This window comes from Dendrobates tinctorius, unplaced genomic scaffold (assembly GCF_039654945.1).
Source record: "Dendrobates tinctorius isolate UK_male_01 unplaced genomic scaffold, ASM3965494v1 ptg000029l, whole genome shotgun sequence".
Lineage (NCBI taxonomy): Eukaryota > Metazoa > Chordata > Amphibia > Anura > Dendrobatidae > Dendrobates > Dendrobates tinctorius.
In genome coordinates, this window is record NW_027361697.1 from 20,755,132 (window position 1) to 21,331,847 (window position 576,716).

The following is a 576,716-nucleotide window of genomic DNA, read 5'->3' on the forward strand; positions in this document are numbered from 1 at the left end:
TATTTTTGATAAAATTAACCTACCTTTAAAATTATTGACTGTTCATGTCTTTGTCAGTGGGCAAACTTACAAAATCAGCAAGGGATCAAATACTTATTTCCCCACTGTACTTTTAAATGTCGGCTATGAAATGAGTGACTAGGAAGACTAGTCACAAGGGTATGTCCCTACCGACTTTCTCCCTGACCTGCTCCTCTTGACTGACTGGTCTTTCCCTGTACACATGTGTAGAGAGATATGTGACAATCTAGGGAAGTATGGTGGGGAGAAGTTGTTTGGGATACACCTCTGTCACTAGTCATCCTACTCACATTGTCCCCGAATGATATTTTGAAATACTTTTTCTGTTTTTCACGTAGAAGTTTTATCCTTGTTATAGTCTATGGGGCTGTTCACATGTCCATGTTTTTTTGCGGACCAAGTTGTCCACGAACCCTATTACTAGTTACTCACTTACGTACTACATGGTAAATGTTTATTTTGTTTTATCATTGGGTTTTGTCTGTGAAATGGCCGCAGTGTGAACATGCTCCTACACATTGTACATATACCAACCTATGTTATGGCTCTTATTTTTTGTTTTGAGCCCTAAAACCTATACGGCTGTGTATGTTTTATAGAAGTGGTCTCTGATTCATTCTGCCTTTTTGTTCCAGCGGTGTGAATGAGCTGACTGGTTACCCTTTTAAAATACAAAAATTAGTTGATATATAGGCGATATAGCTGGAGCAGGAAGTCCTATAGTATAAAATAGCCATCTACATCTTGTAATAAAAAACAAACAAAAAACAATTACCGTAAATGTTGCAAAAATTTCACAGTTCATACGGCAAGAAAATATTTACATTACGAAACAAAAAAAAAATAAAATGCTAAATGGTAAAGAATGGAGAGGAATGAAAACTAGTTAGAAAACCCTAATGCTATATGCACAACAGGAATCCTCATGCAAAAGCACCCCAAAAAAGAAACATAGCGCACGGCAATGTCAAAACAACCATATTGTGCACATGTTCGGTCTTACGCCTCTTTTTAACCGGTTTGGAAAGCCTGAAGTGGTTAAAAGTAGTAACATTTTCATCCTTCGGGTGGCAGTATGGAATCCCGCCACGCTCCATACTGAGAGTGTAGAGCGAAAGCTGGCGGTAGCTGACCAGTCGCAAGAACAATGGCAAAGCGGCTTGGCCTGCGAAAACTCGGCGGCTGCACTGGAGTCTAAATGGCGCCATTCCCTAACCCTTCAACTATAAAACGATTATATGGGGTAAATTGTCATTCCCAGGAACAGATATCCAATGACCAGTCCCACATCTTGATATGATGATCAGCATTAGATGTGATGCTGCTATTTGGGCTGTGCCAAGAACACTAAAAGCCAAAAGGGAAATAGTGAAATTTTCACTTGCAAGAATATCTCCCACCTCCATTCCCCATCATATCCTATACAAAGTGCCTGCTCAGTGGTCATAACCTGATTCTACTACTATAGACCTTGTGACATGACGACAGGAATAATAATGGGAAATCTTGTGCAGTTCCCTATGACCATTCACAGCTGCACAGGTTAAACTTAATTTAAAAAAAAAATGCATAGAAAGTGATCAAGATATGTTGTTTAAATGCAAATATTGGCGCCTAGAACTAATTACGATTGTGGTTTCCCCAGTTCAAAGCTCTTTTTACTTCTCCATCTCAGCAGCTTGATGAAATTGAGGCTGGCATTGAAGATTTTGTCGTGCTGAAAGACCATTTTGTAGAAGGTATCAATGGGTAGGTCACCGTTCGGATCGGCATATTTTAGAGTGGTCATCGGGGTGTAGAGATTGTTTGTCTGGTGTCGGAATGGCGGGTTCTCTGACAAAACTATCTTCATTGTATGCTGAGGATAAAAGAAAATATGCCATGTTATATTATTGTTATACAGCCTTAGGAAATGTATAAGGTAACAATTGCGCCAAGGCATCTGTAATTATGCATTTAAAGGGAACCCGACACAACCTTTTATATAAACTTTCTTAAAAAGGCACAAAGGTACAAAAACAATATATAATGTTGCGTGAGCAATATTCAAACTACACATGACTAGGCATCTGGGTGGGACAGTTTTTGAATAGTCACACTGCCAAAGCAATGATCACGTCCACTGAAGTATGACAGATAAGCCAAAGACGGACCAATATCATTAAAACAGCAGCAAATTCCTCTTCCTGGTCATGTATGGCAAAGACAGCTATAATTGCCTTGGCTTCATTTGTGTACTGCGCATGCGCTAGAATACAAATGTCTAGTATGCAGATGAATTGTGTACTCGCTTGTATAGCACCATCATATTCCTTGGCGCTTCACAGACATATTCATCATTGTCCCCACTGGGGATCACAATCTATTTTTCCGATCGGTATGTCTTCGGAGTGTGGGAGCAAACCGGAGTATCCGGAGAAAACCCATGCAAACAAGGGAAGAAGAAGGAGCTGATGATAGACCCAGGGAGGGTGAGCATCTACGGAGTTTATTTAAGATATTTTGCACAGTTTGGGGCCCTTTATCTTGAAAGTGGACAACCCCTTTAAGCTGGTCAAACCCTGTAATCAGGGCTGTGGAGTCGGTAAGCCAAACCTGCGACTCCGACTCCTCAATTTCCCTTCCACCGACTCCGACATATATTGCTTATATTTAAGTGAAAAAATTATTGTAGTACAATGTGAATATCAGACATTTCATCATTTTTATGATACAATAATCAAGATATTTAGATAGAACATAATATAAATTTATTGGAATACAACTTTAGAACACAAAAAACTGTAATAAATTGTAAATATGTAATACACTATGTAATATCGATTACATATATATATATCACTATGTAATAAACTATAAACTATGTAAGTGGCAAAAAACAGTTTTCAACAAAAACATACTAATGATGAACGGTTGAAACTTTCTTTTTCTTGGAGAGCAAGTGAAACATTTTGCTGAAATATGGTCAATCTGCTTGCTACAGGAGACTGAGTGAAATCTTTTTCCTTGCAGCAACGCTTTGCCTTCTCCATATCATCCAAATACTTGGCAAAGTCAAACTCCTCATCCGATGAGGATGAAGATATGGCAGCAGTAGCACTGTCAGGACCCAAGTCCTCTTGCACCTGGCAGTCCTCCTGTAGGCCACTCATCCTAACTGCTACCTCAGTCAGAGCTTCTTTTCATTTAGTAAGCTGTTGATCATCAAGCAATAGACGATGACTTGGGTCCACATAAACAGCTGCCAGAAAAATTTTATTTTCCAATAGCTGTGTCTCTCTCCATTTCATTGAAGCAGAAATGCCATCTGCGATTAAATCTCCTCTTTGGGCCAGGCAAAAAAGCAAGTTCTTCCACTCCCTTATGAAAATGCCAGGAGTTAAATCCTCAGCTTGTAATTTTTTAGTCACGGTAAATAAGTGATTAAGCAATTCCTTCAATTCAGCCACCTGTGTCCATTGACCTTCATTTAGGGTTACCTGAGGGTTCGCCATATCTATAAGAAATGGTTTTAGCCAGGATCAAAACTAGGGGGGGGGCAGAACCTCATACTGTTCCGCAGAATCTCATACTGCACACCTCAGCTGCTGCAGAACCTTATACTGCACACCCCTACACTTGAAAATAAAGCCTGCACCTTAAGCTGTGGTGAATGCAGTCTATTTATTCCAACTATCAATTGATGTTGATGTGTTACTGAAGACGAGCAATGCCTGTCCTGGGCGTCCTTTTGGGCAGCTATCAGGTGTACCTGACTGGTGCTAAAAAAAAAAAAAAGGAGTGTTAGTCTGTGTGCTACCTGGCTTTCATTCTTTTTGGTACAGATAAGATATGGATAGACAGATATGGATAAATGGATAGATAGAGCAGATTTCTAATCTGCTTTTGCTATTGAAAACATTATCTATGAGCTCAAAAACCTTTCAGGTGATGCGGTTTTTTAAAAACCTGATCTGCTTTTGCAGCTGAAAAATGTATCCTCAAAAAACGCAGCAAAAACGTTGTGTGTGAATGTAGCCTTAGATCAGGAATAGAACAGCCATTTATAGGACATTTCATAACTTTCCCAAATTCCTATGAAAAAATATTCAGCACATTCTGCATTGAACTACTGTACCCAATTTATTATATATTTTAGGAGTCGGACCATTTTATACCGACTCCACCAAAATGAGCTCCGACTCCACGACTCCACAGCCCTGCCTGTAATTGGACCATGTAAAGTCAGCCATTAAGCTAATCCACTTACAAAAAGTCCAAGCACATTCATGTTGTATGAACTAGGACATATATCATTACAACATGTGAGCAATTTTTAGGAGACCGGCGTTAATCGATTCACAGGACCTGGTCCTACAGCCATTTTAGTGACCTGTGGCCACCGAAAGGTAGACTTGTGGATTGCCTCCTATCTGAAAATGTCTGACGTTCTTCTTACCGCAACGTCATCATTGTGGCATAACGCACATGTGATGTTGCATCAGGTTGGGTCAAAAGAGGATGCTAGTAGGTATGAGGTTTTCCTCACGGCTTCAATCCACAACCACAGATTATGGACGTGACTGCAAATAGATTCACAAAATATCTAATCTACACCATTATCATAGGGGTACACATCTCACCTCTGCCACATCCTCAGCTGTCTGTCCCAAGCTTTGGAAGATTGATTTGTAGTTTTTAAGATAGACATTGGTAAACATGTCAGCCGTCTCCTTGTCTGCTGCAGAAAGGTCCATCTTCATTCCATCTTCAAATACTTTCCTTTCAAACTCTGTGATCACTGGACCGGGCTCAATTAGGCTCAGCCTGTAACATAGTACAAGATTGATTGTTATTTAGACCACAATTTTCACATATATGATCTTCTGAAGAATATTGTATAGGTTCTTAAATGTGAAAAGTCATCATGTTGTCTGCACCAGATGGAGAGGAAAAGAAAGAGAACAACTAAAATCAGTGAAGCAATCACCTGCACGGTAAGGCCGGTTTCACATTTGCGTTTAAGGCCGCAGCGTCGCTCTGCGCACGGCCGTCGTTAAGCCCCGCCCCTGCTGTGCCTCCTCCGGTAGCTCCGCCTCCAGGCGCATGACGCTGCATGCGTCATGCGTCTCCTATCTTTATCACTGAGGACGCAGGCCGTGCGCAGTATGCGTTTTGGCGGCGCCTGCGTCCTTTTGACGGTGCGCCGACCAGCGCCAAACGCAACTTGTTGCTGAAGGTGATTCTAGTAAAATATTACTGTATTGGTGTTGGTTCTGTTTTTGAATTTCTGTACTGATTGTTTTGGTGCTGTATTCATGAACAGGTGGTGGTTCTGATCCTGTATTCATATACTAATGATAGTTCAATTACACATATATTAATTATAAATCATATACTGATATTGTTTTTTTTATGCTGTAGAGATGGAAAAATGTTTAACTTGCCAGATGACACATTCCAAAGACATAATGATATGGAATTTAGATTGGGAGCCCCAATGGGGACAGTGATGATGATGTCTGCTGAGCAGTGTGGAAATTAATGGTGCTATGTAAGTGAGTAGTAATGAATAATTATAATTATTATTGACGTGCTGCTTTACTACATTAACCCTTTAAGGACCAGAATTTTTTTTTTTTTTTTCATTTTTGCGCTTTTATTTTTTCCTTGCCTCTTTTCAACTTTTTTATTTTTCCTGTTGACATAGAAGCATGAAATCTTGTTTTTTTTTATGGGACAAGTTGTGAGGTTTGAATGGCACCATTCATTTTACCATCTAATGTTCTGAAACATGAGAAACTCCAAGTGTAATGAAATGGTGAAAAGATGCAATTCAGCCATTGTTTTTTTGGGTTTTGTTTTTACATCATTCATTATGTGGTAAAAAAAAAAAAAAAGATCTGAAAACATGATTTCTCATGTCAGTCCACATACGGTGATTTTTTTGATAGTCAAGTGCTGAAAAAAAAAAATCAGAATATTGTAAAAAATGTTTTTGCTTTATGTCAACATTTTCCAACACCCGCAACAATTTTATTTTTCTGTTTATGGGGCTGAGTGAAAGTTTAGTTTTAGTGTGGTGAGCTGACATTTTAATTGCTACCAATTTTCTATAAATACAATATGCCATGATTGCATTTTAAATTTTTTTAAGGATGTAACAAAAAAACAACAACACACAATTCTGATGTTATTTCCTTATTGGCGTTTACCAGTCGGGTTAAATAATTCCCAATAGTAATAGATTGGACTTTTATGAATGCGGCATTACCAAATAGGTTTATTTATTTATTCATTTGTTTAACTAAAAGGAGTGATTTGAACTTTTTATATACGGTATTGAAAAAAAAAAAAAAAGACAAAACCTTTTTTCATTATTTTTAGTCTCCTTCGGGGTTTTGTTTGATTGCTTATACTATAATTAATGAAAATCCCGGTCACCTATGGCTGATCTTTACAGCAGGATCGAGATGCCAGCAACCGGGGTCTTCAGCAGACCCCCGGATGTTATAGTACCCCATCGGTCCCCAAGATTGCATCCTGTGGGGCGATGGGAGCCGATGCCTGTGGGTATCAGCGCGCATTCCATTTAAATGCCACTGTCAGAGATTGAAATAAAACAAAACAAAACACAGAAAATGCTTAAATTTTGCGTAGTGCAAATTCTGCGGAAACATTACAATAGAAGGAGACCAGAGAAATCACTTACTGGAGCTTGAACTTCAGTGCCTGTATTGCTAGACTTTCACAGAACCCTTCAACAGCAAATTTCGAGGCAGCGTACACGTCATTAAATAAAATACCTGCAAGAAAATGAACGAATGGTCAAAAATAGAGAAGACAGAAACAAGTCAGATGCCGTAGTTTGTTATATCATGATGTAGAGGGAATCAAAATCATCCATTTATGACATTTTTACATAAAACAAAACCCTTAAAATCGTTCTGATCCTTATCCTATTCCCGATGTCAGGTGCCAATATATGCAGCGGGCTCATGAACTGAGCCTGCACCGTATCCTGTAGATGCTATCTATGGATGCCATTTACCTGTAACAGCAGCGGACAGAGCTAGCTCATATTGATGCTGTGTAACCATTTCAATGACGCTGTCAGTCACAAACAGTGGCATTTAAATGGCACGACTGCCAGTGTTTGTGTTGCAGCTGCTGTCATGGACTCCCTGTGTGCGATTGCTAGGTTCTGATGAGCTTCATAGGGAACGTCATTTTGGTTGTATAGTTTAGTACAATAGTATTACATTATTCGATGAGCAAATAATGGCAGATTCGACACAGCCATATTTAAAAATTATAAATTGTTCCTTTTACCTTTTTATATTGCAATACAAAGATTTACACTGCACCTAGCAGTCCTGTAGAGAGCGCTGTCCTTTTAGGCTCCTCTACATAGGAGCAGTCCGCGCTCCCATCACCATAAAGCCCTGCTACATGTAAAGGTGCCAAACGAACCAGGACCCCTGGAGCCGCTCACCCAAACCCAACCTAACCAAAACACCAACCACAGCAGCCTGACAAAAGCCAAAATCAGGAAGATGGTAGATGAGGGCCGAGAGAGATACATCAGTAACTGAAGGAACAATATCAGCATCTCACAGAATCTGACCGTGTACAGGAGTCTACAGAGGAGTTACAGACTGGCCCCATATCTAGAGAATCTCCCGGACCCCAGAGACCACCAGATCCTAAGCTGGACAGACTGTTCCCATACTGCAACCTGGAGCACGAGACCAACTTCCTGCTACACTGCACCAAATACTCAGTAGCGGGACACTCACTTCAGGAGACTCTGCTCTCTTCTCGGATTTCAGCTCTATGAAGGAGGAAGAGAAAATCTATAAACTGCTGGTGGAAGAGAGCACGGTGTAGATAGCAGTGCAATATGGGAGGGCATGCCATAGACTGCAAGAAACAACTATGATACGCCATGGACTTCCATAGCCCCATTTTGTATGTGCCACATCTATCGTTCCTACAGTCCCTACCCACCGTCCCAATCCGTATTCCCTACTGTGCATGTGCTTAGCAAAACTAATGTTTATTTGGTCCTGCGAATAAAGCTTCTTTGAATTATATAAATATTACATACATATACACACATGCACGTGGAGGCCACACACACTACTGAGCATCATTTCCTTGTCTTGAGGCATGTCCACTGAAGTTGGTTCAGCCTGTAATTTTACTTTCCACTTTGATATTGAGAATGATTCCATATCCAGACCTCCATGGGATATTAATTTTGATTTTCATTGTTCGTTTTTATGTTTTATTGTTCTTAACGCATTCCACTATGTAATTAATAAAAATTTGCAACTGGATTTATTTTATTCAGTGATATCTAGGATGTGGTACTTTAGTGTTCGCTTAATTTTTTGGCGATATATACACTGTATATGTATATTAACACCTGCATAATATTTTCTTCATTTATTTTTAAAAACTTCAGAATGTTTTCCATTAATTAAAAAAAAAAAATCTGTAGAAGTTTGGTATCGCTTTATTCGTACGGACCAGCATGTGCGACCCCTCTGTTCACTGTCTATGGTACAGCGTTTCTTAGTGCGTAAGAAAAGTGCACGTGGGTCAAAGACATTATATTTGCAATAATGCAAAATTTTCCAAATAGATAACCATTGATTTGATAAGAAATCAGAATACCACTTGCAAAAAAGATGGGATTGTGAACCTTTTGACCTTGCTATTATTTTGCGGAATTAACCCAATAAAGTCCACTAATGCTACAATGGCACTTCCTTAACAATATACACAAACCAAGAAGGCAGTGTTTGGACTGACTCCTAATGAAGAGAACCATGAATTGATAACAAATAAATTTATTTAGCCTATTAAAATACATAAAATGCTACCTGTATTCAATACAAACAAACATACCCCAGGGGAACAGCACAGTTCAGGAACACAAAAAACCTCAAAAGATGCTCGTAAAATTCCCTTAAGCACACCATATATAAAGTAGAGTAATGAACAGGTCAATTTACATATGGAGAGAGGATCCAAAAAATCTTATTAATACTCAGCCAAAGGCATTAAATTACTAAGGTACCCTCTTTCCTTATATTGACCACTTATAATATAGCTATACCACAATTATATATATTGCAAATCCCATAAGTGCCAATAGTCTAAAAAGGGTGTACTTACTAAAGGAAAAAGAGGTGATTGCAGCCCGTGGTGCGGTCCCCGCGCCCCAACGCGCGTTTCGCCCGCTTGCTTCTTCCGGGGGCCTCCGGAAGAAGCAAGCGGGCGAAACGCGCGTTGGGGCGCGGGGACCGCACCACGGGCTGCAATCACCTCTTTTTCCTTTAGTAAGTACACCCTTTTTAGACTATTGGCACTTATGGGATTTGCAATATATATAATTGTGGTATAGCTATATTATAAGTGGTCAATATAAGGAAAGAGGGTACCTTAGTAATTTAATGCCTTTGGCTGAGTATTAATAAGATTTTTTGGATCCTCTCTCCATATGTAAATTGACCTGTTCATTACTCTACTTTATATATGGTGTGCTTAAGGGAATTTTACGAACATCTTTTGAGGTTTTTTGTGTTCCTGAACTGTGCTGTTCCCCTGGGGTATGTTTGTTTGTATTGAATACAGGTAGCATTTTATGTATTTTAATAGGCTAAATAAATTTATTTGTTATCAATTCATGGTTCTATTATTTTGCGGACTATGGTCTGATCCCGTATTCAGGCTTTTATCGAAGACATTTTGCATCTCTCCTGATACATACAATAACAGAGAAGCAGCGGTCACTGTACCTTGGATTCCCATGACACTGCTAATAATGACTATATGACCGTTCTTCCGCTTTTTCATATCTGGTAGGATTTCCTTTAGTAATCTGACCAGCCCAAAGAAATTTGTATCCATCACAGTCTTCATTTCTTCAACGCTTTGACACTCAATAGGTCCAATGAGCCCAACTCCTGCATTGCTGACTGTGGATTAAGAAAGATGTCACATATAAAGCCTTATTGTAAAAACGCCCAAAATTTTAAGTACTGATAATCTCTATTCTAATACAGAACATACAGTTACATAAACAGTGAGTTACACAAGACATGCCCGTAATATTCAACCTTATATACTTACAAACTTCAGTTTATTAAGAAAAAGGCCAAAAGACATCCTTAAAGGGTCATGGATAAGGGTCAGATAGTGCTTGTAAAACCAATTAATTTTGCAATATACTGCTTATGGAAATTGCCAGCAGTTCTTGAGATATTAAAGGGAATCTGTCACCCCTTTTTTTGAGATATCATATAATGATATCATTCAATAGTGTGTCACATAAGGATTCTCTTAGTACTTTTGCTTCCCCCTGACCCCGCACCTTTCATGCATAAATACCTTTTTTATATCGGTTCAGATGTATGTAAACTGCCGCTGTCTGGTCCAATGGGCGGGGCTTATTCAACTGCTCCCCCCTCTCTGTCTTGCTCTACGCATTTCTTCTTGCACCGTCATCCGTCAGTGCTCAACTAGAAAAAAAGCTTAATCGATCCACCTCTAAGCAATCTACAGATAACTTTTTTTAAAATATGTTTTGCTATCCCCCCCCCCCCCCCCCCAACCAAAAAATAATCCCTCCAAAGTGCTGGTCAGTAGGTGTCTCCCATCTGTGTAGCTTGCTCTTTCACTCCTGTTTGTCATGTATATCAGACACACAGAGGTAGACAGGCAGAAAATGAATGATGATCTGTGTCTCTGCTTCTGCTCTCCTGTCTGTCAAATTACATATAAGAAGCCCCCCGAGGAAGCGGCACATTCAGCCGCGAAATGTGCGTTGGGTCCCAGGCCAACACTTATTTTATACCGTGCCATGATGGGTATGTCATTTTTTGATCATCTGATCCGCTTCTCGTTTATCATTTAGTACAAACCACTATGTATCTTTCAGGCACTGTTATCGCTTTAGTGTTAACATGCATATTGCTCTTCAATTGATTGTTACACACATTGACCCTAGTGGTTGCCATTTTTTTTGTGTGGCTCTTTCTACCATGATGGGGCCCACATAGGTCATCAGATATGTGTACATTATTTGAGAGTTATTAGTGCAGTTACAGGTTACACTTATTTATTTTCTTTCTCTCATATAATGAGAGAGCTCCATTTAGGTAACACTTAATAAAGTCTACTACTAGACGATTAACTCTGCCCTCTTTTTGGTACATGAGAAGCCTCAGTGTATAATATATATATATATATATATATATATATATATATATATATATATATTCATGCCCTCATCTATACAATTGTGACTTGGCTATCCCTGTAGACATTTAGATTCGATCATATTCTTCTGCTGCTGTTCTAATACTATGAAATTTACCTTCAACTGCTGCAGCATGATAGTTATAATATTTGGGCTATGTGCAATAATTGATATATTGCTCGTTAATTCAATTTATTATCTATACATGCACAATCTGCTCGCACTAATAAGATAGTGTTTGACCTACTTGTACCATAGTAGGATTGTCTACTCGGTTATCTTCTTGACTATCAATAGTGCTGACCTGTTTTTCTATTGGTTCTGGGTTACCTATTTACCATATGCCTCACTTTATCATATTTTAAAATTGTCTTGTTCTCTTTATGTGCCTTCTTTTTGATACAAATAAAAAATTGATTCTATTTAAATAGCTTTGGACTCCATTGTTTCTCCTGTTTTTCATCAAATTACATATAAGCATAACAGAGGTAAGCTATCAGTTGACGGCAAAAAAGTAATTTTGTATTGGCAAGAGCATGCTGGGAAGTCAGGATAAGAAAGCTCCAGCTTATATAGTGCTGGCAGAATGCTGATGGAGAGGAAGTGCCTATTCCACTTTTCAGAGCATGACAATGGGGATTGTTTCTGGACAGTTTTATTAAAAAAAATAAAAGGAGAAAAACAGATTATTTTTTTTCCATCCCTGCATCACCTACCTCACTGTCTATTACACTCGGCACTTCTTTTATACATGATGTTTTTACTTCCATGTAGTTCAGCTTCCAATTTGATTCTTTTCAGACTCCATCTTGATTCCTAGATTTCAACCCTGCATTTTATTCCTGCATGATGCATCTGCACAGCAACACTTGGACAGCTAAAGCCAGTGCCATCTTTCCCTATACATTCTTCTATATACGTTAACCGGTTATAAGAATACAATCAAGAGGCTTCTGTGATGTCCTAGTCCTACATTATTAACTGCGTGACAGGAGCTGTCTAGTTATCATCAGCAATTGTGATAGGAGTTTCGGTGAATCAGTCCACACCCACTTCCTGTGGATAACATCTGTGGTACAATCCATGCAACACCGTTTGGTGACACCCTCTTCAAAGAATATAAAGCCACGTAATTCCCAGAAAGTCATCATCAAGAGAGGGCAATGGGAATCCTTTAAATTTCAGATAGAACAACTAAATACTAATAATACCAGCTGAATTATGTATATTAAAGGACTAGTAACAGACTGAATAATAATAATAATAATAATAATAATATAAATTTAAAAAAATTACTAGAGTGCTACTTTAATTTATTGGGGGATGAGGGTGGTAAGTCCATGCATTTCTACAGGTTTGTGTGAAAGTACAGGTATATGTTTCATGTTATGTTTCTGATGGAGGAGGTATATGTAAAGCATGTTAATTTTGACATTTATCTCTTTCTTAAAGGGGTTAGATGCACTTAAAATGAAGAAAAAAAATAGAAGCATACTCGCGTACCAGCACTGCCATGGATCCAGAGTAGATCACTGTGCAAGTCTGTACCTACTCCATAAAGAAAACCTCTACTCAAAAGTGACAGCTCTGCTGAAGTCTGGGATTGGCTGCAGAAGTCATGTGACCAGTAGGGCATGTAATCAGATAAACCTCCGATAGTGTGCTTTTAGTCACCTGATTATTGCAGCCAATCACATGCTTCAATGGTCCTGTGACTTTTAAACAGAGCAGCCATAGACCTCTGGAGAGGCCAGTACTGGATCCATTGGGCTGCTGGTAGGTGATTATACCTCTGTTTTTTAATTTCAAGAGCATCAACAAAAATAGTAAAAAATTTTTGGTTGGTACAATCCCTTTAAGCCTTGAAAAGTGATCACTAGAAAAATACATTTTAGGCCTTTAACCATTTACATAATATTTGAATTCTATTATTTAACCCTCAGCCTTCTCTTCTCCATTTAGTTCTTGCAGCTTTTCCTCATTCCCGAGATCTTCCTCAGCTCCTGTTAGGCCATGTTCACATAGATCATTCTTGTCATGTTTTTATGTTTTTGTATTTTGAGTGCATTTTTGTATGTTCGCTCGCTGATCTGACTTTAATGACCGTGGATTTTATCATTTCTAAGCCATGACATTTTTTTTTTTTTATTTCACACCATTGCTCTTTGGACACAGCCTGAAATAAATAACCGTGCTGGTTGCAATTTGTTGCTGATGTGTCGCCTTTAAAATAAAAGTCATTTCAGGGAACAAATATATTTGATGGGCGTCACTGTATTTACCTTAGGACCAGATAATTACAGTGTAAACCTGAAGCAGCAGATGCTAACTGTGCAGCATATATTAGTATAGGTACTGTCACACTTAGCGATGTACCAGCGATCCCGACCAGCGATATGACGCGGTCAGGATCGCTGGTACATCGCTAAGAGGTCGCTAGTGAGCTGCCACACAGGCAGATCTCACTAGCGACATCGCTGGGGACGGGGGTCGTTACTTACCTGTCACACTAGGCGATCCTGCGTCCTCCCGCCCGGCTCCACGCGTCGCTCGTCCTCACAGCAGGAAGCGCCACAGGAAGCAGACGACGAGAAACAGTCCTGAGCATTCTCGCGCGATCAGTGATAAGCAGCGGGGGAGCGGGTCGGAGGTAAGTATCAGACACAGAGATATCGCTAGCAATATCGCTATAACATCACTAGTTATAGCGATATTGCTAGCGATATCTCTTAGTGTGACATGCCCTTTAGTGTGTACGCTGTCACAATGGAAATACAATATCACCTCGCACTTCTGAATCTGTCACCAGATGATTTGCTACCCCATGTAAGAGCAGCAAAATTTTGGGGCAGAAAACCTGATTCCCAAGTTGTGTCACTTACTGGGCTATTTGCTGTAGTTTTGATTAAAAACTATTTCATATGCTGCAGATCTAGCAGTTCTCTGAATGCTGCACTCTGAATAACCCCGCCCACACCTCTGATTGGCAGCCTTCTGCCTAGACACAATGTACATAGAAAGCTGCCAATCAGTGGGGGGCAGGGCTGGACTAATTGGCATCAGGCCAAGTAGTCCTCTAATGATAATCTCCTGCTGATAAAACAAATATCTCCTAAAAAGTGATGCAAGCAGCCTAGTAAGTGACACATCTCTGGGATCAGTATCTCTTGTCTCTACATTATTCTGCTCTCAAATTAGGTAACAAAAACCTGATAACCGATGCCCTTTAATATCCATTATTTGAAATGCTCATTGGTATCACAGTATTAACCCCCCCCATGTGTTATCCACCTGAGAATAGCCACCTGAGCCAAAACACATAGTCGCAGGGCATAACAGGCATGTAGTTAGTAACTACCCGTCGGTAACTTCTTAGGCCTTTAGTGAAAAAAACACCTTAAAGTCCCAGATAACCCCTTTACATAATTGTGACCAGGATGTGGCAATAGAGCAATATACAGTCATTTCCAAGCAAGTAAAGGACAAGTGCAGACACATAGATGATAAATAAAGTAATTTATACCCACAAAACTGGGACATATACAACACAATAGCTGTACAAGCTCTCCAACTCTCACGTGGGTTTCGCCAGCAGCTTTATCAAAGGGCACCTACCTAAAATGTCCACTCTACGATCTGGTAGGCTGTTGACGCAATCTTTGATGGACTCTTCACTGCACACATCCAGCTGCTTGATCTCCAGTGTTTTCCCTACACATTCTTCTGCAGCCTTTACCAAGTCATCCTGCTTTGACAAGTTTCTCATTGTTGCATATACTGCATAAAAAAAAGATAAATTTTAAAATTATTGGACAATCTTGATTATTTTATACAACATAACAAAAGGTTTGAGCCTTGCATAAAAAAATACATAAAATGTTAGACTGTGCATTTTAACGGAAAAACACTTATTTTACACAGTTTCATCCGCAGTTGAAAACCACATTGCAACATCAGGACTATTTATGGGGATACTCCGCAGGGTTTGGAAATGGAACGTGATTTGTTTTTCTCTTGCAAATGTATTAGTTGTAATGGGTGGAGTGAGAGGATGGCCTTGGAGGGGAATTATCCTACTTGTGTTTATTTGATCAGTGAGGATCACAAGCAGCAGTTAACGCAATGCTGGGTCGCTTGGGAACTATGAGCTGCAAGTGTAGGTTTGCTGCAAATCTGATGAAATCAGATGAAATCAGACTTTAACCAATTTTATCCCAAAGGAATGCTGGAAACAAGCTATGGCAGATAATCAAAGATAGAAAAGAATCCCAAGAGTTTAAGCAACTGACTAGATAACCAACCACATCACAAGTCTGCCTGAATAAGAAAGCAATATGCCCATATCAACCAGGGAGCTCTAGAAGGAAGATTGGAATCTTGCGTGTGTTGCTTCCATTAGGGCTCATTCAGACAAGTGTATTTTCCATCTGTGTTCCAAATCGGACCACACATGGACAGTACCGGTCAATGTAAATGAATGGGGTCATTCAGGCAAACGTTTCCAAGTTGCCCGATTGTGTGTGTGTGTGTGTGTGTGTGTGTGTGGAAACATTGCAGCATGCACTATTGTGATCCATTTTTTACTCTCATGCCATGCTTGCACCATTTATATGGCTTGCATTTTTAACTGATCCATTGTGATTATTAACATAGGAAACTGTATATGGCTTTGTGTCATTTTTAAAATTGTTGATGTATAAAAATAGAGGTCATACGAGCATCAAAAACATATGCACTTGTGACATAAGCAAGGCATAAACCAATGGACATACAAAAGCGGTCGTTTGAAATCAGCTTCCCCTGAAGAAGCTGACTCGAAACGCGCGTTGGGGTACTTGGTAATGTTGTCGTCTGATTGATAATGGCACATGGTTGATATGAAGAATTATCTATACATTCACTTCATCTGCAGGCACCAATATAGGGGGGTTATCTCCCATTGCTTTTAACATCATATACTTATAATATGATTGTTTTTTGAGTTGGTGCTATATTTCTCCAGGGACAATCTTCACTGGTATTGTAATAGCTGTAATATACTTTTAGCTCCTGGTGGTCTTGTTTGACATAGATTTTCATACCCATGCCTACTTAATAATAACCCCTTCATTGTTGTGTAATAATAATAAAAATGTTATTTCTCTGACCCCACTGCCCATTTATATTTTAATTTGATTTTTTTAAGGGTAACAGTTTTGTTGTTTCTTGTAGTTGTGATCATCTCATACACACGTGGTCAAAATTGTTGGTGCCTTTCGTTTAATGACAGAAAAACCCACAGTGGTGACAGAAATAACTTGAATCTGACAAAAGTAATAATAAATCAAAAATCTATGAAAATGAACAAATAAAAGTCAGACATTGCTTTTCAACCAGGTTTCCACAGAATGTTTTAAAAACAAAGCTCATGAAATAGGCCTGGACAGCAATGATGGCTCCCCTGAAATAATGTGACAAAAGGGACATGTTAAATCACGGTGTGTTCACTAATTAGCATCACAGGTGTCTACAATCTTGGAATCAGTGAGAGGGCCTGTATAGTGGGCTACAGATACTCACTGTGGTGTTTGGTGACATGGGGTGTATCACACTCAACATGGACCAGAGGGAGCGAAGGAAAGAGTTGTCTCAGGAGATTAGAAAAAAATTACAGACAAACATGTTAAAGGTAAAAGTTATAAGACCATCTCCAAGCAGCTTGATGTTCCTGTGACTACAGTTGCACATATTATTCAGAAATTTAAGATCCATGGGACAGTAGCCAACCTCCCTGGACATGGCCGCAGGAGGAAAATTGATGACAAATCAAAGAGACGGATAACATGAATGGTAACAAAAGAGCCCAGAAAAACTTCTAAACATATTAAAGGTGAACTTCAAGCTCAAGGAACATCGGTGTCAAATCACACCATCCTTTGCTGTATGAGCCAAAGTGGACTTCATGGGAGACGACCAAGAAGGACAACTTTGTTGAAAAAAATCATAAAAAGCCAGACTGGAATTTGCCAAACTACATGTCGACAAGCCACAAAGCTTCTGGCAGAATGTCCTATGGACAGATGAGACAAAAATGTAACTTTTTGGCAAGGCACATCAGCTCTATGTTTACAGATGGAAAAATGAAGCATATCAAGAAAAGAACACTGTCCCTACTGTGAAACATGGAGGAGGCTCTGTTTTGTTCTGGGGCTGCTTTGCTGCATCTGGCACAGGGTGTCTAGAATCTGTGCAGGGTACAATGAAATCACAAGACTCTCAAGGGATTCTAGAAAGAAATATGCTGTCCAGTGTCAGAAAGCTTGGTCTCAGTTGCAGGTTATGGGTCTTCCAACAGGATAATGACTCAAAACACACAGCTAAAAACACCTAAAAATGGCTAAGAGGAAAACATTGGACTATTCTGAAGTGGCCTTCTATGAGCCCTGACCTAAATCCTATTGAACATCTTTGGAAAGAGCTGAAAGATGCCGTCTGGAAAAGGCAACCTTCAAACCTGAGACAACTGGAGCAGTTTGTTCTTGAGGAGTGGGCCAAAATACCTGTCGAGAGGTGCAGAAGTCTCATTGACAGATACAGGAATCATTTGATTGCAGTGATTGCCTCAAAAGGTTGTGCAGCAAAATATTAGGTTAAGTGTACCATCATTTCTGTCCAGACCTATTTCATGAGTTTTCATGAGGGGTACCAACAATTTTGACCACGTGTGTATAAACAAGATTTTGATATTTCATAAAATAATTTGTTTTTACTTGTCTTGGTGGTAAATATAGGATTATGTACAATTTATTTGTACCTCCAATAGTATATTGGATTTTAGTTAATTAAATATGGGTTCAAATATCCAATTTTGTCTAATATCTATTCTGTACATCTGTATGGTGATGGTCGATTTTGTTGCTTTCTATATTTCATAACCATAAAAATACTTTTTAAATGCCTCTTGCAGTCACGGATTCCACGACAATAGCAGTAAGTTCATGCACCCTAAACTAGTGAGTTATGGCTCCTGTCTCAGTGATTACATTTTTTTTTAAGCTTAAGGCTGGATTTAAATATTTGCAAATTGAGGACGTGACTAGCTCCATGTGCACCTCCTTGCACCCGCCAGCGCAGCGGGCAGGTACATGAGCTGCCGGCTATTTGCATGCACTCGTCTGGTCCTACAACATTGACTACGATTGGTCCATATATGGTCCTCTGGGGGCATAGGGGCTGAAAACAGTTGAACAAGCTCTTAGTGTTACACTATTAGGCACCACTAATAACAGGAAGTTCCTGTATAAGTCCTTCAGAATTCTAACATTTGCTCGGCAGCACATGAACCAATACTTATTTTGCATAATTGTTAACTCCATGCTCTGGTGGAGACGATCTTCTTCTTGCACTACAGTATAGGATATCTCACCAGCACTTCCGCAAGATTATGACAAATCCATAGATTAATCATAATGGACCCTGTAAAGGTAAGATGTTCACAGCTACGCTAGGCATTCCATGTTCCTGTTCTTTTTTCAGAAGAGAAAAACTGAATTCTTGCAAGGAATAAATACTTCACTTGATGGACACCAAGAAGGCCCAAACAAACCCTACTGGAACAGACCTGCATCACATGACGTAACGCGCGCAGAGGCCGACTATGGCCCCTGACCTCTCTCATACCTGCCGGCCATTCAAACTATATTTTCTCTGAAACAAGAAAAATATAAGGTACCTGGCTACAGTTGTGCCACCAGGCTGATACGTGTTGCTCATGGTTTGGGCAGGATGAGTTTTAATGACCATTCCCCCTTTAATATTATTTTTCTTAGCCGATTACAATTAGGAGTCTTCTTAGTTCCTAATAATAATGTTTCTTGAACGCTGGGACTTTGCTCAATTGTTAAAAATGCCTGAAGGCGCTTAACTAAATTATTGCAAAATATGCAATGGAAGCCAAAGCAAATATTAATTTTCAATCTTCTTTCCAGGATGTAATTTCTGTAGTAGAGCAGAAAGCATCTGACAATCTGCTTCTTTGCATAAATAGTATACAGAGGAAAATCAATATACACCTGGAGGTACAACCTCAATAATGATTATGTATTCACCAAGGAAAATAATCAGCAATTTTACAGATCTCTGGATAAAGGTGGAAGCCAAATAGCACGGCCATGGGGCAGACATCTCATGGTCGAAGAGAGCAGCGGTCACTAGTTACCGCAGTGGGGTGTAACAAAAAATAGGTTAACAGTCACTATATTTGGGGTGTGAAACGGCTGTTCCATGGTGTCACGGGGCAGTTGGGGGAAAACAGGAGACATGGAACCTGGGCCCCTGAACTGCCCATCAGGCTAAAGGGGATGCCCTGACTCTCCTTAACTTGGGAGTACACTTAATGGTAGTAAGGCCCAAGTCCCCGACCTGTCCCTATCTTCTGTTTAGCCCTGAGCTAAACCCAAATCCCGTTCACAGGAGGTGAGACAGGGAATAAAGTAAACTACACCAATACCAAAGGAAAAGGTAATACAGACACCTCGGGGTTAAATACACTAAAAGAAAAGACTTAGCTTGCTCTGCTGCAATGCTCCAGGACAGCAGAGTTAGCCACTTGAAAACAGCATACAACAGAAGAATCAAAGAACTCTGTCAGCTCCTGCACTCCAGCTTGGTTGGTCTCCAAAGAGGAACAATATCACCAACAGTGAGTGCAGCACCGGATGACCCTTTATAGGAAGGAGGGAGTGGTCACACCTGCTGACTGATTAAACATGTAGTAACACCAGCGGCCACCGGGGGGGGACCCAGCAGCAGACTCACTAAACTTGTAGTAACACCAGCGGCCACCGGGGGGCAAAAACCCATATTAACCCCCGAGGGACAGAAAGGAAAAAGGTTTATATAAGAGAGTCCAGACTCTGACACAGATCCAAAAATGGATCGTGACACATGGAAACACAAGTGATTTTTCAACAAACTAAGTAAAAACCACGGCGACCATTGACATATATTGGAGATTGTTCACATGAGCATGTATTCAGGCCGTGTCTGCAATATGCTGCACATGGGCCAAATGTAGTCAATGTGCTACTGCAAGAAAATCGCAGTATTTTCGAGATTGGTCCCACTTACGTAACAGAATAGAATATGCTATAGGAGGCAGTGCCTGCACCAGTCCACAATTTGGACAAGCACACAAGTCAATCCCGTTTGCTTTGTGCAGCTGTAACTGGACCTTTGTTTTGTCTGTTTTTTTTCCCCCATACAACAGACTGAAACTGGCTCTACAGGTAAAATTGTTGAAACCTAAGGTCACCAATGACCTCTTAACTGCCAAGAGCAAGCGACACTACTCTGTCCTCCTCCTCCTGGACCTGTCGGCTGCCTTTGACACAGTGGACCATTCCCTATTATTACAGACCCTCTCATCCCTCGGCATCACAGACTTGGCCCTCTCCTGGATCTCATCATACCTAACAGACCGGACATTCAGCGTCTCCCACTCACACACCACCTCCTCACCTCGCCCCCTATCTGTCGGAGTCCCACAAGGTTCAGTCCTAGGGCCCCTGCTGTTCTCTATTTACACCTTTGGCCTGGGACAGCTCATAGAATCTCATGGCTTTCAGTATCATCTTTATGCTGATGACACACAGATCTACATCTCTGGACCAGATATCACCTCCCTACTAACCAGAATCCCTCAATGTCTGTCCACTATTTCATCCTTCTTCTCCAATAGATATCTGAAACTCAACATGGACAAAACAGAATTCATCATCTTTCCCCCATCTCACGTGACCCCCCCTATGAACCTATCAATTACAGTAAATGACTGCCCACTCTCCCCAGTCCCACAAGCTCGCTGCCTCGGAGTAATCCTTGATGCTGATCTCTCCTTCAAACCACATATCCAAACCCTTTCCACTTCCTGCCGACTTCAACTCAAAAATATTTCACGCATCCGTTCATTCCTCACCCAAGAATCTGCAAAAACCCTAGTCCATGCCCTCATCATCTCTCGCCTTGACTACTGCAACCTCATGCTCTGCGGCCTCCCCTCAAACACTCTCGCACCCCTCCAATCTATTCTAAACTCTGCTGCCCGACTAATCCACCTGTCCCCCCGCTATTCCCCAGCTTCTCCCCTCTGTCAATCCCTTCACTGGCTCCCAATTGCCCAGAGACTCCATTACAAAACCCTAACCATGACATACAAAGCCATCCACAACTTGTCTCCTCCATACATCTGTGACCTCGTCTCCCGGTACTTTCCTGCACGCAACCTCCGATCCTCACAAGATCTCCTTCTCTACTCCCCTCTTATCTCCTCTTCCCACAATCGCATACAAGATTTCTCTCGCGCATCACCCCTACTCTGGAACTCTCTACCACAACATATCAGACTCTCACCTACCATCGAAACCTTCAAAAAGAGCCTGAAGACCCACCTCTTCCGACAAGCCTATAACCTGCAGTAACCACCGATCGACCAAACCGCTGCACGACCAGCTCTACCCTCGCCTACTGTATTATCACCCATCCCTTGAAGATTGTGAGCCCTCGCGGGCAGGGTCCTCTCTCCTCCTGTACCAGTTATGACTTGTATTGTTTAAGATTATTGTACTTGTTTTTATGTATACCCCCCTCACATGTAAAGCGCCATGGAATAAATGGCGCTATAACAATAAATAAATAATAATAATAATAATAAACCTGTTTCACCTGTAAAAATCCACATTGCAAAACTGTAAATTATTTTTTTCTCCATAAATTAACATTTAATCTGTGAGAAAGTGCCATTCCAAGGTGTCACAAAGATGCAAGGTTTCTATGGGAGGTTTCCAATGGCTCTGTAATAGTGTTTGTAAAGTGCTGTGGACTACGATGGCGCCGACCTGGCCCTGTGTGCCACTGCACCGGCTCCACATGCATTAAGCCAAGCATTCTTCCAAGTATATATGAGTGCACATGCTATGGGGAGAATTTATTAATAGGTTTGCACCTTTCCTTTTGCCTCTTTTGGAAGGTAACGGGAAAAATGGGAGCAGTTAATTGGAGGAACAAGATCTGCATGTTCCTTAGCCATTCAAGGCAGAAAATGGTGAAATGCAAATTAATGCTCATAGGATGAATAGACTTAATTTTCTGTCTTTAGAACAGTCCAAAAAAAATCACTCCTAATGGCTTCTTAAATAACTTGGATTATAGCGCTTTGATAAGATTTGCCTGGACATATAACACCACTAGAAATCCGCGAGTTCAGAGCTATTCTTCTTTATGACTATTGGGGCTACTACCAAAACATACACAACACAAACCAGAGGAGCGTGCCGGCTGAATACTTTACATATATACGTTACTTATTCAATGAGATGTTTATAGTGATGACACATTATACAGTATATTTGGGCAGTAACCGAATATTTGTGATTTCAGCTCTGCAGGACACTATTTTGGATTTACAATGAAACAACTCGGATAAAACTAAAGTGCAGACTTTCAGATTTAAAAAGGGGTTGAACAAAAATATCCTGTGAAGTCATTTTTCTAGAAAGTTCTCAGGATATCAGGAGCGCAAAACCAATTGGACAGATTAAGTTAATTCTAAATAAAATGTTAATTTGTTATACTTTGAAGAGAATCCTTTGCAGGCAACAAGTGTCTGAAGCCTGGAAGAAATGGACAACACAAACACTGGGTTTCCTCCTTTGTGATGCCTTGCCAGGCCTTTATTGCAGCTCTGACTTCAGTTGTTGCTTTAAGCTTTGACTTATCATGTGAAATGCTGCTCGATGGGGTTGAGATTTGGTGACTGACTCGGCCATTGCAGAATATTCCACTTCTCACCTTAAAAAAAAAATCCTTGGTTGCTTTTGCAGTATGTTTTGGGTCATTGTCCATCTGTACTGTGAAGCGTCGTCCAATCAACCTTGCTGCATTTGGTTGAATGTGAGCAGAAAGTATCTCACCGTACACTTCAGAAATCATCCAGCTGCTTCTGTTTTCAGTCACATCATCAATAAACACTAGTGACCCAGTGCCATTGGAAGCCATGCATGCCCAAGCCATCACACTGCCTCCACCATATTTTACAGAGTGTGTGCTGTGCTTTGGATCATGAACCGTTCCAAGCCTTCTCCATATTTTCTTCTCCCCATCATTCTAGTACAGGTTGATCTCAGTATCATCTGCCCAAAGAATGTTTTTCCAGAACTGGGCTGGCTTCTTTAGATTTTTTTTGGCAAAGTCTCATCTAACATTTCTACTCTTAAGGCTGGTCAATGGTTTGCACCTTGTGGTGAACCCTCTGTATCTGCTCTCATGAAGTCTTCTCTTTATGGTAGACTTAAGATGCTGAAATGCTTCATTTCTGTAGTGTTCTTCCTTTAGGTGGATGTTGTGAAGGGGTTTTTCTTCACCTTGGAAAGTGTTTGGCAATCATCCACCACTCTTGTCTTCCATGTTCAGACCATTTTTAGTTCCCAAGCTCACTAATGCGCTGTTTTTGGCAGAATGTACTAAACTGTTGACTTGGCCATTACTAACATTTCTGCTATCTCTCTGGTGGATTTATTCAGCTTAATAATGGTCTGTGTTTCTCTTCCATTGAGAGCTCCTTTGACCGCATGTTGTGGTGTCACAGCAACAGGTTACAAATTCAAATGCCACACTTGGAATCAACTCCAGACCTATTACCTGCTTAACTGATGAACAATTAACAAGGGGATAGCCTACTGAGCCTATTAAAAAGCTTTTGAGATAATTGCCAAATTACCATTGGTCCCTTGAAAAAGAGGCAGCTACATATCACTGAGCTGTAATTCCTAAACCCTTACTACAATTAGGATGTGAATAAACTTAAAGCTGATCTGTATAATGTGATATCACTGTAATCGTATATGTATACACACACACAAATATTTTTCTTGCTAAGAGAATTAAATTGTCAGATACCCATCACAATTCTCTTCTCACTAATTGAATACAAGACCTGGAAATCCATTTTTGCACACATGAGTAAGTTGATATTTCAGATGGTGGAAACGATTTGCTATAAAGGCATTTATTATAGTTTGTGGAATTGGTTACAGCGTAATCATTTGTCCATCTTATCTCCAGCCTAGCATAAACAGTGGAAATTTGCTCCTTAAAACCACTAATCCATCTTGATAGATGCAGCTCTAAACTGAAGCAGACCATCTGTAAACTATGCAAACGTTACCTCTATACAGCATATTTAGTTCTATTCTAGCCACTAAAGCCCCAATGAATACAGCACCTTACCTTTGAATCTCTTCTGTTCATCCTTAGCCAGCTTGGTTGCAATAGCAAGACCGATTCCTGATGAGCATCCTGTAACAAGGACGTTCTTCAAAGCCATTTCTGTATCTTAGTCCGTTTCGTATACAACAATTAACAACAAGAATGAGCGGGAGGCAAGAGAATGATTACTTCTGGGCATAAGTCCTCTCTTCTTACCGCTTTATCTGGACCCAGGTTGCGTCAGCACGGCTAAAATGCAAACTTGCACATTTAGCGGCTAAAGCTGGATAATCTCTACTCTGACATTAATGTGGGTGAACAGCATAACGACATAATCTGGATAGACAGTGCTCGGGAAGGCAGAAGGAGTAGAGTGGAGGTCATATTAGGCCACGGTCTTCCATTTTCCTGGATGGTCTAGATTCATTATGAATTATTATTAGTGTATCTGTAATGCTTTGTAGCAATTACAAGCTATAAATGTGACATTTACAAGCTTTCACAGATAGCTCCCAAGTCACAGCATCATTAGAAGGACATAGATCTGGGGATTTACTCTGATGGAATATAGGCTGAGCTGGATGGACAAAAGTCTTTTTTTCGGCCTTGCTACGGTTACTATGATTTGTCCATGGGCTGAGTCTAGGTATTGCAGCTCGGTCCTATTCCCCTGCAATACCTGTTTCGGGGTTAAAATAGGGGATTTTTTTTCATACAAGATAAAGATTGCAAGGAAAATGTACAGCACTAGAGAGTCAGCTTTCTTTCTGAAGGAGAGCCAATGTGCATATCTTTTTTTTCTGAAAGAGCATTGACTGGCCTATTGGTCTCCTTATAAATCATGCTGGGAGTATACCGATGCTCTTGGAAGAAGCAGTTTCTACCTCGACATGCCCCCAGTGCACTCAGTCTAATTTGCATATGACATATGCTAGATGTCCCTTGACTGGCACATCTTATCTCTTTCGCTAAAAAAAAAAAAAAAAAGCTTTTTTTTTGTAATGCCAAAGGTATACCACTACATCAATATGTCATAATGTGCTCACAGGTTCCCTTTAAAGATCACTGGTCATCAAATATGAAATCCTTAAAGAGGTTGTCCACTACTTTATCAGATGAATCAAGAGGAGGCCACTATCAGAAGACAGAGCAGCTCTGCAATTGGTCCACTTCCGGCCAGAGGTCGCCAACACCAAAACAGCTGATCGTCGGAGGGATGTCGGACCCCGACCAGACATTGATGATCTATCCTAAGGATAGGTCATAAATGATAAAGTCATGGACAATCTCTAAGCCACCGCCATAAGGGTATAGAATATTGTAGTTGGTTAGCAAATATAACACGCTTTTTGATTTTTTTTCCACATAGGTAGTACACAATACTTTAACTTTTGAGCAAAAGGGTGGGAGAATGCAAAGGAAAGAACCACCCCCACCAGCAATTTTACCTTGGTAAGCTATCCAGATCCTTTAAAGTGCAAAGAGAGTAAATCATAGGGATTTCTGTGTACTCACCGTAAAATCCTTTTCTCTGAGCCAATCATTGGGGGACACAGAGACAGTGGGTGTTATGCTGCTGCCACTAGGAGAACACCAAGTACACCAGAAAAAAAAGTTAGCTCCTCCCCTGCATGTATACACCCTCTCGCTGGCTGGGAATTCCCCAGTTCGGTGAAAAAGCAGTAGGAGCATTAAATGAATGACAATAATCATAACTCTGTCAAAACCTAATAATGCTACAGTGAGCCAATAGGCCAAACAGGGTGGGTGCTGTGTCCCCCAATGATTGGCTCGGAGAAAAGGATTTTATGGCGAGTACACAAAACTCCCTATTTCTCCTACGCCTCATTGGGGGACACAGACAGTGGGACGTCCTAAAGCAGTCCCTGGGTGGGGAACATATAATTGCCAATACCCCATGTACCACTGACTCAACACTGTGGTACTGCCGATTGCAGGATGCGTCTGCCAACAGCTGCATCCGCAGAGGCCTGAGAATGAAATTAGGCAATGTTTGTAAAGGTATGCAGGCTGGACCAAGTCGCAGCCTTGCGGACAGGCCTGAGAATGAATTTGGTAATGTTTTGTAAAGGTATGTAGGCTGGACTAAGTTGCAGTGTTGAAGACCTGTTCTGCCGACGCCTGGAGCCGAATCGCCCAAGAGGCGGCCACTGAGCGGATAGAATGCGCCTTAATCCTTGCTGGGACAGGTGTGTCCCAGACATGGTAGGATTCCGGGATAGCCAAGCAAATCCACCTGGCTAGCGTGGTTTTTGAAGCGGCTAGCCCTTCCTATGCCCCTCTGGAAGTATGAGCAGGGCATCTGACTTGCGGAAGGGAGCCGTCCGCGAGATGTACCGTCTCAGAGCCCTAACCACATCCAGGGAGTGGAGGGCCCTCTCAATACGATGGACCGGTGCCGGACAAAAGGAGGGCAAAACAATTTCCTCATAGAGATGGAAATAGGATACGACTTTGGGCAGGAAGGAGAACTGCCTTGTGCTGATGAACATTCAGGAACTGATGAGGTCAGGACAGGGCCGCCAATTCCGAAACTCATCTGATTGACGTACTTGCCACTAGAAAGACCACTGAGGTCCAGTATGGACCGCATGTTCCTTCCTTCTTTGGAACCACAAAGAAAGGTTTGAATAAAAACCGCTGAACCATTTTGAATGACAGCAGACGGCCACCTATTTTGCCGGTGTCGGCCGGATACCACAACAAGTCATTGAGTAGAGAATCTATGGGATCTGCTTCCTTAGATCCAGAAGCTGTCGGCCTAGGTTTCCAAGAGCGGTTAAGTCTGTGAGAGACCTGAGAACCTCTGTCTCCACGCGGGGACCGACCTGATCCAGAAGAAAAGGTTGTGGAGGACCAGCTGTAGCTATTGCGAAAAAAGGTCGAAAAACTAGTCGGCTGATTCTGAAAATGGCCGGGCAGCCCCTTGTTGGGGAAGAAACCTACTTTTACCCCCCGGAAGTGTCAGAAATGAGCTGGTCAAGTTTCTTGTCCAAACAGGCGACCAGTTTGATACGGCAGAGAAGTCTTTAATCTCTTGGAGGTGGAATCTGCCCGCCAGTCGCGTAGCCATAGGGCTCTACTGATGGAGACTGCATTAGCGGTTGCCTTAGCAGCGCAATTAGCGGCATCTAAAGAGGCATCTACTGCAAAATCCCCTGCGTGAATTATCTACTTGGAAGGCAGTAATTAAGACTTCTGCCCAAGTGGCCATAGCTTAGCCACTCAAGTCGCCACGAAAGATGGGAAAAATGCCGCTCCTGAAGCTCCAAAAACTGAACTGGTGAGGTAGCCAATTTGACGATCGGAGGGGTTTCTGACTGAAGAGCCCTCAGAAACAGATCGAAACGTTTTAGGTGCAAGGCACAATACAGGAGAATCCACCGAGGGGGACTGTAACCAATTCTTCAGTAGAAATGGAGTAAAGGGGTATTCAGCCTCGATAAGCGGTTCACAGGCCAAAAGCCTATGTGGTTGGTTCCTACGTTTCTATACAATGTCCTTCAACTCCGGATGGCTGGCAAATACCCTGCATTCACGTTTAGTCCTCTTAAAGGAGATAACCTGTTCCGGAGTAGGAATATTCTCCTCGTCCAACGTCAGAAACTTGTTGACTGACTCTGTCAGAGAATCAAGGGATTCATGGACATTTGGGGAATTCTGAGGGACTGACGTGTCAGACTCGAATTCAGAGACATGTTCTCTGCGAACATTAGGAGAGGGAGAGCGAGAGACAAACTCGCGGTAGGCGGGGTGGCGCTATTAAAATTGCGGCCTAGCAGGCCGGAAAGCCGGGGACTAATTTTTTTGGGCTGCCCACGGTAGCGCCGAGGGGGGGGCGATGCACCGCCACTACGTCAGCGCTTCTGCCGGGGGCCAGGACCCGACCCCATACCTCAACTCCAGTGCTCAGCGCTGTCCGGCCATCCATGCAGGCTCTCATCCTCCTGGGCTGATGTAGCAGAGGTGGAGTTCTTAAAGGGGCCATGATCAATCGATCCTCCCTATGATAGGGGGATGGAGAGCTATGGGGCTGATTCAGGGCCTACGTAAGCGCTGTCCAGTCTTCTCCATTGCGCCTGCCCTCATATCCGTAAGCGCTGTCCATGGAATACCGAACTCCGGTCGTAAGGATCATCGCCAAAATTGCTAGAGGAATCAGCCCCAAACGTCGCAGGAAAGTGTACGGGGAGGTATACTCCGCGTGCTTGCCCGTTGTTGGTTCAGGGGAGAGCGGGCCATAGAAAGGAACCGTCGCCCCCTTCACTCCGTTAATTAAAAAATAAAAATTTACAGAAAATTAAAAAATAAAATAAAAACGGTGGGGTCTGAAGCCAGACCCAAGTGCCTCCTACAGACACTAAGCAAGAACTGGGGAATTCCCAGCTAGCGAGAGGGTGTATACTGCAGGGGAGAAGTTAACTTTTTTCTGTGTTTACTTAGTGTCCACCTAGTGGCAAGCAGCATAACACCCACGGTCTCTGTGTCCCCCAATGAGGCGTAGTAGAAAATAAATGTTATAAGTAACTTTTTTTTTAGTAGAGATCTATGAAGACCTTTTTGAGGAATAAGTTGTTTTTATTTGTGCAGTTTGGAGATAAATTTGAATCTTTGATAAATTTTCTTTATTTTTGGGGGGGGAGAGGAGAGTAACAAAAATTCTGAATTTTTTTTTTACACCCCATTATAAATGATGTGTTAATTTTATAGCATGGGATTTTACTGATGTAGTGATAAAAAGTAATAGAATATTTGAACAATTTAGAGGCATAACACAGGACCCCGTGTAAAGTAGCTGATGCCAAGATTGTTATTAAGTTTCTTTATATGGCACCATCGTATACTGAATATTGTCATCACTGTCCCCCATTGGGGCTAACAATCTAAATCAGTATGTCTTTGGAGTGTGGAAGCAAATTGGAGAACCCGGAGTTTTATCTCCAACTAAAAAGATGTAGTCCTTGGTAGGACTCAAACCCAGGACCTAAACGGTGCAAAATAACAGTGCTAACCACTGAGCCACCATACAGTGCTAACCACTGAGCCACCATGCTGTCCGTTATTGTTGAATGTGTAGTTGAAGTTTCAACGGCCTTTATCAGAATTGATCTCTAACCCTGTCAGGTAGCTGTATAATACAGCCAGCACCCATCCTGCAAGTGAAAGGACAGACGCAGCTCCTGCGGCTACAAGATCAGTGCAACTTTTCACTATGCTGGTTCACGCCACATTGTTGCGGAGATGTAATAGCGGGTCACTGGGCAGGACGTGTGTAACTTGGCACTATATTTCCTCCCAAAAGCATTTCCTCTAACAACAACATTCTTAAGGGGGTTTTACACTAAGCGATATCGCTAGCAATATCGCTAAAACGTCACTGGTTTTGTGACATTATAGCGATATTGCTAGCGATATCGCTATGTGTGATACTTACCAGCGACCGGCTCCCCCGCTGCTCATCGCTGATCGCGCGAGAATGTCCGGCTCCATTTCTCGTCGGGCGCTTCCTGCTGAGACTTCCTGCTGTGACGACGAGCGACGCGTGGAGGCGGGCGGGAGGACGCAGGATCGCGGTGTGTGAATGGTAAGTACCGTGCGCTGCGTCGCTGCTGCATCGCTGTGAGATCTTTCTGTATGAAAGCTCACTAGCGATCATTTAGCGATGCACCAGCGATCCTGACCGGGTCGGATCGCTGGTTGGATCGCTGGTGCATCGCTAAATGTAAAAGGGCCTTTATTTCACATTCCCATAGACTTATAACCCGTGACCATAAACCACACTGCTCAGTAGGATGGAATTATGCAAAGAATGGGACTCGGGACTCAATTACTGAGGCTGCATGACGTGCAAGTGGATTAGAAGGAGCTTTTAAGTTTATATAGATTTCCAAGCTACTCCCAAGTGTGAACCCCGAGATAAAAAAAAACCCAAAAACTATGGACAAAAAGACAATGATAATACTTTATTTCATTTGAGAACTTGATTCTTACCAAGAAAATATTTCATCATTTGATACACAAACGGTATAAAAAAAAAAAAAGCAAATACAAAACAAAAATAAAAAAACCATAGAAATATTTATGTGTCTGGAAAACATTGATACAAATAAATATCAGTATGTACAACATATACAAGTATAATAAAAGATAGACATTCCAGCATGGCTCATATTAGTGCAAGCAGCAAGATGTCCTGTGGATGAAAAAAAAAAAAATAGTCAAGGAATTAAAATATGTATATTAATATCTATATTCTTTTATAAAAAAAATAAAAAAAGCAGGCGGCATTCAAAAAATGGGAAACTATCAAAAGTAAAAGTCCAGTGAAGCTTTTAATAAGTCATATGTGTAACAGGCAACATTTCAGCTTCACAGAGCCTCTCTCAAGCTGGAGAAAGGCTCTGTGGAGCTGAAACATTGCCTGTTGCACATATGGCTCATTAAAAGTTTCACTGGACATTTCATAGTTTCCCCATTTTTGAGTGCCACCTGCTTTTTTTTTTCTATATGTATTATCTGGTTTTTGGACTACAACCAGTGGACTGGCACCTATCCTTTATTCTGAAGCTGGTTCTGTGTCAATAAATCAAAACTAAAGATGTCTATAAATTAGGTAATGTGTAATAATGGGTAATGACACAGGGAAAGAGAAGTGAAAAAAACTTGAAGAATCGTGACACCAGCTGAAATCTATCAGTAATTAGAAAGCAATTCTGTCACTTAGTGAAAATTAATAACAGCTGGTTCAATTCATGGCCTCTCTCATTACCAAGATGCCACAAAAAACACATCTTATGCTTCGTAAAACCAGTGAGCTGTCTCAACACCTTTGCAACCTTATTATTGCAAAACATGCTGATGGCATTGGTTACAAAGAATTAGTAAACTAGTGATAGTTCCAGTGAGCATTGTTAGGGCAATAATCCATAAGTGGGAAAAACATCACTTCATTACAAACTGGCCACGACCAGGTGCTTCCCGCAAGATTTCAGACAGAGAAGTAAAAAATTATCTGAAGAGTTGTCTAAGAGCGAAGAGTATTGCACGCAACCTCCATGGCCTATATGCACTCTTACCACGCTAGACTCCATTGCTGAACAAAAAAGCATGTTCAAGGGCGTTTAAAGTTTGCTCAATAACATTTGGACCAGCCTTTGAAATAACGGGAGAATATAGTCTGGCCAGATGAGAGCAAAACTGAACACTTTGGATGCCATAATACACACCATATTTGGGGGCCAAAAGGCACTGCATATCACCCCAAAAGCAGCATAACAGTGAAGTTTGAAAGTGGGAACATCATGGCTGTTTTTCAGCATATGGCACTGGCAAACTTCATGTGATTGAAGGAAGGGTGGACGAATGGAAAAATATATCGAGACATTCTTGAGAAAAATCTGCCATCTACCAGGATGTGGGTGAACATTTCAGCAAGACAATGATCCAAAAAACACAGCTGAGGAAATTCTCAATTGGCTACGTGGTTACGGAGAAAGAAGATAAAGCTGCTAGAATGGCCCAGCCAATCACCAGATCAGAATCCAACAGAAAATTTATGGAAGGAACTAAAGCTCAGAGTTCATAGAAGGAATCGACAGGGCCTTCAGGATTTGAAGAGTGTTTGTGTGGATGAATAGGCCAAAATCACACCAGAGCAATGTCTGTGACTAGTTTCTCCATACAGAAGGTGTCTTGAAGATGTCATCACCAACAAAGGCTTTTGTACAAAGTATTAGTTAAATCTCAGTAAGCGTGTTCAATACTCTTTCCCTGTGTCATTTCTCATAATTACACATAATTTATGGATATCTATAGTTTGATTTCTTTGCATGTGTGGATTGTAATGGCCAAGATCGGAAATAACTCCAATCTCCACTGTTTAACCTTCAATGTCTGCATGACTGAAACCTTCAATGGATGCGGTTGGACCTCGAGAAAATGGCCGCCGGAGGCGGCGCATGAGCAGGTTCAGATCTTGGGAGCCGAGATATCAATCAGAGTATGTGCTGCCTCTGGCGACCATTTTCCCAAAGTCCACTGCAGTGAAAACAATGGGAAGTGCGGGGACTTTGCCAATATTTTGTGAAAGCCCAGGGCCTGCAGCAGCCTCACAACACAAAACGCCCCCTGCTCCTAGCCCAGAGCTGAAGCCAGCTTCCTGTGACCCCCCCACCACTGCTCCCCTGTAATCTCCTGTGACATCCCCCCCAGTAATCTACATTCGAATTAAAAGACGCACACTCATTTTCCTCCCAAATTTGGGGGAGAAAAAGTGGGTCTTATAATCCGTAAAATATGTATATATCTATTTTATTTATATATGAAGACAAGCAAAAGAAGGAACCCATTTTAATACTTAAAATTTGCAAATTTACACTAAAATTAAACTGGTTAAAAAAAACAACCCTGTAAATAAACATATAGCTGTTTGTACACTTTACCACTAATAAAACTAAAGCAAAAAAAAAAAATAAAAAAAAAATAAAAAAAAACACAAAAAAAAAAAACAAAACAAAACAGCGCCCCTTCATTGGTATCACAAAAATAAAAAAAAATACAACCACATTGGTAGCCAACAAATGCTAAAGTTAGGACTCTGTTAAACCATCGGCAAAATGGAAAAAAAAAAAAAAAAGTCTGGTCATTTAGTAGCCAAACACTTCAGTTGTTAAGTGGCTAAATACTCTGAGCCAATAAAACAAGATAAAGATGATTTCAAGCAAAGTGAACTGAGCAATTCCATGCAATTAAAGGGAATCTGTCTGCCAGATTTCACGCCCCCTCACTATATATATGCCCATGGAGCTTTCAGAGAAATACCTTCCCATGTCCATTCTCCGTTAATGAGAAATCAGTTTGGGTGGATATGCAGATTACATTAAAAAACTATTTGTAGATCTAAAGCCTCTGTCACTCCAGCTCTATTCCCCGCCCAGTGCTGCCTCCTCCCAAAGTCACCAGTGTGAATGGAGCATAGATAGCATATGTCACCACTGTTTACTACAGCTTCAATCATACAGGGGACTTTGGGCACCACATTTTTCAGGACCGGTGGTGACCCAGCATCCAATCCCTCAACAATCACTAATCATCTGAGTGAGCTGGGAATATGTGATAAATCCTTGATATGGGACAGCCCCTTTAATACGATTTAAAGGTTTACACTATAACATGGTCAATATTTTTAATAGCACAAACCTGTTTTCCTTTCCACATATTCCTTCACTCAATTTGGGTCACGGGACTGCAGTTAATTTCATCTCTTCTTTAATGTATTTAAGCATACCACTGAGAGTGCCCAAATCTGGAGGGTCGGACGTTGTATCACAGTGATCGGTGGTGTATTCTAAAGGGTTAAATGAGGTTTCACTGAAGTTGCCCGACGGTCCACGTACATCCCTGTCACCGGTAATCCTGGATAGTGGAATATTGGGCAGGATCAAGTTCTTCCCGGCTTCCATCTTATTCTTAATATCTATTGAACTGTCATCTGAAAGGCTGAGATCACTCAGAGAACGATGCAAGTTCCAGTTCAAATCAGAGGATCCTGGAAGATTGCACGATTCCAGTGTCCGGCAGTCACCAAATAGATCAGCAGAAAGAGGGGAAGGGTTTGGCATAAGTTTTAAGGCATGTGATCTTTCATACCCTGAAATACGAGCTTTTAACCTGGTCAACTCAGATTCCTGTAAAAAAAAAAAAAAAAGAAAAATCTTAAAAACTAATAGCAATGCCCTTAAAGTAACCCTGAAAGCTCATCGTCCGGGCAGCTTTATCGTTTCGCCCAGGTATATTTTACTCTGAAGTGATGCAGCGTTTAAAATACAAAACACATTTAAAATCCGTCCTGAGTCTTCTTCCCTGACTGCTCCCTTTGAGTGACAGGTCTCACCTATACACAAACCCCTGTAGTGAAAGACCGGTCATTCAAGGAGAGGAGGCTAGAAAGAAGCTGCTTGGGACAGACTTTTGAACTAGTCACCAAAGTGCCATGGTCCCTGGCTGGCTTTTGAATGCATGTTTTTTTTCTGAAATGCTGCAGCGCTTCAGAGTAAAACATATCTACACAAGAAGATGGAGCTGGAAAGCTATTCATGCTGCCCGTAGTTAGAGCAGCGTAAATCTGATGTTAGGTTCCATCTAAGGAGACCTTACATGGTAAATAGCTGTCAGAGAAATCACCGTTCTACGGACAACCAACTATTACTTCCAATGGCCTTCCACTCTTTCTCTACATACTCTGCATGGCCAAATGCAAATGCCTTTCCAATAGGGAGAGTGGAGTAGGCTGCTGCCAGACATCGCTCTGTGTGAGTGGCTTATCCCTGGTGATGGCAGATGTTGGGGGAGAGTCAGGGGACCCGGATATAGACTAGATGGTTGGTCAGACCTAGTGATGAGTGAGTATACTCATTGCTCGGGTGGTCTCCGAGTATTTTGGCGTGCTCAGATTGTTTTTGTTGTCTCAGCTGCATGATTTGCGACTGCTAGACATCTTGAATACATGTGTGGAATGCCTGTTTGTTAGGGAATTCCCACATGTATTCAGCCTGTCTACAAGTTGCAAGTCGTGCAGCTGAGATGAGGAAAACTAAATCTCCGAGCACGCCAAAATACTCGAAGGACATCCAAGCATGCTCGGGAAAACCTGAGCAACGAGTATACTCGCTCATCACTAGTGAGACCCAATGAAATGGTGGAATAGCTGACATCTACACATACATACATCATGTATCAGAAATACTGCGATTAATGAATATTTGAATTCCACCTGGTGAAAAGAAGACAGAATTGTGTCCCAGTGACTGTAATTCACCTTCAGGATCAACACTTCGTTAGTTGCTTTGATCACTTCATTTCTGGCTTCAAGTTCAGTTTTTAATTGACCGATTGTATGTTGAGCATCATCCAGGTCGTGTTTGCAACACTGCAGCTGGAGGGAAAATAAAATCAGTCGGTATGAAACGTTCTGCACAAGAAAAGAAGCAAATCTCTACAACTATCAGAAAGCCTAGATTAGATAGACGACCATACACATGAAAAAAGGAGATTTTTGTGTACTCACCGTAAAATCTCTTTCTCTTAGCCTTTAATTGGGGGACACAGAACCGTGGGTGTTATGCTGCTGTCCACTAGGAGGCGACACTATGCATAATCTGAAAAAGATTAACTTTGGCTCCTCCTCTGCAGTATACACCCCTGGACGGCGTCAGCCTTCTCCAGTTTTGTACAAAAGCATTAGGAGGAATATACCAGAAACATAACCATGCCTGTAAGAAGGCTACTATAAACGAGCTCAAACAATATGAGAACCCAGCTCAAACAATATGAGAACCCAAACATAACAACGGCCCGCAAGGGCAACAGGGTGGGAGCTGTGTCCCCCAATTAAAGGCTAAGAGAAAGAGATTTTACGGTGAGTACACAAAAATCTCCTTTACTCTGTCGCCTTATTGGGGGACACAGAACCGTGGGACGTCCCAAAGCAGTCCCTGGGTGGGAAGCAGTGGACGAATATTGTACTGACAGTTCCCTAAATTTGGGGTACTGCCGCCTGCAGGACCCATCTACCCAGGCTCGCATACGCTGAGGACTGGGTATGCACTCTGTAGTGTTTTGTAAATGTGTGCAGGCTAGTCCAAGTGGCGGCCTTACACACTTGATGTGCCGAGGCTTGATGCTGAATGGCCCAAGAGGCCCCTACCGCCCGCGTAGAGTGAGCCGTGATACCGGCCGGAAGAGCAGAATTGTTAAGGCGGTAAGCTTCTTGAATGGTGGACTTGATCCACCTAGCAAGGGTGGCGTTGAAAGCCGGTAGGCCCTTGCGAACGCCTTCTGGAAGAAGGAAAAGTGAATTAGACTTCCGGAAGGGAGCAGTCCTAGACACGTAAATACGCAATGCCCTGACAAAGTCTAGCGTACGCAGAGCCTTCTCCACTCTATGAACGGGAACCGGGCAAAGAGATGGTAATGAGATTTTCTCATTGAGGTGGAAGGTGGACACAACCTTCGGAAGGAAGGATGGCACTGTACGGAGAACCACCTTGTCCTCATGAAAAACCAGGAAGGGTTGTCTGCAGGAAAGGGCTGAAAGTTCGGACACCCTGCATAGCGAGGTGATTGCCACCAGGAAAAACCACTTCCTGTGATAGAAAGCGGAGTGAGACCTCCTTTAGGGGTTCAAACGGAGGTGTCTGTAGTGCTGTCAAGACCAGGTTGAGGTCCCACGTCTCCGACGGATGTTTGTGGGGGGGAACCAATCGAGAAACCCCTTGGAGAAAAGTCTTCACTTGCGGCTTGTTAGCAAAATGCCTCTGAAAGAGCACTGAAAGCTCTGACACCTGGCTCTTAAGCGATGGTACGATAGTAAATTTTGGCTGAAGTTGGCTTTCGAGCCCTGATCATGGTTTTAACAACGTCCGATGAAAAACCTGCTTGGGTCAAAAACCAGGTCTCAATGGCCACGCCGTCAGATTGAGAGCCCCTGATTTCTGGTGGAAGAACAGGCCTTGTGACAGAAGTTCGGGACGTGTGGGGAGACGCCTGGGAGCGTCTGCTGTGAGTTGCACTACGTCGGCGTACCATGTACGCCTGGGCCAGTCTGGAGCGAATAGGATGGTGGGGAACACCCTCTTGTTTGATCTTCCTCAGGACTCTGGAAATCAGGGGAAGGGGTGGAAAAATGTACAGAAGCTGGAACTGGGTCCAGTCCTGAACCAGGGCATCTGCTCCGAGCGACTGCGGATCGCGCGTCCTGGCCATGAAATTGGGAGCTTTGGCATTGAGATGGGATGCCATCAGAACCACGTCCGGGGTCCCCCAACGATGGCAGATCTGATGGAAAACTTCGGGATGGAGAGACCACTCCCCCGAGTCCATTCCTTGACGGCTGAGATAGTCAGCTTCCCAGTTGTCCACACCCGGAATGTGGACCGCAGAGAGTACCGACCTCGCATCCTCCGCCCAGTGTAGGATACGTGTTACTTCGGTCATCGCCTGGATGCTGCGGGTGCTGCCTTGATGGTTCACGTATGCCACCGCCGTGGCATTGTCCGACTGCACTCTGATATGAGATTCTGCTAGCAAGTGATGGAAGGCTTTCAATGCCAGGAAGATGGCCCAAATTTCCAGGATGTTGATGGGCATGGTCACTTCCATTGGTGACCACTTGCCTTGCGCTCTGTGATGTAGGTGTACCGCGCTCCAACCCGTAAGGCTTGCGCCGGTGGTCAAAACCTTTCAGTGACCGGAGAGAAAAGGATTTTCCCATTGCAAGCGAGGTTGGCTGGAGCCACCAGTGCAGGGACCTCCTGGTTTTCGCTGATAACCGGAACTCTCTCTTGAGGGAGAACAGATTCCTGTCCCAGGACTTGAGGATGGGGTCTGAGGTGAATCTGGGCAAATGGTACCGCCTCCATTGCCGCTGCCATCCTGCCCAGTCCGCTCATGGCATACCGGAGAAATCGGGGGAAACCGCGGAGGAGAGTGTGAACTCCCAAACGGAGGGCCAGTGCCTTGTCCCTGGGGAGGATCACCAGACCCCTGGAGGTGTCAAATAGCATCCCCAGGAAGGTCAGAGACTGACTTGGGGTAGTCGAGGACTTCTGTAAATTGACTAACCATCCCAGTGTCGATCGTGATTGAGACTTTGACCTCGCAGTCCTTGAAGGTGGGGGCCTTGATGAGGAGGTCGTCCAGGTATGGAACGACTACTATGCCTCTTTAGTGCAGAACGTCCATGGTAGCTGCCATAAAAATATGGGAAGCAAGGTGTGCCACAGTCCACGCTGCTGAGTCCACAAAATCACCAAATGGAAGGAATAAAGAAGTACTTTGTTACAACATCTTGCATCCCAGGTGATTTTGTGGACTCAGCAGCGCGGACTGTGGCACACCTTGCTTCCCATATTTTCTGGCAGTTTTTCCACGTTGGAGTGGTCGGTGGAAGTCCTGCAGCAGCTGATACTGTGTTATGTCTTCAAGCCAGTTGTGGGTCACACAACTGGAATAGGTGAGTGGAACTGCATTACACCACTCACATTGTAGTGTCACTAGTGATAGGGCACTATTGCGCCTCTTCTTCCCCCACCCTTTTTGTATTGATGGTAGCTGCCATGTCCTTTGTAAATGTTCTGGGAGCCGTGGCGAGACCAAACGGGAGGGCCACAAACTGGTAATGGTCTTGGTTGATTGCGAGTTTGAGAAATCTCTGATGGGCGAAGCAATCGGTATATGCAGGTATGCGTCCTGTATGTCTATGGAGGCGAGATATTCTCCTTCCTCCATGGACACAACGATTGACTGGAGGGATTCCATGCGAAGGTGACGAACTCGAACATACTTATTCAGTTGCTTGAGGTCTAGTATGGGTCGGACGCTGCCTCCCTTTTTGGGCACCACAAACAGGTTGGAGTAGAACCCTCGTAAGCGCTCGTCTGCTGGAACCGGTATTATGACTCCTGCTTGCAGGAGGGATGAAACCGCTTGATGGAAGGCTCGAGCTTTGAGTGGAGGTTTTGGAGGGACAGAGAGAAAAAAACCTGTGCGGTGGGCTGGTAGTAAACTCGATTTTGTATCCTGAAGACACTATTTCCTTGACCCACCTGTCTTCTGTAATAGGCAGCCAGACCTGCTGAAAGAGTAGCAGTTGTCCGCCTACAAGTGGGGTGTTTTCCGGAGGGGATGAGTAATGATGAATGAAGAGTCTGAGCTTTCCCTCCCTTGGATTTTGCCTGGCTTTCCTTTGACTGCCAGTTTCTGTCCGGCCTCTGTGCCGCCCGTGTGTTGTCCCTGAGAGGGGAACTGTTATGACTAGCCTGAAGAATTCCGAAAGGATCGGAAACGAGATTGATTACGTCTTTTAAATGTGCGTTTTGGTTTCAGCTGAGGGAGGGAAGTACTTTTACCCCCGGTAGCATTGGATATCATTGTATCCAGCTTTTCACCGAAAGGACGGCCCCTGAAGTACGGGAGATTTGTTAGGGACTTTTTTAAGGCCGCATCCGCCTTCCATTGTCTTAGCCAGAGAATATGCCGGATTGTGATGGCATTTGATGCTATTTCCGCTACCCCTCTTGCAGAATCCAACGCTGCATGGACCATGTAATCTGTCACTACTGCAATTTGCACCGCCTGGTCCGCCAGCTGAGGATTTGAAGCTTGGAGGCCCTGTTGTAATAGATCAGCCCAGGCCATAATGGCCTTGTCTGCCCAAACTGAAGCAAATGCAGGAGCTAAAGAGGCACCTGCCGCCTCGAAGATTGAACGAGCCATGCGTTCTACCTGTCTGTCTGCTGCGTCCTTGAGGGTTGAGCTGTCAGGCAGCGAGAGAAGCGTTTGTGCTGTCAGCCTAGAGACTGGAGGACCCACTTTAGGCGGATCTGTCCAATCCTTAGTGTCCTTCTGTGGGAAGGGGTACTTTGCTTTCAAGTATTTGCGATTGGCTGCGAAAAATGCTTAGAAAGTATTTTTTTTTTTTTTTTTAAATTCCGGGTGATCAAGAAAGACCTCAGATGGTTTCTGAACACTTTCAAAGGAAATCTTGTGTTCTGGTACTTCAGGGGTTGGATCAGAAAAGTCTAGCACCCGAAGGATGGAAGAGATTATATCCTCAACTAGCGCAGCATTGCTAGGGGGACAAGGGAGCAGAGCGTTCCTTGTTTCATTATCTGAGTTGGAGTCACATATGCCCTCTGAGTCTTGTGTGGTCTGGGATCGTTGTGGAGATCCACATTGTCTTTCTCTATCAGGGGACGGTCTCAGTGACCTGTAGCCACTGTCTCTCCCTGGAGGGGGACGACCTAGTGCTATGTGAGGACGCAGATGAACGCGACCTGTGGGTCCGCTTACGTCTCGAAATGTCGTAAGCGGCCTGTTCCTGATACCGGACGTCCCTTTGCTGGGTAACGTTCATAGTCGAGACATGACCCTGCAGAGCCTGCAGTAGTGAGGAGGTCAGGTTATCTATAGACTTTGTTATAGACTGCGACATCTGAGTCGCCCATTCTGGCGCAGTAGCGGCCGCAGAAGCGTTGCTGTTCTTTGGGTACAGTCCCAGCAGTGCGGGTACGTGCTGCCGCTGGGGAGAGTGGCCTTGCAGGCTGTGCCGACTGCGTAAAAGCAGTCTTGCCTGGTCCTTTTTTGAGCCCGACATAGTAACTATTCGCAGAGGCCCTACAGGGGTATCTACGCAGAGGAAAGAAGGAGTAGGGGAGCGTTATAGGTTACAGGAACTCACAGCTGAGTACAAAGAACCCAGCTGTGATCTTACCCCACCGGTGCTCCCCCTAGGTCCAGCGCTGATAAATCCTCTTGTGCCCCCCAGAGACTGCTGTGCTGCCTTCAGTTTCTTCAGGTGCAGCAAGATGGCCACCGGATTCTGAGGTGGAGGGGGAAGGGGGCAGAGAGCTGAAAAGGGCGCGCGGAGCTATGTAAAAGCGTGCCCTTCCTGTCTCGATCCGCCCCTTCTATGACACTGTAGTGTCATTTTTCGTCATCTGGGGGAGGGCCGGGGGCGGGAATAAGGCTAGGCCGAAGCCGCGGCCTAAATTTGATAGCTCATGCCCAGAAGGGCTCCAGGACAGCGCGGTTGTCCGGGGGAAGGTTGGATTCCAACCAGACCCCCCCGGATTGAACGGTAGGCTAGCGGTGGGGACATGAGCGCCACCTGGGCCCTGTGGGGGGTCCCTTTGAGGCGCTATGCAGCTGGTGCTGCCGCAGAGACAGGGGTGCCAGGAACACTGTCTCTGACAAGTGCCATGCCTGCCTGCACCTCCCCCGGTCCAAACAGGAGCCCGCAGCTGGGCTGGGGTCCCTGGACATGTAAGTGGCCGAATGGTGCCTGGTACAGGCCCTACCTGCGGTGTCTCGACCTAATGCCCCCAGAGGGGGATTAGGGAGGGTGCTGCTGTCACCGTCAGGGGGCTTCGTCCTAGCCTCGACCTCAACCCAGAGCCCAAGGAACTGGGGAAGGAGGGGGGAGGGCCTCAACTTCGAACCAGTACCCGAGGGACTGGGGAAGGAGCGACATGGGGAAGAGCCATCTCGACCTCAACCGGGTACCCCTTAACCTGGCTGGTCACTGCTTGCGTTGAGAAACATGTGATGGTGTCTCCGCGGCTTCTGTTTTGCATGTTTTACATATTTCCCATAAGGGATGGGGGCAGTGCTCTAGAATCACTGCGTTGAGAAACACGTGATGGTGTCTCCGCAGTGTCGGATGTTGATCTCCATGAGTTCATTCATCCTCCTTTTCATAGTCTTTTTACTAGGCATTGCTCCTACCAGCCAGTTTCCTACTCCACACTGATGAGGGGCAATACCCCGAAACAGCTGTATGTGGATGGATACCATGTTTTGGCATAGGTGGTTTCCTTCATTGGAGACTGCCCTTCCCGTGGTTGTTCCTTCCCGGGCAAAGACCTGGCTGGTCACTGCTTGCGTTGAGAAACATGTGATGGTGTCTCCGCGGCTTCTGTTTTGCATCGACCTCAACCCAGAGCCCAAGGAACTGGGGAAGGAGGGGGGAGGGCCTCAACTTCGAACCAGTACCCGAGGGACTGGGGAAGGAGCGACATGGGGAAGAGCCATCTCGACCTCAACCGGGTACCCCTTAATAGGGGACTGAGGAGGGAGCCATGCCGGGGGTCTCACTGGAGACCCGCTTTTCTTCATCTGTAATCCGTTGAAAAAAAAAAAAAAAAAGGAAAAAAACGGAAGAGAGAAAAAAATCTTAGGTGTGCCTCCTTGCGACACTAAGCAAAAACTGGAGAAGGCTGACGCCGTCCAGGGGTGTATACTGCAGAGGAGGAGCCAAAGTTAATCTTTTTCAGATTATGCATAGTGTCGCCTCCTAGTGGACAGCAGCATAACACCCACGGTTCTGTGTCCCCCAATAAGGCGACAGAGTAAACAGTAACTTTAGCCAAACCTGACACTTTGGTTGGAGCTAAATGTGTGTGACCTTACTTACCTTACACCCATACAGAGCAGGCGTCAGGGAAATAAAAGGGTCCGATATGCCTAATACTTTGCGCTCAATAAAAGGTGTCTGGTCACAACTTAAGCCCCTCTCCCCAATAAAAACACATGCATGATCAACCAAATGAGGAGTGCATGTATGGAGACTGGTAAGAATAGATGTGGGCTGTGAGCCATTTGAGGTGTATAGACAACTTAAGGCTGAATGAGCAAAGTGTCTGAGACCTCCGTAGGGCATATATGCTCATGAGGCGTCTCCCCCGACAGTGGCCACTTTCTAGATCAGGGGTGTACAGCCTTTTTTTTGGTCTAAGGGCCACATTGTCATACTGAACCAATCCAGTTTCCACACTAAAAATTAAAGGGGTATTATCATCTGTGATATATCAAAAGTATATACCATAAATGTTTGATAGAGACAGATTCTACTTCCAGAACTCTTACCTCCAAAAATCAGCAATCTAATGGTATGTTCACACTGAGCATTTTTAAGAAGATTTAGAAATCGATTCCACCACTAAAATCCACATAAAAAAACAAGTTAAATACTCCAACTTATTTTAATGGGAAGCGCTCCTGTAGTGCACACAGTGCTGTTTTTCACGTTGTTTTAAACATTTTTCAGCAAAACTAATAGGGAGCTTATTCAGAGAGTATGTGAAGCATTTTTGTATGTAGATTTGCAGTAAAATCCTCATAAAACCTGTGTGAATAGGTCCTAAAGAGGAAGACGTCCTGTATACACGTGGCTCTCTACAATAGTACATCGTTTTTTTTTTTTGCTTCCGGCCTAATGTTCCAGAACTTAAAGAAAAATTCGGCACTCAGGGGTTCAACAGCGGAAATATTCCCAGGAGGTGTAGTGCAGTGGAACAGCGACAATAGTCACATGTGCAGTGGATAGCTCCATTTTTGCGATTCCACTGTGCAACACCTACTGGAAATTACCTGTCTATGGCAATCCATTGGTCTCTGAAGGTCTGGAATCAAGGACCAAAACGTCAAATAAATTGTGCAATTGGACAGACTTAATAAAATATTTTCACTGTTTCTACTGCTCAACCCTTGAGTGCAGAGTTTTTCTCTATTTAATTTACGGACTGGATCCCTACTAAGGCACCGCAATTCTCACAAAGTGACGTATAACTATTCAATGTGGAGGAAACCACAGACACGGAAGGCCTACTGTCTAAATAAACATACTACTTTGTGGAGTACCAAATGGATGAAGAGACCCCATTCTTCTGATATAGGAGGGATTCAGAGATGTCCACACAGGGCACCATTAGAACACGCCAGTCTCTGCTCCTGAGCTGCTGCCACTACTCTGCAGTTTAGGAGTTCCCCCTTGCAGGACAGGTCTTTTACCTCTTCTCTGGACCGAAGATCCTTTTCCTCCAGCTTTCGGGTAAGCCTGTCTGATTCTTTCTGAGCTTCAGTCAGCTGCTGTCGGGTTTCTATGAGCTCGGAGTGACTTAATTGCATGCGTTCCTGTGCCAACATCACTTGTTGGCTGATATTTTTGACCTCTTGCTGCTGTTCAGAGATGCATTTCTGCTGTTCCCTCAAGGACTAAAATAGAAAAAAAAATTGTAATCCAATAATAATTAAAAAATAGCAAAATAAAAAAAGTTAAAGGGGGTTAATCAGGACGTTGATGTTAATAACCCATCATTAGAATAGATCACCAATATTAGTTTGGCAGGGGTCTGACACCTGACGCCCTCTCAATCCGCTGTTAACAGGTCCCACACCTGCTGGAAATACAGTGCACAGAGCCAGAACATCACAGCGCCTGTGCCTGTATAGTGGCCATTCTCAGGTACTGCAATACCAGAGAACGGTCGCTACACACTATATTGAGGAAGACCAGAAAACAAATCCTAATACTGCAGGTATCACAAAACAGACAGATGGCATCTAGTGAGACAGATTATACATTTTGTAAATTGTATAATTAACTATAAGAGTATCCTCTTAAAGGGATTGTCCAGGATTATGAAATTGATGACCTTTCCATGGGAAAGGTTATCCATATCAGGTCGGGGAGGGTCTGACACACAGCACCTTAAGTTATTAACTCTTTTCGGTTCTGTTGGCAGCCAGATCAGCACGACACCTGTACACTGCTGCAGTTCATTATTAGTGATGACGAGTGAACGTGCTGGGATAAGGTGTTATCTGAGCATGCTCGAGTGCTAAGAGTGTCTTTGGTGTGCACGAGTATATTTTGTTCGAGTCTCCGCAGCCGTGACATTCTCTTAAATGTAATCATCTCAGATCATATGTAAGCGAGGTGAATTGTCATCAGATATCACATTCATTTCAGCTGAAAATCTATTATGATTATACTATTGCAGCTTGCTTCACAACTGTGCTAGATATTCATACAAAATAGATTTAAAGGGATTTTCCACTACTAGGACAACCCCTTCTCATACTCTTCGCTTGGTCCCCTATAAAATAAAAAAAGCTTATACAACCCTCCCATGTGGAGGGCGTGTGCCAACACCGCTGGAACGGGGGGGAGAGTATGAGATTTTTTTATTTAATCGGGATCAAGTGTGTGCGATGAGAAATAGTGGCCCAACTAGTGGACAACTTCTTTAACAAAATAACTGAACTTCCAAATTATCGACCTTTAGCCTTGCGGGGTGTTCCAACTTACCTGCTCCATCTCAGTCATCGCTCGCTGTTTTTTCTCATTCTCCTTTTGTAGTTGTGTTATGTGCTGGTATTTCTGCAGCAACTCAAAATCTTTATCACGCAGCTGATCCCGAGCATCTTGCAGCTTTTCATCAAGAGCTGAAATCTGTCACAAATTGAAGAAACTGGGGGTTATATGGCCCTAGCCACAGATGTGGTGTGAATTATTTTTTTTTATTTCCTCCAAAAAAGTGCCAAGTGGAGCATGTCACTTTCCTACTGATAATAATACAATTTGAAACAATATTAAGAAGCTATTTAAAAGGAGTTGTCCAAGTTAGTCCCAAAATTCTGCAGTCACTCTATGTGATTGAAGAGTAGTGAATGATCACATCACACACAGTGCACACTGTGAGGATTGTCCAGTGCTGGCAGCCAGAGTGAGCGGTCATGTGACCACAAGTATGCGATATCCACACTCCCGGCCACATTCCGACTAGACATGCATGGTTTCGCTCAATACAGAGAGACAGCAGACTTCTGTGATATACCTGGGCCACCCCTTTAAGTTTAGTCTTTACAAAAACTTGTGACAGGTTCCCTTTAAAAATAGCGCTCGCCCACCTGTTTAATATGGTCTTGTGTTTCCAATTCCGATTTCTTCAAGGAACTCTCAAGCTGAGAAATTTTCTGTTGCAGCTCTACTTTGTGCTCCCGAATACTCATGTCTAGCTGAGTGAGCTGAAAAAAACAAAGAAACGCTCTATAATATATTACACCTGTAGAACACTGATTTTTAGCCTTTTAAATGGGTTATCCTGTTCTTTAAATGGTTGGCCTAGCTAAGAATAGGCCAATGACATTATTTTGGTGCAGGTTCAACTCTCAACACTCCTGTCAATCAGGTATTTTAGGGTGTTTAAAGTGAAGCGCATCCACTTTCAAATACATGGTGTTATATAGTATGAACCAAGGTAAATATGAAGGAGACATCGCATTGCAGGAGTACTTGTTACGAGTGTCACATCCCGATGAGACCCCTGGGGGATCTGGGATCAGAAAGTCATAAGTTGTTATCCGAGCATGCTCATGTGCCATCCGAGTGTCTGCAGCGTGCTCGGAAAAGATGGTTTTTTGGTTCTTACCGTAAAATCTCTTTCTTGGAGCCTTCATTGGGGGACACAGAATACCATGGGTGTATGCTGCTGCTGCTAGGAGGCTGACACTATGCAAAAACAAGAAAATTAGCTCCTCCCCGGCAGTATACACCCACCGACAGGCACCAAGCACCTCAGTTGGTGAAAAAGCAGTAGGAGAAGCAACGAGAAAAACTCGAACAATATGTACCAACCCAACAAGGGACTCTAAGACCCAACACGGTACAACTTAAACAGGGAGGGTGCTGTGTCCCCCAATGAAGGCTCCAAGAAAGAGATTTTACGGTAAGAACCAAAAATCCATCTTTCTTTATCGCCTTATTGGAGGACACAGAATACCATGGGACGTCCCAAAGTAGTACCAAGGGTGGGAACAGCAATAAGGAACGAAGGTAACCGAAAGGCTTAGGTCGGCTGGTGAGCCACCGCCACCTGCAGAACCTTCCTACCAACCACAGCATCAGACGAGGCCTGGGTATGAACCCTGTAGAACCTCGTGAAGGTGTGCAAAGATGACCAGGTTGCGGCCTTGCAAATTTGCATGGCCGAGGCCTGGTGACGAGCAGCCCACGAAGCCGCCAGAGCCCGGGTGGAATGAGCTCTTACTCCCGGAGGGGGCCGCTTTTCCTGAAGACGATATGCTTCCAGAATGGTAGAACGAATCCAGCGAGCGATCGTGGATTTGGAAGCCGGAAGGCCCTTCTGGCGACCTTCAGAGATGATCAGCAAGGAATCGGACAGACGAAAGGAAGAAGTCCTGGCGAGATAGACACGCAGGGCTCTAACTACATCCAGTTTGTGGAGAGACTTCTCAAGAGGATGAGATGGAGCCGGACAAAAAGAAGGAAGGACGATATCCTCATTGATATGGAAAGCGGAAACCACCTTTGGAAGAAAAGAAGGAACAGGCCTGAGGACGGCTTTGTCCTGATGGAGAATGAGGTAAGGGGAACGACATGACAAGGCCGCCAATTCAGAAACTCTTCTGATGGATGAAATGGCGATCAAAAAGGTGACCTTCCAAGAGAGAAGGGACAAAGGAATGTCCTGGAGAGGCTCGAACGGCGCCTTCTGGAGAGCGCTAAGGACGAGGTTGAGATCCCACGGGTCTATTGGCGAATGATGAGGAGGAGCCACGTGGGAAACCCCTTGTAGAAAGGTCTTGACCTGTGGTAGAGAAGCTAGCTCTCTTTGGAAGAGGATAGAGAGAGCGGAAACCTGGCCCTTGAGCGTACTGAGGGACAGACCCGCGTCTAGCCCAGCCTGAAGAAACCCCAGGATAGACGGAATAGAAAAAGACATTGGGAAGACTCTTATCATCGCACCAATGGAAAAAAGCTTTCCAGTACCTATAGTAAATGCGGGAAGAGGCTGGTTTCCTGGCTCTGATCATAGTTTGAATAACCTGACTGGACAGACCTGATTCCTTCAGAATTGCGGTCTCAACGGCCATGCCGTCAAACTCAGAGACTGAGAATTCTCGTGGTAAAGGGGGCCATGCGAGAGAAGATCTGGACGGTCCGGAAGCCTCCAGGGAACGTCCGCGAGCATGTTGACCAGTTCCGCATACCAAGGCCGTCTCGGCCAATCTGGAGCGACTAGAATCACTGGTACGCCTTCCGATTTTATCTTTTTGACCACCCGAGGGATCAATGCCAGAGGCGGGAACAGATACGGAAGTAGAAACTGGGACCACGGAGTCACCAGTGCGTCGCATGCGACGGCTAGAGGGTCCCTGGACCTGGCTACGAACTGCGGCACCTTGTGGTTCATCCGAGATGCCATGAGATCGACATCCAGGGTGCCCCAACGGTCGCATATCTGAGAGAAAACCGCGGGGTGCAGGGACCATTCGCCGGACGCTAGGCCCTGGCGACTTAGAAAGTCGGCTGCCCAATTTTCCACCCCTGGAATATGGACGGCGGAGATTGTCGGAACGTAACGTTCTGCCCAGCGTAATATCTTGGCCACTTCTGATATTACTTGTTTGCTGCGCGTGCCCCCCTGATTGTTGATGTACGCCACGGCCGTGGCGTTGTCCGACTGAATACGGACCGGCTTGCCGGAGAGGAGGGGCTGCCAATGAAGAAGGGCCAGGAAAATAGCCCTGATCTCCAAAAGATTGATTGGGAGGAGAGACTCCTGTGGCTTCCAGCGGCCTTGGGCCGCTTTCTGATGGAACACAGCTCCCCATCCTAGAAGGCTCGCATCTGTGATGATGATTTGCCACTGAGGCGGAAGGAAGGACCTCCCTTGGAGAACTGACGCTGGCCGTAGCCACAAAGTGAGAGACTGCCTCACTCTGAGAGGAAGCCGAATAGGACGGTCCAAGGACATCGTGGTCTTGTCCCAGGCTGAAAGCAGAGACAGCTGGAGGGGGCGAAGATGAAACTGCGCAAAAGGCACCGCTTCCATGGCGGCCACCATCTTCCCCAGGACCTTCATGCAGAACCGAATGGGAATGGGAGCAGGCCTCTTGAGAGTTCTGATGCCTTTGGACAGAGTTGTAAATTTCTCCTTTGGAAGAAAAACACGGGCTAGCTCCGTGTCGAATTCCATACCCAGAAAGGTCAGACGCTGGGTGGGGATCAGAATGGACTTCTCCTTGTTGACCAGCCAACCTAGGCGGCTGAGAGTGTCCAGGGTTATCTGAAGGCTCCGGAGACAGTCCTGGCGAGACGAACCCTTGATCAAAAGATCGTCCAGATAAGGGATGATGAGGATCCCTCTGGAGCGAAGGATGGCCATGACGGTCGCCATCACCTTCGTGAAAACCCGGGGCGCTGAAGCCAGGCCGAAAGGAAGAGCTGTGAACTGAAAGTGGTCTCCCTGAAACGCAAATCGAAGATACTTCTGATGTTGCACACAGATTGGAATGTGCAGATAGGCATCCCGAATGTCCACCGAGCAGAGGAATTCCCCGGGCTCCATGGAAGCAATCACCGACCGAAGAGACTCCATCCTGAAATGAAGAATCTTCACGTGGCGATTGAGCAATTTGAGGTCCAGAATAGGACGAAGAGAGCCGTCTTTCTTCGGGACCACAAAGAGATTGGAGTAGAACCCGGAAAACCGTTCGTCTGAGGGAACGGGAACAATGACTCCGGCGGAAAGAAGGGAGGAAATGGCCTGCAGAAAAAACGGAATCTGGGCCCGCTGTCGCGGAGGACGAGACCGGAAAAACCGTCTGTTCGGGAGTGAAGCAAATTCGATTTTGTAACCGGATGCGACAAGTTCTCTGACCCAAGCATCGTCGACAACGGACAGCCAAGCATCCGCGAAAAAGGAAAGTCTGCCTCCCACCCTGGAAGAAATTCCAGGTGGGGGTGACCAGTCACTTAGACGAAAATCTGCCGGAACTGGCTCCTGCAGATCTGGAATATTGACCTCTAGATCTCCAGCGAGAAGCGGGTTTGTAGGAAGGTTTCCTCTGATCCCGCTCCCTGGAGGCAGGCGGCCGATCCTGTTGAGTGGCTCTCTCCGTGGCAGAGAAGGGACGAAAGGGCCTGAACGGTCGAAACCCCCTTCTGTTGAAAGGACGTTTTGGTCGAGACTGGGGAAGCGAAGTACTTTTCCCTCCAGTGGCATCGGAAATTATCTGATCCAGCTTTGCTCCAAAGAGCCTAGAGCCATGGAATGGCAGATTGGTAAGCGACTTTTTTGAAGTAGTGTCCGCATTCCATGACTTTAGCCAAAGGACTCGGCGTACAGCTACTATGTTGCTGTTAGCCCTTGCTACGCAGCCGGCCGCGTCCAAGGAGGCGGCCAAAAGGTATTTTCCCGCCTGGTTAATCTGATCTGCAAGATCTGCCAACTCATCTTGAGGAGCTGACGCTAAGATGCCTCTGCGAAGAATTTTTGCCCAAGCGGAAATGACCTTCGCCACCCAGGCGGATGCGAAAATAGGGCAGAGAGAGGCGCCAGATGCCTCAAAGATAGACTTAGCCAGAGATTCAATCTGCCTGTCAGTAGGATCTTTGAGCGATGCCCCGTCTGGCAGAGAGAGCACCGTTTTTGAGGCTATCTGGGAAACTGGAGGATCTACCTCGGGAGCCTTGGACCACTTTGAGAGCAGTTCTGCGTCAAAGGGGTACAGAACGTCCAAGTACTTGCGGCCTGAGAAACGTTGCTCAGGGCGCTCCCAGTGTTTGGATAAGGTAGTGTCGAAATCGTTGTGATTTGGAAAGGTTCGAGACAGAGGTCTGGCTCGTCTAAGGAGAACAGAGCTTCTTTTTACAGCGCGCACAGGCGTAATAGGTAGCGGTGGGCCTGAAGCAGAGATCCCCTGAAGGGTTGGGCATAAGTAAACTGCACTGATTGGCTGCAGATATTAGGGAATAACTGCCGAGGAGAGCTAATCCTTGCCTCAGAGCCGAGCCTACCGAGATTCTGTGCGAGCAGCAGAAGAAACGCCGAAGTGTCCCCCAAACCGCGCAGGAAGGAGTGATTCAGGCATCAGGAAACGCTGTGCTGGGAGATGGGCGGAGCTTAGCGGCCGCGCCGTGATTGGTTAATAGCGACTGGGGAGGGCATGGCAGAAGAGGGGGCTGGCATCCAAAAGAGAAAGAAGCCCTGTGATGGGCTAGAAAAGGCGCGCTGAAAAGAGCGCGCTCAGGAAGGGAGGAGGGAGAGCAGAGGAATTCCCCGCGCTGAGGGGAAAGTGAAAGTGAAAGTGCCTCCCACCCTGACGGCGCCGCAGCCCCATGCCCGACATACCGCGCTAAGGATGACCAGGTCCTGACGCTGCGGTGAGTGAGGGGATCCCCGTAGACTCCCTGGCTAGAGCAGGGAAAGTGAAGGAAGGCAAGCGGCTGAGCGCGTGACAGGCAGAAAAAGGGCGGGAGATTCAAACTTGTGGAACTGCAAAACCAGGTCCCTTCTTCTCCCATGTCACTGGAGCTTATGCGGGGCCGGAGGGAACGTACAGGCACTTAACTGACGTCCCAGAAGAGGATGACCACAGGGGCCCACGGGGAAACGGCAGGCCGCTGGGAGGGGAAGGAGTCCTCTGTACCCGCATCCTGCAGAAGACGGCTTGAAACACCTGCGATCGCCGTCTTCCTCTCAGCCCTGTCCCGAGAAAGGGGTGAGGAGGGGGATTCGGCAAGGACCAGCCACCTGTCCGTAACCCTTGTCACCAGACGGTGATAGGGAAAAGTCCTGCCTGCGGTACTGAGAGTTGCGATGTGGGTGACACCACACTGCTCGCTCAGCCGCATGATATGGGAAATCAGAGTAACGACTATACCCTGTTTCCCGATGGAAAAGAACCTAAAAGAGAAAAGAGGGAAAAATTAAAAAGTTCAAACTAAACCTGAAAGGAAAATTGGATTAAAACTGCGGATCTGGGGAGATCCCGGTCCGCCTCCTAAGACACTAAGCACAAACTGAGGTGCTTGGTGCCTGTCGGTGGGTGCATACTGCCGGGGAGGAGCTAATTTTCTTGTTTTTGCATAGTGTCAGCCTCCTAGCAGCAGCAGCATACACCCATGGTATTCTGTGTCCCCCAATAAGGCGATAAAGAAATATATTTGGGTCCCTGCGGCTGCATGGCTCGCTGCTGTTTGACAGCCACGACACATGCATGGATTGCCTAACGAACAAGACATGTAGCTGTGGGGACTCAAACATATTTTTCGAGCACGCCAAAGACACTTTGTTAGCACACAAGCATGCTTTGTTAACACCTAATCCGAGCAAGTTCGCTCATCATTATTAAGGTACCTTTCCCTTCTGGCTGTTAACTTGTAGCTTGAGTACTCAGCTGCAGCACCTTGAGACCACGCCCTTCCACTATATAAATCCACTCCTAGCTTCATTCCTTGCCGGTCATAGATCTTCTATACTGACCTCTTTGACGGAGCCTGTCTCTGGATAAGCTGAGGTGTTAGTTTCTGTTGCAGCAACAAAGTTTCCTTTTGGAGAAGCTGAGGAGTGCCATTTGTTGTGTCTATTGCCACCTGTTTGTCTTACCTTCTTCGTGTTGTCTTATGGTAGTAGTGGGACTGGTGTTTTGATGGTCTATGCACCAGACAGGGCAAGTTCAGGGTCAACGAGGGCTTAAGCTCGTGATCGCACATTTGAGGGGAAGAACGTGTGTAGGGATGATAGAGGGAGCAGGGATCTGACTCAGGTTTATGTTAGGAGGTGACACCTCTTCCCTCTCCCATCGCCTGAGCCTTCCTTGTACAATCTTCCCTGGTGTTTCCCTCTTGTTTGCACCGCACACGGGGAGTCCACTCCTCACCAGCGTGACACTACTGTGGTGCTCCAATGGTCTAATATTCACAGTGTATCCTAAAGACCTCCATACACAGACTAAAGTGTTACGAGCCCACAGAAATTGGGTTACTGCCTAATATGTATTGCGGCCTCCTCATTCATGATGTTAAGAGATGAGAAGGATTCGGCCTGTTAAATTTTCCCAAGATATGCTGCCATCACTGGAGCCTGCCATCGGCTCTCTCCGAAAACTCAGCAGAACTTGGCTGAGCTGAGAGAAAGTGAGAGAGAGAGAAAAAAAAAGATAGAGAGCAAGGAGAGAAAAAGAGAGAGAAATAAAATGAAAAGGATAGAGAGTGATAGAGAGAAAGAAAGGGAGAGAGACAGTAAAAAGGAAAAAAGAGAGAATGATAGAGAAAGAGACAGAAAGAATGAGAATGATAGTGAGAAAAGTAAATAGAAAAAGAGATCTGATCTGTAATGGCCCAGAGACTGACCACCACTGTACAATTCATGATAATCCGCTAGATGTCATAGCTGCCGGGAATTATGGAGAAGCCCTCACGGGAATACAAAATGACGTTTGCCTGCTCTCCGATACCGGAAATAGAATCTCAACTATTAAGTCAAACCGTGAATTTCAGGACATTAGACTGGAACTCGATACACAGAAAATTGATCTGCTCATCTTTAATCACAATGGTAGTTTCATATATACGTTTATAGGGGGAGGATGATGACACATGTGAAATTATTTTCTAATACTAACTTGTGCTGCTCTTTGTTTTAGCTCCCAGTTCCGGTCTTTCAGGGCCTGGTCCATGTCAAGCAGCTCATGGTCTCTTTCTTCCATCCCTGATTTGCATGTTCTGTAATTTACAATAACACACAGGAAAAAAAAAAAGGGCACTTAGCCATTGCCAATGTGCATACCGTAACACATAAAAAACCTGTCAGCAAGATTGTCAAATTGAAAAAAAAAATGTCCGGAATGCCTTAGAAAAATGAAGTGGCGATACAGAATATATCAGGCAGATTTAGGATGAAAAGCTGAACACTGCAATTTACTAGGTAAATCACTAAAGTTAAAAATGATCTATAAAATTATCACAACATTTTTGAATATGGTTATGAGAAACTACATAAAAACTGCTGGATGAGCATGACCATTAAAGTAATACAAGAAACAGTGTGCCGTTATCTCACTTTCCTGTATTACTGAAGGCAGGACGGCAAGTAACTAGCTCTGATGGATCATGGTTATAGATTTATATTTTAGGTCTTTGAAGAGGAGCTGTGGATTCCGGCTGACAGCCACGGAAAACGAACATGGCCGCTGGACCAGGCGCCTGCAAATTCATTTCTAATACAAGTATAGATAATGTATAATAATAATAATACATAAATTTAGTATAAGCAGTTAGAGAGGTTCACACACTCACCTTAATTCTTCTCTAAGTGCCTGTATGATCAGGTCTTTCTCCTCCACCGATAGGTGAGTCTTTGTGAGTGTCTCTTGTAGCTCCTCCACATGTTTTATGTTGTTCTTCCATTCCAGTTCTAGTTCTCCTTTTCTGATTAGCTCACTCTCAGCGATGGTTACTCTTTCTTGTAGCAAAGCCACTGAAAGAAAATATTATATTGACACAGATTGCAAAAAACAAAAATCAGGATGTTTAGGAGGGTAGAACCATTCGGAGAAGTGTCATTTTGCCGTGGCTGATGGGGAACACATGAATTGGCCAATTTATGCGCTAAGAACCTTCATTTTTTTGTAAGTACATTTTATTCAGCGACAATGTAGTTTAGGTCTCATGTTAGCATATATCTTGGTCCTTACAAAGTGCTGCCGTGTCCCTTTTTTATATATTGACCCAGATGTCAAGTGAACGCTAGTCACATAGTCCTCTACGCTGAAAATAATTATAAACAAAAAAATATTTTTAGGGTCTGTAACGTGTACCCTACTGTATGATCTGGAGCAGTTTCAGAATGCACTTGTAGGGCTGCAGCATTAAAAGGGGTTTTCTCATGAACAAAGAACATTTTAATCAATAGATCTTGGAATAAAAATAAGTTACACAATTGAATGTGTAAACATTTTTTTTTCCTGTGCTGAGATAATCTTATAAATGTGCCCCAGCTTTGTGCTGTGTAATGGTCTTGTCCGACCATGTAGGAAGACAGTAGGCATATACCACATCTAATTTGTAGGGAAGGGCGCAAAAGACAGAGTACAGACAGAACAGCATGGGATCACAGCTGCTGCTTTCTGTGAGATAAAACACTTCACGTCCTGTTCAAAAACATTTTTTGCCTCACAGAAAGCAGCAGCTGTGATTTCATGTTGTCCTGTCTGTATCGTCTTCCTTCCTCCCCTGCCCAGGAGCTGTGGTATGATCAGAGCATGTTCTTGTACGGTCAGACACGGCCATTACACAGTACACAGCAGGGGCACATTTATAAGATTATCTCAGCACAGGAACATTTTTTTTTTTTTTTTAACACATCCAATTGTGGAAATTATTTTTATTCCAAGATCTATTAATTAAAAATGTTCTTTGTTTGCAGGAAAACCCTTTTAAAGTTTCTTTAGTAAAGCTCAGCCATATGCAGAATGCCTCCCCAAAGGCATTTTTTGATGGGACAAACTAACATGTAAGAGGTGCATAGAGAATGTCAGGAAAGAAAAGGATCAGACATGTTCAATTTCAAGGACTGATCCTTTGTTCTCCCTGGAGATAAAAGGAGATTATTGTGTACTCACCGTAAAATCTCTTTCTCTTAGCCTTTATTTGGGGGACACAGAACCGTGGGTGTTATGCTGCTGTCCACTAGGAGGCGACACTATGCATAATCTGAAAAAGATTAACTTTGGCTCCTCCTCTGCAGTATACACCCCTGGACGGCGTCAGCCTTCTCCAGTTTTGTGCAAAAGCATTAGGAGGAATATACCAGAAACATAACCATGCCTGTAAGAAGGCTACCATAAATGAGCTCAAACAATATGAGAACCCAGCTCAAACAATATGAGAACCCAAACGTAACAACGGCCCGCAAGGGCAACAGGGTGGGAGCTGTGTCCCCCAATTAAAGGCTAAGAGAAAGAGATTTTACGGTGAGTACACAAAAATCTCCTTTACTCTGTCGCCTTATTGGGGGACACAGAACCGTGGGACGTCCCAAAGCAGTCCCTGGGTGGGAAGCAGTGGACGAATATTGTACTGACAGTTCCCTAAATTTGGGGTACTGCCGCCTGCAGGACCCGTCTACCCAGGCTCGCATACACTGAGGACTGGGTATGCACTCTGTAGTGTTTTGTAAATGTGTGCAGGCTAGTCCAAGTGGCTGTCTTACACACTTGATGTGCCGAGGCTTGATGCTGAATGGCCCAAGAGGCCCCTACCGCCCGCGTAGAGTGAGCCGTGATACCGGCCGGAAGAGCAGAATTGTTAAGGCGGTAAGCTTCTTGAATGGTGGACTTGATCCACCTAGCAAGGGTGGCGTTGAAAGCCGGTAGGCCCTTGCGAACGCCTTCTGGAAGAAGGAAAAGTGAATTAGACTTCCGGAAGGGAGCAGTCCTAGACACGTAAATACGCAATGCCCTGACAAAGTCTAGCGTACGCAGAGCCTTCTCCACTCTATGAACGGGAACCGGGCAAAGAGATGGTAATGAGATTTTCTCATTGAGGTGGAAGGTGGACACAACCTTTGGAAGGAAGGTTGGCACTGTACGGAGAACCACCTTGTCCTGATGAAAAACCAGGAAGGGTTGTCTGCAGGAAAGAGCTGAAAGTTCGGACACCCTGCGTAGCGAGGTGATTGCCACCAGGAAAAACCACTTCCTGTGATAGAAAGCGGAGTGAGACCTCCTTTAGGGGTTCAAGAGGAGGTGACTGTAGTGCTGTCAAGACCAGGTTGAGGTCCCACGTCTCCGACGGATGTTTGTAGGGGGGAACCAATCGAGAAACCCCTTGGAGAAAAGTCTTCACTTGCGGATTGTTAGCAAAATGCCTCTGAAAGAGCACTGAAAGCGCTGACACCTGGCTCTTAAGCGAGCCCAGGGATAGCCCGGCGTCCAGGCCTGACTGAAGGAAACCGAGGACCTTTGGAAGAGAATAGGGGAGTGGGATGTGCCCACGAAATTCGCACCATGTGAAGAAAGCCTTCCAGGTACGATAGTAAGTTTTGGCTGAAGTTGGCTTTCGAGCCCTGATCATGGTTTTAACAACGTCCGATGAAAAAACCTGCTTGGTTCAAAAACCAGGTCTCAATGGCCACGCCGTCAGATTGAGAGCCCCTGATTTCTGGTGGAAGAACAGGCCTTGTGACAGAAGTTCGGGACGTGTGGGGAGACGCCAGGGAGCGTCTGCTGTGAGTTGCACTACGTCGGGGTACCATGTACGCCTGGGCCAGTCTGGAGCGAATAGGATGGTGGGGAACACCCTCTTGTTTGATCTTCCTCAGGACTCTGGAAATCAGGGGAAGGGGTGGAAAAATGTACAGAAGCTGGAACTGGGTCCAGTCCTGAACCAGGGCATCTGCTCCGAGCGACTGCGGATCGCGCGTCCTGGCCATGAAATTGGGAACTTTGGCATTGAGATGGGATGCCATCAGAACCACGTCCGGGGTCCCCCAACGATGGCAGATCTGATGGAAAACTTCGGGATGGAGAGACCACTCCCCCGAGTCCATTCCTTGACGGCTGAGATAGTCGGCTTCCTAGTTGTCCACACCCAGAATGTGGACCGCAGAGAGTACCGACCTCGCATCCTCCGCCCAGTGTAGGATACGTGTTACTTCGTTCATCGCCTGGATGCTGCGGGTGCCGCCTTGATGGTTCACGTATGCCACCGCCGTGGCATTGTCCGACTGCACTCTGATATGAGAGTCTGCTAGCAAGTGATGGAAGGCTTTCAATGCCAGGAAGATGGCCCGAATTTCCAAGATGTTGATGGGCATGGTCACTTCCATTGGTGACCACTTGCCTTGCGCTCTGTGATGTAGGTGTACCGCGCTCCAACCTGAAAGGCTTGCGCCGGTGGTCAAAACCTTTCAGTGACCGGAGAGAAAAGGATTTTCCCATTGCAAGCGAGGTTGGCTGGAGCCACCAGTGCAGGAACCTCCTGGTTTTCGCTGATAACCGGAACTCTCTCTTGAGGGAGAACAGATTCCTGTCCCAGGACTTGAGGATGGGGTCTGAGGTGAATCTGGGCAAATGGTACCGCCTCCATTGCCGCTGCCATCCTGCCCAGTCCGCTCATGGCATACCGGAGAGATCGGGGGAAACCGCGGAGGAGAGTGTGAAGTCCCAAACTGAGGGCCAGTGCCTTGTCCCTGGGGAGGATCACCAGACCCCTGGAGATGTCAAATAGCATCCCCAGGAAGGTCAGAGACTGACTTGGGGTAGTCGAGGACTTCTGTAAATTGACTAACCATCCCAGTGTCGATCGTGATTGAGACTTTGACCTCGCAGTCCTTGAAGGTGGGGGCCTTGATGAGGAGGTCGTCCAGGTATGGAACGACTACTATGCCTCTGGAGTGCAGAACGTCCATGGTAGCTGCCATGTCCTTTGTAAATGTTCTGGGAGCCGTGGCGAGACCAAACGGGAGGGCCACAAACTGGTAATGGTCTTGGTTGATTGCGAGTTTGAGAAATCTCTGATGGGCGAAGCAATCGGTATATGCAGGTATGCGTCCTGTATGTCTATGGAGGCGAGATATTCTCCTTCCTCCATGGACGCAACGATTGACCGGAGGGATTCCATGCGAAGGTGACGAACTCGAACATACTTATTCAGTTGCTTGAGGTCTAGTATGGGTCGGACGCTGCCTCCCTTTTTGGGCACCACAAACAGGTTGGAGTAGAACCCTCGTAAGCGCTCGTCTGCTGGAACCGGTATTATGACTCCTGCTTGCAGGAGGGATGAAACCGCTTGATGGAAGGCTCGAGCTTTGAGTGGAGGTTTTGGAGGAACAGAGAAAAAACCTGTGTGGTGGGCTGGTAGTAAACTCGATTTTGTATCCTGAAGACACTATTTCCTTGACCCACCTGTCTACTGTAATAGGCAGCCAGACCTGCTGAAAGAGTAGCAGTCGTCCGCCGACAAGTGGGGTGTTTTCCGGAGGGGATGAGTAATGATGAATGAAAAGTCTGAGCTTTCCCTCCCTTGGATTTTGCCTGGCTTTCCTTTGACTGCCAGTTTCTGTCCGGCCTCTGTGCCGCCTGTGTGTTGTCCCTGAGAGGGGAACTGTTATGACTAGCCTGAAGAATTCCGAAAGGAACGGAAACGAGATTGATTACGTCTTTTAAACGTGCGTTTTGGTTTCAGCTGAGGGAGGGAAGTACTTTTACCCCCGGTAGCATTGGATATCATTGTATCCAGCTTTCCACCGAAAGGACGGCCCCTGAAGTACGGGAGATTTGTTAGGGACTTTTTTAAGGCCGCATCCGCCTTCCATTGTCTTAGCCAGAGAATATGCCGGATTGTGATGGCATTTGATGCTATTTCCGCTACCCCTCTTGCAGAATCCAACGCTGCATGGACCATGTAATCTGTCACTACTGCAATTTGCACCGCCTGGTCCGCCAGCTGAGGATTTGAAGCTTGGAGGCCCTGTTGTAATAGATCAGCCCAGGCCATAATGGCCTTGTCTGCCCAAACTGAAGCAAATGCAGGAGCTAAAGAGGCACCTGCCGCCTCGAAGATTGAACGAGCCATGCGTTCTACCTGTCTGTCTGCTGCGTCCTTGAGGGTTGAGCTGTCAGGCAGCGAGAGAAGCGTTTGTGCTGTCAGCCTAGAGACTGGAGGATCCACTTTAGGCGGATCTGTCCAATCCTTAGTGTCCTTCTGTGGGAAGGGGTACTTTGCTTTCAAGTATTTGCGATTGGCGTTTTCTCAGGCTGCGAAAAATGCTTAGAAAGTTTTTTTTTTTTTTTTTTTGAAATTCCGGGTGATCAAGAAAGACCTCAGATGGTTTCTGAACACTTTCAAAGGAAATCTTGTGTTCTGGTACTTCAGGGGTTGGATCAGAAAAGTCTAGCACCCGAAGGATGGAAGAGATTATATCCTCAACCTGCGCAGCATTGTTAGGGGGACAAGGGAGCAGAGCGTTCCTTGTTTCGTTATCTGAGTTGGAGTCACATATGCCCTCTGAGTCTTGTGTGGTCTGGGATCGTTGTGGAGATCCACATTGTCTCTCTGTATCAGGGGACGGTCTCGGTGACCTGTAGCCACTGTCTCTCCCTGGAGGGGGACGACCTAGTGCTATGTGAGGACGCAGATGAACGCGACCTGTGGGTCCGCTTACGTCTCGAACTGTCGTAAGCGGCCTGTTCCTGATACCGGACGTCCCTTTGCTGGGTAACGTTCATAGTCGAGACATGACCCTGCAGAGCCTGCAGTAGTGAGGAGGTCAGGTTATCTATAGACTTTGTTATAGACTGCGACATCTGAGTCGCCCATTCTGGCGCAGTAGCGGCCGCAGAAGCGTTGCTGTTCTTTGGGTACAGTCCCAGCAGTGCGGGTACGTGCTGCCGCTGGGGAGAGTGGCCTTGCAGGCTGTGCAGACTGCGCAAAAGCAGTCTTGCCTGGTCCTTTTTTGAGCCCGACATAGTAACTATTCGCAGAGGCCCTACAGGGGTATCTACGCAGAGGAAAGGAGGGGTAGGGGAGCGTTATAGGTTACAGGAACTCACAGCTGAGTACAAAGGACCCAGCTGTGATCTTACCCCATCGGTGCTCCCCCTAGGTCCAGCGCTGGTAAATCCTCTTGTGCCCCCCAGAGACTGCTGTGCTGCCTTCAGTTTCTTCAGGTGCAGCAAGATGGCCACCGGATTCTGAGGTGGAGGGGGAAGGGGGCGGAGAGCTGAAAAGGGGGCGCGGAGCTATGTAAAAGCGCACCCTTCCTGTCTCGATCCGCCCCTTCTATGACACTGTAGTGTCATTTTTCGTCATCGGGGGGAGGGCCGGGGGGCGGGAATAAGGCGGCGACTTCGGTTAGGCCGAAGCCGCGGCCTAAATTTGATAGCTCATGCCCACAAGGGCTCCAGGACGGCGCGGTTGTCCGGGGGAGGGTCGGATTCCAACCAGACCCCCCTGGATTGAACGGTAGGCTAGCGGTGGGGACATGAGCGCCACCTGGGCCCTGTGGGGGGTCCCTTTGAGGCGCTATGCAGCTGGTGCTGCCGCAGAGACAGGGGTGCCGGGAGCCCTGTCTCTGACAAGTGCCATGCCTGCCTGCACCTCCCCCGGTCCAAACAGGAGCCCGCAGCTGGGCTGGGGTCCGGAAAAAAACGGAAGAGAGAAAAAAATCTTAGGTGTGCCTCCTTGCGACACTAAGCAAAAACTGGAGAAGGCTGAAGCCGACCAGGGGTGTATACTGCAGAGGAGGAGCCAAAGTTAATCTTTTTCAGATTATGCATAGTGTCGCCTACTAGTGGACAGCAGCATAACACCCACGGTTCTGTGTCCCCCAATAAGGCGACAGAGTAACAGCTGTCATAAATGTTTTGCAGGGGTTTACTTTCTTCTCCCTGCTGAAAACACATGCACTCTTGGACGAGCCGAGTTTAGGAGAATAAGGGAATATTGGTCTGCTTTTAAAGAAGAAGCATTGTTCTTACATTCATAAAAAAAAAAAAAAAAAAAAAAAGATTCCAAATAGTTTATGTTACTAGGGGATGTACAGCTACTTCTAGCCATGCATACATAGTACATGCATAGTAGTATGCCAATACTTTACAATCTTTCTGGTAATATCCAAGGAAATTCACGTCTTACCAAGTTGGGTTTTATCACTCAGATCAATTTCTATTCTCTGGAACATCAACTCCAATTGACTCAATTTGTCGCTCTTCGATGCCACATCAGTAGTAGCTGTCACCAGCTGTCTCTCTGCTTGGCTCAGCTTTTCTTTGCAAAGGTCCAATTCATTTGACACCTGACTAGAATCAAATTGCCGGGTCATTTTCACTGGACATTGAACAGGTCCCCCCCCAAAAAAAAATAAATAAATAAATAAAATAAAACACACACAATGTTGGAATTGCTTTTTTGTTTTTCAACATTTCACCCAACTTGGAATTTTATCCCGATTTTCAGTAAATAATAATAATTATTATTTTATTTCTATAGCGCCAACATATTCCGCAGCACTTTACATTATAGAACATTCAGTACATTATATGTTCAAGTGATAAATGTCATTCAAAACTACAACTCGTCCAACAAAAAACAAGACCGACAAATAAAAAAGTTTTGCATCAAGGAAGAAAGAGGGAAAACTGAAAGCAGAAAAACGAAAAGGAGATTTTTGTGTACTCACCGTAAAATCTCCTTCTCTTAGCCTTTAATTGGGGGACACAGAACCGTGGGTGTTATGCTGCTGTCCACTAGGAGGCGACACTATGCATAATCTGAAAAAGATTAACTTTGGCTCCTCCTCTGCAGTATACACCCCTGGACGGCGTCAGCATTCTCCAGTTTTGTGCAAAAGCATTAGGAGGAATATACCAGAAACATAACCATGCCTGTAAAAAAAGGCTACTATAAACAGGCTCAAACAACAATATGAGAACCCAACCGTAACAACGGCCCGCAAGGGCTACAGGGTGGGAGCTGTGTCCCCAATTAAAGGCTAAGAGAAAGAGATTTTACGGTGAGTACACAAAAATCTCCTTTACTCTGTCGCCTTATTGGGGGACACAGAACCGTGGGACGTCCTAAAGCAGTCCCTGGGTGGGAAGCAGTGGACGAATATTGTGCTGACAGTCCCCTAAACTTGGGGTACTGCTGCCTGCAGGACCCGTCTACCCAGGCTCGCATCCGCTGAGGACTGGGTATGCACTCTGTAGTGTTTTGTAAATGTGTGCAGGCTAGTCCAAGTGGCTGCCTTACACACTTGATGTGCTGAGGCTTGATGCCGAATGGCCCAAGAGGCCCCTACCGCCCGCGTAGAGTGTGCCGTGATACCGGCCGGAAGGGGAGAATTGTTGAGGCGGTAAACCTCTTGAATGGTGGACTTGATCCACCTAGCAAGGGTGGCCTTGGAAGCCGGTAGGCCCTTGCGAACGCCTTCTGGAAGAAGGAAAAGTGAATCAGACTTCCAGAAGGGAGCAGTCCTAGACACGTAAATACGCAATGCCCTGACAAGGTCAAGCGTATGCAGAGCCTTCTCTACCCTATGAACGGGAGCCGGGCAAAGAGACGGTAGTGATATTTCCTCATTGAGGTGGAAGCTGGACACGACCTTCGGAAGGAAGGATGGTACTGTACGGAGAACCACCTTGTCCTGATGAAAAACCAGGAAGGGTTGTCTGCAGGAAAGAGCTGAAAGTTCAGACACCCTGCGTAGCAAGGTGATTGCCACCAGGAAAACCACTTTCTGTGATAGAAAGCGGAGTGAGACCACCCTAAGGGGTTCACAAGGAGGCGACTATAGTGCTGTCAAGACCAGGTTGAGGTCCCACGTCTCCAACGGACGTTTGTAGGGGGGAACCAATCGGGAAACCCCTTGGAGAAAAGTCTTCACTTGCAGCTTGTTAGCAATACGCCTCTGAAAGAGCACTGAAAGCGCTGACACCTGGCTCTTCAGCGAGCCCAGGGATAGCCCGGCGTCCAGGCCTGACTGAAGGAACCCGAGGACCTTTGGAAGAGAATAGGGAAGAGGAATCTGCCCACGAGAGTCGCAACATGTGAAGAAAACCTTCCAGGTACGATAGTAAATCCTGGCTGAAGTTGGCTTTCGAGCCCTGATCATGGTTTTAACGACGTCCGGTGAAAAACCTGCTTGGGTCAAAACCCAGGTCTCAATGGCCACGCCGTCAAATTGAGAGCCCCTGAGTTCTGGTGGAAGAACTGGCCTTGTGACAGGAGGTCGGGACGTGTGGGGAGACGCCAGGGAGCGTCTGCTGTGAGTTGCACGACGTCGGCGTACCATGTACGCCTGGGCCAGTCTGGAGCGATCAGAATGGTGGGAACACCCTCTTGTTTGATCTTCCTCAGGACTCTGGAGATCAGGGGGAGGGGTGGAAAAATGTACAGAAGCTGGAACTGGGTCCAGTCCTGAACCAGGGCATCTGCTCCGAGCGATCGCGAATCGCGCGTCCCGGCCATGAAATTGGGAACCTTGGCATTGAGATGGGATGCCATCAGATCCACGTCCGGGGTCCCCCAACGATGACAGATCTGACCGAAGACTTCGGGATGGAGAGACCATTCCCCCGAGGCCATTCCTTGTCAGCTGAGATAGTCGGCTTCCCAGTTGTCCACACCCGGAATGTGGACTGCGGAGAGTACCGACCTTGCATCCTCCGCCCATTGTAGGATACGCGTTACTTCGGTCATCGCGTGGATGCTGCGGGTGCCGCCTTGATGGTTCACGTATGCCACTGCCGTGGCATTGTCCGACTGTACTCTGATATGAGTCTGCCAGCAAGTGATGGAAGGCTTGCAACGCCAGGAAGATGGCCCGAATTTCCAGGATGTTGATGGGCATGGTCGATTCCCTTGGTGACCACCTGCCTTGCGCTCTGTGATGTAGGTGCACCGCGCCCCAACCCATAAGGCTTGCGTCGGTGGTCAAAACCTTCCCTTGACCGGAGAGAAAGGATTTTCCCCTTGCAAGCGAGGTTGGCTTGAGCCACCAGTGCAGGGACCTCCTGGTGTTTGCTGATAACCGGAACTCCCTGTCGAGGGAGAACGGATTCCTGTCCCAGGACTTGAGGATGGCCAGTTGAAGGGGTCTGAGGTGAAACTGGGCAAATGGTACCGCCTCCATTGCTGCTGCCATCCTGCCAAGTACTCTCATGGCATACCGGAGAGATCTGGGGGACTTGCGGAGGAGTGTGTGAACTCCCAGACGGAGAGCCAGTGCCTTGTCCCTGGGGAGGATCACCAGACCCTTGGAGGTGTCGAATAGCATCCCCAGGAAGGTCAGAGACTGACTCGGGGTAGTCGAGGACTTCCGTAAATTGACTAACCATCCCAGGCGCTTCAGAGTGTCGATCGTGATCGAGACGTTGACCTCGCAGTCCTTGAGGGTGGGGGCCTTGATGAGAAGGTCGTCCAGGTATGGAACGACTACTATGCCTCTGGAGTGCAGAACATCCATGGTAGCTGCCATGACCTTTGTAAATGTTCTGGGGGCCGTGGCCAGACCGAACGGGAGGGCCACAAACTGGTAATGGTCTTGGTTGATTGCGAATCTGAGAAACCTCTGATGGGCGGGAGCAATCGGTATATGCAGGTATGCGTCCTGTATGTCTATGGAGGCAAGATATTCTCCTTTTTCCATAGACGCAACGATTGACCGGAGGGATTCCATGCGGAAGTGACGAACTCGAACGTACTTGTTGAGTTGCTTGAGGTCTAGTATGGGTCGGACGCTGCCTCCCTTCTTGGGCACCACGAACAGGTTGGAGTAGAACCCTCGGAAGCGCTCTTCTGCTGGGACTGGCACTATGACTCCTGCTCGCAGGAGGGAAGAAACCGCTTGACGGAAGACCTGAGCTTTGAGCGGGGATTTTGGAGGGACAGAGGGAAAAAACCTGTGCGGTGGGCTGGTAGTAAACTCGATTTTGTATCCTGAAGACACTATTTCCTTGACCCACTTGTCTTCTGTAATAGGCAGCCAGACCTGCTGAAAGAGTAGCAGTCGTCCGCCTACAAGTGGGGTGTCTTCCAGAGGGCATGAGTCAGGACGAGGGAAAAGTCTGAGGTTTTCCTCCTTTAGGTTTTGCCTGGCTTGCCTTTGATTGCCAGTTCCTGTCCCGCCTCTGTGCTGCACGTGTGTTGTCCCTGCGGGGGGAACGATTACGGTTTTGTGCTGGGTGTGAGACGGACCAGCCCGAAGAATTCCTAAAGGATCGGAAACGAGATTGATTACGCCTTTTAAACGTGCGTTTTGGTCTTAGTTGAGGGAGGGAAGTACTTTTGCCCCCGGTAGCATTGGATATCATTGTATCCAGCTTTTCACCGAAAAGACGGCCACTGAAGTACGGGAGATTTGTTAGGGACTTTTTTGAGGCCGCATCCGCTTTCCATTCTCTTAGCCAGAGAATACGCCGGATTGCAATGGCGTTTGATGCTATTCCCACTATTCCTCTTGCAGAGTCCAACGCTGCAAGGACCATGTAATCTGCCACCACTGCAATTTGCACCGCCTGGTCCGCCAGCTGAGGATTTGAAGCTTGAAGGCCCTTTTGCAATAGAGCAGCCCAAGCCATGATGGCCTTGGCTGCCCAAACTGAAGCAAATGCGGGAGCCAAAGAGGCACCTGCCTCTTCAAAGATTGAACGAGCCATGCGTTCGACTGGTCTGTCTGCCGTGTCCTTGAGGGTTGAACTGTCCGGCAGCGAGAGAAGCGTTTGTGCTGCCAGCCTAGAGACTGGAGGGTCCACTTCAGGCGGATCTGTCCAATCCTTGGTGTCTTTCTGTGGAAAGGGGTATTTTGCTTCCAAATACTTGCGATTGGCGAATTTTTTCTCAGGCTGCGAAAAATGCTTAGAAAGGATTTTTTGAAATTCCGGGTGTTTCTGAACACTTTCAAAGGAAATCTTGTGTTCTGGTGCTTCCGGGGTTGGATCTGAAATGTCCAGCACCCGAAGGATGGAAGAGACGATATCCTCAACTATCACGGTATTGCTAGGGGGACAAGGGAGCAAAGCGTTCTCTGTTTCGTTATCTGAATTGGAGTCACATATGCCCTCTGAGTCCTGCGCATCGCTTAGGAGCTCCCTAGCGGGCGAACTAGAGCGGAGGTTTCCCGTGGTCTGGGATCGTTGTGGAGATCCGCATTGTCCTTCTCTATCAGGGGACGGCCTCGGTGACCTGAGGCCACTGTGTCTTTCCCTGGAGGGGGAAGACCTATTGCTATGTGAGGACGCAGCTGAACGCAACCTGTGGATCTGCTTACGCCTCGAACTGTCGGAAGCATCCTGATCATGAGACCGGACGTCCCTTTGCTGGGTAACGTTCATAGCCGAGACATGACCCTGCAGAGCCTGCAGTAATGTGGAGGTCAGGTTATCTATAGACTGTGTCATAGACTGCGACATCGGAGTTGCCCATTCCGGCGCAGTAGCGGTCGCAGAAGCGTTGGTAGGGACTTCTTGGGGTTCTGCTCCGGTTTTTTGGGTACAGTCCCGGCAGTGAGGATACGTGCTGCCGCTGGGGAGAGTGACCTTGCAGGCTGCGCAGACTGCATAAAAGCAGTCTTGCCTGGTTCTTTTCTTTGAGCCCGACATAGTACCTAGGCTGATTAATAGAGGCCCTACAGGGGTATCTACGCAGAGGAAAAAGGAGTAGGAGAGCGCTATAGGTTATAGGAATTCACAGCCGAGTACAAAGAACCCAGCTGTGATCTTACCCCACCGGTGCTCCCCTTAGGTCCAGCGCTGATAAGCCCCACGTCCTGTGCCCCCCGGAGACTCTGTGCTGCCTTCCTCCAGGTGCAGCAAGATGGCCACCGGATTCTGAGGTGGAGAGGGAAGGGGGCGGAGAGCTGGAAAAGGGCGCGCTGGGCCATGTAAAAGCGCGCCCTTCCTGCCTCGATCCGCCCCTTCTATGACACCGCAGTGTCATTTTCGTCATCCGAGGGGGCGGGCCGGGGAAAAGGCGGCGGCTTCGGCTAGGCCGAAGTCGCGGTCTAAATTAGAGGCCTGATGCCCAGGAGGGCTCCAGAGCGGCGCGGTAGTCCGGGAGGGGGTCGGATTTGCACCGGACCCCCCCGGAATGGGCGACTGGCTAGCGGTGGGGGCAGCAGGGCTAGCGGTTCCTGTGTGGGGGGTCCCTGGAGCGCCATGGAGCCACTGCTGCTGCAGAGGCAGGGGCGCAGAAAGCCCTGTCTCTGCTGTGCCACGTCTGCCTGCACCCTCCCCCGGCCCCAGCAGGATCCCACAGCTGGTCTGGGGTCCCTGGTGCAGAATGCTGTCTGTACTCCGACCCTACCTGCGGCGTCTCAGCCTAATGCCCCCTGCGGGGGATTAGGGAGGGTGCGTCTGTCACCGTCAGGGGGTCTTCATCCTTGCCTCAACCCAGACCCTGAAGGGGGTTGGGGAAGGAGGGGGGGTCTCAACTCCGGACCAGTACCCGAGGGACTGGGGAAGGAACGACATGGGGAACCGCCATCTCCACTTCAACTGGGCACCCCTAAAAAGGGGGCCAAGGAAGGAGCCATGCCGGGAGTCTCGCTGGAGACCCACTTTTCTTCATCTGTTCCGACGAAAGGAAAAAAAGAAAAAAGGTGTGCCTCCTTGCGACACTAAGCAAAAACTGGAGAAGGCTGACGCCGCCCAGGGGTGTATACTGCAGAGGAGGAGCCAAAGTTAATCTTTTTCAGATTATGCATAGTGTCGCCTCCTAGTGGACAGCAGCATAACACCCACGGTTCTGTGTCCCCCAATAAGGCGACAGAGTAAAATCGGCAAGTCTTGAAAAACCTAAATGCTTTAATAAAAAAAAAAAAATATTGCGATTCTATCACCATTGTTTGCAGTTTTACTAAGTGGGGACCATAAAGAAAAATACTTTGGACTGATTAACCCTAATGTTTGCTCCTTTCTATTGCATGGTTCGCTACACTGCACACAATTTATATTCATGTGTTCACTGTATAGTTACAGCATCTGTTGTAACTTTCTGCACCTACGGAGGTAATAGTGCATGTACTTTGTACTTACCTAACCGTCTCACTGAACTCATGCACTTGATGAGTTTTGCGAGACAACTCCTTATTAGCAACCTGAAGCTTCTCCTCTGCGGCTTTCAGATCTACTAGGGAAGATGATCTTTGTTTCTCAAGTTCAAATTCTAATTTAGAGACCTACGGTAAAAGTGTAAGCTTTAATGAGGACACTATACTAGATTTATTCTGCTATATTACATACATATATTGTCAGAATAATGTTACTAGGTTAAGCACTAATTTTACCTTAAAGAAACTATGAAAAAAATATTACAGGAGTTATTGGTTAGCAGTTCATGAAGTTCATTTGGTGCAAGTATATCCAAAACACACACTGGTATTGCAGATAAATTATGAGATGCAATATTTCGGGGATTCAATCAAATCAGTGCTAGTCTGTACAAAAAAGAGTTGGGGTACTAATAAAAAGTTCCACTGCTTCAGTTATATAGAGGCCGATATGCAGTATACAGCAGCGGCCACTAAATACAAGGTTTACATACGACCGCTGCCAGAGGTGATAACAGCTGATCGGGGGGCATGCCTGGAAAGATATGCGTCACAGCAACATATGCTGTATTGTCTGTTGGCATTGCACTTTCTACTTGTTACGCACAACTGGGGCAGCTGCAATTATTGTATATGGTATACGTGGTTTTTTGACCAAGGTAAGGATGTATAATTTTGACTACTAGATGTGTTATACACTTAGATTTATTTTCAGGGTCACTTTCTCCTTTTTTCTTGTTGCACTATGCATAATCTCTTCCCGTTTTATTACGCTGATACCAATTCCCACTTTACTCTTACATGTAAAAGGGTTCTCCACTTTCAAAGATTATTGGTCTTAAAGCTTAAGGAGGGAAAAAAAACCCAAACAAAAACAAATTGAGCTTTTACTCAGCCTCCTTGGGTCCGACGCTGTCTCCCGCTACTGCTACAGACATTGGATACAGGCTGCAGCAGTAAAAACAGCGCTGCAGCCAATCAATGAGCTTACTAACTTGACAATGTAGATGGCAATAGCCACTGAGCTAAATGATTCACTGTAGCACTGCAGACAAGACATCAGGGCTGCAGCCTGTACACAATCATGGGAGCAGCGGTGAGAGGCACTGCTGTAACCTGGGAGGATGAGCAAAAGCTCAGTTTGGCATTTTCTTTTTTGCCTCCCTTTAGGGTATGTGCATACGTTGCGGATTCGTCTGCAGAATCCGCAGGTCAAAATGCCTACGTTTTACCTGCGGATTTAGCCTGCGTTTTTACACCTGCGAATTCCTAGAATAGAATAGGTGTAAAAATGCTGCGGAATCCGCACAGAGAATTGACATGCTGCGGAAAATAAACTGCTGCGTTTCCGCGCGTTTTTTTCAGCAGCATGTGCACAGCTGTATTTGTTTTCCATAGGATAACATGGTACTGTACATCCCTTGGAAAACGGCAGCGGATCTGTAGGGCCGATCTGCAGGGCCAAATCCGCAACGTGTGCACATACCCTAAGGGTGACAATACTTAAAATGGGGCCAACCCTTAAGTGCATGTGTATTAGTGTGCAGTACCTTTAACTATAAAACTGACTATTGGTGACAATTTAGTATTGCTGGAGGAGTTAAACAATAAAACTTAACACATCAATATAAAAATAACTTATTTTATTCAATTCTATGAAAGCAGATGGTGCATGAAAAATAAGTTAGACAAAAAGTTAAAGTTCAAACATATCTAGCACCTGTTTCTCCAGCTCTGCCTGCACGTCTTCCAGATCCCCAATCCGAGTAGTTGCCTGCTGTAACATATGCTGCTGCTGTTGCAGGGTTTGCTGTAGACGCACATTCTCGTCGGTGGTGTCATGAAGGCTTTGGCTTCTTAATTTAATTTCTTTTTGTAAGCACTGAACCTTTATAGACAAAGTGAATGTACAATGATTAACTGTGAAAATGCCACACTGTTCATCTTAGACAAGCCTGAAGTACTCAAATATACAGAGATCAGTACAGCACGGATCAAGCTCTCTTTAAGAAGATAGTACAGTAATTGGCGGAGAAAGCACTGGGTTGTAAGCCATCACTGAGCCTCACAATAGACTGGCACTTCCTCTCACTATTACAATGACTGACCTGATACTGATGGCCTAGTACTGGGATAAGCCATCAATATCGGATTGGTGCGATGTACAACTCTTGACACGCCTGCCGATCAGCTGTTGTAAGAAAAAACCCATATTTGTGCAAGCACTGAAGACCCTTTCTATTTACCTGGCAATAGGATTCTTCATGTCCGTTGTTTTTTTTTTTTTTTTAACCATTTTAGTAGTTGTAAAAAAATTATTCAGAATTAACTTAAAACAATTTTTTTTGTCCCCATTTTCTGAGACTCGGAACATTTATAATTTTTCTGTAGATGGATTTTTGTGCACTAAAATGAATTTTTTTTTTATAGATATCATTTTTGGATACATGTCAAATCGAACATGAAAAGGAAGTCAGATCAGCTGCAGCCTGGACTTCCTCTTCATGTTCGAATTGTCTGAAGGCAGAGACAGTGACGCCAGCGCTGATTGAGCGCCAGGGTAACATGGCACAACAACAGCGCGGGAGCCCCAGGAGAGCGAGTGCCGACACCGCGGGAATAGCGATGGCACAGGAGGCGAGTAGAAGCTTTATTATTTTATGGGGGCCAAACATTTGGATCAAGAAGGGGTTGTCTAAGTGGACAACCCCTTTTAAACTCTTATTGAGAGTATAGTTAAAGGGAACATGTCACCTGATTCACACTGCCCAAACTGTCGGCAGCATATATCAGAACCTGACTGCACGATTCCAAGTACACACTGGAGTGTTTCAGAGGAAAAATACTATAAAGAGCTTATCCCAAAAAGCTGCTAGTCATGATTGCAACCCAGTCATGGCAGCGATTGTAGATCTCCAAGCTGTCAATCATTTCATGATACTCACCTCTTCTGACCTTTTCTTTGTCTGATTTTCAAAACTTTCTCTGTTATCTTCCAGCTTCTGTAAATATATTCCCAGTTCTTCCTTACAAACTGCTAAAGCGGATTCCAGCTGTTTAACCTGGAAATTAAAATAAAAAAAGACAAAATATAACATGGAATAAGCTTGCTGGAACGTTAGTGTTGCCACAAGGAGCAGCAAGTCACACAGCGCACATGTATAGTGTAAACTACGTTCTATGGTTCACTTGTAGCTCACCTTCAGAGCTTCAATCTCTAAATGGTTCTCAAGTACTTTCATTCTGTCAGCTGCACCTGTTCTGTGACGTTCAAAATCCTATGCATAAAACATGATTAAAACAAAAAACAGAAAAGACAAAAGAGCAAATGAAAATACTTTAAACTGATCCGATGCCGTGAACGGTTACTGCCACAAGCATCAGAACTGGATCTATTCAATATACACTAAAATTCCTTTAATTCAGCATTATTAGAAATAATGTAAATGGGACATTTCCTGGATTATCAGCACGTGAAGGAAGAGTAAATAAAACATAACCAAGAAGGTCAAAAGAACCGTTCTTCAGACCAGGAACCTCAAACTGGGGTCACACTGTTAGGCCGGGATCACACATGCGAGAAACACGGCGAGTCTCGCATGTTAATACCCGGCACTCGGGAGCGGATGTGTGGCTCCATGTATTGCTATGCGGTCACACGCTCCGATCTGAGGGCCGGCGGCAGTGCCGGGTATTAACATGCGAGACTCGGCCTTGTTTCTCGCATGTGTGATCCCGGCCTTAAACTGAATAGGGACTATACCTTCTTTGCTTCCATCAGCTTGTTATCCAGAGACTCCAGCTGCTGTTGCTTTGATGCTGCGTCTTCTTGGAGTGAATGGATAGTAAATTCTTGTTCAGTCACTTCCAAGTTCTTCATCTCCAGCTGACATTTGAGCTTTAGGGGGTGAAATAGGAAATCACTGAAGATTAGACTGAATTACCCATGGTACATAGTTATTGGTTTACTGTAAAGTCTAGCGCACACACGAAATCTGCAATAATTAGCAGAAGACCTGCTGAGGAGGAGCCAACTTTTCTTCTTAGCGGCAGAAGCGTACACCCATAGTCTCCTGTGTCCCCATCCCAATGAAGCCACTGAGAAACATAACACACCGGAAGCCTCTGCAGAAGCAAGGCTGGGCAGAAACTTATACCGTGCTATGTACTATATTCATCTATCATGCAATACCATCACAGGGAGGTGTCTGACTCCAAATTTATTATGCAGCAGGATTACGACCATAAGCACACCGCCTATGTCATTAAAGAGGTTGGCCACCACTTTTCAGTTGATGACAATCAACATGTCATCGGTGGGGGATGCGGCAACTGGTACCCCTGACGATCAGCTGTTCCTGGCGGTGGCCAGAAGTTATTGAATAATGCCAAAACTCAGCAGCTCCATCAAAATGATAGTGGTCGCGGCTGGGTACTGCAGATCCACCTTTTATTCACTTGAATTTGCATCATAAAGAACAGGGTCTCATTGGGTGTTACTGGGAATTGATGGCTCTTTCTTTTGTATGGAAGCTGATAGGATAAGTGCTTTATTTGATAGTGGCAGGCAATTTTTAGCCTTCTAATTTCTTAAAGTGTTTACCCCTAACTTTGACAATACATTATAATTTATCTTACATGTTCCATCTGTTTCAGGAGTTCATTTTGCTGATCAAGATGCATATTTTTTGATTTTTCAAATGCCAAGAGCACTTCTTGGTGTTCTTTAGTAATATTTTCCTCCATATGACATATCCGAGCTTTGAAATCCTGGAAAAGGTAACAAATACATTACACGATCTAACAATGGCGCTATCCACACACAAGGGCTAGTATTGATTGGGCTAATTATGGGGTGAAAAGAGACAACCTCTAAGCACCATATATATTATTTTATATCAGCATATTTGGAGCTTCTAGTTCTCAAAAGGGTTCCCAATTTGCCCAATGAACAAAATGTATCACCTACCCACAATAGGACTGGTGATAAATGTATGACTGTGGAGGATTCAACTACTCGGGACCACAAAGAGGTCCCCTGTTCCCTGATATGAGCAGCGTTCACACATGTACACTACCACTCTACTCAAAGTCTATGAAACTGCCAAATGAGCTGTACTTCTGTACTTGGCCATCTTTTTAATTTGGAGAGGTAGTGTGCATGTGTGACCACCATTTCATTAAAATCAGGGACATGGGCCCCCATTACTGTAAATGGTGGTGTACAAGTAGTGTGAATCCTACTCTGTGTTAGGGTGCAGTCAGACGGCCATATAATACGGATGATGATTGCATCGCAATGCTCGGAGTGGCCGGCGGCTCTCCTGACCCGAGTGTGACAGCTCCCATAGAAATGCATGCTGTCACACTTGGAGCCGCCGGCCAGTCCGAGCACTGCGATTCGATCATTGTCAGTGTTATACGGCCGTCTGACTGCACCCTAAGAGTGATAAATACTGTGAGCAACTCAACCCCTGTTATTAGAAGACTAGATTATGGCCCGATGCTATCGTATTGGGAGGATGCGATAGCATCACACCTCTTGCCATCTTAACCCTCAACACACACTCCTCTCACCTTTCACCATCTCCACTCACTCTTTCACTCCACATACGACCCCTTCTCTCACTCCGTCTCTCATACTCACGCCGTCATCGCCGCTGCTCCACGATCCCCGACATCTTCTTCCGCCGGCACCATCCTGGATCCAGACGTTGTCCACGCCGGCGACATGTTCTTGCGGCGTCGCCATCTTGAGTATCGTGAAATCCCGCGATAGTCAAGATGGCGTCGCCGGAAGAACATGTCGCCGGCGTGGACGACGTCGGGATCCAAAATGGCGTCGACGAAATCCCGCAAGTTTTCGCCGACGCCATTTTGGATCCCGACGTCGTCCTCGCCGGCGACATGTTCTTGCGGCGACGACATCTTGACTATCGCGGGATTTCGCCGATCCAAAATGGCGTCGCCGCAAGAACATGTCGCCGGCGTGGACAACGTCGGGATCCAAAATGGCGTCGGCGAAATCTCGCGAGTTTTCGCCGACGCCATTTTGGATCCCGACGTCGTCCTCGCCGGCGACATGTTCTTGTGGCGACGCCATCTTGACTATCGCCGATCCAAAATGGCGTCGCCGCAAGAACATGTCGCCGGCGTGGAGGACGTCTGGATCCAGGATGGCGCCGGCGGAAGATGATGTCGGGGATCGTGGATCAGCGGCGATGACGGCGTGAGTATGAGAGACGGAGTGAGAGAAAGGGTCGTATGTGGAGTGAAAGAGTGAGTGGACGTGAGTGGAGATGGTGAAAGGTGAGTGGAGTGTGTGTGTTGAGGGTTGACATGGAAAGAGGTGTGCGGTGACGTCACCGGTTACAACTGGACGGAAGTTGTTACAACCGGAAGTTGCTTAGGGCACTTATTATTATAGATTAAGTTATGCTCCGTGTCAAATTACCAGCAGTTAGAGCTCCTGAAGGCACAAAATTAGGAATTTTTTGTTTACATTCCCGATTTCCTCTACAATTTTACAAGACTAAATTTACATAAATGATTACCATTAGTTCCTCTTCCAGCCTGGCGTTCCTAGCTGCTGCACACGAGTAAGCCTCGGTCTTCTCGTCTAATAATTTCTGGAGAGAGCCAATCTTCAAAGATTTCTTTGTCATCTGTTAATAAAATTGGTATAAAGCAGGGGTGGGGAATTTTTTTTCTGCCAAGAGCCATTTGGATATTTATACCATCCTTCGGGGGCCGTACAAACTATGCCCACAAAGTACATCCAGACTGTGGCACTTGTGTTAGGATGTAATCTTTCATTGCATGCCCTTCAGTGTTCATTAGTGAACACTGCGTGTGTGTGCTAACAGAGCAAGAAGAAATTAATGAGTTTGTGGCAATCAAAATACGGCTACCTGCCAAAGCACTGCGGTCCCTGAGAATCTGCCCGAAGGCCTGATAAAAGGTCGTCGAGGGCCGGAAATGGCCCTGGGGCCTGAGGTTCCCCATCCCTGGTATAAAGAATCGCTCTATTTCTGGATAGAATCTTAAACTTTACATCCTATATGTAAAAGGTGATATGAATGTACTATAACGGGGCATACACTAGGTAGACACAAGTACTGGTACACCCATATATTAGTCCTACAGGAGCTTTTCGGGCCTCCCATTCTAAATCTATAGACATTAACATGGAGTTGGTCCATTTGAAGCAATAACAGCTCCTGCTCTTCTGGGAAGGATTTTATACAATATTTTGGAGGTGCCTGTGGGAATTTCTGCCCATTTATCCTGAAGACCATTTGTCAGGATAAAAGGGGTTTTCTCATCGTCTATCTTCAGAAGCCCAGTACTTCTTAGCTGGTTGGGGGGCTATGCGCTCATGAAGATTGACAGCTCAATCCGACCAGCTTCAGAATAGCACTTACAAACGCGCACCCGTAGCCTAGGAAAGTGGCCACTTCTCAGACTGCAGCAGTAGCCGGTAACCAGGAAATGAGCAGTAAACTATAGAATCCATAGCACCTCCATTCTTAAGAACGGTGAGGTTTTCTAAGAAACAGTAGATCATTAAATTGAGTTTACAATCAAGATGTAATAACGAGATGAGACAATCCCTTTAACAGATGTTCATGCATTACACTTTGGATATGTCATAAATGTCACTGATGATAAAAGGTTTAGGATTTTTGTTCACACTCGTGTCAAGCCCTATAATGATATCGCAAACTGACAGGTACGATGGGTAAAGTTTTTTTGGACTAATAGAAGGGATACAGTGGCTTGCAAAAGCATTCACCCCCTTGACTTTTTACCTATTTTGTTACATTACAACCTGTGTTTAAATATTTTTGCAATCTCATTTGTGTGATGCATCAGAAATAAATAGTCAAAGTTGGTGAAGTGAGAAAAATATAGGGATAAATTAAATTTATGGAATCAAATAAGTTAAAATTGGCATGTGCATATGTATTCACCCCTTTTGCGATGAAGTCCCTAAAAATGTCTTGTGCAAGCAACTACCTTCATAAGTCACATGGTTAGTGAAATGAAGTCCACCTATGTGCAATCTAAGGCTATGTGCACACGCTGCGGATTCACCAGCAGATTTTTCCGTGCGGATCCGCAGGTAAAGTGACCTGCGGTTTTCCTGCAGATTGGCCAGCGGTTTTCCCCTGCGGTTTGACACCTGGACAATGGAATAGGTGTCAAACCACAGCGGAATCCGCAGAAAGAATTGACATGTCAATTCTTTCTGCGAATTTAAAACCGTAGCTTTTCCGCAGTGAAAAAACCTCAGCATGTGCACAGCAGAATGTAAGTCACATAGACTTACATGGTACTGGACACTGTCTGCGGAAGTGCTGCGGATCCGCAGGGCCAAATCCGCTGCGGATCCGCAGCAGAATCCGCAGCGTGTGCACATACCCTAAGTGTCACATGTCTGTCAGTATAGGCACGTTACCTTTACTGAAAGACCACAGAGGCTGCAACACGAAGAAAGAGGCACCACTAACCACACAACACCAAGAAAACCAAGAAGATCTCCAAACAAGTCAAGGACAACATTGTTGAGAAGTACAAGTCAGTGTTGGGTTTTACAAAACAATATCCCAATCTCTGATGACCCTGCGGAGAACCATCAAAACCACTGTCATCAAATGGGAAAAACATGGTACCACAACAAACCTGCCAAGAGAGGGCCGCCCACCAAAACTCTCAGCCCAGGCAAGGAGGGCATTAATCAGAGAGGCAGCACAAGAGCCAAAGTAACCCTGAAGGAACTGCAGAGTTCCCAAACAGAGACTGGAGTATCTGCCATTCAACCGCAATAATCCACACACTCCATAGAGGTGGCCTTTATGGAAGAGTGAGCAGAAGAAAAGCCTTTACTTACTCACATTGTAAGGCTCATTTTGAGCAAGACTGTGGAGTTGGTAAGCCAAACCTCCGACTTCTCAATTTCCTTGACTCCCGACTCCAAACTCAAAGCCCTGTCTCACTACTAAAAGCCGATATCCTGAGATCAGGAACAGAACAGACATTGATAGGACATTTAATAACTTTTCCAAAATTATTATGAACAAATTTCCAGCACATCCTGCATTTTACTACTGTACCCAATTTATTATATATTTTAGGTATTTTTATACCGACTCACTCCAACAAAGTGGCCACTGACTCCTTCTCCACAACTCCGACTCCACAGCCCTGGTTTTGCAATTTTCCCAAAGGACATGTGGGAGACTCCCCAAAAGTATGGAGGAACGTGCTGTGATGAGATGAGACCAAAATTGAATTTTATGGACACCAAGGTAAATGCTTTGTCTGGTGCCAAACCAACACAGCTCATCGCCCCAAGAACACCATCACCACAGTGAAACATGGTGGTGGTAGCATCATGCTCTGGTGATGTTTTTCGGCAGCAGTGACAGGGAAAATGGTCCGAGTTTAGGGAAGAAGGATGGTGCAAAATACAGGAATATTCTAGAACAAAACCTGTTTCAGTCTGCCAGTGATTTGAGAGTGGGATGCAGGTTCACCCTCCAACAAGACAATGACCCAAACCATACTGCTAAAGCAACACTAGAGTGGTTTAATGGGAAATCTGTAAATGGAAACAGTAGAAATAGGGAAACACACTGGCACTCCTGAAAATCGGGTAGCTTGAAGCTGCTGGCATCAGAGTAGGATCCGTGCAAATTCCTGTATTGATTGTATATATGCTGGATTATATAAGTACTAAAAGTACTGTAGTGCTGCGCTACAAGCATACACCAGGTGGCAAGCCGATAGTAAATAGAAAATATAAAGGTGATTGAACTTACTCTTGGTCGGTGAACAAAGTAGCTGCCCCGAGGGTTCGGTGCTGAGCAACCTCCTTGCGAAGAGCCCTGGGAGCATCCCCCCTTGTGCATGTGGAGATGCAGGTGGTAAGTTCCGGCTGGAAGCGCCGCCAAAGCAATAGCCGGAACTTACTGCCTGCATCTCCACATGCACGAGGGGGGCCCTAGCAAATGGGGGACGCTCCCAGGGCTCTCCGCAAGGAGGTTGCTCAGCACCGAACCCTCGGGGCAGCTACTTTGTTCAACGAACACTAGTAAGTTCAATCACCTATATACTCTCCATTTACTATGGGCTTGCCACCTGGTGTATGCTGATAGTGCGGCACTACAGTACTTTTAGTACTTATATAATCCAGCATATAGGAAATCTGTAAATGTTTTGGAGTGGTTTTCCACTATAATGACACGGATGACAACTTCAATATCAGATCAATGCAATTCTGCAGTTCATGGGACCAGCTACTGAACCGGGAACAGAGCTTATCAACAGTACCTGGGAGCGGCTACTAAACAGTGTACGGAGCTGATCAACAGTACTCAGGAGCAACTACTAAAAATTGCACAGAGCTCATCTGCAGTACATGACAGCGGCTATAAAATAGTTTCCGCAACTGAGGTGGACAGTTTTTATTGGACAGCTGTTGGAGCTACTAACAGCTGATCACAATGGGGGGCCAGGTGCTAGATCCCCAGAGATCTGATATCATCAATATAGTAGTCAAAAACCCTTTTAATAATTTATCAGAAAAGGTTGACAATCTAAAATGCAATGGCAAGGAAGATGCAAGCAATCTTATGTCCTACTAATGGTTACACAAGCACCCAGACGTGGCAGACTGCAGAGTATAACGCGACAACACACATTTTCCACATCTGCACTCACTTCTTGTTCAAGCTTGGTTGTTTTTGAAGCTTTCTCCAATAACTCGTCCTGGATGAGCTGGAATTGGCGGGTTCTCTGAGCCATGGAGAGCTTGGCGTTTGCCGTGTCAGCTTGAGCTTTACTGAGTTTTCGCTTCAGTTCCTTCACTGTGTCATTCAGCCTTTCATTCTCTTCTTGTAACTGTTTGCTCACCGTCTCCAGATGCCGGCATTTTTCTGCTTCTGTAATGTAAATTGAATATTAATACACTGCCATGGAAGTTATCAAAATCAAAATTACACTCACTACCGAATATTGGCAAATGAGAAAAATAAAAGGATTATGATGGGATTAACTGAAACAGGAAAGGGCATTTTGTTTTTTCCCCCCCACAATGTTATTGCAATTAAAAATTCAGACATAAGAGACTATATATATTACAAAAAAGCCAAACCTTTCTCCCAAAGTATCATAAAAACACACATATATATATATATATATATATATATATATATATATATATATATATATATATATATATATATTTATTTTTTTGTCAGGGCTGCATCGTAGTTGAACTGATGGGAGATGGTGCACCAGTGCATAAGCAATCATGCCATTTAAATGCCGCAGTCAGTGACTGTCAACTAAATGGTTAACAGCAGCGATTGGAGCGTGCTCAGTCACTGTAGTTACAAGCAGCTGTCGGCTGTGTAACTGAGGCATCTACCTGGCATGAAACAGGCTCAACTTCTGATCCTGCGCCATACACACCGCTGCGACCAGTGATGAAAATGTAAGCCTCGGGTGGTTAAGGCGTTGAAGCCAATTCTTATGATATGAAATACCAGACATTGCCAAAGGACAAGAATGGCACTGATAATGTAAAAAAAATACATATTTTTTGTTCAAATCCCGCACTGACCTGACTGTTGTAACGTTAATTTTACTGGTTCGGTGTCCAGTGTGTGACTATTTATTGCACTAAGAAATTTAGCGCTAAGTTCTTGATTTTCAGCTTCTTTCTTGGATAATTCCGCCCTAGAAAGATAGATAAATATCTGAATAATTGAACCACAGTAAGCTCCATAAACGTACACATCCATATGTACAGACCTCAGTTCTGTGATGAGCAATTTGAAGTCATCAGGATCTACATTTTTTAGGTTTTCTGAAGTTGGATTTCTTAGATGTTCAATATCTAAAAATCCGTCCTGTAACATAAAATGTATTTTTAGAGTGTAACGGTGTGTTCAAGTAACTTTTCAGAATAAGCTGTCCTGTGTGTGTACATGAGGAAAGAGGATTGCTCTCTGTGGGAAAAGCAAAAGGATAACCTTGTAGTTCTGACAACTTTTAATGGCTAATAAACTAATAAAAATAAAATAAATGTTGTTACAAAGAAAGCTTTCAAGAATTCTTAGGTCTCTACATCAGCCATGGTATAAGAAAGTATCTGATGAAGCACAAATATATATATTTAAAAAAAACAGCAGAGACATGACAAAGTAAATATACATTTAAATAAACAAACTGCGCTTAGAGAGTAAATCCTAAATTAGATTAAGTTTAGTGGTGTGAAAGTTTTAGGCTGAGTTCACACGAAGCGTTTTTTTTCGCATTGGTTTTAAACACGCGATTTTGCCGCGAAAAATAAGCATCCCATGCATTCCTATGGGATTCCGCAATGCTGTGCTAATGCTGCGTTTTTCTCCGCGGCATAATCGCTTCGCGGTAAAAAACGCAGCATGCTCATTAATTTAGCGGAATCTCGGCGATCCTGCACCCATATGAATGCAATGTTCTGCTTACTTTCTGCATGTGGCTGTGCACACCATGCGAAAAGTAAGCAGAACATTTGCGGATGGTACCCACGGTCCGGAGGAGAGGAGACTGTCCTCTGGGCACCATATCCCTGTAAAAAATAGAATTTAAAATAAAAAATATTGTTATTCTTACCTTCCGACGTCCCGCGCAGCCTTCCCGCCTCTCTCCACGCTCCCGGTCCCAGTAATCCTTTGCGAGAATGACTGCGATGGCGTCCGTTCTCGTGGGATCGCGGTCATTCTCGCAAAGGATTACAGGGACCGGGAGCGTGGAGAGAGGCGGGAAGGCTGCGCGGGACGTCGGAAGGTAAGAATAACAATATTTTTTACATCCTATCTTTTACTACTGAGGCTGTATAGGCAAAAGCTAAACACCCAGAGAAAAGGTGAATCTGCTGTAGCTCGGCAGACAGAGAAGTCAACCACAAAGCATAGGCTCAAGGGTTCAGATGCATGACAACCCCTTTAAGAAACAAGTGATAACAGCATTGCATAGCAATGCCCCTAAATTATGCTGCTCTCCGATGGGGTAGGAAAAACCTGATGACATATTCCATTTGAGAATTCATATTATAGATACAGATGGCTCAGATTTACTAATAAGACTCACCTTTAAGAGTGACACGGGCTCGATGTCCACTGGCTTTGAAGCACATTGATTCTTTACCATTTTCGTAAGCTGTTCTTTTAACTCTTTGTTTTCCTGCAGCAGAGTTCTGTTGTCCTTCAGCACATTCTCTTTATTTTCCAGATCACTCTCAAGCTTAAGGACCCGCTGATTAGATTGCGTCAGGAGAGAAATTAGCTCTAGATTTCTCATTTCAACACTTTTCTCCTTCTCTTTTTCAGCCATTTTTTCAGACGTTAAGTTTCTAAAGCGGAAAAAGCAAATTCACAATGAAGTGAAAGCATCTACAATCTTCAAACATCGTTCTTCTAATGTTATTCCTGATGACGGCTAAAGCCGATTGGTAGACAGTAGGATTATCAGTGCACGAGGTGGCAGGCAGAGCAGAGTTCATACAGAGATCCAAGGGAGAGGGAGCCATGCCAAGAGAGGCTAGTGAGGCAGACACCAAAAGGAGCTTCTGCAGAACAGACTGGTGACACACTAGTGGACACCCGCTTCCCCATATAAAGGCCCTTGAGGCAACAATAAGTGTAATTACAGTTGTGTGAGAAAATCTAGAGCACACGGACTATATATGCATAGGCTGTTCAAAAGGCACAGTGAGATATTTCTCAGCAGCCGCCTCACATTACACTGACAGGGGCTCCATCTACCATTACCCTTATTAACTCTTTTTCCTTTTTTGTGCCACAATATCTTCTGCTGGCTTGATATGCTGGGCCTCCCACCCCCTCACTCCTAAAATTTTAAAGGGGTACAAAGTTCATGGAGTCTGCAACAGAGCCACAATAGCGACACATTGTGTCTTACAAGATCTACCCCATATCCTGCTAAAATCCAACACGGATGGACTGGCAATATCTTCTGTCGCTTTGATTTTCTGGCTCGCCCGTCCCCACATTTCTGAAATATTAAAGGGGGATTACTACAGAGCTGCATTAGAGACATACTATGTCCTATGAAGTTTACCCCATATCTTACTAAAATCCAACTCGGAGGGCATGGACTTTCCTGGTGGACTATGATAATGAAACACTAGGTCTGTCGCCATGGGCACAAATATGCGCTCTCTCCTATAAGTAATTGTCATGTGCTGACTTTCAGAACGCAGGAGGTCTCTGAGAAATGTGCCCCCAAAAATCTACTTCTTCAGAGATCAATACTCGATCAATCACACAACTATTGTCTCAACGTACAAAACCAACAAGTCACACTATGTCGGCGTCAAAATCAGCTTCACTGGGCTCCAAGGGCTCCCCTCAAAGATCACGACAACCTGATCTGGCCACCTCAACAAACATGATCCCAATGACAATGGAGGATCTCCTGGCCACCATGCAGAAAACGTTCAGAGCCGAGTTATCATCTGCTGTGGATAATTTCACGCAACAAATTCAAGACATTGCCCGAAGGACCAATGATTTGGAGAAAAGAATGGATGATGCTGCTGATGCCACTGAACATAATAGTGAACAACTACAAGAACAAGATGCTAGACTCGAGTTTCTGGAGCTCAAGTGTGAAGACTTGGAGAACCGCTTGCGCCGAGGTAACATCAGAATTAAAGGACTTTCGGAAAGTAATTCCAACCTAATGGAAGTTACCTCGAACCTCTTCCACACCCTTTTACCTCAGGCAGACCCTAATTCTTTAAAAATAACCAGAATCCACAGGGCCCTGGGAGGTCCCAAACCTGACGCCTCTCCAAGAGATGTTGTCCTCAAAATGCATCATTAAGAATCCAGAGACCTGATATTAACCGCTGCTTGCAGACTGACCAAATTACCAGGCGTTCCGGACGCGGTTTCCTTGTTCCCGGACATCTGCGCGGCGACTCTAATGAGGAGAAAGGCCATGAAAGATGTAACAATGGCCTTAATTAAAGCAAATATCAAATACAGGTGGGGATTCCCACATGCTCTAATCTTCTCACATAATAATTCCACCTACTCTCCAAGAAATTGTGAAGAGGGTAGAAAAACACTGGAAAAAGCTGGCATCCCGATCCCAGACTTGGGGGTCTTACCGCAAAGACAGAAGCCTCGCAGAGAATGGATAGAAGTTCACCGTACCAGACCTAATAAACCGCAGCACAACAAACAGTCTATCTCTTAAGACCGCTACCGGCGAATATGCTGGAACAGTTTCATTGAACATTCAAAATGCTGAGACATTGTTCTGATAAGTATTACTATTTGATGTGATTTTTGACAATTTACACTTAATATTGTTTTCTCTTTTCCGGTTATCGAGCGCTGTGCCCTTGGAGTAAATATGCCACTCCATTTTGGACTGCTGCTGCTTCTGGCCCTATTAATAATGGGCCGGCACACTTTAGCCCGCATACTGGTCATTGGTTGTGACCATTTCTCTTGTTGTTATACTTTTTGTTCCCTCCCCTCCACTAAAAGAGTGCTGATGTGTTATAAGCATGCTCCTGGATGGATAATGGACGTGAAACTATCCATCTCTGATGTTATTTTCATTAGAGACTTAATTAGAATCTATAAATTCAAGCCAAATGTTTAGGACACTTTCACACAATGTTAGGGGGTTCAATTCTCTGATAAAAAGAAAACGCGCCTTTATTGACTACCTGAAACATTCCCCTGATGTGTTATTTCTACAGGAAACTCATTTTTCCAATAATCGTCCCCCAAATTTTTTCATAAGCTCTACTCTAGATTTTACCTTGCCTCTCATGATAAAAAAAACGAGAGGAGTCGCCATCTTCCTCCATAATTCTTTCCCATTTTTGCAGGAGGGTGCGACTGTGGACACAGAGGGTAGATACATAATACTTTGGGGTACGGTACAGGAGAAGCGACTCTGCCTTGTTAAATTGTTATGCACCTCCGACATTACAAATGAAAACGATTAAATCTATTGCAAAGTCTCTAAGGTCCGTCCCCTATGATACTATCATATGGGGGGGGGGCGATTTCAACTTGATTTTAAACCCAACCCTTGATAGCTCTAATGATAGGAGGCCTGATATGTCAAGGAAGGATAAAATTTCACTTGAAAATATCCTCCAAGCCCATCAGTTGGTTGATACGTGGAGAGAATCCCACGGACAGTCTAGAGGTTACACTTATTTTTCTAGGGTTTATCATCCATACTCCAGGATAGACTGGATTCTCACTAACTCGGAGAATATACCATCGCTAATGTATTCCAGACATGTCCCGTCTTCATGGTCTGACCATGATAGTGTACTCTCTGTATTTCAACTGGACATAGCGAATACGTGTCTGTACACACGGAGATTGAATGAATCCTTACTGTCCGATCCTTAGACTCGACTATTGGTCGAAAACAGGAGCTCAATGCCTTTTTCCTCTCTAATATCACTCCTGACACTTCTATGGGTAATGTGTGGATGGCTCATAAAAAATACATCACTGGTGTGTTAATTAGGACAGCATCCCAAAAAAAGAGAGATCGTCTCCAGGAGCAATTGACTCTCGAGAACAAACTCTATAAATTAGAAACCGCCAACCAGTTGCATCCCTCACTATACTTAACTAAGCAAATTTATGATCTAAAACTAAACACTTTGCTAACGACCTGCACAGAAAGAGCAATTAGGTGGACGCAAGCGACATTTTATCGGTTCTCTAATAAAATGGATCGAATGCTTGCTCGAAAATTAAAACAGAAAGAACGATTAAACTCCATCTTTTCAATAAAAGACGAACAGTTCCAAACTACTTTTAATCCTAATAAAATCTATAAAACGTTTCAAAATTACTACCAAAAATTATACACTGATAGTGCAAACTTCTCATTGCCCAAGCTGGAGGACTTTTTAACTAATGTACCGCTACCTTCCCTGATCCCGACTTACGTGGCCACATTACACTCTTCTATCTCCGAAGAGGAAATCACATCCACAATAAGCCATCTAAAAGTTGGGAAGGCTCCGGGGCCTGATGGCTTGACCGCACTATACTATAAAAAAAATTCTCAAACATCCTGCTTCACCCCCAAGGGTGGTTTGCACGTTCATGACTGGGCCAATTTTTACAATTCTGACCACTGTCCCTTTATGAGGTAATAACTCTGGAACGCTTCCATGGATCCCGGTGATTCTGACATTGTTTTCTCGTGACATATTGTACTTCATGTTAGTGGTGAAATTTCATTCAAATAACTTGCGTTTATTTGTGAAAAAAAACGGAAATTTGTCGAAATTTTTGAAAACTTCGCAATTTTCCAACTTTGAATTTTTATGCCCTTAAATCACAGAGATATGGCACACAAAAAAACTAAAAAGTAACATTTCACATATATTTACTTTACGTCAGCACAATTTTGGAACCAACATTTTTTTCTTAGGAAGTTATAAGGGTTAAAAGTTGACCAGCGATTTCTCATTTTTGCAACACCATTTTATTTTTACGGAGCACATCACATTTGAAGTCAGTTTGAGGGGTCTATATGATAGAAAATACCCAATAGTGACACCATACTAAAAACTGCACCCCTCAAGGTGCGCAAAACCACATTCAAGTTTATTAACCCTTCAGGTGCTTCACAGGAATTTTTTGAATATTTAAAAAAAAAAAAAAATGAACATTTAACTTTTTTTCACAAAAAAATACTTCAGGTTCAATTTTTTTTATTTTACCAAGGGTAACAGGAGAAATTGGACTGCAAAAGTTATTGTGCAATTTGTCCTGAGTACGCTGATACCTGGTATGTGGGGGGAACCATTGTTTCGGCGCATGGCAGAGCTCAGAAGGAAAGGAGCGCCATTTGACTTTTTCAATGCAAAATTGGCTGGAATTCAGATCGGACGCCATGTCACGTTTGGAGAGCCCCTGATGTACCTAAACAGTGGAAACCCCCCACAAGTGACCCCATTTTGGAAACTAGACCCCCCAAGGAACTTATCTAGATATGTGGTGATAACTTTGAACCCACAAGGGCTTCACAGAAGTTTATAACGTACAGCGGTACAATTAAAAAATCATATTTTTTCCACAAAAATGATCTTTTCACCCCCAATTTTAATTTTCCAAAGGGTAAAAGGACGCTAAAAGTTATTGTGCAATTTGTCCTGAGTACGCTGATACCTGGTATGTTGGGGGAACCATTGTTTCGGCGCATGGCAGAGCTCAGAAGGAAAGGAGCGCCATTTGACTTTTTCAATGCAAAATTGGCTGGAATTCAGATTGGACACCATGTCACGTTTGGAGAGCCCCTGATGTACCTAAACAGTGGAAACCCCCCACAAGTGACCCCATTTTGGAAACTAGACCCCCCAAGGAACTTATCTAGATATGTGGTGATAACTTTGAACCCACAAGGGCTTCACAGAAGTTTATAACGTACAGCGGTACAATTAAAAAATCATATTTTTTCCACAAAAATGATCTTTTCACCCCAATTTTAATTTTCCAAAGGGTAAAAGGACGCTAAAAGTTATTGTGCAATTTGTCCTGAGTACGCTGATACCCCATATGTGGGTGTAAACGACTATTTGGGCGCATGGCAGAGCTCGGAAGGGAAGCAGCGCCATTTGACTTTTTTGGCTGGAATTGAGATCGGACACCATGTCGCGTTTGGAAAACCCCTGATGTACCAAACCAGTGGAAACCCCCCACAAATGACACCATTTTGGAAACAAGACTCCCCAAGGAACTTATATAGATGTGTGGTGAGCACTTTGAACCCCCAAGGGCTTCACAGAAGTTTATAACGCCCGGGCGTGAAAATAAAAAAATCGTATTTTTTCCACAAACATGATCTTTTAGTCACCAATTTTTTTTTATTTTCCCAAGGGTAACAGGAGAAATTGGACCCCAAAAGTTGTTGTCCAATTTGTCCTGAGTGCGCTGATACCACATATGTGGGAGAAAACTACTGTATGGGCACACGTCAGGGCTCGGAAGGGAAGTAGTGACGTTTTGGAATGCAGACTTTGATGGAATGGTCTGCGGGTGTCATGTGCGTTTGGAGAGCCTCTGATGTGCCTAAACTATTGAAACTCCCCACAAGTGACCCCATTTTGGAAACTAGACCCCCCACGGAACTTATCTAGATGTGTGGTGAGCACTTTGAACCCCCAAGTGCTTCACAGAAGTTTATAACGCCCGGGCGTGAAAATAAAAAAAATCATATTTTTTTCCCACAAAAATGATATTTTTGCCCCCAATTTTTTACTTTCCTAAGGGTAACAGGAGAAATTGGACCCCAAAAGTTGTTTTGCAATTTGTCCTGAGCAGGCTGATACCCTATATGTGGGGGTAAAACATTGTTTGGGCGCATGGCAGAGTTTGGAAGGAGCACCATTTGACTTTTTCAACGCAGAATCGGCTAGAATTGTGATCATTCGCCATGTTGCATTTGGAGAGCACCTGATGTGCCCAAACAGTGGAAACCCCCCAATTCTAACTCCAACTCTAACCCCAACACAACCCTAACCCTAATCTCAGCTCTAACTCTAGCCCTAACCCTAACGGGAAAATGGAAATAAATAATTTTGTTTAATTTTATTATTTTTCCCTAACTAAGGGGGTGATAACAGGGGGTTTGATTTACTATTTATGGCGGTTTTTATGTTTGGCAGCTGTCGCACGCTAAAAGACGCTTTTTATTGTAAAAATAGTTTTTGCGTCACCACATATTGAGAGCTATAATTTTTCCATATTTTGACCCACCGAGTCATGTGAGGTCTTATTTTTTGCGGGACGAGTTGACGTTTTTATTGGTATCATTTTCGGGCACGTGACATCTTTTGATCGCTTTTTATTCCGATTTTTGGGACGCAGAATGAACAAAAACCAGCGCTTCATGAATTTCTTTTGGGGGTGCGTTTACACCGTTCCACATGCAATAAAATTGATAAGTCGGTTTTATTCTTTGGGTCAGTACGGTTACAGCGATACCTCATTTATGTCTTTTTTTATGTTTTAGCGCTTTTATGCAATGGAAACAATTTTATATAAAAAAATTATTTTTGCATCGCTTTATTCTGCAAGCTATAACTTTTTTATTTTTTCACTGATGCTGCTACAGTATATGGCGGCTCGTTTTTTTGGGGACAAGATGACGTTTTCAACGGTACCATAGATATTTATATGCGTCTTTTTGATCGCGCGTTATTGCACTTTTTGTTCGGCGATACGATAATAAATCATTTTTTGCTTCGTTTTTTACGGGGTTCGCTAAAGGGGTTAACTAATGGGACAGTTTTATAGGGCGGGTCGTTACGGACGCGGCGATACCAAATGTGTACTTTTATTGTTTGATTGTTTTTTTTATTTCCAAGAAATTAATTTATTGGGGAATATTTATTTTTTTTTTTTTAATTTATTTAGCGATTTTTTTAAAATTATTTTTACACTTTTTTTTTTACTTTATTACATTGTCCCGGGGGGAAATCACTTTCCTGTGACAGATCGCTGATCTGACACATCACAGATTGCTGTGACAGATCAGCAATCTGTCACAGGCATTGAAGCAGACTTCCTCTTGCCTGCGCTTTGCAGACTCTGAGGAAGCCAGCTCCCTGCAGGCCCCCCGAAGATCCCCGTCGCCATCATGGATCCGGGGACCTGCAGGGAAGGAGCCCCCCGCAGCAGCGCTGCACATTGCGCTGCAGTGGGAGGCTCAGGGAAGCACGGAGGGAGCCCCCTCCCTGCCGATGCTTCCCTTTAACCCCCGGTACACCGCGATCATGTTTGATCGCGGTGTGCAAGGGGTTAACGTGTCGGGGGTGGTCCATGACTGCCCCTGACACATAGCTGACACCCGGACGCGATCAGCGACGCTTACTCTGTGAGCGCCGCTGATCGCTGTGACGTACTATCCCGTCCCTGGGAATTAAGTCCCAGGGCACATGGACGGGATAGTACGTCACATGGCAGAAAGGGGTTAAACATATTCAAATATATTGCAATAACATGCTCACAGGCCAATCAATGCCGCCGGAATTTTACACAGCACACATCACTGTTATCCCAAAACAAGGAAGAGACCCGTTACTCACAAAAAATTACAGGCCAATATCCCTATTGAACGTGGATCTCAAGCTCTTTTCCTCCATAATAGCCAACAGGATTAATAAATGCTTGCCTAGCCTCATTCATAAAGATCAGGTTGGATTCATCCCATCAAGGCAGGCCCCAGATAATATCCGCAAAAACCTAAACCTTATTCATAACCCCAACAAACGTAAAACCCCTTAGCTATACTTTCTTTAGATATAGAAAAAGCTTTTGATACCGTCACATGGTCATATATGTTTAATATAATGCACAAATTGGGGATATTACAGCAATTAATCAGCTCACTCAAGCTCCTCTACAATAACCCGGTAGCATATTTAAAATTACCCTCGACTTCTCCGGAACCAATAATTATTAATAGGGGAACTAGGCAGGGTTGCCCCTTGTCTGCAGCTCTATTCGCTATGGTAATGGAGCCATTGGCGCAAAAGATTCACCTACACCCTGATATCACAGGCCAAACTATAGGTAAACATGAATACAAGGTCAGTCTGTTTTCCGACGACCTTCTTTTGACTCTGACGAACCCCCGTGTGTCCCTGCCTAACCTTATAAATACACTTAAACACTTTGAGGAAGTTTCTGGTTTGAAGGTCAACGTTGATAAATCAGAAGTCATGTTCCTTAATACTTCTCCTACTGAACAAGCCTCATTATTAGAAAACTTCCATTTCCGCCATGCGAGACACTATATTACCTACCTAGGAATCAACCTTACACTATCCAAATCCACGTTATTTAAGCATAACTATGCCCCTCTTCTCCAAAAACTAACGCAATCTTTATCAAAGTGGTCCTCCCCATCTCTCTCCTTTTTGGGAAGAGTCCATTCGATTAAAATGGTCACCTTGCCTCAATTCTTATCTTTGTTTCGATCTCTGCCCATTCCAGTGCCTCTGCTGACCTTCAAAGTGATAAACTCGCACATAACACGTTTTATCTGGAATAATAAAAAGCCCCATATCTCCCAGCAAATTTTGTTCAGACACAAAAGACAGGGAGGAGTCTCTCTGCCAAACTTTTCTCTATTACAGGGAGGCCCAGATTGCCCAGCTGGCAGGGGTCAACGCAGAACAACATGCCCCCATCTGGCCACAAATAGAAAACTCACAGATAGTACCTTATTCCTTGGAGAGCCTAATCTGGGCCACAGGACCTTTACCGAAGGATCTAGCCTTTCATTGGCTGTATACTTCTCACTCCCTGCGTCTCTGGAGGGCAAACAGATTCCAATTCGCACTACAATCTCACCCCTCCCCACTCTTAAATCTGTTTAATAACCCCATGTTTCCGCCAGGAATTACGTTTCGGAACCACTCGTGGTGGCAGCAGAATAAATTAACTAGGCTGCAAAATTTATCGACTCACTTTAAACTAATGTCAAAACAAAATACCAAGTCCCGAGGTCTGAGGCTTTCAGACTGGAACAAATTTTCCACTTTCTGCAAAACCTAGCAGTAGGCTCACCAAACATAAAACCTACAACGTACGAGTTAAAATGTTTATATTTATATGACCCCCCTGGGTAATGGCCTTATATCCCAACTCTATTCTACATTTAATCAACCTAGAGACGGCTCTAAACTGAAATCTATGGAGCAATGGGAAGCAGACCTACAAATCTCCCTCACACCTCAAAGGTGGTACAGGTGTTACGAGAATAAAAAGAGGGGCAGCAATCAAGTTTCACTCACCGAAACATCTCTTAAACTGTTCCATAGGATTCACTACGTACCTAGCCTCCTGCACAATATCTATCCCTCAGTCCCTGGTAATTGTTTTAGAGGGTGTACGGATAGTGGGGATACCCTCCACATATGGTGGACATGCCCGATAGTAAAGTCTCTCTGGAAAGATGTGGTAAAACTAAGTGACAATTTACTGAGTAAGAAATTGCCTCTGTCGGCGTCAGTACTACTGCTGGGAGACAGACCAATCAATGCTAATAACGGGACTTGCCGTCTTATTGACTTTATTGCAATGGCAACGAGAAACCACATAGCTAGCAGATGGAAGACTAGTACGCTATCAATAACGCAGGTGAAGAGAAGGGATAATTTGATAATGTTATACGAGAAAATAGAAGCCATCAGATCTGATTCTCTCGACATTTTTTGAAATATCTGGGACCAATGGATTCAGGCTCATGGGGGTGACGACCTCTCCAGGATGATATCCTTATCCACTTAGCGTGCTGACATGGTAATTGACTCTTACAGTTATGGTCTCTAAAGCACACTCTCTAGTACCTCACGTCTATTCATCTTTATTATCGACACTCATCATACACCCCCCTCTTTCCCTCCCCATTCTGTTAAGACTAGATTAGTCATGTTATATTTGTTTTTCTACAAATATTTAAAAATTAAGATAACGAAGTCAAGGATACCGTATGCCATATTATGTCTTTTCCTATGTACTTCCCCCTGCGAGGGGATCCTTGTACTCTAATGTGAAGGTATTTCATGTTTAATGATGTTTCCTTTTCAATAAAACAGTTGAAACTAAAGTCGATTGGTAGGTAGCATGCTGCACCTTAAATGCTCCCTGAGGTTTTCAAGTTCATTCTCCTGATTTTTACACTTCTCCAGCAATTTATCTCGTTCTCTTTCACATTCCTGAAGGTTTAGATTAATCTGAGATCCTTCTCTCTTAACCTAAAAAGAGATAAGGCAATGATCTTTTAATAGGAAGAATGAAGCAACGTCAAAAAACACTTCTTATTGAGTATGAACAATACCGGAAAAAGACTCTGAACTCCAAGATAAAATGTCAGTAATGTTATAAAGGAGTAGGGAATCAATTCCAAACACAGCAGCATATGGATTAGTGATGTACGAGCGACATATACCAGTAAGGTTAAAGGGTCATTACCATTTTCTAAGATGGGTAAATTTGCAAATTATTTGTGAAGACAAGCAATTTTGCAAAATTACTTATTATTAAACTTTGGCTTTTTTTCCCCAAATTGTATTATTTCTTTATAGCTTACATCCCATTGCCACGCGAAGCATGTGCAGCGCTTACAAGCTATTATCTATTGAGCTTGTAAGCACTAAACGGAGACTGGCCAGGATCATTGGACAGTGTGAATAGCGCCTGAAACTGGCCAGCTTCAGTCCCATTGTGCTTCTGATGCAGGACGGGCAGAGCTGCCTCGTGGCGACAATGCTTCTGGTCTCAACTGTCGATCAAACAAGAGTACCTGCTCCTCAACAATCAGGAGCCAAGAAGCTGGGGAGAGGTGCACTCTTGAAGGGAAAAAAAAGGAGATTTTTGTGTACTCACCGTAAAATCTCTTTCTCTTAGCCTCTAATTGGGGGACACAGAACCATGGGTGTTATGCTGCTGTCCACTAGGAGGCGACACTATGCATAATCTGAAAAAGATTAACTATGGCTCCTCCTCTGCAGTATACACCCCTGGACGGCGTCAGCCTTCTCCAGTTTTGTGCCAAAGCATTAGGAGGAACGTAACCAAATAACATAACCATGCCTGTAAGAAGGCTACTATGTACGAGCTCAAAGAACAATATGAGAACTCAACCGTAAAACAACGGCCCATAAGGGCAACAGGGTGGGAGCTGTGTCCCCCAATTAGAGGCTAAGAGAAAGAGATTTTACGGTGAGTACACAAAAATCTCCTTTACTCTGTCGCCTCATTGGGGGACAAAGAACCATGGGACGTCCCAAAGCAGTCCCTGGGTGGGAAGCAATGGACGAATATTGTGCTAGCAGATCCCTAAATTTGGGGCACTGCCGCCTGCAGAACCAGTCTACCCAGGCTCGCATCCGCTGAGGACTGGGTATGAACACTGTAGTGTTTCGTAAACGTGTGTAGGCTGGTCCAAGTGGCCGCCTTACACACTTGTTGTGCCGAAGCCTGATGCCGAATGGCCCAGGAGGCCCCTACTGCCCTTGTAGAGTGTGCCGTGATACCGGCCGGAAGAGGGGAACTGTTAAGTCGGTAGGCCTCATGTATGGTGGACTTGATCCACCTGGCAAGGGTAGCCTTGGAAGCCGGCAGCCCCTTGCGTCTACCTTCCGGAAGAATGAAGAGGGAATCAGACTTCCGGAAAGGTGCAGTCCTGGACACGTAAATCCGCAATGCTCTGACGAGGTCAAGCGTATGCAGAGCCTTCTCCACTCTATGAACCGGAACCGGGCAAAGGGATGGCAGTGAAATCACCTCATTGAGGTGAAAGTTGGACACAACCTTCGGAAGGAAGGATGGCACGGTGCGGAGAACCACCTTGTCCTGGTGAAAAGCTAGGAAAGGCCGTCTGCAGGAAAGTGCTGACAATTCCGACACTCTGCGTAACGAGGTGATCGCCACTAGAAAAACCACTTTCTGAGACAGAATGGAAAGTGGAACTCCTCTAAGAGGTTCGAAGGGTGGAGCTTGCAATGCTGTCAGGACCAGATTGAGGTCCCACGTATCCAGCGGACGTTTGTAGGGAGGAACCAATCGGGAAACTCCCTGGATGAAAGTCCTGACTTGCGGTTTAATAGCAATGCGCTTTTGAAAAAGGACTGAAAGCGCCGACACCTGACTCTTAAGCGAGCTTAAGGATAGCTTGGCGTCTAGGCCCGATTGAAGAAAAACCTAGTACCTTCGGGAGGGAATAAGGGAGTGGGACTTGTCCATGAGATTCGCACCAAGAAAAGAAAGCTCTCCAGGTACGATAATAGAGCTTGGCGGAGGCAGGCTTCCTTGCCCTGATCATAGTTGCAATGACTGCCGGTGAAAAACCTGCCTGGGTTAGAATCCAGGTTTCAAGGGCCATGCCGTCAAATTGAGAGCCCCTGAATTCTGGTGGAAGAACGGACCTTGGGACAGAAGGTCGTGACGGTCGGGTAGACGCCAGGGGACGTCTGCAGTAAGTTGAACGATGTCGGCGTACCATGTACGTCTGGGCCAGTCTGGCGCGATGAGGATGGTTGGAACTCCCTCTTGCTTGATCTTCCTCACGACCCTGGAGATTAGGGGGAGGGGTGGAAAAATGTACAGGAGTCGGAACTGGGACCAGTCCTGGACCAGGGCATCCGCTCCGAGTGACCGTGGGTCGTGTGTCCTGGCCATGAAATTGGGGACCTAGGTATTGAGATGGGATGCCATTAGGTCCACCTCCGGGGTTCCCCAACGTTGACAGATCTGGTAAAAAATCTCGGGATGGAGAGACCACTCCCCCGAGTCCATTCCTTGCCTGCTGAGGAAGTCGGCTTCCCAGTTTCCTACACCCGGAATGTGGACCGCAGAAAGTACCGACCTCGTGTCTTCTGCCCAGTGGAGGATATGCGCCACTTCTCTCATCGCCTGGACGCTGCGGGTCCCGCCATGGTGGTTCACGTATTCCACAGCCGTGGCATTGTCCAAATGTATCCGTATGTGCGAGGCTGCAAGCAAGTGATGAAAGGCTCTCAGTGCCAAGAGGATGGCCCTGATTTCCAGAATATTGATGGGCAATGTCACTTCCCTCGGTGACCACTTGCCTTGTGCCCTGTGATGTAGGTGCACCGCCCCCCAGCCTGTCAGGCTTGCATCGGTAGTCAGGATCTTCCATTGTCCTGAGAGAAAGGGCTTCCCTCGTGAAAGCGAGGTTGGTTTGAGCCACCAATGCAGGGACCTCCTGGTTGACGACGTCAACCTGAACTCCCTGTCGAGGGAGAAGGGATTCCTGTCCCAAGATCTGAGTATGGCTAGTTGAAGGACCCTGAGGTGAAACTGGGCAAATGGCACTGCCTCTATTGCTGCTGCCATCCGGCCGAGGACTCTCATCGCAAACCGGAAAGTGAAAGTGGGAGACTTGATGAGGAGGTCGTCCAGGTACGGGATGACTAGAATGCCTCTTGAGTGCAGAGCATCCATGGTGGCCGCCATGACTTTGGTGAACGTTCTTGGAGCCGTGGCGAGTCCGAACGGAAGGGCGACAAACTGGTAGTGGTTTTGGTTGATCGCGAACCTGAGAAACCATTGGTGGGCGGGGGCAATTGGTATGTGCAGATACGCATCCTGTATGTCTATGGAGGCAATGTATTCTCCCTGCTCCATGGATGCAATGATGGACCGGAGGGACTCCATGCGGAAATGACGGACCCATACGTAATTGTTGAGCTGTTTTAGGTCCAGTATGGGTCGGACGCTGCCTCCTTTCTTGGGGACTACGAACAGGTTTGAGTAGAACTCTCGGAATCTCTCGTTCGCGGGAACCGGCACCACAACTCCTGCTTGAGGGAGAGAGGAGACCGCTTGGTGGAAAGCACGAGCCTTGTCTGGTAGTGTTGGAGGAATAGAGAGGAAGAACCGGTTCGGTGGAGCGGAAGTGAACTCTATCTTGTATCCGGAAGACACTATTTCCCTGACCCACTTGTCTTCTGTAATAGGCAGCCAGACTTGCTGAAAGAGTAAAAGTCGGCCGCCTACTGGTGGGGTGTCTTCCGGAGTTCGTGAGTCATGATGAAGCGAAGTTCTGAGGTTTTCCTCCCTTGGGTTTCGCTTGGCCTGCTTTCGACTGCCAAGACCTGCCCGGTCGCTGCTGCGTCCGTGGGTTGTCCCTGCATGGAGAGCGGTTACGGTTTTGCGCTGGGCACGAAACGGACCAGCCCGAGGAATTCCGAAAGGATCGGAATCGTGTCTGGTTTCTTCGTTTAAACGTGCGTTTCGGTTTTAGTTGAGGGAGAGAGGTACTCTTACCCCCAGTGGCATTGGCTATCATTGTGTCCAACTTTTCGCCGAAAAGTCTTCCAGTAAGATACGGAAGTCGCGTGAGGGACTTCTTTGAGGCCGCATCCGCTTTCCATTCTCGCAGCCAGAGGATGCGTCGGATCGTGATGGCGTTTGATGCTATTCCCGCTACACCTCTTGCGGAATCCAGGGCTGCATGAATCATGTAGTCTGCTACCACTGCTATCTGGACCGCTTGGTCCGAGAGCTCAGGATTTGAAGCTTGAAGACCCTCCTGTAGTTTTTTGGCCCAAGCCAGGATGGCCTTGGCTGCCCACACTGAAGCAAACGCAGGGCCCAGAGAGGCGCCTGCCGCTTCGAAAATAGAACGAGCAATGCGTTCTACTTGCCGGTCTGCTGCGTCCCTGAGAGTTGAGCTATCTGGTAGAGAGAGTAAGGTCTGCGCTGCTAGCCTCGAAACCGGGGGGTCCACTTCAGGTGGATCTGTCCATTGTTTGGTGTCTGTCTGTGGGATGGGGTACTTCGCTTCCAAATATTTGCGATTAGCAAATTTTTTCTCAGGCTGCGCAAACTGTTTGGTAAGTATTTTCTCAAACTCATGGTGATTAGGGAAGACCTTAGGTGGTTTCTGAACACTTTCGAAGCAAATCCTATGTTCCGGGACTTCCGGGGCCGACTCTGGAATTTTTAGCACCTGATGGATGGCAGAGATTATGTCCTCAACTAGCGCTGTATTGCTAGGGGGAGAAGGTACCACGGACCTCTCCGTCTCGTTATCTGAGTCAGAGTCACAGATGCCCTCCGAATCCTGTGCCTCGCTAAGGTGATCCCTGGAGGGCGACCTGGGGTGGGGGTCTTCTGTGATGGGGGATCTCTGTGGTAAATTGCACTGTCTGTCTGTGACAGGAGACTGCCTAGGAGACCTGGAATGACGCTGTCTCTCCCTGGAGGGGGACGACCTTGTGCTATAGGATGACTCAGGTGATCGAGACCTGTGGGTCCGCTTACGTCTGTGAGAGTCGGAAGCAGCATGTTCCGGAGACAAGCTGTCTGTTTGCTGTGTAACGTCCATAGCCGGAGCCCGACTCTGCAGAGCTTGCAGCAATGTGGCAGTTAGGTTGTCTATGGACTGTGTCATAGACTGTGACATCTGAGTTGCCCATTCCGGCGTGGCCTGTGACACTGAAGCGTCAGTAGGGACTCCCTGGGGTTCTGACCCAGAGTTCTGGATGCAGTCCCGGCAGTGCGGATACGTGCTGCCACTAGGGAGCGTGGCTTTGCAGGCTGTGCAGAATGCATAGAAACATTCCTGCCTGGTTCTCTTCCTTGAGCCCGGCATAGTGCACAGAGGCTGGCTATAAGGGATCGTACAGGGGTGGCTACGCAGAGGGAACCCACAGATAGCCTTATAGGAAGTATAGATTCACAGCTGAGTAATGAGAACCCAGCTGTGAGCTTACCCCACCGGTGTGCCCCTAGGTCCAGCGCCGACAGATCCCAGTTCTGTGCCTTCGGAGACTGCTGTGATGCTCCTCTCCTGGATCTCATCCAAAAAAAATGGCCACCGGGACTCTGAGGAGAGGGAGGAGGGGGCGGAGAGCTGAAAAGGGCGCGCTGGGCTGTGTAAAAACGCGCCCTTTCTGCCTCAATCCGCCCCTTCTATGACACTCCAGTGTGTCATTTTAGTCATCCGGGGGGCGGGTGGGGGGGCGGGGAAAAGGCGGCAGCTTCGGCTAGGCCGAAGCCGCGGTCTAAATTAGAGGCCTGATGCCCAGGAGGGCTCCAGAGCGGCGCGGTAGTCCGGGGGGGGAGCGGATTTGTACCAAACCCCCCCAGAATGGTCGACTGGATAGCGGTGGGGGTAGCAGGGGTAGCGGTTCCTGTATGGGGGGCCCCCGGAGCGCTATGAAGCCGCTGCTGCTGCAGAGACAGGGACGCAGAAAAGCCCTGTCTCTGCTGTGCCATCCAGTCCGCACCCTCCTCCGGCCCCAACAGGATCCCTCAGCTGGTCTGGGGTCCCTGGAAGCTGCGGAATGCTGCCTGTACTCCGACCCTACCTGAGGCGTCTCAACCTAATGCCCCCTGCGGGGGATTAGGGAGGGTGCGTCTGTCACCGTCAGGGGGTCTTCATCCTCTCCTCAACCTCAACCCAGACCCCAAAGGGGTTGGGGAAGGAGGGGGGTCTCGACCTCGAACCAGGACCCGAGGGACTGGGGAGGGAGCGACATGGGGAATAGCCACCTCGACCTCAACCGGGTACCCCTAATGGGGGACCGAGGAGGGAGCCATGCCGGGAGTCTCGCTGGAGACCCGCTTTTCTTCATCTGTAGTCCTTTGGAAAAAAATCCAGGAAAAAGACGGAGTAAAAAAAAATTCTTAGGTGTGCCTCCTGCGACACTAAGCAAAAACTGGAGAAGGCTGACGCCGTCCAGGGGTGTATACTGCAGAGGAGGAGCCAAAGTTAATCTTTTTCAGATTATGCATAGTGTCGCCTCTTAGTGGACAGCAGCATAACACCCATGGTTCTGTGTCCCCCAATGAGGCGACAGAGTAAAAGGGATTAAACTATTAATGAAATAAATAATAATAATAATAATAATAATAATAAATAATCTTTATTTTTGGATAGATTAATAATATTAGAATAATATGAAATATTACATTACATAATCTCTCTTTGTTTCAATGTGCACAATCATTTTTTACCTTTAATTCACATCCTGTAGAAACTATTTTGAGAACTGCACAATTCTCACACTGTATACTAGCTTCAACAGCTTAGCAATTGCTCAATGTTTAACGGTGGGTAGCGCAGATGGTGAACCAGTGTCGGACCAAGAGCCCACCAGTAACCAACTCCAGAGCCCCAATTTTCAGCTACATGCAAATGTGACATTATCCTCAATCACACATTTCTATAGAACTGATTTGGGTGGATTGGGAAATGAATAAGATGCTGCCTTTGTCTGTACATAGTGATTCAAGTATATAGTGGTAAGTACTGCTCATATAAGATGGTGGTGGCCCACCGGAGGAAACTCCTGTTCTCCTGTTGGCCAGTCCAAGCCTGCACTGAATCTACAGTGACACTTTTCAATGTTGTTGTAGGAGCATATCAAGTGCCCTCTGTCAGAGACAGAATGGAAGACAGAAGTGGTTTGTAACTGCTTCTGTCTGTTTACTTTCCAGCGTACATAGTGCTCAATGAGAGGGAGCATTGACAACACTGCTGCCTCTGTTATATAGCAGAGCAAGATCAGCTGTAATTTAAAAGAAGGCCTGTTTTCCCCTGTAAATGAAAAATAAAAATATGAAATTAAAAAGTGCAATATACCCCAAATAAAAGAGGGTCTTATACTGCAACATCAGTATTAAAAAAAAAAAAGCCATGGCTGCCAAATTGAAGAAAAGAATTAAAAAAAAAAAAAAAACACTTGGTGGGCTTCAACCTACTAGTCACGCAAGCTCAACAAAGACAGGCAGCAGGCTTGCCCAAAATGCGATACTCCCAAAGACGGGCATGTTTCATGGGCTTTGGGAGTGTGACCACATATACGATCACTCGGAGGAGATAAAGAACTGGGCAAATGGCCTGATGAACACTCATTTGCCACTGGACAAAATGCTATGGATTTTCCATAAGATGACTGATCTAGGATTGACTAAAGGGGGTTTTACACATAGCGATAACGCTAGCAATATCGCTAAAACGTCACTGATTTTGTGACGTTATAGCGATATCGATATCGCTATGTGTGATACTTACGTCCGACCGGCTCCCCCGCTGTCCATCGCTGATCGCGCGGCTCCATTTCTCGTCGTCCGCTTCCTGCTGTGTGAGACGAGCGACGCTGGACGCGGGCAGGATGCCAGGATCGCTGTGCGTGAAAGGCGAGTATCGTCCGCTGCGTCGCTGTGAGATCTTTCTGTATGAAAGCTCACTAGCGATCATTAAGCGATGCACCAGCGATCCTAACCGGGTCGGATCGCTGGTGCATTGCTAAATGTAAAAGGGCCTTAAGTCTAAAGGTACTGTCACACTTAGTGATGCACCAGCGATCCCGACCAGCGATATGACGCGGTCAGAATCGCTGGTGCATCGCTAAGTGGTCGCTAGTGAGCTGCCACACAGGCAGATCTCACTAGCGACATCGCAGGGGACGGGGGTCGCTACTTACCTGTCACACCAGGCGATCCTGACATCCTCCCGCCCGGCTCCACGCGTCGCTCGTCGTCACAGCAGGAAGCGCCGCAGGAAGCTGACGACGAGAAACGGTCCTGGACGTTCTTGCGCGATCAGCGATAACCAGCGGGGGAGCGGGTTGTAGGTAAGTATCAGACACAGCAATATCGCTATAACGTCACAAGTTATAGCGATATTGCTAGCGATATCTCTTAGTGTAACATGCCCTTAACACTCAACTATTACACACAGTTGCAATCTTATACAAACGACTCATTTTAAGAGAGTGGTTAGATAGGGGAGCCCCTTGTCTCTGACAGTTGTTCACAGAATTGAAGAGGGTAATGATATTAGAGAAAACAGAAGCAGAGAGTGACAAAGACAATAGGACGACGACATTCTTCACAAAGTGGAAAGACTTTATTATACAACAGTTCTCTAGAGATGACATTTATAGGCTGTTTTCACCTTTCCGCGATACAACCTGGTATAATCTAGAAGACCTCCAAGGCACGCTGGGAGGCTTGAGGGATGAACCACACTAATGAGATGGTAGATGGGGAAGTGGATGGAGAGCAACATTGCGATATATACTGATTATTATCGATTTGAAAAGCATCATTTGATTGAATTAGAGGGAAGGGCGGAAAGGGGAGGGAGTTATGTTATTCTGGTCTATGACCAAAGTTACACGTGGTACCGTCATTTGTATGCCAAGTTGGCATGTGAGGACCTATTTTGAGATGTACCACTACTGTTTGATTTATGTGTTTCCTGTATGTTTGCGAAAAGGAGATTTTTGTGTACTCACTGTAAAATCTCTCTCTCTTAGCCTTTAATTGGGGGACACAGAACCATGGGTGTTATGCTGCTGTCCACTAGGATGCGACACTATGCATAATCTGAAAAAGATTAACTTTGGCTCCTCCTCTGCAGTATACACCCCTGGATGGCGTCAGCCTTCTCCAGTTTTGTGCAAAAGCATTAGGAGGAACATAACAGAAACAACATAACCATGCCTGTAAGAAGGCCACTATGTACGAGCTCAAAGAACAATATGAGAACTCAACCATAACAACGGCCCGCAAGGGCAACAGGGTGGGAGCTGTGTCCCCCAATTAAAGGCTGAGAGAAAGAGATTTTACGGTGAGTACACAAAAATCTCCTTTACTCTGTCGCCTTCTTGGGGGACACAGAACCGTGGGACGTCCCAAAGCAGTCCCTGGGTGGGAAGCAGTGGACGAATCTTGTGCTGACACAGTCCCCTAGACTTAGGGTACTGCCGCCTGCAGGACCCGTCTACCCAGGCTCACATCCGCTGAGGACTGGGTATGTACTCTGTAGTGTTTTGTAAATGTGTGCAGGCTAGTCCAAGTGGCTGCCTTACACACTTGATGTGCCGAGGATTGATGCCGAATGGCCCAAGAGGCCCCTACCGCCCGCGTAGAGTGTTCCGTGATACCGGCCGGAAGGGGAGAATTGTTGAGGCGGTAAGCCTCTTGAATGGTGGACTTGATCCACCTAGCAAGGGTGGCTTTGGAAGCAGGTAGGCCCTTGCGAACGCCTTCTGGAAGAAGGAAAAGTGAATCAGACTTCCGGAAGGGAGCAGTCCTAGACACGTAAATACGCAATGCCCTGACAAGGTCAAGAGTATGCAGAGCCTTCTCTACCCTATGAACGGGAGCCGGGCAAAGAGACGGTAGTGATATTTCTTCATTGAGGTGGAAGCTGGACACGACCTTCGGAAGGAAGGATGGTACTGTACGGAGAACCACCTTGTCCTGATGAAAAATCAGGAAGGGTTGTCTGCAGGAAAGAGCTGAAAGTTCAGACACCCTGCGTAGCGAGGTGATTGCCACCAGGAAAACCACTTTCTGTGAAAGAAAGCGGAGTGAGACCACCCTAAGGGGTTCAAAAGGAGGTGACTGTAGTGCTGTCAAGACCAGGTTGAGGTCCCACGTCTCCAACGGACGTTTGTAGGGGGGAACCAATCGGGAAACCCCTTGGAGAAAAGTCTTCACTTGCGGCTTGTTAGCAATACGCCTCTGAAAGAGCACTGAAAGCGCTGACACCTGGCTCTTCAGCGAGCCCAGGGATAGCCCGGCGTCCAGGCCTGACTGAAGGAAACCGAGGACCTTTGGAAGAGAATAGGGAAGTGGGATCTGCCCACGAGATTCGCACCATGTGAAGAAAACCTTCCAGGTACGATAGTAAATCCTGGCTGAAGTTGGATTTCAAGCCCTGATCATGGTTTTAACGACGTCCGGTCAAAAACCTGCTTGGGTCAAAACCCAGGTCTCAATGGCCACGCCGTCAAATTGAGAGCCCCTGAGTTCTGGTGGAAGAACGGGCCTTGTGACAGGAGGTCAAGACGTGTAGGGAGACGCCAGGGAGCGTCTGCTGTGAGTTGCACGACGTCGGCGTAGCATGTACGCCTGGGCCCGTCTGGAGCGATCAGAATGGTGGGAACACCCTCTTGTTTGATCTTCCTCAGGACTCTGGAGATCAGGGGGAGGGGTGGAAAAATGTACAGAAGCTGGAACTGGGTCCAGTCCTGAACCAGGGCATCTGCTCCGAGCGACCGCGGATCGCGCGTCCTGGCCATGAAATTGGGAACCTTGGCATTGAGATGGGATGCCATCAGATCCACGTCCGGGGTCCCCGAACGATGACAGATCTGACAGAAGACTTCGGGATGGAGAGACCACTCCCCCGAGTCCATTCCTTGTCGGCTGAGATAGTCGGCTTCCCAGTTGTCCACACTCGGAATGTGGACTGCGGAGAGTACCGACCTTGCAGCCTCCGCCCATTGTAGGATACGTGTTACTTCGGTCATCGCCTGGATGCTGCGGGTGCCGCCTTGATGGTTCACGTATGCCACTGCCGTGGCATTGTCCGACTGTACTCTGATATGAGAGTCTGCTAGCAAGTGATGGAAGGTTTTCAACGCCAGGAAGATGGCCCGAATTTCCAGGATGTTGATGGGCATGGTCGATTCCCTTGGTGACCACCTGCCTTGCGCTCTGTGATGTAGGTGCACCGCGCCCCAACCCATAAGGCTTGCGTCGGTGGTCAAAACCTTCCATTGACCGGAGAGAAAGGATTTTCCCCTTGCAAGCGAGGTTGGCTCGAGCCACCAGTGCAGGGACCTCCTGGTGTTTGCTGATAACCGGAACTCCCTGTCGAGGGAGAACGGATTCCTGTCCCAGGACTTGAGGATGGCCAGTTGAAGGGGTCTGAGGTGAAACTGGGCAAATGGTACCACCTCCATTGCTGCTGCCATCCTGCCAAGTACTCTCATGGCATACCGGAGAGATCTGGGGGACTTGCGGAGGAGTGTGTGAACTCCCAGATGGAGAGCCAGTGCCTTGTCCCTGGAGAGAATCACCAGACCCTTGGGGATGCTATTCGACACCTCCAGGAAGGTCAGAGACTGACTCGGGGTAGTCGAGGACTTCTGTAAATTGACTAACCATCCCAGGCGCCTCAGAGTGTCGATCGTGATCGAGACGTTGACCTCGCAGTCCTTGAGGGTGGGGCCTTGATGAGAAGGTCGTCCAGGTATGGAACGACTACTATGCCTCTGGAGTGCAGAACGTCCATGGTAGCTGCCATGACCTTTGTAAATGTTCTGGGAGCCGTGGCGAGACCGAACGGGAGGGCCACAAACTGGTAATGGTCTTGGTTGATTGCGAATCCGAGAAACCTCTGATGGGCGGGAGCAATCGGTATATGCAGGTATGCGTCCTGTATGTCTATGGAGGCGAGATATTCTCCTTTTTCCATGGACGCAACGATTGACCGGAGGGATTCCATGCGGAAGTGACGAACTCGAACATACTTGTTGAGTTGCTTGAGGTCTAGTATGGGTCGGACGCTGCCTCCCTTCTTGGGCACCACGACCAGGTTGGAGTAGAACCCTCGGAAGCGCTCTTCTGCTGGGACTGGCACTATGACTCCTGCTTGCAGGAGGGAAGAAACCGCTTGACGGAAGGCCTGAGCTTTGAGCGGGGATTTTGGAGGGACAGAGGGAAAAAACCTGTGCGGTGGGCTGGTAGTAAACTCGATTTTGTATCCTGAAGACACTATTTCCTTGACCCACTTGTCTTCTGTAATAGGCAGCCAGACCTGCTGAAAGAGTAGCAGTCGTCCGACTACAAGTGGGGTGTCTTCCAGAGGGCATGAGTCAAGATGAGGGAAAAGTCTGGGGTTTTCCTCCTTTAGGATTTTGCCTGGCTTGCCTTTGACTGCCAGTTCCTGTCCGGCCTCTGTGCCGCATGCGTGTTGTCCCTGCGGGGGGAACGATTACGGTTTTGTGCTGGGCGTGAGACGGACCAGCCTGAAGAATTCCGAAAGGATCGGAAACGAGATTGATTACGTTTTTTAAACGTGCGTTTTGGTCTTAGTTGAGGGAGGGAAGTACTTTTGCCCCCGGTAGCATTGGATATCATTGTATCGAGCTTTTCACCGAAAAGACGGCCACTGAAGTACGGGAGATTTGTTAGGGACTTTTTTGAGGCCGCATCCGCTTTCCATTCTCTTAGCCAGAGAATACGCCGGATTGTGATGGCGTTTGATGCTATTCCCGCTATCCCTCTTGCAGAGTCCAACGCTGCATGGACCATGTAATCTGCCACTACTGCAATTTGCACCGCCTGGTCCGCCAGCTGAGGATTTGAAGCTTGAAGGCCCTTTTGCAATAGATCAGCCCAGGCCATGATGGCCTTGGCTGCCCAAACTGAAGCAAATGCGGGAGCCAGAGAGGCACCAGCCGCTTCAAAGATTGAACGAGCCATGCGTTCTACTTGTCTGTCTGCTGTGTCCTTGAGGGTTGAACTGTCCGGCAGCGAGAGAAGCGTTTGTGCTGCTAGTCTAGAGACTGGAGGGTCCACTTCAGGCGAATCTGTCCAATCCTTGGTGTCTTTCTGTGGGAAGGGGTACTTTGCTTCCAAATACTTGCGATTGGCGAATTTTTTCTCAGGCTGCGAAAAATGTTTAGAAAGGATTTTTTGAAATTCCGGGTGATTAGGGAAGACCTTCGATGGTTTCTGAACACTTTCAAAGGAAATCTTGTGTTCTGGTGCTTCCGGGGTTGGATCTGAAATGTCCAGCACCCCAAGGATGGAAGAGATGATATCCTCAACTATCGCAGTATTGCTAGGGGGACAAGGGAGCAAAACGTTCTCTGTTTCGTTATCTAAATTGGAGTCACATATGCCCTCTGAGTCTTGCGCATCGCTAAGGAGCTCCCTAGCGGGCGAACTAGAGCGGAGATTTCCCGTGGTCTGGGATCGTTGTGGAGATCCGCATTGTCTTTCTCTATCAGGGGACGGCCTCGGTGACCTGAGGCCACTGTGTCTTTCCCTGGAGGGGGAAGACCTATTGCTATGTGAGGATGCAGATGAACGCGACCTGTGGGTCCGCTTACGCCTCGAACTGTCGGAAGCGCCCTGTTCATGAGACCGGATGTCCCTTTGCTGGGTAACGTTCATAGCCGAGACATGACCCTGCAGAGCCTGCAGTAATGTGGAGGTCAGGTTATCTATAGACTGTGTCATAGACTGCGACATCTGAGTCGCCCATTCCGCCGCAGTAGCGTTGGTAGGGACTTCTTGGGGTTCTGATCCTGTTTTTTGGGTACAATCCCGGCAGTGCGGGTATGTGCTGCCGCTGGGGAGAGTGGCCTTGCAGGCTGTGCAGACTGCATAAAAGCAGTCTTGCCTGGTTCTTTTCCTTGAGCCCGACATAGTACCTAGGCTGATTAGTGGAGGCCCTACAGGGGTATCTACGCAGAGGAAAGGAGTAGGAGAGCGCTATAGGTTATAGGAATTCACAGCTGAGTACAAAGAACCCAGCTGTGATCTTACCCCACCGGTGCTCCCCCTTAGGTCCAGCGCTGATAAGTCCCACGTCCTGTGCCCCCCAGAGACTGCTGTGCTGCCTTCAGTTTCTTCAGGTGCAGCAAGATGGCCACCGGATTCTGAGGTGGAGAGGGAAGGGGGCGGAGAGCTGGAAAAGGGCGCACTGAGCTATGTAAAAGTGCACCCATCCTGCCTCGATCCGCCCCTTCTATGACACTGCAGTGTCAATTTCGTCATCCGGGGGGCGGGAATGGGGCGGCGACTTCGGCTAGGCCGAAGCCGCGGCCTAAATTTGAGGTCTCCTGCCCAGCAGGGCTCCAGGACGGCGCGGTCGTCGGGGGGGGGGGGGGGTCGGATTTAAACCAGACCCCCCCCAGAATGAAAGGAAGGCTGGCGGTGGGGCCATGCGCGTGACTGGGGCCCTGTGGAGGGTCCCTTTGGGGCGCTATATAGCTACTGCTGCCACAGAGACCGGGGCGCAGGGAGCCTGGTCTCTGATAAGTGCCGTGCCTTTCTGCACCTCCCCCGGTCCCAAAAGGAGCCCACAGGTGAACTGGGGTCCCTGGTGCCTGGTACAGGCCCTACCTGCGGTGTCTCAACCTAATACCCCCAGAGGGGGAATAGGGAGGGTGCTGCTGTCACCGTCAGGGGGCTTCATCGTTGCCTCGACCTCGACCCAGAGCCGAACGGAACTGAGAAAGGAGGGGGGGTCTCGACCTCGAACCAGTACCCGAGGGACTGGGGAGGGAGCGACATGGGGAATAGCCACCTCGACCTCAACCGGGTACCCCTAATGGGGGACCGAGGAGGGAGCCATGCCGGGAGTCTCGCTGGAGAACCGCTTTTCTTCATCTGTAGTCCTTTGGAAAAAAATCCAGGAAAAAGACGGAGTAAAAAAAAAAAAATTCTTAGGTGTGCCTCCTGCGACACTAAGCAAAAACTGGAGAAGGCTGATGCCGTCCAGGGGTGTATTCTGCAGAGGAGGAGCCAAAGTTAATCTTTTTCAGATTTTGCATAGTGTCGCCTCCTAGTGGACAGCAGCATAACACCCACGGTTCTGTGTCCCCCAATAAGGTGACAGAGTAAACCCAATTAAAATTATTTCTAAAAAAAAAAAAAAAAAAAAAAAAAAAAAAAATGGCTGGTTATTTCTTCCCTTTCAGAACTAGTCATTAAGGAGTTATTGTAATACTAATATCAAGTGACCCTAGTTGTCTCAAAAGAGACGTTTATGACATATCCATTATCTATGCTATAAATGTCTAGTAGATGCAGGTTATTATTATTATAGCGCCATTTATATTCCAAACATCTCCGGAATCCCCCAATCTAGAGATCAATTTAGGTCCCTGAGGTAGAATCTATATCCATCACACAACTATCCCACATATGTCCCAAAAATATCTTTAATGAGACACCCCCATAATGTATAAGCACCAATGTTTTTTTTTTTACCTTTTCCAACTTCTCAGTAACATTCTTCTTATATTGTTGGAAAGCTCGAGTCAGCTCTTCAGCATTCAGTAACGCTTCATTTCTTTGTTTCTCAGTCCTAAAATGAGATATGGGTGGCAGCTATTGAATGTAAAGTATAAAAAAAAAAATCCTGAATACAATTTTAGCTCAGTTTTGACACAAGTCATTATTCCACCTGCACCTTTTTACCTGCTTTTTATTTGCACCTACCGTAATTCTTCCTTTAATTTGCACCTGTTAAAAATCTATTCTCATAGGTCTTCACTTGTAAATGATGACTCGGGGCTTTCGTGACTGTTCACAATTTGCTGACACTACACAATACGTAACAATTCAGAGCATTAAGAAAATAACCTTGGATAAAACATTAGAAAGTCTCATCTGATTTTTGGAGACTTTTCATTATAGTCTCCCAAGTAGCAGATCTTCTTTAGGGTGGCTTACGTGTTGGGTAACAGGATCACCATTGTGTGTGGCTCCATACGTGTTAATCCCCTTAGGTGCATTAGCCTGCACAGCGAATTTACAGGATGCATGTGCCACCTTTTATGGGAATTATGTATGGACTAGAGGGCATTAAATAACTCCAGCAATAGAGGTTTAGAGTTCATCAATTGTATACAAGCGGCTTTTTCCACCTGACCTTCTGAACTCCTAGATCTGATGAGAAGCAGGTTCGTGTCCTGACCATGTGAAGGTCGGGAGCCATTACGCAATGAGGCCTTTTACAGAGATAGTGATAAGGAAATCGCTGCAACGTCAAGATTATTGAATCCGTAAAATTTATTGGAACTAATTTGATATATGATCCCCTTCACCTCCCTCTCACCACCACAGGAGGGCTTGTTTTGTTGAATAAATTGTTTTCGTTGGTATAATTTCTGAGTTCCTAGGATTTTTTAATACTTTTCATTTTATTTTTTATAACTGCACATATCATATATATATCCCGATAGTGCATTTGATCGGAGTCCTGGGCAGGTAAGCACTGCTGTCCCTTTTCTGCAGTACTAATCCTATGAAGAACAGCCACAGACTGGTATTTACAGGAGCACAATCATGTCCGGCACATGGGCCTTCAGCTGCAACGGCAACCCATCAGCACCATGCGATCTCAATATGACAGTGTGATTAGCACGTGGAGTGGCGCCCCCCTCAGACCATGCGCTTTAAATGCAGCTGAAAGAGCTTGTGTGACACAGATGGATTCTGCCATGTATAACGCAGGCTCGGCTCCTGAGCCTGCATAATAAACAGAGACCCAATATTGGGGGTATTAGCAAGTTCGAGGTTTGGAGAGGTAGCGGAGGTAAAGGCCAGAATAGCTTCCTATGGTGACACAACCATTACGGCGGACTGTCTGCTGTACAACATAAAAAATAAAGGAGCAGCAACAGCACCATCACTGCAGAGTGAACTATCAGATTATAGGTCTGAAAAATAAGGAGTTACATACAGCAAGAGCCATGTTTCTGGACAGCAGTCTAAGTGATTTATGTTATGCTATCAAATCATATCAGTTTTAGCAATTATCCTCACCTTTTACATAATTTACTAGATTCATAGAGCTCAATTTTCATTTGTTTCAGATCCTCTCTGAACTTTTGTAAATCTTCCTCTTTTTCTGCCATTTTATGGTAGCTTTCAACTATTTTATCTTCGGCAATCCTAGGAAAGAAAGTGACAAGGTGTTATGTATGCAGCACACAGGGAGTATAAAGAAACATTTTAGGTTTACAAGGATCGAGGCCAATGCACAGTACAACTTATTAATGTCCGATCGGTAAGATTCCGATCCCTGTGACCTCCGCTGCAGTCCCTACAATATGTCTACAGAAATAGCAGCTTGTTCTTATGTGCTGCGGTGCCTGAGTTCAACTCAAGTGAACAGTACCGAGATCGGGGTGATCAACAATGACATTTTTTCAATCTGACAATCCACAGGAATACCAGTGTTCCAAGCCTTAGAATATATGTGCACACATTGGTTTTTGACACAGAAAAAAAAAATCTGCTGCAAATGCTCGGAGTGTTGACAGTTAAAAGACTGCATTTGTGATGTATTTTAGGTGCATTTTTTATACTTAGTTCCCCCCCATTCATTTAGATGTGTGAAAAATGCTGTAAAAGCACTGTAAGGATTGGCATGCTGCAGATTTAAAAAAAACAAAAAAAAAAACACTTTGATGGTTCAAATCTACAAAAACAAAAAAGCAACCTGTGCAAGAGATATTAGAACTCTCATTCAGCTTGCTGATACTGTAAAGCGCAGAGCAAAAAACAAAATGCAGCAAAAAATGCAGAGTGTGAACAAGTTTTTGAGGATCATCTTTAGCTGTCAGGTGCCCACGCACCTCAGATAGCTGTCAGATTAGTTACCGTATTTCTTCTGACTCGCACATACACACACAAGCCTTAGGTTTGGTGGGACAAGTGGGGGAATATATTTTTATCATGCTGCACCACAAACGCACACGTCCACGAGGACCAGATAAGCTGCAGATTCAGGGCAGCAGCAAAATCTGCACCAAAACCGTAACCCCTAACGCTGGTAACGTAAGAGTAGATTTTCTCAACAGAAAATACGACAACTATCTGACTTATGTGAATGGACCGCAGAATAACCGGAGTAGTATAATTTCAGAACTCACAATGAATAAAAAAGTGATGAATTACCCAAATGGGCAAATATGCTTCTTTATGTAATCAACAAGGCAAACAAGGGTTAATCTTGTACAAATGAGCAGTCCCCAGAAACATCACCTCAGCGCTTTCTCTTGTGCTTCGGACTCCGCTTCCAAGCTCGCAACCTGTTCTTCAAGCTTCGGGATTCTGGATGCACGAGATCCAAAAGCCGATTCATAAAAACGGACCTTAAAAATATTAACATTCATGTAAAAAGACAAAGATTAGCAATTTGTAATAGGCAAATGGATTACTTAAACTTTTCCAGAATATTTCCTCTCTTCACCCTCGAAACTCATTATCTGTACAACCAGTCAACTACATATCACCTCAACTGGATGCCAATTAAGAAAGAGGGGAAAATGTACGAATAGGTTTCAGAAAGTTTTTCTCTGGAAAAAGTTGCAAATCAATGGGAAACAAAATTTTGGTGATTCCACCCCCCCCCAACATTTTCTATTGCTCATCGTAACATTTTGAAAAGTGAATACAGGAGTAGCAAGAAAGGGAACGGCCTCCATCAACTGGGCAGGTCTGCAGTATTTAACGCCAAGAACTGGAGCAAATCGTGATATAAATCAGGCTGGCGATCATTTAACTTTTTGGTGCACGGATGGAGAGAAACCTCCCCGCATTTTGCGCCAGTTAGCCTAATATTAAACGAGTTTTCCAGTTTTGTGGTGAAAGTCTGCAGTTACTCTATGTGACTGCAAACTTTCGAATCTTTGTATTGCGCACAACGCACGCTGTCAGGATTTCCGGTGTTGCTGCTGAGAGCAGGCGGTTATGTTACCAGAGTTATGTGATTTGCATACACGGGGTCACTTGTCAGCTAGGCGTGCTTACCCTTGCGTAATATGAGTGAACTGAGCGAGGCCGCACATGCCTACTTGGAATGCAACCAGAATTATGCAAGTCGCATACTTGAAGTTACACTACAGCCCGCTCTCTGCAGCAACACTGGAAATCCTGACAGCATGCAGTGTGCGCACTGTAAGGATTCAGAAGTCTGCAGGCTTTCACCACCAGACCAAATGATTTAAGATTAAAAAAAAAAAACAAAACAGATGAAAAAAAAAAAAATCCCCTTCAGTACATGGTGGTTATATATTCTAAACCTGAAGCTACAGATATTTCCACTAATTGACCCTGCAACAAGAGCAACTAGGGGCTGAAACATCTATATGACTGAGTATTGCATTACCACATTGCATCACCTATGATGGATCAAATGATGTGTGCAACACAGTAAAATCCCATTGGTTGCCTCCTACAACTACTACAGGAGTTGAGAAGCTCAGGCCCTCGATGACCTTTTATCTGGTCCCTGGGCAGATTCCTGGGGATCGCAGCTGAATTTTGAAAGTCGCCGTTCCATTAATTTCTTCTTGCTCTATGAGAACACACATTCAGTGCTCACTACTGCGTGCAATGAAGATTATGTCCTGACACCAGTGCGTGCGTCAGGACGTATTTTATGGCCGGTGTTGGTGCGCAATTTGTATAGCCCCCGAAAGATGGTATAAATATCCAAATGGCCCTTGGCAGAAAAAAAAAAAATAGGGATTTTGTGTACTCACCGTAAAATCCTTTTCTCCAAGCCAATCATTGGGGGACACAGAGAAATTGGGTGTTATGCTGCTGGCCACTAGGAGGACACTAAGTAAACCAGAAAAAAAGTAAGCTCCTCCCCTGCAGTATACACCCTATCGCTGGCTGGGATTTTTCCAGTTTGGTAAAAAAAGCAGTAGGAGCATAAACAGTCAATAATAACCATAACTAAGTCACAGCCTAAGAATGCTACAGTGAGCTAAACAGGCTAAACAGGGTGGGTGCTGTCTCCCCCAATGATTGGCTTGGAGAAAAGGATTTTACGGTGAGTACACAAAAATCCCTATTTCTCCTACACCTCATTGGGGGACACAGAGACAGTGGGACGTCCTAAAGCAGTCCCTTGGGTTGGGAACATACATCTGCTTATGTCAACAGTGAGGTACTGCCGATTGCAGGCTGCATCCGCAGAGGCCTGAGAATGAATTAGGCAATGTTTGTTAAGGTATGCAGGCTGGATCAAGTCGCAGCCTTGTGGACAGGCCTGAAAATGAAATTGGTAATATTTTGTAAAAAGTATGCAGACTGGACAAAGTCGCAGCCTTGCAGGCCTCTTCTGTCGAGGCCTGGTGCCGAATGGCCGAAGAGGCACCCACTGACCAGGTAGAGTGCGCCTTAATCCCCAGAGGGACCGGCACGTTCCTGATACAGTAGAACTACTGAATCGCCAGGGGAATCCACCTGACTAGCATTGCTTTGACACGGCTAGACCCTTCCTATGCCCCTCTGGAAGCATGAACAGGGCATCTGACTTGTGGAAGGGAGCCGACCGCAAGATGTACCGTCTCAGCACCCTAACCACATCCAGGGAGTTGAGAGCCTTCTCAATGCGATGGACTGGCGCCGGACAACAGGAAAGGCAAAACAATTTCCTTGTTGAGATGGAAAGAGGAGACGTCCTGAGAACTACCTTTTCCTGATGAAAAATTCAGGAATAGAGAACGACAGGACCGAGCTGCCAATTCCAAAACTCGTCTGATTGACGTAATTGCCACTAGAAAAACCACCTTCCAAGAGAGGACGGACAGTGACACATCCTGCGGCGGTTCGAAAAGGAGCCTCCTGTAAGGCCCCGAGAACCAGGTTAAGGTCCCAAGATTCCAATGGCCTTCTATAAGGAGGTGCCACATGTAAAACTCTCTGAATGAACGTCTTGACCTGAAGTTTGGTGGCAATTTACGTTGGAAAAGCACTGACAAGGGCGAAATTTGGCCCTTGAGCGAGCTAAGCACGAGGTCTGATTTTAAACCAGATTAAAGGAATTCCAATATAGCCGGAATGGAAAAAACACCAGAGGTGATTGACCATGATCCTTGCACCACAAATAGAAGGTTGTCCAGGTGCGGTGATAGATGCACATGGACACAGGCTTCCTAGCACTAATCATGGTGAAAATCACGTCGTGACAGAACCCAGCCTGTGCTAAAATCCATGATTCAACTGCCACACCGTCAAAGATAGGGCCCCGGAGTTCTGGTGTTAAATTGGGCCCTGCGAGTGTAGATCCATGCAATCTGGAAGTTGCCAGGGGACGTCGGCAACTAGTTGTATTAGTTCTGCATACCATGCTCGGCGTGGCCAATCTGGCGCGACAAGGATCACTGGTACTCCCTCTGCTCTGATCTTCTTAATGACCCTCGTAAGCAAGGGAAGAGGGAAGATGTAAGGGAGCCGGAACCGGTGCCATGGCAGAACTAGGGTGTCCACTCCGATGGTGCATGGATAACGCGATCGGGAAACGAACCGAGGAACCGTGTTGTTTAGTCTTGAGGCCATGAGATCCACCTCCGGAGTGCCCCAACGATGACAAATCTGTTGAAAGACTTCTGGACGAAGAAACCACTTCCCAGAGGCAATGCCTTGACGACTGAGAAAATCTGCCAGCCAATTTTCTACGCTCGGCCCAATGGAGGATGTGACTCGCTTTGTGCACGGCCATTCTGCTTCGGGTACCTCCCTGGTGGTTGATATACGCTACAGCCGTGGCGTTATCGGATTGGAACTTGATGAGACCTGCGAGAAGGTGGAAACTCCGTAGAGCTAATCTGATCGCTTGCATCTCCAAAATGTTGATGGGGAAGCTGACTCTCGGGTTGACCACTGACCATGTTCCGTGTGGCGACGAAAGACGGCTCCCCAGCCGAGGAGATTTGCGTTGGTGATTACTACCAACCATCTTACTGGGAGAAAAGACCTCCCTTGATTCAGGGAGGACCTCAGTGTCCACCAACTGAGGGATTGACTGACCCGCAGGGACAAAGGGATCCAACGGTCCAGGGAGAACGGGTACTTGTCCTAAGTTAACAGCAACGCGTGTTGTAAGGGACAGAGGTAGAACTGTGCAAATGGAACTGCTTCCATCGCTGACACCAACTTTCCTAGAACTCTCATGCCGAAACGAATAGAGTGAGAAAACAGTCGCGCTGCCTGTTGTAAGGCTTGGGTCTCTCCTGGAGGGAGAATGACCAACCCACGGAAAGTGTCCAAAATCTTCTAAAGGGAAATCTGTTGAGCTGGTTTTGGGAAAGACTTTTCAAAGGCTATCTTCCACCCCAGGCGAGAAAGTGTATGTACTGTTATCCATGGATTCCTCGCAGGCTGGAAGGGATGGACCCTTGATGAACAGGTCGTCCGGATAACGTAACACCACCACTCCCCGAGAGTGGAGAATGGCAATGACAGCTGCCATGACCTTGGTAAAGACCCTGGGGGCAGTGGCGAGTTCAAAGAGCAAGACAAAGAACTGGCAGTGTTCCTTGTGAATTGCAAAACGCAGAAACTGCTGGAGTGACGGGCAGATCGGAATGTGAAGGTAAGTGTCCTTGATGTCGATGGATGCTAGGAACTTTCCTTTTTCCATGGAAGCGACAACTGATCAGAGAAATTCCATTCGGAATCGCCGTACCCTGACAAACTGATTTAACAGTTTGAGATTCAGAATGGGTGACATCGTCCCGTCCTTTTTTGGAAACACAAAAAGGGTTGAATATAATCCTCTGAACCTTTCGTGATGAGGGACCGAAATGATGACTCCGAGCCTTAACAGAGCCTGAACAGCCCGAAGGAAGGCTCTTGTCTTTTTCTTGGGGGGAGAGGAAAGGGAAAAAAAAAACGAGTTGGAGGGGGGGAGAGAGAAGAAAATTCTATCTTGTATCCGGAGGACACCAGCTCCCTGACCCACTTGTCATTGGGTAGCTCTACGAGATCTGGCTCGCCTAGATCCAGAAGCCCTAGGCCAGGGTTTCCAAGAACGGTTAGGTCTGTATGAGATCTGGGAGCCTCTGTCTCCGTGCAGAGACCGACCTGATCCAAAAGAGAAGGTAGAGGAGGACCAACCGGAATTGTTGCGAGAAGACCGAAAATGCGTCGGCTGTTGGTTGCGAAACGACCGAACAGCCCTTTGTTGAGGAAGGAATTTACTTTTTCCCCTCCGGTAGTATCAGAAATGACCTGGTCCAGTCTCTCTCCAAAAAGATAACCCACTTAAAAAGAACGGGGGGGGGAGTCAACAATCTTTTAGATGTGGCATGCGCCCACCAGCCGCAGAGCCCTGGGGCTCTTCTAATGGAGATCGCATGAGCGGCAACTTGAGCCGCGCAATTGGCGGCATCAAAAGAAGCGTCTACTACAAAGTCCGCTGCGTGAAGCATCTGGCGGGTGACAGTGGTCGTCTCCGGAGGAAGATTGGTGCCCAGGAAGGAGGTAATCAAGTCCAAGCGGCCATGCCTTAGTGACCTAAACTGCTGCGAAGGATGGAAAACAAACACCACTCCTGAAGCCAAAACGCGGTACAGGAGGGTCCACCGAAGGGACCTGTAATCGACCGTTCATTAGGTCTGGATCGAAAGGGTATTTAGCCAGAGTAAACTTTTGCCCAGTGAACCACTTATGTGGCCGATTCCTATCTTACTGGATGGCTGGTAAATAACCAGCGCACACGCTTGTTCCTTAAATGAGATAGGGAGTGCTGGAGCAGGAATATTTTCCTCATCTAACTTCAGAATCCTGTTGACTGATTCTATAAGAGAATCAAGCAACACTTGATGAGATGGGGGATTCTGAGGGGCTGACGCGACAGATACGAATTCAGAGTCATGCTTGCTGTGAACCTCAGGAGAGGGCGATCGAAAGACAGGAGTCGCTGATGCTGAGGTGCGAACGCGACTGGGAGACGTGCCATGGGTCCGCTTTTCCAGAGACAGTCCTCCCAGAGGGAGAATATAGCCTGGGTCAGAGACTCCACCGACCGTGACAGAGGCGCAGCCCACTCAGGGGTACCAGACGCAGGAGACCCGTCAGCAGCGGCTGCGAGGGGCGTTGGAGCCCAGGTCGGGGCGCAGTTCGGGCACAGGCCGGGTCGTGGTCTGTGCATAATGGATTCGTTTGTGCACTGGGTAAGGCCAACTTGCAAGTGGTACACACGGTAGAAAGAAAAAGGCAGTGTGCTTCTTAGCAGCCCGTTTAGCCTCCTTAGAGTGAGGCATAGCGCTCCAGAAAGGGTTAACGGCAGAATCTGACTGCAGCTGCAGGGAATGTACCGGGAAGAGGTTAAGCTTTAATCTGAGGGCAGATGCAGCTTACCCACGATCCTGTGTTATGTCCTCGGGAGGAAAAAACGGTGGCCCTGTGGCATCACCTGGTATTCGGCTGCTCCTGAAAGGTTAAACTGCAGCAGAAGTAACAGACATGGCTCCCAAGATTAGAATTGCGCGTCTCGTTGAGTATGAGAGGCGCCGAGAGGAGGGGGCGGTGACGCTAGTGCGGGCGGCGCTATTCAAATTGCGGCCTAGCAGGCCGGAGACTAAATTTTTGGCCTACACGCGGTAGGTGCCGGGGGCGGGGAGAGGGCGGCGCTATTTAAATTGCGGCCTAGCAGTCCGAAAAAGCCGGGGGCTAAATTTCTGGCCTCCCCGCGGTAAGCGCCGGGCGGGGGGGGTCGCGACCGGGCGCCAGTGTACCGCCGCTGACGCTAAGTCAGCGCTTCTCCCGGGAACAAGGACTCAACCCCATACCTCCACTCCTGTGCTCAGTCAGGTCGTCGCTGTCCAGGGTCTTTCTCATCCTCCAGGCGATGTAGCAGAGCTGGAGGAGGTTTTACAGGGGGGTATTACTCAATTGATCCTCCCTCTGGGCAGGGGGACGGAGAGCTCTGGGGTTGATTCAGGGCATCCGAAAAAGCGCTGTTCAGGTCTTTCTCCATGCACTCCTGTTGCGCTTGCCCTCGTTTCCGTGGAACCATCGTCAGAGGAATACAGCCCCATTCGTCGCAGGAAAGTGTACGCGAAGGGTTACTCCACGTGCTTGCCTGTTGTTGGTTCGGGGGAGAGCGGGCCGTAGAAAGGAACCGTCGCCCCCTTCACTCCGTTAATCGAAAAAAAAAAAAAAATTACAGAAAATTCAAAAATAAAATAAAAACGGTGGGGTCTGAAACCAGACCCAAGTGCCTCCTATAGACACTAAGTAAGAACTGGAGAAATCTCAGCCAGCGAGAGGGTGTATACTGCAGGGGAGGAGCTAACTTTTTTTCTGGTTTACTTCGTGTCCTCCTAGTGGCAAGCAGCATAACACCCACGATCTCTGTGTCCCCCAATGAGGTGTAGGAGAAAGAAGATTCCCCACCCCTGTACTACTACTCGGAAGTGCCATGGATTCTTCCTAAAAACACATCCATGGATTTGGATAGCCTTTGAATGAGCATTTACTGCTAGTGATGAGCGAGTGTGCTTGGATAGTGTGTTATCCGAGCATCGTGGGGGATCGAGTGATATGTTCGAGTCCCCGCGGTAGCATGATTCATGGCTGTTAGACATAAGCGGGGATTGCCTAATAAGCAAGAAATCTTGGCATCTAACAGATGCGAATCATACAGCCACAGACGCTTGAATATATTACCCGAGCCCCCACGATGCTCACACAACACCCGAGCATGCTTGGATAACTCTATAGCTGAACACGCTCGCTCATCGCTCTGCCCTGCTGATCTTACATACCCAATCTACAATTGTTCATTACCGGTATGCTCAACACAACAGATGGAGTTTCACATTCCGATAATCAGCAGTGATTTGGCACTTTTTTAATTACGATTATTAAAGGAGTGACCCAGGGGGTCTCACTTCTGTACTGGGATGTGCTACTTATGTAGCACCCAATGGGCACTTGGGAGGTATGCATGTGGCTTACATATGCCATGTCAGCAGCACCTTTACTTTTTGATGAAGAGGAAAGAGACACCAAGTAACCCCTTTAAGACATTGCAAAAAAAAAAAAAAAAGTTGGACTCCCTCATTCACCAGGTAAATGTAATTGTGTAATAAAGATCAACAATTACATCATGACTCGGCTTTGACGACGGCTTGGATTTGCACTTGGTAAGCACCAGCTGCACAGACTCCATTCTGTTCCTAAGCGAGTGGTTTTGTGATGTCAGTGCAGCATTTTGCTCCTGAAGAGTAACCAGTTGATCTCTCAGCTTCTTATTCTCTTGTTCCATGCTCCTCATTGATCCAGTCTGCATAAAGAAAAAAAAAAAATTATTATCTATGAAAAAAAAGCAAAAAAAAACACGCTGTGATATATAAGAAGCTTTACATCACTAATACTCTGATACTCGTAGCAGAAGAGTCCGAAAACTCATTCCGTAATACAACCACCTTATACAATACCTTGGGTTCTCCGAACTGGCACATGACATAAAACAAAGAATTAGCAGTAGGAGAATTGGCTCCTCTATAGTGACAGTGCGCTCAGTTACATAATATCTAAATCTTCCTTGTGACAGCTGTCTCTTAAGTTAGGAAGTACGCACCTTTTCACGGGCTGTCCTAAGGGAATCAGCCCCACTCGGGAGCATGGTGTTCCTTTGTTTGGGGGCACTCTCCCTGGAAGCACAGAAACTTGGCCGCTCGAGATCTTCCAGTGTCAGACCCAAGGGGGCTCTGCTCAGGGAATGCAGCAACAAAACATACAGTCACATAATGAGCAAAGTGTATAACACCAGCACTTGTGCAGCGAAAAACCATTAACAAGGGATCAAGCAGAGTAAACTGTAAAGAAGTGTCCACTACCTGTAAAAAGACAACATTTCTTTTTATTAAATAGACTCCATTGTAAAAAATAAAATGAGAGCGCACCATATACTCATCTCCCGAACCAGCGATGTCAGCATCGGGTCTCCTGAGGATCGCGTGACATGGTTATATCCCAGGGACCCTCCAGCTACTCCAACACGAAACAACCACTAACAGCTAACTGTCACTATATCAGTGGTTGTAACCATGGATACCTAAGCTTCTGCAATGCCCTGCACATGGAGTAAGAGACATAGCTAAACAGAAGAACTATACTATGATTCTAATTGGAGATGACAATACTTTGCTAAGGAGAAATTGGTTTGAAGGGTTTCCCACTACTCAGACAACCCCTTCTCAATCCCTAATGTTTCCTCCTAGTAAAACAACAACACTTATACTCACCTCTGGCTCCGGTGTGGGCCCTGGCTCTCCAGGGGCTCGAGTGACATTTTTATGCACTGGCTTCACTCTCCCATTCATGTAATTGACATGAGAAGGGAGCAGCCGCAGCTCTCACTTCCTCTGGATGTCCGATTTGTCAGAATGAGGGGACAGTGAATCCAGTATTGACTGGCTGCAGGTATTTCATACCAGCTACGGGAGTGCCGCTGGAATGGTGCATTGTGTACAAACCCCTTTAAGTAATTCCTTTGTGGAATGGGAATAGAAGAGATTGGACAGGGACAGACTGTGTATGGCCATATCCCCCGGTGGGAACACCCAGTTATCAATGTCTGTGTTCCCCTTTAAGGCTGTATACATACCTGGACACATGTCCTCTGTCATGCGATGTCCCCTCTGTTTGCATTAATTGTCTGCTTGCTGCATTGAGGCTTTTCCCAAGTAATTGTTTCTTTGTGTATCTAGATGCATGTGATTCCATTTCATTACAATGCTCTCTATAGAAGACAGAAACACTTCTATTAGTATCACATCCGTCCACACTACGTGACTAGGTACTGGACCATCAGAGACGTCACTGAAACACCACAGACAGCACAGCCCAATCCTCGGTACTTACTGACACTGGGTACAACATGCTCAATCTGCTCTAAGTGGTGGCCCCATTCAAAGCTTTACTATGGGCTGCACAGTACCAGTAAGCTGCAGTACAGCACTAAGCTCTGCAGCACAGTACCAGTAAGCTGCAGTACAGCACTGAGCTCGGCAGCACAGTACCAGTAAGCTGCAGTACAGCACTAAGCTCTGCAGCACAGTACCAGTAAGCTGCAGTACAGCACTGAGCTCGGCAGCACAGTACCAGTAAGCTGCAGTACAGCACTGAGCTCGGCAGCACAGTACCAGTAAGCTGCAGAACAGCACTAAGCTCTGCAGCACAGTACCAGTAAGCTGCAGTACAGCACTAAGCTCGGCAGCACAGTACCAGTAAGCTGCAGTACAGCACTAAGCTCAGCAGCACAGTACCAGTAAGCTGCAGTACAGCACTAAGCTCTGCAGCACAGTACCAGTAAGCTGCAGTACAGCACTAAGCTCAGCAGCACAGTACCAGTAAGCTGCAGAACAGCACTGAGCTCTGCAGCACAGTACCAGTAAGCTGCAGTACAGCACTAAGCTCGGCAGCACAGTACCAGTAAGCTGCAGTACAGCACTAAGCTCGGCAGCACAGTACCAGTAAGCTGCAGTACAGCACTAAGCTCGGCAGCACAGTACCAGTAAGCTGCAGTACAGCACTAAGCTCGGCAGCACAGTACCAGTAAGCTGCAGTACAGCACTAAGCTCGGCAGCACAGTACCAGTAAGCTGCAGTACAGCACTAAGCTCGGCAGCACAGTACCAGTAAGCTGCAGTACAGCACTAAGCTCGGCAGCACAGTACCAGTAAGCTGCAGTACAGCACTAAGCTCGGCAGCGCAGTACCAGTAAGCTGCAGAACAACACTGAGCTCGGCAGCACAGTACCAGTAATCTGCAGAACAGCACTGAGCTCGGCAGCGCAGTACCAGTAAGCTGCAGAACAGCACTGAGCTCGGCAGCGCAGTACCAGTAAGCTGCAGAACAGCACTGAGCTCGGCAGCGCAGTACCAGTAAGCTGCAGAACAGCACTGAGCTCGGCAGCACAGTACCAGTAAGCTGCAGAACAGCACTGAGCTCGGCAGCACAGTACCAGTAAGCTGCAGAACAGCACTGAGCTCGGCAGCACAGTACCAGTAAGCTGCACTGATCTCGGCAGAATAGCTAGAAGATGTGCTGCAGAACAAGCAGGAGCTCTAAGCCTCGGGTCTGGAGCCATTTATCATAATACAATGGTTTTTTCCCAGGAATCCTCTGACACCTGGATAACTACAACTCCCAGCAGTCTCTCCGGTCACAGGCACCGCAGTCAGCAGCACACAGGTTGCGCTCACCACAGGCGGCCGCCCTCCTCCATCCCCCTGCGCTCCGCACCATGTTCCCGGGCCGGTTCCCACGACACTCTCGCTTTCCTCCCTAACGCACGACTGACATGCTGCACACTGATTGGGTAGAACCGCCAGAGTCACGTTCCCGCCTTTCGTGGAGCAACCAATAGCGACTCTGACCGTTGAAAAGGAAGGCGGGGTGACGCCGTAAGATCTCCGTGGAGACGATTCAATAATTCATAACTTTATTCAGTGCAACGGCAGTAACTGGATGACGTCACAATCTGGTGCATCATGGGAGTTGTAGTTCTGCTGTTACTCAAACTTATCGGGATTTCACTTACGGAGAGCTGTGGCTTCCGGTAAAGATGCTGTTAGACGGCAGCGTAGAACTGGCAACGCCTATGCAGCCGGAGAGCCCCTCATTGCTTATACGAAATGTAGTAAAACCGGTATTATGTGCCCCCTAGAGAACTGCATTACCCATAATACCACATTCCCTTTAAACCCTGATTGCTGCTATAGCCCTTGCGGCCGGTAGGAGGAGAGAGAACATGGACTGGTGGGACCGCCCAGACCGTACAGCTGGGAGTGCAGACGGTACTGTCCCGGGGGCTGATTGGCTCTTCCGGGCACGGCCCACACTGGGGTGAGGAGGAGCCGCGCGTGCCCCGCGCCCTCCATGTAGCGCCGGTAGCGGGCACCGCGGCCATGGGGAGGGCAGCGCTGATCGCTCTGCTGCTGGCCGCACTGTGCTGTGTGCCGCGCTCCGGGGGCTTCTCCCAGGCTGTGGACAATGACTTCACCTTCACCGTCCCGGCCGGCCGCAGGGAGTGCTTCTACCAGACCATGAAGAAGGACGCCACCCTGGAGATCGAGTACCAGGTAGACGGCGCCGCGGTATAGCGAGGGCTGCACGGCTTGTCTCCGGAGAGTGTCACCTGACCTCTCTATAAATGGCTGACCCCACTATTCCTTACAGACTCTGGGCGATGAGTCTGCGGCCACTGATCGGCCAATATTGCTGCACGTTCAGGGAAATCGCACCGACTTTCTCCGGGTAGTGACAGCCCTGGTTAGATCTCATCCATAAGGCTGCGTTCACACAGTGAGATTTTGGTGTTGCAGATTTTCTGCATTTAATATGGAAAATAAGTCACTTGCGGTCTTCCATCGTGTTTTTTTTTTTTTTTTACATGGTTTTGTTTCTTTGTTCTTGCCTCGGCATGTTGTTTTTGATGCTTCCCGCTGTTTGGCTCTGACATGCTTCACTGCGGATTACAGGCAGTTTTCTTTTTCCACATCTCATGCAAAGTCTACGGGAAAATTCTGCACAGAAAACTCTCTGCACCGCGAGGGAAATTGCCGGGTTAGGGCCTCGACGCGCGCCGCAGCTCTAATTGCAGACTGTAAATGGAATGCAGCGTAAACAAAGCGGCGTGGTGTGCACACGGCCTTAGACCACGATTCATGGAAAAAGTTATTGATTTCATTTTGATGACAGATAATTTGACGCATTAATGAACCGTGCAATGTGTCAGTGACGATTCTGAGGAGCCTGGATGATTTCTTACCCGATCTGCTCAGCTTTCCTTGGTTTTAGATCATTTTGTCACTATGCTGAAAAGTGTAATAAATCCGATCCGGCGTTGGTCTTCCTGCGGTTGGTAGAAGCCGGGCTCCTGGGGATGAATCTACAGCAGCTCTCCTTTACATGTAGCACAATGGATGGCTATCCCTCCCTATAACACTGCACGATTCTTTCAAGCTTCATGGACACAAACAGCAAAATGAAACCAGACTGTCACTTTTCTGCCCGACCAATGAGAAGCTGCAACATCAGGATTCTTGTATCCGGCTCTGCTCGTTGCTGCAGGTTTCCTCTCCTGCTCTGCGTTGCACCGCCATCCTCGGGGCAGACTGACGTTTACATTGATTTACATTGATTTTCTCAGTAGTATCCAGGGCCATGATGGCACAGATAGTTGAAGGGGAAACGGTTACGTTTTTGACTATTAATGTGTGGGAATCCCAGACGTGAGACCCAAACAGTCCTTCAACTGAAAAGTTAGAGGGGGGGGGGGGGGTTAGATCATCATTTAGCACGAGCAAAGTGAACGATGAAGGACCGGTCTGGGTTCCGAGCATTTAGAAATGTTTGACTACCCCTGTAACACCTAGAATGCAATGGCCAAGGTTCTGGTGTTCCATTCCCAACCGTTTGTAAGTTCTCTGCTCGATGTCGGTGAAGGAGAATAATCTCTACATCCAGATTTTCAGCCCAGAACAAATCTGTTTCTCCAGGGTAATAACTCCAATAGTATCCCGTCTAAGGCTGCGATCACACCACATTTTATGCTGTTTTTAAGTAGCATCTTTCCTTTATATCCACCCCTTGCTTTGGAGCTCAAAAATGTATTAAAAAGCTGCATTGGCCGGCAACTTGTGACAGCGTCCTCGTAGGGTACGTGCACGCGATCCGGAATTGCTGCAGTTTTGACGCTCTGTATTCACGCAGCGTCCAGCCGTTAGAGCATAGTAGATGAGACTTCTAGATATCCTGTGCCCACTAAGCGTGTATGGCCACTCATGGAAACTGACATGTGGAGCGTCTTTCAAGGCCGCATCACGTCAATGTCTCTTGTGGAGACGTCGGTCTCCAACAGAAATGTAATCAATTGAAAGCGGTAAATCCGCACGATTCAGTGAACACAGGAGGAGTTACCTGCGTTCAGTAAAGTGCAGGAAATATCTGCGACGTCTGGATCCTGAGAACGTAGCCTTGGGCATCATCCATGACATTACTCGGTGTAAGCCGAAACCGGGAGAGGCACCTACAGAGAGACTGTGTCATTGATACAGTAGCTCCTCACCAACCTCCTGTGTATGCGCACACAACGTCTTTTTCCAGGGAGGCGAACGCACCAAGTTTTCACGCAAAAGCCGGTACTCTAGCAAGCGCTCCATATATACAAATCCTTATACTTCGCTAATCCAGACTCCTCATCTTCCCCATCCTCTCTGTTATCTTCTATCCGGTTTCCCAGTGCATCCAGTGTCTGGCTGGCCACAGACTGAAGCTTGCATGAGTAAGTGACAGAGACGATGGCTCTGTGCTCCGTCACAACTGTTAGTAGTATCAGTGTCCTGAGGACGCCATTGCTGTTAACAGCTTACCAAACAATGAGGCCCACAGCTAGACCAGCCCATCTGGCATTTGCCAGATTTTCCAGATGGCCAGTCCAGCCCTACATGGATGTGCAGAGTATCCAACCTGTGTACATGTACCCTTACTAACTGCATACAAAATATATATTTCTCCACTTCAGAAAATCCACAGCATGACTGACCGATGTGGACAGTCCCCTAAACTCACACGTAACTGCCTTTTTTGGGAGGGACATAAGGAACTTTTGCTCCAAACTTGTTCCATAACCAATCTGCACCTTGTGAACCTGCCCTTGTGGTTCTTGCACTGAAAACATTGAATTCTTTAGTATATGATGACCGCTGTGTCTGATGGAGGGAGCCCAGAATGGGTTGATGGCAGAGGCCTGCTGGCAGATGAGTACCGTATATTCTGCAAAGATGGATGGATGTGGGAGCAAAGTTCTCCAACAGCGAAGGGCGGAAGCGTCACTGGCTGATCACTCCACTCTTATCACATGGTACTCCCCAATATTCCGTATCTGTTGGAATTTTCAGTGCCAGCTGCCATGCCGTTTTTCCTTTTTGAGCCATACTGCCTAAAATGTTAATAAAGAACTTACTGATAATAAGTAATAGAACAAGAAGTCAGGTCAAGTTGTGACAGATGCCTTCAAAATCTCATAGGAAGTCTTCTCAGAAGAGTGGCAGCCGTTCTAGCTGCCCGGCGGGGAGCAATGCCATATTCATGTCTATGGATTGTTATAATGTGTCCGTGTCCCAGTACTTGTATTTATGCAGTGTAGATAAAATGTGTCCATGGTCTTACTGCATCTTATATGTTCTTTACGTAAAGGTCCTAGACGGGGCAAGTTTAGACATTGATTTCTATCTCTACTCTCCAAGCGGAGTCCAAATCCTATCTGAGGAGCGACAGTCGGATGGCGTCCACACGTAAGTTGCGTAAGACAAGAATAAAAATGTTTTTTTGTTATTTATCTTTAGTGTACAAATTGAAATTTTTTTTTCCCTCTTTACCCACAGGTTGGAGACTATAGATGGAGATTACCAGTTCTGCTTTGACAACACCTTCAGCCGCATGTCAGAAAAAGTGATCTTCTTTGAGCTCATATTGGATCATATGGGCGAAGACGGCGAAGAGCAGGAAGACTGGAAGAGTTATGTCATTGGCACAGATCTCTTGGATATGAAGCTGGAGGATATACTGGTTGGTGCCATTTGCCTTATTGTGTTCAAAGCTGTTTCTTATTCCAGTTATTGTGGTGGTTGGTCTATCAAGCAGACTGATCACACAGATGTAGCAAAGCTTAACATGACAAACATGGACCCTCTTGATAACTTGTCTGAGAAGGTTCTGACTCAAGAGGATTAAGATATCTTCCCAGTACTGTGGCAAACATGACATCATCTGTTTGTAGTGGCGTAACTAGAGTCCGATGCGCGCCCCACCTCATGTATGGGTCCTTGTGGTGTTCTGCATTCTATAAGGACATGAGTTACCCCTTCCCCATTATGTAGTAATGTCCTCCATCTTGGGCCCCATTCTGCCGCTGACTATAATGCATAGGAAAACCCGGATTCTACTCGCCTCCCATCCGCTCCCCCACAGCGCGGCGGCCTCTTCTGAAGCCAGCAAGTGGCTGGTATTTTTGAAAAAATGCAGTTAACCTATTTTATTGGGTGCAGAAAAACTACCCAAAAGCTCATTGTGGGAACGTAGACATAGGTGGACGGAGTCCAGAACGGCACGCTCCGGTGCACACGAGCAAGCGGGACATGTCTGTACATATTTGCCATCTGTAATGTTCCTAATCACTAATTACCTTCACTGCTGCTACATCCTGGACTGATGTCATGTTTAGTTTTTTGATAATTGGAGCTGCTATTTAAACGTAGAAGGCAAATACAACTGGGCGTCACCGCTGACATGAAGAATTACAGACCGGCCATTGTTGTAGAAGTTACACGTAAGAAAAGGGAACCAGTTATCTGCTGCGACCTTTGCATTGCTGGATATTGTGCAAGTGTTTTAGGCTTCAAATCTAATTTTTTTTTTAATTTGCTTTATCCAAATATCTGTAAACTTCTGAGTACAGTTTGCTTTAGTTTAATTCATTGACGTGATGGTGATGTTCACCTTTTGTCACATTACCATAGCAGACACATACTGCTCCCCCTAAAAAAAGAAAAAAAAGCGATACACCTTTGTGAGTGGTCAGTGCAGTAGTAGTGACTCCCCCCAAAAATGCATCGGTGGTAAGAAAATGTATGAACCTGTAGCTTCATGCAGCTGAGTAACATTGTGTCGCCCTTCTGTCCCTAAAGCAAAAATGAAATTAAATTATTTTTCAACGAGGGTAATACTCCAAAGGCAAACTGATAGGGACAGTGATGTCTGTACAATGCCGCAGATTATGATGGTGCTATTCCAGTATAATAACGAGCAGTACTTTGGAAGAGCATTTGTTGATGTAATGGGGAAAAAAATACATGAAACCATCATGGGACAAAGCAGAGGGTAGAATGCAATGAAATAGATGGCCCTTCCTGAGTGTTTTTGTCTTTTAACCAGCATTCTCTGTAATAAAACACAACTGATACATTTGAAAAGGGAAAGATACCTAAGAAGAATGATCTGTATGTAAACCAGTTTGTCCTAAGGCGGATCAGTCCTGTCTGTGCAGCTAAGTGGTGCCATCATGATGCAGTTGACAGTGTGCAGTTTTTGCAAAAACAAGCCCTCATGCAGTTATACTCAAAAGTTTACATACCCCGGCAGAATTTTTGCTTTCTTGGCCTTTTTTCCGAGAATATGAATGATAACACCAAAACTTTTTCTCCACTCATGGTTGAGTGAAGCCATTTATTGTCAAACTACTGTGTTTTCGCCTTTTAAATCATAATGACAACCGAAAACATCCAAATGCCACCAAGTATCTCACCTACAATACGCAAAACATCACCGACAAGCCTCAAAACTTCTGGAACAAGGTAATTTGAAGTGATGAGACCAAAATTGAACTTATTCCCCACAACCATAAAAGTTACATTTGGAGAGAGGTCAACAAGGCCTATGATGAAAGAAACACCATTCCTACTATAAAGCACGGAGGTGGATCGCTGAAGTTTTGGGAATGTATGACCTACAAAGGCACAGAAAACTTGGTCAGAGTTGAAGGAAAGATGAATGCAGCATGTTATCAGCAAATACTGGAGGAAAATTTGCAATCATCAGCACAGAAGCTGCGCATGGGACGTTCCAACGTGACAACGATCAAAAACACAAGACGAAGTCGACCTGTCATTGTTCTTCTGTAGCCAAAGTGAAGGTTCTGGAATGGCCATCTCAGTCTCCTGACCTCAATATCATTGAGCCACTCTGGTGAGATCTCAAGCGCGCAGTACATGCTAGACAGCCCAGGAACTGGAGGCTTTTTGCCAAGAAGAGTGGGCAGCTTTACTGTTATGATGAGTCACCGAGGAGGAAAAAAACAAAATACCAGCTAAGTCCAGAAAAACCAGAGAGGTAGGCAGCTATCGGATTGCAGACCCCTGAACCTATCCACAACAACTAGCAGTAGCCGTGGGGGGTTCCTACGGTGCCCTAGACCCCTCGATCACAGCCGGAGAACTAAATAGCCTAAAGACAGAAAGGGGAAAAACTAAACTGCCCCAGAGCAGACCCCAAAGCAATAGGCAGCCCCCAACATATGACAGTGAAGCAAGATGAAAACACTAACACAGATAGAAAGATAGGTTGAGCAAATGATGGGGCCCAAGCTAACTACATAGGACAGGATAGGAAAGCTGCTGTCTGCCATCCGCAAAACCCCTATCAAAATGAGCCAACCGACTGATAGGAAAAACAGGCCCTGGAGACGCTAGGCTTCAAAAGACTATATCAGTACTCAGGTATATTCTGAAGACAGAGCAAAAGATCAACAGATCAGAGACAAAAATGGAATTCAGCTCACCCCCGGCCGGGGATGGCAGAACTCCAAAAAAACAAGGCAAAACAAAAACAAAACTGAAGTGTACAAAGCAGAGCAGAAAAACTTAGCTTTGAGATGCAGGAATCAGACTGGTCTCCAAGAATCCAGCAGGAAAATCACCAGCCAGGAAGAAGGGCGTCGGCAGCCTTATATCCAGTCCTCAATCCAGCCACCCAGTCATCATCTAGCTGCCCATGTGTTTGGTAATCAGCCTCACTACCTTCCTTCACCAGAGGAGGGAGTTCATCAGACCTCAATGGTGAAGGGAAAAATGAACTCACAACACTTTACCATATGAAAAAATTAAGAACATAATGCACAAGCTGTCATTGATGTTAGACGGGGCAATACACTGTATTAAGAAATGGGGTATGTAAACTTTTGATCAGGGTCATTTGGATGTTTTGGGTTGTCATTATGATTTAAAAAGAGAAAACACAGTAGTTTGACAATAAATGGCTTCACCCAACCACTAACCATGAGTGGAGAAAAAGTTTTGGTGTTATCATTCATATTCTTTGAAAAAAGGCCAAGAAAGCAAAAATTCTGATGGGGTATGTAAACCTTTGAGCACAACTGTCTGTGAATTGGCCCTAATATTGAGTCTAGTCATCTAGTGAGACATTTTCTTTTATTCTTTCCAGGAAACTATCAACAGCGTCAAAGCCAGATTAGGCAAAAGCCTCCAGATCCAGACTCTGCTGAAAGCCTTTGAAGCCAGAGATCGTAATATCCAGGAGAGCAACTACGACAGAGTGAACTTCTGGTCCATGGTGAACTTAGTAGTGATGGTTGTGGTTTGCGTGACTCAAGTATATATGTTGAGGAGTCTTTTTGAGGACAAGCGGAAAAGCAGACCCTAACTACATTACCAACGGAGAGGAACTGAGCCAAGATCACAGGGAAAATAAACTTGATTAAATGGAGACTTTATAATGGAGTTTGTATTTGAGCTAAACTTTGATTGTAGATTTGTAACATGCTTAGTTTAAAATATGGTCCCGGCACATAATTCCTTTTTTTTTTTTTTTTTGTTATTGCCTTAACCTTACATCTGTTTGCATATAGGGAGAGAGTAGGTATAATGGGACTGGACCTATAAATCAGAAAGTGTTGGAGAAAATACTATTAGTCTATGTTCACACTTGGCTTTTTTTTCTGCAACCAAAACCTGATCTCTTGGCAGTAAAGTGTTAGGTTTTGCTGTGTTTTTCATGAACAATACAAGGTGTTAGACCACCAATACAAGATGTATGTGAAACATTTTTGGACAGAAAAGGGCAATTTGATAAAGAAACCTTTTTCCACTAAACTTTGTCTGAAAAAATAGTATCTATTCTGAACACAAAAAAATTCATGAAAAAATACACAATTACAAATGTAAACCAATGGGGGATGGGAATTGGTCAGGCATAGTTTACCTAAGACATTGGCAGAGCATTTAGTTGGTAGGGCATGGTTTACCTCCACACATCACTAATTTAATTTAACTGTACTAATACTGCCATTCTCAGGTCAGGATGTAAAGATATTTGAGTTTAAGCTTTAGAAAAATCTCACAGATTCGCTGGAGTAAAGATCCATCACTGCTCTAAGTTGGCAGAGATCGGTGCTAGGCAGGGCAGTCACATAGATAACTACCTGCATGTAAGTTCTTAAGCACATAAAGAAATTAAATGCTTCAGGATAATCCCTTAAAAAGCACGTGGTTGAATTTGGCACACATTGCAAAATGTGCTTTATTTTCATTGCCCAGTTTGTGCAACCTTTTTATGCTCTAAAAGTTGCAAATTTGCAAACATTTCTCAAATTAATAGCTTTTCCACAAACCTTCAAGTGGGGGCGGGGACTGGAGTGAGATGCACCAAAACAATGCGATATTTCTGACAAGCTGCATTTCATGATTTGAGCTAATATATTTAGTTATTATGTAAAGTTGTCAAGGAAGAATAGAGGAAAATAAAACATAAACAACTTATAGTGGTGCAAAACATTGAGAAAAGAGTAAATCGCGAATTCCAAAGCCACAAAAAAAAAAAAAAAAAAACACCCGAGAGCGATGAAACCACAATGATAAATTGGGACATTGTTTATGGTCACTTTCACCTTGAAGTAATGCTAAGTTTGCTTGGCAGGTTGCTCATTCTTTGAAGTCAGAAAATGCCACCCATAAGTTGAAAACATGTCCAGCTCTCAACTGTGCCTTCGAAACAAGACGAGTAATATCAGGCAAACCATTGTTCTGTAGATGGCTTCTCCAGGAATCCTGCCCGTCGGCACACGGTCATATGTAAGACATTACACGTACAGCTTTCCCATGCGGTAGCATTCTCTGCAACAACTGGCCAATGGCCTTGTCTGACGGAGCTTGGTGCAAGGATCAAATGGGAGCAGGAATTTTTACCATGTTCTAGACAATGCATATTGAGTGAAAAAGCGCCTTTGTGGAATTATGGGCAGTTAGTGACTGCTAATATTTGTATTTCAGGGTATTCATGGACTTAGTATCTCACTTTAACAAAATTATTCCGGGAGAAGTAATCAAATAGTGAACATATATTTCCCTTAAAAACAATTTTAATTCCTTATTATAGTAAAAAAAAACACCTATCCCAGTGTGTAGGGTAAAAAAAAGCCCTTCTATAACCCACAATATTGACACACAAAATTGCCTGCAATATGCCTCACTGACTCCTTCCTTGCCGTGGAGGTTGGCACCCTAAGAGACGATTTTTTGGCGCCCCACTCACCGTGGACTGTCCCTCTCTCCCCTAATATCACCCTATCAATATAGGGGGGGGAAACAATATAGCAAAAGAAATGAAAGGAATAGATCCTTACACAATATATAACATTTCATTTAGTAGGTTCAAACCCAGAATTAGCAGGCAACAAAAAAGGCCAAACAACATTAAGGCCCATAATTGCCACAATGATCCAAATCCAGAAAAAATATTAAACACACAGCGGCATATTCACATCCCAGGAGCAACAATTTTCCCCCCATAAATAAAGGACTTATTCATATATGATAATACCAATGTAATGCAGATAATTGGAGCTTAGCGTATGTTCAGGCCACCAAAACGCGTTTGCACGGTTCATCAGGAGGAATGCATATCGATGCCGGATGCCATGATGATGTAAGGCATAACCGGCGCTCTTAGACGGGATTTAAATAACCCCCGTTCAAACAATCCCATTATCAGGCTCCGCCTACCTTTCGGCGGAAAAAATAGAAATATATATGTATTATGATTATCCAATTTCTCATATTGACCATGGTGAGATTGGATATTAACCCTTTGAAGGGGATGTTCACCTAAATATGGGTAACATCCTGGGGTTATCATCATCCTTTGTTCATATGTATGTATCAGACATCGCTTATTTTGTATTGTTTAACTCTGAGCTATATCCATGAGCCTAGATGGATGAGAGGCTCTGAGATATACGATCGCTATTTTTATGATGTAAATTATGAATGTTAAAAATAATGATGGTCATATGACCGGAGTGCAGGATCCCCGAGACCGGAAGTGACGGTCACGTGATCGGAGCCTGTCCCGTGACTTGATAGTGGCTGAGGGGTGGAATGCACGCCAGCGTGGATCGCAGATGGAGGGGAAGTGGAGCATGTAATAACAGCGCGACCCGAGTGTGTTACCGCCGATTATAGGTAGGCGAAGCCTGATAATGGGATTGATTGAACGGGGGGTTATTTAACCCCTTCACCCCCAAGGGTGGTTTGCACGTTCATGACCGGGCCAATTTTTACAATTCTGACCACTGTACCTTTATGAGGTCATAACTCTGGAACGCTTCTCTCGTGACATATTGTACTTCATGTTAGTGGTAAAATTTCATTCAAATAACTTGTTTATTTGTTAAAAAAACGGAAATTTGGCAGCAATTTTCCAACTTTGAATTTTTATGCCCTTAAATCACAGAGATACGGCACACAAAAAACTTGATAACTAACATTTCCCACATGTTTACTTTACATCAGCACAATTTTGGAACCAAAATTTTTTTTTGTTAGGAAGTTATAAGGGTTAAAAGTTGACCAGCGATTTCTCATTTTTACAACACCATTTTATTTTTAGGACCACATCACATTTGAAGCCACTTTGAGGGGTCTATATGATAGAAAATACCCAAAAGTGACACCATTCTAAAAACTGCACCCCTTAAGGTGCTTAAAACCACATTCAAGAAGTTTATTAACCCTTTAGGTGCGTCACAGGAATTTTTTGAATATTAAAAAAAAAAATGAACATTTAACTTTTTTTCACAAAAAAAATACTTCAGGTTCAATTTTTTTTATTTTACCAAGGGTAACAGGAGAAATTGGACAGCAAAAGTTATTGTGCAATTTGTCCTGAGTACGCTGATACCTGATTTGTGGGGGGGAACGACTGTTTTGGCGCATGGCAGAGCTCAGAATGGAAGGAGCGCCGTTTGACTTTTTCAATGCAAAATTGGCTGGAATTCAGATCGGACGCCATGTCACGTTTGGAGAGTCCCTGATGTACCTAAACAGTGGAAACCCCCTACAAGTGACCCCATTTTGGAAACTAGACCCCCCAAGGAACTTATCTAGATATGTGGTGAGAACTTTGAACCCACAAGGGCTTTACAGAAGTTTATAACGTACAGCAGTACAATTAAAAAATCATTTTTTCCACAAAAATGATCTTTTCACCCCAATTTTTATTTTCCCAAGGGTAACAGGACCCTAAAAGTTATTGTGCAATTTGTCCTGAGTACGCTGATACCCCACATGTGGGGGTAAACCACTATTTGGGCGCATGGCAGAGCTCGGAAGGGAAGCAGCGCCATTTGACGTTTTTGGCTGGAATTGAGATCGGACACCATGTCGCGATTGGAAAACCCCTGATGTACCTAAACAGTGGAAACCCCCCACAAATGACACCATTTTGTAAACTAGACCCCCCAAGGAACTTATCTAGATGTGTGGTGAGCACTTTGAACCCCCCCCCCCCAGTGCTTCACAGAAGTTTATAACGCCTGGGCGTGAAAATAAAAAATTTGTATTTTTTCCACAAACATGATCTTTTAGTCACCATTTATTTTTATTTTCCCAAGGGTAACAGGAGAAATTGGACCCCAAAAGTTGTTGTCCAATTTGTCCTGAGCATGCTGATACCCCATATGTGGGAGAAAACTACTGTATGGGCACACGTCGGGGCTCGGAAGGGAAGTAGTGACGTTTTGGAATGCAGACTTTGATGGAATGGTCTGCGGGTGTCATGTTGCCTTTGGAGAGCCCCTAATGTACCTAAACAGTGGAAACCCCCCACAAATGACCCCATTTTGAAAACTAGACCCCCTAAGGAACTTATCTAGATGTGAGGTGAGCACTTTGAACCCCCAAGGGCTTCACAGAAGTTTATAATGCCAGGGCATGAAAATAAAAAAATCGTATTTTTTCCACAAACATGATCAATTAGTCCCCAATTTTTTATTTTCCCAAGGGTAACAGGAGAAATTGAACCCCAAAAGTTGTTGTCCAATTTGTCCTGAGTACGCTGACACCCCATATGTGGGAGAAAACTACTGTATGGACACACGTCAGGGCTCGGAAGGGAAGTAGTGACGTTTTGGAATGCAGACTTTGATGGAATGGTCTGCGGATGTCATGTGCGTTTGGAGAGCCCCTGATGTACCTAAACTATTGAAACTCCCCACAAGTGACCCCATTTTGGACACTAGACCCCCCCACGGAACTTATCTAGATGTGTGGTGAGCACTTTGAACCCCCAAGTGCTTCACAGAAGTTTATAACGCTCGGACGTGAAAATAAAAAATCATTTTTTTCCACAAAAATGATATTTTTGCCCCCAATTTTTTATTTTCCTAAGGGTAACAGGAGAAATTGGACCCCAAAAATTGTTTTGCAATTTGTCCTCAGTAGGCTGATACCCTACATGTGGGGGTAAAACACTGTTTGGGCGCATGGCAGAGCTTGGAAGGGAAGGAGCACCATTTGACTTTTTCAACGCAGAATTGGCTGGAATTGAGATCAGACGCAATGTTGCATTCGGAGAGCCCCTGATGTGCCCAAGCAGTGGAAACCCCCAATTCTAACTCCAACCCAAACCCCAACACATGCTGTCGCATGCTAAAAGACGCTTTTTATTGTAAAAATAGTTTTTGCATCACCACATATTGAGAGCTATAATTTTTCCGTATTTTGACCCACCGAGTCATGTGAGGTCTTATTTTTTGCGGGACGAGTTGACGTTTTTATTGGTACCATGTTCGGGCACGTGACATTTTTTGATCGCTTTTTATTCCGATTTTTGGGACGCAGAATGAACAAAAACCAGCGTTTCATGAATTTCTTTTGGGGGAGTGCGTTTACACCGTTCCGCGTGCGGTAAAATTGATAAAGCGGTTTTATTCTTCGGGTCAGTACGGTTACAGCGATACCTCATTTAGGTCTTTTTTTATGTTTTGTCGGTTTTATGCAATGAAAACTATTTTATATAAAAAATAATTATTTTTGCATCGCTTTATTCTGCGAGCTATAACTTTTTCATTTTTTCGCTGATGATGCTGTGTGGCGGCTCGTTTTTTTGCGGGACAAGATGACGTTTTCAGCGGTACCATGGATATTTATATGCGTCTTTTTGATCGCGCGTTATTACACTTTTTGTTTGGCGGTATGATAATAAATCATTATTTTTTGCTTCGTTTTTTATTTTTATTTTTTAAGGGGTTCACTAAAGGGGTTAACTAATGGGACAGTTTTATAGGGCGGGTCGTTACGGACGCGGCGATACCTAATATGTGTACTTTTATTGTTTTGGTTTTTTATTTTCAAAAAATGAATTTATTGGGGAATTTTTTTTTTTTTTTACTAATTTATTTGGCGATTTTTTTTTAAATTATTTTAACACTTTTTTTTTTTATTTTTGTTTTTTTACTTTATTACATAGTCCCAGGTGGGACATCACTGTCCTGTGACAGATCGCTGATCTGTCACATCACAGATCACTGTGACAGATCAGCAATCTGTCACAGGCAGTGCCGAAGGCTTCCTCATGCCTGCGCTTTGCAGGCACTGAGGAAGCCAGCTTCCTGCAGGCCCCCGAAGGCTCCCGTCGCCATTTTGGATTCGGGGGCCTGTAGGGAAAGAGCCCCCCGCAGCAGCGCTGCACATTGCGCTGCCGTGGGGGGCTCAGGGAAGCACGGAGGGAGCCCCCTCTCTGTCGATGCTTCCCTTTAACTCCCGGTACACCGCAATCATGTTTGATCGCGGTGTGCAAGGGGTTAACGTGTTGGGGGGCGGTCCGTGACCGCCCCTGACACATTGTACCGGGTGTCAGCTGTGATAATCAGCTGACACCCGGCCGCGATCAGCGGCGCTCACCACGTGGGCGCCGCTGATCGCTGAGACGTACTATCCTGTCCATGGGCATAGGGGCCCAGGTCCCATGGACGGGATAGTACGTCGGATGGCAGGAAGGGGTTAAATCCCCTGTCTTAGAGCACCGGTTATGCCTTACATCATCATGGCATCTGGCATCGATATGCATTCCTCCTGATGAACCGGGGAAACGCGTCGGGGTGGCCTGAACATACGCTAAGTTCCAATTATCTGCATTATTGTACATTGCTCTATTTTTTAAGGCCTTATGTCCCTACAATTGAGGGGCTACCTATTGGTATTACCATATGTGAATAAGTCTTTTATCAATGGGGGGAGATCATTGCTCCTAGGTTAATGAATATGCCGCTATGTGTGTAACATTTTTTGAGGTGGCCTAAATATATGCTAAAATTCAATCATTTGCATTATTGTATATGGCTCTATTTCAAAGGCCTTATATCCCTATGATTGAGGGGCTGTTACATTGATATTATCATATATGAATAAGTCCTTTATTTATGGGGGGAAAATTGTTGCTCCTGGGATGTGAATATGCTGCTGTGTGTTTAATATTTTTTCTGGATTTGGATCATTGTGGCAATTATGGGCCTTAATGTTTGGCCTTTTTATGTTGCCTGCTAATTCTGGGTTTGAACCTACTAAATGAAATGTTATATATTGTGTAAGGATCTATTCCTTTCATTTCTTTTCTTTGCTATATTGTTGCCCCCCTATATTGATAGGGTGATATTAGGGGAGAGAGGGACAGTCCACATTGAGTGGGGCGCCAAAAAATCGTCTCTTAGGGTGCCAACCTCCACGGCAAGGAAGGAGTCAGTGAGGCATATTGCAGGGTTATTGCAGGCAATTTTGTGTGTCAATATTGTGGGTTATAGAAGGGCTTTTTTTACCCTACACACTGGGATAGGCGTTTTTTACTATAATAAGGAATTAAAATTGTTTTTAAGGGAAATATATGTTCACTATTCATGGACTTAGGGGGCACAAAAGTAGGACCACCTTCCTTCTAGTGAAGAAATATTTTCCTTTTTTTTTTTTTTTTTTCATTGAGCATTGCTTCCATACTCAGTCAACTACATCTACTCCATGGAAGTCCATATTCTCTTGCTAGAGCTAAAAGGGTTATTCTTGCTATACTTCTGTATTGGGAAGTGAGCAGGGGCAGTGATCTCAAGTGAAACATGCTAGATGCATGAACAATTGGCAGGTATTGAGCAATCATACTATGCATTGGGACAGAAGCATAATGCCTACTGGCAGGCATCAGTAAGTCACCAGCCCCACTTACCTCCAGCTACTGAGGTGAGTAGAATAAGCAGTAAAAAAAAAAAAAAAAAAGAACTTGAATGGGTGTAAGTTAGAAAGATTTCTACTTTCAACCAGAAACTTTTTGGTTATTGTCTTAGCTATATATCTGTACAGATCTAAAATATAAGAGTAACTATGGTGGGGCCTACATGAAAAATGCTTAAACCCAGCATTAGTGAATATTTTCACTTATTTTTCTTCCACTCATGCCCAAAAAACCTATGACTACATTTTAATATTTGTGCTGCTTTTGCAACTTGTTACTTGTAAAAAGGAGGTGACGTAGGACTAAGCATATGACCATTTTGTAGCAGTATAGCCAAACTTTCAGTTAGCAGGATATTACTGTATTTAAACACTGTTTAATTTACCATACAAGTAAATTTTAAAGACTCTAAGGTTTTGGTATTTCACTTTTGTTCTCTTCTGCATGGGTTTGTTTGTTTTTTTGTATCTTAAGGAAAACAATACAATTTAATCGATGCCAAAAATACAATGAAGTAATTCTAAAAGCTGCTTCAGTTTTAAAAATACCAACTATAGTATCCTCAGAGTTGATCTACCTACATTATATGTAGCGCCAGTCCTTCTATAAGATGTCCTGAAGATATACTTATGCGCCATGCCTGGAAGATACTGCCTTTATATTGTATACATATTTGGACAGGACTGGCCTGTGAAGTCACTACAGAGGTCTTCAGTTAGAGCTCACGAATATACACTTAGATTTTATGCTTTGGCAGGAAGAGGTTTCCAATAATTATAGATGCTTGTAGGAATTTACATGCAATTAGTTCTTACAAAATGCCAGGTAAGTTGAAGAAAAAGTCAAATTACTTTTGGTTTCTGACACTTTTTGCCATGGATTTTTAGCCAATTTCCACAAAGAACATTTTATGCACATGGCATTCGTAGAAAACTAGGGCTCCATTTATACACCTTTGCTACAATTGCAGGGAAAAAAAAAAACATCTGATCAGGCCAGATTTTATGTTCACTACTTGTAAATTCTTTCTCAAAGGGGAAATACTAGGAATTTGAGTAATGTTGCACATCACTGATATATGGGTGTGCCCTCCTCCGCCTTTACTCCAAATCCTCAGGCTATCCCCGAAATCGAAGACAAGTTTTTACTACTGCTTTGAACAGCCTTCATGGGTGTGTATGTGACAAGCCAACAAGATCAAATCTTACTTTCTTACTTTAAACCAAAAGCCTTCTTGGCAAGTCTGTTCAAAAATGGTCTACCCCTTCAGCTCTACAATGACCACTCAAGCTGTCCTCTCGGGTGTGTTGTGGGTATGAATTTTCTATTTCAGAGAGATTTAACCTATGGCTGACACCAGGGCCAAGGAGGTAATATTGGTGGGTTGAGTTTTTCTCCTTGATATTAAGCAACTTCTTCCTTGTGACTCTGAGATTAGTCATACCCATCCTGGATTTAGAGGCTTGTGCAGGGCCAAAGATTTTTGCATAGAATTAACGGCTGCGTCTTTGGAGCAAGGAGAGTTTTCCTTTGTTGTGAATATCTTGAGAGCATATCTTCACACCCTCATTGCCGGGTTACGCTAGCAATTCCCTCCCTATAGGTTGTTTTCATTTCCAGCATATCCCCCTCCTCCCATTGGATTTGCACTAAATTGTGCCACCGGCTTGGTGATCATCCCCAATCTAGATAATCTGTTGGTGAAGGGATGACAGTCTTTTTCCACCCCCTCCTTTTAGCCATTATATCTTTATAGAACAAGTTAGTGGATTCCTTAAAGTCTTTTTTCTGTACCTGTGCAAGACCACAGATTCCACTTTTCCATCCATTAGAAAGTGGTGACAACCTATGGCAGCCCTGGCTAAGCAGCAGTAGGCTCCCAACACTTGGAACAGAGACTGCAGGAAGCCGATCTCACTATCCTGGAACTGAGAAACACTGTTACAGCTCTTTCCCACTGGTCCCCTTCCTTCAGGTCCAGACAGATGGCAATTGTCACTTGAACCACTGGAGGGTATGTCATCAGGAGCTCTCCTGACATGAAGGGTATGGTATCAGGGGCTCCCCTGACATGAAGGGAGCTGCTGAACTTTACTAAGCAGAGCTTCATGTTCCGGCTCTCCATGCAGTCCACATTCTGGTTTGAAGCCACTGATTTTTCTCAGTTAAGATGCAGAAAAGTGGTTTATTCTTAGAGATTTTGCACCAGCTCTTTCATTGTTTTGGGTAGCCCTGGCCTGGACCTTTTTGTGTGCCATCTCAAACAGAATGTGAAAGCCACCTGTTGGGAAGCACTTTTTCTTCTGTTCTCCTGCTTGTGTTTCAAGCTTGTTAAAAAGGAAAGCATCCCAGCAACTCAAAGAGCTCCCGACAGGCGCCTGTAATGCTGAACAGATTCATCCAGTTGCAGACTTTACATGACTCACCCTTCATCCCTACCTCCTTTACTCAGGTCTGCTATTCCACCATAATTTACCTCAACTGCATTTAAAGTCATGACTGTATTAGGCGACGTGCACACACTGAGCATTCAGTGTTTTACCTCCGTATATGTAAGCCAAAACCAAGACTGGAACAATCAGAGAAGTAGATTAGAAACATGTCACCACTTCTGGTTTTGGCTTACAAATAAGGAGGTAACATACTTACCAAATACTCAACGTGTGAACGTGGCCTTAAGGCTGAAATTATGAAGTTCAAGGGTTATTCTGACTCCATTATGCAAACGATGTTCAAAACTAGCAAAATTCAATCTGCTCGGGTATACCACCAATGCGTGGGGTTTTACTTTGTATTGCTGTACTCAACTATTTTTCTCCAGTAAAGTTTGGATTTAGGCCTCACCTCTGCCTCCCTTAGAAGGTCATATTTGTGCCTTTCGATGCACTTATGATCAGGTTAAAACCTGCCTTCATGGAGAGGTCTACTGTGCCTCTACTTATAAGCAATCTATAGAACCTTTTGATCTACTCTCCAGTATTCCCCTTGAGTCTTTGTGGTATTTCTCCCAACTCTTTTACTGGAAGGAGCTAGCTACACTCTTCTGCAAATCCCCTTTCCCAATCAGAATAGGCAGCCTTGCGTTCTATGCCTTCCTTTCTCCTGACGTTTCTGCCTTTCATATCAATTGGGATATCATCCTTCTCATCCACAAGTATCATATGCATAATTTAGACTTTTCTATGGCAATTAGTGTACTCAACTGTCATGGAAATCTTCAGAATCCTCTTTTTTTATTTTTTTGCAACTCCTGATGATTTTGGCACACATCTGCCAGCCTACAACACAACTATTTCCAAGTGGGTTAGGTCTGTGCTTGTAGAAGCCTACAGATCGACGGGGGCAGTCAATTACCACCCATTCCACAAAGACAAGCAGACATAAAGCTTTCATTCTGCAGGTATCTAAGGCTGCATCTGGGGTCTCTTCACATCTCCAAATTTTACAAGATTTACAATATGGACTCTGCTGAAACCACCTTAGGTAATAAATGTCATGATCCATGCTGGATCAGGACTGATAAAAAGCACAGGTAACTAACCTTTTTTTTTTCTTAAGCTGTGCTTAAGTTTGGTTTTTTGCCCCCGGTGGCCATTAGGATTTTCTCTCTCACCCATGACGGCACCACGGAGAGAGGGGATCCGCCCTTCAGGGACAGGAACCTACAGATAAAAAGGGCGGTACCTCTCCGCCTTCAGTTGGGTTCCTGTCCCTGACGGGGGGACCCACAGTACGGCGTACCTGTGTCAAAAGAGTCCGGATCCGGGGCCGGCCTGTCCAGTATTCGGCAGTGGTGAGGCCCCTGTCGCGGCAGGAACGGTGCCCGAAGCTGGGGCCAATGCGGGCTGCCGGGTGAGCGGGGGGAGACGCTGGAGTCGCCGCTCCGGAAAGGAGACTGGCTCGCGGGGACCCGGTGGAGTGCGGGCAGTGCCATGGTACTGAGAGTACCAAGATGGCCGCGGCCCCGAAAGTAGAAGAGCGGCTTCCGGGTCCCTGAAACAGGCGCATGCGCAGGAGCGCGCTCCCCGTCCAGCGCGATGCAGGATGGGAGCGGTGACGATACGGGGCGGCAAATTTAAAAATGGTGAATATAGAAACTCCTGGCTGGAAGCGATCCTAATAATGGAGGATAGTGACCAGCAACAGGAGCAGCATGCCAGGCAGCAGCTTAAGCAGCAGCAGCAACACCACCACCACCGACAAAAGGAACGAAACAGAGGGGGCCGTTCCAGCAGCCAATCCACGCGGCGTAGTATGTCAGCGGCAAGGAGCAAATCGCCACCAGGAGATCAGCCTATACAGGACCTGACTCCATCTCCCGAATCGGTACCTGCAGCCGCGCACCTTTGGGGGTAAGTGATCTTCGTGAATGTTCACCCTTGTAATACAATTCCTCTCCCTTATTAAGGAAAGAAGAAGGGAAAAAAGAAGAACAGGGAATGCCCCACTTGCGCTAGAGCCCTACCTATATCATGGGAGAAAAAACTATGTGAGTCTTGCACAAAGGAAATTCTTTGTCAGGAGACTCCGGATTTCGCATCCGACCTAAGTGCCGCAATTAAATCAGAGGTTCAGAGTGCCCTCGTATCCCTTAAGCATAGGGATAAAACGGGGAAGAAAGACACGATAGAAACCTCCCAGTCAGAAACTAACGTCTAAAACCTCGGAATCCGGCTCCTCATCCTCAGACGAGGAAACAGGAGGGCGTCACTGTTTTCCCCTAGAAGAGGTAGACAGACTTGTAAAAGCTGTAACGTCTACCATGGGGGTATTGGACCCTAGGCCGGATAAAACAGTCCAGGACATAATGTTCGGGGGACTAGGCCAGAAAAAACGGAGAGTATTTTCGCTTAACGAAATTGTCAAGGGCCTAGTCAAAAAAGAATGGGACAAGCCAGACAGGAAAAATACTACAGTCCCTTCCCTTAAAAGAAAATACCCCTTCGAGGAGGAGGCATCTACGTCTTGGGATAAAGCCCCGAAACTCGATGTAGCAGTCGCTAAGGCCTCAAAGAAATTCGCCCTTCCCTTTGAGGACATGGGCACCCTCAGGAACCCCCTAGATAAAAAGTTGGATACCTTTCTAAAGGGGGCATGGGAGTCAGCAGGCGGTAACCTCAGGCCAGCAATAGCGGCGACATGTACCTCAAGAGCCCTAATGGTATGGGTGGACCAACTTGAGAAACAGCTGTGGGAAGGGACACCAAGAGATAAGATCTTAGATTCTATCCCAGTAATAAGGGGAGCGGCTGCATTCCTAGCGGACTCATCGGCCGATTCAGTCAGGCTATCGTCCAAAACAGCAGCACTTTCAAACGCGGCCCGAAGGACACTATGGCTTAAAAGTTGGCCAGGGGACCTACAGACCAAAATGAAATTATGTTCAATCCCCTGTGAAGGGAAATTCCTTTTTGGGGAGACGTTAGATGACATCCTCCAGAAAGCGGGGGACAAGAAGAAAGGATTCCCAAATTTGGGACCAGCAGCATTTAAAAGGCCCTTTCGAAATAGGAGGATTTTTCAGAGGAGATCACCGAGGGAACAAAAGTGGGATGATAAAAGAAGAGATAGAGGGTTCTTCTTTAATAACTCTCCCCGAGACAAAAAGCCCTCCAAGTGACAGTACGCCCAGGGTGGGGGGAAGGTTAACCCTTTTTCTTCCAGCATGGAGAATTTCAAACAACCCATGGATAGTAAACCTAATCCAGGAGGGCCTAAGAATAGACTTTCTCTCCCTTCCACCTCAAAAGTATGTAATAACGCCGCTGAGATCCAGTACGCGGGAACAAGAAGCGCTAGAAAGCGAGGTCCTAGGCCTAGTAAAAAAAGGAGTCCTCCAGGAGGTTCCCCTGCAGGATATGGGCAGAGGGTTCTACTCCCCTTTTTTTCTAGTAACCAAACCGGACGGCACCTTTCGAACGATTATAAATCTGAAAAAGCTAAACGAATACGTCAGGAATCAGAGTTTCAAAATGGAGTCGATCAGGTCCACCACCAAAGTCCTGTTACCAAACAGTTACATGACGGTGTTAGATCTCAGCGACGCCTATTATCACGTCCCTATCCACAAAGACTCCAGAAAATATCTCAGGTTAGCCGTCTCAATAAAGGGCAAGGTGAAAGAATTCCAGTACAGAGCCCTGCCGTTCGGAATATCGATAGCCCCGCGGGTATTCACCAAAATAATAGCAGAGATGATGGCTCACATAAGGGAACAAGACATAATAATAATCCCGTATCTAGACGATTTCCTAATAGCAGGCAGCTCGGCTCAAAAATGCAGAGAACAGAGGGACAGGGTGATGGACACTCTACAAGGCCTAGCCTGGCTCCTAAATCTAAAAAAAAAATCAAGATTGGAGCCCAGCAGGGAACAAGAATTCTTGGGCCTAACACTAGACTCAAACATTCAGGAGTGTCGCCTCCCAGACCACAAAAAGGAGAAAATCGCTCAAATTACAGCGAGAGCAATCCAAAATACCTCTATGACACTAAGGAAGGCTATGTCACTGCTGGGTTCCCTATCCGCCTGCCTGCTAGCAGTTCAATGGGCTCAGTTACACTAGAGAGATCTCCAGTGGGACGTATTAGCCAACTAGGCAGCAATAGGGGGACACCTAGAGGGTCGTATTACCCTAAATTCAAGAACTATTCATTCCCTAGCTTGGTGGGGAAACCAGGAAAATCTGTCCAAAGGGATCCTCTGGGTAACAAAGAAAACACACATAGTGACAACGGATGCCAGTCCCACGGGATGGGGAGCACACATGAACAACGAGGTGACTCAGGACGTATGGGGAGATCAAGAACTAAAAGCCTCCTCAAATCAAAAAGAGCTTCTAGCAGTAGGCTATGCACTGACACACTTCCTACCCCTGCTCCAGAATCACCATGTCCGCATTCTTTTGGACAATCGAGACACATCCGCCAGAATCCTCAAACTAGCGGAGGCAAACCTGCTATCTCTGACAGCCCTACACATCCGGGGTACAGAGAATCAAAGGGCAGACTTTGAGCCGCACCCAAATTACAACAGGGGGAATGGGTACTAAAATGGTCCATTTTTCGGCAGATTGTAAAAATGTGGGGGACCCAAGACATAGATCTGTTTGCCGATTTAAAAAAAAAAAAAAAAGAAGGAGATTTTTGTGTACTCACCGTAAAATCTCTCTCTTAGCCTCTAATTGGGGGGACACAGAACCATGGGTGTTATGCTGCTGTCCACTAGGAGGCGACACTATGCATAATCTGAAAAAGATTAACTATGGCTCCTCCTCTGCAGTATACACCCCTGGACGGCGTCAGCCTTCTCCAGTTTTGTGCAAAAGCATTAGGAGGAACGGAACAATAACAACATAACCATGCCTGTAAGAGGGCTACTAAGTACGAGCTCAAAGAACAATATGAGAACTTAACCGTAACAACGGCCCGTAAGGGCAACAGGGTGGGAGCTGTGTCCCCCAATTAGAGGCTAAGAGAAAGAGATTTTACGGTGAGTACACAAAAATCTCCTTTACTCTGTCGCCTCATTGGGGGACACAGAACCATGGGACGTCCCAAAGCAGTCCCTGGGTGGGAAGCAATGGACAAATATTGTGCTAGCAGGTCCCTAAACTTGGGGCACTGCCGCCTGCAAAACCCGTCTACCCAGGCTCGCATTCGCTGAGGACTGGGTATGAACACTGTAGTGTTTCGTAAAACGTGTGCAGACTAGTCCAAGTGGCCGTCTTACACACTTGCTGTGCCGAAGCCTGGTGCCGAATGGCCCAGGAGGCCCCTACTGCCCGTGTAGAGTGTGCTGTGATACCGGCCGGAAAAGGGGAACTGTTAAGTCGGTAGGCCTCATGTATGGACTTGATCCACCTGGCAAGGGTAGCCTTGGAAGCCGGCAGTCCCTTGCGACCGCCTTCCGGAAGAATGAAGAGGGAATCAGACTTCCGGAAGGGAGCAGTCCTGGACACGTAAATCCGCAATGCTCTGACGAGGTCAAGCGTATGCAGAGCCTTCTCCACTCTATGAACCGGAACCGAGCAAAGGGATGGAAGAATGTCTCAAGTGGGGTACCACAGGGCTCTGTCCTGGGCCCTGTATTGTTCAACATCTTTATCAACGATTTAGATGAAGGAATTGAGGGTAAACTGATTAAATTTGCTGATGACACAAAGCTAGGAGGGATAGCTAATACTAGAGAAGAGAGAGAGAGGATTCAAAAAGATTTAAATAAACTGGAGAAGTGGGCAGCAACTAACAGAATGGTTTTTAACAGGGAGAAATGCAAAGTACTACATCTGGGCAATAAAAATGAAAAAAGCATATATAGAATGGGAGGAATAGGGCTAAGTGACAGCACATGTGAAAAAGACTTGGGTATACTAATAGATCACAGACTGAATATGAGTCAACAGTGTGATGCAGCAGCAAAAAAGGCAAATGCAATTCTAGGATGTATTAACAGAAGCATACAGTCTAGATCACGTGAAGTAATTATTTCCCTCTACTCCTCTTTGGTCAGACCTCATCTGGAATATTGTGTCCAATTTTGGGCACCACATTTTAAAAAAGACATCAACAAACTGGAGCAAGTTCAGAAAAGAGCGACCAGAATGGTGACCGGTCTGCAAACCCTGTCTTATGAGGAAAGGTTGCAGGATTTGGGAATGTTTAGTTTGCAAAAGAGAAGACTGAGAGGAGACTTAATAGCTGTCTACAAATATCTAAAGGGCTGTCACATTGTAGAAGGATCAACTTTATTCTCATTTGCACAAGGAAAGAGTAGAAGCAATGGGATGAAGCTGAATGGGAGGAGACACAGATTAGATATTAGAAAAAACTTTTTGACAGTTAGAGTGATCAATGAGTGGAACAGGCTGCCACGAGAAGTGGTGAGTTCTCCTTCAATGGAAGTCTTCAAACAGAGGCTGGACAGACATCTAACTGGGATGATTTAGCGAATCCTGCTTTGAGGAGGGGGTTGGACCAGATGGACCAGGAGGTCCCTTCCAACTCTACGATTCTATGATTCTATGATGGCAGTGAAATTTCCTCATTGAGGTGGAAGTTGGACACAACCTTCGGAAGGAAGGATGGTACTGTATGGAGAACCACCTTGTCCTGGTGAAAGGCTAGGAAAGGCCGTCTGCAGGAAAGTGCTAACAATTCAGACACTCTGCGTAACGAGGTGATTGCCACTAGAAAAACCACTTTCTGTGACAGAATGCAGAGTGGAACTTCTTTAAGGGGTTCGAAGGGTGGTGCCTGCAATGCTGTCAGGACTAGATTGAGGTCCCACGTGTCCAGCGGACGTTTGTAGGGAGGAACCAATCAGGAAACTCCCTGGAGGAAAGTCCTTACTTGCGGTTTGGTAGCAATGCGCCTTTGAAAAAGGACTGAAAGCGCTGACACCTGACTCTTAAGCGAGCCTAGGGATAGCTTGGCATCTAGGCCCAATTGAAGAAAACCTAGGACCTACGGGAGAGAATAAGAGATTGGGACTTGTCCATGAGATTCGCACCAGGAAAAGAAAGCTCTCCAGGTACGATAATAAATCTTGGCGCTTGGCGGAGGCTGGCTTCCTTGCCCTGATCATGGTCGCAATGACTTCCGGTGAAAACCCTGCGTGGGTTAGAATCCAGGTTTCAAGGGCCATGCCGTCAAACTGAGAGCCCCTGAATTCTGATGGTAGAACGGACCTTGAGACAGAAGGTCGTGACGGTCGGGTAGACGCCAGGGGGCGTCTGCTGTAATTTGAACGATGTCGGCGTACCATGTACGTCGGGGCCAATCTGGCGCAATGAGGATGGTTGGAACTACCTCTTGTTTGATCTTCCTCACGACCCTGGGGATCAGGGGGAGGGGTTTAAAAACGTACAGGAGTTGGAACTGGGACCAGTCCTGGACCAGGGCATCCGCTCCGAGCGACCGCGGGTCGTGTGTCCTGGCCATGAAATTGGAGACCTTGATATTGAGATGGGATGCCATTAGGTCCACATCCGGGGCTCCCCAGCGTTGACAGATCTGGTAAAAAATTTCGGGATGGAGAGACCACTCCCCCGAGTCCATTCCTTGCCTGCTGAGGAAGTCGGCTTCCCAGTTTTCTACACCCGGAATGTGGACCGCAGAGAGTACCGACCTCGTGTCTTCCGCCCAGTGGAGGATATGTGCCACTTCTCTCATCGCCTGGGCGCTGCGGGTCCCGCCTTGGTGATTCACATATGCCACAGCCGTGGCATTGTCCAACTGTATCCGTATGTGTGAGGCTGCAAGCAGGTGATGAAAGGCTCTCAGTGCCAGGAAGATAGCCTGGATTTCCAGGACATTGATGGGCAAGGTCGCTTCCCTTGGTGACCACTTACCTTGTGCCCTGTGATGTAGGTGCACCACCCCCCAGCCTGTCAGGCTTGCATCTGTAGTCAGGATCTTCCATTGACCTGAGAGAAAGAGTTTTCCCCATGCAAGCGAGGTTGGCTTGAGCCACCAATGCAGGGACCTCCTGGTTGACGACGTCAACCGGAAGACCCTGTCGAGGGAGAAGGGATTCCTGTCCCAAGATCTGAGTATGGCTAGTTGAAGAGGCCTGAGGTGAAACTGGGCAAATGGCACTGCCTCTATTGCTGCTGCCATCCTGCCGAGGACTCTCATGGCAAACCGGAGAGATCGGGGAGGACTGCGGAGGAGTGTACGAACTCCCAGACGGATGGCCAGTGTCTTGTCCTTGGTAAGGAGCACCAGGCCCCTGGAAGTGTTGAATAGCATTCCCAGGAGGGTTAGAGTCTGACTCGGGGTAGTCGACGATTTTTGTAGGTTGACTAACCATCCCAGACGACTCAGTGTGTCTATTGTGATTGAGACACTGACCTCGCAGTCCTTGAAGGTTGAAGACTTGATGAGGAGGTCATCCAGGTATGGGACGACTAGAATGCCTCTTGAGTGCAGAACGTCCATGGTGGCTGCCATGACTTTGGTAAACGTTCTTGGAGCCGTGGCGAGTCCGAACGGAAGGGCGACAAACTGGTAGTGGTTTTGGTTTACCGTGAACCTGAGAAACCTTTGATGGGCGGGAGCAATTGGTATGTGCAGATATGCATCTTGTATGTCTATGGAAGCAAGGTATTCTCCCTGCTCCATGGATGCAATGATGGACCGGAGGGACTCCATGCGGAAATGACGGACCCGTACATATTTGTTGAGCTGTTTTAGGTCTAGTATGGGCCGAACGCTGCCTCTTGGGAACTACGAACAGATTGGAGTAGAACCCTCGGAATCTTTCGTTCGCGGGAACCGGTACCACGACTCCTGCTTGAAGGAGAGAGGAGACCGCTTGGTGGAAGGCACGAGCCTTGTCTGATGGTGTTGGAGGGATAGAGAGGAAGAACCTATTTGGTGGAGTGGAAGTGAACTCTATCTTGTATCCGGAAGACACTATTTCCCTGACCCACCTGTCTTCTGTAATAGGCAGCCAGACTTTCTGAAAGAGCAAAAGTCGCCCGCCTACTGGTGGGGTGTCTTCCGGAGTTCGTGAGTCATGATGAAGCGAAGTTCTGAGGTTTTCCTCCCTTGGGTTTCGCTTGGCCTGCTTTTGACTGCCAAGTCCTGTCCGGTCTCTGCGCCGTCCGTGGGTTGTCCCTGTGTCGAGAGCGGTTACGGTTTTGCGCTGGGCGCGAGACAGACCAGCCCGAAGAATTCCGAAAGGATCGGAATCGTGTCTGGTTTCTTCGTTTAAACGTGCGCTTCAGTTTTAGTTGAGGGAGAGAGGTACTCTTACCCCCAGTGGCATTGGCTATCATTGTGTCCAACTTTTCGCCGAAAAGCCTTCCAGTAAGGTATGGAAGATGCGTGAGGGACTTCTTTGAGGCCGCATCCGCTTTCCATTCTCGTAGCCAAAGGATACGCCGAATCGTAATGGCATTTGCCGCTATCCCCGCTAGACCTCTTGCTGAGTCTAGGGCTGCGTGAAGCATGTAGTCTGCTACCACTGCTATCTGGACCGCTTGGTCCGAGAGCCCGGCATTTGGAACTTGAAGACCCTCCTGTAGTTTGTTGGCCCAAGCCAGGATGGCCTTGGCCGCCCAAACTGAAGCAAACGCAGGGGCCAGGGAGGCCCCTGCTGCTATGAAAATGGAATGAGCCATGCGTTCTACTTGCCGGTCTGCTGCGTCCCTGAAGGTTGAGCTGTCTGGCAGAGAGAGTAAGGTCTGCGCTGCTAGTCTAGATACCGGGGGGTCCACTTCGGGTGTATCTGTCCACTGTTTGGTGTCTTTCTGTGAGAAGGGGTACTTCGCTTCCAAATATTTGCGATTGGCAAATTTTTTCTCAGGTTGCGAAAACTGTTTAGTAAGTATCTTCTGAAACTCATGGTGATTAAGGAAGACCTTAGGTGGTTTCTGAACACTTTCGAAACAAATCTTATGTTCTGGGGCTTCCGGGACTGGCTCTGAAATTTCCAGCACCCGATGAATGGCAGAGACTATGTCCTCAACTAGCGCTGGATTGCTAGGGGGGGGAAGGTACCACGGACCTCTCCGTTTCGTTGTCTGAGTCGGAGTCACAGATGCCTTCTGAATCCTATGTATTGCTAAGGTGATCCCTGGTGGGCGACCTGGGGCGGGGGTCTTCTGTGGTGGGGGATCTCTGTGGTGAACTGCATTGTCTGTCTCTGACAGGGGACTGCCTAGGAGACCTGGAATGACGGTGTCTCTCCCTGGGGGGGGATGACCTTGTGCTATAGGACGACTCAGGTGATCGTGACCCGTGGGTCCGCTTACGTCTGTGAGAGTCGGAAGCAGCATGTTCCTGAGACAAGCTGTCCGTTTGCTGGGTAACGTTCACAGCCGGGACCCGACCCTGCAGAGCTTGCAGCAATGTGGCGGTTAAGTTATCTATGGACTGTGTCATAGACTGTGACATCTGAGTAGCCCATTCCGGCGTGGTATGTGACACTGGAGCGTTGGTAGGGACTCCCTGGGGTTCTGACCCAGAGTTCTGGATGCAATCCCGGCAGTGCGGATACGTGCTGCCACTGGGGAGCGTGGCTTTGCAGGCTGTGCAGAATGCATAGAAACATTCCTGCCTGGTTCTCTTTCTTGAGCCCAGCATAGTGCACAGAGACTGGCTATCAGGGATCCTACAGGGGTGGTTACGCAGAGGGAACCCACAAAGAGACTTATAGAAAGTATGGATTCACAGCTGAGTAAAGAGAACCCAGCTGTGAGCTTACCCCACCAGTGTGCCCCTAGATCCAGCGCCGACAGATCCCAGTTCTGTGCCCCCCCGGAGACTGCTGTGGTTCTCCTCTGCTGGAGGCGTCCGTTATCAGGATGTCTGCATCCAAAAAAATGGCCACCGGGACGCTGAGGAGAGGAAGGAGGGGGCGGAGAGCTGAAAAGGGCACGCTGGGCTATGTAGAAATGCGCCCTTTCTGCCTCGATCCGCCCCTTATATGACACTCTAGAGTGTCATTTTAGTCATCCGGGGGGCGGGCGGGGAAAAGGCGGCGGCAGCTTCAGCTAGGCCGAAGCCGCGGTCTCAAGTAGAGGCCTGATGCCCAGGAGGGCTCCAGAGCGGCGCGGTAGTCCGGGAGGGGGTCGGATTTGTACCAGACCCCCCCGAAATGGGCGACTGGCTAGCGGTGGGGGCAGCAGGGGTAGCAGTTCCTGTGTGGGGGGTCCATGGAGCGCCACGGGGCCACTGCTGCTGCAGACGGGTGCAGAAAGCCCTGTCTCTGCTGTGCCATGTCTGCCTGCACCCTCCCCTGGCCTCCACAGGATCCCACAGTTGGTCAGGGGTCCCTGGATGCTGCAGAGTTCTGCCTATTCTCCGACCCTACCTGAGGCGTCTCCACCTAATGCCCCCAGCGGGGGATTAGGGAGGATGCGTCTGTCACCGTCAGGGGGTCTTTGTCCTCGCCTCAACCCAGACCCCAAAGGGGTTGGGGAAGGAGGGGGGTCTCAACTTCGGACCAGTACCCGAGGGACTGGGAAAGGAGCGACATGGGGAATAGCCGTCTCCACTTCAACTGGGCACCCCTAAAAAGGGGGCCAAGGAAGGAGCCATGCCGGGAGTCTCGCTGGACACTCTCTTCTTCTGTATTTCCGGATGAAAAAAGGAAAAAAACGGAAGAAAAAGGTGTGCCTCCTTGCGACACTAAACAAAAACTGGAGAAGGCGGACGCCGTCCAGGGGTGTATACTGCAGAGGAGGAGCCATAGTTTATCTTTTTCAGATTATGCACAGTGTCGCCTCCTAGTGGACATCAGCATAACATCCATGGTTCTGTGTCCCCCAATGAGGCGACAGAGTAAGTAGACACCTTCTGCTCCCTAGATCCCAGGGGGAATCCTCTAACTCTGGACGCATTTATGCTCCCATGGACACAGAGTCTAACATATGCCTTTCCCCCAATCACGCTCATTCCAGCGGTCCTAAGGAAAGTCAGGGAGGACGGGGCAAGAATGATACTGATAGCCCCTTTCTGGCCCCAAAGAATCTGGTTTTCCTGGCTAAGAATGCTCTCAGTAACCGAGCCATGGATCCTACCGGATCTCCCTGACCTGCTATCGCAGGGCCCAGTGTTACATCCTCAGGCACCAAACCTCCATTTAACAGCATGGAATTTGAGAGGGCACTGATGAGGGACAGGGGATTCTCAGAGAACCTGATCACTACACTACAAAAAAAAGTAGGAAACCGGTTACGATGAGAGCTTACGGTAGGACATGGAAAAAATTCCTATCCACTTCTAGAGCAAATGTTCAGGACGGGGTTCAGATTGATAAGATACTAGAATTTCTACAAAAGGGCCTAGAACAGGGTCTGGCGGTTAACACATTAAAAGTACAAATAGCTGCGTTAGGCGCCCTCTATAACCATGATGTGGCAGGTGACCCCTGGGTAGCACGATTTATTAAGGCCGCAACCAGATCTTGGCCAATAGCTAGTCAAAAGTTACCATCATGGGACCTGAATCTTGTACTTTCAACACTGACAGGCCCTCCGTTCGAACCAATTCACTCGGCACCCCTAAAAATCCTATCACTTAAATCGGTGCTTCTGGTGGCACTAACATCAGCCCGAAGAGTGAGCGATATCCAAGCCTTAACAGCAAGGCCTCCTTTTACAAAAATTCTAGAGGATAGGGTCATCCTAAAACCTGACCCGGCCTATCTACCTAAAGTATCATCACACTTCCACAGGTCCCAAGAGATAGTCCTTCCTTCCTTCTGCCCAAATCCAAAAAATAAGGGGGAAGAAAAATTCCACACTTTAGATGTTAAAAGGTGCCTACTACAGTACTTAGAGGCCACCAAAAAGTGTAGGAGGGAAGGCTCTCTCTTTGTATGTTTCCAGGGTCCTCGGAAGGGGCTCAAGGCATCCAAGAGTACCCCGGCAAGGTGGATAAGGGACGCGATTGCCCTGGCATACTCATCCAGTGGAAATACCATCCCGGAGGGGCTGAGAGCTCATTCCACAAGGGCAATGGCAACCTCATGGGCTGAAAGATCCGAGGTATCAGTAGAACAAATCTGTAAGGCGGCCACCTAGTCATCACCTTCGACCTTTTTTTAGGCACTATAGATTAGATCTAGCCTCTACGTCTGACCTGACCTTCGGGAGAAGGGTCCTTCAGGCGGTGGTCCATCCCTAAGCTACCAATCTCTGTAATTCTCTCCGTGGTGCTGTCATGGGTGAGAGAGAATAGCTTACTCACCGATAACGGTGTTTCTCGGAACCCATGACAGCACCCGCTTATTCCCCTCCCCTTCACTAGTATGGTGAGCACGTTTTTTTCTGTGAGTAGAGTGTTTCCGTTTAGGCACGGTGCTTTTGATAAATAAGCAGTATTATAATATTGTGTATATATTTCTGTTGTCTAACTAACCTGGAGACCCTCTGATGCTCTGTAACCAACTGAAGGCGGAGAAGAGGTACCGCCTTTTTATCTGTAGGTTCCTGTCCCTGAAGGGCAGATCCCCTCTCTCCGTGGTGCTGTCATGGATTCCGAGAAACACTGTTATCGGTGAGTAACTAAGCTAATTGCACTGTGGTGTCGTTTGTTCTAAGTATGCCCACGGTGGTGGTGAGCGTCATTGCACTCTAGTTTCTTTAGTTAAGTGCACATGATTATTATGCAGGTGTGATTGCTGGCTCTGCTATAAGAGTCACAGGTGTTGCAATCAGTGTTGGTGATAGTGTTCATTTCAACCATCCTTGGTGGAGGAAGGAGCTGGAGAGCGTCCCTTGCAGCACTGTCTTAGCCCTGGTGTGGAAGGAGTCATAGGGGATTTCCTTGTAGCTGTTAAATATTAATAATCCGTTAATTTCTTATAAGACTCAGTTCTGTACATTGCTTTAGCTTACACGACATAGGCTATTTTTAAGCTTGGCTCATGGTACAGGACAACTCCATATCGACCAGGATCACGTGCTTCAAGAGACGTATATAATTCATGGCTAACTGTAGAGGTCGCTGGATCCTTCCCTCACTATCATGAGACACAGACGCAAGATGCCATCTCTGCACGGACATAGCTGAACAGCTGGTATGTTACTTTACTACAAAGAAGCCTAAGAGAGACAGAGGCCATTTGCCATGTGGATCTCAGAGAAAGAAGGTGACAAGCTTTTGCAATGAACTAATGGACAATCTCTCTTTCACCTATTTTTATGTTTTTCTGTAATAATCTTTTCTTTGATGGAAGAATCCAAATAAACCACTATATTTTTATCTGGTAACTAGTCCTAAGTATTTTACAAGGATAAGCATCATTTTACATTGGAGAGCCAGCCAGATCTGAATTTTTGTACTTTTTTTGCGGATTTCCCCCAAAAGGGGGATTGAACTTTGCTAACATCAGTCATATGTGCAAGTTATCAGGAACTCCACTATTCACAAGAATCAGACAGAATCTAGAAGTGAGGACTAAGAATTGCCAGATGGATTGAGAAGTACTACAAGTGCCAAAGTGCCAGACGTGCTGAAGCCAGACGTGTGAAGACCGGAGCCCAGCGTTGTCCATCAAAGGAACAAGCTGAGACATTTCAAGGTAAGAGAAATGGATGTCATTAAGTCTCTTGCTAAGCAGAGTAAATTGAAATTTAAGTCTGTAGACAAGTCTAATCCAGAAGTATTATGGCTTAGCTTATATGCAGAGTGCAAAATGGCGAATCAGAAGTATAATTCTAAGTTTTTCAACAGAGAAAGAGATAAATTAAAAAATATTCTACAGATGGTAGATATATTTCATAGATCTGTGTCAGAGAAATCCAAAAATGATTGTTGTGATGTTGTCGAGATTGGCTTTAAAGTTAGGGAGATTGACTGTAATCAAGTGTCTGTAGCAGCCATTGAAGGTGACCTTGCAGACGTGGAACAAGATGGAGAAGTAGGAGGAGACTTCAGAACTGACGTAGAGGACGTACAAGGGAAAGACGTACCACTAAAAATAGACGACTCACAGGCCCAAATCCGAAGGAAAGTAAGAAAAACTTTGCTAAAAATATGCAAAATCATTCCTGCATATGATAACAAAATCCATGTTTGTAGAAACTCTGAGGTTTTTGAAAGTTGTGTTGATAAATTTGATTTATCTAACGAGGAGAAGAATCAGTTGTTCAAAATGTGGATCCCTGTAAACTTTGCTAGGAGATTGACTTTAAAGATATCTGGTGAAACACATGAGAATTTAACTGATAAGGACAGATTACAAATTCTCATTTTTTGTTCATCAAATGAAAATCATCCAGATATTGATATTCTTAAAAAATTAAGGATTGGTCGGACGGAATGTACTTTCACGTTTATGTCCATATATGAACGTCTGTACAAAATGCTGAGTGAGAATGTCAAAACACCGTCCCTCATAAGGAGTTTTGTAAGCAAATTTTGTTTTTTAAATCCTGCATCTCGTGTTATTGTGTCACAAAAAAAATTCTTTATTTGAATGTGCGCAATCTCTTGATTTTGCAAGAAAACACGAGAATCGTGAAAGGAAAGTAAATTGTGCTAATTTTGTGAAGACAGGCAGAGTAAAATCTTATCAGAAGCCTGTATTAGCAAAGCCTTCTAAAATGAGTTTTCCCCAAAATCAAATCTATGAAGAACGAAGAAAATTACATGTTTGTTATAAGCCTTATGGAATGATGCAAAGGATCACCGAAAAGACACAGATTGAATTAAGGAAAATGATGAGTTTTGATCTTCTTTCTGTAACAAAGATGGCCGAATGTGACAGACAGAAGCAGGTGGTGAGTGACATCATGGCCTGTAAACTGAATACTCTGCTCCAAGAATCTATCAGCTTCAAAATGGCACGAACCTTTCAGGATATTTTTTGCAGAGAAATAAGTATGGGTTTAGGAATTGGCTAGGAAAAAAGTAATTATATATATTGTGTAAAAGTGTTATACAATTAGTTATATGTAATTATTTTATAGAGTATAATCCTGTAGTTCTATGGTTTGTGGGTATATACATATTCATACAGTATATATAGAGTGTTTGGAGAAGTAGAAATAGTAGAACTGTATTTTTTAATGAAAATTTAAATCTACATCAGTAATAATATGTAGAATTATGAATATGATATTAACCTTATCTTTTATTTTTCCTTAGAATTTTTATTTCAAAGCAGGACTTAATCGGGAAATATTCTCTTACAAGGATTTATGCCTTTATTTACACAGGAAGTTGCAATAATTGCATGATTTTATATTTAACACTTAAAAGGAAATAACTAACTGCATTTTAAAAGTGTTCTGTGTGAGTGCCTTTACTGCATGGCCTGAATGACAACCACAGCATATGAAATTTGAACCTTGTTCTAATAATAAGTATACCAGTATACTACGTCCCTGTTCTTTAGGAAAATAATTTTTAAGGGGGTCTCAACTTTTGCAAAGCAATGGAATTTTTTTTCAGGCCTAAACGTCAAGTATAGCTATACAACATATATTTATGTCATGTGTATTTGGGGAATATTCAAAGAAATATTAAGACTAAATTTAAATAGTTTACAATGCATTGATAATTATGATAATTTGGGTTAAAATACGTGTATTCATCACACCTCTGTATGAGGGATAATATGTGACAGTCTGAGTGACAGTGACTGAGTGTATGAGCAGCTGCTGAGCGAGTAATGTGATACGTTTGATGTATGAAGCCTCAGGATTCTGAATGCAAGAGAAAGAAAAAAAAAAACCAAAATCTTAATCTTTAGGAGAAATATGCAGATCAGCTAAATTATTAGAATATTAAGATATAATAATATTATCTACACAACATATATTTCTATAGTAATTATTATTTCTTGATTTAGTTAATTGTGGATAAGTGCAATCGCACATCAAAATGGTTTATGAAGGAAATCTACATTTAAATTAATTTTTCCAAAGGATAATTTTATGATATTCAAATTAATTTTAATGGTCACACATCTTCAGACAAATAATGGTATAAGCAAGTATAATATTTACACAATTTATAAATTATTTTTAATTTTGGTTTTGATAAATGAATTATTTCATAAAACTATTTTTTGGTATTAAGGGGGAAAATATGTTTTTGATCCTGACTACATCACATTTGATTAGTACCTCTTCTTCACACATTTTAATAGAAAAGAAATATTAATAAGGTACAATGGTATAAGTATTGGGTATAATAATAAGTATTATAAAGAGTCAGTTCTTTACACTAAGAGGAATATTATATGCAAAGTTGCATAATTTGAATATTTTGGTAACACAAGTTTGACAATTATGAAATAATCCAAATCATGGAAATATTAAGGGTATATGTTACGGAAGACATAACTACTCTGCATCAACATAAAGGCCTTATTCTTATTTTTATTTTTATTCTTCTTATTTTTAATCTTTTATTCTATTTTTATTCTTAAATTTTATTTTTTCTTTCATCATGATATGGTTCTATTACAAAGGAAAATGTTTCACTTCTGAGTTATATGCAACAATTCTTTTATTCATTCATTCGCTCACTCATATATTCTTATTTTGGTTCATGGCTATACATTCCTACATATTATTAGTATAATAAATATATTCCTTATTAATAAAGATGAAAACACTGGTTACATAAAACACAGTGACACCTATGGGTTGAAAAAGGTAATTACACCTATGACATAAAAAAATGTTCTATCACATGAAAAAAATATGGATAATAATGTATTATCACTTATTATTAGTTTATTATTTAAATCATTGAAATCTATATACGGTACAAATTCTGATAATGATTATATGGATATTACTGATTGCTATGGTACGCTGTGATATTGTAGGATAGGAAAACTACCAGATTTGGTATAGACTAGGGAATGAAGACTTCAAGCAAGATATTGAAATTAAGTTAATAAAGACTTTTCATATTTCTAAACTTTATTGAATTCTTACCAGTTGCAAGAAGAAGAATGCCGCTATCCAGAAGTCCCAGAAGGTAACAAAGCTATGATTACTGAGTAATAGACTGAGTAAAATCACAAGTGCAGTATCCACCACTGACAGCCACAAGTGCAGTATCCACCACTGACAGCCACAAGTGCAGTATCCACCACTGGCAGTCACAATTAAAGTGTCTAACCTGACAACCAGAGGACGATGATCCTATGATGCTGATGTGAACTGTGTTATCACGTTCTTATCAAGTTCCAGAGGTTTCCAATCACCTGTAAAGCTTTGATGAATGCTGGTGAACAATAAGGTAATTGTCAGGAAGCTACAACCCTGACATATGTCCTGTGCATTAGGACGAAGGACTGGTTATGGTGTTATGTTTAGCAAGGAAGAGTCATTTTAACCCTTGCTTTGCTGACCAAAGACGTCACACCTGTTCAAAGACCAGTACCGAAGAAGGATTCCAGAATATCCAAGGCGAGCCAATGTAAGCCCAGGTTTTTAAAGGTGACACTGCACAGATATTAAAGCTGCATTTCATCTATAGACTTTGTTTTTGTATCAACATTTAAATTTAGGGACTTTGATTTTATACACAACACGATTTCTACAACATCAATATGCTAGAGAAAAACTGTATTTTTAAAAGAACCAAGAAGAAGACAGAAGACATCAAAATGAAGACCAGATGACATCAGATGATGATGACTGGACCTGAGATGCTTCAATTTAGACTTAGGGAAGTATAATTATACATATTCTATATGAATATTGTTCACGGCTTACCATAATATGAATTCACATCAATTATGTCATTGAGTACGTATAACAGTAATCTGATATTATTATTATTGATATTAAATTATTTTGTCAAAGAAGAAGAAAAGAAGAAAAAAAGATCTCATATTTTGAGGGTTCCAATTAATGTCTGTCTCCCTCAAAAGGGGGAATTGTTAAATATTAATAATCCGTTAATTTCTTATAAGACTCAGTTCTGTACATTGCTTTAGCTTACACGACATAGGCTATTTTTAAGCTTGGCTCATGGTACAGGACAACTCCATATATACCAGGATCACGTGCTTCAATAGACGTATATAATTCATGGCTAACTGTAGAGGTCGCTGGATCCTTCCCTCACCATCATGAGACACAGACGCAAGATGCCATCTCTGCACAGACATAGCTGAACAGCTGGTATGTTACTTTACTACAAAGAAGCCTAAGAGAGACAGAGGCCATTTGCCATGTGGATCTCAGAGAAAGAAGGTGACAAGCTTTTGCAATGAACTAATGGACAATCTCTCTTTCACCTATTTTTATGTTTTTCTGTAATAATCTTTTCTTTGATGGAAGAATCCAAATAAACCACTATATTTTTATCTGGTAACTAGTCCTAAGTATTTTACAAGGATAAGCATTATTTTACAGTAGCTCTGACAGAGCTTGGTGGCAGTGATTCAGGAGGAGAGCTGCATTCTGGTGGTGGACTCTGTTGCCAGGAGCAAGTGCAACAGAGTAAAGCTAAGTGGTATTTCCCCGTTTGTGCTTTTCCTTAGTGTATTAGTACAGCGGTGGGGCCAGTGCCTGCGCCACCCAGCTCCCTAGCAAGGGATAGGTGTAGGGTGCGCTAGGGCAACAGATTCCTGATCGGCGCCCGATGCGGAACCGGCATAGGGAACGTTAGGGGCACTGACTCAGGGGAGTGCAGGATGTCTCCACGTCCCCTTTCCCTATCGCAGGGCCCACCGTTGTAACTGTTGTTCCCTTGTCTTGTTTTAGTTACCAGCCTGCGAGCCGTGTCACACAGGACAGTATCACATGCCGTGTCTTGTTGTTTTATTTACCGGCCTGCTGGTCGCGTCACAGGACGGGTCCACGTGACAATAAGACACTGCAAACTGAATAGATATGGTCCAAATGATCACCTGTTGTATCTCCCACTCTGTATGATGCTCTAAGATGTCCCTCAGGGTCGTTTCACACTTATAAAATGTACTTCTCACTTTAGAACTTGGCAAGGAAATACAAACTGAATGTCTAGTGCCACAAAAAAAAAAAAAGAACTATTGCACCTACCTTCGACTGTACCTTCATAGTGCACAGGACAGAGGATTTATTGTTGAATCTATTTTTATTGAAAAACAAGTAGACAAAAGAATAACAAACAAGGCAGCATACAATATACACCCAATTGTACAAGATCGCAGTGTAAACAGTTTTGTATACAGTCAACATATCTTCTGTAACAAGAACTCGTAACTTCTCAGTAGGGTGAATGTTGGTTTCATACTCATATACACTACTATTTACAAGAATCAGGCCAAATAACTGGCATTATAGGTTGATCAACTCATCTTATATAAACCATCATTGCATATTTCTCATTTGTAAGCAATAGAACAAACTGGAGAGTTCTCTTTCCTCCCCCAATGTCTTCTGGTTCGTTAGTAGTGTAAATGGACATATGTAATAAACAATAACTGCAAACATCCACAGCGCCTTCTTTACATGTATCAGCAAAGGTACATTTCAGAAAAGAAGAGGGAAGAAGACAAGAAAAGGAAAAAACAGAGGAAATCATCAAGGGACACTTAAGGGTAATGATACTAAAAAAAAAAAAAAAAAAAAAAAAAAGGGGAGGGAAAGCGGACACCAGACCCCAGAGCCAGCCTCTAAGAAGTCTCCTCGACCAGTTGAGATAGTCCGAAAGTTTCCTTGAACAGGATCCAAGGCTGCCATACCCGAATCAGGCGGTTGTTGTCTCCTTCCATTTCAGCCATCAGTTCCTCCATACGAAAGATGTCTGCGAGTTCCGACACCCATTCCGCCATAGTTGGCGGTGTTGCTGTGCGCCAGTGGTGTGGAATTACCATGCGTGCCGCAGTGATACAAAACAGGAAAAGGCTCCGTTTCGGAGTGGATATGGGACCCGGAAGGATCGAGAGAATGGCAATTTGCGGGGAGGGAGGAATACAGTCTCCAGAAATTCTATGATACGCCAAAAACACCCTCTTCCAGAAGGGTTGTATAGCGGTGCACTGCCACCATACATGGAATAGTGGGCCTCTCTCAGTTCCACACCGCCAACAGGTGTCGTCTACTGACTGAAAAAGATTTTAGTCTAACGGGGGACAGATACCATCTGGTCAGTATCTTAAAAATTTTTTCTCTTGTGCGCCCCAAGCTGGGGACATTTTGTGTGTAAAAAGGTAAGCTTTGTCAAGGTCCTCAGCAGAGAATTTATATCCCATCTCCTCTTCCCACGCCCGGATGTAACTCGGGGACGCCGCCGAGTCCCCATTGTGGAATTCTTTATATAAAAGAGAAATCAGATGAGAGGGAGGGTCTTGCTGCTGTAAAAAATTTTCCAGTCGTGTCATGGGGGAACGAGAAGTACGATCAACTATGTGTCTCCGGATAAACGACCTCAGCTAATTGTATTCCATCCAGGATAGCTCCCCAGTGGGAGACTGTTCCCGTAGGGTTTCCAAAGATGGAATATCCCCTCCCTCCCAGACGTAAGTCAGTACTAATATGCCAACCCAAAAATTGGTCTCTGAAACGACCAGGAGGAAAATCCGGGTTACCAAAAATTGGTGTCAAAGGATTCAAGGCGCTAATCAATGTCTTTTTAATTTTTATACGATTTCAGAGTCGCAAAGTCTCCCTCACCAGAAAGCCCGCGGATCCCTCAGAGTCATTTGCAACAGTCAAAGCATCAAATCCATGGGAGGTGTCGCAGTGGGATGTTAAAGGAAGTCTGTTCCAGCTGAACCCATTGTTTAGAACGATGGGCAAATTGCCGGTCGAATAGACGGGCAAGTATGGAGGCCCTATGGTAGGGTTCCAAATCAGGGAGGCCCGCCCCCCCTCTAGACTTCGGGGCAATCAGGATAGTATACTTTAAACGGGGCTTAGTAGAAGTCCGCCAAATAAAACGAGTCAGTGCAGATCTAATGGTTTGGAAGAACGCCTTCGGTGGCACAATCGGTACCGCTTGAAACAGATATAAAAACCTGGGGAGAACATCCATCTTAAAGGAGTTCATCCTACCAAACCACGAGATGTTCTTTCGTCCGTACTCTCTCAAATGTTTCAGGGTCGACTCTAGAAGGGGCAAGTAATTGAGTTTGTAAAGGTCAGTCATGTCAGTGGGAATTTGAACTCCTAGATATTGGATAGCTCCGGATTTCCAACGAAAGGGAAAATTCCCCATTGTTCTCACTAATTCTGCCTGCTCCAGGGATATATTAAGGGCTTAGGTTTTCTGAAAATTAATATTAAAATTACTGACTGCACCGTATTTTTGAAACTCCACCATTAACGATGGGAGGGTAATGTGTGGCTGAGCTACGTACAGCAGGTCATCTGCGTAAAGACCTTATAGTGAACGCGGTCTACCCACAGGCCGTGTACACTGGGATTCCCCCTAATTGCTACCAAGTGTTCCATAACTACCGTGTATAGTAGGGGCGACAGAGGGCATCCCTGTCACGTGCTGTTCCCTATAGCTATAGAGTCTGACAATGCACCGTTGACCCTAACCCTCGCCGAAGGACCAGAATTTAGAGCCGCAATTCTGTGTAGGAAACGGCTCCCCAGGCCTGTCTGTTGCAAGGCCGATAACATGAAGCCCCAGTGCACACGGTCAAAGGCCTTTTTTCTCGTCAATCGACAGCAAAGCCATCGGTTTGTGTTTTGATTTAGCATGTGCAGTCAAAAAGTGTTTTACCTATCCTGTCTCTCGCCTCTCTCCCTCGTACAAACCCCACTTGGTCCGAATGCACAACTAAAGGTAGAAGGGGAGCCAATCGGTTAGCTAAAATTTTTGCGTAAAGTTTTACATCAACATTAATGAGAGATATTGGGCGATAATTAGTCACTACAATGGGGTCCTTCCCTGGTTTCGGTATTACTGTAATAAAAGCCTCTAAGGATTGTGGAACAAACGGGGAGTCGCCCGTGATGGAGTTAAATACCTGTGTCATAATAGGATTAAGTTGCTCTCGAAACATCTTGTAAAAATAAGGGGAGAAGCTGTCCGGTCCCGGGCTTTTACCAGCCGGAGTGTCCCGAATGACTTTGTCAATCTCTTCGGTTGTAAAATCAGTTTCCAATGGTGTCGTTAAGTCTGTAGTCAATGTCGGGAGGGCAGTATCATGTATATAAGATTCTATTTGTGGTTGGGTGTCCAGGGGCGATTGAGGGGGGCCATCTCCGTTAATATTGTACAATGTATGATAATAACGTCACATTATGTTGAGGACTTCGGTGGGATTCGATGTCGTCTGACCACGGTGTTTCTGGAGGGATGGTATGTATGTGGTCTGACAGCGTGGGTGCAGAAATCTGGCTAGCATGCGTCCACATTTATTAGCTTGGCCGTATAATAAACTTTTAAAGCGATTTCTATGATGACGGGACTTCTCGTTCAACAGGGACTTCAAATCGTCTCTACATTTGATCAGGTCAGCCTGTGTCCCTGCCCCCAAACCCTTCTTGTTTCGTCTCCAGGGTTAGTATTTTTTCCGTGAGGTCAATAATTTCCCGATTTTTCATGTTTCAGACGGGAGTCATGTTTAATAAGTACCCCTCTAAGGACACATTTAAGGGTTTCCCATTTGATAGGTATAGCAATGTCGTCATGTGCGTGATCTTGTAAAAATGCCGCTATGGTAGTTTTAATGTCAGCTATGCATGTAGGGTCTTTTAGAAGATTATCGTTCAGTCTCCACATCCACTGGCGCGTTCCTGAGTCAGGAGGACTGATGTCCAAAAAGACTGGAGCATGATCCGACCATAGAAAACTTCCAATGGACGGTTTCGGGTCCCAAGCCAATGCGCAGTGACTAAGGAGAAAGAAATCTATTCTACCATATGAGTTATGTGGCGCGGAGAAGAACATATCCTTCATGTTGGGGTTAAGCCTCCAAACATCAGTGAGACGTAGGTCGTGAAGATTTCTTTTCAAAGAGGACAACTGACAAAGAGAGACGTAAGACTTTGCCGCCGTGGAGTCCATCGTTGGGGGGGGGGGGGAATTTTATCTTGACTCTTAACCCAAGTATGACAACCCCTTCATCGTAATCAGCTACCGTCTTCATTCAAGAAAGACCTAACAGCTTGAATTTGGTCCCGGCTGGGGGTGTACCATCCCGCTATAGTATATGTTGTTGAAAAAAATCTGGATTTTCAGGATCACGTACCTGCCCTCAGTGTCAATCAGCGTGTCCAGTATGGTGTTTTGGAGGGATTTATGGAGTGATATAGACACACCTCGGGATCGTGAGTCCGGGTTGGCGCTATGGAACCAGGTCGAGTAGTAGCGATCAGTTATATTAGGGACATGTCCAGTTTTAAAATGAGTCTCCTGTAGTATCAATACATTTACTCTTTTTGTGCATACCATATAGGATATGTGACGGCTTCTGCGGTATGTTAAAGCCCCTAACATTTAAGGAGCCCAATGTAATCTTTTGTGTGGTAATCCTACCAGGCATTGTATTTGTAGTCCGGAGTTGGGAAAGTCAGGCCTCGTTCAAAAGGGTAGATCTGCCCCAGAGTCCAGTGCCCACTGTGGATAGGGGAGAAAAAAACTAGTAGGGTGGGGGTAGAATAAACACAAAGAATATACAAAGTAATAGAGAAAAAGCGAGAAGTTAAAGTAAATCAACAATGCAAGTGTGAATAGGCACACACCCACAGGCAACGTGGAACCAAGTGGAGTTGCTGTGCGCCTCAATGGCAAAACAGCACCTCCGGGGGGGGGGGGGGGAGTGTACGACAAGAAGGGAGATGGAGTCACAGTCTCCTCCGGTCTCCAACCTCGTAATGATATAACATTCGCATACCCCTAAATCAGGGAATCCAACATATAAAGATCATATATAACCTTATCTAATAAACTCATGTGCTGTTAACAGATCACATATCGTATATAACTTCAGTACCATCAAGACTGACATTGTTAAAGATATCACAACCTTTAACTCCGAAGCAATATAATTTTTCAGGAATCATATCTTCCTTCAAAATAGAGCACAACAGGATGGTGAGCTATCGAGGCTCCTGAAAGTGACTAGTATGGAAACACAATTATCCAAGAGTATATGGGAGGGGGGGCAAGGGGAGGGAGGGGAGGAGGGAAAAGGAAAGAAGAGAAAAGGAGATCGAATGATAGTAAATACTTATATGAACCTCAGTTCTGCCATGCTAGTATAAGTGATCCCCAATCCCCGTCCCCCCCCCACCCAGACGAGAACCCACCCCAAATCAAAAAACTGATCGATCACTCATTCTCTCCTTCTCCTGGATGTACATGCCCATGTCCATTGAGCTGTCTTCCGGGGCAACGCTGCCGTTGAGGAGCCTGTCCCCTGCGAGGGTCGTCCATTCTGTAAAAGGATGGTAAGGATGGCTGGTCAGGAATGTCCACCTCCGATATATCCAAGGCGGCCGAAAAAGCCGGGATTCCACTAGGATGGCTCAAGCGATGTACTCTGCCTCTCTTCTGAACCCGGAGACAAAACGGAAACCCCCAGGTATAGAGAAGGTCGTGCTGCCGCAATTCATCCTAGAGGGGACGAAGAGCTCTGCGCCTCTGCAAAGTCCATATGGACAGATCTGGTAGAAGCTGTATGCGGGTGTCCAAGTCTTTAATGTGTCCTGCTCTCCTGGCTGCCCCCATGACCGCATCTTTAAGTTGGTATTTATGGACCCGGCGTATCACATCTCTCGGTGGGTCCTGTTCACTTGGATGCGGGCCCAGAGTCCTATGGGCACGATCTAGTTCCAGTGGAGTATCTTGGGGCCTGTCTAATACAGAGTTGAAGATGCCTCTCAAAGCAGTATTTAACTCCAGGGGAGGTATGGATTCGGGCAATCCCCGTATCCTTATATTATTCCTGCGTCCCCTGCTTTCAGAATCATCTAGGATCTCTGCTAGGGTCTGTAACTGTCTGGCCTGAACGGTCACGACGGCCTCTACTCTTTCGTTCAGGGAAGCCAGAAGCTGATTATGAGATTCAACTTTCTCTCCGCATTGTTGGATGTCATCCTTAAGTATGGAAAACTCAGCTTTATAGGAAGATTCCAGGCGAACAATGTATTGTTCAATGTCGTTTCATCGGGATGTCTTATTTTGTTATATAGTAAAGTGAAGTCGGCTCCCAGGGGTGCTGCAGATTGTCCCGCACTGAGAGGGTCGAAGGTCCGCACTGTGATGTTAGGGACGTGACTAAGTGATGGGTAGGTGGAGGAGATATAACAGACGGCAGGCCAGCCTGATGGGTAGGTATCGTGGTATGATTTAACCGCCCCCTTATTGTGGGGTCTGCTTCCTCCTGTATTGTACCGCCACCGGTGGTGATATTGCCGTCAGGGGGGTACCGATACCTCCCTGGGAACATGGCATGGAGAGCTTCAGGGGAGCCTCCCCTAGGCCCACATGATCCACATCAGCGCGAGGCTGTACTGGCCTGTCTGCAGGGTCTCCTTGTGAGGAGCGGGCCTCCAGGGGCTCAGTGGTTTTGTTATGCGGAGTGTCCCGTTATCTGTGGAGCCTCTGAGGTCGTCCCGTTAGATCTCGGAGGGGTCCCTCCGCCGTCCTCCCTCCTCTCAGGCTGCTCCCCCACCTCCTGTACCTTGCGCCCCGCTGACGGCAGAGCCGACTGTCCCTTACGCGCCGCATCCATCATGGCGCCTGCGGCCTTCTTCCCCGCTCCCGTGAAATAGCGGGAGATGTTATGGGGAACCTTTTCGGGTGCCGCGGGGCCGGTGGACGCACTCCCTCTGCTTCTTCTGGTGGACATCGGGGTATATGACATCTGGGTAGGTCACTGAGCAGGTCGGTTACTGGTGCAGGAGCTCTCCAGAACACGTCCTCACTCCTCGCCGGCCATGCCACGCCCCCCAGGACAGAGGATTTATTTGCCTTAGGAAAAGGGGAAAAAAAAAACGCATGTCGAAAGCCTGCATACTTAGGTTTACATATGTAATTGTAGGGCCTCTTGCAGGATGTGCATATCGGCTATTGCTGGAAATGAATACACAAACCTAAAAAAGCACCAAGAACAATGAGCAGGAAACATGACCATCATTTTCTACAGTAATGCACTTTAATGATGGGGCTGTAATGAGAAACAAGGATACAGCTGTATTACTGAAAGTAGCATTTTCCTTCAGAAGATAAATAAGATGATGTTGTCATGTAATCAGTGGCATTTGTAATTCTAAAAACAAAAGAAACCATATTCTATGAAAAAAAGTGACATTTCAGGATATTATGTACAAAAATTTTACAAATATACCTTGAACATTTTTTTCTTTTACATGATGAAAAGGATTTTAGCTGGCTGAAAAATATACATTTTTCTGTGTTAGTTCAAACGAGGATAATAAGGGAATAAATACCAATTATCAGGCATGGTTTGTCAATGTTTTACAAGAAATTGAGCAGAAAAACATTTATTTTAAAAGGAAGGTCTAGAACGCAGGCACAGTACACTGCTGGCCAAAATCAGCAGTCAAAATTCATTTACAGTGAAGATTTAGCAATTTTTTTCTGCCATTAATATAAAATTCTTCCAATACATAAAAGCCAGCAAAATATTTTACAAAACGTCTGTACTTCTGGCTATTAGCAGGACTGTGTGACAATACTGCAAATGCTCTCAAAACGTACAAAAATTTAATTTTTTTTACCTGTCCTGCTCACATAATTAGAAAAAAAATTGCAAGTAAAATGATATATTGCATAGATTACATTTGGAAATTAATAAAACGAGGCCGTCTACCTAACTAGGTACATACATAAACAATTTACAAAATATAAAAAGAATTCTTAAATTCATTGCTTGAAAGAAAATAGTGCCGGTCAATGTCTAGAATTAATGAAGGCAGAGAAGGCTACAGCACCACTGATTCTACCATAACGTCAGATTCCTTGTACATGATTAGATGAATGACCAGAACTAACTACCTGCTTCAGTAGCCGAGCACATTATCCTCCTGTCAATAATAAATCATGTACCTCCCACTCCTATATGAAAAGGTCCAAATCACTGCTTAGCAAACAAAGCCACAAAAACACAACAACCACATAAAATGGACAGAAAATAGTAAAAAAAAAAGAATGAATTTCATAGAGCAGAAAAAGACCCCAGAGATTGGCAGTGCAGAGACTGTGGATAGTTTATAGGTATTAAATTTGAATTATTTTTTTTTATATTCCATAATTTTAACCATTTTTTGGGGGGGGGTGGAAAAATAATGGGTGTTCAAAGATTTGTGTCCCAAGTAACTGGCAGCAGTTTACAATGGTTCCATGTGCCATTTACAAGGCGGTATTGTGTTGTGATCCACGGCAAGTACAGGTTAGTACATCTTTCTGTAAACTTCATCGAGATTTGTTGCAAAACTGTGGCAAATTGCGAGCAGTTCTTGATCACGCAGAACACTACAAACCCACAATCGCATGTGTACACATATGCATTTTTCAGAAATTACATGCCAAATAAATTTTGCAAACCTGTGTGAAACCACCCTAGGGTGTGACTGTAATTTTAGCAGTTTATATACAGTGAAGGTACAGGTGCTTCTCACAAAATTAGAATATGAAAAAGTTAATTTATTTAAGCTCTTCAATACAAAAAGTGAAATTCATTATATAGAGTCATTATAAACAGTGATCCATTTCACGTGTTTATTTCTGTTAACGTTGATGTAATATTATGGCTTACAGCTAATGAAAACCCAAAACTCATTATCTCAGTAAATTAGAATTAACAAAAAATACCTGTAAAGGCTTCCTAAGCATTTAAAAACGTCCCTTAGTCTGTTTCAGTAGCTCCACAATCATGGGGAAGATTGCTGACTTGACAGATGTCCAGAAGGCAGTGATTGACACACTCCACAAGGAAAGTAAATTTTGCATTTCATTTGGAAATCAAGGTCCCAGAGTCTGGAGGAAGAGTGGAGAGGTCACAATCCAAGCTGCTTGAGGTCTAGGGTGAAGTTTCCACCATCACTGATGGTTTCAGGACCCATGTCATCTGCTGGTGTAGGTCCACTGTGTTTTATCAAGACCATAGTCAGCGCAGCCGTCTACCAGGAAATTTCAGAGCACTTCATGCTTCCCTCTGCTGACAAGCATTTTGGAGATGGAAATTTCATTCTGCAGCAGGACTTGGCACCTGTCCACACTGCTAAAAGTACCAATACCTGGTTTACAAACAGTATCACTGTGCTTGATTGGCCAGCAAACTCATCTTAGAAGAATCTATGGGGTATTGTCAAGAGGAAGATGAGAGACACCAGACCCAACAATGCAGACAAGCTGTAGGCTGCTATCAAAGCAACCTGGGCTTCCACAACACCTCAGCAGTGTCACAGGCTGATCGCCTCCCTGCCACGCTGCATTGATGCAGTAATTGACACAAAAGGAGCCCTGACCAAGCATTGAGTGCATTTACTGAACATACATTTCAGTAGGCCAACATTTCAGATTTTAAAATCATTTTTCAAGCTGGTGTTATAAAGTATTCTAATTTACTGAGATAATGACTTTTGGGTTTTCAAGCCATAATCCTCAACCTTAACAGAAATAAATACGTGAAATAGATCACCAAGTTTGTAATGACTCTATATAATTTATGAGTTTCACTTTTTGTGTTGAAGAACTGAAATAAACTAACTTTTTGATGATATTCTAATTTTGTGAGAAGCACCTGTATGTGCACACGATGGCTATCAGGCGGATTCCACTGTGGAAAACCACCTGATAAACCTATTCAAAATGAAAAACAAAAAATGAACCTGTGCATTTGTATGCAACGTGATTTACTGTTCTTATGTTTAGGCTTTTAAAATGAGTGACCTGCCCTTTCTTCGGTTGTTTTCTGCTTGGAGCACGCTGTGTATTTTAATGTACAAAATGATGGGAAAGCTCAAGAGATGCCCAAACGCATTTTGGAATTTTTTTTTGCGTTAAAAAAAGCTAGCGGTTTCCTGAACAGTCTAATGCTTGAAAAACTTGGCGATTTCAACCGAGTTTAAAAGAAGTCTTATGCACATACCCTGATGAGGAGCCACAAAGTTTTACCACAAATTGCTGTTTGTGCCAAGTTTTTTGTTTTTTTTTCCTGTAAGGCTTGATAGTTGCAGTTTGCTTCATCTGTGCAAGACACACTAAGGTGAACCCCAATGAAAACTGTATCCGCTTTTATCAAAACGGTGGACGATTAGATGCTCTGCTACACATTTGGGCACCCTACATAAATCCTTTTTGTGTTGACTTTTTTTTTCTAAACCTGAGCAATGACTTAAAGTTAGGCCGACAAAAGATTTGCAGGCGGACATAAAAATTGAGTGCAAAGGCTTCAATTTAGCAACAGTTTTTTGTTTTTTTCTGCCATTGCATATAAACACTAATCCTTCAAATCCGTCCATTACAGTAGAGGTAGAAATGGTCTATACACACTTTTGCTACAGTGAGTCAGGGACAGAGGGGGCTCGAGATACAAACATTTTGATACTGTCACTTGATGTTACTGCTCTTATTTGCAGTATTAAGGGTGTAGATCGCACCAACCTGTCTGGTAACCAGATGTCAGTGTAAAAGGGAATCCTTAAAAAAAAAAAAAAAAATTATAGACGATTTGCAAATTGAGGAAATAACGGATTTAACTTCACCTGATGTAGGAGACATGGAGGTAACAAGACCTGGAATACGTGCAAGTATTACCAAGTAGAAAGACAGCACCTCCTTCGCTACACACAAACCCCACATTTCACATACAACACATTAATGCTTGAGTAAGGAGAACACTGTAAACCACGCCATTCTCGCAGATGTGCACCGTTGCAGATATTTGGTTAAAAGCAATGCTCTCTAATTTCACCATTCAAATTCATTAAAAAATAGACCTATATTTATTTTTCTCCTCTATTCCAGCACCCATTTGCTACCATGCGTTTTGTAGGAACCTTGGCAGTAGAGGAGTGAATAAGTTACTTATCACTTCAACATGGGAGAGAGGGAAAATAAAAGAAGCAACAAGGCTGTCCAGAATGGAGGTCAGGAGGCGGTGGCGCCATCCCACTCAACAAGATACTGCACCTTCCCGTCAAGTGTTACTCGACGAGCCAAAATACGGTATTTTTCACCACAAGCTATTCTGCCTGCTGCCCCAAAGTAATTGGTAATTGAATTCTTCAGGTGATGTAGCTGTAAGTCGTGATCGTTGACATTTTTTACAACATCGGTGTTAAGTCCGGTAGACTGAGTATCCTCCTTCCTCTCATCATTCCTTACAATATCCGAGTTATGGGCTTGAAGAGCTTTTCGGGGATGTCGCCCTCGCTTTCTAGGTGGTAGTACAGGAGTAGACCAGGAACGTCCTGTGCGTGTAAGTTTTCTCATGTCTGACGGAGGACTAAAAGAGGAATACAAAGAAAGGTCTATAATACACATGGAAGGACATATACGACCACAGCACATTTATAAAGCTTTCATTTTCAACATTATTACGAGCCATGAATTGCCCCTCTGTATGAAGGCTTGTCTTTTTGATGGATGGATAGGTGCCATAATTAAGGACAGAGACAAGTCTGAAACTAGTAGGATTTGGTGGTAACTTTTTGCTTTGATGGAAATTATGCTTTGAAAGTTTTTATTGATACATAAATAAAAATTATTTTATCTAAACCGGCTAGAACATTCCCATTCCCTACACGTCAAGCAGGAGTGGTTTCAGTGCTGAAGGATTTACAAATCAAAAAAAAAGGGGTGAGCTGAACTTCCTTCGTCTACCATTTTGGGGTGCATGTACTGCATTGTACTATGCTTATTAGGGCTCTTTCAAATGTCCGTGACCCTCGGACTGATTTCAGACCACAATGCATGGACTGGCTTCATTTCTTTCTACAAGATTGTCTCACTCTTTTTGGCAGACACAAAGTCTGTGTATTGTGATCCGAGATCGGACTGATGATCACAGAAGTCTGAAAGAGGCCTTAGGGTACGTGCACATGTTAATTATTTGGTACAAAAATATCTGCACCATTTATGCATCTCTTGGCAGAAAAAAATACATGCGTTTTTAGGTGCAGATATTCCCCCACTCATTAGTATGGGTGAAATCTGCAGCAAAAATGCTGAAAGAATTGACACACTGCAGATATTAATCTGCAACAAATCTACAAGTAAGCAGTGTGCGCATAAGGCTTTGGGGATCTCATTCATCATGTGCACGAGACTTCAGGATTTTCATTCACGTTGCTGGCATTAGGAAACCCTTTAGGTTTTGTGACAAAACTGCACTGAAAAAATAAATGTAGCAAAAACACAAGTGTGAATACAGCCTTAAGGCCCCGTCACACTAAGCGAGATCGCTAAATAGTCACCGATTTTGTGACGCAGGAGCGATATTGCTGTGTGTGATACTTACCTCCGACCGGCTCCCCCGCTGTATCGCTGTATCGCTGATCGCGCGAGAACGTCTTGGGCCGTTTCTCGGCGGCGGCTTCCTGCTGGCGCCGACAAGCGATTTGTGGACGCGGGAGGACGTCTTCATCGCCGCGTCTGACAGGTAAGTAACGACCGCCGACCGCTGCTGCATCGCTGGGGAGATCTGCCTGTTTGGCAGCTCACTAGCGACCATTTAGCGATGCACCAGCGATCCTGACCGGGTCGCATCGTTGTCGGGGTCGCTGGTGCATCGCTAAATGTGACGGTACCTTTAGTGTAACACGGAAAAGAATGAAAAGGTAAACAGATTGAAGATCAGGGATGGAGACGGCCTTTATAAGAACCAAAGACAACCATAACAAAAAAAAAAAAAAAACAGGAGGAAGACTTCAGCCAACACATAATGGCAAGGGCATTTAATAACTAGGGCATTAAAGAAATTAAGGATTAGTGATCAGCAAATGTGCTCAGATAAGGTGTTATCTGAGCATGCTCGGGTGCCGAGTGTCTTCAGCGTGCTCGAATACTATGTTCAGAGTCCCCACGCCTGCATGTCTCCCGGTTGTTCGACAGCTGCAAAACATGCAGGAATTGCTTAACAGGTAATCCCTGGATGTGTTGTGAGTGGCGAACACTGTATGTACACATAAGATCTTGCTGTAGGATTATACGCTTATGTTCAGCTTTGGTTTGCAATAAGGCGGTTTACCCATTTACACATTAATATACGCAGTATTTGCCGAACAGGTATTTTTCTTTGCAGAGCTCATAAATGCACATATACCTGGAAAGGCTGGCTGAGGTAGTCTCTTTTGAACTGGCAGCTCCATTGGACTCTAAATCAGAGTTACTAGATGAAAATGTGGTGATGTCTGCAGTCCTAAGATAAGGAGATCAGAAAAAAGATTTTAAAGACCATACAGAATAAACAAAATCAATTCTAATAATGATCGAGAACACCAAGGTAATCCGGTCTCGTACTTTCTTGGCTCCGTTGAGTCTAATGCGGTGTCCGTCAATATTGTATCAGTCTCCATTTTCTAAAATTTACACAGAAAAAAAAATTATTAAAAAAATTGAATGAAAATGCATTCTCATTAGTGTTAGTTTAACAAAAACTTATCAGTGAAGCAATAATAAGCAGAAATATACAGACATGTGACATCCTTCTTTCTGCTCCCTGGTAAGGATTTCTATGTGGCGTCATATTTCATGTTCAATCACATTCAATGTTCTTGGTAACACAAGCTGTGGCAAATACTGCACAACCTACAGGGTGTTGTCAAATAGATGAGTTTAAAGAAAAAAATACACTTCAGTGAGATTTAACCCAGTATTTATAGATTATTCTTTTTTTTTAATCATCTGAGGCCAGCAACGCATTTAAAATGGAATGGGGAATATTAGGCTGTGTGCACACATTGGGTTTTTCAGTGCAGATTTCTCCCAAATCTGAAGGGTTTCCTCATTTCAGCCAAGTGAATGAGAATCCTGTAGTCCAGAGGTCAACACGAGGGCCGCATGCGGCCCCTGAGGCAGTCATCTGCAGCCCGCGGTGCACAACGTCTCACTCCCTGAGGCAGGTAGAAGGGGGAAGGCACGCATTCAGGAAGGCGCGCGATGGCTGTTCTGTGTTCACAGGACCTGGGATGAGGTCACAGGAGGGGGAGTTGTCAGGAGTCACATGATCAGGGGCCTCAGTGTCTGCAGGACGCTGCTGTCTGTGCTGGTTGTCATGTTGCTGGATGCGGGTAAGTTTATGTGTGGGGTCAGGAGGGGTTTACAGGATGGATGTAGCAGAGCCGCGTGTGTACGAGGTGTACGGAGTGGAGCCGTGTGTGTACAAGGTGTATGGAGCGAAGCTGTGTGTATAAGGTGCACAGAGCGGAGCCGTGTGTGTACGAGGTGCACGGAGCGGAACCGTGTGTGTACGAAGTGGAGCCGTGTGTGTACGAAGTGTACGGAGCGGAGCCGTGTGTGTACGAAGTGTATGGAGCGGAGCCGTGTGTGTACGAAGTGTACGGAGCGGAGCCGTGTGTGTACGAAGTGTACGGAGCGGAGCCGTGTGTGTACGAAGTGTACGGAGCGGAGCAATGTGTGTACGAACTGTACGGAGCGGAGCAGTGTGTGTACGAACTGTACGGAGCGGAGCAGTGTGTGTACGAAGTGGAGCCGTGTGTACGAAGTGTACGGAGTGGAGCCGTGTGTACGAAGTGTAGGAGCAGTGTGTACAAAGTGTACGGAGCGGAGCAGTGTGTGTACAAGGTGCATGGAGCGGAGCCGTGTGTATGAAGTGTACGAAGCGGAGTGTGTACAAGCTGTATGGAGCGGAGCCGCGTGTGTACGAGGTGTACGGAGCGGAGCCGCGTGCGTACTAGATTTACCGAGAGGAGCCGCGTGTGTACGGAGAGAAGCCATGTGTAAAAGGTGTGCGGAGCAGAGTCGCGTGTGTACGAGGTGGACAGAGAGGAGCCGCGTGTGTACGATGAGATGTTCATATATTTTGGCATGGGGGGCCCCCCCATTTGAAAGTTTGCACCAGGGCCCATAACTTTGTAGTTATGCCACTGCTCACGCTAGAAGAGAGGAGGACTGCGGCGCTCCATAGTGGCTGTGGCCCTGCGTAATGACATCCCTCTGGTGCTCTGTAATGACATCACGCCAGCGCGCAGAGAGCGGAGGCGTGACTTTCCCCCCATTGCTGGATTTTGGAGGTGACTGTGGCTGTGCGTGTACAGCGAGATGATAGCGCGTCTCATCCGCTGAGGTAAGCTCTACATCGCAGTTGACAACCTATTTGAACGGCCACGATCGGTATTAGCACCGATCGCGGTCGTTATAACCCCTTAGATACCGCTATCAATTGTGACTGTATTAGGTTAGAAAGGAATGCGACCCGCCAGCTTAAATTGTTTATGTGCGGCCCATTTACTCTAGTGAGTCTGAAACTCCTGCTGTAGTCTCATGAACACGCTGCTTATTTGTGACTTGCAGATTTAAATCTGCCACATGTCAATTTAAGCGTTTTGCTGCAGATTTCACCCATACTAATGAGGGGGGAAAAAAAATCTGCACCAAAAAGGCAAGTTAAAAATGCCGCAAAAAAAGTGAGTATTTGCAACTGTGTTTTTCCTGCCAGCAGATGCAGAAATGGTGCAGACATTTCTGGACCAAATACTTAACGTATGCATATATCCTTAAGGGAGGATTTGTACTAATTGTTCAAGGGAGCACAGAAAAATGCCTGAAAGGGAAGACGTAGGGGAATCCACCCTTGAACAACAGTTTTTACACTAAAACATCTCAACATCCTGCACTGATTAATCAATTAAAGACCCACGTGTTTTGCACCTTAAAACCTGGCAATCGTATTCAGTTTTTCATCGACCTAGTTCAAGAACTAGAATAGCATCTATTTTCCCATCCATGTACACAAATGAATGCTTGTTTTTTATTTGTATCTTGAGTTCTATTTTAGAATTATTGGTGGGGATACATAAAAAAAAAAAAAAAAAAATAATATATTACAAAATACTGAACCAAAGCAATACATATACATCAACCAACTTATATTAGTTCCGACAAGCCTACAGCCTGCAACGATCCTCGGTCTACTGAACCACCGCACAACCAGCTCTTCCCTCTCCTAGTGAATCCTCACCCATCCCTGTAGACTGTGAGCCCTCGCGGCCAGGGTCCCCTCTCCTTATGTACTTGTGTGTCCCTTGTCTTACACATGTTTATTGTACTTGTCTATATTTCCCCTTTTCACATGTAAAGCGCCATGGAATAAATGGCGCTATATAAATGTATAATTGTGTGGAATTGTAAACAGCGATGTATATGTGCTCATGGTGGAATGGCAGACCATTCAGATTGAAGTAAACTCAAGGAAAATACCGAACAAAGGTCAAAATATAGACACCGTAAATAAAGGATAACTGACGCAAGAAGTTATGTATTAAAAGTCAGCGTATCCAGAAAACACAGGCTAAACTGCTAGAGTGCTTAAAGTCTAAGTAGAGTAATAGTAGCACAGGGGAAAACCAGGGGAAGAGTCTTGAGGAGATCATTTGCATATTCCCAGTGCCTTCTGGGATAAGTGAAGAGTCTCCGCGAGCTCAACGATCACTGGGTTTTGGCCGTTGCAGCTGAAAAGAGGAAATCGGAAAACCAGGGGAAGAGTCTTGAGGAGATCATTTGCATATTCCCAGTGCCTTCTGGGATAAGTGAAGAGTCTCCGCGAGCTCAACGATCACTGGGTTTTGGCCGTTGCAGCTGAAAAGAGGAAATCGGAAAACCGGGGGAAGAGTCTTGAGGAGATCATTTGCATATTCCCAGTGCCTTCTGGGATAAGTGAAGAGTCTCCGCGAGCTCAACGATCACTGGGTTTTGGCCGTTGCAGCTGAAAAGAGGAAATCGGAAAACCGGGGGAAGAGTCTTGAGGAGATCATTTGCATATTCCCAGTGCCTTCTGGGATAAGTGAAGAGTCTCCGCGAGCTCAACGATCACTGGGTTTTGGCCGTTGCAGCTGAAAAGAGGAAATCGGAAAACCAGGGGAAGAGTCTTGAGGAGATCATTTGCATATTCCCAGTGCCTTCTGGGATAAGTGAAGAGTCTCCGCGAGCTCAACGATCACTGGGTTTTGGCCGTTGCAGCTGAAAAGAGGAAATCGGAAAACCAGGGGAAGAGTCTTGAGGAGATCATTTGCATATTCCCAGTGCCTTCTGGGATAAGTGAAGAGTCTCCGCGAGCTCAACGATCACTGGGTTTTGGCCGTTGCAGCTGAAAAGAGGAAATCGGAAAACCAGGGGAAGAGTCTTGAGGAGATCATTTGCATATTCCCAGTGCCTTCTGGGATAAGTGAAGAGTCTCCGCGAGCTCAACGATCACTGGGTTTTGGCCGTTGCAGCTGAAAAGAGGAAATCGGAAAACCAGGGGAAGAGTCTTGAGGAGATCATTTGCATATTCCCAGTGCCTTCTGGGATAAGTGAAGAGTCTCCGCGAGCTCAACGATCACTGGGTTTTGGCCGTTGCAGCTGAAAAGAGGAAATCGGAAAACCAGGGGAAGAGTCTTGAGGAGATCATTTGCATATTCCCAGTGCCTTCTGGGATAAGTGAAGAGTCTCCGCGAGCTCAACGATCACTGGGTTTTGGCCGTTGCAGCTGAAAAGAGGAAATCGGAAAACCAGGGGAAGAGTCTTGAGGAGATCATTTGCATATTCCCAGTGCCTTCTGGGATAAGTGAAGAGTCTCCGCGAGCTCAACGATCACTGGGTTTTGGCCGTTGCAGCTGAAAAGAGGAAATCGGAAAACCAGGGGAAGAGTCTTGAGGAGATCATTTGCATATTCCCAGTGCCTTCTGGGATAAGTGAAGAGTCTCCGCGAGCTCAACGATCACTGGGTTTTGGCCGTTGCAGCTGAAAAGAGGAAATCGGAAAACCAGGGGAAGAGTCTTGAGGAGATCATTTGCATATTCCCAGTGCCTTCTGGGATAAGTGAAGAGTCTCCGCGAGCTCAACGATCACTGGGTTTTGGCCGTTGCAGCTGAAAAGAGGAAATCGGAAAACCAGGGGAAGAGTCTTGAGGAGATCATTTGCATATTCCCAGTGCCTTCTGGGATAAGTGAAGAGTCTCCGCGAGCTCAACGATCACTGGGTTTTGGCCGTTGCAGCTGAAAAGAGGAAATCGGAAAACCAGGGGAAGAGTCTTGAGGAGATCATTTGCATATTCCCAGTGCCTTCTGGGATAAGTGAAGAGTCTCCGCGAGCTCAACGATCACTGGGTTTTGGCCGTTGCAGCTGAAAAGAGGAAATCGGAAAACCAGGGGAAGAGTCTTGAGGAGATCATTTGCATATTCCCAGTGCCTTCTGGGATAAGTGAAGAGTCTCCGCGAGCTCAACGATCACTGGGTTTTGGCCGTTGCAGCTGAAAAGAGGAAATCGGAAAACCAGGGGAAGAGTCTTGAGGAGATCATTTGCATATTCCCAGTGCCTTCTGGGATAAGTGAAGAGTCTCCGCGAGCTCAACGATCACTGGGTTTTGGCCGTTGCAGCTGAAAAGAGGAAATCGGAAAACCAGGGGAAGAGTCTTGAGGAGATCATTTGCATATTCCCAGTGCCTTCTGGGATAAGTGAAGAGTCTCCGCGAGCTCAACGATCACTGGGTTTTGGCCGTTGCAGCTGAAAAGAGGAAATCGGAAAACCAGGGGAAGAGTCTTGAGGAGATCATTTGCATATTCCCAGTGCCTTCTGGGATAAGTGAAGAGTCTCCGCGAGCTCAACGATCACTGGGTTTTGGCCGTTGCAGCTGAAAAGAGGAAATCGGAAAACCAGGGGAAGAGTCTTGAGGAGATCATTTGCATATTCCCAGTGCCTTCTGGGATAAGTGAAGAGTCTCCGCGAGCTCAACGATCACTGGGTTTTGGCCGTTGCAGCTGAAAAGAGGAAATCGGAAAACCAGGGGAAGAGTCTTGAGGAGATCATTTGCATATTCCCAGTGCCTTCTGGGATAAGTGAAGAGTCTCCGCGAGCTCAACGATCACTGGGTTTTGGCCGTTGCAGCTGAAAAGAGGAAATCGAATTTTGAATTTTGGCTCATCTTTCATCGTTTTTAAGAAATCTCAAGATGGAAGAGGCCAGGAGCCATTTGGTGAGCTGCATTTCTTGCTACATGTTCACAGACTTACCAGTGGAAAAGCCAAACTTCACATGCCACAAATGCAAGCTTGTGTCCCTGTTGGAGGAAAAGTTGCAAAATCTCGAAGAGAGGTTAGCTACGTTGAAGATCATTAAGGAAGGTGAAGAGTTCTTGGACAGAGCAGAATTATCTCTTCATGTTACAGAAAGAGAAGAAATTCGAAGTGCACCTGAAGAAACAGAGGAATGGAGACATGTGACCCAGAGAAGCAGGAGGATCAGGAGGCAGTCAGCACCCATACTGCTCAGAAACCAGTACCAGGCTCTCACGCAGGAAAACAATGAAGAAATACATCAGGATAAGACTTTGCCAACAAGCAGCAACCTTGTACGCCTTCAGAGTCCTCCTGGATGGAGAAAGAAAAATGTTGTGAAGAAGAAACGGAGAGTGGTGGTCATGGGGGATTCCCTGTTGAGAGGAACTGAGGCCGCTATCTGCAGACCGGATATAACTTCAAGAGAAATGTGTTGTCTTCCAGGTGCAAAAATTAAAGATGTGTCTGACAGGATATCAGGACTCTTCAGACCTACAGATGACTACCCATTCCTGCTACTACATGTGGGGACAAATGACACTGCAAGAAACGACCTGGAAACCATCTGCAGAGACTTTGAAGACTTAGGCAAGAAAGTGAAAGAACTGGGAGCGCAGGTGGTCTTCTCTTCCATCCTCCCAGTGGATGGCCATGGAACAAGGAGGTGGAATAAGATTCTGCAGGTGAACAACTGGCTACGTCGATGGTGCCGTCAGCAACGATTTGGATTTCTGGATCACGGAGTGAACTACTTATACGATGGACTATTTGCTAGAGATGGGGTGCACCTTACGAAGACTGGTAAGCATGTATTTGGAAGTCGCCTTGCTACACTTGTAAGGAGAGCTTTAAACTAGAACAACATGGGAAGGGAAGCAAAAGACCAGAAAAAGCCATACACCTGACAAATGCTATTGAGAACTCTGCTATTAGAAGTGGAAAGGAAGAACAAAGACGAAAGAATCTAATTAATAAAAATATTGGAGAAAGAGAAACCAATCACAAACTAAAATGTTTCTATACTAATGCACAAAGCATGGGCAACAAACAAGGAGAATTGGAACTACTAACACAGGAAAAGAAATATGATGTCATTGGAATCACTGAAACTTGGTGGGACGATACACATGATTGGAATACAAGACTAGAAGGATACAACTTATTTGCAAGAAACAGACTTGATAAACGAGGAGGGGGTGTCGCATTGTATGTTAGAAACGCGTATATCTGCACAGAGATTGAAGCTTCAGAGACTGGGAGTTCTGTGGAAACTGTTTGGGTAAGAATACAAGGACAGAACAATGGAAAGGACACCATTGTAGGCATTTACTACAGGCCGCCTGTGCAAGCTGAAGCTATGGATGAACTCTTTATGCATCAAATGGCCAAGTTCTCCAAAAAATATGACATAGTTGTCATGGGAGATTTCAACTATCCAGACATTTGTTGGGAATCTCTCTCAGGCAAAACTAACAGGTCAAGGAAATTCTTATCCTCTCTTGCTGACAACTTTATCTTGTAAAAGGTAAGGGAGAAAACAAGGGGAACTGCTACCTTGGATCTAATCCTTATAAACAGGGAGGAAATGGTTGAGGAGGTAAAAGTGGCTGGGACCCTAGGAGGTAGCGACCATGCTATTTTAGAATTTTGGATAACTAGAGGCGGAAGACCTGTGAAGACTCAGACGTCAAGGTTAGATTTCAGAAAGGCAGATTTTAAGGGATTCAGAAAGAGAATTGGAGGGATCCAATGGCTGGATATCCTTAAAGACAAAAATGTCCAGGAAGGATGGGAAATCTTGAAAAATGAAATTCTCAAAGCACAGTTGTTAACAATTCCGAAAAGAGGGAAGAATAGGAAGCAAGCAGTTAAGGAAACCAGGATGGATGAACACAGAACTTAAGCACATGCTAAAAAGGAAGAAAAAAATGTTTATAAAATGGAAAGAGGGAGGCATATCTAAAGAAGAATATAATGCTGTCTGCAGAACCTGCAGGGCACAAATCAGATTATCTAAAGCTGAAAATGAATTGAGGCTTGCAAGAGATGTCAAAAGCAATAATAAAGGATTTTGGGGATATGTCAAAAGTAAAAGAAAAGTCAAAGATGCTATAGGATTTTTACAGGATGAAAATGATGAAATGGTAAGACAGGATGTTGAGAAGGCTGAACTTTTAAATTCCTATTTTGCATCTGTTTTCTCTCAGAAAGGAAATGTAACATCAACTGTTATTCACTGTCCTATTAAGGGAATAGAAGAATCCAGGATATCTATAAACAGAAAGATAGTGAGGAAACACTTAGCTAGCCTAAATGAATTCAAGTCTCCAGGTCCAGATGAATTACACCCCAGAGTACTGAAGGAGATAGCAGAAGAAATTTTTGAACCCCTCTCTATAATCTTTGAAAATTCTTGGAGAACAGGAGAAGTGCCAGAAGACTGGAGAAGAGCAAATGTTGTTCCTATCTTCAAAAAGGGGAAGAAGGTGGACCCAGGTAACTATAGGCCGGTGAGTCTGACTTCTATACCAGGAAAGATCTTTGAACAAATTATTAAACAACATGTATGTCAATACCTGGATAAGAATGAAGTGATTAAACAGAGTCAGCATGGGTTTGTAACTAATAAGTCATGTCAGACTAACTTAATTTCCTTCTATGACGGTATCACTGATTGGGTGGATCAAGGAAATGCTGTAGATATAGTATATCTTGACTTCAGCAAAGCATTTGACAAAGTCTCTCATACAATCCTTATTGAAAAAATGATTAAGTATGGAATGGACAAGGCAACTGTTAGGTGGATTCATAACTGGCTTAGTGATCGGACCCAAAGAGTGGTCGTAAATGGCTGCACATCCAGTTGGAAGAATGTCTCAAGTGGGGTACCACAGGGCTCTGTCCTGGGCCCTGTATTGTTCAACATCTTTATCAACGATTTAGATGAAGGAATTGAGGGTAAACTGATTAAATTTGCTGATGACACAAAGCTAGGAGGGATAGCTAATACTAGAAAAGAGAGAGAGAGGATTCAAAAAGATTTAAATAAACTGGAGAAGTGGGCAGCAACTAACAGAATGGTTTTTAACAGGGAGAAATGCAAAGTACTACATCTGGGCAATAAAAATGGAAAAAGCATATATAGAATGGGAGGAATAGGGCTAAGTGACAGCACATGTGAAAAAGACTTGGGTATACTAATAGATCACAGACTGAATATGAGTCAACAGTGTGATGCAGCAGCAAAAAAGGCAAATGCAATTCTAGGATGTATTAACAGAAGCATACAGTCTAGATCACGTGAAGTCATTATTTCCCTCTACTCCTCTTTGGTCAGACCTCATCTGGAATATTGTGTCCAGTTTTGGGCACCACATTTTAAAAAAGACATCAACAAACTGGAGCAAGTTCAGAAAAGAGCGACCAGAATGGTGACCGGTCTGCAAACCCTGTCTTATGAGGAAAGGTTGCAGGATTTGGGAATGTTTAGTTTGCAAAAGAGAAGACTGAGAGGAGACTTAATAGCTGTCTACAAATATCTAAAGGGCTGTCACATTGTAGAAGGATCAACTTTATTCTCATTTGCACAAGGAAAGACTAGAAGCAATGGGATGAAACTGAATGGGAGGAGACACAGATTAGATATTAGAAAAAACTTTTTGACAGTTAGAGTGATCAATGAGTGGAACAGGCTGCCGCGAGAAGTGGTGAGTTCTCCTTCAATGGAAGTCTTCAAACAGAGGCTGGACAGACATCTGACTGGGATGATTTAGCGAATCCTGCTTTGAGCAGGGGGTTGGACCAGATGGCCCAGGAGGTCCCTTCCAACTCTACGATTCTATGATTCTATGAATAGATAAGTGTAGGAAGCCAGGGGATACATGCTAACAATAAATACACATCTAAATCAGTTGTTTGTATAGGTGAAGAAGCAACACGGAACCTGCAGCGCTATCTCTAAATTGAAAATATCATTGATAAGCACTCTAGCCTGTGTTTTTTGGAGACTCTGACTTGCGCCCTATTTTGTCCATTTTTGATGTTGCCATAATATGCTACCTTCTATATATATTTACTACCTGGCTTTCATCCACCTCTTTTTTACTTACTTAATTCTTCTTTTAAATAACGTAATTTATTGTATAACAATCTCATTTCTTGCTGTTTGTATGTTTAGGCACCCTTTATTTGTGCCACCACTTGTATCCATAATAAAGATGTTTTAATACATAACTTATTGCCTCACTTACCCTTTAGCTATATTTCGGTCCTTTGACCTTTATTCGGTATTTTCTGTATTGGGTTTATAAAAAAACAAACAAATATTGCAATGGGGGGGGGGGGGGGTTGGTTTTACTATGTTCATTGCAAAGTGTAAATGATATTTAGGTGTTTTTTTCTGCAGGCCACAAATTACAGTAACTAGATATCAAATTTCTTTTCCACAATAAAAACAATTACCGTATTTTTCGGATTATAAGACACTTTTTCCCCCAAAGTTTTGGGGGAAATGGGGTTGTGTCCTATAATGCATATGTATATTCCTTACCGATACTGTTGCTGCAGGCCACAGGCTGGGATAAGGGGGTGTCCAGCAGTGCTGCGGGTGTCTCCGATGCTGCCGGAGCGCTGCCGACATTTTGTGAAAGGCCGGAGCCCCGGCAGTTCAATGGTTTCCTGTGCGGTGGACTCTGGAAAAATGGCCACCAGGGGCTGCGCATGCGCAGATGGAGATCTCGGCACCAAAATCTCGGGAGATGAGATTTCAGCACTGAAATCTCATCTCCCGAGATCTTGGTGCAGAGATCTCCACCTGCGCCGCCCCCCGGCAGCCATTTTCCCGGAGTCCACCGTACAGGAAACCATGGAACTACCGGGGCTCTGGCCCTTCACAAAATGTCGGCAGAGCCCCAGCAGCACTGGGGACACCCGCAGAAGAACCGGGCAGCACCACCGGACACCCCCGAAGCACTGGAGACACCGGCAGCAGCACCGGGCAGCATCTCCGGGCACCCGCAGCAGCGCGTCGCACATTGGAACACCCCCTCATCACAGCCTGTGGCATCACCCCACTCCTGCCTCCTCCAGCAGTGACTCTGGGACCCCGCTTCACCGCAGCCACCACCCCGATAAGCAAATAGACGCATGGATTTTAAGCAGCACCACCATTTTATAAAAAAAAAAAAAGTTTTTTTCCCATTTTTCTCCATAAAATTTGGGATGCGTTTTATAATCTGGAAAATACGGTATTTAAAAAAAAGTCTCTATATTCTGGCAGTCTAAACTATTTACTTTTGTTGCGGATTGAGCAGTGCGAAGGCTTGCTTTTTACAAGAGGAGTTCATGTTTGTAACATTCTGCTTTTTTTATTACCTACTATTCTATGGGAAACAAAATGAACAAAAAGAGCAATTCTCCCACAGGATTTTTTTACATTTTGTTTCATGGTGGTCAATGTAAAGGTTATATAATGTGATCAGTTTAAAGCTAATGACCTAAACCGCTACCAATTCAGAGTCCCTTCTGCTTTTAAATAATTATTTATAAAAACAGGGAAAACAGGATTTTTGGGTTGCTTACCGTAAAATCTGTTTCTCGGAGCCTTCATTGGGGGACACAGCACCCTCCCATGTTCTTCAACTCCTGTTCTTCCTTTGGTTGATTGAAAACAGAACCAACAACTCAACCGTAACCAAATCAACCAAAGGAAGAACAGGAGTTGAAGAACATGGGAGGGTGCTGTGTCCCCCAATGAAGGCTCCGAGAAACAGATTTTACGGTAAGCAACCCAAAAATCCTGTTTTCTCGTTCGCCTTATTGGGGGACATAGAGACCATGGGACGTCCCAAAGCAGTCCCTGGAGTGGGGAACAAAATTCCATCAGGCCAGCGGACTCACCACCGCAGCCTGCAAAATCCTTCTACCTAGGCTGGCATCCGCCGAAGCGTAGGTGTGGACTTTGTAGAATTTCACAAACGTGTGAACCGATGACCAGGTTGCAGCTTTGCAAAGCTGCAGCGTGGAAGCTCTGTGGCGTACCGCCCCATGAGGCACCCACTGCCCGGGTAGAGTGCGCTCTGATCCCCGGAGGAGCCACTCGATGCTTAACCCGGTAGGCCTCCAAAATTGCCGATCTGATCCAGCGAGCCTTGGAAGCCGGGATCAAGGCCAAGAGAGCGATATCCGGCTGACAGGCTGAGAAGATGGCGACCGCCTGAGAGGAATGGGGAAGACGCGCGCTTCCAGGGGAAGAACGGCGGAGCTAACCGCCAGGCTGAAAGAGGCACCGCCCGCTGGCCAAGAACAGGCTGGGGTGCAAGAGAGGGAGGCGGTGGGATGGAACGGGCGGGAGAGAAGCCCGCTTAGTAAAAAGGGGCGGGAGGCGTGGCCGCGACGCTGTGGTAGGCCCAAAGCGAAGCCGGGGCTTAATTTAATAACGGCAGCCGCCTGTCAGCATGGGGCGGCGCGGAGGTGACGCAGCATGAGCGCTGCCGGAAAATCATGGCCGGGGAGAAGGGAGTGAGCTGTAGGGCAAATGCTGTGGCTGCCTGGAGGCGCGTGACGGCCGCGGAGGCCCGCAGCGCTACCGCAGCCCCACTCCAAAGAAAACACTGAGGCTGCGACCATGTCGTCTGAGGCGAATGGGGCCCAATACTTACCCTGTCCCGGACCCAAATCCTGCTGAATAAAGGTACCTTGCTTGTCCTGGATGAAGTATGTCCGCGTCTCATCCAACCGACAGGCTCTGGTAGGCGAGTAGGTGGGAGACGGACGACAAGGACCATCTGAATCGCTGACACGTCTTCGTGTTGGCGTCCGCCTGGAAGGCTGTTGGTCCTGTTACGGAGCTCTGCGAGGATACGGGGTGGCAGTACACGCCGTACTCACAGACTCCTTGTGGGAGTACAGATGTGACTAATCACTCTGTATCCCTCCGGAAAAAACCTGAAAAGAAACGACGCACATCGAGGTAGATATGGGTCTAATCAAAGACCCGTGTCCACCTCCTACTGACACTAAGCTAAACTGAGGAATTTCCTGCCGGTCGGTGGGGTTTACACTGCGGAGGAGGAGCTAACCTTTTTTTGTGCATAGTGTCAGCCTCCTAGTGGCAGCAGCATACACCCATGGGCTCTGTGTCCCCCAATAAGGCGAACGAGAAATAATTTTATTTAGGTTTCTTGGGGTTTATTTTTAAGTCCCATTTTTCCTATTAAAGTCAGCTAGTTAGTATGGTATTTATTAATACACTAGTGAAAATAAGACTGGATTGTAAGATGAAGAGGGTGGAGTGCAGTTTATCTTTCCTTCATGTAAGGACACTGTTGTACTTTTACTCGAGCTGCCGTGCACTTTGAGATGAAGACCTGCGAGTGTGAATTATGTTATACAAATCAATACATTTCAACTTCACGTCAGATAATATCCTGCTCACCGGACACGGAGAATTGCAGGTGTCATTCTGGAAGATCTTTCTTCTGTGCGAACCTGGAGGACGACCCACTGGTTTCCGTTTTTTAACTTCTGTATTATTCTCTTCTCTAGAAAAGAAGTTTCCACCAAATTGATAGTTTACAAATAAATGATATCACACGTTTCAAGCACTTAACCCCACTATATTTTCCATTATAGTGACATGTCTGATAAGAGGCATATGTATAAAGCTGGAATCATTTTGAAAAGGCAACTACAAACTTGGCAGGTTGTTAACCATAAAAAAATGCATTTTTTCCATCAGCTCCAATAATTATGGTAAGGCTGTGTGCACACGCTGCGGATTGTCCTGCGGATTTATCCGCGCGGATTTGTCAAAAACCGCAGGTAAATATGCAGGTCAAAAGAAATTTAGTTTATCTGCAGTTTAGCCTGCGGGTTCCCCTGCGGTTTGACACCTGCCATGTAGCAGATGCCAAACCGCAGCGGAATCCGCACAAAGAATTGACATGCTGCGGTTTTGAAACCGTAGCAAATCCGCGAGGAAAAATCCGCAGTCTGCACAGCGGTTTTCATTTTGCATTGATTTTAATGGTACTGTACACCGCAGCAGAAACTGCTGCGGATCCGCAGGACCAAAACCGCTGCGGATCCGCAGCAGAATCCGCAGCGTGTGCACACACCCTAAGGCCTCATTCAGACGTCCATTTTTCCATGTATGTGTTCATCAAGTGCTTTTCATGGACTGAACATGCACCAATTAAAGTTTATAATGCTATTCACATGTCAGTGTTTTTTTGAGGCCTGTATCTACAAAACAAAAAACCATGTCTACTTTGGAATGGAGTCACAGATCAAGGATATCCTTGAAAATATATGGGTCCATGAAAACAACAGACAACACGTAGATGGCTCTTGTGTGCAGTCCGCGATTAAAGTGTAACTGACACTGTAAAAAACTTTATATATGACATGCGCTGCATAATGAGGCTGATCGGTTGGCTCCGGGTCCTTAGACCACTGTCGGTCAACATACATCTCTGAAATCCACAGCTCCATGAGCAGTCTGCGGACTCGACAGGAACTCTTTGGGTCCGGAGACTGCTCCGTAAGAGTGAATTTATGGATCCATAGACTTACTATTGAGCTCATACACGGCTCTATGTGCAGAGCTCATGCAGCACTTCAGAGTGGTATTATGACTGATCAGTGGAGGTCTCAATCTGTACCCCCACCGATCAGCAGCACTGTAAAAACTTTTATATTATATATATATATATATATATATATATATATATATATATATATATATATATATATATATATATATATATATATATATTGACAGTTACACTTTGGCATCTCAATGGAAAGGAGAAGTTTTGCAATTTATTTTTTCATACATGAAAATCACTGATGAAACTGACCAAATATTGATGAAATCAGATGACAACACTTAAACCATTGTTTGAATATGTGAAAAACCATCAGAGGTGTCTGAATGAGGCCCTACAAAGTGTGCCGTCTTATGGGCAGCTTCACTTACTGCATTCTTGAACACCACTTACTTTGTAACAGGCAGCAGTTTTGATGACTTTCTGCCCTTGATCTTAATCTCATGGGATGTGCTTTCTTCCTTCTCAAGTTTAATAGCAGCATTTGGGGGAACAGGAGGAACTCGAATTCTCAGACCAAACAAATGTTTTTTCTTCTTAATTTCTTTTCCGGACATAAACCTGAGGGTTGAAACATGGTTACAGACTTTGTGCCACAATACAACTGGAACAGTTTCAACTCGGCGAGTGTCACAGTGCCCTTATAAAAAGTAGTCCAAGGGTTTCATCAGAAATGTGTGTGTATCAACCAGTATGTCACTACTATTGACAAAATCATCAAACCTTTAACCACAAATACTCTCTGAATGCAAGCAAAAAGTGATCTTTGACCACTAAGATATTAAACATTGTAGGGAATTAAAGATGTTTTAGAAAGTTGCAGTAGCTTCCATTACACAAATATTTTGTAATTTAATTTTGACTTGGCTATACAGGATTTCATTTATAAATTATTCCAAAACTTTTATTATTGAGTTTTCTTATTTCACTGACAATTACTAGATTACACTTAGGTTTGGGGAAAGAACAAACATAACTTACATAGTCTTATTCTCATTTAAAGCATCCAGAATATGTTCATACCGTTCGGTCTTGGGTGTGTCTGCCAACTGGAAGAAAGAAATTGCATTCAAAAAAGGTACACCTAACGAGCTGGCACTTCATTACGGATGACATGTCTTTGCGTCAAAAACATGCAGTTAGAGCTCTTATTATATTCCTGCTGCTCCCCCGATTATTCCATGGTTTGGTTTTTTTAATCACCAACACAGTTCGAGAGATATAGATCTTATTGTATAGTGCTAAATATATTCTCTATCAAGGGGGACATATGGTGAATAAAAAACAACAACTTAATACTCATGTTAGCAGCAGTTAGTGCAAACACTGGCTACTTTTGACAGGTTTTCTTTAAAGTGTACCTGTCATTTAAGGTGACATGTCATAATAACCTGTTTTGTATGAGTACACGAGGAATAACACTTTCTGTCCATTACATGACTTTTATCCTGCATTTTTCACCAGCGTTCCCCTCTGTAGGCTCGCTCCCTATTTTTCTAGTGGACTTTGACCGTCTTGCATACGCTGTTACAGATTCCTGCTCTTATTTCTCTGTTTAGAATGTGTTCATCCAGTGAAGAGAAAACCGCTGCACTCTGGGAAATTTTGATTTTCAATGCAAAAAATTTTTTTTATTCAAGACACCACAGGGCAATAGTGCGCACTATTCCCCTGTGGTGTCTTCAATAAAAAAAATTGTTTGCATTGAAAATCAAAATTTCCCAGAGTGCAGCTGTTTCCACTGGATGACCGTCTGGACTAAGTTCCAGGTTCAGCTTGCACCTACCTCATATCCACAGAGTGCACGCCTTGTCTGTATCACTAGAATGTGTTCAGCAGCATCAAGCTCACAGAAGACAATTTACAGCAGCATAGAAGAGATTATGCAGTCGTACTGAGCACTGTAGCTGTTAATCCAGCACCGGATGAGAAAAATCACTCACTAAATCAGCAAGTTCTGTCGGTGTTGTCGGCATCTGTATTTTCTCACTTTTGCTCCACATTTTCCCTCTCCATAGTTTAAATAGAAGCTGGAACCAGACACCTCACTGGCCTGGCAGTCTCTTGCCTCGACAAAGACTGTTTTGAGCAGCTGTTTTGTTGTTTTTTTTTTACAGTAGCTTGTAAATGAAAGAAGTGGGAGGTGTAAAACTGGCTTTTAAGTGGAGAAGCAAGCAAATTTCTCCAATAAGATATTTTACAAAGTCTTACATATTTGCTTACACTATTGATTTATGCAAAGTTGTTGGTTGATATGATGGTAACAGTCTAATAGCACCAACCTAGGAGTACCTTATCCCTTCATTTTCTTAGTGAGAAGTAACAGTGCAATAAAGGCACCGAATGAGCGAGACGAGCAGCGAAGAGTCACTACACTGCCAAAACAAAGGCATTCCAATAAAACAGGAGAAATGGGCTCTGATCACTTTGGGACCTCCTTATAGGTGTGTAGGGTGTTGGACTCCTACCGATCTGACTTGGTGAATTCTTAGATTTCCATAAGTCATCAAATGAAAACTTACGGAACTGTAAGTACCAGAAGAACATTCCACACTCTAGCGCGTCTTGTAAATAAAGATGTACTTATCGTCTAAATCATACGTGTTGAGCACTACATTTGAAAAAGGGGCACATCACCAAAACAAGTACATTTTAGACAATACACATGGCTTTTATGTAAGAGAAGCTCTAGCGCCCAGAAGGATCTTCTGGTACTTGTAGTTACACGCTTCCATATTCTTACATAACAATATACAGCATTGGGACCCAGAGGCAGTGATTTCTGGATGCACCAGCAGGAATAACCTTTTATTCAAATGCCATTACATCTTTGTGACTGTCACTACAGCAAAAGTTGAGAACCTTTATTCAATTTTTTTTTATACACAATTAATTGCCTACATGAGATTACCCTATGTGAATAAGCTTTTTTTATCTCTGTTTTTTTAATTTTATTCTGTGTATATTCTATAAAGTAAGTATAGAAAACCAATTAAAGAGGATACCCCTATTATTCCTTATATACTATAGCATACAATTTCCATTAGTATATCCCATCTATTTTGGGTAAGTGCAGCATTAGAACCTGTTTTTGGTCCCTCAAGCAGACCGCCGTCCATACACTAGGAGGTGGCAATTTTCTGGTACTGCAACGCAGCTCAGACCCCTCAGTTCAGATGATGGCAGGAGAAAGAAGGACCGGGCAAAAAAAACAAAAAAAAAAAAAAAACACCTCTGCCGGTATTTGGCAGTAGCTTACTAACATACAGAACACATGCACCAGTAGCCGAGCTGGTATTTAGCTGAGGGATAGAGGTCAGAGAAACAAGCGCTCATTCGAAAACCAACTGAAGTGTAGTGAAACCTTCGTGCCAAGTTATTACCCATTTAATCTGTATTCCTGTTCAACAACTGCATTTAAAATATGTTCGTGAGATTTGGAAGAGAACTGCTCACTTTAACAAGCCCTCAATAACTGCTGAACATGAAGTGATTTGCAATTAGCTCCTTCTGTAAAATACTTGAAGTACTTACCTCGCCAGGATGTAATAGATCCCAATTTTCATTTATATATGTGATGAGCTCAAGTTCTGAATCAAAGTACTTCTTTTTATGAATAACACTTAAATTGTATAGGCAGAGGTGTGCTATGTCTACCCTAGGAATCAAAAAGAACAAAACAGCATGTATTCAACGGATCCATAGACTCTCAAGATTTTAGTCAAATATTTAGCTGAAAAGGGGCAAAGAAAAAACAAAATGGTAGATGATAAAGCAAATTGAAATGCATTTAAACAGGAATCTGTCACCAGGTGTTTGCTACCTAATCTTAAAGCAGCATGATACAGGTGCAGAGACCCCAGTTCCAGCAAGGTGTCACTTACTGAGCTGTTTGCGAAAGTTTTGATAAAAATGCCCGCTTTCTATGCTGCAGATCTAGCAGTGCTCTGAATGCAGAGCTGTGTATAACCCCATCCACACCACCAATTGGCAGCTTTCTGCTCATGCAGAGTGCACACAGAAAGCAGTCAATCAGTGGTGGGGGTGGTGTTATACATCACATTCCTAGCGGGGTTTAGTCACATCTGAATCAGATATCTGAAACAACTTGTCTTAACTGTAGTTTATCATGGGATCTGTAGAAGTGATTGATGTGACAGCAACCTAAGTGTATGTAAATGTAGGACTTCATCTGTACAGCTAACTAGAATGCAATTTTCTTACACAAAACTAATTCTCGTGAAACTGCTAAAAAAAAGTGGAATTCTATTACATGTATAGATTTAAGGTACTGTCACACTTAGCGATGTACCAGCGATCCCGACAAGCGATATGACACGGTCAGGATCGCTGGTACATCGCTAAGTGGTCGCTAGTGAGCTGCCACACAGGCAGATCTCACCAGCGACATCGCTGGGGACGGGGGTCGCTACTTACCTGTCACACTAGGTGATCCTGTGTCCTCCCGCCCGGCTCCACGCGTCGCTCGTCTCTCCACAGGAAGCTGACGACGAGAAACAGTCCTGGACGTTCTCGCGCGATCAGCGATAACAAGCGGGTCGTAGGTAAGTATCAGACACAGCGATATCGCTAGCAATATCGCTATAACGTCAAAAGTTTAAGCGATATCGCTAGCAATATCGCTATGTGTGACAGTACCTTAAGATTGTTTGCAGCTATATGCCAAGATCTCTACCAGTGATGAGTAAACGTGTTGGGATAAGGTGTTAAGCTGGAGTCACACATAGCGACTTACCAGCCATCCCGACAACGATATCAACGTGTCAGGATCGCTGGTAAGTCGCTATGTGATCGCTGGTGAGCTGTCACACAGACAAGGTGAGGAGCGAGCCCGGGAGCAGCGGACAAGTGTGCCTGCTGTTCCAGTCCTCCACCAGCAGAGGGCGCGCCTGCATCCCCGGCCTCTCCTGGCGGCATCCTACTGCCTCCTGGTCCCCAGCGTGCAGCGGCAATTAAGGTACACACTCGGCGGGCTCCTGGTCCCCAGCGTGAGGCGGCACCTGTAACTCGCTGGTCCCTTGGATACCCGATGTGTACGTTAGTTACCAGCTGATCGCTGGTCTCCCGCCTGTCACAAGCAGCAATGCGGGCTGGCCAGCGGGAGATCAGCGACAAAAAAAATGTCCAGAGGTTTCTTGCAGCGATCAGCGATACCGGCAGGGGGGCCGGTCACTGATTGCTGTCACACACAGCGATCTCGCTGGTGAGATCGCTGTTGTGTCACAAAACTTGTGACTCAGCAGCGATCTCGCTAGCGAGATCGCTATGTGTGACGGGGCCCTTATCCTTTCATGCTCATGTGCTAACCGAGTGTCTTCGGTGTCCTCCATGTTCGAGTCCCCGCTGCTGAATGTCTCGCGGCTGTTAAGCAATCCCTGCATGTGCTGTGGCTGTCTAACTAACAGACAATCCCTGCATGAGTTGCAGCTGTCTAACAGCCGCGAGACACGCAGCCACAGGGACTCAAACATATTTTTCGAGCACGCCGAAGATACTGATAGCACTCGAGCATGCTCATATAACACCTTATCAGAGCACATTCACTCATCACTAATCTCTACTCACTGAGCTTATTTACTAAGCTATATGGGCCAGAAATCTGGATTAATAAGAGTCAAAAGCAGCATTTTATTGTTGATTCATTTATTTTTTGTAACATTCAACAAAGGGGATCAATCATATTGGAAGGTGGACAGAGAAGGGTTGTCCCCAGATCCGGATGCCACGCTCCAGAATTAAGCTTCAATTTTATGCAACTTAGTTGGCCAAAGTAAGACGACTAATATATGAAGTAAGCTTAGTCTAGACAGTTCAAAGGTTCGCAACATTTATCACACAGCTTGAGCCACTTATAAATTTGGCTGTCTCGTCTAAGTTACATTGTGTAAAAGTTAGATAAGTTTTGTATATCAGCCCGCTTGCCTCTGACCAGTGGAATATACACAGGAGCTTGATATTATACAGACTTACCATCGTAAAGATAGACGTTTGAGGTATTCTGGTCCGGAATTGCAGACTGAACAAATAAACGTATAAAACCTGTTGAAGATAATGTGGTGACAGAGCTCAGTCTTTATATGTTTAAGCATTTTTATTTGAAATATTAAATATAAAAGTACTTCACATTGCTATAGCAAAAGTACAATGTTTATCATTTCACCATCTTTTAAGCACACTGTCCTGAAGGACGAATGATCAATACATTATGTAGTAAATGTAAAGGAAAACCCATCACCAAAAATTGTCAGATTTGTATTTTGTTGTCACTTTTTTGTTTGCCATGTCTAGGTACATCAGTAGGGCCATCTAGTGGCCAAATAGGCTGCACTGCTGCTGGTTCAAAGGACAAAGCTCCTCATTTGACATTCAACCACCAATTACCACAACTGGAGGATTAACCCCTATTAAAGTGCTTGCGCAATGCCCGATTTTAGGGCTGAGTGTTAAGGTGTGGCACCCACCGGACGTGCCGTATTACAGAATGGGTGCGGGATACCTGCTACAGAGCTGACCTTCGGCTTTGGCAGATGTTCCACCCATGAAGCAGGAGCGTATCTCAGCGCTGGATGCAGAAACAAAATGCACTGCACAGTAGTTTTATAGGGAATCTGTCACTAGGTTTTTGCTCCCCCATCTGAGAGTAGCATGATCTAGGTGCAGAGATCCCAATTCCTGTAATGGATCATTGAGCAGCCTGATATTATTATGATACAATCACTTATCTGCCGCCGATGTAGCAGTTCTCTGAATGTTGAGCTTTTTGTAACCCCTCCAACACCACTGACTGGGCAGCTTTCTACCCATGCACAGTGTACACAGAAAACGGCCAATCTGTGGTGCGGGTGGTGATGTACAGAACTCTTGAATATGGAGGACTATTTCGCATCAGGTTTATTAGTCCCCTAGTGATAAATTGACCGTTTTATCTGCTGGAGACATCAAAATTGCACTAAGCAACCCAGTAAGTGACATCACTGGAATCATGGTTTCTGCTACATTATTCTGCTCTCATTTTAGGTGGCAAAAACCTTGTGACAGATTCCCGTTAAGGACTGGCCTATTTGGTCCTTTAGAGTCAAGAAATTATTTTCATTTTTACATTTTTTTTCCCCCAAGAGGTGTAACTTTTAATTTTTATTAAATAAGTACTTGTTTTTTTGTAGAATAAATCAATTTTTAATGGCACCATGTTAGGTAGGGTATAGATAGCTTATTGATTACATTCATTAATTCTTAATTGGGGTTATAGGAAACAACTTTTTTGGTTTAAATTTTACTTACCGTATCTTGGAAAAGCTGAATATTGGAAGAATGTGGTATAGACTGACAGGGATAACTACACTATCTACTGACTGTGGGATCCTTTATCTGATCCTTCTGCTGCCGGGACTTTAATATATATGAACTAATGCTGCCATGTTGTGAATACATCATGATGTTAAATGTTTCTTGATGTGTATATAAAAGCATTAATGAAAACAAACCACAAACGTCAAAAAATATTAGACTGCTGTGTGTATCTCTTCGTATTATAAAAAATATCTATATTGTGGATAGGCATTACTGTAGTGCCAAACATTTATACACAGACCGACACACGAATACATACGTTTATTTACTTCTGCATGAAAATACACTCTGAAATGCCAAGAAGCCGTAATTTTCATTAGCATAATTTTGAATACCGTACATACGCCTCTCGGAAGAGAACTGGGGAATATCTTGCTCTCTATTCAACGTCAATATAAGCTCAGTCATAAAGGGAAGTAGTCGGGAAGAGGTTCGACTAAAAGGCATATTTACCATTTTCCCTGATGACAATTTTAGACTTAACATAAATTTCTCTATATAAAGACTTGAGCAGTGTTGCATATACCATATATACCCGAGTATAAGCCGACCCCCTTAATTTTGCCACAAAAAACTGGGAAAACTTATTGACTTGCGTATAAGCCTAGGGTGGAAAATGCAGCAGCTACTGGTAAATTACAAAAATAAAAATAGATAACAATAAAAGTAAAATTAATTGAGACATTAGTAGGTTAAATGTTTTTGAATATCCATACTGAATCAATCAGGAGCCCCATATAATGCTCCATAGAGTTCATGATGGGCCCCATAAGATGCTCCATACAAAATACACCCCATATAATGCTGCACAATGGTTAATAATGCCCCCATAAGATGCTCCATAGAATAACATGCCCCATACGCTGCCCCCATGCGCTGCTCCACAGACGCTGCCCCCATGCGCTGCTCCCCATATGCTGCCCCATAGACTATGCCCCCAAATGCTGCTGCTGCAAAAAAAAAAAAAAAGAGCCATACTCACCTCTCCTTCTCAGGACGCGGCACCTGAGATATTAACCTGTCCGGGGTCCATCGCTGCTCATCGCTGTCTGCCGCTTCCTGTGTCAGTGACTGTTTAGCCAGCAGCGGGCGCGGAGCGCACTAACCACGTCACCACGCCCCCTGCTGCCTAAACGTCACTGAGACAGGACGCAGCAGACAGCGGTGAGCAGCGATGGACCCCGGACAGGTGAATATTGGATATAAATACCTCCCTCCTGGCGCGGTCTCTGCAGCCCCGCTTCTCCGACTCCCACGGTCTCCGGCAGCTCTTCCTTCAGCGGTCACATGGTACCACTCATTAAACTCATAAATATGCACATACCGTATATACTCGAATATAAGCTGAGGTTTTCAGCCCAAAAAAATTGGGTTGAAAGTCCCCCTCTCGTCTTATATTCAAGTCATATACAAAGGGGGTCGTCTGTGTCAGGTCATACTTACCTGTCCTGACGCTGTGTCTTGAGCCCCCAGCTTCTCCCCGTGCTCCCTCTTCCTGCCTTCAGCGGTCACATGGTACCGTTCATTAAAACTCATGAATATGCGCATATTCATGAGTTTTAATGAGCGGTACCACAGGACCGCTGAAGGCAGGAAGAGAGCGCGGAGAAGCTGGGGGCTCAAGACACAGCGTCAGGACGGGTAAGTATAGCGATACTCACCTGTCCTGCGTCCATGGCTGCTTGCTGCTGTCTGTCATCGGTCAGTGACTTCAAACAGCAGAGGGCGTGGTGACGTGGTTAGTGTGCGCCGCGCCCCCTGCAGTCTGAACGTCACTGACTGATGACGTGGCAGATAGCGGTGAGCAGCCATGGACGCAGGACACGTGAGTATCTCAGGTGCCAGCAGTGACACCGGCACCTAGCGACGGAGAGGTGAGTATGTCATTTTTATTTTTACATGCAGCAGCAGCATGGGGGCAGCATATGGGGGAATAATCTATGGAGCTTCTTCTGGGGGTCAGCAAATGGGGGAACAATCTATGGAGCTTCAAATGGGGTCAGCATCTATGGAGCTTCTTCTGGGGTCAGCATATGGGGGAACAATCTATGGAGCTTCTTCTGGGGGAACAATCTATGGAGCTTCATATGGGGTCAGCATATGGAGGAACAATCTATGGAGCTTCATATGGGGTCAGCATCTATGGAGCTTCTTATGGGGGGCAGCATATGGGGGAATAATCTATGGAGCTTCTTCTGGGGACACCATATGGTGGAATAATCTATGGAGCATTTCCCACCCTAGGCTTATATTCGAGTCAATAAGTTTTCCCAGTTTTTTGTGGCAAAATTAGGGGGGGGGTTCAGTATGATCTCTGACACCCCCGCTCCCCCGCCGACCCCCAGATATATGACTCGTGTATAAGCCAAAAGAGGGATTTTCAGCCGAAAGAAATGGGCTGAAAATCTCGGCTTATACACGAGTATATACGGTACATTGAAATACCATTCTTTTACCGCCTGTGTTTGAGCCATGAACTGCATTCAGAGGTCTGCATGCTTCAGAGCCAAAATCTCCCAGTAATCTGAGAAAAGTGAACTGCACTCTAAAAGACATCTTGCAAAGGTATTGCGCATTGTGTAGTTGGAGGGTTGGAAAGCTTATTATCCTGAAGCATTGGAAAATATCAGAACATTAGGGGATGTGCTCCATGATAAGCTTGTTGACCGTTTCCCATGGCAACAGAATTGTGATTGCAGCCCTGAAGCAATCAGTGACAGTATAAGATACTGTATTTTGCAGATTATAAAACGCACACCAAATTTTGTAGATGATAATAGGGCAAAAAATGTTTTAATAAAATGGTGGTGTCTTGTAGTCTGCTTGTACAGTAGCTTACCTAGTGTGCGGTGGCAAAGATGGGTCCCAGAATGCAAGGTCGTCGCTGCAGGAAGCTGACGGGGGAGGCAGGACTGGGGAGATGCTGCGAGCTTAGACTGGTAGGAGGGGGGTGTTCAACGGTGCAGGGACTCCGCTAACATTTTGTGACAGCCCATAACCTCTGCTCTTTCCATGAAAGTGCACTTCAGCAAAATGGCCACCACTGGCGGCACAGCGCAGACAGACCTTGGCACCGGAATCTAATCTTTCATGATGTCAATCTGGGCATGTGCCACCTCCGGCCGCCAATTTCCAAGAATTCACCACATTAAGAAGCATGGAAAGTGCGGGGGGCTCACAACTTAAATCAAAATGTCAGCAGAGCCCCAGCCTGCAGTATCGCCCCACTCCTGCTTCCGCCAGCTTCCTGCAGCAGTGACCCCTGGGACGCCGATCCACTGTAGCCGGTAAGCTACATTCTGATAAGATGGACCCCCATTTCCCCATAATTGAGATGGGAGGGGGGTGTTGTGAACACTCTTGACCTGACTTCTGAGTTTGGGATCCCTCTGTTGGTTGCTGGGGGTAATGGAGCTGGTTGGGTTGACAGAAGTCAATCACCTGAAGAGGATGATTGGAGGTCAGGTGTTACAGACTGGGAAGATTTAAGTCAGCAAGTTTCCCTCAGTTGTTGCTGGCGATTTGGTTCTCTTCATTTTGAAGTCCGCTTACCTCCTGTTTGGTCCTGCATCGCTCAGATAAGTTATTTGTTTGCATTTGATCCAGTTTTTGCCTTTCTCTGCTTTCTGCTTTGCTGTGTAGGTTCAGCCTTGTTCTCTGCTGGGACCAGTGCTGGACCCCGTTCCATATGCCACAGCTTATGTCAGTCTGTGCAGTATTGCTAGTCCCCTGTTATATCAGTATCTTTTGCTTTGCTTCCAGTTCACACCAGAATTCTGATCTAGTGGGGGAGAGGTCGTGTGGCCTCAATATTTTTGCCTATCAGACGTGTTGGATTTTTCTTAGGGTTTTTTGCGTGATTGCAGACTATCTTTCCTGTCCTATCTAGACAGTTTGGGCCCCATCATTTGCTTACTCTATTTTCTGCCTGTGTTTGTACCTCATCTTGTCTCACCGGCAATATATGCTTGGGGGCTATCTATTCCTTTGGGGTTCTACTCCGGGGCTGTTTAGCTTTCCCCTTTCTTGCTTTAGGCTTAGTTAACTCTTTGGCTGTGAAGGCGTTTAGGGCATCGTAGGTACGTCCCACGGCCAATTCTAGTTGTGTTAGTTTTAGGGGTCTGCAATCCGCTTAGTTACCAACCTTTCTGGTTGCCTAGCTTATTCCCCAGCTATCCTCCTCGGTGACCAAATCATAACAGGGGGAGAGATCTTATAATCCAAAAAATACAGTAAATCATACAATTAAAAGAGTGTTGAATGTTTTATGTAGTTTATATTGATACAATCGAAGCGAAGAATAATTAAAAACACCTAGCAAACCGCAGCGACTTTACTCATTCCTCACCTGTCACCATAAAGCATAGGTTTCTGCAAGCATTGCACACAGGCCTCATGAAACCACTGTTTGCATTGGCAGCACTGCAGCATCTTTAAGTACCAGCTGGAAAGTGAGAAAAGAAGTTATATGAAAGTGTGTCACCAATAAGGGAAGCACATGAGCTTACTGCACTATGTGCCATTAAAGAGTTCAATGTATGTCAGTAAGATTTTGACCTCCCCAGGTTTTCCAATAAAATGTTCCAAGCCCCTGCAATGACAAATCTAAATCCAACTGCTTGCTACCAGAACCCACTAGAGGCAGTGTAGATGTTAGCTGCATATAGTGTATACTATGTAAGAGCGCACCACACGACCATGAGCATACTGTAGACATGTTTTTAACTCTGTCATCTATATAACACTTGTCAGCAGTTGGTCAAAACTGCTGCCACACTCTTCATTCATTGATAGCTCCTCAATAGTTTAATGTGTTTAAATGGGTTTTCTGTATTTCACAAACCCCTGTGGCCCAGTTGCAGTTCATTTTTAACAAACTATTCTTTGCTCACCCTCCCCAGGTCCACGTTAACAGCGCTGCAGCCAATAACTCAGCTCAGTGGCTCAGCAAGAGTTGATGGCATGTGCCGCTGTAGTGCTTTTGAAGCATCATCAGCTCCGCAAACAAAGACAGACAAGGGGAGCAATAGTGAACAATCAATGATGAATCTGCGGAGGGCGAGTAAAGCACAATTTGTTTGTTTTAAAGCAAACCACAAATAAGGGATTTTGGACACTGGGAAACTCCTTTAATAAGCCAACATACTTTGTGTTGAATATTGTGTGTACTCACTCTCCTGGGCCTCCACAGTAGCAGTAGCATTGTTGTACATTGGTCTTGTGACCTACGTCCCATTCTAAGTCTTCCACATTATAGGGCAGAGTTTGCTTCATAACTTGCAGGGCTTTGGCATTTGGTCCTTTTTTCAGTGCTCCTCCCCTCTGAGTTAAATACACAGAAAATAAATTAAAATGACAAATTTTGGAAAACCAGCAGCATGAATAATAGTGGAAAAGCTGGCCCCTTTTGACCTGGTGACAGGTCCACTTTAAAAAGGCATTAACTAATCATTATCTAGAAGCTCCTATATTTGTCACTACTTTGATCAGTACGTAAAAGTTTAGGATGCTCAAAGTTTGGCCACAAAATTGCCTAGTTTAGCCAAAGAAATTTGTTTTAGGTGACTTTCAAATTTGTGTGTAGATAAAAAATAGCAGCATATCCGGCCATTATAGTACTTCAGTTCTGCATCTATCTGCAGGTTTTGACCTCTGCAGGTTCTCTCTTTGTAACACACACAAAAAAGAGATGAACATGTACCTCCATCTCTCCGTCACTCAGAAGCAGAAGAATGGAGTACATTACACAGCAGTACTGAGCAGTGTAGCTATGATTCCAGCCATGACTAAGAATAGCAGAACACTTGTTTAAAACTACAGCAGTGCCAATTCTGGCATATGGAGCCAAAACAAAGCTCCTGCTCTGGTGACCTGAACATTACCATTTTATAAGGCAAACAATTTGTCAAAAGTGATATTACAAACAGTTGTAGCCATGTCTCCTGACCTGGACATGGCTAGTATAGAAGTAGACCACAGCATGTATTTGCAGCTTCTTCATGACATGTCCATGAGTACGGACAATCATAAAGGTGTACAGGTATAGTCCCGGAGTGGAGACGGGATGAGGAAGGCAAGTAGTATATAGACTGACTGCTACTAGCAGGGGCTACTAGCCCCTATCTCTGACTGCAGATAAGGAGACATTATCAGAGGGCTGGCTGCTATTAAGCCCCCGTTACACACGGCGAGATCGCTAGCGACAACGATTTTGTGGCGCAACAGCGACATCGCTAGCGATCTCGCAAAGTGTGACACGCGGAAACGACCGGCTCCCTGCTGCGATGTCGCTGATAGTGCGCGAACGTTCAGGATCATTTTTTGATCGCTGGCGTCACGCTGACCAGCATGCATCGCTGTGTTTGACGCCCCTTATCAACGACGAGCGACCTCGTTGGTGACTCCGAACTCATATAGATAGCGCTGAAGGACGAATATTCAAAGTCTGAATCGCTATTATAGACAGTGTGTGACACGGTACCAATGATCGCCGTGGTCGTTAGTGACATCGCTGATGCGTCGTTATGAAGATCGGCCTGTATGACTGCTTAATAGCGATGCACAAACGATCTTAGCCAGATCGTATCATTGTCGGAATCGTTGGTGCGTCGCTACGTGTAACGGTACCCTTAGAAGCAGGGAGTAGGCCACGCTCCCTTGACCAGTGTGTGTCATTAAGTCACCATGGAGCAGATCCAGCGTCACAATGAATTGCCAGTACGGTGAGGGTTACAAACAGCACTATTTATGCTAACTTTATTGTTTATGAAGGCATGGCCATCAGAATTTTTTTTTTTTTTTATCTCCCCGGAGTACCCCTTTTAACTACAAGGAAAGTAGCCATGGGTGACAAACTAACACATATGGAAATATTTGCAATTGTGTTGTAGTCGCAACGTCCACCATAGGATGTCATCTGATGTGTTGTCATAATGTGACAGTGCTCTCAATGTCGTGTAACATGTCATCGTGTAGCCGCAGCTTCATGAGGCTGTACATGACAGGCAAACGAAACAGATATAAACTGCAATAGTGATAAAATAGAAAGCTACAATAACTAGCCATCAGATAATTAGAGTCAATTTGTAAAATGTAAAACACAAAAATACAACAAAAAAAAAAAAAAAAAAAAAAAAAAAGAATGAAGTGTAGTGCACTACTGCATTAACTCAGTTTCCGAATACCTTGGTTGTAGTGGCAAACACACACTGCCGGCACAGCCATTTGTCATCTGTATCAATCACACTGGAATCAATCCTAGGAGTGTGGCAGAGCTGGTGATAACCTAAAGTCAAATCCCCAAAAAAATACATTTATTTTCATATTCTTCTGCAGTACCTGGTGGGATGGGTGAAGTATACGAAAGAAAGTATAAACTTTTTTTTCTTGTACCTAACTGTATACAAATGGGACAAGGGATATGTCTGGACCGTAGCCCAGCGGAACACCTTTCAGAAAAATTAGGATGGGGATTGTAAGCCAGACCACCTCATCCAACATCAATGCCTTAGCCAAAAGAACAGTTTTTATGTAAGTGGTTTCTTTCTCACAGAAAGACACTCTACAAAATCAGGTAAAACGCTTTACTATAAGAAGGGTGGTTGTTCTGGTGATAAAAAGGATAAAATGATGTACAGTAGTGTTCAAAATAACAGCAGTGTGTTAAAAACCATGAGTTAATCACACAATCTTTAAACTAGTTTTTATTTCCTTGCATTGGGAACATTGCACACAGTTTTCTAATTCATCACATGAAGAGAAATGTATAAAATGTCTAACTACTTGGGATGTTCTAAAAAAAAAAAAAAAATAGTGTCTGCATTTGTCTATACATACTTCCAATTTGTACTTTTTTGTGGATTTAGGGCATGTTTCCATGGTCTGGATTACATCAGGATTAGATGTCCTGTCTTATAATTAGGGCTTTAGAGGTATTTTTAACGAATACTAATAAAAGTAATTTTTTAGGAGTTTTGTTTGTGGTTGCAGTCCTTGATAGACCCTTGCTCATATTACCTTGGTTTTTGTTTGCTCATACTATAGCACCTATAGTATGAGCAAACAAAAACCAAGGTAATATGAGCAAGGGTCAGAAAAACACATTTCTAGGAGTAATCAAACTATGCACTACCAAAACAATGTGGGGCCATCAATGTAAAGACAGACATCGACACTGTTCAATAAGACATCGCACACATTTACAATAAGCATTTCAAGGTCCTGGAGTGGCCTAGTCAGTCTCCAGACCTGAACTCAATAGAAAATCTTTAGAGGGAGCTGAAACTCAATGTCGCCCAGTGACAGTGCCGAAACCTGAAAGATCTGGAGAAGATCTGTATGGAGGAGTGGGCCAAAATCACTGCTCAAGTGTGAAGGTCAAGAACTATAGGAAACGTCTGACCTCTGTCATTGCAAACAAAGGTTTCTGTGCCAAATATTACGTTGTTTTCTAATGTATCACATTTATTTCATGCAATAAAATGTAATTTAATAATGGAAAAATCATGTGTCATTTTTCTTTAGATTCTGACTCACAGTTTAAGTGTACCTACAATAAAAATTACAGACCTCTCCATTTTTTGCAGGTGGATAAAATTGAAAAATCAGCATTGTACAAAATACATATTTTCCCCACTGTACATTTATTTACAAAAGGCAAAAAGATAAGATAACAACAACCCAATTGGTAGAAGTGTTAATCTGGGATTTTATAATTAAAATCCCAGGTTTTAAAGGGGCTTTCTGGTCTAAAACAAATGTCTGCGGTCACTAAGTGACTTGTGAATCCTCACATTGAGCACACTGCACATTGTGAGGATTCTCCGGTGACAGCGCTGTTAACGGCAGACAAATCATAGCGAGTATGCAATACATATACTCCTCCCAAAATCCAACTAGATTGTTTCCGGCATCGAACACTATACTAGCAATGAGTGCATCAGGTGTATGCATATAATATACTTGCTGTTCCCAGTGTAGACACCGGACAATCCTCACAGTATGCAAGATAGTCCTTTTAGACCGGCCAACCACTTTAAAAAGAAACGTAGCATCTTATCTAGGGATTCAAATATACAAACCTTGCCCACACTTGTCACAAATAACAATTTCATTTGGTGTTTCAGAATATTCCTCCTGACATATTGTACAAACCATTTCCCCACTGTCAGAGGCTCCTGAAATAAACAAATAAACAAGGCCACATTTCAGACGATAATGCCTAGCAAATAGTGGTTTATTACGGTGTGTGTATATATATATATATATATATATATACACACACATATATACACACACACACACACATACACACATATATACACACACACACACACATTTAGTTTGAAAGCTAAACTTTTTAGCGATACCATTTGGGGGTAAATACGATATTTGGTCACTTTCTAGTCCACTTTTTTGCAGATTTGAGAGTCTGAAAAAAGGCAATTATGATATTTAGAATAATTTTTCTTTACCATGTTCACGGTATACGCTAAATAATGTTATAGTCTGATCAACTGTATATGTTAAATAATTATATATTCTAACATCAGACTTATGAATGCAGTGATGCCATATATGTTAACAAAATGGAAAAAAAAAAAATTAAAATGCCAAATGCTACCAAGACAGATTCTAGTTGCTGCTAAAACCATATTATACAAAGGATTGTGTGTACGGCTAATGTAAGGTGTCAAACTGTGTTGGTACCAATGCATACAGAAAAGCAATGTTTTCACATATTGATCCAAAGGTCACATTTTAATTTTATTTCTATAAATTTCTATATTAGTAATTACCAATCAGGGATAATTTGCACCTTACACATCTTGTCATCTAAACAAACTCAGGAAGATTTCCATAAAACGATGAATAATTTACCAGCCATGTTTCCCCGAAAATAAGCCTCTGCATGATCTTACAAGATTTTTGGAGTGTGCTTGAAGTATTACTCCAAAAAAGGCCTAGTTACAATCAGGATCAGCGATTTGGGGGAAGGGTAGAAAACTGGTCAGTTGCCGAGGGCCCCCCACTCTCAGAGGCCTGCAGCGGCGGTCATTTCTCCACAAGTAGGAGATATACCCACTCCTGCCCACATAACTAGATGAATGCAGCCTCAGTCAGTGTAAGTGAGAATACTTGCAGTCACATGACCGCCACTTCAGGCGTGTTCATTGTGAGGATTCACAAGTCTGATGTCACAGGGACAACCCCAAAAACACTTAGTACAGTTTTACTAGAACTGCACACTCCACCACCACTACAGCATATCCCTTGGTCCACGGATTGCCAGGCGTGTCAGCTGCTGGACCCTTATGAGCTATAATTTCCCACCCATGAAGTATGTTGTTGATAAATGTGTGTTGCAGAAATATGCCTTAAAAAGTATGAATGTGGGTAACCAATAGAATACACACAACAGTGCACTTACCTGTCTGAATGTCTTTCCACAGAACCCAAGATTTGGAGCTATCCTCAAATAAGATAAAGCAACTCTGGTGAAACTTATTTATCTGTAACAGAAATAAAAATGGTTTATATAGAAGTCATAAACATAGCAAACCACATATAAGTAAAAATGACTCTTCTACACATTTACAGAAAACAGTATTGCATCTACACATCATTCTACCTAATAACATTGAGCCAGTCTCAATATTTTTCCAATTTAGTTTCCTAGCTGTACCTGCGAACCACCAAACATCAGTGAAAGACCCAAGTCTATGCTGAGAGTTCTGTATTAGAGTGGATTTCCCATAACAAGGATGCTGAAGACCTACCGTTAGGAGAGGTTATCAATATCAAATTGTGGGCCCTCAGTTTGTTATATCTGGCCACTGCTGGAGCTTCTAAGAAGAAATGTAATGGAGTGGAGCACAACCTCTCTATCATAGTGTGTATTGGCTTCTCTTGGGTACTTCAGATATCAATGGAGCTCTTCACTAGTACCAGAGAGCAACCACTGAACAATGTGACAGAGTGGTTGTGTCCCATGATCATATTGCTTACATCCAGCCACTCCCGGGGCTGCCGAGTGTCGCATCCCCCCACTGGTCTTCTATTGATGACCTATCCTACACAGCAGCAGCTGCTATCCATTAGACAGAGCTCTGCTGTTCACATACACCTGCCAGGGATCGGTGGGGGTGTCAGGTGTCGGACCCATACTGATCTGATATTGATGACCTATCCTAAGAATAGGTCATGAATATTTTACACCTTGAAAACCCCTGCTTGATAAAATGCTTTTATGGCAATTTCTCCAGTTACAAGTGCCATATACCAATAACACACATGTTGACTGGTGAGAAGGATATTACTAATGACAGGCTGGTCAAGGGAAGACAAAACCTTTTCAAGCTCTAGCCTTCCCATGGGGATCAAAACAATATGAAGCCTGATGGAAAGATGTGCAGAACAATTACCTTTTTGATAGTTCCAAGGTAAAATAGTCCATCTGACCATCGTGCTAAGACATCCTGACCTTCCTCAAATTTACAAGCTTGTCTCTTAATCTTCTGTCCATACCGTAGAGATGCTTCAGTCAAGGACTTTAAGGCCTTCTTATTTTTTCGGAACGGGGATCTTTTAAGGACCAGTGAATTGCCTACAGCAGTTGCGTCTCTTAATGACAAAAGATGAGGAAATGTCAGTTCAATATGTACATAAAAAATAATAATGTAATTTTTACACCACTGAATCAAAGTACAGATCAAAAACAAAAACCTCCTGGCTATAATTTGAGCAGGCAGGATACAACTACATTAGTTGATGACCGTTTCCCAGCATTGGAACAGCACCCACTCAGCGCCATCTGGGTTCCTGTAACGTTACTCGTGGTCGAGGCATGACTTTAGTGAGTGAAGTATTTAAACAGACATTTTAGAAGGTCTCTAAACACAACACGTTACTCAGTAACCTCGTCTAAGGCTGTGTGCACATGCTGCGGATTGTCCTGCGGATTTATCCGCGCGGATTTGTCAAAAACCGCAGGTAAATCTGCAGGTCAGAAGACCTGCTGTTCATCTGCGGGGTTCCCCTGCGGTTTGACACCTGCCATGGAGCAGGTGCTAAACCGCTGCAGAATCCACACAAAGAATTGACATGCTGCGGTTTTGAAACTGCAGCAAATCCGCGCAGAAAAATCTGCATTGTCTGCACAGCGGTTTTCATTTTGCATTGGATTTTAATGGTACTGTACACCGCAGCAGAAACTGCTGCAGATCCGCAGGACCAAATCCGCTGTGGATCCGCAGCAGAATCCGCAGCGTGTGCACACAGCCTAATACACCATCTAGCTTTATTTCTGTAACCCTTTGGCTAGGTTCACACTGTGGGGCGTTTTCCAAACTTATTGGCCATTTTTTTGTAAGGTTGTAGAGTCAGCGGTAGAAGAGTCAGATAGTCAATCCACCACCCTATAGGAAACACAATTGCCACTAATGTTATACACAGCTAATGACCCAATGTCATCAGATCTTAATATCTAAAGTGGTCACGTATCAAAATTTAAATTAATGTTATTAACTATAAACAAGACTAGTGAAATTAATTTCTTCCTATAATTATATGGAAATAGACAAGCTATGAGAAAACAGAAGATCCGGTGTAGAGTTTATGACACATATGGCAATATTTTTGCAAATATGAACATGTAAACACATTGAGCGCGTGTCCCGTTCCCTCTCAACAAAATCATGGCTGCATGGAAACAAGAGATCCAGGGAACACATGGCACCTTATCCGATATATCAGGGACTGCAGTAACATCAATAGCGAGCCGGTCATGTGTTATTTCATTGTTTTCACAATCCGGGGGGGGGGACAGGGAAGAGAATGGCGTTAAATTGGTAAAGGCACAATTTGGGTTTGCTCACGTCAGTTTTAGGAACTGTAAAAAGAAAATTACGCTATGTTCACACACTGCGTTTTTGCTGCGTTTTTCCCAGCAGGAAAAAACAGATCTCATGGCAGTAAAGAAGCTGCTTACAAAAAGCATGTTTTGCATGTTCATCAAGTTTAGTGCCCCCCACCAAAAAAAAAAAAAAGCATGATTTAATGTCCTTAAGTGTTTGCACAAAAAAATTCAACAAAAACTGATGCCTGTGGTTTTTTTTGCACTAACCCATTGTTTCATACATGTGAAAAAAAGCTGCAAATTTGCTGAAAAACAAAAAGCACGCTAAAAGAAGTGACATACTGCTGTTTTCAAAAACGCAGCAGTTCTCCCAATCCGACAGGAAAATAAATCTCATGCACCCCCACTGGTTTTATGAACTCTCAGACTTTGCTGGTACTGTAACCCACCACGTGTGAACACGGCCTTATATTCAAAATGGTGCAAATTGAAGCAGAGGGGCCACATTCATTATTGTTTTAAACCAAAAAGAAAAATTCTGCATGCTGACATTCTTTCTTCCATTCTGAAAATTGACAACCCCTAAAAAAAGCCAACAAGGAGGCCCCATTTTTTTTTTTTTTTTTTTTAACACTTCTGTAGGTAAAGATCTGCTGTCAATCTCACAAGGAGGGGGGAAAAGAAAAAAAAAAGGGAACTATCTCCTGCAAGAAAGACAGAACAAAGGCTGCAGCAACCTGGCTCCCAGCAGGACAAAAAGCTCTCGTCTCTGCCCACATCAGTGCCTAAGCCCACCATTTACCCTGCATGACCCGAATCACCCCGCAACACGCAATACAAACAGGCCATACCATGCATTTCACATGTGATATAATCAAACCCGAAAAATGAAACGCTGCATAAACAGAATAGAGAATGGCACAGCTTATACTGTCATTACTGATACATGTATAAACACCATGTACCCCTTGGATCATCAGGACACCATTAATGTGACGGTTTGTATGACAAACTGCTGTTACAGACTGTTAATTAGCCAGCAAAGTCATAATTCACATACCACAAGTCTTTTTTATTCCCTCACAGTACAACTGGATAGTTTCTTGAGATAGGACGGTTGATATTTCTTATGACATACAGGACATTTTCCCATGGAGAATCATATGTTGTGGCAAACAAAGATGAATTCCAGGAGCGCACATTTGTCAAAGAAAACGTCCATCAGTCTGAACAGACTGCGCTTAGTACAACTTACAGCAACCAAAAATCCACGTGGGTCAATTATAATTACAACGCCAGGTTACAGACTAGTTTTGTAATTTTATGGCCAGCTGTGCAACAGTCCAGTCTGAAGTCTTAGGGGCCCGTTACACATAGCGATATCGCTAGCAATATCGCTGTAACGTCACCGATTTTGTGACGTAGCAGCGATATTGCTATGTCTGATACTTACCTCCGACCGGCTCCCCCGCTGCTCATCGCTGGTCGCGCAAGAACATCCTGGACCGTTTCTCGTCGGCCGCTTCCTGTGGCGCCGACGAGGGATGCGTGGACGCGGGTGGGAGGACGTCAGGATCGCCTCGTCTGACAGGTAAGTAGCGACCCCCGACCCCTGCTATGTCGCTGGTGAGATCTGCCTGTGTGGCAGCTCACTAGCGACCACTTAGCGATGCACCAGCGATCCATAACGTTGTCGCTGGTGCATCGCTAAGTGTAATGGTACCCTTAGGCTGTGTGCACATAATGAGGCTTTTGAGGCAGTGTATTTTCACTGCGTTTTATGTGCAGATTTTCCACATAGAGTTGCATTAGATGCTGAAAATCCACAGGTAAAAAACACTGCAGAAACACACTTAAAAAAAAAAACACACACATGTAAGCCACACATGACTAGCAAAATTTTGTCAAAGACAAATACCAGGAAGCATAAAAAGTAGCTTTATTTAAAACAAGACATACCAAAGAGAGGCGACAAACTACAGCGTCAAAAAACGTATAAGCACTTAAAAGGAAACTAGTCACCAGAAGGGAAGCATGCCGCTCAGCCTCGCCTCTGTCGGCATGCGTACCTTATCTTTAGCATTAGGTACACAGGCCATGCCGATGACTGCAGATGCCTCCGCATGCATCTTTTTGCGCAGCATGTTGCCATTTGGTGCGCTCGCCGCACCGTCAAAAAGACGCATGCGGAGGCATCTGCAGTCATCAGCACGGCCTGCGTACCTAATGCTAAAGATAGGGCATGCAGGCCGCATGCCGACAGAGGCGGGGCAGAACGGAGGAGGTGCAGCCGGGGGCGGAGCTTCACGGAGGAAGCCCAAAGCCGTCCGCAGATCCTCCATACGCTAGTGTGAAACTAGCCTTAGCTGAACGCTGCTGGAGAAAATGAACTTTCATTTCCCCGGCAGCGTTTGGTTTCAGTCACCGCTGAATACAGAGCTATGGCTGTAACCGCACCACCGGCCCTGACTGACACTCACTGTGCATTGGGGCCGGCTGTCAGTTTGCAACCAAGCCCCTGGCCCTTCCTTCGTTCTGTATACTCAGAGCAGTGGTTGAACCAGTGTGGGCATAGCCCAGGACTGAAACCAAATGCTGCAGGGGAGAAAATGTGCACCCTTGGCGTAGCCAATTATTTAAGTGCACCCTTCCACCTAGCTGTCAAAGTAGTGTGAAGGGGGAAAGATGGTGGTGGATGAAGTGGAGAAGAGGAAAAGAAGAAGTTGGGAAGATGCAGTTAAATTTGTGGGCCACACCATGCATGTACCGAGCACCTCAACTTAGTTTGAAAAGTCGATCTGTGCAGAGAGACTCCCTTTAACAATCATCATTCTTGGCAGCACATCTTCCTGTGTATTGAGGATCCATGAGTAGCAGCAGCCTATGAGCACACAGCGATCTATTACAGATCATATTTACTGTAGCTGGCCTGTGTAAAAAGGCTAGCATACGACTGTAGATCGGCTAATGTGTAGCCAGTGTGGTGCACTGTAAATGCAGCCTGGGGCTGTATTCCGCTGCTAATGCGGGTGATGGGGTTGCAAAGAGACCTGCAAAATACAGAGACCACAACAAGCAAGTCAGAACCAGTAGGATAATTAGTGACTTCCTTGTCGCAGTGCTGTCCCATCGCCTGCAAGGCATGCGGCATACAAGAACAACTGCTGCAGGAAGTAGAACTGTGGCCCCAGCACGGTGTACAGCGAAACAAGAACATGGTGACAAATAAATGGATTTTTTTCTGTGGAATAGAACTGTGTATTGCTATCTGTGTAAAACGCCAGAGGATGTGGGCATTACGTAAGCAGCAATGCACCAATCCACTATATACAGGGTTCCCACTATACACACCCAACTCTATATGCAGGGTCCCCACTGTACGCACAGAATCGCCGCAGTAACTGCCAGACAGCTGGACTCCAATGAAGGAGTAGAACCATCTCAAGGAGGATCACAAGGACAGCACTGTATACAAGAGCACAGTATTATATATATATATATATATATATATATATATAATTAGACAACCGTTGACAAGTTTGGGGTCACCCAGACAGTTTTGTGTTTTCCATGAAAACTCACTTTGCTTTCGTCAAAGAATGATACCTATGCAGCAATTACAGCATTGCAGACCTCTGGCATTCTAGCGGTTACTGTAATTTGCTAAGGTAATCTGGAGAAATGTCACCCCATGCTTCCAGAAGCCCCTCACACAAGTTGGTTTGGCTTGATGGGAACTTTTTGCGTACCATAGGGTCAAGCTGCTCCCACAACAGCTCAATGGGGTTGAGATCTGGTGACTGCACTGGCCACTCCATTACAGATAGAATACCAGCTGCCTGCTTCTTTCCTAAATAGTGCTTGCATAATTTGGAGGTGGGCTTTGGGTCATTGTCCTGTTGTAGGATGAAATTTTATCCAATCAAGCGCTGTCCACAGGGTATGGCATGGCATTGCAAAATGGGGTGATAGACTTCCTTATTCAAAATCCCTTTTACCTTATACAAATCTCCCACTTTACCAGCCCCAAAGCAACCCCAGACCATCACATTACCTCCACCATGCTTGACAGATGGCATCAGGCACTCTTCCAGCATCTTTTCAGTTGTTCTGCGTCTCACAAATGTTCTTCTGTGTGATCCAAACACCTCAAACTTGGATTTGTCTGTCCATAACACTTTTTTCCAATCTTTGTCTAATGTCTGTGTTCTTTTGCCTATATTAATCTTTTCCTTTTATTAGCCAGTCTCAGATATGGCTTTTTCTTTGCCACTCTGCCCTGAAGGCCAGCATCCGGAGTCGCCTCTTCACTGTAGACGTTGACACTGGCATTTTGCGTGTACTATTTAATGAAGCTGCCAGTCGAGGACCTGTGAGGCATCAATTTCTCAAACTACAGACTAATGTACTTGTCTTGTTGCCCAGTTGTGCAGCGGGGCCTCCCACTTCTCTTACTACTCTGGTTAGAGCCTGTTTGTGCTCTCTTCTGAAGGGAGTAGTACACACTGTTGTAGGAAATCTTCAGTTTCTTGGCAATTTCTCGCATGGCATAGCCTTCATTTCTAAGAACAAGAATAGACTGTAGTGTTTCACATGAAAGTTCTTTTTTTCTGGTCATTTTGAGAGTAATGGAACCAACAAATGTAATGCTCCAGATTCTCAACTATCAGCCAAACTGTTTTCAGCTGTGCTATCATACTTGCAGCACAAGGGTTTTCAAGGGTATTCTAACCAACCATTAGCCTTCTTACACAGTTAGCAAACACAAAGTACCAAAAGAACACTGTAGTGATGGTTTTTGGAAATGGGCCTCTATACACTTATGAACATATTGCATTACAAACCAGACATTTGCAGCTAGGATAGTCATTTACCACATTATCAATGTATAGAGTGTATTTCTGAATCATTTACTGTTAGCTTCATTGGAAAAAACGGTGCTTTTCTTTAAAAAAATAAGGACATTTCTAAGTGACCCTAAACTTTTGAACGGTAGTGTGTATGTATGTATGCACATACATACAGAAGCACAGTATACATTTGCTATACAGTGCCTACAAGTAGTATTCAACCCCCTGCAGATTTAGCAGGTTTACACATTCGGAATTAACTTGGCATTGTGACATTTGGACTGTAGATCAGCCTGGAAGTGTGAAATGCACTGCAGCAAAAAAGAATGTTATTTCTTTGTTTAATTTTTTTTTAAATTGTGAAAAGTTTATTCAGAGGGTCATTTATTATTCAACCCCTCAAACCACCAGAATTCTGTTTGGTTCCCCTAAAGTATTAAGAAGTATTTCAGGCACAAAGAACAATGAGCTTCACATGTTTGGATTAATTATCTCTTTTTCCAGCCTTTTCTGACTATTTAAGACCCTCCCCAAACTTGTGAACAGCACTCATACATGGTCAACATGGGAAAGACAAAGGAGCATTCCAAGGCCATCAGATACAAGATCGTGGAGGGTCACAAGGCTGGCAAGGGGTACAAAACCCTTTCCAAGGAGTTGGGCCTACCTGTCTCCACTGTTGGGAGCATCATCCAAAAGTGGAAGGCTTATGGAACTACTGTTAGCCTTCCACGGCCTGGACAGCCTTTGAAAGTTTCCTCCCGTGCCGAGGCCAGGCTTGTCCGAAGAGTCAAGGCTAACCCAAGGACAACAAGGAAGGAGCTCCGGGAAGATCTCATGGCAGTGGGGACATTGGTTTCAGTCAATACCATAAGTAACGTACTCCACCGCAATGGTCTCCGTTCCAGACGAGCCCGTAAGGTACCTTTACTTTCAAAGCGTCATGTCAAGGCTCATCTACAGTTTGCTCATGATCACTTGGAGGACTCTGAGACAGACTGGTTCAAGGTTCTCTGGTCTGATGAGACCAAGATCGAGATCTTTGGTGCCAACCACACACGTGACGTTTGGAGACTGGATGGCACTGCATACGACCCCAAGAATACCATCCCTACAGTCAAGCATGGTGGTGGCAGCATCATGCTGTGGGGCTGTTTCTCAGCCAAGGGGCCTGGCCATCTGGTCCGCATCCATGGGAAGATGGATAGCACGGCCTACCTGGAGATTTTGGCCAAGAACCTCCGCTCCTCCATCAAGGATCTTAAGATGGGTCGTCATTTCATTTTTCAACAAGACAACGACCCAAAGCACACAGCCAAGAAAACCAAGGCCTGGTTCAAGAGGCAAAAAATCAAGGTGTTGGAGTGGCCTAGTCAGTCTCCTGACCTTAATCCAATTGAAAACTTGTGGAAGGAGCTCAAGATTAAAGTCCACATGAGACACCCAAAGAACCTAGATAACTTGGAGAAGATCTGCATGGAGGAGTGGGCCAAGATAACTCCAGAGACCTGTGCCGGCCTGATCAGGTCTTATAAAAGACGATTATTAGCTGTAATTGCAAACAAGGGTTATTCCACAAAATATTAAACCTAGGGGTTGAATAATAATTGACCCACACTTTTATGTTTAAAATTTATTAAAATTTAACTGAGCAACATAACTTTTTGGTTTGTAAGATTTATGCATCTGTTAATAAATCCTGCTCTTGTGTGAAGTTTGAAGGCTCTAACTTATTTGCATCTTATCAAACCTGCTAAATGTGCAGGGGGTTGAATACTACTTGTAGGCACTGTATATACAGGAGCACAGTACACAATTACTATATGCATAGTATACAATAACTATACACAGGAGCATAGTATGGCCGCAGTAACAGCCATGCAGCAGGCAGGGGATGTCAGGTCACAGAGCTCACACTAGTGCACACAGGAGTGCAGAACACAGTCGCTACACACACAGGAGCACAGTATACAGCACACAGTCGCTGTTCCCCTCAATAATGTAAAGTGCTGTGGAATATGTTGGCGCTATAGAAATAAAATTATTACTATATACACACACAGGAGCCCAGTATACAGTCACTATATACACACACAGGAGCCCAGTATACAGTCACTATATACACACACAGGAGCCCAGTATACAGTCACTATATACACACACAGGAGCCCAGTATACAGTCACTATATACACACACAGGAGCCCAGTATACAGTCACTATATACACACACAGGAGCCCAGTATACAGTTACTATATACACACACAGGAGCCCAGTATACAGTCACTATATACACACACAGGAGCCCAGTATACAGTCACTATATACACACACAGGAGCCCAGTATACAGTCACTATATACACACACAGGAGCACAGTATACAGTCACTATATACACACACAGGAGCACAGTATACAGTCACTATATACACACACAGGAGCACAGTATACAGTCACTATATACACACACAGGAGCACAGTATACAGTCACTATATACACACACAAGAGCACAGTATACAGTCACTATATACACACAGGAGCACAGTATACAGTCACTATATACACAGGAGCACAGTATACAGTCACTATATACACAGGAGCACAGTATACAGTCACTATACACAGGAGCACAGTATACAGTCACTATATACACAGGAGCGCAGTATACAGTCACTATATACACACACAGGAGCACAGTATACAGTCACTATATACACAGGAGCGCAGTATACAGTCACTATATACACACACAGGAGCACAGTATACAGTCACTATATACACAGGAGCGCAGTATACAGTCACTATATACACAGGAGCACAGTATACAGTCACTATATACACAGGAGCACAGTATACAGTCACTATATACACACACAGGAGCACAGTATACAGTCACTATATACACACACAGGAGCACAGTATACAGTCACTATATACACACACAGGAGCACAGTATACAGTCACTATATACACACACAGGAGCACAGTATACAGTCACTATATACACACACAGGAGCACAGTATACAGTCACTATATACACACAGGAGCACAGTATACAGTCACTATATACACAGGAGCACAGTATACAGTCACTATATACACAGGAGCACAGTATACAGTCACTATATACACAGGAGCACAGTATACAGTCACTATACACAGGAGCACAGTATACAGTCACTATACACAGGAGAACAGTATACAGTCACTATATACACACAGGAGCACAGTATACAGTCACTATATACACACAGGAGCACAGTATACAGTCACTATATACACACAGGAGCACAGTATACAGTCACTATATACACACACAGGAGCCCAGTATACAGTCACTATACACACAGGAGCGCAGTATACAGTCACTATACACAGGAGCACAGTATACAGTCACTATATACACAGGAGCGCAGTATACAGTCACTATATACACACACAGGAGCACAGTATACAGTCACTATATACACACACAGGAGCACAGTATACAGTCACTATATACACAGGAGCGCAGTATACAGTCACTATATACACACACAGGAGCACAGTATACAGTCACTATATACACAGGAGCGCAGTATACAGTCACTATACACAGGAGCACAGTATACAGTCACTATATACACAGGAGCACAGTATACAGTCACTATATACACACACAGGAGCACAGTATACAGTCACTATATACACACACAGGAGCACAGTATACAGTCACTATATACACACACAGAAGCACAGTATACAGTCACTATATACACACACAGGAGCACAGTATACAGTCACTATATACACAGGAGCACAGTATACAGTCACTATATACACAGGAGCGCAGTATACAGTCACTATACACAGGAGCACAGTATACAGTCACTATACACAGGAGCACAGTATACAGTCACTATATACACACACAGGAGCACAGTATACAGTCACTATATACACACACAGGAGCACAGTATACAGTCACTATATACACACACAGGAGCACAGTATACAGTCACTATATACACACACAGGAGCACAGTATACAGTCACTATATACACACAGGAGCACAGTATACAGTCACTATATACACAGGAGCGCAGTATACAGTCACTATACACAGGAGCACAGTATACAGTCACTATACACAGGAGCACAGTATACAGTCACTATACACAGGAGAACAGTATGGCAGCAGTAACAGCCATGCAGCAGGCAGGGGATGTCAGGTCACAGAGCTCACACTCAAGTGCTCACGTGACCAGGAAGCGCCCACACAATGGCGCCCACACTCGTTATCAGCGCTCACCTCATTCGGCCACCTCAGTGGTGCACAGCGCCCTCCACAGCGAAATCACAAGTCAGGTATTGTCCTGTCAGCGTCCCGCCCCGGCTCCCTCCGCCGTATGGAGAGAGAAGGCTCCGGCTGAAGGCGTCCTAGTTTACATAAATACAGAAAACGGCCCGGTTCGGTCGCAGACCTTCGCCATTTTGGTTTCCCGCGGAGCGCGCAGTGCATTGTGGAGGTGAATACAAACAAGCGTTCACCAACGGCCGCACACCTCCATAGAGGGAGCTGCAGGGGCTGAGGTCACGTGAGCCGGCGGTGACTGCCCGGCCGCCATCTTTGAGAAGGGCGGCAGAAGGATTTTCCTTTTTTTGTGCTGGGAATGACACAAATGTATTCTTGTGGCGATTTCCGGTGACCGTGCAAGGCCGGGTGTGGCGGAGACACAATAGTGCAATAAACTGCACAGCACAAAAGTATTATTCTCAGGCCGGTTTCACATTAGCGCTTTTTAAGCGCACGCACGGCCGGGGGTAGCTCCGCCCCCGAGCCGGCTCTCTGCCCGGCGTGCCCGCCCCTTGCTTGTAGCGCCGCCTACTAGCGGACAGCGGCGCCTGCGATCGGCGCACCCTATCTTTAGCATAGGGTGCGCAGATCGTGCGCAGGCCGTGCGCTAGTTGCGCTTTGACCTGTGCTGCGCACTTTTGACGGTGCGCCGTGCGCGCCAAAATCAAACTTTTCGGATTTTGGCGCGCACGGCGCACCGTCAAGAGTGCGCAGCGCAGGTCAAAGCGCAACTAGCGCACGGCCTGCGCACGATCTGCGCACCCTATGCTAAAGATAGGGTGCGCCGATCGCAGGCGCCGCTGTCCGCTAGTAGGCGGCGCTACAAGCAAGGGGCGGGCACGCCGGGCAGAGAGCCGGCTCGGGGGCGGAGCTACCCCGGGCCGTGCGCGCGCTGAAAATGCGCTAATGTGAAACCAGCCTTAGTGTGAGGGGCCAACTAATATTGGAAAAAACGCAGATGCGGTAAAAACGCACTAAAACGCATAAAAACGCTGCGTTTTTTTCATGCATGCTCATAAAAATGCTTGAAAAAAACGCAGCGTTTGTATGCGTTTTTTCCATGCGTTTTTTTTGCGGGAAAAATGCGCTGCAAAAAAAGCAAGTGTGAAAGTAGCCTTATATACTTTTCTGACTTTTATTTCATAAAATGACTTTTCTAGTGAAAAAAATATATATTTGCTTCATAAATGCCACTTTTTGATCTGCCCACATTAAGCCGGGGTCACACAGGTCATGTGTCCAAAGATTGCTCTATGGCGCCACAATATGGTAGCGGCTGCATAGTGCATTTTAATGGTGTCACCTCGGAAGCTGTAAGGTACAGCAACAAGCAAGAAGTCAGAACCTGTTGGATTTTTTGCAACTTGTTTGTGACGGTACTTTGTGAGTGCCAATATGACGCCATTCACCTGGGTTATGTCGCTATGTAAGCGGCACCATTCCACGTTTTTTTTTGGTTGTGCACCCTGTAACCCCAGCCAAACACTCGCCGACACTATGGGTAATGGAATTCTGCACAGAATGAGTGTGCTACCTCTGCACCCTGCCTTCCACCCCAGAATATGGGCCAAAATTGAGCACCCCAACGTCACACGCCAAAAAGAAAATTACACAAGTGGACGATATGCCATCTCGCCCTGGAGATTCACTGTTACATTTTTTTTTCTTTTTGCTCACTGTGCTTTGTGCATTTGTATCATTCTTCCTCTTTGTGCTGGTTTCCTCCAGATCACTGGCGGATACAGTCAGAAAAGTGCCCCTGTGCAAGAACAATACATGGGCCAAGAATGCAAAACTGCACCTGCTTTGGAGGTATAAATGGGCCCCCTCACCTCTTGGGCCCCTGTGCGGCTGCACAGGTTGCACCAATGATATGTCCACCCCTGCTCCAGATACTCTGGAATCTTCTTACTCTCCAAAAATACTTTATACTGAGGTCCCAATTCTTGATTTGCATTTTCTTTTTAATACACTTTTGTTTTTTTGCAGCCATCAATGCTGTTTTTGCACCAAGTTCTTCAAAATCTACACTGGCGGTTAAATGATTTTTCACCTGTGCATTGCAAGAAATTGTAGGTTGTATGAAAATGACACAAAATTTGCACCAAAATATCTTCCAAACATAAAATCACTCTAGGAGGGATGAGTAGAGGGGCCTGGACTACATCTGTACCCAAACTTAGTGAGTATTAAATTGATTAAAAAAAAAAAGCTGAAAACACCTGGAAATCCCAAACGCCACCCATAATGGCAGACATAAAAAAAAAAAAAAAACAAAAACACAACATGGATCACATATTCCAAAACTAATACATTGATCTGTAGACTGTGAGCCGTCGCGGGCAGGGTCCTCTCTCCTTCTGTACTTGTGTGTCCCTTGTCTTACACATGTTTATTGTACCTGTCCATATTTCCCCTTTTCATATGTAAAGCGCCATTTATATAAATGTATAATAGTAAGAATAATGATGCTACCAGGGAAAAATTTACAAACTGACCATGAGGTTCTTTGTTTAACATTCAGATCAGACTGTATGCCACATTACGGTGAACCACCCAGTGGGTCTCTAGCCTGAAAGGTGCGGCGTTGTGTGTCACCCACCGTCACAGAAACAGTGTACCAACAGGACGGGCAGCCTGAAGCCCCATGATTTCAGGCCACTCCAGCACAAAACCACAGCAACAATGGCCAGCGCACAGCACTAACACCAGGTGAGTAGATCTAAGGCTGGTTTCACATTAGCGCATTTTCAGCGCGCGCACGGCCGGGGGTAGCTCCGCCCCCGAGCCGGCTCTCTGCCCGGCGTGCCCGCCCCTTCAAACTTTTCGGATTTTGGCACGCACGGCGCACCGTCAAAAGTGCGCAGCGCAGGTCAAAGCGCAACTAGCGCACGGCCTGCGCACGATCTGCGCACCCTATGCTAAAGATAGGGTGCGCCGATCGCAGGCGCCGCTGTCCGCTAGTAGGCGGCGCTACAAGCAAGGGGCGGGCACGCCGGGCAGAGAGCCGGCTCGGGGGCGGAGCTACCCCCGGCCGTGCGCGCGCTGAAAATGCGCTAATGTGAAACCGGCCTAAGCTGGAGTCACACGGGAAAAAAAAAAATAATAATAAATCGCTCTGATGCTGATCCAGAAAAGTAGGATGAGTGTCAGGCGAGTACAATGTGATTTTTCTCACCTAGCATCCGTATGCGTTTTTAATATCTTTTACGTACTATAATCTGTAATTTAAAGATAGTTTCCGTTATTAGTTATGTAAACTTACGGTATATACAGATATAGATAGGTAGAAGATATTCTATTCCATATTCTGCACTTTTTAAAATTATTTATTAGATTAAACAAAGCTAAACACCCTGTAGTGCCACATGAAAGGCAAGTTTACTAATATGTAGGGGGCTTGTGAAATTATATATTTACATGATATCAATCTATCTACTATATATCCATCTACTCTATGCATTCTATATATCTATCGATTCTCTCTATTCTGACAGTTCGGGCTGTGAAATTATTGTACTTGGCTGATGAAATTTCCTGTTTTTCTTTTTGTTTTTTTTTGCACCCATCAACTTTCCGATTCTCGTAGACAATCGCAGCATGGCTGAAATTTTATTTCGATTAGAGCAGAGGAAATAGTCGCAGATGAGCACTGACTCATTGAAGAACATAAGTTAGAGTGCAATGCGATATTTTCTTGCATTGCACTTGTCCGATTTATACGCTCGCATAAGTGAGCCTGTAAGCTATGTAACGTGGCAATGGGCTTCGTACAGTCTGATCAGAATGTTAAACTAAGAACCTCGTGTTCAGTTTGTAAATTTTTAGATCAAAGGATGAATTTTAGGATGCGCGTTCCATGTCTATTTCTACAGTTCTAGCTAAAAAAAAAAAATAAAAACAGTCAAGCACAAATTAGTAAAAAAAAAAAGTTAAAAAAAATAAGGGGCAAATGAAAAACAGTTAAACACCAAAAACTAGACAAAAAAGGCTCAAGTGTAATAATGAATTGGGCCCTAATAGAACACAGAGAAATCTAGTCGTCGCATGACCAGAGCTATGCACTCTTCTGCCTTCAGGCACGCTGACACGATGTGCAATCCAGCATACAGCATAAACCACAGCTCTGTCTTCCAAAATAAGCAGACTGTTCGCTGTAGTCTAACTTGTTTATTTGTGAAGAGTATAGAACATGCGGTAAAACTGTAAAGAATACAATGACATACATAAGTATTGGGCAGATGATCACACAGTTAACACAGATACAGGAAGCATTTAGTATGATGCAATTTACATAGAAAAAAAAAAAAACACGTGTCCAATTACGTCTACTGAGCACTGACTACTATGCAGCTAATAAACTCTCTGCACACACTGCATTGTAAGAAATATTAAGCTTACCAGATGTGCTTTAACCGGATAAAAAAATTCAAGTTGGAGAATTAAGATGGAGGACAGGTAAACACGTGCATCCTATGATATACACAGAAGCAAAATGGCCCTTCTTCATCCCAGAATACATTGCTTCCTTCCCACAAAGCACTGCTTCAATCCCATGGTGCATTGCTTCTGTTAACCCCCTTCATGACCAAGCCTATTTTGACCTTAATAACCAGGCCATTTTTTGCAATTCTGACCAGTGTCCCTTTATGAGGTAATAACTCAGGAACGCTTCAACGAATCCTAGCGATTCTGAGACTGTTTTTTCGTGACATATTGGGCTTCATGATAGTGGTAAATTTAGGTCGATAATTTTTGCGTTTATTTGTGAAAAAAAAAAAAAAATCAGAAATTGTGAAAATTTAGAAAATGTTGCAATTTTCAAATTTTGAATTTTTATTCTGTTAAACCAGAGAGTTATGTGACACAAAATAGTTACTAAATAACATTTCCCACATGTCTACTTTACATCAGCACAATTTTGGAAACAAAATATTTTTTTGTTAGGAAGTTATAAGGGTTAAAATTTGAACAGCGATTTCTCATTTTTACAATAAAATTTACAAAACCATTTTTTTTTTTTTTTTTAGGGACCACCTCACATTTGAAGTCACTGAGGGGTCTATATGGCAGAAAATACCCAAAAGTGACACCATTCTAAAAACTGCTTCCCTCAAGCTACTCAAAAACTACATTCAAGAAGATTATTAACCCTTCAGGTGTTTCACAGGAACTAAAGCAATGTGGAAAGAAAAAAAATGGACATTTTAATTTTTCCAACACATTTTATTTTAGCATAAATTTTTTCATTTTCACATGGGCAACAGGATAAAATGGATCCTAAAATTTGTTGGGCAATTTCTCCTGAGTACACAGATACCTCATATGTGGTCATAAACCACTGTTTGGGCGCACGGCAAGGCTCAGAAGGGAAGGACCGCCATTTGACTTTTTGAATGGAAAATTAGCTCCAATCGTTATCGGACACCATGTCGCGTTTGGAGAGCCCCTGTGCACCTAAACATTGGAGCTCCCCCACAAGTGACCCCATTTTGGAAACTAGACCCCCTAAGGAACTTATCTAGATGTGTAGTGAGCACTTTGAACCCCCAAGTGCTTCACAAAAGTTTATAACAGAGCAGGGAAAATAAAAAATAATTTTTCCTCAAAAATGATTTTTAGCACACTATTTTTAATTTTCACAAGGCTAACAGGAGTAATTGGACCACAAATGTTGTTGTCCAGTTTGTCCTGAGTACGCTGGTACCCCATATTTGGGGGGGAACCACTGTTTGGGAACACGGCAGGGCTTAGAAGGAAAGGAGCGCCATTTGAGTTTTTGAAATGCAAATTACTTCTAATCGTTAGCGGACATCATGTCGTGTTTGGAGAGCCCCTGTGTGCCTAAACATTGGAGCTCCCCCACAAATGACCTCATTTTGGAAACTAGACCCCTAAGGAACTTATCTAGATGTGTAGTGAGCACTTTGAACCCCCAAGTGCTTCACAAAAGTTTATAACGCAGAACCGTGAAAATAAATATTTTTTCCTCCAAAAATTATTTTTTAGTGCTCAATTTTTTATTTTCACAAGGGTACCAGGATAAATTAGCCCCCAAAAGTTGTCCAGTTTGTCCTTAGTACGCTGGTACCCTATATGTGGGGGGGAACCACTGTTTGGGCACACGTCGGGGCTCGGAAGGGAAGTATTCTTCCGACAGGTATGTCCATCCACCCAGCTCTCCTGCTCTCCTGCTGTCTGTCTATGAAGGACACACAGTGCGTCACCCAGCTTTGCACATAGACTTGCCTCTGCACCTAGCATTCACATGGTATGTCCATCCACCCAGCTCTCCTGCTCTCCTGCTGTCTGTCTATGAAGGACACACAGTGCGTCACCCAGCTTTGCACATAGACTTGCCTCTGCACCTAGCATTCACATGGTATGTCCATCCACCCAGCTCTCCTGCTGTCTGTCTATGAAGGACACACAGTGCGTCACCCAGCTTTGCACATAGACTTGCCTCTGCACCTAGCATTCACATGGTATGCCTTTCAGCTAACCCCAGCTTACCCCAGTGTTATTTATGACCTTGTTTACTCTGGCTTGATCATATACATCTGGTCCACTCTTAATTGTCTGGCCAAGATGAGCAGAGACCACTCCTCTCTGCTTCACACCTGACTGCACTTAGTTGTACATATATTGCAGAGTACAAGTCTGCATAGACTTCAGTCTGCATTGTGATTGCTATAAGTGTGTGCTAGAAGTGTGAAGATTAATTTAAGAATTAAAACCAGAATTGGAACTGAAGGTAACTGGACACAGTCACTGTAAACAATGTTTCTGTTTGTTTTCACTTTCACCCCAATAATCCTTCACTTTCTGCTAATTCCCCTAATCCCTACTCCTAGTAAGGAACTGTTCATCTCTTCTTCAATCCTCCCCATCCACCTCACCTCCGCCTCAAAACTGTTCCTTAACATACAATCCTCTGTCTCCAAACACAGACAGCCCCCTCATGCCCTCTCCTGCTCCCACCTGGTAACACTTTCTCTGCTCCTTCTCACTGCTGGTGATATCTCTCCAAATCCTGGTCCTCCTCACCACATTCCCACAGTCATTTCTACCTCCCATCCACGCTCTATCACAACCTTCCGTAACCTCTCCAACCTTATACCCATTCACCCAGCCCCCGCTTCCCCAGTCCCACTAACAGGAGCTCTGTGGAACGCTCGCTCTGTCTGCAACAAGCTTTCCTACATCCATGATCTTTTTGTTACTACCAAACTCTCCTTCCTCGCCATCACCGAAACCTGGCTCACCCCTTCTGACACAGCCTCTCCTGCTGCACTTTCGTATGGCGGCTTCCACCTTTCTCACACCCCCCGCCCCAGCAGCAAACATGGTGGAGGAGTTGGTTTTCTCCTGTCAGATACCTGCTCCTTCACCCCAATCCCACTGCCACCCTCTGTTACCCTCCCTTCCTTTGAGGTGCACTCTGTGCGCATCTACTCCCCCTCCAACTGGCTGTCATCTACCGCCCCCCAGGGCCAGCCACCACCTTCTTTGACCACTTCACCACCTGGTTACTTCATTTCCTTTCCGCGGACATCCCTACTATCATCATGGGCGACTTCAACATCCCCATTGACACTTCCCTCTCAGCTGCCACTAAACTTCTATCTCTCACTTCCTCCTTCGGCCTCACTCAATGGTCTTCTACAGCCACCCACAAAGATGGCCACACACTGGACCTCATCTTCACCCGCCTCTGCTCCCTATCTAACCTCTCTAACTCACCTCTTCCTCTCTCTGACCACAACCTGCTCACATTCTCTTCCCTCTTCACTCCATGTCTACAATCCCCACCCCACAAACTTTCACACCCTCGCAGGAATCTTAAACACCTTGACCTACACTCATTCTCCGAATCCCTCCTCCCTCTTACAGATATAAGTTCCTTACACAATGCGGATGACGCTGCCGCTCTATATAACACCACAATAGCTGTAGCTTTGGAATCCGCTGCCCCACTTACACATACCAAAACTCGCAAAATCAACAGACAGCCCTGGCACACCAGCCTGACCAAAGAGCTGAGGCGAGCTTCCAGAGCTGCTGAGCGCAGATGGAAAAGATCCCACTCCAACGAGCATTTCATCGCATTCAAACAGTCCCTCACTACTTTCAAGACCACACTCGCCACAGCTAAACAAACCTACTTCTCATCTCTCATATCCTCCCTGTCTCACAACCCTAAACAGTTATTCAACACCTTCAATTCTCTCCTCCGCCCCCCAGCACCTCCTCCCTCCCCACTCATCTCAGCTGAAGACTTTGCCTCATTTTTCAAGCAGAAAATTGATAACATCAGGGACAGTTTTGGTCAACAACCCCCAGAGCCCTTCCTCCCGACTTCCCAGCCCTCCACCTTCAAAACCAACTTCTCCACCATTACAGAAGATCGACTCTCCACTCTACTCTCAAGATCACATCTCACCACCTGTGCACTCGACCCGATCCCATCCCACTTCATCCCAAACCTCACCACAGTCTTCATCCCAACCCTAACCCATCTCTTCAACCTATCACTAACAACTGGTGTTTTCCCCTCAAGCTTTAAACATGCCTCCATCACACCTATCCTCAAAAAGCCCTCTCTTGACCCATCCTCTGTATCTAGCTATCGCCCTATATCACTTCTCCCATACGCCTCCAAGCTACTGGAACAACACGTCTACCTTGAACTGTCCTCCCATCTCTCTTCTTGCTCCCTCTTCGACCGCTTACAATCTGGCTTCCGGTCACACCACTCCACTGAAACTGCCCTTACTAAGGTCACCAATGACCTCTTAACTGCCAAGAGCAGGCGACACTACTCTGTCCTCCTCCTCCTGGACCTGTCGGCTGCCTTTGACACAGTGGACCATTCCCTATTATTACAGACCCTCTCATCCCTCGGCATCACAGACTTGGCCCTCTCCTGGATCTCATCATACCTAACAGACCGGACATTCAGCGTCTCCCACTCACACACCACCTCCTCACCTCGCCCCCTATCTGTCGGAGTCCCACAAGGTTCAGTCCTAGGGCCCCTGCTGTTCTCTATTTACACCTTTGGCCTGGGACAGCTCATAGAATCTCATGGCTTTCAGTATCATCTTTATGCTGATGACACACAGATCTACATCTCTGGACCAGATATCACCTCCCTACTAACCAGAATCCCTCAATGTCTGTCCACTATTTCATCCTTCTTCTCCACTAGATATCTGAAACTCAACATGGACAAAACAGAATTCATCATCTTTCCCCCATCTCACGTGACCCCCCCTACGAACCTATCAATTACAGTAAATGACTGCCCACTCTCCCCAGTCCCACAAGCTCGCTGCCTCGGAGTAATCCTTGACGCTGATCTCTCCTTCAAACCACATATCCAAACCCTTTCCACTTCCTGCCGACTTCAACTCAAAAATATTTCACGCATCCGTTCATTCCTCACCCAAGAATCTGCAAAAACCCTAGTCCATGCCCTCATCATCTCTCGCCTTGACTACTGCAACCTCATGCTCTGCGGCCTCCCCTCAAACACTCTCGCACCCCTCCAATCTATTCTAAACTCTGCTGCCCGATTAATCCACCTGTCCCCCCGCTATTCCCCAGCTTCTCCCCTCTGTCAATCCCTTCACTGGCTCCCAATTGCCCAGAGACTCCATTACAAAACCCTAACCATGACATACAAAGCCATCCACAACTTGTCTCCTCCATACATCTGTGACCTCGTCTCCCGGTACTTTCCTGCACGCAACCTCCGATCCTCACAAGATCTCCTTCTCTACTCCCCTCTTATCTCCTCTTCCCACAATCGCATACAAGATTTCTCTCGCGCATCACCCCTACTCTGGAACTCTCTACCACAACATATCAGACTCTCACCTACCATCGAAACCTTCAAAAAGAGCCTGAAGACCCACCTCTTCCGACAAGCCTATAACCTGCAGTAACCACCGATCGACCAAACCGCTGCACGACCAGCTCTACCCTCGCCTACTGTATTATCACCCATCCCTTGAAGATTGTGAGCCCTCGCGGGCAGGGTCCTCTCTCCTCCTGTACCAGTTATGACTTGTATTGTTTAAGATTATTGTACTTGTTTTTATGTATACCCCTCCTCACATGTAAAGCGCCATGGAATAAATGGCGCTATAACAATAAATAAATAATAATAATAATAATAATAGTGACATTTTGAAATGCTGACTTTGATGGAATGGTCTGCGGGCATCATGTTACATTTTCAGAGCCCATGATGTACCTAAACTGTGGAACCCCCCCACAAGTGACCCCATTTTGGAGACTAGACCCCCCAAGGAACTTATCTAGATGTGTGGTGAGCACATTGAACCCCCAAGTGCTTCACAGAAGTTTATAACGCAGAGACGTGAAAATAAAAAAAATTTTCCCACAAAAATATTTTTTTAGACCCCAATTTTTTTATTTTCCCAAGGGTACCAGGAGAAATTAGACCCCCAAAGTTGTTGTGCAATTTTTCCTGAGTACGCTGATACCCCATATGTTGGGGTAAACCACTGTTTGGGCATACATCGGGGCTTGGAAGGGAGCGAGCACCGTTTGACTTTTTGAATGCAAAATTGGATGGAATCAATGGTTGCACCATGTCGTGTTTGGAGACCCCTTGATGTGCCTAAACAGTGGAAACCCCACAATTCTAACTTCAACCCTAACCCCAACACACCCCTAACCACAGCCCTAACCCTAATCCCAACCCTAACCCCAACACACCCCTAACCCTAATCCCAACCCTAACCACAAGCCTAACCCTAATTCCAACCCTACCCTAATTCTAATCCTAATTCCAACCCTAACCCTAATTCCAACCCTCACCCTAATGGAAAAATAAAAATAATTTCTTTATTTTATTAGTTGATCCTGCCTATGGGGGTTATTAAACGGGGGGTTTATTTACTTTTCATTCTATTTTGATCACTGTGAGAATTTCACAGTGATCAAAATGAATTAATGGAAATTGCAGCCGGCGGGCGCACTGCGCATGCTCCCCGCCATTTTCCAATATGGTGGCGCCCATGGTCCGGGACCGCGGGACACCGGGAGTCACAACGGCACTCGGTGAGTACCGGGGGGTGGGAGGAGGGGCGATCGGAAGCCGGGGGAGCAGAGGGAAGGCGGGGGGGGGGGGAGATGATGACGGCGGCGGCACATCGCCGCTGTCATTCAGTGGCGGGGGGCAGATCGCTGTCACCAGCCATGTCCAATGCTACAGCAGCGTCGGACATGGCTGGATTGTAATATTTCAATTTTCATTGATGAAATATTACTATCGCTCTGATTGGCTGTTTCACTTTTAACAGCCAATCAGATCGATCGTAGTCACGGGGCGAAGCCACGCCCCCTATGGTGAAGAACAAAGCCCCCTGTATCTGCGGGTCGGGTGACCTTTTAGTGACCCCGGTCACCCGACCCGCAGGGGGGGCTTTAAAGTCATGACGCCACATAGGCGTCACTGGTCAGATTGGCACCAGTTTTCATGACGCCTGTGTGGCGTCATTGGTCGGGAAGGGGTTAAAGGCACAGACTATATAATGCTATCAAAAACACTGCTATAAATTCAGCCACCACTAGATGGTGCTATAATTAACCCAGCACATAATACAAAACAGACTGCCCTATATCAGAGGGCAGAATACTCCCCGCTTGGCATCAACTGATGCCACTTACAAGCTCTTTAGGCGAAAGCAATAGAATTAGCTCCGCAACTGGTCTGAGGAATAGTTTACTCTCCCCAGCCTTCAATGTCTCCATTGACGTCTGTAGAGGTCCTTGTTGCTGAATTCTCCCAGTGGAGTGCTAGGAGTGTCGGTTTTCTGAGTTAGATGGCGGGAGTGAGAATGGTTGGATTTTCAGCATCACTGGAGAGTGCAGTCAGTGGTCTGGCATTTATGATGGCCGAAACTTCTGCCAAGAATGTAGTCAAACCTTTGTGTGTGAGTCTTGTGCTACCTTCTTGCAAGAAGATAGAGTCTAAGATTCTGTGTGCTATTCCTATCATCCTCTCCCAAGCACGTCCCATGTGAGAAGAGTGTGGTAAATTGAAGGTCCAGGTACATCCCCGTTCACTTAGGTATCTTTCCACACTGGTAATGTCTAGGTTGGAAGGAATTTGGAGTTCTTTCACTGCTCCTACAAAATTTGTGCCTCTGTCAGAGCGAATGTGTTTCACAGTGCCTCTGATGGCAAAGAAGCGTCGGAGTGCATTTATGAAACTTAATGTGTCCATGGATTCAATCACTTCGATGTGGACCGCTCTGATGGACATACAGGTAAGCATAATTGCCCAGCGTTTTGCGTTCGCTTGGACTCTTCTAGTATGCCGTGCAACCACAGACCATGGCCCGAATACATCCAGTCCAACGTTGGTAAAGGGAGGATCCATACTAAGTCTGATGGGAGATTGGCCATCTTTGGGCTTTGATTGTACAATAAGCAAGGTAGGGCGCACTAACTGTGCCAATAAACAGATAATATATACAGGTCAGGTGCCGCAACAGTGGAAAATAAGCTATAAAAGAGAAAGAAAAAGCACCACTGCAAAAAGCGCACACTGAACCAACAATATAATATGAAAAATGTGAAAATGTTTATTGATGCAAAAGAGTTATACATTAAAACCATGATAAAAACATGACAGGCATCCCACGAGTACATAGCAATTAAATGTAACGTATGAAAACATATAAAGCATGATATAATTGCCCATACCCAGTCTGACCCAACTATAAGGATATATCAGCAAGCCTCCCTACAACTAGGCTCATGGGGACCATAAGGCCCTAATACTAGACAATCACTGAATGAAGTTATTCAATCTATATAGCCATTCATGCTAACTGGTTTGAGCATACAGGCCATAATAGGCCGCACAAAAAAAAATCACCAAAATTAACAATGCAATACTCAAGTATGCCAAACCAGACAATATCCAAAACACAATGGGAGGTTGAAAGCTGTAATACAAAAGCAGACAAGTGGGTGCCCATTGTAGGGAGGCTTGCTGATATATCCTTATAGTTGGGTCAGACTTGGTATGGGCAATTATATCATGCTTTATATGTTTTCATATGTTACATTTAATTGCTATGTACTCGTGGGATGCCTGTCATGTTTTTATCATGGTTTTAATGTATATCTTTGGGCTTTGAGTCGCGCCGCGGAGATTGCGACAAGTCACACAGTTGAAGATGAGTTTACGAACTGCTGGACTATGGATAGTCGGAGCAAAAGAGATGTGTGAGGAATTTCCCTTCGGTAAACAATCGGCCCTGATATTTCACCAAAACATGATGGTGCTGTACGAGCAGAGTAGTCACATGATGATGGCCAGGAATTATTACAGGGTGTTTTTCCACGAATTCCACCTTGGCTTCCTGAAGACGACCTCCAATTCGTATCAGCTCGTTTTGGTCAATTATTGGAGCAAGCTTTTTCAAGATGCTGTCTCTAGAAATGGGTTGACCTTTGTTGAGGTTGTCTATTTCTTTGGTGTAACACTCGCGTTGTATGGTACGAACTATCGTGTTTTTGGCATTTTCCAGGTTCGGAGCGGTAAATGCGTGTTTGCAATGGTGCCAACCTTTACAAGACTTCTGACTGGTGGGTAAGCGTTGCCTCTGGGGTTTAAATGGTAGAGGGGCCATCCAACTCTTTGACTCATCTCTTACCATCTCTCGATCCATGATGTCCAAAAACAGTCTGTCTTCTACGGACATTGCTACCTTGTTGTCCTCTTTTGTTCTGTGGAAAACTGTGCACCCTATGTGATCTTGGTCGCCGTCACATGAGTGGTCTTCACAGGGAGGATCAGCTTGTGTGGCAACTCATTTACCAGGAAGCTACTCTTACATGGCTGGAAGAGAGACGGACGTCCATTTTCAAGAGTATGGGTAAGCATGCTGTCGACTAAAGCCGGCTTGTGTGCTCCTCCTAGGCAGACGCCTCCTATAATGACCCATCCAAGGTCGTGCCTCTGTGCGTACGGAGCGTTCCCGGAGCCGTTTATACATTCTCTAGCCTTGTGGACTTGTAGTAGATCTCTTCCCAGAAGTAGAGCTATTGGGGTTCCTGGATCTAGTTCAGGTATCAGGTGGGCTATACGCTTTAGATGGGGGTGATATGTCGCCACCTCCCCTGAAGGTATTTCTGACCTGTTGTCAGGAATCTGGTTGCACTCCAGGATGGTCGGTAGTGATAGGCAGGTCTGGCCATCTATGGACTCCACTTTGTATCCGGTTGCTTTTCTCCATGTTCTCAGAGTGTAGGGAGAACCAGGGCCTTCAATGCTGAAGTTGTCAAAGAAGATGGACCTGACTACAGACCTGTTACTTTGGTCATCCAGGATTGCATAAATCTTGAAGGCTTTGTCCTTGCGGGATAAACTTGGACAAGGCAAATTTTTGAACAGGACCTTCCTCCTGTGAGTCCTCTACAGATCTCAGTAAATTTAGAGCTGACATCCGGGGTGTCTTCGTCAGTGTCTTTTTGCTTTCCATCGTGCTCCTCTGCTTGCGACAACACTCGTGGAGGTGATCCAGGGTGCAAGGCTGTATTGTGATCCGTGCTGCTGCATTCTGCACAACATTTGAAGCAGATGTTGTTCTCTTTGAGGAAACCTTTACGATCCTCTAAAGACTTCTCCCTGAAGGCTGTGCATTTTAGTAGAGGATGTGGTTTCTTGTGTAGAGGACAATATTTACTGACATCCTGAGGTTTGCTCTCGTCTGGAGGGGTTTTATTCACCTTGTGAGGAGGGCCTGTGGAATCAATGTTAGTTTTGTGGACTGCCACGGGTGTCTTACCGGGTTTGACACCAGTGGCAGTGGAACACGACAGAGTAAAATCAAAACTAGGGTCATTTCTAATCCTAGATTGTTTGGTGACAAAATCAACAAATACATTTAAAGGAGGAAATGATACATTATGATTGTGTTTATACTCAACCACATGTAATCCACTTTTCTTGTAGGTTGTAAGGAAGTTTCTGTATTATCAGATTGACACCCCTAGCGGTATCTAAGAATGCCAATCCTACAAGTCTCCTTCCTGCTGAGCAACCTGCAACTCATTCAACAAATCTCTCAGTTCTCTAAGCTTTAGATAAACTTTAGGTCCTATCTTAGGAAAATCCTCAATTCTTTTATATAAAGCATTCTCTATGACTTCTACTGCCCCATAGCATTCATCGAGTCTTTCCCACACCTTATGTAGGGCTGTGCGAGGATGCTTTACATTTATGTCTCTCAGTCTTTTCGCATGCTCGACTGACTCACTTCCAATCCACTTTACTAGGAGATCTAACTCCTCACCACAAGAAAGGTCCAGACCATGAATGGCGTTCCGGAACGAGGCTCGAAATGACCGATAGTTCTCGGGTTTGTCAGTGAACTTTACAAGTCCCTTTGTAACCAGTTCTTGGCGGGCAAGGAACTTTGCAAGGTCCTTGATGGCTCCGTCAGTGCTGGCACGAGCCAGTGTAAGATAGTCATGTCTAGTGTGTGGTGCATCACCATACCTGTAAGATGCTTGTGACTCTGGCTAGTCTGTGTGATACCTTGTTGGTGAATGTGTCTCTTTAAGGCGGGATGGGAGCTGTACCTTCTTTTCAGTGGAACGGTAGCTGTAGTCGACATCTCTGTGCTGGACGTCTCCTCGCCTATGGTAGTGAAGCTCGGGGTTGGATCGCTGGTAATCGGCATGGGCCAACAGGTTATTACACTTGGGGTTATTTAGTTTGGAGAATCGAAGGCTTAGGGGTGATCTTATTACAATGTATAAATATATGTGGGGACAATACAAAGACCTTTCTAATGATCTTTTTACTCTTAGACCTGTGACGGGGACAAGGGGGCATCCTCTACGTCTGGAGGAAAGAAGGTTTAAGCATACTCACAGACGCGGATTCTTTACTGTAAGAGCAGTGAGACTATGGAACTCTCTGCCATATGATGTTGTAATGAGTGATTCACTACTAAAATTTAAGAAGGGACTGGATGCCTTTCTTGAAAAGTATAATATTACAGGGTATATACACTAGTCTCCTTAATATTGCGTTGATCCAGGGAGCTAGTCTGATTGCCGTATGTGGAGTCGGGAAGGAATTTTTTTCCCCAATGTGAAGCTTACTGTTGCCACATGGGTTTTTTTTGCCTTCCTCTGGATCAACATGTTAGGGCAAGTTAGGATAGGATATGGGTTGAACTAGATGGACTTAAAGTCTCCCTTCAACCTTAATAACTATGTTACTATGTTACTATGATATGATGCGCCAGGGCTGTCAGCTACGCCAGAATGTTGACGGACGTACTCTGCGACGCGTTGCGCTGGATCTTGCTGCTCTAGATCTGGTCCGAGAATGCTGCTGTGTCTCTCAGAATCAGGATCTTTCATAGCTTCCAAATACTCTGCTTTAGCTATTGCAGGTGCTGTCTCTTTGTCTGCCGCAAGTCTTTCTAGCTCTGCTTGCAAACGTGCAGCTTCTGCCTCTCTTTCTGCCTGCAGACGTTCAGCTTCTGTCTCTCCCACTGCCTGCAAACGGTCGGTTTTGGCTTCTCTCTCTGCCTGCAAATGTACGGTTTCGGCTTCTTGATCTGCTCGCCTCAGCTTTAGATGCATCTCTCGTTCGGCGAAGGAGGATCTCGCTTAGGCTGCTTCGGCCTCGGCGCGAGTGACAGCAGCTAGCTCTGCTAAGGACGACCTGCTGGAGCTTGCTCGTGACCTTGTTTTGAGTGAAGATGTACTTTTCCGAGACATTGTGCGTTTAGCTGAGTGCTGCTTAGGATATTGGCGGGAAACAGTCTATGTATGGCAGCTTCCACGTGACGGGAAAGATGTAGCACTTCTTGGCGGGTTGCGGTAGCGTTCTGCGGCTGTATGGCGGCTGCTATGATACCCGTATGCGGAGCAGTGTGGGTGTTAGTGGTCCCGTACAGTCTATGCAATCACCGCGTGCGACCGGCGGTCCTTTACTGAGCCCTTGGCTTGTCTCCTGCGACTGTATGGCGGCTGCTGTAGTACCCGTGTGAGGAGCAGTCTTGATGATAGCGGTCCCTTACAGCTTGAATTCTCTGTCGCCGGCGTATGGCGATCTGTTTTACTCTTCTGCCTTCAGGCACGCTGACACGATGTGCAATCCAGCATACACCACAGCTCTGTCTTCCAAAATAAGCAGACTGTTCTCTGTAGTCTAACTTGTTTATTTGTGAAGAGTATAGAACATGCTGTAAAACTATAAAGAATACAATGACATACATAAGTATTGGGAAGATGATCACACAGTTAACACAGATACAGGAAGCATTTAGTGTGATGCAATTTACATAGAAAAAACACAGGTGTCCAGTTATGTCTACTGAGCACTGACTACTATGCAGCTAATAAACTCTCTGCACACACTGCATTGTAAGAAAGATTAAGCTTACCAGATGTGCTTTAACCGGATAACAAATTCAAGTTGGAGAATTAAGAAGGACAGGTAAACACGTGCATCCTATGATATACACAGAAGCAAAATGGCCCTTCTTCATCCCAGAATACATTGCTTCCTTCCCACAAAGCACTGCTTCAACCCAATAGTGCATTGCTTCTGTTAAAGGCACAGACTATATAATGCTATCAAAAACACTGCTATAAATTCAGCCACCACTAGATGGTGCTATAAATAACCAAGCACATAATACCCTGCCCTATATCAGAGGGCAGAACAATGCACACTGTCCAAATTCAGTAGTCTGGTCGCATGCAGCAACTGCAGAGGTTTGTTTACAACTCACAAAACGCATATAAACTGTTATAAAACTATTATTTATTGCATTTGCTCTTTTTTGTACAGTGGGGAAAAAAAGTATTTAGTCAGTCAGCAATAGTGCAAGTTCCACCACTTAAAAAGATGAGAGGCGTCTGTAATTTACATCATAGGTAGACCTCAACTATGGGAGACAAACTGAGAAAGAAAAATCCAGAAAATCACATTGTCTGTTTTTTTTATGTTATTTGCATATTATGGTGGAAAATAAGTATTTGGTCAGAAACAAAATTTCATCTCAATACTTTGTGATATATCCTTTGTTGGCAATGACAGAGGTCAAACGTTTTCTGTAAGTCTTCACAAGGTTGCCACACACTGTTGTTGGTATGTTGGCCCATTCCTCCATGCAGATCTCCACTAGAGCAGTGATGTTTTTGGCTTTTCTCTTGGCAACACGGACTTTCAACTCCCTCCAAAGGTTTTCTATAGGGTTGAGATCTGGAGACTGGCTAGGCCACTCCAGGACCTTGAAATGCTTCTTACGAAGCCACTCCTTCGTTGCCCTGGCGGTGTGCTTTGGATCATTGTCATGTTGAAAGACCCAGCCACGTTTCATCTTCAATGCCCTTGCTGATGGAAGGAGGTTTGCACTCAAAATCTCACGATACATGGCCCCATTCATTCTTTCATGTACCCGGATCAGTCGTCCTGGCCCCTTTGCAGAGAAATAGCCCCAAAGCATGATGTTTCCACCACCATGCTTTACAGTAGGTATGGTGTTTGATGGATGCAACTCAGTATTCTTTTTCCTCCAAACACGACAAGTTGTGTTTCTACCAAACAGTTCCAGTTTGGTTTCATCAGACCATAGGACATTCTCCCAAAACTCCTCTGGATCATCCAAATGCTCTCTAGCAAACTTCAGACGGGCCCGGACATGTACAGGCTTAAGCAGTGGGACACGTCTGGCACTGCAGGATTTGAGTCCATGGTGGCGTAGTGTGTTACTTATGGTAGGCCTTGTTACATTGGTCCCGGCTCTCTGCAGTTCATTCACTAGGTCCCCCCGCGTGGTTCTGGGATTTTTGCTCACCGTTCTTGTGATCATTCTGACCCCACGGGGTGGGATTTTGAGTGGAGCACCAGATCGAGGGAGATTATCAGTGGTCTTGTATGTCTTCCATTTTCTAATTATTGCTCCCACAGTTGATTTCTTCACTCCAAGCTGGTTGGCTATTGCATATTCAGTCTTCCCAGCCTGGTGCAGGGCTACAATTTTGTTTCTGGTGTCCTTTGACAGCTCTTTGGTCTTCACCATAGTGGAGTTTGGAGTCAGCCTGTTTGAGGGTGTACACAGGTGTCTTTTTATACTGATAACAAGTTTAAACAGGTGCCATTACTACAGGTAATGAGTGGAGGAAAGAGGAGACTCTTAAAGAAGAAGTTACAGGTCTGTGAGAGCCAGAAATCTTGATTGCTTGTTTCTGACCAAATACTTATTTTCCACCATAATATGCAAATAAAATGAAAAAAAAACAGACAATGTGATTTTCTGGATTTTTTTTTCTCAGTTTGTCTCCCATAGTTGAGGTCTACCTATGATATAAATTACAGACGCCTCTCATCTTTTTAAGTGGTGGAACTTGCACTATTGCTGACTGACTAAATACTTTTTTTCCCCACTGTATGTGTTTTGCGCCTGTTTTTCAATTGCAACTTATTCTTCTGCTTGGACACTGTCACAGTTTAGTAATCTACAGTCAATCCAATTTTTCTAGAGCCCAGAAAACTAATTTTATTGAGTGGATATTAAATTGACAATAACGTGATTTTATTTTAGTCAAAATTCATGAATCATTACAATTTTGAAGACTATAGCTGAAAAAAAAAAAAAAGACACCCAACACATATCAGAAGATTGAAAAAGAAAAGAGACTTAAAATTGTTCTCCTTGCTTGGTGGACAGCCGTGTCTTGGTATGTTTGCAGTTGTGCCATACTCCTTCCATTTTTGGATGATGGCTCGAACAGTGCTCCAAGAGATCTTCAGAGCTTGGGCTTTTTTTTTTTTTTCTCCATAACCTAAACCAGCTTTACTCCTCTCCACAACGTTATCACTGACCTGTATTGTGTGTTCCTTTATTTTCACAATGTTTTTAGATCCCTAGTGTTCTCTAACAAACATCTGAGGCATTCACCGAACAGCCGTAGGTATGCTGTCAGGGATATCACCAGAGACATCAAACTGATCCCACCGCTCACACCAGTTTGTCAGGGAATGCAATTAACTGACGAGTGATGGACAAGGCCACGGCTGCTTCCACTACTAGGCCGGTTATTGGGGAACTCACAGTAACAATATGATATATACACCTTGTCCCGCTTGTGGATCCACTGTGCTACGGACCGGGGAGAGCCTGGAGGGTCGTAACTAAGCAACCACCTGAATTTTCACTAGAGCCCCTGATGGTGGGGTTAGACTGGGCCCAGGTGGAAGCCAGGTGCTATTCAAGGACAGATCCTGGTACCACCACAGCTGACCCCATGGGTCAAGACAGCAGAAACAGACTCAGAGTTCAAGGCAGGACTGGAGACAGATGGTACTGACGTAGAAGCTTGTTTAGACAGGACAGACTCTAGAATCGGAATTAGCAGTGTGGGTTTCGGGTTCAGGTACCGTCAAAGCAGTTTTAGTATTTTCTCAGAGAAGACTGATACTGGAAAGCATAACTGGTACAGGTTTAACTGAATTGGCACAGGGACCTGATAACAAGCTAGCAGCTTGTAGCCTGACTAACTACAATTGTTGCTCAGGCACCTCCCAACCGATGGAGGTGATTTAAAGGGGTTGTCAGGGCTTCTCACATAATCTCGGTGCATATCTGGGCTGCAGAATGCTGACAATAAGTAATTTACCTTCTGTGGCCAGTTTGCAGCGTTTGCTAGATATCATCTCTTGCTTGCAAGAAAAATGTCCGGGGGGGGTGTGTTCTGGCATTGAAATGAGAACTGGTTGTTTCCTCTATAGTTTCACTTTCCATAGATCACTGTTCAGCGTGTGTCTGGGGGAGGAGCAGCTGGGTGGTTCTGCTCTCTGCAGTGAGGCTGCTAGAGGGGGAGGATTTGTTACTGCGTGAGGAGGGCTTCTTCATGTGGTCGGGGAGGGCCTGTAGCAATGGAGGGTGAGGTTGTGGGGTTGTTGCTACAGACGGCATGTTTTTAGTAGAGTAAGAGGAAACGACCAGTTCTCATTTCAATGCCAGAACACACCCCCCGGACGTTTTTCTTACAAGCAAGAGCTGATATCTAGCAAACCCTGCAAACTGGCCACAGAAGGTAAATTACTTATTGTCAGCATTCTGTAGCCCAGATATGCACTGAGATTATGTGAAAAGCCCGGACAACCCCTTTAAGTATTAAGTGCCTTCCATCTATTGGCCGGAGACACATTAGCAGTTTGCTCGCTGTCTCTTTAAAGGGACAGGAAGGCCATGTGCGCCAAGCACTCTGCCAGAGAACCTGCATGGCGTGCGCAGACCCTGAGACATGGAAGACGCAGCAGTGTGGCAAGTAAGTCGGATGGGAGGAGCAGAGGTATGTAGGAACGTTGGTGTTACACACCTGCAATTCAAAGATGATAAAACATGGGAACAAAACAATACGGTATATACAATTGCATATAATAAAAAGGAATAATGGAAGTGAGGTACTAAACCTGATGTTGCAGGAATGACTCTTTATGAAGGAAAGCACTCCGATTCGAAACATGAGACACTCACATAGAACTGTGTCTTTCAGAAATGAACAATGACAGAAACCCAACCTCTGATTTTTATTAGATCAAGGTTACACCCACATACCTCCCCTTGGTGATCTCTTATGCGGGTTGGTTGTGGAATGTGCCAGGTCTTTTAGAAGTTTGAGATTCCCCAACTTTCTGGATATCTTTGTCCCAGGCGGTAGATATTTTCGTTATGTTTTCTATCACGATTTAACCATCATTTATCGTCGCAATATTAATTTGGAGGGGCTAGAATGGCTTTATGGTGAGGTGAGTGAATGCATTACGTTCTTTGCTACAATGCCAACAATATTTCTCATAAATATCGTATTGATGCAAACCCCAATATTAATCACTGACCACTGACTCCAGAGTGTCTTGACACAAGCCCTTTGAACAGAGGAAGCTCTTGCCTGGGAAGTGTACTTCTTAACCTCTGAGTAAACAAACTTGAGGTTTGGTGGCTGGTTTTCAGAGCAGAGCTCTCCTGTAATTACCTCTACAGGACAGGAGCTCCATACTTCAATGGAGGTTGAAGTATCAGCTCTTTCTCACGTCTCCAGTTGCAGTTAATCCCATATGTTAAATGTGAGGGTGATATGGCCCCTTGCCGAAGAGGTGTTTATGAATTTTTATTTTTCTCTGGCATATACTGAGAATATATTACACACAAGTGGACTTGATGTACTAATTACTTCTGGAGGCAGTTGGTCACTCAGGATTTTATTTAGAGGTGTCAGACTACACAGGACTGAATTCATGTCACAATTTTCAGATTTATATTTTTTAAATAATTAGAAAACCATGTATCATCTGCTCTACTCGCATCTACTGAGGCCGGCTGACACATAGGACCATCCTGATTGGGTACACCTTGTTGCAATGAGATGGATTTTTTGCTTTTCTTTTATCAATTCAGTGTCAACTAAATAGTCAATATTATTTGTATGTACTGTACTATTGCAATTTTCTTACTGCAGGGTATTTATTCATTTTGCTTTTATTCTAGGTTTTGCTATAAGATTAGGTAGCGATAACCTGGTGACAGATTGCCTTTAAGAAACATGCTACTTCTGGATTTGTTAATGACTAAAAGGAAGAATATATTATAATGATGGCTTAATATCTTCCTTGTAAAACAAAGTGTGCAAGTTCTAATGTAGGTTGTTAATATAGGGATTTTTCACTGTATGGCACATTGTGTTTATGCACTTTATTGTTTTTCTTTGAATCACCCAAAGTGTAGAAGAGTTTGAACTTATTGGGCATATCATTTTTTTTTATCTCACTGCGTATATGTTTCAATATCAAACATCTACAGTCATGGCCAAAAGTTTTGAGAATGACACAAATATTATATTTTCACATGATCTGCTGGCCTCTGGTTTTTATGTGTGTTTGTCAGATGTTTTTATCACATACAGAAATATAATTGCAATCATATTATGAGTAGCAAAAGGTTATATTGACAGTTAGAATGAGTTAATGCAGCAAGTCAATATTTGCAGTGTTGACCCTTCTTCTTCAGGACCTCAGCAATTCTCCCTGGCTTAAGGGCATGTCACACTAAGAGATATCGCTAGCAATATCGCTGTAACTAGTGACGTTATAGCGATATTGCTAGCGATATCGATATGTCTGATACTTACCTACAACCCGCTCCCCCGCTGTTTATCGCTGATCGCGCGAGAACGTTCAGGACTGTTTCTCGTCGTCAGCTTCCTGTGGCGCTTCCTGCTGCGAGGACGAGCGACGCGTGGAGCCGGGCGGGAGGACGCAGGATCGCCTGGTGTGACAGGTAAGTAGCGATCCCCGTCCCCAGCGATGTCGCTAGTGAGATCTGCCTATGTGGCAGCTCACTAGCGACCACTTAGCGATGTACCAGCGATCCTGACCGCGTCATATCGCTGGTCGGGATCGCTGGTACATCGCTAAGTGTGACAGTACCTATACTCTCAATCAACTTCTGGATCAAATCCTGACTGATAGCAGTCCATTCTTGCAAAAGCAATGCTTTTATTTTGTCTGAATTTGAAGGTTTTTGTTTGTCCACCCGTCTCTTGATGATTGACCACAAGTTCTCAATGGGATTAAGATCTGGGGAGTTTCCAGGCCATGGTCCCAAAATCTCTGTTGTGTTCCCTGAGCCATTTAGTTATCACCTTTGCTTTATGGCAAGGTGCTCCATCATGTTGAAAAAGGCATTGTTGATCGCCAAACTGCTCTTGGACGGTTGGGAGAAGTTGCTCTTGGAGGACATTCTGGTACCATTATTTATTCATGGCTGTGTTTTTAGGCAAGACTGAGAGAGAGCCCATTCCCTTGGCTGAGAAGCAACCCCACACATGAATGGTTTCAGGATGCTTGACAGTTGGCATGAGACAAGACTGGTGGTAGCGCTCACCTGGTCTTCTCCGAATAAGCCGTTTTCCAGATGTCCCAAACAATCGAAAAGGGGATTCATCAGAGAAAATGACTTTACCCCAGTCCTCAGCAGTCCAGTCCCTGTACCTCTTGCAGAATGTCAGTCTGTCCATGATGTTTTTCCTGGAGAGAAGTGGCTTCTTTGCTGCCCTCCTTGAGACCAGGCCTTGCTCCAAGAGTCTCCGCCTCACAGTGCATGCAGATGCACTCACACCCGCCTGCTGCCATTCCTGAGCAAGCTCTGCACTGCTGGTAGCCCGATCCACAGCTGAAGCACTTTTAAGAGACGGTCCTGGCGCTTGCTGGTCTTTCTTGGGCGCCCTGGAGCCTTTTTGGCAACAAGGGAACCTCTCTCCTTGAAGTTCTTGATGATGCGATAGATTGTTGACTGAGGTGCAATCTTTCTAGCTGCGATACTCTTCCCTGTTAGGCCATTTTTGTGCAGTGCAATGATGACTGCACGTGTTTCTTTAGAGATAACCGTGGTTAACAGAAGAGAAACAATGATGCCAAGCACCAGCCTCCTTTTAAAGTGTCCAGTGGTGTCATTCTTACTTAATCATGACAGATTGATCTCCAGCCCTGTCCTCATCAACACCCACATCTGTGTTCATGGAGCAATCACAGAAACGATGTTAGCTGGTCCTTTTAAGGCAGGGCTGCAATGATGTTGAAATGTGTTTTGGGGGATAAAGTTAATTTTCTAGGCAAATATTGACTTTGCAAGCAATTGCTGTTAAGCTGATCACTCTTTATAACATTCTGGAGTATATGCAAATTGCCATTAGAAAAAATGAAGCAGTAGACTTTGTAAAAAATTAATATTTGTGTCATTCTCAAAACTTTTGGCCATGACTATATTTTTTTTTTTTCAAAAATGAAAATTAGCCTTTTTTTTTTATTAACACGTGAAATTTAAAATTGATTGTGTTATCAGAGACAAACCCTTTAAAAATTACGGCCGAGATGATTAAACTAGTAGCACATCCAAAGCTGATTTTAGTGGGTTAAACTATAGCATTATATGGCTGCAATTCAGATACAGAGTGAAGAATGGCTCTGCAGGGGCGGATCCTCCTTCTGTGATGCACATCTTTATAAGACAACCCCTTTAATTATTTTTTGTGCCACTGGAGACTTTAAACTGAGATTACATAATGGTTTGGAATATTAAATGACTTCTGGTTATATGGTACTTGTTGAATATGGCCTTTATTAGGGGCTGAAAGAGAACTCCCTCAGTTTTTCATGCTCTTCACACGAAGAGTCAATGGCCTAGATCAGAGATTGACTGTCAATCACAACTGGTTTTGCGCTTATTGCTACCCAAAACCAGTATATTTATAATAAATCGGTGTAATTAAAGGCATATCATACAAAAGCCAAATATTCCTGAGAGAAGGAGGGAGAGAATCCACAGTTTCTTGCTCCTCATATACCATGCCAAAAGCATCAGTCTGTACATATTACAGGAAATTGCTTGCAGAAAAAAAATATGAAATTTTGAAGATGTTCGGGGGGGAAAAAAAAAAAAGGTCATTTAATTTTGCAGAGGAGAAATGACGTATCATTATTAAACTCTGCTGTACCTCTTCTCACCTGCGGCTGTCACTATTGCTGTAACTCTTGAAGAGGACATGTGGTTTAATACAAAACGGACCATCCAGCAAAAAGATGAAAATGGATTTCCAGAGGCAAAGTTATACTCCGCTGGTACCTGACATTTTGTAAACCCATGTCAATTTTGTACATGGACAGCTCCCTCACCATGGTTGTATTTGAGGTCCTATAGTGCAAGCAGTTTTGAGTTGCCCCCGAATCTGTAAATGAAATAATTCCGTATTGTTGTATTTCCTTTAAATTAATAATAAACCTACAACCCCAATTCCAAAAATGTTGATACACTGTGGAAATCGTACAGAAAATACGAAGGCAGTGATTTGGAAATGTTTTATAAACCTCTTTTATTCACAACAGATCACAAATGAACGTTGGACATTTTTTCATTTCATTTGCAAAATAAAAAAAATAATTTGGAAATTAATGGCAGCAATGCAGCTCAAAATAGCTGTGCCCGAGCTGTGTATCATTGTGTAACATCCCTTCTTTTTATAACAGTCTGTAAACGTCCAGAAGTGAGGAGACACATTGCTGGAGTTTTGGGAGAGGAATGTTGTCCCATTCTTGTGTGATAACGGATTCCATCTGCTCAACAGTTAGGCTATGTGCCCACGTAGCGATTCTCAAGCAGAATATTTCTGAGCAGAATCGCACACCCTGCTCCCCGGATAAACGCATGCGGCTTTTGATGCGCTTTTTAAGCGTTCGTCAAGCGTTTTAGCATGCGTTTTTATCCATACAATTGATGGTATGTGGAATCGCGTGCGATTCCGCAAAATTAATGAACATGCTGCGGTTTTTTTTTTACCGCTAAGCTATTCCGCAGCGGTAAAAAACGCACCATTGGCACAACATGTGCGTTTTCAATTATGATTGAATGGAATCCTTTTTTTTTATTTTTTTTTTTTTAAGTGTTTCCGCGGCAGAATCGCACATTTAAAAACGCCATGGAAACGCTTAAAAAAAACGCTACGTGGGCACACAGCCTTATGGGTCTTCTTTGCTTGATTTTTCATTTCATACTGCACCTAACAGAGGGGTTCAGCACTAGGAATGTGGAACACATCTCAGCGGGCCACTAACCAGGTAATCATGGTAACTGCAATGGCGCACCCTAATCATGGGTATAGGGGAAACTCAGCAGATGGCATTGCTGTTACTGTATAAAAATACCAATACCCTATATTACCGCCATATGGTGACCATATAGTGGTAGAAACCAGACCTACAGGATATATTAAAGGAGTTGTGTAGGTTTAGCATGAAAGTGTACAGTCACTCTATGAGACTGCTGACTTGAGAATCTGCACAGCGCGCACATTGCATGCAGTTAAAATTCTTCGATGCCAGCTCCTCACTTGTATAGAATGAGTCCTCACAACTCTAGTCAGGAGTATGCATATCACATACTTTTGTCACATGAGTGCCTGCTCCCGGCACTGCATGACCATGATAGTATCACTCTGTTGTCGGAATACCCTTGGCCAAGGGCTCACTCCCTGTCCCTAACGCAAGGGGCTCCCTAGCTATCACTGCTTCCTCTATTACTTTTGATGGTGAAGATGCCGGGGCCACGTAGCTTGCTGATCTCCTGAATCAGCCCTATATCCGTCCCCCTTCCCCACCCCACGAAGTAGGGAGTAATAGTGTACTAACAAGTGAGGACGTATCGGGATAAACAAAATTACAAAACATACAAATATGCACTCACAGACAAAAGAGAGGAACACATGGGAGATAAGGATGGAAAATCAAATAGGAGAGCACGAGGAATCGCACACAGACGAAACATCAGACAATAGTCACAGATCAACACTCCAAGCACCTCTACCAACAACCGACTTCACACCAACCAGTATAAGACTAACATTGGCAATACAGATTGCCAGAGGCGAATATATGAGAAGGGAGTGGTCAGTACTGATCAGCTGAGATCCCCCAAGCAGGGAGGCTCCAGAGACTCTAAACTGTGCAGATTAACCCCTGCACTGCTAACAGAAACGTGTACAATTTAATATGAAGGAGAAGTGCTTCTAATCAGTGCAAGAGTACACAAAAATCAGACGCTGTGATTTTCTGGCCCTTCTCTGTTGTGGTAAACCCGTGACAGACAGAGCGCAATGTGCATGCTGTGAGGATTCCAGAGTCTGCCTTCATACATAATGATTGCAAACTTTCATGACAATCCTAGACATCCCCTTTAAGAGATTACAGTACAGTTGTAGACAGTGACTTACAGGTGCTGCCTATACACATAATGCCCTCACACTGTATGATAGACACCCACACTAGGCTGAACTAGATGGACATAAGGTCTTCCTTCAGCCTTCAAAACTATGTTACTAGTCCTCACAGAATAAAATGCTCCTAAAGCCTCCTAAACACAGTATAATGCCCCCATAGCTCTATTATACCCAATATAATGCCCCCACACTGTATGATCACCCCCACAGTAGTCCTCACACAATATAATGCTCCCCAAAGCCCTCTATACACAGTACAATGCCTCCTGTATTGAGGATGTTGCCCCTCTCACTGTGTAATGGCCCAATAGTTCCCACAGTCTCTGTTCAAGTGCTATATAAAATATATATATATATATATATATATATACACTCACTGGCCACTTTATTAGGTACACCTGTCCAACTGTGTGTTAAGACTTAATTTCTAATCAGCCAATCACATGGCGGCAACTCAGTGCATTTAGGCATGTAGACATGGTCAAGACAATCTCCTGCAGTTCAAACCGAGCATCAGTATGGGGAAGAAAGGTGATTTGAGTGCCTTTGAACGTGGCATGATTGTTGGTGCCAGAAGGGCTGGTCTGAGTATTTCAGAAACTGCTGATCTACTGGGATTTTCACGCACAACCATCTCTAGGGTTTACAGAGAATGGTCCGAAAAAGAAAAAAAATCCAGTGAGCGGCAGTTCTGTGGCCGGAAATGCCATGTTGATGCCAGAGGTCAGAGGAGAATGGGCAGACTGGTTCGAGCTGATAGAAAGGCAACAGTGACTCAAATTGCCACCCGTTACAACCAAGGTAGGCAGAAGAGCATCTCTGAACGCACAGTGCGTCGAACTTTGAGGCAGATGGGCTACAGCAGCAGAAGACCACACTGGGTACCACTCCTCTCAGCTAAGAACAGGAAACTGAGGCTACAATTTGCACAAGCTCATCGAAATTGGACAGTAGAAGATTGGAAAAACGTTGCCTGGTCTGATGAGTCTCGATTTCTGCTGCGACATTCGGATGGTAGGGTCAGAATTTGGCGTAAACAACATGAAAGCATGGATCCATCCTGCCTTGTATCAACGGTTCAGGCTGGTGGTGGTGGTGTCATGGTGTGGGGAATTTTTTCTGGGCACTCTTTGGGCCCCTTGGTACCAATTGAGCATCGTTGCAACGCCACAGCCTACCTGAGTATTGTTGCTGACCATGTCCATCCCTTTATGACCACAATGTACCCAACATCTGATGGCTACTTTCAGCAGGATAATGCGCCATGTCATAAAGCTCGAATCATCTCAGATTGGTTTCTTGAACATGACAATGAGTTTACTGTACTCAAATGGCCTCCTCAGTCACCAGATCTCAATCCAATAGAGCATCTTTGGGATGTGGTGGAACGGGAGATTCGCATCAGGGATGTGCAGCCGACAAATCTGCGCCAACTGTGTGATGCCATCATGTCAATATGGTCCAAAATCTCTGAGGAATGCTTCCAGCACCTTGTTGAATCTCTGCCACGAAGAATTGAGGCAGTTCTGAAGGCAAAAGGGGGTCCAACCCGTTACTAGCATGGTGTACCTAATAAAGTGGCCAGTGAGTGTATATCGCTATCATACACTTAGCTAACCCTGTATACTGGCTAGTCTGCCAGACAGCAGCAAGGTGGGGGCAGATCAACGTCAGAGTACTGGTGATTTTTTTAACATTGCATTATTCAACCTCCGCCTGCAACTCATCCAGTTTGTTACCCTGCAATTCTGTAAGCCACAGGCTTAACACACCATGTCTTCCCTGCTCTACCTTCGATTTTAACTGCCCCCTAGTCCATAATAGTTACTTTACTGGTGCCAAATTGTATCGATTTGTGCAGGGTCAGGACTGCTGGAGGCCAGTTCTTCGTTATGTTGCACATATGATGTTGCGCCAACCCCGACAAATCAAATACTGCATCGGGCACTCCGGAAGGCAAGAGATCTGGGGGGGGGGGGGGGGTCTCCTGTCTGGCTGCATGGTACCACTGAATTGGATGCTGGACCGGAGTCCTGCAAACCATCTGATCATCTTTAATTTCCATAAAGAATTTTACATTTGATTCATCTGACCACAAAAATGTTTTTAATTTTACCTCAGTCAATTGTAAATGAGCTTTGACCCAAAGAAGATGGCAACATTTCTGGACTGCGTTGATATTGCTTCTACTTTGCATGAAAGAACTTTAATTTGCATTTGTTGATTGCACAGTGAACTGTGTTCGTAGGCAATTATTTGTGGAAGTATTCGTGAGCACATTCTTTGATTTGCATGATGGAATCATGCTTGTTTTAAATGCAGTATTGAGTGATGTCCATAGATCATGAGCATCTATTATTGACCATCGGCCTTGTCCCTTGTGCACATGGATTTCACCATAATATTTTCATGATATTATGTCTTGTAGATGGTGGGATATTCAAAGCCTTTGCAATTTTATGCTGAAGTTGTTCCTCAAATTTTGGGCACCCCATTTTAAAAAGACATCAACAAACTGGAGGAAGTTCAGATAAGAGCAACCAGAATGGTGACCGGTCTGCAAACCGTGTCCTATGAGGAGCGGTTACAGGATTTGGGAATATTTAGCTTGCAAAAAAGAAGACTGAAAGGAGACTTAATAGCTGTCTACAAATATTTCAAGGGCTGTCTTTCACAGTCCTGTCAACACCGGCGTGCAGCCACCGCTGAGCAGGGACTCACCCACACTGCAGGGAGGCCCGGGGTCAGATACGGCCGGGAAGCTCAGGCAAACAGGACCTGGAGATGCTGAAGTTAGCAAGCAGTGAAGGACCTACGGTCAGGAGACTGCAAGGGGCGGGGCTTAGCATCCTGCTGCCAGAGATCGGCAGGACACAACTACAGGAATGCTCAGGTCAGACAAACGGGGGGTCATACACAGAGATCACAGTAAAGTACCAGGGATGAAACAGAAGGGATAGTCGGGGCCAGGCAGCGGTCAAAGCCAAACAGACATAGAAGGTACCAAGCAGTATCCAGAGAACAGACCGAGTCGAAACCAAAGTGTCAGGCAAACAAGAACACAGCACAAACACACTCAGGGGTCAACACACTCTGCCAAGGGCGTAAGTATAACTGACGGGGATTGGAGCTTCCTGAGGCTATAAAAAGCTTTCCCAGAACCAAGGAAAGGCCACAGTAATAAGCCCCAGGTGTGCAGGTAAGAGCCTGCACTGAGATAACATTTAACCCCAGAAGTGCAGGTCCACCAGCACTGGTTCCAGAAATTAACCCCAAGCGTGCGGGTCTAACTGGGATCGTGACACTGTCACATGGTAGAAGGATCATCTTTATTCTCATTTGCACAAGGAAAGACTAGAAGCAATGGGATGAAACTGAATGGGAAGAGACACAGATTAGATATTAGAAAAAACTTTTTGACAGTGAGGGTGATCAATGAGTGGAACAGGCTGCCACGAGAGGTGGTGAGTTCTCCTTCAATAGAAGTCTTCAAACAGAGGCTGGACAGACATCTGTCTGGGATTATTTAGCGAATCCTGCTTTGAGCAGGGGGTTGGACCAGATGACCCAGGAGGTCCCTTCCAACTCTACGATTCTATGATTCTATGAGATGCAGTTGTTCACAGGTTGGTGAGCATCTGACCATCTTTGCTCCTGAACGATTCTGCCTCTCTAACATTCTGTTTTTATACAGTCTTGTTACCTAGTTGAAAAAATAACATGCAGCTTTTTTCCATTAGTACCACGTACTTTTCCAGCCTTTTGTTAACCCTGTCCCAACTTTTTGAGATGCGTTGCTGCCATCAATTTCTAAATCAATTATTTTTTTCTGTAAGAAATGGAAAAATGTCCAATGTTCACCTTCTGATCTGTGATCCTTTGTCTTGTTCTGAATAAGACATGGCTATAAGGCTATGTGCACACATATGCACAAAATTTCTGCATAAAAACCAGACTCCTTCCCAGAAACCGCGCGTTTTTTTGCGCAAAAGACACGCAGTTTTTATGCGTTTTCTGTGCGGCCACAGACACATAGAAATAGCCAGAAATGCGGAAAAGTCCGCAAAATTAATAAGCATGCTGCGTTTTTTTACCGCGAAGCGTTTTTTTCGCGGAAAAAACGCATCAATATGGACAAAACGTGCAAAATGCATTAAAATGAATGGAAAGCTTCTTTTAAGCGGATTTTTTGGCAAATCCGTAAAACAAAACAACGCTGTGTGTGAACACAGCCTAAAAGGAAAATTCCCTTTCTTTACATAGAGTATCAACTTTTATGGAATTAGGGATGTAGAAAAGAGTTACAAGACAATAGAGGGGTTAATCTATTGTTGCATTTTATGAGGAGGTGGGGATTGTTATCTCACCGCTATTTTTTTTACCTGCTTTTTATTACGTTTTGGATTTTATTACTACTTACCATCTCGCTGGAACATCTCTCCGTTTTTTTTCTAATGGGAGGTGAGAAACCTACAGCTGCAGCCAGTTGTAAAACAGCCAGACACATGACAGTGAGGTGGAGAAAGGAGGGACATTGCTGATTTCCTGGGACATATAGTAATTTTCTTTATATATTTGCCAGTTTAATGTTCATTTTAGATTGAATAGGATTGAATTGAAGGAGAAAAATAAGGGAATTAAATATTTCCTATGTTTGGTGTTCCTTACAGTCGGTCAATTATCTCCTCAATTTGATCATTTCTGCCATAACTGATATATGAACCTTTAGGACGTGTTCACATGCTGCGACCGAGTTTACATTTTCCACTATAGTGATAGAACCTCAACCTCAGTTTCTAAAGCAACTTTGGAAAATCGCTGCAAGAAAATATATTTTTTGCTCAAATTGCAGCATAAAAATATAGCAACGTGTTCATGCGGCCTCACAGCACACTAAATGCAAGTATGCACATACTCTAAAAAAAAAGTAGTCATGAGTTTGATCAAATAGATGGTGATTTTAATGCGCTGTTTACACTTTTTTTTTAAATTTCCGGTATTTTTGAAGAAAAGATTAGCACAATGGGATCCATTGGAAAATGAAAGGAAGTCATAAAAAAAATTCTAAAAAGAGGATAAGAAATAACAGCGGATAAACCTGATGAACCTTGTTATAAATCATTGTGGTCTAGCATGATTGATTTTAGATAACCCTGGCTCCACTATGAATAGAAACCATGGCATTAGTGTGAACAGACCCTGAAGAAATTGAGTGCTTTCTTCTGTACAAAATGTGGGATCGCATTTTTTTGGCTTCTGGTCTTTTGATAAAAGAATGATAGGTATGCTATAGAAACCGCAGCTGGGTTTTCGCAACTTGTAAGATGATTTAGCAAATAGCTGAGTATGGATTTTGTGCACTGTGTGTAGTCGTAAATATCTCCTAAGGCGACATACTATTTACTCAGTGATATTTTATTTTACCAGGTATTATCTGGATTATATTTAGCCTTGTTTGTTTTGTGAAGCCATGTTCGTCAAAGTGCTGTTTTGGCTTTTGTTAGCAATGTCTGCACTCTGATCTTTCAATTTCCTCCAAATGCATGAAATCTGCATATATGAGCCAACAATGCAGCAAAATGTAAATCTCAAAAAAGGGAACTAAAAGACATTGTTGTGCACCAGAGCGAGAACTGCTGCCGCCAACAAGGAGCGTCTCTGCATTGATGGATACATTTAATAAGAATGTGTTGAATAATATGCCATACTAAGCTTTACCTTTGTACCTAGTGGCAAAATAATTGCAGTTTCAGAGGATTATAGCCCCACAATAACATTGTCGGAAGAGAGCAGGAAATGATAAAAGGATTAATAAAAATTGTCTTTTATAAGCTAGCAACAGCCAGCAGAATTAGCAGCATTGTTACAGAAATGAGCAATAGAAAATATTCCAAAAAAAAAAAGGATGTCTGTGTGTAGAGCATCTATTAGCAATAAGACCACTATTCATTTTGCCAATGTTTTGTCATGAATGCCTGATAATAAATAAACTAATGCCTAATACAAGTGCAACAAAAAGTGGGGACACTTAGAGTGTGGAGGTTGCAGGGTCCCAGTTGTCCTTTCGATATATCAGTGTATAAAATTGTCATGTCTCTTTAGGGGTCTCAGTATAGATTTGAATTTATGGCTTTTCATCAGAAATATTTAGCAGAAGACCACACAGAATACAACTCAAAGCTAAACATGTCCAAGCTGTTGGCATCTCCTTTGCCTCCCACAAGGAACCAGCCACATTTTTAGAACTTTTTAGAAAAGTCCTGTGGGCGATGGAGGGGGGGGAAACCAAACAAACACCATTTTCTCTGCAAGTATGACTAAGGGCTTATACTCACATGCGAGAAACTCGGACACGTCAATACCCGACACTACCGCCGGCACTCGGATCGGAGTGTTCAGCTGCATGTATTTCTACTCGTCCGAGTTTCTCGCATGTGAGGCCTTTTTCACACGTCAGTGGCTTTGGTACGTGTATTGACAGTTTTCTCACATACCGGAGACACTGACACATGTAGACCCATTCAAATGAATGGGTCTATGCAGATGTCAGCGTGTTTTCACGGACCGTGTGTCCGTGTGCAAAATACGCTGACATGTCAGTTTTAACATGGAAACACGGCCCGCAACACGGGCTGCACATGTGCACACCGAGAACTGTTCACACTGTCCTCCGTGCTCACGGACAGCCGCCGTGAAGAAGCGGCTACTGTAAGCACTGTTCCCGGCGGCTGGTGCTAAACGCGGCTGTAATTCTGCTCTCCTGCTCTGCCAGTAGGAGAGAAGAATGAATGAAAACCCAACGTGGGGTCCCCATCATTTTATGAACCAACCAGACAAAACTTACAGCTGGGGGCTGCAGCCCTCAGCTGTCAGCTTCATCAATGTTAGTTCTCAATAATAGAGGGGTCCTCACGCTGTTTTTTTAAGGATTTAAATAATTTAATAAACGGCGTGAGGTCCTCCCTATTTTTGACAACCAACCTGACTAAAGCCGACAGCTGAGGGCTGATATTCTCAGGCTGGTAAGGGGCCATTGATCTTGGCCCCCCAAAGCATAAAAACAGCAGCCCCCAGCTGCCCAGAAAAGGCGCATCTATTAGATGCGCCTAATCTGGAGCTTTGCCCGCTTCTTCCTATTTGCCCTGTAGCAGTAGCAAGTGGGGTAATAAGGGGTTAATGCCACCTTTCTATTATAAGGTGACATTAAGCTCGGATTAGTAATGGAGATGTGTCAATAAGACACCTATCCATTACTAATCCTACAGTAAAAAGGGTTAAATAAACACACAATAAGAATAAATTATTTTAATGAATACAACACACACATTATCATCTTTATTACACTGGTAATTCAATTGCGAAGCCCTCGATCTTCTGAAAAAAAGGTGAATATAATAAAGCAACTATATATGTTACCTGTCCGGCGCTCAGTCACGTCCCACGGCGTAAATCCATCTCTGGGATTAATACGTTTACAGTAAATGACTGGGGAATGAATGGGAGCAGCCGGCGCATGCTTAGTAACTAGCGGTGACGTCACCACTCATCACTGAGTCTGCGCTCTACTCCATTCATTCCCCAGTTATTTACAATCGGGAGCAGCTGTGTTAGCAGCACTCCAGCTGTAAACGTATTAACCCCCGAGATGGATTTACGCCGTGGGACGTGACTGAGCGCCGGACAGATAAATGTATATTGTTGCTTTATTATTTTCACCTTTTTTTCAGAAGATCGAGGGCTTCGCAATGGAATTACGAGTGTAACAAAGATTATAAAAATGTGTGTTGTAATCTTTCATTAAAATAATTTATTCTTATTTTGTGTGTGTGTGTGTGTGTGTGTGTGTGTGTGTGTGTGTGTGTGTGTGTTTATTTAACCCTTTACTTACTGTAGGATTAGCAATGGATTTCACCTATGTGAAACTGACCTGAGTATGAGCCCTTAGGGCTCATACTCACTTGCAAGAGACTCGCACGATTCTTGTGCGAGTCTCTCGCATGAAAACCCGGCACTGGGACCGGAGCGTGCAGCTGCATAGAAATGCATGTAGCCAAACGCTCCGGTCCCAGTGCCGGCGGCAGTGACAGGTTTTCATGCGAGAGACTAGCACAAGAATTGTGCGAGTCTCTCGCAAGTGAGTATGAGCCCTTACACAAACATTTGTGTCATGGGGCACGGCAAAAATTTCCCCCATTGTGTACACATACACCTTAATTGTCCCTGATAAAGAGACTATTTGAGTCTGTGCACAAGTTTCGTTTTTGGCGCGTTTTATAACATTTTATAGATATAATTTTTTTCGTTTCTGTAAACCCATCATGAACAGCTGAAGAAAAATGAAGTCTGCGTGGAGGTCTTGTGCTGCCATTATAGGGATTTTAACTCCCTTCACTTTGCCTGAACGACACTATTAATTTTACCATATATACAGTGATATACTGGAAAACGAGAAAAAAAAATTTCAAGTGCTGTGAAATTGCCAAAAAAGTACAACTCCACAATTGTTTTTTTTTTTTTTTATACCATGCTAAATGCTAAGGTTGGTTTCACATTATTTTTTTTTTGCGCAGCGCATCGTGCGCGTCCATGCGCATGCGTCATGCGCTCCTATGTTTAACATGGATGGCGCATGGTCTTGTGTTTGAACGCGCTCGTTTGCGTTTTCGTGCACATGCGTTTTTTTAAGGTGTGCACCTAGGCGAGCCGGACGCAACCTGCTGCATTTTTGGGTCCGTCCAACGGCGTAAAAAAAGCATGCGCATACTTGCTCATGGAATGTGACAAAATAACGCATTACAGTCTATGGGCACGCAGGCGTGCGCGTGGACATGCACACGCCTGCGTTAAAAAAGCATGCGTTTTAAGAGTTAACATGGCTATAAACTGGTTAAAACGCATGCTCCTAAAAAAAAACACAAACGCATGCAAAACGCATGATGCGTTTTTTTGCATGCGTTTCTATTGCGCACGAAGCACTGCGCTGAAAAACGCTAATGTGAAAGTAGCCTAATACTGACCTTCATTATGATTCTCTAGGTCAGTACAAGTTGGCAGATACCGGCCTTGTATAGGTTCTTAAGTGGTGAAAACAAAATCCAAAAAAAATGGCGCAATTTTCCAAGACCTGTAGCATGTCGAGCTGATGTTTTTATCAATACAATTTTGGGGTAGATAGGATTTTTTTTTATCTCATCAGGATTGTTTTAAATCTCATCTTATTGCATATTATTGAAATGTTGCTGCAGCCAAAAAAAAGTATTTCTGGCGGTTCGATTTTTTTTCCTTGTTGCGCCGTTTATCGATCAGATTAATTACCTTTATATTTTGATAGATCAGGTGTTTCTGAATATGGCGATACCAAATTTGCGTATTTTCCAGATTCTTTACGGTTTTATTTTGAATGGGGCAAAAGGGGGGGGATGATTTGAACTTTTATATTTTTAAACATTTTTTTTTACTCTTTTTACTTGTTTCAATAGTCTCTATGGGGGACTAGAAGCTGCGATAATCTGTTTGCTTGTGCTACACATAGCGCTATGTGTAGCAGAGTTGATCATCTGCATTGAATGCCGTCCACGGGGCGGCGCTCATAGCAGGTCAACAATAACAACAACGGTGGGGTCTCCTTGTTATACCAATCCATCATTACCCCGCGATCATGTGACAGGAGCGCCGATCGCCGGAGTTAGTGACACGCTTCCAGCGCGATCATGTTAAACGCCACTGTCAGATTGACAGGGGCATTTAACTTGTCAACAACTGTGGGTGGATCGCGATTCCACCCGTGGGCGTTTAGTGGCGCAAGTCAGCTGATCAAAAGTGGATTATGGATTTCATACTTTGTGATGGGGCACAGTGAAATCTTCCCCCCATCATTAACACACAATTTTCAAGTAACATGTGGACTTATTGCGAATCGGATTTGTCACTAAATCGGTACCAGAAATTTTCCACAACATGGGGAAAATGGTCTCAGGATAGATTAATAGAATATATATAATATAAGAATTTGAATTTACCTAAGAAATCTCTTGCCAGTGCTCCGGCAGTGATGGTGTTTTGACTACTTTTAGTAGACTGCTGCAGCCAATCACTGGCATCACTGGCCACAAAATAATTGTGCTACCAACACAGGGGCTGCATCGGTCACATAAGAGTAGTCAAAACATCATTACTGTGGTTTATGAATGCATATCCTACTATCTGGTCATTGTTTAAAAATCTTTGGCATCCTCTTAAAGTGTGTATGTGTGGAGGAAGATTGAATATTTCCCCTACAGGAACTTTATATCATTAGTAACATATCTATACCCATAAGAGTTCGACCATTTATACCACGTTTGGCCGCATTTGATGACTGCTAACCATCCCAGACTTCAAAGTCAGCTATTTACCAGCACCATATGAAATGTCACATTACATTATTACTATGCTATACAGTTATATTTATGTATACACCTTATAGACGCCCTCCCCCTGACAACAACTTTATCCTGTTAATATAGTGCAAGCATCATATTTGATAGCACTGTGTATTTACAATTGCTCATTTTGTCTTTCTGCCCAGCCTATTGTTTCTCTTTATCTTTAGGTCTATGGCATCACATGATTAAAAGCTGACTAGCTGAGTCCTTCAAAGCTCTATTTAGAAACTGGAGGGTAAATTTTCCCTGTTTGAATTATGAGTCAATGCAAAGTCAATGGCAGAAGGAGGATGGAGCAGCTGGGTCAGGGGTTGAAGAGAGGAACAATAAAGTCAGGGACAAGAGACTTCCTGTTTCTACATAAATCAGAGAAATGAGAATAATTAGTTAGGTAGAAAGGCAAAGTGAGCAATTGTGTGCTATATAATATGATGATTACAATATATTAAGAGGATAAAAACTTTGATGGGAGTGTTTCTTTAAATCTAGAATCAAAATGAAACTGAAGGATTTTTTTAAGACAATAAATTGTTTTTTTTTTATAGAACGAATATTATTCTATTGTAAAAGGACACAAAATGCTTGGCCGTAGCAGAGATTATTTATAGGACATTTAAGGCTAAGCTTTCCTTTGGGTGTGCTTCCCTGAAGGAAGTTAAATAAGGAAATGTTCGTCAGTGTTGTTTTATTTACATTTTTGCATCCTGGTCTTGTTTGAGATCCGTGGCTTTGGACGGTGTTCACTTCCTGAACGTACAGCTAAACTAACAGGAGGAAAGATCAACTCTCACATGATTCTATAAAGAATTAATGTGCAGATAGGCAGTCATGCTTCGTCAAAAGCACACAGTAAAACACAGAGTGCTAGCTGGCCAAAAACATAGTAAATAGAAATATTTTTCCTGATTCCACCAGTGTTGTAATACCCACCACAATTCAGGATGTCAAAGGAGTTTTTATATCTGAAAACCAGAGCCTGATTTTTTTTCTGGTGATCCTCTGATCTAGGGTCAAACTTGGATAATTTTTGGAGCTGTTTTTGGGCGCTCCTCTACCCTGTACAGGGTGCAGTAATGATATGATTAACATGGAACCAAGTAAATAGGTGGCCATGTAATTCATTGAGTTATTCAGAAAGAGACCGACTCATTACATTTTCTCTTTTTTCTTGGTTCATAGGGTTTGCATTAAAGTATTACGTCCATATTGTTTATTGTGAGTTTTGCGTTTGATGCTTTTTTTGGTGCACATTTCACATTCCTTTTTCTAAATAGTTTTCTTAGTGTAAAATTACTTCATTTCAAAGTAAACAAGGGGAAAACTTACAAACTCCGTGTTAATGTCGTCCTTGGTCAGATGTAAAGGGAAAAACCTGTCACCAGATTTTCCAGGACGTCCACCTGACAGCACCATGGAGGACGTCCTCCTCCTCCTTACAGGGACAGGAAAGCACACGAGAGGTTAAAAGGTCTCGTCCCACCCCCTTTCCCTCAGTGTTTTTCCTGTCCCTGCATGGAGGGACACAAGAGATCGCTGCAGAAGCTTACCAGAGAGGCTCAGAGGGATCGTGCGGCCAGTCCAAGCCTTCCCCCTGTTAAGAAGCCCAGGGCTGAAACTTCCCGGTGGGGAATCCCTCTGCCCCAAAGGCCAGAGAGCAGGACGATGCTCCTGGAGGGAGCCGCTCCTCCCGGTGGGAGGCTCTCGGCTCCACACATCGGACTGCGGGATCCAGGCAGCGGTGAGGAGCAGGGTCCCCGCAGGCAGCTGGCTTCCAGGCGGGTCGACTACCACAGTCAAGCGCCGTCAGGGGCGCAGGCGGCGACTATCGTTCGGCTGGAACGCGGAAGTGGCCATCGCACAGTTCCCCGCCTCTCTCGAGAAGACGCGTGTCACTTCCGGTGACGTCACAGATGCCGGGTTTGAACCTCAGCGCGCTCCAGGAGAGAGAGTTAGTATGGCATCGCAGGAGCGGCGGCAATGGATGCAGAAGCACCGACGGATGGAGGGGTAAGTGCGCCTGGCGCAGACCACCCTCCATACAGCCAGCCCCACAGCAGGACGGACTGACCTGACTACCCCTATCTTACACTTAGGATAAGGGAACCCCAGCAGCCCCCTTGACTGTGATGAAAGACCCCGCCAAGGTCTCAGCAAAATCGGTCGGATGCCCAGTATGCAGAGTCCCACGGCAAAACCCTTTGTGGACCCTGTGCATCAAGGGTCATAAGAAACGAGCAGCCATCCCTCCTCTCAGAGATGAGATCCTCGATACATGAGGAAGTCCATGCCTCCATGTCCAGCCTCGACCAGCTCGGGGCCGAGCCGCAAGTGACCAAGGTGGGAGGCAGAGCCATAGTCCGAACCAAGCTCTGTCGACGGTTCCAACTTCCAGGACTCGGATCCAGAGGAGGGAGGAGAGATCCCAGCAGACAGCCAGGACAGAAAATACCTGTTCATGTCAGAGGACACGGACGAGTTGGTCCAGGCTGTGAGGAACACTATGCAGATCGAGGAAGTCCCGAAGCTGCAATCTCGACAGGGCCTAATTTTTGGGGGACTCCTGTCTCAGAGACAGTGTTCCCTGTTATGAATGAGTCACCGAGGAGGAAAAAAACAAAAAGCAAGCTAAGCCCAGAAAACCGGAGAGGTTGGTAACTAGCGGATTGCAGACCCCTGATCCTAACCACAACAACTAGCAGTAGCCGTGGAGCGTGCCTACGGTGGTCCTAGACACCTCGTCACGGCCGGAGAACTAAATAAACTTAAAGAAAGAAAGGGAAAATCTAAACTGCCCCAGAGCAGACCCTAAAGCAATAGACAGCCCCCAACATGTATTGTTGGTGAAACAAGATGAAAATACAGACACAGGTAGAAAGATAGGCTGAGCAAACGATGGGACCATCGCTAACTAGAAAGGACAGGAAAGAAAAGCTGCTGTCTGCAATCATGCAAAAAACCCTGCCAAAAAGAATGTCCAACACGTCTGATAGAAAAAGGCCCTGAAGTCGCTAGACTTCAAAATACTATATCAGCACTCAGGTATATTCTGAAGACAGAGCAAAAGAGATCAACTGATCAGAGACAAAATGGGGATTCAGCCCAGTCCCAGCCAGGGCTGGCTGAACACAAAAACTAAGTAAACCAAACAAAAACTCATATGAACAATAGCAAAGAAAACTTAGCTTTAGGAAGGCAGGAACCAAACTGGAAACCAGGAGCCACAGTCAGGAAAAATCACCAGCAAGAAACTAGGGAGTCGGCTGCCTTAAATCCAATCAGAAACTCCTGATGTCCAATCGCAGTCCTCCTCCTCATTTGGCCGGTCTCTGCCATTTAGATCAGCTTCATTACCTTCCTTCACCAACAGAGGGACTCCAGATAGAGAACTCACTACTCCTCTGTCAGCACAGCCAGCTCCATAACCCTCACCAGAAGCCAGAGGCAAACTCGAAAATGAGCTCACAACAGTTCCCTATAAGCAAACACATCAAAGCGATGGTCTTAGAGGAATGGAAGGATGCGGAACGTCGATTTGTACTGTCCCGCGATTTTAACGGTCGACTGCCTTTTGATCCGGAGGAAACATGATTATGGGAAGAAGTCCCAAAAATCGATGTTCCTGTAGCCAAGGTCACCAAGAAGACCACCATCCCGTTCGAAGATTCATCAAACCTCCGTGACCCGAAGGACAGAAAGGCGGACATTCTCTTAAAGAGAACATGGGAGACTTCGGAAGCTCTTATTAGAGCTAACATAACAGCCACCTCAGTGGCCAGATCTATGATCCTGTGGATGGGGCAGCTGGAGGAACATTTGACCAACAAGACCCCTAGATCCGAGATCCTAGCATCTCTTCCCCTTATGAAGTCGGCCACGGCATTCCTATCAGGCACGTGGGCTGAATCAGTAAGATTTGCGACTAGGAACAGCTCCCTGTCTAATGCAGCAAGGAGGGCGGTATAGTTTAAATCCTGGTTGGGGGATAACGCTTCAAAAAGCCAAACTATGCTCCATCCTTTTCTCGGGCCTAAGGGTGCTCAGGCCAGCCCTAGATAGCATCCTAGAGCTAGTTTCCGACAAAAACAAAAGGTTTTCCAGAGGAAAAACCAAAACAGGCCCAGCCCTTTCGGAGAGCATCCTTCCCTAGGAGACAACCCGACTTTAGAAGCCAGGACAGGTCCAACAGAGGCTCCTAGAGGCGCTCCCACAGCCAGGCTGGGAGAAGCAAGGGATCCCTTTTCGCGTCAACCTCCATATCTAGGAGGTAATGACGCCATAGGTATCGGGGGAAGACTTCGCCACTTCGCAAAAAATTGGGCTCAAGTTACCCACCAGCAGTGGGTCCTCAGAACCATTGCGGAGGGCTACAGCATAGAGGTTTGCTCCACTCCCCCCAACAGATATATTTCCCCCACCGTAGTCCCGTCAGACTCCGCCATGTGGACAGACCTACAAGACATGGTCAGTTCAGCAGTTATAGTACCAGTCCCCCGGACAGAGATGGGCAAGGGACACTACTCCTCCCTGTTCTTCATCGCAAAACCATCCAGCGAGGCCAGAACTATTATAAATTTAAAACCTTTAAATGCCTGGGTCAGGTACAAAAGGTTCCGGATGGAACCAATCCGGTCAGCAATACACCTGATAGACCGGGATGCGGTCATGTGCACCCTCGACCTGAAGAGTGCTTACTATCAGGTCCCGATCCATCCCTCATCCCAGAGACTGCTAAGGTTCGCAGTCAAACTACTGCCACTTCCAGTTCCAGTGCCTCCCATTCGGGCTGGCTTCGGCCCCCCGAATCTTCACGAAGATGGTAGCAGGGGTAGTGGCCTACCTGAGAAGCCAAGGAATCGTGATTATACCATACTTAGACGATTTCCTCCTGGTGGCAGGATCCGAAGAAACACTCATTCGAGACAGAAACCGAACAATCACGGTAATGGAGTTCCTCGGCTGGGTTATCAACTGGCAAAAGTCAGACCTGATACCAGAAACCAGGAAGGTCTTCCTTGGAGTTCTCCTAGACTCAGGAAGCAGGATATCCCTGCTGCCAAAAGAAAAACAGGTCACAATTCAAGACAGTGCCGAAACACCGCTCCTCCATAAGAGAGGCAATGAAGGTTCTGGGCCTAATGACTGCATGCATTCCGTGCGTCAGATGGGCTCAGTTCCATTCGAGACCCTTACAGAAGGAGATCCTCGCAATATAGGAGTTAGGGACAGCGGAAGGCACTAAATATAAAAACGTGAAGTGCGTTCGCCGCCCAGGGTCCACCGTGCAGAAGGTGTAAACACTGCTGCTAGATAATGGCGGACAAACAATATGGCAGTATAACGCACGCGGGTTAAACGTCACCCGAGTGCGCTGAATGATCTCTGTTAATTCACAGAGACGCCTATGTGTTAAACACAAAAGGCTGATCCTGTTAACGCCACAGGTCTCAGAGAAGTCCACGCACGGTATATGGTCACAGGAGCTGGGCCCTAGGCAGAGGGTCAGCGTCCATCTAGACCTACGGTGCGTGCGGCGTCGCTACTGCGGACTCCAAAAGGAGCTGCATACTTCAGCGAGGCGTCGGACAATGACCAAGAGGGGGCGCACTGTCGGACGCTAGTACTGTGTAGATGCTTATTGTGGCTATAGCTTGCCACTGGCTGGCTGGCGCTGACTCTAAAGCTAAGTCCCTATACACACTCGTAATATCAGAGGGAAGGGATCTTAATGAGTCATTCGCAGGTTCATGCATTCATCATCATTTACACAGTAGCAACTAGAGACTATACTAGCACATGGCCGAACGACTATGCGAACCTTTTATAGCCAGGACCTTCCGGAAGCTTCCAGATCCCTGTGATGGACCAATCAGATCTGGAGAAGAACCTGGATGTGTGGCTCCCGATCTCCAATGAGAGATTGTCTCGCAAGCATGCTCAGTAGAGCTACGGAGGGACAGCCTCTGGAGTGATTCGATGCTGAGCAGCCTGCATTGCCATTGCTGACCCAAAGGTGGCAGCAATAGCCAACCCCACAGAGCAGGTCTGGGCAGAGCGTCTGAGAAGCCGGGATTGCTGAGCAATGTCCTCTGCGGTCGAAAGACAATGGGAGACCGCATAATGTGAGGCTCTTGATTCCTGTTGAACCGCTGCAGGAACCCGATGCCTAACAATGGGACCGGTGTCAATCCTCACTCGACAAGCCCATAAAGTTGCCCGGCCGAGTGAAGAGATCTATGTGGTGGTGGACACAGCCCAAAAACCTACAGGTGGGCGTACTATGGACCACCTCTCCATACGTAGTAGTCACCACAGACGCCAGCACGTGGGGATGGGGAGCCCACATAGAAGGGAGGATCTTTCAAGGAAGATGGCCATAAGACATCAGGAACAGATCCTCCAACTTCAGGGAACTTTATGCGGTCTGGGAAACCCTGAGGCGAAACCGGACTATCCTGAGAAATCAACATGTCTGAATACTGTCCGACAATGTAACAGCAGTTTCCTTCCTGAAGCACCAGGGAGGTCCCAGACATTGACCACTCCAAGGCCTAGCAGAGAGAATATTCTCCTGTGCAGAGGGAACAATCCTCTCAGTAACCTCAATTCACCTGGAGGGTTCCCAGAATGTGGTAGCTGAACAAGGAAATATTCCACCAACTGTGTCAGCATTGGGGGACCCCCAGAATAGATCTATTCGCAAACTGAAAAAACTCAAAGGTACCCAGATTCTACTCCTTGAACCCGGCGGACTACCCGGAAGGCATAGATGCCCTGAGCCAGGTCTGGGAAGAACCCCTCTCTTACGCGTTCCTACCACTGGCAGTCATCCCGGCGGTACTCAGAAAGATGCGCGAAGGTGATTATGGTTGTCCCATACTGGCCGAGAAGAAACTGGTTTCCCCTACTGGGGGCAATGGCAGTGGAAAGCCCTGTCGAACTCCCTCTGAAGAAAGATGTCATCCACCAGGGCCCGATCCGCCACCCGAATCCAGCAAGACTTCTCTTCTCGGCTTGGATCCTGAAAGGGACATCCTGAAGGCAAAGGGCTTATCAGATCAGGTTATATCTACCCTACAGGCCAGCAGGAAGCCAGTTACATCCGCAATATACCGGAAGAGGTTCTGTCTGGAGGGTGGCAGGTCTGACTTCATGGCGGGAACCCCTGACCTCCCTACCGTCCTAAACTTCCTACAGTCGGGGTTTAATAAAGGCCTTAAGCCCAGCACTTTAAAGGTCCAGATTTCGGCCCTGAGCTCCTTCTTTGATTACCCTCTAGCTTCTCATTCTTGGTTAGTAAGATTCATAAGGACCACACAATGTCTACGCCCTATGATCAGGCAGCTCACCCCACCTTGGGACCTTAGCTTGGTCCTCAGATCCCTATGTAGGAATCCCTACGTCCCCAGTGAAGAGATGTCCATTTCAAATATCACTCGGAAAACGGCCTTTGTTGTAGCCATCACCATGGCTAAAAGAATAGGGGAAATCCAGGCCCTGTCCACCAGAGACCCATATCTCCAGATCAGAGAAGACCTATAATCCTGAGATTAGACCCGGCATGGATTCCAAAGGTAGCCTCTTGCCAAAATTTAAACCAGGAGATAGTGTTACCATCCTTCTGTGACAACCCCCGTAATGAGAAGGAACAGAGTCTCCACTCGCTGAATGTGAGATGGACTGTTATAGACTACCTAGAGGCCACCAACAGTTGGCGTATTGACCCAAACCTGTTCGTCCTTTTAGGGGATAAAAATAAGGGGAAAAAAGCCTCTAAGGCATCTATCGCAAGATGGATTACTTTGGTAATCTCAAATGCCTACCAATCTGAAGGCGCTAACCCGCCAGATACTCTAAAGGCCCACTCTACAAGGTCAGTATCGGCCTCTTGGGCCAAGCAAGCGGGCGCCTCTGTGGATCAAATCTGTAGAGCAGCCATCTGGGCCAGACTTGACACATTCTGCAAGCACTACAAGCTTGATGTGCTATCTGGTCAACAGACCGCATTTGGGAGAAAGGTTCTCCAGGCGGTAATCCCACCCTGAGGAGGTGCTTTGGTACTCTCCATGGTGCTGTCAGGTTGACGTCCTGGAAAATAGGTATTAGACCTATTACCGGTAGGTCTAATACCCATTTTTGCTACCTTATCTGACAGTAGCGTAATGTAAGAAAAGAGACCCTGATTCCAGTGATGTATCGCTTAGTTTACTGGGTGCAGTTGTTTTGACACAATCGGTGTCTTCTGCATTTTTCACCCACTCATGCTATTAACTTACAAAAACTCACCAAATACTCAACGTGCGCCCGTCGCCTTTACTGGTTGATCCAATGGTCAAATAAATTTTCATCTAAATCCCTATTTATTGCCGTAATGAAAATTAATTTCTAATATGCTTGCATTAAACATTCCCTTACTACACTAACAGCTATTGCATTTTTTCCCCTACGAAGCATCATCGGGGGGGGCAGAGGCTGTGGTCACTGCCGCAGCCCCTGTTCCCTCCCTGAAATGAAGCGCCATCAGTGACACTCGTTTCAGTGGCTGGGCTTGTCCCTGCATGCTGTTATTGTGTGATGTGCACAGTGACAGTTTGCGCTTTGTGTTGCAGATTCAGATCAGTAGCAACGAGCCAGCAACACAGAGGAGCGCACACTGTCAGTTTGCATTGTTAGGATACAACACGTTCAGAGACCCGCGGCGCCCCCTCACGTGATATCACTGCTCTCTGAATGTTGAGTATCCTGTCCTGACACTCCACTCTGACACTGCACTCTCTCTGTTGACAGCTCATTACAACTGAGCTGATCCAGAAACACAGAACGTGCACTGTCATTGTGCACATCACAAACTGGACACCGTGCAGGGTCGCTGATAATGCTTCAGGTTCCAGGAAGGGGTCAGGGGCTGCGTCAATGACTGCAGCCTCTCCCCCCCCCCGATGTTGCTTTGTTTGAGTATCCCAAGATGCACTGGGAAACTCAAATGATACGTCATCACACCAGAAGTGGGGAAAAAATGCACTAGCTGTTAGATGGTGTAGTGAGGGAAGGATGGGGAATTTTTAATGCAAGTATGTTAGAAATTAGTTTATTTTATAACACTAAATAGATAGGGATTTAGATTAAAATTTATTTGACCTTCGGACAACCTCTTTAAAGGCCCCGTTACACATAACGATGTCCCAGTGATCCCACCAACGATCCGAAATGGATGGGATCGCTGGGACATCGTTAGACAGCCCCTCCAGCGATCAGGACCAGCGAGCAAGCTGGTTTCTAATGTAATCATCGGGTATCTAATAGCCGCGCGTCGCTGATCTCTCGCTGCCACACGCAGCGATGCGCGCTGGCCAGCGGGAGACAAGCGATCCAAAAATGGCCCAGGACGATCGAGAACGATCAGCGATACCCGGCAGGGGAGCCGGTCGCTGATCTCCGCTGGCAAGATCGCTGTGGCGTCACAAAATGTGTGACGGGACCTTAAGACAACTCCTGCCATGACAGCAACTACAACTGGGAAAAACTTTGTGTGGCATTTTGTGACTCTGGGTGAGGTTCTATAACCCCGACAGACATTGCATTGTTGGTGTATCCCAGATGGCGTGCAACACTGCAGACGTCTCATTGCTATGGGGAGCTTTAAATCTTGGTTTCGTTGCAGAAAAACGCATGATGGAATCTCCAGTCTGCAAATAGTTGATAACATTTTGCTCTGACTGTATTCATTATTTGTTATACTAACAGTTCTGATTTGTAGCAGCTGCTGCCAACACCCAGAGGAATATGTTTGTTTTCATTTAAAAAAAAAAATGCAGTAAAATGTTTATCTATTTTGCGGCAGATTTCTTTACCTGCACAATAAGAGGGTATCACTTTGACCTTACTTTGATTACACAGTATTAGAAAACATCAGATCCTGAGCCTATAACCTGCTTAGTACTAAGCTACCTAAGCACAAGATGCATGATTCGCCACAGAGATTAGCTGTGCCGAGGAAAGTGTTCCATGTTTCTATTTGATGCTGATATGGAGTAACAAGAACAAATGAGGAACGGGAAACAAGCAGACACTTCTCAGCAAAAATCAGCGCGGCTTTTCCATTATGCCTTATTTTTAACATACTCCATAATCTACCTGATATGTGGCATTGTTAAAAAAAAGCACATGCTGCTATGGCTTCCTAAACAACAGTAGTCGTTTGGAAGACAGATGGAAAGATTTGCCATAGCTTTGCTGAGTAATGTTTTGAAGAGTTCAAACACCATGAGATTTTTAGCAGAAACCACTTCAGTAAACTTTTCTGTTTTGGGAGTATTTGTTCTTTTCCTGAAGAGTTTTGGAAGAGTTTTTTTTTTTTTCTTTCCAGCCTTTTAATTGGAAAGTGTTTACTTTGGAGATGTTTCCTTCTGGATCCCCTTAAGAAATGATATGCAGTTTCTTTTTTTTTTTTTCCCCACCAGGCATTTCTAAACCTTTTCAGGGAGGAAAATAAGGTTAAAAAAAAAAAAATAAAAAAATCCTCATATAAACAGCAAGTGTGGATTTAGAAAGTAATTAATTAATAGAAATTAATTGGGCGAGTTTCACAATAGTTTTTGATGCAGTTTCTGAAGAGGATTTGGGTGAGGATTTGTTTGAAAATCTCTTAAAAAATAAAAAACCTCAGTGTGAACATATTCCAAGGCCTCTCTCAAGTCTGATTTTTTTTTTTTGCTCATACGAGAAAAACGGAATGATTATTCTAATCAGACTTTGTTTGGAGTGTTGTCCAAGGGTCATCTGTTTTCATCGTATGTGATTAAATAAAAAAAAAAAAAAAAAAAAAAAAAAAAAAATTTCTCCACCTTCTCCATTCTGATAGTCAGTGAAAACTGGACCACATTCAGATGTCATCCAAGCGCTGTCTTATTTTTTCAAAGACTCACTGACTTGCATTGCCGATTTTGATCCAACCCTCGGATCAAAATTAGACAGACATGTCTCCAATATTTTCCGCGGACCACTTGTTAAGAGGAAAAATCTCGGACAGTCCAATAGAATATCATAGGTATGAGTGCTATCCGTGAAAATAACAATCATACTCGCACAAGAAATTGGACGTGTGAATGAGCCCTATGGTTGGCGCCACCTGAGATTCCCCTTATATTCTATGAGACGGTTTACACGTTCATGGTTTTTAGAACGTGTGAGAAGAAGAAAACACGTCTGTCTTTCATGTGAGTCAAAGATCAAGTGAGTCCATGAAGAAAAGATTATAGCCATCCGTGTGTCATCCGATGGGATTGGATTCAGCATACTGATGAAAAATACTGATCACTGGATGTCTGAATTAGGCTATGTTCACATGTTGCATTTTTTTTCTGCCGGCAATACCTGCTCAAAGCTGCTGCAAAAGAAAGCAGGTTTTGCTGCGTTTTTTTTTGCTGCATATTTACTGAGTTTTTGCTGTCTCTTGTGCATGCTGATAAAGTTAAGTGCCCCTCAAATATGTGTACTGTAAAATGCAGCTTAAAAAATAATTTGCATTAAAAAAAATTGCAGCAAAAAAATGCAACGTGTGAACATGGCCTTAGGCCTTTTGAAGGTTTTTTTTTATTTTGTCTCAGCCCCATGTAAATGTCCATAAATCTTCTCTGTTCAGAGGCGTAATAAAAGACGCCTATAAAAGCCTATGGATCTCCCTTATAACTCCATTTGCTTCCAGATTCCTAGGTTTGCAAAGTCTTTGACAGATTTGATATAACATTTCAATTTGTTAATCATTATTTGGCTGTTATATCCTCTACAGAGTAGATAAAAGAATAGAATATGTATTATTGTAACCACTGGAGGGACGCTAACCACGAAAATGTACAGGCATAAGAAAGAAAGTGTGCAGGAGCACGGTGAGCAGTGTCGGACTCGGGTGCCAAGAGCCCACCAGTAACCAACTCCAGGGCCCCACTTTTCAGCTACATGTAAAGGTGACATTATCCTCAATCACAAATTTCTATATAACAATAAACGGGGCAAATTAGGAAATAAATAAGATGGCACCTTTGTCGATACATAGTGATTCAAGTATATAGTGCAAAGTACCGCTCATATAAGAGGATGGCAGCCCACTTTTGCACCACGGCCCACTGGAGGATTCTCCTGAGGGGCCAGTCCAAGCTTGAGCATAGGTGGAATGAAGTTTACCCAAGTGCAACCCACATAGCATGGACAATACTGTAATAAGTGGCTTATGAATGGACGGGAACCAACCTCCCTCCACTTCCATATTCTTCTCTTCCTTGAAATCCTGGAGGGTTTTGTTTTTTTGGATGAGTCCTGCTGTTAGGTCTTTGTAGAATTTAGCAGTGCAGAAGTATTACTATAAGTTTCTATTTGCAGGATACATTCATGACATCTGCAAGCCTCATTCTCCCTTAGGGTACATTTCCACGTACCGTAATCCCTGCGCTTTGGACGGAGCGGAAACCCCGCTCTGCCCAAAGCCCCGCCTCCCGTTGTACGCGCGGTGATTCTGTATGTGCTCATTGAACACATCCGGAATTGCCGCAGCGTATCCATAGAGAGCATCTCCTCAAGGTAAACAGACATGCTGCTGTCTAAAAAGACGCGCCGCGTGTCCGGTTTCGTGGGTGTGTCTCCCGCGTATTAGCACGCATAGTGGAGACGGGATTTCATAAAATCCCCTCCACTATGCTGTAACATCTGGGCACTTCGGATTAAACGCTGCAGCAGGACGCAGCGTTCAATCCGCAGCAAATACTGAATGTTTCCGCTACTTGGAAACATACCCTAATTGTGCTGCAGCTCAACCATGCAAAAATGAATTTGCATAAAGAGGATTTTATGATAAACTTCCATAATGTTATGGAAAGTATTCAAGGAAAATACTGAAGTTTAAAGGGAATCTGTCATCAATTTTTTTGACTATCAGACGCGGCCAGTGCGCCTGCGCTGGAGCCGTGATGGGCAGGAATGAAGAGGACGTCATCGCTGCAAGATGGGAGGTGCTGGACCCGAACCGGACCGCCCCTGGATGAGTATAATATAGCTCTTTTTTCTTATCTTTCAGGGTACATCGGGGGCTTATCTACAGCATTACAGAATGCTGTAGATAAGCCCCTGATGTTGGTGGCCGCAGCTGATAGTCAAAAAAAATTGATGACAGATTCCCTTTAAATCAGATTCCAACTCATCGGTGTAACAGTGGTTAGCACTGCAGTGTTGGGGTCCTGGGTTCAAATCCCACCAAGAACAACATCTGCAAGGAGTTTGTATGTTCTCCCCGTGTTTGTGTGGGTTTCCTCCCACATTCCAAGGATATAGTGATAGGGAATTTAGATTGTGAGCCCCATCAGGGACAGTGCTGATAATGCATGTATGTAAAGCGCTGTGGAATCAATGGCGCTATATAAATGAGTAAAATAAATAAATGAACTGTGTTTTGACAATAAAAATAAATGTTGATTAAACATTGATTAAAGGGGTGAGAAACAACCCAGATCCTGAGGATGGGCAGTTCTCTACTTGTTCTCTATGATATGGCAGGCTGGGCACACACTATGCAGAAGATGCATCAGAACTACTCCATTTTCCTTAACACGAGTTTTGATGCATCTCTACTAATGTTTCTCCACATTGAAATAAATAGGAGTATTTGCTAACCATCATAAAGTCTCCTGCAGATGAGCTTATAAATCAGACATGTGCTGTCCGATTTCTGATGGGATAGTACATGGACAGCACTGAACAATGTTATTCAATAGCGCTGTTCAGATGAACAATTCTTCTCTTGACCCGACTGTCCGGGAGATGCTAATCGCAGCACACACTGTTTGGATGAGACTCACCCAATCAAGTTTATGGATGCATAAAAAAAAAATTTGGATCCCACACAGAACATCCGAGTGGCTTCAGATTTTTACGGATACATTTATACTATAAACCTAGGAAACTGCATTTGATGATGTACATTTTTTAGCGTAGATGCACGAAAACTGCTTTTAGACGGTCGTAAAAAAATGGCGCACGGATGAAAATCAGCTAAAGATTAGAAAAAATAAAATCATCTGAGTTTTCAGGATGAAACTTAAACTATTTTTCCGATGTTCGTCTGCACGGACCCTAACTCTATTTCAATGGGAACATACAATGTTATGGGCTGTTTTCCATTTGTGACCAGGAGTAAAACTGACCATTCACAGTACTGATGGCGATCCCAGTGGTAATACCTCACCAGTCAATGATTTATGACTTATCCAGTGGATTATAAATCTTTGGAGCACAGTTATTAATGTAATTATAAAACATTTTATATTTTTACTTACATCGATTGCCAAAAGAACCAGGTTCCTAAAGCTATGTTCAATCTGCTTCTTCTGGTCGCAATAGCCCTGTGTCGCTGCAGTCTTTTCACTGTTTCCCTACACAACAACTTGTGAGATTGAAGAGGTTGGCCACTAATTTTTTTATTGATAGCCTATTAGGATGGGCCACCAATATCTAATCGGTGGGAGTACAACACCCAGCACCCCTACTGATCAGCTGTTATTGGCACCAGATGGAAGTTTTCAGATGCTGCCGAAACACAGCAGCATTTCTTTGTTGACCCCGGGCCGGGCAATGAAGGTTCACCCTCTATTCAAGTTGATCAGTCAGGGTGTGGGTGCCAGACTCCCACCGATCACATATAGATGGCCTAGCCCAAAGGAAGAGTCAGACAGCTGTATAACTCAAATGGGTATCCCAATTCATTGTGTGGACTGGCCTTTGGATTTCCTGACCCGAGCATGACAGCATGTATTTCTAACTAGCTGTGTCACACTTGTGTCGAGAGAGTCCACGGCCAGTCCACGCAGTGCCATGCGATACACTTCCCTTAAAACAGGCCATCAATAATAAAAATTGTGGCTAACCTCTTTAAAGAGAACCTGTGAGCAGGACTGTGCTGAGTAACCTACAGACAGTGTCAGGTCAGCGCCGTTATACTGATTAAAATGATACCTTGGTTGATGAAATCTGTCTTGTGGTTGTTGTTTAATCTTTATTTTCAGTTTAGAGTTAATGATATGCTTGTGCTCCGGGGCGGCCTGTGGGGGTCTTCATGTGGTGCTGATTAGGTATTCACCAGTATGGCTTCTGACAGGTCACTGATCCCTCTGCTTACATACTGAATCTAACATGTATTGAAAAGAAAAAAAAAATCACATTCAGGAGTCCGGCGCCGGCAGCAGCGTGATCGCATCTATAATATGCATTAAATTATTTTATTTAGGGATATACATTTATTGTGAAAAAAAAAAAAATCTCTCCAAAAATGGCACCAGCGCAGTAGCATCTATCGGCGATCCAATAGATGCCATAGTGCAGGTGCCGCCGGCGCCATTTTGCTAGAGGGAAAAAAAAATTGTCTTTACCAAGATGGTACCTGTACAGTAAGTAGCAGCTATCAAAATCTAATGTTTTACATGTTGATTTAAACACAGAATTCACCGTCTTCAATTCCACTGGATTTCTGCAGAAAAATCGTAAGAAGTGCACAAATAAGATAGCATGTCATTTTCTTTTTGTCCCAGAAGCAGGGTGAAGTCTATGGTCGATGTGCATCAAGATGCAGGTTTTACTGCAGATTTTGTTTTCTGTGCGTGTACATTCTATATGGAGCAGACCCCAGTGCTGGGCTTCCTGCTGTGACGACGAGCAACGCGTGGACGCGGGCGGGAGAACGTCAGGATCGCCTCGTCTGACAGGTAAGTAGCGACCCCTGACCCCTGCGATGTCGCTGGTGAGATCTGCCTGTGTGGCAGCTCACTAGCAACCACTTAGCGATGTACCAGCGATCCTGACTGCATCATATCGCTGGTGCATCGCTAAGGGTGTGTGCACACGCTGCGGATTCTGCTGCGGTTCCGGCCGCTGCGGGTCCGCAGCAGTTTTTGCTGTGGTGTACAGTACCATTATTCCCTATGGGAATACAAAACCGCAGTGCAGACAGTGCGGATTTTACCATCTCCTCCATTGTGGAGATGAAAAACCGCAGGGCAAAACCGCAGAGCAATCCGCAGGTAAAACTGCAGGTCTTTTGACCTGCAGATTTACCTGCGGATTTTACAAAAACCGCGCCGCCAAATCTGCAGCGTGTGCACGTAGCCTTAGTGTGACAGTACCTTAAGTGGTCGCTAGTGAGCTGCCAGACAGGCAGATCTCACCAGCGACATTGCAGGGGTCGGGGGTCGTTACTTACCTGTCAGATGCGGCGATCCTGACATACTCCCGCCCGCGTCCACACGTCGCTCATCGTCACAGCAGGAAGCCGACGACGAGAAACGGTCCAGGACGTTCTCGCGCGATCAGCGATAACCAGCGGGGGAGCGTAAGTATCAGACATAGCGATATCGGTATAAAATCACAAAAACCAGTGTGACAGGCCCTTTATGTCATTTCTATTAACCATGTCAGGGTTCTGAAACTGTGCACATACCCTTACAGCACATTGGGGCCGATTTATTAATATTGTCCCAAATTTAGACGACATAAAACTAGATGAGACAGCAGAAACTGCCTAGTAAATTTGTTCCATTGCGCCACTTGATTTCATTTGTCGTCTTTTTGGCATTACAACCCGTGTTATTCAATGAGAAAACCTTGGAATCACCTGATCCATGAATTACATGGCATGTCGAAAATGCAATTACAAAAAAAAAAAAAGGTGCACAAAAGTGCAGGTCCTCAAACACAATGGACGTCATTTATCAAAACAGTCAAACAGTCTAGGATGAAACAAATGTATTTTTGGTCCGTTTGGTGCCTCTGCGCGACAGACTTCACAAAGGCAGCACACAGACCAATGTACGGCAGCTCAGCGGCACGAGTCAGAGCACGTGAACAAAAAAATCACAGCATCTACAAGTCCAATTTGCAGATGAGATTCACCCATTGAACTCAATAGGGGCGTTACAAAAATAAAACAAAATTCCGTATGGACATTATATGCCGTCCATTTTTTTTAGAAGATCGTTTGCAAAAATTGAACAGGAAATTTACGGTCATTGGTCTTTTTTTTATTTAAACTACAGCCATTTTTCCAGGACACAAAACATCATTTTTCAAAAACATCATTTTTCATACCATTGCTTGAACTTGGCCTATGGGCTCATTCACAAGTACGTGAAAAATTGACCGGCCCTGTTCACACATTGAGTATTTTCCATCAGTATTTCTCAGCCAAAACCAGGAGTGGGTGATAAATCCAGAAGTGGTGATGTGTTTCTATGAGACTTCTCCTCTGATTGTTCCTCTCCTGGTTTTGGCTTATAAATACTGATGGGAAATACTCACCAAATACTGAACGTGTGCACGTGGCCTTAATCCCGTTCACTTTGCTGGAGCTGTAAGGAGCAGGGGTTGTGATGCAGTGAGAATACACAGGGGCAAAAACTCATCTTTGGCCCCACAGCCTTACGGGTAAAAAAAAAAAAAAAACCTCAAGTGTTTTACAGTAGAATTAGAATGAATGATTCCTACGTGGCGATGAGCGAGTATATTCGGATCAGGTGTAATCTGAGCATGCTCGCGTCCTAATCCAGAACTTTCGGCATCCTCGAAAACAATGCTCGAGTCTGCGCTGCTGCAGGTCTCACGGCTGTTCGACTACTGCACCACATGCAGGGAGCGCCTGACACACAGACAATCCCTGCATGCGCTGCAGCTCTCGAACAGCAGCTGCGGCAATTCAGGCATAGTACTCGGTCAGGACACGAGCGCGCTCGCTCATCACTATCCCTAAAGTCCAATTCACATGGTGCAGTTTTCTCCTTCCATACTTTGAGCTGCGATGCTTTTTTTTTCTTGTTTAAATAGCTACGTGCAATTCCTTTATCGCTATCGCAGCGGGCTAGTTTCACATTAGCTTTTTTTGCGCAGCGCATCGTGCGTGTACATGCGCATGCGCTATGCGCCCCTATGTTTAACATGGGTGTGCATGGTCTAGCATTTGTACGCATGCGTTTTTTGCAGTGTGCGCCTATGCGCGCCAGACGCACCCTGTTGCATTTTTTGTGCGCCCAACCTGTGTCAAAAAAACGCATGCGCACGGAATGCGAAAAAAAACCACATTACAGTCTATGGGAACGCTGGCGTTACAAATCGCATGCGTTTTAAGAGTTCACATGGCAACAAACTGGTTAAAACGCATGCGCATAAAATAAGCAAACGCATGCAAAACGCTAGATGCGGTTTTTTGTATGTGTTTGGACTGCGAAAAAACGCTAATGTGAAACTAGCCTTATTTTATCCATTGAGATCTGGACGCTACGCCCACAATGCATGTGCCATTTGTTTTGGGTTTTTTTTTTTGGGGGGGGGGGGGGGGGGTTGCCATGATTTTCAAAAAAACATAATAAAAAAAATCACAGTCCAACACATAAAAAAAAAAAAAATGCATCAAAGACAAGGAGCGCAGGACACGGTTGCATTTTCCGGTTTAGCGACCCGCACCTAATACGCAACGTGTGAACCCAGCCAAGCCTGGGGGTGGATTAACCCGTGCACCGCTGCCTGTGACATGAAGCACTCTCTCTCTCGTGTTTTATTTCCCACAGCCACAAACAGGCTAATTACAGGAGTGGGGCTGGCACACGGGCTGCCCCCAGGCTGTCACAGAGCAGCTATGCTGGGAATGTAGCGCTGGCAGCAAACACTGCGAGAAGCCGGCTGAGCCGCCATGATCTCGCGAGAAGTGCCGGCCGCGTCTCCTGCCGAGAGCTTCCCCGCAGACCTGCACTAACGTGCGAGCAGCAGACAGCAGCAGAGCTCCTGACCATGCCAGCTCCAGCCCAGGTAACCAGCCTCAGTCTGCTGCAGGGGAGGATGGCATCACCCCTGGCCACCTCACTGTGTGCATTCTTGCAGTGCCCCCCTTGCTCCATGCATGGTTGCTGCTATTGGGGGGGCTCTGACTGGCAGCATGTGATCTGCTTAGAGCTGGTGGTAGGGGTATCCTGGCACTGCTACACGGGGTTGTGGGTGCAGTCAGCCATATCAGTGCTCTGCATGTGTGTGTATATATAATATATGTTCCAGAAATCCTGGTTCTCCTCCTTCTGTGCAGTCCATAATCTAGAGGCAGTGATGGAGACCACTTCTGCCAATGTCCAAGCTGTCTCCTGCCCCTGATAATGAATGAGGCTCCTGGGGAGCTGGTGAGATAATGAATTGCTTCTGGATTGTGGAGGGACTTGTCCTCATCACCTGCTACATTGGAAACTTTCTAGTTATTTGTTTTGTTTTATGTATCTGATACATTGTTTCTTCAAAGTTCTTACTGCCTGGATCCTGCTGCCATTATGTAAGGGGTGCTCCTGGGTGTAGAGATTGGGAGCTGCAGCTCCAGGTCCAGGCTCACCCTAATCCATTGCATGTCTGGATTTTGATTAACTCCTTGAGTGGCAGGTATCAATAGTCTAACTGAATGTTGGCGTTCAAAGGCTTTGTTCACATGTCATTTTTTTTTTTTTTAAGGAATTGACACCTGAAAGCTGTGACTACCCCCAACACTGAGCTTTTTGATTTTGCAGATTTTCTGCACAGATTAGGTAATGGTGTTTTTAAGGGTTTTATTTAAATGCTTTTTTATTATGTTTTTTTTTTTTCTCTTTTTGGGATGTCATGTTTTAAACGAAACTACTTTGTTTTGGATACTTCCTAGTATTTGGTTTGACAAAACTTTGATATAATCATGTGCAGATAACATTTATTTTCGATAAGTTTCCACTGTGATTTTTCACATCTAATGCAAGTCTATAGGGCAAAATCTGCACATAAAACTCAGCCAGAGAAATGAATGCTGCAAATTTGGAACACGCACCGCAGGTCACGTTAAACCGAGTAAAAAAAAAAATATATCACGGTAGGCAGGAGATTTCTATAAATCCCATCCACTTTGCTGGAGCTACAAGTCCCTGTGTTTTTGATGCAGCAAAAATGCTCAGTGTCAAAAACTTATTACTAACTCAGGTTTTTATTTTTTTAATACTATTGATTGGACAGTTTCCAGTTTTGAGAAAATTCCATAAGTCGATGATTCAAAGAAGTGACATGTACTTTTTCTCAAAACCTTTAAAGGGAGAAAAACATGCATATAAACAGCAAAATGGACTTCCCTTTCAAATTAGATCTCCTGATACCTTTCCAACCGCACATTCAGCGTCTCCCACACCACCTTCTCATCCCACCCTCTCTCTGTTGGAGTCCCCCAAGGCTCTGTTTTAGGACCCCTACTCTTCTCAGTCTATACACTTGGTCTGGGGCAACTCATAAAGTCCCACGGATTCTACTACCACCTTTATGCTGATGACACTCAGATCTACCTCTCTGGCCCAGACGTCACCTCTCTGCTGTCCAGAATCCCAGAGTGTCTATCAGCCATATCCTCCTTCTTCTCCTCTCGCTTCCTCAAACTCAATGTAGACAAATCTGAACTCATCATCTTTCCTCCATCTCTCAGATCTTCCTTACCCGACTTAGCTATAACAATTAATGACATCACACTTCCCCAGTACCAGAAGTCCGCTACCTCGGAGTAACCTTTGACTCTGCCATGTCCTTCAAACCACACATCCAAGCTCTTTCTACCTCCTGTCGCCTCCAGCTCAAAAATATTTCCAAAATCCGTCCTTTCCTCAACCCTCAATCTACTAAAATGCTTGTGCATGCCCTCATCTCCCGCCTCGACTACTGCAACATCCTTTTCTGTGGTCTCCCTGCTAACACCCTCGCACCTCTCCAGTCCATCCTTAACTCTGCCGTCCGACTAATTCATCTCTCTCCTCGCTACTCCTACGCTTCTCCCCAATTCCTCAGCGTATCCAGTTCAAATGACTAATTCTGACCTACAAGGCCATCTATAACCTGTCTTCCTCCATGTATCTCTGAACTAATCTCCCGATACCTTCCCTCACGTAATCTCCGGTCCTCCCAAGATCTCCTTCTCTCCTCCACACTTATACACTCCTCACCCAACTGCCTCCAAGACTTCTCTCGAATAGCCCCTATTCTCTGGAATTCTTTGCCCCATAAGTCCGACTATCAACCACATTTGGATCTTTCAGACGAAACCTGAAAACCCTCCTCTTCAAGAAAGCCTGCAATGACCCCGCTACCTCCTTCTCTCTCACCACTACCGTTGATATCACCTCAACCAACACCAGAACTGCTGCGACCCACCAACCTACTGTCTCCTTCCCCATCATCCTGTAGCATGTAAGCCCGAAAGGGCAGGGTCCTCTCTCCCCTCTGTATCAGTCTGTGATTGTTAGTTTGTTTACTGTAAGTGATATCTGTAATTTGTATGTAACCCCTTCTTATGTACAGCACCAAGGAATCAATGGTGCTATATAAATAAATAATAATAATTAGTGGGACAAGTTTTTCAAGTGTTTTGTGACAAAGGGGAAAGAAAAAACCCTCAATCTTGTGAGCATTGTCCGAGGTTGATTTGTAGAGAAGTGATATTTCTGTGTAGTTCTGTTTTGACGCCCGGAGGTTACACTGGTATGATTTATAAGCATGGAACCTATAAAAGCTTTTACTTGATGTGTAGCTTCACTTTTAGATCTCCATAAAATGGTTTGTTAGCCTTACTACTTCCTGGGCAAATATCTAAAATGAATATCTAGGAAACGCCATACAGGTATGTCTTTGCTTGTCTAGGGAGTATGACAGTTATGCAGAAGTTACACTTTTACCTACTGCAATAGATGTATTTGGCATAAACCTGAATATTTACTTTAGATGAGAGGCTAGAAGCAGGTGGATGATGAGGCAGTAGTATTTTTTCTTCATGTGACTTTTCAGAATACATGCGTACTAGGAAAATAGCACTATTGTCCTTACAGTATTGTATCCTGCATTATTCATCTGTTTTCACCTCTCTTCCTATTTGGTTAGTTTACCCTCACCTGGACTCTATCTGCTATAATGTCGCCCATACACTAAACACACAGAGACCTGGGTTCTGAAAGTGGTTTTCTGGCCTTCGGCTCCAAGTCTTCAGTTTGTCTATGTGACTGCAGACTTGTAAATCCTCACGTCGTGTTCTTGAATGCAAACATGTGATTTGCATACATGCGTTCACATGCTGACTAGATGGGCACAACCTTGCTTAGTGCAAGTATATTGAGTGAGGCCAGATACATTCTAGTCGGAATGTGGCCGAAAGTATGCAAATCGTATACTTGCAGTCCTATGCAGAAGCGGGAATGGGCGGCCACTGGAGAATCCTCATAGCATTCAATGTGCGTGATTATAGGATTCACAAGTCTGCAGTCACATAGATGGACTGCAGACTTGTAGCCAAAGGCTGCACACCCCTTTGTGCAGCTCAACCATAGGCTGGTTTTATACATGCGGGTGTCGTGATCCATACTTTGGACTGAGATAGACGGAAAGGCTGCAGATCTCCTTACCTGAACTCTACGGCTTTGTGTATGCTTAGGAGGCTGTTTACCTCTCTCAAGGGCCTGTCACACTAAGCGATATCGCTATAACGTCACTGGTTTTGTGACATTATAGTGATATTGCTAGCGATATCGCTATGTCTGATACTTACCTCCGACCGGCTCCCCCGATGGTTATCGCTGATCGTGCGAGAACAGCCTGGGACGTTTCTCGTCGTCAGCTTCCTGTGGCGCCGACGAGCGATGCGTGGACGCGGGCAGGAGGACGTCAGGATCGCCGCGTCTGACAGGTAAGTAGCGACCCCCGACCGCTGCTATGTCGCTGGTGAGATCTGCCTGTGTGGCAGCTCACTAGCGACCACTTAGCAATGCACCAGCAATCCATATCGTTGTCGGGATTGCTGGTGCATCGCTTAGTGTAACAGTACCCTAAGGCAGTCTGAGCATCAAGGTCTGAGTGTGTGAAACCAGCCTTAGGAATCGTACTCATCTGCGAGGAAAACAAATGTGTAATCCACTAAAAAAATTGGATTGCACTCCAACCAATGTTAAGGATCTTTTAAGGAGACTAAGGGGCTCTAGTTTGTTGGTTTGATGAGGCGATGTGCCAAGTCTTTGCCATCGCTTTGAAAATCCAAATATCCCAGAAATCTGTCATTATTGTAAAGAGGTTGTGCCGGAATAATTCCCTGCCCGATGTGACAGTTGCAGCACCTGGGTGGGTTAAGGGGGTTTTACACATGGCGATATCGCTAGCAATATCGCCAAAGCGTCACCGATTTTGTGAAGCAGCAGCGATATTGCTAGCGATATCGCTATGTGTGATTACCTCCGACCGGCTCCCCCGCTGTCTGTCGATGATTGCGCGAGATCGGCCGGGTCCATTTCTCGTTGGGCGCTTCCTGCTGGCGCCGACGAGCGACGCGTGGACGCGGGCGGGAGGACGTCAGCATCGCTGCGTGTGAAAGGTAAGTAACGACCGCTGCTGCGTCGCTACATCGCTGGTAAGATCTGCCTGTTTGGCAGCTCACTAGCGACCATTTAGCGATGCACCAGTGATCCTGACCGGGTCGTATCGTGGTCGGATCGCTGGTGCATCGCTAAATGTAAAGGGGCCTTTAATCTATGAGTCCCTGTTCATTGGAATTTTTTTTTTTTTCTTAGCCGAAATCAGACTGAGAACAAAAATCGCAGCGTGCTGGAATTAGCCTCTTATTTTGGACTAGACTCAATGGGTGGGAGAAAAAACTAGCACAGCACTCAGACCATGCGAGTGCCGATATTTACACATCGATGTCCTGTGAAAAGCCTGCAATTCATCTGCTGTGTACAGTAAAATCGCAGCATGAGCCAACAGAATAGATATATATAGAATAGATATAAAGATGTCAGTCACATATATAATTAGTACAGAGCTTGTGTAGCTTACTGTATATGTATTTTGTTACTAAGTAAGTTTTTGTCTGAAAAAAAAAAATGGTGTGGGGTCCCCTGACATTTTATTAACCAGGATTGTGAAAGAGGACAGTTGGAGTCAAATGTTTATAGACTGGGATGGGGGAAATACCCATGGAGCATCTCAGGCTATTAATATCAGAAGACAGCTGTATACTAAGACTTTACTGGTTATTAAAATGGGACCCCCCCCAAAAAAAAATGGTGTCCCACTATGATTAACAAACAAATGCAAGGCACACATCTGCAGGCTGATATTAATATCCTAGGAAAGGGCAATTGATATTGTCCCCCTCCCAGACTAAAAGCATCAGCTCTCAGTCGCCCCAGAAATGGCACATCCATAATATGCGCCAATTCTGGCACTTAGCCTTGCTCTTCCCACTTGCCCTGTAGGGTGGCAAGTGGGGTGATAGTTGGAGGGGTTGATGTAACCTTTGCATTGTCAGGTGATATCAAGCCCACAGGTTAGTAATGGAGAGGCATCTATAAGACGCGTCCATTACTAACCCCATAGTGATGTTGTATAAAAAAGCACGCACACCCAGAATTAAGTCCTTTAATTGAAATAATGAAACTCCTTTAATGATTCTAAATTAAACGAAACCAGCTATACTCACGTCAACGCCCATTTCACTGAAGCCAATGTCCCCTGTAGCAGAATTAAAATAATAAACAATCCTATTCCTCACCTGTCTGCCGATAAGATAATGTATTTGTCCTGCAACGCGTCAAGCTCTGCTACATCTAGATGGCAGGCTGCATGATGCAACTATATAGCCTGCCATCCAGCAGAGAAACTGAGCTTTGCATGCTTGCTCAGCTCAATGCCTCAAGGTGAACTCCTTTCACCTCAATGATGTCACCGCGAGCGTAATAAAGTTCACATGCTCACGTGAGGTCCTGCGAGTTCACAGCCAATTAACTCAACTCGCTCATGTCTTATAGAGGCCTCTCTATTACTAACCTCTGTGCTTGATGTCACCTGAAAATACAAAAGGTGACATCAGACCCCCACAACTATCACCCCACTTGCCACCGCACCTGGGTAAGTGGTAAGAGCAGGGCTAGTGCCAGAATTGGTGCATCTTATGGATGCACCATTTCTGGAGTGACTGAGAGCTGATGTTTATAGTTTGGGAGGGGGCCAATATCCATGGCCCCTTCCTGGGTATTAATATCAGCCAGCAGCTGCCTCGCCTTTGCTGGTTATTAATTATAGGGGGAACCTTTTTTTTTTTTTTTTTGGGGGGGGGTCTTTTTAATTACCAGTAAAGGCTAACTGGAAAACTGTGTGTAAATTACATAGATAATTGCTTTATGTAAAAGCTCATGTTAAAATAGTGTTGCAATCAGATCGCATTCACACATAAAACGGATGCTAGGTGTTCAAAAATCGGATTGTACTTGCATGAAAATTGCGTGACACTCATTCAACTTTTCTGGACCAAAATCGGACTTTTTTTTTTTTCCACGGTGATGGATATGAGTTGTTAGAAGCAACAGCATGGAGGATAGTACACAGCACTACTGAGCAATGTAGCAGTGAGTTCAGCTTTACTCACTAGAAAACTTCAATGTTTCTGCCTCTGCTTCCCTTCCCATACCTCTCCATAGACTTCAATGAGCAGCATTTAAACTGATGCCTAAGTGAGCTCAAAGTCCATCTCCTCTCTCAGTATATGATTCCATGGGGAGGAGTGACTAGTAATTTAGAAGCAAAGTCTATTCTATTTGCTTGAACTACTTATGTGTATGCGGCAGGTTTTTTACATTTGCTTCTGTGACTGTTGTATGTTGCTGATACCTCCATACTTCAGATGCACTGAACAATATCTAGCTGGAGAAATTCCACAACAAGCTACATGTGAATAAGCCCACAGTAATTTTTGATCTTCCCACACCTAACTGGGACAATTCTGTTAAAAGTGAATCTGTCACTGGGTTTATACTGCCTTCTGCGAGGTCAGCATGGACTAGTGACGTAGACCTTGATTCTAGCGCTGTATTACAGTAGACTTGCTAATGAAATATGTAAATGTACTGCAAAACTTGATTACCGTAGATCATGTCAATCAAAAGCGGGTACATCTTCACTAAAATTTTAATAGTTTTTTTTTTTCTGCCAATGACATGGTCTGTTCTTGCTTTAAAGCAAAACGTATAGCTTTAAGGAACTGTATGATGACTGATAACTAAAGCCTTAAATTTATTTTAAGCCGAGAGGTGTGCTGTATTATACTAGCAAAACAAAAATGGAAGCCTTGCGTGCCCTCTTATTTAATAGCAGCTTTTTTTTAGCCCTATGTAAAAGCATTCAAAGGGTTTTGTGTATTTTACTAAAGTTGTCCTAGAGCAGGTAATGGTATAAGTTTAAATTAATAATGATAATACTTTCCCATTAGCTCACCCGTTGCATCTATGGTCATCCTGCAACTTTTATGTGCTTTGCTTCATTCACATAAGCGCTGCAGCCAATCACTGGCCTCAGCAGTGATGCTTGAATGTATGATCCATACACGACCTTTATGACCAGTGATTGGTTGCAGCAGTCACATGAATGATGTACATCATTACTGAAGGATCAGTTAGGACCACTAGGTTTTAAAGGAGTCGTCCAGTACTTAAAGGGAATCTGTCACCCTTTTTTTGCCCTATTAGCTGCCGGCACAGACATCGGGGGCTTATCTACAGCATTCTGTAATGCTGTAGATAAGCCCCCGATGTAACCTGAAAGAGAAGAAAAACACGTTATATTATACTCACCGAGGTGGGCGGTTCGGTCCGATGGGTGTCGCCATCCTGTCCGGCGCCTCACTTCTTCATGCAATGACGTCCTCTTCTCCCGTCCTGTAATGGCTCCGGCGCAAGCGCACTGCTATGTCCTGTTGAGGGCAGAGCAGAGTCCTGCAGTATGCAGGCGTCGGGAGAGGTCTGGCGCCTGCGCACTGCAGAATTCTGCTCTGCCCTCAACAGGGCAGAGCAATGCGCCTGCGCTGGAGTCATTTCACGATGGGAGAAGAGGACGTCATCGCATGAAGAAGGGAGGCACCGGACCGCCCACCCCGGTGAGTATAATCTAACGTGTTTTTCTTCTCTTTCAGGTTACATGGGGGCTTATCTACAGCATTACAGAATGCTGTAGATAAGCTCCCGATGTCTATGCCGGCAGCTAATAGGGCAAAAAAGGGTGACAGATTCCCTTGAATATTTTTATCTTTTAGGATATATCAGATCAGTGCGACGCCTGGAACCACCACCAGACAATGTTTCTTGGTTCCAGCGATGTCTGGAATTTATCATTTGTGAAACAGCATAGCTTTGTCAGCTGAATAGTGGTTTGGTCGGGTACTATACATCTGCAGTACAGCACTGTCGCCTCTTCACAGTTGACTCCGCAATTGATTACTGAGGGTGTGTGCACACGCTGCGGATTGCTCTGTGGAATTTTCCGCGTGGATTTGATGAAAACCACAGGTAAATCCGCAGGTCAAAAGACCTGCGGTTTATCTGCAGTTTTTCTGCGGTTTAGCCTGCAGTTTTCCCCTGCGGTTTGATACCTGTCATGGAGCAGGTGCCAAACCGCAGCGGAATCTGCACAAAGAAGGGACATGCTGCGGATTTGAAACCGCGCGGAAAATTCCGCAGTGTCTGCACTGCAGTTTTCATTTTACATAGGTTATGATGGTACTGTACACCATAGCAAAAACTGCGGCGGATCCGCAGGACCAAAACCGCTGCGGATCCGCAGTGTGTGCACACACCCTTAGGCTAAGTGCACACGTAGCAGAAATTTTCTGCTGAAAAACAGGACTCCCTTCCCAGAAACCGCACTTTTTTTTCTGTGCGTTTTCCCGCGATTTTTGCGCGTTTTTGCGTTTTTTTCCGCGCAGTTTCTAGACACATGGAAAAAGCCAGAAACGCTGAAAAAACGCAAAATTAATGAGCAAGCTGTGTTTTTTACCGCGATGCGTTTTTTCGCGGTAAAAGCCTTGCAGTCGGCATTGGGAATAGCTGTTTGGCACGTGTGCTGGGTGTTGCACTCCCACCAATCTGATACTGAGGATCTATCCTGAGGATATGTCGTCAATATAAAATACTGGACACCCCCTTTAAAGGCCTCATTCACACATCACTATTAAAACACGTATGTGAAAAAATGGTACCAGTGTCATTAGTGTTTTGGATGACTGTCATCCATGTCTCTGCTTTTACGGTCAGTGTGGTCAGCTGTGTTTTTCATGGATAGATAAAGAAATACATTACAAAGCTTCTCAGTGTTACACGCTGATGCCATCCGTCTGCTGTGCGAGTTTTTCACAAACCCATAGACTTGTATTGGCTAATTATCAACCGTGCTTCCGGGGGAAAAAAAGGATGTCTGTGTTTTGCACAGACACGTGGTCTATGAAAAAACACGGACATTTATCTAGCACCATAGATGATAAAAAACGAATACAACTCGTCCAAGCAACACAGACTTCTAAATAAGGCCATATTCCTAATGAAACCTAGAGTTCATACGCGTTGGTCGCAAACTCCACATATTATGCTGTCAAGTGCAATTCACGTTGGTGGACTATTTCTTTCTACTGTTTCAATTTTTTATATGGCACAATAAAAGCTATATTTTAACACTAAAGACTTTCCTATTGGATCCCACTGGAATACACCTGTTTTGATTGGAAAAAAAAAGTGTGACCAAGTTGCGCCAAAGTTTCATGTACCCTAGTTCATATCATGGGGAATTTCAACCATGCCTTTTTTGCTTTTAATAGAGACATTTCTGCAGTGGATATTCAGCAGAAAATCCACAGTGCAGATTCTTACAGATTCTACTTCCAGTTTGCTGCTGTTTTGATTTAGGAGATTTCACGGCTTGCATTACAAATGGTTAAATCTGCAGTAAATATCCACGGTATAAATGGACAAGCAGTAGGTGTCAAATCCACTAAAATTTCACTACAGGTTTCCTCTGGAGCATGTGGATAAAATTCATAAAATCTTATCTCCAATGCCGGTACTGTAATACGCTGCATATCCAATCTATGTGCACATAATCTGTAAGATTGCCAGCATGGATAAATTATGGCATCTTGAGATATGTAAAAATTTGTCATCCATTGGATGAACCTTTTATCCAAATTCAGAGTAAAGTTAGCCATTTACAAAGTTATTTTGTAAGCGCTGGAGTCCTGGGTTCGAATCCCACCTAGGACAACATCTGCAAGGAGTTTGTATGTTCTCCTCGTGCTTGCGTGGGTTTCCTCCCACATTCCAAAGACATATTGATAGGGAATTTAGATTGTGAGCCCCATCGGGGACAGCGATGATAATGTGTGCAAACTGTAAAGCGCTGCAGAATATGATAGCGCTATATAAAAATAAACATTATTATTATTTTTGGTCTTGTCTTGTACCTTCATACAGCTCGTCTATGGAGAAAAACCCAACTTCTCTTCTCCGAGAAATGGGAAAGATCCGTTTCATTGATTCACCAAAGATGTTGGAAAACATCCAAGTGTGACAATAAGCGCTTCTGACCTTTAGAAGCGCTTATTATTTTCCTCATATACAGCTGGATAATTGTAATGTTCGTTTCCTATCAGGCCTAAGGCCACATCTTCACTGACATCCGTTCTTAAGTAGTGGAAGTTTCTATCTCGGAATGGTCATCTTTGAAGCGAATAGAATTGTTTGTTCACGCGTTAAACTTTTTCTCTGATAATTAAATTTCCCATTTTGTTTGGACTATAATGTGATCGGACTATACCTAACTTCTCCGATGTGCTCGGAGACGGCACACTGTTCTACTGAACCAAGCCATAGTTGGCCACTAGCCATGTGCACCACCTAGCTTTGGCTGAGAAAAACTGCTGTAAAATACTGACCAAATGCTGAACGTGTGAATGTTGCCTAACCCATAATTATGTCTTCAGTTGTTGTCATGGATGGTGACTTTGGAGCAGTTCCCTACTAGGTGAAGGCCTGTACTTTATGTCTAAGGGAGGAGTAGCCTTAAGCAATGTGCCATTTCCTGCAGGATTGTGATCAGTTATTTTATTTTTGTTCCTCCAGAACTGGCATTTTGAGACCTTTGTAATCATCACAGCTTGAACAACATGCTCTTCTGTGTTTAAAACATTTCTATGATTTTTCAAGTCTCTCTCCGGATTTCTTGTTAGTTCTAAAGGTTATGGAAAGTATTTCCGGGACAAGAAAAATCTCTAAAATCCTGGATAAGCGAGTGAATCAACTACTCTTTCATTAATAAAGTTATGGAACAATTGAGGCTTTAATTAATTTTAGCAATTTTTGTGTTGTAGATGAGACATCTGACTATTAAAATAAATGATACATGGAAGAGCCAGGAGCGTTCTACTAACTTGAAAGCAGATGAACTAGGTTTTCATTATCGTTTTGCTCTTGTGTACTTGAGTTCTTTCTTATGGAAAGCTCACATACACCGATTTTGCTGTGGAGAGACTAGATTCTGCAAATTAAATAATTTTTAGTTTTTCAAACTGTGAAACCGCAGAATCCGTAAGGCTTGAGTTCCGTGTAACCATGAGTGAACTACTATCTCATATCCAATGTGCAGCTACCAAGCGACTACTTTATAAAAGCTGTAGTGGCCACCGCTGTGTCTTGAGAAAGAAATATGCAATTCTTTTTTAATCATTATTGACCCTTTTTTCTTAAACAATAACTAAGATTTTTGTAATTAAATTGTAATGATACAGCGGCAATCACAATGAATTTCATGTAGTAGCTGCCTTGGACTTATGCTAAGGGTAAGGTGACACGACTGCTTTCTCTCCATCTGAAAAAAAAAGTTGACTATGACGAGACAGCGTCCAAGTCCTGGGTGAAGAAGTTTAAAATTTATTCTGTCATTTAAAAAGAAAAGGTAACATCGTTTAGACCTATCAAAAAGGTATTTTATCATGTACTTAATAAAATAGCTTTCTGATAGGTCTAAACGATGTTACTTTTTTTAATGGCAGAATAAATTTTGTTTTACCTTTTCACCCAGGACTTGGATGCATCTCTTACTACTTACTGGATTGTCTTCAAGTGGGTTCTTTTGAAGCTTTCAACTTTGCGTCTGTTAATAGACTGCTGCTGGTTGTTTTCTTCATTCCCTTGATCTGACTCGAAGGGCCTCGTCACACATAGCGACTCACCAGAGATGCCGACAACGATATGAACTTGTCAGGATCGCTGGTGAGCTGTCAAACAGGCAGCTTCACCAGCGATCAGGACAGCGACACGCGGGTAACAAGCGACGCACATCGCTTAGTTACCCGCAGTTTACGTTAGATACCAGCGCACTAGTATCTAACGTACACATCGGGTTTGTAAGCGCGGCGCTTAGAAACCCGATGTGTACCTTGGTTACCAGCTCCCTGCACCAGTGCGCTGGTATCTAACGTACACATAGGGTTTCTAAGCACCGCACAGCTCTTAGAATCCCGATGTTTACCTTGGTTACCAGCTCCAGCTCGCTGATCGCTGGTCTCCCGCCTGCCACATGCAGCGATGCGTGCTGGCTAGCGGGAGACCAGCGATCAAAAAAATGTCCTGGCCATTCGAGGACGATCAGCGATACCCGGCAGGGGGGCTGGTCGCTGGTAAGTGTCACACACAGCGATCTCGCTGGTGAGATCGCTGTTGCATCACAAAACTTGTGACTCAGCAGCGATCTCGCTAGCGAGTTCGCTGTGTGTGACGGGGGCTTAACTCACATTCACACATTGAGTATTTGATCAGTATTTACATCAATATTTGTAAGCCAAAAACCAGGAGTGGAACTGTAGTACCTGTGCCGATTGGGGGGTTGGTCCCTTTCTGCTGCGGAACGGACTGAAGACAGACACAGAAAGTTGTTCAATCAGGTCCACTTTATTGGGTGTCCTCCATGACATCCACAGCAAACACGACAGCTTCTGCTCCTAGGCCCGGGTACCTGTCACCTCCTCCCTGCTCCTGTTTGGCGAAGACCCCTGGGTTCTTCCACCGTGGCTGCCGTTAGGTCCACGGCCATAGCGTTTCCTCCCAACTAAGTCTGCCCGCTGCGACACTTATTGCTCCTTCAGTGTCCAGCCATCCGGTACCCCAGGCCTTCTTTGTCCTGTGTCCTACGTCCTGCAGCTGTCCTGTCAGGGCCACTTCCTGACTATCCGTCTCTCTCTCTCCTGTTTGTTCCTGAGCTCTGCTATCTTCTTTCTTTTCCCGAGCTCTTCTTTGTCTCTGTCCCCCTGCGAGAGATCTCCTCAACCCTGGGACTCTCCTTCCTTTTATCTCCTTATCCTGGAAATCCCCTTCCCAGTCCCGTCACTCCGCCCACCATGACTGCGCTTCCCTAGCCTAAAGCTGCTGTTTAGCCCTTTTCTCACTACCCTATGTCTCCATCTTGTGGCCAAAACCTGGTACTACACAGTCTTTCCCCAATTCTAGCTGTTACCCCACATATATGCATTCAAGTCAGAATAAAGCATTGTACACATCACAGGTTACATTTGCTTCTTCACCAGACAGGTCCATAGGTCAGTCCACCCCCTACAGAACAATCGGAGGACAAGTATTAGGCCGGGATCACACTTTTGAGAAACACGGCCGAGTCTCGCATGTTAATACCTGGCATTCGGGAGTGGAGCATGCAGCTGCATGTAATGCTATGAAGCGGCACGCTCCGATCCAAGTGCCGAGTATTAACATGCGAGACTCGGCCGTGTTTCTTGCATGTGTGAACCCGGGCCTAATAGGAACACTTAACCACTTCATATAAACACTGATGAAGCAATACTGACGTGTGAATGAGACCTAATGAAGTACCTCCTCATTTCAGTTGTCTTTGCCAGTTAATGATCATTAAAGGGGTTTTCTGAAATTTAAACCAGTCTGGTATTGATAGACATCTTTGTTGAAATAAATGGGTCTGAGCTGCACCTGGGACCTCCTGGGGTCTCCTGACTTTGCCCTAAGGGCAGATGTTGACTTCCATCTTTTGTTCTAATTGAAGATAAGCCGCTGCCATTGACGTTTGGCTGTGACTTGCTCTTTTCCTCTGTTTAGACCACTTGGCAAAGCAATATTAATTGTTTAGCCACGGCTAATTATTGTGCATAGCCAACTAACGACACCTCAAAGTCTTAGTCTACAGTGCCCTGAGATATAAACATGATGCTGCTTAAGGGAAAGTGCAAGAATAAGTGCTGCTGACCTTCTGAAGTGCTTATTAATTTCTCCATATGCAGTCGGATAATTGCGCTGTGCGTTGTCAGTCTGACCTAAAGTAATATCTTCACAACCATCTATTCATATGTATTTGTGGTGTCGGAGATATCTCAGTCTCCCTTGTGAGTAGGGCTTCCTTCTCACATAATTTATTGTAACATTTTTTTCACTGTAAAAACTTAATAGGTTTTCTTTTCCTGCTGGCTATTTTTACCTTGCTTTCTGTTTTACAAATCCTGATTTACTGAAGACTGAAAAAATGCAATTAAAAAAAAAGCCACACCTAGCGCATGCTGGAAAAAGTAAGGGCCCCGTTACACGCTTCAATGTCCCAGCGATCCCACCGACGATCCGACGTGGATGGGATCGCTGGGACATAGCTGATCGCTGGTGAGCTGTCACATAGACAGACCCAGCGATCAAGACCAGCGAGCAAGCTGGTGCCCAAGGTAAACAGCGGTTAACTAAGAGCTGTGCGGCTCTTAGATTCCCGCTGTTTATGTTGGAACTACTAACACAGGAAAAGAAATATGATGTCATTGGAATCACTGAAACTTGGTGGGACAATACACATGATTGGAATACAAGACTAGAAGGATACAACTTATTTGCAAGAAACAGACTTGATAAACGAGGAGGGGGTGTCGCATTGTATGTTAGAAACGCGTATATCTGCACAGAGATTGAAGCTTCAGAGACTGGGAGTTCTGTGGAAACTGTTTGGGTAAGAATACAAGGACAGAACAATGGAAAGGACACCATTGTAGGCATTTACTACAGGCCGCCTGTGCAAGCTGAAGCTATGGATGAACTCTTTATGCATCAAATGGCCAAGTTCTCCAAAAAATATGACATAGTTATCATGGGAGATTTCAACTATCCAGACATTTGTTGGGAATCTCTCTCAGGCAAAACTAACAGGTCAAGGAAATTCTTATCCTCTCTTGCTGACAACTTTATCTTCCAAAAGGTAAGGGAGAAAACAAGGGGAACTGCTACCTTGGATCTAATCCTTATAAACAGGGAGGAAATGGTTGAGGAGGTAAAAGTGGCTGGGACCCTAGGAGGTAGCGACCATGCTATTTTAGAATTTTGGATAACTAGAGGCGGAAGACCTGTGAAGACTCAGACGTCAAGGTTAGATTTCAGAAAGGCAGATTTTAAGGGATTCAGAAAGAGAATTGGAGGGATCCAATGGCTGGATATCCTTAAAGACAAAAATGTCCAGGAAGGATGGGAAATCTTGAAAAATGAAATTCTCAAAGCACAGTTGTTAACAATTCCGAAAAGAGGGAAGAATAGGAAGCATTTAAGGAAACCAGGATGGATGAACACAGAACTTAAGCACATGCTAAAAAGGAAGAAAAAAATGTTTATAAAATGGAAAGAGGGAGGCATATCTAAAGAAGAATATAATGCTGTCTGCAGAACCTGCAGGGCACAAATCAGATTATCTAAAGCTGAAAATGAATTGAGGCTTGCAAGAGATGTCAAAAGCAATAATAAAGGATTTTGGGGATATGTCAAAAGTAAAAGAAAAGTCAAAGATGCTATAGGATTTTTACAGGATGAAAATGATGAAATGGTAAGACAGGATGTTGAGAAGGCTGAACTTTTAAATTCCTATTTTGCATCTGTTTTCTCTCAGAAACGAAATGTAACATCAACTGTTATTCACTGTCCTATTAAGGGAATAGAAGAATCCAGGATATCTATAAACAGAAAGATAGTGAGGAAACACTTAGCTAACCTAAATGAATTCAAGTCTCCAGGTCCAGATGAATTACACCCCAGAGTACTGAAGGAGATAGCAGAAGAAATTTTTGAACCCCTCTCTATAATCTTTGAAAATTCTTGGAGAACAGGAGAAGTGCCAGAAGACTGGAGAAGAGCAAATGTTGTTCCTATCTTCAAAAAGGGGAAGAAGGTGGACCCAGGCAACTATAGGCCGGTGAGTCTGACTTCTATACCAGGAAAGATCTTTGAACAAATTATTAAACAACATGTATGTCAATACCTGGATAAGAATGAAGTGATTAAACAGAGTCAGCATGGGTTTGTAACTAATAAGTCATGTCAGACTAACTTAATTTCCTTCTATGATGGTATCACTGATTGGGTGGATCAAGGAAATGCTGTAGATATAGTATATCTTGACTTCAGCAAAGCATTTGACAAAGTCTCTCATACAATCCTTATTGAAAAAATGATTAAGTATGGAATGGACAAGGCAACTGTTAGGTGGATTCATAACTGGCTTAGTGATCGGACCCAAAGAGTGGTCGTAAATGGCTGCACATCCAGTTGGAAGAATGTCTCAAGTGGGGTACCACAGGGCTCTGTCCTGGGCCCTGTATTGTTCAACATCTTTATCAACGATTTAGATGAAGGAATTGAGGGTAAACTGATTAAATTTGCTGATGACACAAAGCTAGGAGGGATAGCTAATACTAGAGAAGAGAGAGAGAGGATTCAAAAAGATTTAAATAAACTGGAGAAGTGGGCAGCAACTAACAGAATGGTTTTTAACAGGGAGAAATGCAAAGTACTACATCTGGGCAATAAAAATGGAAAAAGCATATATAGAATGGGAGGAATAGGGCTAAGTGACAGCACATGTGAAAAAGACTTGGGTATACTAATAGATCACAGACTGAATATGAGTCAACAGTGTGATGCAGCAGCAAAAAAGGCAAATGCAATTCTAGGATGTATTAACAGAAGCATACAGTCTAGATCACGTGAAGTCATTATTTCCCTCTACTCCTCTTTGGTCAGACCTCATCTGGAATATTGTGTCCAGTTTTGGGCACCACATTTTAAAAAAGACATCAACAAACTGGAGCAAGTTCAGAAAAGAGCGACCAGAATGGTGACCGGTCTGCAAACCCTGTCTTATGAGGAAAGGTTGCAGGATTTGGGAATGTTTAGTTTGCAAAAGAGAAGACTGAGAGGAGACTTAATAGCTGTCTACAAATATCTAAAGGGCTGTCACATTGTAGAAGGATCAACTTTATTCTCATTTGCACAAGGAAAGACTAGAAGCAATGGGATGAAACTGAATGGGAGGAGACACAGATTAGATATTAGAAAAAACTTTTTGACAGTTAGAGTGATCAATGAGTGGAACAGGCTGCCACGAGAAGTGGTGAGTTCTCCTTCAATGGAAGTCTTCAAACAGAGGCTGGACAGACATCTGACTGGGATGATTTAGCGAATCCTGCTTTGAGCAGGGGGTTGGACCAGATGGCCCAGGAGGTCCCTTCCAACTCTACGATTCTATGATTCTATTCTATGATTCTATGATTCTATGTTGGATACCAGCTCCCAGCGTCGCTGATCGTTGGTCTCTTGCTGTCACACGCAGCGATGCCCCCTGGTCAGCGGGAGACCAACGATCAAAAATGGCCCAGGACACTCCTGCACGATTAGCAATACCTGGCGGGGGGGGGGGGTGTCGGTCACTGATCCGTGTCACACACAGCGATGTCACTGGCGAGATCGCTGTGTCGTCACAAAATTTCAGACAAATTTGTGACTCCACGGGACATTTCTGCCTTGTGAATGTAGCCCTTCAGACGTTGGGCTACCATTACTAAAGATGACTATACATGCTAGTCAGGATCGTCATTTAGCTCTTCAGAAACTATGAGAAGAATATAAGTCTGAATTTTTAAGGTATTGTGATCATGGCATGACCACAACTATACACCCACATTATTGTCACCCTGCACTTGTGCAACGGACAAAGTTTAAACCATAAGGGATTGTTCACACAATGTCTTTTTCAGTTGGATTTCACTCCAAAAACCACAGCAAATTAATGTCTGTAAAGATGACTTGCTGTTCATGTGTTCAGGCCTTTGAGAGTCTTTTAACTGCTGGAGATTTCCAAAGACTCCAAGCAGTTAAAAAATCGATACAACCGTTCTTCAGGAGTCTTCCACTCTGAAGATGCTCTGTGCATTATAATATAAGACACCCGAGGGTCTTTTTTTCTTTTTTTTTTTTAAGGCGGAATCGCCCACCTGAAAGAGACGACATGCTCACATACCTTAAGTGGCTAAAACCTCAAGTGATGGAGCACCAAGTATTCCCCATGCTTGGGTTCACCCTGGTACAAAAAATGCTAACACAGAATCGTCCAACTAAACTTCTTTTACATGTCCTGGACTCCATTCTACCTAGATATGAGGGCATACCATCTTGCTGATGGGATGACGCAGAGCAGATGGTAGTCATTCCACAGCCTTCTGCCTATGGGAGGTGTCGGAGGGCTATTTCCTGCCTTTGGATTACACAGTTCTCCTAATACTGGCTTTAATTATACCTCTGTGCCTTCCTTGTTCACTGAGAGTGTTATCAGTAATGTGACAACTGTATTTAGATCTCCTACAGAGCTGATAACATCTGCTACTTGTGGGTCAAGGAAGCTCATCCTTGTTTTGTTTCACCCTGGATTTATTTTGGTGGCTTTATTGGGAAAGAGAAAAGCTATATGTGTTAACTTTTTTTTTTTTTTTTTTTATTTGGGAGGTCTTTCATCTGCCATGTTCCAAAATTCTGCTGAACCAACATTGCAAAATCAAATTGGCTTCTTCCTGCATTACAATAAAGTCCATCCTTGATTTTCCAGAAAACAAAAAATTGTCTTTTAAAAATTTTCCATGCTCCACTTGTCATATGCTGTTTAAACAGGACTAGTCCGGAAGGTTGTAATTTCCCCTAGATGTGTGGTCTGATGTAATGCCCAGGATGGTGTGATTGTCCTTCACACAATCTGTCAGCCTTGAACTGCTGGAGATCTCATGCTCATGTGCAGTGAAGCTGGGTGTTCTCTCCCCTGCTTCATTGACATAATGCACATGCCCAGTAAAGGCTTAGTGATACTAATTTGCATATTGAAAAGCTAGAGCATCCTGGAGTGGGATTCGGTGTCGACGTGCCTTCCTGGGGAGTACTGCATACAGTTCTAAGATGATTTGGATTGCGTGGAAATGTTATGCTGGAAATTTGCCAGTTTAATGTTCAATGGTCTAGCGATCTTGTTGAAATTGAAAGTTTTAACCATCCTAAGATTAAAGCGAGTCAGCATAAAATGACTGTTCAAACCAAGCACAGGCGCTCTGTGCTCCCTTGGTGTAACTTTGCAGTTCAGTATATCTATTTGCTTTCCATCTATCTAGGCTCCTGTAAAGCCATAAAGGAATAGGGGGGAGGAGATAGATGAAAGGCAAGTGGGTGGGAAGGTGCACACAACTGTCTTGGTCTCGTTGAAGGGGCACCAAGCACTTATGATGGTTTGAACAGTCTTTTTATGCTGACAGACTCCCTCTAATGGGAACCTGACAATGAGATTCATGCTGCCCAAAACCACGGGCAGTATGAATCAGACATGGACTGCTGTCCGGATTAATCACTGGTCTCCCGACCCAATGTAATATATGCCTATGAGGCTGTAAGTTTTTGTCGGTTGACCCTCATTCAGTCCATGCATTGTAGTTAATCTGAAACTCTGCCTCATTTCATAGAAAGCATAAAAAAAAATATACTTTGATGCTGACCAGAAATTATCCTTCTCAGATAACTAGTCGGAGACTGGTCATTGGCAGCGCCTCCACGTCCCAGGCTCTGAGACTGACAGGTCTCTCTATATACAGACATGGGGAGAGACTGATGTGTCTATATGGAAAGACTTGTCAGCCTTAAAAGGCATTATCTGGGATTTAGGTTTTTTTTTTCTATTGAGCTAAGGACTTATGGGAAGGTAGTTGCACTTGCTAGCTACCTGCCTGTTCTGCCCTGCTGAGATCTATTCCAGCTCAGGTGGTGACTCTCCTGCTTGTTTTGAGCTCTTATTCTTTCTCTGCTCTGCTGATGTGATGTCACTGCTGATGTGATGTTGACTGACAACCGCTGGGCAGCGGTTAAAGAGCAGCATGTACCGCTATTGCCAGCTCCCCTTCATGGTTTCCCCACTCCCTTCATGCAGGAACGCTGGCATACTCACTGCCACAGCCCCGTAGCATTGTCTTCTTCTGCTGACATGTCTTGTGCACACTGCACTTCCTGGTGTTTGTGAGTGCGCTTCCCCCTTCTTAAACAGAGTGCATATAGTGAAAAATGAATATTCACTTCACCTCTCTCATATAGTGAAATGCCCTTAGCCTGTTGCTGAGAGGCATTTAGTATAATTAGTTCACCTGCAAGATGATTCCCAGGCAACTGCTGAGAGTCATCCTGCATAAGAGATGCCCTCTCTCTTAGGGAGTTGCTGAAGCTGCAGCATTCACTAGTATGTAGTCTTTTCTACTAGTGAGTTGTTAGAGCCTCTGGTCCCGGTGGGACCAGCTCCTGAACTCGAATTCCTGGTCCTGCTGGGGCCAGCTCATGAACCCGAATTCCTGGTTCCGGTGGGGCCAGCTCATGAACCCGAATTCCTGGTTCCGGTGGGGCCAGCTCATGAACCCGAATCCCTGGTCCCGGTGGGGCCAGATCCTGAACCCGAATCCCTGGTTCCGGTGGGGCCAGCTCCAGAACCCGAATTCCTGGTTCCGGTGGGGCCAGCTCCAGAACCCTAATCCTTGGTCCCGGTGGGGCCAGTCCTGTTCTCAAACTTCCCTAGTCCTAGTGCAACCGGTATCTGAATGTTTCCGTATATGAATCTGTTTCAGTAAGCTTTCTGCAGTGATCCTGAGCTGAACCTCTTCTGAACGGAGCCCTATTTCATTGTCAGTGTACCTGACCTCTGGGGTCAGCAACTGCAGTATGGACTGGTACCTGGTGGCTACCTGCCGCACAAGCCTGGCCTCATCACTAGAGGCTCCAGTGAACAGTAGCCAGCCCCTTACCCACGCCCCTTCCTTGGCAGGCCCGCTCCTGTGGCACACTGGGTCCACTAATCCATGTGGGCGTAGCAAAGGAAGCTGGCTATCAGTCAGCATAACATCAGCTGTGGCGCCCTGTCAACAGCGCAGAATGGCAAAGAAGTTGCTCTGTGGATGTGATGTCACCAGAAGAGGAATAGCCGGCAGGAGATGTCCGTGACTGCTCTGAGCTCGAATTGATCGTCGCAGGGCAGAACGGACCGGTAGTTGGCAATTACCGACCTGTACGCCCAAAAGGAAAAAGAAACATAACCCCTTAAATAGAGAGGGGAATGAAGTTGTGGGGAGCTTGCCTTTAGGTAGTCATCTGCGTCAGTCTCTGGCTCCTCAAAGTATGTTTACTGTGCCTCAGCATTTCAGAATAAAGCGTACACGGCTGCAGTAACGCCGCTAGGGTCTGGATTCATGCAGCCGGTTGTTCTGAAACCTCATTGCAGAGCTATATGTGGACCGCTCGGGCATCATGTTTGAGAAAGGCTTCAAAATAGGAGCGGACACATCGCATGTATCTGTGTGAATAAAGTCCATTTTTTTCAATTATTTCATTGGAGTGCTGCTTCCATTCTGTTTTTTTTTTTTTCTATTGATGGACGACTTACGGTAAATATTTAAAGCAATTGAGTTGCTAGGAAAGAGTTAAAATGAAAAGAAAGCAGTCGATCGAGTTTTTCTAATCCTCGGAACACCTTTAAAGGCCATTCCTATGTTGGTGACAGGTTAAAAGAATATCTTTTGTAGTTTTAGGAAAGTTACAAGGTGTGAAAAAAATACTTTTTCACTATAGGGAATATAGTAGCCCCTTTAATTGTGTTTTTATATTTCCATGTATCCCTGACCTGGAGGACGTGTGTAGTTACTACATTTACGAAAAGGCCATCATTGATCATTATGATTGTGTAATCCGCACAAGTGACTTCTCATCAAAGGCCAATTATTATCCAACACATTTTAACATGTCTGTGCCACAAAGATGTGGTATTGCAGAATGTTTTCTAATTGTCTGCACATCCTGTAAAACCACAGTCAGATTGGCGCTTTGATCTCTATGATTAAGAACTAATTTGAGACTGAACCTTTAAAGTATCTGCTAGGCTGGAATCACACACCAAGTACTTGACGTAGTTTGGGGTGGACATTTTGATGCAGTTTCCAAGCTTAATATGTATTTTATGCTATGTGACAGCAGATTGCTGAATCCTGACAGTGTGCAATGTTCACACTGTCAGGAATGCGCTTTGTTGTCTGCTCGAGTGGTCATCGAGCAGCTGCAAGTATGTACTTTGCATACTAGCGCACATGCAGACTGGCGGCTTATCTGCTTCTCCCAATAAAACATTGACAGAAAGGAGCAAAGTTCCTTTCCGCACAATACACATAATGCAAATTGCAATTTTTCGGCAACGTGACGATTGCTCAAACTGCCAATCGAGTGGAATAGAATGGCTGCAGATATTTAGGTGGGGCTCGAGAAACACTTTGGTCCTTGTTGCAACGTGTTTATAAACTTATTTTTTTTCATCTGCATCTTTTCTGCAGATGGCTGCACCAAAACGCACAATAGCACTCTGCTCTGATTAGCTGCGTTTAGTTTTTTCCTGTTTCTTTGAGTTTTTGGTACACCCTTTTTTAAATGTTGTTTTTTTCCCAAAGTACAGATGTTTTGGAATTGTACTTTTTAAAAATGGAATTTAGTCTTTTCATGCGTGTTTCCCATAAAAGATCATAATGGGGAAAAAACCCACCAAGAAAATACTCAGTTAAGCAATGCCTCCGTTTCATTCAAACAGCAGAATTCTCGCTTTACAAAGCTTTGAAAAATAAAATTTTGCCGCAACGAACGTGAGGCCGCGCTAACATTTTTGTGACTTGCCGTTCTTGCATCATTTTCACCAAGCTCCAACAAAGTGATCGAAGCTGGGGCAGGGTGAGGGTGTGGAAACTCCTGCTAGTTAAATTCACAACGATTGGTGCCGTTCCTTAGGCCACAACTCCAGTTCTGGACTGGAGTAAGATTTGTGGTGAGTCGCACACACCGGACTCGTTAAGAGGCGTGCCCCTCAATAAGTGGACTAAAAAAATTAATTTTTTTCCATTCTCTTTTGATTAGTTTTTAATAATCTCCTGGCTAAATTGGGGGGGAAAAAAGCACAACAAATGACACAAGTGAAGTCTCAAGGCACCCATTTTCAACCAAACAGAGCAGTAGAACAAAAAATATAGAAACCAGATACTACATGAAGGTCTGTATTAAAGCATAAAAAAGCTACAAACCTTGTCTCTTTTTCTGTCCTTTGGTGTTTTTTGAGGGTCAGGTGCCTTTTTTATGGACCATTTTCTAAGTGTGATAATTTATTTTTTTATGCCATGTTATAGTGCTGGAAAAATTCTAGGAGATATATATATATATATATATATATATATATATATATATATATATATATATATATATATATATATATAATATTTTTTTTTTGGTTGAGCCACTACAGTAGGCTATATATTGGTTGTCACCTTTAAATTGGCTTTTTAGAAACCGATGATAAACTGTCAGCCTTGTGCAAGCTTTTACAAAGTGACAGTTCACCGTTAAGCTAATTTAAAGGTGACAAGAATTGAGGCTGCTCTTCTTGTCGTATCTTTTCCAAAAATTGTAAAAGCTAAAACCTACATATATAAAATAATAAAAGTACAATTATATACTTTTTTTTCTCCTTGTGGGTGTTAAATAGTTCAGCCTCGACTTGATTTGTTTATACTTTTATATTACTTTTAGGCACTATATAGCATGTTCTTTAGTGGGTCACGTTGTTTTCTGTGTGATTCAAACTGATAGATTGTTGTATCACATCTGTCTAGACTAGATTTTATTTTGTTTTTTACAGTTCTGGTACTATTAATTTTTTTTTTCCCATTAAAGGGACACGCAAGTCGTATGATTTTGATGACCTATGGAGGAGTGTTCAACAACTGGCTCACCCACTGATCAGCTTTGGTGGTGGCCGGATGTAAACCAAGAAATGAGTAACACTGCAAAAATCTATTCCACGTGTAGAGGCCGCTGCTGGATACTGCAGATAAGCGCCAAGTCTCTTGAATAGATGCAGATGTGCAATTTCATATTTCAGGGGAGAGACCAAATATTTCCTAAAACAACCATATCAGGAGTACTTACAGATCCTCTTTAGTAGTCTTGTGTTCTTAAATTGGTTTATAGTTAGTTTGCATGAAAATAAGAGTGTTTCCAATTCAGATTCTTTACTTAAGGTCCCGTCACACTAAGCGACTTACCAGCGATCCCGACACCGATATCAAGGTGTCAGGATCGCTAGTAAGTCGCTATGTGATCGATGGTGAGCTGTCACACAGACAGCTTCAGCGATGCCGAGCGCCCAGCATCGCTGGCCATCCCTGTAAAACATAGACTCAAAATAAAAAATATAGTTATTCTCACCTTCTGACGTCCCGTTCAGCCATCCTGCCTCTCTCCACGCTCCGGTCCCAGTGATCCTTTGCGTGAATGACCGCGAGATGTCACGGTCTCTAGGGATAACAAAGTCTCGCGGTCATTCGTGCAAAGGATCACTGGGACCGGAGCGTGGAGAGAGGCAGGATGGCTGAACGGGACGTTGGAAGGTGAGAATAACTATATTTTGTATTTTTTTTATTATTTTTTACACCTGATCGCTGGTCTCCCGCCTGTCACACACAGCGATGCGTGCTGGCCAGCGGGAGACCAGCGACCAAAGAAATGTCCAGAGGTTTCTTTCAGCGATACCGGCAGGAGGGCCGCTCGCTGATCGCTGTCACACACAGCGATCTCGCTGGTGAGATCGCTGTTACGTCACAAAAGTTGTGACTCAGCAGCGATCTCGCTACCGAGATCGCTTAGTGTGACGGGGCCTTCAGCTGAGTGTGTGTAGTAATTACTTTCCTGGAGAGAGGTTAACTCCTAACATACCAGCCACCTTGCTACAACTGCAACAACTGATTTTTTTTTTATTTTTTTTTTTATAAAGCATATAGCTGATCACTGAAATCAATTTTGTGACGCAACAGTGACCTCGCCAGCGATCTCGATACGTGTGACACATAGCGGCGACTGGCCCCCCCGCTGGATATCGCTGATCATGCTTGATTGTGTCAGGCCATTGTTTGACCGTTGGCGTCCCGCTGGCCAGCATGCATCGCTGTGTTTGACGCCGACGAGCGACCTCGTTGGCGACACAGAACTCAGGGACGCAGGCGTGAGTCGTCAGAATAGCTGCTGTGTGACAAGGTCCTAACGACCGCCGAGGTCGTTATACGGATCGCTGGATCGTTGCTGCGTCGTTGAGTAGATCTGCCTGTTTGGCAGCTTACTAGCGATCATGTAGAGACGCACCAGCGATCCTTACCAGGTCGTATAGTTTTCAGGATCGCTGAAGCGTCGCTAAGTGTAATGGTACCCTAACCCTTTAAATGCATTATTAGAAAAATATGATAGCCTTAAACTTAACTAACTTTACTATTTCCAAGTTTACCCTCCTGTTCTGCTTAGTCTTGTTATCTCCTATTTGAGCGGAATAGATCGTCTTGTTTGACCATCCTGGTTGCTACGTAAGGGAGCGGGCAGCTTAACAAACTGCTTGTTTAGCATTGTTACTATATACTGTACATAGGAAATAGTTTGTCTTGACTCTTGAGCTATATAAAGTTTATAGGGGAGCCACAAATGGCTCTGAACTATGGGAAGACTATGGCGAGAATGCATGGCTCGATTTAAAAAGGGTTGCCCAGTTTAGAAAAAAACAATATAATACAGCTCTGGCAAAAATTTAAGAGACCACTGCAAAATTTTCAGCTTGTCTGATTTTTCTCTTTATAGATATATTTTTGCGTAAAATGTAAATTGCTCTTTTATTCTATAAATTACTGACAACACGTCTTCAAATTTCCAAGCAATAAATTTGTATTTATTTTCAGAAAGTGAAAAATGGTCAAAATAGAAAAAAATGCAGAGTGCTGACAGACCTCAAATAATGCTAAGAAAACAAGTTCATAATAATTTAGAAACAACAATACTTATGTTTTAACTCAGGAAGAGCTCCGAAATCAATATTTTGTGGAATAACCATGATTGGTAATCACAGCTTTCATGCGTCTTGGCATGCTTTCCACCAGTCTTTCACACTGCTTTTGGGCGACCTTATGCCACTCATGGCACAAAAATGTAAGCAGTTCTTCTTTGTTTGATGGCTTGTGACTATCCATCTTCCTCTTGATTACATTCCAGAGGTTTTCAATGGGGTTCAGGTCTGGAGATTGGGCTGGCCATGACAGGGATTTGATGTGGTGCTCCTTCATCCACACGTTGATTGACCTAGCTGTGTGGCATGGCGCATTGTCCTGCTGGAAAAAACAGTCCTCAGAGTTCAGGAACATTGCCTGAGCAGACGGAATCAACTGTTTTTCCAGGATAACCTTGTATGTGGCTTGATTCATTCGTCCTTTGCAAAGATTTACCTGCCCAATTCCAGCCTTGCTGGAGCATCCCCAGATCATCACCGACCCTCCACCTAATTTCACGGGTGCAAGACACTGTGGCTTGTACGCCTCAACAGGTCTCAGTCTATCCATTAGACGACCACGTGTTGGGCAAAGCTGAAAATTAGACTAATCATAGAAGATTACCTTACTCCAGTCCTCTATGGTCCAATCCTTAGGGTAAGTACACACAGAGTTTTTTGGTGGTGCGGATTTTGTAGTAAAATCTGCAGACAAATCCGCAGGACTAAAGTCCTGCGGTTTATCTTCGGATTTGCCTGCAGTCTTGCCCTGCGGTTTCACACCTCATAATGGATGAGATGTGAAACCGCAGCGGTTCTGCACAAAAGAATTGACCGGCTGCGGATTGTAAACCGCAGCAAATCCGCACAGAAAAATCGGCAGCATGTGCACAGCGTTTTCCACTTTACCATTGAAAACAATGGTACTGTACAACGCACCTAAATCTGCTGCGGACCCGCAGGGCCAAAACCACTGCGGATCCGCAGCAGAATCCGCACAGTGTGCACATACTCTTATGGTCTTTGGCAAACTTCAGCCTGGTTCTCCTTTGCTTCTCATTGATGAAAGGCTTTTTTTAATTCTTACTACTTTTGGTATATTACTAGCATTTGTTTTGCCATCCAGCTTGTCCTATTGCAAGAGGATTGTGAACAACCACAGCAGGATTTTTCATACTTTCCTTCATTAAATAGGATTTGGTTCAGGTGATCACCTAATCAGAAGCACATTAAGTAGAATGAGGTGGACTCTGGTTGGAATTGTGGTCAGACATGTAGAGAAGCTGATTTTTTTTATAAAACGGTGCAGTGGTCTCTTAATTTTTGCCAGAGCTGTATTTTCTACTGATGAATTATTAGTTAAAGGGAGTAGGTTGGTTTACTATAACTGTTATGAAGCATAGGCGCTCAGTGCCCCCTTACCATGAACTTCCATGCACCTTCCTACCTACATCTAACTTCGTACCTGTTTGACTCCTGTAAAGGCAGAGTTGTCAATGGAGAGAAGGACAGCTACTGTAAGGAAGAGCCATGCCAAGGGTGCAAGTGTTTGGTTTGAACAGTTTAAGGACGGACTCCCTTTAAAGAGGTGGTCCACTACAGTGTATATCAGTGGTTCCCAAACTCCAGTCCTCACGGACCCCAACAGGTGATGTTTTCAGGATTTCCATAGTGTTACACATGTGAGAGAATTCCTGATGCCTTGATGATACTTCCATCACCTGTGAAATACTGAGGAAATCCTGAAAACATGACCTGTTGGGGTCCACAAGGACTGGAGTTTGGGAACCAATGGTGTATATTGTGCACATCAATTTAAAATGTTCAAATAAGCCTTTTTGCAAATACCTTATGTTGACATATTTGCCACTGAGCGGCGCTATTGCTCAGTCCCAATCACGTGATCCCCGGTTGCAGCTGCCGATGATATACATAGAAATGGACCACCTCTTTAAGAGCGCAGTAATATGGTCGTTTAAATCAGACCAAGATCAGATCGAAATGCTCGTACTGGCCAGCGGCTCTCTCTACCCAAGTATGACAGCTTCATAGAAATATATGAAGCTGTCCCGCTCGGATCAGAAGAGCCGCCGTCCAGTCCATGCACTGCGTTCCAATCTTTGCCCGATTTTACAGCTGTCTGACCACACCCTTATAGAGATGGGTTGGGAGCACAGAGCACCCATTACTCTCTAGTACCGGTCCTCTCCAATGTTATACAGACTGCCTATCAAGGACTCCAGGGCGGGGGGGGGCACCTTTTTTTTCATGGTTCCATTCTAACAAGAAGGGATTGTCCAAAGTGGAGAACTGCTTTATACAATCTACTGTCATATTTATCATTTTTTTATGAATATTTTTATAATGCTCAAGTAAGGCCCCAAAATTATTGAGCTGTTAAAAAATTATCTGTAAATCAGTAATGTAACTTTTATTTTCCCTGCCAACTTTAGTTGTTTTTTTTTTTTTTTTCTGTCTCTGGAACAGTTTGTTCTCCGATGCAAAAGAACAGAAATCGCTGCAATCACTTAAATAAGCAGCAAACTTTAATGATGCGAAATTATAGCAAAGGTACACACATACTCATCCGTGCCCTTTGCCCCTTTTGTATAGTACATTATTTCGACAAGCGTAGGTTACTTGGGTCCCTGCTGGAATGGTGCATAGATATATAAAATGATGACAGAAAAGGCAGATGGCTTATAGTTAATTGCAGAGGCTTAAGATGAGAAACAAAAAAAAAAAAAGCTATGTTGAAAGGTACAAGACAGGAGCGAAGAGCCATGATACATTGTGCTGAAATTTTATTGCTTGTTCTGGCCCTTGAGAAGTAATGAATATATTGTTATACAGGAAATAATTACTGTCAGGATCACTCATCCTTCTGATTTATGGACTTAATTTGCCATTTGAGATGGTAATTCTAGAACAAATTAAGACCTTCCTCTCGATAAACAGGTAGCGCTCTCGTATGCCACGTGCGTTTTATGGCACTTAAATATCTCGTATGGTTTCAGGAGGAGAAAAATGTTCCCGGGTTCATCCAAGGGTTTGTTGGTTCTTGTATTCTGTTTTGTTATTGCGTTGCAACATGAGTTACTTTTGTGGTTTTGGGGAAAATGTATTCAAACATTTTTTTTTTTTTTTTTCAATGGGGAAGAAAAGCACAAATTATAGATCGTATAAAATACATTGTATCACCGTTTGTTTAAATTTTTTACTGTTTTGTGTACTTTAGTATTTAGTCCGCTGACTATCTGTCTTCACTTTCCTCCAAGGTGATGTGCAGATTTCTACATAAAATGCATAATCCACCAGCTGGGTCTTTTAGTTTGAAAACTATTTATTGTATTCATTGCATAGTGATATATTGGAGTCTATTAGAGATGAGCGAATTTGTTTGAATTCGGTTCGGAATACGGTCGGCATCGAATATTGTTTTTGCAATATTTGTCAAACGCAGCCGAACGTCATTAGAGTCAATGGGAGTAGAGATTACCGAATATGTTTGGAACCGATCATCAAACAGACATTCGGTACGAATATGGCAAATTCAGATTCGGCGACCAAATCCGAACAAATTCGCTCAACTCTAGAGTCTTTCCCTTTTTGCCACATGCACTGTCCTACTGTTTCTTCACTGACCCAAAGACTTAGGCTAAGTGCACACGTTCCGGAACTCTCGCGGAAATTACCGCGAGAATTCCGGAATTCCAGTCCGCGGGAAAATCGCATTTTAAATTCCCGCGGAAAAACTAGCATTTTGCAAGCGTATTTAGCTTGCAAAATGCTAGCGTTTTCCATGCGATCTGTAGCATTGCTTGGAGAACTGATTGACAGGTTGGTCACACTCGTCAAACACAGTGTTTGACGAGTGTGACCAACTTTTTACTACTGAGGCTGCCTATGCGGCATCAGTAGTAAAAGATAGAACGTAAAAAAAAAAAATAGTGTTATTCTCACCCTCTGACGTCCCGCGCATCCGTTCCCAGTAATCCTTTGCGAAAATGCCCGCGATGACGTCAGTTCTCGCGGGATCGCGACATCTCGCGAATGACCGCGAGACTTTGCGATCCCACGAGAAGGGACGTCATCGCGAGCATTTTCGCAAAGGACTACTGGGAACGAGAGCGTGAAGAGAAGCGGGAAGGCTGCGCGGGACGCCGGAGGGTGAGAATAACAATATTTTTTATTTTTAAATTCTTTTTTTTACAGGGATATGGTACCCAAAGCCCGGAGGACAGTCTCCTCTCCTCCGGACCGTGGGTACCATCCGCAATTGTTCTGCTTACTTTCCGCATGGTGTGCACAGCCACATGCGGGAAATAAGCGGAACAATTCATTCCTATGGGTGCGGGATCGCCGCGATTCCGCAAATTAATGAGCATGCTGCGGTTTTTACCGCGAACTGATTCCGCCGCGGTAAAAACCGCAGCATTAGCACAGCATTGCGGAATCCCATAGGAATGCATGGGATGCTTATTTTTCGCGTTTTCGCGGCAAAATCGCGCGGTTAAAACCGCTGCGGAAACGGAACTCAGCCTGTTGGTAGGTTTAATCAATGAGTCAGATCAAAATCAGACGTGTCTCTGTGTTTTGGTGCAAGAAGAAGCAAAAAAAAAAAAAAAAAGCAACAAACCTTTGGATATTTGAACAGTCCCATAGACTGGAATGGGTATGAGTTTTATCTGTGAAAAATATGGACAGAATGTGAAAAACTGAGCTCTTGGGTGTTTGGACAACTACATTTCAGCCCTTTGATGTCCTCTTCGTCCCGCTATGCCACGCTGGTCTCGGCACTGTTGGAGCAATCCTATTGTTCCTCTGGTTTTTCATGGTGGACCCTCTCGGGGGAGCAATCACAGATCTGCCCTCTGCTGCCGCGTATTGATGGAAACTCTCTCGTTCTTGTACGCTTTACTTCTTTATCAATGAAACTCTTTCCGGTCAGATTGCTTGTGTTATTTTCTAGTTCCAAGCAGAAAAAATGAAAGAAAACGTCTTATCGATTGTGAGGTTGGAACAGTGTTGTTTTTCTTCGCAGTCGTTCTTCTAAATCAGCACTACTGTGCTTTATGGAGTTGACAGTACAAATGAAGAAGAATTCCAGTCACTAACTCTTGTAAAATATAAGTACGGTATTTGCTGATTGCGTCTGATTGGATTTCTGCGTCGTCTGCTGATGTAGAAGGCCGTAGCAGCAAAATGGTAACTCTCCTCAAACAGCCGGCATTGGACTCATGCTGGAGATGGGAAAAGAGCTTATATTAGTGGTTATGTGGGGTATTAAAGGGGTGGTCCTCAAATATATAACTAATTCAAAGGCTAAATTCACACAAATGTATCAAAAAATTGTCCGATTTGTTTATTTTTTTTTTCATCCAGAATTTTTTTCTATATATTTTTTCCCCTCTGCTTTGGCATCCGTATGTCACTCATTTTCATACATCTGCAAGTAATAAAATTAACAAAACCGTTTTGGTTAAAAATTCCGTGAATTTTCTGTAAACTGTCAAAATATGACTGATCCGATATTTTTTTTTTTTTTTTTTTGTGTACCCATAGACTTGAATGGGCGAGTCTCGTCGGACATACAGAAGAGGCCAATGCACGCTGCATTTTTCTTTTTCACATGTATTTTCGGTCATCTGAACAGCTCTATTAAATGACATTGGACAACACTCAGGCCAACAACATGGTCGTGAGAACCATAGCCCTAGAGTGAGCCTATTAACATGACCGGTTGGCTGATCCAAATGATTTTTCACAGGATATTTGGGCTTCCTAACTCTTATGGAAGAGTCAGACGGCCGTATAACTTGGACAAGGATGACAATGTAATGTTTGGAACTGGCCGACGACTCTCCCGATCTAAGTGTGACAGCTTGTATTTCTAAGCAGCTGTCGCTGTCCGGTTGGGAGTGCAGCCAATTAGTTCCGAGCTTTGCGCTCTTCCTCTATCCTGACACTTGATGTTTGGAAAGTGTAACATCAATGTCCAATTATTTTAGATTGGAGAAAAGCCACCCTCAAAAGTGTCGAGAAGAGGTTTACTCCGCCTTCCCCATTGAAAGCATACACTTGGCCGAACATGTATGGATAGTTGAGATAGAGAGGATTTTTTTTTGTTTTTTTGTGGGGCCTTAATTGGGTGAAAGGTAAATGCTTTCTATTTGGAATTTGGTACCTGGTAGTTAAAGGGTTATTTCAACATGGTGAAAAATGACAAACTCCGGTATACTCAACCACCCATGGTTCAGCACCGGACTTTCCATCACTGCCCCCAGTCTTTGGTGACTGGCTGCAGTGGCGACGACTTCACCGTGTGCCTAGGTAGTCTGCATGAGACCGCTAAGGCCTGTTTCACACTTCCGTTTTTTCAAATCCGTCAAAATCCGTTGGTTTCCGTAAAAAAACGGATCCGCCATTTTTTTGCAGGATCCGTTTTTGTCCCATAGCGGTTACCGCGGATCCGTCAAAAAACGGATCCGTTTTTTTAAAAACGGAAACGTTTGCTTCCGTTTCCGTCAAAAAAACGGAAACGGATCCGTTTGGCGGACACAAAAACGGAAGTGTGAAACAGGCCTAAGCCCAATGATTGGCTGCAGCGGTTGCACGCACTTTACTTTTGACATCCTCTGCAGTCTGCAAACAAAACACAGAGCAGTGGCAGCGACACTGCATTGGAGCAAGGGTAAGCAATCTGCTCTGCAATCCCATGGACTAGTTACCTAGCTTTCGATGGGAAAAATGTATTAACTATTGCTTTCATGTCCTGTTATGCCCTAATAGCGCATAGCATAGGAGTGTATAAAGTAGATAAACTTCTCTCAGGGTGAGAATATGTGCAATTATTTCCTTTTCACGGAGACAGAAAAATCGACTGCAAAAAGGGTTTTTCCACTCTTGTAATAGATGGTTTATTGTTGGGACATGCCAGCACTTGCTGGTTGACTAATTGTGCACCTTTTACCTCCCAGTTTGCTAAAGGTGTTGTTCAAGATTAGAAAACCATTGTTGCTTTCTTCCAAAAACAGCACCACACCCGTCTGTAGGTTGTTACTTATTGCAGATCAGCCCCGTTCCAGTACATATGGCTGATCGTCAATAGGGCATAAAACCAGGTGTGTACTGTTTTTAGAGGTAAGCAACTGTTTTTGTTTTTCTTTCTTTAATTCATGCCGTGGCTGGATGCATGGCGCTCCACTCGACTGCTGGACTAGACTGCTTCACTATCTCCTCTACTTTAAAAAAAAAAAAAAAAAAAAAGCAACAGAAACTTAATATCATTATGACTTCATTGAGCCAGGGATTTGATTTTCAGAAGTGGGTTTTTGTTTTTTTTTTGTTTTTTTATTGCAAACTTGTATTTGCAAAAATATAGAAAAATTTGTCTCGTAATGACAGCCTGGACACAACGCTGTCAGATCATCTAGAAAAAAATGGTATAATAAGTCGAGTAAACGTTAAGAAGCGTGTCAAGGATTTTGAGACCGTTTTCTAATGCCAAAAAGTTGTACGTTTCTGTCGTCATTTTTACACAAAAGTTTGTGCTTTGTTTTGACACTGTTGACAATTTTTAAGTGTAGGTGGTAAAAAGGAGAAGGAAAACTTTAGTTAAATGTCAGAATTTTGCCTTTTTAATAAGTTGATAAAAAAAAAGTTGCAATTCGCCCTCCAATATCGGAGGTGTAATGACTGAAAAGGCATTCCTAGGTAGAAGTGTTCTATTGTGAAATGAGCCAAATTATCAACAAATATAATAACATAATGTAATAACATATAATGGTAATGCAGCCACCAGCAAAACGGACTTCAAAAATTCCTTTTGGGATTAATCTCTCCTAGAGACCAGATAGTTTTAAGATGCACCAGTGGCTCATGTTGGATGACAAATTTAGCACATAGACATTTGTTTTGTGTTTTTCGTTGCATGTTTTGCCATTTTTTTTAAATTATTTAATGTATATTTTTTTCTGCAATGTCTTAAGTCCTATAGAGATGCCCATGCTGAAAAAAGCCTCCCCTAATGGTCTTTTTATCTGTTAGGCTACGTCCCCACGATCAGGAATAGTAGTGTCTTGGATGCAGCATATTTTCGCTGTGTTCTAATTACCATCCTTGTCACTACATGCGGATTTACCGCATGTAATGACATTCTATTGGTCAAAATCTGCAAATTGACATGCTGCGGCTCATAAACCCGCACTGCGGGTGAGTTTACGCAGCGTTAAATAGAAGCACAGTGGGTATAGGATTTCTGTAAATCCCATCCACTGTTTTTGTAGGGTAGAACACAGCGTCTTGGACTGATGAAAGAACCAAATACTCTTTCGCTTTGTGATTTTTATTTTTATGCATTGGTATCAATTTGGAAGACATCAAGCCAGGCATGTCAATGGAAGCAAGGATCCCCAAGCTACGACTTGCCTACTTTGGACACCTTATACGAAGGAGAAGGACACCATGGTCGGATAATAAGGAAGAAGAGGGAGACCAGCAACCTGATGGCTTCATACCATCAAGATAACAAATAAGTCCCTGGTGGACCTATCTAGGTTTGCACAAGATCACTCTTCCTACAGATCGCTCATCCATCAAATCGTCCATGGCTTGAGATAGAGCTGAAGGCCGCTAGTAATAATAATTCATAAAGGTCATTATCAGTAACTCATTGCCCCATGTATATCGATGATGTGCCGCCTATAACATGTATGTTAGCGCTCATACTCACATGCGAGAAACTCGGACGAGTCTCTCACGTCAATACCCGGCACTGCCGCCGGAGTGTGCGGCTGCATGTATTTCTATGCAGCTGAATACTCCAATCCGAGTGCCGAGTATTGACGTGCGAGACTCGTCCGAGTTTCTCGCATGTGAGTATGAAACCCTTAGAGATCGTTCTGTCTCCATCAATGCTTTTCGACTTGTGTAAACAGGCCGGTAAATGAACGTCTGTTTTTGCACCAACGTTTGCTATAGCGGTCTGCTGCAATCATTGTGTTTTTGTTGCTCTTCCCACCTCCATTTTTTTTTTCTTGGTGCAGATTTGAAGCAGCATTTTTTTTTCTTTTGTGCAGTAACACTAGGATACTGTACTAAAAAAAAAAAAAAAAAAAAAAAAAAATCTACTGCATATTGTTACACAAATTTTTCTTTTTTGGTTATATCTCCCTATAGTAGCCTGTAGAGAAAAAAACAAAGCAAAATGCGCACAGTTCTTCAGTATTTTTAAACGTGCAGTGGGTATTAATTTTATGGAATCACATCCACTTTACTTGTAAATTCAGTGGATTTTCTGCACAAGCAATGCAGCATGAAAATGTAGTATTTATGCTACTTGGGAACATGGCTGTAACCCCTTCACGACCTATGATGTATATCTCCGACATAGATCGTGTCCCTCTCTTTGATGCGGGCTTCGGCACTGAGCCTGCATCTTTACCAGCAAATGACAGCTGATTTGATAAACTGTCATGTGCCCCTAACTGCTGCGGGTGGAATTGCGATCCACCTGTGGGCTGTTAATATGTAAAATGCCAGTGTCAATCTCTGACAGCGGCATATAACTTGCACTTACTGGAAGCGTGTCATAAACCACGCCCATCATCGTCCCTGTCACATGATGGTAGAGTGTCGATGGGTTGGCATGACAACCCGGGGTCTACAGAAGACCCCCATGCTTGTCATTGCAGACCTGCATGGCCAGGGTTCATAGGAGATGATGATTTCTGCTACACATAGTAGACTTAAGACTTGTTTATGTGTAGCACAAGTGATCGCCTTTTCAAGTCTCCTAATAGGACTATTGAAGCAAATAAAAAGTAGGAAAAAAAGTTTTAAAAAATATAAAAGTTCAAATCACCCCCCCCCCACTCGCCGCATTCAAAATAAAACAAAAAAAATACACATTTGGTATGGCTGCTTTCAGAAATGTCGATCTATCAAAATATAAACTAAATTAATCCCATTGGTAAACAGCAAACAAGAAAGTCAATGAGCCAGAATTGCATTTTTTTTGGTCACATGTTTGTAGAATCCTAATGGCAGGTCAGTTTTAGCATTTAGTGAACATGGTAAAAAAAAATGTGAAAAATTTTACTTTTTTTTTTTTATCTGTCACCGTGCCTGGAATTTTTTTTTTTTCTAGTACACGATATGGTAAACCAATGGAGTTGTTCAAAAGTTCAAGTCGTCCATCAAAAAACAAGACCTTATACGGCCATATTGACAGAAAGATGAAAAAAAATAAGTTATGGCCTCTGAGGATTCGGCATGAGAAAATAATCGCAGATCTGAGCTTCCCCATAGAGTAACACTGGGCCCAGCGCTCTGTGATGTTTTATCGCATGGCACTCGGCTGTATTGGACGGTAGGGTGACTCCAGCCTTATTTGAGACCTTTTTGATCCTAATGATGTGCATGGCTGTGGCTGATGGGCATCATATCCTTTGCAATCAGACTGCTGGACACAATCCTGTTTTCTAATTCAAAAAGTAAGTCGCCTGTTCTCCATCCCTGCGATACTATTCGCATGGAAAAAAAACCCCAAAACGTACGTTTCAGGTCAAGAAATGTAAATATCCCTAGTGCTCTTATATTATCATATACAGAACTATAGAAAGATTTATTCTTTCTTCTTGGAATTTACAATTCAACATTAATTTCCAAGCATTATATTTGCAAAGTGCACCTTCCCATGCCGAGAGTTTAAAAGCCTTTGTAGTCCCAGAGGCATGTAGCAAAAACATTTTATACAATACAGCTTAATGAATAACACCAAAAATTAGGGTCATATTATGCTTAATCCGGGGGGAAAAAAGCTGCTGTCATAAATAGGAGCTGTCGCTTGAAATAGGTTTTACTATTTTTTTTTTTTTTTTTTTATCTTCAAGTCAAATTGCTAATTTTTGGGGTCTGACTACTATGAAATTCAAGTCTGCCTGGTATCTCTCGGGACGCTTGTAAGCACAATATTTGGAGGGAGGGTTACGGAGCTTCGGGCTCCCAACTTTGAGCCTGTTGTGTTTGGAGACCAATGGCTGGTCTGGATAAAGGTCTGGCTGACATGTGAGACCAGCTCTCTGGTATGTGCGCCAAAATGTGTGGTAATACAGGCTGTGTTCTGGGGACATGTTGATTTTGTAATGGGGTCACTATTATTGCGCCTTTTTAATAGTAATAGTGTCAGGTTGGCTTTGTTGACCAGCAGTTTTGCTGGTTGAGGTCTCTGTTGGAGGCTGATTCTGGGGTGGGGGCAATGTTATGTTATGAGGGCACTTTTGCTGTTTCGTTGTGTTGGTCTAGGGTTCATAGACCTGTTTTCTCTCCATCTGACAAAAACCTGTTTGATTATGTGGGATCTTATTTTCTTGGAGAATAAAATCTCCACTTTCTCCACTATGTTAGTTACTGAAAATTGTACCGCACTCTGATGTCATCAGAGTGGAGTCCATATATATATTTTTTTATTTACAGACCTATTGACTTGGATGGGCGACTTCCATCCAATTTTCAGAGGCAAATCTGTCAGAGGAAAAAAATCAGACGTGCACAGCCATAAAATAAAATGGGTACAAGTGTCAGCTGTCAAAACCACAAATGGCACATGTGCAGGAACTCTCATGATAGTAAATTTGCTTGGCTTTGTGTTGGGTGGGGGACAGTGGCAGGCAATTTAGACGATGCTAGCATTGCTCCCTTATTGGAGTAGCTCCCGAACAATTTATTCTGGTACACAGAGCCGCACCTATCTTTTGGAACTTCAAGTTTTGGAGTTTCATCACTCACCCACACTATTGGGTGTCTTCATCGATATCCCACTCTATGGGGCGTACATCGAGTTGTATGCATTGCATTGTATTGGTTGCTGTTTCATCATTTCTATTAACATTTATTAAAAGAAATAATATTAAAAAAACTATTGGGAAAAGATCGACTCCTGGAAACTGAAGTGAGAAAAACCTTGGAGTGTAGAAAGCAGCAGCGTCTTTGTTAGAACCGTAATCAGGTGATTGTAATTACGAAGGTGCCTGCAAACCTGTACAGTTGTGGCCAAAAGTATTGACACCCCTGCAATTTTTGTCAGATAATACTCAGTTTCTTCCTGAAAATGATTGCAAACACAAATTCTTTGTCATTATCTTCATTTAATTTGTCTTAAATGAAAAAACACAAAAAGAATTGTCCTAAAGCCAAATTGGATATAATTCCACACCAAACATAAAGAGGGTGGACAAAAGTATTGGCACTGTTCGAAAAATCATGTGATGCTTCTCTAATTTGTGTAATTAACAGCACCTGTAACTTACCTGTGGCACCTAACAGGTGTTGGCAATAACTAAATCACACTTGCAGCCAGTTGACATGGATTAAAGTTGACTCAACCTCTGTCCTGTGTCCTTGTGTGTACCACATTGAGCATGGAGAAAAGAAAGAAGACCAAAGAACTGTCTGAGGACTTGAGAAACCAAATTGTGAGGAAGCATGAGCAATCTCAAGGCTACAAGTCCATCTCCAAAGACCTGAATGTTCCTGTGTCTACCGTGCGCAGTGTCATCAAGAAGTTTAAAGCCCATGGCACTGTGGCTAACCTCCCTAGATGTGGACGGAAAAGAAAAATAGACAAGAGATTTCAACGCAAGATTGTGCGGATGTTGGATATAGAACCTTGACTAACATCCAAACAAGTTCAAGCTGCCCTGCAGTCCGAGGGTACAACAGTGTCAACCCGTACTATCCGTCGGCATCTGAATGAAAAGGGACTGTATGGTAGGAGACCCAGGAAGACCCCACTTCTTACCCTGAGACATAAAAAAGTCAGGCTGGAGTTTGCCAAAACTTACCTGAAAAAGCCTAAAACGTTTTGGAAGAATGTTCTCTGGTTAGATGAGACAAAAGTAGAGCTTTTTGGGCAAAGGCATCAACATAGATTTTACAGGAGAAAAAAAGAACATTCAAAGAAAAAAACACGGCCCCTACAGTCAAACATGGAGGAGGTTCCCTGATGTTTTGGGGTTGCTTTGCTGCCTCTGGCACTGGACTGCTTGACCGTGTGCATGGCATTATGAAGACTGAAGACTACCAACAAATTTTGCAGCATAATGTAGGGCCCAGTGTGAGAAAGCTGGGTCTCCCTCAGAGGTCTTGGGTCTTCCAGCAGGACAATGACCCAAAACACACTTCAAAAAGCACTAGAAAATGGTTTGAGAGAAAGCACTGGAGACTTCTAAGGTGGCCAGCAATGAGTCTAGACCTGAATCCCATAGAACACCTGTGGAGAGATCTAAAAATGGCAGTTTGGAGAAGGCACCCTTCTAATATCAGGGATCTGGAGCAGTTTGCCAAAGAAGAATGGTCTAAAATTCCAGCAGAGCATTGTAAGAAACTCATTGATGGTTACCGGAAGCGGTTGGTCGCAGTTATTTTGGCTAAAGGTTGTGCAACCAAGTATTAGACTGAGGGTGCCAATACTTTTGTCTGGTCCATTTTTGGAGTTTTGTGTGAAATGATCAATGTTTTGCTTTCTGCTTCATTCTGTTTTGTGTTTTTTCATTTAAGACAAATTAAATGAAGATAATAATACCAAAGAATTTGTGTTTGCAATCATTTTCAGGAAGAAACTGAGTATTATCTGACAAAATTGCAGGGGTGTCAATACTTTTGGCCACAACTGTATTTCCTAAACATAGGAGGGCAAGTGGGTGGGGATTTCTCCAGTGGGTTTTGCAAAAAGGGGTAAAATGTTTTTCTTTCATGAAGTGCTATTTTCACTTCGAGTAATGGATGTAAAATACCTTCCCTGCGCAGCATCTGTTTCCTATCTGCACAGTCTCATACGTGCAATGTACAGCAGTTATTATACTTTCACATGGGACATGTGCGTCTCCGACATCTGCTGACGTTGTATGCAAGTGAAGATCGTGGAGGATTCGGAAGTGTAGCATCTTGCAGATCAGCGTCTGAGTCGCTGTCACTTGTGAGACTTGGTATGTACACGACTTAATCCTATAATATAATTTGTACATGATGCTTTTGCGTGTGTGTATATATGTGGCAGGCTCTGCTAATGCCACGCGATAAAGAACATATGCATTTTCTGTTACTTTGCGTAGCTACACAATGACGCGCAGAGCATATGGACTGTACAGTTACCGTATAATTAGTCTGGCATGAAGACCATCTGCACGTGCACAACTAATAGTCTTCTTGCATCGGACCGTTTTTTTTTGACGGATCCGATGAATGAAGAATTTTAGAGGGAGGGGGAGAGAGAATTTTTTCCATCCGCCAGAAAGGATTTCAGGGTTAAAATTCCGGCTGACTTCCTTCCTCCGGGCATGCGCACTGTAAAATGCGGATCCTGCAGCAAAAAAAACGTTGCATGGTCCGTCCAGGCATGTCGGTGGACGCAAAAAATTTGGCGGATCCGCAAAAAAATGGATCCAACGGATGACCATACATCAAGATCCGCCGGTAATGCAACCCAATGGGGAAAAAACGGATCCGCCAAAAAAAATGGAGGATCCGTTTTTTTTTAAAAAACGGCGGATTTTGACTGATGGTCAAAAACGGAAGTGTGAAACAGGCCTTAGAAGACCAGATATGATCTTCCAATTGTGAAGAAGAGACCAAACTGGTTTAGAAGCACGTTCACGTTTGATGCCAATAAAAAGAATAATCACAAGAACTATTCTATTTTGAGCAGTAGCGGTATGACTGAAGTACTCCTGTTCCTTTTTTTTTTTTTTTTTTATATAACAGTATAATGTTCCATAAAGATCTTGGATGAATACTGTTGCAGTAGCAGTGCCCCACTAGATCTTCCCATGGAGCTATAAAATATGTTGCAAGAATATCTAAATGCTTCCTTTTTAAAGAAGCAGTCCAGCTAAAACTTTTCTTGTCCAATTCTGCACCCTTTCTGATTGTCTTGTTCACACTGCACCTTTATACACGTTGCACTCAGTCCTGCCTCTTCTTTCTTCAGAGTGCATTTTAATTCCCAGATCTCGTCCTGCACTATTCCAACTATGGTCGATCAATCCCATGAGGCATCAGTGTAGCATTACATGGGCAGTTAGGGTCTGTACCAGCTATGCCTGCTGTGTTAACACTGGGATTATTTCTCTCTCTAAATCGCCTTTCCCCACTAATAGAAATGAGCCAATCAATTTGCATGCCCCTAGACTGGTGCCGCGTCCGTAATCTATAATCCTGTAAACTGCATTGTATCTGCCAGCATCCCCAGTGCCTCTTCAGAAAATCTCATGCCACAACAATAACATCACACCAGACCTGCAAATCAGAAAAGTTGACGGGGATTCTGCCAGGCAAGAGTCATTTCAGAGCCTTTGTCCCACGGCCACATATTACTAACACTGCCGCTGTACCAAGATTCTGTGAATCGATGCCCTCTTGTCAATCAGAAGTATGCAATCAGAGAGAGTGAACTGTCTTCTCCTGCATTACAACTGTGAAAGGAGCTGTGCAGTAATCATCATAATCTGTGATGGGAGCTCACGTATTACCCGCCCATGGAAGACTTCAGTCTAGGCAAATATCATCATACAAGAACTTTGGTGACGGAGATGGTGACCTCTTTCACTGAACATGAAACTGTAAAACTGTTAAGTGGAGTAAGATGATCTAATAGACATATACTGCAAATGTTTAGATAGGCAAGAACACCAAATTAAGATAATACTGGCAAAGTTCTATATATTGGGGGACTCTACAGAATAAATACAAAAAAGATCTCTAGACCGCCACTTTGACTAACTTCCATAGACCTTAAGTAGAACGAGTGACACACATGCTTACTTAGCTTTTCTTATTTTCTACTCCGAATAGGGCCACGGCTGCTTTCAAATTAAGGATTATTGCATCCTTATTCTTTTTTTTATCAGAAATTTATTGCAAAGGCTCCCAGATTTGTGACCCACCTACACTGTCCAGTAATGTGATGTCTATTCCAGCATCAGAACATAGCAACATGGAGTAAATAGTGGTGCATGTTGCTGGGTTGTCTGACTGTTTTTTTTCAGCTTCTCCAATCCCATAATGTTTATTATAAGTGGATCAGCACAGATATGCCCAAATTGTGGGGTACAGTATAAATTTTTAAGGTTTGACCCATTTTTGGAAATCGTTCAACTATCAGCTGGGGTTATCATGAAACAAACAAACTGAGTTTCCAGCAATGGCTCTCAGCTGCAATTCAGGTTTCTGATGTTTGTCTGCAGTGCTTTTTCATGTTGACACAGCTGCAGCCAATCGGTGAGCTCCGCAGCTCGCGCCATCCACGGTAACTACAGCAGCTTATGAAAAAAAGTTTTTTGAAATGGGACAATTCTTTTCAATGACTACATTCTATTCTATTTTACTTTTTTTTATTTTTGGATAACGTCAAAGCTGCCATTTCTGCAGGTGCGCTCAATATCAAAGGTTTACCGTCATTGCTGACATTCAATGTGAAATGTAAAGTGGCGTTACTACCATGATTTCTTACACAAGGCTGCTGAGAGAGCTGATTGATTTCTATGCCGGCCAGCTGGGATGGAAAAGAAGACAATGGGTTAGTTGAGAGGAGAGATGCACAAAGAAGAATGGTCATGGAGAATGATGCACGGATGGAAGACCGCGGAAAGAGAACTTATGAAGAGCCTTAAAAAAAAAAATAAATAAAATAATGGGAATCTATTGCATGTAGGAGTTTAGCACTAGGGGTGTAAAGTTTACTTTTGTCATTCTGCTGGACAAGTGTTGTGTTTGTGAACGGCGTGGAGGAGATACAGGGTTTGTTTTGTTTTCTGATGCCATTTAGGATCTTGGCAGACCATTGCGATGCCTTCAGCTGATTTATTTTGGCTTGCTAAGTTTTCACTTTCGGTCCAATGCAGATATCTGGCAGGGCTCGGCTTAAAGCCGTCTCCAAGATCCTATCCCAATACGTAGTAGGAAAGAGACATAGCGAATCAGAACAACTAGACTATGTTTTTAATTGGAGGTATTTGCTAATATTAATAATAATAATATTATTAGCAGATACCTCCAATTAGAAATGTAGTCTAGTTTTTCTGATTCACTATGTCTTTCCTCAGGTGCAGGCATTGCAGGACTTTATGTATCTATGGTTACGACCACTGGCAACTAGTTAACTGTCACTATATCAGTGGTCGTAACCAAGGATACATAAAGTCCTGCAATGCCTGCACATGAGGATAGAGACATAGCAAATCAGAAAAACTATACTACATTTCTAATTGGAGGGATTTGCTAATATTATTTTACCTACTACATATAGGGATAGGATCTTAGAGATGGAAATATTTCTTCAGTGTATATAGCTCAGCTTTTAGGAAGGCTATATATAACTTGCACTCCAAATTGGCCATTTTGCTAAAATAAAAATATTCCTAATTTTCACCATGGCTTTTAGAATGAAGCCTTGATAGAATGATGATGTGTTCTTTGAAAAACTATGCCAATAATGATGTTTATCGGTGAACTGGTGCTTTTGGTGAAAAGTCGAGCAGACTGCAGTACCCAACCAAACCCCTTCATAAAAAAAGTAAATCGGGCGTTGGATAAATTGCTGTGTCTCTCTCTAACTTGAGGAATTCATTGTGAAAGATTTACAAAAAAATATCAAAAGTGGAGGAGTTGTCTGTTGGGGGTTTATAGGGAATGTGTACATCTGTACGTGTTTTACTGAATACTGGGATGTGATGTTGCTTTGTGTTAAGTTTATTCTGCTGGGGATTGGCTCGTCGCTTTACTTGATAATGATTTGTATTCAGTGGTAACGGTCACAGAGAGCGAACAGCAATACTTCTTCTTCTAATTCTTTGAAACAGTCCCTGGTGACTTTTCAAGAGAAACAAAAATAAAAAAAATACATAAAATTATACATATAAATTGGTGGTAAATTTAAAGGATTATAAACTTGGAAACAACAGACTGAGTATTACTCTATTTTAATTGTTCTTCCAAAATGCCCATGCCAGAGACACACACTAAATGACCCTTAGATGATCCTGCCAGGATGTGCCTTAAATGACTGATAGATGGTGGAACAAAGGCGATTCCAGCAGCTAAATAGGAAAGGGTTCTTTACAGTTAGAGCAGTCAGAATGTGGAATGCCGACCACAAGAAGTAGTAATGGTAGACACTATGACAGTTTAAAAAAAAGGCTGGATGATTTCCTCAGTACACATAACGTTGTGGCTTATAGTCAAATTAGTGACAAAGTTTACAAGAAAGGTATTTTTTTTTTTTTCAACCTATGTAACTATGGCGGTACTACATCTGAAATATTCGATCTTAAGATTGGGGCCCCATCTCATGGTACTATGACAAATAGGTTGTTGTACATGCAAAGCCTTCTTCATTCATTTGTATGGAACCTCTAAAAGTAGCTGACCTTGCACAGTTTTTTGTTTTTTTTTGCAAATGCCATCTAAGTGAATAGATCTAGCTGTGCATGCATGTCCTCCAGGACATTGATAGCTGCATGAGGCTGAGCCACATTCTTGAGCCCAGCATCTGGAATCTGCTTCCATTTATCCTGTGGAAATGCCCCTCTGAGCCTCCTAGAGTGTGTGCAGCACATAGGAAACTTGTGTCTGAGGGACTGAAGTATTTTTCATCCTTGGTATGTTACATGAGGCTGAGTGATGCATCCTAATTAGAATGCCCCCATGCACATTAGATAAAGTAATCTGAATCCTCAAATTTTATCTCAAGTGGATAGTTACCTTCCAGCTTTCTCCCAACAGCTGAGGGGGGAAGAGAAGGATCCAGGCTGTTAAATATTAATGGCAAAATCTCTATTGTAGTGAAAGGTGTCTGGTAGTGGCGGCTGTCTCATGTAGAACACAAGCGAGCAGTGATCTGTGTATGGAGGAGTCAGAAAAGAGAGAGCAGTTGGCCAAACGATTCTGATTTAATTTGTACAGCTAGCTATAGCGTTTGCCTGGTATTTTATCTAAAAGGGTTTTGGTCCAAAAATGTACATTTTTAATCAATAGATCTTGGAATAATAACTTCCACAATTGGATGTGTTAAGTGAAAAAAATCGTTCCCGTGCTGAGATAATGTTATAAATGTTCCCCTGCACTGTCTGACTGTACAGGGACATGGTCTGATCTTACCACAGCGAAATAAAAAGAGTATACAGACAGGACAGCATTGGATCACAGCTGATGCTTTCTGTGCTGTAAAACATTTCCCATTGACCATCAGCATCAGTGTTCCCCAAATCCAGTCTTCAAAAGCCACCAACAGATCATGTTTTCAGGATTTCTTTAGCTTTACACAGGTGAAGGAAATATTACCTGTATCGGTCACTTAAACTACCGTACTCTGTATTTTTTCCCTTTTTTTTGCTTCTTTAGCATAGATCTCATGTTTTTTTTTATTTTAGGGTGTGGTATATTCTGGTCGCTCAGGAAAGAGACCAACTAGATCTAGTGCCAGATAACATGTATTCCGTTTACAGCCGCAATGCTTATCATGCAATCGTCCTATTTTCAGAGGAGAGGCTTTGATGAAATTCTGTATGCGAATAGATTGTTAGCTTTAAAACCTGACCTGGTTAGTGCCTGCTAACAGATATAATTATACATTTTTTTTGTTATACTAAATACCTGAAAAACTGGTCACTTTTTAATGTATTTCTAAGTTTTCCACGACCCTTAAATCATAAACCCTCATTCTTCTTACTACTAATTTTAAATTCTCAGATTTTCCTGGAGACCTAAAACCTCGTATTATCCAGGTGGGCAGCAGGCTAGTCGTGTGATGTAAGAAAATGCTGCTACCAACTGAGAGGTTAATGGGGCAGAAATGTCAAAACTAACAAAGGTTGCATCTCCATAAATGATCCTATGTATTTTATGTATAATGGATGCGAAGAACAACCACTCATAAAGAACTCAAAGTTCCAATTTATTTTCTCACACTGATATAGTAAATTTCTCCTTCATCTCATTGGGGGACACAGGTACTGTGGATGTATGCTACCGCCATCTGGAGGCTGACACTAGGCAAACAAGGTTAGCTCCTCCCCCGCTGTATACACCCTCGCCCTGAATGCAGGCGGAACCCAGATTAGACAGGGGCAACTGATCCTATTGAAAGGGTCAGATTTCCCCATACCATCAACGGGCGAGCACGTGTCTAGTATCGTCTCCACGTATCCTTTCCCACACCGTGGGACAAATCTGGGCAGTTTCCCCAGAATTTTTTATTTTAGTTTGTTTTTTTCTTTCCTTTATTTTTTCTAAGAAGTTTAGACAGGGGCAACGGATATTATTGAAAGGGTCCGATTTCCCCAAACCATTAACGGGCGAGCACGTGCGAGTATCACTCCACGTATCCTCTCCCGCGACGTGGGACATGATGCCAGACCACCCCTAGGTATGGAAACCATGTGGCTGTACAGAGGCACAAGACGGTCCGAGCGGCCCCCACTGCTCCACCAACGCTAGACGGAGGTGCTGCAAGGCGGCGGACGGTCCAACTCCTCGGCCTCTGAAGCTGGATGGATTGAGGGTGCCTGCATCGTCCGGGATCCCCCCACCACCCCCGCCTCCCCGATGGTTTGCATACCTGTTGGCGATGAAGGTACAGGGCGTGGGTGGGCTTGGGTCCGGCTAGGCCGTGCGTGGGGCTCCTGGGCAGCAGGGGAGATGCGGCGCTGCAGGCAAGAATAGGCTCTCCTTCCCCGTTCCTCTCCTCCTGTGATGCTGGGTAGGATTAGCACAGGAGCATCGCCGCCGCAGAGCACAGTTGCGGCCCCGTGGCCGGGTGTTAAAAATCTAGCCCGCGGCTTCGGCCGGAGCTAGGCCGGGGCGGAAGTTCCGCCCCCAGCTACGCAGCGTCACTTCCGAGACCCACCCCCTGGAACCTGGGCGGGCGCCGGATAAATTGAGGCCCTGGCTTCAGAGCGGGGTAGGCCGCGACCGGTAAAGTGGTCGGCCTGCCCCACGGAGAAGCACAGAGACGCAGGAGCGTTGGTGTGCGGGGGACGCAGGAGCGGTGAGTGCAACCAAGTCTGCGGGAGCTCGCTAGGATGCAAGGGATGCCCCCCCTCTCTCTTAATGCATGCATCTCCTGTAAGGCTGCGTTTCCACGTGCGCAGAGCAACAAATTGTGCGAGGCCTGCGATTCCGAACGTGCCCAGGAGCCCCCCCCCCCCCCCGGCAGCTGAGTCCAGGGAACAAAATCCTCCGGAATGGGCCCTATCGTTATCCCAATCTATTGCATCGCTTACAAGGGCGATTGAGTCTCTTTGTGCCCTGAATGGAGGCAAGGATAGTGCCTCGCTTATCTGGGAGGGGTCCTCCACCTCACAAGAGCCTTCGGCCTGCAGGGGCTGCTCTCATGCCAGGCAGGTGCGAAGGAAGCGGACCCACACGAGGTGTCCCGGTCTATCCGGTCCTTCGGAATCTGGCAGTCCAGCATCTCGCTCTCCCTCACCAATAGTCGGGAGTAGGCAGAGTTCGGATGGTGACTCAGACGGGCCACTGGACCTTGATACTCCAGGGAGTCGAGAGACAGTGGACAGCCTCATTGAAGCTGTCAATCAGACCCTGGGGGTAGAAGGTGAGGTTACTTTGGCTTCGAGCCATAAAGTAGCCTTTAAACGGGCCAGGCGACCCCACAGAGTGTTTGGTACTCACCCGGAATTTGAGGATATAGTGCAGCGGCATAGAGAACGCCCAGATTGGTCTTTTGGCCCGAAAAACGCCTTAGAGGCAAGATATCCATTTGCCCCGGAATTCGGTAAAGGATGGACGGAATCACCGGTGGTGGATCCGCCAGTGTCACGCCTGGCCTCGAAGTCTCTGTTGTCGGTACCGAGTGGCTCATCCATTAAGGACCCCACTGATAAACTCATAGAGAGCCTGGCTCGATCAGTTTTTGAGACATCAGGGTCAGCGCTTGCTCCCTCGTTTGTGGCAACGTGGGTAGCCAAGGCCATGATGTCATGGTCAGAATCATTGAATAGGGCCTTGCAGGATAGAGACCTGCCTGTGGAGGTGTCAGAGGTCACAAGTCAGATTGCGATGGCAGGAGACTACTTGATCAATGCTTCTTTAGATGCGGCCAGTTGTGTGGCATCTGCAGCCGCTAACGCGGTAGCCATTAGGAGAGCCCTTTGGTTAAGAACTTGGCGAGCTGATTCTGTCTCCAAGAAGTCTTTGACTTCCTTGCCCTATCAGGGAGGCCACCTGTTCGGGGAGAAGTTGGAACAGCTCATCTCTGATGCAACGGGGAAAAAGCAGCTTCCTTCCGCAGCAGAAAGTTAAGCAGCCTTTTCGCCAGGTCCCGGCACGGTTTCGGGCCTTTCGCAATACCGGGTGGACGACGGCCACCAGTTGGGCCGGCCCAAATCGCTCCAACCAGGATAGGGAGCGACAGGTCTCATATAGACCCAATCCATTGGGGAGGATGCGCTTGCGCCAGCCCAGGTCGAGAGGAACCAGGCCGCAGAAGTCCTCAGCCAAATGACTCGCAGCACGTTGTAGGCGGCTACCTGCTTTTCTTTCGCCAAGTCTGGGTCGACGTAGCACACAACTCATGGGTGGCGGAACTGGTGTCTTCAGGGTACAAGATAGAGTTTATCAAGTACCCCCCAAGACGTTTTTTTCTGTCCCGACTTCCCAGGGTGAAGTCCCAGGCGAAGGCGTTGCTGGGGGCCATCGATTCACTCCAGTACAACGGGGTCATAGTTCCCGTACCAGAGCACGAGAGCTCAGGGTTTTTATTCCAATCTGTTCGCAGTCCCCAAAAAGGACGGGACGGCCTGTTTTGGACCTGAAGCTCCTGAACAAATTCATCAGGGTCAAACATTTCAGGATAGAATCTCTCTGTTCAGTTATTTCGGCCATGGTGCAGGGAGAGTACTTAGCCTCTGTCGACATCCAGGACGCCTACCTGCACGTCCCCATTTTTCCACTGCATCAAAGGTTCCTTCGATTCGTCATCAATGGCCGTCACTTCCAGTTTGCAGCGCTGCCCTTCGGGCTAGCCACCACCCCCAGAGTGTTCACGAAGGTAATGGCAGTCGTGATGGCCGTCTTACACTCTCGGGGCATAGTCGTCTTGCCCTACTTAGATGACCTCTTGGTGAAGGGCCCCTCATTTCGGACATACCAGGAGAATGTCGGCATTACGCTAGATACGCTTTCCCGCTTAGGGTGGTTGGTCAACAGGAAAAAGTCATCCCTTGTGCTAGCCCAGAGGATCTCCTTTCTAGGAATGATCTTCGATACCTCCCGAGGGTCGGTGATTGTCCCGCAAGACAAAGCCCTAGCGCTCCAGCAAGGAGTCCAGAAGCCCCGGCAGCCTGTCCCTCACACCATTCGTTTTGGAATGAGGATACTGGGGAAGATGGTGGCAGCAATGGAAGCAATTCCGTTTGCCCAGTTTCATCTTCGCCCACTACAGCACGCCCTCTTGGCAGGTTGGGACAGGAACCCGTTTACGCTCGGGAAGCAGTGCCGGCTGTCCCTTCAAGTCAGGCAGTCACTGGAGTGGTGGACGATCAGATCCTCCCTTCTTCAAGGGAAACCTTTTCCCCCAGAGCACTGGCTAGTGGTCACAACCGATGCCAGCTTCCTGGGCTGGGGAGCAGTTTTTCACCATCACATGGCTCAGGGCCAATGGTCCCAACAGGAGGCACGCCTCCCGATCAACCTGTTGGAAATACGAGCTGTCCGGCGGGCGCTGCAGCATTTTCAGCACTTTCTAGCAGGAAGGCCCATTCGGATTCAGTCAGACAACGCCACGGCGGTGGCTTATGTAAATCATCAAGGGGGCATGCGCAGCAGGGCAACCATGCACGAGATAGGATTCGTCCTTCATTGGGCCGAGAAGAACCACTCGGTATTGTCGGCAGTCCACATCCTAGGAGTAGAAAATTGGGCAGCAGACTTCCTCAGCTGGCAGGAGGTCGTGGCTGGGGAATAGGCCCTGCACCCCGAGGTCTTCCAGCAGACTTGCCAACGATGGGGAACTCCGAATGTGGATCTGATGGCGTCCAGAATGAATGCCAAGGTACCCGTGTACGTCGCTCGGTCACGTGACCCGCGAGCGTTCGAGGTGGATGCGTTGGTTCTACCATGGAACCAGTTTCGCCTTCCAAACTTGTTTCCCCCGTTGCCATTACTTCCGAGGGTCATCAGGAAGATCAAAACAGAAGGGGTTCCAGCGATTCTGCTAGCACCAGACTGGCCCCGGCGGGCGTGGTACGCAGATCTGGTGCAGCTGCTCACCGACATCCCATGGCGACTGCCAGAGCGTCCAGATCTACTGTCCCAGGGCCCAATCTTCCACCCGAACTCAGGGGCCCTGTGTTTGACGGCATGGCCGTTGAATCTTGGATTCTGACCCAGGCTGGGTTCGAGCGTGGAGTGGTCGCTACAATGGTTAACGCTAGGAAGTCTACCTCGGCAAGAATTTACCATCACACCTGGAAAATTTTCTTCGCTTGGTGCTGAGAGCAGGGGTTTTCGCCCCTAACATTCTCTATTCCCAACATCTTGGCCTTTCTCCAATCAGGCCTAGACGCGGGACTGGCCCCGAGCTCCCTTAGGAGACAGATTTCGGCGTTGTCCGTTCTTTTCCAGCGGAAGATTGCTACTAATATGCAGGTGAAGACTTTCATCCAGGGAGTCTCTCATTTAGTACCTCCCTATAAGGCGCCAGTGGACACCTGGGACCTTAACCAGGTCCTGAGTGTCCTGCAAGAAGCTCCTTTTGAGCCGCTACAGGATATATCTTTATCATTCCTCTCTTGGAAGGTGGCGTTTTTGGTGGCCATTACCTCCGTGAGGCGAGTGTCGGAGTTGGCAGCTCTGTCTTGCCGAGCACCTTTTCTCGCTTTCCACAAGGATAAAGTGGTGCTTAGACCGGCTCACCCCTTTCTTCCGAAGGTGGTGTCCTCTTTCCACATCAATGAGGATATTGTCTTGCCCTCATTCAGTCCGGCACCGGTGCATTGCGTGGAGAAAGCTCTTCACACCTTAGACCTGGTGAGAGCACTCAGGAGGAGGTATGTGTCGCGGACGGCACCTTTTCGCCAGACGGATACGCCGTTCGTGCTCCCTGAGGGGCGCAGGAGGGGACTCGCGGCCTCAAAAGTGACCATAGCCAGATGGATCCGTTTAACTATTCAGGAGGCCTATCGCATCAGAGGTGCGCCAGTTCCATCTGGGATCAAAGCGCACTCTACTCGGGCAATGGGCGCCTCTTGGGCGCGTCGGCACCAGGCTTTGGCGGAACAGGTATGCAAGGCAGCGACCTGGTCCAGCCTGCACACGTTTACTAAACATTATAGTATCCATACCCAGGCTTCGGCGGATGCGAGCCTGGGTAGACGGATTCTCCAAGCAGCGGTGGTGCACCTTTAAACAGGAGGTGCATGTAGCTTGGATCGGTGAGTCAATCTCCCACCCAGGGACTGCTTTGGGACGTCCCACAGTACCTGTGTCCCCCAATGAGACGAAGGAGAAACATGGATTTTTGTGAGTACTCACCTTAAAATCCTTTTCCCCGAGACGCTCATTGGGGGACACAGCACCCACCCTGTTAGCCAAGTTGGCTCTCGTTTATTTAATGTATGTTCTTTTGTGAATGTCAGGGTGGTCCTTTGCCAGACATATTGTTTTTCTGCATTAAGACTGATTTGTTACTGTTCTCCTACTGCTTTTGCACTAAACTGGTTTCCACCCGCATTCAGGGCGAGGGTGTATATGACGGGGGAGGAGCTAACCTTGTGTTGTTTGCCTAGTGTCAGCCTCCAGATGGCAGTAGCATACACCCACAGTACCTGTGTCCCCCAATGAGCGTCTTGAAGAAAAGGATTTTACGGTGAGTACTCACAAAAATCCATGTTTTAAGGCCAATTTCACACATCTGTGAAAGACCAACCATGTTCAGCCAGACTGCCAGATCTCCTAAGCTACGGTAATTGCTTGATCTATGCCTAACCAAGCGCCATCCATGGTCCACGGACATGTGAATCCAGTCTTAAGCCCCCCCCAGACACATTGGATGGTTGTCAGTCAAATAATGGTTCTGCTAATCGTTCGTCTGGCACCTATCTTTCTTGAATCCCCCCATACACAGGAGCGCTCTCTCTAATCTTATGTATATCTCCAATATTCTACGTCTTTAGCTCCCCCGACAGTCATCTGCCGGGGGCCCCCTGCGTATTAGAATGTTAGCTGAACCCATCAATGTTAGCAGGCTCGGCTGACATTAGTCTAATGTCTATGGAGGCCGTTAATCCAAATTCAATCAGCACTTTTAAGCTTCTGTTGGGTACCTAGAAATAAGACCAACCACCCAGCAACCCACCACTTTATATGCTACCTCTCTCTCATTGAAATGATTTATTGGCAAGAAGTCAGTATGCCATGAAATTGTTATATACTTGGTTGCTTTATTGTATTTAATTACAAATCCCCCTGAAAGTTGCCCCGATATTCAGCTTTCTGCCTTGGTCTTGGCTTCAGAAGCCCCACTTATGGCTGTATTGATCCAGGAAAATGATTCTTCTGTCTTGAGATATGAAAGCTGTGTGTGAAGGGGGCAGTAACATCCTTTTTAAAAGTTGCATCTAAACCGTTGTCTTCCCATGTGTACTTGTCTGGCTTGTGTTGTCGTCGTTCAATATCTGTACTCCTTTTCTGTGTATTTGGAGTATGGAGGTTGTTGTTGTTCATCAATATCCGTACTCCTTTTCTGTGTATCTGGAGTATGGATTCTCTCTCTGGAGGAGCGGAACCTTTTAAGAGTATAGTCCTTTTCTAGGACGGTAAGTGGTCACTTGGTTTTCTGCATTGTGACATCTGCTGCAGCAAGCTTCCCTTGAGCCTCCAGCACTCATCTCTTGGTGCTGTCTGGCATATCTTGTATTTATCCAGTGGCCTCTTTTTCAGCCCCGTAGGAGCAATGCAAACCCCAGCACAGCAAAAATAGAGGCGTGCTGGATGCTCGGGCAAAGCTTTCTTCTCCAAATGTCACAATCCAGAAGACCAAGTGACCACACAACCTCTCTAAACAGCGACTACTGAAGTGCCATCCCATCTGCAGAGAGAATCCAGACTCCCAAGTACATGGAGACGGAGTACGGCTATTGAATAAAAACTACTGAGTACAGGCAAGTAGGAGTATAGATGGTAATGTTATAGCTAATTTTGACCAGGAACGAAAGCCAAATTGGTCGATGAAGTGAACTGTAATCTTCTATTCACATGTGGAACAGATTTATAAAAAAATATATATATATATTTTAGACAGTTTCTATGACCAAGAAGGTTCTTGAACATTTAAAGGAAATATATAAGCAGGTATTTGCTATGTAATATGACATCAGCATTAGGTAGGGACGAAGACCCTGATTCCAGTGATGTATCTGTTAGTTTATTGCTTGCAGTAGTTGTGATAGTCTTGTTTTTTTCTGCTGCAGATGTCGGAGAGCTGAAAGTTGAGCCCTGTATAACTTCATCTACACCATTGATTGGCATCTTTCTGTGTACTAAGATTATTGAAAGAAAGCTGTTAATCAGTGGTGGGGGCAGGGTTGTACCAGGAGGCATGAGACACCTACTCCTGTAGTGATAATCTCCTGCTGATAAAACACTGATTGTATTTAAACAGCAAAGCACAGCCTAGTAAGTGACCCATAACTTGAATCAGGGTCTCTTCCACTGCATCATGCTGATTTACATCACAAAGATTCCCTTTAAAGGAGGTTGCAGACGAGGAAGAAGAGCTATAGGCTGGTGTGAGGGGCGGATGATGCCATTTTCTCTTAATAGTAGTGAGGCAAAATTTTATATACTGAAATATGCATAAAAGGTATAACCTTAGTTACTGTAAATCCTATTCTTTTTGATATGCAATTCATTTAATTCCTGTACCAGATAAATGAAAAAAGCTCAATATGAGCAATTTCTCATAATGCTGAACTATTTTTTCAGATCTTTTGTCCTCAGTAATAAACCTTAACTTTCTTCAGAGGACTGGAAATAAAAAAGTGAAAGGCTATACTTTGTCCCGTCACTCATTACCATTTTAGACTTTGTGAATTTATAATAAAAAGAAATGAAAGTTAATAATGCAAATCACACTGTTAGTAAAAGTATACACATCGGTTGCTTCAACTTCATTACCGTACTTTATGGCGGGGCAAATAAACTAACTACCGTACATCTTGCGGTAGTGCTTTTCTCCTTTTCTACATGAATGATAATTATATCAATAATTCTTGGAAAACAAAGAATTGAACACCATATTATAATAAAACATAAAATCTTCCTGCCAGACAGACCCTGGATGGACAATTTTAATAACTGGAGCAGAATAATAACTATGGACTTAGGAGTCAGTTGGACTTTTTCGGTTGACTTCATTAAAAAAAATAGCCCAAAATGTTAGGTAATGAAAAGAAAACCCTAATTTCATGCTGTATAGCTGTGTCTGACAAAAAAATGAGAAGTGTATAGTAAGAGTGACTCATGTAAAGGGCCTGTTCCACTAGACAATGATCGTTCTCAATCATCGCCCAGTGTAAGCAGGTCCAGTGATCCAACTAATTTTTTTCTAAATTTTTTCTTGATTTTTATTTTGAGCAACCACTATTGACGACGCAGATTACTTAATGGGATTGTCCAGGCTTGGGGTGTAAGTCTGCAGTTTACTCTATGTAACTGCAGACTTGTGAATCCTCGCAGCATGTGCACTGAGGATTCTCCAGTGCCAGCAGCAAGACCAAGTGGTCATGTGACCGCAAGTATGTGATGTGCATACTTCTAGCCACATTCCGACTAGACTTGTGCAGCCTCACTCAGTGCAAGTGAATTGTATGACCGCGCCGTCTTGCCACCGGCATTGAAGCGATGTGAGGATTCACAAGTCTGCAGACAGTGACTCACTGCAGACATATGTGAGAAACCGTGGCAATCTCTGTAAGTATTTTTATTCTTGATGCCAAATGTTTCACAGTTCCCATAAACTACAGTGAAGGAGCCACAGACACAAAAGGCCTCCTGTCTAACTCGCGTACTACTTTCTGGGGTGCCAAGACTCCATTCTCCTGATGTATGAGGCATCCAGAAATGTCCACACAGGGCACCATTAGTACTTGCCGTCCCCACTCCTGAGCTGCTGCCACTAATCTCTGTGTGGCTGCTCGTATATAGTTAATCTGTCAGGTAAGCACTTTTCTACACTTAAAGTTGGGGGGGCCGCAACTTGTGCACTCCTGGTCTAATGTGTGTGGGGGCCTTTACTGAGGGAATGGATAAACAACTAGAGAAGACATTATTAGCTCTGGGAACACACAACTCTTATGTCCCACTTCTGATGGAAACTTCTTTGGTACGGGATTGGGCATGCTGACATTTAATATGACTGAGCCTCTTTCCTCCAACCTTGTCGGAGAGTACACCCAATACACATTAGATGGTTGGCTGCTCCTGTGTACGGGCAACTTAAGACCCTTAAAGTAAGCCAGATTATGTAGGTTTTGAGGCTAATTTTTTTTGTAATACTGGGTTGGTAACAATCCAATTTCAATTGAATAAGTAAGTCTAGAATGCAGATATCGCAAGGAGCTCTCAAACTCTCTTTACGGTTGATAAACTATGAATAGTATATTGTTGTACTCGCTGATCTGATATATAAAGAATCTCCTGTTCTATTGAAAATGGAAAGCTGAATATACCGTATTTTGCGGATTATAAGATAATAATCTTTATTTTTATAAAGCGCTAACATAATCCGCAGCGCTTTACAGTTTAAGATGCACTGGAATATAAGAAGCACCCGAAATTTTGAGGAAAAAAGTAGCAAAAAAGCTTTTTTTTTTTTTTTTTAAATAAAATGGTGGTGCCTTTTAAAATCCATGCGTCTTATTGATTACTGGGGTTGGTGGCTGCGGTGAAGCGGGGTCCCAGGGTCGCTGCTGTAGGAGGCAAGAGTGGCATGTTGCTGCAGGCCTTGAAGAAGGGGATGTTCCACTGCGGGTGAAAATGGCTGCGGTACTCTGGTGCAGTGGGGGGCTCCGCTGGAATTTTGTAAAAGTCTTGAGCCCCCCCGCATATCCATTACTGCGATGCGGTGGCCTCTGGGAAAATGGCCGCCGGGGGCGGCGCATGCTCAGATTGAGATTTTGGCAAAGAGATATTGTTGCCATGGTCTCGATCTGAGCATGAGTCGCCCCTGGCGGCTATTTTCCCGGAGGCCACCGCATTGCAGTAATGGATATGCGGGGGGCTCCGGGTTTGCACAAAATGCCGGCACTACAGGGCACCGGAGCCATTTTCATCCGCAGTGGCGCACATCGGAATACTCCCTCATTCCAGCCTTTGGCCTGCAGCAACGCGCCACTCTTGCCTCCTCCAGCAGCGACACTATGACTTTGCTCCACAATGGCCGGTAAGGTATATCCGCATTATAAGACGCACCCCCATTCCCCTCGCCAAAATTTGGGGGAAAAAAGTGCTTCTTATAATCCGAAAAATACGGTAAGTGGCTATGCCATTATAATAACAAAAAGACTGACTGGCACTTCCAAACTAATGTGAAGAGGTGCTAACTAGGAGCATCTACCTCCATATACAATAGACAAGAAAAGTTGCACTCTGTAGTGCTAAAGCGTGTCAATGTTAAATATATGAAATATGAATGGCAATACGTCTTCTGGATACTAGGAAAAAATTAGACACTTATTACACAATTTGGCCCATCAACCAAAGACAAGGTGGTCTCAAAACTGATGGGTCCTAACATGTCTAATGTGAATACCTCTCTAAGACTACTTACCTACCCATAAAATCAGACTTGGAAGAGAGGTATTCACTTTTTTACCCGGGAATTCAGATTTCAGTCTTAGGCCAGGATCACACATGCGAGGAATACGGCCGAGTCTCGCATGTTAATACCCACCACTGCCGCCGGCACTCAGGAGTGCAGCGTGCGGCTCCATGTATTGCTATGCGGCCACACGCTGCGATCCTGAGTGCCGGCGGCAGTGCCGGAAATTAACATGCGAGACTCTGCCGTATTCCTTGCATGTGTAAGCCTGGCCTTAGAGAGGTATTCACTTTAGACACGTTAGGACTCTCAGTTTTAAGACCACCTTGTCGCTGGTTGCTGGGCATGCATGAATTGGCCAAATTATGTGCTAAGCGTCTCCTTTTTTTTTACTAGTATCCATAAGCCGTATTGCTATTAATATTTCATTTTTCACATTGACATGCTTTAGCACTACAGAGTGCAACTTTTTTTGTCTATTGTATATTGGTCTGACATTGCAATAAGTATAATAGAGACAAAAAAATAAAGACCATAAGATGAGTACATATAAACCGGAATGGGCAGATGGCTCGTATGATCCAGACGGTCAGAAAATAGAAACCTAAAATTTTTACTGTATGAGGCTTGTGGTAAATGGTCTAAACTAGTAATGAGCCAAACCCATGCAAAGTTGGCATAATAAGCTTTGGAAGAATGCCATGGATAACAATGCAAAGTTTAATTAAAGGTCTGTGTACATGTCCTCCTGCGCTGATGCACCGCTGATACAATGAGGACACACAGAACATGCTGATCTCCTACAAGTCCATATTGTAGTGCATGCTCCTAAATCTATGTGAATTCTGCTTCTTTATATCCAAAAAAAAAGTCTAGATGCTTTTAAAAGAAGGATAACTTAAGATATAACAAATTACAGTAATCATCAAGCTAACATAATTTCATAGATTTTAGTTAGCCATTAAAAGATATAACTGCAAGACTATAATTTATATATTTTTCCGCATTGAAAGCCTTAAGACTACCTTCAACTGGCCAACACGATGCCAAACTTTTTTTTTTTTTCTCCGACTTGCTAGTAAAATATCACATTTTCTAAATTGAAATCCATTATGTGAACATTGATTTTCATTTTTTTTCCCTTGTGCACAAAGGACACTGAGGTTGGTTTGCTGACTCAAAGATTTATTGAGGAATATTATAAGCCGCCTTAGCAAAACATTGTTTGCAGTAGAGACAAGTTAGATCACCTTGACCACGTAGATAAATCATGAAAGGGCAGAAATGCAAAGATTAAATCAGTACATGTTTTCTTATATATTTTTTTTTAAAATGAGAATAGAAAGTATCTAGAAGGCATCTATGGACCGTTCTGCCTCCAAAGTGGTATTAGTTTGGTTTTTTTTCATGTGGAGAACTATTAAACCCCTTAATAGAATATTTTCTCTGCTAATGATGTTGCCCAAATGGCCAAATTGTTTTCCAGTGAAGGTAAAATGACCATAAAATTACATGCTGTGCATAGGCCTGACAGTGTTCTGACTACTAGGGGATGGATTCATTTACTGAGTCCTGAAAAATATTTCTTTAATAGGAGTATCATATTGTGGACTACTAGGGCATTAGTTCTGAACTGGGCACCTATGTCAAGCGTTACCTGAGGTGGTTCTCCACCAGTATTACAATGGGGAAAATTGGAGTCTACAGTAGTAAAGTCTAGGAACATTTCACTGACGATGAAGATACTGATCGTACATAGTTTGTTCTTTTCAGTGGTAACATACGGATGCAAAATCTGGACAATAAAGAAAGATGGTAGAAGAATCGACGACTTTGAGATCAGCTGCTGGAGAAGGATGGTATCAATACCATGGATGGCAAGAACAAACAAATCAAGCTAGAGATTTCACTCCGAAGCAAGGATCACCAAGCTATGATTTGCCTACTTTGGACACATCATATGAAGAGAGAAATCCCTAGAGAAGGACATCATGGTCAGAAGAATAGAAGGAACAAGGCGAAGAGAAAGAGTAGTACCCCACTGACTTGATACTATCAAGAAACCGACAGAAAAGACCCTGGTGGACCTATATAAATTTGCACAAGATCGAATTTTCTACAGATCGTTCATCCATCAAGTCACCTTGGCTCGAGATCCAGATGAAGGCAATTTAAAAAAAAAAAAAAAAAAAAAAAAAAAAGTAAATCTTGTATCCTTTGAGCTACTGTTCTCAACGCAACTCAGAAATTATTTAGTACATCAAAGTCGTAAAAGGCTAATCTGGCTCCGCTCATTTCTGCATTGAGAGGTTAAATGGGGCCAATGAGACCAGACAGCAGGTATCGTATACCTGTCCTTGTCATTAGAATAGGACATTTGCGAAATACCCGCCACCAGCGCATGTGAGCCGGCTGCTATCTGTGGAGATGAGCTCATTTCTTGATGCAGTAGTTCATTGCATTACATTTCTAATGAATAGGAGAAGAGCACAATACCCACCACCCGTGTACACAAGCCATCAGATGTCTGTAGATTGACGTCAGTGGACCCACTTCCCTCCTAATGCAATGGCCCCGGATGACCCCTTTTAAATAATGTGTTTAGATTGACCTCTAAATATTTTAATGCATTTATGCCTGGACGAAGTGTCATTGTACTGATCTCCCACTGATGGTGTTGATGACGACTGGGCCTTCTTCAGTTGTCAACCACAACTTCTTTCTTGGCGTTAGAAAACAGAACCATAAAAATGTCAATATCTGTTTTTTTTTTTGTTTTGTTTTGGTTTTTTTTCAAAGAATTCTAATGTGTGATGGAATCTATGAACGTTCAATCTGTCAACATTGTGGTTTTTTTTAACAAGTATCTTTTTGCAGACTATACTATTCTTGTTTTCTGGAGCCTCTAAGAAAAAGGCTAAAAAGTTATGGAAATGGGTAAATCGGTAAACTGCAAAAGTGACGTGTTCAAGCAACAGAGATCAGATAATATAACACCGCTAACAGATGCTCGCTAGTGTTTTTCAGAAAAGCAGCGGAAATTTTGAGAGGAAGCGCACAGTTGAGTGGTTCTAAACAGTATAAAGAAAGAAAGCTGAAAAGAGCCAAGCAATGAACACTTAGTAACTCTGACAGAGAGCAAGAAAGTGGTGAAAGGAGGATCACATGCAGCTGACGGATTCAGAATAAGTACCGTTCCCGACACTGTACAGTCGGCAAATCTGCAGAAAGTTTATTTTAAGTAGTTTCCATGGATTGTATAGAAGTGAATAGACTTTTGTTGTAAGTGTTTTACAAGAGACCGTAATCAGGTGCATGGAAAATGAGGGAAGGGAAAAAAAAGACATGGAGCAATATCTAGCAAAGGAAAATGGGTCCAAAGTAGGCAACACTGGCCAACACTATCCCAATAATCTAGGAATAAAGGATTGGACACGTTGGGTATCCTGCCGCAGCTTACACCCCTCTCCTATAGGTTTATCATTGGCCATGTATTGGATTGTTGAGAAGAATATCTGCCTAAGACGAATGGCCACCACATATGTAGGAAAAATCCAAATAAGAGACCTTAAAGATATTGATCAACTGGCTTAAAAAATGTCGATAGTCTAGACAAGACGGCAGGTAACAATTTCCCTTTAGTCCAAGTGTGGTCATGGGCTTTATCCTATAACAGGCCTTTCTTTCCTGTTTTGTAAATCTGACCTTTTAGCCAACTGGGCGTGGTCCTCAAAATGGAAGACTTGAAGACTACACCCAGTTGGTACAGATAGTTGGTTTATATATAGGGACAACGGGGCAATATCTCCGGAACGGAGAGGAGCAGGAGCAAGAAAAAAAACGACTCCAGAATTGGGAGAACAGAATTTACACCAAATAAAACATTACATATTTATAGAGTGTAAAGACGGTTTTTAACAATAAGACAAATTAGTCTTAAATCTTATTAAATAGTTACTTGGGCAAGGCCCTTTATAATTGCCGTTTTTATAAAATGTTTTTTTTTTTTATTATTATTATTCAAACATTCTGCTTCTTGTACTGTATCTGATCTTTGTACCTTTGCCTTGCTTTAGGCGTACTATATATAGGCCTATTGATGAATGGATTAGGCCTCTTTCACACATCAGTTTTTTGCCTTCAGGCGCGATCCGGCTTTTTTTGGAAAAAACGGATCCGGCAAAATGCAATGCCGGATCCGGTTTTTCCCCATTGACTTGCATTAGCGCCGGATCGTGCCGGATGGCATTGCGTTTCATCCGTTTTTTGCCGGATCCGGCAACTTGTCTCATTCCGGCGTCTTGAAAAAACGTCTACTGTAACGTTTTTTGTCTCCGGCGAAAAAGCCGGAAGCGCCGGATCCGGCGCTTCCAGCTTTTTGCTACAATGAAAGTCTATGGGCGCCGGAATGCGCCGGATCCAGAAAAAGACGGATCCAGCAACCGGATCCGGTTTTTTTAAGTCTGCGCATGCTCAGATCCAATTGGCCAGCCGCCAGGAACAGAGACGGATCCAGCAAAAAAACGGATCCGTTTCTACAGTTCTCCAAAATTTATGCCGGATCCGTTTTTTCTAAAAAAAGCCGGATCCTGCCTGACGGCAAAAAACTGATGTGTGAAAGTAGCCTTAAACTTTTGCCCACGTGTATCTCCTTCTCCTCAGCCATCATCTGTTGCCCCGACAAAGCAGTGCTATAACAATTATATCGATGTTCATTGTTTCTGTACAGCTTGTAGGACAAGCCCTGGGGTGCGAACATCTGTGTGCAGAATAATATGTGCGGCTGCACTGCCCAGTTCTGCCCGAACCGGCAATGAGTGCAACGAGATATTGATATGCGCAGACAATGTAGAAACAATTAGCAACGACTCGGCAGCATCCGGGGCCGGGATCTGCAGCCTCCCTCTGATGGAAGACATGGTAGAATAAGAGCTGGAGGGCTGTTCGGGGCTTTGGATGTGCTAATGATGGAGGGATGGTAACCAGTGTCTATTGGGAATATTATAAGAGAGTTTTTGAGACACGTGCAGCGATTTTGACAATAACATAATGTATGGCAGGTTCACTTTATTTTATTATTCTGGAACATTTTGCCTATACAAAATGTAACTTATGACACACGTCCACCTATAGTTATTTTGGGCTGCACAAAATAGTGATTTTTTTGTTGTTGTTTTTTTTCTAGAGACCCTGCCTTCTTTCCCACGGTAGCGGAATGGCTTCATTTCCTTACATAGCAATCTCCAATCTGTGGCCCTCTAACTACTGTAAAACTACAACTCCTAGCATGTCAAAGCTGTCACAGGGAGTTGGAATTTCACCCCAACCCCCCGCCCCCCCCCCCCCCAAAAAAAAAAACAAAAAAACGAAGACTTGCTGTAGGTCTCAGGGAGGGGATGTGGGGGAAAATATACGCTAAAAGTATATAATGGGGGTATGGGGCCTTATGGATACATTCTGCGTATGTGGCAGGAGTTTTCTTGGCTCATGCACTGAAGGTGTCCGCAAAACGAGATGTGCGCAGAATGTATCGCTGAATTGATTTTAATTTTTAGTTTATAAAGACACTTGCATGTACTGGAAATTGGAGATTTTCGATGTTTCGGTACGCCTGACCATATTCTGCTGTCGCTGGTATCGCAGTAAGCGTTTTACACCTGCAAACATGAAAGCAGTCAATTAAGCAGAAAATGTAAGGCTATGTGCACACGCTGCGGTTTTTGCTGCGGATCCGCTGCGGTTTTGGCCGCTGCGGATCTGCAGCAGTTCTGCAGACAGTGTACAGTAGCATGTAAATCTATGTGATTTACAATCTGCTGTGCACATGCTGCGGATTTTTAACTGCGGAAAAGCTGCGGTTTTGAATCCGCAGAAAGAAATGACATGTCACTTCTTTTCTGCGGATTCTGCTGTGGTTTACCATCTCCTCCATTGTAGAGGTGATAAACCGCAGGGGAAAACCGCAGGTAAAACCACAGGTCATTTTACCTGCGGTTCCGCAAATACAAATCTGCAGACCAATCCGCAGCATGTGCACATAGCCTAAATCCTTGCGAAAAGCTTTTCCTCGGGAATGCTGGATTGACTTGTTAATGTCTCGTCTTTGTGTAAAATTAAGCCTTTAAAAAGTGCCAATTGCAATACTTTTATATCGTATTTCTTGATTTATATTGAGGCAAATCAGATGCTTTTATTATTTAAAAGATTGTCTGTACTTGGCAGCCTGGGTCCGCGGCACAAATTGTCAGCGCTACCCAGATGAATCAATAAATGATGTCGGAGAAGAGACTAGACGCTAATTAAATGGAAGAACAGTTGTCCCAGCAAATTTAAGAACTGTTCCCTTCTCCTGCTCCGTATTGTGCCATTAAATCTTGTCCTCGGTGTTCTGCATTTATTAAGTGGCATGTTTTTGCGGGAACCAATTCACAAGAGAAATCATGGACGTTTATAGCCATAAAAGTATCAAAGCTTTATTAAATCCAATACAAAAATACATAGACTAATAGACAAATTTAAAAAGAGAGAAATACCCAATATAACGCCACACATGGCATATACAATATGATGCTGAATGAAAAATCATGCACTTAAAAAAGTTGCTGAAAAACTGTCATACACAATAGGTCAAAAATGTTGAAAAAGCATCTAGAAATATATACATGCATCATACCCATATATGAATTAGTATCAGGGGTACATGCTGGGGGAAGAGCAGATTAATCTGCAGGCCATAACCCTCAGTTATAAATAGATAATGCACAGGTTTGCAAAATCAGTCATAAATTTAACTGGCTATAAAGCCTACCAAAGTAGCAAGGGTGAAAAAGTGATGTTGACCAAGCTGCAGATAATATGCAAGTTAGTAAGGGAAGAGAGCGCCATACATAGCTATTTCAATACTCAGTACGAGGAAATGGTGCCATAAAATTCCAGCATCGCGCTACTCCCATGCTTAATGTAAACCCAACCAGACCCATAAAAAGATGAAGCATATGACCTGAGTGGCATTGTAGATCCCCAACGCACGTTTCGCGTGAGCTTCGTCCTGGGGGGGTAAGTGAATGAGGTTACAAGACCAGTGTGACCTTATATAGGGTTCCTTTAGTGTGCATGTATACCACCTGTGTGCTGACAGGACCACGGTGCATAGCGTGTGACGTCAGTCAAAAGACGCCCATAAACTGTCCAGTCAAATCCCAGTCCACTACGTTATGATGGGGGAGTGGCCCGAGCAAATCAATGGTGACGCCAGCCGCGCGATAAAGGCTGAAACGCCTGCTCCGCCCCCTCCCCGTTCAATGCGCCATGGAGGTGGAGTGGCTGGAGGAAATCGGTGAAGATGCATCCTCATGGTAACGCCGGCCACGTGATGGAGGTGGGGAAGGTAGAAAAGAGTCCGCCTTATGCATCCAGCCCCTAATGCGGGCATTCCTCCCTCCATTGAAGAAAGCCTAACGCTCGCCACCCAGCACGTGACGTGGCCCCCCCTGGCACTCCTCCCGGCCTCTCAGCCTCTCCCACACCTACACGTTATGGTGAGGGGGCGGCTAGAGCGTGCCAGGGAAGTCATGCTCACGGCAACGCGCTACAGTATGCGACAGCGTCGCAGGCTGCCTGGCCAAAACTCTTCCCGGCGTGTCAGGGGAGAGCAATCATTCAGGCAAAACCAACGAACACGTACAACACACTGTAAGCCATGGGTCGCGCATAAATAGATATTTAATCACGTGGAGATAAAGGGAGCAATAGATGGCTATGTCACCCGGAGGCCGGGTGAGTATGACGGAGCCGTGTAACATCTTCAAACAGAGGTTGGGAAGACATCTGTCTGGGATGATTTAGCGAATCCTGCTTTGAGCAGGGGGTTGGACCAGATGGCCCAGGAGGTCCCTTCCAACTCTACGATTCTATGATTCTGGAATGCTCTACCCCAAGAAATCAGGACTATCCACAATTTGCATAGTTTCAGGTGCTCCCTCAAAACACATTTGTTCAGAGCGGCCTATCACGTTCACTAATCAAAGTCATTCTATGTGTAAGTGTGCATGTGTAGCCCATTCACTATCTCCATCCATCCCTCACGATGGCTGGACCATCATTGTAAATACACACCTGTACTCTTATCTCCCCCACCTCATTGTAGATTGTAAGCTCTCACGAGCAGGGTCGTCTTATTTTGCTTTAATTATTGTATTGTTAATGTTGTTACTTATGACTTGTGTTTTGAAACTGTTAAACTGTAAAGTGCTGCGGAATATGTTGGCGCTATATAAATAAAGATTATTATTATTATTATTGCATCCAATTTAGTTTTCTCCTACGTTGCCATTGTTTACCAATGACGCTCTTCATATTGATGCCGTAGTTGGTCCAGATGATTATTTTCTGTCCTACTGTTATGCTCAGAATACAAAGAATATTCTCTTCTGATCGTCTAGTGGTTGTCAGTGGTTTCCTGGTGTGTATTTTTAATATCCACACATTTTCCTGTTGCGCACACTGGGATTCGTAGATATCAGAAATGCATAGTAATTCACTTTAAAAAAAAAAAATTCTTTACTTTAAAAACATCTCCTGAATAGATATTTAGTAATGGAAGATTCTTGTTTCTTTAGTGTCGTATGAAAACAGACAGGAAACTTTTTTTTTTTTTTTGATTTGTTAATTTGATATATTCATTTATATTGCAGCGCGCACTCCCCTCACATCCGGCATCACAGCAGAACATTCGCCCGTCTGCAAACCATGCACATGACCATATTGTGGCTAAAGATATATATATATATATATATATATATATATATATATATATATGTGTGTGTATATATATATATATATATGTGTGTGTGTATGTGTATATATATATATATGTGTGTGTATATATATATATATATATATATATATATATATATATATATATATATATATATATATATATAGCACCTATAGCGGTGTATTAGAGTATGCCGCATCGGCATCCCCATATTACTGTGGTCTCTGAAGGCTACATATACAGTTTATTTTCGGTCTAAAAAAAATATTACTTTTTGTTGTTACTAATTAAAACAATCTTGGTAGTACAATAATTTACAAAGGTACCATATATCAGGAAGCTGTGCCTACAGCTTTGTGGTATGGAGTCGCAACAACTTCAATTACTTGTGTGTACTCATTCATCCACTGGCATAACTAGAGTCCGATGGGCCCCTGTGCAAAATTTGAACCTGGGCCCCAACTGCATGTTAGTCAGCTGTATGGGCCTTTGTGGCATTCCAGATCCCGTGAAGACGTGTTTGCCCTCTCATGTAACAATGTCCCCCATCCTGTAGTAATATTATCCATCTTGGCCCCTTCCTGTAATAATCCTGTCACCATCCAGGGAAAATGTCCTCCATTCTGAGCCTTTTCATAGTATAATGTCTTTCATCTTGGGCCCCTTCCTGGTATAATGTCCTCCATCCTGGCTCCATTCTAGTATTCTATGTCCCCCATCCTGGTGTAATGTCCCTCATTCTGGGCTCCTTCCAATAATGCATGATGCACCCCATCATGTTATAATGTGTCCTATCCTTGACTTCTTCCAGTAATGATGTCCCTATTCTGCAGCTCATCTACAACAAATATGTAAAAATATAAGCTAATCTACTCATCGTCCACCGCTCCCACAATGTGCGGTGTCTTCTTCTATAGTCGGCACGTTGAGATCAGCATGATTGGCCGGCAGCATGTACTACAGTATAGGGACCTTATGGGTCTCTGTGTGGCAATACATTTCAGCTGAATGTGCGTCCTCGGATGTCCAACCAACTGAAATAGCTGCTGGCGTCGGCGGGCCCAGTTCACAAACGGGCTCGGTCCCACTTTCTGCAACCACAATTGTTAAGCCGCTGCATCCATCTATATTTTTTATATTTTTTTTTTCTCCAATCGCCCACAATCCAATGTCCGTTTTCTTTCTATTCCAATTATCACTTTTTAATTGTAAACTTTCTTTACCTGCTTTCCAGAGACATCTCTGTACAGTCACAGATGATTTGCTTGTACCTTTTTAAGGAAGCCACCAATTTTGGACCATTAAAGTGGTTGTGCGGATGTAAATTGTTTGCCCTATGCTTAGGATAGGCTATCAATATCAGTTCGGATGGTGTCTCAAAAATGGCAGCGCCACCGATCAGCCTGTTTTTAGTTACGTTTGATGCCAGATCTAAACTTTGAATAGAGCTTCACAACCAAAAGCTGCTCTTATGCCATGTAGTAGGAGCTGATCTGCAGCACCTGTCAGCGGCTGCTACACATGTGAACAGACCAGTGCTGTTCATCTGTCTTCAGTGTTGAAACAAAATTATTATTTTTTTTTTTTTTTAATATTTACTTTAAATTTCTAAAGGACACACTTTGACATTTTTTTTAAAGAGTTTTCTTTAATCTCTTCAGGAATTTCTTTAGATTGTGGCAATCTCAAAGCGGTTAAAGTTCATTCTCAGATTTTCTGGGACTCCAGTAAGAGTTTCTCTTATAAGTGTTAACCACGGCTTGAGGTCAGACAGATTTGTTTTATTTTCTCCAAAGGTAACAAATGTCTTGACTCTGCTGACCCAGTTTTGTCCATTTTTAGATATGCTTCTCTAGGGTGATACCATTTTTTTTTATTGAAGCTGGAATGCTGACCTTCTTCTTTTTTTTGTTTTTTTTCTCTTTAACACTGAATCATTCCGCAGTGGTTGCAAGTCTCATACAATGACTCTTATACAATGTCTTCTTATATTGTTTGGCAAGGCGCGAAAACCTGTCTCCACATTTTGGTGACTCGTGTAGTTTGTAAAGTTCATGCCAGATTCTGGAGGATCCACTTAAAAGGGTTGCAAAGGATTAGAAAAACCATCGTTGCTGTGTTTTGTTTTTTTTTCCCCAAAACCCTGCTCCACACCAGTCCACATATTGTGTATGTTATTGACTTTCAGACCTACCCATTCCGTGGGGCTGCTGGACCAAACTCGGCTCATGGACAGATGTGATACTGGTTTGTTTTTGTTTTTTTTTAAGTCCTTCTCTTATTCCTCCCTTTTTAAAGCGTAACTATAAATAAATTTTTGTTTTATATTTTTATGCACTTTAATAGCCTGCAGATCTTTGGGATCCAGGTCAAAGTCTTTCTAGTTGTGCGCTCCTGCCTCCAAGCTGCACTCTTCTCAGCTGAGTTTTAGGAGATCAATGTGGATTTCAACACCCTGATTCCCATAAAACAATTAAAAGTGCATTAAAATATTGGTAAAATGGTAAAAAATACAAAAAAAAGTCCACAGCTCACCCACATTGTGCACAGATTGTACTTTCTTACATTCACTTCTAAGTCCTCCCAGAAGGCCAGCGCATTGTTCCATAAAATAAATGGTATCTTTATTCAAAATACATTGGTGCATTAAAAAATTAACAAAAATAAAAAAAAATGGAAAAATTTGTCTTGGGCTGACAAGTTTCTGAACTTTATGGTACTTACTACTAGCTCTTGAGAACCCTGGGGTGAGCTAAGCTGATGGCGGAATATGGGTCCCTGAGCTGAGCTCAGCAAACAGTGAAAAATTAAGTTATTTGTTAGACCCTGGGTTCGGGAGCCCTCGAGTTGGTGGTGGTCTGGCTTTAGTAGGAAAGTTTTACATTGAGTTCCGTTTTGTGATGTTGCTGTTGTGAAACAAAGAATGGTGAGACAGGCACTAGGAGTGTGCTATAATATCCGCACAGCCTATGGACATGAATAATGAGAAAATGGAAACGGCCTTAGGAGCGCAGGAAAGAGACTCAGACAAGAGATGGGGTTAAACCACAACGCGTTTCGACGGAGGATCCGTCTTCATCAGGTGGAAGTTCGGATCCTCCGTCGAAACGCGTTGTGGTTAAACCCCATCTCTTGTCTGAGTCTTTCCTGCGCTCCTAAGACCGTTTTCCATTTTCTCATTGCTCCTATCCTCCATTGGAGGTTTTCGGCTGGAGCTGCGGTGGGGACCTGACATTTTTGTCTGCCCCTGGGTTGCTTCCTAAGCGCTCCTCTATGACCGCTTATCACTGACTCTTATGGACATGAATAAAGCAGCCATTTGATAGAATCCATTTGGAAAATAAGGATAACTAAAACAAAAGTTCACAGATTGCGTTGAGAGAATGGTTTGCCTGAAGTCAGCCAATATATATTTTTTTTGCATTCTGACGCTGAGCTCGCTATTAAACCTGAGGGCATTTTGAAAAATCAATGTTCACAATGTGAAGAATGAGTTGATAGTTTTGGTTGTTTTGACAGTTTGTCCCCAAGTGTGTTCTAAAGTCACGTGTAAATGCAGACTTAATAGACAGTATAGCTCCTCTCCATATCCCTCTGTCCAGTGTAAATGTAGAAATAATTACAAAAATAGACTAGTGGGGAAAATAGATATTGCCAACCAGCATCGGACTGGAGTAGTTTGTGCCCACCAGAGAAAATCATTTTGGGGCCCACATGCATAAGTGGTACTAACAGCAGTCTGCCCTTATCTTTTATGTCCCATTGGGGAATGAGCATTCATAAAAATGATTGTTGCCAACTATCGACCTTTCCAAAAAAATCCGGTACTCACCTGACAAATTAAGCTTGCTTTAAAATTATCATTCTCTTCAGCATACCATTTTGTGTAAACAGTAAGTGAACTGCTGCAATTCACTGCCTGCCAGGGCCCACCGGTGGATCCTCCGGTCCTCTGGTGGGCCAGTCCAATGCTGTTGCCAACATACCTAGAAGGTAATCTATGTCCGACACAAGAGGGCTTAATGGTGATTGGGATATTAGGCCAAGCAAGCATCTACAGGGTTGCCACATCAATTATTTATTTATTTTTTTTAATTTGGACAACGTATCTAAAAATTACTAGCAGACAACATTTGTTTGTTTATTTTTTGGAGACCATGGCGTACCATAATGGATAATTTGGGTTTAGACACTCTGGTCTGGATCTGGCCAGCTTCAAGGTTCCTGTGCTCCTTCAATGTTGAAAAAGTAAAGTCGCCAGCATCAGAGTGCTCATTTTAGCCAGTGTCATAACCCCACAGCTCTGAACTGAACCGTCAATCATTTGAAGCGCAGAATCCCCCCCCAGGGCAGAGGATCTGTGCTCTCCTGGAGACTGAGCATGGGGAAAAAGACCATTTTTAAAGGGATTTTCATATCTCAGATAGTGATGGCATCTCACATGATTGGTGAGCGATGGACATAGCGTAGGTTAAATACATAATTTGAAATATATTTCATGAAGTCCTGCTTTCCCTATAATTATCATTTGATGGCCGACTTCTGCTCTTGCTCTTCTGAACGTGTTCATTCTGTAACTGAAAATGTTTTCTAGCAACTGTAATGAAAAGTCTGATTCTCTTACAGTATCTAATACCAGGTACAGACTGGGAGTGAAATTCAGGCCTGGCATTGGAAATTACACAGGCCCATGCTGTCCCGGTCTCCAAGCACCAGATGGGATACATTACTAATATTACCATGGATGGAGGAAAGAAAGGAAGATTTACTACAAGACCAATATTTCTAATGATACCCGTAGCCTGCTGGGGTAAGTGACGGAGTCAGCAACTTTGTGCTCCATCACAACTCTTAGGCTACTTTCACACATCCGGTGTGTGGGGTCCGGCGGCGTGCGGCGAAAAGCCGGGCCGGCGGCGTGCGGCCTGCAGCGGTGACACCGGATGTGTATGCGGCGTCTGATACGGCTCGGACATGATTTAAAGGAGCTGCAGGAGGAACATATACACCGGTGGACAGAGACAGCTGCTGAAAGGGAGGGGAGGGGACAAGGGGGGTGGAGAGAGAAACGTGGGGTTAACACTCAGTGTCCAGGCGAGAGAATCTCTCTCTTGCCGGGCACTTGTGGGGTTAACCCCACAGAGAGAGATCTCTCTCTCTCACCCAGACACTGTGAGTGTTAACCCCACAAGTGCCCGGCGAGAGAAATCTCTCACAAGTGTCCGGGTGACAGAGAGAGATCTCTCTCTCTCTCTTCCGGCACTTGTGGGGTTAACATTCACAGTGTCCGGGCATGCGCTGTGGAAAAAGCCGGTCCGGCGCTGACAAAAAACGTTGCAGAGAACGTTTTTTGCAGATGCCGGACGGCTAATTTTTGCCGTGTCCGGCAACAACCGGACACGATGCATAACCATCCGGCACAATGCGGCGACCATGAAAGTTTATGGGACAAAACCGGATCAGGTGCTGGATCCAGTTATTAAAATTTTCGCCGCATCGTGCCGGATTACAAAAGCCGGATGTGTGAAAGAGGCCTTAACAGTATGGGTGTCTTGAGAACACTGATTCTGTTAGCAACGTAGCAGACAAAGCGGCCCACGACCAGACAGGCCCTTCTGGCATTTGCCAGATGACCAGTCCGGCCCTGTCTAATACCCATTTTTCCAGTTATGTGCACCTGTAGATTATGTGTTTGCCTTGTTATTAGTCCTGTTGATATGGCAACTATTAGTATTTGCTTTATGGTTACCTTTTACTTTGACGTGGTCAGGTTAGACCAAGATGTATGGCGAGCAGGTCGTGTCTGGTCATGTGCTGAAGTTTAGAACAATGCCCTCCTGGGGTTCTGTTTATTCTCGAGGCCACGGGTACTCTACCCTTAAGCCCCCGTCTCACATAGCGAGATCACTGATGCGTCACCGATTTTGTGACGCAACAGCGATCTCGCTACATGTGACACATAGCGGCAACCGACCCCCCGCTGATATCACTGATTGTGCTCGAATGTCCTGGGCCGTTTTTTCATCGTCTGTGTCCCGCTGGCCAGCGCGCATAGCTGTGTTTGACCTGACGAGCGACCTCGTTGGCGATGCAGAACTCAGGGGCGCAGGCTGGAATCGTTCAGAAAAGCTGCTGTGTGACAATGTCCCAACGACCGCCGAGGATCGCCGTATCGTTGCTGCATCGCTGAAGAGATCTGCCTGTTTGGCAGCTCACTAGCGACCATTTAGCGACGCACCAGCGATCCTTACCAGGTCGTATCGTCAGGATCGCTGGAGCGTCACTAAGTGAAACGGGACCCTTACACTAGTCATTGTTACCATGTGACTTCCAGTTGAACATTACATTACCAAACGTACAACATGTTCCTGAAAATCCCAATTTTTAAGATATTTTTCTATATTTCCGCTCCGCACTGAATAGATCCATGCAGCCAAGCTACCCTTTATTTTTTTGTGTTCCAACTAATGTACAATATTTTTAGCCGTTGTGACCGGTGACAGTTATTGTGCACATTAGTGATATTCATTTAATGAGGACACGCTAGCCTTTATCATTTTAACTTTTAAGGATAAGTTCGGGCTAGTTGAAATGAAACTTGTCTCCACCTCAAGTCAGCGATGTGCATAAGTGCAGAAAGTCGCACACAAGACCCAATCTGCAATTTGTAGTTCCTTTTTAACCGTCATGAAATCATCTAGACTGCCTCTTGGATTCATGTGATCTCTGGCAAAAAAAAAGAAAAAATGTGCAGCCAGTTCACCCTATACGGTTCTCATAGTCCAGGAGCGCAGAAATCCTGTTGCAACCAAAAACATGATGTCCAGAGAAAAATAGGGGTTGCATCCTGCCCCGGTAAGATACTTGTCTTTTATTAGGAAATGTAAAAACTTAGTTACATTTGGATTCCAAAAAACATAGCCATGTATAGCAGCAGTGCATTTCAGACACCCGCCAATGTCTGATCTCAGATTTTTATTTTTTTTTACTTATCCATGTGATCTCTTTCACGGCATCTTATCCCTTTAATGACCACCGATACGTCTTTTTACTGACCTGAGGTATAAGAGAATAGCATCCCCATACAGGTGACAATCCAGCAGCTGTCGGCTGTACACTATAGCTGACAACTTGCTGCATCAGCCACGATCAGTGTTGGCAGCGATCACATCTGTTTAACCCCTTAGATGCTGCTGTCAGTAGTGATTACATCATATAAATGGTTAACAGTGTGGGCGATCCCTATTTAACTGCATCGGCACCCTGAGATCATGATCGTGTGGTCCTGATGTTTGCCATGGCAGTTCATGGCCAAATAACGGCCTTAGTCTGCCGGCTATAGTAACACATTCAGAAGTAAGCGGCATTTAGGTGGTAAAAATACACTTTTTCATTCCCGTCATGTCACTTTGCATTAATTTCTGAAAATTGCCTGAAGGGTTAATAAACTGATAGCAATTTTCAATTTTGGGGGCTGCTGTTTTTACAATGGTATCACTTTAGGAAGTTTTCCAATATATAGCACCCCCAAAGTAATTTCAAACAAACCTGGGTAAGTCACTAAAAAAATAAATTACTATGTTGGAAACAGACAGCACATGGATGGCAGTGCCTGCTGTTGATGATTTTCATGGACCCATATAGATAATTTTGACTCCTGTCTTGGGTCAAAAAACAGTCATGTGTCTGTGTTTTTTTTTTTTTTTGTTTTTTTTTATTTATTTATTTTTTTTTTGAAGTGCCAAAATCATGGTCATGTGAAAAGCATTATAGCCTGTAATGGATATGTTTTCTGGGAACACATTTGAGAATAATAGACATCTGAATGGGGCCTTACACCACACTGGGTTTTTTCCCCCCTTATTTTCCAGTACATTGTATGCAGAGGATATCTGTGACATTCAAAAATGACAAATCTTCCTGCAAAAAAAAAAAAACCACACAAAGTTTTCATACAGCTATGCTGGCATGACAATATAAAAGATATGTGTAGGATGGGAGAAAAAACAAAAAAACGATTAAAAATTGTCAGCTCATGATGAGGTTAATTGTGGAATAACCCGTAGCGAGAGACCAGATGAAATGGTGACTGCATCGGCAGATGTCATTCTACCCTGACCTGCCCGTATGTTGGGTTAGTTGCCACGGACAGCGCTGTGAATATATTCTCATCCCCTTTGTTCGCTGTGCATTACTGGTACATCCTGACCTTTGTTCTTCCACCATTGTAAGGTATCAGTAGAAGGAAATCTTGGCGGCAATTTTATGCTCTTCATTCAATACGGCTTTCTTTGATCTATGCACTTAAAGAAGTGGATATGGACTGCAGAACTGCGAGCAGTAAAATAGAGTAAATTAATATTTAATTTACTGAGGAAATCATCCGTAGCCGGCGTGGGCTGTCCTTTTTGCATGGACAATGGAATGGCTGAAACAATCGATAACTGAGCTGCATTGTTATGTCGGGAACAATTGTCCAGCGTGGCCAAGTTATCTTTTAATAGCTTCCCTACTGTACGGCTGGATTCGTACATGGCGCGGTAGAACAATGATTCACATTGCCTGTAATATTCTAAAAGCTGAATATTAAACATTTTAGTTGTTCATTGTGTTACAAAGCAGGTGGCGCTTCAAGGTTCAGTACAAGGCTGATGTGTTACGTCTTTTTACATTATCACTGATTAGATGAGAAAACGAGCTCCGAGCCATCAGTATTAAGCTTTCCCCAAGCTGCGCTGATTTTTTATTTTTTTTTTATTTTTTTTTTTACAGCAGCATCATGATGTTTCCTAGGTAGATTGGATGTGAATGCATACCGGTGAGGCTATAGTGGTAAACTCGCTGTAGTGGGGTGGACCTTCTTATCAAGGGCCTCCAATGTGGAAACCATAATCAAGGAATATCTTTATAAAAAGCAGTGACTATAGTCAAAAGGCCAGGGATCGAACTATACCAGGTGCAGGGGTTGCTATCGTACTCGGGCCCTGGAGCTTAGGAAGCTCAAAATAGTCATTTTGGTCCATTTGAAAAGACATAATGTTAAAGATTAACAGTAATCGTGGGCCACGTTGGAGCTTTTGCATTGGGGCCCATTAACCGATCCACTGCTATAGGCCCTCTTAGACATACGACTAAAGTCAGCCAAACCCTCCAATATGAAGCCTCCCAACTCCTTCCCTGATAAATAATATCGGGGAGAGAAGGATCCCGCCTGTTGAATTTCAACAGTTAATCCATCTGTTCAACCGGATCAAGAGCTTCTGCCAGCAGAGTTTGGCAGCAGCTTTTTCATAGAGCGTAATAGAGAACTCAAGCAAAGGCATGCATTTTTGTTTTGTGTGGATTCATGAAAGAGATTGATGTATACCGATCACTCATCCACCCAACACCAATGTGATGTGCATAGGGCGTTTCTAAGGCTGGGGTCACGCTTGCGAGTGCAATGCAACAAACTTGCCTCAATATCCAGCACTGCCACCGGCACTCGGGACTGGAGCATTCAGCTGCATAGAAAGACATGCAGTTACACACTCCGGTCCTGAGTGCTGGTGGCAGTTCTGGATATTGAAGCTTTGCACTCCCAAGTGTGACCCCGGCCTATGGAAGAATTTCTAAACCTTTTCTGTAAATGAGGCCCTGGTGGAGATCCGCATTGAAAATTTTGCTGTTGGGATGTACACTTTTTTCCCATAATTACTGTATAGCAAAGCGCATTATGTCATTATGATAGTCTGTCATATAACGTAAGCCACGGACCAAATAAATGTACTGTGTAATATGCAGGGTTTTTTTTCTGCCTTTAAAGGCGTTATCTACAAGTCAGACAGTTCCTTCTCAATCACTATGTTTCCCCGTTGTAAAATAATACCTATACTCGCTGCCGGCATGCTTCCAACAATGTTGACACTGGCTTTCCCGGGGATCATGTGACATTGTCACATGATCCCTGTGGCCAATCAGCGCTGGCTTCACTGTCCCCTTTTTGGACAAATCACATACATCTAGAGGAAGTGAGATTTTGTGACATAACGTCATGCAATCCCCGGGAGAAACGGTGTTGAAACCGCTGGGATGTCACCGGCGCCAGTTTTGAGTAGAAGTGTTATTATTTTACAAAGGGCAAACATTGGCATTGAGAAGGGGTTATCCGAGTACTGGACAACCCCTCTGAGGCCCATGACAAACCTATGTCACTGTACAAGTATAAACTTTATTAAAGGAATTCTTCTCTTTCAGCAAACTTCTGTCCGTAGGATTATTTATGTGTAAAACAAACAAAAACTGAATTTTACAACCCTCTTCATTTTAGTTTTTTCTTTTTTTTTTTTCTTTTTTAACGCTAACCACCTGAGCCTTACTTGCCCTTCCGGGTCCAGCACAGTTTTTCCACCGCTGTCCCTGTCAGTTGTTTGGCTGCAGTGTTGTCCGGTCAACAGCACTGCAGCCAATCACTGAGCTCAGCAATTGCTTGCGGCACTGTTGATGTGATGTCACTGCCGCAGCCAAGCAGAGATCGGGGCAGCTGAGCTCAATAATTGGTGAGGATGGTAAGTAAAATTTTTTTTTTTTTTGCCCCTCAATAAACCTACAGGCAGAAGTTTGCTGTAAGAAGAGCCTTTTTAGTGTTTTAGTGCTCTTTTGGCTTTTCTGCATTTCATGTGGTTGTAACTTAAAGCAGATGACTGCCCACCTTTTTTTCTTTTGTAGAGCTTACCATTGTCCTGCTCAGCGGCGCCCACTTCTAGAACACACATTGCTTTGATATGTAATGGACAAAGGTCCAGCTAGAATAATTTTTTTCTTTCCCAGCATGCCTCTGAGAGATTAGAGTATTGCACATTGCTGAGGGGGGAGTCAAATCGTGGCTGCTGTATACTAGTGGTCCATGTCGCTTCTTCCACGTTATCAACTCCCCTATGTGCAATCTGCTGTCTCTCCAGCAATGCGCATTTCTAATTTTTTTTTCTTTTATTGATTTATGCACTTTAATATGGAAGTGGAAGAACTAAGCCGTTCCTAAGCAACTTACAAAGTAAAACATATGGGAAAACTTATCGTGCTGAAGAGTTAGGACTAAAAATAAAGAATCACCCGCTGACTCAATATAATACAGTTAGCCCCACATAGGCGCTTACTCTGGCGAAGCTTATTGTTCAAAATGACTAAGCTACAGCTAAAAAAAAGTATAAAGGCATCTTTGTATGTTTGAGTCCTAATAAATGAAAATGTGTTACATGTTGGTGACATGAAAATAGAACCACTAATGCGTCCAAAAAATGATAAATAAAAAGCAGGTAATTATCCAGGCTAGAGATATTAACTTTCCATAAGTGCTCTCTAAATGGCTGCTCATCTTTTCCGGATGAGCCATAATCTGTGACTACAGTTTAGTTACAGCATCTACAGGGAGTCAGGGGTAGTCTGAGACATGCCCACAACCATGTGATTGGTTGCAGCTGCTGCCCTTTCTGGCGGGCTGCTTCTTTATCACGCCCACAACCATGTGATTGGTTGCAGCTGCTGCCCTTTCTGACTGTTCTGCTTCTTTATTGGCTGCTGTGTATAAGCACACGTCCGTCATAGGCGTAGGTTGTGTGCACACGTCGTCCTTTTCAGGGAGAGTCCGCCCTTGAAATTGTTCCAGAAAATGAAGTATTTCTCCCAGAAATTATTGCGATGTGCTCGTGTGGGTTTCGTGTGAATTTATGTCCAATTTTTTTTTTTTTCCTTTTTTTTTTGTGTTGTTCCAGTACACACAAAGGAAATAAATGTGTATAACAAAAAAACATGTACAATTGCAATAATTTTCTGGGAGAAATACTTCATTTTCTGGAACAATATCAAGGGTGCCAACACTTTCGGCCTTGACTGTATGTAAAAACAAATAATTTTGTTTTCTGCACGTGCCTAATATCTGTAGATGAAGCAGAAATGAAAATTTATCCCAACTATTAACAGCTAACTAACTCGCTATATGCGTGGTTGTAACTATTGATACCTAAGTTACTGCAATCCCCTGCACATGGGGTAACTCATCAGAAGAACTATACTTCAGTTGGTGTTTTCTTATATTATTATTACACCTACTGCACACTGGGATAGGATCTTGGAGAAGGGCATACCCCTTTAATTCTGTCCTTACAAACTAATTTTTTCCTTCTTGGTTGCACGGGGTATTATTCGCTCATTATCTAGGCAGTAAATAAATAATATACTCCAATTCTTGCCCCAAATGCAAAAGTCTTGAGTATGGGCTTGTTCATATGTAGTTATTTTTGCTGCATTTTTTTGTGCGGAAAAATAAAGTTTCACAATAGCAGCAAAATGAGATTTCTACAATTTACACGGTGCATTGTTTTTCTCTGCGTTTTTTGAGCTGCGGTGCGTTTTTTTTTTTTTTTAAGACACAGCGTGTCAATTCTTTAATCGTTTTTGCACCAATTCAATTGAATGCATAAAAACACCATTTTTTTCCTGCCAACATTCTGTGGTTTTCATAGCAGAAAAAAATGCTGCAAAAAAAAAACTGTATGAACATACCATAGGTTAGGAAATGGGAGCTTGTCTTGTTCGCACACTCGTCGTAGTTTCCATCTTTTTGCGTAAATCTGATGGATTTGTCTGATTTTGATTCTTTGTGGTTTGTCACGTTCGGTTTATTTGCCTTTTACCCCTGTTGATGAGGACTGTGGAGTCGGTGTCATGGAAATTGAGAAGTCTGAGGTTTGGCTTACCGACTCCACAGCCCTACTGTTGATGTTGGTAATGGGGGTGTTAGGTTTTCATTTATTTTACTAGAATCCCGCAATAAGCCAAAATACTCTAACCATCAAAATGCAGAGGAAACCAATCAGAAGAACTAGCACAAGTGTGAACACAGCCCAAGGATTTATTAATACAAGAGAAGTTTTATGTAAGCCTGGCTGGAAGGAAAAATACCGTGTTCACCTGGGAAAGAGGTGATCTAAAGGGATCTGGCATGGTAATTGTTTATCGAGTGGTAGTCTGTCTCTTTCTTCTTGGCCTCTCGTTCCACACAATGTTCCTCGCTAGTAGAGAGTGCGAATGTTGAGCAGAGGCGCTGTGATTAGCATCTTGGCCAAGTTCCCAGCTGGTTGATTAGCAAGCTAGGATGCATGATTAGCATGCCAGTGAACCATGCCATCCAGTCTTACGGGAACAGCGGAGGGGGACACAAGGGGGTTAGGCCGCTATTCATCACCTCCAGTGGAGGAAAAAAACGTCATTTAGGAGTAACTAAGCTTTTTAAACAAGAATCAATAATAAAAAGTAATCATTTATTAATATAATGATTAGAAAACATTACCATAAATGATCCACTTTTTGCTTATAAATTATAGGTTTTATTTCTTGTAACCCATTTAATGATAATCCTTTAGTGGGCCATTAAGTGTGCTAATAAGGAGAATGTTCATTAGTGACAAATTATGAGAAAAATGCCATAGGGCAAATCTAGTAATTAGGTATTGCTTGTCACTCTGTTTAATCAAGACATGAGCATTGTACCGCTAATATCTTTATGCTCTAGTATGTTGCCCTTTTAAAATTAGAGGCGTTCCACCGATGCAACAAAGGTGAAAAATAATAAAATGTAAATGTTCTTTTAGACTTTTTACCTTATCCTGACAGCGATGTTCATTTTGAAGGAATTCTGACAAAAGATTAAAGCTGCCTGTACCATTATGCAGCATTCCAACCTGAATCAGACACCAGCTGCGTTACTGCAGCCAGGTAGATTTTACACATAAAACATACTTTTTTTTTTTTTGCTCAGTTTGGTCAGCCATCGTGGTCACTTTCCAACTTCGGCATGTCAGCACACCTGAGCCAACTCGGATGCCTTTTATGGGATCTGCAAGACCTGGTCTTTAGTGTAAGGTAGCGACCTTTCCCACTCAAGCTCTTTTGGTCGCTTCTAAAACCCGGACCCATAATCCGGTCATCTAAAAATCCTCTAACCTGTTACTTGAGCACTCTATTCTGGGATCTACATCACCAAGGTCAGGCTACGCTGTGACAAATACTAGTCATCCAGGACATAATAACATAATTTATGTATATATGTAATGTTATTTTATTTGCTTTCTAAATGTGTAAGGGGGTGAAGAGGAAGAAGAGCCGGAAGGGTGTTGCCTACCCTGCTTCGTGTCCGGAACCACATAGCTGGGCAGCAAGGTTGCCAGGGGGAAGACTTGCTGACTTGGACTGACTGCACCATGTGACTGTCAGGGGCAGTGGGGGAAGAGAAGGGGCGGTGGACCAGAAGCTGGGTTGGCTGAGGGCGCGAAAAGAGAGCATGCCAGAGCAGCGTGCGTCACGGAGAGAGCAGGCTGCAGCGATGTTCTCCAGGAGAGAGTGGACTCCTGGTCAGAGGACTTAGGTTAAAGGACGTGCGATAGAGAGCGCTGTCTGTGAGTACGTGAAAGCGAAAGCCCCTATGACCAGAGCAGGTTTTCTCCCTGACAGTGCAGAGACAGTGACCCGTGTGCGCAGCCCCGGTGCTCGCAGTGACAGGCCAGAGCCCCTGAGAATGACAGAGACACTTTACAGCGTGCGCATCATCGTACCTGCGGAGAGACTGTTAGCTTGACATACAGAGACTCAGAGCTGGTGAGACCCAGTTTCACAGCGTCTCCTTGCCTCCCGCTTTAACCCCGGAGTTCCTGTGTCCCAAGAGAAGATGGAGACTACAGAGACTTCAAGTGCCGCTGTTGACGGTGCCAACGTTGGAGAAGACGACCCTTCAATCAAGACTTCATCGGACTGATAAGTTGCAAGAATACCCGTTTAAGTACTTTCATTCTGCTTAGCTGTTTGACGGCTTTGTCTTGCTTTAGTGTTCCGTTATACCTTTTTACTCTGACAGTTTTACCCCCACTGCTTCTCCATGCGTGGAGACACAATCCCCTGTAAATAAACCCTTTAGCTCTTGGTCTGTCTCTGATGGTAACATCATCAGCACCTGCACATTATTACAAATGCAAATGGTATTCAACTTTCTAAGCGGTCCTTAATTAACAATGTTCTACTTTGCTTCTGTAAAGTGTCTGTCAGACCTTTTTATCCGAGTGATCTGCAAAAAATTTACGAATCCATCACGGTTCCTGATCCCAACTACTCTGATTCTCCCCCCTTTTTCTCAGTGTTAGAGATGGCATGAGGCAGTGGAGAAAAAAATCGAATGTTTTATTGAGAGCAGAGAAAACGAGTGCTAGGCCAGGAAGAAAGCGCATAAAGAGGAAATCAATGTTTACACAGGACAAAATGCTGCAGAGTATGACTTTTCTTTTATAAGGCCTGCTTGAATATAGTTTCACCCATCAAGTGTTTAGTTCATTCATCAAATGATTAACATCTTTTTTTACACTAGAGGCTTATCGGGGAATGAACTTTTCTCTAAACTATTTTCTGATAATCGGGCAGTGTAAATTCAGTATTACACAGTAGTAATTCCTCAGAGATGGATGGATTGTCTAGGCAGAGAAAAAGGTTGTTGCTCAAATGAAAATTTTATCAAGTTTCCTAATATACTTTTTCCTTCTTAACAGTGCCCCAAATTTATGTATCAATTTCAGACCCCATATTGCGTTCTCACCACCGCCATTGTGGGTGGAGTTTAGAATTTCCAAATCTTTTCTCATTCGTCATTTCTAACTTTGGCAAAAAATTTGCAACTTTTTGAAACGTGCTCCCGTTTCTCCACCCTGGAGTGATTTTGCAATAAGTATGGTAATGTACAAAAGGCTAAAAAGGCGTTTCCACTACTATTATTTTGATGAACCATCCTTGGTATAAGTCACCAATATAATATTGATGGGGGTGCAACACCCAGCACCCACACCAATAAGCTGTTCCCGACGCCGACGGTCAGTCAGATGCGATCAATTGCAGAGCGACAGAGAATAGCTCGGTCAACTGTCTAATGGCTGGGTACTGCCCATCTGCCCCTACTCGAATAACTGGGAGCGGATCTGCAGTTTTCCAGTTCCTCACTTTACAGTTGACAGAGCTGTGCAGTTCGGCACCGCAACTGATCACATCCGGCATTGGGAATAACTGATTGGTGGAGGTGCTTGGTGATGCACTCCCACTGAGGTGATGTTGATGACCTAACTGGAGCTAGTAAGTAGTAGACAACCCCATTAAGGGGTGCACTTAAATTAAATATTAATTTATAACCAAGTAATATATTCAGCTTTCATAGGCTCACCAACACATATTTTTTAATGTGAAATACATTATTGCAAACTGTTGGGAGTCTATCAAGGACATAAAAAGTGAATATTTCTTTCATTCTTTTTTCTTACTGGGCCATGATCAATAAAAGTAAAACTGCTGAATCGCTTAGCGCAGTTGTCAGATCTCCCTGCAGTCACGCCATAAATAATCCTTGGAACACCAATTTAGAAATGTTGAATATTTTACCAAAGAGAGTACGGTAAATCCTAAAAAAAAAAATAAAATAAAATAAAACATGACTGTTGTGACATTTTGAGATGAATTGTAGTAAGTGAAAAATAATCTTCTGTGATATGACGGTGGAGTTCTGGTCGCTCGTAAAAAATATCACCTTGTCGGATGCTTCATAGTGTAATTTCAGGCCTTGAAGTTAATCATGGAATAACTAGAGGTGTCTAATAAAAAACACATCAATTACCTGACTGTAATCCTACGGCAAGGATACTGCCATTATTTCACGGAGCTCTGGGGAGGGCCGACTTTGTGATCTGACAAAGAAGTTCGGCACATCTACTATTACAGCAAATGAGCTGGTGAGGGGAACTTTACAATTTGGAGTCGTGCGAGACCTATTTTTATCTCTTCTTCCGGGAGTATAACGTTCACTTCTTTCTTTATTGTATCATCCATACAATCGATCATAATGGCCGTGCGCTCAGGGGTTATTTTCTTGTCTGTAAATGTTGTGTTGGTTTGAAGTACCCAGGGAAACCCATTTATAAACCTCAGGTGGACGCTTGTCAAGCTTCTTTGTGGTCCACGTAGAAACCTGCGAGTCCTTCAAAGTGCCCTGGTTGCTAACCACTATACAAACAGCTTTTTTTTTTTTTTTTTTTTCTGATCTCCGTCAGATGAAAGGAAACGTCCGCTTTCTACTGTTTCATCGTAACCGTTCTCTGGTATCTTGTTCTGCTAAGTGTTTCGCCATGCTGAGTATCTATAGCCACATCTTGTTCTTCTTTTATCTTTCTACACTGCAAATATTCAACTAGCTGCTTAGTGTGTTTTTTTTTTTTAATTAGTTTTTTTTATGTCTCTATTTAGTTTAAAGATCAACAAATGGCTGCAATTTTTCATGGCAGTGACTTATTAAAACTCGAAAAAAATGTTACCGCCAGACTCGTTCAGATAACGTTCACAATGACACTTTTTTTTTTTTTTTTTATTACCGTACATGGATTTTGGAGCTGGTTCTGCTTTATTCCAAATGTAATAAAAATGACAATTCCGGTAGCTAAAAAAAAGTTAATTTTTCCTATGTGTTTCAGACTAAAGCTAAGTCCTTGTTCATAAATGTGTAATTTTCTTGCGTGATTGAGACTAAATCAAAGTCCTTATTCATGGATAAGGACTTGGATTTAGTTTGAGATGCGTAGGAAAAATGACTTTTTTTATAGGTACAGCGATTACCATTTTTTGTATATTTGTAATAAAGTATACAATTTTTTTTAACCTGTAAACGGGCTGGAAAATCCTTCATCTTTGATTACGGTTTTACCATATCATACAGGAATGATATTTCTGTGCCGAAAACTCTTGGAAGCCTCGTTCAAGGTGAGCTGATGCAGACGTGTTTTACAATAAAGGGATTGTCCAGGAGGAAATGTGTTGAAGACATATCCACGAGATGGGTTATTACAACCCCTGGCAAAAATTATTGGAATCACCGGCCTTGGAGGATGTTAATTCAGTTGTTTAATTTTGTAGAAAAAAAGCAGATCACAGACATGGCACAAAACTAAAGTCAATTCAAATGGCAACTTTCTGGCTTTAAGAAACACTAAAAGAAATCAAGAACAAAAAATGTGGTAGTCAGTAATGGTTACTTTTTTTAAACCAAGCGCATGAATCATGGCTCCAACACGAGAGATGTCAGTTGAAACAAAGGAGAGGATTATCAAACTCTTAAGAGGGTAAATCATCACACAATGTTGCAAAAGATGTTGGTTGATCACAGTCAGCTGTGTCTAAAATCTGGACAAAATACAAACAACATGGGAAGGTTGTTAAAGGCAAACATACTGGTAGACCAAGGAAATCATCAAAGCGTCAAGACCGAAAACTTAAGCAATATGTCTCCAAAACAGGAAATGCACAACAAAACAAATGAGGGACGAATGGGAAGAAACTGGAGTCCCTGGTTTGTGACCGAACTGTAAGACACCGCCTAAAGGAAATGGGATTTAGATACAGAAAATCTAAACGAAAGCCATCATTAACACCTAAACAGAAAAAAACAAGGTTACAGTGGGCTAAGGAAAAGCAATCGTGGACTTTGGATGACTCGATGAAAGTCATATTCAGTGATGAATCGCGAATCTGCATTGGGCAAAGTGATGATGCTGGAACTTTTGTTTGGTGACGTTCCAATGAGAGTTAGAAAGATGACTGCCTGAAGAGAACATGCAAATTTCCACAGTAATTGATATCATCACTAAAAATCACTAAAATTGACAAATCCCCGGGCCCGGATGGGTTACACCCCCGAGTATTGCAGGAATTAAGCACAGTCATAGACCATTATTTTTAATCTTTAAAGATTCCATAATGACAGGGTCTGTACCACAGGACTGGCGTATAGCAAATGTGGTGCCAATATTCAAAAAGGGGACAAAAACTGAACTTGGAAATTATAGGCCAGTAAGTTTAACCTCAACTGTGGGTAAAATCCTGGAGGGTTTTCTAAGAGATACTATACTGGAGTATCTGGAGAAGAATAACCTTATCACCCAATATCTACATGGGTTTACAAGGGACCGTTCCTGTCAGACTAATCTGATAAGCTTTTATGAAGAGGTAAGTTCCGGACTGGACCAAGGGAATGCAGTGGACGTGGTGTACATGAACTTTTCAAAAGCTTTTGATACGGTGCCACACAAAACGTTGATACATAAAATGAGAACAATAGGGATAGGGGAAAATATGTGTAGGTGGGTTAAGAGCTGGCTCAGGGAAGGGATAGGAAACAAAGGGTGGTTATTAATGGAGCACACTCGGACTGGGTCACAGTTAGCAGTGGGGTACCACAGGGGTCAGTTTTGGGCCCGCTTCTTTTTAACATATTTATTAATGACCTTGTAGGGGGCATAGAGAGTAGAATTTCAATATTTGCAGATGACACTAAACTCTGCAGGGTAATCAATACAGAGGAGGACAATTTTATATTACAGGAGGATTTATGTAAACTAGAAGCTTGGGCTGATAAATGGCAAATGAGCTTTAATGGGGATAAATGTAAGGTCATGCACTTGGGTAGAACGAACAAGATGTATAATTATGTGCTTAATTGTAAAACACTGGGCAAAACAGTCACTGAAAAAGACCTGGGTGTATGGGTGGACGACAAACTCACATTTAGCGGCCAGTGTCAGGCAGCTGCTGCAAAGGCAAATAAAATAATGGGATGCATTAAAAGAGGCATAGATGCTCATGAGGAAAACATAATTTTAACTCTATATAAGTCACTAGTGCGACCACACTTAGAATACTGTGTACAGTTCTGGTCTCCAGTGTATAAGAAAGACATAGCTGAACTGGAGCGGGTGCAGAGAAGAGCGACCAAGGTTATTAGGGAACTAGGGGGTCTGCAATACCAAGACAAGTTATTACACTTGGGGTTATTTAGTTTGGAGAATTGAAGGCTTAGGGGTGATCTTATTACAATGTATAAATATATGCGGGGACAATACCAAGACCTTTCTAATGATCTTTTTACTCTTAGACCTGTGACGGGGACAAGGGGGCATCCTCTACGTCTGGAGGAAGGAAGGTTTAAGCATACTCACAGACGCGGGTTCTTTACTGTAAGAGCAGTGAGACTATGGAACTCTCTGCCATATGATGTTGTAATGAGTGATTCCCTACTAAAATTTAAGAAGGGACTGGATGCCTTTCTTGAAAAGTATAATATTACAGGGTATATACACTAGTTTCCTTAATATTGCGTTGATCCAGGGAGCTAGTCTGATTGCCGTATGTGGAGTCGGGAAGGAATTTTTTTCCCCAATGTGAAGCTTACTGTTGCCACATGGGTTTTTTTTGCCTTCCTCTGGATCAACATGTTAGGGCAAGTTAGGATAGGATATGGGTTGAACTAGATGGACTTAAAGTCTCCCTTCAACCTTAATAATTATGTTACTATGATATGGGGATGCATGTCAGGTAAAGGCACTGGGGAGATGTCTGTCATTACATCTTCAATAAATGCACAAGTTTATGTTGATATTTTGGACACTTTTCTTATCCCATCAATTGAAAGGATGTTTGGGGATGATGAAATAATTTTTCAAGATGATAGTGCATCCTGCCATAGAGCAAAAACTGTGAAAACATTCCTTGAAAAAAGACACATAAGGTCAATGTCTTGGCCTGCAAATAGTCCGGATCTCAATCCAATTGAAAATCTTTGGTGGAAGTTGAAGAAAATGGTCCATGACAAGGCTCCAACCTGCAAAGCTGATCTGCCAACAGCAATCAGGGAAAGTTGGAGCCAGATTGATGAAGAGTCCTGTTTGATACTCATAAAATCCATGCCAGAGGGGGTGCAACAAAATACTAGTGATGTGTTGGACTGTTTTGTTTTTTTTTTGTTGGTTGGTTTTTCATGATTCCATAATTTTTCCCTCAGAATTGAGTGATTCCATATTTTTTTCCCTATGCTTGGTTTAAAAAAGTAACCATTACTGCCTGCCATATTTTTTATTCTTGATTTCTTTGTGCTTCTTAAAGCCAGAAAGTTGCCATTTGAAATGACTTTAGTTTTGTGCCATGTCTGTGATCTGCTTTTTTTCTGCAAAATTAAACATCTGAATGAACATCCTCCAAGGCCGGTGATTCCATAATTTTTGCCAGGGGTTGTACTGTGACATTGATTGGGGTCTGACACCCAGCATCCCTACCTATCAGCTGAACTCGGCTGCGGTGGTCACCGAATGTAAACACCTTGAACAGAGCGCAACTGAATTCAGTGTCCACTGGCCGCTGTTCACATCTGCCAGGTACTTTTCCAACGAATAGGAGCTGTGCTGCAGAACCCTGGAACCCTTGGAAGGTTGCTTGTTTTTACTTTCTATTTCTAATGAAATAACCCTTTAAAAAGCTGTTCCGTATGTAAAAAAATGCTTGAATGCTCACATAGATTTCTGACATTTCTCTTGGAAACGCTGGTTGGCTCTTTCCTTCTAAAACAAAATGTATGATCAATATTCAGAGTCTTTTTTAACAGATTTTTTTTAAATTTCGGATACATTTAGACTGTGCGACCTATGATGTTAATATTTACCGATCGGCAGTTGTTTTATCCTGATTTGGCAATTGTTTAATAGACCGCACCTCAGAGGCGTACTGAACAATCGGTGTGCTTTGGCTGCCGTTGTTCTCAGCAGCATAGCTCCTGCTTACACAGGATGATGTTCTGCCGAGAACAGTGATCTTTTGAGCCAGCCACAAGATTATTTCACCTGACGAGCGAGTTTTTTGCACGTTCCTCGGATGATCTGCAGCCTGTTTTCTCTGTCGTGAAATTGGTGTTCCTGGTTAGGCTCGTTCACGATAATCATGCAGTAGATGCATCTTTATACATGATCATATCGATGATATGCAAAGTTGGATGGCGCTATTACTTTGCACTATTTTTATGTACAAGCTTTCTACACTGTGCCAACTATATGGAGACCAATGATTATTACTTGATCAGCTTTTGGCCGATCTCTGGGTATGATTACTATTTGTTCCCATGAACATTGGCCCAACTAAAAGGGCCCTTTACACCATATATATTAAATATTCATATGTTCGGAAACCTGTATAAATGCTCTTGTTTGTGGGCAGAACTGCCTTTATTTTTCTGTTTCTTCATTGGGGGACACAGCGAACCATGGGATAGTCTACTCCTTGAAGACAGACACTTTTTTTATATTCTAAAATAAAAAGGTCTCCTCCCCAGCAGACTATACCTACAAGTACAGTTATTGAGTGTACAGATAACTTCACTTTAAGGCTGGCTTTACACAGTGACTCTAAACATTACAGCATCCCTTTGGATTGTTGATAGTATTGTGTTGCAAACAAGCTTGGACTGGCCCACAGGAGAACAGGACAATCCTCCGGTGGGCTACCACCCTCTCATATGAGCAGTATTTGGCACTGTATACTTGAATCACTTTGTACAGACAAAGGCGGCATCTCATTCATTTCCCAATCTACCCAGTTCATCGTTATATAAATTTATGATTAAATAATATTATCTTTATTTATATAGCGCCAACATATTCTGCAGTGCTTTACAGTTTGAGGATAATGTCAGATTTACATGTAGCTGAAAAGTAAGGCCCTGGAGTTAACTACTGGTGAGCCCTTGGTACTCCAGTATGACACCGGTTGCAACCCGCGACCTACCTTGATGCAGCCCTGTTGGATTTTTTTTTATTGCGATTTGTCCCCAAAAGAGTCAGTGTAAATTGCCATCAAGTTGGGCAAATGTCTTTGACCGCACAAGGTGTCTGAGGATTGCTGTCCGTTGACTACAGGTTACTGTTGCCCTTCCCTATAGGACGATTGATTAATTTGGATTTATCGTGTGGTTGAATCAGTTACTCAATGGTATTCTTACACGTACACTGCGCAGATTATAGCTGTCCCGACGTCTAGAGATGAGTGAATTTGATCGGGTCCCTGCTTATTCGGCGAGCTATAGCGCTTACCAAATAAGCTGCAGAGGGAACCCGGATACATGGAATGCGCCGGCTGATCAGCTGTTCTGCCCCGCAACTGCATGTGTTGTGGCAGTGTCACAGTCACAACACATGCATGGAGAGTTTGTGTATTCTGCTGATTAAAATACAGATTTGTATTATTTTTTTTTAAATGCAAAGCACAGCTGAGTCAGTGATACATCACTGGAATCTGGCTTGCTGCTCCTACATCTTGCTGATCTCAAATAACATAGTAAAAACCTGCTGATAGATTCACTTTTTAAGGGTTTGGCTCATCTAAAATGGATAAAATTGCAAAGTGCTTATAAAAACAAACTACTTTACAATTTAATTATTTAATATAGTCTTACTTCTGTACAATAGAGGGATTATCAATACCTGTATTGCTCGTTGCTTAGGTTAAAAGTCACCTTTGCAGTCTATTAGCAGCAATAGGTCTCTTCAAGGAGTGCAGCCCTTACAAGTGTTTTGCTATAGAGCTTGTAAGCACTGCTCTGAAGCTGGACAGTTCCCTGGGTCTGGCTAGCTGCAGTCCTCCCGGGCTCCTCTGCTTGCAGCTTCGATGGGCGCACGTTTTGGCCCAGTGGGGTAACCATACCATAGTTCTGAACTGTCAATCATCAGGAAACCTGGAGGCATGGGACTGGTGCATTCCTGAGGACTGAACATGGTATGATCCCTTTAATTGTATTAAAGAAGTACTTTAATAAAAAATCAGACACAGGTCAAAGCTGGACATTTTATGATTTTGTGAACAATCTGTCCACATAAAAAGGACTAGTGAAAAGGCACATTGATTATAATGGGTCTGTGATCTATCGGCACAGAATCCCAAAATGCTTATCTGTGAAAAACGCTAGAAAAATATCTTTAAAAAAATTACATAAATGACGCCTGTTTCAAACCTTAAACAATTACATGTACTTATATAGGGTATATTAAAAATTCTTTAATTTATCTGCAGGACCGATGCATCCATGCAATCAAACTTTGTAGGACCGCCATTGCATCAACCTCACTAATCTGAAGCTGGAACCAGAAGATCACCATCTTTAATGGTAAGGGGGAAGGGGGGCATTTACTGGCAGACAATCCATTTTACTAGATATACTGATAAAGTAAGTGATCCCAGCCTTCAGCAATCTACATCTGTGGAGCCTGAAGAGCATATTTTCCAATACTGCAGTGATACGTGACGCCCAGCGCCTTGTACAGGAAACTTCACGTTACGAGGCAGCTCCCTTATTTTATTTATTTTTTTTTCATTTTTTTTTTTTTCTTTTCAACCTGAAATGATTCCATCTGGAGAAGTGGCTGATGAAGTGCTCCTTCACACTCCGAATTACCTTTTATTCACAAAGTTCTTCATAACATTTCCCCAAATCCAGGCGGAATGAGGACGCTCTATCGCAGATCAATGAGCAGTATCTAGATTCATTGCTTGTAATATCCATTTATTATTACAGCCAGACACCTGAAGAGGAGTTAGCCTTGAGCAGATGCATCACTTTTTGCAATAAAGCAACAGATAGCCATGCTTTTATGATTTGCTGCTGTTCTGCTGTTAAGAGGACAAATCTATTGAATTATATTTCGGGCTATAATGGTTGGTGCTCGACATTATGCAAAAATCCAATCCGTGTTGTATCTTTTAAAGGGTGTTTAAACAGGCCGATAAATCCAGATGGGCCATATATCAGTTGGCACGAAATCTGTATATTTTTGATGCAGTGCGGCACTTTTACCTATCTAGTGCAGTCATAGGAGTGTTACCCATATGCTTAACGTACTTCATTTGCCCAGTGCCACGTGCTGCATTCACATCTTATGCTGGAAAAAAATGGCAGCAACCATCTAATAGTACGCCAGTGTCCTTGGCAATGCTCCATCCGCATGTGTGCCCAGCGGCCATTAGTCAGTGGGGCAGGGAGCGATATCTCACACTTCTAGATAAAAGCATATGTTCACCTGTGTCATATACACAGCTCATATTTTGGAACGTAAAATACAACACAAGCGACAGCAGAAGCCATGTGGATGAGATTTTAAGAGGAATCTGTCAGCAGGATGTGACCCCCGCCAAACTCTTTATATGCACATGTGGCTCTTTCAAAAAGAAGTCCAGCAATAGCTTTACATGGCCAGTCCGTTTTTCAGTTCCTAAGAAATGAGCATTTGAATTGATATGCAAATAAGGCTGAAGAGCTATGGTAGATCTGAAGCCTTTGTCACACCAGCTCTATTCTCTGCCCATTGCTGCCTTTGCCACCTGCTTGACTGATGGCCCCTTTTTTCCTGAAGTCACACAACATAGAGGCGGTCAGTCAAGCAGGAGGAGGCGGCGTTGGGCAGAGAATAAAGCTGGAGTGACAGAAGATTCAGATTTACAAATAGATCTTTAGCCTCTTTTTCATATCAATTCAAACTCCGGTTGAATGAACTGGCCATGTAAAGGTATTGCTGGACTTTCAAAGAGCTGCATGCACATAGTTTCTACATTCTATTTCTATCTGTGAGGATGAGTCCTGAAGGGTGATTATTCCTTCCTTCCATCTTGTAAGCACAAATCTTGGGACATGATCGACATGTTACAAGAAAAACATCACTTTCGGCTCTTTGCAAATCTTGTGCGTGCATGCAAGGTTCTGCCTCCACGCAAGGTTCTGCCTCCACGAGCATGCTCAGGTCGCTGAAGTGCATACTCTCTGCTTAATTTCACATTCCCAAGGAGGAAGGATGTCGGGGGCATGTTCGAGATTTGCAAAAGAGTCGACGGGGACATCACTCTTGCAGATCATGTCAATCATGTTTTGGGAGGTGTGCTTAGACGATGGGATGAAGGATTAGTCCAGAGTAACCAAGTCCCTGTCACAATAGTCTTCACAGATTTACATAGCTTGAACTCTGATGATTAAAACTTGATTTACTCATTCTAGAGCAATTGCCAACGGTATAAGATGGAGCTTGTTATAATGTAGAAATAGGGTGCAGTAGAGACACAGTGACGATATAGGGCGGCTCATAGGTTCCCTTTACAATACGTCCAATGAAAACACCTGAGGATTAAAGAATAATTTAGCCATAAATACATCTACAGCTTTGCTTTTTAGCTTTGTGATTTGTAAGTATTTCCTTACGGTTGCGTCATCGGCAGTTCATCAAGCAGCTAGGCCTACTCCGTTTTCATTGGCCTCTCCCTTAAGGTTGGCTCTTGTAAAGGAGGGTCACTGACGAGATGTCTACACTTATCCACATCTGTGACTGCCTCTGCTTCTGCCTGCTGAGACGTTCCAGAACCTGAGTCATAATCGATCTTCCCTGCGTTTCATGACCAGATACAACGGTTATACAGGAAGTCCTTCTACGACAAAATAACTTACCCATAGTGTAATGGAGGTAGCAATCCTGTCCAGGGGAACGTCCTAGAAATGTCTGATCATTTTCTCAGAGATTTAGCTTCCAAAAAATAATAGATCCCAATGGATTTTTATTTTTTATATTTTTCCATTGTATAATTTTTTTTGCTTTGTTTAGATAAGATAGAGTAGACTTTGCATCCTGCACTAGTAGTCACAAGAAGTGCCATCTTACTACATGTCAACATAAGGCGGCTGCTGAAGAATCATATTGACTTCTCAATGAATTTTATATAAAGGGTGAATCATAGTCCCCACGATAGACCATTAAAGGTCATCCTGGTAGATGGAGTTAATCTAAAAAAACAAAAATGGAAACTTTGTCTGGAAAGGTCCATGCTTTTACCAGTGTTGGCGAAGTTGAAATATTATTGGCATTTAAATAGGACCTGTTACCAGATTAAAAGTCGAATCCAAAGGGAGTTTGTAGCTATATTCCGCGCTGCCGCTTTAGACAAATTCCAGCTGGAATTTGTCTAAAGCGGCAGCGCGGAATATAGCTACAAACTCCCTTTGGATTCATCATTTCTTTGGTCACTGAAGACCTGTGGATCTGCAGCAGCCGCTACCTACACGCTCTTATCTCATCCTAACCAGGTGAGCATATTTCATGATATACTGTCTTTTGTAACGTGGATAAGACCCTATTGCGCTTTTTTGTCTCCCCCTTTTTTTGCAACAGATTGAAAGTCGGCAGTTTTTGCTCTCATTTTATTCCTGTTGCTTCCCTGAATTCAATATATATATTTTTTTTCTTCAAAACTGTTCCAGAGATGGGTACCTTTTGTTTTGGGTTCTTTGTTATGGTCGTAACAAAAATTTTTAAAAACATGCAAAATATTTTTTTCTTATACCCTACACATTTGTAAAGGACATCCACCTAACAGATGGCATATGAATCACAAGTAATATATCTCACCCACCCAAAATAAATGAAAACCACAAAATAAAACCCTCCAAACATATATAGACCACACACCTAAATAAGAAATGCGCCCAGCCTTTTATATAGACCATATGACAGACCAAGGATGCCATCTTGACTTCTTTGGTTTTTTTTTTGAACATTTTCACCAAAAATCTGTGTCGGACAATATTTTTATGGAAATATTGGCCAACTGTAATGATTCATTAGGAATTTATTATATGGTTGTCAACAGTCCAGAAAACTGATAGAAACACTCTAGTAGTATTCAATGTGAACTGTAAAATGGTGAAAATTATGGTCACGATAATTTTCACAAGCTCCTCCAGCTTAAAAAATAAACTAAATTCATACAAACATCATATTTTTTTGTAAACGGGATAAGAAAGCACCCTGATTTTACAGACTGCCCAGGATTTTCGGCACAATTGGCAGCTTTTTGCTAGAACTTTGCTGTATGTACACTCGCCATTGTTTATAAACCCTAGACCAGACCCACTTTAATCTATTCCCAGCCCTTAGCAAAGACCCTTATATGGCCAGTATGTTGGCTCAGTGGTTAGCATTGTTGTTTTGCAGCTTTGGGCTCCTGGGTTCAAATCCCATCAAGAACAACATCTACAGGGAGTTTGTATGTTCTCCCGTGTTTGTGTGGGTTTCCTCCAGGTTCTCCAGTTTCCTCCCACACTACATACTGATAGCGGACAGTGATGATGATGATGTCTGTAAAGAACTGTGGAATTAATGGTGCTAAACAAGTGAGTAAAATAATAATTTTCAGACCCCAAAGCTTCTTCATTACAAAAGTTTGACTGAACCACTTCTACATGTTTTTGCACTTTCCTCTGCTTCTGGTCCAAAGACGTTGACCTGATGGCACTCTGGAGGGTGGGAATCGCAGGAACATGAAGAAGCCAGTTTATGGGGTGTCTCGAGATTTGCCAGCTCTGTTAAGTCTGCAAAATATTCCTTTTTTGAGTTGAGTAATCCAGAGCATTCGGGAAGAGTAGATTAATGTAATAGACATGCAACCATAGATCTAGACCAGGGGTGGGGAACCTCCAGCTTGTGGAGCGTTTACGGCCCTCAGTGACCTTTTCTCTGGTCCCTGGGCAGATTCCTGGGGGCAGCAGTACTTGGTCGACCAGCTGTATTTTGCCAGCCCATTAATTTCCTCTTGGTCTGTGAGCACACACACAGTGTTCACTACTGAGCACTGAGGCACATGCATTGACAGATTACGTTCTGACACCAATGCACCGGTCAGGTCGTACTTGGTGGGTGAAGATAGTGTGCAATTTGTACGGCCATCGATGGCTGGTTTAAATATCCAAAAAGCATTTGGCAGAAAGATTCCCCACCCTGATCTAGACACACCACCCAACGTTTGAAAAACTGAACGTTGTTTTGGTGCTTTCATAATGGTTGAAAGGTCAGAGGACCTCTCTGATGGATAACAGATTCTTAGCCATCCGACAACCGTTTGATTAGTTCGATCATTACCCCAGGGACACATTCAATTTGCTGCTTTCCCCTGAGCACACTCACCATAACAGTTCCTGGAGGACACGTTTTGGGAAACTTTGGTTTGTAAAAATTGTCTTTGCTGTTTTGAAAATTTACATTTCTTTCAAATAAAAAAAAAAAAAAATTGTGAATTTTTTCAACGCAGTAATAGTATGAGTTTAGTCTACACCAATCCCAATATTGGGAACTCAGTGCTTTATTGTTGATGTTCTTAGCATTTGCTCTAAATCCGTTATCAATATAGACTTGGGTCACGATAAAATGGATTGCGCACCACTAAATCACATAATAAATTCCAACCAGCTGCACTTTCATGCAGATATGAGTAATCTAGTCATATAGTCACATTTATCTCCGTCAGTGATATATGATCTTGACGTCATCGTTGTCCTGCTCTTGTTTAATTGAATCAAAATGGAGATATACAGCCCATGATGGCTATTACCCTATAGAATATGTAGAAGTCTTTATACCTGGATAGGAATACATTTTTACAGAACATCCCAAGTGTTTTCTAGCAGAAAAGGCATTTACTGTAAATTTGTTCTTTTCTTCTAAACGTTCCACTTAAGAAATTGCTTTTCTCCAGGGCTTGCAACCGCTTACCATTTCAAATTGGATTAAAACTTTTTTCCTAGGTGTTGAGTAATGTTTTAGAGAATCGTAGGATCGAGTATTTAATTGCATGAGCAGATGAATGGCCGATCACGGTAACACGGCTGGGTTTTGTATCCACAGGCTCGCTTGTCATATATGCGGATTAAATACCTCTTCTTCTCATGGCTGGCGGTGTTCATCGGCAGCTGGGTGATATATGTTCGATACAACTCCTACACAGAGCTCTGCAGGGGACATGAGTGTAAAACTACCATTGTAAGTGCTGTCTTCATATGACCTTCGTGATGTGACTTTTATGCTACCGTAATATAACTATTAGGCTCCAGATATCTGTGAGAGTCCTATGTATCTCGCTTATCCACCAACAGACTGCACGCTACTACTACTAAACAAAAGGACCCGTACACCATAGACTAAAGTAATCGGAAACGCTTCGAAATCAGCATATTCAGATGATCGTCTAATGTGTATGGGGTTCTGACAGATGGTTTCGGAGGAGATAAGAATCCAGCATATCTGATTTTGAACAGCCAATCCTTTGGTCCACAAAGAGATAAGACCTCGCCAGAGATGTCTGGCAGCAGCTTTAGCGGTCAATTCGGACTCTTCCTTCATAGCCCGCCAGAGAAGGCGTTTTGTGTCTACTGTCTCAACCAAACACAATACAGCACTTTATTTTGTTCCAATATTTATATTTTATTATATCTACATATAGAAATAAATATTGTTTTCCACTAATTAAAGAAAATTATGCCTGATCTGACTCTTGAAATATAACGTACTGTTTCAGGGAAAGTCATGAGGATATGGGTGAAAAGATACAGTTTTACTGCAAATTATAGTTATCAAATTTTTCACCGTGTGTGATATTTTCCGGTAAAACCTGTTGCTACAGTCTTTAAAAAGAAAAAAAAACTCCAAGATTGTGCACGTTGGTGGTAAAACTATTTGCCTCATGGTCTCCTACAGCGTGGAACGTAATGGATAGAAATATGTTTTGTTGTTTTTTTGGTTTTTTTGGTTTTTTTTTTTTCCTTCTACATTTTGAAAAAAGTAAAGCTGATCACTTATTTAGTGATACCGCACGGAAGCTTTGTTTGCTCTGTCGAAACGAGACCAAATACATGGAAATTGACAGACTAGTAGAGAGCAGCCATGCAATATTAAAGGGGGGAGAAGAATAGTTCCTGTGTTGTCAAAATCCCACAGGTTACACAGCCAGACTCATCTATACAGTAGCTTCTTTATTTTTTACTTTTACCATTGTCTTGCAGTCTTGTTCTGTGTAACCAAAGCTCCAAGGCTAGTAAAAATTATATTACTTTTTTTTGTTTGTTTTTGTTATTTTCATCCAGCAGGCTCCATACATAATCTTAATATATGCATTCTCTTCTGACAGTGCTTCTCTCCCATCTCTGCTGAGAACTCATTATTTTATGTTCAATCTATTTCATTGAGCATTTTACAAACAAAGAATATATTATATGCAAACGGATAATATATAGAATCATAGAAAATATCTAGTATTCAAAAATGAGAATACAACCATCTCTCAGTAAATCAAACTTACCATGGTAGACAATATGGCGAACGCCAACAAGGTATTCAAGAGAGGAAGTATCCTCTATATTATGTAGAGGACAGACATAGGGTAAAAAAAAGCGGGAGAGAACTCATTATTTTAAAGAAATGACAAGAGTATATTTTTTCTATTTCCATTTGGCAAAAAGAATGTTTTTGCAAATTAAATACATAATTTGTAGATGTGCACGTCAGCTGTCGTTAAGATGATACAAAATAAATTAGAATCTGTGCAAATCTGTCATCGTTCGCTGGTGTATAAAAGTCTAAAAATTCTGATCCTTCTCCACAACTATATGTATGCAGGTAGAGAAATCTTCATTCTTACCAGTGCATCATCTTGTCTAAACAGGACTTGTGCTGTCAAGAACGCCATTGTTTTTGGCAGCACAAGTCCTGTTTAGTTAAGATGATGCACTGGTAAGAATGAAGATTTCTCTACATGCATTCTACATTCTCTACAGCTTATGTGCGCCGGACGATCTGTTACAGATTGGTCGGCGCGCAATACTAAGCGCGTTCTGCCTGTGTCGTTTAGTGCTGCAAATGTGAACTTACCCCAAGTAAGATCTGCCTAGTTTACATTTCATGATGAGGAGGAACATGAAGTTAACCTCCATACATATTAGTAAAGTCCGCCGGACTGTTGTTGACTGTTGTTGGCTTGACTTGCCAACCTTTTATATTGTTATGGGGGCCTTCCAAACCTCTCCCAACAGATGATGGAGAGTTAAGCAGGGAGTTAAGCAGCTGCCGGAGGAGTCTGGCAGTGACTCTCTAATATAGGGGTCCTTAACTTTTCTGACCTCGGGAGCCACATTCAACTATGAAAGAGGGTCGCAAGCCACATTCAGCTCCTGCCCCACTCACAGCAGTGACACATAGAGTCTGCATTACCGGTATAATGACAGCCAAAGCTTCTCCAGTGAAATCGCACTAAGGCAGTATGCCAAGCACCATGGTTTCCTTTCTTACCCAATTCAGATCTGCTCTTCTGTGCAGGGCACCACACAAGTCACCATCTAGAGATCTGCTCTTAAGAGCTGTTTGCTATGTGGCGCCCCTGAGGCTTAGTCGCCACAGAGGTACTGCACCTTCTCCTAAAGTGTAGTGCCCCACCACCTAGGTAAGTTGGGAACTCCTTTCCACACTCCAACACTCGCATCCCACACAACAGGGTAGTTCAGCACAATCACATTGAGGTGTCTCTCTCCTCCTAGACATTAGGAGTGCCTTGGTGGTTCCCTGCATGGAACACTGGATGTGCTGGGCGGTGGGTGGAGTTGAGATCCATATAAAAGGTTGGGAAGGTTTAGAATTACAGATCAGTCTGAGTTCAGTCTGGACAGTCAGTCAGGAGAGTCTGAGGATGGGTCCGAGAGGAAGGAGATCCCTAGAAGAGGGAGAGAAGGAGTGCTGCAGTTGCCTCAGTGATCTGAGTGAGCTGGCACGGGAAAGGAACAGAAGGAGAAAGATGTAGAACTGCAACCTAAGCTTCCATAGGAAAGAGAAGTAGAGAGAACAGAGATGAGTTGTGGGTCGGAAGAGGAACCCTGCCTATAGGTTCTCAGCGCAAGGCCGGGGCCCGGTCCCCGAGGTTGTATGGACACTTATGGTTCTGCAGCAGACACCGGTGGAGTAGTTGGCTGTAAATGCACTGCTCCCATCTAAGACTTGGGGCGCAACAACAACTGAATAGAGAGCCAGGACTCCGGAGAAGGGAGTCCCCGAGAGAGGCTACAGCTGTCTGCCATACAAGTAGAGTTGTTAGGAACATCTGACAGGAGGAACTCCAGAGTATCACGGTACTGGAGCTCTTCACACCTTAAGGTGCAATAGAGGAGTCGTTCAGGAGAGGTACATGTTGGCGGAGTGTTGGAGAGGAGAATCCTGACTTGCCCAGGAGGTTGATTGAGTCTCTGCCCCGGAGGACATGGTACGGAGGCAGGCACCAGTGTGTACCACGAACTGTGAGTAAAGCTTTGGAACTGCAAGCCCTGGTGCCTTCCATTCATTTGTGCGCTAACACTGTCAGCACGGTTACATCTGGGTACCAGCATTCCTCACACCGCCTGTGCCTATTCTCATCTATTGCCATTACACTGCCCTGGGGTTACAGCTTCACCTGTGGGGAGCTACACCATCTATGCTGCAACACACCATCAGCCCCAGAGGATCTGCACGCAGCGTTGGCTTAACATCTTGCTTGCCAAACACCACAGGTGGCGTCACGAACTATCACACAAACTATATCACAAACCACCATTGATTTGGGCGCCCAGGGCCACAGACCGGGTCACCGCCGCTGTGACACCTTTCCCCCTGACACCGGCCCGGTACCGAGTACCCCACAGCCCTGGGAGGGCGACCCAGCTACACCTAGTGCTAATGCTCCGAGCTGGCGGACAGCTGCGAGCCACACATCACGGACCTGCGAGCCACATGTGGCTCCTGAGCTACACGTGGGGGACCCCTGCTCTAATAGATTACACAGGAGTGCTCGGCTGAGCCTTTCTGTGTATAAGAGAATGGAGAGAGAACTACCTGCAAAGCGTTCATGTGTTTGGGGGAGTGGAGAGAGAGAGAGAGAGCTGCTGGCCAAGGATTCCTTTACATAAGGGAGTGGAAAGCACAAGAGAGCTGCAGGGCCAAGTGTTCCTGTGTATGGCAAGTGGAAAGGGAGAGCTGCTGGCCAAGCCTTCCTGTACATAAAGGAGTGGAGAGCGAGAGGGCTGCCTGCTTGAGTGTTCCTGTGTTTGAGAGAGTGAGATATATGCCGGCCAAATGATTGTTCATCCGACCACGATCTATTGTGTATGGCCAGCTTTTGTAGATGTTACCTGCTGGGGGGTAACTGAAGGCCGTCATATATATTGGGCTAATATCGGCTGAACCTGCCAATATCAACAGGTTCAGCCGATGTCCTAATGTGTATGAGGCACTGGCTGACTGATGGTCCGGAGAGATGGTGGTTGCATATGTATTATCTTGGACTGCCGATCACATTGTTCTCCCTGGGATAAGCCGCTGGCTTAACATATCAGCATGTGGCTTTCTTGTAGAGAGCACAGGAGCACGCGAATCAGAGAGCGCTCCTGTGTATGGGAGAGTCGGTTGAGATGGCTCTTTGCTGAACGATCGGCCAAAGCATCATTCGGCCACCAGTTATCTCGTGTGTTTGGCCAGCCTGAGACTAGCCTGATGATGTATGCTAAGTGCCCAGGGAGGGTGAGGTGAGGGGTGAGCACCAGAAAGTCACTTGGCATTGGCCTGGCTATTTTGAATAGGGCATCAAACTGAGCCTTCCACCCTAGTGAAGGAATATTTAGGGAATCCCATGGCTCTGATGATCTGTCGGGCATAAAACACAAGTGCCTGATTTTAATCAAACAGTTTGAGCTGGGAAACTGGCGTGAAACTGTGGCAAATTTTTTGCTCAACACTTATTTTTTGTGCACACTTCTTAATGAATTTGGTGCATTGTTAGCTGGCAGAATCCGCGTGGACAAAATGAATCGACTGCCGATAGAGCAGGGAACGGGCATGGGCTAAATCGTGTGCGTCACTATCATTTATCAGTCACTACCTACATAGACAAGAATAGGTGACAGAACAGATTATTTTTCCTGCCTATGTCCCTGGGGCAATCGCTTTTGGTTTCTGCAGTCTGAGCCCACCACATACACTGGTATATCTTATTTTATAATGTGCTTACATTTGCTAGAAGACAAATTTGCTTTTCCTTTTAAACATGTGCTGTCTGCATGCCGGAGACTAAAATAACAATGTCGTAATCTGCGACAAATTTCTGTCTGATTCCGTCCCTAAGGCTTTAATATGAGCTGGGTGCTCTCTTCTAACAGCCTTTAATTAGCCCAATTATTCTTAAGGCTCATAATTAGGAACATGTTTAGAAGAATCATAGTGACGGGAGGAAATACAGTCACTATCATAAGAAAACATATGGGCAATTTTCTGCGTGTGGCTGCTGCCTGAGTTCCTGTGGGCATTCCTGTGTGGTGTAATCTGGCATACATGAGAATGGTGCTCCAGATTATCAGATTATTTTTTGGCTACTGGATATAAAATAACAAAAGCAAAAATAACATCACTCCAACGCGACAACTGCAAATCATCACTTTTTTTTGTTGTTGTTGTTGCATGTGCTTTTCCAGCGCCTAAGGCAGTTACAATAGTGGTCCGAAAACTTCTGAAGACTGATTTACACTTCTGCTTTATGCCACTAATTCCAATCACAGTCTGGTTGCACATAAAACTGTGATTATTTGCGATCTTTGTAAGAAATAAGATGTTAATTATTACAAAGTTGTGTAACTTTTCAAATACACTGTTTCATATATCTCGGGCTGTAATGTAGACTGGAGCTGAATTCACTATTCTAGCGACTGCACAGCTGATATTCCCCAACTTTCCTTCCTGGCTCATTGTCTGATCATGTGATTTGCATTCGAAGACCACTAATGAAACCATTAATGTAAACACTGGAAACATTTAGAAGAGGTTTTCTACGTAATCTGCCACCAGTTTTTGCTATCCCATCTGAAAGCAGCATAATGTAATGGTAGTGACCCTGATTCCAGTGATGTGTCAGTTACTGCACTGATTGCTGTCATTTTGATAAAATCACTGTTTTCTCTGCTGGAGATCTAGCAGTTCTCTAAATGCTGAGCTCTGTATAACCCCACTCACACCACTGATAGGAAAAAAAACTGCCAATGTACAGTGTACCATCAAAGCTGCCAATCTGTGGTGGTGAGTGGCGGGGATCTACAGAGCTCATGAATATGAAGGAATACCTAGTAGCAGGTTTACTAGTCATTTAATGATCAATGATTTTATTAAAACTACAGCCAGCAGCCACGTAAGTGACACATTGCTGGAATCAAGGTTTCTGCCCCTTCATTATGCTCCTCTCAGACTAGATGGCAAAGACCTGATGACAGCATGTCAATTCTTACGGCTTTTTTTTTTTGTTTCCTTTCTTCTTTTTTTTAACTCCTTAAGATCAATGAGGCAGTGCAGCAAATCAAAAATGCAAAAAAAAAAAGCATGATTTCATGTGGCGTTTCTTCTGCATTTTTTCTGCTGCAGAAATGCAGCAAATAAATGTTGCATGTACAGTTATTCTTGGGTTCACATTCATCCTGTGCTCTATGCGGAGCGCTGCCTTGGGGTTTCAGTCACAGAACCCTAGCCTAGCCCTGATCAATAATGAGGCAGGCGAGACGGCGTCACATGGTTCTCCCCCTGGCCCCCATTTTGGTGGTGTCCCTAACAAACTGGTAATCCCTGCATGTGTTGCTGCTGTCTAACAGCAGTGAGACATGCAGCGGCGGGGACTCTAACATATTTTTCGAGTACGCCGTAGTCACTCGGGACACGAACATGCTTGTATAACGCCTTATCCGATCACGCTCGCTCATCACTTGCGTGCTTGACTAATAGGTTTGATTTCCTGTGGCTGCGTGTTTTGTTGCTTTTAGACAGCTGCAACCCATGGGGGGGATTTCCTGATTGTTAGGCAATCCCCGCATTTGTTATGGCTGTCTAACAGCCACAAAACAAGCAGCCGCAGGGACTCGAGCATGCCCAATATGCTCTGATAACACACTATCCGAGCACGTTCGCTCATCACTAATGATTACTCATCCTTTTAAGGTCAGATCCATTTTCTGCAGTAAGAACGCCTCCTAGTATATTGATTGAGGATTAGACAGGAGCCCGATCACTGATTATCTATCTGATTGTGGCATGCAGAATAATTGGGGTAATGGTGATTGAAATGATGTGCGAGAAATAATACTGTATCACACCTAATTATTTTCGCCTTGACCTTTTCTCTTCCAGTGTGATAAATACCGGAAGGGGATTATCGACGGATCAGCCTGTGAAGGTCTCTGCTCTAAGGAAACTATTTATTTTGGAAAATGTTTGTCAATGAAGCCAAACAACCAGGTAATATTTTGCAATTGCGTTAATCGGGGGTGGGATGGGGGGGGAACATATGAAGAATTTGGAATTCCAGAATGAACTTTTCTCAAAAATCCATCTGTTGTTGAACTGTCTCCCAAGATGCTCCGAACAGGCAACATCTGGTCGGCCCTCCCTTAGGGTTAGTCGTCGGAGAAGGTTGTGTGTATTTTTCGCCTAACATTTTGCTCATTACATCTCTCTGGAGAATACGCCTCGTCCTGTTTTTATTTTTAGATTGTAGAAGTGTAAGTAAATTACCCTCAACATATGTCTATTACATGAAACGCGAAAATGTAATGTGTAGAATAAATCTGTTCCAGTTTTGTCTAGAACACAGCACAAAAATTAACTAAGAATTCGTCAAAGGCTAATTTTTATCTGCAACTAGTATCAGATATGTGGTAGCCTGACCTTGGGCACTGCCACCGATCAACTGATTGAAGGGACTGCAAAGCACCAGAACTGGAACAGCGCCAAACAGTGGGTAGTGGCCGGGAATGATACTACAGCTGTCAGCCATTCAAGAGAATATTAAAAGCCTAAAGTCTTTACAAGAATCTACATTAACCACTTCATTACCTGGCAATTTTATATTTGTTTTTCTTTTTTTGTTCTCAGTTTTCATTTTGTCTGCCCCTTCTTCAAAGAGCCAAGAGTTTTTGTTTTTTGTTTTTTTTTCTGGCTATATAGCAGTATGAAGGCTTGTTTTTTTTGCAGGACAAGTTGTACTTTTGAACGACACCATACAGAGCACTGAAAAACGGAAAAAAGTCCCAAGTGTCTTGAAATTGAAAAAAATACAATTCCACAATAATTTTTTATTTTTTTATTTACCATGTTCACTATATGATAAAATTGACCCAGCAATATGGATCCCCAGGTCAGTACAAGGACACAGATACCAAACATAGTCTTTTATTTTTTTAGGTAGTGAAAGAAAAATTCAAAATGAAAAATAAATACCGTATTTTTCGGATTATAAGACGCACTTTTTTCCCCCAAATATAATGCGGTTATACCTTCCTGGTCACGGTGGAGCAGGGTCGCGGCTGGAGGAAGAAAGAGTGGAGCGTTGCTGCAGGCCACAGGGGGTGTTCGGATGTGCAGCGCGCCGCTGCAGGTGGTGTCCGTTGCTGCGGGGGCTCTGCCGACATTTTGTGAAAGGCCAGAGCCCCCGCAGTTCCATGGTTTCCTATGTGGTGGACTCTGGGGAAAATGGCCGTCGGAGGCGGCGCATGCGCAGATGGAGATCTCAGTATCAAGATCTCGGGAGATAAGATCTCAGAACGGTGCGGGCCGGCACAGAAGGAAAGAAGACGTTGCGGCGCAAGACAGGGTAGGATAAAACGGGGGACCAGCGGCATATCGACAGGTGACGAGACAGGCCTCAAATTCCTGTCAGCGCCACCGACATGGTGACCAGGACCGGTGATCAGCCAGAGCCAGTGTGAGTAAAGGACACGGCGGGCTGCTATACCAAAGACAGGATCTTTAATAAAAAAAACCCTCCTGTTCTTTATATTAGGATAAGACGACACCGACCCCGGCAGCAGCAATGTCTAGGACATCAGGCAAACCCAAATGCCCCATCTGTGCCAGCAAACTACTGGGGGCATGGAAAAAACCCCTATGTGAGGACTGCACCCTGAGGATTGTCAGAGGCGAGCAGGCCGCTTTCCTGACGGAGATGCGCACAATGGTCAGAGACTAGGTCCAGGCCTCCGTCTCTGGGCTGCTACCCACTCAGTCATCCGGCCGGTCCCGGGCCAAGAGATCAAGATGGGAGTCCGACCAGTCATCGGAGGAGGAAATCCGGGGTACGGACTCGGAGGAAGAGGGTGAGATCACCTCTGAACCCCCGGAGACAGGGAAAAGATACCTCTTCACCTCAGAGAACACGGACGAGCTTCTCAGCGCCGTGAAAAGTACGATGCAAATTGAGGAGACCCCGAAAGCGCAATCCATCCAGGACACGATGTTTGGGGCATTAAGAGCCAGAATTCGTCAGGTCTTCCCAGTTAATGACCATATCCGGGCAATGATCCTGGAAGAATGGGAAGACGCCGAGAAAAGACTGATTGTGCCTCAAGACTTTAAGCTGCGACTTCCATTTAACCAGGAGGACATCAACACTTGGGACGAAGTTCTTAAGATCGATTCCCCGGTGGCCAAGGTGTAAAAAAAGACTTCAATTCCCTTCGAAGATTCTTCCAGTCTCAAAGAACCCATGGACAAAAAGGCCGACATGCTCTTAAAAAGAGCTTGGGAGGCCTCAGCGGCGGTGATGAAAGCAAACATAGCCGCCACATCAGTCGCTAGATCCATGCATCTATGGATTGACCATTTAGAGCAGCAGTTAAAGGAGAAAACCACTAGGGGTGATATCCTAGAGAGCATTCCCCTGTTAAAGATCGCGACTGGTTTTCTGGCGGACGCTTCTTCCAAATCCGTACGGTTTGCGGCCAGGAATAACTTTATCTAATGCGGCTCGCCGAACCATATGGATGAAAACCTGGTCTGGGGACTACCAGTCAAAAAATAAATTATGTTCCATACCCTTCTCAGGTGGGAAGGTATTCGGACCGGCTTTAGAATAAGATTCTAGAGAATGCCTCGGACAACAAAAGAGGGTTTCCGGAGGAAAAACCTAAAAGGCAGTTTCCCTTTCAAAGATCCTGTCCTTACCAGAGGCAGGAATATAGAGGAAAGGGGAAATCATCTCGCTGGGAGTACACGAAGGGGGTAAAAAGTAGGGCTCCCTCGTCTCGCTCCGGAAAAAGTTCCAGAAGCAGGAGAACAATGACGCCATACCTGTAGGGGGCGCCTCAGACACTTTGCGGAGGCAGGCATGGGAACTCATCTCCCAAAACCCATGGGTCCTCAATACGATCTCCCAGGGCTATACCCTCGAGTTCACAAACCCCCCCCCCCCCCCCCAGGCACGATTCGTGGTTACAAAACCCCGTTCCAGAGCACTAATAGATCCTATATGGGCAGACATAAGAGACCTGTTAAGAACAGAAGTAGTAGCTCCGGTTCCAGAAATAGAGAGAGGTCAGGGCCACTATTCAACTCTCTTCACAAAAAAAAAAAAAAAAACGTCGGTGGAAAGCCGAACCATTATAAATTTAAAACCATTAAATCAATGGGTTCGGTACAAGAGATTCCGAATGGAGTCCCTGAAAACCACCATCCCGCTAATAGACCAGAACGCGGCTATGTGCACTATAGATCTAAAAAGTGCGTATTATCACATTCCCATCCATCCTCAGTCTCAGAAGTTCCTACGCTTCGCACTAAAAAAAGGAAGCAGGTACTACCACTTTCAGTTTCAAGCTCTTCCATTCGGCTTCGCATCAGCACCTTGAGTTTTTACGAAACTGGTTGCTGAAGTTGTAGCACACTTAAGACAGGAGGGCATAATCATTGTGCTATACTTAGACGACTTCTTGGTGATATCCCGTTCAGCGTCGGAGTTAAAAGAACAACTCATCGCAGTAATTTTCACGCTCGAGAGCCTAGGTTGGATCCTGAACAAAGAAAAATCGGACCTGCAGCCCAGTACCCGGAATAAATTCCTGGGAGTCATGTTGGATTCCAAAAGAAGAGTCTCATTCTTGCCGGAAGGGAAGAAGAAACCCATCATGGACAAAGTTAGTCAGCTTGGTCGAGACCAGATTTCAATAAGAACCGCGATGAAGATCCTGGGCACCCTAACAGCATGCATACCCTGCATTATGTGGAGCCAGGCTCACACAAGAACCCTGCAAAGGGAGATCCTGACAAGATGGGATAGATGGCAGTCCTCGCTGGACAAGAATATTCGACCATCCCCAGCTTTGAGATCATCTCTGAAGTGGTGGATCAACCACAGAAACATCAGCCAGGGGGTTCCTTTGGATCCTGTCTCCATGTATGACCATCACCACGGATGTCAGCAGAGAAGGATGGGGAGCCCACCTAGAGGGAAGACACCTACAAGGAACAATGGCTGGATATCCTAAAAGACAAAAATGTCCAGGAGGGATGGGAAATCTTGAAAAATGAAATTCTCAAAGCACAGTTGTTAACAATTCCGAAAAGAGGGAAGAATAGGAAGCATTTAAGGAAACCAGGATGGATGAACACAGAACTTAAGCACATGCTAAAAAGGAAGAAAAAAATGTTTATAAAATGGAAAGAGGGAGGCATATCTAAAGAAGAATATAATGCTGTCTGCAGAACCTGCAGAGCACAAATCAGATTAGCTAAAGCTGAAAATGAATTGAGGCTTGCAAGAGATGTCAAAAACAATAATAAAGGATTTTGGGGATATGTCAAAAGTAAAAGAAAAGTCAAAAATGCTATAGGATTTTTACAGGATGAAAATGATGAAATGGTAAGACAGGATGTTGAGAAGGCTGAACTTTTAAATTCCTATTTTGCATCTGTTTTCTCTCAGAAAGGAAATGTAACATCAACTGTTATTCACTGTCCTATTAAGGGAATAGAAGAATCCAGGATATCTATAAACACAAAGATAGTGAGGAAACACTTAGCTAACCTAAATGAATTCAAGTCTCCAGGTCCAGATGAATTACACCCCAGAGTACTGAAGGAGATAGCAGAAGAAATTTTTGAACCCCTCTCCATAATCTTTGAAAATTCTTGGAGAACAGGAGAAGTGACGGAAGACTGGAGAAGAGCAAATGTTGTACCTATCTTCAAAAAGGGGAAGAATGTGGACCCAGGGAACTATAGGCCGGTGAGTCTGACTTCTATACCAGGAAAGATCTTTGAACAAATTATTAAACAACATGTATGTCAATACCTGGATAAGAATGAAGTGATTAAACAGAGTCAGCATGGGTTTGTAACTAATAAGTCATGTCAGACTAACTTAATTTCCTTCTATGACGCTTTCACTGATTGGGTGGATCAAGGAAATGCTGTAGATATAGTATATCTTGACTTCAGCAAAGCATTTGACAAAGTCTCTCATACAATCCTTATTGAAAAAATGACTAAGTATGGAATGGACAAGGCAACTGTTAGGTGGATTCATAACTGGCTTAGTGATCGGACCCAAAGAGTGGTCGTAAATGGCTGCACATCCAGTTGGAAGAATGTCTCAAGTGGGGTACCACAGGGCTCTGTCCTGGGCCCTGTATTGTTCAACATCTTTATCAACGATTTAGATGAAGGAATTGAGGGTAAACTGATTAAATTTGCTGATGACACAAAGCTAGGAGGGATAGCTAATACTAGAGAAGAGAGAGAGAGGATTCAAAAAGATTTAAATAAACTGGAGAAGTGGGCAGCAACTAACAGAATGGTTTTTAACAGGGAGAAATGCAAAGTACTACATCTGGGCAATAAAAATGAAAAAAGCATATATAGAATGGGAGGAATAGGGCTAAGTGACAACACATGTGAAAAAGACTTGGGTATACTAATAGATCACAGACTGAATATGAGTCAACAGTGTGATGCAGCAGCAAAAAAGGCAAATGCAATTCTAGGATGTATTAACAGAAGCATACAGTCTAGATCACGTGAAGTAATTATTTCCCTCTACTCCTCTTTGGTCAGACCTCATCTGGAATATTGTGTCCAGTTTTGGGCACCACATTTTAAAAAAGACATCAACAAACTGGAGCAAGTTCAGAAAAGAGCGACCAGAATGGTGACCGGTCTGCAAACCCTGTCTTATGAGGAAAGGTTGCAGGATTTAGGAATGTTTAGTTTGCAAAAGAGAAGACTGAGAGGAGACTTAATAGCTGTCTACAAATATCTAAAGGGCTGTCACATTGTAGAAGGATCAACTTTATTCTCATTTGCACAAGGAAAGACTAGAAGCAATGGGATGAAACTGAATGGGAGGAGACACAGATTAGATATTAGAAAAAACTTTTTGACAGTTAGAGTGATCAATGAGTGGAACAGGCTGCCACGAGAAGTGGTGAGTTCTCCTTCAATGGAAGTCTTCAAACAGAGGCTGGACAGACATCTGACTGGGATGATTTAGCGAATCCTGCTTTGAGCAGGGGGTTGGACCAGATGGCCCAGGAGGTCCCTTCCAACTCTACGAAAAAAAAAAAAAAAAAAAACATGGCCCAAAAACATCAGCTTACAGTCCTCAAACTACCAAGAGCTGCGAGCGGTTTGCAAGACGCTGAAAAGAAACAATTCGAGCCAACAGAACCGACATATATAAATATCATGTCGGACAACGTGACCACAGTAGCCTTCCTACGCCACCAGGGGGGCCCAAGGCACGGGAAGCTTCAGGATTTAGCATCCCGCATCCTCACCTGGGCGGAGAACAACTCTCGTTCCCTGTCAGCAGTACACCTAGAAGGCTCCAAAAACAGTATAGCCGACTATCTGAGCAGACAGGAAGTCCGGGCCATCGAGTGGGAACTGAAAGAAGAAATCTTCATAGATTTGTGCCATCGGTGGGGGACACCCCAACTGGACCTCTTCGCGACAAGAAAAAACACCAAGCTAAAGAGATTCTACCCTCAATCCGGCAGACCATCCAGAAGAAGTTGACGCCCTCGACCAGAGTTGGGGAGGGGGACTGCTATACGGGTTTCCCCCTATCGCCATAATACCGAGGTGTGACGGGAGTATTCTCCAGAGCAAGGAGGGACAACAGGCCTGGGAACGATCCAACAGATTTATTGACCAGAAAACAGGAACACCACAAAGGTAATTTGCAGAGTCCCAAAATAAGTCCACAGGAAACTGATTCGGGGGCACCTCCCGACAATCCTTGTGCCAGATCACAAAACCATAGTCCTTTAAGAGTCCCAGAAATCCACCACGATCACACAGAGGCCGAGGCTTCCTCAGACAGCCTCGTCCTTCTCTTTTAGCATCCAACTCACATCTGATCTTAAAACAATGTATTGTCAGGGCTCCTGGGATCAGTCCATCTGAAGGGGGGTAGGGGGTCACACCTACTATTCAATGGTTTGGTCCATCAGAAGATTCTAGAAATGTAAGGGCTCCACTGAGTCTACAGGGTGTGATTTGTAGGGTATCTTCTGCTTAGGAAAACAATAGCCAAAATTCCACTAGTTGTTGACACAAGCCTAAATTAGATTATGGTCCAGGGACATCACAAGACATTGCAAAGTATTGGGGGAAGGAGACATATTATACAAAATACAGGACAGGGCAAAACTACAAATCATGACACGAGGGTCCTCAGAAAGATCCAGGAGGAAGGAACTCGGGTGATGCTAATCGTACCCTTTTGGCCCAGGTGGAGTTAGTTTCCCCTCCTCAAGAAGATGGCTCAGAATGGGCCACTCCATCTACCAACGACGTCGGAACTACTTTCCCAGGGCCCAGTTCTACACCCAAACCCAGGAAACCTACAACTAGCAGCATGGATCCTGAGAGGGACATCCTAAAGTCCAAAGGCCTCTCTGACCAAGTGATCTCCACATTGCAGGCCAGCCGTAAGCCTGTTACGAGGGCAATATATTGTAAGATCTGGAAGAGGTTCTGCTCAGAAAGTGGTAGTACCCCCATAGACCTGTCTCGCCCAAATATCCCTCAGATCCTGGACTTCCTACAGGCAGGATTTGGTAAGGGCCTAACCCCACGCACACTGAAAGTCCAAATAGCGGCTTTAAGTACTTTCTTCAATTTCTCCCTATCCTCCCATCCATGGATAGCAGTATTTACAAAAGCCATCCAGAGATTAAGGCCCACATTAAGAAAAACTGTCCCCCCGTGGGACCTAAATCTGGTACTTAACAATCTGTGTAGGCCCCCTTATGAGCCAATATCCGAGATGGACCTCTCAAAGCTCACACAAAAAAACGTATTTTTGGTAGCTATCACCTCAGCCAAACGATTAGGCGAGATCCAGGCCCTCTCAGTCCAGAACCCTACATTCAGATCTTCGAGGACCGCATAATACTCAAACTAGACCCAGGGTTCCTCCCTAAGGTAGTGTCTCCTCAGAATCTAAACCAGGAGATAATCCTACCCTCATTCTGTCCAGCGCCAAAGAATGATAAAGAAAAACTGTTTCACTCACTGGATGTTAGACGTGTGGTCACATGCTACTTAGAAGTCACCCGAGATTGGCGACAGAACACAAAACTATTTATCCAGTACGGCGGTAAAAATAAGGGCAGAAGCGCAGCCACACACACCCTGGCAAGATGGATAACATCAATTATCACCTCTACGTACGAGGCCGAAGGGTTACCTATACCTGAAGGGCTTAGGGCCCATTCCACCAGGGCAATAGTGACGTCATGGGCAGAGAGGGCAGGAGCCTCAGTGGAGCAAATATGCAGGGCCGCCACCTGGTCTACACCAAACACTTTCTGTAGACACTATAAGTTGGACACTCTAGCAGCTAGCCAGTCGACCTTCGGTCGTAGAGTGCTACAAGCAGTAGTCCCACCCTAAGCAAATTCCTACTTTGGTATTCCCCATGGTGCTGTCAGGATAGGACGTCCTGGAAAACGGAGATTAGACCTACCGGTAATGTTATTTCCAGGAGTCCATCCTGACAGCACTGGTAGTTCCCTCCCTATGATTTGTATTGGTGTCATTATGCTTGTACTAAATCTCAATAAATTTTAATTGCATCATACTGGTGTGGTACTTGGAAAAATCACTGGAGTGTGGGTGTGGGAGGGGACCTTTAACCTCTCGTGCATTTCCTGTCCCTGTAAGGATGAAAGTATAACCCCATGGTGCTGTCAGGATGGACTCCTGGAAATAACATTACCGGTAGGTCTAATCTCCGTTTTTGTTGTTTTTCATATTTTTTAAACTTTTTTTTTTTTTTTAAATGTCTTCAATAATCCCTTTAGGAGACTTGATGCTGCGATCACCAGACTGACTGTTCTATATATAGCAGGGCAAAGCACTGCTATGTATAGCAGGAATCACGATCTCCTATGAACGCCACCCGTGAGCCAGCATTCACAGGAGTATCGTAATGACAGGTACGGGGATCTTCTGCAGTTCTCTAGCTGTCATCACAGCCCATCAGCGCCCCGCGATCACATTACTTACTCTCTTCTGAATGGCTTGTGTTAAATTCTGTCAGTGATTGACAGCAAGATGTAACTGATTAACAGCCACAGGCAGAGCACCACTCCACCCACAGCTGTTAGAGGCATTGATTTAATAAGCCATCAAGATGCAGGCTTGGAGGACCTTTCAGTGGGTTTTTGTAAAGCTTAATTTTTCCTTTGATAGCGGTACAGGCAGGGCTATATTTGGTGTTCATGCTGCCCTAGACACTCTCAGTGGTGACATCCCCTAATGGTAAGTCAGACTAAAAGTGCCTACACAGACAGTGATGTCTGTGTGTGATGTGATCAAAAACCAGACAGAACACCAACTATTTAAATGCTTGTCTACATGAACCCTAAATCTACATTCACACAACGATTTTCGGGTCCTAGTGGCAGATATGGCCTTGAATACTGGGAAAATGAACAAACCCCAGCTAACATAGTGCTGTTCATGTTCCTCCATGGTCCACGATTCGTCCTGAAGACCAAGAAAGGGATTTTAGAACCTGGCAAAAAAAATGCTGATGGTTCCATGTGTGAATACTGAAGACACAGAACCTTTCTGACTCTAGGTAAGGCGTGCACACATGTGAGAAACTGGTCCTGAAGATATTTTATGGCTGATATTACAAAGGTGTAACAATTATTCAGAAGTTCAGAATTGATCAGAAGTCGCAGGGTTGTGGATTCATGATGCAGTAATGTATTAACTGCCTAAAGAAAGGTAGAGTCTAAACATTGTGTGTTTTTCAGATGTACCTGGGAATCTGGGGGAACCTGGAAGGGGTGATAAAGTGTCAAATGGAAAATACTCTACATCTTGATTTTGGAGCAGAACTAGAGCCAAGGAAGGAAATTGTACTATTTGACAAGCCAACAAGAGGTACCACCGTTCAAAAGTTCAAAGAGATGGTACACAATCTTTTTAAAGTAAGTGTCCGATCATATGCTTCTGATTTACCAAATGAAGCATTACAAGGAGTGAGTCTTTACCCTATCTGATTTGGGTTTCCCTGGTTATTGAGAGGGGTTGTCCAGGACCTTTATGCTGATGGCATATCAATATCAGATCGGCTATATATACTGCTCAAAAAAATATAGGGGACACTATACAATACATTGTATTGTTTAGTGTTCCCTTTATTTTTTTGAGCAGTATATACATATAATGTTAAGGGGAGAAAGTAAAACAGAGAGGCGGGGACCCGAGAATCTTGTAAGTGGAAACAGTCTGTTTTCAAAGTAAAAATATTGGTATACATACAAGTATGTACATGCATATGTGCGTGCAAAAATAATAACCTCTAAACAGGGGAACAAGTAATTGACTTAATGGTGGAAAGAATCTTACAACAATCTGATATGTCCTAGTTATTTACTCTGAGAAAGAGGTATATACACAGTATGTATACATGTTCCCCCATGGATCAAAAAATTCTAATAATATAGATGTCTCCAATAAGGTCATATGCAAACAAAGTTGTAATGATTGGATTTCGTGGTGTGTGAGATCTCAAGAGCGATAGATATACGTATATAGAAGATGTGTAATGAATCCTACTTAATAAGGACAGTCTTACAAGTACTGTTAGTTACATAAAATGTCCAAATTAGACATAATGGTATACAAATAGAAACATGCTTAACAGAAAACAAACACTTTAAAACGTAATAATGAGGGCAGTAACCTGTGTGTAACACCCCTGACGCTCGTTTTATGTGCAGCTTCTGCCAAGGAGAAAATTTTATTCCTAAAAGTCCATTTTTCCAGTTCTGCAATCACTGGAGTTGGGGTCAAGAAGTGTAAAAGATTTTACAGGGACTGTCAGCACAGAATGACTGTTCAAACCAAGCACAGCACCTGTAGGGGACAAAGCCCTTTCATACCTTTAGTGTCCTAATATGTTGCTGTATTTGCTAGAAATCATTCTTTATTTGAAGATGCTAATGAGGCTCTCGGTGCACCCCTGGCATGGCTGAGCAGCGCAGTGCAATGTCCCACCTACTTGATTGAAATCTCCACCTTGTTGGCTCATTCTTTACAAGTGCCAGACTAGGGCAGAGATAGGTGGGAGGGTGTACTGAATTCTGCCGCGCCAAGGGCGCACCAAGCGCTTTTTAATAAAGAACGATTTCTGTAAAGCACTACAATGGATTTGGTCACTAAAGGTACAACTCATTAGGGCTCTGTCCCCTACCAGGTGCTTGATTCGGAGAGTCATTTTGTGCTGACTGACTAGATGTATGTTCAGGGCATCTATTTTATTAATGTCTAATATTGTAATAGAAGCATTTGAAAAATCCAACAGCACGGACGTCGGCTGCAGAGATCCTGCGCTGTTCTCTGCCTCCGTCCCTGCTGCTTCATGCAGCAGAATATTATACCTGCTTATCACATTCCCCTGCCAGCAGCACAGACGGGGCTCTTTGGGATGGTACGTCGCCAGCAGAAATGGCACTGATGAGGCTTCCCTTACACTGCAGTGCTCGGCTGACTAATCCATTCACAAAGCAGCAACATCCGAACTGCGGTTTTGGGGGGCTGTGCAGTGACCATAGCGACCCCCCCACTGCTTTCACCTCTTGGATATCTCTCTTATGCCAATACTTATATTACTTTTGTCTCACGACAAATAATCACAACAAAAATCCTAAAATTGTTTCAAAGTACCGCTTTTTGTGATAATTTAAAAAAGTTAACTCATCTGCATTATAATATTATTATTATTATTATTATTATTATTATTATTATTATTATTTTGTAGATCTGTTAACAAGGCTACTTTGTTTGCATTTCCTGTAGCATAAGCAGCTGGCATTATTGATGGGCTCTTACTTTTAGAACTGTTTAGTAATCAGACTGACATAAATCGATAGCATCAATAACCTGATTTTCAGCAAGGCCATGCTTTTAGCATTTAGCGATATTCGCAGCTATTCTCCCGTGTCCTGATTTTCATGTACACAGATATACATGCAGATGGGAGACAGGATAAGAGGAGGCAATGATTAAACTCAGCCTTCTGGCATTAATTATGTGGAGTCTGGAAAATGGCAATTATTCAAGTGAATTATTGTCTATCCATCCATCCTACAGTCATCTCGAAGGTTACAGGACTTCCAGTGTACAATGTGATTTTTTTTTTTTTTTTTTTTTTCCTAGGCCATTGTATTTTGAAAGCAAATTCATCTAAGGCTCCGTTTAGATTGTCCAGTTGTCAGGAAACAAGCATTCACGGCAACACTCACTCCCGATTATTGACACATCTAAACATTCCGATCAACAGTCAAAATGCTATCTAGTTGGGTGCGACTAGCATCAGAGAAAAACAAAAATTAAAAAGATTTCCATCTTTTTTTTTTGAGTAGTAAATATCTAACAAAATGCAAAAAAAATATCCTTTGTGCATATCCATTTAATTGTACTTCCACACTGGGTGACCTCATGGGGAGCGGGCTCGGAAGCCGAGGTCCATCCACACGTGGCTGATGTCTGCTATATTAATCACTGCCATCTTGGTTCTCCAGTGAAGCCAAGCTTCACTTTGCTTAGCTTCATAAGAGACTACAATTTTTATTATACATCGCAGCGCTGGAGTCCTGGGTTCAAATCCCACCAAGGACAACATCTGCAAGGAGTTTGTACTCCCCGTGTTTGTGTGGGTTTCCTTAGGGTACTCCGGTTTCCTCCCACATTCCAAAGACATACTAATAGGGAATTTAGATTGTGAGCCCCATCAGGGACAGTGATGATAATGTGTGCAAACTGTAAAGTGCTTCGGAAAATGTTAGCACTATATAAAAATAAAGATTATTATTATTATTATTAATACCAAAGTACTGTATTGTAGTATATCGTATAGGCGATTAAACATAAAAAAGTTACAGGTGTCAGAAAATAGCAACACAAACCAAAATGTGGGAATGTTTAGCTTGTGAAAGGGAAGACTGCGAGATGTAATAGCTGTCTACAAATATTTCAAGGGCTGTTCGTGTAGATGGATTATCTTTATTCTCATTTGCACAAAAAAAGACTAGAAGCAATGGGATGAAACTGAAAGGGAGAAGTTACAGATTAGATATTAGACAAAAACTTTGACAGCGAGGGTGATCAATGAGTGGAACAGGCTGCCACAAGAGGTGGTGAGTTCTACTTCAGTGGAAGTCTTCAGAGGCTGGAGAGACATCTGTCTGAGATGGTTTAGTGAGTCCTGCATTGAGCAGGGGATTAGACACGATGACCCTGGAAGTCCCTTCCAACTATAACATTCTATGATTCTACCTTTCATTGCAAGTCCTTAATCAGCCACAAACTTGCAGTTGTACACCTAACCTTGGGCTCTGTTCACATGCCCCTGGTGACTTCTATTTATTACGGCAGCCTGACTTCTGTGCTGGATTCTTTATATGACGGAGACATCTCGCAGGCCCCTTTGACTTATAATGGGTTTTGCTGAGATGTCTGATTTTGATCCAAACATCACTATTACAGCAGAATTTACAACACAAGCTTCTCCAATTAGTTACTGTCAGGACTCAAATGTCAGGACCCTGTCAGCGTCGGCAAACTGCCACGCCGAGCAGGGTGACTTACCCCCACTATGGGAGAGCGCGGGGTCCAATACAGTAGTGACGGTTCAAGCAGACAGGACCTGCGGCACAGAAAATAGTAAGGAGTCCCAGGACCTAGATCATGTGACTGCAGGGGGTGGGGCTTAGCATCCTACTGCTGCAGATGATATAATGTACCTACTGCAGGGAAACTGTAGTAGAGGAAAACGCAGGTCAGACAAGCGAGGGTTCGTACACGGACAGGGCTGTGCGGTACCAGAGGGACGAGCAGAGAATAGTCAAGTCACAGGCAGAGGGTCATACACAGAGAGGTAGCGCAGTACAAGAGGGACAGGCAGAACTCGTAACAGGGACAGAACCGGATCAAAACCAAACACGCAAGCAAGATATCAGGCACGAGGTCAACTAACTCAGCCGAGGGCAGGAGTATAACTGACACCGGACCTAGGTCAAGTGAGCATTAAATAGCCGCCCTCTGTCAGAGAGAGGCAGAAACAATTAACCCCTGTCTGACCAGGACGGGCCAAAGACAAAGCCCATCCTGGATCATGACAGTTATATGATCCAGTTGATCTAGTTAATATAGTGTACATTTTACCATCACGCCATAGTAGCTTCTTTTCCAGTGTAGCGTTGAGCTTTATGCATTGCCAGGATAGGTTTCATGTGTGGAGACCAAGTAAGGGGGCAACTCCCACACCGCCATCATGTCTGTTTCCTATAGTAAGACTTGCTGTCCTTGTTTGATAGTTTCCATTTCACGTCTTAATTATCTTTTTGAAGTTCTTCATTTATTATTCATTTTTCCAATAAATGTCGGTGTTCTCAAAATCATCCGTTTTTCAAACATAGTATAGGTTATACTCTGCTTTATGCCTCTGTTGCAGATCTTATCAAGAAAAAGTAATGCGTCTGTGCTACTTTTTCCGCCAAAATGACGGACCCCAGTATAACCAATAGGCACTGTCAGGAGCCATTTGTGTCCGTCATGTGACCAGTCTGGCCCAGAGTGAATTCTTGTTTTCTGCTCTTGCAGCCCGAACTGAAATACTGAATTTAAAACGTAGGTGATCACATAGCCTTCCCTATGACCAGTGCAGTATTGCCTGTCCAGATTGCACTACTGCCTATAGAATTCATCCATACGTGGTCTTGATTATAAATGGCTGGACAACGTGATCTGATTTTAAATGGCGTGCTTTCAACACAGTGACTGCTCAAACCAGCACATACTCTCAGTACACCCTTGTTTTGGCTTAGCAGTTCTGTACACCTTCCCACCTACTTGTTTTCCATCTATCTTAGCCCTCCTCTGGCTCCAGATCTGTTAATTAGGCCGGGGTCAGACTTGCGAGAAACTTGGACGAGTCTCGCACATGCCGGCAATCGGATTGGAGCGTGCGTCTTCATGTATCTCTATGCAGCTGAACGCTCTGATCCGAGTGCCAGCGGCAGTGCCGGGTATTGACTTGCGAAACTCATCTGAGTTTCTCGCAAGTCTGGCACCGGCCTTAAGGTAGAGGGAGGAGATAGATGAAAAAAGGAGGTGGGAAGTTGCACTGAACTGTTTTGCCTCAACAAGTGTGCACCGAGCACATGTGCATGGTTTTAACATTTATTTCCAGGACGTCCACCTGACAGCACTATGGAGGATGTCCTCCTCGTCCTTACAGGGACAGGAAAGCACACGAGAGGTTAAAAGGCCATGTCCCACCCCCTTTCCCTCAGTGTTTTTCCTGTCCCTGCACGGAGGGACACGCGAGAGCTTACCGGAGGGACCCAGGGGATCGTGCGGCCGGTCCAATCCTTCCCCTGTCAAGAGGTCCCGGGGCCGAAACTTCCCGGTGGGGAGTCCCTCGGCTCCAAAGGCCAGGAGCAGGACGGCGCTCCTGGAGGGAGCCGTTCCTCCCGGTGGGGGGGCTCTCGGCTCCAGGACGGGTCGGCTCCCCGCAGGCGGCTGGCCATGCGGGCACCGACAGAAGTGGGGCGGCGGGCCGAGTACCCGCAGGACGCGGCTGGGCAGTGGAGGCCGGAGCGCCATAGCAGGAAAGGCTCCCTGCTCGCGCCGAGCGCGGTCGCGCGCAGATGCCCGGCAGGAAGTGGAGGCGCGGCTTACCAGCGTCACTTCCGGTGACGTCAGACGCCGGTTTCAAATCCAGGGCGCGCGCGCTCCTGGACCAAAGCGTTCTCCAGAGTCGTCACAGGTGGTTCCAGACTGTGTGACTGCATCAGACGCCAGGGGATGGAAGGCAACACTGCATCTGGTGGAGGGGTAAGTGCGCATAGCGCAGACCACCCTCCCCACCCGTCCCCACAGCCCATATCTGATGAGGTGCCCCTTATATTATCAGGAAAAGGGAACCCCGGCTGAGTCCCCCTCGGGGAAGGACCCGGCGAAAGCCACCGCCAAATCAGTCAGATGTCCGGTGTGCAGAGTAAAGCTGCCAGACACCTATAGCAAGACCCTATGCGGTCCCTGTACCTCCAGGGTCATAGGCGAGGAACAGCCATCTCTGCTTTCAGAAATGAGGTCGCTGATAAGGGAAGAGATTCAGGCCTCTACGTCCCGGCGTCGATCCCCCAGCCCTGGGCCAGGTCGCAAGCGTCCAAGGTGGGAACCAGTCCCAGTATCAGAGGCGAGCCCTAGCGAGGAATCCGATTTCCGGAACTCAGATCAGGAGGAAGAAGGCGAGATCCTGGGGGATAGTCAGGAACAGAACAGAAAGTATCTGTTCAGACTGGAGGATACGGACGAGCTGGTACACGCGGTCAGAAATACCATGCAGATGGAAGAAGTCCCTAAGCCACAGTCCAGACAGGACTTAATGTTTGGAGGACTGGTGTCCCGCAAACAGGTGGTGTTCCCTGTGAGCGAGCACATCAAAGCAATGATCCAGGAGGAGTGGAAAGAAGCAGAGCGTCGGTTGACACTCTCCCGAAACTTTAAAAATAGACTGCCCTTCGATCCCGAGGAAACTCGGGCGTGGGAAGAAGTCCCTAAGATCGACGTCCCGGTTGCCAAGGTTACGAAAAAATCGGCTATCCCAGCCGAGGACTCATCCGGTCTTCGAGACCCAATGGATAGAAAGGCGGACGTCTTGTTAAAAAGAACATGGGAGACGTCGGCGGCCCTGATTAGAGCCAACATAGCAGCCACCTCGGTGGCCAGGTCTATGTTCCTGTGGTTGGGGCAGTTGGAGGAAAACCTAACCAACAAGACCCCGAGGTCAGAGATACTAGCATCTCTTCCTCTTTTGAAATCAGCCACGGCGTTCCTGTCGGATACGTCGGCGGAATCTGTTAGGTTTGCGGCCAGAAACAGCTCCCTCTCTAATGCGGCCCGGAGAGCAGTCTGGCTTAGATCCTGGTCGGGGGATAACCCTTCTAAGGCCAAGTTATGTGCCATCCCTTTCTCGGGTCTGAGGGTGTTTGGTCCAGCCCTGGATAATATCCTTGAGCTGGTGTCTGATAAAAATAAGGGATTCCCGGAAGAAAAACCCAGGCGGTCCCAGTCCTTTCGGAGAGGCTCCTTCTTCAGAGGACAGTCAGAGTTTAGGGGCCGGGCGAGTTCTAATAGAAGCTCCTACAGAGGCTCCTTCAGCCAAAGTGGGAAGAACAGAGGTCCCCCATTTGCATCGACATCTAGGTCGAGGAGACAATGACGCCATAGGCATTGGGGGGAGACTTCGCCACTTTGCAGCAAACTGGTCGCGAGTCACCAACAATCAGTGGGTCCTCAGAACCATCAGAGAAGGTTACAGGATAGAGCTCTATTCTCCTCCCCCCGACAGATACAGTATATTGCCCCCACTGTCGTCCAGGAGGACTCCGCAATGTGGTCGGATCTTCAGGACATGTTAGACTCGGGGGTCATAATACCAGTTTCACCATCAGAAAGAGGGAAAAGTCACTACTCTTCCCTGTTTGCAATTACAAAGAAATCCGGCGAGACCCGCACCATCATAAACCTGAAGCCACTAAATGCTTGGGTCAGATACAGGAGGTTCCGGATGGAATCAATCCGATCCGCGATTCCTCTGATAGACAGGGACGCAGTTATGTGCACCCTAGACCTAAAAAAGGCATATTATCAGGTTCCTATTCATCCCTCATCCCAAAGCCTACTAAGGTTCGCGATCAGTTCACCGGCCCGGACCTGCCATTTCCAGTTCCAGGGTCTTCCATTCGGGCTGGCCTCAGCTCCCAGAATCTTTACGAAACTGGTGGTAGAGGTGGTGGCCTACCTGAGAGATCAGGGTATTGTGATTGTGCCGTACCTGGACGACTTCTTACTGGTGGCAAGATCCAAAGAAGCGCTCATCCGAGACAGGATCCGAACAACTACTGTGATGGAGTTCCTGGGCTGGGTGATCAACTGGGAGAAGTCGGACCTCACACCAAACACCAGAAAGGTATTCCTGGGAGTCCTCCTAGACTCAGCCGACAGAATATCCTGGCTACCCGAGCAGAAGCAGAAGTCCATTCAGGCCAGAACCAGAGGTCTGTTGAAGCGTCAATGCTCCATAAGAGAAGCAATGGAGGTCCTGGGCCTCATGACGGCCTGCATCCAGTGTGTCCGTTGGGCCCAATTCCACTCGCGGTTGTTACAAAGAGAAATTCTCGCGAGGTGGGACAGGAGTCAGGCGTCGCTAGACAAACCCCTAAGACTCTCAGGACGAGCAAAGGAGTCCCTTCGCTGGTGGTTACAGGCCAGGAACCTTCAGGTGGGCGTGCATTGGACAACCTCTCCATACGTGGTAGTCACCACAGACGCAAGTGCGTGGGGATGGGGAGCCCACATAGAAGGGAAGATCTTCCAGGGGAAGTGGCCAGCAAGCATCAGGGCCAGATCCTCCAATTTCAAGGAACTCTTCGCGGTCTGGGAAGCGTTGCGGAGAAACCGGTCGGTACTAAAGAGTCGTCATGTTCGCATTTTATCCGACAATACAACGACAGTGGCATTCCTGAAACATCAAGGAGGAACCAGGCATCAACCACTACAGGCACTGGCGGAAAAGATATTCACGTGGGCAGAACGGACAGTTCGATCCGTGACCGCGGTACATCTAGAGGGGTCCCAAAACGAAGTGGCGGACTACCTGAGCAGACAACAGATCCACCCGACAGAGTGGGAATTGAACATAGAGATCTTCAACCAGCTTTGTCAGCGCTGGGGGAACCCCAGTATAGATCTCTTTGCAAGCCGCAAGAACTCGAAGGTTCCCAGATTCTACTCCCTAAATCCAATGGACCATCCAGAGGGCGTAGACGCCCTGAGTCAGACTTGGGGAGAATCCCTCTCTTATGCGTTCCCACCACTGGCCCTCATACCGGCAGTGCTCAGGAAGATACGCGAGGACCACGCAAGAGTGATATTGATAGTGCCATACTGGCCGAGGAGAAGCTGGTTTTCCCTTCTGGGAGCCATGGCAGTAGAAGATCCAGTCGAGCTGCCCTTGTGGGAGAACATCATCCACCAGGGCCCGATCCACCACCCGGACCCAGCAAGACTGCATCTATCGGCTTGGATCCTGAGAGGGACATCCTGAAGGCAAAAGGATTGTCGGAGCAGGTCATATCCACCCTACAGGCCAGCAGGAAGCCGGTGACGTCGGCAATTTATCGGAAGATATGAGAGAGATTCTGTCTGGAGGGTGGCAGGTCCGAGCTCGTGGCAGGTACCCCGGATCTCCCTAACATACTAGGGTTCCTGCAGGCAGGTTTTAATAAAGGCCTCAAGCCCAGCACTCTAAAAGTCCAGGTTTCAGCTTTGAGCGCCTTCTTTGATTATCAGTTAGCTGCACATCCCTGGGTGATAAGGTTTATTAAAGCCACACAGCGCCTGCGTCCCACGATTAGGCAGCTCACCCCGCCATGGGACCTGGGCCTGGTACTTCGGTTCCTCTGCTCGGACACTTTCGCCCTTAGTGAGAAGATAACCATCCCTGCTCTCACTCGTAAAACGGCCTTTCTAGTAGCCATTACCACGGCCAAAAGAATAGGGGAGATCCAGGCCCTATCCACTAAGGATCCATACCTCCAGATAAGAGAGGATAGTATAATCCTAAGGTTAGACCCGGCATTTACCCCGAAGGTAGCCTCTACAAGAAATCTGAATCAGGAGGTAGTGTTACCCTCTTTCTGTGATAATCCCCGAAATGAGAAGGAGCGGCGGCTCCACTCGCTAGACGTGAGGCGCGCAGTTATAGAGTACCTAGAGGCCACCAATAGTTGGCGTATTGACCCGAACCTGTTCGTTCTCTTTGGTGGTAGGAATAAAGGGAAGAGGGCCTCTAAGGCGTCCATAGCGCGTTGGATTACCTCAGTAATCTCGGACGCCTACCAGGCTGAAGGCGCCAGCCCGCCTGATTCCTTAAAAGCCCACTCTACAAGGGCGGTATCGGCCTCATGGGCCGAGCGGGCGGGGGCGTCAGTTGATCAAATTTGTCGAGCGGCAACCTGGGCTAGTCTTAATACATTCTGCAAACACTACAAACTAGATGTGTTAGCTGGCCAACAAACCGCATTCGGGAGAAAAGTTCTCCAAGCAGTAATCCCACCCTGAGGAGGTGCTTTGGTACTCTCCATAGTGCTGTCAGGTGGACGTCCTGGAAAATAGGTATTAGACCTACCGGTAATGATGTTTCCAGGAGTCCATCCTGACAGCACGGGTAGTTCCCTCCCTGTTATGTTATACTATGTTGTATTATGTTATGTCATATGCTGTAATATGATTGTTTCATTAAACCGTTACTAGCATCATCCACCTTGTGGTACTTGTCAAATCACTGAGGGAAAGGGGGTGGGACATGGCCTTTTAACCTCTCGTGTGCTTTCCTGTCCCTGTAAGGAGGAGGAGGACGTCCTCCATAGTGCTGTCAGGATGGACTCCTGGAAACATCATTACCGGTAGGTCTAATACCTATTTTTTTTATTATGTGCTGACCTACTCCCTCTGGCTGGTAAAACTTCTTATGGTCATGGCAACATCCCTTCATTTTGTTCTTACCTGCTCAGAGTCCAACCCAAAATTTTGCAATTGGTTCTTAAGTGTATAAATGTTTTAGGATTTTATTTAATTTTGCAGTCTCAAATAGCAAAATAATGCAGTTTCTCATATACAGTGGGTACGGAAAGTATTCAGACCCTTTTAAGTTTTTCATTTTTTGTTTCATTGCATCTATTTTGGTAAATTCAAAAAGTTCATTTTTTTTCTCATTAATTTACACTCTGCCCCCATCTTGCCTAAAAAAACGGAAATGTAGTAATTTTTGCAAAGTTATTAAAAAAGAAAAACTGAACTATCACATGGTCATAAGTATTTAGACCCTTTGCTCAGTTGCTCCTATTTAAGTCACACGCTGTCCATTTCCTTGTGATCCTCCTTGAGATGGTTCTACTTCTTCTTTGGAGTCCAGCTGTGTTAAATTAAACTGATAGGACTTGATTTGTAAAGGCACACACCTATCTATATAAGATCTCACAGTGCATGTCAGACCAAATGAGAATCGTGAGTTCAAAGGAACTGGCCAAGGAGCTCAGAGACAGAATTGTGGCAAGGCACAGATCTGGCCAAGGTTACAAAAGAATTTCTGCAGTAGTCAAGGTTCCTAAGAGCACAGTGGCCTCCATAATCCGTAAATGGAAGAAGTTTGGGACCACGAGAAGTCATCCTAGACCTGGCCGTCCAGCCAAACTGAGCAATCGTGTGAGAAGAGCCTTGGTGAGAGAGGTAAAGAAGAACCCCAAGATCACTGTGGCTGAGCTCCACAGATGCAGTAGGGAGATGGGAGAAAGTTCCACAAAGTCAACTATCACTGCAGCCCTCCACCATTTGGGCCTTTATGGCAGAGTGGCCCAATGGAAGCCTCTCCTCAGTGCAAGACATATGAAAACCCACATAGCGTTTGCTAAAAAACATATGAAGGACTCCCAGACTATGTGAAATAAGATTCTCTGGTCTGATGAGACTAAGAACTTTTTGGTGATAATTCTAAGCGGTATGTGTGGAGAAAACCAGGCACTGCTCATCACCTGCCCAATACAATCCCAACAGTGAAACATGCTGGTGGCAGCATCACGCTATGTGGGTGTTTTTCAGCTGCAGGGACAGGATGACTGGTTGCAATTGAGGGAAACATGAATGCGGCCAAGTACAGAGCTATCCTGGATGAAAACCTCTTTCAGAGTACTCTGGACATCAGACTTGCCTGAAGGTTCACCTTCCAACAAGACAAAGACACTAAACACACAGCTAAAATAGCAAAGGAGTGGCTTCAGAACAACTCTGTGACCATTCTTGACTGGCCCAGCCAAAGCCCTGAGCTAAACCCAATTGAGCATCTCTCGAGAGACCTGAAAGTGTCTGTCCACCAACGTTCACCATCCAACCTGACGGAACTAGAGAGGATCTGCAGGGAATAATGGCAGAGGATCCCCAAATCTAGGTGTGAAAAACTTGTTGCATCATTCCCAAGAAGACTCATGGCTGTACTAGCTCAAAAGGGTGCTTCTACTCAATACTGAGCAAAGGGTCTGAATACTTATGACCATGTGATATTTCAGTTTTTCTTTCTTAATAAATTTGCAAAAGTTTCTACGTTTGTTTTTTTTTTCAGTCAAGATGGGGTGCAGAGTGTACATTTAATGAGAAAAAAATGAACATTTTTGAATTTACCGAATGGCTGCAATGAAATAAACAGTGAAAAATGTAAATGGGTCTTAATACTTTCTGTACCCACTGTACTCACCTTGCCTGTCTCGTACAGTTCACCACTGCTTAATATATATACAGTTGTGCTCAAAAGTTTACATATCCGGCAGAATTTTTGGTTTCTTGGCCTTTTTTCAGAGAATATGAATAACACCAAAACCTTTTCTCCACTCATGGTTAGTGGTTGGGGGAAGCCATTTTTTTTCCTTTGTTTTCTCTTTTTAAATCATAATGACAACCCAAAACATCCAAATCACCCTGATCAAAAGTTCACATACTCCATTTCATAATACCGTGAATTGCCCCCTGTAACATCAATGACAGCTTGAAGTCTTTTGTGGTAGTTGTGGATGAGGTTTTTCATTTTTTCAAATGGTAAAGCTGCCCACTTTTCATGGCAAAAAGCCTCCAGTTCCTGTAAATTCCTGGGCAGTGTAGCATGAACTACGCGCTTGAGATTTCCCCAGAGTGGCTCAGTGATATTGAGGTCAGGAGACTTAGATGGCCACTCCAGAACCTTCACTTTGTTCTGCTGTAGCCAGTGACAGGTCGTCTTGGCCTTGTGTTTTGGATCGTTGTCATGTTGGAACGTCCAAGTACATCCCATGCACAGCAGTATTTGCTGATAACATGCTGCATTCATCTTTCCTTCAAATTTGACAAAGTTTCCTTTCTTTGTAGCTCACACATTCCCAAAACATCAGCGATCCACCTCAGTGCTTTACAGTAGGAATGGTATTCCTTTCATCATAGGCTTTGTTGACCTCTCTCCAAATGTAACGTTTATGGTTGTGGCCAAAAAGTTAAATTTTTAGTCTCATCACTCCAAATTACCTTGTTCTAGAAGTTTTCAGGGTCTCTGTGCTGTTTTGGGTATTGTAGGCGAGGTACTTTGTGGCATTTGCGCAGTAATGGCTTTCTTCTGGCGACTCGACCTAGCAGCCCATTTTTTCAGGTGCCTCCTTATTGTGCATCTTGAAACAGCCACACTGCTATTTTTCAGAGTCCAGTATTTCAGCTGATGTTATTTGTGGGTTTTTCGTTGCATCCCGTAAACAATTTCCTGGCTGTTGTGGACGAAATTTTTGTTGGTCTACCTGACCATGGTTTTGTTTTTACAGAGCCCCTGATTTTCCATTTGTTAATCAAAGTTTGAACATTGCTGACTGGCTTTATGAATTCCTTGGATATCTTTTTGTATCCCTTTCCTGTTTTATACAGTTCAACTACCTTTTCCTGTAGATCCATTGACCGTTCTTTTGCTTTACCCATGACTCACAATCCAGAAATGTCAGTGGCTGGATGAAAGACGCAAGAGTCTGTCTGGATCCCAGAAACTCACTCAGCTTTTATGCACACACACTGATTACAAGCAAACAGGTCACAGGTGAGGATTTTACCTTTAGTAGCCATTCAAACCCATCTGCGTCAACTCCTGTGCATGTTATGCCAAAATCACCAGGGTATGTGAACTTTTGATCAGGGTCATTTGGATGTTTTGGGTTGTCATTATGATTTAAAAAAAAAGAAAACACAGTAGTCTGACAATAAATGACTTTTTCTCCACTCAAGGTTAGTGGTTGGGTAAAGTTTTGGTGTTATCATTCATATTCTCTGAAAAAAGGCCAAGAAAGCAAAAATTCTGCTGGGGTATGTAAACTTTTGAGCACAACTGTAAATAATAAACCAGGGGAAGAGTCTTGAGGAGATCATTTGCATATTCCCAGTGCCTTCTGGGATAAGTGAAGAGTCTCCGCGAGCTCAACGATTTTTGGCTCATCTTTCATCGTTTTTAAGAAATCTCAAGATGGAAGAGGCCAGGAGCCATTTGGTGAGCTGCATTTCTTGCTACATGTTTACAGATTTACCAGTGGAAAAGCCAAACTTCACATGCCACAAATGCAAGCTTGTGACCCTGTTGGAGGAAAAGTTGCAAAATCTCGAAGAGAGGTTAGCTACGTTGAAGATCATTAAGGAAGGTGAAGAGTTCTTGGACAGAGCAGAATTCTCTCTTCATGTTACAGAAAGAGAAGAAATTCGAAGTGCACCTGAAGAAACAGAGGAATGGAGACATGTGACCCAGAGAAGCAGGAGGATCAGGAGGCAGTCAGCACCCATACTGCTCAGAAACCAGTACCAGGCTCTCACGCAGGAAAACGATGAAGAAATACATCAGGATAAGACTTTGCCAACAAACAGCAACCTTGTACGCCTTCAGAGTCCTCCTGGATGGAGAAAGAAAAATGTTGTGAAGAAGAAACGGAGAGTGGTGGTCATGGGGGATTCCCTGTTGAGAGGAACAGAGGCCGCTATCTGCAGACCGGATATAACTTCAAGAGAAATGTGCTGTCTTCCAGGTGCAAAAATTAAAGATGTCTGACAGGATATCAGGACTCTTCAGACCTACAGATGACTACCCATTCCTGCTACTACATGTGGGGACAAATGACACCGCAAGAAACGACCTGGAAACCATCTGCAGAGACTTTGAAGACTTAGGCAAGAAAGTGAAAGAACTGGGAGCGCAGGTGGTCTTCTCTTCCATCCTCCCAGTGGATGGCCATGGAACAAGGAGGTGGAATAAGATTCTGCAGGTGAACAACTGGCTACGTCGATGATGCCGTCAGCAACGATTTGGATTTCTGGATCACGGAGTGAACTACTTATACGATGGACTACTTGCTAGAGATGGGGTGCACCTTACGAAGACTGGAAAGCATGTATTTGGAAGTCGCCTTGCTACACTTGTAAGGAGAGCTTTAAACTAGAACAACATGGGAAGGGAAGCAAAAGACCAGAAAAAGCCATACACCTGACAAATGCTATTGAGAACTCTGCTATTAGAAGTGGAAAGGAAGAACAAAGACGAAAGAATCTAATTAATAAAAATATTGGAGAAAGAGAAACCAATCACAAACTAAAATGTTTCTATACTAATGCACAAAGCATGGGCAACAAACAAGGAGAATTGGAACTACTAACACAGGAAAAGAAATATGATGTCATTGGAATCACTGAAACTTGGTGGGACAATACACATGATTGGAATACAAGACTAGAAGGATACAACTTATTTGCAAGAAACAGACTTGATAAACGAGGAGGGGGTGTCGCATTGTATGTTAGAAACGCGTATATCTGCACAGAGATTGAAGCTTCAGAGACTGGGAGTTCTGTGGAAACTGTTTGGGTAAGAATACAAGGACAGAACAATGGAAAGGACACCATTGTAGGCATTTACTACAGGCCGCCTGTGCAAGCTGAAGATATGGATGAACTCTTTATGCATCAAATGGCCAAGTTCTCCAAAAAATATGACACAGTTGTCATGGGAGATTTCAACTATCCAGACATTTGTTGGGAATCTCTCTCAGGCAAAACTAACAGGTCAAGGGAATTCTTATCCTCTCTTGCTGACAACTTTATCTTCCAAAAGGTAAGGGAGAAAACAAGGGGAACTGCTACCTTGGATCTAATCCTTATAAACAGGGAGGAAATGGTTGAGGAGGTAAGTGGTTGGGACCCTAGGAGGTAGCGACCATGCTATTTTAGAATTTTGGATAACTAGAGGCGGAAGACCTGTGAAGACTCAGACGTCAAGGTTAGATTTCAGAAAGGCAGATTTTAAGGGATTCAGAAAGAGAATTGGAGGGATCCAATGGCTGGATATCCTTAAAGACAAAAATGTCCAGGAAGGATGGGAAATCTTGAAAAATGAAATTCTCAAAGCACAGTTGTTAACAATTCCGAAAAGAGGGAAGAATAGGAAGCATTTAAGGAAACCAGGATGGATGAACACAGAACTTAAGCACATGCTAAAAAGGAAGAAAAAAAGGTTTATAAAATGGAAAGAGGGAGGCATATCTAAAGAAGAATATAATGCTGTCTGCAGAACCTGCAGGGCACAAATCATCAACTGTTATTCACTGTCCTATTGAGGGAATAGAAGAATCCAGGATATCTATAAACAGAAAGATAGTGAGGAAACACTTAGCTAACCTAAATGAATTCAAGTTTCCAGGTCCAGATGAATTACACCCCAGAGTACTGAAGGAGATAGCAGAAGAAATTTTTGAACCCCTCTCCATAATCTTTGAAAATTCTTGGAGAACAGGAGAAGTGCCAGAAGACTGGAGAAGAGCAAATGTTGTTCCTATCTTCAAAAAGGGGAAGAAGGTGGACCCAGGCAACTATAGGCCGGTGAGTCTGACTTCTATACCAGGAAAGATCTTTGAACAAATTATTAAACAACATGTATGTCAATACCTGGATAAGAATGAAGTGATTATACAGAGTCAGCATGGGTTTGTAACTAATAAGTCATGTCAGACTAATTTAATTTCCTTCTATGAAGGTATTACTGATTGGGTGGATCAAGGAAATGCTGTAGATATAGTATATCTTGACTTCAGCAAAGCATTTGACAAAGTCTCTCATACAATCCTTATTGAAAAAATGACTAAGTATGGAATGGACAAGGCAACTGTTAGGTGGATTCATAACTGGCTTAGTGATCGGACCCAAAGAGTGGTCGTAAATGGCTGCACATCCAGTTGGAAGAATGTCTCAAGTGGGGTACCACAGGGCTCTGTCCTGGGCCCTGTATTGTTCAACATCTTTATCAATGATTTAGATGAAGGAATTGAGGGTAAACTGATTAAATTTGCTGATGACACAAAGCTAGGAGGGATAGCTAATAATAGAGAAGAGAGAGAGAGGATTCAAAAAGATTTAAATAAACTGGAGAAGTGGGCAGCAACTAACAGAATGGTTTTTAACAGGGAGAAATGCAAAGTACTACATCTGGGCAATAAAAATGAAAAAAGCATATACAGAATGGGAGGAATAGGGCTAAGCAACAGCACATGTGAAAAAGACTTGGGTATACTAATAGATCACAGACTGAATATGAGTCAACAGTGTGATGCAGCAGCAAAAAAGGCAAATGCAATTCTAGGATGTATTAACAGAAGCATACAGTCTAGATCACGTGAAGTCATTATTTCCCTCTACTCCTCTTTGGTCAGACCTCATCTGGAATATTGTGTCCAGTTTTGGGCACCACATTTTAAAAAAGACATCAACAAACTGGAGCAAGTTCAGAAAAGAGCCACCAGAATGGTGACCGGTCTGCAAACCCTGTCTTATGAGGAAAGGTTGCAGGATTTGGGAATGTTTAGTTTGCAAAAGAGAAGACTGAGAGGAGACTTAATAGCTGTCTACAAATATCTAAAGGGCTGTCACATTGTAGAAGGATCAACTTTATTCTCATTTGCACAAGGAAAGACTAGAAGCAATGGGATGAAACTGAATGGGAGGAGACACAGATTAGATATTAGAAAAAACTTTTTGACAGTTAGAGTGATCAATGAGTGGAACAGGCTGACACGAGAAGTGGTGAGTTCTCCTTCAATGGAAGTCTTCAAACAGAGGCTGGACAGACATCTGACTGAGATGATTTAGCGAATCCTGCTTTGAGCAGGGGGTTGGACCAGATGGCCCAGGAGGTCCCTTCCAACTCTACGATTCTATGATTCTATGATTAATTAACTTTACAATAAAAGCTATGGAAAATATAACAAAGAACTGAGCTTTCCTTTCCTTTACCCACCGTGTACAGAACAAACGCAATTATTTTCCTCTGCAGATTGTACTTTTCCGTTTGCTTATGTGACTTAGAAACCTGTAGATCAATTTAATACCTTTCAGAATTCCTTTCTACAAGCAGCACAAGAGCATTTCTAGCCGTGGAGTAGTGCGATCTCCCATAGTGGCTGCTGATTGAGGTAACCAGTTCTTTTATTGCTACCAGAGGTTTAATCAAGAACCTAACAGCATGAAATCTAATGTAGACCACCCACTAAATTACTCCTGAGGAGGGGGATTGCTACAGAAAAAAGGGACATCATCAAACGGAATATTCGCATTCTAATGGTGTAGATAAATATGTTCGTTCCCTATTAATGGTCATTTTAAAAAAATCATGGGAATCCCTGCAATCAGCTGTTGTGGGTGGCTTTTTTGCACCTGGTTAGAGCTGTGATTTCTTTCCTATTTATTACAGGAACTGATTACTAGAGTTGAGCGAATATGTTTGGATTTGGTCGCCAAACCTGAATTTGCCATATTCGTGGCATTTTTGTACACTATTCGTGCCGATTTTATGTTTGATGATCGGTTCCGAACATATTCGGTAATTTCTACTCCCATTGACTCAATGATGTTCGGCTGTGTTCGTCGAATATTGCAAAAACAATATTCGCCACCGATCGTTATCGGAACCTAATTTTGAAAAATTCGCTCAACTCTACGGATTACACCAATCTGCCGTAATATCAAACCCACCCTCCTAATATTGTGTAGTTCCTTTGTGTTCCAAACTAGCTCTCACTCTTCAAGGCATGGCCTCCTCTGAAAGTGTCCTGTGAAATCTGCCACCAAGATGTTAGCGGTAAACCATTGTGGCTTGTAAAGGCCCCGTTACACATAACGATGTCCCAGCGATCCCACCAACGATCCGACGTGGAAGGGATCGCTGGGACATCGTTAGGCTGATCGCTGGTGACCTGTCACAAAGACACTCACCAGCGATCAGGACCAGCGAGCAAGCTGGTATCTAAGGTAAACAGCGGGTTTCTAAGAGCCACGCGGCTCTTGGATACCTGCTGTTTACCTTAGATACCAGCGTGCACACTGGTTTCCAGGCTAAACAGCGGGTATCCAAGAGCCGCGCGGCTCTTAGAAACCCACTGTTTACCTTAGATACCAGCGTGCAGCGTCGCTGATCGCTGGTCTCTCGCTGCCACACGCAGCGATGCGTGCTGGCCAGTGAGAGACCAACGATCAAAAAATGGCCCAGGACGATCCTGCATGATCAGCGATACCCGGCAGGGGGGCTGGTCGCTGATCCATGTCACACACAGCGATCTCGCTGGCGAGATCGCTGTGGCGTCATAAAATCAGCGATCTCTCTGGCGATATCGCTGTGTGTGACGGGGCCTTAAGTTTGTGAGGCGTGACCTTCATGTTTTGAACTTTTGTTTAGCATTGAGATGGATATCTTGGGTATTTGGAGACCACGTCAATATCTTCAGTTCTTTCATGAACCATTCCTGAACAGTTTGTACAGACTGCATTATCTTGCTGCAAAATTAGAAATAATATATATATACTAGCTGAAGAGCCCGGCGTTTCCTGGGCATAGTAACTAACTGAGGTTAGTTATAACCAATTATAATGATTATATTGCACATAAAAACTGTGCATCTAATCAATCCTATCCTGTGTGATACTGACTGCTGAGCTGTGTATCTAATCCTATTCTGTGTGATACTGACTGCTGAGCCATGTGTCTAATCCTCTCCTGTTATACTGACTGCTGTGTCGTGTATCTAATCCTATCGTGTGTGATACTGATTGCTGAGCTGTGTATCTAATCCTATCCTGTGTGATACTGACTGCTTAGCCGTGTATCTAATCCTATCCTGTGTGATACTGACTGCTTAGCCGTGTATCTAATCCTATCCTGTGTGATACTGACTGCTGAGCCGTGTATCTAATCCTATCCTGTGTGATACTGGTCTCCCCCTGCAGTCTGTGTCAGAGGGTGGTCTGTGTTGGCACGGTAATAAATTGTGTTATTTCCAGCTTTACAGAAGGACGATAACACCATAGAAATGATAAAAATAATAGGCCTCAGTTACCACAACTGTCAACAAAGAAAACTGTTGCTGATAGCAACCAATCACAGCTCATTTTTCATCTTTTAAACAGCTCTGGGACAGCGTGGCGAGCTTTGAGTGGCGACTTTTATGTGGCGAGGTTGGTGTATGTGTGGTGAAATGTGTGCTGAGGGTGGTATATGTGTTGAAGCACGTGGTAGTGTGTGGCCCATTTTGTGTGTGTGTTCATATCCCCGTGTGTGGTGAGTATCCCATGTCAGGGCCCCACCTTAGCAACTGTACGATGTATACTCTTTAGCACCATCGGTCTCATTCTTTCAGTCCCCCTTGTTCATATCTGGCAGCTGTCAATTTACCTCTAACACTTATCCTTTCACTTTTTCCCCATTATGTAGATAGGGGCAAAATTGTTTGGTGAATTGGAACGCGCGGGGTTAAAATTTCACCTCACAACATACGGTAGCCTATGACGCTCTCGGGGTCCAGACGTGCGACTGTGCCAAATTTTGTGGCTGTAGCTGCGGCGGTGCGGATGCCAATCCTGGACATACACACCCACATTGAGCTTTATATTTTAGATATACACACAACCTTCAGTGGGAAAAAAATCCCCAAAATGACGACAATGTCTTGAGACCAGGGCAAAGAGTACTGCATTTATGTATTTTTCGGGCTAGTTCATAAAGGTATCCATTTGGCTATAATTCTCCGTCATATAAGGACAGAATGTATCTTGCGTCGTAGCGTTTTATAACTAGGTACCTCTGTACAACATTCTTTTCTTGTTGAATGTCAAACAATTTATGTTTCCCAGAGGATATTGTAGACAGATATTCAGGGAAGCGAGGATAGTCTGCGAAGGTACAATGTGAAGGGAGGCAGATGATACATTAGGTACAGTGTAAAACGAGAGCAGATTTGTAAGATTATGTCCTAAAATAAAGAAAAAAGTTGTCAGATTTTTTTGATCATCGGATACAAAGTGAGAAATGTCTCTCCCATGGTAAGCTGGCATACACTAAACCACATAGTTTGGATGCACATTAATTGTATGCACGTTACAGTGACTTTAGATTGAAACGTTTGATCATCTTTTCATAAAAATGTATCAACTATTAAGGTTTTTTTTTTTTTCTTACTGGACTCAAAGATTTAATGTGGTCCCAAGTGATCTCGGGGACTGGTTCCTGTTGTTTACACTGAATAAAGCAAAATCCTAAGAACTCGGGATTTTTTTTTTTCTTGTTCTTATTGAACTACTGATAAGAGCACACTGGGGTTTAAAAAATGTACCACATATGAAAGCATGATAATTTCCCCTGTGCTTTGAAAATCTCTATTAGAACTGCCATTATCCACCTCCACAAAAAATGTTTTCATCCATTAATTTATCCTATGAGCAGTAACCAGAAGTTTTCCTTCCTTGTTCCATCTATTGCATGAGTCCTTTAAAGTAAACTTTCTTTTCTTTTTTTTTTTGTTTCAGACTAAATTAGGTGACCAAGGTAATCTCCGTGATCTAGTAAACCTCATTTTAGCAGCTGCAGATGGTAATAAGGACGGCCATGTTTCCCTACCTGAGGCCAAATCTGCATGGGCACTTCTACAACTCGATGAGTTTTTGTTAATGGTAATCCTTCAAGATAAAGAACACACCCCAAAATTACTGGGGTTCTGTGGAGATCTATACATAACAGAGCGTGTACCTTACACCTCGCTTTATGGAATAAGTCTACCATGGATCTTTGAAATGCTTGTTCCTCAAGGACTCCGAAAACGGATGGACCAGTGGTTCACCCCATCCTGGCCTCGGAAGGCTAAGATAGTGATAGGCCTTCTTGAATTTGTAGAGGATATTTTTCATGGACCTTTTGGAAATTTTCTTATGTGTGACACAAGTGCCAAAAACTTTGGTTATAACGACAAGTATGACGTGAAAGTGGTGGACATGAGGAACGTTGTTCCGGAGATGCACTTAAAGGACATGATCAAAGACCGACCGTGTGAAGAAGACTCTGACTGTGTTTATGGTACTGACTGCAGCACTGTGTGCGACCAAAGCAAAAAGAAATGTACCGCAGATGTAAGCCAACCAAATCTAGCAAAAATATGTCTGTTAGTGAAGGACTACCTCTTTCGAGGGAGCCCTTCTGAAATCCGCGAGGAACTCGAGAAACAAATATACTCCTGTATTGCCCTGAAAGCTGCTACCAAGAACATGGAGATGCAACATTCATTAATTTTAAACAACTTAAAAGCTCTTTTATGGAAAAAGATCTCACATACTAATGATTCATAATGTCCCGGAAATGTTTCCATCTGACTTTCCACTCTCATGCAACAGCAACTGCTGTGTGTGTTGTAAAGTTCTGTTAATTTTATGTACATTTTTTTTTTATAATATCTTCACCTCTTTACATCCAATGCGGAAATTAGTATTTCTTCATTAAGCCATTGGCGTGTCGATTTTTAAAACAAACTGGTGTTCTATTTTATGGTCAACTTGTCATTGACATCGAGTGTTAACTCATGGAATCTTGCTCCAAAGTGACTGGTAGCACACGATATGCACTTATATTGCCTCAAATGTTGGCAAAAAGTCATCATTCAAATGATTTATGTCTTATTTGCTACATTCAGGATGTTACAATGCTGTGAAATTTGCCTCCTTCTGATGGTGTAACTTAAGGCGTTTTTATAAAATATTAACTATATTATTATTATTATATTTTTTTTTTTTAAGAACTCCGGCCAAAAGACCACTCCTGTCATATTGTGGTTAAATAAAAGCTGCTGTTTTAAAATATGAAATTAGAAAATGGAGATAAAGTTTACTGATAAGTTAGCATGGATGAATTTGCACACTATTGTTCAGAGCATAACTAAACAATAACATGTCATTAAAATGTGGTTCATCAACTGAGTACTTAACATATGTTCCAATTGTGCATAATTATTATTTTTGCTTTTTTTATCATCTATATTTCAACTTTCAGTGCAGGTTATGTACATTAGTAAGCTATTAGCTTGGGGACTTTTCATTGCAAAACAAACTAATATTTTAGGCCTTCAAGGTGTTGTCTTCTGATCATGAGCGCAGCCCACCTTGCTTCGCGGTTTCCTTCTTGGGGGCGAAGCGATCCTCATGATCGACCGTTCTGACCAGAGGTGAGTTATGTTTGTGCCCTTGGACAAAACTGTGCTCTTTCCCATGATGCAAGCAAAGGCAGCTTTGAAGCTACATTTAGAACAGAGTTGGGGACCGTTTTTTCTGCCAGGGTCCATTTGGATATTTATATAATTTGCAGGCCGTACAAAAGGATCAACTTGAAATTTATTCTGCTATATTTGGTCAAACAATTCACCCCTAATGTGATAGCTGGAGCTGCTTCTATTTCATGACGTAAGTGATGTTAGGTGGTAGTCATGATGCTGCTACTGGGCACTGAGTTTCCAGGTTTGAGTCAGTCTGGAGTGCAGCCGTCTCTTCGCAATAAGTTTTTTTTATAAAGAATTTGCAGCAGTAAGTTGTTCAGAACTCATGTATATTACACTACTTGTCTCCTCAGATTGGGAAATTAATCATAGCTCACGTTACCTTTTATAGAACTAAAGTAGTGTAAGGTCTGCAGCATACTTCACATAAAATACATTAGGACATCTACATATATATCACATAGGAGACACTGAGACTGCTATACATTACATAGGAAACACCAAAACTATGGTATATACATCACATACTAGACTCTGAGGCTGCTGTATATACATCACATATGAGACAGAGGCTGATGTATATACATGACATAAAAGATAACTGTATGCATTACATAGGATACACCAAGACTACTGTATATACATCACATAGGAGACACTGAGACTATGTATACATCACTTAGGAGACACTGAGACTTATGTATACATCATATAAAAGATATGATACACTATGTAATGTATACAGTAGTCTTAATCTGCTGTATATACAGTACATCACAGGAGACACTAGGGCTGGTGCATATACATCTCATCGGAGACACTGGGGCTGGAGCATTGACATCATATAAGAGACACTGCGGCATACACACCACATACAATAGACTGGGGCTGAAGCATATATATCACATAGGAGGGACACGGGCTGGAGGACATAAAATACAGACCAAAAGTTTGGACACACCTCATTCAAAGAGTTTTCTTTATTTTCATGACCATGAAAATTGTAGATTCACTCTGAAGGCATCAAAACTATGAATTAACACATGTGGAATTATATAATTAACAAAAAAGTGTGAAACAACTGAAACTATGTCTTATATTCTAGGTTCTTCAAAGTAGCCACCTTTTGCTTTGATCACTGCTTTGCACACTCTGCAGTCTCTTGATGAGCTTCAAGAGGTAGTCACCGGAAATGGTTTTCACTTCACAGGTGTGCCCTGTCGGGTTTAATAAGTGGAATCTCTTGCCTTATAAATGGGGTTGGGACCATCAGTTGTGTTGTGCAGAAGTCTGGTGGATACACAGCTGATAGTCCTACTGAATAGACTGTTAGAATTTGTATTATGGCAAGAAAAAAGCAGCGAAGTAAAGAAAAACGAGTAGCCATCATTACTTTAAGAAATGAAGGTCCGTCAGTCCGAAAAATTGGGAAAACTTTGAAAGTGTCCCCAAGTGCAGTGGCAAAAACCATCAAGCGCTACAAAGAAACTGGCTCACATGAGGACCGCCCCAGGAAAGGAAGACCAAGAGTCACCTCTGCTGCGGAGGATAAGTTAATCCGAGTCACCAGCCTCATAAATCGCAGGTTAACAGCAGCTCAGATTAGAGACCAGGTCAATGCCACACAGAGTTCTAGCAGCAGACACATCTCTACAACAACTGTTAAGAGGAGACTTTGTGCAGCAGGCCTTCATGGTAAAATAGCTGCTAGGAAACCACTGCTAAGGACAGGCAACAAGCAGAAGAGACTTGTTTGGGCTAAAGAACACAAGGAATGGAAATTAGACTAGTGGAAATCTATGCTTTGGTCTGATGAGTCCAAATTTGAGATCTTTGGTTCCAACCACAGAAAATGTGAACGGATGGACTCTACATGCCCGGTTCCCACCGTGAAGCATGGAGGAGGAGGTGTGATGGTGTGGGGGTGCTTTGCTGGTGACACTTGGGGATTTATTCAAAATTGAAGGCATACTGAACCAGCATGGCTACCACAGCATCTTGCAGCGGCATGCTATTCCATCCAGTTTGCATTTAGTTGGACTATCATTTATTTTTCAAGAGGACAATGACCCCAAACACACCTCCAGGCTGTGTAAGGCCTATTTGACCAAGGAGGAGAGTGATGGGGTGCTACGCCAGATGACCTGGCCTCCACAGTCTCCAGACCTGAACCCAATCGAGATGGTTTGGGGTGAGCTGGAGCGCAGAGTGAAGACAAAAGGGCCAACAAGTGCTAAGCATCTCTGGGAACTCCTTCAAGACTGTTGGAAGACCATTTCCGGTGACTACCTCTTGAAGCTCATCAAGAGAAAACCAAGGGTGTGCAAAGCATTAATCAAAGCAAAAGGTGGCTACTTTGAAGAACCTAGAATATGAGACATATTTTCAGTTGTATCACACTTTTTTGTTAATTATATAATTCCACATGTGTTAATTCATAGTTTTGATGCCTTCAGAGTGAAGCTACAATTTTCATAGTCATGAAAATAAAGAAAACTCTTTGATTGAGAAGGTGTGTCCAAACTTTTGGTCTGTACTATAAATCGTATAGGAGAAACACTGGGGGTTGAAGCATATACATCACTTAGGAGACAGTGGTGCATATACATCACATAACAGATGCTGGGGATGGAGCATATACATTACACAGAGGCTACTGTCTTCATCTGTGGGACAGGAGGGCAGAGTGTACTGGCTCTGCTCACAATGTATGTCCAAACACTGTCAATTTCCAGAGTAAGGACATAATCCTTCATTGCATGTACCTCACGGTATTCAGTAGTGAACGCTGTGTGTGCATGTTCGCATTAGAAGGATCAATTACAGAGCTGGCAAAAAGTGGCCACCAACCCAAGTACAGCAGTCCCCGGGAATATGCCTGGGAGCCAGAGAAATTGGCGTTGAGGTCCATAACTGGCCCACGAGCCGGAGGTTCCCCACACCTCTGATTTAGAAAGTTCCAGCTAAATTCTTGCCTAACAGATCAGCCACCTCTGATAGACCGCAGAGAAGGCCAGTAACTTAGGCAATGAGCAATGAACTATAGAATTAAAAATCTGTTCCTTCTTTAGGACAGAGAGGACTTTTAATAAAAGGTAAATTGCAAAGTTGCAAGTTTTTAAAGCACACTGCAATTTTACAAACATTAAAAGAGAACCTGACAGGTCCCCCATGCCCTCCAAGCCACCATCATTTCTCTCTTCTTTTAGAAAAGTCTTGCCTAACAAGCAGTTAGTAGTGTTTGACATATTAACAGTAACAGATCTTTAACAAAAAATATTTTAACAGTCCCTTTTTAATATGCGAATTCTTTTTTTGACTAGTTGTTGGGGTGTTTGTTCCCCCAGACTAGTCATTCCATTCATCATGTTATCACACCCTTGTGGGCGTGATAACATGATTTGTTTAGAGCTAGCGTCAACACAAGCTCCCAACTTTTTTTTTTTTTTTACACCGGTCATTGCACCTCTGAAGCCGGGTGCACTGCACATGTCCAGAAGCAAAGCAGAAGCTTGATCTTTGTCTCCGCAGTTGACGTCAAGCTTCTGTTTTGCGTCTGGGCATGCATAGTATGCAGCTGAAGCCGGGACTCCAGAAGTGAAATGACCTGATAGAAAGTCACACGCATGCGCAAGATTTGCAGGGAGCTTGCGATGGCGCCGACTCTTGCACATCATGATATCAAGCCTACATGAACGTGATAACATGCTGAGTGGGACGGCTAATCTGGAGGAACAAACACCTCACTGACTAGTCAAAAGATGAATTTATAAATTAAAAACAGTTTACTTTTATTTTAAGATCTGCTAATTTGTCAAACACTATAAAGGGCTTGTTAGGCAGGGTGTTTACAAAGGAATACTGACATGCTGGTGGTTTGGTGGGCATGGGGGATCGGCCAGGTTCCTGTTAAGAAGATGAGACAACCCATTTAAGTAATAAAAATTTAAACTTGTGGCCTTAGAATAGCAAATCTGAGAAAAAAAGTAGGAAATTGTATTTGGTTGCTTTTGGTCAGAAAAGTCTAATCAAGGCTTTGATACAGAGAGCTGAGAATTACAGACTCACCATTTGCATTTTAATGATCACCAAGGACGAGTGATGTTTGTGTAAAATGTTATCAACAAAAAATATGACTCTGGATTTGTGCACAATTTCAGCAGGGTGCAGTGCCTTCTCGCGGCTATTAAGTGACATGGAATAATTTTGGTCCTGTGGTCAATATTTAGCAAAAATCATCGGCACGCGCATTGAGAATTTTTAAATTGCCTGTATGTAGCGCGTGCTGCGCAGTACACCCTATTCTATTGATTAGGCCTCTTTCATTGACTTGCATTAATGGCGGATTGTGACGGATTGCTGTCCGTTGCATCCGGTTTTTTTGAGGATCCGCCAAAAGTTGCTGTCCGTCACCATCCTCAAAGATTTCAAAACGGAGCTTGTAACGTTTTTTTCTCTAGCGGATCCTCCAGACACTGTTTTAACCCGAAATTCTTTCTGGGTGCTGGACAAAAAAAAATTTTTCTCTCTCTCTCTCTTTCTCTTTCTCTTTCTCTCTCTCTCTCTCTCTCTCTCTCTCTCTCTCTCTCTCTCTCTCTCTCTCCCAGCGTTTCCTTTAAATTTCCTCATTTTCAGGATCCGTCTAAAAACGGATCCTGTGCCATCCGTTCACATCAGTTAAGAATGGATCCGCTTGTCTGACTTTTTGGCGGATTTCAACTGATGCAAAAAACTGAAGTGTGAAAGAGGCCTTAGAGCAATTTCTGAAGGACCCGGGACGGACGGCTCGAAACGTAAATCCGACTGGTCGCTCTATATTCTCCTACCCAGCACTTGGGTGAAATATTGTACTTTAAATATACGCAATAATTTAAGAAAAATCTCCAATGTAAGTGCAACTGATTTCCTGCTATTTGACTTAATTTGGATCCTTCAGTTCAGCCTGCGCCCCTCTACGTAAAGCTGAGTGCGCACCTTACTCGTATGTCTCTTTTCAGAATTCTTCAGGCTTCTGAGCTCATATCTCCTTAAAATGAATCTGTCAGCTGCATTTCACTCCCCAAAATATTTATCTTTGCAAGATCTACATGTGCATATATAAGTCCAGCAATACCTTTACATGGCCAGTTCGCTCCTCCATTACTGAGAATTGATATTTAAATTAGGCTGAAGAGCTGTTTGTAGATGTCACTCCAGCCTCTATTCCTCGCCCAGCTCTTCCTTCTTTAGCTTGATTGAGAGTCAGCACTGGAAGGAGAATAGAGCTGGAGTGCCGGAGGCTTCAGATCTCCATATCTGTTTACACATTCAAATGCTGATTTCTCAGTTAAAGAAGAACAGACTGGCCATGTAAAGGTATTGCTGGACTTATCTTCGAAAGAGATTCTCTGATCAGAACACCAAGTAAAGTAAGTAAAGTGAAACATTTAACATTCAAGTAGAATGAAAGTTGCACTGGGATTTTTTTTTTTTTTGCTATGAGCCACAAAGATCCTTTTAATTCATAAAGCCTATAGAATTATTTTAATTTTGTCCGTTTGGGGTTTTTTTTTTTTTGCTTCAATGCCAGAAGTAGATAAAGTAGGAATGGAAAATATAATTGAGGCATCCATGTCTGGCTTTAAAAACTCAATCTACGGTACTTCCTCAAAAACAGCTGTGACGTTTTTCCCCCAAAAAATCCCATGTGAAACCACACAGAAAATTGTATTCTGGGCAACCACAAGACCTATGTGTGGCCAAAGAAAATAACACTTTAGCTGCCCTAGTCCTTCCTGCAAAACATGATGGTAATTTTCAGAATGTTGAGATTGTATAATTAGAATGTATTGTGTCCTCGGGGTGTCTCTTTCTGTTTCCATAGTGATTTCCCTTTGATTGTTTTTTTTTTTTTATTGTTGGGGTTCTATCAGTTTTCAGGTTATTGTGACCTCTCTACAGTTCTGTCCAAGGATGTTTTCTTAGGTAAATTGTAGGTTATAAGCCAAGAACGGTCACGTGTTATTGAGATTTATACAAAGGAGTAATCTGAAGAAAGTGAATTCCTGAATCTGAGAGAAACTGTATGATTAATTTCTTAAAGGGAATTTGTCTGCAGATTTTTCTTTTCTGTCCCATCTGAGAGCAGCATATTGTAGGAAAAGAGACCGTGATTCCAACAATGTATCACTGTGTCACCTCGCCTGCACCCAGTAATCTATCAGAGTTTTTAGATGTAGCATGCAGCAGAGCCCAGAAGGTTAACCTCGCCCACACCACACCTTTCTTTGTACATTGTCTATAGACAATGAGCTGATTATCAGAGGTGGGGGACGGAGTCGGCCCACTTGACATGGGGGGGGCTAGTCTGGATGGTGATAATCTCCTGGTGATAAAACATTCAATAAATGGAAGAAAATAACAGCACATAGCCTAATAAATGACACATTGCTGGAATCTGTGCCTCTGTCACTAACTACATCATGCTGTTGTCTGCTTTCACAGCAAAAAACTGCTTCTAGATTCCCCTTTTATAATAAATCCCAGTAATAGAACCTGAGGGTCCTATACCCATCCTTTCATATCCATAAAAATTGCAGTTTTTCATTAGTGCGTTGGTTCAATTTTTGCATTCGTTCTTACTATCTATATGACGATATTGTTTTTATTACATGCAAAGAAAAAAAAGGTTACTAGGGAAATCATGGTGCACCAACCATAATCAGTGCAAAGATTAAAAAAGACAGTCAACTTGGTTGTCTTCAGCAAGCTGCCCCATCCTTTTTTTTTCCATTCACTCGAATGGGTGAGTTTCTTTTGAAAATTGGACCAGAGCATGAAGTGGCCTTTTTTTCTATGTCAACCATCAATGAGCACAAAATAAAAAAACCCTGACATGTGAAAAGGCCCATAGACTATAAAGTGACAGTGTGCTGTCTGTGCAGAAAAAAAAAAAAAAAAAGTGCTGTGTGAGTACCCTGAGCAATCCTAAAAATTCCAGCTGCATCACAGTTGGCAAAGTCCTGTTTGGGTATGAGAACCCAATTTCAGTATTTGCCAAACAATAATTAAAGTTCCTATTTTGGTCCCAGAAACGGCAGCCAGGTTTTGCATGTGAACCACAAATGAGGTAGCAAAGTTCTATTTTAGTCATACTTGAGTTAAAAGAAAAACAAAAAAACAAAAAAAAAACTTTTTTCCCTCTTCCTAGAGACACTGCTAGGTGTAGAAAGTTCACTCTCTGGTGAAAAGAAAAATATACAATTTTTTCCTAATCATTGGCCAACCCTTTATGGAATCGTTTTGTTTTTTTTGTTGTGTGTGTGAGATATTGAAGCTTGGTCATTGCATATCCTATGTAATATATATCTAGTTTCAACTTTTTTTAATTTTAGATCTATCTGGTGCCTGTCTGTGAATGGAGACCTCTCCAGAAGCTGAAGAGCTTTCCTGACTTTATCCTTGATGGAAACACAAATAATTCCATTCATAGTCCTAACATAAATAAGCTCCAGTCACATGCAACAGCTAAACAGAGAAAATCTGTGAAAATGTAAAGTTCAAATTATCTGCAAATTCAACTACAGGTTGTGCTCTCTGTACAGTGCAAAAGGATACAGCAACATGTAAAAGTTAAGACACCCCTGGTGAAAATTACTGTTATTGTTAGCTTAAGCAAGTTGAAGAATAAATGGTCTTCAAAGCTGAAGATGACACATTTCCTTTTGTATTTTAGGCAAAAAAAAAAAAAATATATACAGTGGGGAAAATTACCGTAGTAATGGAGAGGTCTGTAATTTTTATCGTAGCTAGACTTCAAATGTCTGTGAGAGACGGAATAAATTAAAAACAGAATCATATAGTATGGTTTTTACATAATTAATTTGCATTTTATTGTATGAAAAAAGTAAAAAAGTATTTGATAAAATAGAAAAACAGAACTAAATATTTGGTACAGAAACCTTTGTTTGCAATTACGGAGGTCAGATGTTTTGTGTAGTTTTTGACCAAGTTTGCACACACTGCAGCAGGGATTTTGGCCAACTCCTCCATGCAGATCTCTAGATCTTTCAGGTTTCAGGATTGTCAATGGGCAACATTGAATTTCAGCTCCCTCCAAAGATTTGTTATTGGGTTCAGGTCTGCAGACTGGCTAGGCCACTCCAGGACCTGGAAATGCTTCTTATAGAGCCACTCCTTAAGGCCCCGTCACACTAAGCGACTTACCAGCGATCCCGACACCGATATCAAGGTGTCAGGATCGCTGGTAAATCGCTATGTGATCGCTGGTGAGCTGTCACACAGACAGCTTCACCAGCGATCAGCACAGCGATGCCGAGCGCCCGGCATCGCTGGCCATCCTGTAAAAAATAGACTCAAAATAAAAAATATAGTTATTCTCACCTTCCGACGTCGCGTTCAGCCAATCCCGCCTCTCTCCACGCTCCGGTCCCAGTGATCCTTTGCACGAATGACCGCGAGATGTCACGGTCTCGAGGGATAACTAAGTCTCGCGGTCATTCGTGCAAAGGATCACTGGGAACGGAGCGTGGAGAGAGGCAGGATTGGCTGAACGCGACGTCGGAAGGTGAGAATAACTATATTTTTTATTTTTTTTATTATTTTTTACACCTGATCGCTGGTCTCTCGCCTGTCACACACAGCGATGTGTGCTGGCCAGCGGGAGACCAGCGACCAAAGAAATGTCCAGAGGTTTCTTTCAGCGATCAGCGATACCGGCAGGGGGGCCGCTCGCTGATCGCTGTCACACACAGCCATCTCGCTGGTGAGATCGCTGTTATGTCACAAAAGTTGTGACTCAGCAGCGATCTTGCTACCGAGATTGCTTAGTGAGACGGGGCCTTTAGTTGCCCTGGCTGTTTGTTTCAAGTCATTGTCATTGCAAGACCCAGCCACAACCTAGTTTCAGTGCTAGGAAAGTGAGGAAAGTAGGTTGGCCAAAATTTTGTGATACATCACCCCGTCTGTCCTCTCTTCAATACAGCGCAGTCATCCTGTCCCCTTTGCAGAAAAGCACCCACAAAAGTGTGATGTTTCCCCCACCATGCTTCACGGTTCGGATGGTGTTCTTGGGGTTGTACCAATCCTTCTCCTTCCTCCAAACACAGAGAGTGGAGTTGATACCAAAAAGTTCTATTTTGGTCTCATATGACCTTCTCTGGAATATCCAGATGGTCATTGGCAAACTTCAAACAAGCCTGGACATGTGCTTTTAGGCTTTTTGGAGACCATGTTATCTTCAAGTTGCTTAACTGTTCACAATAACAGTAATTTTTACCAGGGGTGCCCAAACATTTACATGTCACGGTATATAAAGTAGGTCAGGTATTGAAACCTGGTGGTTGGGCCCAGTCTTTCAATCCTAGCAGGGTTCATGTTTTACTGATGCATGAAACCGGCCTAACCTGCAATTTACGCTCTTGACTGGGCTATTCCTGTTCATTATCATTCTGTCCGCACTATAGGTGCTGCAAGTTTTATTGCATTCATTGGGTCTTCAACTATTCAATAGCTTGCCATCCCAAAACTAACAGCCTGAATCTTTGCGGTGCCCGAGATTACACATCAACCCTTTCTACGACTTGTAAGCGAAACTTAATCAGTTGTCTATCTTAGCGCTAAAAAGTTGTGCAAGTATATTGATAAAATCACACACTAATATGTCTAAGCTTACACAAAGTGTACAGGAATAATCTACTTCATTACTGAGAGGTGTGTATATACAGTTGTGGCCAAAAGGTAAGTTACAGGTGCTGTTAATTACACATTAGAGAAGCATCACATGATTTTTCGAACAGTGCCAATACTTTTGTCCACCCTCTTTTTTATGTTTGGTGTAGAATTATATCCAATTTGGCTTTAGGACAATTCTTTTTGTGTTTTTTCATTTAAGACAAATTAAATGAAGATAATAATACCAAAGAATTTGTGTTTGCAATCATTTTCAGGAAGAAACTGCGTATTAGCTGACAGAATTGCAAGGGTGTCAATACTTTTGGCCACAACTGTAATATAAAAATCAGCTAACATTGCGTCAAAGTTCTTATAGTCATTGGATGATACATTCGCCGCTCCCTTAGTTCTTTTTGCATATCTTTTCACAATCTAAATGCTACATGATGATTACTCTCCATGCAGGGGAGCCGTATTATTTTTGTGAAGTTACAATTTATAAATCATTAGAAAGATGCTGGAGTGTTCTATGATTTACATTTTCTTTTTAGTTGTTCATGGTTATATGCAGGGTGTGACTGGCCATCTGACAATTCTGGCAAATGCCAGAGGGGCCTGTCTGGTTGTGGCCTGCCTTGTCTGCTACGTTGTTAACAGAATCGGTCTTCTCAAGACACCCATATTGTTAAGAGTTGTGACGGAATACAAAGTCGCAGACTCTCTGTCACTTACCCCACAGGCCACAGGTATCATTAGAAATATTAGTCTTGTAGTAAATCTTGCTTTCTTCCATACAGGGTAATATATCCTATCTAGCGCTTGGGGACAGGGACAGCATGGGCCTGCGTGAATTCAAATGCCAGGATATATATATATATATATATATATATATATATATATATATATACACATACCCGGTGGGTAAGGAAAGGACCCCTATAAATTTTTCACTCTGTTTTATTGCAGCCATTTGGTAAATTCAAGAAAGTTCATTTTTTCTCATTAATGTACACTCTGCACCCCGTCTTGACTGAAAAAAACAGAAATGTAGAAATTGACAAATTTATTAAAAAAAAACTGAAATCACATGATCACAAGTATTCAGACCCTTTGCTCAGTATTGAGTAGAAGCACCCTTTTGAGCTAGCACAGCCATGAGTCTTCTTGGGAATGATGCATCAGGTTTTTCACTCCTGGATATGGGGATCCTCTGCCATTTTTCCTTGCAGATCCTCTCCAGTTCCATCAGGTTGGATGGTGAACGTTGGTGGACAGCCATTTTCAGATCTCTCCAGAGATGCTCAATTGGGTTTAGGTCAGGGCTCTGGCTGGGCCAGTCAAGAATGGTCACAGAGTTGTTCTGAAGCCACTCCTTTTGTTATTTTAGCTGTGTGCTTAGGGTCATTGTCTCGTTAGAAGGTGAACCTTCGGCCAAGTGTGAGGTCCAGAGCACTCTGGAAGATGTTTTCATCCAGGATATCTCTGTACTTGGCCGCATTCATGTTTCCTTCAATTGCAACCATCCATCCTGTCCCTGCAGCTGAAAAACACCCCAATAACACAATGCTGCTACCACCATGTTTTACTGTTGGGCTTGTATTGGGCAGGTGATGAGCAGTGCCTGGTTTTCTCCACACATACCGCTTAGAATTTTCACCAAAAAGTTCTGTCTTCGTCTTATCAGACCAGAGAATCCTATTTCTCATAAGTCTGGGAGTCCTTCATGTGGTTTTTTTTTTTTTGTTTTTTTTTTTTTAGCAAACTCTGTGCGGGTTTTCAGATGTCTGAGGAGAGGCTTCCGTCAGGCCACTCTGCCATAAAGACCCGACTGTTGGAGGGCTGCAGTGATAGTTGACTTTGTGGAACTTTCTCCCATGTCCCTCCTGCATCTGTGCTCAGCCACAGTGATCTTGTGGTTTTTACCTCTCTCACCAAGGTTCTTCTCCCACAATTGCTCAGTTTGGCTGGAAGTCCAGGTCTAGGAAGACTTCTGGTAGTCCCAAACGTCTTCCATTTAAGGATTATGGAGGCCACTGTGCTCTTAGCAACCTTGAGTACTGCAGAAATTCTTTTGTAACCTTGGCCAGATGTGTGCCCTGCCACAATTCTGTCTGAGCTCCTTGGCCAGTTCTTTAGACCTGATTCTCATTTGGTCTGACATGCACTGTGAGCTGTGAGGTCTTATATAGACAGGTGTGCGCCTTTACCAATCAAGTCCTATCAGTTTAATTAAACACAGCTGAACTCCAATGAAGGAGTAGAACCATCTCAAGGAGGATCACAAGGAAATGGACAGCATAGGACTTAAATAAGAGTGAGCAAAGGGTCTGAATACTTATGACCATGTGATATTTCAGTTTTTCTTTTTTAATAAATTTGCAAGAATTCCAATTTTTTTCAGTCAAGATGGGGTGCAGAGTGTACATTAATGAGAAAAAAAGAATTTTTTTTGAATTTACCAAATGGCTGAAATGAAACAAAGAGTGAAAAATTGAAAGGGGGTCTGAATACTTTCCGAACCCACTGTATAGCACTGTGTGTGTGAGCAAAGCGATGTGACATGGCAGCAGAATTCTTATGAAGACATGTACGTGGACTGTCAACTAATTAAAATAAGTATTCTTGTGTTGAAGACAGAATAAGGGAAGGGATTACATATGCCTTGATGTACCCAACTAAAATATCCTACAAATGGCAGGGAGATAACATCAGTAGATATATGCAGAAAATGGCTGACAAAGAGATTGGGCAGGCCAGTATTTTGTAAGCAGCTGGTTTTCATCTCCCAGTAAGTGGAACTTAAGGACCTTTTATATGAACTGATAAATATTTGTAAGAAGACTTGGCAGTGATCATCAATGGACAAATAAACTCTTATATGTCATAGAATCATAGAATCGTAGAGTTGGAAGGGACCTCCTGGGCCATCTGGTCCAACCCCCTGCTCAAAGCAGGATTCGCTAAATCATCAGAGTCAGATGTCTGTCCAGCCTCTGTTTGAAGACTTCCATTGAAGGAGAACTCACCACTTCTCGTGGCAGCTTGTTCCACTCATTGATCACTCTAACTGTCAAAAAGTTTTTTCTAATATCTAATCTGTGTCTCCTCCCATTCAGTTTCATCCCTTTGCTTCTAGTCTTTCCTTGGGCAAATGAGAATAAAGTTGATCCTTCTACAATGTGACAGCCCTTTAGATATTTGTAGACAGCTATTAAGTCTCCTCTCAGTCTTCTCTTTTGCAAACTAATCATTCCCAAATCCTGCAACCTTTCCTCATAAGACAGGGTTTGCAGACCGGTCACCATTCTGGTTGCTCTTTTCTGAACTTGCTCCAGTTTGTTGATGTCTTTTTTAAAATGTGGTGCCCAAAACTGGACACAATATTCCAGATGAGGTCTGACCAAAGAGGAGTAGAGGGAAATAATGACTTCACGTGATCTAGACTGTATGCTTCTGTTAATACATCCTAGAATTGCATTTGCCTTTTTTGGTGCTGTATCACACTGTTGACTCATATTCAGTCTGTGATCTATTAGTATACCCAAGTCTTTTTCACATGTGCTGTCACTTAGCCCTATTCCTCCCATTCTATATATGCTTTTTTCATTTTTATTGCCCAGATGTAGTACTTTGCATTTCTCCCTGTTAAAAACCATTCTGTAAGTTGCTGCCCACTTCTCCAGTTTATTTAAATCTTTTTGAATCCTCTCTCTCTCTTCTCTAGTATTAGCTATCCCTCCTAGCTTTGTGTCATCAGCAAATTTAATCAGTTTACCCTCAATTCCTTCATCTAAATCATTGATAAAGATGTTGAACAATACAGGGCCCAGGACAGAGCCCTGTGGTACCCCACTTGAGACATTCCTCCAACTGGATGTGCAGCCATTTACGACCACTCTTTGGGTCCGATCACTAAGCCAGTTATGAATCCACCTAACAGTTGCCTTGTCCATTCCATACTTAGTCATTTTTTCAATAAGGATTGTATGAGAGACTTTGTCAAATGCTTTGCTGAAGTCAAGATATACTATATCTACAGCATTTCCTTGATCCACCCAATCAGTGATACCGTCATAGAAGGAAATTAAGTTAGTCTGACATGACTTATTAGTTACAAACCCATGCTGACTCTGTTTAATCACTTCATTCTTATCCAGGTATTGACATACATGTTGTTTAATAATTTGTTCAAAGATCTTTCCTGGTATAGAAGTCAGACTCACCGGCCTATAGTTGCCTGGGTCCACCTTCTTCCCCTTTTTGAAGATAGGAACAACATTTGCTCTTCTCCAGTCTTCTGGCACTTCTCCTGTTCTCCAAGAATTTTCAAAGATTATGGAGAGGGGTTCAAAAATTTCTTCTGCTATCTCCTTCAGTACTCTGGGGTGTAATTCATCTGGACCTGGAGACTTGAATTCATTTAGGTTAGCTAAGTGTTTCCTCACTATCTTTCTGTTTATAGATATCCTGGATTCTTCTATTCCCTTAATAGGACAGTGAATAACAGTTGATGTTACATTACCTTTCTGAGAGAAAACAGATGCAAAATAGGAATTTAAAAGTTCAGCCTTCTCGACATCCTGTCTTACCATTTCATCATTTTTATCCTGTAAAAATCCTATAGCATCTTTGACTTTTCTTTTACTTTTGACATATCCCCAAAATCCTTTATTATTGCTTTTGACATCTCTTGCAAGCCTCAATTCATTTTCAGCTTTAGCTAATCTGATTTGTGCCCTGCAGGTTCTGCAGACAGCATTATATTCTTCTTTAGATATGCCTCCCTCTTTCCATTTTATAAACATTTTTTTCTTCCTTTTTAGCATGTGCTTAAGTTCTGTGTTCATCCATCCTGGTTTCCTTAAATGCTTCCTATTCTTCCCTCTTTTTGGAATTGTTAACAACTGTGCTTTGAGAATTTCATTTTTCAAGATTTCCTATCCTTCCTGGACATTTTTGTCTTTAAGGATATCCAGCCATTGGATCCCTCCAATTCTCTTTCTGAATCCCTTAAAATCTGCCTTTCTGAAATCTAACCTTGACGTCTGAGTCTTCACAGGTCTTCCGCCTCTAGTTATCAAAAATTCTAAAATAGCATGGTCGCTACCTCCTAGGGTCCCAGCCACTTTTACCTCCTCAACCATTTCCTCCCTGTTTATAAGGATTAGATCCAAGGTTGCAGTTCCCCTTGTTTTCTCTCCTACCTTTTGGAAGATAAAGTTGTCAGCAAGAGAGGATAAGAATTTCCTTGACCTGTTAGTTTTGCCTGAGAGAGATTCCCAACAAATGTCTGGATAGTTGAAATCTCCCATGACAACTATGTCATATTTTTTGGAGAACTTGGCCATTTGATGCATAAAGAGTTCATCCATATCTTCAGCTTGCACAGGCGGCCTGTAGTAAATGCCTACAATGGTGTCCTTTCCATTGTTCTGTCCTTGTATTCTTACCCAAACAGTTTCCACAGAACTCCCAGTCTCTGAAGCTTCAATCTCTGTACAGATATACTCGTTTCTAACATACAATGCGACACCTCCTCCTCGTTTATCAAGTCTGTTTCTTGCAAATAAGTTGTATCCTTCTAGTCTTGTATTCCAATCATGTGTATTGTCCCACCAAGTTTCAGTGATTCCAATGACATCATATTTCTTTTCCTGTGTTAGTAGTTCCAATTCTCCTTGTTTGTTGCCCATGCTTTGTGCATTAGTATAGAAACATTTTAGTTTGTGATTGGTTTCTCTTTCTCCAATATTTTTATTAATTAGATTCTTTCATCTTTGTTCTTCCTTTCCACTTCTAATAGCAGAGTTCTCAATAGCATTTGTCAGGTGTATGGCTTTTTCTGGTCTTTTGCTTCCCTTCCCATGTTCTAGTTTAAAGCTCTCCTTACAAGTGTAGCAAGGCGACTTCCAAATACCTGCTTTCCAGTCTTCGTAAGGTGCACCCCATCTCTAGCAAGTAGTCCATCGTATAAGTAGTTCACTCCGTGATCCAGAAATCCAAATCGTTGCTGACGGCACCATCGACGTAGCCAGTTGTTGTTCACCTGCAGAATCTTATTCCACCTCCTCGTTCCATGGCCATCCACTGGGAGGATGGAAGAGATGACCACCTGCACTCCCAATTCTTTCACTTTCTTGCCTAAGTCTTCAAAGTCTCTACAGATGGTTTCCAGGTCGTTTCTTGCGGTGTCATTTGTCCCCACATGTAGTAGCAGGAATGGGTAGTCATCTGTAGGTCTGAAGAGTCCTGATATCCTGTCAGACACATCTTTAATTTTTGCACCTGGAAGACAGCACATTTCTCTTGAAGTTATATCCGGTCTGCAGATAGCGGCCTCTGTTCCTCTCAACAGGGAATCCCCCATGACCACCACTCTCCGTTTCTTCTTCACAACATTTTCCTTTCTCCATCCAGGAGGACTCTGAAGGCGTACAAGGTTGCTGTTTGTTGGCAAAGTCTTATCCTGATGTATTTCTTCATCGTTTTCCTGCGTGAGAGCCTGGTACTGGTTTCTGAGCAGTATGGGTGCTGACTGCCTCCTGATCCTCCTGCTTCTCTGGGTCACATGTCTCCATTCCTCTGTTTCTTCAGGTGCACTTCGAATTTCTTCTCTTTCTGTAACATGAAGAGAGAATTCTGCACTGTCCAAGAACTCTTCACCTTCCTTAATGATCTTCAACGTAGCTAACCTCTCTTCGAGATTTTGCAACTTTTCCTCCAACAGGGACACAAGCTTGCATTTGTGGCATGTGAAGTTTGGCTTTTCCACTGGTAAATCTGTGAACATGTAGCAAGAAATGCAGCTCACCAAATGGCTCCTGGCCTCTTCCATCATGAGATTTCTTAAAAACGATGAAAGATGAGCCAAAATCCTGTCGGCGCGCGGTTTTTCCGATTTCCTCTTTTCAGCTGCAACGGCCAAAACCCAGTGATCGTTGAGCTCGCGGAGACTCTTCACTTATCCCAGAAGGCACTGGGAATATGCAAATGATCTCCTCAAGACTCTTCCCCTGGTAGATCCCATCGCTTATTCAGGCCTAAAAAAAATCATTGTTCTTGTAAGGGGGAAGACCAGGCTGCAAGTACCTGCTTCCCGAGACCGGAACTGTTGAGGCTGCATCCCCTGTTTGTGGGATAGAAATAAGAAGCCGACCAACCTTCTGACCCAGGGAGGCGGGGTGATATAAAAGAAAAAGCGCGTGCAGCAGTAGGGAGCAGCACGCAGTTAGGCGAGCGGCGCGCTCCATTCCCCCCCACAGAGTACCAGCGCTGCGACAGGTCCTGCCGTCTGCAGAGGGACCGCTGCACTGAAAGGAGCTGGGCATTCTGCAGCAGTCCAGAGAGAGAAGTACTCCATTCCGCGAGCATCGGCAGTGCACAGGCCGGTGTCCGTTGCCTCCAGCCGCCAACGGTGGGGACTAGAGAGAGGTGCAGTGTGCCCGGAGACTACCAGAAAGCAAGGCGCCATATGCTCTATGTCAGTGAATACAGTGCAGATGCCACATAACAGGGACTGGGTACGGAATAGACACTTGCTCCCTGATTTTGCCAGTTTATACTTGCCGGTCTACATTGGACTCAGGCAGCGCTGCGGCTTTAATTGACTCGGCCGCAACAATTTATGGACTAAGGGCTCAGCGGAAGGTATCGGAGACCGACCGCTACAACCAGAAGATGTTTCTTCGTTGCCTACAGGACCTTCTTGGACAAACACCGCGTCAGCCATTGTTGGCGCTATTGACTTCCCAGCAAGATTCGCCATAACTCCCATTACCTGATCCTTGTTCTTTAACCCTGCATATCCTTTGCAAAATTGAACTGTTTATTCCCTCATTTAACTGTTTGCCTCCCTACGTGGAGTATCCCATTGTTAATTAAAATTGTTAACTCTTGCTCTGCCTTCTGTCCATCACTACATCCCGCAACCTGCTTATATTGTCAGCAGCACATTTTGATGGTACCATACAATGTGGATTGACCCATTGCTGTATATTGATGACCTAGCTTTGGGCTGATGAACAATCGTTTGTTCATGGCCCTGTACACGACAGAATACATTGGTCAATATTAGAGTTTTTATGCCAGTATTTTGAAAAATGTGTTGATTGATCAGTCATTGATCAGTAGGAGGAGGAGCGCCGAGAGATGGCTGCTCTGGCATGAGGCTCCTGAGTTTTTTAGTTTTTTCCCCGTTTAATTGTTAATTCTCCCTTTGGTTCACTCACCATTGCGTAGCTACAGGATTCGGTAGAGCTGGGAGTAGTGTGGAGACTGTGATCAGCTGGGACCGGTGTCTTTCTGTCGTCGTGGAGCTCCGTGCCTGGATTCAGCTGGGAGAGAGTGAAGCTGCTGGCTGCCTGCCAACTTTCCTACAACTTGTACCCATTTCCAGCAAGCAGATGATCCCAGGATAGGAAACCTGGTGGAGTGTGCGGTGCTGGAGTTGTTCTGGAGATCTTGTGGTCCACGTGGAGCTGTAGGGCTACAGGATTCGGCAGAGCTGGGAGTAGTGTGGAGACTGCGACCAGCTGGGACCGGTGTCTTTCTGTCCTCGTGGAGCTCCGTGCCTGGTTTCAGCTGGGAGAGAGTGAAGCTGCTGGCTGCCTGCCAACTTTCCTACAACTTGTACCCATTTCCAGCATGCAGATGATCCCGGGATAGGAAAGCTGGTGGAGTGTGCGGTGCTGGAGATGTTCTGGAGATCTTGTGGTCCAGGTGGAGCTGAAGGGGTGAGCTGGGCAGGTTTGGACTGACTGTTGGCGTGTCCCCTGATGTCCCTGTCTTGTTGCACCCATGCCATCCCCCCAGCAGTGCTGGGAGCACCCTTTATGGAAAGTTGTACATTTAACTCTGCTAAGCTGTGACTGTTCAGTCTTTATAGCTACAAGCTGAGTGTAATCATGGCCACTGCACTCTGTAAGCCTACTCTTATGATTTCAAGGGACGATTTATTATTCTGGAATCATCCGCAATTTCTCATGGACTCCCCTTCTTGGAGCATGATTGCTAATTCAACAATTGAGTACATAAAATCCATTACTTCTGTGAAACCTGTGGAGGTGTACTGCAAGAGAGGTAGGAGAGGAGGCGTCCTGGCACGCCTTCGGAGGAGAGGGTTCAGAACAGCTCTTCCTTCACTCCACTTGGCTAATGTCCGTTCCTTATCTAACAAAATGGAGGATCTGAGCTTACTTTGTAACATGAGATCTGATATGGCCAATTCAGCTGCTCTTTGTTTTACTGAGACCTGGTTGAATGAGACCATCCCTGATTGTAGTCTGGATCTACCTGGTTTTGTTATCTACAGAGCTGACCGTGATTGTGTAGCTTCAGGTAAACAAAGGGGGGGTGGGGTATGTCTCTACATCAACACTAGCTGGTGCTGTGATGTTAACATACTGGGAAAAGGTTGCTCTCCAGATCTAGAGTACCTTGCACTCAATTGTAGACCATTTTACTCTCCAAGAGAGTTTTCATCTATGGTCCTGGTTGCAGTATATATTCCCCCTCAAGCATCTGTTAAAGCTGCTATTGGTGAATTAGCTTGCAAAATATCAGAATGGGAGAAAGGATCTCCAGAAGCATTTGTGATCGTAATGGGGGACTTTAACAAAGGAAAACTGAACCTGGATCTCCCCAAATTTACTCAACATATAAACTGCTTCACGAGAGAGAACAATACGCTTGATCACTGCTATACAGTCATAAAAGGGGCCTACAGGGCAGTGAGGAGAGCAGCAGTGGGCTTTTCAGATCATTGTCTAATTCATTTAATTCCAGCCTACAGGCAAAGGTTGAAAACATAAAAACCTACAGTTTATACAAAGAAGACATGGTCTGAGGAGGCAAAATTGCAACTACAAGCATGCTTTGAATGCACGGACTGGGAGGTATTCCAGGAAACATGCTCGGGTCTGGATGAATGGGTTGATGCAGTGTCCTCATATATCCGTTTTTGTGAAGACACGTTTATTCCATCCAAATCTGTCCACTTTCGGGGAAACAACAAGCCGTGGTTTACAAATAAAGTCAGGTTGATCCGTAAGAGAAAAGAGGAGGCTTATAAAGCAGGCGATATTACTGAATTCAAGAAACTTAGGAACTCGCTATCTAAAGAGATCAAGTTAGCCAAACACGAGTATGCAAAGATTCTGGAGGAAAGGTTCTCATCAAAAGATACTAGATCTGCATGGAGAGGATTAAGAGAGGTCACCAATTATAAAGGCCACCCCACTATAGTGAACCCCAGCAGAAGTCTGGCAGCAGAGTTAAATGAATTCTACTGCAGATTTGAGGCAAGCTCTACACACAGTGGCTATTCATCTCTAAGCTCCTCAGTCTGTTCATATAAAGATCATTCATTGTGCAACACCCAAGTAGTGATCTCCGAGGCAGAGGTGATACGCATCCTGAAGGGACTTAAGGTCAAAAAGGCACCTGGCCCTGATGGTGTATCTCCAATGTGTCTGAAAGTATGTGCTACCCAGCTTGCCCCTATACTGACATATATATACAATGTGTCACTGAAAGAGTGCGTTGTACCTCAGTGTTGGAAAAATTCCACAATTATCCCTGTCCCCAAGAAAGTGGGATCCTCTGAGTTGAACGACTATAGACCAGTAGCACTCACATCTGTAGCTATGAAAGTCTTCGAAAGAATTATGATGTCCCACCTGATAAAATTCACGCAGAAGCTATGGGACCCGCTTCAGTTTGCCTATAAGGAGAATCGTTCGGCAAACGACACTGTCAATCTGGCACTGAAGTACATTTTGGATCATACAGATGAACTGCACTCATATGTCCGGATTCTTTTCATGGACTTTAGCTCAGCGTTCAGTACCATTGATCCGAATTTACTTCATAAGAAAATGGTAGCTCTTGGAGTCCCTCTCAACTTATTCTTGTGGATTTATAACTTCCTGACAGCCAGGATACAGAGTGTAAAAGTTGGACCATTCACTTCGGACACCTTGGTCACAAACATCGGGGCACCTCGGGGTTGTGTTTTGTCCCCGTTACTGTTTTCTCTCTATACGAATGATTGCATCTCTTCAGCAGACTCAGTAAAAATCTTGAAATTTGCCGATGATATGTCACTGATTGGTCTCATCAGGGGAAATGCTGAAGACTTGTATCGGAGTGAGGTGAAAAGAATATGTGACTGGTGTAAAGCCAATAATCTTGTACTCAACACTAAAAAAAACTGCTGAGATGGTTGTGGATTTTAGGAAAGATCAACATGAGATACTTCCAATCTACATCCATGACGAAGTGGTTCTTAGGGTCACAGAGACCAAATTCCTTGGTGTTATCTCTCATGATCTTAAATGGGGGAAAAACTTGGATGCTGTTATAAGAAAAGCACAACAGAGGATGTTCTTCCTGCGTCAGCTGAAAAGATATGGTTTGTCTAAGAATCTGCTGATCTTATTCTTTAATGCTGTCATCAGATCTGTGATTTGTTCCTCTCTGATAGTCTGGTATGGGGGAGCCACTGCGCATGACAAACTCCGCTTACAAAGGACTTTCAGAACAGCAGAGAGAATTATAGGTTCACCCCTGCCTAAAATCCAGGATCTTTATGATAAGAGTATTCGATCCCACGCATTGAAAATTTCATCCGATCCCTCTCACCCGGGACACTCCTCATTCCAACTACTCCCTTCAGGACGTCGCTTCAGAGTCCCCAAATGCAGCACCAACCGCCATATGAACAGCTTTTATCCACTCTCTGTTCAACAATTAAATCGTCATGTGTAGACTATATACTGTATCTGTCTTGTTAGATGTTACTTGTATCTGTTGTTATATATTATGTTGTCTCTTTGCCACAAAGAATTCCTTGTATATATGTAATATGTACTTGGCGATAATAAATTTGTTTATTTTTGTTTTGTTTTTGTTTTTTTTTGTTTTGTTTGATTTTGTTTTGTTTTTGTTTTTTTGTTTTTTGTTTTTGATTTTGTTTGATTTCACCAAACCACTCTAGCATTCTAGTTTTTTCTATTCACACCTGTGTTAGAGCTACTGCTCACTCACTAGTTTTCAATTGATTAAAACAGACTCGAAAGCCCCTACATATGCATTCGATAAAAATCGGCCAACCAGTTCATATGTATGCAGGTCACTCAACTTTCCTCCAACAAACAATGTTGTGGACCACAAGGATCAGGCAGCTGATACTCAATTGTCTGACCATTTTGGTTGGCAAGGAGATGATTCTGGCAGCGGCACTCTCATATACGCTCGGACCGCACTTACCTTTTTTGGGGGAAAACTCAAAAAATGAAGGTTATAACACGGAGGACCATGAAACCAAATACCAAAAAACAAAGAAAAAGGTCCTCCAATAAAAGTAAAATTGTATTTTATTGAGACATATAGTATAGAGTAAAACAGAGACGGCAAACTATACTCAAAATGAAATAGCAAAAAACACACATCCACTGGGTGAAAGACAATAGTTCATATGAATATATAATTGGTAAAAATCAAATGTAATTCCATATATAAATATATAACTGGTAAAATATAATTACATATATCAGAGAGCACACGAAAGCAATAATTACATAATGAAATATATAAAGTGAAAGTGCAAAAATAATTCTATAAAAGATGTTTATACTGATATTAAACTCAGACATTGCTGGTTTCTCATATCTGATCTTTCTCCATAAGGGAACAAAGCCCACATAAAATGCAACATGTTGTAAATTTATAAGGAGAGAGCCAGATATAGAAAAATGCGCCACATGGCTCTAATGAAAATGCATTTGTATGGAGTATATTTACCAGAAAAGGTCACCCAGGGAACCCCCTGACGCGCGTTTCGATGTAGATATCTTCCTCAGAAGGGGTGCTATTTCGTTTTTGAGTATGGTTTGCCGTCTCTGTTTTACTCTGTACTATATGTCTCAATAAAATACAATTTTACTTTTATTGGAGGACCTTTTTCTTTGTTTTTTGGCTTTTTTGGGGGAAATTTGGAGAGAGAACTGCCAGCCGAATGTCAACTTGACCAACAGCTGTCTAATGTGTTTAGCCATGTTAACTAATCCCATTGTATGTTTTTCATTAAAGAAGCACCTATATCAAAGTTGTTACCCTCTTAATATATTGCAATCATATTGTATAGCACTTTGTACTTACAATTGCTCATTTTGCATTTTCACCCAGTAAGGCTGGTTTCACACTTGCATTTTTTTGCGCTGTGTTTTAGCGCAAAAAAGCATGCGTTTTTTCCCTATACTTTAACATGGGTGCGCATATGTGCGCATACACATGCGTTTGTATGCGCATGCGTTTTTTGTAGTGTGCGCTCGGGCGCACAAAATGCATCCTGTTGCATTTTTTGTGCGTCTGACTTGCCCCCAAAAAACGCATGCACACGCAATGTTTTTTTTTTTTTACAGCAAAACACCCATTAAAGTCTATGGGTGCACAAAAAAAGCATGCGTTTTTTTAAAAAATGCACCAAAACCCGCAAAAAACTCAAATAAACGCATGATGCGTTTTTTCATGCGTTTGTGTGCGCAAAAAATGAGCAGCAAAAAAACGTAAGTGTGAAAGTAGCCTAAATTCTTCTCTTTTCTTTTTCCTCTATGCATAATCAGGAAGTCTATTTTCCCTGCATGAGTCAGCCCCCTGTTTAACTCCTGGCCCAGCTGCTCCGCTCTTCCCCACCTGTCAGGGACTTTGCAGTGATGTAGAATTGTAGTTCTAATGATGACTAATACCGGGAAAAGAAACTTCTTGTTTCTACATCGAACTTAGAAGGCTTCAGCTAGTCTAATTTCAATCATGCAATATCATAGATCTAATGGAAAAGAGAATAATTAGCTGGGTAGAAAGAGAAAATGAGCAATTGTAAGTACACAGTGCTATATAATATGATGACTGCAACAAGATAAACAAGATAACATTTTTGATGGGAGTGCTTCTTTTAGTATAGAAGCATACTAACCTACACTATTTTGCCTGTCAGAAAACCGCATCGCAAAGAAAAAAAAAAAAAAGAAGAGTCCTTGCTTATGCCAGCTGATAGCATACAGATGACATTGAAATTATTAAAGGTATTCATGGAATCTTAAAAAAAAAAAAAAAGAAAATATCTATGTGAGCAGCCTTTTACTCTGGAGATAGCCACATCGCACACAAAGTGGTGACCTTTTGCGTTTAATATTTATTGAGATAAGAAGTACAAGATGATGTAGAGAATGAATTACGCGGGTAACAGTGTAGGCAGCTCTTTAAAATGATGCATCTGTCAATATAATACCATTAATACTATTCATCTCACCCTATAAATAATTAATGATGCTGAATAAGAAGCTGATCTGTATTAACAAGTGACCCCTGCCACAACCCAGCCAACAGATTTTTCCATCCCATAAATCCCATGTTTTATTGAATGGATGCGGCACGATCAATGCTTTCCGCATTTGAATTCAGACCTTTTTAAAATATGTTTCCACAAAGTCGGCATGTTTACCATTGGGATACAGGAGGAATATTTTAAGTAGCGGCATTGTCATTATTCAGTATGTAGGCTTCTATTAACAGGGATAAGTAGGAAATCTTTTCAGAGACAGTCATAAATTAAACCTGGCTGATCAGCTTGCATTTGACTAGCGTCTAGGGCACGGCACTCAATTTAGTATTCCACTTGCCCTTAATGGTTTTGATGATGAAATCACTGGAGAGAACATGCAATCAGTGTGAGATTTAGTGCAAAGACTTATGAGATTTAGGGCTGGCCAACTAAAGGGAACTTGTCATTAGATCATGATGGCCAAAAAATGGGCAGCACGAATCAGAGCCAGGTAAGTTTTTCTCAGAAACTCTTCAGTGTTTCAGAAATAATATGGTTTCAAGAGCCAGTTTGGCATGTCTGCCATTGAGAAAGATCTGTCAAAAAGCCAAGTCAAGAAGCTGGCTTCTTGAAACTGTTTTATCTGAAACATTTCAGAAAAGGATATACCGTACATCGAGGCAATCGCGCAGCTAGGTTCACATTCATGCTACCTGTGGTTTGCGCAGCATTGACCGACTGACCGGTTGCCTTCACTAAATCTGGTAAAAGTAGTATACCTCAAGATGGCCAACTAGTGCCAGTTTTATTAAAGTTGAAGGCGAGAGGTGTGCAGGGGATCATGGGCGCTGCCACTGATCGAGATGATTCCAGGCGGTACGTATAAAACATTCCAATTTATTGCAACACGTTTTGGAGTAGATTCTATTTCTTAGTCATCTTCCGCTATTCAATTTATTATGTTTTCCCTCCCGTCAGTGTGAGTACAACGGCCTGAGCAGTAGGCCCCTTTGGATTATACATCACGCCTTACGGAGTTGTGCTGCGCCCAATCTGGTCAAGTGAGCAACGGTTGGTTCATCTCTCCTTCACCTGTTGCCCACAGTGTTACACACAAAGGACTTCTTGTCTTTTACCTCCCTTGTTTTGTTAAAGTGGTTATTCCACAAACTGTGAATAGGTGCTAAATGTATGATTGTGGGTGTCCCAAAGTTTCTTATGAATCAAGCAGTAGTGCACATGCATGATCACTGCTCCATTACCTTCTATGGGTCCATGGTAGTCGTAGTGCAAATACGAGATGACTGTTCCATTAGACGGGGAACGGAGTGGTGGTTTCACGCTGGGTGAGGGAAAAACAAGGTGCACAACATCACAGCAATGGAGAGAGGGGGAGGAAGCCCAAACACTAGGGAAAGGGGGAGTAGAGACCCCTAAACGTCCTTAAATAGGTTCTGCACCTATCGCCGAGCCGGAACCTAATCCCTACCTGACCCTAGCGATAGGCCCTAGCTAGGGAGGGGACTGGGTGAGCGCTAGTCAGCCCCCACTGCAACTGAAAAGAGAGAGGGTGAATGAACAAAGGGATACACTTGGCTTGAGAAAACAACCGAGATATCATGCCAGCAATTCTCCAAGAGTACTCAAAGGAGACATTAGCCGACTGAAAGTACTTCCAACCAGACAGAGGAAAATTGAGCTAACACCCACACCCTGCTGCAGAAACTGAATGTATTTAAACCTTCAGCAAAGGGGTGTTAATTAGCAGCAGAAGGTGGAGGTAACTGTTGTGTCCTAGGGTGAGAAGGATATCACTCCAAAACAGAGATGCAACAAACAGGTGTTTGTAGAGCTAAATGCAAAGACCTTCTACAGCCGGATGCAGGATGACTGTGTCACACCCGTGACAGGTGGTCACGCATGTTCCTGACAACTCCAATCATACAGGGAAAAAATGTCCCCTTTTCTCATGTTTGGTGTTGATCACACTTGCTGGACCCCAAACTATCATGCATTTATCAACTATTCTGTAGACACGTGATAAATATTTCTGGGGATACACTATTTAACGGAAAAGGATTGGTCAAAGTCCAGTGCATACACTCTGAAAACAATGGATTTTTTGAGTTCAGTCAGTAGCTCTCTGGTAATAAAAGGAAGCACTGACTGCATAAAGCCCCTACCAGTCACCGGCCTGCACCCAAACCCTGATGCCAAGGATTGACAGCACCATCTGCAATAGGCTGGATCCTGGCATTATCTATTTGTTAGACGATATTTTGTGACCAAGTACACCATAACTGCAGTGGTCTCTGACCTACAACTCCTAGAGTGCTAATGGCTTGGAGACAACTGCTCTACTGCATTCTCTACCTTTTTGTTGAGTATACAGTCGTTCTTGTAGACCAGGGGTGTACAAGCTGCCACAAGGCCACATGCAGCCACCCATAATTATCAGGCCGGCATGGATGGTAGAGGGCACTGTGTGGTTAGCATTATTTTGCGGAGTAATGTGAAAGGGTAAGCGTGCACTTCTATTAAAAAGGAGGGTGTACAACGTTTTGGTGTCTCGGTTACACATCGGAAGAAGCGTCGTTTTGGGCCAGACAATCCGCATTGGTCACATGACCATGATGTCACCAAATGTCTTTCTTCTCTTGGCAACTGTATTGATTATGCAGAACGTTATCAGGGCAGTTTCTCTTTTTTAAGATATGCGACTGAGCAAGTAACCATCACACCACACCTGATGCTGTATAGCGTCTTGCACAGGGCCCCTGGGCAATTGCACAGTCTTCACTCCCAAAACAGACTTGGCCTGTGCCCAGCAGGCATATGAGATGTAATAAAACTTGACTCATATTTAATTTGATTAAAACGTGGTTGATACTGTTTAACAGAACTAAAGTGGTCCTGCATTATTTCTATATAACATAGGGTAAGGTTTCCTAACTCTAGGAACCCAATCGCCTAATTATCCTATACACATTGCTGAGGCAGTCTTGCCTAAACCATGGCTGTAGTCCTTGGATTACATGTAACGCTATCAAGGTATATAAATAGTATATATACTGCTCAAAAAATAAAGGGAACACAAAACAGCCTGTTGCAAATGAAATAGTGTTCCCTTTATTTTTTTGAGCAGTATACAAGAACAGTGAAGCTGAATTAAAAGTAACTGATAGCCTCCCCAACAAGTTTCACCTTGAAAGGCTTCCTCAGGGGTCTAAGGCTGTAAGTCTGTCTTCTTTTTGTCCACTTCCTCCTCATCGCCCAGCTTCTGTTCCTTTGTCTGGTTCATGGCTCCTACCTATGGACTGACTGATGGGAGTAATCAATTGCTAATTCCACATCTCCAACCATAGCCATCTAAGAGTTCTTGTCGGTTTCCCTAAATCCTCCCAGAGGAGCTGTCCCACAAACAGGAGGGAGTACTAGTCACACAGGCTACTGCACTATACTCAGCTCTGTAACTAAGGCAGCGTGTTCATGCCTGTACAGTGTGCATTTTTAGAGAGCTACTGAGCAGCGCAGCTTTAAATCAAATCAACTTTATTTAAAATTGTGGCATTAGTAAGATTTGGGGTGATTGACAAATTATTTGTCGCTCTGGCACCTTAAAAGGAATCTGTCACCCTTTTTTTTGACTATCAGCTGCCGCCACTGACATCAGGGGCTTATTTACAGCATTCTGTAATGCTGTAGATAAGCCCCCGATGTAACCTGAAAGATAAGAAAAACACATTAGATTATACTCACCGGAGGGGGCGGTCTGGTCCGATGAGTGTCGCGGTCCGGTCCGGCACCTCCCATCTTCATATGATGATGTCCTCTTCTTCCCGTCTTGTAGTGGCTCCGGCGCAGGCGCACTACTCTACCCTGTTGAGGGCAGAGCAGAATACTGCAGTGCGCAGGCGCCAGACCTCTCCCGTCGCCTGCGCACTGCAGGACTCTGCTCTGCCCTCAACAGGGCAGAGCAGGGCGCCTGCGCCGGATCCACTACAAGACGGGAAGAAGAGGACATCATCGTATGAAGATGGGAGGCGCCAGACCGGACCGCAACACCCATCGGACCAGACTGCCCCCTCCGGTGAGTATAATCTAATGTGTTTTTCTTATCTTTCAGGTTACATCGGGGGCTTATCTACAGCATTACAGAATGCTGTAGATAAGCCCCTGATGTCAGTGGCGGCAGCTGATAGTCTAAAAAAAAGGGTGACAGGTACTTTTTTGGAATCTAACAAAGCCATTGCATAGTCCCAGGGTCAGATTAACAGTAGCCAAGGCCCCGGGCACTTTAGAGGGCCCCCCCAACCTCGGCATCCGTGGCATGTCACTTGATTACCTTGAGAGATCGTGTGATACATCATGTGCTTAACACATGGGTGCTCTGGTGCATATCTGCAGATGCAAAATGACTGCAACAGTGACGTGCGCTGCATACTGGGCCATGGATTATATTCAGGCAGTACTCACTCTGTAAATCACGATGAAGTACGATGTGCAGGGTAGAGACTGAGTGGGCGGAACAGTGCACTGGACCTTGTGAGGAATTTGGACAACATTATATTTCCACACCCCTAAACACCATGCATAGGGGTCCCTGGATGTGTGCATGTGTTTGTGATTCTACTACAGACACCTTCAGAATACATTCTGGAAACATTTGTGCGGCATCAGACCACTTTAGCTTCACAATGTATAAAACAGATGGTCTTGCAAAAATAAAGTCTTATTTATTGAGGTTGAAACATATACAGCCATGGACGAAAGTGTTGGCTCCCTTGACATTGTTCCAAAAAATGAAATATTTCTCCCAGAAAATTTTTGCAATTACATTTTTTTTTTGTTAAACACAAAGGAAATAAACATGTGCATATTGGAACAACACAAACAAAAAGGCAAAGTGGACATTTAAGGGTGGGACAAAATTGTTTTCACCCTCGACTTAATATTTGGTTGCACACCATTTGGAATAAATAACTGCCATCAATCACTTCCTATAACCATCAGCAAGCTTCTTACAGCACACAACTGGAATTTTGGACCACTCATCTGTAAACTGCTCCAGGTCTCTCATATTTGAAGTTGCCTTCTTCCAGCAGGAATTTTAAGATCTCTCCACAGGTGTTCAATAGGATATAGATCCGGACTCACTGCTGACCACTTCACAACTCTCTAGTGATTTGTTTGGGGTCATTGTCCTGTTGGAAAACCCATGACCTAGGATGCACAACCAGCCTTCTGACCCTGGGCACTACATTGTGACCCCAAATCCTTTGGTAGTCTTCAGATTTCATAATGACTTGCACACAGCCAAAGCACCAAAACATCCTTGACGATTTTGGCTAACTCACATGGCAAACTACAGTCCAGCTTTTTTTAAGTCTCTGTGTCAGCAGTAGGGTCCTCCTGGGTCTCCTACCATAGCATTTAATTTCATTAAAATGTCAATAGATAGTTCACACTGATGCACCCTGAGCCTGCAGGACAACTTAAATTTCTTTGGAACTTGATTAGGGTTGCTTATCCACCATCTGGCCTATCCTGCATTGTAACCTTTCATTAATTCTTTTCTACCGTGCACATCCAGGGAGATTAGCTACAGTACCATGGGTTGTAAACTTCTTGATTATGCTGCACACCATGGACAAAGGTCCATCAAGCTCTCTGGAGATGGACTTGTAGCCTTGAGATTGTTGATATTGTTCAAAAATATTTGTTCTCAAGTCCTCAGACTGTTCTCCTCTCTTCTTTCTGTTCTTCATGTGTGGCACAAACAAACACACAATGCAAAGATTGAGTCAACTTTTTCCCTTTCTTTCTGGTTTCCGGTGCGATTTTCATATTGCCAGCACCTGTTATTTGCCACAGGCGAGTTTGAATGAGCATCACAAGCTTGAAACAAAGTTATTTATCCACAAATTTGGAAAGGTGCCAACAATTTTGTCTGGTCCTTTTTGGGGGTTTTGTGTGAAATTATATCCAATTTGCCTTTTTTTTTAAACAGGTGTATATCAAAACATGAAATTGCAATGATTTTCTAAGAGAAATACTTCATTTTCTGGAACAATTTCAAAAGTGCCAGCAATTTCGGCCATGACTGTATACAAGGGGAATCAGGAATTATGCTTGGCTTTCTATTTTACTTTAAATGTCAGAAGTTTTTTGTATAACGGTTTCGGATGGCGGCACATTACTTGTGAGACATGTTACAGATGCATACTAGGGTACTCTAGGGGCGTCCATCTTCCCAGTACAGGGACACATGGGTTGATGTGATAGGCTGTGCCACTGTACCCTAGCTGCACTCTTGTGGACGGTGTTGAGTGCTGCTCTCTACCTTTTCCAGCGGCACCATAGGGAATGAAAAAAGTGGCTGTCTATCCTGCTGCGCCATCTTGTAACTGGGATAAAATTTCCCATAACTGTCAATTAGTGCAGGTCTCAGCGATAGGTGAAAACTTGTTTTTTGCCAGACAACCCCTTTCCTATCCTTCCTGCAGAGTCGTAACTAGGCTTTCCTTCACCGGGAGCAAATATTTACCTTTTAGTCCTTTACCCAAATACTCTGAACAAGACAGAGTCAGCTACTAGAGCTCTCTGCAGGCTCTAGGACACTGGCCCAGTGGCCCCTGGCATGCTACACCTACAACATGACGTTCCAAGATAAATGCTCATTATTGGGCACTACTAGTGGGTAAAGTCCAGATGGAATAACAGTAGATCCAGTAGTATATTGATAAAATGTATTTTTATATACTTTTGAGTTACTTTATAACCATAAATTACCCAGTCAAAGTTATAGGTATGAAGTCCATGCAATGCGTTTCATTGCCGAATCGGAATCTTCATCAGTTGCCTGTTGAACTTTTAACAACAGTGGTTTAGTACGAGCCTGGGGCTACAAACTCGTCTAGAAGTAATTGCACTAGGAGGCGCCGTGTTTATCCGTTTTTCTTTCCCTAGCCCATGTCTACGCGTTTGGCTTCATAAAGAAAGCATAGAGGCCAACTCAGTATGACACAACGCTCCATTGGGTGCAATAAGTAGGAAGCTATGTAACTATGAAGGAAATGATTATATGGGAGAAAATATGAATTCAGAGGATAGTAAGGAATGTTACCATTTTATTTTGTCTGATCTGTATGAAATTGAAGGTATTTGGGGTACAGAATCCGTCCCTTCCTCAACCCTCACTCTACTAAAATGCTTGTGCACGCCCTCATCATCTCCCGTCTCGACTACTGCAACATCCTTTTCTGTGGCCTCCCCGCTAACACCCTTGCACCTCTCCAGTCCATCCTTAACTCTGCTGCCCAACTAATTCATCTCTCTCCTCGCAACTCCTCCGCTTCTTCCCTCTACAAATCTCTTCACTGGCTCCCACTCCCTCAGCGTATCCAATTCAAATTACTAATACTGACCTACAAGGCCATCTATAACCTGTCTCCTCCATATATCTCTGAACTAATCTCCCGATATCTTCCCTCACGTAATCTCCAAAGACCTCCTTCTCTCCTCCACATTTATTCGCTCCTCACCCAACCACCTCCAAGACTTCTCCTGAATAGCCCCCATCCTCTGGAATTCTTTGCCCCAACACATCCGGCTATCAACCACACTCGGATCCTTCAGACGGAACCTGAAAACCCATCTCTTCAGGAAAGCCTACAGCCTGCAATGATCCCCGCTGTCCCCTCGCCATCACTGGAGCGGCTGCAACCCCCCAACCTACTGTCTCCTTCCCCACCATCCTGTAGAATGTAAGCCCGAAAGGGCAGGGTCCTCTCTCCCCTCTGTATCAGTCTGTCATTGTTAGTTTGTTTACTGTAAGTGATATCTGTAATTTGTATATAACCCCCTTCTCATGTACAGCACCATGGAATCAATGGCGCTATATAAAAAAAAAATAATAATACAGTAAATGTCCCATGCACCTCTGGCAGTGCCCTAGTCTATTAGACCTAGGTCTGGATTCCCCTAAGAATCTGCTGGCAACATACATGTGCCAACCTACAGCGGGAACCCAAATTTCAGCTGCAGATTTTTGTTTTGGATGTTCTTTAAAAAAAAAAAAAAAAAAAAAAAAAAATCAGTAGTGTATTTTACATGTGACCCAAGCCTAATAGAGTATAAGAATGAGGTATTAGGTTATTAAATGAAAGGTAAAAGAAGCAGTAAATGTGCTATGAAGTGGAAATTAATTTATTTTATTGCACATTTATAGGGCCCATGCACCATTTTCTTGGATGAGTGCCACCTGTGGTTTTCACAGCTAGCATCGTACCTATGAAATGCTATAGTGCTCTGCACATGTACAATTTTTTTCCATGAAAAAAGTGGTCCACGGACAAAAATCACAGACATGTCTGATTTTGATCAGAGTGTCCGATCAAACTCTGCAATGCGTCTTTGGGTCTGATTTTCACGGACTGACAGAATTGTGAAGTTGAATAAACTTTTTTTCTGTCTCTGCCACTGATCAAACTCTAATAACAATAATCAGACTGTTTTCCTTGGATGTGGAGAAAATAGTCATGTGCCCTTACCCATAAGGTGCTATTAATTCCACAGCGCTTTACAGACATTATCATCGCTATCCCCATTGGGGCTCACAATCTATATTCCCTATCAGTATGTCTTTGGAATGTGGGAGAAAACCAGAGAACCCGGAGGAAACCCACACAAACACGGGGAGAACATACAAACTCCTTGCAGATGTTGTTCTTGGTGGGATTTGAACTTGGGACCCCAGCACTACAAAGTAACTGTGCTAACCACTGAGCCACCATGCTAACCATTGAGCCACTGTGCTGCCACAGTTGACACACAACATGGCTCTTTGTATCAGGAGTGCTAATGTAAGAAGAGCAGGAAATCCTAGATTTTTCTATAGATGATGTGCTTAATAATCAGTAACCGCACCTAGTGCAAAGCATGATAAAACATATAATCGGAATGTTACCAATCTACTGATCACAGACATTGCCTAAATGTGCGGAAGCAGCCATAGAATGTTTTACTTTGCAGGTTGGAATCTTCTCACTAGTTTGGACATTTATCATCTGTTCCAATCTATATGGAAAATGGAAAATTAGCGCTCCCGTTCAGCGGACCTGATTGTAATGTATACATCGGCAATCAATCACCCCTGCACTCCTGACATAGAATATCTCATTACCGCTGTTACAAACTGTACCACCTGTATAACTAAATACTCTCACACCTGACAGCAGATACCGGGGAGAACAAGACAAGATTTACTACACTGGGTATTTATTGTCTGCAGATAATGTAAGTGCAGGTACAGTATGTGTATGCAAGATATTTCATGGCTATTTGTTAAAAAAAAAATGGGTAGAAGGAATGTGTCATTTGAAAATGATTGATTGTTTCAATTAAGTTTTTATGTTAAACATATTTAAAGAATCTTTTTTTTTTTACATTTTAAAACATCTGAAGTTTTGCTTTTGCTGCCGCTGAGCCTGTATTACAGTGCAAATAGTCGCTTCAAAGAGGAAGAGGACTTGAGCTCTACTGCCCCCTACTGGAAGTAAAAATCCTAAGCGTCAATAGCGACCCTACAACAAGTTTTTGCCATATGACAGGATAAAAGCCAAAACAGAATCTCAATTTGTAGACATGTGATTCAGGGAGTGCTGCCCCTCATCAGTGCAAAGCATGAGATCTATAAGTCTCCTTACACTGGCATGTCAGGTATGTCTCTCTTCGTAAGGAGAAATATTACCCCTTAGATCCCAGTCAGAGGCGTCTTATACAGTCAAATCAGGTTTCATCGATTGCTCTGAGGAGGTTAGCTAGTACTTCATGGGTGGTTCTATTTGGCTCTTCTGGGCTAAGCTTCTTTCTGATTGGTGGAAAGTCGGCATTATGACCTCCGAGCGGGAATGACTCCTACTCATATACCGTTCTCCTGAAATATGCTACTATATAAGTATTGGAAATTCAAGTTAGCTCTATATCATAATAAGAAAGAACTTTAGTTGCGTTAAAATGTACGTGATCGAAATGACCAGGGGTAAGCTTCATAATATCACATATCTAATATGGTAGGAGATGTCTCACCTTCACCTCCTGAACGGTTTGACATCCTATGTATTAGTCCCACCATGTGCTCTCAGCAAGTATAAACACGTCTCTAACATATGATGCCCCATGTTCCTCGACATGTGTGTGCCTTGCTGGCCGCTGCAGTGCGTGCTTCGCTACTGCTGATGAAAGGTAACTGAACTTCACAATTAGGACTTAGGCTGTGTGCACACGCTGCGGAAAAGGTGCGGATTCATCCGCGCGGATTTTGTACAATCCGCAGGTGAAACCGCAGGTCAAAAGACCTGCGGTTTTACCTGCGGATTGCTCTGCGGTTTTGCCCTGCGGTTTTTCATCTCCTCAATGGAGGAGATGGCAAACCGCAGGAGAATCCGCAGAAAGAATTGACATGTCAATTCTTTCTGCGGATTGAAAACCGCAGATAATCCGCGCGGAAAATTCCGCACCGTCTGCACTGCGGTTTTTGATTCCCATAGGGAATCATTGTACTGTACACCGCAGCAGAAACTGCTGCGGGTCCGCAGCAGCCAAAACCGCTGCGGAACCGCAGCAAAATCCGCAGCGTGTGCACACAGCCTTAGTATGGCAGAAACAAATAGGATGGCTCATCAAAAAGAGATTGGTGGGGGTCTGACAACGCACCAATAAGCTGTTATCAGTTCTTGCAGCAAGCGAATGTAAACAGTATATTGACTAGAACAGCACAACTCCGTACACTGTGTAGTGTTCGTTACCAAGTGCTGGAGATCAGTTCATATTTAACTGAATAGGAACAGTGAATAGGGATGAGCGAACCCGAACAGTAAAGTTTGGGGTTGGCTCAGTGTCTGGTGCTGAATCCCGAATATATACTATTTAGTGGAAGTACAGTTTCCTGTTCGGGTTCGAATGCCTGATAAAGTTTGTTGAAAGGTTGCAGTGCAGCGAATCAACAAATTTCCATGCTGTGTGCACTTCCCAAGCCATCACAGCCATGCCAAGTGTGCGGATCAAGTGTGCTTCTGCCATTCTGGTCTGCTTAGTGTTGGGATAGGGCGCAGCTGGAGTGAGGAACAGTGTTAGGGTCTGTGTGTGCACTCTTTCAGAAAGCCTGTGTGTGTACTCTGCAACCTTGCTTTGTGGGAGTATTGTGCCAAAAAGCCTCTGTGTACTCTGCACCCCTGCTTGTAAGTGTACTGTGCCCAAAAGCTTCTGTATGCAGTCTGCACCCGATTGCAGGAGTACTGTGCCAAAAAGCCATTGCGTACTCTGCAGCTATGTCTGCATGAGTTGTGGCCATACCTAAAAAAATAATTACACTCTACCGCTATGTCTGTACGAGTTGTGAGCCTAAAAACTAATTTTACTCTGCAGCCATCTGTATGCAAGCAGAGATCCTAAAAAATATCCTCTGCAGCCATGTCTGTACGAGTAGTGTGCCTAAAAGATAATTATACTCTGCAGCCATATGTGTGAGAATAGTATGCATAAAAATAATTATACTCTGCCAACGTGTCTGTGCAAGCTGTGGGCCTAAAATATGATTATACTCTGCCACTGTGTCAGTACGAGTAGTAGGCCTAAAAAACAATTAGACTATGCACCCATATCTGTGGGAGTACTGTACGTAAAAACAAATTTTTCTACTCTGCAACCTTGCCTGTGGGAATACTGTGTCAAACAACTATGTATGTACTCTGCATGTGTCTCAGTGGAAGCACTCTGAAAAAAAGCTCTTTGGGAGATGATCTGCAAAACAGCCTCTGTAGGGTTACTCTGCAAAGCACCCTTGTTTTTTTTGTTTGTTTGTTTTATTTTAATTTGGTGAGACCCTAAAAATTGTGTATGGAAAATAGAACCGAAACTGCGGTGGAGTTTAACAATGGCTGGGTGCGGCTAGTATATTTTCTATTCAGCAAAATGTACAGGCAAGTCCTGTGGGATCTACATCTTGTTCATTTTAATGAATGTGAGTTTGCCAATGTTGGCTGTGGACAGGCACATGCATTGGTCTGTGATCACACCTCCTGCCGTGCTAAACACACATTTCACGAGTACACTTGCCGCAGGGCAGCACCTCCAAGGCATAAAGGGAAGGCTCAGGTCATATGTCCAATTTGGAGACCCAGAAGTTAAATGTGCCACGTCCATGACATGTGGACACATACTTTTCCACCATGTTGTTGAAACTGTTATGCTCATGGACTTAATCCCTTAAGCTTGTGTTTTGTGGTCGGCTTGTCTTTCTGCCGAGCAACAGGAGACATCTTTTCTCTGGGTGTTTGGGTTCTGCTTTCTGATGTCAGTCTGTCTATTATAAGACGTGTTTTTTTTTGATCCACCTATCACCTTTTGGGTGCAGCTTTTTATTCTGTCTCCCAGCTGTCATTTCCTACTTGTGATAGATTCATTTAGATGTTCTGACATTTTATTGATGTTTGGAACCAGCCTGAATTTGAACTAAGGATTTTCACCTTGATGTTTATTTGCTATTCTTTGCACCTATATTTTGTTCATCTTTAGTAAGTAGGCTGTATATCTGTCAATAGTAATTGCTTTATTCTTTGTTTGGTATTTCGTTATTTACTTTACTCACTCTGAGTTCTCTCCTTTGCTCAGCACATGTCTCTTCTAGTAGTTAATTCACACTCTGCTTTGCCCTCCGGTTCTTTAGGAAGACCGTGAAGCAACTCTATGGCCGTTTAGAGAGTTTAGGTCTGCGTTGCCATCTCCTTGTTCTGTGGTTAGGGCTATCTCTGTACTTGCAGGAACCACTAGGGCCTGCGGTGTCAGGATATCTACTCTGTACAGGAACGGACAGGGTCAGTTGCGATTTTTTAGTGTCTAATCTATTAATCCTAAGCGAGTTGGTTCACTGGCAGAATTGCTGCCTCCTGCTAATATGGACTGTATCAGATGGAGGTGCTGAATGTTTCAGCAGGTGGAGGAGTTTTTCACATTTCGGCCAAGCTAACCCTCCTTTCCGAGGTGGTGCCTGTGCTCCAGCTGCATTGTCTACTTCCTCCTCTGCCTTGTGCTTCCACTGAGCCCATGCTGTCTGGTCAGGACGCCGTCAGTAGTGTGTGTCTACCAGCGTGCGCTTGTTTTCCCGAATTTTCCGTTCACGCTCCAGAAATGAAAGTAATGATGGCACGCTGTACTTTTAGCGGGGATCGAGCAGGGTGGCCACCCATTAATCAGCACTTGTAACAATCCGGGCAACTTGTCGGTCATTGTGCAGGCACAACGGCATGTATTGGTTCATGTGTGCCAGGATGCCCAGAGGCAACAACAATCTGTCCTTGGTGGGATATGTATCGTCTAGGTACAGGAAACCATATGAGGCAAGGAAGGGAAGGCAGAATTGACGCTGCAGTGCAGACAGGTGAGCAACAGCAGGGTGACAACACCAAAAGCGTGCACAAGACAGCCTGCACTTTCTGACTGCATGACGAGATGGAGGAAACAGGAGGAGGAAGAGGAAGCAACAAGACCAAAGATAGCTGACTAAACTGACTTAATGGCTAGGGGCTGGTGTCGGCGTTTTTGCACAGACTGCTTGCCTGATTTGCACCACCACCAGCAACATGGCCACATCTCCTGTTTGATGCTTTCCTCATTGTTTTCACCCAAAAAGGGAACTGATGGCTAGTCATTGTCAGGGTGCGGTTACAGCTGCCGTGACTATACAACGAGCGGTGATTGAATCCACGCCGGCTGTGCCTCTATGACTGAAAGCCTGAGGCTGCTGGGAGGAATAAAGTTCATTTCCTCCAGGCAGCGGAGCTCTCAGTGTGGGCGCTTGGTAGATTCAGAATGCTATTAGTCTACAGATTAACTGCTAATTTGCAGGATAATAACTTTTTTTTTACATGACAGGCTCCCTTTAAAGGGTCTTATTGGGTTCTAAAGCAAAATTTCTGGATGGCTGAAGCACAAGGGTGCAGGAATGTTATTGCTTGGATATGATGCATCCCATGCACTGGAAACCATGTAAGGCAGGTTAATGCTGCACACCAACCTCAGATTGACATGGGAAAAGTCACACAAGAATTCGCCTTCCATTTTATCGTTAAGACATATTGCATGGGATCTCTTAACTTTGGGCTCCATGGGCCACTTTGAGAAATCTGTTTGACCTCCCGTTAGCCTCCAATAATTGGGTCCAGAAAGAATTGAAAATATTTCTTTGCTTCTGTCGGTGACTATTTTGCTGCTCTGATGATGAATTAACACAATTAACACAGTGTCAAATAAGCCGATATCCTATGATAAGTTTTGAGACTCTTGTTTCCCCCAGATGAAGATCTATTTGAGAACATTGACCATACAGAACAAAGTTATTTCAAGTAGTAAAACAGAGAAACGCTCCTATATGCACAAATTACAGCAGCAAAAATTTATACCATAATACGCAGACACACGGGAGCAGATGGGGGCAAACAAAAAAGGGAATCGACCCATTAATCAACCCATCAGGAAGGGGGCGATTGGTGCTTGTACCATGGAGCTGGAAAAGCTTCTGGAAAACAACAATATCAAAGTATGCAGGAGAGGAGCCAATCAAAAAGGGGGGCAATTTATCCCCTGGAGGGTGCACGGAGCATACCTTTATCAGATACGGGTCCTGCTTCCTGGCAAAGGGTAAAGGAGAGTGCCGTCTGTTTTTGGGTGGTAAAAGCCCACCTAGCCACAGTGTGATCAGCACTATTTTTGGGAGAGGACACTAAGCTACAAGGACTTTTTTGCACACGTGATGGCTCCCTTTGTTCACAACACAGGTGTTGTAGCCAAAGTCGTCGTATAGGCCCCACCTTAGGCTGGGGCTACACTGTGATGTGTCATACACATAAAAAGAAAAACACATTTGTGCAACTTGTCTGCTACACAACTATTTCAAAGCTGTAATTTTGCTGGAAAAAAACCCAGCCAAATCACAAACGAGTCCCATGGTATTTGCATTGAAGTCCAAGGCAAGCGAGTCATTTGTGATTTGAGACAGAAAAATCGAAAATTTTTGGAAATATTTGCAACTTTGATACCATATGGCATTTTTTTCATGTTTTTTTTTTTTTTTTAATAATGTAAAAATACTGTTGCCAGATATTGGATGAGTTTATAGTGTGCTATAAAACATACTACATACAATGCTTTTTATTGTGATGTTTTCATGGACTTTGTGGTTTTTGAGTCAATGTTAATTTTTTTCCTAACACAGCATGCTCTAGTCATAGCATATTTTTCTATTTCCCAGATAGGCTTCACTATAGAATTTCATGAAAAATATTACATGGCAAAAAAATATGGAAAGTGTCAAGCACACAATAGCAAGGTCTGCTCTTTGTAGCCTTTACTAGTAGTGTTACTCTCTGCTTTGCCATTACTGTGCAGGTGTTGCCCTCTGCTGTCTGAAATATGTCATAACAAAATGTTCATAAATCAAAAGCAATGGAACAACTGCAGTCATCATATCCGTTCTATCCATCATCAATTAGGTCTAAAGGTTGCTTTTTTTTTTCCATCTAAGGCTAGTTTCACACTTGCTTTTTTTTGCAGCTCGTTTTTCCCGCAAAAAAACGCATTGAAAAAACGCATACAAAAGCATACAACTGCTGCGTTTTTTTTCAAGCATTTTTATGAGCATGCATGAAAAAAACGCAGCGTTTTTATGCGTTTGTACCAAACATTAGGTGGCCCTCACACTAACCCAAACCATGACTTTACTAACCCTGACCCTTAACCAAACCATACTTAACCCTAACCCAAACCCTAAACCCTAACTAACCCTGACCCTAAACCTAACCCTGACCCTTAACCAAACCATACCCTAACCCTGACCCTTAACCAAACCATACTTAACCCTAACCCAAACCCTAACTAACCCTGACCCTAAACCTAACCCTGACCCTTAACCAAACCATACCCTAACCCTGACCCTTAACCAAACCATACTTAACCCTAACCCAAACCCTAACTAACCCTGACCCTTAACCAAACCATACCCTAACCCTTAACCAAACCATACCCTGATCCTAACCCTAACCTTGACCCTAACCAAACCATACCCTAACCCTGACCCTAACCCTTAACCAAACCATACCCTGATCCTAACCCTAACCTTGACCCTGACCCTTAACCAAACCATACCCTGACCCTAACCCTAAACCAAACCATACCCTAACCCTTAACCAAACCATACCCTGATCCTAACCCTAACCTCCCTTAACTAACCCTAACTCTAACCCAAACCCCTAAATTCCATTGTCTAAACTAATGGTAAAAAAAAAAACGCATGTGCAAAAAAACGCATACATAAGCATGCCAATGCGCACATATGCTCACCATAGACTTATAATGGGTGTCTTGCTGTAAAAAAACGCATTGAGCGCGCATGCGTTTTTTTGAGGCAAGTCGGACGCACAAAAAATGCAACAGGTTGCATTTTGTGCGCCCGAGCGCATACCGCAAAAAAACGCATGCGCGGAAAAACGCGTACAAACGCATGTGTATGCGCACATAAACGCATCCCATGCAAAGTATAGGAAAAAAAAATGCATGCGCTATTTAGCGCTAAAATACCACGAAAAAAACCGCAAATGTGAAACCAGCCTAAGCTAGGTATGGGATTCTGACAGATACAATCGTGTCACTGTCCAATATTTATGGACCTAACTTTTGGCATTTTATTTGTTTACTAAATCAAATTCAAGATACAATTATATAATCAATATGGACTTAAAGTGCAGACTCCGCTTTAATTTCAGGATATTAACATCTTAATTGGAGTAAGTGTATTGCAGCTATTTAATATACAGCTGCCTCTTTTTCTAGGGACCACATACCCTACTGATAAACAGCAAGAAATATGAACCAGACTGCCTTCTCCGAAAATAAAACCTACATTGTGGAGAAAACACAGGACTGAGCATTGCTCAGATTTAAAAAAAAAAAAAAAAAAAAAAAAAAAAACACAACACAAATTCTTGTTTCATCAGTGGACATTAAGGGACATTTAATCCTTGAAGGACTAGGAGATTTTTCAGTTTTGTGCTTTTGTTTTTACCTCCCCTTATAGAAGACTTGTCATTTTTTTTCCCGTTCCCATCACCATATGAGTGTTTTTTTTTTTTTTATGTAACCGGATCAGACTGTAGTTTTCAATGACATCATTCACTTTACTATAATGTGCTGAAAAATGGAACAAAGACTCAAAGTTATGAAACCGTATTAAAAAACAAAAACTCAATCCTGTGTTTATTTTCTTTTTGTGGCTTTCATTGTGCAGAGATTATTACTTGATGCCATGATTCTTCTGCTCAATATGATTACGGCCATTTTCCTTCATTCTTCTCCTTTCCCGTCAATGGACAGGCCTTGTTTTTTGCTCACAGAGCTGTCATTTTTCTTGATATTTTTTGGTACATACAACATTTCTAATCGCCTTCTATTTCATATCTTGGGTGAGGAACGACAACTGAAAAACAACAAGTCTGGCAGATGAATTCTTTTTACTTTTCAGTGATTCATATATGGGTTAATTTTTACAGACGCGACAAAACTGAATTTTTATTTTGGAAAAGAAAACGATTTGCCCCTTTTTTCCCCCCTTTAATATACACTGCTTTGCAGTATATAGTAAAAATACTGATTTCGTACAAAGTCCAGGCATTGCCTATAGAGGTCAGTGACTGGTGCCTTTAGTAAGCATCCGGCCGATAGAGCAACCTATCAATTTTGTAACAGCACCTGTGTGAAAACTAATGCAGCACATCCACATCTTTTACATGCTGCAGTCAGCAATAGGAGCCGGCTCTAGTCACTGCTGCTAGCATCAGACGGCAGCTGCATAACACAGCCACCACCCCCCAAGTGCTCCTGAGTCCAGTCTATAAACCCGCACCCAGTTGTAGGAATTATTAGTACTTCCCATGTTGGCCAAAGGTTAAATGTCTGATATTCTACCGATATCTGATATTCTAATTTAATATTTGACCAGCAGTGGTCTGATTAAGGCTAGGTGACCAGAACACTGAATGGTATTGCTATGAAGCACATCCATGCAGTTTTGCCTGTATACGCCATGAAGATCACTCATTTAGTTGATGGTTGAGTTTACATAGTTTCAAAATTTCCCATCCCCCAAGTACAGACTATTAATATTTGTTCTGGCCCTAAGTGCCTTGACACAAGTAGTACAGACAAAAACTGCTGGGGAATGGGGGCACATAATGATCTGTAAGGTACCACGACGAGCAAGTCACAAAATGTCAAAATTAGTTGGATTTTGTTACAACAGGACCCCATTTATCACCATCACACTGCAATGAGAGTCTTCACCACTCAAGCCATGTCAAGAATAAAAATCATCATGTAGCCCCAACCTTATTTTAAGTATTAGCCCAGAGACTCGGCAAACTGCTAGAACCAGGGGCGGACATACTGCTGGTGCAACCGATGCGGGTGCAACCTATGCGGCTACACCGGGGCCCGGATGTGTAGGGGGCCCCTGCAGGGCAGCTAATAATGAGGGCAATTTGGCCTGTTTCTCCACCTCCAAGGCTCCGGGGGGGCCCATGGCCAGATTGCCCTCATGTGCGACAAGCAGGGAGCGATCCCTGCAGCTCCGCTGCCTACAGGAGAGAATGGCAGCAGAGCGAAGCTGCAGTGATCCATACTCTGCTTCCTGCCCGACACAGCAGCGCGGTTGCATGACATCATCATTCAGCGCACGCCTGTATCAGACAGAAAGCTGCCAGAGCCAGTGATGCTGCGGCTGTGGGAAACATGCGGAGAGGTGAGTGGTGCTGTTTTTTTTTTTTCTCCCAACAATACATTGGGGGGAGGTGAGGGAGAACAATGATGGGGTGGTAGAGAAGGCATTGATGAATGTGGTGGGGAAGAACAACGATGGAGATGGGGAAGGGTATTCATTTTATAGGTGGGGAAGATAGTGCAGATAGGGACCTGGGCACAAATGATGAAATTGGGGGTGGGGTTAGAACAGTTAATAATTTAAGAAAGAATGGAAGTACAGAGAGATACATAAAGTGCATGTACAGTATACTAATGCCAGAAGCCTCACCAACAAAATAGAAGAATTAGAATTAATTTTTTTGGAGCATAATTATGACATGGTGGGGATATCTGAGACATGGCTGGATGAGAGCCATGAACTGGGTGGTTAATTTACAGGGCTATAGTCTGTTCAGAAATGACCGTACAAATAAGTGAGGGAGAGGTGTGTGTCTATACAGTGGGGCAAAAAAGTATTTAGTCAGTCAGCAATAGTGCAAGTTCCACCACTTAAAAAAGATGAGAGGCGTCTGTAATTTACATCATAGGTAGACCTCAACTATGGGAGACAAACTGAGGAAAAAAAAATCCAGAAAATCACATTGTCTGTTTTTTTTTTCATTTTATTTGCATATTATGGTGGAAACCACCATGGTTACTTACCGGTAGCCGTTTTTTCCGGAACCCATGACAGCACCACATGAGAGAGGGATCCGCCCCGCCAGGACAGGAACCTACTGAAATATAAGGGGCGGCACCTCTCCCCCGCTTCAGTTGGATTACAGAGCATTGAGAGGACTTCCCGGTTAGTTACATGTTTATCCAACACCACATCACACAAATACACCCGACTATTGTGCCTACCCATACGGTGAAAAAAAGGGGGGGGGGAATATACGGGTGCTGTCATGGGTTCCGGAAAAACCGGCTACCGGTAAGTAACCATGGTGGTTTTCCGTTCACCCATGACAGCACCACATGAGAGATTTTTGGAGACTTCGAAACACCTTAGGGAGGGACCACCGCTTGCAGCACCCTTCTACCAAAGGTCAAGTCAGTCGAGGAGGATAGATTTAATCTATAGTGCTTAAAAAAGGTTGAGGGTGAGGCCCAGGTAGCGGCCTTACAAATTTGCTCAATTGATACCTCTGCCTTTTCAGCCCAGGAGGTCGCCACGGCTCTGGTGGAATGAGCCTTGATGCCATCAGGAATCGGAACACCACTAGCTGAGTAGGCTACACTAATGGCCTCCCTAATCCATCTGGCAATAGTCCCTTTCGATACTCCATAACCCTTCCTGGCACCCTGGAAGGCTACAAATAGGGACTGGGACCTCCTCCACTGGCTGGTTACTGATATATACTCTAAGAGGGCTCTTTTCACATCTAGATTATGGAATTTCTCCTCTCCTGGGTTTTTCGGATTTTCACAGAAGGAGGGGAGGACGATTTCCTGGCTACGGTGAAAATCCGACACCACTTTCGGTAAATAAGCAGGGTCTGTTTTTAGGACAATTCTGTCCTGGTATACCTGGGTATACGGTGGACTAACTGATAGGGCCTGCAGGTCACTTACCCTACGTGCCGATGTAAGGGCCACTAGAATAATGTTTTTTAGGGTAAGATATTTCACTGATAGTTGTTGTACTGGTTCAAATGGTTCCTTTGTGAGAGCTTCTAACACAAGGTTTAAATCCCAGGGAGCCATTTTTTGCGATGGGACTGGTCTAGACCTGTGGCAGGATTTAATAAACCTAGCTATCCATCTGTTTGCCGCTATGTTACAATTATATAGAGCGCCTAGCGCTGAAACTTGTACTTTGAGTGTATTTACCGCTAGGCCTAGCTGTAGACCTGCCTGTAAGAACTCTAAGATAGTCTTGATCGGGGGTTCTTGGTCTAATGGTTTCCCCAGAAACTGCAGAAACTTATTCCATATTCTACCGTATATATTAGTTGTTACTGGCTTCCTACTTTTCATCAGTGTAGCCACCAACCCAGGGGAGAATCCTCTATTACTTAAAAGTGACCTTTCAAATTCCACGCCGTCAGATGGAACCCCTTGACTTGCGTGTGGAATACCGGACCCTGAGCTAGCAGGTCTGGAATCTCTGGCAGTACCCACGGATCTGAGAGGGACATTATCTGTAGTAGTGAGAACCATGGCCTTTTTGGCCAGAACGGGTCTATTAAGATCACTCTGGCCTGATCTTCCCTTATCTTTTTCACTACTACTGGGATTAGAGCTACCGGAGGAAAGGCATAACTTAGCTTGAAATCCCACGGAATTTGCAAAGCGTCCACTGCCCATGGCTCTTCCTTTGGGTTCAGTGAACAGAATCTTTTTACCTGCCTGTTGCTTCTGTTGGCAAAGAGGTCTATTATTGGCTCTCCCCAAAGATGTACTATCTTTTGGAACACTACCCGATTCAGGGTCCATTCCCCCTGTTTTAGTGTGTTGCGGCTTAGGAAATCGGCTTGTGTGTTTTCTACCCCTCTGATGTGTAGGGCTGATAGGGAGTGTAGGTGTCTCTCTGCCCTGTGAAAGATCTCGTTGGTTTCGAGCATTAGGGAGCGTGACCTTGTCCCTCCCTGGTGGTTGATGTAGGCTACTGTTGTGCTGTTGTCCGACATAATCCGAACATTGCGGCCTTCTAGAGTGGGCATGAATATCCTTAGGGCTCTGTTTACTGCCCGTAGCTCTCTTAGGTTGGAGGATGCGTTTTGCTCTAGGTGTCCCCAGGGTCCCTGGGCTACCTGTCCCCTTAGGTGCGCTCCCCACCCCGAGGAGCTTGCGTCTGTCATTATCACGTCGGACACTGGCTTCTGCCACGATGTCCCTGTTAGTAGGTTTGCTCTGTCTAGCCACCATCTGAGAGAGCCTTTGGTTTTTACGGAAAGTTCCAGCCTTCCTTCTAAACAGCCTTTTAGCGACTTCTGTGCTGATAGGACCTCTGCTTGTAGTTGACGGGTATGAAATTGTGCCCATCTGACCGCTGGGATACAGGCTGTCAGAGTGCCTAACAAGGACATTGCCCCTCTCAGGGTCGTGTGAGGTTGATCTATTGTTGCCAAGATCATATCCCTTACCTTTTCCACCTTGGCGTCTGGTAAGAGACAAATTTGTTGATTTGAGTCCAAGATGAAACCTAAGAACATTTGCCTTTGTAAGGGTTGTAGCCTTGACTTCTTGACATTCACCATCCAGCCGAGATTCCGTAGTGTATCTATCACCCTTTCTACTTGCTCTGTGCAGTGACGTTCTGTTGCCCACAATTAGAAAATCGTCTAGGTAGGGTATTATAATTGTGTTGTGGATGCGGAGGAATGCTGTCATCTCTGCAACTACTTTTGTAAACACCCTCGGTGCTATGGATATGCCGAATGGAAGGGCTCTGAACTGAAAATGTTTGAGGTTGCCCCGAATGTAGAGCGCTACCCTTAAGTATTTTTGGTATTCTGAATGGATCGGGATGTGGTAGTAAGCATCCTTTAGATCGACTACCGCCATGAAACAGTTGTGGTGTAACAGCCTTATAGCTGAAGTCACTGACTCCATTTTGAAGGTTTGGTTCTGTATCCAACGGTTGAGGCCTCTCAGGTTTATAATCGTCCTGAACGAATGATCCGGTTTTTTTAATAGAAAGAGGGGCGAGTAGAAACCCCTTCTTTCCTGTCCTCTTGGGACCTCGATCAGGACATGTTTGTCCAGCAGGCTTAGGATCTCTGCCTCTAAGGCCAACTGTTCTTCTACCCCTCTCCTGACGGGGGTCACCACAAACGATGCTCTTGGCTGTTGAAAAAAGGGGAATTTTAAACCTTCCTTTATGATGTTTAAAATCCAAGTATTGGAAGATATATTTTCCCAGGCCTGACCAAACAGCATCAGTCTCCCCCCTACGGGGATGCCGGCGTCATTGAGGGGACTTTTTTGCGGATGAAGCGGCTCCCCCGAACATGAATCCAGACTCTTTCTTCCTCTTGTCTTCCCATCTTTTCCGATCTCCCGGAGGCCGGCCTCTATTGAATTTCCCCCTCCGAAAGGGCGGTCTTCTTTGATCTCCCTGAAACCTGGGGAAGCCCTTCTTATCACCCGCTTTTTCTAGGATTTCGTCCAGATTTTTTCCAAAGAGAAATTGTCCATCACATGGAAGGGAGCATAATTTGGCTTTTGATTGTAGATCTCCCGGACACCCTTTAAGCCATAATGCACGCCTTGCAGCATTTGATAGTCCCGCTGCTCTCGCCGTCAACCTCATGGAATCGGCCGAGGTGTCGGCTAAAAAGGCGGCTGCTCCGTGTAGCAGATACATGTCTCCTAAAATTTTCTCCCTAGACATCTTGGAAGCAATTTTTTCTTCTGGCTGCTGTAGCCAGATCATTAAAGACCGGGCTGTACAGGTACCGGCTATCGCAGGTTTTAGTCCCCCCGCTGTTGCTTCCCAAGCATGCCTTAGGTAGGAGTCTGCTTTCTTATCTAGTGGATCTCTTAGTACTCCTGAGTCTTCTAGGGGCAGGGCCGACCTTTTGGATGACCTGGATACCGCCGCATCGATTTTTGGGACCTTGTCCCATATTTCCGTATCCTTAGGGTCAAAATGATATCTCCTTTTTGAGGAGGAAGGAAGGCTACCTGATTTTTCAGGCTTCTTCCACTCCCTTTCGATGAGCGCCTGGACTTTTTCATTAACTGGAAAGGTGCGTTTCTTCCTTTCCTGTAACCCACCAAACATTACATCTTCTAGGGATTTGGTCGCTTTTTCCTCCTGAAGGCCCATAGTTGACCTAATGGCTTTAAGGAGACTATCAGTATCCTCAACCGGAAAACACGGTCTACCCCCTGTGTCACTATCCGAGGAGGAAGAGGACATGCGCTCAGCCTGATATTCGGACGAGGAGGAGTCTGATGAAGAACTTGGGGAGTTTCTTCTACTTTTTTTCTTTTTCTTTAATAATAATTTAAGTGAACCTTCCACCTCTGATTTTATGACAGATCTGAGGTGAGTTGCTAGGCTCGGCACTTCCTCCGCCACTGTTTGCTGTATACAGCTAGCGCAAAGGTTTTTTTGCCAATCTTTCGCTAGGGGGTTCTGGCATATCGCACACTCCCTATTTCTTTTGCTCCCTGCTTTTTTGCCTTTCACCTAAGGAAGCAAATAACACACAAAAAGGACCCTATTAATAATGGTCTAACATTCACGAAGATCCACTCACCACCCACAAAATCGGGTACCGGGCTGGAAGGCTGCGCTGGAGCATGTGGTCTGTGTTCTCTCGATCTCGAGGAATCATTTGATCTGTGGCTCGGACGGCTGCTGCTCTTACCGCTCGAACGGCTACCGTGCTTCCGTGCCGAGGTCTGCGACGGGGGTAGAGACAGTGGGGACGGTGAGCGTTCCTGCTGTGACCCCATTGTAACAGCCCGGCCGTTCTGCTCCGTGCCTCCTTTAAATAGGCCCCGGTGAGCGATCCTTTTGACCCTCCCCCCTGCGACCGCCGGCCATTTTTTTTTTTTTTTTTCCTTCTTTTGTGGCCGGCGCCGCACTAGGCGAAATGTCCGTCGCGTCCGTGACGTCAGCCGGCGCATACCCAAGCTGCACCGCGCCGCTGACGTCAGGCGCCGGAAGTCGCGCCCGGCTTCCCCTGTCCCAGGGAGAAGGAGAGAGCGGGCGCGCGCGCAGGGGGAGGGAGGCACGGAGGAGCGCCCCGAATGGAGGCCGCCTTACCGCACCCGCACGAACCCGGGGCCTGCTGGAGGAACCCCGGGGACTGCGCTTCCAGGCGCCGACGGCCAGCGCTGCAGGTAAGCTGACCTGCTCTTCCCGCGCCGGGACGGCCCTGGGTCCATGTCTTCATCCATGGCAGGCACCGCCACTGTCAGCCTGGGATCCCGCTCCAGGACAGGAACCCAACTGAAGCGGGGGAGAGGTGCCGCCCCTTATATTTCAGTAGGTTCCTGTCCTGGCGGATCCCTCTCTCATGTGGTGCTGTCATGGGTGAAGGGAAAAATAAGTATTTGGTCAGAAACAAGCAATCAAGATTTCTGGCTCTCACAGACCTGTAACTTCTTCTTTAAGAGTCTCCTCTTTCCTCCACTCATTACCTGTAGTAATGGCACCTGTTTAAACTTGTTATCAGTATAAAAAGACACCTGTGCACACCCTCAAACAGTCTGACTCCAAACTCCACTATGGGGAAGACCAAAGAGCTGTCAAAGGACACCAGAAACAAAATTGTAGCCCTGCACCAGGCTGGGAAGACTGAATCTGCAATAGCCAACCAGCTTGGAGTGAAGAAATCAACTGTGGGAGCAATAATTAGAAAATGGAAGACATACAAGACCACTGATAATCTCCCTCAATCTTGTGCTCCACGCAAAATCCCACCCCGTGGGGTCAGAATGATCACAAGAACGGTGAGCAAAAATCCCAGAACCACGCGGGGGGACCTAGTGAATGAACTGCAGAGAGCTGGGACCAATGTAACAAGGCCTACCATAAGTAACACACTACGCCACCATGGACTCAGATCCTGCAGTGCCAGACGTGTCCCACTGCTTAAGCCTGTACATGTCTGGGCCCGTCTGAAGTTTGCTAGAGAGCATTTGGATGATCCAGAGGAGTTTTGGGAGAATGTCCTATGGTCTGATGAAACCAAACTGGAACTGTTTGGTAGAAACACAACTTGCCGTGTTTGGAGGAAAAAGAATACTGAGTTGCATCCATCAAACACCATACCTACTGTAAAGCATGGTGGTGGAAACATCATGCTTTGGGGCTGTTTCTCTGCAAAGGGGCCAGGACGACTGATCCGGGTACATGAAAGAATGAATGGGGCCATGTATCGTGAGATTTTGAGTGCAAACCTCCTTCCATCAGCAAGGGCATTGATGATGAAACGTGGCTGGGTCTTTCAACATGACAATGATCCAAAGCACACCGCCAGGGCAACGAAGGAGTGGCTTCGTAAGAAGCATTTCAAGGTCCTGGAGTGGCCTAGCCAGTCTCCAGATCTCAACCCTATAGAAAACCTTTGGAGGGAGTTGAAAGTCCGTGTTGCCAAGCGAAAAGCCAAAAACATCACTGCTCTAGAGGAGATCTGCATGGAGGAATGGGCCAACATACCAACAACAGTGTGTGGCAACCTTGTGAAGACTTACAGAAAACGTTTGATCTCTGTCATTGCCAACAAAGGATATATCACAAAGTATTGAGATGAAATTTTGTTTCTGACCAAATACTTATTTTCCACCATAATATGCAAATAAAAGGAAAAAAAAAAAACAGACAATGTGATTTTCTGGATTTTTTTTTCTCAGTTTGTCTCCCATAGTTGAGGTCTACCTATGATGTAAATTACAGACGCCTCTCATCTTTTTAAGTGGTGGAACTTGCACTATTGCTGACTGACTAAATACTTTTTTGCCCCACTGTATGTAAAATCAACCTTAAAACCCATCCTGTGTGATAATATATGTGAACCTACTGAAAATGTAGAGTCTGTGGGTGCAAATAAGAGGAGGGGGAAAAAAATAAATTACTGATAGGAGTTTATTAGAAGTCTTCAAAAATAATGGAAGCAATGGAGAATATCATCGTAAAGCAAATAGATGAAGCAGCGACTCAAGGAGAAGTCATTATTATGGGGGACTTCAACTACCCTCAAATACATTGGGGAACAGAAACCTGCAGTTGCAGCAGTCTTAATTTCCCTATAGCTTCATTGAGGGGACACCAGAAACCACTGGAAGGCCAAAATCAGTCCCAAGGGAAGGTAAGAGTAGTTCCCTCAAGTCAGAGCGGGTTACTGCAGCTTGCAGGACCTTTCTACCAAGATTCGCAACCGATGAGGCATAGGTGTTAACCTTGTCGAACTTGGCAAAGGTAGGAATAGAAGACCACGTAGCAGCCTTGCAAACCTGTGAGGCCGACGGCCCAGGAGGCCGGTAAGGGGCAATGGAGTGTGCGACTTGCTGCAGAAAGGTCTTGATCGGCAAGCGAGACACTTGATTCTTTTGAAAAAGGATGGTCAGGGCAGACACCTGTCCCTTCAGAGAACTGCCAGACAGGCCAGATTCCAGCCCCGATTGTAGGAAGGATAAATCCGAGGGCAGTTGAAAAACTATTGGGGGATGCGTCAGATTAGCTTTGCTCCAGCGGAAAGCAGCTTTCCACACACGGTGGCAAATGCGAGAAGGCGGCTTCCTAGCTCTCGTCATGGTCTGAACAACCTGATCGGAGAAACCGGCAGATTTCAGAACTGCGGCCTCAACAGCCATGCAATTAAATTGAGCGACTAAGAATTCTGGTGGAAGAGAGGACCCCGGGAGGGAAGTTCTGGAAAATCTGGGAGTTTCCAGTGTGTCCACAAGAAGGTTGAGTACTGGGTACCAGGGTCTTCTGGGCCAGTCTGGAGCGATGAGAATCACTGGCACTTTCAGTCTTGATCTTCTTGACCACCCTGGGGATCAGTAGCAAGGGAGGAAACAGGTAAGGCAGAATAAACTGAGGCCAAGGAATTACCAGGGCATCAGTGCCGATTGCTATCAGGTCACATGATCTGAAGACAAAAGTGAGGAACTTTGTGATTCAGTCTGGATGCCAAGAAGTTGATGTCGGGAGTCCCCCCATCGGAGACCGATCTTGTGGAAGACTGACAAGGTGAAGGACCATTAGCTGGCGGCGAGACCCTTCCGGCTGAGAAAATTGGAGGACCAGTTCTCCACTCCTGGAATGTGCACTGCTGAGATCGGTACTTTCTGTTCAGCCCATAAAAGAATCCACATCACCTCTGCCAACACTGCACAACTTCGGGTTTCTCCTTGGTGGTTTATGTATGACTCAGCTGTATCATTGTCAGTTTAGACCCGAATCTGATGGTCGAGGAGAAGACACTGCCAGTACAGTAGAGCAAGAAACATTGCCCTGAGTTCCAAGATGCTGATGGGAAGAGATGATTCCTGGGTGGTTCATCGACCCTGACTTATGTTCTGAAAAACTGCTTCCCAACCAAGAAGACTGGCATCTGTCGTAACTATCTTCCAACAAGGTGGTATAAAGGATCTCCCGCAATGGACTAGAGGAGATTGAATCCACCAATCCAGGGACTAATCATGGAGAGCAAGTGTGATTAGTTGATCCAAGGAGTGAGTCGACCTGTTCCATCTTGAAAGTAGTAGAAAAAGTTGAAGTGGACGCCTATGAGGCTGGGTGAATGGGACTGCTTCCATTTAAGCAACCATCCTGCCTAGGACACTCATGCAAAAACAGAGCGAGTGAGAATGTCATCTAAATAGGCTCCTTGCAAGTATTCAGGCGCCTTGCATCTTATTGCCCTACCACTTGCACCAGTGACCCCATTCCATCACATCTCTTCCAGTCTCTTTCCCCTGCTGTGACCACTCACCTAACAAAAATATTCAACCACTCTCTCTTTTCCAGTATTTTTCCTTCCTCATTTGAGCATGCCATTACTTAAAAAACCATCCCTCGACCAAATCTGTGCCGCTAACTACAGACCTGTCTCTAATCTTGCCTTCATCTCTAAACTCCTGGAACGCCTGGTCCACGCCTGTCTTATCCGCCATCTCTCAGATAACTTTCTTCTCGACCTTCTACAATCCGGTTTCCGCTCTCTACACTCTAATGAAACTGCCCTCACTAAAGTCTCTAATGATCTTCTAATAGCTAAATTTAATGGTCACTACTCCATGCCAATTCTCTTGCATCTCACCGCAGCAATCGACACTGTGGATCATCAGCTCCTCCTCACTATGTTCCGTTTCATTGGCTTCAAGGACACCGTTCTCTCCTGGTTCTCCTATCTCTCTGACCGCTCCTTCACTGTATCTTTTGCGGGCTTCTCCTCCTCTCATCTTCCCCTGTTGGGGTTCCTCAAGGATCGGTTATAGGCCCCCTCCTCTTCTCTTTGTATACTGCCCCTATTGGTCAAGCAATCAGTAGATTTGGGTTCCAGTACCATCTCTATGCTGATGACACCCAATTATACACTTCTCCTGATATCACGCCTGCCTTTTTAGAAAACACCAGTGATTGTCTTACCGGTCTCTAACATCATGTCCTCCCTCTATCTGAAACTGAACCTGTCAAAAACTGAACTCCTCGTGATTCCTCCTTCTACTAACCTACCTATGCCTGACATCTCCATTTCTGTGTGTGGTTCCCCCATTACTCCCCAGCAACATGCCTGCTGTCTTGGGGTCATATTTGATTTCGAGCTTACACACACACACACACACACACACACTGGCTCGCTCTTGTTATCTGCACCTCAAAACATCTCTAGAATACGACCTTTTCTTACTTTCGACTCTGCAAAAACGCTTACTGTAACTCTTATTCTCGTTTGGACTATTGTAACTCTCTACTAATCGGTCTCCCTCTTACCAAACTCTCCCCTCTCCAATCTGTCCTGAATGCAGCAGCCAGGATCATATTCCTCACCAATTGTTATACCAATGCCTCTACCTTGTGCCAGTCCTTACACTGGTTACCCATCCACTCCAGAATTCAGTATAAGCTTATTACCCTCGCCAACAAAGCATTCCATGGCTCAGCACCACCCTATATTTTCTCCCTCCTCTCAGCCTACCACCCTACCCGTGCCTTCCATTCTACTAATGACCTGAGGTTAACATCCTCAATAATCAGAACCTGCCACTCACGTCTCCAAGACTTTTCACGTGCTGCGTCAATTCTTTGGAATGCACTACCCAGGTTAATACAATTAATCCCCAGTTTTAAGCGTGCCCTAAAAACGCATTTGTTCAGATTGGCTTACCACCTCAACACATTAATCTAAATAACAGGATTTTTGGTTGCTTACCGTAAAATCTGTTTCTCGGAGCCTTTATTGGGGGGCACAGGAACCATGGGTGTATGCTGCTGCCACTAGGAGGCTTACACTATACACAAAAAAGTTAGCTCCTCCTCTGCAGTTTACACCCCACGGAATGGCACTAGGATAATCAGTTAGTAAGAAAGCAGTAGGAGAAGCAACAAGATAGAAAGAAAAAACAGAGAATTCAAACTGTAACATTAGAAACACAGAAACAAGGAGCTGATAAGCATGGGAGGAGCTGTGTCCCCCAATAAAGGCTCTGAGAAACAGATTTTACAGTAAGCAACCAAAAATAGGGATTTTTGTGTACTCACCGTAAAATCCTTTTCTCCGAGCCATTCATTGGGGGACACAGACAGTGGGTGTTATGCTGCTTGCCACTAGGAGGACACTAAGTAAACCAGAAAAAAAGTTAACTCCTCCCCTGCAGTATACACCCTCTCGCTGGATGAGATATCTCCAGTTCAGTGAAAAAAGCAGTAGGAGCTTAAACAGTCAATAACCATAACTATGTCAAAACCTAAGAATGCCATAAATGAGCCAGTAGGCTAAACAGGGCGGGTGCTGTGTCCCCCAATGAATGGCTCGGAGAAAAGGATTTTATGGTGAGTACACAAAAATCCCTATTTCTCCTACGCATCATTGGGGACACAGACAGTGGGACGTCCTAACGCAGTCCCTGGGTGGGGAGCATACATCTGCTAACACCCCATGTACCACTGAGTCAACACTGAGGTACTGCCGATTGTAGGATGCGTCTGCAGAGAGCTGCATCCGCAGAGGCCTCAGAATGAATTTGGTAATGTTTAGTAAAAGTATGCAGACTGGACCAAGTCGCAGCCTTGCAGACCTGTTCTGCCGAGGCCTGGTGCCGAATGGCCCAAGAGGCGCCCACTGACCGGGTATAGTGCGCCTTAATCCCCGCTGGGACAGGCGCGTTCCTGACACGGTAGGATTCCTGAATCGCTGAGCGAATCCACCTGGCTAGCGTTGCTTTTGATGCGGCTAGACCCCTCCTATGCCCCTCTGGAAGTATGAACAAGGCATCTGACTTGCGGAAGGGAGCCGTCCGCGAGATGTACCGTCTCAGCGCCCTAACCATATCCATGGTGTGGAGGGCCTTCTCAATGTGATGGACTGGCACCGGACAAAAGGAAGGCAAAGCATTTTCCTCATTGAGATGGAAAGAGGAGACGACCTTGGGCAGGAAGGACGGTGACATCCTGAGAACTACCTTGTCCTGTTGAAAATTCATGAACGGAGAACGGCAGGACAGGGCAGCCAATTCCGAAACTCGTCTGATTGACGTAATTGCCACTAGAAAGACCACTTTCCAAGAAAGGACGGTCAATGACACGTACTGCAGCAGATCGAAAGGAGCCTCTTGTAAGGCCCCGAGAACCAGGTTAAGGTCCCATGATTCTAATGGCCTTCTATAAGGAGGTGCAAGATGGGAAACTCCTTGAATGAACGTCTTGTCCTAAGGTTTGGTGGCAATTTTGTGTTGGAAAAGCACTGACAAGGCCGAAATTTGGCCCTTGAGCGAGCTAAGCGCGAGGCCTGATTTTAATCCGGATTGAAGGAACTCCAATATGGCCGAAATGGAGAACACCAGAGGGGATCGACCATGATCCTTGCACCATGAAAAGAAGATTTTCCAGGTGCGGTGATAGATACGCCTGGACACAGGCTTCCTAGCACTAATCATGGTGGAAATCACGTCGTGAGAGAACCCAGCCTGTACTAAAATCCAGGATTCAACGGCTACACCGTCAAAGACAGGGCCCCGGAGTTCTGGTGGTAAATCGGTCCCTGAGAAAGCAGATCCGTGTGATCTGGAAGCCGCCAGTGGACGTCGGCGACTAGTTATATTAGTTCTGCATACCATGCTCGGCGCGGCCAATCTGGTGCGACTAGGATCACTGGTACACCCTCCGCTCTGATCTTCTTGATGACCCTCGGAAGCAAGGGATGAGGGGGAAAGTTGTACGGGAGCCGGAACCGGTGCCATGGCAGAACTAGGGAGTTCCGCTCCGATGGCGCATTGATCACGCGATCGGGCAATGAACTGAGACACCTTGTTGTTTAGTCTGGAGGCCATGAGGTCCACATCCGGAGTCCCCCAACAATGACAAATCTGCTGAAAGACTTCCGGATGAAAACACCACTCTCTCGAGGCAATGCCTTGGCGACTGAGAAAATCTGTCGCCCAATTTTCTACGCCCGGGATGTGAATTGCTGAGATGGGCAAATGGTTGGTCTCGGCCCAATGGAGGATGTGACTCACTTCGTGCATGGCCATCCTGCTCCGGGTACCTCCCTGGCGGTTGAAATACGCTACAGCCGTGGCGTTGTCGGATTGGATACTGATGGGGTGACCTGCGAGGAGATGGTGGAAACTCCGTAAAGCAAATCTGATCGCTCGTATCTCCAAAATGTTGATGGGGAGATGTGACTCTCGGGTCGACCAATGACCCTGTGCCGTGTGGTGACGAAAAACCACACCCCAGCCGAGAATACTTGCGTCGGTGGTTACAACCAACAATCTTACTGCGAGAAAAGACCTCCCTTGATTCAGGGAGGACCTCAGTGTCCACCACCTGAGGGCTTGCCTGACCCACAGGGACAGAAGGATCCGACGGTCCAGGGAGAACGGGTTCTTGTCCCAAGCTAACAGCAACGCATGTTGTAAGGGACGGAGATGGAACTGTGCAAATGGAACTGCTTCCATCGCAGCCACCATCTTTCCGAGAACTTTCATTCTGACACGAATGGAGTTAGAAGCTGGTCGGGAAAGAGTCCGCACTGCCTGTTGTAAGGCTTGCGTCTTTTCTGGGAGAATGATCAACCCACGGGAAGTGTCCAAGATCATTCCTAAAAAGGAAATCTGCTGAGCCGGTTTCGGGGAAGACTTTTCAAAGTTTATCTTCCACCCGGGAGCAAAAGTGTATTTACTGTTATCTCTACGGATTCCTCGCAGGCTGGAAGGGACGGACCATTGATGAGCAGGTCGTCCAGATAAGGTAACACCACTACTCCCCGAGAGTGGAGAATGGCCATGACAGCCGCCATGACCTTGGTAAAGACCCTGGGGGCAGTGGCGAGTCCGAAGGGCAAGGCAACGAACTGGAAGTGTTCCTTGTGAATTGCAAAACGCAGGAACTGCTGGTGGGACGGGCAGATCGGAATGTGAAGGTAAGCATCCTTGATGTTGATGGATGCTAGGAACTCTCCTTTTTCCATGGAAGCAACAACTGATCGGAGATCCCATTCAGAATCGCAGCACCCTGACATACTGACTTAACAGTTTGAGATCCAGAATGGGTCGCATCGTCCCGTACTTCTTTGGAACCACAAAATGGTTTGAATAAAATCCTCTGAACCTTTCGTGATGAGGGACCGGAATGATGACTCCGTCCCTTAAAAGAGCCTGAACAGCCCTTGGGGGGAGAGGAAAATTCTATCTTGTATCCGGAGGACACCAGCTCCCTGACCCACTTGTCGTGGACGACCACGAGCCAGGTGTGGCTGAAGGAAAGTAGGTGACCGCCTACTCTGCCGGATACCGCAACAAGTCATTGGGTAGATCTATGGGATCTGGCTCCCCTAGATCCAGAAGCCCTAGGCCTGGGTTTGCAAGAGAGGTTAGGTCTGTATGAGACCTGGGAGCCTCTGTCTCCGCGCAGGGACGGACCTGATCCGGAAGAGAAGGTAGAGGAGGACCAACCGGAATTGTTGTGAAAAGATCGAAAGCGTGTCGGCTGTTGGTTGCGAAACGGCCGAACAGCCTTTTGTTGAGGAAGGAATTTACTTTTTCCCCCGGTAGCATCAGAAATGAGCTGATCCAGTTTCTCTCCAAAAAGACGACCCGTTTGAAAGGGGAGAGAAGTCAACAATCTTTTAGATGAGGCACCCACCCGCCAGTCGCGGAGCCATAAGGCTCTTCTAATGGAGATCGTATTAGCGGCAGTTTGAGCAGCGCAATTGGTGGCATCAAAAGAGGCGCCCACTACAAAGTCCGCTGCGTGAATTATCTGCCTGGTGACCGTGGTTGCCTCCGGAGGAAGATTGGTGCCCTGGAGGAAGTAATCAAGACTTCTGCCCAAGCGGCCACTGCCTTAGTGACCGAAATTGCCGCAAATGATGGAAAAAGCGCTGCTCCTGAAGCTTCAAAAACTGAACGGGCAAGGTAGTCAATTTGACGATCGGAGGGGTTTCTGATTGAGGAACCCTCAGAAACGGATAGGAGCGTTTTTGAAGCAAGACGCGATACAGGAGGGTCCACCGGAGGGGACTGTAACCAATCCTTCATTAGGTCTGTATCAAAGGGGTATTTAGCCTGAGTAGACTTTTGCCCTGTGAACCGCTTATGCGGACGATCCCTATGTTTCTGGACAATTTCCTTAAAGTCCGGATGGTTGGTAAATAACCTGCGCACACGCTTGGTTTTCTTAAGAGAGATAGGATTCTGAGGGGCTGACGTGTCAGATTCGAATTCAGAGTTTTGCTCGCTGAGAACTCCAGGAGAGGGAGAGCGAGAGACAGAAGTCGCAGATGCTGAGGCGCAAACGGGACTAGGGGACGCGTCATGGGTCCCCTTTCTAGAGACCTGACCATCCCTTGAACGAGTACGGCCCCTGCTGGTGGATGGTTCCCGGCCGACGCCAGAGCCTTCCTCGGGGGGGGTAAGGATGCTTTCTGGCTTAAAGAGTCCTCCCGGAGGGAGAATATAGCCTGGGTCAGAGACTCCACCGACCGTGACAGGGACGCAGCCCACTCAGGGGTACTAAATGCAGGAGGCCCGTCAGCAGCGGCAGCGAGGGGCGATTGAGCGTAGGTCGGGGGGCAGGTCGGGTCGCAGTCCGTGCATAACGGATTAGTCTGTACACTGGGTAAGGCAGCCTTGCAAATGGTACACATGGTAAAAAACGCAGTGTGCTTTTTAGCAGCCCGTTCAGCCTCCTTAGATTGAGACATAGCGCTTCTGAAAGGGTTAACGGCAATGTCTGTCTGCAGCTGCAGGGAATGTGCAGGGAAGGGGTTAAGCTTTAATCTGAGGGCAGATGCAGCTTACCCGGTCCTGTGCTGTGTCCCCCGGGAAGAATAGCGGTGGCCCTGCGGTGTCACCCGGTATCCGGCAGAATGCTCGCCTCACAGCTCGCGTCCAGAGCAGGTTGAGGTAAAAAGACATGGCACCCGAGATTAGAATTGCGCGTCTCGTCAGGGATGAGAGGCGCCAAGATGAGGGGGCGGCGATAATAGCGCGGGCGGCGCTATTCAAATTGCAGCCTAGTAGGCCGGAGAACTAAATTTTTGAGCCTACCCGCGGTAGGCGCCGGGGGCGGAGCGGCGCTAATGGGCAGCGCTATTGAAATTGCGGCCTAGCAGGCCGGGAAAAGCCGGGGACTAAATTTTTCGGGCTACCCGCGGTAGCGCCGAGGGGGGGGGATGCACCGCTGCTGACGCTAAGTCAGCGCTTCTCCTGGAGGCCAGGACCCGACCCCATACCTTAACTCCAGTGCTCAGCGCTGTCCAGGCCCATCCATGCAGGCTCTCATCCTCCTGGGCTGATGTAGCAGAGCTGGAGTTCTTAAAGGGGCATGCTCAATCGATCTTCCCTATGGTAGGGGGATGGAGAGCTATGGGGCTGATTCAGGGCCTTCTCCATTCCTTGCGCCTGCCCTCATATCCGTTTATTACCAGAACTTTTCCCCCGGTAATAAGGATCATCGCCTTTATTGCCAGAGGAATCAGCCCCAAACGTTGCAGGAAAGTGTACGGGGTGGTATACTCCGCGTGCTTGCCTGTTGTTGGTTCGGGGGAGAGCGGGCCGTAGAAAGGAACCGTCGCCCCCTTCACTCCGTTAGTTAAAAAATAAAAAATTAACAGAAAATTCAAAAATAAAATAAAACCGGTGGGGTCTGAAACCAGACCCAAGTGCCTCCTACAGACACTAAGCATGAACTGGAGATATCTCATCCAGCGAGAGGGTGTATACTGCAGGGGAGGAGTTAACTTTTTTCTGGTTTACTTAGTGTCCTCCTAGTGGCAAGCAGCATAACACCCACTGTCTGTCTCCCCCAATGAGGCGTAGGAGAAATCCTGTTTTCTCCATTGCTTCTTTGGGGGACACAGGAACCATGCAACATCCCAAGGCAGTCCCTGGGGGGAAATAAAAGCAGAAACTTTGTTCAGGTCGGATAACTCACCACTGCCGCCTGCAAGATCCTTCTGCCTAGGCTGGCATACGCAGAAGCGTAGGTATGGACCCTATAAAATTTGGCAAATGTGTGGATGGAAGACCAGGTTGCTGCTTTGCAAAGCTGTAGGGCGGAAGTCCTATGGTGTACCGCCCAGGAGGTGCCCACTGCCTGGGTAGAGTGAGCCTTAATCCCAGGGAGAGGCGCACTGTTCTTGACCCGGAAAGCCTCCAAAATTGCAGTTCTGATCTAGTGAGGAATTGTCACCTTGGAGTCCGGCAGGCCTCTTCGCGCACCGTCTGGAATGACGAAAAAGGAGTCAGTCTTCATAAAGGGAGCAGTCCTTGCCAGATAGACCCTCTCCACCCTGACCAGGTGTAGCTTGTTCAATGAACGCTCCAGAGGATGAGTCGGAGCGGGTCAAAAGGAAGGGAGAACAATGTCCTCATTTAAGTGGAAACCAGACACCACCTTAGGAAGGAAGGCGGAGACCACAAGACCACCTTATCCTGGTGAAGAACCAAGAAAGGGTGGCGACAAGAAAGGGCTGCCAACTCCGAAACGCGCCTGATGTAGGTGATGGCCACGAGAAAGGCCACCTTCCAGGATAGAAATGACAGGGCAACCTCTCTGAGAGGCTCAAAGGGAGAACCCATCAGGGCCTCCAGAACTAGATTGCGGTCCCAGGGTTCCACAGGAGTCCGGTACGGAGGAGCCACATGCACTACCCCTTGAAGAAAGGTTTTGACCTGAGATAGGGAGGATAAAGTCTGCTGGAATAGAATGGAAAGCGCTGACACTTGACCCTTTAGAGAACTAAGGGCAAGACCAGCATCCAGTCCTGCTTGGAGAAACGCCAAAATAGAAGGGAGGGAAAAGGACATAGGCAAGATATGATTGTACTTGCACCAGCTGAAATAGGCCCTCCAGGTTCGATGGTAGATCCTGGAAGATGACGGCTTTCTAGCCTGGATCATGGGGTGAATCACCCTATCTGAAAAAACGGACGTTCTCAGAACCGCGGTTTCAACAGCCACGCCGTCAAATTCAGCGACCGAGAATTCTGGTGGTAGATCGGACCTTGAGAAAGCAGATACAATCTGTCTGGGGGCCTCTACAGTCATGGCCAAAAGTTTTGAGAATGACACAAATATTAATTTTTACAAAGTCTACTGCTTCATTTTTTCTAATGGCAATTTGCATATACTCCATAATGTTATAAAGAGTGATCAGCTTAACAGCAATTACTTGCAAAGTCAATATTTGCCTAGAAAATGAACTTTATCCCCCAAAACACATTTCAACATCATTGCAGCCCTGCCTTAAAAGGACCAGATAACATCGTTTCAGTGATTGCTCCATTAACACAGGTGTGGGGGTGTTGATGAGGACAGGGCTGGAGATCAATCTGTCATGATTAAGTAAGAATGACACCACTGGACACTTTAAAAGGAGGCTGGTGATTGGCATCATTGTTTCTCTTCTGTTAACCATGGTTATCTCTAAAGAAACACGTGCAGTCATCATTGCACTGCACAAAAATGGCCTAACAGGGAAGAGTATCGCAGCTAGAAAGATTGCACCTCAGTCAACAATCTATCGCATCATCAAGAACTTCAAGGCGAGAGGTTCCCTTGTTGCCAAAAAGGCTCCAGGGCGCCCAAGAAAGACCAGCAAGTGCCAGGACCGTCTCTTAAAAGTGTTTCATCTGCGGGACCGGACTATCAGCAGTGCAGAGCTTGCTCAGGAATGGCAGCAGGCAGGTGTGAGTGCATCTGCACGCACTGTGAGGCGGAGACTCTTGGAGCAAGGCCTGGTCTCAAGGAGGGCAGCAAAGAAGCAACTTCTGTTATGATTGAGTCACCGTAGGAGGCAAAAACAGAAATGGTAGCTAAGTCCAGAAAACCAGAGAAGTTGGCAGCTATCGGATTGCAGACCCCTGAACCTATCAACACAACTAGCAGTAGCCGTGGGGGGTTCCTACGATGCCCTAGACCCCTCGATCACAGCCGGAGAATTAAATAGGCCTAAAGAAAGAAAGGGGAAATCTAAACTGCCCCAGAGCAGACCCCAAAGCAATAGGCAGCCCCCAACATATAATGACAGTGAAGCAAGATGAAAATACTAACAGACAAAGATAGACTGAGCAAAGACGGGGCCCAAGCTAACTAGATAGAAAAGGACAGGAAGGCTGCTGTCTGCAATCTGTGAAAAACCCTATGAAAATAAGAGCCAACAGACTGACAGTGAAAAAGGCCCTGAAGACGCTAGGCTTCAAAAAAGCTATGTCAGTACTCAGGAATATTCTGAAGACAGAGCTACAGGCAAAAGGAGATTCAGCTCACCCCAGCAGGGAATGGCAGAATACAGAAAAGCAAGAAAAACAAAAAACAAAACAAAAAAGCTAACAGGCAAAACAGAAAACTTAGCTTTAGAGGAGCAGGAATCAGACTGGTGTCCGACAAGTCCACAGAGAAATCACCCGCAGTGCAGAAGGGCGTCGGCAGCCTTATATCCAATACGTGACTCCAATCAGCCAGTCATCCTCATTAGGCTCAGGTGCCTGATAATCAGGCTCATTACCTTCCTTTACCAGAATAGGGAGTTCACCAGACCTCAGTGACGAAGGGGAAAATGAACTCACAACAGTACCTCCCCCTTGAGGAGGGGTCACCGAACCCTCAACCACACTACCAGGGTGATCAGGGTGAGCCCGATGAAATGCACGCACCAATCTTTTGGCATGAATATCAGAGGCAGAGACCCAGGAATTATCCTCCTGACCATAACCCTTCCACTTAACCAAATACTGGAGTCTCCGTCTAGCCAGACGGGAATCCAGTATTTTCTCTACCTCATATTCCATGTTACCTTCAACCAATACAGGGTCTGGAGGTGCCACCCCAGGAACAACTGGTTCAACAAACCTCTTCAACAAGGACTTATGGAACACATTATGGATTTTAAATGTGACAGGAAGAGCCAAACGAAAAGAGACCGGATTAATAATCTCCAAAATCTTGTAAGGTCCAATAAATCTAGGCTTAACCTTAGGAGAAGCCACCTTCATAACAATATTTTTTGATGATAACCACACCATATCACCAATCTTAAACTGGGGACCAATGGTCCTATGTCGATTGGAAAACCGCTGGGCCTTTTCCTTGGAGAGAGATAACTTATCCACCACTTGGTCCCAGATCTGGTGCATTCTCTCCACCACAGTGTCAACACCTGGGCAGGCAGAAGGCTCCACCTGCCCTGAAGAAAATCGAGGATGAAACCCAAAGTTACAAAAAAAAGGTGACATCAAAGTGGCAGAACTAGCTCTATTATTTAAAGCAAATTCGGCCAAGGGCAAAAATGAAACCCAATCATCCTGATCAGCGGAAATAAAACATCTCAAATACGACTCCAAGGTCTGGTTTGTTCTCTCTGTCTGCCCATTGGTCTGAGGGTGAAAAGCAGAGGAGAAGGACAACTGAATTCCCAGCTTGGAACAGAAAGTCCTCCAAAATCTAGACACAAACTGAACTCCTCTGTCAGATACAGTACAATGTTCTCAGGAATCCCGTGTAAGCGAACCACCTGTTGCAAAAACAGGGGCACCAACTCAGAGGAAGGTGGCAACTTAGGGAGTGGTACAAGATGAACCATCTTAGAGAACCTATCACAAATCACCCAAATAACAGTCATTCTTTGAGAGACCGGCATATCAGAGTTGAAATCCATTGAAATATGGGTCCATGGCCTCCTGGGGACCTGCAAAGGCATCAACAATCCACTAGAGCGAGAACAAGATTTAGACCGGGAGCAAGTCCCACAGGACTGCACAAAATTCCTGACATCATGAGACAAGGTGGGCCACCAAAAAGAGCGACTCACCAGATCTCTAGTACCAAAAATACCTGGATGACCAGCCAATGCAGAGCAATGAACTTCAGACATCACTCTCTTCTTCCACTGGTCAGGAACATACAACTTACCACTGGGACAACGCTCAGGTTTGTCCTCCTGGAACTCTTGCAGAGCAAGTCTCAAATCGGGCTAGATGGCAGAAAGAACTACCCCTTCGCCTAAGATGGTAGCAGGCTTGGTCACCACAGGAGAATCAGTAAAGAAACTCCTAGAGAGGGCATCTGCCTTGACATTCTTAGTTCCAGGAAGAAAAGAGACCACAAAATCAAAACGTGTAAAAAACAAGGCCCACCTAGCCTGTCTAGGGTTCAAGCGTTTAGCCGACTCTAGGTAAATCAAATTCTTGTGGTCAGTGAGGACCACAACTTGATGTTTAGCTCCTTCCAACCAATGTCTCCACTCCTCAAATGCCCAGTTCATGGCCAACAGTTCCCGATTCCCCACATCATAGTTACGTTCAGATGGAGAGAACTTTCGGGAAAAGAAAGCACATGGATTCATTTTAGATGTTACAGGATCCTTTTGGGACAAAACAGCTCCTGCACCAATCTCAGAAGCATCCACCTCTACCTGGAACGGGAGTGAGACATCAGGTTGCCGCAAAACCGGGGCAGAGGTAAATCTTTGCTTCAGCTCCTGAAAGGAAGCAACAGCCTCAGGAGACCAATTCAACACATCAGCACCCTTCTTAGTCAGATCAGTCAATGGCTTGGCAATACTAGAAAATTTTGCTATAAATTTCCGATAAAAATTAGCAAAACCCAAAAACTTCTGGAGGGCCTTCAAAGAAGTGGGCTGAACCCAATCATAAATGGCCTGTACCTTGGCCGGGTCCATTTCAATAGTTGACGGAGACAAAATAAGTCCCAAAAATGAAATCCTCTGTACTCCAAAAAGGCATTTCGATCCTTTGACATACAGGGTATTCTCCCTCAAGATCCGGAACACAGTCCGAATATGTTCCACATGAGAATCCCAATCCTTGGAGAAGATCAAAATCTCATCCAGATAGATAATCAAAAATTTATCGACAAAGTCTCGGAAAATATCGTTCATGAAGCACTGGAAGAAAGAAGGGGCATTAGTGAGCCCAAAAGGCATCACCAGGTACTCAAAATGTCCCTCCGGAGTATTAAACGCCGTCTTCCATTCATCCCCCTGCTTAATGCGGATAAGATTATACGCCCCCCTGCGGTCAAGCTTGGTAAACCAGCAAGCACCTCTAACTCTAGAGAATAGATCCGAAATCAGGGGTAACGGATACTGATATTTAATAGTAATTTTATTGAGGGCACGATAATCAATACAAGGCCTTAAAGAACCATCCTTTTTGGCCACAAAAAAAAAAACCCGGCACCTAAGGGTGAAGAGGATGGTCTAATATGACCCTTCTCCAACGCCTCCTTAATATAGGACCGCATAACCTCGTGCTCGGGTACAGATAAATTGAAGAGCCGACCCTTGGGAAATTTACACCCCGGGCTTAGTTCAATTGCACAGTCATAACTCCTATGAGGAGGCAAGGACGCAGACTCATTCTCACTAAATACATCATAAAAGTCCGCCAAATAGTCAGGAACATCATGCGACTGAGGAGAGGTGGAAAAAAACGGAGCCTCACTAAAGGCACACCGACAACCCCAACTCACCACAGACACAGATTTCCAATCCAAAACTAGATTATGAATTTGCAACCAGGGAAACCCCAGAACAACGGCATCATGCAGACCATGCATTACCAAAAATCTGCAATTTTCTTGATGGTCTGGGGCGACCCGCATGACCACCTGGGTCCAAAACTGAGGTTTATTTTTAGCCAAAGGAGTAGTATCAATCCCCCTCAAAGGGATAGGCGTCTGCAGAGGTGTCATCGGAAATCCACAACGTTTAGCAAAATCCAAGTCCATTAGGTTTAGCGCTGCTCCCGAATCCACAAAAGCCTTGGCGGAAAATGTGGACAGGGAGCAGATCAGAGTAATTGTCAGAAGAAACTTAGGTTGAACACCACCAACAGAAAACATGTGTGCAAAGCGTTTCTCTCGTTTAGGACAAACAGAAATAATATGCGAGGTATCTCCACAGAAAAAACACAGCTTATTACGCCTTCTGAACTCCTGACGTTGCGCCTTAGACAAAACTCTATCACATTGCATAGGTTCAGACGTCTGTTCTACCGGTGGCAACACCTCTCGTGCAATCCTGCGTTCACGTAAACGCCGATCAACCTGAATGGCTAATGACATAGAATCGTCCAGACCAGAGGGAACAGGAAATCCCACCATAGTATCTTTTACGGCTTCTGACAAACCCTTCCGAAAGAGAGCAGCCAAGGCATTATCATTCCAGGTAGTAAGGACCGCCCACTTTCGGAACTTTTGACAGTACAACTCTGCAGAATCTCGACCCTGGTTCAATGCCAACAGGGTCTTTTCAGCCTGATCAATAGCATTAGGTTCGTCATACAACAACCCCAAAGCTTGAAAGAATGCGTTCACATTAGTCAGAATAGGATCATCTGGTTTCAAAGAAAACGCCCAATCCTGGGGATCGCCACGCAGCAAAGAGATGACAATTTTAACCTGCTGCACGGAGCTCCCTGACGAGTTAGGCTTCAAGGCAAAAAATAATTTACAATTATTTTTGAAACTCAAAAATTTAGATCGATCCCAAAAAAATACATCAGGTGTAGGGATCTTTGGTTCAACAGCATGCGAACGAGCAAGGTAGGCGGAAATTCCCCGCACTTCCGCAGCGAGCTGCTCCACACGATCAGAAAATTGCTTTATCTCCATTGAGAGAGAAAAAAAAATTCCCCCTACGGCCTCAGAGATATAGAGGAAAGAATATACACACCTTTTTTTTTTTTTTTTTTTTTAAACACAATTCTTTCCCGCTATCGAGTACCCTAGGATCTGCGGTATGGCGGGTGATTCTGTTATGATTGAGTCACCGTTGGAGGCAAAAACAGAAATGCTAGCTAAGTCCAGAAAACCAGAGAAGTTGGCAGCTATCGGATTGCAGACCCCTGAACCCATCAACACAACTAGCAGTAGCCGTGGGGGGTTCCTACGATGCCCTAGACCCCTCGATCACAGCCGAAGAATTAAATACGCCTAAAGAAAGAAAGGGGAAATCTAAACTGCCCCAGAGCAGACCCCAAAGCAATAGGCAGCCCCCAACATATGACGGTGAAGCAAGATGAAAATACTAACAGACAGAAAGATAGACTGAGCAAAGACGGGGCCCAAGCTAACTAGATAGAAAAGGACAGGAAGGCTGCTGTCTGCAATCCGTGAAAAACCCTATGAAAATAAGAGCCAACAGACTGACAGTGAAAAAGGCCCTGAAGACGCTAGGCTTCAAAAAAGCTATGTCAGTACTCAGGAATATTCTGAAGACAGAGCTACAGGCAAAAGGAGATTCAGCTCACCCCTGCAGGGAATGGCAGAATACAGAAAAGCAAGAAAAACAAAAATCAAAACAAAAAAGCTAACAGGCAAAACAGAAAACTTAGCTTTAGAGGAGCAGGAATCAGACTGGTGTCCTAGAAGTCCACAGAGAAATCACCCGCAGGGCAGAAGGGCGTCGGCAGCCTTATATCCAGTCCGTGACTCCACTCAGCCAGTCATCCTCATTAGGCTCAGGTGCCTGATAATCAGGCTCATTACCTTCCTTTACCAGAATAGGGAGTTCACCAGACCTCAGTGACGAAGGGGAAAATGTACTCACAACACACTTCTCTCCAGGAAAAACATCATGGACAGACTGATATTCTGCAAGAGGTACAGGGAGTGGACTGCTGAGGACTGGGGTAAAGTCATTTTCTCTGATGAATCCCCTTTTCGATTGTTTGGGACATCTGGAAAACGGCTTATTCGGAGAAGACCAGGTGAGCACTACCACCAGTCTTGTCTCATGCCAACTGTCAAGCATCCTGAAACCATTCATGTGTGGGGTTGCTTCTCAGCCAAGGGAATGGGCTCTCTCTCAGTCTTGCCTAAAAACACAGCCATGAATAAAGAATAGTACCAGAATGTCCTCCAAGAGCAACTTCTCCCAACCGTCCAAGAGCAGTTTGGCGATCAACAATGCCTTTTTCAACATGATGGAGCACCTTGCCATAAAGCAAAGGTGATAACTAAATGGCACAGGGAACAAAATAGAGATTTTGGGACCATGGCCTGGAAACTCCCCAGATCTTAATCCCATTGAGAACTTGTGGTCAATCATCAAGAGACGGGTGGACAAACAAAAACCTTCAAATTCAGACAAAATAAAAGCATTGATTTTGCAAGAATGGACTGCTATCAGTCAGGATTTGATCCAGAAGTTGATTGGGAGCATGCCAGGGAGAATTGCTGAGGTCCTGAAGAAGGGTCAACACTGCAAATATTGACTTGCTGCATTAACTCATTCTAACTTTCAATATAACCTTTTGCTACTCATAATATGATTGCAATTATATTTCTGTATGTGATAAAAACATCTGACAAACACAAAAACCAGAGGCCAGCAGATCATGTGAAAATATAATATTTGTGTCATTCTCAAAACTTTTGGCCATGACTGTAGGTAGCGTCCGCGAGATTGACAATCTCCGCGAACCAAGAACTTCTGGGCCAATCCGGTGCGATCAAAATGACTGGCACTCCCTCTGCCTTGATCTTCTTCAACAGCTTGGGAAGAAGAGGAAGGGGAGGGAACAGATAGGGAAGAACGAACTGACAAGGAATGGCCAGAGCATCAACGCCCACCGCGAAAGGATCACGGGACCTGGAGACAAACAGAAGAACCTTCCTGTTCAGCCAGGATGCCATGAGGTCCACATCCGGAGTCCCCCATTGAAGAAAAATCAGATGGAAGACCTCCTGATGTAGGGACCACTCTCCTGCCGCGAGACCCTCGCAGCTGAGAAAATTGGCGGCCCAGTTGTCCACGCCGGGAATATGGAGTGCCGATATTGCCGGAACAGACGCCTCTGCCCAAAGCAGGATCTTGGATACTGTTACACCCGGTCCCCATCCTGGCGCTGCGCCCAGGTCTGCCGCTGTTACACCTGGCCCTGCGTCCAGGCCTGCCGCTGCTCTCCGTTCTCGGCCCTCACCTCGAGCCTCTCATGCTGTTGCTCAGCATTGTCCTCCCTCCTGCCTCCTCCTCCTGGCGTCCTGTGAGATCTGTAACTAAGGCTATTAGGGCACGCCCGCCCGCTCTATTGCCTTCTTAAAAGGGGCGGCATGCTGTTGTGAGTTCATTTTCCCCTTCACTACTGAGGCCCGAGGAACTCCCTCTTCTGGTGAAGAAAGGTAGTGAGCCTGATTGTCAAACACCTGGGGCTGATGATGATGACTGGCTGAGTGGAGTTAATGACTGGATATAAGGCTGCCGACGCCCTTCTGGCCTGCGGGTGATTTCTCTGTGGACTTCTGGGAAACCAGTCTGATTCCTGCTCATCTAAAGCTAAGATTTCTGCTTTGCCTTTTTGCATTATTGTTTTGTTTTCCTTGCTTTTCTGGGTTCTGCCATTCCCTGCTGGGGTGAGCTGAATCTCCTTTTGCCTGTTGCTCTGTCTTCAGAATATTCCTGAGTACTGACATAGCCTTTTTTGAAGCCTAGCGTCTTCAGGGCCTTTTTTACTGTCAGTTTGTTGGCTCTTATTTTCATAGGGTTTTTTCACGGATTGCAGACAGCAGCCTTCCTGTCCTTTCCTATCTAAGCTAGCTTGGGCCCCATCTTTGCTCAGTCTTTCTGTCTGTGTTTTGTTCTTTCTTCTTGCTTCACCGTCATTATATGTGGGGGGCTGCCTTTTGCTTTGGGGTCTGCTCTGGGGCAGTTTAGATTTCCCTTTCTGTTTTTAGGCTATGTAGTCCTCCGGCTGTGATCGAGGGGCCTAGGGCATCGTAGGAGCCCCCCACGGCTACTGCTAGTTGTGTTGATAGGTTCAGGGGTCTGCAATCCGATAGCTGCCAACTTCTCTGGTTTTCTGGACTTAGATGGCATTTCTATTTTTGCCTCCTACGGTGACTCAATCATAACAGCGTGCATTATTCAAAAAATGCAATCAACCAATGGCAGCGCACTGGCTGCTATTTCTGGCCTCTCCTCCATAGGGAGAGCGCTGGAGCAGCGATTATCTATCATTGTTACATCCGGTTCTCATGCTAACCTGTCTGCACTGCATCTGCAGTCTCTGTGCATTGTCTAATGCTCTCTGTTTCCACAGCATATCAGTATCCTGTGTTACCTGGTTATATCAGCAACCATCTGGGCCTAAGCCATCCCGTTCTGCCTACAGCCATCCGAGTCCAAGGACTGTGTGAAGGTCACTGGAACCGACTCCTTACCAACTAACCGGATCCAGGACCCAGTGCATTGCGGACTCTGCTGTAACTTTTGTTATCCCTTTTGGTCCCGCTGGGACAGCTGCCAAGTGTCCGGGGTCTAACTGGAGGTAGCACCTGTGTCCTCCGGGTATTCCATTCTGGCCCTGCATGAGGGGCTTTACTACGGGTGCCCGGGGCTCACTAGTCACGCCCCATTCGGAGCCCCCGGTCCGTGGTCCCGAGGTTCCACTTAAAAAATAAAAACGAATGTAGACTTCACCATGTCTGCCTCCGCTTCCATTCGTTACAGATACCTTGGCCATTGCCAAGGAACTCAGAGTCCCTCCCTGGTGGTTGACATATGCCACTGCCGTGGAATTGTCCATCTGAAACGGGATTGGCAGACCCCTGAGAAGCCTTTCCCAGTGAAGGAGGGACAGAAGGAATCCCTTATCTTGAGGACAGTGATCGGCAGAGAAGATTCCTGTGTCGACCAACGTCCCTGGACAGTCAGATGGCGAAATACCACACTCCAGCCGAGAAGGCTGGTGTCTGTAGTCACCACCTGCCAGTGGATGGGCAGGAAGGAACGGCCCTGGAAAATGACAGGGGATGTCAACCACCAATTGAGGAACTGTTTGACTAAGGAGGAAAGCCGAAATGAACGATCCAGTGAGAGAACAGACCTGTCCCACCTTGAGAGGATGACCTGCTGAAGTTGTCTTGAATGAAATTGGGCAAAACGAATTGTCTCCGACGCTGCCACCATCCTCCCTAGGACCTTCATGGCTGAACGAAAGAAAGGAAGCCGAGGGCCTTGAAGAGAGCAAACTCCCCTCTGAAGGATTGTTTGTTTCTCTTCGGGGAGGAAAACTCGTCTGACGGTTGTCGAACAGCATGCCTAGAAAAACGAGGCGCTGAGTCGGAACAAGGCAGAACTTCTTCCTGTTGACAAGCAACCCAAAACGGGACAGGGTGTCGATAACGATGGCCAGGCTTTCTTGGGCCTGAGAAAAGGAAGGAGCTTTGAGTATGTCGTCGAGGTACGGGATGAGCACTAGACCTCTGATCCTCAAAATGGCCATCAATGCTGCCATGTTTGTGAAAACTCTGGGAGCTGTTGCGAGGTCGAACGACAGGGCGACAAACTAGAAATGGTCCTGATGCACCGCAAAACGGAGGAATCTCTGATGTCCTGGAAAAATAGGGACATGAAGATAGGCATCTTGAATGTCTATGAAACACAGGAATTCCTGTGCCTCCATGGAAGCGACTAATGACAGAAGGGACTCCATCCTGAAATGTCGCAGGTAAACCCTTTTGTTCAGTAACTTGAGATCCAGGATTGGTCAAACCGCGCCATCTTTCTTTGGCACCACAAACAGGTTTGAGTAGAAACCTGTGAAACATTCTCGGTCTGGGATGGGAACGATTACCCCCGAACTGAGAAGGGAGGCGATAAATGCAAAGAAACCAGAGAAGGATCTCTTGGAGGGCGGGATTCTAAGAATCTCGGGGCCGTGAAACGAATTCTATTTTGTATCCTGAGGATAAAACTTCCCTGACCCAAGCTTCCTCCACCGCGTCGAGCCAAACGTCTCTGAAGAAAAGGAGACAACTGCCCAGCTTGAGAGATACGCTGGAGTCTCGGAGTCATGCCGAGGAAGACCTGCCAGGTCTAGGCTTGGCAGATCTACCTTGGACGTTGTGGGAATGCCAGGAAGGGGTGGGCTTAAAGGAAACCTTCCTATCCTGGCGAGCCTGCGGCCTCTGTATGTGGGAAAAGGTCTCTGTCGCCGTGAAATGACAAAAGGGACGAAAAGACCGAAACGGCTAACGAGGTCTGGCCTGGGGAAGAAGGGAACTCGTGCCCCTGGTGGCATCCTTAATTTGGTCCAACATGGAGCCAAAAAGATGTGATCCCTGAAAAGGCAGGCTGGTAAGGGACTTCTTTGACAAGTCCACCTGCCAGGCCTTAAGCCAGATAGTCTGTACTGTAACATACAGGCGCATCTCACAAAATTAGAATATCATCAAAAAGTTAATTTATTTCAGTTCGTCAATACAAAAAGTGAAACTCATGTTATATATAGTCATCAGGGCTGTGGAGTCGGAGTCGGAGTTAGTTTTGGTTGGAGTCGGTAGAAATGTACCGACTCAGACTCCAGCTTTAAAAAAAAATGTATTAATATTTCATAATTGAACGTTCATATGAATTTTATAAATGTTACTCAAATATATATGTTCTATCAAACTATGAACAACAGTGATAAGCAGTTCTGCTGGAGATAGAGACATTTCTTACTTCTTGTGTGTCACTGTTCTCCACTGCCCTTATCTAATCTTATACTTGGTTAACCTCATGCTGCCCCAACCCCCCTACTTACAATGTATGAAACTGAAAGTGAAAATGTGTTGCAAATTCTTAGTAGTAAAGCTCCTCCTCTAGACTAGATCATACTAGGTGTGCGTCTTCCAAGCATCTCACAGCTGCCTGCTACTCAGAAGAGGAAGACTGTATCCTTTCAACAAACTTTGCATCAGTTAACTGTGAGTACATGAGGAATAATAACAGTATTACTGACCACTATATCAGTTGTACGACCTGGCAATAATTTTTTCACAATTGTTTTTAGGAAAAACAATTGTCATTTGGATTGTGAATGCAGAATTAAAAACCTGAGAATGTCAAAGCATCACATTAAATCAGCTGTATTTGAACATTTCACCATCACTCAAGATAGAAAACATTATGTCTGTCAGTGTATGACAAATGATCCAGACGAAAACAAATGCTGTGAAGCCAAGATGAGTGCATATTCAGGCAAAGATAAAAATGCTCCTACCAGAGCTTCTAATCTAAAGAGACATTTACAGCGCTTTCATCCAGAATTACTGAAAACAGTGCATGAGAAAGACTGCATCCAAACCAATGAACCAGTGCCCAGCTCTTCCAGCCAAACAAAGGAGCAGAGAACTTTGCAGCCATCAGTTGCAAGATATTTTGTCAGTGACAAAGTTACTGTGACAATGACAGTAGATACATTTAAAAAACAGATCATAGAGCTTGTTGTAAAGGATAGTGTGCCTATTTCATTATTTTCACGACCAGCTTTTATGTGTCTGAATGGGGAAATGGCCCGCAAGCTTTGTGTTTCTCTGGAGAGAGAGTATTAGAAAATTAGTAATCAAAGAAGCTTTTAAACAAAATGAAGAACTTAAAAAAACTTTCAAGGGACGCTTTCTGTTTCTTAAAATGGATGCCTGCACACATCACAGAGTGAACTATTTTGCTATCAATGTCCGATTTGTTTGTGACAAAAATGAAATAGTTACCAAGACATTGGCAGTAAAAGACACCAAAGCTCATCACACCAGTGAGTTTCTCCAGGTCTTGGTGGAAAAGGTTCTGCAAGACTATGAACTTAAAAAAGAGCAAGTTCTTTCTGTCGTAACTGACAATGCTTCAATTATAAGTACTATTAAGCTAATGAATGAGTGTAATGATGGTGACCAGCAGCTAGAAGAACATTCTGGGTCCACAGACACAGAAATGCTTGAAATAGAGGAACACAGTATTGTAACTGAGGAGCAAACTGAAGTTGCTTCAGATGAACAGCAACATGATAGTTTAGATGATCTTGTTGAAACTGTCAATATGTTCTTTCATTCATCACATGCGCTGTGTTGTGCATACGCTACAGCTGGCTATAAGAGACAGTCTGCAAGAAGGACATGCTGCTGCACTGATTGGCAAGGTGAGAAAATTGGCTACTGTTGCCAGAACCCCTAAAGTTGACTCAATTTTGAAGAGACGTGCTGGAAAAGGGGCAATTATTGATCAAGCCACACGATGGGGCAGTACTTACTTAATGATTCAGCGTTTGGTTGAACTGAAAACCTTTCTTGTAGACATGGCTAACCCTCAACTGACGCTAAATGAGAGTCAGTGGAATCAGGTGACTGAGCTGGAAAAATTGCTAGAGCACCCATTTACAGTGACTAAAAAATTACAAGCAGAGGACTTAACTCCAGGTATTTTCTTAAAGGAGTGGAAGAACCTGATGTTTCGCCTGTCCCAAAGAGGAGGGTTAATTGCAAGTGGCATTGCTACATCAATGAAACGGAGAGAGGAGCTACTATTACAAAATAACATTCTTTTGGCAGCTGTTTATGTAGACCCAATGCATCGGATTCTTCTAGATGATCAACAGCTAAGTAAAGGAAAAGAAGCTCTGTTTGAAATAGCAGTAAGGATGAAAGGGTTGCAGAACATCAGGAGGAACAAGAAGAATTTGGTCGTCCTGCCACATCTTCACCTTCATCAACTGATGAAGAATTTAATTTCGAAAAATATTTGGATCACAAGGACCGTGCAAAGCGTTCCCGCATAGAAGAGTCATCCCCATCAAGGAACACAGCCAGTACATTTCAGCAGAATTTTTCATGTGCACTAAAAGAAATTGAGAAATTTGACCGTTCATCAAAAATAACAGTGCAACAAGCGATTCCTCTGTATCCTGACATTGTCAGAGATGTTGCCCGAGTGGTTACTGCTTTGCCACCAACACAAGTTAGTGTAGAGAGGTTGTTCTCTGCTCTCAAAATAATTAGATCAGATTTGAGGGCATCCATGAAGGAGGATCTGACAGAGGCAATACTTTTTCTGAGGACAAATTTATAGATTTCTTCTTATTAACTGCATAAAAGTGTTTATTGCATATTTACTTACAGTTTAGAAAAGTTTATAAAAGTTATTTGCTATATTCTAATTGTATTCTAATAAATGTAGTTTTTGCTCTAAGTGGTCTGATTACTTCTATGATGGTGAGAAACTGAATAAGCACGATGTTTAATATTTTACAACAGTAAATTTGTTGTTATGAATTGGCCATTTATGAAGGAGTCGGAGCCGGAGCCTGATAAAATCCAGGAGTCGGAACTGTGGCTTACCGACTCCACAGCCCTGATAGTCATTACAGAGTGATCTATTCCAAGTGTTTATTTCTGTTAATGTTGAAGATTATGGCTTACAGTCAGTCAATGAAAACCCAAAAGTCGTTATCTCAGTAAATTAGAATACTTTATAACACCAGCTTGAAAAATGATTTTAAAACCTGAAGTGTTGGCTTACTGAAATGTATGTTCAGTAAATGCACTCAATACTTGGTTGGGGCTCCTTTTGCATCAATTACTGCATCAATGTGGCGTGGCATGGAGGCGATCAGCCTGTGGCACTGCTGAGGTGTTATGGAAGCCCAGGTTGCTTTGATAGCAGCCTTCAGCTTGTCTGTATTGTTGGGTCTGGTGTCTCTCATCTTCCTCTTGACAATACCCCATAGATTCTCTATTGAGTTAAGGTCAGGCGAGTTTGCTGGCCAATCAAGCACAGTGATACTGCTGTTTTTACACCAGGTATTGGTACTTTTGGCAGTGTGGACAGGTGCCAAGTCCTGCTGGAGAATGAAATTTCCATCTCCAAAAAGCTTGTCGTCAGAGGGAAGCATGAAGTGCTCTAAAATTTCCTGATAAACGGCTGCGCTGACTTTGGTCTTGATAAAACAGTGGACCTACAGCAGCAGATGACATGGCTCCCCAAACCATCACTGATTGTGGAAACTTCACATTAGATCTTGGAAATCAAGGTCCCAGAGTCTGGAGGAAGAGGGGAGGCCACAATCCAAGGTGCTTGAGGTCTAGTATTGTCAAGAGGGAGAGGAGAGACACCAGAACCAACAATGCAGATGAGCTGAATGCTGCCATCAAAGTAACCTGGGCTTCCATAACACCTCAGTAGTGCCATAGGCTGATCACCTCCATGCCACGCCTCATTGATGCAGGAATTGATGACAAAGGAGCCCCGACCAAGTATTGAGCGCATTTACTGAACATACGTAGGCTAACATTTTTCAGATCTTAATATCATTTTTCAAGTTAATGATTATAAAATATTCTAATATTCTGAGATAATGACTTTTGGGTTTTCATTGGCTGCAAGCAATCAACATTAACAGAAATAAACACATGAAATAGATCACTCTTTGTAATGATTATTATATAATAGATGAGTTTCGCTTTTTGCATTGAAGAACTGAAATAAATTTTTGTTGATGATATTCCAATTTTGTTAGATGTACCTGTATTTAGACTGTTAACTATTCTTAAGGGCCTTTTACACATAGCAATATCTCTAACGCGTCACCGATTTTGTGACGCAACGACGATATTGCTAACAATCTCGCTACATGTGACACATACCTCCGACCGGCCCCCCCGCTGGATATTGCTGACCGCGCGAGAACGTCCCGCTGGCGCCGATGAGCGACGCAGGCGGAAGACGTCATCATCGCTGCCGTCTGACAGGTAACGACCGCCGAGCATCGCTGGTGAGGTCTGCCTGTTTGGCAGCTCACTAGCGACCATTTAGCAATGCACCAGTGATCCTGAGTCGTATTGTTGTCTGGATCATTGGTGCATCGCTAAATGTAAAGCGTTTTTTTTTCAATATGGCTTATCCGAACAATAAAAGCAGTTGTTACCATCCCTTTTCCTTAGCTTGCGAGCAGGGCCCTCATTCCTCTTGGTATGTTTAGATCCATGTGTTTATTGGTATGCTGTAATGTCTATTGTCTGTACAAGTCCCCTCAATAATGTAAAGTGCTGCGGAATATGTTGGCACTATAGAAATAAAGTTATTAAATAGGTGGCAACAAGGATGCCTCTGCTTCCAAAAATGGGGCTCCTGGAGTGGCATATTAGATGGGTTGCAGTTCGTGCAGAGGTCTAACCAGAGGGAAACTTTTTGCTACAGGTGGAGCAAGCAAAATGGAGAACAGGAGGCTGAGAGAGGCTCACTGGGTCTAGGCATGGAGAGAAGAGAATGTGCCAATGTGAGTGATGCTGGGAGGAGAGCTGCCCTCCCAGTGGCATAGATTACTCTGACCCTGGATCCTGATTCCAGCAGCGCTGGGTTGGCAGTGTAGAGGACCTATGACAGTAGCTGAAGATAGCACCAGATCCAGGGGGAGAAGCTGGTAATTGCACAAAGGTTTACAGCTCTCTGGAGGTTCTGAGAAAGTGCACACAGGAGAATGAGGGCTGGGAGGTAGAAGTGTCCCGATTGGTTGGAAGCGGTGGGTGTGACAGCACAGTGAGTTGGCATGCGTGATCGGCCGGTCAAAGGGGCGTGGCCCAGTCACTGGAGAAGGTCTGGAACGGAGCCGGGAACTAGATTTTTGATGATTGTCAGGGAAGTTAGAACTGCATACTTACTATTAAGGCCACTTTGCCCTCTATGAAAGGGGGTAGTAAACTGGGAAGGTGACTATAAGATCTCCATAACTATGGATTAGAGAATCTATTCAAAAAAGAGCCCCAACACTGTCTGGACAGAGATACCTGTCCAGAAGATACGGAATCCTCCTTTGCGGATTTGGTGCGAAGATGGACGTTGAGGACCTGGGTGCAAACCATGGAGCGGCTGGACGCAACTCTTTGGGCCGTAATCAGGTCTGTGGTCGGGAACTTGTCTTCCCACCGTGCAAGTCTGGCTCAGGAGGGTGGGCAGGCGGACCGGGGGAAGATGGCAAGGACCAGTCCGCCTGTCCTCAGTAAACTGAACACTCTTGGTGTTAGGGGGATAAAGTCCTGCCAGATGGAACAAGGAGGACAACAGATGTGACACAATCCCACACTGCGCTCTTGGTCTTTAACGGGGAGCATAGAGTGAACATTTACTCTGTTGTCTCAATCACATGCTGAACCAGCAAAATGGAAATCCGGAAAAAAAAATAAAATAATAATCTAAGGTAGAAACGGAGCTGAGTGCAGCCCAGTGTCCACCATGGCATACATAGTTGTACAATGAATTGTATTTAAAAAAAATAAGTATTTTCTAATTTAAAAAAATCTTGTTAAAAAATCACTTACTTTTTTCTATGTAAAACAGAACTTCATCTTTCCTTCAAATGAAACCACCGGACAGACACCAATGACGAATAATGTCCATTTGGGTTTTTAAAATTAGGTTTGACTGAGCCGTCCCCTCCTTCCTCAGACGTAAGAAATTATAATGTATAGTTCTCATTCTCCTTTGAATAAAGTCTTATTACCGGTACTTGAGAATGCAGATTTTAAAGGGAATTTGTCACTTGGCCTCCATATTACGCGTGTGGCGCATTGCAAGCTGGACTAGCGCGTGCGCAGTATGCTTTGCCCACCTGCGGGCAAAGCCGAAAAGCATTAGTGTGCATGTGCCAGTGAACTATGTGCCGGTAGTATTTCAGGAACGTAATATGGAGGCCAAGTACGGAAATTCCCTGAAATATTGTGGTCAGTGGCCAAGGAGGGGTGGGGGAAAGGACTTAGAACACCGCCCATTGGACCGGACCCAAGTCATTTAAATACTGTGCCAAAATGAGGTGACCGATTCCCTTTAAGGTCTGTATCACGTGGTTAGTGATATGTCTGCTGGTGGGAGCACAACGTACTGGAGAGAAGTCTACCTATAAACATCTAAACGAAGAAAAAACCCACAAGAGACCGAATTTGATGTGAATAGATTTATTTTCATGAGACTTGAGTAGAAAACTGCAAGAAACCCAGTTTAGCTGTCGGCAATCTTCTCCTGAGCTCTGAGATAGCTTGCTTTTTTCTGAGCAATGCGGTCTTTCCTTTGTGCCAGAGATAATTTGGCCCGATTCCACCTGGAAGAAAAAGGATGAGCTTAATAAACACATTAATGATGCCGAGACATGCAGCAGTATTGTTACGCCAATACACCTCATAAGGATGCGAAAAAAAAAGTGATTATTGCCTAAGGTATGTATACACTAAGAACATAAATTTTATCCGACTTTACCATGTCACTCATATTGCCGTTTAGTTCAAGCACAAGGGGAGGAATAGGAGAACGCGCCACACGTGTTTAATGAAATGGCCAATGTATAAATCAGCCAGAAGGTAAAACACATACCTCTTCTTTTTCACTTCTCTCTCTGGTTTCTTTTCATGGACTGGGTTCTCCCTGATAGCAGAGTGAGCCTTTTTGTACATTTCCTCCATCTGCCAAGAGAAAATAATTTTGTTTGAGGATAAGGCTATGTGCACACGATGCAGATTTCCAGCGGTTCCGCAGCGGATTTTACCGCGCAGAAACGCTGCATATCCGCATTGTGATGTACAGTAGCATGTCAGTCAATTGAAAAAAAAAAAAAAAAAAAAAAAACTGCTGTGCAGACGCTGCGGTTTTCTTGCGGTACAAAATATGCAGCATGTCACTTGTTTTGTGCGGTTTTCCACCTGCTCCATTCTCCAAATCCGCAGGGGGAAATCTGCAGGGGAAAACCGCACAAAAATCACGATAAAAATGGAAGAAATCCGCAGGAAAAATGCAGGTCATTTGACCTGCGGATTTCTTCAATTCTGCGCGGAAAAATCCGCAGGGAGAAAAAGTACGTGTGCACTCAGCCTAAAAGGTTTGTAAAAACACCAATCAAGAGAACCAAATAAACGAGTTTTCTACAATATTAGATATTAAGACTTAAAATAAAAGAGGGTTTAACATGACAGTGTTTCCTTTAAAGTTAACGGGTGGGCAGGATTTTGCCAATTAAACTACAGGCAACGTCAAACCCACAGTGGTAGGATGTGACAACATAGTGGATGGGATTTCAAGAAATCCCATGTCCACTATGCGTCCAGACGTCTTCGGCTCACCCACAGAGATTGACATGCGGCACGTCTCTCCAGACTGCAGTATGTCAATTTCTCTAGCGTATCTGCAAGAGAAAGTTCATGAATAGAACATATTGGATGCGGTAAATCGGTAAATAGACAGCAGCGCTTTGGACGCAGCTAATGCTCGTTCCGGATCATGGGCACCCGGCCTTAGAAGTTTTCAGTTAATGCTATGCTCTTGCTCTGGGGTTGGACTATAGGCAGAGTCTTATCTTCCTGCTCCAAGGCATTTAAGTCAAGGAAAGAACAAGGAGACCCCTGCCCACAGGCCGCTCCAGAGAACAAACATTTTCCTCATCCTAGAGACTGTTTGTGCTTCAGGGCGGACCATGGGCAGATCTCTCCTTGGTTTCTAAAGGCCCCGTCACACTAAGCAACTCACCAGCGATCCCGACACCGATATGAAGGTGTCAGGATCGCTGGTAAGTCGCTATGTGATCGCTGGTGAGCTGTCACACAGACAGCTTCACCAGCGATCAGCACAGCGATGCCGAGCGCCCGGCATCGCTTGCTATCGCTGTAGAAAATAGTATCAAAATAAAAAATATAGTTATGCTCACCTTCCGACGTCCCGTTCAGCCATCCTGCCTCTCTCCACACTCCGGTGATCCTTTGCACGAATGACCGCGAGATGTCACGGTCTCGCGGGATAACAAAGTCTCGCGGTCATTCATGCAAAGGATCACTGGGACCGGAGCGTGGAGAGAGGCAGGATGGCTGAACGGGACATCGGAAGGTGAGAATAACTATATTTTTTTTTTTTTTTTTTATTATTTATTTTTTTTTTTTACACCTGATCGCTGGTCTCCCGCTGTCACACACAGCGATGCGTGCTGGCCAGCGGGAGCACAGCGACCAAAGAAATGTCCAGAGGTTTCATGCAGCGATCAGCGATACCGGCAGGGGGGCCGCTCGCTGATCGCTGTCACACACAGCGATCTCGCTGGTGAGATCGCTGTTGTGTCACAAAAGTTGTGACTCAGCAGCGATCTCGCTTAGTGTGACGGGGCCTTTAGGCTTAGAAGCAGGAAGATCAGACTCTGCCTACAGTCCCGCCCCAGAGCTCGAGCATATTAACTGAAAACCTCCAACACTGAATACACAACAACGACAAGACCGATTTCTTCACCCCATTTATCATTATAACACTGCCAACCTGACAATGCCTATAGGTTAACTTAGCAAAATCCTGCTGGTTCACTGTAAGGCTCCGTTCACAAGTCAGTTTTGGAACTCTGGTTATAGGAACTGACACCCTGGTAAATGTAGTCTGTCTGGCTTCAGTTCTGGATGCTTTCTTTGGTTCTATCAGAAGACCTCTTTATTAACACACGCCCATCATTTAGCACTGAACCATTGCTGGCAAAAATTCAGTTTGCTCTTAAAACAGAGCTCCAAAATGGACACGCGACCTTAGATTTTATCTAGCAGAACACTTTCACAAATTTATACAAAAGCTACCAGATCTCCTTTGCCTGTTCCTGAAGGGTCTTGTCCCACTTTCATCCCTATAGCCCCTCTTCTATCAGAGACAGCAGAAGGCAAAGTAAAGGGGTTATACAAAAATTTGCAGAGGAGAACTGGAGAGGGCATCCTGGTGGGCACAGAAAACACGACTATAGGAAATAACCATACTGAAGCGTTGCCGATCTGTGAAAGCAATACAAGGTATACTACAGCAAGAGAAGTCCGGCTGCAAAGTGCAGAATAGGAGGGTCTGAAACTGAATGAAGGAATAAATGACTACAAAGTGAAAAGTAATCCATTATTAACTATTGGATGATCCATCCGCGGTACTTCAGTCCATCAGCCAGGTCAGTAGTCTCTCACCGAAGGACATGAGCTCTGCAAATCTCTTCCGTTTCGTGATCCCCACGGCGGCTTTTGATTGGCTGGTGACACATCATCTGTATCACATTGCAATAATAACATTGCGGCAGCCAAGCTAATCAGAAGCCGCCCTTTAGAAAACAAAAGGCAAGAGTCGCGAGCCTCATGTCCAGCTGCCAGTGACTACTATCCAGGCCTGTGGACCCCCTAGTCCTGTGAATTGATAGTCTTATCTGTAGTAACCTCCCTTATATATGGAGAGATCATTGTCATGTCAAAGATATTTGTTGCATTAAAGCAAAAGCATCTTGTAATTGGCTCGAAACAATTTAATGCAACCAATAACCCAAGTCAGACTCCATAATGCAGATTTACTGTGAAAAGATTTAAACAAGCAATTTGGACTTCTTGCTGTAAGAGCAAATGATAACTACAGTAGTATCGCAACCAGAGGCCCAAATGTATTCATTTTGCTTGCTTATTTAGCGCCATCATACATTACAGACATTGTGAGCCCCAATGGGGACAGTGATAATCTAAATTCTACATCAATTTGTCATTGGAGTGTAGGAGGAAACCAACACAAACACGGGGAGAACATGAAAAACCATCACGGATGTGGTCCTTGGTGGGGTTTGGATCAAAGACCCAAGCGCTGCAAAGCAACAGTGTTAACCGCTGAGCCACCATTTTATCCCGGACTTGCTTAGTTTATCACAGAAGTGGCCATTATGAAGTCTGATGATCTTCAGTCCATCCTATTAGACAACACGTCTGACTATAGAGGAAACCATACGCACCTGGTCAGGGGTGACGCCGTGCTTTACGTACTGAGAGAACTGTTTCTTGAATGCTTCTTCATCTTCCTCCATCAAGAGACGCATGTAGTCCGCCACGTTCTGGCCCAGTATGTGTTTGCGGTGGACTTCAGCGTTAAATTCTTTGCTCTCGGAGTCAAAGCCGGGGAATCGCTTTGTGCTGGAGGTAAAGAAAAAATATATATATTAATACATCTATATTAACGCAAGTTTGTTTCCGTTTTGTTCAGTGGCACATGTGCATCTCAATACATGATGCAAGATCTGAAGCATGTCAGCCAGGATACAGCCTCCTATATCCAGCATCTATTTGTTCATTTAATGTCTACTGCGACCACCTCAAGAGGAAACTGAGGACTATATGAAGTTGGGATGTAAAGGACGGATTTTAAGAGGTTCAAGAATCGATTAAATAAAATCACTTCTGTGCCGTCCTACAGTACTCAGAGCTAGGGACACCAGGCACAACGCAACACGGCCTCATAAAAGATACAGCCATCATTTCACATCTGGTAGGTTATTAATACCATAATGTAAAGTCCCCACCTCCACCCCCTGTTCCAACAGCAATAGCTTTTTCTCTCTCTCCCTCTCCTTTTACTCAAAGTTGTAGGTTTTGAGTGACACCATTCACTTTAGCAAGCAATAAACTTAAAAATGAAAACAAAAATTCCAAGTGCAGTGAAAGTTAAAAAAAAACAAAAGAAAACAAAAAAACAAACAAACCGCAATTTAGCCATTTTTGGGGAGGGCGTTCATTGCGCGGTAAAAACTTTGGAACATGATTGAGTCTGGTACAATTACAGCAAAACCAAAGTGTACATTTGAGTAACATAGGATTTGTCACAACCGTGAACTTTAGGTTTCCGTTGATGGGGCTTGTAGGCGGGCTGAATTTTGTATGGTGCAGATATTTTTTAATTGCAACAGTTCCTACATACAGTGTTTGGATAGTTTTACATTGCATTTCAGAAGTGGTTGGGGTGGGTGGTGGTGGGTTAAAGCGACAAAAATGGTGGCGCTTCTTATAATCCATGAGTCTTATTGCCTACCGGGGGGGGTGGTGGCTGCGGTGAAGCGGGGTCCCAGGATCACTGCTGGAGGCAGGAGTGGGGTGATGCTGTAGGCCGCAGGCTGTGATGAAGGGGGTGTTCGGATGTGCGTGCGTCGCTGTGAGTGTCCAGCGGTGCTGCCGACATTTTGTGAGAGGCCAGAGCCCCTGCAGTTCCATGGTTTTCCCATGTGGTGGACTCTGGGAAAGTGGCCGCCGGGCCAGCACATGTGTAGATGGAGATCTCAGCACCAAGATCTCAGGAGGTGAGATCTCAGCGCTGAGACCGATGCCGCAGTGGTATAAATTCAATAACATTGCATCTAACTACCAGAGTCCAGCTCCAGTCACTGCGGCATCGAGACTAAAGCATGGCAGAGGACGTCACACCTACTGATATTTGCCTGGACAAGTGCATGACTGGCAGGTATCGGACGTGATGCTCAGCAGGATTAGCTTTTTAAGGCCTGATCATATCATATTAAAGAAAAAGCACCCAGTCATTGACTGGAGGTGCCCATTGTGACAATTGTATGGACAAGCTGCCACCTAATATATATATGAATAGCTTCCAGAAAATGGCGATTTGTATTCTGCAAATCCAAAGTTAATCATTCACTACAAGAAATAAGCTGCTATCAAATATGAGCTTTATAGAAGACAAACTTTTCTGAAAACCATTTGGCCAAGTGCAACGGACTTATGCATAGAGAGCAAACATCCACCCAGTGCCAGCCATATTGACTCTAGTACTAGTAGAGATGACAAAAGACACACAAAGCCCCAAGTTCGGCATCCAGGTCAGTACAGGGTCCAGCAAAGGTCACTGCCAGCCCTTAATTGCTGGTATAGTGGGTGTCTCTGATTACAAGGCTAATGCAACATTATGTCATGGGGGGGCGGCCCTTCTAAATACCATTACGCCCAGGATGTTGGCATTTTAGGGCTGGAAAGAAAGTTCACAGGGCCTTGCTTCAGCTACTGTGAAGTACCTACCTGGATGATGGACCACAGTCCTATGAAACTTCTTGCTCAACTCTAGATTTTAACCATCAGGTCAAGTATTTGGACTTAACCTGTCACTTAATAGTTAAAAATTCATCAAGAATTTGGACTAATGCCACAGATCCATGAATCATGGTCAGCGATTCACAAATCAGCCACAAAACTGAACTAGGCATATACGAAGTTGTCAAATTTCAAGTCAAAGAACCCATGGCCAGTCCATGCATCACGGTTCATAATCTGACACGTGTGAACACAGCCTAAGGATCACCACCTCTGGAGAGACCAAGGACCTAGATGCTCCCATTTATACTTGTCCACTTTTAATTGCAAGTAATCTTTGCATAATAAGGTCTAATGGGTCATTTATGAATAATCTTGTAGAAAAGAGCCTAACCTGCAAGCATTTGGCTTTAAGTGAGCTGTAAACGGACTTAACTCCTGCTGAATCTTTAGGGCCCATTATGGTCAGTGCCAGGGTCCACAAAGATGTTGAAGCCCCAGTTGATTGTATACGCAGGCCTAAACCTGACCCTACACTTTATAGCAGGCAGGCACAGTCATTTGCTGAACAGATACTTCATGCCGCCCCGTTTACACATGCTTTATCGGATAAGAGCACATATGTTCTCAATGGGGAGAAGGGAGTAACTGCTGCAATCTCCCTCTGGAGACAATTTTCCTATTGAGAACGTAAGGATGGGGCATGCAGATGTTCAATATGCTCCACACAACTGTCTTCATAAAAAACTGCTGTTAATAGGAATGTCAAAACCCCCGTATACATACTAGACAGCCGGCCAGCCCTCCAGGAATTAGTGGGTTTAGCCAACATTTGAGTCCACTATCAAAAACTGTGTCTAAGGTCTTAGTGGAAAGTGAAACTTTACAATACGTGGCTTTAGTACGTGGATGCTCCGTAGTTAGCATTATACGTTCATGTTGATATTGCATACGCAAAAAGTCTGAAACACAGTAGGCCGACATTTTCATACATCAGTGTACATTTTCGCATTGGCACTAGACGCCTTTGTTCAAATGCAAGCCAGTGATACTACTGGATACCTGCAGTATAATCACACAAAATTCGGAAACAAGACTTCTGGGGCAACCTACTACAACCTAAATTTTGGCATTGTACGCAGCCAAATGATGCCACAGAGTTAATATCAGGAGTTTGGAAAGCTTACCTATGGGGAATGGAGAGGCCGCCATCAACAGCTCCCTTCAGAGCGCCAAAGCATTTGTTTCCAGTGGTGGTTCTGGTCAGACCGGCATCCAGGTAACAGGTAAAGGCGCCAGGTTGTCCATCAATACTTTCCACATTGTACTCATCACCAGTAACGTCCACTTGGCCTTCGTAGACTTTGTCAAGGCCGAACTTGTTTAAAAGCTGCAGTGAAGGTAGTCATCATTAGTACAGAACAGATTACCCCGCTCCTATTCCCACAAGATGGACACTCCCGGAGGGCACAGTGGTGTGAATGAAATGCCAAGATTCTATATGGAATGGTCAATAGATCAAAAGTAATGATCTTTTCTACCTGAAGAAAAAGCCTAAATTCTAGACGCTAAGGGTGTATCTGCTGCAACATTAACTATTAGAATAGAGGAACCCACCATATGACTCACAAAACATTAAGTTGTCAGTCTCAACAACTAGTTCGACTGAAGCATAAAGGGACTTAAAAAAAAAAAAAAAAAAAAAAAAAAAAACAACAACACACAAAGTAAATTTTTAAACCACTTTTTCAACAATAACCGATGCTACTGGCAGACCCTTATTACTGAGATACCTGATGAGTAGCAATGGGTCAAGTGTCCCTTTGCAAGAAGTGATTAGGTAAGTACGGAGACCCTGGTCATTCCAGTAAATCTTGCCCACTAAACCTGCCAAGTCTTAGGCTATGTGCACACGTGCGGAATTGCTGCAGCAATTCTGCAACTCCCTGCCGCGGGAAATTCGCATGCGGAATTCCCGTGAAAAGCTAGCGTAATTAGCTTGCTGAATGCTAGCGTCTTCCAAGCGATCTGTAGCATCGCTTGGAAAACTGACAGGTTGGTCACACTTGTACTATTGACGCTGCCAATGCCGCATCATTAGTAAAGAGATATAATGTTAAAAATAAAAAACAATAAAAAAAAAAAAAATCGTGATATTCTCACCTTCCCGATCCTCACGATGCACTCGGCAACTCCCGTTCCCAGTGATGCCTTGAGACAATGACTCCAGATGATGTAGCATCACGCGAGACCGCTACATCACAGGTCATTGTAGCAAGGCGTCGCTGGGACCAGAAGATGCCGGCAGTGTGGTGAGAGGCGGGAAGGACTCCGGGGGACGCAAGAAAGTGAGATCATTAAAAAAAATAAATAAAAAATAAACAGGGATATGCTACCCAGGGCTTGGAGGAGTGTCTCCTCTCCTCCTGACCCTGGGTACCATCCACACATGATAATAATCTTTATTTTTATATAGCGCTAACATATTCCACAGCGCTTTACAGTTTGCACACATTATCACTGTCCCCGATGGGGATCACAATCTAAATGATCCGCTTACTTTGCACATGGTGGGCATAGCCACATGCGGAAAGTTAACGGATCAATGCATTCCTATGTGTGCGGAATCCCCGTGATTCCCCACAAAGAATGAACACGCTGCATATTTTTTCGCGATGCGATTCCGCCGTGGAAAAATACGCAGCATTAGCACAGCATGTGCGGAATGCCATTGAATTCAATGGATTACGTTTTGTATATGTTTTTGCGGCAAAAACGCTTACAATCCGCAACGTGTGCACACAGCCTAAGGATCACCCCTCACAGAAATATGGAGACCCAGCTTTTGACCAATATATTGTTCTCTGAAGTCACACAGTTCAGTAATAGCAGAAGCAATGGGACAACCTTACTAATTCCTGCAGAGAAGCTCTGCTAAGAGCTACCACAAAGGCAGAAGACAACTGAACATGAACAGTCGCATGACCACCAGTAGCATGACGTACCCTGCGGGCCAGCAGCAGACCTGTGCAGTAAGCTGCAGCATAGTTTGACAGCCCAACCTTGACACCGTATTTGGGAAGCTCATGTGCATATGCCGCACAGACAATTGTATCACCTTCAATCTTGGCAAAGGCAATCTATGAGAGAAGGGGGGAAAAAAAAAAAAAAGTCATGATCTACAAATACATATCTATGCAGTTAAAGGTAATATGTGACATTTGACTTATCTAAACTATTAATATGGGCATAGAGGTTATAGAACACTGAAAAAAGTCCTCCTTGTAGGCATCAGATGTCTCGTTGTGGATAAATCATCTTTTATCACTTTATATAAATGAGCTCTTCCAGGTTAAGAGCAGGATGCTGCCTGGAAAATAAATCTGCCTCCAGAGATTATTATCCATGAAGGTGGAATGGTCATCAGTGCGAGGTAGAATGAGAGATCTCTGCAGAGCTGTGTGTGATTATACCTGACATATCTGCAAGTTCCTCTCAGCTCCAGCTGCTAATGTGTTGTAAAACAAAGCTCAACTCACTTGTTCTGTGTTAGGCTGGTTTCACACTTGTGTTTTTTTGCGCTGCTTTTTAGCGCAAAAAAAAGCATGCGTTTTTTTCTCCTATATTTTACATGGGGTGCGCTTATGTGCGCATACACATGCGTTTGTACGCGCATGGGCGCACAAAATGCATCCTGTTGAATTTTTTGTGCGTCCGACTTGCCCCCAAAAAACGCATGCGCACGCAATGAGGTTTTTTTTACAGCAAAACCCCAATTGTACTCTATGGGTGCGCATAGTAATGCGCACGTATGCGCAAAAAAACGCATGCAGATTTTTTTAAAAAAGCACTAAAACCCGCCAAAAAACGCACACAAACGCATGATGTTTTTTTTCCATGCGTTTGTGTGCGCAGAAAACACGCAGCAAAAAAACGCAAGTGTGAAAGTAGCCTTAGTGATGTGTCTCACACTGGTAACGCCTCCTTTCATTAAAACTAAGCTCTGGAGGCAGATTTTCATGCAGATCCATGTCCGGCCCATAGTCATGAACAGCTCATTTATTGCACCAGAGAACAGATTTACAGCAAAGAAAAAAGGTGTTATCTGAGCATGCTTGTGTGCTAACTGAGTGTCTTCGGCGTGCTCAAATAATGTTTGAGTCCCCGTAGCTGCATGTCTCATTGCTGTTAGGCAATCCCTGCATGTGTTGCAGCTGTCAAACAGCTGCGGGGACGCGAACATATTTTTCGAGCACGCTGAAGACACTCAGTTAGCACCCGAGCATGCTCTGATAACGCCTTATCCGAACAAGTTTGCTAAGGGGACCTCTGCTTAGTTCTACATTTGGGTTACAACGTTCTCAGTGTATTATTAGGCTGTTGAGTCACTCAGGATCTCACCTTGAAGAAAAATCCTGCAGCCCAGCAACAACGCAGCAAGACGTGCCACAACTGGTATACATCTTACATTTCCAAGCCATAAGGATGTTTCCAGGAGCAAACTACTACTACCTACCTGGCAGATGATGTCTCTGTTAGTGACACGCACAATCATCCTGTACTTAGGGGTATTGTACTTGTTCTTGTCCTGGACAACCAGTCTCTTACGGGCATAGTAATCAGTCTTGCCCTCTGCAAAAGCAATGAAAAATGATTTGTTAGCAACTTCTAATATAGGAAACCTTGTAAAAGAAAAGCATAGGTCGGACACTCACCTCTCCTTCTGCGGAACTTGACCTGGTAGCGCTTGAAGTAAGCCTTGTTCTTCACAACTTTCACGAACCCCTAGAAAGAAAATAGATAAGTTACACTCAAATAATTCATCTTATACCAAGAGGGAATCATGCATGCTTCCATAATCTGGCCCTGCACACTAGATTCATTTGCTTGTGGCACAACATCTGTAAAGTTTGCCTGTGCCACAAGCTGGTTTTGTCGAGGCATTGTAGCACCTTACAATGGATAAAGTCCACAATTCTATGAATCTACAAACTTAGATTACGTGTCAATTTATGTAAAGAAAATGGAGTAAATCTCACTTTGGCTAGGTTCACATTGCATTAGGGGTATACGTTTAATGAAACCGTTAAAAGGATGCGCTAACGCTGATGTTATTTTTGACAGCTTGTGCCCTTAGCGCTAATGCATGGTAGCATTTCATAACCATGCGTTACCATTACAGGTCTATGCACAGCGAACGTGTCCGTTCGCTGTGCATTAGACCCAACGCACCCGAAAACGCGGTAGACTGCGTTCTCGGGTGCATCATAAAGTAACGCATCATCGCTAACGCATGCCGAATTTGAAATGCGTTAGGATGCGTTACTTTAATGGCGGCCAATGGGTGTATTAACGCATCCGTTACATAGCGTTAGTGCCGCTAAGTAACGGATGCGTTAAACGCAGGGCCATAACGCAATCTGAAGCCAGGGTTATATTACCGTTCCTGTTGTACCCCCAACATCTGCCACTGAAAAATCCAAGTGGCAAATCCACAAGGTGCAGTCAACATTAAGGCCCCACCGATACACAAGAGATGAGTGTTGGCCGAGCCTGCCAACCTCAGCGGGACTGCATGACCATACGAAGTGTATGGGGGTCTCCCGACTCCCTCAACAGATCATTGTAGTGAAGGGAAGGCCCGGGCTGTTGGAATCTAAATTCTCAATCCTTGTATCACCCACAAGTAGCATAAGGTAAATAGCCTGGTATATATCATTGAAGGGCATTGTCCACTACTTTGCCAACATGGTCTTAACTGCTGTAGTGCCCAGTTTACAAATACACATACCTGGCATTCGAACTACATGGTTATGATACATGGGCACTGCAGCCAAACAGCTGCTAGTAGGTTGCAGCACTCCCAATTGCCTCAAGCGTGTGGGGGAGGTGCATGCACTGCAACCACTGAGTGTTACATCGTATGGGAGCTGCAACCAATGTTTCGCTTGACCTGGGACACCCGATGCCAACATTACCAGAAACGGCACCAGAGCGGGACTAATCTTACTTTTCTTTTAAAAATAGTTAATAAAGCATTTAAAGCGCCACTCCAGCAGCTTCCTTTTTATTGCAGCGATGGAGTTATGCTACTATCTGCGTTCCCTGTCCCTAGTATTATACTCACCAGTTGTTACTGCCACCGATTCGGTCCCGTGCCACCATCTTGATCGGCAGTCAGAGGCTCTCAATATAAGTCTGAGACCCTCATTGAGTTATTACTTCCGGATCACCCAGCAAACACTGAAGAGATCCAGCAGGTCACAAACTGCTAGACAGCGATCGGAGCGGTGCCGGGAACAAGTGAAGATCGAGTCTGTTAAGTATAAGACTAGGGGCAGGGAACATAGATCAGTAGCACCACTTCAGTGTTGCAATAATAATGAAAAAAAATGCTGGAGTGGCACTTTAAGAAGGGGTTGGCCAAGTAGTAAACAATCATGTGGAACAGTCTCCTGCCATAGAACCACCAGTCAGACAGACACACTGGGCTCATTTTGCATCCATCAGACACTTCCCCAACCCTAAATATATACTAAAGAGTTCAGGCCCAGTGTAGGAAAGCACTGGCAGAACATGCCTTAGCCTTCCATCACGTGCCATCCTGCAAAATGGAGAACGGACCAGTATAGATATGTGCGCCCCTCCCCAATCATAAGCCGGGTAATTACTCCAAAAGTGAAAAAGAGGGGCCCCACAACGATAACGTGACTAAAATCACAAGAACGAGGGATGTCGCCATCTAAGAGACGGATGCCTGCCTGTGATCAGTGGGGTCTCGAGCGATCACAGATACTGAGGCCGATCAGTGGAGTCTCGAGCGATCACAGATAATGAGGCCGATCAGTGGGGTCTCGAGCGATCACAGATACTGAGGCCGATCAGTGGGGTCTCGAGCGATCACAGATACTGAGGCCGATCAGTGGGGTCTCGAGCGATCACAGATACTGAGGCCGATCAGTGGGGTCTCGAGCGATCACAGATACTGAGGCCGATCAGTGGGGTCTCGAGCGATCACAGATACTGAGGCCGATCAGTGGGGTCTCGAGCGATCACAGATACTGAGGCCGATCAGTGGGGTCTCGAGCGATCACAGATACTGAGGCCGATCAGTGGGGTCTCGAGCGATCACAGATACTGAGGCCGATCAGTGGGGTCTCGAGCGATCACAGATACTGAGGCCGACCAGTGGGGTCTCGAGCGATCACAGATACTGAGGCCGACCAGTGGGGTCTCGAGCGATCACAGATACTGAGGCCGACCAGTGGGGTCTCGAGCGATCACAGATACTGAGGCCGATCAGTGGGGTCTCGAGCGATCACAGATACTGAGGCCGATCAGTGGGGTCTCGAGCGATCACAGATACTGAGGCCGATCAGTGGGGTCTCGAGCGATCACAGATACTGAGGCCGATCAGTGGGGTCTCGAGCGATCACAGATACTGAGGCCGATCAGTGGGGTCTCGAGCGATCACAGATACTGAGGCCGATCAGTGGGGTCTCGAGCGGTCACAGATACTGAGGCCGATCAGCTCCAACTGTAGGATGACCAATTATATATAATAAGGGTGAGACAGGAAGTCAGAGCAGTCACTAAATACAGGTAATAGACATTGTACACAGAAACCGTCTGTGTGAAATAGTAAGTGCAGTAGTATTACACACATGTACACACAGCAGCGCCCCCTGCGGCACCGCAGCCGGACCCCCACATAGAATCACACCTAGCTCCTAGAACCACACACGGGCAGGCACACTGCACACCGGACACGCGGCCCAGGGCAGCAGGCGGGGGCAGGCAGCTGGCCGGCCGGACACTGCAGCAGCCATTAGGCCACGCTGGAAGCTGATCAGACACCGCCACAATCTAACTCCATCCGCGCCTAAACCGCCGCTTCTCAGCCCACCATCCGCCGTGCAGACAGCAGGGGACGCTCATACACTGATTCCCGGGGGTATCGGGCCGGTTTACTGACCATTTCAGCGGATTTTGTCCCGTCAAGGCGAGGACCGGAAAGTCACAGCGCTGGTCGCGGCGCTGGAGAACTGGGAAAAGGCCGTGGTTAGTGCGCATGCTCAGTAAGTAGGCTGCCGCGCAGGCCGATAGGGTACGTAACTCAGGCAAGAGGGGAAGCCACGTCGTGTGAAAAGTGTGCGCCGACAGACCTGCTGCCACCAAGTGGTGGATCGGAGAATAGTCAGCTGTAACATAGTACTCCCAGGCTGACAGACTGAGTGTTTCTCCCTTTTTGTCATTAGTGTTTCCTTACTTTTGGATTAGACATGTAGATGTTTCTACTTAAATGTAAATATGACATGCATTGTACAATATTTATAGCTAGTACTATGTCTACTGGGACACAATGCTACATTAACAGTTATAATTGTATATTCATAGGAAATTAGCCTGTGTAACCCCAGCTGGTTACATAATAAAAGGGACAGCTAAGTATTGCATGGCTATAGGCCACACACAAAGTACATTTTAATCAACAGATCTTTGAATAATAATAATTTCCACAATTGGATGTGTGTAAATAAAATGTTCCTGTCCTGAGATAATCTTATAAATGTGCCCCTGCTGTGTACTGTGTAATGGCCGTGTCTGACCGTGCAGGAACATGGTCTGATCATACCACATCCCCTGGGCAAGGGTGGGGGGCTTGCAGGGCCGGACTGGGACTAAAATTCAGCCCTGGCATTTGAAGTTACACAGGCCCACTAGTCACATGGTGACTATATAATATCTTTGTACACTTGTAGTTTACAAGAAGTGAGAGGAGATTAACACGACTATATAACATGTAGTCACAGCTGTGCCCAGTATTTCAGCTCAGTCCTATTTATTGCTTTTAGGTACAGTACTCCTCCCAAATCTCTGTCCCCTTTTGTATGCATGATTACAGAATTCCTGGCAGAACTGCTCTCTATTGGGCAACCAGACCCCCTGGTCATAGCCGCCCCTATCATACCTCCCAACTTTTGAAGAAGGGAAAGAGGGACAAAGACTGCGGAGCGCGCAGCGCGCCGCTGCAAATTTTGGCCACGCCCAGCCACACCCATTTCACAACTAGTCACACCCATATCCACACCTAATCGCACCCATTTAGCACTGCTGATCACACTAACTGGTACTGAGGGCACAGTGGCTGGCATTATGGGCACACTGACTGGTACTAAGGAAGAGAGAAAACAGAGAGAGAGAGAAAAAAGAAAACAGAGAGAGCGAGAAAGAAAGGGGAAAGAAAGAAAGAACAGTGAGAGAGAAAGAAAGAGGGGAAAGAAAGAAAGAAAGAACAGAGAGAGACAGAGAAAGAACAGAGAGAGAAAGAAAAAGAGAGAAAGAAATAAAGAAAGATTCTACAAAGATACTATAGCAGCCCGGCTCCCATTGTAGAGCCCACCTGAGCCTCCCGGTGCAGGACCTATCATGATCCGCTCACTTGGCCAGCATCCCCGATTCCAAGGCGATCCTGCTGTCTGCGCTGTCGGAGGAGGACACGGTGATGGATCTGAAGCATTCCTGGTTCCGTCACAATCTCCTCAAGAAATTATCTCATTTCCGGTCAGCTTCCAGCACATCACTTCAGGTGGAACGTCATGTGTGTGTTTTAAAATGCTCCTCGGGGCTCTGCCGTGTACTCCTGTGTCCGTGGGAAAAGCCAGCTTTGTATGCTTTGTACACACACGGCTCCACTCTGTCCACCTCGTACACGCGTGGCTCCTCTCCGTACACCTCGTACACACGGCTCCTCTCCGTACACCTCGTACACACGGCTCCTCTCCGTACACCTCGTACACACGGCTCCGCTCCGTACACCTCGTACACACATGGCTCTTCTCCGTACACCTCATACACACACGGCTCCTCTCCGTACACCTCGTACACGCGCGGCTCCACCTCATACACACACGCGGCTCCGCTCCGTACACCTCGCACACATGCGGCTCCGCTCCGTACACCTCATACACACACGGCTCCGCTCCGTACACCTCGTACACACACGGCTCCGCTCCGTACACCTCGTACACACACGGCTCCTCTCCGTACACCTCGCACACACGCGGCTCCGCTCCGTACACCTCGTACACACAGCTCCTCTCCGTACACCTCGTACACACGCGGCTCCTCTCCGTACACCTCGTACACACACGGCTCCTCTCCGTACACCTCGTACACGCGCGGCTCCACCTCGTACACACACGCGGCTCCGCTCCGTACACCTCGTACACACGCGGCTCCGCTCCGTACACCTCGTACACACGGCTCCGCTCCGTACACCTCGTACACACGCGGCTCCTCCCCGTACACCTCGTACACACACGGCTCCTCTCCGTACACCTCGTAAACGCGCGGCTCCACCTCGTACACACACGCGGCTCCGCTCCGTACACCTCGCACACATGCGGCTCTGCTCCGTACACCTCATACACACGCGGCTCCGCTCCGTACACCTCATACACACACGGCTCCGCTCCGTACACCTCGTACACTCGCGGCTCCGCTCCGTACACCTCGTACACACGGCTCCGCTCCGTACACCTCGTACACACGCGGCTCCTCTCCGTACACCTCGTACACACACGGCTCCTCTCCGTACACCTCGTACACGCGCGGCTCCACCTCATACACACGCGGCTCCGCTCCGTACACCTCGCACACATGCGGCTCCGCTCCGTACACCTCATACACACGCGGCTCCGCTCCGTACACCTCATACACACACGGCTCCGCTCCGTACACCTCGTACACACGCGGCTCCGCTCCGTACACTTCGTACACACGGCTCCGCTCCGTACACCTCGTACACACGCGGCTCCTCTCCGTACACCTCGTACACACACGGCTCCTCTCCGTACACCTCATACACACACGGCTCCGCTCCGTACACCTCGTACACACACGGCTCCTCTCCGTACACCTCGTACACACGGCTCCGCTCCGTACACCTCGTACACACGCGGCTCCTCTCCGTACACCTCGTACACACACGGCTCCTCTCCGTACACCTCGTACACGCGCGGCTCCACCTCATACACACACGCGGCTCCGCTCCGTACACCTCGCACACATGCGGCTCCGCTCCGTACACCTCATACACACGGCTCCGCTCCGTACACCTCATACACACGCGGCTACGCTCCGTACACCTCGTACACACACGGCTCCGCTCCGTACACCTCATACACACGGCTCCGCTCCGTACACCTCGTACACACACGGCTTCGCTCCGTACATCTCGTACACACACGGCTACGCTCCGTACACCTCATACACACACGGCTCCGCTCCGTACACCTCGCACACACACAGCTCTGCTACATCCACACACGCGGCTCCGCTCCGTACACCTCATAAACACGGCTCCGCTCCGTACACCTCGTACACACGCGGCTCCGCTCCGTACACCTCGTACACACACGGCTCCGCTCCGTACACCTCATACACACGGCTCCGCTCCGTACACCTCGTACACACACGGCTCCGCTCCGTACACCTCATACACACGGCTCCGCTCCGTACACCTCGTACACACACGGCTTCGCTCCGTACATCTCGTACACACACGGCTACGCTCCGTACACCTCATACACACACGGCTCCGCTCCGTACACCTCGCACACACACAGCTCTGCTACATCCACACTGTAAATCCTGACCCCACACATACTTACCTCAACCAGCACCATGACAACAGCAAAGCAGAGTCTTGCAGACGGTAGAGGCAAGGCTGAGCGCACAGGACCTGTGATGAGGTCACAGGAGGGGCGGAGTCAGGGGTGACATGTTCGGGGGTCTGGACAAAGGCTCCTGATCATGTGACCCCCCTGACTCCTCCCCTCCTGTGACCTCATCACAGGTCCTGCGAACAGAGCGAGCAGGCAAGCGAGTGCGACGCTGTGAGTGGCTGCGGGAGGGAGGGGGTCTCATCTCATGCGGGGGCGAGGATGGGGGGCGAATATGGGGGGCGTGGCGGCTTATCTCCCTGCAGTGCGGGAGGAACTTGGAAACTATCACCGCCATGCCCGCAGAGGGCCGGCGGCAGGAGCAACAGTGGCCGCAGCAGCTGGCAAGCGGCCAGATGATCGGCGCTGCCCGCGGCCCACGTGACAGCGGCCCAGCGGGAAAATGCCCGGTTGGTTATATTGCCAATCCGGGCCTGGGGGCTTGGACCTGAGCGTACACGGACGTTAGGCTGTGTGCACACGCTGCGGATTTTGCTGCGGTTCCGCAGCGGTTTTGGCCGCTGCGGACCCGCAGCAGTTTTTGCTGCGGTGTACAGTACCATGATTCCCTATGGGAATCCAAAAACCGCAGTGCAGACGGTGCGGAATTTTCCGCACGGATTATCTGCGGTTTTCAATCCGCAGAAAGAATTGACATGTCAATTCTTTCTGCAGATTCTCCTGCGGTTTGCCATCTCCTCCATTGAGGAGATGAAAAACCGCAGGGCAAAACCGCAGAGCAATCCGCAGGTCTTTTGACCTGCGGTTTCACCTGCGGATTTTACAAAATCCGCACCTAATCCGCAGCGTGTGCACACTGTCTTACAGCAGGGGATCTCAAATAATGGTTTCTGTGAGGTAAAACATTTCTTGGCCCACTGTGACCGGGTGCAAGATTTGGACCCCCTATTCTGATATATATGTCACCTATCCTGCCATATGCCCTCTGTCCTGAGCCCCATCCTGGTAATATATGTCCCTTATCCTGGTAATATATGTGTCCCTTATCCTGGGCCCCATCCTGGTAATATATGTCCCTTATCCTGGGCCCCATCCTGGTAATATATGTCCCTTATCCTGGGCCCCATCCTGGTAATATATGTCCCTTATCCTGGGCCCCATCCTGGTAATATATGTCCCTTATCCTGGTAATATATGTCCCTTATCCTGGACCCCATCCTGGTAATATGTGTCCCTTATCCTGGGCCCCATCCTGGTAATATATGTCCCTTATCCTGGGCCCCATCCTGGTAATATATGTCCCTTATCCTGGGCCCCATCCTGGTAATATATGTCCCTTATCCTGGGCCCCATTCTGGTAATATATGTCCCTTATCCTGGGCACCATCCTGGGCCCCATCCTGGTAATATATGTCCCTTATCCTGGGCCCCATCCTGGTAATATATGTCCCTTATCCTGGGCCCCATTCTGGTAATATATGTCCCTTATCCTGGGCCCCATCCTGGTAATATATGTCCCTTATCCTGGGCCCCATCCTGGTAATATATGTCCCTTATCCTGGTAATATATGTCCCTTATCCTGGACCCCATCCTGGTAATATGTGTCCCTTATCCTGGGCCCCATTCTGGTAATATATGTCCCTTATCCTGGGCACCATCCTGGTAATATATGTCCCTTATCCTGGTAATATATGTCCCTTATCCTGGACCCCATCCTGGTAATATGTGTCCCTTATCCTGGGCCCCATTCTGGTAATATATGTCCCTTATCCTGGGCACCATCCTGGTAATATATGTCCCTTATCCTGGGCCCCATCCTGATAATATATGTGTAAGGCGTCAGGTTACGATTGCTGCACAGCAGGAATCCTGAGCCTTGCATTCGGTAGTCTCCCATTCCTCTCCGGCCACACAAGAGTTTGCTCAGCAGACTCGTCGATCCAGTTGCTCTGCTCAGACCAGCTCTGTAGGGTTGGTTGCTTCTGCCACCTCTGGTCCAGCAATAGCAACGCATGCTGGTCAGCAGCAAGCTACTCCAGGGACTAAGTCCTCCTTTCGGTCCACTGAGCATGCCCGTGGGACGATCTCTCATTGAAGATCGGAGGTCACATGCTCAGGTCCTTCTCCAACTCGGATTGGACCATCAGGAAGGTACCGGAAGGATGCTGCTATAAAAGAGCCGCATGGCCATGCACTAGTATAGACAAAGGTTAGACCATGTGGAGTGAGTGTTGTATGAATGTCTCTGGTCAATGACTCATTGGAAACCCCTACCCTTGGTACGCATGTGTTGTGCAGCCTAGCCTGTCAAGCGCCCAGGTCTAGGTGTAGGTAGAGGCTGAGTCAGAGACTTGTATCCGTGTCCACTGGTGGCTCTGCAAGCCACGCTGCACGTGCTCGACACCCCTCCATGGTCAGTGTCTATAGTGGTGTCCGCAGGTGCGACGCCATGTTATCAGAAGGTCTAGAGGGACTCTGACTCCATGTCCTTGGGGCAGAATTCCGTGACCACATTCTGAGCGCCCCCTTGCCGAGCTCTGTGAGTGATAACAGACTCCAGCATTTAAGTTTTGCGGTACTGCGGCTCTGTGACGTAACAGAGTCCGCTCCTGTTCACACCGGGTGACGCTAACCCGCGTGTGACTTTTTGTATACCGACATATACATCCACCATTACTAAGCAGCAGTTTACCACCTCTGCACAGTGGACCCCGGGCTGCGAACGCACCTTATTATCATTATATTATTTGGTGCGTTCCGCCAGCCCGTAACAATATGTCCCTTATCCTGGGCCCCATCCTGATAATATATGTCCCTTATCCTGGGCCCCATCCTGATAATATATGTCCCTTATCCTGGGCCCCATCCTGATAATATGTGTCCCTTATCCTGGGCCCCATCCTGGTAATATATGTCCCTTATCCTGGGCCCCATCCTGATAATATACAGTTGTGGCCAAAAGTATTGACACCCCTGCAATTCTGTCAGATAATGCTCAGTTTCTTCCTGAAAATGATTGCAAACACAAATTCTTTGGTATTATTATCTTCATTTAATTTGTCTTAAATGAAAAAACGCAAAAGAGAATGAAGCAAAACGTTAATCATTACACACAAAACTCCAAAAATGGGCCAGTCAAAAGTATTGGCACCCTCAGCCTAATACTTGGTTGCACAACCTTTAGCCAAAATATAACTGCGACCAACCGCTTCCGGTAACCATCAATGAGTTTCTTACAATGCTCTGCTGGAATTTTAGACCATTCTTCTTTGGCAAACTGCTCCAGTTCCCTGATATTTGAAGGGTGCCTTCTCCAAACTGCCATTTTTAGATCTCTCCACAGGTGTTCTATGAGATTCAGGTCTGGACTCATTGCTGGCCACCTTAGAAGTCTCTAGTGCTTTCTCTTAAACCATTTTCTAGTGCTTTTTGAAGTGTGTTTTGGGTCATTGTCCTGCTGGAAGACCCATGACCTCTGAGGGAGACCCAGCTTTCTCACACTGGGCTCTACATTATGCTGCAAAATTTGTTGGTAGTCTTCTGACTTCATAATGCCATGCACACGGTCAAGCAGTCCAGTGCCAGAAGCAGCAAAGGAACCCCAAAATATCAGGGAACCTCCGCCATGTTTGACTGTAGGGACCGTGTTCTTTTCTTTAAATGCCTCTTTTTTCTCCTGTAAACTCTATGTTGATGCCTTTGCCCAAAAAGCTCTACTTTTTTCTCATCTGACCAGAGAACATTCTTCCAAAACATTGTAGGCTTTTTCAGGTAAGTTTTGGCAAACTCCAGCCTGGATTTTTTATGTCTCGGGGTAAGAAGTGGGGTCTTCCTGGGTCTCCTACCATACAGTCCCTTTTCATTCAGACGCCGACGGATAGTACGGGTTGACACTGTTGTACCCTCGGATTGCAGGGCAGCTTGAACTTGTTTGGATGTTAGTCGAGGATCTTTATCCAACATCCGCACAATCTTGCGTTGAAATCTCTTGTCAATTTTTTTTTTCCTTCCACATCTAGGGAGGTTAGCCACAGTGCCATGGGCTTTAAACTTCTTGATGACACTGTGCACGGTAGACACAGGAACATTCAGGTCTTTGGAGATGGACTTGTAGCCTTGAGATTGCTCATGCTTCCTCACAATTTGGTTTCTCAAGTCCTCAGACAGTTCTTTGGTCTTCTTTCTTTTCTCCATGCTCAATGTGGTACACACAAGGACACAGGACAGAGGTTGAGTCAACTTTAATCCATGTCAACTGGCTGCAAGTGTGATTTAGTTATTGCCAACACCTGTTAGGTGCCACAGGTAAGTTACAGGTGCTGTTAATTACACAAATTAGAGAAGCATCACATGATTTTTCGAACAGTGCCAATACTTTTGTCCACCCTCTTTTTTATGTTTGGTGTGGAATTATATCCAATTTGGCTTTAGGACAATTCTTTTTGTATTTTTTCATTTAAGACAAATTAAATGAAGATAATAATACCAAAGAATTTGTGTTTGCAATCATTTTCAGGAAGAAACTGAGTATTATCTGACAGAATTGCAGGGGTGTCAATACTTTTGGCCACAACTGTATGTCCCTTATCCTGGGCTCCATCCTGGTAATAAATGTCCCTTATCCTGGGCACCATCCTGATAATATATGTGTTAGGGTTGCGGATCGCATTAAATATAAAATATAATAAAGTGCGATCGCAACCCGGAGTCCACTGTGCAGAGATGACAAACTGCTACTCGGTAATGGCGGATCTAGATGGTGAATAAAAGTTTGCTCACACGTGGATTAACTTCACCCAGTGTGAATGGAAGCGAACTCTGTTGCTCAACAGAGCCGCTAAAACGAATGCCAGAGCCTGTTGAACTCACAGAGCTCGGCTGAGTGAGCGCTAATTAGAGGTCACAGAGCTCTGTCCCAGAGGCACAGGACTAGAGCTCCTCTAGACCATCAGCGCTCGGCGCCACGGCTGCGGTGCGAGCCAAAGGAGACAGTATATACAATCGCGCCAAGTGCGCACAGTACCGCTTCGGTGGACGCCACTAACCACCCGAGGTGGAAAGCGCTAGAGGTGCGCATGGCGTTGCACTGGCGGTTACTGTTACCTGGCGCGGTACGACAGTGACCTGAGCAGGGAGGCACAGTCGGACGCTATATAGTGCAGAGGACTAGGATGCACTGTGACATATAGCTTAGCCACTGACAGGCGCTGACTAAGCACAAGACCTAACAACAGGCACAACCAAGGGTAGGGGTTTCAAATGAGTCATTCACCAGATACACGCATCCATCATCATACACACCTTAAGCAGAAGAGTCTATACTAGCGCATGGCTGACCGGCCATGCGGCTCTTTTATAGCGGCGTCCTTCCGGGACCTTCCCAGTAGTGGACCAATCCGAGCAGGAACGGAACCTGCGCATTGTGACCTATGGCCTCCAATGAGAGGTCGTCCCATGGGCATGCTCAGTACCCAAAAGACAGGACTTGGTCCCAGAAGCATCTACTTGCTGCTGACTCAAGGATGGAGTTATAGCAGAGCCAGATGAAGCAACCAGACGCCTAGCATCAGCCTGGGCAATATGACTGGACTGACGTCTTTGTTGAGCAGGAATCTCTGCAGCTGCAGAGGAATGGGAGACCGCAGAGGACATGGCTCGAGATTCCCTGTGTGCAGTGGGGGAAACACGACGCCTAACATTACCCCCCTCCTAGGGCCCCCTCCCTCCTGCGCCTTGCTATGCTCAAAGGCCGTAATGAGCAGGGGAGCACGAATATTCTCCACAGGCTCCCAGGTCCTATCCTCTGGGCCATGACCCAGTCCACTAGATAATATTTTTTGCCCTGTACCACCATACACCCCCCAAGATGGCATTCACCTCGTACTGATCCGAGGACAAGCTTGATGTCCCGGTAGATGACTCCGAAAACCGGGACATGTGAACGGGCTTAAGGAGGGACACAAGGAAGGTGTCAGTGAAACCCAGGTGTGGAGGAAGAACCAGACGGTAAACCACAGGGTTAACCTGCTTCAGGACCTTGAAGGGACCTATAAAGCGAGGCGCCAACTTAGTGGACTCAACTCGCAGCCTGATGTTACGAGCGGAGAGCCACACCAAGTCGCCGGGAACAAAGGTGGGAGCGGGGCGCCAGTGTGCATCAGCGGAGGTCATCATTCTCTCCTTGGAGGCCCGGATGGCATCCTGAGTGCGGTCACAAATGTCACGTGCCTCCACCGCCCAGTCTGCCACCCTAGAGTCGGTGGACGACACGGGTATGGGCACAGGAGCGCGCAGATGGTGGCCGTAATTAAGGAGGAATGGGGTCTGACCGTTGGAGTCGGCCACAGCGTTGTTCAAAGCGAACTCCGCCCACGGCAGCAAGGATGCCCAGTCATCCTGCCTGACCGAGACAAAATGTCGCAGATATGTGACCAGGGTCTGGTTGGCCCTCTCTACCAACCTGTTCGTCTCAGGATGATAGGCCGAGGAGAGATTTAGCTCAATGCTGAGCAGGGTTCAGAGCTCTCTCCAGAACCGAGACGCAAACTGAGGACCCCAGTCGCTGGCAATCTTGTCCAGCATACTGTGCAGGCGGAAAACGTGCTTAATGAACAGCGCTGCCAGGCCCCGTGCAGAAGGTAACTGAGAGAGTGGTATCAGGTGCACCATCTTGGAGAAATGGTTGGTGACAACCCAAATGACGGTGCTGCCCCGGGACTTGGGCAGTTCCACCACAAAGTCCATACCGACCATCTCCCAGGGCCTGTCCGCTACCGGCAGGGGGTAAAGTAGCCCAGCGGGCCGCTGCCGAGGGGACTTATTCTGGGCGCAAGAGACACATGCCTGAATATAGTCCCTGACATCACGGACCATATGCGGCCACCAGTACGTCCTCGCCAGAAGCTTAGAGTTCCTTTTTGTCCCAAAATGTCCACCCACCCTGGACATATGAGCCCAAGAGAGGACCTCCGGTCGCAGACGGGCAGGGACAAATGTCTTGCCCGGAGGGACTGACTCAAGGGCGACCGGAGTCACAGTCCTCAGGCTCTTGGATGGGACAATCAGCCGAGGCTACTCCTCCTCCGATGACACCACGGAGCGAGAAAGAGCATCGGTACGGACGTTCTTCTTCCCGCAGAGAAAATGTAGGGTAAAGTGGAACCGGGAGAAGAACAGGAATCATCTGGCCTGGCGAGAATTCAGCCGCTGGGCCGTTTGCAAATACACCAAGTTCTTGTGGTCGGTGAAAACCTGGAAAGGGTGGCACGCCCCCTCCAGGAGGTGTCTCCACTCCGAAAAGGCCAACTTCATCGCTAGCAACTCCCTGTCCCCAATGGAATAATTCCTCTCCGCCGGTGTGAAGGTCTTGGAGAAAAATAAGCATGGTTGCTTCCGACCTTGCGTATCCTTCTGAAAAAGGACCGCTCCACCTCCTGTATGAAGGGCTTATCTACATCGGGGCCATGTAGAATGGGAGCACTAGCGAAATGGGACTGCCCAAGAAAGGCAAGGACTCCTGCTCAAACACACACTTCTCCAACTTGGCATTGAGAGAGTTTGCCTGCAGGAGGTCGAAAACTTTGCGAACATCTCTCCGGTGGGAGTCGATATCTGGAGAGTAGATGAGAATATCATCCAGATCGACTACTACCGAGGTGGTAAGCATATCCCGGAACATATCGTTCACAAAGTCTTGGAAGACGGCTGGGCATTACAGAGCCCGAAGGGCATCACCAGGTATTCATAGTGCCCGTCCCTGGTGTTAAATGCTGTCTTTCATTCGTCCCCCTCGCGGATGCGAATCAGGTTGTAAGCCCCCCGCAGATCGAGTTTGGTAAACACTCTCGCTCCCCGTAGCCTATCAAACAGCTCCGATATCGGGCAGAGAGTATTTATTCTTAACGGTGATAGCGTTAAGACCCCTGTAATCGATGCAGGGAAGTAGTTCTCCGTTCTTCTTCTGGACGAAGAAGAATCCCGCCCCAGCAGGTGACACCGACTTCCTAATGAACCCCCTTGCCAGATTCTCCCTGATATATTGAGACATGGCCTCTGTCTCTGGGAGAGAAAGGGGATAGAATCGACCCCGAGGAGGCTCAGCACCAGGCAAGAGGTCAATGGGACAGTCGTAGGGGCGGAAGAATCTCTGCCGCTCTTTTGGAGAATATGTCTGAATACTGTTGATAGTGTTTGGGGTGAGAGGAAAGATCTGCGGGGACTTCGGTGGAAGCAACCTGAATGCACTCCCTCTGACATCTACCCTCACAAGCTTTACTCCAACCGAGAATCCTCCCCGAGGACCAATCTATGTGGGGAGAGTGGAACCGTAACCAGGGAACCCCCAAGAGGACCTGATCGATACCCTCGGGCATGACGAGGAGGGATATCGTCTCCTGAGGAGACGGAGGCACCGAGAGTATCAAAGGGGCGGTCTGGTGGGTAATTTGATAGGGTAGAGTCGCGCCGTTCACCACCCTGACAGTAACTGGCTTGGCCATCATAACCAGGGGTATTGCGTGTTGTTGAGCGAAGGCTGAAGACATAAAATTGCCTTCTGCTCCGGAGTCCACGCAAACCTCCACCGCCAGAGTGGAAGAACCAGCCTCAAGCGTTCCTTTAAAGGTCAGCTTGGAGGAAAACGCTGCTGATTCTAGTGAACCCCCTCCTATGACCACTAGAGTCGATCGTTTTCCTGGCTGCTGTGGCACCGGTTGGCAAGGTGACCAGACTGCCAGCAAACAGGACAGACCACAGGTACTCGAGCAGACTGGGACCTGGATCCCGCACGAGAAGACCCCATGGCCCCCTGAGGCTTGGACGCCCGAACAGGAGATCCCAGGGGTTTGGCAAAACTAGGTGCCAACCTAAACCTCTGCCTACACTGGGACCGCTCCAACCTGTGTATATAAAACTGTGTATAGGGGGACTATGAAAAATCATATTGTACATGGGGGGGCTATGTGTCATCATACTGTGTATATGAGGCTATGGGGTATAATACTGTTCATATGGGGCTTAATGTTGTTTATGTGGAACTATAGGGCATTATATTCTGTATATGTGACTATGGAGCCCTTATAATGTGCATATGGGGCTATGGAGCATGTATAGTCCATACTACTGTTTATAAAGGGCATAGTACTGTGCATATGGGCAATAATACTTTGTATATGGGCCATAATTTGATATATATGGGGTATAGTAGTATATATATGGAGCATAATGCTGTGTTTAGGGGCTCTGTGGCATCATACTTTATACTTGGGGCTATTAGTCATCATACAGTATATATGGGACTATGGGGCATCATACTGTGTGTATCGGGAATCAAACTGTGAAACAATAATGGCAGAATTGTTTTTTTCTACCACTTCACTACACTTGGAATTTTTTTGCCATTTTTCCTTACTCTATATAGTAACATGAATGGAGTCCTTCAAAACTCATCCTGCAAAAAAGCAAGCGCTCACACATCTATGTGTTCAGACAAATTAAAAAGTTATGGCTAATTGAAAAAGCAGAGGAAATAAAAACATAAAAATGAAAATTAGTTGCATCTGTTTGGCTGGGATCACACATGCGAGAAACTCAGCCAAGTCTCGCATGTTAATACCCAGCACTGCCGCCGGCACTCGTATCGGAGCGTGCGGCCGCATAGCAATACATGGAGCTGAACGCTATGCTCCTGAGTGCCGGCGGCTCACTCATCCCATAGAAGCGCAGTTTTGTTAGTGTATTCTTTTTGTTAATACAAACTGGGGACAGAACTTTCCTGAAAACGGAAAACATCTTTAAGAAGCTGTTAGGGTATGTGCACACACTGCGGATTATGCTGCGGATGCGCAGCGGATTTGGTCCTGCAGATCCGCAGCAGTTCCGCAGACAGTGTACAGTACCATGTAAGTCTATGGGATTTACAATCCGCTGTGCACATGCTGCGGTTTTTTCACTGCGGAAAAGCCTGAGGGTATGTGCACACGTTGCAGATTGCTGTGTGGATCCACAGCGGATTTGCCCCTGCAGATCCGCTGCAGATCCGCAAGTGTTTACAGTACAATGTTTTCCTATGGAAAAAAAAAAACCGCTGTGCACATGCTGCAGAGAAATCTGCACGGAAACGCGGCGGTTCATTTTCCGCAGCATGTCAATTCTTTGCGCAGATTCCGCAGCGTTTTTACACCCATTCCATTATAGGAATCCACAGGTGTAGAAACGCAGGCCAAATCCGCACAAAAACCGCAATAAATCCGCAGGAAATCTGCAGGAAAAACGCGCAGATTTTTACCTGCGGATTCTGCCAAAAATAGCAGATTCTGCACGGAAAATTCCAAACACGAATCCGCAACGCGTGCACATACCCTCAGGCTATGTGCACACGTAGCGGAACTCTCGCGGAAATTACCGCGAGAATTCCGGAATTCCATTCCGCGGGAAAATCGCATTTTAAATTCCCGCGATTTTCCCGTGGAAAAACTAGCATTTTGCAAGCGTAATTAGCTTGCAAAATGCTAGCGTTTTCCAAGCGATCTGTAGCATCGCTTGGAGAACTGATCGACAGGTTGGTCACACTCGTCAAATATAGTGTTTGACTAGTGTGACCAACTTTTTACTACTGAGGCCGCCTATGCGGCATCAGTAGTAAAAGATAGAATGTAAAAAAAAATAAAAAATGGTGTTATTCTCACCTTCCGACGTCCCGCGCATCCGTTCCCAGTAATCCTTTGCGAAAATGCCCGCGATGACGTCTGTTCTCGCGGGATCGCGATGTCTCGCGGTAATTCGCGATGACGTCGCGCGAATGACCGCGAGACTTCGCCATCCCGCGAGAACGGACGCCATCGCGGACATTTTCACAAAGGATTACTGGGACCGGGAGCGTGGAGAGAGGCGGGAATGCTGCGTGGGACGCCGGAAGGTAAGAATAACAACATTTTTTATTTTAAATTCTATTTTTTACAGGGATATGGTACCCAAAGCCCGGAGGACAGTCTCCTCTCCTCCGGACCGTGGGTACCATCCGCAATTGTTCTGCTTACTTTCCGCATGGTGTGCACAGCAACATGCGGGAAGTAAGCGGAACAATGCATTCCTATGGGTGCGGGATCGCCGCAATTCCGCAAATTAATGAGCATGCTGCGTTTTTTACTGCAAAGCGATTCTGCCACGGTTAAAACCGCAGCATTAGCACAACATTGCGGAATCCCATAGGAATGCATGGGATGCTTATTTTTCGCGGCAAAATCGCATGGTTAAAACCGCCGCGGAAACGCGAAAAAAACGCCACGTGTGAACTCAGCCTCAAAGGAAGCACAACAGTGCCACTTAAGTCCAGCAGGTGGCAGCATTTATACTGACTCGCATACATCTGTATATAGGGATCTTGTTTGGGAAGTCTGCGGAAAAAGTGTTTGTTTTTTTTTCCTGCTACAGCACAAAAATCCATGTGGAGAATCCATCATGAGAGGAATATTTGAAGTCAATTTTGCTTGTGCTGAATTGCACCAAATTGTATTATAATTTGGTGCATCCGTCTAGGATTGATTTTCCACTTTTTACACCACCGACAGGAGCAACGTGGCATTTTTTGGGGTATGACTTTATACAGAGTTGTAATTTGGAATTCTGCCTAATACCTTATTTCTAACGACATCTAAATTGCACCCATTGCATGCACTGTTTAAACGTGATAAGCGTGACATAAAGTCCTAATACATTTTCTGGCATCCAAACATCTTTTACATTTGTATGAGAGACTTCTTTTTTTTTTCTTTCTTTATAAATGGTGGAATTTTTTTAGTTGTATTTTTTTAATTTTCGGGGTTGCTTTTCCTCCTCTTCTTCCAAGAGCCTTAACTTTTTTTATTTCTCCGTCCACATGGCCGTGTGAGGGCTCGATTTTTGCTGGACGACTTGTATTTTGAACGACACCATTCATTTTATCATGCGATGCACTGGAAAGCGAGAAAAAAATTCCAATTGCGCTGAAATTGCAAAAAAAAAGTGCAATTCCACAATTGTTCATTTTTAATTTTTTTTTTATTTACCGTGTTCACTAGATGATAAAACAGACCTGACAATAGGATTTTCCGGGTCAGTACGAGTACGCAGATACCAAAACATGTAGGTTTTTTTTTTCTATTTAAGTGGTGAATTTTTTTAGGAAAATTTGTAAACAAAAAAAAAAAAAAATCAGCTTTTGTCGCCATTTTCTGAGACCTGTTCATCATTAGGGCCGGCTGTCAGCCACTGCCCACTATACTCAGAGCGGTGACTGAACCCACGCTGACGCCGCCCTGTGACTGAATCCCGGATGCGCCAGGAGGAATAAAGTTAATTTCCTCCTAGCAGCGGGGATCTATGCGTGGGCTCCGGGCAGATTCAGAATTAACCCCATATCTGCTGGTTCATAGTGTTTTTTCACGTGACAGCATCCCTTTATGTAGGCCCAAACAGGAAACAAGATGGCTCCTACAGGTTCAACATCTTACTAAAGGCGGGGATTGCAGAAACATAATAGCAGCCTCTAGTGGTAAGAAGTGGAAATGCATCACAGTTTGTCAAACTGAATAATGGCCGCCACCAGTGGACAGTCCGCAGACGGACAACAGAATCCTGACAGATTTACAGACCTGTCATTCACACACGGGACACAGAAGCATGCAGAATTGTCAGCCGTGTCCAAACCTCACTAAATGAGAGCAGTAGTTCAGAAGTCACAAAGCTGACCAAATCTATGCAAACTGAAATGGGGCTCACAATCTACATTATTATTATTATTATTATTATTTATATAGCACCATTGATTCCATGGTGCTGTACATAAGGAGGGGTTACATACAAATTACAGATATCACTTACTGTAAACAAACTAACAATCACAGACTGATACAGAGGGGAGAGAGGACCCTGCCCTTTCGGGCTTACATGCTACAGGATGATGGGGAAGGAGATAGTAGGTTGGGGGGTTGCAGCAGCTCCAGTGATGGTGAGGCGGTGGCTCCAGGGTATGTGCACACGGTGCGGATTCTGCTGCGGATCAGCAGCGGTTTTGGCTCTGCGGGTCCGCAGCAGATTCTGCTGCGTTGTACAGTACCTTTATTTCCTATGGGAAAAAAAACGCTGTGCACATGCTGCGGATTTTTCCACGCGTTTTGCTGCGGGTTACAATCCGCAGCATGTCAATTCTTTGTGCGGTTTCCGCAGCGGTTTCACACCTTATCACCGCAGGGCAAAACCGCAGGCTAATCCGCAGATAAACCGCAGGACTTGTGTCCTGCGGATTTACCAACAAAATCCGCACAACGAAAAAACTACGTATGCACTTACCATTAGTGGTGAGGGGGCAGCGGGGATCATAGCAGGCTGTAGGCTTTCCTGAACAGATGGGTTTTCAGGTTCCGTCTGAAGGATCTGAGTGTGGTTGATAGCCGGACGTGTTGGGGCAAAGAATTCCAGAGGATGTGGGCTATTTGGGAGAAGTCTTGGAGGCGGTTGGGTGAGGAGCGAATAAGTGTGGAGGAGAGAAGGAGGTCTTGGTAGGAGCGGAGATTACGTGAGGGAAGGTATCGGGAGATTAGTTCAGAGACATATGAGGAGACAGGTTGTAGATGGCCTTGTAGGTCAGTATTAGTAATTTGAATTGGATACGCTGAGGGAATGGGAGCCAGTGATGAGATTTGCAGAGGGGAGAAGCGGAGGAGTAGCAAGGAAAGAGATGAATTAGTCGGGCAGCAGAGTTAAGGATGGACTGGGAGAGGTGCAAGGGTGTTAGCAGGGAGACCACAGAAAAGGATGTTGCAGTAGTCGAGACGGGAGATGATGAGGGCATGCACAAGCATTTTAGTAGAGTGAGGGTTGATGAAGGGATGGATTCTGGAAATATTTTTGAGCTGGAGGCGGCAGGAAGTGGAGAGAGCTTGGATGTGCGGTTTGAAGAACAGGGCAGAGTCAAGGGTTACTCCGAGGCAGTGGACCTCCGGTACGGGGGAAAGCGTGATGTCGTCAATTGTTACATTCCCTATCAGTATGTCTTTGGAGTGTGGGAGGAAACCCAAGGAAACCCACGCAAACATGGGGAGAACATACAAACTCCTTGCAGATGTTGTCCTTGTTGGCATTTGAATCCAGGACCCCTAGGGCTGCACTGCTAACCACTGAGCCACCGTGCTTCCTGTAGCATTAATCTTAGCACAATTGATAAATGCCATATGGATTTTATGAGCACAGTATTCCCTCAATGGCACAGAGGTGTAGGGACAGGTAAAGCAGTTCTCCTGCCATCTGGTGAACCCATAGACATCATACATGACCTGCACCATGTCTCCAGATTTTTAACACCCAGTTTATAAGCAGCATAATTTAGTTTTGATAAAATAATTCTGTTTTCTCAGACGGAGAATATCACTAGAGGACTAGTGATCCTGTTGCCATATAGTTCCCCATATATATAAGCGCTCTATGACCACGCCCACACCACTGATTGGCGGCTTTCTGCCTATGCACAGAAAGCTACCAATCAGTGGTGTGGGTGGGGTTGTGGGGAAGGTGACTTTACGGACAGACTTGACTGGTAGTAGACAGAAGACTTGGAAGTCAGAAATGGAGAAGAGCTTGACTGGAGGACTGACGGGAGAAGACGGTCAGGGGGGTGGCCCTGACACGACGTACCGCAGGACAGGCGAGGTGACGTACCGCAGGACAGGCGAGGTGACGTACCGCAGGATGAGGCCAAGGGAGTACCGACTGGACGACGACATCGGACAGGTGAAGCGCTGGGGGTAGATTGATCTAGGACAGCCTCCAGTGAAAGATCCGCGAGGTGCGTTACTGTGACTGGAACGAAGGCACAGGTACCCGGGCCTGGAGACAGTGTGAAGAAGCTGCGGGGCATGTTTGGTGGTTGTCAGGAGGACAACGAAATAAACCTGGAACTGTTACAACTGGATTCTGTCTCCGTCTCGTCTGTGCCTCGTCTGGTAAGCAGCGGTCCACCCCCCAATCCTGGCCCCTACCACATTTGGTGTAGTCGGCAGGATCGCCGCCGTTAATACGACACCTTCTGCGGCAGGCCTGCGACTGGAGAAGCTAGAAGGACTTGGACTGCCCCTTGGTGGATTACAAATACCTGTGGATTACAGATACCTGTGGATAATAATTTGGAGACTTTGTTACGGATCATCGCTTGTCATCAGAGGATCCAGACCGGGAAAGAAACTTTGCAAGATGATGCCCGAGTGGAATACAAATTGGGACTGTGTCTGGAGTCCGCAGAGGAAAACCCGAAAAAGACTCTGTGCCTCTCCAGCGCTGGTGATCGCCGGGCAGGAGGAGGTTGGCGCTGAATTGGACTACCCGGGGCAGCCGCTGAGGGAACTGTTACAGACCCCCTTTGCGGAACTATCGGGCCTGGAGGCTGGTCCTGCCGGATGGTGGGATGAAGAACAGCAGTGGACCTTCAATGACAGGACCAGGAGCTGCAGAGGAGCAGCGGAGATCAGCAACTCCCCGCACCGACCCCTGGGAGAACGGTGGTACGGCCTGGAAGGAGCTGCGGCGCCGGGGAAGGTGAGCGTTCCCCCGGCTTGGCCGGCGGCCCCGCAGGCAGGTCCCGTTCCCACACCCCATGCTCCCAAAGACTCCGCGGCCCCCGCAGGGCCGACCAGTGCCCCTGTCGATGGCCCCGAGCCGCCGCGCCCGGCAGCACCCTGTCCCGCGTCGCCGGCGCGGAGCAGACCAGCGGCCACCCCGGCCGCACTTCACACCCCGGTGGCGGCCTACCTGTCTCGGCCTGCCGCTGCCGCGACCTTGTTCCAGTCCGCCGCGGAGGCTGGGCCGTCTGTCTCCGTGGCCTCCTTGCTGACAGCCGCCGCTATTCCCTCTTTGGCTCCGGTTGCGGCCTGCTCCGTGGCCACCTCTGGTTCGATAGCGGCGCCGGCCGCGGCCTACCCGGCAGCACCCGCGGCCGCCTCTGCCTCGCTCATGGTTCCAGCTGCGGCACAGGTACCTGGGCCTGGAGACAGTGTGAAGAAGCTGCGGTGCGTGTTTGGTGGTCGTCAGGAGGACGACAAAATAAACCTGGAACTGTTAACAACTGGATTCTGTCTCCGTCTCGTCTGTGACTCGTCTGGTAAGCAGCGGTCCACCCCCCAGTCCCGACCCCTACCACAGGGTCATACAGAGTTCAGCATTCGGAGAACTGCTGCAGATAGCAGTGATTTCATCAAAACTGCAAGATGCAGCCCAGTAAGTGACACATCTCTAGAATCTGGGTCTCTGCCCCTACATCATGCTGCTCTCTGATGAGGCAGCAAAAACCCTGATGACATTCTCTCTAAGTGCCCCTCGGGTCCCTGAGCAGTAATGATGACCAGACAGAGCCGTGAGGAGTGACATTGAGGCGGTGGGGCATGGCCAGGAGTTTGGTGCACCATTATGCTTTCTCATTTGGCCCGTCTCCTGCTTCTTGATTGACAGTGCTCACTCTGGGAAGCTGAATGATGCCGGCATGTGTGCAGCAACTCATGTTCTCGCTTTACCAATTGGCGTCAGAAGAAAGGAGACAGGGAGGTGAAAGCGCACGTCCACACCCGACACCATTCCGACAGTGCTCAATCTGGGAAGAGAGTACTAGCAGTCAGAAGTGGGAAAATGGCATCAGTATGTAAATGAGAAGGCATAACCGCACCAAGAGTGCACGGAAGACGGTTCATTTTCATATGAATTAAATGCTATTTTCTCAGGTTGTTATATCTCTTTAAACACCTTTAGAAATTGTCTTCAATATAAAAAATTCTACCATTTGTAGGGAGGTTGACCTGACGGAGAGATCTGCCTTTAGTGGTAGGCAGAGGGATAGCTCAGCGTAGGAATGGAAGCGCTGATGGGTCGCCCTCCCAGGGCCGTGGGGTACTCGGTAACGGGCCGGTGTCAGAGGGATGTGTCACAGCAGCGGTAACCAGGTCCGTGGCCCTGGGCGCCCAAATCAATGGGGAAGTGTAGTTAATGGAATGGAATAGTTTGTGACGCCACCTGTGGTGTTCGGCAAGTAGGATGTTAGGCCGACGTTGCATGCAGATCCTCTGGGGCTGGTGGTGTGTTGCAGCCTAGACGGTGTAGCTCCCCACAGGTGAAGCTGTAGCCCCAGGGCAGCATAGATGCAATGGAAGAGGAGAGGTGCAGGCGGTGTGGAGAATGGTACCCAGCTGTAGCGCTGCTGAATGTGTTAGCGCACAAATGAATGGAGGACACCGGGGATTGTAGTTCCAAAGCTTTACTCACAGTCCGTTGTACACACATACAGGTGGCTGCCTCCGGGCCGTGTCCTCCGGGTCAGAGACTCAATCAACCTCCGGGCAATTTAGGATTCTCCCCTCCAACACTCCGCCAACATGTACCTTTCTGAACGACTCCTCTATAGCGCCTTAAGTGTGAAGATCTCCTAGTACTGAGTTACACTGGAGTTCCTCCTGACTGATGTTCCCAAGAACTCTACTTGTACGGCAGACAGCTGTAGCCTGCTTCGGGGACTCCCTTCTCCTGAGTCCCGGCTCTCTATCCAATTGCTGTTGTGCCCCAAGTCTTAGATGTGAGTAGTGCATTTACAGCCAACTACTCCACCAAGGTCTGCTGCAGAACCATAAGTGTTATGAATGAGTCACCGAAGGAGGAAAAAACAAAAATACAAGCTAAGTCCAGAAAACCGGAGAGGTTGGTAGCTATCGGATTGCAGACCCCTGATCCTATTCACAACAACTAATAGTAGCCGTGGGGGGTTCCTACGATGCCCTAGACCCCTCGATCACAGCCGGAGAACTAAATAGGTCTAAAGAAAGAAAGGGGAAATCTAAACTGCCCCAGAGCAGACCCCAAAGCAATAGGCAGCCCCCAACATATAATGACGGTGAAGCATGATGAAAACACTAACACACATAGAAAGATAGTGTCACGCTCGCGCCTTGGCTGAATGGCGCAAGCCGGGGGTTGTGGCCCCACAGTGCCACAGACCAAACTACCCTGGAAGGGGCGTGACTGCGACAGCTACCTTGGTCTTCACTGGAGCCTCTGATGGTGAGGTCAGGCTTGTGCGGCAGATAGCTGTCGGGTGCCACTCCAGGGTGGTGTCTGGCTGTGGCTGCTGATCCCACTTGGAGACAAGTCACTTGGACAGATGTGACTGACAGGCAGACTGAGACACCGGGCAAGAAGGTAAGACGGATACAGGGCAAGCAGGCACGGCTTGGAGACACTGGGTAAACGGGCACGGCTTGGAGACACAGGACAGGCGGGCACGGCTTGAGACACAGGACAGGCGGGCACGGCTTGAGACACAGGACAGGCGGGCACGGCTTGAGACACAGGACAGGCAGGCACGGCTTGAGAAGGAACAGGTAGGGGCCTGTTCACACAGCAGGTATGGATGCAGGCAGGCGTGGAATATGAAGGAACAGGTTTGGACCTGTTCACACAGGAGGTGCGGGTATGGATGCAGGCAGGCAAGAGAGGAATATGGAGGAACGGGTTTGGACCTGTTCACACAGCAGGTGTAGGCAGGAGGGAGTAGTGTATGAGAGAACAGGTTTGGACCTGTTCACACAGGAGGTGCAGGTATGGATATAGGCAGGAAGGAGTGGTGTATGAGAGAACAGGTTTGGACCTGTTCACACAGGAGGTGCAGGTATGGATATAGGCAGGAAGGAGTGGTATATGAGAAAACAGGTTTGGACCTGTTCACACAGGAGATGCAGGTGAAGGCAGGAGTGGAGAGAGAAGCTGCAGAAAGAGGTTCTGCAGCGGCAGCAGGAGTGGAGCAAAGCTGAACCACAAGGTCTGTGGAGAGAAGCTGCATCAAGAGGTTCCACAGCGGCAGCAGGAATGGAGCAAAGCAGAACCACAAGGTCTGTGGAGAGATTCTGCAGCAAGAGGTTCTGCAGCGGCAGCAGGACTGGAGCAAAGCAGAACCACAAGGTCTGTGGAGAGAAGCTGCAGCAAGGGGTTCTGCAGCAGCAGCAAGAATGGAGCAAAGCTGAACCACAAGGTCTGTGGAGAGAAGCTGCAGCAAGAGGTTCTGCAGTGGCAGCAGGAATGGAGCAAAACTGAACCACAAGGTCTGTGGAGAGAAGCTGCAGCAAGAGGTTCTGCAGCGGCAGCAGGAGCCGTGCAGACAGAGCGGCTATAGTGCAGATGCACAGACAGGGAGGACTCAAGGAAAGACACAGCAAGGAAGGGAGCCACGGACAAGGAGAAAGGGAGACTGATAGACAAAGGTAAGACTGAGTTCAGACAGAGAGACAGGGACCAAGACACAAGGACCAGGATATTCAGCCTCCTAGCAGGCAGACAAGGTACAAGGCAAGACAAGAAGTATTCCTCCAGAGAAGGAAATACACAGAACAGGGCCTGGCTTCCTCAGCTGCAAGACACTAACTGAGAATAGACATTGCACAGGCAATGCTTCAGTGGGAGTGGTGAAACTAAATAGTCAAGGGCTCCAGGTGATTGGTCAGGGACAGATTACACAGGTGCACCCTGACTGCATAAGAACCAGTGAGTTCAGGCACCGCCCCCCTATACACACAGTCTGGAAACATGGAGAGCAGAGGCACAGAGCTGGCAACAGACAGAATTCACAGCATGGCTTGAAGCAGAAAGTAAGTTGGTATGCAGGGGATGGGAGGCCATGTAGTGATGCCAGCAGGGTTGTTACAGTACCCCCCCCTTTACAGCCCCTCTTCCTCAAGCCTGCCAGGATAACCTGAAGAAGGAGTATGGAACCACACACAGTCCAGGCTGACAGAGCATCCTTCTGGTGAGACGAAGTAGGTGTGCCATCCGGAATCACCGAGTGCCAAGTTTCTTGGTGCCCAACAGCCTCCAACACAGAGGGTACAAGGACTTCTTCCTCTTGATTGGCAGAAGGCAGGGACCTGGAAGCTTCAGACTTGACCCCTACATCAGCCGGCCAACTAGAAACAGTAGACACCTTCACTGAGTCCAACTTCAGCCCGACATGCCAGAAAAATTGGACCTCCTCCTGATTGGTGAGAAACGGAGATACGTAGGTCATTGTTCCAACCTCTTCACCCACCTGCCAAATGGAAGCTGGAGGCATACATACAGGGAGCCACTTCAGCCTGTTACCCTGAAAAAACTGGACCACATCTTCCTGGTTAGAGGATGAGTGAAGCTCTGTCTTGGGACCTTCACCCCTCGGCCACAGGGGAGCTGAAGGCATACACTCTGGATCCATCTTCAGCCCTTTATCCTGGGGAAGACAATCAAGAGGCAGGGGTGCTCTTGGGAGCAGAACACTGGTATAGTCGCTGGGGATGTGTGAGGAGACTGAGACCGCCTCCCCCTCTTCAGAGGCATCCTCACACCTTGACTCGGCGACTAGCAAACCAGGCGAAGAAGACGACCTTGCTGACTGAATGCGACGCAAGGGAACCAGACTCCTCTTGTCCCTTGGTTGTTTCAAGTGTGGTGCCTTGCTGGGTCTCCAAACATAAATGGGCATCAGGATCTCTGGTTCAGAATGACCCATGGGCATACCAGTCAGCAGATGGAAGATGAACTTCTTCATGTATAAAGCTCCGACCTGGAGCTGTAGTTGTCCTTGCAGGACTAGACTGTTCTCCAATAGGGCTCGGCCACCTCGAGACAACGCCCACGCTGGCTTCGGGAGTTGTATGACAGAGACCACACACTGACTCAGTCTGACTGGCGACTTAAACACACCAAAGCTCCCTGAAGGCAGAGAAACAGTCAAAGAGTTTAATGGAGAGGGAGTACTCTCGCCAGGGGCAGCCTCTTCTACTGGCCCAGGGTTCTGGAGTACAGGCTTCACAGGGCAGAGGCCAGATTCCGGGTGCAACTTGGCCCGCTTTTTCTTTTTAGACCTCTTGGATCTTGCACGGGAGGCTGCACCGGCAGACTGTGGAACAGGTGATGGCTGGACGGTCATAGGTAGTTGAGACGTTTCACCCACAGGTTCCTCTTGTCTGGTCTCTCTCTGGAAGCTTGGAGGGGAAGACTTTACAGGAGCAACTGGACGAGGCACATCAAAGACTTTACGGAAGGCCACCAGGAAGGCCCCTAGGTTCATGACAATAGGATCCCCTGCTTCCCAGAGGGGAGTAATCCATATCAGAGCATCTCCTGCTAGTTAGGACATGATGTATCCCACCTTGAACCGGTCAGAGGGGAACCAGGCTGCATTCTGCAGGATCTGGTGCAGGCACTTTTTCAGGAACCCTTGGCACTCTTTAGGGTCCCCATAGAACCTAGGCGGGTCATCTGGGTTGTGCTCCTCATAGGCCAGAAGTTGCTCATACATAGCCCTGGAGACAATGAGTGGTTCAGACGTCTCAACAATTGGAACCACGCAAGGCGGAACAAATTCTTCCGGTGGCTCATACTGGCAGGAAGAGAGTTCATCATGTTCTGCAAGCAGAAGGACATGGGACTCAGCGGGGACCATGGCCTGTGCAAACTGTCACGCTCGCGCCTTGGCTGAATGGCGCAAGCCGGGGGTTGTGGCCCCACAGTGCCACAGACCAGACTACCCTGGAAGGGGCGTGACTGCGACAGCTACCTTGGTCTTCACTGGAGCCTCTGATGGTGAGGTCAGGCTTGTGCGGCAGATAGCTGTCGGGTGCCATTCCAGGGTGGTGTCTGGCTGTGGCTGCTAATCCCACTTGGAGACAAGTCACTTGGACAGATGTGACTGACAGGCAGACTGAGACACCGGGCAAGAAGGTACGACGGATACAGGGCAAGCAGGCACGGCTTGGAGACACTGGGTAAACGGGCACGGCTTGGAGACACAGGACAGGCGGGGACGGCTTGAGACACAGGACAGGCGGGCACGGCTTGAGACACAGGACAGGCGGGCACGGCTTGAGACACAGGACAGGCGGGCACGGCTTGAGACACAGGACAGGCGGGCACGGCTTGAGAAGGAACAGGTAGGGGCCTGTTCACACAGCAGGTATGGATGCAGGCAGGCGTGGAATATGAAGGAACAGGTTTGGACCTGTTCACACAGGAGGTGCGGGTATGGATGCAGGCAGGCAAGAGAGGAATATGGAGGAATGGGTTTGGACCTGTTCACACAGCAGGTGTAGGCAGGAGGGAGTGGTGTATGAGAGAACAGGTTTGGACCTGTTCACACAGGAGGTGCAGGTATGGATATAGGCAGGAAGGAGTGGTGTATGAGAGAATAGGTTTGGACCTGTTCACACAGGAGGTGCAGGTATGGATATAGGCAGGAAGGAGTGGTATATGAGAAAACAGGTTTGGACCTGTTCACACAGGAGATGCAGGTATGGATATAGGCAGGAAGGAGTGGTGTATGAGAGAACAGGTTTGGACCTGTTCACACAGGAGGTGCAGGTATGGATATAGGCAGGAAGGAGTGGTATATGAGAAAACAGGTTTGGACCTGTTCACACAGGAGATGCAGGTGAAGGCAGGAGTGGAGAGAGAAGCTGCAGAAAGAGGTTCTGCAGCGGCAGCAGGAGTGGAGCAAAGCTGAACCACAAGGTCTGTGGAGAGAAGCTGCATCAAGAGGTTCCACAGCGGCAGCAGGAATGGAGCAAAGCAGAACCACAAGGTCTGTGGAGAGAAGCTGCAGCAAGAGGTTCTGCAGCGGCAGCAGGACTGGAGCAAAGCAGAACCACAAGGTCTGTGGAGAGAAGCTGCAGCAAGGGGTTCTGCAGCAGCAGCAAGAATGGAGCAAAGCTGAACCACAAGGTCTGTGGAGAGAATCTGCAGCAAGAGGTTCTACAGTGGCAGCAGGAATGGAGCAAAACTGAACCACAAGGTCTGTGGAGAGAAGCTGCAGCAAGAGGTTCTGCAGCGGCAGCAGGAGCCGTGCAGACAGAGCGGCTAGAGTGCAGATGCACAGACAGGGAGGACTCAAGGAAAGACACAGCAAGGAAGGGAGCCACGGACAAGGAGAAAGGGAGACTGATAGACAAAGGTAAGACTGAGTTCAGACAGAGAGACAGGGACCAAGACACAAGGACCAGGATATTCAGCCTCCTAGCAGGCAGACAAGGTACAAGGCAAGACAAGAAGTATTCCTCCAGAGAAGGAGATACACAGAACAGGGCCTGGCTTCCTCAGCTGCAAGACACTAACTGAGAATAGACATTGCACAGGCAATGCTTCAGTGGGAGTGGTGAAACTAAATAGTCAAGGGCTCCAGGTGATTGGTCAGGGACAGATTACACAGGTGCACCCTGACTGCATAAGAACCAGTGAGTTCAGGCACCGCCCCCCTATACACACAGTCTGGAAACATGGAGAGCAGAGGCACAGAGCTGGCAACAGACAGAATTCACAGCATGGCTTGAAGCAGAAAGTAAGTTGGTGTGCGGGGGATGGGAGGCCATGTAGTGATGCCAGCAGGGTTGTTACAGATAGGTTGAGCAAACGATGGGGCCCAAGCTAACTAAAAAGGACAGGATAGAAAAGCTGCTGTCTGCAATCCGTAAAAAACCCTACCAAAAAATGTCCCAACCGTCTGATGGGAAAAACAGGCCCTGAAGTCGCTAGGACTTCAAAAAGACTATATCAGCACTCAGGTAAATTCTGAAGACAGAGCAAAGAGACAAACTGATCAGAGACAAAAATGGAACTCAGCACACCCCCGACCGGGGATGGCTATACTCCAAAAAACAAGGTAAACAAAACAAAACTAATAAGTTCAATAGCAGAGCAAAAACTTATCTTTGGGAAGCAGGAATCAGACTGGTCTCCAAGAATCCAGCAGAGAAATCACCAGCGACTCAGAAGGGCGTCGGCTGCCTTATATCCAGTCAGAATTTCCTGTTACCCAGTCATCATCTACCAGATCAGGTGTTTGGTAATCAGCCTCATTACCTTCCTTCACCAGAAGAGGGAGTTCATCAGACATCGACGGTGAAGGGGAAAATGAACTCTCAACACATCAGCGTCCATACAACCTCGGGGACTGGGCCCCGGCCTTGCGCTGAGAACCTATAGGCAGGGTTCCTCTTCTAACCCACGTCCTCTCTGTTCTCTCTACTCCTTCGTTCCGTACTTGTCTTTCTTTCTTATGGAAGCTTAGGTTTCAGTTTTACGTCTTTCTCCTTTTCCTTTCCCGTGCCAGCTGGCTCAGATCACTGAGGGAGCTGCAGCACTCCTTCCTCCATCCCTTCTTCCAGGGATCCTCACTCCTGTCTCAGTGACTTCCTACCCGACTGACCTTCTGTCAGACTGAACCAGTCATCCTACACTGTCCCACTCCTTTATGTATCTTAACTCCACCCACCTCCCAGCACGTCCAGTGTTCCAAGCAGGGAGCCACCAAAGGTGCTCAGCTACCCTCTGAGCAAGGAGCCGCAATGTGGTTGTGCAGAACTACCCTGTTGTGTGGGGTGCGAGTGTTGAAGTGTGGAAAGGTGAAAATGAGGATGAATGAACTCATTGAGATCAACATCCAACACTGCGGAGACACCATCACGTGTTTCTCAACGCAGTGATTCTAGAGCACTGCCCCCATCCCTTATGGGAAATATGCAAAACATACAAAACAGAAGCCGCGGAGACACCATCATGTGTTTCTCAACGCAAGCAATGACCAGCCAGGTCTTTCCCCGGGAAGGAACAACCACGGGAAGGGCAGTCTCCAATGAAGGAAACCACCTATGCCAAAACATGGTATCCATCCACAGACAGCTGTTCGCCCCTCATCAGTGTGGAGTAGGAAACTGGCTGGTAGGAGCAATGCCTAGTAAAAGACTGTGAAAATGAGGATGAATGAACTCATGGAGATCAACATCCAACACTGCGGAGACACCATCACGTGTTTCTCAACGCAAGCAATGACCAGCCAGGTCTTTCCCCGGGAAGGAACAACCACGGGAAGGGCAGTCTCCAATGATGGAAACCACCTATGCCAAAACATGGTATCCATCCACAGACAGCTGTTTTGGATGTTGATCTCCATGAGTTCATTCATCCTCATTTTCACAGACTTTTACTAGGCATTGCTCCTCCAGCCAGTTTCCTACTCCACACTAATGGGTGGCAATACCCCGAAACAGCTGTCTGTGGATGGATATCATGTTTTGGCATAGGTGGTTTCCTTCATTGGAGACTGCCCTTCCCGTGGTTGTTCCGTCCCGGGGAAAGACCTGGCTGGTCATTGCTTGCGTTGAGAAACACGTGATGGTGTCTCCGCGGCTTCTGTTTTGCATGAAGTGTGGAAAGGAGTTCCCACCTTACCCGGATGGTGGGGTGTTATGAATGAGTCACCGGAGGAGGAAAAAACAAAAAGGCAAGCTAAGTCCAGAAAACCGGAGAGGTTGGTAACTAGTGGATTGCAGACCCCTGATCCTAATCACAACAACTAACAGTAGCCGTGGAGCGTTGCTACGATGATCCTAGATGCCTCGTCACAGCCGGAGAAATAAATAAGCCTAAAGAAAGAAAGGGGAAATCTAAACTGCCCCAGAGCAGATCCCAAAGCAATAGACAGCCCCCAACATGTATTGTCGGTGAAAAAAGATGAAAACACAGACAGAAAGACAGGCAGAGCAAACGATGGGGCCCAACTAACTAGATAGGACAGGACAGAAAAGATGCTGGCTGCAATCCGCAAAAACTCTACCGAAAATGTCCCAACACGTCTGATAGGAAAAACGGCCCTGAAGTCACTAGACTTCAAAATCCCTATATCAGCACTCCGATATATTCTGAGGACAGAGCAAAAGAGATTAAACCGATCAGGGACAAAAATGGAAATTCAGCACAGCCCCAGCCGGGGCTGGCTGAACACAAAACTAAGAAAATCAGACAAAATCTCATGGAACAATAGCAGAGCAAAACTTAGCTTTAGAAGACAGGAACTGAACTGGAGGCCAGACCTCAGAGCAGGAGAAAATCACCAGCAACCCTACAGGGCGTCAGCTGCCTTATATCCACCCAGAGATTCCTGATGTCCAATCGCAATCCACCTGTTCAGGTGGCAGGTCCCTCCCATCCAAATCAGCTTCACCACCTCCTTTCACCAGCAGAGGGAGTTCATCGGACACCAAAGGTGAACCAGAAAATGAGCTCACAACAGTACCTCCCCCTTGAGGAGGGATCACCGAACCCTCATCCACGCCACCAGGCCGATCTGGATGGGCCCGATGAAAAGCACGAACCAATCTTTCGGCATGAATATCAGATGCAGAGACCCAAGAAATATCCTCCTGGCCATAACCCTTCCACTTAACCAACTACTGGAGTCTCCGTCTAGCCAGACGAGAATCCAGTATCTTCTCTACCTCATATTCCACATTACCTTTAACCAATACAGGGTCAGGAGGTGCCACCATAGGAACTACTGGCTCATCAAACCTCTTCAACAGAGACTTATGAAACACGTTATGGATCTTAAATGTAACAGGAAGAGCCAATCGAAAAGAGACCGGATTAAGAATCTCCAAAATCTTGTAAGGTCCAATAAATCTAGGTTTAAACTTTGGAGAAGCCACCTTCATAGAGATATTCTTTGATGACAACCAAACCATATCACCCTCCTTAAACCGGGGACCAATGGTCCTATGCCGGTTGGAAAACCGCTGGGCCTTTTCCTGGGAGAGAGACAACTTATCAACCACTTGGTCCCAAATCTGCTGCATTCTCTCCACCACAGTATCAACACCTGGGCAGGCAGAAGACTCCACCTACCCCGAAGAGAATCGAGGATGAAACCCTAAGTTACAGAAAAAGGGTGACATCAAAGTGGCAGAACTAGCTCTATTATTTAAAGCAAATTCGGCCAAGGGCAAAAATGAGACCCAATCATCCTGATCAGCAGATATAAAACATCTCAAATAAGACTCCAAAGTCTGGTTTGTTCTCTCCGTCTGCACATTGGTCTGAGGGTGAAACGCAGAGGAGAAGGACAACTGAATTCCCAGCTTGGAACAAAAAGTCCTCCAGAATCTAGAGACAAACTCCTCTGTCTGATACAATGTTCTCAGGAATCCCATGCAAGCGAACCACCTGTTGCAAAAACAAGAGCACCAACTCTGAGGAAGATGGCGACTTAGGGAGTGGTATAAGATGGACCATCTTAGAGAATCTATCACAAATCACCCAGATAACAGTCATTCTCTGAGAGACAGGCAGATCAGAAATAAAATCCATTGAAATATGGGCCCATGGCCTCCTGGGCACCGGCAAAGGCATCAACAACCCACTAGAGCGAGAACAAGGTTTAGACCGGGAGCAAGTCCCACAGGACTGCACAAAATTCCTGACATCACGAGATAAGGCGGGCCACCAAAAAGACCGACTCACCAAATCTCTAGTACCAAAAATACCTGGATGACCAGCCAATGCGGAGCAATGAACTTCAGACATCACTCTCTTCCTCCACTGGTCAGGAACATACAATTTTCCAATGGGACAACGCTCAGGTTTGTCCTCTTGAAACTCTTCCAGAGCACGTCTCAAATCGGGCAAGATGGCAGAAAGAACTACCCCCTCACCTAAGATGGTAGCAGGCTTGGTCACAATAGTAGAATCAGCAAAGAAACTCCTAGAGAGGGTATCTGCCTTAACATTCTTAGTGCCCGGAAGAAAAGAGACCACAAAATCAAAACGTGTGAAAAACAAGGCCCACCTAGCCTGTCTAGGATTCAAGCGTTTGGCTGACTCAAGGTAAATCAAATTCTTGTGGTCAGTGAGGACCACGACTTGATGTCTAGCTCCCTCCAACCAATGTCTCCACTCCTCAAATGCAACGATTTGGATTTCTGGATCACGGAGTGAGTTACCTTTACGATGGACTACTTGCTAGAGATGGGGTGCACCTTACGAAGACTGGAAAACATGTATTTGGAAGTCGTTTTGCTACACTTGTAAGGAGAGCTTTAAACTAGAACAACATGGGAAGGGAAGCAAAAGACCAGAAAAAGCCATACACCTGACAAATGCTATTGAGAACTCTGCTATTAGAAGTGGAAAGGAAGAACAAAGACAAAAGAATCTAATTAATAAAAATATTGGAGAAAGAGAAACCAATCACAAACTAAAATGTTTCTATACTAATGCACAAAGCATGGGCAACAAACAAGGAGAATTGGAACTACTAACGCAGGAGAAGAAATATGATGTCATTGGAATCACTGAAACTTGGTGGGACAATACACATGATTGGAATACAAGACTAGAAGGATACAACTTATTTGCAAGAAACAGACTTGATAAACGAGGAGGAGGTGTCGCATTGTATGTTAGAAACGCGTATATCTGCACAGAGATTGAAGCTTCAGACACTGGGAGTTCTGTGGAAACTGTTTGGGTAAGAATACAAGGACAGAACAATGGAAAGGACACCATTGTAGGCATTTACTACAGGCCGCCTGTGCAACCTGAAGATATGGATGAACTCTTTATGCATCAAATGGCCAAGTTCTCCCAAAAATATGACATAGTTGTCATGGGAGATTTCAACTATCCAGACATTTGTTGATGTTGGGAATCTCTCTCAGGCAAACTAACAGGTCAAGGAAATTCTTATCCTCTCTTGCTGACAACTTTATCTTCCAAAAGGTAGGGGAGAAAACAAGGGGAACTGCTACCTTGCTACCTTATAAACAGGGAGGAAAAGGTTGAGGAGGTAAAAGTGGCTGGGACCCTAGGAGGTAGCGACCATGCTATTTTAGAATTTTGGATAACTAGAGGAGGAAGACCTGTGAAGACTCAGACGTCAAGGTTAGATTTCAGAAAGGCAGATTTTAAGGGATTCAGAAAGAGAATTGGAGGGATCCAATGGCTGGATATCCTTAAAGACAAAAATGTCCAGGAAGGATGGGAAATCTTGAAAAATGAAATTCTCAAAGCACAGTTGTTAACAATTCCGAAAAGAGGGAAGAATAGGAAGCATTTAAGGAAGCCAGGATGGATGAACACAGAACTTAAGCACATGCTAAAAAGGAAGAAAAAAATGTTTATAAAATGGAAAGAGGGAGGCATATCTAAAGAAGAATATAATGCTGTCTGCAGAACCTGCAGTGCACAAATCAGATTATCTAAAGCTGACAATGAATTGAGGCTTGCAAGAGATGTCAAAAGCAATAATAAAGGATTTTGGGGATATGTCAAAAGTAAAAGAAAAGTCAAAGATGCCATAGGATTTTTACAGGATGAAAATGATGAAATGGTAAGACAGGATGTTGAGAAGGCCGAACTTTTAAATTCCTATTTTGCATCTGTTTTCTCTCAGAAAGGAAATGTGACATCAACTGTTCTTCACTGTCCTATTAAGGGAGTAGAATAATCCAGGATATCTATAAACAGAAAGATAGTGAGGAAACACTTAGCTAACCTAAATGAATTCAAGTCTCCAGGTCCAGATGAATTACACCCCAGAGTACTGAAGGAGATAGCAGAAGAAATTTTTGAACCCCTCTCCATAATCTTTGAAAATTCTTGGAGAACAGGAGAAGTCCCAGAAGACTGGAGAAGAGCAAATGTTGTTCCTATCTTCAAAAAGGGGAAGAAGGTGGACCCAGGCAACTATAGGCCGGTGATTCTGACTTCTATACCAGGAAAGATCTTTGAACAAATTATTAAACAACATGTATGTCAGTACCTAGATAAGAATGAAGTGATTAAACAGAGTCAGCATGGGTTTGTAACTAGTAAGTCATGTCAGACTAACTTAATTTCCTTCTATGACGGAATCACTGATTTGGTGGATCAAGGAAATGCTGTAGATATAGTATATCTTGACTTCAGCAAAGCATTTGACAAAGTATCTCATACAATCCTTATTGAAAAAATGACTAAGTATGGAATGGACAAGGCAACTGTTAGGTGGATTCATAACTGGCTTAGTGATCGGACCCAAAGAGTGGTCGTAAATGGCTGCACATCCATTTGGAAGAATGTCTCAAGTGGGGTACCACAGGGCTCTGTCCTGGGCCCTGTATTGTTCAACATCTTTATCAACGATTTAGATGAAGGAATTGAGGGTAAACTCATTAAATTTGCTGATGACACAAAGCTAGGAGGGATAGCTAATACTAGAGAAGAGAGAGAGAGGATTCAAAAAGATATAAATAAACTGGAGAAGTGGGCAGCAACTAACATAATGGTTTTTAACAGGGAAAAATGCAAAGTACTACATCTGGGCAATAAAAATGAAAAAAGCATATACAGAATGGGAGGAATAGGCCTAAGCAAGAGCACATGTGAAAAAGACTTCGGTATACTAATAGATCACAGACTGAATATGAGTCAACAGTGTGATGCAGCAGCAAAAAAAGCAAATGCAATTCTAGGATGTATTAACAGAAGCATACAGTCTAGATCACGTGAAGTCATTATTTCCCTCTACTCCTCTTTGGTCAGACCTCATCTGGAATATTGTGTCCAGTTTTGGGCACCACATTTTAAAAAAGACATCAACAAACTGGAGCAAGTTCAGAAAAGAGCAACCAGAATGGTGACTGGTCTTCAAACCCTGTCTTATGAGGAAAGGTTGCAGGATTTGGGATTGTTTAGTTTGCAAAAGAGAAGACTGAGAGGAGACTTAATAGCTGTCTACAAATATCTAAAGGGCTGTCACATTGTAGAAGGATCAACTTTATTCTCATTTGCACAAGGAAAGACTAGAAGCAATGGGATGAAACTGAATGGGAGGAGACACAGATTAGATATTAGAAAAAACTTTTTGACAGTTAGAGTGATCAATGAGTGGAACAAGCTGCCATGAGAAGTGGTGAGTTCTCCTTCAATGGATGTCTTCAAACAGAGGCTGGACAGACATCTGACTGGGATGATTTAGCGAATCCTGCTTTGAGCAGGGGGTTGGACCAGATGGCCCAGGAGGTCCCTTCCAACTCTACGATTCTATGATTCTATGATTTCATGGCTAACAGTTCCCGATTACCCACATCATAGTTGCGTTCAGATGGGGAGAATTTTCGGGAAAAGAACGCACAGGGATTCATTTTAGATGTTAACGGATCTTTTTGGGACAAAACAGCTCCTGCACCAATCTCTGAAGCGTCCACCTCTACCTGAAACGGAAGTGAGACATCAGGTTGCCGCAAAACCGGAGCAGAAGTGAACCTCTGCTTCAGCTCCTGAAAAGAAAAAACAGCCTCTGGAGACCAATTCAGCGCATCAGCACCCTTCTTAGTCAAATCAGTCAATGGTTTGGCAATACCAGAAAAATTAGCTATAAATTTACGATAAAAATTAGCAAAACCCCAAAACTTCTGGAGAGCCTTCAAAGAAGTAGGCTGAACCCAATCATAAATGGCCTGTACCTTGGCCGGGTCCATTTCAATAGTTGACGGAGACAAAATAAATCCCAAAAATGAAATCCTCTGTACACCAAAGAGGCATTTCGATCCCTTAACATACAGGGAATTCTCCCTCAAAATCCGGAACACAGTCCGAACATGTTCCACATGAGAGTCCCAATCCCTGGAAAAGATCAAAATATCATCCAGATAGATGATCAAAAACTTATCCACAAAGTCCCGGAAAATATCATTCATGAAGCACTGGAAGACAGAAGGGGCATTAGTGAGCCCAAAAGGCATCACCAGGTACTCAAAATGTCCCTCCGGAGTATTAAACGCCGTCTTCCATTCATCCCCATGCTTAATGCGAATAAGATTATACGCCCCCCTGAGGTCAAGCTTGGTAAACCAGCAAGCACCTTTAACTCTGGAGAATATATCAGAAATCAGGGGTAACGGATACTGATATTTAACAGTAATTTTGTTGAGGGAACGACAGTCAATACAAGGCCTTAATGAACCATCTTTCTTGGCCACGAAAAAACCCCCAGCACCCAAGGGTGAAGAGGATGGTCTAATATGACCCTTCTCCAACGACTCCTTAATATAAGATCGCATAGCCTCGTGTTCGGGTACAGATAAATTGAAAAGTCGACCCTTGGGAAATTTACACCCAGGACTCAGCTCAATTGCACAGTCATAACTCCTATGAGGAGGCAAAGACGCAGACTTATTCTCACTAAATACATCATAAAAATCAGCCAAATAGTCAGGAACATCATGCGACTGGGGAGAGGTGGAGAAAACAGGAGCGTCACTAAGAGCACACCGACAACCCCAACTCACCACAGACATAGATTAACAATCCAAAACTGGATTATGGATTTGCAACCAGGGAAACCCCAGAACAATGGTATCATGCAAATTATGCAACACCAAAAATCTGCAATTTTCTTGATGGTCTGGGGAGACCCGCATTACCACCTGGGTCCAAAACTGAGGTTTATTCTTCGCCAAAGGAGTAGCATCAATACCCCTCAAAGGAATAGGCGTTCGCAAAGGTGTCATAGGAAAACCACAACGTTTGGCAAAATCCAAGTCCATCAGGTTCAGAACCGCTCCTAAATCCACAAAAGCCTTAGCGGAAAATGTGGACAGGGAGCAGATCAGAGTAATTCCAGAAGAAACTTAGGTTGTACCCCACCTACAGCAAATGTGTGTGCAAAATGTTTCTCTCATTTAGGGCAGACAGAAATAATATGAGGCATCTCCACAGAAAAAACACAGCTTATTACGCCTTCTAAACTCCTGACGTTGCGCCCTAGACAAAACTCTATCACATTGCATAGGTTCAGACATTTGTTCAACAGGCGGCAGCATTTCTCGTGTAATTTTACGTTCACGTAAACGCCGATCAACCTGAATGGCTAATGACATAGAATCGTCAAGACCAGAGGGAACAGGAAATCCCACCATAGTATCTTTTACGGTTTCTGACAAACCCTTCCGAAAGAGAGCTGCCAAGGCACCATCATTCCAAGTAGTAAGGACCGCCCACTTTTGGAATTTTTGACAGTACAACTCAGCAGAATCCTGACCCTGGCTCAATGCCAACAGGGCTTTTTCAGCTTGATCAATAGCATTATGTTCATCATACAACAACCCCAAGGCTTGAAAAAATGCATCCACATTAGTTAGAATAGGATCATCAGGTGTCAAAGAAAACGCCCAATCCTGGGGATCGCCGCGCAGCAAAGAGATGACAATTTTAACCTGCTGCGCAGAGCTCCCCGATGAGTTAGGCTTCAAGGCAAGAAATAATTTACAATTATTCTTAAAATTCAAAAATTTAGACCGATCCCCAAAAAACACATCAGGAGTAGGGATCTTTGGTTTAGCAGCATGTGAATGAGCAAGATAGGCGGAAATTCCCTGCACTTCAGCAGTGAGCTGCTCCACACGATCAGACAATTGCTTAATCTCCATTAAGAAAAAATTCCTCCTACGGCCCCAGAGAAAAATAGGAAAAAATATACATACAACAAAAAAAAAATTCTGACACTTTTTTTTACAATTCTTTCCTGCTATTGAGTACCCTAGAATCTGCGGTATGGCTGGTGATTCTGTTATGAATGAGTCACCGGAGGAGGAAAAAACAAAAAGGCAAGCTAAGTCCAGAAAACCGGAGAGGTTGGTAACTAGCGGATTGCAGACCCCTGATCCTATTCACAACAACTAACAGCAGCCGTGGAGCGTTCCTACGATGATCCTAGATGCCTCGTCACAGCCGGAGAAATAAATAAGCCTAAGGAAAGAAAGGGGAAATCTAAACTGCCCCAGAGCAGACCCCAAAGCAATAGACAGCCCCCAACATGTATTGTCGGTGAAAAAAGATGAAAACACAGACAGAAAGACAGGCAGAGCAAATGATGGGGCCCAACTAACTAGATAGGACAGGACAGAAAAGATGCTGGCTGCAATCCGCAAAAACTCTACCGAAAATGTCCCAACACGTCTGATAGGAAAAACGGCCCTGAAGTCACTAGACTTCAAAATCCCTATATCAGCACTCCGATATATTCTGAGGACAGAGCAAAAGAGATTTAACCGATCAGGGACAAAAATGGAAATTCAGCACAGCCCCAGCCGGGGCTGGCTGAACACAAAACTAAGAAAATCAGACAAAATCTCATGGAACAATAGCAGAGTAAAACTTAGCTTTAGAAGACAGGAACTGAACTGGAGGCCAGACCTCAGAGCAGGAGAAAATCACCAGCAGCCCTACAGGGCGTCGGCTGCCTTATATCCACTCAGAGATTCCTGATGTCCAATCGCAATCCACCTGTTCAGGTGGCAGGTCTCTCCCATCCAAATCAGCTTCACCACCTCCTTTCACCATCAGAGGGAGTTCATCAGACACCAAAGGTGAACCAGAAAATGAGCTCACAACAGTGGGGCACTACACCTTAGGAGAAGGTGCAGTACCTCTGTGGCGACTGAGCCTCAGGGGCGCCACATACCCCCCCATTAAACACAGCACGTCCGCAGGCTGCAAGATAAAGTTGACAGTACAGGAACATACAAAATTTTGCAATGCTGAACATCTCTTATACTATAACTTCCCATGAGAGGCACTGTTTCTTAAATGTTGCAAACAATTCCTAATTACCTATCTAAAATTCTAAGTCAAAAGTGCAAATCTTTACTTAATTTCAAAGTGCTGTCATCTGTTACTCACTATCACTTCAGTATTCTTCATCAATACATTTCTTTCTTTTCACTGTCTCTTCTAGACTCTGGACGACAACCATAAATACCTGGTTCGTCACCTAAAATTTTTAATTCTATATTCAGATTTCTCATCTCTACGTATCAAAACATTCTTACTTCAATATAAAGGCCATTTACTATCATAAGACACATTATCAAATATTTCACAGTATAACTTTTCAAAAACTCTTGTAAGTGCTGGACACCGCTCCGAGCCGGGATTTCTTGCAGTGTCCGTTGAGGTAGACTCTTTCTTCGAAAAGTGTCCTTATGTAAAACCAAGAGCGGGCACCTAAAGAGGCGCAAACTATTTACAATAAAGTTTGTGATGCACTCCAAGTTCATGATCACAGAAGTTCAAATTAGAAAACGCTGCCAATCAAAAACTAGGCAACAAAAGTGCAAACAGGGAAAACATGAGGAACAAAAGAAGGCACAGCGGTGCAAATAAACCCTCCTGGGTAACGAGAGTTATTAATGCTGATCCCCTCCTGGGGTTCTGGAAGCTGATTGGGAACTGCTACCAGACGTGATACTTTGGGTGTCTTCATTCTGTTGCTGGTTACCTGCTTTAGGGCCCTGAAGCTGTGGTAAAGGGAACCCATGATGCATCTCAATGCCCATCAACTGCTCCTCCTCAATAGGTGATTCTGCTGCTCTGGTATGAGGCCTAGCACCGAGGGATTCCGCAGCTTGTCGGCGCTGATAGGCAAATACATGGGGACTTGGCAGCGAAGTGATCCCGAGGTCACCAAGACTCCTCTATTCCCCGAAGATGTCGAATCGTGCGCGCCTGTTCCAGCCGTACCCTTCTCAGTAGGGACCTCCTCCACCGCCCCATCTCTGACTGACTAGCGCCCCCAGCGGACTCTTCCAACTGCCCCATATCGAGTTGCCACAAACCCGCCTCTGACAACGTGAATTCGGAGGGCAACCCATTAGGAGGGCCGGGGTATATACAGTACCTGGTGCCTCCTGGTGGTGTGGTCTCCGCTCCGGTGCAGGCATGGTGGCAACGAGTGCTGCCTGGTGAGACACCGGGGACGGTGGCAGAGCCAATGGCAGCTCCGGCTCCGCCGGGGTCGCTGGCGGGACCTGCGCAGCCGCGTCAGGTCCAGGCAGGGGCTTCTCTTCCGCTTCAGCTCCCTGGGCTGTGTACAACTCCTCCGGTGGTAGTGGCAGAGAGGGAACAAGGCATGCTGTCGGTGACATGGCAGCGGTCGCAGGCTCCACAGGGTCTGCCGGGAAGAGGTCCGGTGCAGCAGCGGCTGGTACCGGTGTCTCGGGTATCGCAGGTGTAGGCCCCTCCTGGGCATGCTGCAGATTCAATATTCATAGTGCTTCCTGCCTCAGTTGCAGGCGGCACGTCAGCTGGGCAATTTTGTCCTCCAGCTGCTGGCGGTTCATCTCCACTACGGGGTCAGAGCCTTCAGCCATGGCGCCGGGGAGATCCGACTTAACCTCCGCGCGCTCTAAAGGCCTCCTTCCCCCTCTCTCCAAAATGGCGTTCTGGCGTTCTTCTCCCCGCCTCGGTCCCTTTCCCGCCACTGTCTTCTTCTGCCCCCCTTCCGGGGGCGGCGTTTTCTTCCAGCGCCTCCATACCAAGCCAGTATACGAACCCCTCGGGGGGTGGGCCATGTTGCTGTCACATAGTAATTCAGGCAGGGGAGGCCCAAGACTCTTCACGCCCTTCTCCGCGCCAGCGGCCATTTTTATTATTCATGTCACAGTCTATTAAATTGGGTCTTCTGCACATTTTCAAAAGTTCAAAGTCCAACAAATCTCAGGCACACAGAACCCGATGGCATCGGGTCTCGTCATCCTGTTCGTGATGCCAAGTTGGGTCGCCCTCCCAGGGCAGTGGGTTACTCCGTAACGGGCCGGTGTCAGAGGGATGTGTCACAGCAGCGGTGACCCGGTCCGTGGCCCTGGGTGCCCAAATCAATGGGGAAGTGTAGTCAATGGAATGGAATAGCTCGTGACGCCACCTGTGGTGTTCGGCAAGTAGGATGTTAGGCCGACGCTGCATGCAGATCCTCTGGGGCTGGTGGTGTGTTGCAGCCTAGATGGTGCAGCTCCCCAAAGGTGAAGTTGTAGCCCCAGGGCAGCATAGATGCAATGGAAGAGGAGCGGTGCAGGCAGTGTGGAGAATGGTACCCAGCTGTAGTGGTGCTGAATGTGTTAGTGCACAAATGAATGGAGGACACCGGGGCTTGTAGTCCCAAAGCTTTACTCACAGTCCGTTGTACACACACACAGGTGCCTGCCTCCAGGCCGTGTCCTCCGGGTCAGAGACTCAATCAACCCCCGGGCAAGTTAGGATTCTCCCCTCCAACACTCCGCCAACATGTACCTTTCTGAACGACTCCTCTATAGCGCCTTAAGTGTGAAGATCTCCTAGTACTGAGTTACACTGGATTTCCTCCTGACTGATGTTCCCAAGAACTCTACTTGTACGGCAGACAGCTGTAGCCTGCTTCAAGAACTCCCTTCTCCTGAGTCCCGGCTCTCTATCCAATTGCTGACACTCAGGACACGCGCACTGGCTCAGTGAGCAAGTACAGTGCGGTGTTCCTGACACTATAACTGACCATTACGTTTTTGGGTTTTTTTTTTTTTTTTCTCCTGAGAAATATGGATCCCATAAAATCTGAGTCAGATGTTTCAGGGTTTATCTCTGGAGCAGCAAGCTCTGGCTCGTTCTTAGCAGCAGGTTTCTGAGACAGTGCGGGGGGCTTTAGCTGCTGGGTCTCTGGGGGCTGGGGCGAGTGATGTTGTTTTGGTGTCCCCAGAACCACCTGTTAAACTGCCTGATTTTTTTTCTGGGAAAAAGAGTTCAGGGTCTTCATGGAGGGGTGCAAACTCTTCTTTAGTTTGAGGCCACGTTCCTCTGGGGACGAAAGTCAGAAGGTAGGGGTCATTATGTCTCTGTTAAGAGGGTCCCCACAAGCTTGGGCTTTCTCCCTTCCTCCCACTGCCCCTGAGAGAGTGTCTGTGAATGTGTTTTTTGAGGCCCTCGGGCACATATATGATGAGCCGGACCGAGTGCGATTGGCAGAGGACATGGTGATGAGTGTCTGTCAGGGGAAACACTCGGCTGAGTGGTTTTGCACAGAATTCCGCCGCTGGGCCTCAGAGGTCTCTTGGGACGATGCCGCATTCCGAGGACTCTTTCGCAGAGGCTTGTCCGAGCGGTTACAGGATGCCTTGGCATTACATCCCCCACCTAACTCTCTCGAGGACGCCATGACCCCGGCCGTCCGGATGGACCGCAGGCTGCGGGCCAGGGGGGTGATGCAGGCGGAGACTCCATTGTTCCCTAGTGGAAAAGAGACTGTTTCTGTACCCATGGACGTAGGGGCTCTCTCCCTGAAGGAAAAGGAGAGACAACGCCGGAGAGAAAAGCAGTTACGCTTCTACTGTGGTAAAACGGGACATTGGAAAAGGGAGTGTCCTGATTGTCCATCCTCAACCTGGTCGACGGGAAATGACTAGGTCTGGGTAGTCAGCGGGGAGACTACTCAGACCCTCAGGTACCCTTTTCCTTGTTTTCTAAGGTGTTGCTTCATGTGGAACTGTTAGTGGACGATTGTTATTTTCCCTCTACAGCTTTCGTGGACTGCGGATCATCCATCAATCTCATTCACTCCCAATTGGTCACACGCTGTAAGATAGGGACAGTTAGACTTAAGGTTCCAATCAAAGTGGTGGCCATTGACTCCTCCCCCCTCACTAAAGAGGGAATTCTCTTTATGTCTGACTTGTTTTCACTCAAAGTGGGTGCTACCCATGTGGAAAAATTAAGTTGTTTGGTTCTGGACAATCTACCAGCAGGATTGGTGTTGGGCATGCCCTGGTTACAATGCCATAACCCAGTCATTAACTGGAAAACGGGGGAGATTGTTCAGTGGGGGTTTAATGATTTGATGTTATGTGATAAGTCTGCACTATTGGTTGAACCTGTTAATTCTGTATCTGTGTCATCTGTCGAGCTGGAAGGTATTCCAGAGTTCCTTAAAGAATTGGAAGATGTGTTCTCTGAAAGCGAGGCCGAGACGTTGCCGCCACATAGACCCTTTGACTGCGCTATCGAGTTAGTCCCGGGGGCTAAATTGCCTAAAGCCCGTCTGTTTAATTTATCTGGCTCTGAGCGCTTGGCCATGAAAGATTACATTGCTGAGAGTCTTTGCAAAGGACACATACGTCCCTCAGTCTCACCTGTGGCAGCAGGGTTTCTTTTTGTTAAGAAAAAAGATGGTGGTTTACGTCCCTGCCTCGATTTTCGTGAGCTGAACAAGATTACTGTACGAAATTCGTACCCCCTTCCGTTGATTCCCGATTTGTGTAACCAACTTTCAGGGGCAAAATGGTTCTCCAAACTGGATCTTCGGGGGGCATATAATTTGATAAGGGTCCGGGAGGGGGATGAATGGAAAACCGCGTTCCTCACGACCGAGGGACTGTTTGAAAATTTAGTCATGCCGTTTGGTCTTACCAATGCCCCAGCCATATTTCAGAATTTCATCAACGTGGTATTCTCGGATCTCATTGGTCGTTTTATTGTCATTTACTTAGACGATATTCTGATATACTCACACGACAGTCAATCTCATCTGAATCATGTACGAACCGTTCTCCAAAGACTGAGGGAAAATCATCTATATGCCAAATTGGAGAAATGTGTTTTTTGTTCAAGAATTGTCTTTTTTGGGATTAATTGTGTCCTGTGAGGGTTTTCGCATGGACCCCAAGAAGGTGCAGGCCATTGCGGATTGGGTGCAACCCCGAGACCTTAAGGGTCTTCAGCGCTTCTTGGGGTTTGCCAATTATTACCGCAAATTTATTTGGGGGTTTTCACAGGTGGTCAAACCACTCACAGATCTTACTTGTAAAGGTGCCAATGTGAGAAACTGGTCCTCGCTCGCAAAAGAGGCCTTTGCGACCCTGAAAAGAAGCTTTATGTCTGCTCCTGTGTTAGTACAGCCAGATCCGTCCAAACCATTCGTCGCGGAAGTGGACGCCTCTGAGGTGGGGGTGGGGGCGGTGTTGTCCCAAGGGTCTGCCACTCTAACCAACCTCAGGCCATGTGCTTTCTTTTCCAAGAAGTTCTCTGCTGCGGAAATAAATTATGACGTAGGCAATAGAGTGCTTCTTGCGGTCAAATTGGCGTTTGAAGAATGGAGGCACTTTTTGGAGGGGGCCAGTCACCCGGTTACGGTGATCACGGATCACAAAAATTTGTTATACATTGAGTCTGCTTAAAGACTAACGCCCAGACAGGCCCGTTGGTCACTTTTTTTTTCCCGTTTTCAGTTTACGATTACATTTCGTCCAGGGTCTAAGAATGTCAAGGCTGATGCCTTATCGCGCAGTTTTCAGCCGGTGTCGCCCCCTGAGCCACCGTCCTCCATTCTTCACCCTGGGGTTGTGATAGCAGAGGTCTCATCTGAATTGGAACAGGAGATTCAGGGGGCCCAGTCGCGGGCCCCGGTGGCCAAGCCGGAGGGGAAGTTGTTTGTCCCAGAGCAACTTTGCCTGAAACTCTTGCAGGAGTTCCATGAATCCAAGCTGAGTGCTCACCCTGGTATTTCGGCCACACGTCTGGTGGTGGCTAGGATCTTTTGGTGGCCTACCCTTGGTTTGGACATAAAAAAAATTCATTGCTGGTTGTGGGGTCTGCGCTCGTTCTAAAAGCTCTTATAGCCGGCCGGCAGGGGAGCTGATGCCCTTGGCAGTGCCCGAAAGACCATGGACTCACTTATCCATGGATTTTGTTACCAATCTCCCTCCATCTAAGGGTAATACAGTGGTATGGGTAGTGGTGGACAGGTTTTCTAAGCAGGCTCATTTTGTACCCCTGTCCGCACTACCGTCAGCTGAGACGTTGTCCAGGTTGTTTGTGCAGCATGTGATCCAGTTGCATGGGGTACCCCTGAATGTGGTGTCTGATCGTGGTGTGCAGTTTGTGGCTAAGCTTTGGCGTGCTTTCTGCAAAAAATTAGGGATATCTCTGTCCTTTTCGTCTACATACCATCCTGAGAGCAATGGTCAGACGGAGCGCACTAACCAGTCCCTGGAACAGATCCTCAGGTGTCTAACCTCTGCTAGACAGAATGACTGGTGCGATGCACTGCCGTTGGCTGAATTTGCCTTTAATAGTCGGGTGAGTCAATCCACGGGTATGACTCCTTTTTTGATCAATTATGGATTCAGTCCTCATTTTGGTGAGTTTTCTCGTCTGGACTCGGGGTGTCCCGGGGCTGAGGGCTCTGTTCAGTGATTACAGAATATGTGGGCAGAAGTTCAGCGGAGTATATCTAGGTCTCAGGGCAGGTATAAGTTTTTCGCGGACAGGAAATGAACACCAGGGCCCACGTTTCAGGTTGGAGACAAGGTTTGGCTCTCCACTCGAAACATTAAGTTGAAGGTTCCTTCAGCCAAGTTGGGGCCCAAATTCATTGGCCCATACAAGATTGAGGAAAAAATCAATCCAGTGGCGTATAGGCTGTGCCTTCCACCCTCTTTCAAGATCCCTAACGTCTTCCACAAATATCTACTGAAACCTTTTGAAGCAGTCCGGGGAGACTCCGAGTCTGCTGCTTCTCCTGTTTTGGTCGAGGGGCAGGTGGAGTACGAGGTTGGTCATATCGTAGATTCCAGGTTGGTACGGCGGTCGGTACAGTACCTGGTTCATTGGAAGGGGTATGTGTTATGATTGAGTCACCGTAGGAGGCAAAAACAGAAATGCTAGCTAAGTCCACAAAACCAGAGAAGTTGGCAGCTATCGGATTGCAGACCCCTGAACCTATCAACACAACTAGCAGTAGCCGTGGGGGGTTCCTACGATGCCCTAGACCCCTCGATCACAGCCGGAAAATTAAATAGGCCTAAAGAAAGAAAGGGGAAATCTAAACTGCCCCAGAGCAGACCCCCAAAGCAATAGGCAGCCCCCAACATATAATGACGGTGAAGCAAGATGAAAATACTAACACAGACAGAAAGATAGACTGAGCAAAGAGGGGCCCAAGCTAACTAAATAGAAAAGGACAGGAAGGCTGCTGTCTGCAATCCTTAAAAACCCTATGAAAATCAGAGCCAACAGACTGACAGTGAAAAAGGCCCTGAAGACGCTAGGCTTCAAAAAAGCTATGTCAGTACTCAGGAATATACTGAAGACAGAGCTACAGGCAAAAGGAGATTCAGTTCACCCCAGCAGGGAAAGGCAGAATACTGAAAAGCAAGGAAAACAAAAAACAAAACAAAAATCTAACAGACAAAACAGAAACTTAGCTTTAGAGGAGCAGGAATCAGACTGGTGTCCTAGAAGTCCACAGAGAAATCACCCGCAGGGCAGAAGGGCGTCGGCAGCCTTATATCCAGTCCGTGACTCCACTCAGCCAGTCATCCTCATTAGACTCAGGTGCCTGATAATCAGGCTCATTACCTTCCTCCACCAGAATAGGGAGTTCACCAGACCCCAGTGACGAAGGGGAAAATGAACTCACAACAGTACCTCCCCCTTGAGGAGGGGTCACCGAACCCTCAACCACGCTACCAGGGCGATCAGGGTGAGCCCGATGAAATGCACGCACCAATCTTTTGGCATGAATATCAGAGGCAGAGACCCAGGAATTATCCTCCTGACCATAACCCTTCCACTTAACCAAATACTGGAGTCTCCGTCTAGCCAGACGGGAATCCAGTATTTTCTCTACCTCATATTCCATGTTACCTTCAACCAATACAGGGTCTGGAGGTGCCACCCCAGGAACTACTGGTTCAACAAACCTCTTTAACAAGGACTTATGGAACACATTATGGATTTTAAATGTGACAGGAAGAGCCAAACGAAAAGAGACCGGATTAATAATCTCCAAAATCTTGTAAGGTCCAATAAATCTAGGCTTAAACTTAGGAGAAGCCACCTTCATAGCAATATTTTTTGATGATAACCTCACCATATCACCAATCTTAAACTGGGGACCAATGGTCCTATGTCGATTGGAAAACCGCTGGGCCTTTTCCTGGGAGAGAGATAACTTATCCACCACTTGGTCCCAGATCTGGTGCATTCTCTCCACCACAGTGTCAACACCTGGGCAGGCAGAAGGCTCCACCTGCCCTGAAGAAAATCGAGGATGAAACCCAAAGTTACAAAAAAAAGGTGACATCAAAGTGGCAGAACTAGCTCTATTATTTAAAGCAAATTCGGCCAAGGGCAAAAACGAAACCCAATCATCCTGATCAGTGGAAATAAAACATCTCAAATACGACTCCAAGGTCTGGTTTGTTCTCTCTGTCTGCCCATTGGTCTGAGGGTGAAAAGCAGAGGAGAAGGACAACTGAATTCCCAGCTTGGAACAGAAAGTCCTCCAAAATCTAGACACAAACTGAACTCCTCTGTCAGACACAATGTTCTCAGGAATCCCGTGTAAGCGAACCACCTGTTGCAAAAACAGGGGCACCAACTCTGAGGAAGATGGCAACTTAGGGAGTGGTACAAGATGAACCATCTTAGAGAACCTATCACAAATCACCCAAATAACAGTCATTCTTTGAGAGACCGGCATATCAGAGATGAAATCCATTGAAATATGGGTCTATGGCCTCCTGGGGACCGGCAAAGGCATCAACAACCCACTAAAGCGAGAACAAGATTTAGACCGGGAGCAAGTCCCACAGGACTGCACAAAATTCCTGACATCATGAGACAAGGTGGGCCACCAAAAAGAGCGACTCACCAGATCTCTAGTACCAAAAATACCCGGATGACCAGCCAATGCAGAGCAATGAACTTCAGACATCACTCTCTTCTTCCACTGGTCAGGAACATACAACTTTCCACTGGGACAACGCTCAGGTTTGTCCTCCTGGAACTCTTGCAGAGCAAGTCTCAAATCGGGCGAGATGGCAGAAAGAACTACCCCTTCGCCTAAGATGGTAGCAGGCTTGGTCACCACAGGAGAATCAGCAAAGAAACTCCTAGAGAGGGTGTCTGCCTTGACATTCTTAGTTCCAGGAAGAAAAGTGACCACAAAATCAAAACGTGTAAAAAACAAGGCCCACCTGGCCTGTCTAGGGTTCAAGCGTTTAGCCGACTCTAGGTAAATCAAATTCTTGTGGTCAGTGAGGACCACAACTTGATGTTTAGCTCCCTCCAACCAATGTCTCCACTCCTCAAATGCCCATTTCATGGCCAACAGTTCCCGATTCCCCACATCATAGTTACGTTCAGATGGAGAGAACTTTCGGGAAAAGAAAGCACAGGGGTTCATTTTAGATGTTACAGGATCCTTTTGGGACAAAACAGCTCCTGCACCAATCTCAGAAGCATCCACCTCTACCTGGAACGGGAGTGAGACATCAGGTTGCCGCAAAACCGGGGCGGAGGTAAATCTTCGCTTCAGCTCCTGAAAGGAAGCAACAGCCTCAGGAGACCAATTCAACACATCAGCACCCTTCTTAGTCAGATCAGTCAATGGCTTGGCAATACTAGAAAATGTTGCTATAAATTTCCGATAAAAATTAGCAAAACCCAAAAACTTCTGGAGGGCCTTCAAAGAAGTGGGCTGAACCCAATCATAAATGGCCTGTACCTTGGCCGGGTCCATTTCAATAGTTGACGGAGACAAAACAAATCCCAAAAATGAAATCCTCTGTACTCCAAAAAGGCATTTCGATCCTTTGACATACAGGGAATTCTCCCTCAAGATCCGGAACACAGTCCGAATATGTTCCACATGAGAATCCCAATCCTTGGAGAAGATCAAAATATCATCCAGATAGATAATCAAAAATTTATCGACAAAGTCTCGGAAAATATCGTTCATGAAGCACTGGAAGACAGAAGGGGCATTAGTGAGCCCAAAAGGCATCACCAGGTACTCAAAATGTCCCTCCGGAGTATTAAACGCCGTCTTCCATTCATCCCCCTGCTTAATGCGGATAAGATTATACGCCCCCCTGAGGTCAAGCTTGGTAAACCAGCAAGCACCTCTAACTCTAGAGAATAGATCCGAAATCAGGGGTAACGGATACTGATATTTAATAGTAATTTTATTGAGGGCACGATAATCAATACAAGGCCTTAAAGAACCATCCTTTTTGGCCACAAAAAAAAACCCGGCACCTAAGGATGAAGAGGATGGTCTAATATGACCCTTCTCCAACGCCTCCTTAATATAGGACCGCATAGCCTCGTTCTCGGGTACAGATAAATTGAAGAGCCGACCCTTGGAAAATTTACACCCCGAGCTTAGTTCAATTGCACAGTCATAACTCCTATGAGGAGGCAAGGACGCAGACTCATTCTCACTAAATACATCATAAAAGTCCACCAAATAGTCAGGAACATCATGCGACTGAGGAGAGGTGGAAAAAACCGGAGCCTCACTAAAGGCACACCGACAACCCCAACTCACCACAGACACAGATTTCTAATCCAAAACTGGATTATGAATTTGCAACCAGGGAAACCCCAGAACAACGGCATCATGCAGACCATGCAATACCAAAAATCTGCAATTTTCTTGATGGTCTGGGGCGACCCGCATGACCACCTGGGTCCAAAACTGAGGTTTATTTTTAGCCAAACGAGTAGCATCAATCCCCCTCAAAGGGATAGGCGTCTGCAGAGGTGTCATCGGAAATCCGCAACGTTTAGCAAAATCCAAGTCCATTAGGTTTAGCGCTGCTCCCGAATCCACAAAAGCCTTGGCGGAAAATGTGGACAGGGAGCAGATCAGAGTAATTGCCAGAAGAAACTTAGGTTGAACACCACCAACAGAAAACGTGTGTGCAAAGCGTTTCTCTCGTTTAGGACAAACAGAAATAATATGCGAGGCATCTCCACAGAAAAAACACAGCTTATTACGCCTTCTGAACTCCTGACGTTGCGCCTTAAACAAAACTCTATCACATTGCATAGGTTCAGACGTCTGTTCAACCGGTGGCAACACCTCTCGTGCAATCCTGCGTTCACGTAAACGCTGATCAACCTGAATGGCTAATGACATAGAATCGTCCAGACCAGAGGGAACAGGAAATCCCACCATAGTATCTTTTACGGCTTCTGACAAACCCTTCCGAAAGAGAGCAGCCAAGGCATTATCATTCCAGGTAGTAAGGACCGCCCACTTTCGGAACTTTTGACAGTACAACTCTGCAGAATCTCGACCCTAGTTTAATGCCAACAGGGTCTTTTCAGCCTGATCAATAGCATTAGGTTCGTCATACAACAACCCCAAAGCTTGAAAGAATGCGTTCACATTAGTCAGAATAGGATCATCTGGTTTCAAAGAAAACGCCCAATCCTGGGGATCACCACGCAGCAAAGAGATGACAATTTTAACCTGCTGCACGGAGCTCCCTGACGAGTTAGGCTTCAAGGCAAAAAATAATTTACAATTATTTTTGAAACTCAAAAAGTTAGATCGATCCCCAGAAAATACATCAGGTGTAGGGATCTTTGGTTCAACAGCATGCGAACGAGCAAGGTAGGAGGAAATTCCCCGCACTTCCGCAGCGAGCTGCTCCACACGATCAGACAATTGCTTTATCTCCATTGAGAGAGAAAAAAAAAAAAAATTTCCCCTACGGCCTCAGAGATATAGAGGAAAGAATATACACACACCTTTTTTTTTTTTTTTTAAACACAATTCTTTCCTGCTATTGAGTACCCTAGGATCTGCGGCTTGGCGGGTGATTCTGTTATGATTGAGTCACCGTAGGAGGCAAAAACAGAAATGCTAGCTAAGTCAAGAAAACCAGAGAAGTTGGCAGCTATCGGATTGCAGACCCCTGAACCTATCAACACAACTAGCAGTAGCCGTGGGGGGTTCCTACGATGCCCTAGACCCCTCAATCACAGCCGGAGAATTTAATAGGCCTAAAGAAAGAAAGGGGAAATCTAAACTGCCCCAGAGCAGTCCCCCAAAGCAATAGGCAGCCCCCAACATATAATGACGGTGAAGCAAGATGAAAATACTAACACAGACAGAAAGATAGACTGAGCAAAGAGGGGCCCAAGCTAACTAAATAGAAAAGGACAGGAAGGCTGCTGTCTGCAATCCGTAAAAACCCTATGAAAATCAGAGCCAACAGACTGACAGTGAAAAAGGCCCTGAAGACGCTAGGCTTCAAAAAAGCTATGTCAGTACTGAGGAATATACTGAAGACAGAGCTACAGGCAAAAGGAGATTCAGTGCACCCCAGCAGGGAATGGCAGAATACTGAAAAGCAAGGAAAACAAAAAACAAAGCAAAAAGCTAACAGGCAAAACAGAAACTTAGCTTTAGAGGAGCAGGAATCATACTGGTGTCCTAGAAGTCCACAGAGAATCACCCGCAGGGCAGAAGGGCGTCGGCAGCCTTATATCCAGTCCGTGACTCCACTCAGCCAGTCATCCTCATTAGACTCAGGTGCCTGATAATCAGGTTCATTACCTTCCTCCACCAGAATAGGGAGTTCACCAGACCCCAGTGACGAAGGGGAAAATGAACTCACAACAGGTATGGTCCGGAAGACAGGTCCTGGGTACCGGCCCGGTTGATGCATGCTGATCGCCTGGTGCGGGCTTTCCATGCTAACTACCCGGGCAAGTCTGGGGGGGTCCAGAGGCCCCCCGTTGAGAGGGTGGTACTGTCATGATCTCAGTGCGGGTTTGACTCGCACACCTGGGGTTAATGTCTGGAACCAGTGCTGATGACTGGCATTTCTGGGGTTAAAGGTTGTGATCCCGGTGCAGGCTTACCTGCACACCAGGGGCTATGATTGTGGCCTCTCCCTGGTTCTGGGAGAGGCTTCTTATAGCCCCAGGACGCTCCCATCCCTGTCAGTTATACTCTTGCCCTTGGCATAGTGTGGTGACTCCTGAGTCTGTTTTTGCTGTGTTCTGGTTGCTTGATAATCTGTGTATGACTCGGTCTGTTCTCTGGATATTGCTTTGGATTCTGCTTGGTACCTTCTATGTCTGTTTGGTTTTGACTGCTGCTTGGCCCTGAATATCCGCTCTGTCTCATCCTTGGTACGTTACGGCTATGTCTGCGTATGAACCCCGTTTTGCCTGACTCTGAGTAATTCTGTATAGTGTCTTTTCATCTCACTAAGCAGGACGCTAAGCCCCGCCCCCTTGCAGTCACATGACCGTAGGTCCCGTGTCTGCTTGCTAAACTTCAGCATCCACAGGTCCTGTGCATCTCGGTACTTTCTGGCCGATGTACACTATTGCCTGGAACTGAATGAGGTAAAGGAGGTGGGCGTTTCTTACCAATACACTCATCACGTGCCTGCGTTCCATAAGGGGTAATGGTGGACGGCGTGCGTCCCAAGAAACCTCAGGTGGATGTATTCTATTTGATTGGCAGTTTATTTAAGCGCCCTCCTTATCAGTCTGCCTCACTCCATTGTCATCTTAGGAGGCAGCCTGTATACTCTGTGATGATGCCCAATATGTGCTAATAGGTCCCCTGAAGAGTCAATAAGTGACGAAACGCGTCGGGATGCACAGGGACTTTGTAGGGCCATTTTTTGTAGGGGTCAGATGTGGACTGCCCTTGTCAGGGCGGGAGTCATGGGTGTCAGAAATGGTAGCTCTTTTAGGGCTTGAATAGGGTGAATACCTTTTTTCCTGACCTGACATGACTCTGATGGGACATCTGACCGTGGACATCCTCCATTTTCATGTGGTGAGATCTTTCCTTTTCACATTATGCTGAAGGATTTATTATTTTGATGTCTTTATTATATACATGAATAGGCATATTCCTTGATAACCTGTACAGGGTAGAGGGTTTTTTCTGTTCCTCTGATAAGGAAACTGTTCATTTTTTTTACTTGGTCTTCTGAATGATTTAGACCAAGTATTTGTTGGTCCAATCTTTTCAAATTTTTGGACATGGAATAGCCACATGTATATATTGGTGGTGATCTGTTGCAGAGATTTATACAGATTCCTTCCATTATGGTCTGTGGCACTTGATCTAGTGTATTTTTACTTACACTATAATCTTTGGTAGCTTTTATCCTATCCATTAAAGGTTATGTTTTATGATTTTTCTCTATTGCTGATTTGCTGAGAGTTATATTGACAAAAATTCCGAAAGTGGGCCATCCTTACTAAATGGAATGACAATGCCCTAGCAGCTCTCTTTCGGAAGGGTTTGGCAGAAACCGTAAAAGATGTTATGGTGGGATTTCCTGTTCCCTCTGGTCTTGACAACTCCATGTCATTGGCCATTCAAACTGATTGGCGTTTACGTGAGCGTAAAACTACACGAGAGGCGTTGCCGCCTTTCGAACGAACTTCTGAACCCATGCAATATGATAGGGTTTTGTCTAGGGCGCAACATCAGGAGTTTAGAAGGCGTAATAAGCTGTGTTTTTTCTGTGGGGACGCCTCTCATACTATTTCTGTCTGCCCTAAACGAGAAAAGCGTTTTGCTCACACATTTGCGGTGGGCAGTGTACAGCCTAAGTTCCTTTTGGCGATTGCCCTGATCTGCTCCTTGTCTACATTTTCTGCTAAGGCTTTTGTCGATTCAGGAGCAGCTTTGAATCTGATGGATTTGGAATTTGCTAAACGTTATGGTTTTCCCATGATACCCCTGTGGACTCCTATCCCTTTGAGGGGTATTGATGCTACTCCTTTGGCGGAGAATAAACCCCAGTTTTGGACCCAGGTGATAATGCGGGTCGCCCTGGACCACCAAGAAAATTGTATATTTTTGGTGTTGCACAAATTGCATGATACTATTGTTCTGGGTTTTCATTGGTTGCAAACTCATAATCCTATTTTGGATTGTAAATCTGTCTCTGTGGTGAGTTGGGGTTGTCAATGTGTTCTTAGTGACACTCCTGTTTTCTCCACCTCTCCCCAGTCTCATGATGTTCCTGACTATTTGGCTGATTTTTCTGATGTATTCAGTGAGTGTAAGTCTGCGTCTTTGCCTCCTCATAGGAGTTATGACTGTGCAATTGAGTTAATGCCCTGGTGTAAATTTCCCAAGGGTCGGCTTTTCAACCTATCAGTACCCGAACATGATGCTATGCGATCTTATATCAAGGAGTCTTTGGAGAAGGGTCATATCAGACCATTCTCTTCACCTTTAGGTGCTGGGTTTTTTTTTTGTGGCCAAGAAAGATGGTTCATTAAGGCCATGTATTGACTATCGTTCCCTTAACAAAATCACTGTTAAATATCAGTACCCGTTACCCCTGATTTCTGATTTATTTTCCAGAGTTAAAAGTGCCTGTTGGTTTACCAAGCTTGACCTCAGGGGGGAATATAATCTTATTCACATCAAGCACGGGGATGAATGGAAGACGGCGTTTAATACTCCGGAGGGACATTTTGAGTACCTGGTGATGCCTTTTGGGCTCACTAATGCCCATTCTGTCTTCCAATCTTTTATGAATGATATTTTGTGGGACTTTGTGGATAAGTTTTTGATCATTTATCTGGATGATATTTTGATCATTTCCAGTGATTGGGATTCTCATGTGGAACATGTCCGGACTGTGTTCCGGATTTTGAGGGAAAATTCTCTGTATGTTAAGGGATCGAAGTGCCTCTTTGGTGTACAGAGGATTTCATTTTTGGGATTCATTTTTCCCCGTCGGCTATTGAAATGGACCCGGCCAAGATACAGGCCATTTATGATTGTGGATCGCCAGGGCAGTGGGGTACTCGGTACCGGGCCGGTATCTCAGAGGGAAGTGTCACAGTAGCGGTGACCCGGTCCGTGGCCCTGGGCGTCCATGTAAAAGGGGTTAAGCGTGGCTGGTTAAAGTTTATAAGTGGATGATACGTGACGCCACTTGTGGTGCTCGGCAATGAAGGGGTTAAGCCGACGCTGCAGGTAGATCCTCTGGGACAGATGGTGTAAGGCAGCAACATGTAATAGCTCCACACAGGTAGGGCTGTAATCCCAGGGCAGTGAGAATAGGTGTTAAGGAAGAGGGTGCAGTGTTAGGCACAGAGATGTAGCAGTGCTGAAGGGGTTGCAGGAAGAAGGCAATGACACAACAGAGAGCAGTTTCCTTTACCTTTACTTTGCTTTGCAAGTGCAGTCCAGGATCCAGATTACAGATGGAACAGGAGTTGGCCAGCCTGGAAGAAACTCAGGAATCTCTCTATGCAGATGGGTTGTGTAGTCTCCTTTCTAGCGCTTATCTGAGGTACATGCAGTACTGAGTTACACTGAAGTTCCTCTTGCTTGCTCTCTTTTAGAACCTCCTCGTATGGAAGACAGCTGTAGCCTCCTTCTTCTGGCTCAAACGTTGCTGCTGTGCCTCCGAGTCTTTTGTGGGAACAGAACATTTACAGCTTCCTATTCCTCCGGTTTCTGCTGCAGGAACATCAGTTTCACAAACAGCCTCGGGGACCGGACCCCGAATCCATGCACCACGCTAGAAGTGAGCGTGAACTTTGCTCAATCCTCCAGCTCTTCTCCTCTCGTCCACACACTTCGCCCTCCTCACACGAACTAACTAACTTCACCTTCCTGGCCCCCAGAGAGCAGCTCTTCCCCCAGTTTTGGTTCAGAGCTCCCTCTGCTGGCCTGGAGTGGGAACTGTGTTGTGTGTTGTATTTACCTGACAGAGAGACACTTTATTGCTTCCAAGCATGACATCACACTCCCTAGGAGGAAGGTAATGCCACTGTGGCGACCATACTCCTGGGGGCGCCACATTCCCCCTAGTGCAACTCAGTACTCCCGGACTGAAGAAAGCATGTAAAACATATTAATAAATGAACAATTGTAAATGTAAAAAGATTTCAAAAATGAAAAATTACCAAAACCAAAGCTCAAAAATAGTCCTGATGACGATTAGTCCATGCGTCAATGTCCATGGTCCATTTCCTGAGCAGTTGGCAAACTATGTACAAGTTAGTTTTGGCCACACATAGTCCTATGGCCCAATTGTCCATCAAAACAAAATAAGATCTTCAAAAAGGGTTCTGTAGGCACACAAACTTGAAAAGTTGCATATGTACATGTACAGTTTACATTTTCTATTTGTACTTTAATCTCTATATCTAACTGGGATCTCACCTTTTATACTACGGGTAGATCTGCGTAGATCTGCGTAGCATGGGTACTTCTAATGGCCTATTTAGGTTTAGTGGGCCTGTTACTGCTGTTGGTAAACTGGGTAGTAGCCGTCTGCGAACTCTTAAACTCCCTGTGGGCATGACAGATTCACCACTGGCAGGGTGAGGATTCTCTTGCTCCACTGCTGGTGTGACATCCAATGCCTGAACTTCCTGATTTTCAGAGTTGTCTTGAGTCTCTGCTACTTCAGTTGCAGTAGGCTGGGGAAAGATTAGGACAGGAACTACGATGGCTTGATCCATTCTTGTCTAGTTTGCAGGAAATTCTCCGAGTACAGTGTTGACCTTTTCTTCTACTTCTATGGGTTGAAGGTTGTTTTGTTCTCCCATCCTTTCCTTTAGCTGGTCAGAGCACAGTTTCAGATGATCCCTCGATACTGCTGATGAGGTTTCTCCTCCATCCTTACTGATAAGGCACACTTTGGTGTTGTCGAAGTTTGATGGTAAGACGGTGTAGGGTTCAGTTTCCCATTGGTCATCCAATTTATGCATCCTCCTTTTCCTCTTTAGGACTTGTTCTCCTGGGAACTGCAGGTGCATGTTGATTGTAGTTCTTCTCCTGTTTTTGTCTTGCCTGTGCTAGACTCTTTTCTACGCACTCTTGTACTCTACGGTACTGTTGCTGCTGTTCTGTATCCCAGTCAGCATCTGGGGATGTCACCTCCGGTGTAAGGACTCCCATATCCAAATCAATAGGCAGCTTGCCAGGCCTCGCTCTCATTAGGTAGGCTGGAGTGCAGTTGGTGGAATTCACAGGAATGTGATTGTAGAGGTCTACCAGATCTGGCAACTTCTCTGGCCACAGATTCCTCTCTTCCAAAGGCAAGGTCTTCAGTAGATCGATCACCACCTGATTCATCTTTTCACACATGCCATTGGTCTGTGGATGGTACGGTGTTGTCCTGATCTTCTTGCAACCGTACAAGTTACAGAATTCCTGGAACACTTCCGCCTCAAAGGCTGGACCTTGATCTGTAAGCACTCGCTCGGGATATCCGTGTGGTCAACAAAAGTGCTGTAGGAATGCTCTGGCTGCTGTCCTGGCTGTTTGATCCTTGACAGGCACGACTACCAGGAATCTCGAGTAGTGGTCAACGATGGTAAGAGCATAAACGTAGCCTGAACGACTTGGGACCAGCTTCACATGGTCCAGCGCGACCAACTCAAGTGGTTGTTTGGTTATTATTGGCTGCAAAGGAGCTCGCTGGCTGTTACGGTCCTTCCTGCGCAGGTTACAATGTCCACACTCCCGGAACCAATTTTCAATGGCCTTTCTCATACCAGCCCAGTGGAATCTCTCTCGGAGCAAGGCCTCCAACTTTTTCCATCCGAAGTGTCCAGCTCCATTGTGGTATGCTTCCAAGACCATTGATGCCTCCCTCTTTGGAACTACCACTTGCCAGACCAACTCATGAGTGCAGGCATTGATACTCCTCCTGCACAGCTTTCCCTCATAGAGGAACAGCCTGCCTCTTTCCTTCCACAGCTGCTGGGTTTCTGGACCTGGGCGTGAGTCAGCTTGTGACAGTAGCTCCTTTACCAGGAGGACTGCGGGGTCGCTATCCTGCGTTTCTGCCCAGTCATGATGAGTCAATGGATTTAGGGTGGCCTCTTTCACGATAGACCGTGTTTCTCACTCCTTGGGCACGTTGGGCCGCAATTGGCCGGTGGAAGGCAGGTAACTCTATTTCTTCGAGTGCCTCATGGTCTTCTCCTGCATCTGGCAGATTAGGCATTGTGGACAGCGCATCATCAGCATTGGCATTCTTGTGCCCCGCTCGGTACTTGATGGTGAATTCATAGTTAGACAGCCGGGCCATCCATCGCTGCTCCAGTGCACCTAGTTTGGCAGTTTCCAAGTGAGTCAACGGGTTGTTGTCCGTGAAGATGGTAAACTTGGCTGAAGCTAGGTAATGTGGGTCTCCCTTCCAGGGCTGTGGGGTACTCGGTACCGGGCCGGTGTCGGCGGGATGTGTCACAGCAGCGGTGACCCGGCCCGTGGTCCTGAGCGCCCAAGTATTAGGGGAGATTGAATGGTGGAATGTAGTTGATGGAATAGTTCGTGACGCCACCTGTGGTGTTCGGCAAGTGAGATGTTAAGCTGACGCTACATGCAGATCCACTGGGACTGATGGTATGGTGCAGCAAAGATGTAAAAGCTCCACACAGGTGAAGCTGTAGTCCCAGGGCAGTGTAGATGTGGTTGGCACGGGGATGTAGCACTGCCGGAAGGGTGGGAAGCAGACAAAGACACAGTGGGGTGCAATTTCTGTACCTTTGATAAATGCAGTCCAGGGTCCTGATTACAGATGGTACTGGAGCAGGCTAGCCTGGAAGCAGCTCAGATTCTCTCTCAGCAGATGGGCTGTGCTGTCTCCTTCTCTAGCACTTATTTGAGTGAAGTACTCCTAGTACTGAGTTACACTGAAGTTCCTCCTAATTCTCTTCTACTAGCACTCCTCGTATGGCAGACAGCTGTAGCCGCTATTCCACTCTTGGCTCACTCCGTGCTGTTGTGCCTCCGAGTCTTAGATGGGGGTAGGGCATTTACAGCCTCCTACTCCTCTGGTGTCTGTTGCAGGGCCGTTAGTATCCGTACAACCGTGGAGACCAGGCTCCAGTTCATGCGCTCTCGCTGTGAGGGAGTTCTCTTTCCTCAGCTCAACCTCCAGCTTCTCTCCACACGTCTACACATGTGGCCCTCCTCACACTAACTGACCACTCCTTCCTCTTGGCCCTCAGAGAGCACTCCTCCCTTCAAATCCGGTTCAGAGTCCCCCCTGCTGGCCTGGAGTGGAACTGTGTTGCATGTATAGTTTAACTGCGAGAGAGACCCTTCACTGTTTCCAAGCCTGGCATTACCCTCCCGGGAGGAAGGCAAAGCCACTGTGGAGGCCATACTCCTGGGGGGCACCACATTCCCCCCTAGTGCAAGTCAGCACTCCTGGGCTGAACAAAGCATGAAAAACATATAAACAGTTAGACAATGTGAACAATTATAATTGTACAAGATTTGTAAAAAGGGAAAAATTTACAAAAACCAAGAGCTCCAAAAATAGTCCTATGATGACAAGTCCAAGCATCAATGTCCATGGTCCATTCCTGGGCAAATGGTGAACTATATACAGATTGGTGACCACACAAGTCCTGTGGTACAGTGTCCATAAAACAAAACTGTCAAATTTCAAAGGAAACTCTTACAGATTACCTGTAGGCACAAAACTTGAAAACAGTTACATATATATATATATATATATATATATACACTCACTGGCCACTTTATTAGGTACACCTGTCCAACTGTGTGTTAAGACTTAATTTCTAATCAGCCAATCACATGGCGGCAACTCAGTGCATTTAGGCATGTAGACATGGTCAAGACAATCTCCTGCAGTTCAAACCGAGCATCAGTATGGGGAAGAAAGGTGATTTGAGTGCCTTTGAACGTGGCATGATTGTTGGTGCCAGAAGGGCTGGTCTGAGTATTTCAGAAACTGCTGATCTACTGGGATTTTCACGCACAACCATCTCTAGGGTTTACAGAGAATGGTCCGAAAAAGAAAAAAAATCCAGTGAGCGGCAGTTCTGTGGCCGGAAATGCCATGTTGATGCCAGAGGTCAGAGGAGAATGGGCAGACTGGTTCGAGCTGATAGAAAGGCAACAGTGACTCAAATTGCCACCCGTTACAACCAAGGTAGGCAGAAGAGCATCTCTGAACGCACAGTGCGTCGAACTTTGAGGCAGATGGGCTACAGCAGCAGAAGACCACACTGGGTACCACTCCTCTCAGCTAAGAACAGGAAACTGAGGCTACAATTTGCACAAGCTCATCGAAATTGGACAGTAGAAGATTGGAAAAACGTTGCCTGGTCTGATGAGTCTCGATTTCTGCTGCGACATTCGGATGGTAGGGTCAGAATTTGGCGTAAACAACATGAAAGCATGGATCCATCCTGCCTTGTATCAACGGTTCAGGCTGGTGGTGGTAGTGTCATGGTGTGGGGAATTTTTTCTGGGCACTCTTTGGGCCCCTTGGTACCAATTGAGCATCGTTGCAACGCCACAGCCTACCTGAGTATTGTTGCTGACCATGTCCATCCCTTTATGACCACAATGTACCCAACATCTGATGGCTACTTTCAGCAGGATAATGCGCCATGTCATAAAGCTCGAATCATCTCAGATTGGTTTCTTGAACATGACAATGAGTTTACTGTACTCAAATGGCCTCCTCAGTCACCAGATCTCAATCCAATAGAGCATCTTTGGGATGTGGTGGAACGGGAGATTCGCATCAGGGATGTGCAGCCGACAAATCTGCGCCAACTGTGTGATGCCATCATGTCAATATGGTCCAATATCTCTGAGGAATGCTTCCAGCACCTTGTTGAATCTCTGCCACGAAGAATTGAGGCAGTTCTGAAGGCAAAAGGGGGTCCAACCCGTTACTAGCATGGTGTACCTAATAAAGTGGCCAGTGAGTGTATATATATATATATATATATATATATATATATATATATACAATTTCAACATTTACATAAACTTAGCTATATACGATATCTGATGGGTGATATACCTTGTGTAGTACGGGTAGACCTGCGTAAAACTGGTGTAGTGTGTAATGTACTGGATACACTACTGGTGATTCTACATGGCACAGGGATACTAGATTGTCTGCGAACTCTTAAGGGGGTTTTACACATAGCGATATCGCTATAACGTCAACGATTTTGTGACGTTATAGCGATATCGCTAGCGATATCGCTATGTGTGATACTTACCTCCGACTGGCTCCCCCGCTGGTTATCGCTGATCGCGCAAGAATGTCCGGCTCCATTTCTCGTCGTCAGCTTCCTGCTGTGACGACGAGCGATGCGTGGAGGCGGGAGGGAGGACGTCTTCATCGCTGTTTGTGAAAGGTGAGTATCGTCCGCTGTATCGCTGCTGCATCGCTGTGAGATCTTTCTGTGTGAAAGCTCACTAGCGATCATTTATATGCAAATTGCCTCTTCAGAAAGAAAGAGGACTTTTACTCTACAGCGCCACCTATTGGTAGTAGCGATCCTACAAGTCACAATCAACCCTTTAACGAGTCTTGTAGTATGACTTAGGATACAAGCCAAATCAGAATCTCAATTTGCAGACACGGTGTTTCGAGCTGTTGGCTCTCGTCAGTGCAAAGTATGAGATCTGATTTGGCAAGGTGAGAGGCTGGCATGTCACTCTCCGCAAGGAGAAACCTTACTTCTTAGACCCTAGCGATCATTTAGCGATGCACCAGTGATCCTGACCGAGTCGGATCGCTGGTCGGATCGCTGGTGCATTGCTAAAAGTAAAAGGGCCTTTAGACTCACCAGGGGCACAACAGGTTCACCACTGGCAGGGCGAGGGTTCTCTGGCTCCACTGCTGGTGTGGCATCTGCTGCCTGATTTTCCTGGTCTTCAGGATTTTCTTGAGTCACGTCTTCCTGTGCTATCCGCTGGGGAAAGGTCAACACTGGCACCACTACTGCATCATTTACTTTAGTCCAATTTGCAGGGAATTCTCCAAGTATGGTGCTGACCTTTTATTCTTCTATGGGTTGGATGTTATCTTGTTCTTCCATTCTTTCGTTTAGCTGATCAGGGCATAATTTCAAATGATCTCTTGATATTGCTGTTGATGTCTCTCCTCCATATTTACTAAAAAAGCACACCTTGGTATTGTCAAAGTTTGAGGGTAGAATGGTGTAGGGTTCAGCTTCCCATTGATCATCCAGCTTATGCAGTCTTCTTTTCCTCTTGGGGACTTGTTCTACTGGTGACAAGGGAACTGCAGGTGCATGCTGATTGTAGTGCCTTTCTTGCTTTTGTCTTGCCTGAGCTAAACTCTTTTCCACACATTCTTGTACTCTTCTGTACTGTTGCTGCCTCTCTGTATCCCAGTCATCATTTGGTGATGTTACTTCAGGTGTCAGGACTCCCATGTCCAAATCAATAGGCAGTTTCCCAGGTGTCAGGATCCTAGGACTTTCCGGTCTGTTTTGAATGAACTTTTGCCCTTGGTTAAGATGGAGTTTTCGGTCCTGTCGCATCACTTCCTCTTAGCTGCCCTTAGTTAAGATGGAGTTTTCGTTTACATCACTTCCTCCCCAGCTGCATAAAAACCCGCCCCTAAGCACAAGCAAATCGCTTGAGTATATTGATTCCTGGTGTGCTCCTGCCCTGCCACTCTCCCAGATCTTGTGACTCTGGAACAACCCTGCTTCCTGCTTGAGACTTCACCTCTCTGGACCTCTGGATACCGCTGGACTTCTGGCTAACGTACCCGGTTAGTGTTTGTGCCCACTGAAGGTCCCCTTACTGGATCTCCACCGGACTCATCATACCAGAGGCTCGCTACAACTGGACTTCTGTTTGCTATACTGGTTAGTAGCTGTTACCCGGTGCCCGCTGAACATTATCCTGCTGGACATTTGTTATACTCTGGACTTTGCCTGCAATACCCAGTTATATTCCGTACTCAGTGACTCTTAATAACTTACCATCCTTGCTGAACCTTTTGCTATGTGCTGCTGTATGTCTGTGCTCTGAACCCGTTACGTATTTCCACGTTTGTTGTGCACAATTGTATATAAATCACTTGCTTCACTAAGCGTGTCTCTGCCATCATTGCCCTACGCCATTGAAGTCCTTATACCATACATAAGTATTATATTATACTCAAGCCCTTTTTAGAGGACTTCGCTGGGGCAATGTCAGAGGCACGATTAGATCAGCTATACTCCATGATCCACTCCTTACAGCAGGACATGGATGCTGTGCACGCCAGGCTTGGAGATATCGAGGGACGGCTGAATCATGACCACCAGTTCCTGGGTACAGCTATGCAGGAGCTACAAGGCAAGGTGGAGGCTCAGGTGACCGACCGTACCTCGCCCGGATTTGCTCCCAGTATGCCTAAATTACCTCCCTTCCGCTTTAATGGTGAGCGCAGTCAGTTCCGTGGCTTCATTAATCAGTGCATGCTATTCTTTGATGTGAATACTGACTATTACCGATCGGATCGATCTAAAGTATTATGCATAATCATGCTGCTGACTTCACGTGCCCTGGCCTGGGCTAACCCGATGATTGAGACCAGGGACGTGCGGTTGAACTGCTTAGAGGATTTTCTAACAGCTATGGCACTGATGTTCGACGATCCGAACCGCCGTAATACTGCTGAAACGGCTCTCCTTTCTTTACGGCAAGGCAAGCGGCCAGTGATTGAATATGTCACCGACTTCAAAAGACTGGTGGTGGACACTGACTGGGGTAACAATGCGTTGTTGTCGGTATTTAAAAAGGGACTGTCCGGTGCCATCAAGGACGAGTTAGCCCGTGCCGAATCACCCGATGATCTTGACCTGTTCCTTCAACACTGTGTGCGCATTGATACCCGTTTAACAGAGCGCAGACAGGAAAGATGGGCAGCACTTAACCGGGTACCTGACTTTCCGTCACCTACCAGGGAACCTGTTCCTAAGACACCACGAGAGCCTGCGGAGGTTCCCATGCAAGTGGACTCTGTACAAAACCGAGAGAACCAGGAACGCCGCGAACATCGGCTCCGTGAACGGCTATGTTTTTATTGCGGCAAATCAGAACATTTCCTTATTGACTGTCCAAGGCGTCCTAAACGTTCCAATAAGATCTTGGCGGCTGTAGCCGAATATGATAATACCGACATAGAATCTGAAGCCTCCGAAGCTAGTTCCCACCTGGATGCGGTATTTCCCTCCACAGTATTATCCACTGCAGCTAAGGACTCTGAAGGGAGATCCACCCACTGCTCGCTCCATATACAAATAAAATGGAAGAAACAGCTAATTTCTACGGCTGCAATGATTGACTCTGGGGCTGGGGGGAATTTCATGGATCTCTCTTTTGCTAGGAAACACGGTATCCCGTCTCAACAGAGAGCATCACCAGTTACCATGGAAACCGTGGACGGGTCCCCATTGACTTCCGGACCCGTGGATAAAGAGACTGTACCCCTCGAATGTATGATCAAACCAGGTCAGCAGCAGACCCTTGTCTTTATGTTAATTTCATCTCCACATTTTCCAGTCATTTTAGGAATCCCCTGGCTTCGGGCTACCAATCCAGTCATCAACTGGGAGACAAAAGAGATTTCCTTCCCATCCCAGACTGCTCCTGTCGTAAAACCAACTGAACAGGCTCCAACAACGCATGCTATGGAGGACAATGTACAGGTACCCGTTCTGCCCCCGGTCTATCATGACTTTCTCGACATCTGCAATAAACAGAATGCTGATCAGCTCCCCCCACATACACCTTACGATTGTCCTATAGACTTATTACCCGGAGCGGAGATACCGTTTGGACATGTGTACCCGTTGGCGGCCCCTGAACTACACGCCCTAAAAGAATATATTGATGAGAATCTTGCCAAGGGTTTCATTCGTCCCTCTACCTCACCCGCAGGGGCACCCATCTTCTTTGTAAAGAAGAAGGACGGAACTCTGCGCCCTTGCATAGATTACTGGGAGCTCAACAAGATCACCATCCGGAACCGGTACCCATTGCCCCTGATCCCCGAATTATTAGAAAGGGTCCAACAGGCTACAATTTTCACCAAGTTAGATCTCCGAGGGGCGTATAACCTGCTCCGTATCCGTCCAGGGGACGAATGGAAGACAGCATTCAGGTGTAGATACGGACATTTTGAGTATTTAGTCATGCCCTTCGGCCTTTGCAACGCCCCCGCAACATTCCAACACTTGGTGAACGATATATTCAGGGACATTATGGACCAGTTCATGGTCATCTACCTGGACGATATTTTGATTTATTCTAATTCTTTACAGGAACATCAAGAGCATGTCAAGACGGTCCTTGCTCGCCTATGTGATAACCGCCTGTACATCAAGCTTGAGAAATGTGAATTTCATTGTACTAATATTCAATTTCTAGGGTATGTCATTTCTCCACAGGGTCTAAATATGGAAACCAGCAAGATAAAAGCAATACTGGAATGGCCGGTACCAGGTACCATCAAAGAGGTGCAACGATTCGTCGGATTTGCCAACTTCTACAGGCGTTTCATCCGTAATTTCTCAGAAATTGTCCACCCTATTACCGCATTAACCAAGAAGGGTCAGAGGTTTGTGTGGTCCGTCCAGGCTCAGGAGGCTTTTGACCATCTCAAGGTTTGTTTTACATCAGCACCAATTCTGATTCACCCAGACCCCTCACTTCCGTTCCTTGTAGAAGTCGATGCCTCTGATTATGCTCTGGGAGCAGTTCTGTCCCAGAGAACTGGGGACAAAGCTTTACTGCACCCATGTGCTTTCTTTTCTCGACGGTTGTCCCCTGCGGAGAGGAATTATGATGTTGCAGACAAGGAGTTGCTGGCGATCGTGTCTGCTGTCAAAGAATGGCGGCACCACTTACAGGGAGTGGCACAACAAGTGGTGGTACTCACAGATCACCGCAACCTGGAATTTCTGAAATCTGCCAGATGTCTGTCCCCACGGCAAGCCAGGTGGAGCCTTTTTCTTAATCAATTTAATTTTGTTGTCACATATCGACCAGGTTCCCGTAACGGAAAGGCTGATGCCTTATCCCGTCTCCACACCTCGGACCCTGTACCTTCATCTCAAACCGTGTTGTCTGATTCCAACTTCATCGGAGTGATCCAGGACCAGGACTTATGGAAGGACATCAAGCAGGCCTATGATGGTGATGTATTCCTTGCTGCCCCCCCGAGCGACGTGGCACTTGTTCTTCGGAATGGTGTGTGGTTACGAGAACGTCGCCTGTATGTCCCGGAGGCTGTAAGACTTCGAGTCCTTAAATTGGTTCATGACTCCATGGTGGCAGGACATAGGGGGGTACAAAAAACTCAGGAGTTCTTGACCCGGTTCTTCTGGTGGCCTACCTGTATGAAAGACGTGAAAGACTACGTCACATCATGTGTGATCTGTGCCCGGTGCAAGGTCCCTCGTATGGCTCCTACAGGCCTCCTCCAGCCTTTACCCGTGCCGTCTCGCCCCTGGGGGTCCATCTCCATGGATTTTATTGTGGATCTGCCTCCATCAAGTGGCAGCACTACTATCCTTGTAGTGGTAGACCGGTTGACCAAAGCCGCCCATTTAATCCCCTGTACTGGCCTCCCCTCGGCCGCAGAGACTGTTGACCTGGTAGTACGGAACGTATTTCGTTTACACGGGGTCCCGGATCAGATCATCTCTGACCGAGGTGTTCAATTCACCTCTAGGTTCTGGAAGGGTTTTTGTTCTGCACTCCAAATTAATGTGTGTCTGTCTTCTGCCTACCATCCTCAGACGGAACGGACCAACCAGACCCTGGAACAATACCTGAGATGTTACGTGAGCCATCTACAGGACGATTGGGTGAAGCTCCTTCCTCTGGCAGAATTCTCCTACAACAACACCCAGAGTAGTTCCACGAAGGTAACACCCTTTTTTGCAAACCTGGGTTACCATCCAAGTATTCTGCCTAGGTCACCGGTCGCAGTCCCTATACCCGCGGTTGGAGACAGGGTGACGGAGTTGCAACGAGTTCAGGAGGTCCTGAAAGACACCTTGACAACTGCTCAGCGACGTTACAAGGACTCGGCAGACGCTCATAGGCGACCGGCACCCTCGTACCAGGTAGGGGACTCTGTTTGGTTGTCCACCAAAAACCTGAAGCTTGGTGTCCCTTCACAGAAGCTCGGGCAAAAATACATCGGCCCATTCAGGATCTCCGGGATTGTGAACTCCGTGGCCGGTCGGCTGAAGTTACCACGGACTATGAAGGTACACCCGGTCTTTCATGTTTCTCTGCTCAAACCGGTAACTCCTAATACCTTTCAGGGACGTGTTGTACCACCTCCTCCCCCGGTGATGGTAGATGGCCAAGAAGAATTTGTCGTTGAGGCCATTCTCGACTCCCGTCTCCATCGGCGACGGCTGCAATACCTGGTTCGCTGGCAAGGCTATTCACCCGAGGACGACTCCTGGGAACCCGTTGATAACATCAACGCATCTAGGAAGATTGCTCAGTTCCATCGGAGGTACCCGGACAAGCCCGGTCCTGTTCCGTCCTGAGGCCGTTTTTTGGGAGGGATGTACTGTCAGGATCCTAGGACTTTCCGGTCTGTTTTGAATGAACTTTTGCCCTTGGTTAAGATGGAGTTTTCGGTCCTGTCGCATCACTTCCTCTTAGCTGCCCTTAGTTAAGATGGAGTTTTCGTTTACATCACTTCCTCCCCAGCTGCATAAAAACCCGCCCCTAAGCACAAGCAAATCGCTTGAGTATATTGATTCCTGGTGTGCTCCTGCCCTGCCACTCTCCCAGATCTTGTGACTCTGGAACAACCCTGCTTCCTGCTTGAGACTTCACCTCTCTGGACCTCTGGATACCGCTGGACTTCTGGCTAACGTACCCGGTTAGTGTTTGTACCCACTGAAGGTCCCCTTACTGGATCTCCACCGGACTCATCATACCAGAGGCTCGCTACAACTGGACTTCTGTTTGCTATACTGGTTAGTAGTTGTTACCCGGTGCCCGCTGAACATTATCCTGCTGGACATTTATTATACTCTGGACTTTGCCTGCAATACCCAGTTATATTCCGTACTCAGTGACTCTTAATAACTTACCATCCTTGCTGAACCTTTTGCTATGTGCTGCTGTATGTCTGTGCTCTGAACCCGTTACGTATTTCCACGTTTGTTGTGCACAATTGTATATAAATCACTTGCTTCACTAAGCGTGTCTCTGCCGTCATTGCCCTACGCCATTGAAGTCCTTATACCATACATAAGTATTATACCAGGCCTTGTTCTCGTTAGGTAGGCTGGAGTACAGTTGGTGGAATTCACAGGAATGTGGTTGTAGAGGTCCACCAGATCTGGCAACTTTTCTGGCCACAGATTCCTCTCCTCCAAAGGCAAGGTCTTCAGTAGGTCAATCACTACCTGGTTCATCTTCTCACACATGCCATTGGTTTGTGGGTGATACGGTGTTGTCCGGATCTTCTTACAACCATACAAGTTACAGAATTCCTGGAACACTTCTGCCTCAAAGGCGGGACCTTGATCTGTAAGCACTTGCTCAGGATATCCATGTGGTCTACAGAAGTGCTGTTGGAATGCTCTGGCTGCTATCCTGGCTGTTTGATCTTTGACAGGCACAACTACCAGGAATCTTGAGTAGTGGTCCACAATGGTAAGAGCATAGATGTATCCTGACCGTCTTGGAACCAGCTTCACATGGTCCAGGGCTACCAACTCAAGTGGCTGTTTGGTTATTATGGGCTGTAGAGGAGCTCTCTGGCTGTCTCGATCCTTTCTGCGCAGGTTACATTGTCCACACTCCCTGCACCACCTCTCAATGGCTTTCCTCATACCCAGGGGTAAACCTAGCCTATCTGCTGCCTGAGGCACTCCTCACCCCGATCAGTGAATTTTTGCTATACTTTGTCGTCCCCTCATCACTCTCTTTAAGGAGTTATTTGAAGAGCCACATGTGAATGGCGCCAAAGTGCGTATGACTGACCACAGCTCCATTTACATGGTGCTCTTCAAAGCTACGTTTCCCAGGATCATGGGGGTCCCAGCGGTCTGATCCACAACAAACAGAAAGTCATCCCCTATCCCCACATAATGCTCCATACGGTATTATGGGCCCCATATATTACTGCATACAGTATAATGGGCCCCATATATTACTGCATACAGTATAATGGGCCCCATATATTACTGCATACAGTATAATGGGCCCCATATATTACTGCATACAGTATAATGGGCCCCATATATTACTGCATACAGTATAATGGGCCCCATATATTACTGCATACAGTATAATGGGCCCCATATATTACTTCATACAGTATAATGGGCCCCATATATTACTTCATACAGTATAATGGGCACCATATATTACTTCATACAGTATAATGGGCCCCATATATTACTTCATACAGTATAATTGGCCCCATATATTACTTCATACAGCATAATAGGCACCATATATTACTTTGTAGAGCATAATGGGCACCATATATTTCTTCATACAGTATAATGGGCCCCATATATTTCTTCATACAGTATAATGGGCCCCATATATTTCTTCATACAGTATAATGGGCCCCATATATTACTTCATACAGTATAATGGGGCCCATATATTACTTCATACAGCATAATAGGCACCATATATTACTTTGTAGAGCATAATGGGCACCATATATTACTGCATACAGTATCATGGGCCCCATATATTTCTTCATACAGTATAATGGGCTCCATACACTCACTGGCCACTTTATTAGGTACACCATGCTAGTAACGGGTTGGACCCCCTTTTGCCTTCAGAACTGCCTCAATTCTTCATGGCAGAGATTCAACAAGGTGCTGGAAGCATTCCTCAGAGATTTTGGACCATATTGACATGATGGCATCACACAGTTGGCGCAGATTTGTCGGCTGCACATCCCTGATGCGAATCTCCCGTTCCACCACATCCCAAAGATGCTCTATTGGATTGAGATCTGGTGACTGAGGAGGCCATTTGAGTACAGTGAACTCATTGTCATGTTCAAGAAACCAATCTGAGATGATTCGAGCTTTATGACATGGCGCATTATCCTGCTGAAAGTAGCCATCAGATGCCTGTTCTTAGCTGAGAGGAGTGGTACCCAGTGTGGTCTTCTGCTGCTGTAGCCCATCTGCCTCAAAGTTCGACGCACTGTGCGTTCAGAGATGCTCTTCTGCCTACCTTGGTTGTAACGGGTGGCAATTTGAGTCACTGTTGCCTTTCTATCAGCTCGAACCAGTATGCCCATTCTCCTCTGACCTCTGGCATCAACAAGGCATTTCCGGCCACAGAACTGCCGCTCACTGGATTTTTTTTCTTTTTCGGACCATTCTCTGTAAACCCTAGAGATGGTTGTGCGTGAAAATCCCAGTAGATCAGCAGTTTCTGAAATACTCAGACCAGCCCTTCTGGCACCAACAATCATGCCACGTTCAAAGGCACTCAAATCACCTTTCTTCCCCATACTGATGCTCGGTTTGAACTGCAGGAGATTGTCTTGACCATGTCTACATGCCTAAATGCACTGAGTTGCCGCCATGTGATTGGCTGATTAGAAATTAAGTCTTAACACAAAGTTGGACAGGTGTACCTAATAAAGTGGCCAGTGAGTGTATATTACTTCATACAGCATAATGGGCACCATATATTACTTCATACAGTATAATGGACACCATATGTTACTTCATACAGTATAATGAGCCCCATATATTACTGTATACAGTATAATGGGCTCCAAATATTATTTCATACAGCATAATGGGCCCCATATATTACTTCATACAGTATAATGGGCCCCATATATTACTTCATACAGTATAATGGGCCCCCATATATTACTTCATACAGTATTACGAGCACCATATATTACTGCATACAGTATAATGGGCACCATATATTGCTTCATACAGTATAATGGGCCCCAAATATTATTTCATACAGCATAATGGGCCCCATATATTACTTCATACAGTATAATGGGCACCAGGCATATATTACTTCATACAGCATAATGGGCACCATATATTACTTCGTACAGCATAATGGGCACCATATATTACTGCATACAGTATAATGGGAACCATATATTACTTCATACAGTATAATGGGCACCATATATTACTTCATGCAGTGTAATGGGCCCCATATAATTCTTCTACCCAAACCCCGCTGTTCTGGTCTCCTCAGTGTATTCTGATCCTCCGCAGTGCTTGGCACAGGGACATCATTAACTTTACCTATATAATTGTCCACTTGGAAAGTAATAGTGATTTATTTGTATCCTGTTGTCTGGCGCTAGACCACTTTATGGGGGTGCTCAGGGCATATGATTATACACCAGTAAAAAGTATGAGAGGCTCAATGTGACCAGTGCCACCTAGTTTCCTACCCCTCTTATTCGACTGGTACTGTGGGAACACTGTCTTGTACTGAGGAAAAGAAAGAACAGAGAGAAAAAGAAAACAGAGAGAAAGAAAGAGGGGAGAGAAAGAAGAGAGAAAGAAAGAGGGGAAAGAAAGAAATAACAGAGAAAGAAGAAGGAAAGAAACAGAGAGAGAAAGAAAGATTCTATAAAGATACTACAGCAGCCCGGCTCCCACTGTAGTGCCCACCTGAGCTTCTCAATGCAGGACATATCATGATCCGCTCACATGGCCGGCATCCCGACTCCACGGCGATCCTGCTGTCTGCGCTGTTGGGGGAGGATACGGTGATGGATCTGAAGCATTCCCTGAAGTGCCTCCATGGTTCCGTCACAATCTCCTCCCGAAATTACCTCATTTCCAGTCAGCTTCTAGCACGTCAATTCCGGTGGAACGTCACGTGCGAATTTTAAAGTGCTCCTCTGGGCTCCGCCGTGTACTCCTGTGTCCGCAGGAAAAGTAAGCTCCCAGCCGGGGCAGTGGGGCAGAATCTCTCTCAAAATCGGGACTGTCCCGCTGGGAGGTATGAATGCTCCCCACCATACACCTTGTACACTTATGGCTCCGCATACATCATACACACACGGTTCTGCTTTTTATGCCTCATACACACACGGCTCCGTTCTGTACACCTCGCACACACGGCTCCACTCAGTACACACATGACTCCACTCCGTAAACGTCGTACACATGCACCTCTGCTCCGTACCCCTTGCACACACATGGCCACGCTCTGTAAACCTTGTACACATGAGGCTTTGCACCATACACCTCGTACATATGCGGTTCCGCTCCATACACCTCACACACACGCGACTCTGCTCCGTACACCTCGTCCACGTGCGGCTCTGCTCCGTACACGTGCGGTTCCGCTCTGTACACCTCGCACATGCGCTGCTCTGTACACCTCGCACACGCGCTGCTCCGCTCCGTACACCTTGCACACGCGCTGCTCCGCTCCGTACACATGGCTCCACTCCGTGTACACACGGCTCTGCTCCGTACACATGCGGCTCTGCTCCTTACACCTCGCACACACGTGGCTCCGCTCCGTACACCTCGCACACACACACAGCTCCATACACCTCGTAAACAGGTTCCGCTCCATAAACCTCACACACACGCGACTCTGCTCCGTACACCTCGTACACGTGCGGCTCTGCTCCGTACACGTGCGGCTCCGCTCTGTACACCTCGCACATGCGCTGCTCTGTACACCTTGCACACGCGCTACTCCGCTCCGTACACCTCGCACACGTGCTGTTCCGCTCTGTACACACAGCTCCGCTCCGTGTACACACACGGCTCTGCTCCGTACACCTCGCACACATGTGGCTCCGCTCCGTACACCTCGCACACACACACAGCTCCGCACACCCCACACACTTGCGGCTCTGCTCCGTACACCTCGTACACACACACGGCTCCACTCCGTGAACACACACTGCTCCACTCCGTACACATCTCTGCTACGTACACCTCATACACGCACACAGCTCCACTCCGTACACACACAGCTCCACACCGTACACATCTCTACAACGTACACCTCGTACACGTGCGGCTCTGCTTCGTACACCTTGTACACACACACACACACACGGCTCCGCTCTGTACACCTCACACATGCGCTGCTCTGTACACCTCGCACACACACACAGCTCCATATACCTCGTACACATGCGGTTCCACTCCATAAACCTCACACACACACGACTCTGCTCCGTACACCTTGTACACGTGCGGCTCTGCTCCGTACACGTGCTGCTCCGCTCCGTACACGTGTTGCTCCGCTCCGTACACACGGCTCCGCTCCGTGTACACACACGGCTCTGCTCCGTACACATGCGGCTCTGCTCCTTACACCTCGCACACATGTGGCTCCGCTCCGTACACCTCGCACACACACACAGCTCCGCACACCCCACACACTCGCGGCTCTGCTCCGTACACCTCGTACACACACACGGCTCCGCTCCGTGTACACACACTGCTCCACTCTGTACACATCTCTGCTCCGTACACCTCATACACACACACAGCTCCACTCCGTACACACACAGCTCCACACCATACACATCTCTACAACGTACACCTCGTACACGTGCGGCTCTGCTCCGTACACCTTGTACACACACACGGCTCCGCTCTGTACACCTCGTACACACGCGGCTCCGCTCCGTACACCTCGTACACACGCGGCTCTGCTCCGTACACCTCGTACACGTGCAGCTCTGCTCCGTGCACCTCGGTCCTCGTACACACGCGGCTCTGCTCCTTACACCTCGTACACACGCGGCTCTTCTCCTTACACCTCATACACACGCGGCTCCGCTCCTTACACCTCATACACACGCGGCTCCGCTCCTTACACCTCATACACACGCGGCTCCGCTCCTTACACCTCATACACACGCGGCTCCGCTCCTTACACCTCATACACACGCGGCTCCGCTCCTTACACCTCATACACACGCGGCTCTGCTCCTTACACCTCATACACACGGCTCCGCTCCGTACACCTCGCACACACACGCTCCGCTCCGTACACCTCACACACTCGCGGCTCTGCTCCGTACACACACACGGCTCCACTCCGTGTACACACAGCTCCACTTCGTACACATCTCTGCTCCGTACACCTCGTACACACACAGCTCCACTCCGTACACATCTCTGCTCTGTACACCTCGTACACACACACAGCTCCACTCCGTACACATCTCTGCTCCGTACACCTCGTACACTTGCTGCTCTGCTCCATGCACCTCACACACTCGTGGCTCTGCCACATACACCCTGTAAATCACCCTGACCCCACAAATAAACTTCCCTCATCCAGAACGATGACAGCCAGCACAGACAGCAGAGTCCTGCATAAAACAAGGGCTGATGCGCACAGGACCTGTGATGAGGTCATAGGAGGGGAGGAGTCAGGGTCACATGATATCCGGATTGAAGACGCTACAGATGATGAGAGGAGCGACTACAGTACCTGTGATGAGGTCACAGGAGGGGAGGAGTCAGGGGTCACATGATCAGGGGGCCCCTGACTCCTTCTCTGCTGTGATCTCATCAATTACAGCCTCTTGCACGACCGTCCGCAGCACCAGCGCGCAGAGGCTAAATTGCAGGTGCTGCGGGTAGAGGAACGCATAATGCCGCCCCCTGCTGCCTGCCGCTTCAGCACCTGGCTCAACTTGGCTCATTATAGCTGCGGCCCTGCTCATACCAGCCCAGTAGAACCTCTCCTGAGCAATGCTTCCAACTTCTTCCATCCGAAGTGTCCAGCTCCATTGTGGTATGCTTCCAGGACCATTGATGCCTCTCTCTTTGGGACTATCACCTGCCAAACCAGCTCATGAGTGCAGGCATTGATACTCCTCCGACACAGCTTTCCTTCATAAATGAACAGTCGGCCTCTCTCCTTGAACAACTGCTGGGTTTCCTCAGGAGCATTCGACTCTGGACGTAAGTCAGCTTGTGACAGTAGCTCCATCACCAGGCTGACTGCGGGGTCATTATCCTGAGTTTCTGCCTAGTCATGATGTATTAGGGGAGATTGAACGGTGGAATGTAGCTGATGAAATAGTTCATGACGCCGCCTGTGGTGTTCGGCAAGTGAGATGTTAAGCCGACGCTGCATGCAGATCCACTGGAACTGATGGTATGGTGCAGCAAAGATGTAAAAAGCTC

The 576,716-nt window shown here is 45.0% G+C and overlaps 6 protein-coding genes and 1 long non-coding RNA gene across 15 annotated transcripts; 3 read left to right on the top strand and 4 right to left on the bottom strand.

Annotated features, from left to right (window-relative positions):
• Positions 1-1,485: 1,485 nt before the first annotated feature.
• On the bottom strand, positions 1,486-24,632 carry LOC141085714 (retinol dehydrogenase 8-like). Its single transcript, XM_073571261.1, has 6 exons — positions 24,536-24,632; positions 14,888-15,049; positions 9,810-9,989; positions 6,713-6,806; positions 4,644-4,827; positions 1,486-1,879 (listed from the first exon to the last, which is right to left on the bottom strand). Exons 1-6 carry the CDS (start codon positions 24,630-24,632, stop codon positions 1,646-1,648), a joined length of 951 nt encoding a protein of 316 aa, XP_073427362.1. The 3' UTR covers positions 1,486-1,645.
• A 5,846-nt stretch (positions 24,633-30,478) lies between these two features.
• CCDC18 (coiled-coil domain containing 18) lies at positions 30,479-121,550 on the bottom strand. 3 transcript variants are annotated; one of them, XM_073571435.1, is made up of 28 exons: positions 121,351-121,547; positions 119,752-119,886; positions 118,723-118,852; positions 118,246-118,425; positions 110,382-110,491; positions 109,158-109,286; positions 107,598-107,694; positions 91,950-92,071; positions 81,376-81,637; positions 80,056-80,153; positions 79,865-79,980; positions 78,961-79,181; positions 74,790-74,900; positions 72,874-73,005; positions 71,999-72,133; positions 71,436-71,513; positions 71,181-71,297; positions 69,956-70,123; positions 68,222-68,364; positions 61,323-61,486; positions 53,982-54,162; positions 53,309-53,408; positions 45,785-45,901; positions 45,183-45,326; positions 43,883-44,086; positions 35,352-35,468; positions 33,734-34,221; positions 30,479-30,728 (listed from the first exon to the last, which is right to left on the bottom strand). In XM_073571435.1, exons 2-27 carry the CDS (start codon positions 119,868-119,870, stop codon positions 33,772-33,774), a joined length of 3,945 nt encoding a protein of 1,314 aa, XP_073427536.1. In that variant the 5' UTR covers positions 119,871-119,886; positions 121,351-121,547; the 3' UTR covers positions 30,479-30,728; positions 33,734-33,771. The 3 variants fall into 3 exon arrangements, 2 of the variants coding, with proteins under 2 accessions (XP_073427536.1, XP_073427537.1); XM_073571436.1 differs by lacking the exon at positions 121,351-121,547 and adding an exon at positions 120,009-120,027; XR_012231425.1 differs by lacking the exon at positions 30,479-30,728 and adding an exon at positions 42,959-43,031 and having other exon boundaries at positions 34,085-34,221; positions 121,351-121,550.
• A 317-nt stretch (positions 121,551-121,867) lies between these two features.
• On the top strand, positions 121,868-129,816 carry TMED5 (transmembrane p24 trafficking protein 5). The gene is made up of 4 exons (XM_073571437.1): positions 121,868-122,229; positions 125,348-125,445; positions 125,536-125,719; positions 129,149-129,816. The coding sequence occupies exons 1-4, from the start codon at positions 122,056-122,058 to the stop codon at positions 129,365-129,367; spliced, it is 675 nt and encodes a 224-aa protein (XP_073427538.1). The 5' UTR covers positions 121,868-122,055; the 3' UTR covers positions 129,368-129,816.
• Positions 129,817-166,726: 36,910 nt separating this feature from the next.
• MTF2 (metal response element binding transcription factor 2) lies at positions 166,727-269,564 on the bottom strand. Of its 2 annotated transcripts, none has more exons than XM_073571439.1 (15): positions 269,449-269,564; positions 206,237-206,435; positions 205,243-205,324; positions 203,894-203,989; positions 201,998-202,098; positions 199,987-200,135; positions 199,162-199,257; positions 193,434-193,502; positions 190,977-191,100; positions 188,424-188,491; positions 187,836-188,003; positions 186,269-186,374; positions 173,081-173,139; positions 172,884-172,979; positions 166,727-171,065 (listed from the first exon to the last, which is right to left on the bottom strand). In XM_073571439.1, the coding sequence occupies exons 4-15, from the start codon at positions 203,967-203,969 to the stop codon at positions 170,708-170,710; spliced, it is 1,470 nt and encodes a 489-aa protein (XP_073427540.1). In that variant the 5' UTR covers positions 203,970-203,989; positions 205,243-205,324; positions 206,237-206,435; positions 269,449-269,564; the 3' UTR covers positions 166,727-170,707. The 2 variants fall into 2 exon arrangements, with proteins under 2 accessions (XP_073427540.1, XP_073427539.1); XM_073571438.1 differs by lacking the exon at positions 269,449-269,564 and adding an exon at positions 216,813-217,257.
• Positions 216,767-227,651, top strand: LOC141085853 (uncharacterized). The gene is made up of 3 exons (XR_012231426.1): positions 216,767-216,868; positions 219,382-219,569; positions 221,888-227,651. It is a non-coding gene; the product is annotated as an uncharacterized lncRNA (long non-coding RNA).
• A 4,171-nt stretch (positions 269,565-273,735) lies between the features above and the next one.
• On the top strand, positions 273,736-409,783 carry DIPK1A (divergent protein kinase domain 1A). 6 transcript variants are annotated; one of them, XM_073571441.1, is made up of 7 exons: positions 273,736-273,958; positions 274,640-274,713; positions 363,751-363,844; positions 369,393-369,527; positions 376,722-376,829; positions 386,639-386,815; positions 408,339-409,783. In XM_073571441.1, exons 3-7 carry the CDS (start codon positions 363,842-363,844, stop codon positions 409,149-409,151), a joined length of 1,236 nt encoding a protein of 411 aa, XP_073427542.1. In that variant the 5' UTR covers positions 273,736-273,958; positions 274,640-274,713; positions 363,751-363,841; the 3' UTR covers positions 409,152-409,783. The 6 variants fall into 6 exon arrangements, with proteins under 6 accessions (XP_073427542.1, XP_073427544.1, XP_073427541.1 ...); XM_073571443.1 differs by lacking the exon at positions 274,640-274,713 and adding an exon at positions 332,811-334,661; XM_073571442.1 differs by lacking the exon at positions 273,736-273,958 and adding an exon at positions 274,261-274,320.
• Positions 409,784-488,749: 78,966 nt separating this feature from the next.
• Positions 488,750-502,780, bottom strand: RPL5 (ribosomal protein L5). Its single transcript, XM_073571446.1, has 8 exons — positions 502,624-502,780; positions 499,364-499,433; positions 499,165-499,280; positions 497,654-497,788; positions 495,836-496,038; positions 492,572-492,749; positions 489,178-489,266; positions 488,750-488,908 (listed from the first exon to the last, which is right to left on the bottom strand). Exons 1-8 carry the CDS (start codon positions 502,624-502,626, stop codon positions 488,809-488,811), a joined length of 894 nt encoding a protein of 297 aa, XP_073427547.1. The 5' UTR covers positions 502,627-502,780; the 3' UTR covers positions 488,750-488,808.
• Positions 502,781-576,716: the final 73,936 nt, after the last annotated feature.

Coding starts and splice junctions, on each gene's coding strand:
- LOC141085714 (XM_073571261.1), bottom strand. CDS start 24,632: ATGGCTTTGAAGAACGTCCTTGTTACAGGATGCTCATCAGGAATCGGT. Junction 15,050..24,535: donor TGAACAGAAGAGATTCAAAG/GTAAGGTGCTGT, acceptor TTTTTTATGCAG/TATATGCAACAATGAGAAAC. Junction 4,828..6,712: donor GCACTGAAGTTCAAGCTCCA/GTAAGTGATTTC, acceptor ACTATGTTACAG/GCTGAGCCTAATTGAGCCCG.
- CCDC18 (XM_073571435.1), bottom strand. CDS start 119,870: ATGGAATCACATGCATCTAGATACACAAAGAAACAATTACTTGGGAAA. Junction 118,853..119,751: donor GACAGAGGACATGTGTCCAG/GTATGTATACAG, acceptor TTCCCTGAGCAG/AGCCCCCTTGGGTCTGACAC. Junction 44,087..45,182: donor CGATGACTGAGATGGAGCAG/GTAAGTTGGAAC, acceptor TTTCTATTTTAG/TCCTTGAGGGAACAGCAGAA.
- TMED5 (XM_073571437.1), top strand. CDS start 122,056: ATGGGGAGGGCAGCGCTGATCGCTCTGCTGCTGGCCGCACTGTGCTGT. Junction 125,446..125,535: donor CAGTCGGATGGCGTCCACAC/GTAAGTTGCGTA, acceptor CTTTACCCACAG/GTTGGAGACTATAGATGGAG. Junction 125,720..129,148: donor TGAAGCTGGAGGATATACTG/GTTGGTGCCATT, acceptor TATTCTTTCCAG/GAAACTATCAACAGCGTCAA.
- MTF2 (XM_073571438.1), bottom strand. Junction 203,990..205,242: donor GTGGAAAGACATTCAGACAG/GTAAGTGCACTG, acceptor TGTTTATTTCAG/GAGCCTCTGACAGTGGGGAA. Junction 173,140..186,268: donor CCTGCAATTCTCCGTGTCCG/GTGAGCAGGATA, acceptor TGTAAATTTTAG/AAAATGGAGACTGATACAAT.
- DIPK1A (XM_073571441.1), top strand. Junction 376,830..386,638: donor CAATGAAGCCAAACAACCAG/GTAATATTTTGC, acceptor TGTGTTTTTCAG/ATGTACCTGGGAATCTGGGG. Junction 386,816..408,338: donor TGGTACACAATCTTTTTAAA/GTAAGTGTCCGA, acceptor TTTTTGTTTCAG/ACTAAATTAGGTGACCAAGG.
- RPL5 (XM_073571446.1), bottom strand. Junction 499,281..499,363: donor CAAGTTCCGCAGAAGGAGAG/GTGAGTGTCCGA, acceptor TTGCTTTTGCAG/AGGGCAAGACTGATTACTAT. Junction 489,267..492,571: donor ACGGCGTCACCCCTGACCAG/GTGCGTATGGTT, acceptor TTCTCTTGGCAG/ATGGAGGAAATGTACAAAAA.